Raw genomic sequence first — 497,734 nt, forward strand, 5'->3', positions numbered from 1 at the left:
CTAGCTGCCTGGGAGACAATATTCTGCTATCAGCCTTCAGATGAAGATGTAGAACTCTCACCTATCCTGTACCACGCCTGCCTGGATGCTGCCCTGTTCCCACTTTGATGATGATGAACTGGTCCTCTGAACCTGTAAGCCAGCCCCCATTAAAAGCCATCCTTATAAGAGTTGCCTTTGTCATGGTGTCTCTTCACTGCAGTAAATCCTTAACTAAGACACCCCCACACACACACTTTTTGTTTTGGGGTTTTGGTCTTTGGGTTTTTGTATTTGTTTTTTTGGAGGGGGGTTCAAGATGTTTTCTCTGTGTAACAGCTCTGGCTGTCCTGAAACTCACCTTGTAGACCAGGGTGAGTCTACAAGATTCACCTGCCTCTGCTGTGGGAGTGCTGGGATTAAAGGCGAGTGCCCAGCACCAAACCCCATCCATTTTAATGTCATATATTCTGACACAATTGTCATGAATTTGTAGGAAGCGATAGCTTGAAATTTAAAAAGGTATTCAGTGCAATTTCCAACAGCCAGTAATCAAGCCCAGAAAGATGACTTCTTAGTTTCCCTTCCTGGTGCTGTGATAAAATACTCCGCCTAATGAAAGAGGCTACGGTAGAAAGGACCAATTGTTAGGCACTGATTTATTGATCTGTTTAGTGATTTACTTACATTGCTGCCTGGAACAGAATGACCTGGAGAGACAGTTGAAACAAGGGAGCATTGTCCATACCAACCTGCTGACTGGCACTTCTGTAAAATCTTGCTTGTTTGCCCTGTACATCCTTGTGGTTTCAAAGCTGTGGTTCACACCCTTCCTAATGTTGTGACCCTTTAATGTAGTTCCTAAAATCAGGGTTGCTGTTTCAGAGTCTAAAACGAGAATACAAACTGGACCCAGGACTGAGGCGTTTCACAAGATGTCCTGGCTTCAGTCTACCAGTGACATCTCCTCTCTTCCACTCTCATTGGTGTCAGGGTGCTTATTCCACAAAGATTCCTGCACCATGAAAGTAACTTAAGAGAGAAAAGGTTTATGCTAGCTTACAGGTCAAGGAAGGTACAGTCTATCACCGTGGGAAAGTAAACGCAATAGGAGCCTAAAGTTGCTAGACTTACTACACCCACAGTCAGAGGCAGGAAGTGATGAGTGCATGCTGTCGTCCAGCTCCACTTTCATCTAGGGAATGGTGCCACCCACAGTGGGCGGATCTTCCCACTTTAATGTAATCAAGGTAATTCTCAGCTGGTATGCTCAGAGGTCTGTCTCCCAGGTGATTTCAGATTCTGTCAAGTTGATAATGAACACCATCAATCACAGAAAATAACAGGAAAAAAAAACCCATGGTGTATAAATACCATATTTTTTAAATTTACATTTATTTATTTTGTTCATGTGAAGGTCAGAATACAATGTATGGTAATCACTTCTCTCCTACTGTGTGCGTTCTGGTTGTTAGCCCTTGGCAGCAAGCATGCTTACCTGTTGAGCCATCTCACTGACCCTAATACTACCTACCTCTTAAAACAAATTAAAACCGTAGATAAACAAAGAGCACAGTGGGAACTGCTTTCTCTCTGTGTGTCTCCCTTGACCTTGATTTGATTTCTGGAATCCATATAACGGGGGAAGGGGAAAGCTGATTCCACTGAGGGGTCCTCTGACCATAACCTATCTATGACATGCATGTGCATGCTCTTACACACACAGCTAAAAATAACACTTTTGAAGGGGATAACAAAGCTATTATCTGATGGCTATTTTTTTAAAAATTGCTTAGCTGAAAACTACATAAATGTGTCCACTTTTGTATTCTCTATCTTTAAAACCAAAACCAAACCAAACCAGAAAGTCCAGAATTTTTTCATAATTTGTTCTTCCTACGATGAACTGTTTCTAGTTTGTTCCACTAGAGCAGCGGTTCTCAATCTGTGGGTCTTGACGCCTTTCACAGGGGTGGCCCAAGACCATCCAAAAACACAGGTTTAACTTTACAATTCACAGCAGTAGCAAAATTACAGTTATAAAATAGCAATAAAACTAATTTTATAGTTGGAGTGTTGTGCCAGGAAGATTTTATGAACCCCAAAAGACCACGAAAGAGCCGACTTCAATGTAAAGCAGCCCTGAACTCTCATTGAGACAAGGTTTTATAGGAAAATGGGAGCAAGCTGGGGGTGGGGGGGCAGGTTTCCATCCTGGTAAGCATCTAACTGAATGCCTATATTAAGCCAACAGGTGGGTGCTCTGAAGCAAGAAGGTATACAGTCAGGAAGGGTCTGAAAGTACGTCTGAAACAATCAGACTAAGCTTTGATTAACTGTTGCTAAGAAGAAGCTAGGGAGGAACTCTGGCCAAGGGCAAGCCATGGGGTCCTTCCTGGTACTTGGGTTTAGCTGCAGGTCAAGTTCTCAGGCTTTCTGTTTTTCTTTTAAGATGAGGGTGGTTCCAAGATGGAGTAGGTTTGCCCTCTGGCGGGGAAGGGGGGGGGGGCGTGTCACAACTTGAGGAACTGTGTTAAAGGGTCACAGCAGCGTTAGAAAGGCTGAGAACCACTGCATTAGAGAGATTCTCTCCCAGCCCTCTTTGCCTGTGATACATCATCTATGATTATTAAAAGGAAAGAGAAGGGAGGTGTTGCTTTCTTTTTCAGGTAAGAAAACAGAAAGTACAAAAAAGAAAAGAAAAGAAAAGAAAAGAAAAGACAAGACAAGACAAGACAGGGTGGTAGTACAAGCTTTTAATCTGAAAACTTAGGAGGCAGAGACAGCCAGATCCACGAGATCAAGGCCAGCCTGGTCTACAGAGCAAGTTCCAGGACAGCTAAGGCTACACAGAGAAACCCTGTCTAGAAAAACAAAGCATAACAAACAAAAAGACCAAAGAACCCAGAAAGTCACCAAAACTTGATTTCCCAATTCCTGTATTTTCATTACTTAAAAAAAAAAAAGTTCACTATCTTAGAGATTTTATTACAGTATCTTAAATTCTGTGCATCTCCTAACTATAATGCTAAGAACCGCAGAAACTTGGAAGGAGGGAAGGAAAGGGCTTGGAGCTGTTGGGAATGCTAAAACAGAAGGGATAGGACCTGCCATGTGGTTGGGAGATTGGACAGGACCTTCATAGATGGTGGATGTCTTGGACTTTTCTACGGAAAAGTCAAAGAGGACAGCTACACTGCATGTGTAGGAGGATGGACGGATGTTCTGTCAGGAGCAACTTAAGACTTTCAAGGGAAGAGAATGGATTGGCTCACCAGGGCCTGGTGATAGAGTATCCTGAAGCAGAGGATGAGGGATTTAATCCTGTAGACATGCCTCCTTTAGAAGGGTTCTAAAGAGACTCAGGTGTGTGTGTGTGTGTGTGTGTGTGTGTGTGTGTCTGTGTCTGTGTGTGTGTCTGTGTGTGTGTGTGTCTGTGTGTCTGTGTGTGTAAAAACTGCCAATTACTGTATTATTTATCACCCCCACATTTTTATCTAAAACAACATGCTGTCTGTCGCTGTCCCTAAGTTCAGAATCACAGCAGGGTATTTGTATGTATGAAGGGTTTGCTTTTCTCCTGAATTTTTCTGGTCACACTTTGCTTTCCCCACAGCCTGTTGCTTGCACGCTTTGCTCCTCATAGACACCTGTAGCAGTAGACTACTTCAAGACATCAGGGAGTCAGCAAGGAGATGCTGAGCAGAGTTCAGGCTGACTAATTGTCACTGGTAGCTTGCCTGGATTTAGAATCACCTAGGAGACTCACCTGTGGGTACATCTTGGGGAACTTTCCAGAGAGGCTGAACTGAGGAGAGAAGATGAACCCTGAATGTGGATGGCAGCATCCCTGGCCTAGGGTCCTAGACTGAATGTCACGAGAGGATGTCACTGAATACCATCTCCATCTCCCTCTGCCTCCTGTGACCAATGGGACCAGCTGCCTTAGGCTCCTGCTGCTGTGCCTTACCTGGGACTCCATGATAAACTACACCCTCAAATCATGAACCACAGTAAATCCTTCCCTCCTTAAGTGGCTTTTGTTGGGTATTTTGTGAGACCAATAACGAGCAGAGTGAGAGGAGGGATTTTCACTGGTTCTCCAAGAACTAGCCAAGAGTCCTTTATTCCAAAAAACTGCAGAAGGCCTGGCAGGCACTCACCTCACATTTATTCCCTTTTAGATGTCATGCAGTGATGACAGAGGAGATGGGAGGAGGAAAAAAATGAAAGGGGGCTCGACAGTTAACACTTCCTTCATATTTATTGTCACTCACTAGAAGAAAACAATAGTAAAGGGTTTACCAAACGAGGTTAGCTTCTGCTTCTAGAAGCACAACGCTACAATTTTCAGGCAAGGCAGTCAAACTCTGAGAAGAAGAACGTGTTGTCTGTGAACATGGGTGTTCTGCATCCTTCCCTTTTCTCTTGGGCCTGTGTCTTCTCACAGCCCAAACCATCCTCAGCCTGGCTGGAGCCACGGCCCCAGGTCCGTCGCCTGCACTGTTCGTGAAATGGCCTCCAGCTCTGAGCTTGCTGTTCTAGGTGACTCTGCTCATCTTACTCCAGCTCCTTTGGCAGTTGCACCTGCGTTTTAAGCATTTGAAGAAGAAGAAGAAGAAGAAGAAAAAAATGAATCCTGGAAATGTAAGAGCTGTAAAGCAAAAAATCATAAATCATACATGTCTTGGTGGATGCAGAAGACGTTAGAAATATTGGCTGCATTGCTCTCCAAAATCACCACAGAGGCAAAAGAACCAAAGCCACTGTTACTGGGCATTTACCAATCCAAGGCTTGTGGGGAAATGGACCACAGAAACAAGGGAAGCTCAAAGCCTGGTGCCAAGAGTTTACGCGCTGCTTGGTGGGTGCTAAGTATCGCTTTCCTCCACTGTAAAATGACAGTAAGAGCTTCCAGTCCATAGTGTTAAAAGATCAAGTTATATAAGGGGAGTGAGCGATAAACAGGGACAATTACTTTAAAAAACAAAACCAAAAGGAAAAAAACTAATTCTTTCACTGTGTTTGTCCTACACCAGCCTTTTGAGGAGGAGGAGGAGGAGGAGGAAGAGGAAGAGGAAGATAGGGGAAGAGGAAGAGGAGGAGGAGGAGCTCTGTGCAGACATGACTTCCCTGAGGTCACAAGGCTAGAACTGCTGGATAGACGCTCAGCTGTTAAAAACAGCTCTTGCAGACGACCAGAATTTGCTTCCCAGCACCCACATTAGGCGCTCACAACTCCCTGAAACTCCAGCTCCAGAGGATCTGATGCCCTCTTGTGGCCTCTCCAAGCACCTACACTCACATGCACATAGCCACACACAAGCATCTACATATAATGAAAAATTATATATGTTCTAGGGGCTGAGGGGGAGATAGCTTCGTAAGTAAAGTGCTTGAGTGGCAAATGAATTAGATGTCTCCAGACAACATTAAAAAGCCAGGCGTGATGGCACCTGCTCACGGTTTTAGCATTCGAGAGATCGACACACTGACTCAGGAGGCTCCTTGGCCAGCCTCTGCTTATCAAGCTTATCAGGCCAGTGAGAGGACCTGTTTCACAAACCAAGGTAAATAGCTCCCAAGGAATGATGCTTGAGTTTGACCCCTGACATGAAAACACACACACACACACACACACACACACACACAGCCTATCCTTCTCAAAGCACATTTCTAATATTTCAGTAACATTTAAAAACAGAATATATTTTTCAAAAAGAAAGTAAACTGTATCTAGGTAAACTTCACAAGGACAAAATAACTACAAATGAGTCACATCTGCCCAACTCTAAGATCGACATTCAGCTTCTGTTGCATAGCAACAGCCTCAAGTTCAAGTCCAGCCAGTCCTTAAAGAGGTTTAAGTGGTGCTCTGCCTTAGGAGGTGACTCGAGCATCCATCGTGTGTGCATTTTCAGAAGATGCTGACAGTGCTAAGACGCTTGAAGTTTGTTAACAGCTGAGCATGTTTTTCCTCGTCCCTGCCCATGTGCACCTGTCAGTGTGACGAGCCCTTGTGGGTTCTGCTTGCAGTCAGTTCTTTGTCCATGTCCTCTGGAGAGGAATGTTTCACAGTGCCCTGCCCTCCTGAGGGGACATTCAATATCCTCTTCAGGCCAAGGAAAGTCCCCATGTACCTCTGATCCTCTGCACTTCTGGTGTCAGACTTCAAGAGGAAGGGGGTGGCTGTGTCTGGGTAGGGTTTACCCATGAAAAACACCAATAATTAAGAGCAATGGGATTTTAAAAACTACATGGAATGCTTTAAGTAATTTGTAAACCTGCAAGCAAGAGCTAAAATAGTATGATCTTTGTATGTGTTTAAACATGTATGTGGAGGTTAAATAAATAACATTTTAAAAAGCAAAGTGGGGCTATAGAGATGGATCAGCAGTTAAGAGCATATGTTTTTTGAGGAGAAGACCCAGATTCGGTTCCCAGCACCCATATGGTAGCTCACAGTTATGAGCAACTCCAGTTCCAGGGGTTCTGATGCCCTCTTAGGACCTCTGCAGGTAACAGGTACATGTGTGGTGCACATACAAACAAAACATGCATGCACATAAAATAAAAATAAAGAAATCTAAAAAAAAATTTTTTAAAGCAAAATGTAGCTTTGGCCCATTATAGGAACCAGACCCATAATACCATGTTCCAAATAAGCTGGGAGCTCAGAGCAAGGGATAAAGGGACAAGACACTGAATCTTCATTACCTGCCTGGAAAAGAATGATAAAGGAGAGATCTTGCACCAACTTATTTTCTAAAGTTTAACCCTTTAATTTATCCACAGCAGTAAACATTCTGTGAAAAGCCTGAGCCTTTTAAATAAAGTTGCAAGGAGAGAGGAAGACATGTTTAGTCATTAGAGCGACCATTTCTCAGCAGAGCAAGCAGAAACCAAGGAAAAGATGACTGGCTTTGATGTTGCAAAAACTCAAACTTGAGCTGGGTGTAGTGGCACATACCTGTACCCTCAGGACTTCAGAGGTGGAGAGAGGAGAAACAGGAGTTCAAGACTAGCCTTGCTACTTAAAACAGTAACAACAGCAACAACAAATTTTAATTAAAGGTTAAAATATCAAGATCACAAACAGGAGAAAATCAATTCCTGTTATTAGTAGGGGTTCCTTTCTGCTTAACTCATTAGGTTAGTATTTTTAAAGTGTATTTGGGATGTATGAGCACATGCAGCCTTATATAGAGTGCACACACAGAGAGAGAGAGAGAGAGAGAGAGAGAGAGAGAGAGAGAGGAAGATATGGCAGGATTGTAAAATGTACTTTAGTGGTGGTTATTTAAGTTGTTATCTTGAATCGGGCGTGGTGGTGCACGCCTTTAATCCCAGCACTTGGGAGGCAGAGGCAGGCAGATTTCTGAGTTTGAGGCCAGCCTGGTCTACAAAGTGAGTTCTAGGACAGCCAGGTCTATACAGAGAAACCCTGTCTCAAAAAAACGATTAAAAAAAAAAAGATGTTATCTTGAATCTGACTGTGGACCAACACCTCAGTGAGTATCCAGAATAGAGAGAAAAAGACACCCATTAAGGAACTTGAGAGATATAAACGGTCCAAAAGGACCTTAACCCTGAAGCAGATTGTGATAGATGGTATAAAAGAAGTTCCAGATGAAGGTGGTTCCAGATAAAGATATAGGATGGACACTATTGCTGGCTTGATTTTGTGTCTAGGAAGTAGTAGACTTGGAAGTAAACTTGGGACTTGTATCAATTCTAATGGATAGAAGAAGAGATCATTTGAGGCTATAGTGTCCCAAGAATGCCATAAAGTTGTTTTCATCAAACTATAGTGCCTCAAATAAGCACCATCAATATCACTAGAAATTGGGCAGAGGGGGAATTCCCCATCTAAGACCATCTGAACCGAAATTCTAGGAAAGAGCCCAGAAATATATATGAGATTCTGGTAATAGATTTTAGAAAAATTGTATGTAAAAAAACAAAAACAAAACAAAACCTTCCGTATTGATGTTAGGGGAAGGCGTCAGCACTTGTCTATTCTTCTGGTTCTATTTATTTTTCAAGTAGGTAAAAAGTTACTGGAGATAAGTCCAGGACTTTTAAAGAAGAATGTGTGAGAAGGTGGGCTCACCAAAGGCCACCGAGATGGGGAACAACATGGCACAGCCTACACAGAGGAGCCTGGCCTGAGAACAGGCTGAGGAAGACACTTGTAGTACCCTGAAGTATCCGAAGGTAACTGGCCTTGATTAAGTTCTATTATCTTAAAGTTGCTGGTGTGCTACGGTGGCTCTGGTGAGCTGGGGTTGCACGTGATGCTCTCAAACTCAAGTCTTTCTGGAGGGAAAGCTTGGTGATTGATGCTATTCCAATTCTGACTTGGCTGGGAGCAGTCTACCCATGCAGGTCAGCCCAGCATGGAGTAGAGTGCATGCTATCTATAGTACCCTTGATGGCTCGAGCGCCACATGTATGGACTCTTATCTCAGTGAAAAGTACAAAGGTTTCTCTGTTATGGTAGATGGTAAGTGAGTCATAAACATTTCTAAGGTAGATTAAAGAAAATGGAGCTAGAGAGATGGCTCAGTAGTTAAGAGCACTGACTGCTCTTCCAGAGGTCCTGAGTTCAAGTCCCAGCAACCACATGGTGGCTCACAACCATCTGTAATGGGATCTGATGCCCTCTTCTGGTGTGTCTGAAGACAGCAACAGTGTACTCATATACATAAATAAGTAAATCTTAAAAAAAAAAAAAAAAAGAGCCGGGTAGTAGTGGCACATGCCTTTAATCCCAGCACTTGGGAGGCAGAGGCAGGTGGATTTCTGAGTTTGATGCCAGCCTGGGCTACAGAGTGAGTTCCAGGACAGCCAGGGCTACACAGAGAAACCCTGTTTCAAAAAACCAAAAAACCAAAAAAAAAAAAAAAAAAAAAAAAGAAAGAAAGAAAGAAAAAAAAAAAAGAAAATGTGCATTTGTGGGGGAGGGGGAAAACTTGCTATGTGTTGGTGTCAGAGTTATTGACAGCTATTAACTCAACTCATAGGGTTTTATCTAAGGAATGCACTTTCTTGGAGAAGACATTAAAAAACAAGAGCAATTCTTAAAGAATTCTTCAGGAAACAATAAATGTGAATGAAGCAAGATGATTGGAGGTCAGTCAGCATAAGAAAAACTGGAGGGGCCACAGCCCACAGAGAGGCCACAATGCAGAAGGAACTGGCGGAGAACATTTGCCTAGCATGTGCAAAGCTCTGAGATCAATTCCCAGTACAACACAACACACACAATGCACACACACCCCACTTATGACATGTACATGCAAGTTTTACATGGCTGGGTTTATTCTTTCAGTGGTGCCAAATATTTGCATGTTTTCTGGGATATTTAGAACTTATAAAATAATACCTTGTCCAATTAAAGTAGGCCTGAAGTCTGGTTTGTAGCTACCTGTTTTCAGCATGTGACCTGGAGAGGGTATCTCTCTCAAACTGAATTGAATTGGCTGTTTCTTGTAGTATGTAGCATTTGAGCAAAGTGTACAGATTTTCCTTTTATTTATTTATTTATTTATTTATTTATTTATTTTTTGCTGTTCATTCCCATCTGGGATCCCAGACCAGGAGCATGTGGTACTGAGAGAATAAGCATTAAAGTAAACAAAAATTAAAAATTCAAACTGATTATGGGGATATTCTTAATAATACATAAAAATAATATTTCTAAGTCTAAGAGAGAAATACGTGTGCTTTAGAGATTTCCCAGGTCCAATGATTGGCAGGTGTGTTTTGAACAGTTGAGATTCTAATTTTATGGGTTGCCGTTGTTAAGCTTCGGTTGCTGTGAAAAATATCATGACCCAAAGCTGCTTGGGGAAGACAGAGTTTGTTTCACTTTACAACTTATGACTGCATCACTGAGAGAAGCCAGGGCAGGAGCTAGGGTGGAAGCCTTGGAGGAGTGCTAGGTCACTGACTTGCTCCCCACAGCTTCTTCAGTACAACCCAGAACCACCTGCTGAGGGATGGCACCACCCACAGTGGGCTCGGTCCTCCCACACCATCTAATCATCAATCAAGAAAATGGCACGAAGGCTTGCCCACAGGCCAGTCTCGTCGGGGCATTTTCTCAATCATTTTTGGTTCCCTCTTCTCAAATGACTCTAGTTTGCATCAAGTTGACAAAAAAACAAAAATCCAGGCAGGACAGGGCTTGCACGCGCACACACACACACACACACACACACACACAGTGTGTTTAACTCATTGTTGCACTTACAGTTCAAATCCACAATGCCTCCCCTTTCTCCTCTATAAAGAGAACCTGGTTAGGTCTCATTTGACTGACCAAAGACATCCCTTTGTGCTGGCTGTCATGACAGCGCCATTTCTAGTGTTGGTGGCAGTTCATTGATTCTGAGATGTAACTTCATGATGCTTCAGTTCCTCTGGTGTGAGGAAGCACCTTACAGCTGAAGGTGTTTACAGCAGCTGGCCACAGGTAAGCACACACTACCATCAGCATTACCGCCAGGGAGCCAGCTGCCATGGGCAGCTGCATTGCATTTTAAATAATGACAGCAAATGGGAGGCAGGCGATGGGCAAAGGTAAGAAGTCTGTGCTGGTTTTGAGCATCTGTCAATCTAGTATTATTTCAAAAGACAAGCTAAAACAAATTTGAAACACTTTGAAAAGATTGCTTTATGGTCTGGCTTTAAAGCAAGACATTTCTCCTATGGGACGAAGACATGGAGAGGTGGGAGCAACTGGACGTCAGTGAAGCTTGTCCAGCAGTTGAGTGATGTGTTTTCACGTTGTCCTCACAGAGCACTTTATAGGGCTGAACAGAAGTCATGGGGCATAGCCGAGAGAGATGCATGCAAAAGACAGACACTGCAGCCTACGCCAGGCAACCGAAGGCAAGAGGAGCTGTTGGCAACCAGAAGTGGAAAGCCATTTCAAAGCTCATGTCAATAAGCAAGGCTCCCATTCTAAAAGGATTTTCCCTTTTAGCTTATTGTTGTTGCTGTTATTGCTATTTAATAATAGTAGTAACAGTAGCAGCAGCAGCAGCAGTAGTAGTATTTTAAAGAATGGCACCAGAGGGCTGGCTCAGAGAGAAAAGTGCTGACTATGCAAGTATGAGGCCCCTGAGTTCAGATCCCCAGGGCCCACATAAAATGCTGGCTATGGTAGAGAATTGCCTGTAGCCTCAGAGGTCACTCCTTCCAGAGTCAGGAGATTTGCTCAGATGGTCACTTGAGCTCCTCCCCCTTTAACATGGATTTTTAAAACTCTTGTAGCTTTCAGTATATTACTTTCTGACTATATAGCACCAAGCCAGCTTGACCATTGTCCACCCATGACTACAAAGTGACAGTTTTTATAGACAGCACTCTCACCTACCCCAGCAGAGGTCTGGTTTCTGTCCTGTCCAAAGGCAGGCAGAGGACCTCTGCCTGGCCTCACGTGACTTCTAGCATTCTACAGTGACACCTGCCTTAGGACCGATCAAGCTCTCAAAATAACAGATGAAAAACATCTCTGATGCAGGTAACGGGACAATGACAATACATTTATAGGAGATGAGAATTCAAGACATTCCTACACACATATGTGAATAACAGCAACTACCTTAAGATTATAGCTCAGTAAAGCTGGAAAAAAAATCACAGACTTACATGGGTATTTGTTTTCCATATCCTGAAAACATGGGAATCTTTATGATGAAATAATATATTGACTGTGTCCTCAACACAATCTTAGCTCAATTGTATATATTTATATATTTGTATAATTATATATTTTATACATTTAATAGAATATATCATATTATGCAATGCATATCATATTAGATAGCATAATATATATTTAATGCAGTCAGGTATCAATCAACATGGCCTATGGACACCGATCCTTGAGCCTTTATAACTATCACTGTGATAATGACCGCACAAAATCATTTCTGCAACCTAAGCTCAGGTAATAAAGCCAGCTCCCTAGTCAGCTTTATCACAGACTGTTATAGAGACACTATGAATATTAAAACTGAAATAACAGTCAGATATTTTAAACTCCATTGGCTCAGGAAGATAGTAACCTGAGGCTTGCCATTTGACTGGCTGCCTAAAAAGCAAACAGACATGCATTTGCAGTTGGCTGAGCTTCATCTGATGATGAAGAGCGGAGTCCCTGGAGCCTTTATTCCAGATACTTACAAGGGTGCTCAATTTTTTTTTCTTATTTGCTCCTTCAAGGAGGCTCTGAGGGTCTCTAATTCTCAGCTCTATGCGCCCAGAACGGTCTGGTTTTACATATGCACTCCAAGGATTCAAAATAGCATGCTAAGTAAAAGTTTGACACCTCAAAAACGAGTTTTAACATTAGTGCCTACCACTTCCTAGTGGCGTCTGCTAGACATGCTATTAACTTCCCAAAGCATCCGTGTCTCCTTCACAAAATGGGAAGAATAACCGTGCCAACCTTCTGGAATTCCGATGATCATAAGAGTCGGCGTATACATGTACAACCTCAATAGACCTTAGCTGCAAGTATTGCTGTCCCAGGGTGTATATGGGTCTGTCCTTAAGAGTAACTAGAGATTTAACTGTATTGGTCTTTCACCTCTGCGTACCAACAATCAAGACCTCCCGGTGTTAAACTAATGGGGCTGGCACAGAGGATATAGCTCATTTGGTAGTGCCCTTGCCTAGCGCGCACAAAGCCCTGACATCAATCCCCACATAAACCAGGTATGGTGGGATACACCACCCTCAATACCTAGTAGATTCGAGGTCAGCCTGAAACACATGGGGGCCTGTCTCAAAACTAAAATATAACATAGACAAGAGAGAGTGGGAAGGGGCACAGGGAAGCGTTCGTCTTTTCTCCCTCCTGTTACTTACAGGTTTAAGGTAGGCGACATTGCTGTGTCGGATGTCATTCAAGAGCTGGTCTCTGGGAGTGATTTCCACCAGCGGGGGCGGCCTATTTCTCGGCACTGGCTTGAGCGTTTTGATTACATCTTTGAGGTTGGTTTTCTCCTGTGCCTCTCTGGCTTCCGGCATTCGAGATTTGCGCTGAATTCTCTTCAGCTTCACCACCCTGAAGGAGTCAGGGTCCGTCTTGCACTGTGGAGGCTGGGGCGGATTTTTGATCATTTCCTTTCTTGAACCAAAGGGGACTTCCTGAGCATCGAGGGGCCGCCCAGATGCAGGCTGGAAGAACTCCTGCATTCTGGGGTCGGGCATGGGTCCTCCCAACCTCTCCCACATCCCAGGGGGCAGCCCCAACCCATTCTCCAACATAGCTATCAGCTTTCTCTGCTCTTTAAGTTGCTGCTGCTGCTGTTCCTCCTGTCGTTTCTGCCTCCGTTTATCCTGGTTCCTGGTAAGCAGATTCGTTACCACCATTCTGGGACCCGGAAGCTCGAAATGGTAGCCCATCTTCAACAGAGTGGTGTTGGCCTTCAGAAGCCTGGATATTTCCATCTCGGCGTGGTGACCTAGCATATGTCTCTGGTTGTGAAACCGAAGTTCAGTTAGCGTTTCATTGAACTGGAGGCACCTCATGATGGCCACGATGCCCTTCCCAGTGATGAAGTTGGACTCAATATTGAGGGTGGTGACGCTCCTGTTTTCCCGCAGCATGTTGGCCAGGGCAAACGCTACGCTCTCATCAGCACCGACGTTGGCTAAACTGAAGGTTTTGATGTGTTTGTTTTTCTTCATGGCATTGACGAAGTCCAGCAACATTTCTTTAGGGATATTTTCAATGTTGTTCAGGTTGAGTTCCTTCATGTCGGGGTCGTTCTGTCTCACTCGTCTCAAGCTCCCGTCCAGGTCTGTCTGGTTCCCTGAGGGCCTCGCACTTACCTTCAGAAAACTGGTATCTAGAGCTAACTTCTTAGGGTCTAATTTGGCTATTTTCTTCTCACCTTTTTCTTTGGTCTCTGATGTGTCTTTTTGCTCGTGCGCTGTTTTAGTAGCCAGTTGCTGGTAGGTGCCCGGATTGTTGTGGATTTGTTCTTTTGCGTCATTTTTTTCTCTGTTGGCTTGTTCACCATCTTCATCCTCTTCCCCTTCATCATCCTCTTCATCTTCTTCCTCCTCCTCTTCATCTTCGTCATCTTCCTCCTCCTCCTCTTCATCTTCATCATCATCTTCTGCTTCTTGTACATTGTTGCTCCCATTTGATTCTCTTTTTTTTGCAAGGATTTCACTATTGAGCTTTTCTTTTAAAAACTGGGGCATGTTTTTAATGCCCTTGTCTCCTACTTCACGCTGGTTTTGAGTGTTTTTCTAAAAGAAAGGTTTACACCAATTAGAATCCATAGCAGCAAGGAAATACAAAATATAACAATGTCTACTGGGGTTTAAAGTATTTTTTAGGGGGCTGGAGAGATGGCTCAGCAGTTAAGAAATGTTTGCTGCCTTTTCAGAGGACCTGATTTTGTTTCCCCACACCCTCTTCTAGCTGCTTACAGCTTCTCTTAACTCCAGCTCCAGGGACCTGACACCCTCTTCCGGCCTCCTTAGGTACTGTACTCAAATAAACTAAGGCTAATCTCACAAAGGAATGCACATGCATGCGTGCATGCACACACAATTAAACATAAAAAAGTCTTTCAAAGGCTGGCGAGATGGCTCAGTGGTTAAGAGCGCCAACTGCTCTTCTGAAGGTCCCGAGTTCAAATCCCAGCAACCACATGGTGGCTCACAACCATCCGTAACGAAATCTGATGCCCTCTTCTGGAGTATCTGAGAACAGCTACAGTGTACTTACATATAATAAATAAATAAATCTAAAAAAAAATAGTCTTTCAAAATATTTTTAGGGCTGGGGAAATGGTTCTGTGGGTAAAGTACTGGCTGTACCAGCCTAAGAATCTGAGGACCCCAGTTCAAACTTTCAGCACCCACATAAAGTAAGATGAAAGACAGGAGATGGAGACAGAAGAATCTCTGAAGGCTCCGGGCCAGCTAAGCCTGCCAGCCAGTGGTGATTAAGAGACTAAGAGACCCTGACTCAAACAGGTGAATGCTGTGACTGACACCTAAGGTGGTCTTCCCTCTCCCTCTCCCTCTCCTTCTCCCTCCCTCTCTGACACACATGCACACACACACACACACACACACACATACACACACACACACACATTCATACACAGAAACACACATACATAAAAAAACCACACATACACAAAAGATTTTGTAAAAACTTAAAGCCAGGCATGGTGGCACCTGCCTTTAACTTCACCTTTCCGGAGGCAGAGGCAGGCAAGTCTCTGGGTTCTGGGCCAGCATATGGTCTAAATAATGTGTCTCTACTACCCAGAGCTACATAGAGAGACCCTGTCTCAAAACCAAACCAAACCAAACAAAAACTTTAATGAAAACCATTTTAAGTGAACTAACTCAATCTAATAAACCGTATGTGTAATGTTATTCCATATATGTACACGTACAAATTTATATATGTACAGGAAAACACTTCTATAATTATTATCAAAGCCTTGTTTTTGTTTTTCTGAGTCAGGAAGGTAACCCCTGGAGGAACTGAACGTCTGCCGCGTGCCTGCTACCTGCATTGTGCAGCCTTTGGTTTTACATTTGCCTTGTGTTGCTGCTACAGAGGATCCCACGGTGAGCAAAACCAACCAAGTTAGGAGGAACTTTTGCAGACACACGCTTGGGGTTGTGCCCGTACATACATATATATGTGTATGCACATTTCTATCCTACACCCCGCCTGCCCATATGAGACATTTTACCCTGTTTCTAGACACCCTAATAGCTGCTATACATGATGCAAACAGGGACTGTTTTATTTTAAAAAAGAAAAAAGTGTCTGTATATATCCAGTCCACATGGCAAATAAATAAATAAACAAATAAACCTTTTTTAGTGTTTTCAGTTCACAATTCGTTGAATTCAAGGATGGAGTCCCTGAGGATACACAAGACCAAGTACATTCAAATAAAAGTTAGTTAATTTTGTTTTCAGATGCTATTTTATTTATTTATTTACTTATTTATTTATTTATTTTTCCAAGAGCTGAGGACCGAACCCAGGGCCTTGTGCTTGCTAGGCAAGCAGCGCTCTACCACTGAGCTAAATCCCCAACCCACAGATTCGATATTTTAAAAGATGATTGTTAAAACATATTTGGAACTGATACAGATTTTTAGATCCCTGTAGCAAAGCCTTTGTTCCATGTGTATTTGAAAGGGAGTGTTTCTACTCCACAGAGCTCTGTTAGAAAATAGCTTCCTGCCGAGCTCTGGTGGGACACGCCTTTCATTCCAGCCCTGGGAGGCAGAGGCAGGTGGATCTCTGTGAATTTGAGGCCAGACTTGTCTACAGAGTGAGTTCCAAGACAGCCAGGGCTACAGAGAGAAACCCTTATCTCAAAAAGAAAATATTCCTTCTACCCTTCCTAAAGTATCCACTGCTCTCGGAGACACGCATGATGTTGCATTTCCTGAGGCTCTGAGACTGTGACATGGTGCAGGGGAAGGAGACTACTCTGATAACCTGGAGTGTGTTTTTAAAACCTTGGTTTGAATCCTAGCTCTGGGGAAACCACCTTCATTACTCACTAGTCTCTGAAGCAAAGCGCATTGAGGAAAGAGCCAGCCTTGAAATGGAACAGGATTAGGGTGAGATTTACAACTCTGCAGTGTCTGGGAAGGGAAAAGGCAGGCTTCAGATCAGAGTCCACTAGCTTCTCCTGAATCCTTCTCCACTTTGTGTGCGTCTGTGCATCTTGCGGCTGTAATTCCCAAAGCTGGTGGAGAAGTCTGACATGCAGTGTTCTGAGCAAGAACTCAACGCTGGTGATACATGACAGTTGACAACATTGTCCTTAAACTACCTCCTAAAACACCCCATGTCTCATCTGCTCCAGCAGGGGGAGCCAATTATCAAGCTGTTTAATGCACACGAGGAAACAAAAGCATTGGTTTTTGTCTGTAGTCCTCCTAAAACTGGTCTTTGTATGGAATTGTCTTCGAACTCACAGAAGTGCAATTGTAAGAGGTCTGCAAAGGACACGATAAGCTCTGGTCTGATCAAGCCTGAAATTTATTTCCTGGACTTCAGTTTCTGCTTAATGCTCACTACTGTCTTCTATCACACCAATGTGACAACATGCACCTGTGTCTAGCAGGTGGCCCCAAAGAAACCATACATAAGAAATCTGTCTTCTTTCTTCTCAATCATTTTTAAGTGCAACATTAAAATTTGTCCTTTAGAACCATCAAGACGGCTTATCAGGTAAAGGTACCTGCCACCTCGCTTGACCTACACACACACTCACACACTTACACACACACACACACACACACACACACACCTAATAATAAAAAAATGTAATTAAATTTTAACTGTGCTTTATACAAAACTCATGCCAGCTCTAGTTTTTAGATAAGTATCTCAAGAGAGGACTCTCTTGAAGATTCCTTCTTAGACATCAATTTTCAGGTGTCATCACTGATGCCCAATGCACATACAGTGTGCCCACGTTTTCAGTCTTGGGTTTGGCTTAGTGTATGGCCAGATTTCTTCAGAAGTGGGGAATCTTTGACATTATATGTAAAATATCGTATGTGCATAAGTAGTCTGGAGAAATGTGGAGTAGAATTTGGACAAGCTTCTCAAAAGGAGAAGCCAAAAAAAAAAAAAAAAAGACAGAAGAGCTGTTTCTGTGTTAAACCATTACATGTCATTCATGGCTACAGACCACCAACTCCACACAGAGACCCTGGTGCCAATGTTGAAAGAGAAACACTGACAAGAGGTTATCACCTTCTCCCCACTACCTTGCAATTATACTATTTTTTCAGAAAGTTACAGCCTGGGCTAGAACTTAATATTATAATTTAATTTAGGTGTGCCAAAATCCAAAACAGAATCACACATTTCATTCAGTCTTGAGAAATCACAATTGCAAAACACTACCCTGCCAGCCCAGTCCCGGCAGCCATTTGTGTCCCACACAGATCCCTGGTTACCTCAGACTGCACAAAACTGACAGGAACTCGTTCATCTTCCAGCATGCGTCTAGACGCCTTTTGCAAATACATGTAATCAACGAGAGACTTATGGTTGAAGTTTCCTGTGGGTGCCTTGTCTGTTTGATCCTTTTGGATCATCCCCACAGGAAGGTGGGGGTCAGGGGCCATGACTTCCATCTCTGACTGCAGTTCCTTCAGCTCTTCAGGGGATAAGTTGGCTAGGAGTTCGTCTTCATCGAGCTCCTCACTAAGGGTGTCTTCTTGCTCCGAATTCCTGCTGTGCCCCGACATAGTTTACTTTTTTTCTATCTGTTTCTAGATCACCAGAAAAGAAGAAATAATCCAATATGATATATTTTAAAGAAGGAATCAGTATGCAAACACCTCAGTGTCTTCTAATTAACAAATATCTTAGGCCAACCCACCCTTGAGAGATTTTCTCACTCAATGGTGTTGGTTGAGCTGCTGGGAGTGACTATAGCTCAGCTCATGTGGGATCTATATTAAGCAAGGTTTTCTGGGCAGAGTCAAGTTGTGGAACTACTACATGAGTCCCTTTTTGGCAACTTGAGTCATCTGGACAAATCCATCTGACATTTCAGTACAGCTGCTGGGCTAGACAGCGAGTAGCCGGGCTATGGAATCTCTGCAGGAATAAACGCATTCTTTTCTAAAGCCCTCCCACCCCAGGGAGCCCACACCCCATGCTCTAGATCTCCCGGGGAGCCTGCTGCTGCTTATCTAAACAACTCACAAAACATCAGAATGAAAATCCAGCCAGCAAATGCAGTTTCTCCTGGAATAGAAGCGTCGTCCCCTGAAGGTGGCCGGTGAGCTGGGCTTTGCCTGATCTTTCCAGCAGGCTCTGGAAGCCGTGCCTCTGAAGGGAACAGCTCAGGTCTTGCTATGGTATTCACCCCTGTGTAAGTGAACCGGTGCAAGCTGCTCTTATCTGCACCTAGATCCTGTGACCTGACAGATGGGGATAACAAGGCCCTGAATTTCCATGTAAGGGAGAGGGGCCATGTAAGGGGTTTAAAACCATTTATGTCTTTAGTAAGTGTTTATCAAACCTAGCTAAATTAAGATGGCTCTGAAGAGAATGTTTGTAATCATACTGTTGAAATACTGGGAGAAAAGGGACATGAAAAGAGTTTCTTTGTAAACTGTGGGGGAGGGACACTAATTTTTTTCAAATTGCTAACATACATTTATGTTGATCCAACAACCCTACCTTTTGAGGTATATACCTCAGATACACTCCCACCAAGGTGAAAGCACAATTGTATACATTAGCTGGCTACACAAAACTCTAAAACAGTGTGCATGACAGGATAGTCTTGAGACAGTAAGTTAAACAAATGTACATAAATAAAAATAAGAGCCAGGCCAGGTTCTGGATGCCTTTAGTCTCTTTGTACTTGTACTCAGGAGGCAGAGGCAGGCAGATCTCTGTGAGTTCAAGCTCAGCCTGGTTTACATAGCAAGTTCCAGGACAAAAAGGGCTACATAGAGAGACCCTGTCTCCAACACAACCCAAATAGATAAATATAAAAATATCAGTGAGATAGATTATTGAATAATAAATAAGAAACCAAACATTTCACGTGATTTTAGGGAGGGGTATAGGTGTCTAGAGGGCTGGGCTGGAGAAAGGCTTCACCATTATATATTTATATATTTCATATATATTATATTTTTATATTTTTTTCCAGAGACAAGAGTCCTTCTGTGTAGTCCTGGCTGTCCTGGAACTCACTCTGTAGACCAGGCTGGACTTGAACCCAGAGATCTGCCTGCTTCTGCCTCCCAAGTGCTGGAATTAAAGGCGTGTGTCACCATAGGCTAACTATTGTCAAATTCTGAGTTTTGCAACTCTTTACTCAGAAATTTAGATATTTTTGTACAAACAGGAACATAAGATACAGAACAAGAGAGAGTGTGAATTTTTCACCTTATTTCCCTGTTGAGAGCAATTGCAATGAATGCTTTGGCTTGTCTCAGTCATTTCTTTAGAAATAGGAACTCTGGATCAACATGCCATCTTTATAGCCTTTGGCAATTTGACCTTGGAAGTCAACTCTGCCCTTGGCTTCGCCCCTAGCCCTGTGCTCTTTGGTTTATTGTTTGTTTTTGACATAGTTTTGTTAGGTAGCTTTGGAACACACGTCGTGGCATGGCTGGTCTTGATCTTGTAGCTATCCTCATGCCTCTGACAGCCATGTGTCATGACTACAGGCAAGCACCACCCATATCCAGTCTGCTCTCTGTTTTCTCCTTGATCAAATCAGATTACTTTTGAGGTAATTACATATTCTAGAAAAACATAACTTTTAAGATCTCTCTGTAAAGAGCTATAATTTATAAAGTGCATAGTTCATATAACCAATCCTTAATTGTTACATATCTAAACTGTTTTCATTTCTCAGAAGTACAAACAGGCTTCAATGAACATCTTACTAGCTACATGGTTGTATGCACCCAAGTTTATTTGCTTAGGTTAAGTTGGATAAATTCTAAGAAGTCAAATTACAGGGTCAAAGAATATGAAAAATTAAATGTATTTCATGTGAAGACCTAAGTGGTTCTCTTAGTGTTATTCCATGGTTAATTATATACATATACACATATATACATATATATATACATACATACATATACACATATGCAGGTATGTTGTAGTTGTTTGAATATGCTTGGCCTGTGGGAATGGCACTATGGCACTATTTGGCATGGCCTTGTTGGAGGAAGTGTGTCACTGTGTAGGTGGGCTTTGAGGTTGCCTAGTGTTCAAACTCTACCCAGTGCAGAAGACAGCCTCCTTCTGGCTGCCTTCAGATCAAGATGTAGAACTCTTGGCTCCTCCAACATCAAGTGTGCCTGCACACTGCTATGCTTCCCACTATGGTGACGAACCTCTGAAACTCTAAGCCAGTCCTAATTAAATTTTGTCCTTTATAAGAGTTGCCTTGGTCATCGTGTCTCTTCACAGCAATAAAGCCCTAAGACATATATGTGTACACACACACACACATCTTTCTATGCTCCAGAATTCTTCATCCAGAGTCAACAAATCAATAGATAAAAACCTTTAGAAAAAAGTGCATCTTCAGGCAGTGGTGGCGCATGACTTTAATCCCAGCACTTGGGAGGCAGAGGCAGTCGGATTTCTGAGTTCGAGGCCAGCCTGGTGTACAGAGTGAGTTCCAGGATAGCCAGTGAGAAACCCTATCTCAAAAAAAAAAAAAAAAAAAAAAAAAAAGGATAACAAGTGCATCTGAACATGTATGTGCGTTTCCCCCTAGTCATCCCCTCAAACAACACAGTGTGTCATATTTCAGCATCAGCCACAGAAACAGTTAAGGAAAAACAAGAACAAAGTATAAAATATAAAACAACAACAAGGCCACACCTAATAGTGGCACTTCCATGGGCAAGCATTTTCAAACCACCACAACATACCTGCATATGTATATATGTATGTATTCATATATACACATATATATGTAAGAGGCATAGTAACATATATGTATATAACTTACCATGGGATAACATTAAGAGGACCACTTATGCATTTACATGAAATGAATTTAGTTTTTCATATTTTTTGACCCTGCATTTAAAAAAAGAAATGCTTCCGTAAAAGAAAACATTATATTAACAGCCACAAACAAGAGGCTTTAAAAATCTTGGCAATTTTACAAAAAGTAGCCAAGCGTCTTTTAGATGCAATTGCCTATGAAGAACACAAAAGCTTAGCAGTGAAATGTAGATATGGAACCCTCCCGAGAAAGACAATTTGAATTCTTTCAGATTATCACTTGGTCCTGAGGTATGCCACTTGTTTTCCCGTGCCTCTGATGACCAAGCTGATTGAAGATCATTGCTACAAGGAGTCCTGATTCCTCTGACAGCATCTCTCATGAGTGGGAAGTGACTAAATCTCTCTCAGTTGCTTCCCAGAGCACCTTACCCTCCTGCCAGCAGACAGGGCTTCACAGGGCTGATTAGTTGGACACTGAGATGAGTTAGCTGTGTTTGCTCTTCATAGTGCATTACAGTGGTCACCTCAGCAGTTTGCCACCTCAGCATCCAACATGACCACAAGAGCAAGCAGCTACCTGTAGGTATATCACCTGCATGGCCCAATGGGTCACAGATCAACTGTCTCTGGATTGGAGTCTAGTGGAAGAAAGGAAATCGACTCCCTGCTAGAAGCTGCTGAATCAGAATTCTCAAAATGAGGTCTTGGAATCTGTGCTTTTGGGGGGACGGGGAACATCCTCTGGTGATTCTGATGTGTAAATCTAGAACAGCCCAATGCCTCAAAGACTCTGCTCATTCTTCTCCCATTGCTTTTCAATGCAACCAGAAATGATTGACACTGCCCTGGGCCTGGGAATCCCAGGGCAAGGGCCAAGCACTCATCTGACAGGCCAGGCTTACATAGCTCAAGGCACAATGTTTGGTGAGGGCCTGCTTTGTGCCATGCACTACGTTAGGTAGCTAGGAATGTGGTAGAAATCAAGGCAGAGAAAGCCATTGCATTCTAGTGCGGGAGATGACAGCAACCATTTCTGGTTGCAGGAAATGCTAAGGAAGATGGATTCTATATGCTAGAGAACAACACTGGAGACTGATTCCACCTGGGAAGGGGAATCAGATAAGCACAGACCTAGGAAATGCATGGGAATGGCACATGCAAAGTCAGGCAGGACGGATCTTGGAATGTGAGGTGACCTAAGCCTCACATGACTGGACACTGTTGGGCATGGAGGGTTTGGGGCAGGGAGGAAGGCAGGGTTAGGAGGGTGTGTCTTTACATCCAGGGCTCTGTTGTTCATTCTAAGCATCATTGGGAACCAGCAGAGGGTTTTACATGGAACATACTACGGTTTATGCTTTCAGAAGGCCACTTTGGCTACTGCTTAGGAAGCACATTGGAACAACGAGTGGAGACACTTGCCTTTAGATTGTCCAAAAAGCAAACAAACAAACAAAAACCAAACCAACCAACCAACCAAACAAACAAAAAACAGCCAGGCAGCGGTGGCACACGCCTTTAATCCTAGCACTTGGGAAGCAGAGGCAGGTGGGTTTCTGAGTTCAAGGCCAGCCTAGTCTACAGAGTGAGTTCCAGGACAGCCAGGGCTACACAGAGAAACCCTGTCTCAAAAAACCAAAACCAAACCAAACAAACAAACAAAAAAACAAAACCCAGATTGTCCTTAATAACGAAGGAATGTAGCATTTTGGAGGTGTTGGAGGTCTTGGGCCTTTCACTGTGTCAGCCACAAATTAAGCTTTAAAACCCCATAGTGTTCCCAACCTAGAGCTCTGACCTTTAGTGACTGCAGCATTTTGTTGTATGTCCTGTACTGCCACCCCCATTCCCACATCCCCACTCTACTACCCCTGCCACAGAAGAGGAGCACATCTAAGTTTAATGGAAGAAGGAGAGATTGAGGGAGGGGTGGGGGAGAGGAGTAGGAGGGGGCAGGGAGGGAAAGAAACTGGAATAGGGAGTAAGGGAGGAGAAACCACACCAAGGAAAACCACTTGCTGTCAATTCTCTACATCTGAGATGATCTAACAGTTTTTAAATAAATTAGGGAAAAATGTTAGATACGTGGTGGCTTATCTCTGTAAGAGATTAATATTCATAATACACATTTGTATGAAAGATAATAATTTATCCACGCACATTTACTCAAAATGGATTTAGTAACTCTGGGAAGCTGCACAAGAAATGGACACTTGGCTATGGAAGCTGAAGGAAACGTGTCACTAGAGGAACAGACATCAGACACACGGACGGCCTTCTACAAGACGAACATCTGTACTTGGAAATATGATGATTCTTTTGTGACATGAGGGTATAGGATTCCTGGCTTTTGATCAACCTGAAGCTCTCACATGTACATTCATGTGTGTGTGCATGTGTGTGTATATGCATGTGTGCATGCATGCGTAGTCCTAGGCTCCTGCAGGATCTGGACAACAATGCTTTCCTCCTGTGCAATTCCCATCAATCCCTGTGGCATATTGTGCCAAAGTTTAGAATTCTCCTCCTCCTCCTCCTCTTCCTCCTCCTCCTTTTCCTCCTCCTTCTTCCTCCTTCTTCCTTCTTTCCTCTTCCTCTCCCTCTCCTTCTCCTCCTCCCTCTTTCCTCCTCCTTCTTCTCCTCCTTCACCTCCTCCTCCCTCTTTCCTTCTCCCTCTCCTTCTTCTCTTTCTTCTTCCCCTCCCCCTCCTCCCTTTCCCCTCCCCCTCCTCCTCCTCCCCTCCTCTTCCTCTTCCTCCTTCATCTTTCACTGAGGTCATCTCCTTCCCAGTGTCCTCCCTGATCTTGAAAATCAGGCTTGCATATCTCTCCAGTCCTTGTCTAGAACTGGGCACCTGCCCCACAGAACTGTCACTGCCAATCATTGGTCAATCCTGCCCCTCTGGGTATTTTTAGCCTGTAGCCCTGCTGCCTACATAACCACAGAATGGCAATTGAATGGAGCTCAATACAAAAGGTAGAATTACTTAAAATATTATGAATCGTTCTGTGATTTCTTTTCCTAACTCAACTATGCAGATCTTAAATATAAACTGTATGTCACAACAGAATCTTAATGTCAAACATACACACACACACACACCATACTTACTTTGTAGAACACTAGAGAAAAACCTAAATGACATAATCGACAGTAACTTAATGAACATTAGCTGTTAGTTGTGCCCAATATCTAACAAATACTGCTCATATTGCTGAGAGTGCAAACCCTCAGAATGGGCTTTGAATTGTACATGGCAACGATTTCTCTAAGAACCAATACCCAACTGAAAATAGGATGTCTTCTTCACGTTATTCTCTCTAAAACACATACATGATACTTATCCAAACATATGTGAGTCCCCCTAACATATGAGAAACGCAGATGGCCAGAGAAGGCGACACATCCTTCTCGATCTATTTCCTTTTTTAAGCTTTTCATCTTCCACTGATCCTGGTTGTGAAGATAGTAGATAAGCTATCTCTTGCTTCAGCTACATCCCCTGGTTAAAAATGGACACAACCTCTAGAGTAGCTTCCAAGTGGTACTAAATAAATCAGTTGTGACCTGTTTGTGGTATGCTGCTCTCTTGTGCAATTCTGTTTGGATCTCCAAGGCCCTGCAGACTGCCTACAAGTTGCCTGAAGATTTCGTGAGCATCATACAAATGCCTGGCTCTGCTCAAATTTCCCTGACCCATAGTTCAAGCCCTCAGAATGGGCTCTGAATTGTAAACGGCAAAGGTTTCTCTAAGGCCCAATGCCTACCCTGTCTTGCCTTTCCCAGGTCAAACTCAGCTACAAGATGGATAGTCATCCCTTTACCTTGATTGTTGTATATGCCAGATCAATTTTTTTAAAAATTGAATTGCAGCTGGAGGGATGACTCAACAATTCAGAGCACTTGTTTTTTCAGAGGACCTGGGCTTGGTTCCCAGCACCTACATGGTAGCTTACAAGCATCTATAACTCCAGTTTCAGAGAACCCAATGACCTATTCCAACCTTCTCATGTCTATGCACATTGTGCATTATTAATACAGGCAGGCAAAACACTCATTCACGTAAAATAAAAATACATATAAAATTAACTTTTAAAAATTAAATTGTTCCTATAATTGTTTTATTCCAAAGGAGAATGACACAGCTATCACAATCCTATTAAGGCAATTCTATACATTGAGAACTGCAGCTTAGCACTGCCATTCTGATCACTGCCTCAGCTGCCACAGCTGCCACAGCTGCCACAGCTGCCACAGCTGCCACAGCTGCCACAGCTGCCACAGCTGCCACAGCTGCCACAGCTGCCACAGCTGCCACAGCTGCCACAGCTGCCACAGCTGCCACAGCTACTGTTTCTACCAATACCATTGTTACCATTATTGTAAAAATCCTGCTGCTGGAACTGCTATTGATCTTGCTGATTCTCTGCTAAACTTTATCGAGTACCTACCACTCCTAAGCACGTAACAAGCACTTTTTAGACATGTCAAGTTTTCCTAGACGACCTTGAAAGAATCAGAAAGAACCATTTCATTTGTCAGAACTGACACACATATTAGGGATAAAAACAAAACAAAACAGCTCATTCTTTATCTGGGATTGCCGTCTAGCCTGTAATCCTTCTGCCGCAGCCTTCGGAGTGCTGGTTATAGGTATGTGTCTGGAGTCATAGCTCCTAGTCTTCTATTGCCTCCTATAATTTGTACAAATCACACAGCGTCGAAGGTAATTATTTGGTTATTGTGTGTGCCCATGTGTGCAGAGGGCAGAAGTCAACCTCTGGTGTCATGCCTCACATGCCATCTATATTGGGTGTTTTGTTTTGTTTTGTTTTGTTTTGTTTTGTTTTGTTTTGTTTTGAGGCAGGTTTTCTTATTGGCCTAAAGCTTACCTTGTAAGCTAGGCTGGCTGTCCAGTGAGCCACAGCCACCCTCCTTGGTAAGTACATCATCATGCCTGTTTGTTTGTTTGTTTGTTTTGTGTTTTGTGTTTTTTGTTTGTTTTATGTGTTTTGTTGTTTTATTATTTTGTGTTGTTTTTCAGGGTGGGGTAGGAGGGTTTCTAGGGATTGCATTCTGGTCCTCATGCCTATATAGTACACTAGCACCTAACTGAGCCATCTCTGCAGCCCTGGTTTGTTATTTCATATAAATCATTACACATCTGTTGAGGATGTCAGGACACGGGCTACAAATTACACACACACACACACACACACACACACACACACACACGTATATGTATATGTATATATATATATATATATATATAATTTGGGAGGCATAGACAGTCATATCTTTCTGAGTTCAAGGCTAGCCTGGTCTGCAGAGAAAGTTCCAGGAAGCCAGGGCTACACATAGAAACCCTGTCTCAAAAAAGAAAAAATCTTGGATCACATTGGTCAGGAAACGGACATACATGAAGGCAAAACACCCATACACATAATTTGAGAGAGAGAGAGAGAGAGAGAGAGAGAGAGAGAAAGAGAGAGAGAGAGAGAGAGTTGAGCACTGTTGGTGAAACTGTATGGTGCTTGCGAAGATGGTATCATTTAAGATGAAGGATGCTGGACCAGTCTTGCCTCTAGTGTTTATCCAAAAGAACTGAAAGCAGGGTTGCAAAGATGTGCACCCATGTTCATAGATCTTGATTCATAAGAGCCAAGCAGGAAGTCTGTCAGCGGATCAATGGGTGAGCAATACATGCTATCTTCATGTGAACACATAAGAACATGATTCTACCTCTACAAGGAAGGAGTCCAGCCACAGACAACAGCACGCGTAGGCCTTGAAGGTAGCCTGTCATATCAGACCAAAGACTCCATCTCTGTCAGGCTGAAGCTGTCAGTCCATAGAAGCAGAAATCTGTTGTGGTTGGCAGGACTGAGGGACATGTGGAGTCTTTTAACCAGTACAGAGGGCAGTTCTGTAGGTCAGAAAGTTCTACCAAGCTGCACTTTTAAATGTCTGTGATGGCAAATTTTTTGTTATACATTTTTTGGTTAAAAATATTAAAGTCAGCAGAGCAGATCTGTGTGAGTTCAAGACCAGCCTGGTCTCTATAGTGAATTCCATGACAGCCAAGGCTACTTAGACCCTGTCTTTAAAAAAAAAAAAAAAAAAAAGGACATACCTCTGTGAGTTTGAGGCCAGCCTGGTCTACAGAAGGAATTCCAGGATAACCAGGCTTACACAGTGAAACAAAATCAAAACCAAACAAACACACAAAACCCAAAACTAATCAGGAGGAAGGAAGCAGGTTGGCAAGCACAGCTCTGCTACTTACTAAGGGCAGCTGGCTAACACTGTCTACCTGTGCGTACCATGGGAGGTGTGCTCTGGATCATTTCACAAAATAAAAGCTCGTTAAAATGCAGAAGTTAGGAAAATAACTTGATAGGAAAAAGCATTTTTTTTTTAAGTTAAAACAACTCATACTATTAAGTCCACAACAAAGTGAAGTAGAATAAGGCAGAAAAGACTAATTATTAGATAGTGGTTTATTGAATTTATTTAGTGATTTGCTCAAAGCACTGCCTGTAGTGTCTATTTGCCAAGCCTGACGTCACTTGCTACCTGGTACAGAGTGACCTGGAGGAAGAACCAAAGCACTGGGTCATTGCCCTTAACAGCCTGCTGACGACCGTGTACCCTTCTGTAAAACTGCAATTGTTTGCCCGCTCCACCTTGTGGTTTTAGAGTATAAAATGAGAATATAAATCAGACCCAGCATAGAAGCCTTTCAGGAGCTTCCCTGTCTTGGGTACAGTGGCATCTCCTCTCTCCCACTCTCACTGGTGTCAGAGGGATTGTTCCAGAAAGACTCCAGGAGAAAGAACAAGGGATGCAGCTTTGTAGGTAGAGAGTTTGCTTAGCAGGCCAAAGTCTTAGGGGTCAAACCCTAGCACCACTGAAACTGGGCTACCATCTCAGCACTTGGAAAAGGGAAACAAGAGGATCCCCAAGTTCAAGGCTGCCTTTGTCTACATCTGGAGTTTGAGGCCAGCCTGGGTACCATGAGACCCTGTTTTTTTGTTTGTTTGTTTTTTTAAAGTCCACTAATGGAGACATGAATAAAGATATTCTACTCTAGGCACTCAAAGACTTCTCAGTAATGCAAACAAACATCCAATGTTCACAGTGACACCTCCATATTTCAGAACATCAAGTTGAATGGAAAAAGCCAGGCAGGAAGAACACATGAAGAGTTTGTTTTTATGAAGGTCAAGTGTAAGGTCGCCAGGGGAGATTGAACCAAGAATAGTTGCTTTCAGAGAGTGAGATTGACTGAAAGTGGGTGTCAGGAGTGTTGTGGGGTGACTGCTGTATTGGGGTGTTGGATACAGAAGTAAATGCATTTGCCAAAACTGGTCTGTGAGTGTACTTAAGATTCAGACATTTTGTGCAGTGTAAATTATATATCAATATGTCAATGAAATTTTAAATAAAATATGAAGGTTAAAAAAAGCAGGCTAAGTGTATACCCACACAGGGTATGGGCACTTCAGTTAATTGAAATGCAAGGAGAATTTAGATCGCACAGGTCGTTACTCAAGAAGCAACAGAGACATCGGAGAGAAGTCTAGAGCAACCAGAAACCTTAGCAGTGTAGCCAGGAACTGCATGCAGTGTGTTAGGAACTTCCTATCAAACTTTACTGAGGTACAACAGCCCTCCCCCTTTGTCCTATCCCAAAGATGTGTTTGAAAAATATGGTCACTAGAAGCAAGCCTGTTTGCTCTCTGTCCTTAAAATAACCTCTTTTCAAGTATAACCATGCATATTTATTATTATTTTTTTTTTTAAAAAAAGCAGAAAATACAATCTGTAGACAGGAAGAGCCCTGAAATGACAAGTTACCAGATGACCTCGCTCAGTATGTGCTGGGGTTTCTCGGGTTCCCTTTTGATTTATTTATTTATTTATTTATTTATTTATTTATTTATTGGGGGCTGGAGAGATGGCTTAGAGGTTAAGAGCACTGTCTGCTCTTCCAGAGGTACTGAGTTCAATTCCTAGCAACCACATGGTGGCTCATAACCATTTATAATGAGATCTGGTGCCCTCTTCTGGCCTGAGGTGTACATTTAAAAATAAAAGATTTATTTATTTTATGACTGTGAATATTCTATTTGCATGTACACTTGTTTGTCAGAAGAGGGCATCAGATCCCATTATAGATGATTGTGAACCACCATGTGATTGCTAGGAATTGAACTCAGGACCTTGGGAAGAACAGCAGTGTCCTTAACAGCTGAGCCATCTCTCCAGCCCTTGAGCTCCCTTCTAAAGGCTGTTTGAGTTTTTTCCTTTAAAATAATTTCCCGTCCTTCCCCATCACGGGATTTATTCTCACTGTGCAGCAACTGTGGCTATTTTTGTTGGAGATGATCCAACTGTGATGATACAATTAATCACGGTGTATCTGCAAGTCTGAAGCCTCTCTCTCTCTTCACCTCTCCTTCCTTTTTCTTTTCTCTTCTCTTTTCTCTTCTTTCTGAGGTAGAGTCTGAGGATGTGGCTCTGGCAATGGCTGCACACTATACAGGTGTCAGATTTGTAGAGCTCCACCTGCCCCGGCCTCTGAGCACTTGATTCCAGGCCTGTACAACTAAATATGTCAGACTCTCTTTTTCAAAACTGAATCAGTTGTTACCAAAAGGGAAAAAATATCTTTCATAACTGACCATTTTGTAATGATTGAGCATGACTTTTATAGTTTTGAGGGAAAATACTTGCAAGGGAATGAGTTTTTTTTTTAAATAAATTTATAAGGATAATTCCATAGATGTGTATGTGAAGCATAAAGTTCGGTCGCAGGATGGCACATCTTAAGTGTATGCCAAGTGTATAAACACAAGTGAGTTTGTCCCCTTCTGCCCCTTCAGTTCTGTTTTGTGATTCTGCTATCTTCTTCCATACTGTCGCCTTGGTCAGATGCTGAGGGTGGGGTGGGGGTGGAGTTGTGTGCACTGTTTTGTTTGTTTGTTTGTTTGTTGTGTGTATGTGCACTCGGTTTTACATACAAGGTTAACTAAGAGTTTGCTGTGACTCCTAATTGCTTCTTTCTTATAGTCTAACTTCAATTATTGTAAGTAAGGGCTGTGAAGGCTATTGGAGAGAATATCCAAGTAGTTTTCTGAATGGTAGTTTTTTCTGGTTTTTGTTTTTAAACAATGCCCCCTTTCACTGAGTAAAATGGAGAGGTGAAATTCAAATACGTAAATGGTAACTTACTAAAAAGTACCTGATCGTTATATTCTTTATGTGAAAAGATTTGCCAGTATTTCAAGAGCCAATAAGCTTTATACAGACGAGGACCAGTTCTGTTTATTCTATGTTATCAAAGTTCAGTACATCCAAAACTGGCTAAGTGGCCAGCAAGAAGTGTAAGATGTATATGGTAAAATCATTGAATGACTAGGCGGAGTTATTAGAAACACCGAGAACGTCACAGCTTGTGTGTCTGTCTGCTCCTGCACTGAGCTGTGGAATTGGCTGTCTTGTTAGTTTCTACAGAGGAGTGTGTACTCAGAGGGCATTCACCTCCCACTCGGTCAGGGCATGGATATCATCACCTTGCAATTGTACGCAGCCACCAGCGTGTCAGCTTACACAGCAAGGGCATCGGAGGTTGTGTGACTCCTTTGGAACAACCTGAACCAAAAATAACAAATCAAAGTCCAAAATAGCCAACCATACTGTAGCTGGTTCTTGCCCTGCGAAAGTCACAAGTAATTTGCCTTGTGTGAGCTTACCAATCTACATAGAATTGTAGACTGGGGTGAGAAAATGCTGCAGCCAAGCAGAAGTCAAGTGAGTCCATTTTGCTCCTGGTTCTGAAAACATAGCCAATAAGCAGGATTAACTCAGCTTTTAGGCAGGAAAGTGTCAACTGTCTTCAGAATTTTCTATTTGAATACACACACACACACACACACACACACACACACACACACAGACAGACAGAGTTTGGACATTTTACACATCCAGAAATGCAAAACAACCATTAAACACCTAGGTAGCTTAGGACTAGAAATACATGCATGCTTACACCATCACCACTTGTTATTTTAAGTCACTGTCTGACCCCGTGACAAATAGGATTCCTTACGTACTCCACATTCTCCAGGGTTCTATTTTTAAATGAATGGAGGTAATATGCGCTAAGTGCTTCCAAAGAAATTTTACCCTGTTGGTTTTATTTCTAATATTTTATTTATTAAATCACTTGGTGATTGATTTAACCATTGATTACTGCAGTAGGTTGCCAGCATCTCTGGTCTTTGCTTGCTAACATCATTTGACAACAACAACAAAAAACATACTTATAGGGATGATGGAGGGTTCTAAGACTGAAAAAATATATACAACTTTGTCTAAATGTAGCTGACTGAAATGTAATCTGAAGGTTCCAGAGAGTCCAGCCAGCAGCCTGGAGGGGATTGGTGAGGAGCCCTGTGTGTAGTTGATGCTTTGGAGGTGATAAGCAAATTATTTCATTATTGTATTTACTAAACAGATCTTGAGGTTTTTCCATATGTTGTGGCATTTATAATTCTAGTGACCATGGTCTTCTGATGCCTTTCAAACTATGTGTTCCTAAGATGAAGACAGATGGCATCCCAAAGCTTCATGAAAAAAAAATAAAAATAAGAAAATCACATTTGATTTCTTATTTTTATTTGGTGTAGTGTAGATCTAGCCCTTAAATTTATCCTGATAGGGTTTTTTTTTTTTTAATTTCATTTCTTGGCATCAGAATAAACGTTAAAGCTTACATTTCTTTCTTTCTTTTTTTTTCCCCCCTTACATTTCTTTCTAAGAGCTTGGATACAGGCTTTTCAATCTGTTCACTTATTAGTGCTTTAAATAAAAAAATACAAATTTTAATAGCATTAAAGTAGTTCTTGCACATTAGGGAAGATAAATAACTAGCAAAACTACTCCGTTGCTACCAAGGTACCCGAAGAGCCTGCCAAGGCCATGCCAGGGCATGACCCAGCAGAAAGTGACCACTACTAGTGGGGCTTATGTTACAGATCTGGGATGAGACACATCACTCTCCTTTGTCATGTGGATGGCAGACATCTCTAATCGATCCTGGATCTCTAACTTGAGGCACATCCTCCACAGAGCCTCAAACCAACCAGTCACTCTCAAACAAGCTGCTTTCTGAGCTAAAACCCGTGTTTAGCCACAAATAAAATAACTAATTTAAGGAGGTGTTCTCTTTCGCGTTACTCTCCTGGCTTTGGTATTTACACTTTTCCTCTATCAAGATCAAAAAAAAAAAAAAAAAAAAAAAAAAAAAGCAAAGTAAGATGTGAGCTTATTCTGCAGAATCTGTACCCTTTGAGGCCTCTCTGAAGGCAAAGGAAAGAGAGAGCAGGAGATGGAGGAGGAAGGAACAGGCTAAGTCAAGCCCTAAGCAGAGCTTGCTGACTCTCCCTCTCCCTCTAACAAACATTAGCAGACTTCTCCAATGCTGATCATGGAGCACCTGATCATGTCACTCAGCCTCATCCCAAAATGCCTCTGAGGAAGCTAGATTCTTAGAAACCCTGTGTGCAGAGCTGTTGAGATGGCCCAGATGGTTCATGCAGTCGGTGATTTTGACATGGGTTTGATCCCCTGGACCCAAATGGTGGATGGAAAGAACTGACTCCGGCTGTTATCTCTTGACCTTTATGTTTGTGTCAGTATGTGAGCATACATACTGATAATATAGATTTTTTTTTAGACCAAAAATTAAAGATTGTGAATGAGCAACAAATTAGAACCCCAACCGTGCCCTGGACTGAGGTGAGGTCTAAGGGAGAAACATGAGGTGGGGCCTAGAGCACAGGGAGGCTCCCACCTCTCTCCAGACCTGAGGTGCCTGAGTAGGGAGGGTGTCAGTGGAACCCAGAGATAGAGCTGTTGCTTCAGGACAGGTCAGTGGGGTTGGCTTGTGGTAAATCCTGCTGTGTGGCTCAGTTAGGCTGGAAGGGGTGAGTTGTGAGATATCTTCCCCAAATTCTTGGCCTATGTGACCGAAGAAACTTCAGACACCAAAGAGCCCAGGTTAGGAGTTCGTTAACACGGTGCCTACCCCATGAATGAAAAGGCCCAAGGTCAGACTGTCACCATGATGGCCACATTGTCTCTAACTTGACTAGCAATAACTTCCCATTAGAAGAGCGGCTCTCTACTTTAAAGGAGGTGCCCCTTCAGAAGAATGGAGGAGTGTTATTGGTGTTCAGAAGTTGAGGCCAGAGTTGGGGCTATATATTCTGCAATGTAGGTGATCACCTCCTTCCTAGCAAAGAAAAAGCTTCTAGAGAAAATGCTATGAAGGATCAAGAATTTCCCAAGTAGGCACACCAGATACAGTCAGTCTGTCTCTGTCTGTATGTCTGTCTCTGTCTGTCTCTGTCTCTCTCTCTGTGTGTGTATGTGCGCGTGCGCATGCGTGCACGTGTGTATGGACTCTCCTTACCATGCAACTTAGAGTAGAACTCATCACATGATATTCCTTCTTAGATGTATGCAGTGAACTTTTTCCTCAGCCAGGAGTGGAAGTGGAAGTGAAGATGGCAGCAGAACATAGCCAAGCCCCACAGAGACCTGGGGCCACACAGATAGAGGACTTTAGTATTTGTACTCATGAAAGCCTTGCTTATTGCAGACCTATTGTGGAGCTGCGGATTGAAGATGAATAGCACTGTGCACCAAAGAATTTAACCACATTTACCTATCTGATAAAAACACATAGAAACAATGAGTTTAAAGTTACATTTCCTACATAAAGTCATAAAGATTTTCTATCTGAGTTATTTTGTATCAGCCACATTATCCCTGACCCACCTCTGTTATATCAGGTCTCTTGTTTATAAGACTGAGATGTATACAACTTCAGCTTTGTTTGTTTGTTTGTTTGTTTGTTTGTTTGTTTGTTTGAGACAGGGCTTCTCTGTGTAGCCTTGGCTATCCTGGAACTCACTCTGTAGACCAGGACAGCCTTGAACTTAGAGATCCCCCTGCCTCTGCCTTCTGAATGCTGGGATTAAAGGTGTGTGCCACTGCCCCCTACCCCCCCCCCCGCTTTTGTCTTATTTTTAATTTGAGACCAGCCGGTGCCAGAGAATGTTCATGCTTGAAATTAATATACACATATAATCGCTTTCACGGATCATGTAGAAACAAGAAGTAAGAGTTGCCCTGTCAATGAATACATTACTAATGAATGACTAAAGGGAGAGAGCTTGCTAGAAGCCATAGCTCTAGTGGTTAAAAATATATTGTTGATCAGAATCTGGGGCCTCCAAGTTTGAAGCTATTTTCTTTCTCTTCCAGAGTCTGATTACCTCGCTCGTCTCCTCCATGGTAACCTGTGATACTACCCCAACAGAGACACTGGGATGTGCATATCCCTTGAGATTCCTGGTAAACGTCCAGCCCAAACTTTATTCCTCTGTTTGAGACTATGCCAGGCAGACCATAAATGTCACAGCTCCTGGGGATTCCATTGGGTCTCCTTGGTAAGGCTGACAATCTCCATGTATCTAGCTTATGCATCTAAACCTACAAATTACCATGTGGTTATCAAGTTGCTTGTCTTAACTGGAACCAGAAATTTAAGTTTATTAGTGACATGAATTCCACGAAGCTCTTCCAAATGGGACCTTAGCCAAAGGATATTAGTTACTGAAGGGGGCTCATTAGTGGCTGGGCTCATTTCTAAAGTGGCCCAGTGGCATTGTTCCCAAAGAAAAAGGGCCAGTAAGCCCAGATCACTGTTCTGTTGCGGACTGTGTATTTACATATTCACTGTCTACCTTTCACAGGAACAAATCTTTGTCCTCGTTCCCAGCTGAAAGGTGACCTCCGGCGTGAAACTGGATGAGTATCTGCTTGTTTATCTGCAAAAGGGGAGTCATGAGGTCCCTACACCATCACACGCTGTGAGGATGAAATGGAGTTGGCACAAGGCACCTAACTGCAGGCTTACCTATGCTGTTCTTACCATCATCGTATCCAGTAGTAAGATGACTCCCAAGTCACCCTCCCACTCAGGAGAGCTTGCCACCTGCCAATCGCAGGCATCGCCGCGTTTTTCAGCTTTTTTGCAATCAATCTCAGGGACAGCTCCAGTGGACTTTGGCATACACGTGGATCTTCTTCTATTTCCCAACTTTAACTTACTGTCTCATTTCAAGAACTCTCTCCCTTCAGTTCCCCCTCCATAAATGAAGGAAAGGTAAGCAAACAATTTGGACAGACTCCCCCTCCACTTAAGACAGTCATTCTTTCCTTGGTATTTGAAGAAAATTATAATTATTTTAATGTGATACACTTGATAGCAGACAATAAATGAGCCATTAGAGGAAGGACAGCCTGTAACTATTGGCTTGGAGAGTAAATCCTGTAATTGCCAAGTAGCCTACAATGTTAATACAACAAAATTCTCTCTGCTGACTGCTCTTGGACAGATACCACCAGTATTCTCTGATACTTGGTGAAAGGAAGAAGCTAACAAAACCAATATCTTTTTATTTATTTATTTTTCAGGATAAAAGATTGAACCTCAGAAAAACACAATGCCAGAAGACACAATGTTTGGACCTTTTAACTCTGTTTTTACATTTTTATGTTGAGACAGTTTTTTAAAAAAAATTTAATGTATCATCATCGTCGTGTGTGTGTGTGTGTGTGTGTGTGTGTGTGTGTGTGTGTGAGTGATGTGTTGTGGGGGGTCCGTGCATACTTTAGCATGTGTGTGGAGGTCAGAGAACAGTTTTCAGGGTATCAGTTCTCATTCCATGTGGGACCCTGGGATCAAACTCAGGATGTCAGGTTTGCATGGGCCCAGCCACAGGCTTTAATAATTTACCCAGAAGTGCCTTGAACTCACTGTGTAGCCAGGCAGGCTGAGAACTTGGGATCTTTGTGCTTCAGCCTCTTTAGTAGCTAAGATCACCAGCTTGTATATCTGCTCAAATACAACATCCTTTCTCTGAGAAGATGCAGGACTACTGAGTTTGCACGAAAATATACACAGAAGTTACTTCCTCCAGAAACTCGACTTTGACTCCAATCTTACCTACAGCTTTGGTGGCTGCCCACACCCAATAGCCTGTGGTATTAAATGCTCTTCTTATTTCAATGACAATAGTGACTTATGGAAGGGCTTATTTTGACACACAATTCAGGGACACAATCCATCTGGTAGAGAAAGTGTCTTAATTTTCTATTGTTGTAAAGAGGCACCCATGACCAAGGCAACTTATAAAAGAAATTACTTAATGAGGAGCTTGCTTACAGTATCAGAGTAAATCCATAACCATCCCAGGAGGGACCATAGCATTAGGCAGGTAGGCATGACACCGAAACAGTAGCTGAGCTCACTTCTTATTAGACAGAGAGAGAGCTGATTGGGAATGGTGTGACACACCTCCTTTAACAAGGCCACACCTCTTAGTGTTTCCTGATGACTCCAACCATTGTAGACCAAGCATTCAAATCCATCAAGTGTATGTGGGCCATTTTCATCTAAACCACCACAGGAGGCACAGAGTGAGAGTTGAGTCAGCTGGCTTTGCCTTCACAGTCAGACACAGAGAGAGATGAACGCTGATGGTCGTTTCCCTCTTCTCCTTATTCTGTCTTAGCTCATAGAATGGTGCCATTCATATTTAGGCTGAATCTTCCCACCTCAGTTAATCTCATCAAGAAACCCCTCATAGACAATCCTAGAAGCTTGTCTCTAGGTAACTCTAGGTCCTGCCAAGTTGACAGAATTAGGTCCAGGGCACATTGTCAACATGGCCTAGTCCTTATACTGGACTGCAAACTCCTGTGGGGTGGACCCTGAGTAGGAGACTACTGCATTACACTATCTAGCACATTATAGGTATTTGGTAATCATTTACTTGTATTTTGTGTGTACAAGTGTTGTTTCGGGCACCTATGTGCACCACGAGAAGCTCATGTGTGCTTGAGGAGTTCAGAAGAGAGTAGGTGCTGGGAATGGAAGGCGGGCCCTCTGAAAGTGCAACAACTGCTCTGCCATCCCCAAGCTCCCTGGTAGCTTACCTATTACCTCATAGAGCCTGTAGTGCTTCCTCCTGTTTGTCGGAGATGCTGGTTTGGTGATGTGCTCCTTTAATCCCACCATTCAGAAAGAAGACTCACACACATCTCTGAGAATCTGAGGCCAGCACAAAGCATTAGAGTGTTCCAGGCAAGTCAGGGCTACACACTGATACCCTGTGACTCAAAAAGAAGAAGAAGGAGAAGAAGAAGGAAGAAGGAAGAAGGAAGAGGGAAGAGGGAAGAGGGAAGAGGGAAGAGGGAAGAGGGAAGAGGGAAGAAGGAAGAAGGAAGAAGGAAGAAGGAAGAAGGAGGAGGAGGAGGAAGAGGAGAAGAGGGAGAAGAAGAAGAAGAAGAAGAAGAAGAAGAAGAAGAAGAAGAAGAAGAAGAAGAAGAAGAAGAAGAAGAAGATATTTGAGAACCTATAGCATCATAACATGCTCTCATTTGGCGGGGGAGAGCAGGAGGAAAAGATAATAAAAACAAGACAAAAGGAACAAAACAAAAAGCCAGGCCTTTATGTTGTGCTGGAGCCTCTGTTACAAAGAGTTTTGTTGAGCGTCTGTGATCTTGGAAATCTGAAATCTGAGTGGGCACACAGCACCAAGCCACACAGCTGCTTCTTCTCCAGGACACAACATCCAGATGTGACACTTTAGGATCATGAGTCAAGGGATTTTGAATGAGAATTTGTCTCACAAACCCAGAGTGTAGGCTAAGCCACCACCCCTGCTGCTGTTTTAAAAACAGATGTTGTTAGATTATAGTTTTTTTTTTTAAACAAAACCAAACTAGAACAATACTTTATTGTTTCAGCATTTGGGAGACCAGAAGTCTGAAGTGCAGGGTTTGGTGGGATTGGCATTTTCCAGAAGCGCAGAGGAAATCCCTGCTTTGTGCCAGTCTCCTGGTTTCTGGTCACCTCCCATGATCCTTGGCACACAAGGCTCTGCGATCTGCATCCTTTCTCACATGGCTGCCGTTCTTCTTCATGTTTGCCTCTGTTGACTTACAGTTTTTACCTCATTTCAGAACCTCAAAAAGTCGACCTCTAGAGTTGGATGATGTTTCTTCTTGAAATGTATGTCCAAGAAGAAAAGTTGTCTTAAATTTATTTCAACTCTAATTTTAATAACTGTTCTTAAGTGCTTTAACCTCCCTTCTAGCCCATCACCCACCAGAAGTAGTGGAAAAGAAAGGTTATTAGGATAGGGGGTAAGTGAATCTGTTTAGAAATTGTTCTTTGGAGCAAATCTAATCTTCACTGACAGGAAATCAGCAGTTCAGTTCACAGGTCAGCAGCAGCAGCTCCATCCACTCGCAAACACGTCACGAATATACCAGCAGTCCAGTGCGGTAGTGCCGGGATAGCAAACATGAATCAGCAGCGGTGGCACAATCTCGCAGAAACAGCCAGGCCTCTGCTGACCCTGCACAAGTCAGCAGGAGCGACCAAGACCAGCAGAGATGCCAGGGGAAGTTCTCTGCTGTGCCTCTCTCAGTGAAGCGAAGATCAGCAAAGATGCGGGACCAGCGAAGCCTTGCAAAGCATTGCACGCAAGCCCCCATCACTGTTGTGTCCTGTTTATACTCCCTCCAAACATCACGTGTCCTGGTTTGGGTCTTGTCTCACCACACGAGTCTGTCATAGCAAAATTCCATGTGAGTCTGTAACAGCTGACATCACTCAGCCCGAGTCTGAAGAAGTGACAAGAAGTCGCCAGAGCACCACCAGGAGGTTTTTTTTTTTTTTTTTTTTTTTTGGTGCTCTTCTTTTTATGACATCATGACAAGCAGAGCTCAACAGTGCAATGTAAGATGAACCAATGCATGCGCGTCAGAAAAGTCCCTCATCACGAATCCTCTCATGTGTCTGCTTCAGCAAAACATCCTCTCACCTGTGTCTGCTTCAGTGAAACGTTCCTTCACATGTCTGCCCCATCAAAACACCATCGGACACAACTGATTTTCCAAAGAAACCAGAAGTTTCCACATGCTCATTACACTGAGATCCTTAGGGTGGGTCCTAGACTCACACAATTGGTCTTTATAAAAAGGGGAAGTTTGGCCACAGAGATTGGCAGAATAAATGCCTGGAGAACATTGGAGGCACAGGCTGGGGTGGGGCTTGCACAAAACCAGGGCCAAAAAGACCTCTATTGAAGATTCCAGGCACTAGAGAAAGAAGTGTAGAACTGACTTTCCTTCACAGCCTTCGGGAAGCATCAGCCAGAAGGGAGCCTGCATCTTAGATGTTCAAGTTGCCAGGCAATAGATTAGTGTTGCTCATATCACTCCATTCACCTCTGCTTACAGAACTTCTAACAGATATGTGTCTCAATGAAGTTCTCATGCCTCCTAGGAGTACACGTGCATGTTAGCATGCCCTGCTTCCTTCCTTCCTTCCTTCCTTCCTTCCTTCCTTCCTTCCCTTCCTTCCTTTCTTCTTTCCTTTTCTTCCTTTTCTTCCTTTCTTATTTCCCTCCCTCCCTCCCTCACTCCATCTTTCTCTCTCTCTCTCTTTCTTTCTTTCTTTCTTTCTTTCTTTCTTTCTTTCTTTCTTTCTTTCTTTCTTTCTTTCTTTCCTCCTTATGGGTTCTGGAGATCCAACTCAGGTCTTCTTGCTTGCAGGGCAAGTATACTTGACGTTCCTGAGTAATGATGTGGCTTCAGAGTTCAAGTGAAACATGAATTGAAATAAAACATGATTTGAGGGTTGGGAGGCTGGAGAGATGGTTTAGCAGTTAAGAGCATTGGCTGCTTTTTTAGAGGACCAGGGTTCAATTGCCAGCACACACATGACAATTCACAAGTGTCTGTAATTCTAGTTCCAGGGGATCTGACACTCTCAAACAGACACACACGCAGGCAAAGCACCAGTGTTCATAAAAATAAGAATAAATACCCTCGGTTATCATTCCCCAGGTGCTACCCTTTTTCTTTCTTTCTTTCTTTCTTTCTTTCTTTCTTTCTTTCTTTCTTTCTTTCTTCCTTCCTTCCTTCCTTCCTTCCTTCCTTCCCTCCTTCTTCTTCTTCTTCTTCTTCTTCTTCTTCTTCTTCTCTTCTTCTTCTTCTTCTTCTTCTTCTTCTTCCTTTTTTTTTTTTTGAGACAAGGTCTCTAACTAGCCTGAAACTCACCAAATGGGCTAGGCTGGCCAAATAGGCAAACCCTAGCCATTCAGGTGTCTCTGCCTCCCCAGTGCTGAGATTAAAACCATGTACCTAAACCTAGGTGCTAGGACTCTAACTCATGTCTTCTTGTGCTTGCTTGACAAATACTACACTCATGGAACTTCCTAAATCCCCACTTTAAGACAAGGCCTTGCACTGAAGTATTTAGTCTTTTGAATAGCAGGATTACAGGCATGTATCACTATATCTAGTAGGGTCCCTGAAACCTAAAAGCACACAGCCTAATGGAGGAAGAGACTGGTGAGGGATGGGACTCTGTTTCTCTCTCTCTCTCTTGTTTTTCTCTCTCTCTCTGTTTCTCTCTCCCTCCACCCCCCCCCTCTCTCTCTCTCTCACACACACACACACACACACACACACACACACACCACAGCAATCCTGAGGTTGACAGCTGTATAAAGCTGTATAAAGCTACAGCTAGTGCTGCTCAGGGAAGGGTTTATTTATTTGGGAGGGCCCTGAGAAACTTGCCCAGGTCGAAAGGATCTGAATTAGGAATTGAAGTGGTCTAATGTCTAATACTCCTCTATAATTAAAAAAACGAATGCCCCCCAAACCCTCCAAAGGTCACTAACGTGGAGGCGAATCTAGAGACATCTCTGTCTGCATCAGCGCGCAGCCACATTATTAGAAGAAATAACTGCTCACCACATACTCAATTTACTAAGCTCCAAGGAGCTGGAACTGGCTGATATTTCAGAGCCAGGTTGGCAACGTGATTACAGGTACTTTTAAAGCCCCCAGTCCACACATTCTCAATAATTTACATTGCACTGTAAATGGAAGTTGATCCTTGGAGGTGGGGTTGTTGTTGTGCCAAGGAAGTAATTTATGTTGCCCTGAGCTGGAGCTCTCAGTATAAGAAACAGCATTTGCAGGATGGGCAGGTACCACACTCTGTGCAGAGCATTTCCTGTGCCGAAGCAGCTATGGTAGTGAAGGCAGTAGAAACTCAACCCCTGCCTTGAAGCCTAAGACACTGAGCCACTTTCTGACGCCTCTTTCTATCTCGTTACTCTGTTAAAAGCCATCTACACTTGCTGATCTGTTGAAGAGCACAGAAATGAGAGTCTTAACTGTTGTGTTTTATAAAACATAATATAATGCGGCAGGGGCGAGAGGGACAGTCTCGTTGGGCCCGGAGGTGTTCCCCAGAGGAATCACCACCATGTGACGGGCCAAGTGCGAACGGGAAGGGGACCTGGGAAAGGAGGGGGACAAAGAAGGACAAAGAGGGAGGAGAGAGGAAGAGGATGGCCATGAACTTGTGGGGAAGAGAGAGATGGAGAGAGGGAAAAGGGGGAGAGAGAAGAGGGGCGAGAAAGGGAGGGGGAAGAGGGGGAAGGGAAGGGGGAAGGGGAGGGGGAGGGGAGAGTTTGGCTATTAGTACCAAGCAAGCAGCTGCGCAAGCTGTTGCTAGGTAGCTGTTGGGTGGAGCCTAGAGGAATTGCCAAAACTAACCAGGGAGATCCAGACCGTTTTGAAATTGCAGCTCTATTTACTAAACCATCAGGTTGCCTGGGTGACAGGGCGATAAAATAGAGGACACACTGGGGACATGGATGCACTCCATGTAGGTTCACCCTTTGCTTGTTTCAAATTCAAACCTAACTGGGTCTTTGTCTCTGTTTGTTAAACACATCACCAGTAAACTCTACCACATGGCCAGTAAAATGACAGCCTACGGTAGAAAGCTCTGAGCCCAAATCTCTGCCAACAAGTAATAGTATGAGGGTGGGGGGATGTAGCTCAGTGGTGGAATGCCTGCCCAATATGTGTAAAGCCCTGGGTTCTGTCCCCAGCACCAGTGAATCAAGCCCGGTGGCACACACCTCTAATCCCAGCACTCAGGAGGTAGAGGCAGGAAGATTACAAGTTTAGGGTCGTTCTCTGCTACACAAGTTGGAAGCCAGCTTTGGCCATGTAAGACTCTATGTCTCCTCCTCTTCCTCCCCTCCCCTCCTCTCCCCATTCCCCCCTCTTCTATCTCCTCCCCTTCCCTCCCCCTCCACTTCCTTCCTGTCTCTGTCTCTATGTCTTTCTTTCTCTGTCTCCCTGTCTGTTTCTGTCTCTCTGTGTCTCTGTCTCCTTCTCTCTCCCTTCACACACATGACTGCGCAGAGTTAGATCCATGCCCAGCTGGCATGTGTCTCTGTGCTGCAGCCCCAGCCCCAGCATGCACGAGGCCCTGTGATCACCCCAACGCTGTGGTCCTTCTTCATATGCCCTTTAAAAGGTGACTTGCACCAGGATGCTCCTGTGTGGGGGTGATTTCCTCTGTACTTGATTATGTGACCTTTGGTGTGTCTGAGCATTTATCCTGGGCTCTCATTCTTGTATCTAAAGCAAACAAAGATGTCACTGGGCCCTCTTGTTATATGTTGGCACAGTACCAGACAGGGACAAACCATTTGTTGTTTGAAGCAAAGGAAAAACCAGTCACATCAAGCCTGTCTTTACTTAAAAAATTTAAAAAAAACCAAAAAGCAGAATTTGTGTGTATGTATAAATTAATTTTGATTTTCTAAAAGACTGTGTTTAAAAAATCTTGCCAGTTTGGCTTGTTTGACTTTTTTTTCCCCCTGAGAAAGTACTTTACTTTTTATAAACCTCTACTGTGGTCTTCAGTGACTATTAAAAATGTAAGTCTTACATTATTGATGTTTAAATTTAATGCTGTTAAATGTTACTAACTCTCTTCCTTGCAGAGTCCCATTAGAAACAATAACAAGACGTGGCTTACTTTGTCCCAAGAACTGAGGCACACGTTATTAAGAGTTAGATGTTATTGAATCCCTACATTTCTCCATGCTTCTAACCCCCCAAACAACTCCCCCAAGAGCACAGCGAGTAATCAGAAGTGTTGGGGGTTAGAAATTAGAAACTGGGCTTTCGTTAGGTTTGTTTCCTTCTCCCTGTAACCTACAGCACCTTGTTCATACAATATTGAGAATCCCGAATCCAGGGCAGCTAGGAGTGCCTGCCTGCAGTAAACCGGGACGGCCCCTAGGTGTCCTTCTTAACCAATATTGTACGCTCTGAAAGTCCAGACCCAGCCCAACGATTAGAAGAAACCTGGTCCTAGTTAGTCTAGAAGGTTCTGTCCAGATGAAGGGCTTATGCACTGAGCCGGGGCACCTCTCCGTGCCCGGGAAAGGCAGGAAGGACATTATCTGCGTGTGACACCTCACTGCACAGACTTCTCACTCGGAACTGTCCCAGCTGCCCTTGCACAGAGGAGGGTTTGCCTAATGTTAGGTCTCAAAGAAACCCAGGGCAATTGGCTACCTGAGGTGCCTATTAACATATCAAAGCTGACTCTGGCTACCTCTCAGTAGCCTGTGGCTTCTCCCTGAACTTCTCGCCCCTCCCCCTCTCCTTCCCCTAAACCTCTGTAGCCCGCGGATTGGGCTTTCCTTCCCCCAGCCTCTGATCGCTATATAACTCAGCCATTTTAGTTACATGCCCTCTTAGTATCTTGGTTCCTCTCTTGGATCGCTTGCCACTCCTTTCCTCTCTCGCCTCCCATCCCCGACCGTGGCCCAGTTCAGTCTGGACCCTTCCAGATGCCTTTGGCTGTCCTCTCCCTCACACCTACAACAAAACCTTCTCTCCTCAGCCAAACCCTAGGAGTGGTCTTGGCCTCATTTTCCAGTCGCCTAGGAATCTCAGGTCTACAGGACACACTTCCCATACTGAATGGTTTTGTTCTCAGCTCTGTCTAAAATTTTCCCAGGATGCCTGAGAGATAAATTCTTAAAAAAAAAAAAAAAAATTGGCACTTAGAACTCTTTTCCAAATTTAACTGCCTGCCCTCTTGTTTTTTTTTTCCCCCCTCTCTCTAAATCTTTTGCTTGTTTGCTTTCTTATGTGTGCAGAAAAGGCAGTGACTTGTCTTGGAGCCAACAGCATGACCTGACGCAGCATGAGTTAGGGAGGTGCCAGGGTGTCTGATTTAAGGTGGTACTCACTCTTGAATACTCACAGGTATAATTTGCCCTGACCTTGCCGGACAGCTGAGGGGGGAGGAGGAGGTGGAAAACACCCATTCAGGTCTCTAGTGTAGCCTACCTGTCCGTGCACTCTGAACGGAAGGAACTCACACTTCACAAAGGCTGTCTCTGGAACCCCGCCTTAAGTGCCTCTAACTACACACCGGGCACAAGACTAACATCCAAGAGCTTTGGGCTGGGATTAACTGTGGTGGCCTTGCTGTGAGGATTAAATGAGGGGGGAAAATTCTAGGAGCTGGGGGCAGGAATCAACCCTCAGCTGGGATGTTTATTTCAGTACTGTTATTTGAGTGGCTAAATGAATGCACCTCGGGTCTGGGGCTAGGGAGATGACTCAATCGGTAAAGCAACTGCCCCCTGACAGTGAGGAGCTCAGGTTGGATCTTGAAAAGGCAGAGAAGGCCAAGTGACAGAGCTGCACGTCTGTATTCCAGTAGTCGGCTACACATTTGTAATCTAGTGGTCCTACAGTGAGCTGTGAGGCAGAGACAGGAGATTTCCCAGAAGTCCATGGGCCTGCTAACCCAGCATAAAATAGTGCTGGACAAGCAAGAGACTCACTTTCAAATAAGTACTGTGGCAGATGTACTATGACGTGTGCATGCTATCACTCATACACAGGAACACGAACACATACAGAGAGACACAGACAGACAGACAGACAGACAGACACACACACATACACACACGGGTGGGGTAGGGGTGTAAAAAAAAAAAAAACAGCTTTCTAGATCAGGAGCAGCACCTACTAGTTTCCCACACAGGTTACTTTATTCTCGTCAGGTACATGCTGTGCTGCACTGTTTGTGCCCATTACACTGGGCAACTTGTACGGTACCCTGGTGAGTCCTGTAAGAACCCGAGGCCTAGAAGACTAATGCTAGTTCTAGAAACCAGCAAACACTGAGCCTGGGACAGACTCCAAGCCAGATAGTCTGTCTCCAAGACAGCCTGACTTCAAAGCCCACACCTCTAACCACTACTTTATGAAGACAGTGGTGTCTGTCCAGACACCACCATCAACTCCCTGAAAGGCTTCTCCAGTAATTGAAGGGTGCCGGGGATGCCTCTCCCAGCCTGGAGCTCCTGGGATTCCTGATGAGACCTTTTCCATTTCCCGGCTTTTGATCTTTTTAGGATGCCTGTATTTTCTGGGGAAAGGGCAAGCTAGATAATAAGTTCCCCAACAAGTGTGTGTGTGTGTGTGTGTGTGTGTGTGTGTGTGTGTGTGCTGTGTATATTGGGAAGGAGAGACATGGGATGACGTGAGGCTCATTCCCAGCAAGAGAAGCATTTAGGGGTACATCTTGCAAATGCTGCAGCGCATTTTCCTCCATGTTATTTGCAAAGATTATTCTAGCCCACTGGCTGTCCCCTAACCCTTCATGGAGACTCTAAGTCGAACCCTGATGGAGAAACCCAAATCGCCCCTCTTGTGAACTCCCTGCAAGCCTGAAAGTATGTGGACTGGACTTTTCTTCCTGATTGCTGGTTGTGACAGTCACCCTGCTGAGCTGACTCCCAGCCTTTCCTTCTACTTCTTTCCCAGGCTTTTGTTCTTCCTCCTTTTCTGTTTTCGTTTTTCATTTGGTTTCCATTCAAAGCCCTTGCTCTGTCACTGACTGCTTCCTCAGCAGCATCCTGGTCCTCACAGAGCACGTGACGGCAACATCAAGGGCAAAGTTGGGAATTCTAGCTTTAACAGTTACTGTGTGGTCATGGGACCAAAGGTTTGGCAACCTTTCTGAGCCATTCTTCATGGCCTTGTCAGGGCATACAACTTTCCGATAGAGTCACAGGAGAGGGCTAAGTGAATTGACACACAGGACAGTTTGAATGCCGTTGTGAGGGCTTTCTTTTCTGTTGCTCAGACTTCTTTAATACTAGCCTCAGTATTTGGGGAATGACCTCATCCAGCATCAACTCCTCAAAGGGACCTGGGATGTCCCACCAATCTCAGGTAGGATTCGTGCCTTTATTCTCTCTCATCACCCTTGGTCTTTTTTTGCGGGAAATATTAAAAAAAAATTAAAATAAAAGGACCTGTAGACCTGCGCTACTGCTGGCAACTGGTGGGCCACATGGCTCCAGCTGGGTGATCTCAACTTGGTGGTCTGTCTGGAAGGGGCTGGAGCTCCTGCGTTCCCTCTCTACCACTCCAGCCCCACGCAACGACTGTCCAACTCTCGGTCAGCCGCCACACCACTCATCAACCCGGTAAATCAAAACTCTTGAAGCTTATAACCCATCAGATTTATGTATCAATAAATTCTCAATTTATAAGATGCCAATATAATCATTTGAGAACCAATTGATAATGATAAAAGCTTTATCCCAATTATTCTAATGTTATGGTATCATAACTACCCGTGACTGGTTAAAACCACGCTGGTTCATGTCCGCCTCCATCTTGGCCTTCTCTCTCCAGAGATGCTCTCTGTCTCTGCATCTCTTCTCGATGCCTCCCTTTTCCCTGTCCAATCACAGGCATCCTCTGTACTAATGTAACTGAACAGGGAAAATCCTGTGACAGGTCTTCATAGAATTAATACCAAGCCATTCAAAGAGTTGTGCTTCTCCTTCATGGCGCTGAAGGCTTTGGCTAACCAGCCCACTCTTTCCAATTGCCTGGGTCTGTGACTTATGGATATGCAGTTGGCACACTGAGTTTTAGCTAGTGGTTGGGGTGTCTATGTTTTTCCTGAATCACATGTTTCTTGCCTGACTCTCATCAACAATTATTTACTTCTTTTTCTTTTCTTGTTAAGTTTAGGAACACAATGCCCAGGTGTAACCCTGCTTTTAGGTGCTAGGGTTTCTCGAAGGATCCCAGTGGCCATTTGGGGGGCGGGGGGTGGATAGTTTGCTGTGTTTACTCATTGTTCCTGGGCCTCCAAATGTCAGTCAAACTCTCCATTTACTGGGTGAATCCAGTCAAACTCTCCACACACTTCCCTGACACTCCACTGAGGCCTGCACAGCCGTAGCTGCCACTCACAGACCTCTTAACCTTGGGTCCTCTGTGTATGACCAGCATTGAAGAAAATGACCTGAAAATCCAAAGTTGGGTCAACTCCTACTGTTCCAGCCCCAGGTCACTGTTCTTGTCAAGGATGCTGGTACTTGAAAGCAAAAGGAATGGAGAAATGTTGTGTGTGTGTGTGTGTGTGTGTGTGTGTGTGTGTGTGTGTGTTTGCATGCTAAGAGCAATGTCTGATAAGAATCACAAAAGCAGGACTCCCATTTTCTCCTGCCAGGAAGATAGACTCATATTGACTCCATGAAGAAGGAAGGGGGGGTGATTTAAAGACGTTTTGTGGTGGGCTAAGATTCTACTTGGAGTCTAATCGCAGATCAGACTCATCCTTTGTGAATGTCCAGATGTGCCGAGCTGACTTTCAAGGTGGCTCTTCAGCAACCGTATAAAGAGCAGGCCATATTTCATATCACTCTTCTGCCCCTGAGTCATCAAAACTGGGGAAGGATCAATACATAGTTTCAGTGCTACTAATCAATATTTATTTCATTCTGTTTATGGGTGCTTGTAACAAGTATGTATGCACTGGAGCCAAGAGATTTTATTAACCAGAACAGTTTGAAAAAATGAATTTGATCCATGGGTGAACTCATTCAGCCATTAATAATTAAGTCTAGTGAGAAGCCCGCCGAGATTTGGTAACACCCTAGTTACAGGTTATCTTAACCTGTGCTTGCACACAGGCTGACTTTGATTTTTGTCATTGGAAAATGCAAATTAGTCATATTCATTATGAGCTGGGCTTAGAATATAGCATACAGTTTTCACCAATCCACTGAAGATCTCCTTCCACCCCAAGTATGTTTTTTCTTTCTTTTTTTTCTTCTCTTTTTCTTTCTCTCTTTCTTCCTATCTTTCTTTCCTTCTCTTCCTTCCTTTCTCTTTCTTTTCTTTCTTTCCTTCCTTCCTTCCTTCCTTTCTGCCTTTCTCTTTCTTTCTTTCTTTCTTTCTTTCTTTCTTTCTTTCTTTCTTTCTTTTTCTTTCTTTCTTTCCTTCCTTCCTTCCTTCCTTCCTTCTTTCTTTCTTCCTTCCTTCCTTTCTTTCTTTTTCTTTCTTTCAGGGTCTCACTGGTCTTCAATTTGGAATTCTCTTGCTATATGCCCTAGGGGCTGAAATTATAGATATAGGCTACTATATTGGACACCTAAAGAAAATTTCATATGGGATTTTTAATAATTTTGTGTGTGAAGCAAAGAGTTGTGGTCTGGAGTGTTTCATTTGTGGCTTTGGGTTGGTGTTCAAAAAGCTGGTTCTGGAGAGGTGGGGAGACTGGAGGGATGGGTCAGTGGTTAAGAACACTTGCTGCTCTTGCATGTGACCTGGTTTTAGGTCCCAGCAACCACATCGGGTAGTCACAACAGCTTATAACTCCAATGCCAGGAATTTGATGCCCTATTCTGGCCTCCAAAGACCTGTATGTAAGTAGTATAGATATACATATATATGTGTATGTATATAAAAATAATTATATATAGACACTCAGGTGCACACACACATATCCATAAAGCAATGAAATAAGTCTTTTTAAAACAGTTTTCGGTTTTAGTCCATTCTGGATTTTTGTGTTGTAAACACTTTCAGTAGCTTAGGACATAGAATTTGGCCAGTGAGGATGTATTTCTTAACTTTCTCCAGTACTTAGGTACCTTATTGTAACATAGAGATACTCAGTGCACCTAACCAGCCTGTGGGGAGGAAATGAGGAGCTGAGCAAACCAGCCTGGCTTCTGTCCAACTAGCAGTGAGAAAGCCCAAGCAGCCTCTTTCTACACCAGGGTAGCACCTGACTGGGGTTGAAAGGAAGGCAGAGCAGAAGACAAGACCTGGGCAAGCAGAGGAGGGATAATAAGGTTAAAACAGAGGAGACAGGGAGCTGCCAACTATATTTATGTAGCCCAAGTTGACCTCAAACTCACTGTGTAGTTGAAGGTGCCCTTGAGTTCCTTCCTGTTTCTCTTGCCTCTACTTCCCAGGGCTGGGATTACAGGTACATCCCACCACCACACTCAGTTGAAGCGCATTGCTGGGGATGGAATCTAAGACTGTTTATGCTAGGCAAGTACTCGACCAACTGAGGCCTGCTCTGGCGCTCTGAGTGTTTGAAAGGGGAGGTAAATGTCTTGTTACCTACAGGGTTAGTCTGTACCACGAAGTGTTTTCTCTCTCCAGTAATGCACAGCTTCAATGCACTTTAAGATTATAAAGGATGACTTACCTTATTAAGAAGCATGGATGAAGCGGGCAGTGGTGGTGCACACCTTTAACCCCAGCATTGGGGAGGCAGAGGCAGCCAGATCTGAGTTTTAGGCCAGCCTGCTCTTGGTGCGGGGTGAGGGGGAGAAGCAGAGATGAGACAGAGATAGATCCAGATCTTCCAGGGCTACACAGAAAAACCCTAACTTAAAAAAAAAAATGGACGCATGAAGCATCTCCTTTGATGTTTAACTCCAGGTCAATGCTACTGGGCATAATAGTCTGAAAACTCCTGTGCAGGAAGTCGACAAGGTGTATAGAAATGGAGTCAGTACTCAGACACTGACTCAACTGAGGTGGTGTTTGTTTTTGAGACAAGTCTCATTATTTTCCCCAGGCTGGTCTCCTGGCAAAGCCTCTGCAGTTGTAAAGACTGCAGGCATGCACCACCATGCCAGGGGTGGAATAGCTTTACATCTGCCAATGCTAACAATTAATACTAGTATATGTTTCCAGATCTCTATTAATCAGCTAGTAATTTGTGTTTTGGGATTAATTTTCTCATAATAATTCAGTTTATTTCACCTTACAAGTCTATAGCTTCACAATATATTGGAAAATTTAAAAACATGTATTTTACCATTGACAGTTTGAGGAGCACCATAGCACAGTATAATAGAAACTTAATAAAGTCATGATCCCAATTCTGAAAACTCAATATTAGGGAACTTTAGGAGGCAGAGCCTAGCCGGAGGAAGCAAGTGATTGGAGGAAGGTTTTGAGGATCTATAGCCTCTCCCTACTTCTTCTTCTCTCATTGCTTCCTATGTGAATGAAAATGTAACTGGCCAGATTCCTGCTTCTGCGGTCATGCCGTGCCTTCCTACCACTGTCAACTCCAGATCTGGAATTGCAGGTTAAAATGAATCTTCCCATAAGTCACTTTTGTCTGTGATATTTCATCACAGCAATGGAAAGAAATTAATACACTCTCAAATGTGGAGACATCTCTAGCCCCATAACTTGGAAAGTTTTCTATGCCTAAATTATAAAAAAAAATCTAGCATTGTATTACAAGTATCTCTCCCTCTCCCCTTTATAATAAATATATATGCATATATATCATGTTATATGATATAATTATTCAAATAAATATAGCATATATTATATATGATATTATTTCATAATTATATAATGTAGCATTATATATCATATACAATATATAGTAAATATGTATACAAATATATATTCTATATAATATATTGTATATTGTTATATATTATACATACTGTTATATAACATAATTTATTATATATACATCTATACACACACATATATATATGTATATATACATATATGTTCTGACATATCTTGGGGTTCACTCCCTTTCAGTGCATATTTATCTGTTTCACAAATCTACATATTTTGGGCTGGAGAAATGACTCCATGGTTAAGAGTAGTGGTTACTCTTTTTTTTTTTTTTTTTTGAGTTTTTCAAGACAGGGTTTCTCTGTGTAGCTCTGGCTGTCCTGGAACTCACTTTGTAGACCAGGCTGGCCTCGAACTCAGAAATCTGCCTGCCTCTGCCTCCTGAGTGCTGGGATTAAAGGCGTGTGCCACCATGCCGGCTGGTTACTCTTCTAGAAGACCTGGGTTTGGTTTCTCAGCATTCACATGGCAGCTCGCAAGCATCTGTAACTCCAGTCCCGGGGAATCCAGCACCCTTTCTGGCTTGTATATATGCACATGATACACAGATGTACAAACAGTCCCATACACAGAAAATAATAAACAAATATATAAGGTGCTTCTACTCCTGAGATTTCTTCTATGTGGAAGTTAAGTCATACTTTTTCTTTCAAGATTACACTTGTGATTCTGAGCCCATCAGTTCTGAGCAGGAAAGGGGACTTTCATGTAGGATACATGCACAAAAACACTCATTTGTGTTTCCATACATTTCATTTGCAACCCAGCTCTCTCCAATAAACAGGGTAAGACAGAACTGAAATGTCCTCTACTGAAAGCGTTTGTTTTAAAAACAAAGATGAATTACTCATGTCAGTCAGTTAAGATGGTCACACCTAAATCTTAAAAATTCCCATCAGTCTCAGTGAAGTGATTAACTACCACATTTGATCAATTCCAGGGCACCCTGTCGTACGTAAAGCACAGCAGAGGGCTGGGGTATACTGCAGTGGTAGAGAATCTGGCTAGCGTGTGTGCAAGGACCTAGGTTCAGGCCCAACACTGAAACAACAGAACAAAACAACATTTTATGTATTAATAAGAAAGAAAGAAAACAAGCAAACAAACACCAACCAAATTCAAAACCCAAACCACGGCCAATTCCAATAGGACATGAAAAAACCCTATTTTCTGATTTAAGTATGAAAAGAATGTGTATCTTTGAATCAACAAAACCTTGCTATATTAACTATATTTGTATCTTGCCCAATATCCGTCTTGGGATGGAACATCTCGCACTGCCCTTTGTGTACCCCAAACATGAACACAAGCATCCAAACACGTGTCAGTAGCACACCATAAGTTTATTGACCTACATAAAAAAATAATAGGTCTCAAAAAGTCAAAACGGTGAAAGAATATGCAAAAGGCGATTTCCAATTCCAGGAGGCTATACAAATATGCAAAAAGGAATAAGTTATTTTTTTTTAACTTGTGTCTTTTTTTTTCCAAAAAAATTTCCCCGAACTTCATTTCTAGTGATACAAATGACAAAGGAGCAGTTATCAAATCATTTTTATGTATATATTACATGCTTTGGAATACAGGTAGAAAAAATGTTCCAGAAAAGTTGTTGAGAAATGTCTCTATTCACAATATGAACAAGAAACTCGTATAAAAGGGAGGGGAAGGGAGCACCTTTTGTGGGACTTGGAAGCCAAATAAAGAGACAAAGATCAAGGCTGTTCTAGAAGCAAGCAAAATCCTATGAACCACAAACCTACGCAAATGAGCTCCTCCAGTGGGGGTATGAGGTAGTTTAATCCTCATAATTCAATCTCCTGCAGCTCGGAGTAAATTCTTTCCTGTCAATCTCGGCTTGTCACTTTGTGACTCGGATTTGCTTCTGGAGTTCAGGTCGTAGGCTTCATTTTCTACGGTTCACCACTTTAAGGCACACAATTCATCTACGGTGATGTGGGTTGGCTTTGTCCTCTGGGGTCCTTTCTGTTAGCATCTCCAGACACTTTTTCTGGATAAACTTGCCACCTCGAGCCCACCGTTCAGGTGACAGGCAAGGTCACCAGTCTGAACAGTCAGTGTTGGGAAGCACAACAGGAATTGGTGGCATGTACCTTAAGAACATTCTCCAAGCAGAGCTGGCCAGTGACTTCATTTCCTCTAGTCAGTGACTGTTAAGTTATAGTTACAGGATGCTATAGCAATCAGAAGACTAGAATCCATATTAGGGCTCTTATGAAGAACATTGCTTTGCAATAGCCTAAAACATCTACACTCATTCAGAACTTCATGAAAATCTAACTTCTCTTCAAGTAAGTTTCCAATACTGTCTAAACTGTCCTCATCTCTTTGTAGAAACGGTGAGTTTTCTGTCAGCTCACAAGTTCAAACTCTGTGGAGATAAGCCACGATTCAGGAGCTTCTGGGCTCTCTCTCTCAGCATCTCAACTGTGCTCTGAAATCTCCCATCCTCCTCTCCAACGGGACAAACTCCCTGACCACCTTCCCAGCTTCGAGGTTTGCCTTCGACAACTGTTATTCCCTTCCAAAAAGCTCGCTGTGGATCCGGGCTTCGTGCGGGTCCTCTTGACAAGAGTCACACAACGAACGGGATCTGACTTAGTGATAGGTTAGTGCCTGGAGTTTGGAAGGCAAGTCCTCCCCCAGGGTTTTGTGGGGTTTACTGTGTGATTCTTTGCTTTCAAACCACATTTAAGTCTTGTCTTCAGCCTTTGATGCCTTCTAGAAGATGAACGGACTCTGCAAGGCACACTAGTGTGAGCACGCGCAGTGCTTGGTCAGGAGGTCCAGCTGCATTCAGACTAATGTTCCAGGCTTGGAGTCTTCGTGCCAAAAAAGCCTCTGTTCACTACCCTCCAGGTTGTCTTCCAGCTGGCTTCCGTCTGTACCGTCCAGTGGAGTGGTCTCTGCATACTGTCTGTTAAAGGGAACCGGGAAAGTTACTACCAGCATCTAGTTCACTCCCTCAGTACAAACAGTCCAACAGGTTAGAGGAAAGCACTGTTAAGAAAAACATTTCCAGAACCTAAGATAGGAGGAAAAAAAAAAAAAAAAAAAAGAGTGCATACTCGGTTCACAGCACAGTGAAGCATTGTTTGCCAGGCACATAAAAGATCGTTGGACTCTCAGGAGAATTCTACCTTTGTTTAACTTTCATTTACTATTGATTAGGGCCCAGAAGGTATTAAGTTACATGTTAACTTAAAGGCGTTTGTCTGGGAGAATTACAAACGTATCCTTTTGTAGAAGAAAGTGTTGGGGTTAGAGTTTATTGCTCCATTGGACACTGCCTGGTTGGGCATAGAATGGAACAATCTTAACCCAATGCTTTCTTATTGGTTTGAATTCCCTTTAAAGGAGCATAGCTAGTTTCCTTATCAATAATAAAAATTAAAAAGTGGACCTTTGACACATTCTTGCTTCTTAATTTTTTAAGTAATCTTATTTTAACTCTTAAAAAAAGGGCATATTTGGGGCAACTCTTCTAATTAAAAGAATAAATTATGTGCTTCTCTCAGGAGTAAGATAAACACTTAAAAGTTAGCAGGGATAGTTTGGGATATCATATCCTGAGGGTTTATGGGCCAAATATAAATTGTCAGTGACCCAGGAAATGACATCATATAAGCATTTTGGTCTGAACACTGCTGGGGTGGGGAAGGGGAAGAAACACACATATTTGGATGGTATATTCAAACAAGCACAGTCTATCATACAAACAGTTCAGTGATGCAAACCACTTCTTTAACAGTAGGTTAAGAAGAGGTTAGTTAGTTAGTAGGCTTCTGTTTTCAATTCCAAAGGCTTTTAGTAAAGCCAAGTAAAAAGTCGTTGGAAGGAGCGCTTTGGGAAGAAATACTATGTAAATTTAGGATTTTTAGTGTTTTCAGGAAATGTCAAAGCCAAGTCAGATTTCACAACCTCACACAGCAGCCAGGGCAGGTGAAAGTCCTGCTGTAGAGAAAGAAGCGATGGGCAGAGTACTTACTACGGCTGGCTACACTGAGCAAGGCCGAGCTTAATACTGATCTCACTTCTGGAGACACAGCCATCCTCTGCGACAGAGGGCCTCGGTTGTGAGTGTGCCTAGTGATGGGGGACGTTAGATAGGAACAGGAAAGGGAGAGGAAGACAGGAAGTGAAAGAAAACAAGTTCGTCTGGAAACTGTAGCAGTTGAGCAGAGATTCGTCTGCTTCTGGGAGTTCACTGATACCAACTTTACCAAACCATACTGGGGAAAAATTGCCAATAAAAACTCCTAGCTTTCTGTAAATAACCGAGCTTATTTAAAAAAAAAAAAAAAACAACAAGAACAACCCATTCATATGTTGCTGAGCATTTTAAGACAATTGTGTGGACAATCTAGAGTTACTCTTGTACGTTATGAAATTTATTTTGTCTCTCCCCGTTATCAGCATAACGAATATGTTAATTGTAAAAGATGGTGTTCATTACAAGATTTTCACAAGATGTATTCTGTCTCTGATTTAGAAATCATGCCTTTTGCTATGGTTATTGAGACAGGGTTTCACTGATTTTAATCTTATTATGTAGCTTAGGTTGACCACAAATTTGCAGCAATCCTCCTGCCTTAGCTTCTCAAGAGCATGAACCACCACAGCAGCTTTAAAAACATGTTTACATTTAAAAATGCATCATGTAGTCTTAAGGCAAATTTATGAAACTTTATGAATGGTTATTGTTGTGTTTGGTTTATTAAATTGAATTAAATTAAAAAATCAGATTGTATCATAGTTTTGTTTTTTTTTAAATCCTACATAGGGCAGGTTGAAATATGTGCTTCTATTATTTCTGTGCCATAAATGTTGTCATTCATCTGAAAAGCAGGAACTTACAAAACACACTTTTAGCTAGGCGGTGGGCTTGCTTTTAATCCCAGCACTCAGGAGACAGAGACAGGTGGATCTCTGAATTCAAGACCAGCCTGGTCTACAAATTAAGTTTCAGGGCAGCCAGGGCTACACAGAGAAACCACGTCTTGAAAAAAAAATCCAAACCACCCAAAAAAGTTTAACTACATAGGAATGTATTTATATGATATCAAAATTTTGAGAATGAGATGTATAATTTTATACATAATATAAGATGCAAAACTGTATTTACTATATCATTATGATCATGTTAGAATGGACAGAGAGAAATGGAGAAATGTGTCAAATGTTAGTATTCCTGTCTCTGGTTGGTGAGATTACAGCTCCATTGTTATCTTTCTAGTTCTTTATTATTTCCCTTATGTTCTCCACAATGAGGGCCTGTGAGTGTGAACACCCACCCACACCACAATGGAGCTTTAAATAGCTTCCAATTTCCTGCACACTATGTCCCCTTTGACACAGCTCCTCTATTCAGTCATCTTGGTCTTACTGAAATACATAAGCAGACTTGGTAAAAAAAAAAAAAGTTTTCTTCTCAGAATGTTTAGCAGTTCCTGGATTCAATGAACGCAGTGTTAAAAGATATCGGAACCACTTGTGCACTGACTCTGCAGAACGGAGGGAAACATTGTCCAATTACGGAAAATATCTGCAAATATATTAGCTGTGTTGAAAGGGTTCAGATCAGACTTGGGGCCATGAATTTTGGATCCTGCTGCAAACTCATTTTTAAGCATTATTTATACAAGTCCCAGCCCGCTGACGCCCTGTGAAGTACAGTTTCACCAAAAGTCTATTTTGAGCACACCCTTTGTTGGGTTGAGACAATTGGCTTAATATTTCAAGCCAAGAAAAACGCCATGGAATGTGGGGAAGAAAAACAAGGACGGGAGGAGTGAATACTTCCAATTAGCTCGGAACACCAGCTGCCTCCGTGGGGTGCTGCCGACCTGCCCAGTTCAATAGCACAGACACTGTACAGACTGCAGTCTCTACAGCAAGAGCAAGTTTTTAAAAACCCAGAAAATGCGTGTCTTCACAGCACTCTGGGTGAGGGCGGCAGAGATAAGAGGAAGGAGTGAAGCTAACTTCTCCTCCTCCGAAGAGTTCCTTTTAACAGGCCCGAGATGATACGACGACCATTTGCTCCATCCACCTGCCTAGCATCTATGCCAGGGGAGTCACGTGCTCATCGGAAGAAGTCACGTTTCTTTAAAGTCGCACTGTCAAGCACTGTGCCCGTGTGTTCCCTTCGCTGTTTACAAGGAGCTACATCAGAAGACAAACAGGACAGCTGGCTGTGTCCACCGTGTCTTAGTGATCACAAAACACAGCAAGTGGCGAAATCCAACTCAACAACTGTTAGCTGGACTTTGATACAAAGAGCTTGACTGGAGGACAGAGATTGGTTTTGTGTGTGTGTGTGTGTGTGTGTGTGTGTAGGTTTTCTCTTTCCCAGAAAAGACTTAAATGGACATTATCCACAATACAGTTTTAAGCACACCCTTAAAATAGACCAGAAGGAGCAGCCCGGCTTTGAGACTATGACTTTAAAGTGTACAGCTGTAAGAGATAGAGCTGAATTTGGGTGAGCTACATGGAGCTCAGGAAACTTTAGAAGTCAAAAGTATTTTTGGCTTTGCTAGCCATGTCTTATTTGTCACAGCCATTTATCTTTGTCCTCAGAGTGTGAACACACACACACAGCTTACAGGTAGAGTAATGAGCATAGCCACTTTCCAGTGTAACACTATTTACTGAATATGGTGGTAGTTGGGTTGGGCCTGTAGGCTCTTGTTTACCAAATCCCACTTTATGCCTCTTCACCACCAGGCTGCAGTGTAGGAGCCACACGTCCTTCAAAGAGGACCAGGCTCCGAGAACCTGGCCAACACTTTCTCACCTGCTCGGAGAGGACAAGGGATTGTAGATGCTGCCATAGTAGCTGGTGTAGGGAGAATGCACTGGATTTTCATATTCAGATAGCCCAATGGTTAACTGGGTCCTCCAGTTCCCAGAAGCATTTGTGGAAGACACTAGAAATGAGAACAGAAAGAGAGAGAACGTTAGTTGAACTATTCCAAGCTAAATCTGTTCAGGTTGCTTCACACTCCGGTATGTGCAGAGCAGAGAGATGGAAGCCTGGGTTTAGTTTTGTGTTTGCCACTGCTGAGGGGGTGGGTCCAGGCCTTGCCTCTGTTCTACCTCTGAGAACGAGAAACCCCTATCTGAGCCAGAATTGATAATCAGTTCAATTTTCTGGGTTAATAGCCGGCTGAGTGACTTGGGCAAATAGCTCCTCCTTTTGAAGCTTCAGTTTTCTTATTGTGGAGAGGGTAAGTACATTTTCTGTGGTGACAGCACCAGGACTGAAGGTTATGATGAACATAGTTAGCCTAGTGCAGAATAAAGGCTCGCAACATGGTAAGTATTACTATTAACAGGAGTTAGTCCAAAGGGAAGACAGAATTATTTTCAAGAACACCCGTTTTGAAGTAGCCCAGAAGGAAAAGGGAGTGGATTCTCAAAGGGAGAGAACCTTGCCACCTGGGCTTCAGATCCGACCAGATGGTACTTGAGAATCCGTCGAGAGGAATGTGGAGGAAAAGCCTTCAGCCAGGTCACTTGTCAAGACTTGACTGCTGAAGGCAACACTGGCCACTGGTAAGGCAGGGCGTTTTCTATTGTTGACTGAAAAGTGGAGGGTGAAGCTAGCAGGAGGTGGAAGAGGCTAGCTTTGCAGAAGGGTGGATCCAGGAGATGACAAGGGTACAATTTGGAAGCAGAGCCTGATTGAAGGAATGTTACTGGGTGTCACTGGTTATCACTGGGTTTCTGCTCTTCTCTTTGTGGAACCAGTCCTGCCCCATGCCTGGGCTGCACAGGTGACTCGGCAGCTCTGTGTGTGTCTAAGCCTCACAGACAGCCCTGCTCACTGTTCTTCCTGTTCCTCACGTTCTGTCCACTGACCTCTTTCCACACCCACAAGCCACTTGCATTTGCCACTGACAAACTTCACAATGCGTCTTTGGCCACAATGCCACTTGATTTACACTAACAGATGTAGGATGCTCACGGAGGGTTTCCAAGACTGAGCACCGAGGGAAGGGCTCTGAAGCCTGCGGGGGTCATACTGTTAGCCCTGGGATGGAAGCCCTACTTTGTCACCTGCCAGCCTACGGGACTGGCAGTCATTCAAACTCTATCTAAACCAGAGAGAGTCACCTTAACTGTAAAATAAGAATCATAACACACAGCTCTCGCCCTACAGCCCTGCTGCTCCCATTAAAAGGGCACCCTGACACAGAGCTGCCAAGAAAAGGTGGCTATGATCACTCCTGAAACTGAGTCATGACGAAGCCTTCAGGTGGTGCAGAGTCTGACTAACCAGAAACAGGAAATGTAGCTCTCCGTGTGAATGATCGGAGCCTGTAGAAATACATCTCCAAAGCTATAAAGTAGGGGCAGGAACATTCCAGAAGGGATTTCCGGGAGCCTTGATTTCATCCACTTAATTCTTTCTAAAAGATGCTCTTAGCCAGGTGTGGTAGGGCAGGCATGGGAGAGGACTCATGAGTTTGAGGTCAACCCTGGATGCACTGTAAGATCCTATTTAAAAAACGTCAAGGGGGTGGGGGATGGGGTAAGGAGGAATGCTCTTGGTGGTGCAGTCAGCAGAACTGATACCAGGTCTGAACCAGGAAGCAGTAACTCCGTTTTCACCCTTGCCCTAGATACAAAACCAACAGCCAAGACACTCAAGGGTTTTGACTCACACCTGGTTTCCTGTGGGTGTTTCCCCAGCCCTGCGTGCGCACCAAAAGCCATCCACAAGAATTTCCAGACCCCTGTTTGCTCTCATTCTTGGGGAACTCTCTCCAGATGTGACCCGTGAAAGCCTTCCATGCTTCACCCTGAGCTTTGAGGAAGTTCAGGAGGTCCTCTGAGCAGGATAGGTGTCCTCTACATCAGAGCCATAAACCACAAGAAACAGTGATAGACACCTCTTCCTGTGTTAGATGTGGTCATAGGTGGGATAATCCCGGAAGTCCAGGTCGCAGAAATAGTAATAAAATAGAACCCAAGCAGTACTCTCCATGGCAATGTCTCTTGTCAACAATCTTATGAATCACAAAGGAACAGCTCACTCTGACTGTTCCACAGGCTTGGAAATTCCCACCTAGGACCCAGGTTTTTGTGTAGTTTAAGCATTCATGCATTTCTTCAACTCATACATTCCTTTAGTTGCTGATGACACCCTTCAAAGGACCTTGAGGTCCTTCAATACTGACCTAGCACTATGCTGGGCAGACCAGTCCTCAGCTCCTATTTCTCCAAATTACTCAGAACAGGTTAGGGTGTGCAGCAGGTACTCTGCAAATGGGAGCAGAGGGAGTAGCCAGCTCCCCATTTCAGGGTTAGAAAGAGAATGCTTTTGATGATCAAAATTAGCTACCAAAATTCCTGGAGTTTTCAGTAATGACGGTGGGCATGGAATCAGGTTTTCAAGAACCCCAGGCAAACATTGAGCTATGACCCCAGCCTCCCAAATTCCTTACATTAGCAATTCAGTTGAGAACAGTATAGACTGAGATAAGATAAGCAAAGTATGTAGAAAAATACTTGACAAATACCAGTTCTATCGGAATGACTGTAGGCGTTACGCAGGCAGGTGCAGGAATATTCGATCTTTAGATTTATGACATCTTGGCCAGTGGGAAGGGATGTGTGATCCTTACTTAATGCCTTCTGCTGACTTTATGTGTCTCTTTATTCTTTCAAAACATCAAACTCCAGTGATGAGAATACTTTTAAGAGATGTGGCTATCAATATGAGGTGAAGATAGCACAAAGCTGGAGCAAGCACCAAGCCAGGACAACACACAGACTGGGCCCTCATCCTGTGTTTGCCCGGCTCAGATCTACAAATGGCTTCATCAGGCTCTAATGCTCTCTGAAAGCTGTTCAAGTTGGCAGTTCTTATTACGGGTCCACTTAATGACCACCACTCTGAATGACCTCGGGGACCAATTTATGACCCTGGACAGGAGTGGTTTGGGATGGGTTGGGATACATGGTGGCCCCTGGAGTGATGTGCTTCCCCCAGCAGTCTTACCTGAAGAGTAGGAAGATGCTCGACTGCTTGGAGAACAGGGGACCTGCAGCCCTGCAAATCCCAGGCACCTCTGCGATCCCCTGTCTGAGTCAAAGCTCGTCTGTGGGCTGTGCCCCTGATCCTTTTGTCCAGAAGCCCTCTGGTACCAGCCACGCAGGTGCTCAGCAACTAAGGCCTTGTGGATGTTTTTGGTGATGTGCTCAGATTTCACGGCCGCCTTCCTTGGCAGCCGGAGAGTTGCGTATGGGTTATGTGGCACGCGGTCTACTTCATCTTCATGGAAAGACCTGCTGTAGTCCCTCTGGCGGTCATATCCATAGTGAGCTGAGGATCGGTAAGAAGGATTGACACTGTACTGTCCCTCAGTGTCATTCTCGTAGACGTAGCCACCACTGTAATACAGGTCACACTCTGCATACGGTGGATATCCAGCGATATAGTAACCGGAAGGAGGTGGGTCCTGACCTTTGGAGTAGACACCGTTCCTCAAAGGATCCTTTTGTGCTAGGTTGGGCATGCTTCCTGAATTGGAAGTAGAAACACTGTGTTTCTTGGACCTTCTTCTCCCCCTGGCACGGGTGTCTAGGGTCTGGGTGGTGTAGTAAGGGCTGGCAGCAGGCGTCACACAGTAATACTCGGAGCTTGACTGGCTGGTATACGAAGACCCGTCGTCAAGGATCTCCGTGCTGCTGCTTCTTTGGGATTTGGAGAGGGTGAAAAATGGCTTGTCACTGTCCATCTCGGAGAGCAGGTGGGACTGGGACTCCAGGCTTCCGCTCCGCTGGCGGCAGTGTTGAGATGAGGAGTCAGGTCTGAAAGGAGAGAAGGGAAGATGAATACAGCACAAGAAGGGTCCGAGGGAGAGAAAAGGACACTAGGCTGAGGGCTGGGGGCATGGCTCCATCATGGGGTGTGCAAGGGGCGAGCATGGAAACTTGAGTTCAATACAGAAGAACTCACGTTAAAAAGCCAGGCAGGGTGCCTGTAATGGACCCTAGGGAGGTGGTGACAGGCAGATCACTGAAGCTTGCTAGCCAGCCAGTTTAGGCAAATTGGTGAACTCCAGGTTCAACGGGAGACCTTATCTTAACAAATAAGGCAGAGAGTTGCTTGAGGAAGGCACCCCATGTTGACCTCTGGTCTCCACATACACATACAAGTCAAGTATACAAACACCCCCACACACATGCGCACATATAGGAGCATAGCAAGACAGAGAAAAGAACGTGTTGAATAGATTCATAACCTCTAAATTCAATAGGGCTTTGCAGGTTTCATAATAGAGTCCACCTGTTCACACCATGCACTGGTTCACTCATAAGCTCATCACCACAGAACTAGGGAAGAACCGGGTCCTGTTATTATGCAAGCCAAATCCTTTCTTGAGGCTAGAGAAGATATCTAGGATGATGTGTAGACTGCATTAAAGCTGGAAGCTGCTCTCCAACAGGTCTTTGGAGGCTTCTCTCTTCACATAGCATTCAGTCACGTAAGAATAGAAGAGAAGGAGGCAAGGTGGAGTGGAGCCTGGGCCTAAGGCAGGAATACCTGTGTTGAGCCACACATAGCTGTCAGCTGTAAGAGTTAGGGCAGACTATTTAACGTCTCTGTCTTGCTTCTGTGTTCGTAAGACGAGATAAAAGTGGTCCCTAATATGTACTTCATAACAGACTTGTTGTTGGCACTAACTCAAATAGCTTGGAAAAAGAATTTACAGGGTTGTGAATACAGCTTAGTCAGTGCTTGCTTGGCATGTGTGAAGCCCTGAGTTTAGATCTGGGCACCACATAGCTCAGGTGTAGTGGTGTGTATCTTTAGTCCAGCACTGGGATGGTGGAGGCAGGAAGATGAGAAATTCAAGGTCACTCTTGGCTACATAGTGAGTACAAGGTCAACTTGAACTGAACTATATGAAATGGTGTTGCTAAAGAAATGCCTTTTAAAAATAAAAGAAGGGGCTGGAGAGATGGCTTAGTGGTTAAGAGCACTGAGTGCTCTTCCAGAGGTCCTGAGTTCAATTCTCAGCACCCATATGATGGCTCACGACCATCTGTAATGGGATCTGATTCCCTCTTCTGGTGTGTGTGAGATAGAACACTCATATACAATAAATAAATATTTTTTAAAAAAGAAGAAAAAGAGAAAAGAAAATTAAGACATTTAGGGCAGAACTCTGCAAAATTACCACTGCAAGGATTCTCATTCTTGCCCGTGACAAGGAGTGGTACTACCTAGGTGGGGAAATTAAACTACTAAGAATCCAATATATACCTGGAGGAATTGAGTAACATGGTCTTTGTCGACTAATTAGAAATGGTAAGTTAGCAGAAAATGGGTTAGAATGAGTCAGGGCGACCACTGTAGAAAGTCACTTTAAAAGCTATAGAAAGGCAGCAAAGGCAGGGCAGACAGTCAAGCTAAAACTGATGGCGATAAAGCTGAGGAGATGAAATGCTTACTCCAGGTGGCTGCTGCTGTAGGCATTCCGAGTCAGGACGGGCGTAGTGGGCATGCTCCGTCCTCCCTGTGGCCGCCTCTCCAGAGTCTTGTAAGGGCTGCTGTGTGTGGACAGCATTTCTCTGTGATTACAAAAGAGTTGAAGAAATGGTGAGTCTCACCGTACTCCTGACAGACATGCATTGATATGATGCTTCCTGGAAAGAGTGCTTGGGAGAGGATGGGAAGAGCATCTCTAGAGGTGAGCATCCTGAGTGGTCCTTCATGGCTATTAGTGGAAGCGCTTGTGGCCTGACTCTCTGGGGTCATGTACACAGCCAATAAGAGGATGCTCAATAGGACTGACAGAGAGCAAGTCGGGTGAAGCTCAGCAAACCCTATCAAGTCTGGTAGTAAATATTTTGGGCCTTGACATATACACAATATGGAATAGAGTGGATGTGGCTATATTTCAATAAAACTTATATTATTGAATATAATATAATATATTATTACTTTTGTCTCGTTCCCTCCAATCTCTTGAAAACATTTTAAAGTAGTCAGCTCATGGTGGCAGAGTAGTTATGGCCCATGGGCTGTTATTGGCTGGTACATGACTAAAGTATATTGTCTTTAAATTGTGTTTCTCTACTTCACAGAATGCTAAGAACATAACCGTCTAAGGGGAAGACATAACTCTGGTGCCAAAGTACACGATTAGCACACACAGATCCTGGCATCAGCTCCCCAGTGCCCAGAAGGAAACTTCCTGCACAATTGTCTACTTCCTGTGAACATAAGCAAAGAACATTATGGCTCAGAAGTACAAAGTAAAGATTTGTGTACCCATAATGTGAGACTACACTCACAACATGATTTTTTTCTAACTGTATATACTTACAAGTATCTATATTTTTAAAAAAGAGGTCTTAACGTTGTATTTTAAAAATTTACTTAAAAATCAAAGTTGCATATATTATTTTCATATTGATAAATATCTATTTATACTGTCTTTCATTTTATTGTTAATCTATTAATTTAATTTTTTTTTTTTAGTTTTAGTTTTGAGGACAGTATCTCTCTTGGTAGCCTGGGCTGACATTCAGGCTATCCTTAGCCTTATAGTAATACTGCTTTAGCCTTCTGGTGTTATGCTAACAGGCACACATCACTGTTCAGGGCTCTACAATGTCATTTAAATGGATTCATAGCCATTCTACCATGTGGCTTTATGATAATTTATTTAAACAGTCCATAAGTTGACAGTTTCTTTAGAGTCAAAGTTATAAAAATTAAACTCTGGAATCCTAGGCCTGCTAGAATTTGACTTGAAAGTCTTCCAAAGGTGAGCAGGTTAGACACTTGCCTGGTACCCTATGGGCTTGCTACAAAGTGATGGAAAATTGGGGGTGGGGCAAGTGGGACGAAGTTAGGACATCGAGGACATCCCCTGGAAGGGGACGTTGGGATCAGCTACTTCCTGTCTCTCTGATTCTCAGTTACCCCGAGGTGACTGCATCTATCAGATGCTCCCCACTACTATGCTGCCCTAAACATAGCCACGATGCTCCCCTAAACACAAACCCAGAAGGAAGTGGTGATTTCCTTGAAGCCTCTAGCTTTTTTATGAGTTGCATGTTTCAGGCACTTTGCTTATTGTAAGAGCTGGCTAAAATCATTCCCCAATCTCCAGCATTTAAGTCCTTGTAACTGGATATAAGTCACACAGACTTTAATACCAAGGATAGAGTTCAGGACCTTTTCAAAAGAACACTCCTACTCAGCGGGACAGTGGTGGCACACGCCTTTAATTCAAGCACCAATCCCAGCACTCACGGAGGCAAAAGCAGGTGAATCCGTGAGTTCGAGGCCAGCCTGGTCTATAGAGAGAGTCTCAGGACAGCCAGGGCTACACAGAGAAACCCTCTCTTGAAAAACCAACCAACCATATAAACAAACAAAAACCAAAAGCTAAAAAAAAAACCCAAACCAACCAACCAACCAACCAACCAACCAACCAATCAACCAACCAACCAAACAAAAAGCCCCACTGTCAATAATATTATCTCTGGGTTAGTTTCCCTGCCTCAATTTCTTAAAAAAACATCATCTGGAAAGGTAAGTAACAAACAAGAAGCATTTTAGAGAAGGCACTTCTTAGCTTCAAAGCATCAACAATGACATGATAGTCACCCACCTGGAATGCCTGGTGTCCATGAACTGTTCGTTGATGGAGGATTTTCTGAAGTGGATTCGCTCAATTCCGAGAGACTTGGGGGGTAGAATTCTTGGAGAATGAGGTACTGAACTTGGTCGCTGCCCAGCAAGAGTGAAGGAGTCATTGGCTAAAATGAGTCAAGGAGCAATGAATAAAGATGAGCAAACGGGCAAAGGACTAGCTTGGCAATCTTTCACAGAGGGCTTGGTAGGTTAGATGAACAAGTTCTTCTCAAGACAGCATTGGTAGAAATGTGTAGTAGGATCCTGTGCACACTTTGTAAAACTAAGTTTTATAAATGACATGTTAGAAAGAAACGCTGAAGTCTGAGCCAATTTTTCTCAACTTACAGTGAACGCTCTGAGAAAGAAACTCACTCAGGTGCAATGGGTGACAGCGTCACTTCCAAAACTTTTATTAAAGAAAGTCTGCAAGGTGTCTAGCGTGGTGTGGACACCTTTAAGCCTGGTACTTTTGAGGGAGAGGCAGGTGGATTTCTGTGAGTTTGAGGCTTGCTTAGTCTGCGTAGTGAGTTCCAGACTAGCTAGCGTTACATCGGGAGAGCCTGTGTATACAGAAAGGAAGTGGGGTGGAGAGGAAATCCCAACTTGCAAAAAGCCAAGCAGACATGCCAGATGGGTTTTGTTCCCCTTTGAAGACCTGAGGCCTCTGAGGCCACAGGCTCATCCTATGGGGGGTGGGGGGGTGGGGCTTTATTGGTTAAGGTGTGGCATATTCACCACCAACACGTGCATTTTCAAAAAATAAATGGCGTGTGTGTTGGTCTGCAGCTCAAAGCAGGACCCTGAAGTAGTGAGATTTTACTTATGATCAAACTCAAAGAAAAAGCAGTCTAGGGGAGGGGTGCAGGGGGTGGGGCCAGTACAGGGAAGTGGCTTCCCGAAATACTTCAAATCATATCAGACAGATAGTCAATCAGGTGGTTACGTATAAAGAATTACAAGGAAGTTTTCAGTCCCTTGATAGGAAGCACATCCCGTCCCAGGACACACTGAACCAATATTCGCCACTGTCACACACATAGTGCTTATTATGGCCTATAGGAAATGGTAAAAATGACATGAAATCTAATTTCATAAGATGAGCTTTTCTTCCTAAGGAAGATAAAATCAATCCCCACTTCTCTAGAAGGCAGTGCTATGCAAAGGGTACACTATAGTTTCCTGGTTTGATGCTGGACTCCAGATATGGAATCTATCACCACTGGAAATTGCTAGGTGAAAGACCGCGTAGCTTACACAGTTCTGAGTCTTTATTTAAAATACAAAGTTTAAAAAGAAACACAAAGTTTAAAAACAGAACTTTAACACCCTTACAGACAGACTTATTCATGCTATGGGTTTCTGATTAGGTGGACCTGTTTTTAATACTAGCCTGCATATACGATAATTAGACCTCCCTCCCCTATCATTTGTATAAATAAAGTTAGTTTATTCTCCTTTTCTTCAAAGAGAAATAAGTAGGCTTCCCTTTGATGTTGTTGTTGTTGTTGCTCTTTGTTAGACAGAGTCTTATGTTTAGAACTCATTATGTAGCAAAGGAAGGCCTTGAACTTCTGCCTGTCTTGGTTCTGTTTTCCAAATACTGGGACCATAGGTATGCATCATAAGACCTGGATGATTGGTGTTGGGGATCAAACTCAGGGCACCATGCACATTAAGCATTCTAACAGCTAAGCTACATCTTGTGCCCAAGTTTACATAAATTAAAAAAATTATCTTAGGAGCAGGAAAGAGAGAGAGAGAGAGAGAGAGAGAGAGAGAGAGAGAGAGAGAGAAGGCTCAGTTGTTAAGAGTGCTTACTTTACTGAATTTTACAAGGACCTGAATTCAGTTCCTAGTACCCAGGTCAGAAAGGGTAACAAAATGGCCTGTAACTCCAGCTCTGGGGGATCCAGGTTCCTTGGGTACTCACATATATATGGTCTACACACACACACACACACACACACACACACACACACAAATAAAAATCTTAAAAAATGATCTTCACTCTTTAGAGTATCTAATGTTTTTAAGTGATAAAAGGAGCCACTTACGGTCGTCATAGGTGGTGGTGTCGGACAAAGAACTGCTTTCCGATGGAATGATGTCTTCTGTGAATATAAATAGCTGCCTTTAGGATAATTGTGCATTTATACAATTAGAATGAGTTCAGCGAAGCAATTTTCAACTGAGTGCATTTTATTTTCATTTAGATAAATGTAAGCAATTACAGCGCATTAAGAATAATTAGCTGTTGTCGGAATCACTTACATTCTACTGGAGATAAAAACCATCTGACCTATTGTGCAGATGTTACAATGGATTACTCACTCCTCAGTATCCAGAGGGGAGACTGGTTCTTGGTCTCCCCGAGGATAACAAATCTGAGGGTGTTCCATAGTTCTCTTGCACACTGTGGGTACTGTCTCTATTACTTATAATTCTTAATATCCGTTCTATTGTAATGCTTATCAAATAATATGTTTAGTGCAAAGACAATATTCCCACAAATATTTTGAGTTGAGGCTGGCTGTTATCTGCAGATGTGGAATCTGAGGCTGGAAGGGCTAGCTAGCTATGTTTCTTTTTTCCTTCTCTCTTACTTTCTCAATCTCCTCTCCTCCCCACCCCCTTTCTGGAGACAAGGTTTTATACAGAAGCCCAGGCTGCTCCTGAATTGTCTACATAACTAATGATAACCTTGACACTTCCAAGTCCCAAGTGCTAGGATTGCAGGCATGCACTACCATGTCTGGTTTTATGTGGTGTTAGGGACTGAACCCATGACTTCATGTATTCTGGGCAATACTGATCGAGTGAAATTTTCAGCTCTTAACTGTATCACTTTCAATAGGATTAAAAGTCACAGAGTTTGGGTCTTAAGCTAGTTTGCAATGTTTTCTATACCTTGAGACTGAATTCCATATTTGTTCTAAGGAGCTCTTCTGTACAATGCAGAAACAGTGTCTGCTTACAGATCAAAAACAGCCATCTTACCCTCAATGCTGTCAACCCCCAAATGCCCACAAATATCACCAAATATTTCTTAGGGTGTGGGCCTGAAGGGCAAAACTGTCCCTACTTTAAAAGCTCTGAATCAGAAGATCTGAGTTTAAATCTTGTTTTTGTCATTTATTGTCCACGGGAGCTTGGGCAAGTTGCTTCATCTCACTAAGAATCTTTGGCTCAGCTCTGCAGTGGGGAAAACAACAGTGCCCATTGCACAGTGCTGAGATGAGCTATTTGATTAACTAATGGCATGCAGATTTTAGCCAGCTCCAGGCACACAACAAATGCTAGATAAATACCAACTATACTTCTTCATTTTATTACCCGTACTTGGCTGTCTGACTGGGAGTGACAGCCATAGTGCTTTGAACATTTCTGATGCCCATTTGGTAGAATAGAGTCGGCTCAGATGTGTTGATATGATTTTGCAAACCATCCCACATTCAGCATGGAGTGTTTTGGTGGAAGGTTCTAGCCAAATACAACACCTCAGTGTAAGTTTTAAAACCACTGTGAAGGGACCGTCATCATTCAAAGTCAAATGCTAATCTTTATTCGAGCCGGGTGGACTCTCTCTTAATTAGAGCACAGTGGAACTTGAAGGCGAGATGCCAGGATAGTCAGCTGCTGGGTTCACTTACACAAACATCTATCCAAAAGATGCTCAACCAATGGTACCATCTGCTGTCCAAATGCCAGCCACCAAAAAGGAGAACACTTGGGGCTAGCACAGCTTGAGGGTGAATTGGCTGTGACAAATGGCCATGAACATAACGCACACTGTTAATCACCCATGTCTGGAGGCAAAGAACGCAACCATCATCAAACCAACTGGATTGTACCTTTAGAGTCTCCAGCTCCAGTGGACTAACATTTGTGTGTTAATGTCTGTATATTCGCTTCCAGAAAGTCATGTCTCAGCTTGATGAATCATAGGCTCTAAGCCTGGCCTGCTCTAAACTCAGCTTATCTAATAGAAAATGTATGATTATTTCGTGTTCCTGTGAAGATGTAAGATAGCAGTTATGATGATAACCCATCAGCCAGTGGAGGAATGGCCTCAATTTTTCAGGCGTTAACACACAAAGGGGAGGAAAGGCTTGGGTTTAAAGAAATAATCAATAATTGTCTCTAAAAACCACATTAGTGTTTGCATAAGGTCAATTGGACTTTAAATTGACATAAAAAGACTTCGCCATTTGTTTTATTATTTTTTTTCCTGAATATGAACTTCATAGATACAAGATGTTGAGAATCTTGGAAATAGAAGAGAATTGGTGTGCTTGCAACTCTGTGGCGATTAGTATTTTGAAATAGTTCCCTATCAGTCATCCTGTGCGCAGGTTTATACAAAGTCAGAATTACCTTGTGGTTATAATCTTATCTCTCATCTTTCCGCATTCCATGTTATCATTTACCATTTGCCTACTCTTCCCCTCCCCTCCCCCCATTCGCCTGCTCTTAAATACTCTCTTGCAATGGGATAATCATAGGACCCCCTTCTCTATCAGCACACGTGCAAGAACGGTCTCCAAGAAAATGCAGGGTATGCTGCATTCAAACATCTTGCAGAAAGGCTTCTATCTAAAGCTCAGTGTTCTGACGTGCCGGCATCGTGAAAAGTATATGGGGCAGTGACTCCAGGCCAGTTACAGGGAGTCTGTTATATCGTGAGCCAACATTCCTGTGAGCCTTTACCCTGAAAGTTCATATCCTGTCCTATGGAACTGCAACGGTGAGCCTGCTGCCGTTGACACACGCCTTTGACACTGAAAATTCAACTGTGTCTACCCGGTTGCTTTGGATGCTGTTCTGCTCTTTCACCAGAGTGAACAAGCTGAGGACTGGAACATCCCAGCAGGAGACCTGAGCAGGGGCCTGCCCACAGCTCACCATTACCCACCTGGTGGGACAACGGCAGCCTTCTGGCTGGGCTTCTTGCCACATCGGATTCGGTATTCGTTGATGGAATTTTCAATCTCCTGCAGTCTTTTCACAGCGTCTGTGTAATCTTGCTTTCGCTTTTTCTTCACGGTTTTACAAAGGTCGGGCTCACTGGCGAGCTTCTTTGCAGCCTCAACCAGCTTCTGCTGTATCAGGAAATTGCTCTCCAGTTCTTGTAAAGCCGGATCCTGCATTTAGACAATGACACAGCTTTATTTTTATGTGTGACACACATAGTCACTCTCTCGCATTATGTCTGGATAGTAAGGAAAGATTCTTGCATGTTCCTGAGTAATCCACCCTTTGGGCACGAAACTGTCCACATTTGAATAATGCAAGCATCCTCAGACCCTCTCTAGGAAGACAAGACCTATCTCATCCACCTTCACATCACCTCACAGTCCAACCTCTTCTTTTTTAAGGAGGAAAATGACTTTGCATCCATTCTCTTGGCTGGCATAAGGCCAGTTTTCAGAAAGAGACTCTAACCTGTGACTCACACGTGAAGAATGTTACATTCATAGGTGGCCCTTTAGAGACACGTCGTTTGGGTCTGACTACCCTTTCTGGTTGTTCCTGGTAGCATGACTGAATATACTACTCATAAATAATCTTTTAATCCTTTAGCTTTCTGAATTTGCAAAAGGAATAAAGTACTTTATGAAAGCGTGCTAAAGATAAGCCGACACACCATGCGAGGGGCTTAGGCCAGACCTGAGTGCATAGGCAGGTACTCAGCAAATATCAAAACTTGCCTCTATTACAAATGGCAGCTGAGATAGTGAAATTCCTGTAACAACCACGGGGTGGGTCATAATGGCATAATTGCTAGTGAGAGCATACACTCTGTTGACCATCAAATCCTTTAACTTAATTATACTGAATGTTGTATATGCTATCTCACTTAACCCTTACTGCACCCTTCAGAGGGGATGGGCACCATGATGACCACTTTATAGATGAACGGACACTCCAGGGTGATGAAACAATTTGCTGAAGGCTACTTGGTTTTAAGCAGAAGGATCTGAAGCTAAATTCCAATCTTAATTTCTGTAATACTATTGATAACTTCTTCCCAGGGCTCGTAGAATGCTCTCCATGACATGGCGAACAAAATAATAAGGATCTCAATTTTGCTCCGAGCGTGCATGAAAGAGTGTGCCATGTGGTCTATTTCTGTGGCTCAGAGAAAAATCTACAGCATGATTCTGAACCGAGGGAATAGATGGAGGGTAGGGAACAGACAGCTCCTCCATCCTGTGCACACCACGGCCCAGCGCCACCATCATACCTCCTCAGTAGGCAGTAAGTTGTCATCTAACTTGAACGTGGTCCCCACTCGCCTCCTGACCTGAGGGGGCTTCTCGCCTATGTTCAGTGGATACTCCTTTGGCATTCTGCCCGTGAGCTCCTGTAAAACAGGACAGGGTCAAGAGCACGTAAGCGACACAGTTACCCAACACAAAGCCAGCAAGGCCAGGGGCCACTCACGGCCTCCCGCAGGCAGATCTTCTTCAGCTCCTCCACTTTCTGCAGGAGCTTTTCTTGCAACAGCTTCTCCTTCTTCTTGAGTTCCAGAATCTTCTCCCGCTTTTGCTCCTCCATGCCTTCCGAGTCCTGAGAACCTGGAGTGGGGGCAGGGCGGGGAGGTTCACACCGGGCCTGTTTCCTTCCTTGCTGAGTAAGGGACAAAGGGCTGGGGAGGCGAGCTGGGCCCCAATGCTGCTTTTATTTCTTTTCTCCTTGTTTCTGAACATAATGAAAGGAAACCAGGAGACCGTTCACATGCTCCTGGCCATCGGGAAAAGCCTGGTAAGAAAATGTCTCCTGCACTTCGTGGCTGAGTCATTTTGGAAGCCCCAATAAAATGCTATGGGATTCAGGCATACACAAGGAGAAATTGCATTTTTTTCCTCTTTTCTTTTCTTTTCTTTCCTTTTTTTTTTTTTCCTTTTGGAATGAAGGGAAGATGGTCCCTGAGAAGGCCCCACTCCGTTTTTTTTTTTTTTTTTTTTTTTTTTTTAAGAAAGTAAGCAAGCAAGGCAATGGAATGTTCTATGCAAAGGAACCCCCCACTCCCCTTACTTCACCTACAAGCAGAATTAGAGGGGAATTAGAAAAGACAAGCCATTTAGTGACGTTCCACAGACTTAGCGATAAGAGACTCCAGACCTCCCACAAAGGAAAGGGCTGGGTGCAACGATTACAGTCTAGGAACTAGGTACTTGCCACTGTGCACAGATAGACTTTTATGTTCTGTGGAGAATTCGTGGCATCAACCCGGCAGGGAGTCAACATCTTTTAAGACAGCCTTGGGTACTCGGTATCTCTGTATGTCATGGTATTTATACAGCTTGACTACTTTCAATTTAGCTTCATATTCTTTAAAAATCGTTAAAGGATGGCTGGCGGTGGTGCATCCCAGGGCAGTAAGTTTGAGGCCTGCAGGGGTTATACAGTGAGCCCCTATCGCAAAATAAATAAATAAATACATACATCAGATTAAAATGAATTCAAAGCTTTTGCATACTGTTGCATTTTAATAAAACATCTTTGGTTTGGTTTTTATTGTTTTGTTTTGGGCCTCAACAAGTTGCATTTGGAAACGATCTGTAGCAAACACACAAAGATTGCTTATACTTTCTTTCTTTCTTTTTTGCTTGTTTGTTTGTTTGTTTGAGACAGGGTTTCTCTGTATAGCCCTGGCTGTCCTGGAACTCACTCTGTAGACCAGGCTGGCCTCGAACTCAGAAATCCGCCTGCCTCTGCCTCCCGAGTGCTGGGATCAAAGGCATGCGCCACCACACCCGGCTTTATACTTTCTTGAACAGGGAAATACCTGAGGATATCAGGCTGCCATTGCTTGCCATGATGAACTGACTCTTTGCTTCCAGAGTCACCAGTTTGGAGCCCCTCTGTGTTCCAGTCTCTGTTAAGTCCATGGCGATGTCGTCTAAGCTTCTGGCTGAAGGAATTTTTGCCTATGAGGTGAATAACATTGAAGTGTAATTAACATAATCACATTTTAAAGCAATACAACGATTAGGTTACTGTGCAATCAAAGATGTCAACATGGGGCAGTTTAGATCTGTAAAGTGGGACTTTGAAAAGAACAGAAAACTTTAGTTTTGTAAGTGGAAGTTTTCAGCAAAGCATGCAGGATCCAGTCACTAACTTTAAAATGTCACCAGCAATGTCACCGCTGGAGGAACATATGCATACCAAATGTCACAACCTTTAAATTTTATATATATATATATATATATATACATATATATATATATATCCCATCTCTTAAAAAAATATATGAAAAAAAAACAAGACAGTTGGCAGCAAAGTTTAAAACATTTTTTTTCTTACATGTTTTCTGAGAAAATTCATTTCCGAACAGAGAGAAAAAGGACTAGAGCCCCTCCAGAAACTCACTTTGCTCTGCTTCCGGTCCAGGTAGAACTGATGCTGGCTAATGGCCATTACCCAGATGGACTTGATGAGAGAAGAGTTTGCATACCAGGTTTGTACAAACAGGCCACTCTGTCCAAAGGTTCTTCTAGACACTGAAATCCTAAAACACGAAGAAAGTCATGAGTTATTCACCCCTGGGCCAGCAGCACATGGTGTGTACCTAGCCGACAGAGCTGTCCCACACTGTGCCTTCCTTCCCTCTGTCCTTCTGGGCCATAGACTTTGCCTGACAAGGCCTAGGTTCTGATGTTGCCCTAAAACCAATCAGCCCCCATCGATCTCTGCATAAATCCCGACACACTCAAAGCTGAATGAGGAGTTAGTCAACTGGGAAGCTATGGGACAGCATCTAGTCGGAAATGGGGCTCCCAAAAGTAGGGAGAGATAAGAGGCGCAGAAACAGTCTCTACCCAAGGCGAGGAGGGAGCACAGGGGGACAGGGGGGCCACCTCAGGAAGCACTGAGGGAGTCTCAGCCTGCAGGAGGTGAACTTGATGACACTGACTGAGAATGTGCAAGGCTCACGTCAGTCCAGACTGCTGCATGTCCACCAGGTAAAAATAGGAAAGGCAGGCGAGGGAGGAGAGCCAGAGCAACGAAAGGCAGGAGCACGAGCAAGAAAGACAACCACAGAACCACAGGGAGAAGAGAGCTGAGCCGACTGGGGAAGGCAGAAGAGGGCAGAAGGGCATGGGATGTGTGTGTGTGTGTGTGTGTGTGTGTGTGTGTTGGGGGAGGGGCTGGTGCACCAATGCTCTCAGTAGGAACTGGCTAATCTCCTTGGGTCATCTATTTGTCACAGCGGTTTCCTCCTGTTCCTCTGACCTCCAAATCCTACCTAGTGTCTAAAGAATAACTACTGAAGGATGCTTGTTGATTGTTCAGATACCTGCATCCTGTCTATTCTATTCATGCGAACAACTTTGACTACTGTGGCGTTTTCTTTCTTTCTTTCAGGACTCACAAACACTCAAAATAAAAATAGGCAAAGCACCAGAATAGATAACTTCTTTTTTTTTCTTTTTTAGACAGGGTTTCTCTGTATAGCCCAGGCTGTCCTGGAACTCACTTTGTAGACCAGGCTGGCCTCAAACTCAGAAATCCGCCTGCATCTGCCTCCCAAGTGCTGAGATTAAAGGCGTGCACCATGCCCGGCGATAACTCTCTTAAGATATTAAACAGCCAGTTAACCCCTGCCAAGAAGCTCTGGCTATAACCATAGCCTGAGCTATAACCAGTCCTGAAGGGAATGGCAGCTCAAACAACTGTGGCTATTTCCTATCACCAAGATGGCTTTAAAACACACACCACATTGTCTCTAGCTGCATATGTATCAAAAGATGGCCTAGTCGGCCATCACTGGAAAGAGAGGCCCATTGGACTTGCAAACTTTATATGCCCTAGTACAGGGGAACGCCAGGGCCAAAAAGGGGGAGTGGGTGGGTAGGGGAGTGGGGGGGTGGGTATGGGGGACTTTTGGGATAGCATTGGAAATGTAAATGAGGAAAATACCTAATAAAAAACACACACACACAGATCCTGGTACACTGATTGGCTGCAGTGATTGGTCCCTCATCCACGAATATATAAGCAGCACAAATTGGACTCAGTAGGTTAAAAAAAGCATTAAGAGTTGCATAGAGGCCTGGTGTAGTTATAGAGAGAAGTGGTGGAGATTGTGTGCAAACCACATTGTGTGTGTGTGTATGAAGTCCCTAAAATTAATAAATATTATATTTAAAAATAATACACCCACATACACATACTAAGAGTAACCAATGCTAGAGAGACTATGCAGAAACTGGAACCTCACCTATTACACTGGTAGAAATGTAAAACGGCCCAGTGCTTTGAAAATGCCTGACAGTTACCCTATAGGTTAAACACAGTTAATCTTTGACCACAATGACTTCACTAGGAGGTAAATCTCCAAGGGAAATACAAGCAAATACGAACAGCTATGCATACACAGTCGCCGCATCACAGCTCATACAAAACTCTGATCTTTACCTTCGGGGATCGTGCACCTCCACAGCAAATTTCTTCTCACGGAAATACAAATTTTCCAGCTGCTTCCATTGAAATAGCTAAAAGAAATTAAGAAAACCATGTAGCTTTCATTACTCTTAGTTTTACTAAGTCCACAAGTCCTAAGGAAATGATTGCAAGTTCCCCCACAGCTACACCAGCAAGGTCAAGCGCAAACAGGTGATTTATAAACTTTGTACAAATCAACTATAACCCGAAACCATTTTGTTCTCTCATGTTTACCTAGTAAACTTCACCTCACCAGTAAATCTTCCTTGAACAATAAAACCGCGCATCCGCAGAACACGCATCAGTTTTTCCCCTGACTCAACCTTAGGACAGGAAACCTGCATGGTTACTGTAAGCACAGACCTTCTGCTTAAAAGACCTAGCTAGACTTCACATTTAAATGGAAAAGCCACCAGAGGGGATGTCTCAATAAAGATCAAAGATAACATTTCAAAGGCACGCAAAGTGAAAGTAAAAGAACATCCCAGGCAAGTCTAAGAAGCTCACCTAGCCCAGTGCCCCACAATGACACAAACAGAATGCCAGGAATCCAGCAAGGGCTGGGGTGGGGGCGACGGCTGACTCTTTCAGCTTTCTCAAGTGAAGAGCTGCCAGGTGTGGCCAGAGCTCCCAACCTCTGCCTGCCTTGTCCAGCTGCCTTTACGATGGGGGACTCAAAGTGACTTGTCATTTGGATGGAGAAACAAACTTTGCTGGAAATGTGTCTTCAAAAGCCAAATAATATGATAAACTGTGCATACTGACAGGGCTGAGAGTGCCTGGCTGATTTCTGCAGCCCTTTCATTAAGTTTTGGATTGATGCAGGCTCTTCGAGGTCTTATCTTGGACCGGGTGGTCCTCTCCTACAACCTCAGACATTGCTAAGATCTGCCTCCACATTAAAGCGACCCCCAGAGCCTTTCTTAGAACACACTTTGTTGTCTAAGAAGCGTTGCTCTGCAGCACACAATCAGAAAACACATTTCCCAAAGAACAGAAGCTTTCCACAAACGTGGGCGCACATTAAGATGGGCTGAGCTGTACAGTTTGTAAGAGCCGCTGTAGAGCCAGTGTCCAGACTGAACCTTAGACCCCAAACAGCACGACTGACTAGCGTGCAGCAGGGACAGACACCCAGCTGTCTGTCTGCAACTGCCCCGGCTCTCCAGTTTCAAGGAATTAGTAAACACAAAGAGCTACATACCCACACCTACGGTTTCTGTGGCGCTGACGTTGTCATTTCCTTCAATCCAAAAGTTCCCCCAAATGGGGCAGAAACGTGAGAGGAAGCCCAGGGATCCTGCCTGCCTCCCTACCCACGACGGTAGCTCCGGTACCTTCTGAATCGAGTTTCATAAGACACTTAGGTGTAACTCGGTTTCACAAACCAAGCCTCCCACGGTTGACACACCACTGACATCAGCCACTCTGCCGAGGGACACCTCCCCAGCACACTCTTTCCACGTCAGGGAGAGGGGAGCCAGGTTCTCTCCGGTAGATTTTCTCAGAAAAAGAGTTCTAAAATGGGGCAGCCTGGATTCCCACGGTACTTCCTGAGAGGTGAGCCGACTTTGAATCCAGGCACGAATTGCACCCAAGGCTGTTTGAGGAAAACCTTTTTACTCAGGTCTACTCACTGGCACACGAACAGGTTCAACAGGAAGAGTCAGAAGGCAGCCGGGCTGTGTTTTCCTTTGCGTCCATTCCCACACACATAAAAACAGGGCTCCACTTGAAACCTGATCTCTGCGCGCCGCCACCTCCCCCTCTTATCACTTGCGAATGGGAAATGCTAGGCTGACTCCATTCAGCCTGCCCGGAGCGCAGAGCAAGCTGGCGCCCCAGCAAAGGAGAAACCCTACTTAAAACTGAAGGGCTTCTAGTTATTTACAGAGAATCGGAAATAATTACATGGCAACTGGATTTGCAGAAGACGTTATGGGAGACAGGCAGGGCTTTTTTTGTGTCAGAAGAGCTCCCTTCCCCCCTCCCCCCAGTCCCCCTCCTCCATCTTAAAAGTTTATGCAAAGGGTGCTTTTAGATCCTGGACAGAACAGTATGAAGGTGGCCTGGGACTGCTAACAACATGGACTCTGGGTAGAATGTAGAGGGAGTAAGTGGGCCATGAAACTTCAGCTTGAGAAAAGCTGGGATGAAATTAAACTGACAGAATTAGTCCCTGTCCATGTTTGTTTGTTTGTTTGTTTTTGTTGTTGTTGTTTTTGCCTGATTCTCGTGCTTTCTGGAAGTCAGTCCTCAACATTTATTCTCAAATTCAAATGAAAATATAATTCAAAAATAAAAATAATACTTATTTCTCAAAATTATGAGAAAATTGACATAAAATGAATGACTGTCTGTCAGTTCAGAGCCCAGACCTCTGTCTGTCATCTGGAGAATCCTTTAGAAATTCCATGTGCCTATCAGTGCGATCCTATTAACGTTTACAGTGGCTACAAATACTTTTTATTGTAACTGCACTTGATCTAGCTGGTGGTTAGATGTAAGATAGTGTTGTTTGATAGGTCAGTTTTTTTTTTTTTTCCATGAAGTGTGTACCATCATTCTTCCAGTACACTTTTCAAGTGTTTCTGAGTGCTTGTTTTTAGGGGTGAGGGGGAGGAGGCTGAGGGTCTGGAAGGGCCAATGGAGGCGGGTGGATGTTGTTTAAAGGTGCACTAGTGTTCAAATCCTAACAGACTACCGACTATGGATTTCAACCAGGATACAGGCTCTTCTCTGGTCCCAGTGCCTAACAGCAAAGAATAAACCAGAACTGGTCAAAATCATGTGGAGATTTAATGAAAAGGGGAAAGGGAAATTGGCTAGGGAGATATCCAAGGCAACCTGCCTGGTTTGAAACTCTTTCTTAGAGAAGTAGTCTCGGAAACAGATAAGAAGGACTCTTCATCTCTGAGAAATGTCGAAGGTGCCAATGGGATTCCGAATGTGAGGAGAAGATTCGGGCTTAAAAGGAGGCAAAATGGAAGCAGCTTTACACTACAGATTTACCACATCTTGGATGTAGTAACTTGTCAGGCATTGTATGTGTCGTTTGAGTTAAAACAGCAAAGCATTTGTGTGCATGCGTGTATACAAACCTACTTGCAATCTTCCTACCACAAACAGAAAAAACAAAATTGCCCAACTTAAAATGCTAATCCTGAAGACTTTAAAGAAAGAGGAAGACAACGGACGGGATTCGTTTTCAATAGCGTTCAGAATATGGAAAGGACATGTTTTTCTAAAGCTGGCTGGAGTGAGTGTTCATTGTCAACGTGCTCTTAGTGGAAGCCATGCAGTGGAGAATCTGCTGTTTCCCTGATGCTGCTAGCTGTAAAAGGGAAAGAGCGGAAGTGTGAAAGGAAGACTGTCGACAAAGCCTCCCCAATGTCTCTCTATTCTGGACTCGTTTGCAATGATTACTTGTCTCTTTGGAATCAACAGAAGCAAGCAGATACAGGCGAGCGGGCGGTGTCTTGGGTTACTCTGATATCACAAAAGTAAAGGAATGGATAAAACATGGAAGGAGGGGGAGTCACGGAAGATATCTTCCAGAAATCACAACAGGAAGACATATCTCAAAGTCACTCATCCTCTGTCTTCAAACGAGGAAGAGTCCAGGATTTAAACGCCGAGGTAGGGGACCATGGTAGGTAGCGTCAAATACTGTTAGAAAATAAACTCGTGTGTAAAAATATCGTATGCACATGAAGTCTTCTTCCTGTTCAGACACAAAGGCATCTGAAGACTTTAGGGAAAAAAATATTTGCTACATTATGACACATCATTCAAAGAAAGGAGTGTCTTAAATATTTAAGGCATTTTGTAGATATCAACCATTATTCTAGCCGAGGTCACCTCTGCCATATCTCCACCTGAACTTGGGGCTGGCAAGGTGAATCAGCATTGCCTGTTCTTCCAGAGGACCTGAGGAGTTCATTGCCGGCACCCAGAGGGCAGCTCACAGCTGTAACACTAGTTCCAGGTTGTTTGACCTCTTTTGACCTCCATAGGCACCAGGCACACATGTGGAACACAGACACGCATGCAAGCAAAAACTCACACACAAACATAAATAAATAAAACCTTAAAGCAAAACAAAACAGTCTGATAGTTTGAAGGGGTGGGAGCCCTGAGGGACTTTTAGAAAATAGGTCTGATGTATACCACACCAGGCTGGCCTTGAACGTAGAGATTTACCTGCCTCTACCACCAAGTGCTGGGATTAAACACATGCACTACTGAGCCTGTCTCAACTTTATATATATATATTGAGACAGGGTTTCTCTGTGTAGCCCTGGCTGCCCTGGAACTCACTTTGTAGACCAGGCTGGCCTCGAACTCAGAAATCCGCTGGCCTCGAACTCAGAAATCCGCCTGCCTCTGCCCCCCCCCCCCCCCGAGTGCTGGGATTATAGGCGTGCGCCACCACGCCCAGCTTCAACAGTATTTTTTAATACCTCCTATGGGCAATGTCCTGTGATTGTTGCTGAGCTGTGAGCAGGTCCCATCCCTCATGGCATGCACACACAGGACTGCCCTGAGGGTCTGGGCTTACAATCGAATCCACTACTCAAGAGCTGTGCTTAGCTTTCCTAAGCCTCAGTTTCCTCTTTTGTTAAACGGCCCAATGATGCCTGCCTCCAAAGGTTCTCCAAATACAAGTTTATGTTTGTAGGGTACTTGGCCCAGAGCCTGGCTCAACATATCCATCAGTGAGTGGTTGAGCTAATGTGTTGTGAAGGAAGGGCTTGCTGAACACTTAGCTAATTGTTACTAAATGGGCAGCAGCCACTTAAGAGCAGAAACAAAGCTAGCCGTAGCTATCTGCCTCCACATCTTCTTTCCACGGAGGAAACAGCTCAGTTATTCTGTTGACATAGCTGTGTCATCCACCAGGCCTCCAGTTCTCAATTTCTATGACCACACTGGACTAGGAGCATGGATCTCTTGGGTGGTTTCCTGGTGCATCCTGGGCAGGGAGTGTGGGTCTCATGGGTGGTTTCCTGACATAGCCTATAGGGAGGAAATCGGTTCCTCTGTTCCATACCTGGCAGTCACAGAGGAATAGAAAAACAGAAGGGTGGGGCATCAGCCTGTCCCACAGATAGACTGGGCAACAAGCTCCCTTCTGTCTGGAGTAGCCAGGAAAAAAAATGATGTGCCCTGACAAGCAGAGGAATGTTGGAGAACCTGCTGCATAGGGCAAGGGGTTTGCTGGAGGATCATAAGACCCCCTCCCCCCTCATAGGGAGCACTTTGGACAGAAAGGACCCAGTTCTCTTTTACATCATGACAAACTGCAACTACATATCACCCAGGTCTGAGAGTAAGGTGGGATAGGAAAAGATAGCACAAGGAGTTGGGACTTTTCATTGGCTCCTGTATTATAGGTTAATCATTTAACTACAAATTCAAATGGAAATGACTAAATTCAGGATAATCACAACTAAGGTACATCAAACAATGAGTCACTCGGGGAGGGTGATTCCCCCATATCCCATGATGTGAAGCAAAGCAAACCAGGCAGCACTAACCTATTCTGAGGGTTATATCTGATGAATAAAGATATTGCTAATGCCTTCTGGGGTACCAAAAACCATGTGCACTGACCCTTCCCCACAACCAGACATGGAAGCACCGTCTTAAGCTAAATCCCGTCCAGGAGAAAACAAAGGCTCACAGAAGGGAAGGGCCACTGACAAGACACCCAGGCAGCAGGGATGGATCTGGGATTCACCTGCAACCATAGTCAGGATCCAAAATGCCAGCATAGCATCATAGCACATCACTTCTTCTTCTTCTTCTTCTTCTTCTTTTTTTGGTCAGGGGGGAATCTATAGTGACATTTGTTGTATTTTTAACAGGAAGAGGAGGAGGAGAAGGAAGAGGAGTAAGAGGAGGAGGAGGAGAAAAGGAAGGGAAAGAGTAATATTCATGTATACTTCAGATTAAAAAGAACAGAGAAGGCAATTATGGCAGCCATTTTGTGGAATAGGACCAAGTCCCTTGAAATGGGGCTTGATTTCACAGCCAAGGCTAGTCTTAGACCCATGTTGATCCTCCTGCCTCAGCTTCCCAAGCACTGGGATTACATATGTGCCCTGTGACCTGCATATCCCTCAACAATTACTAGTGGTTTGCAGCTCAGGGCAACTGAACTATTCCCCACCTCACCCCACTTCCAGGCTATCTGGTGGTGGGAGGGGACTTGGCTGGTGATCACATGGGAAGAGAGGATGCTGCCAGGACAAAGTGCAGACACTGTGCCCTGTACTTCTATGCTCAGGAGAGTTCCATACTTCAAAAAAGCTAGTGATCCAGCTGGGGCTGAGAAACGCTGAGTTAGGGGGCAATATTTTGTGTTCTTTCTGGGTTTTGAGAGGTAGGATATGTAAATGAAGATGCTTTTGCTCCATAATAGTAAGTATCAGAATTCCGATTCTTTCACATAGATAATACTTTTTAGAATCAACATGGTTGCTCAGGTACTTTTCTAGATACAAACGTTACCTGTTACCTGCTAGAGAGACTTAACTATCCCAGACTAAAGCGGTCCTGTGTACTCAACAGTATCAGTTGTGGTAAAAATACTTTTATAAGAGATCCCAACAGAACATTCTCAGAGTCTGAAAACTATTCTTCTTCAGGTGTGATGTCATAGCCATATGTATGTAAAAATGTCACACCTCACATGTAATCAGTTAAATATGTTGGCTATTTTGCAAATAGGTTTAGATGGGTTAGGATAGGTTCTGGGTATTTAAAAAATGTGTCATGTAAAAACTGGATATCTAAAATGACATCATCTCACCAAAGTTTCTTCTGTGGCCATGTCTCCACCCAGGGCTGAGGGGTTGGCCTCTTTCCTGTTACAACTTGCATGGGGGCACATGGGCATGCATGTCAGACAACCAGGCCTGGCATGGTGCTGTTCCCAGGTGTCGCCGCAGATGACCAGGTACTCTCTGACTCTGTTTATGGTTTATGTCTCTGTGTTTGTGACTGTCTCTCTCTCCCTGTCCCCACACCCAGCCCCCAGAACTCACTGTTTCTCAGTCTGACTTCAAATTTGCGCTAAATGTAAAGATGGCTTTGAATTTCTGATTTTCATACCTCTATTTCCTGAACACTGGGACCAAAGGTACACTCTACCGTGCTTGGTTTATATGGTGTTGGGAATCAAACTTTAGACCTCATACGTGTTAGATAAGCACCCTGCCAGCTTTAGGCAAACACCTGAGCTACAAACTCCAACTCTACATGTCATTTTTCTTTGTGTGTGTGACAATGCTACCATTGGTTAAGTCCTAGGTATAGCAAGTAAGAGGGTGGCCATGGGTATGAGATGGTGCCCTCTGTGCAGAGCTATTTCCTCTTCTGCAGAGAGCACCTGCCATTCCTATGTAAGAAATCCTCTCATTCTTGAAGATGTGGTCAGTGGTCTCCTTTGAACATTCACCCTACCTCCTTCCTGTGAGCGAAGAACAAACCACTCTGTTCTTTGTGAGCGTCTCATCATTCAGGTCTTAGCTTAAATGTCACTTCCCTGAACACACCAAATGTCCCTCCCCACCCATGCCCGATCTTCCATCTCAACAGAATTGTACCAGAGGCAATTCAGAGTTTACAGTGATATGATTTCCTTGTTTTCACCAACCATCTCTCTAGAATATTTTCAGAGAAACAGATAAGTTAGCAGCCACAATTACTTCCTCCACAGTATATTTTTTTTTGCATTTCTTTTTGGTAACAAAACAACTTGAGTTAGAGCTTTGGCCACAGCCTGCCAGCATGAAGACAGTGCTTCCCAGCCTTCCTTGCAATGAGACGGGGACTTCCTGAAGGATAAAGGGCTTGCTCTACAATGCCTTTCACCTTCTTTAACTACACTCAACTGAATCTTGGAAAGTCCTCATCACAGAATTTCAACCCCTAACTGGAATTAAGCACAGAGGTGGTGAGAGATGTCCTACTGTGCAGGGAAGTATGGAGTGCAGGGGCACACATTTCACTCTGAACAATTTCCTTTAGCCCACTGGATGCCTACAACCCCGAGAGGTGAAAGCGGAGGGAGAATCCTCCAAGCTTGACAGATGAGAAAATGAGGGGGCAGAGAGGCTAAGTGGCAGTTCCAAGTCCCAGCTGGTCAGTGGGAACACGAAACTGGTTCTCATTTCAAGCCCATGGGATAGGATTGGCGGTCTCCTCCCACTGGCTCTGCAGGTTTAAACAGATTGATTATTGGTGTGGCTGAAGCTTCATTACCCACTTTCCAAACAGGATGGACTGGTCCTCTGGCCACATTTTGTAATCCAGAGTTTCTCTTCCACCCCAGACAGTGTGTTATACTGATGCAGACAGCACTCTTCCTGGTCTCCTAGCATAAACCCTACTCTGGGATAGAGGGACCTTCTCTGTGGTCCAAGGTGACAAGCTGGCATCAGAAAGAGCAAGGTGAAGTGGAAACAGTCATGATGTCTGAGATTAGACAGATAATCAAGCTGCTACCTTTTGGTACAGGACGGAGTGCTGCTATAGCAGTCGAACAGAAGGACTCTGTGTGTATTGCTTAACACATCCGCCTCCAGGCACGAGGAAATTCCAACAGTTTTAAAAAAAATCACTTAACTGAAGGCCAAGAGTGAAGATATTCACTGCAAGGATCTCTTATCATGCTATGAAGTAATAAGATGCTAATCTTGAAAGGCATTTCATCAGGATGGTCTAGGAGATACCTAGAGTAGCAGTGCCCTATTGGTCCCCCTACAGGCCCTGCTTTCCAGATGAAGTCCTTGCTGTAGAGCCAGAGTTAGGTCATGACATACACACTAAAGCCTTACTTGCCCTCGGATGGATGGTCTAGTTTCTTGTGAAAGACATTTTTTCCCCTCTCTCTCTCTCTCAAAATGCTGAACAAGGGACCAGAGAGATGGCTCAGGGGAAGAGCACTGGCTGCTCTTCAAGGTCATGAGTTCAATTCCAAGCAACCACATGGTGGCTCCCAACCACGTGTAACTGGATCTGATAAATAAATAAATAAATAAATAAATAAATAAATAAATAAATAAATAAATCTTTTTAAAAAGTACTATACAAGCCATAAAAACCTAAGAAGAGGGGCTGGCTCAGTTGGTAGGATACTTGCCTTGTGTGCATAAAGCCTTGGGGTTGAGCCTCAGCCTCATATAAACAGGGCCCAGTCATGCACACTTGTAACCCCAGTTGAAGGCTGAAGAATCAAAAATTCAAGATTTCTTGCCTATATAGCAAGTTCAAGACCGGTCTGGGGGTATGTGAGAACCTGTCATAAAGTCATTAATGATTTTTCTTCTCATAAATAGCAAGCACATCTTCATGTATTATGGGTAACACACAGGGAAAAAAGGGTTTACCAGTAGGGAATAGGGACTGAAAACAGGAACTTCTAGTATCCCAGGATTGCTTTCAATACCCTTCCCTGTCGGTATAAAAATATTTCACATGCTCTCTTTAATTGTTTACCTCCCTCCCTCCCGAGGAATGATTTTTCTTTATCTGGTGATAGCTGTTTATCAGGCACGGGGCCAGAATATAATCTCATTCAGTTCTCACACCCTCCCCTTCAGCTAGTGGGATTACAGTTGTGCAAGATGAGGAAGACACCTTTAAAGAGATGAAAACTGTACCGAGGAACGCAAGGCAAATAAGCACTAGGGATATAGCTCAGTGGGAGAGTGCTTGCTAAGCCTGCTGGAGTCTCTGTGGTTGGAGACTCCGCATGGCAAAAATACTCACAGATATCTGTACAAACACACACAACTCCTTTTTTTTTTCGAATTTTCGAGACAGGGTTTCTCTGTATAGCCCTGGCTGTCCTGGAACTCACTCTGTAGACCAGGCTGGCCTCGAACTCAGAAATCTGCCTGCCTCTCACACACAACTCCATACACAGAACCAAGATCACAGAGACAATAGACATCAGGGCCAGGATGGAGGATGGCCCCTCAACTCTTGGGCTGCGTCATGGTGCTTCACTGATGGAAAACCACTTGGACCCCTGCCCAACCCCAAGAGTGACAAAAACTTAAAGCTAGAATAAATGAAGAATGCTTGCTAGTGCCCTGGTAGTAAGTCAAACATGGCCCCAACATCTAGAGGCAATAATTAACAGACATTATCTAAAAGGGCTAGCAGGCCTTTACCAACAGGCCTTAAACAACCCCTTTTAAAACCAGCCTTTTGGCACAAGTCTCTGATTCTTGGTCCGTCTCTCTCCTGGTTTGCTTTTCCATCAACAAGGTAGGCACACGGCCATTAATTTGTCAGCATGACCTCGATTCTTTCCTGGGCATTGGAGAACTTGCTGCCTGCCCAGATGCTGAAGCATGAGCCTTCTTTTGTGTGGGTGCTCACAACCCTTTAAACTATGCATCCTTTTAGCGTGTGCAAGCTGGCCGGGAAAGGGCCTTGCAGAACACACTCCTGTCCCCGGCTCAAATCAACAGGTTACAGAAAGCAAGATCCACCATCAGATTTCAACAAACGAAAGCAGGGTGCAAACCACAGCCTAGAGTGGACCCCTGGAATGACGGAGGAGAGGAGGGCAAGCAAGAGACACCACAAGGAGAGAGCTAACATCCTGTCAGAAGTGAGAAGCCAGTGTTGAAAACGGAAGAGGAAAGCTGCAGCCTGATAACAGGACGTGGCTGCTGGGCCTAGTCTAGACTCTGGACGGAAGAAGCCAGCCTGATTGTGATCGGCCTGAGGCAGTGGATACAGAGCTGTGAATGTGAGGGAAGGCTTTTGCGAATCAGGAGCACTATCGAGGAAATGAAGTTCAGCATTGCTGTGAGAATCTGACGCACCATTACGTGGGGGGAAAAAAATCTGATGGCTTGTTTTTGTTTCTTATGCACTGCAAACCCACATTTATTAAGGAGAGGGGAGAAAGAACTCTGAGAGTGGAAAGAAGGCTGAGATTCATTCTCTCTCTCTCTCTTTCTCTTTCCCTCTCTCTCTCCCCTCTCTCTCTCTTTCTCTTTCTCTCTCTCTCTTTAAAGAAACACTTCCAATGTTGTGAGAATTTTGGGACTTCTCAGGCCGTACTAGGTGATTATAGGTTGACTTGTGAGTTGGCCTAAGGTCTATTTTGCACACAAGTTGAGTAAAACCTAACAAGACTCTTGCGTGTTCTTTACTAAAAAGGTAAAAATTCAGGACAGACTAGTGGGCAGAAACATAGTACTATGGGTGAGCTATGCCTTAAGAAACCATGACTGGCAGTGGCTTGGCTAGGACTCTTTATTATTCCCAGTACCCCAAGCCCACTGCCCCACCCACAGTGGAAGCTGTAATGGCCTTCAAAAGACAATTGGTAGCTAGGTGTGTTGACTCGCACCCGTAATCTCGGAATTGGGTGGAGGGTGGCCGGGAGGATCGTGAGAGAGAATCTGTTACAAAGATTATGTGTTTCCATATAATGGAACTTGCGGAAGCTTAAAAGGTGGCAAGAGGGTTGGGGAAGCAGCGCTTGCCTGGCTTTTGCAAGGCCCCGGATCTGATCGGCAGCATTCCTTACTCCAGTGTTGTTCACAGGGCTGACAAGAGCCTGCCAGCCAGCTGATGACAAACACAGGAGGATGTGGTGGTTGGAGGCTGCCTTGTGGCTTTTGTTAACGCTTCTCTAACAAAGCAGCCCCAAAGCCCGACTAGTCTCACCCAGCAGAGCGGGATGAGCAGGGGAAGGGAGGCCATGCTCTGCCCAACGCAGCCTTTCCTATTATCCGTGTTAATGACACAACCGTGGAGTGGGGACAAGAAAGGTCCTTGGCTTCCATAACGTAAGGACGATTGTGAGCATTGCTCGATGGTAGAAGGAGTCTCAGAAGACACAGAGCAAGGTTAGTTTCCAGGGTTGCTTTAGGAAGAACGCAGCAGAAGACAGGTGGATGTGTAAGAGTTATTTTCAACCGTGATGCTGGGTTGTGATAAGGCAGGTGAGTTAACCATAGTTTGTTATTAAGAGGCCACTGTTTCACTCTGACAGCCTGCAGGGATGGCAGCAGAGCGGAGAAAGGAAGAGTGGGAGCCTCACCCAGAACAGCGTGAGTCGGTTTTATCTCACTGTACATGGCGAGACCAACGGCCACTGGACGGTGAGCAATACAGATTCATCAAATCGTAATAGGTGGCACCGTGCATCGGCTGCACTTATACTTGAGATGAGAATAGAAGTTTCATAAATAAGGTTTTCCCCCTTACTTTTAATTTTTTTTGAGATAGTGTCTCATATAGCTCAAGCTGGCCTTTAACTCAGAACATAATAATTGAGTATGACCTTAGCTTCTGATTCTCTTATCTCTGTCTCTCACATACCAGGATTACAATGATATAATGATAAATAGTAACTTATTTAGATTTGGAAAACCCAAATTTGATAGATTCTGGCCCTTTAACCCATTAATTTTTCTTTTCTTTTCAGAAAGCAGCTATATTTGCTATAAACAACAGTGAAAATGAAGATAAGCAAAATTAGCTGTGGTTATAGAGAGATTGCTTATAACCATTTCATTGGGAAATAATCACCACAAAAACTTTGGATTTAAACCAAAGTGTAGGGGCTGTAAACCATATTGCAGTTAGCATCACAGCTGAACCTCAGTGCAGTTCAGGTTACTGCCTGGGTACAGACAGGCAGATACGGCCAGGTGTGGTGGTGTATACAGTCCTAGCACTTGGGAGGTGGAGGCAGAGGGATCAGTTCACGCCACACAAGAGCCCGTTCTCAATGAACAAAGGAGAAGATGGCCCTTGTATAAATGAGTCATTTTGAAAGGTTACACTGAGCGTGAGTTGCCTCTGTACCACAGCTTCACCTAGCAAGGTTCACTACCCGAGAGTGTTCAAGGTGCCGCTGAAAGCGATGCCGTCAGTTCTAGAACATTCAAGGCCCCCAAGTGTCTGCAGAGGCTCACACTTACTTTGCGAGGCTTCACCTTGTCTTGTAAGTCATACTGGCCGATTCCTTTGTAGCTGATACCAAGCCACCATGGAAGTCCCTGCTTATCCTAAAAAGAGAAAATACACGAGACCTGAGAGCTGTTAAGTCTTCTAGATGAGAAGCGCTGTTTATTAACTTTTCTTTAAAAAGTACCAGCAAGCCAATATAAATCTGTGTTGGTAAGCAGACCTATGCTGAGAAACTTAACTTGTTAAAATATTTTCTTAGGGTCTTTTTAAATAATAAGCACACATGCAAAGCTAATAATATGGGTATTATCATCCAAAAGACTAAAGCATTGCTGTTTTGATTAAATCACTGGAGAGAATATTTAAAAAATTGAATTCAACGAAGAATTAATTCAGTTCAAAGTTAGTTATGACTTTTAAAAAAGACCTTTGTTCTCTCAGCTAAATCACCCGCTATAAAGGCTGGGAAATTTCCAAGGGATTACCAGGAGAAAAACAGAGGTTCTGAGCTCCATGCTCAGAGCACAATTGACAATGAACAGAGGAGAAGTAAGAATAGCTTTTGGGGAAATGTACAACTCCACACCAGGGTGAATAATCAGTCTGAGGTACGTGCGAAGAGCAGATATATATGGATTCTATTATAAATATAGTATGTCTTTCTAAGTTTGTATATTAGGCTTTTATTTCCAATAAAAAGAATGTATTGACAGAGGGAAACATTTAGGGCTAGGCCATGTGTGCATATGCAAAGCAGAATCAGTGAGAATTAAGATTAAATTTGGATACATTTTTAGCACAGTCATCCTCAATACGAAAGTATGCATTATCTGATTTCCCTACATCTGCAATGGTAAAGATTTCAACATTGTCATGACATCAAAAGTCACTGAAGAGCTTATCAGTTATGAAATTATGCTTCTCTCAAACAAAACTCCCTTTATCTATGCTGCATCCTTTACATCAAAATATTTCTTAGCCAGCTTCTTCCTGTTTAGCAGCACAAGAAGACAAAGCACACTGATGAGCGTGAGATAATGCAACATTTGCAACATCTTCAGCATTTCTCATGGATGCATGCATAAACATTGAAGGCTGATGTGAGTGTCACGTGGAGAAGTGAGCAAATGAAGACCCAGGAGCGTTCATGAGGCAAATAACGGGAAAAAAAATCCCTAAGGGTGGATAATGAGGAGGGCCTAGAATGGCAGGTGGACTCAGTGGTATAGTATGGACTTAGCATGCCATGGGTCCTAGGTTCAATACCCAGCATGCAAGTGGAGCAGGGAGGAAGGGAGAGGAGACAGGGGGGAGAGAGAGAGAGAGAGAATGAATGAATATGAGAATGAATGACTATCTCTGGGAAAGCAACTGAATGGTATGCTTTATAATTTGCCACAAACAGTAATAGACTTAAAACATTTAAGAAAACAATTCTATTTCAAATGCTGAAATTTTGGGGGTGGAAGGATTGTTCAGAGAACTGGCTGATCTTCAACAGGACCAGAGTTCAGTTTCTAGCACCCACATGGTGACTTTCAACCATCTGATACTTGAATTTCTGGGAATCTGATGCCCTCTTCTAGCCTCTGTGAGCACTGCATGCATGTAGTGCACAGACATACATGCAGGCAAACTCACACATAAATAAGATAAATACACATTTTAAAACATAATCTAAAACATTGCAAATTCTAGACACAGCTGACACACACATTTAGATGCTGTTCAGTGACTTGCACTGCTTGGCGGGCATCATGGGAAACTCTCAAATATGAGAAGTGCTTACCTTCACTGCATAGTAATGGACTCCATACGTTGGTAGGGCTTCTACTATTTTCATATACCTAAAGAAATGGATACATTGTAAGCCCATCAAAACATTAAGAGGGTTCTTTGGGAAAAACTGATTTCAGGAAACACAATTTGCTTTTGCTTCCCTCCTTTAAACACGACTAAGCTCCTAGACTCAACGAAACAGAATAGTAAACCCCTGTAGAGAGTAATGTGGTTTGTACCTTATGCAACAGTCAGGGGCTTTCTAACAAAACACATACAGTGAATTTTTATACAAATTACAATTAGATTGCATTAACACTGCAAACTTTATTTATTCTCTCTCTCTCTCTCTCTCTCTCTCTCTCTCTCTCTCTCTCTTTCTCTCTCTCTCTCTCTTTCTCTCTCTCTCTCGCTCAGACAGGGTTTCTTCTTTATATAGCGCTGGCTTTCCTGAACATCCGCTCTGTAGACCACGCTAACCTTGGAGTCAGAGTGCTGTGATAAAAGGTATGTGCCAGTATACATAGCCTATTTATTTATGCATGTTATGTGTATGGTATTTTGTATGCATGTACATATACACACCAGAAGAGGTCATCAGAATCTACAGGGCAATAATGAAAGGCTGTGAGGTTCTATGTGGGTGCTGGGAATTGAACTCAGGACCTCTGAAAGAGCAGCCAGCTCTCCTAACTATTGAGCAATCCCCCCAGTCCCACATTTCAAATATTTTTTAAGGCAAACTCTTAAGATACAAACTGTAAGGATCAGCTTTTGAGCTAGGTATGGTGGCACATGTCACCGTTTCTATTTTTGTTCAAGAAGACACTGTGTACCTTTAAAGAGTGGGCTGAACTGAGTAAGAATTCTCCATCAACTAGGAAATGAAATCTCCATTTAGCATGAGGGACTTTCCTCCCTCAAGATAAAATAATGTTTTTATGTATTATTTGAAACTTTAATACAATATATTTTGATCATGCTCATTCCAATTAGAAAGGATTTTTTTTTTTCGAGACAGGGTTTTTCTGTGTAGCTCTGGCTATCCTGGAACTCACTTTGTAGACCAGGCTGGCCTTGAACTCAGAAATCCGCCTGCCTCTGCCTCCCGAGTGCTGGGATTAAAGGCGTGCGCCACCACACCCGGCTAGAAAGGATTTTTTAATGGCATCTTGAAGACTAATTTCTTTGGACAATGTAATCGCTAACTTGGTAGGGTTAGTAATTGCCCTACATAGAAAGGGCATAAGGGGCTAGGTAAACGTGCCCACATCAAGCAGTGATACAAGTGCACAAGCTTGAACCCCACAGGCAAACATTAACCAGCTTAAACAGTTAGTGTTTGTAACCATGCAACAAGGACCAGGAAGGGTCAACAGGCTTCTTTCAAGAAAGGACCCTGCCTAACGTGCACACCAGCCATCAGGGAGATTATCTTTCCATCCTTGCTCCATCCCTGGCACTCTCCTCCACCTCACAGTTCTGGAGCACGGACGGTGGATGGCAATGTCAAGAGTTCAACCTTAGAACTGCTGGCTTCTACCTTCTGCCCTGAGCATCACAGTGTGTCACGGAAATGAGATTGGTTAAGAGGACTGTGTCTTCACCAGGGGGCAGGCAACCTGGGTCCTTGTCTCACTTCTCACATGACGTATGCTGTTCAGACTCTTTCTCATAAAGTTACAGCCCTTGGGAGTTACTCTCTGACTACTAGAACAGTCCCCAACTATGATAGATTGTTATCTTCATAACTTTCAATAACTTAGAAGTTACTGTATCTTAATAAATCAATGGTACCTCTATACAGTCAAAGACTATTGCAGACAATGGGTGTAGTGGCACTTAGAGTAGAGTCCCAGCGTCTGGGAGGCAGGTAGAGCCTGGGATTCAAAGCTATCCTTAGCTACTTAGTGAGTTCAGGGTTGTACATGAGACTATCTATCTATCTATCTATCTATCTATCTATCTATCTATCTATCTACCTACCTACCTACCTACCAACCATCAATCTATCATCTATATATCTGAATTGGATAGTTTTATGTCAGTTTCACATAAGCAAAAGTAACTGAGAGAAGGGGGAACTTCAATTAAGAAAATATATCCATAAGATCAGGTTGTAAGCAATCCTGTAGGACCTTTTCTTAATGATTGGATGTGGGAGGGTCCAGCCCATTGTGGGTGGTACTAATCCTGGGCTGGTAATCCTGGGTTCTATAGAAAGCAGGCTGTGCAGGCCATGGAGAACAAGCTACTAAGCAACACGCCTCCATGGCCTCTGCATCAGCTCCTGCCTTCAGGTTCCTGCCCTGCTTGAGTTCCTGTCCTGACTTCCTTTGGTGATGGACACTGATGTGGAAATACAAGCCGAATAAACCTTTTCTCCCTAAGTTCCTTTGGTCATTGTGTTTTGTACAGCAGTAGAAACCCTAACTAAGATTATCTACCTATTTATCCATCCATCTATCCATCCATCTCTCTCAACTATGGTCTGTTCTTGGTAGTAAGAAGAAACAGAACTCCATCGGCAAGTGTATTGTGAGTTCCATCCAAAGTAGAGACACAAATTGACTTTCCCTCTTCTTTTTGAAAATGTTGGAAGGTTTGGCATCATCATTCCTGAACTCAAAGCTAAGTCACCTTATCCATGCCCAGAATCATCCTCACCATTTCCTAGGTGGCCAACACTTCCTTCTCTGCTACCTGCCCCACACTGGAGAGTATCTGAACTGGTAACGCCCACCTATGGAATCACAGTGATGTTTTCTTTAAAACTATATTTAGACAAGAAGAAAAAAAAAGATACTTACTGGACCACAGCTTGACCCCGAGTGAGACCTTTGATTTTCAAATAATGCTCAATCACTCTGTCCTCACTGCAAAACAGGGAAATAAGCACGGTGACATGTGTCTTTCTGACATTCAGATTCCATTTCTATGTTCTTGGGCAGCCACTGGAAACCTGAGAGGAGCATCCTCACTTGGGAGGCATTCCTCTACTGTTTCTGTAGGACCCCACTCATTAGTTAGCATGTGACTACTCCCACTATGACCTCTAACTCTCATATAAGTATATGATTCGTATTCATATTTTAAAGTGTTGTTTACTAGGAAAGGAAACATGTTGAAGTTCTCAAATGGAAAACTAATATTCTAGATCCATCAGACTAGATGCAAAGTACAAATATTAAATACTAGTTGGAGATCACTGTTGAGGTAATTTTGAGCCAAAGAGCCATTCTCCTGCTCTTGATTTAAAAAGAGATATAGCTCAGTTGGCAGAGTGCTTTCCTAGCATGCATCATGCCCTGGGTTTGATCCCTGGTACCACATAAGCAAGGCATAGTGGCCCTCGCCTGTAATCCGAACACTTGGAAGACAAAGACAGAGAAGCCAGAAGTTCAAGGTCACCCTGAGTTACAGAAAGAGTGCTAGGCGGCCTGGGATGAGACTTTTTTTTTGCTTTTTCTTAGGTATTTGAGTCTGAATCCCATCTGAAACATTTTTATTATCAGTTTGGACATTGCTCTGTAGACAAAATCCTCTGATCTTATGCTGGAAGAGGAGAGACTTGGAAATTTCAGCCTTTCTTCAGACCCTACTTTACCCTACACTTCAGCTAGCTCTTTAGTCACACTCTGGGTGTGGCTGTGAGACCACTCTGAGATCAATCACCTCCCACCCCACCCCAGCCCACCCCACCCCAGCCCACCCCACCCCACTTCACTTTTTTTTAAAGAAACTTTCATTTAACAATGATTTGTTCAGAAGTTTCCAGAGTCTGAATGCAGTATAGGCTCTGTATCCAATTTCACTGTATATTTGGAAAATGTGTCCCAGCTTTCATATTTAAAGTTATCAGAACGGAATGTTTTATCATCTTTATTTCATATTTTTTATGTGTGTGCAGAAAAAGACCATTTTCAAGCTTTGGAGACTGAAACCACGGAGAGTATGCTTACAAGGGGTTCAAGTAATTTAAAAGAAAAAAAGAAATTCTCTTTCATCTGCTAGTACTCAGTGCTCGGCGGAGGCTCTGACCACGGCACGGGGCTTACCAGTAAGCGAGGGATGGATGTTCCTGAAGGGTTTTGGTTGGAAAGACTGGCAGTGTCTTCAAGTCTTTCCTGGCATTCTCATCGCTGGAAAGAAACCCAGTGTATTAATATCAGGCTGTCACCTGAAGAGACATCCAATCAGGCTTTGCGATGAAGAAACCTGAATGGTTATTGTAGGACTTTAGTCCCTGTTACTAGATACCGCCCTCCCATGAGACAACCGCATCATATACTTTGAAGTCTTTCTTCAATACTTTCTGTGAGCCTCGATTTCCTTATGTAACATGAGTGGGACTCAAGACATTTTTCATACTTTACTTTTACACAGCATATTCACATTCTATTATACAAGTTTCCACACTCTGGTAGCGTCATCCCAATCACCCCCAGGAGTCCCTCACACTCAGTGTGTTGGAGCACCAGTCTCCACTCACAGACTGCCTACAAGTTCTTCAATATAGACATCCCACGACAAAATGGTTTACATAGACACTGCTGTCGTTCCTGCCCCATCATCCCCTGAAATACAATAAACCCACACAACCGGCTTTGGAAAGTTAGTCTCTGCAAAAATCTCTGGAATATACGAGGAAGGGAGAATATGTTTCTGATTAACCCAAGGGAACCATCACATCAACCACAGTGAACTAAAGCGTACTTGTATACCAGTTGGGCATTCCGTAATTATAAAACTAGTTATTGTAAAATACTATAAATTTTTACAATTTATGAAATTATAAAAACGTTATATAAAATGGACAAATTCTAGTGGTCACGAGAGGTGTGGTCTTTGTGGAGAACATGTAATATGAGCTAGTAAGATCTGGCCATGTGCTATATGAGAGAAACGTTTCTCTAGCTGCCCCGAGTATTCAAGGGAGGAGGAAACATGATTCTAGGAGGTCTCTTAGCTCCTAGGAGGTGGACTTGAAAAGGTGGATAACAATCCCAAGAACGCTGGTGTTCTCCACACAGGCATGCTTACCCTCCCTCTCCCAATGGCCACATCTTCCTCTCTTCCTATTAGCTACACTTTGTTGAAAGCACTAGGCACTTAGCAGTGCATTTAGGGTCATTATTGTCCTGGTGGTAGACTGGGTGCCAGTCTTCTCATGCAGAAGGCATCATGATGCCCCATGTTTTTCTGGCAAAGCTGTGAGATTCAGAGATGCTGGCTCTGTTGCTAACTGCTCCTGGCTACTGTATAGAGGAGAAACACATTTGAAGTCAGTCTGCTTGGCTCCTATGGTCAGGTTCTTAAACACTGTGTTCTAACCCTGACTCCCAGCTCTCCTCCCAAGGTGCTGGCCTTAGAATGCTGAGCATTCTCAACTCTGCAAAGGCACAGCCCCTTATACCCTCTGATGGCTGACTTGGTTTGTCAGCGTGAGGGGATTTAGAAACACCAGAGAACACACACATCTGGGTTTGCATATCAAGCCATTTCCTGGAAGGTTTAAATGAGGAGCAAAAGCCCACTCTGAATGTGGGTGGTGCCATCCCATGGGCTGAGGTCATGGGCTGATAACGAGAGAAACCAGCTAACCACCATCATCCACCTGTCTTTGCTCGCTGACTATGGACACAATGTATTTAGCTGCCACATAATCCTTCTCCACCATGATGGGCTACACCCTCAAACTGTGAGCCAAAATGGACCATTCTTTCCTTAAGTTACTTCTTGCCTGGTTTTTGATCACAGCAATGAAGTAAGTAACTAATATGCACCCTTCCCCGAGATGCAAAAGAAACACTGGCAACAAGGCAACTTATAGACAGAGAGGTTTACTTTGGGTTCCAGAGACGCAAGAGTCCATCACCGTGATGGCGGAGAAGCATGGTAGCAAGCTCCAGATGTGGCAGCTGGAGCAGAAGCAGAGTGCTCACATCTGGATTGAATGTAGGAAGCAAGGAGTGAACTGAAGATGGCAAGAGTCTTTTGAAACCTCAGTGCTCTCCCACAGTGGCATACTTCCTCTAGCAAGGCCACATCTTCTAAGCCTCTTCAAACAGCCATCAACTGGAAACCCAGTACTCAAATGCCTGGACTACGGGACACACATATCTCATTAAAAAAACTACCACACTTCCCATAATACTGAAGCACACAAACCTCCTTATAGAGGATCATACACTGGGTCACACCATTCATCTAGAACTAATAGACCAAGGGAGCATCCATATGATGCCAGGGATCCAAAAGAGAAAGAAAAGAAGACAACAACAAACTAGGGACCAAAGTATGGTCTCCACCTGTGTGACCCACACCTATCCTCCATCCGTGTGGCCCACATCTACCATTCTGTATTAGATATTGCTCACTATTGTTACCTAGTTGAAAAGCTTCTCCTTGGGCCTGCAGAGATGGATCAGTGGTTAAGAATGCTGGTTGCTCTTCCAGAGAACCTGGGTTAAGTTCTCAGCACCCACACAGCAGCTCACAATTGTCTGTAACTCCAGTTCCAGGGGATCAGACACCTTCACCCAGACAGACATGAAGATGAAACACTAGTGCATATCAAATTAAAAATAATTATATGGCAGGCTGGAGAGACGGCTCAGTGGTTAAAAGCACTGACTGCTCTTCCAGAGGTCCTGAGTTCAATTCCCAGCAACCACATGGCAAATTGAAAGCAAAAGAAAGAAAGAAAGGCTTCTCCTTTGTTTTCTGGTTTTATCTATTCTAGAGATTTCTACGGAGATGAACTTTCCAAAGATAGTTGGGTGGGCCAACTGCATTTGGAGGATGATAGGGGAAACTACAGAAGAACGACAGCAATATCTATGTAAATCATTTTATCGCCAGATATTTATGCTGATGATTGTGAGGTGGGCTCCATGTTCACCCAATATATTTTCCTAAGAGGAGCATTGGGGGCCTACTTAAAGGTGAAAGACTCAGCTCACTTAATCACTACAGGAAGTGGAAAGTCTCTTGGCTCCTGTTCCTACATAAGAACAACGTTCCCTACTCACTTGGAATCTGAGCAGCAGCACTTAATCAAACTGACAATCTTGGAAAACTGGTTTGCACTTCCAGAAAAATCAAAATAGACTACAGTCCACTTTATTCATATTAAAGGTCAGCTGTCAACTCTTAGGATTATTATTTATTTTCTTAATAATTTCATGCTCTGTTCTTCAACTCTCCCATCCCCACCACACTCCCTTCTGTTGATTTTTGAGACCAGGGTCTTGCTATGTAGCCTAGGCTGGCCTCAAATTCATGATCCTTCAGTTTCTGGCTCTCTAATACTGTAGTACCAGGCAGGAGCCACCACAAAGGGCTGGGACAGAGCTTTAGGCAGTTGCTCAACACCAACAACCCATATATACTGCTGTATTTCAGATGCAGGTGAACCACAAAGCCTGTTTCAAGAACCCATGTTCCCAGGTCAACACCTAGAATCTCTTTGTTTTACAGTTAATTTTGTGGCAACGAGACTTCAATAGACTGGTAGTTGTTATTTCTCATCAATTTACCCATTCATTTGCAATAAGTGTAACATTCATGCCTAATGTGAAGAGCTCCCATACGATGTACTTATTGACTTTTAAGTTATAAAAATGAATAGTGTTGGAGAGATGGCTCAGTAGTTGAAGAACACTTGTTCTTATAGCAGACTTGGGTTCAATTTGCAGCACCCGCATGGAGGCTCACAACCATCTGCAATTCTAGTTCCATGGAATCTCTAGCTCCAGAGACTGTTTTCTGAATTCTGAAGGCAGTAGTCACCACACACATGTGATACACACACACACACACACACACTCATATACATAAAATGAATGAGAAATAACTTCAAACAAGTTATAAAAATGCAGTCAAGACAAAGGAGAAAAGAGTGGGGGTAAAGAAAGGGAGGCATTGTATCCATCATTCTATCCAATAAACTCTCAGATGAGAGTATGTACTAATGGATACTTGTAGCTCTGACACTTAACAGCTTTGGTCCTATGTCCCACTCAGAGGCAAGCATCTTAAACGCTGAGCTCATCATACACATCACTGCTGCCAACTCGAGCACATTCTGTGTCTGGCACCTAAACAGAGAAAGAGCTATGTGTTTCAAATGATAAGTACTGACTGCTGGAATCTTCGCACATGAATTTTGGTCTTGGAGATGTCATTCTGCCAAGATCTCTCAAGAATGATTTCTGTTCTAGACAGCCAGAACCTCTCCCCATCATAAAGTGTGATGTTTATGCTATCTTCCTTTGTTGTAAAATGTGGTATTGCCTAGAAATGCTGGCTGAATAAATCAATAAATTTCTAAAGGTTAGTCATGAGCTATCATGCTAAGCAATGAATATTCACTCTTTAAGAGCCTTTTTCTGGGGTTGGAGAGATGGCTCAGCAGTTAAGAGCACTGACTGCTCTTCCAGAGGTCCTGAATTCAATTCCCAGCAACCACATGGTGGCTCATAACCATCTGTTATGCAATCTGATGTGGCATGCAGGTGTATATAGAGCACTCATATACATAAAATAACTAGTTTTTTTTGATAGGGCTTTCTTCTGCACTAATCAATCACTGGGGGTGGGGGTGTCAACTAATACAGACACATTAATAGGAAAGCAGAGTGGGGATTATTTCAAGGAGTTCTGGTTTAAAGAGAAGCCAGCAGAGTTGGAGAGATGGTTCATCCATGAAGAATATACATTGCTCTTACAGAGGAAGTGAGTTGGGTCCCAGCCTCCATCTTGAGTGATTCACAACCACCTATAACTCCAGCTCCAGGGGATCCAACACACTCCTCTGAACTTACACACCAGCACTCACAAGTGCACAGCCCACACAAACACACAGATGAGCACATACATAAAAATATCATATATTTTAAAGGAGAGGAGCCAACAATGAGATGATCATATGCACGGGCTTTGCACCTGTGGATTCAACCAGCTATGGGTTGAAACTATGGAATCCTGAGTCTGTGCCAAACACAGGCTGACTTCTCCTGGTCATTATGGTATAAACAATACAGTAGCTGTGACCTACATAACATTTTCATTGTGGTAAGCATAATTCATGGACAGGTGATTCAAAGTAAACAGGAATGTGTGTGGGTTACAGGCAAATACTAGACTCCTTTATCCAAGGGACTGGAACGTCTGCAGATTTTAGCAGAAAGGGAGGGGAGATCTTAGGACCAGTTCTTCATGGACACCAATATACTACTGTGCTTCAGTAGCAAAGGAGCGATGGGTCACGGGGTGGAGGATGGGGGCGAGTACAGCAGTGATTTTATTTCTATGTGTTGTAAAGGAGCATAGGTGACTCTGTGCATGTGTTAGGACCTGTAGGACTACACAGAGGTTGTCTGTGGACTTTTATCACCAACGGACCACACATCTGCAAGAGATTGCTATTAGGAGATATCATGGGTGGGAAGTAGATGAGCTAGAGAGGAAGTCTACATTCTCTGCTCAATTTTCCTTTAAGTTTAAACTCTAGAAAAAGAAAAGTCCACAAAGAGCAAAAAGAAGAAAGAGAACTTCTTTAGGTTGGTGGCTTGCCTGCCTGCCTGCCTTCCTTCCTTCCTTCCTCCCTCCCTCCCTCCCTCCCTCCTCTCTTTTCTTTTTTCTCTTCTCTTCTCTTCTCTTCTCTTCTCTTCTCTTCTCTTCTCTTCTCTTCTCTTCTCTTTTCTCTTTCTCTCTTCTTTTTCTCTCTTTTCTTTCTCTCTCTCCCTTTCTTTCTTTCTTTCTTTCTTTCTTTCTTTCTTTCTTTCTTTCTTTCTTTCTTTCTTTCTTCTTCCCTCTCTCCCTCTCTCTCCCCCTCTTCCCCCCCCCTGCCTCTTCTTTCCACCAGGCTGGACTTGAACTCAAAGATCCACCTGCCTCTGTGTCCCAAGTGTTGGTATTAAAGGTATATGCACCACACCCAGCTATTTTTCAGTTTGGGGGGATTTTGCTCCTCAGAAGACAAATGCACTGAAGCTTCTTGATAGTCACAATTAAGGAAGGAACTTGCTTAAAGTTATTGATATGTTTTGGATAGAGGGCAGAATATTGTTCTATAGGGCACAGTACAGCATAGAACTCTCTCACTCCACTGTTTATAGAGCTAAGGTTAAGAAACCGTGAATTAGAGCATCCCAAAACATCTGAGGCTGTCAGGTACAAAGCAGTATTGTGTGCATGCCTTGGTGTTCATTAGAATACAACTCCTCTCCCAGCAGTGTGGGCTTGTGGTGCTTGCCTTCAATCTGAGCACTTGGAACCTAATAGCAGGAGGATCTGGAGTTTGGTACAGAGTGAGTTCAAGGCCAGCCTGGGCTACAAAAGATGCTGCCTCAAAACAAAATGAAATGAAACAACAACAAAAGAAATTTTAAAAAAGAAATTTTAAAAATGAAGCAAACAGGAGGAGGAGAAAGGAGAGGAGGGGGGAGGAAGGAGAGGAGGAGGAAGGGGAGGAGGAGGAAAGGGAGACAGAGGAGGAGGGGATACCATCACAGATTTCAAGTATGGTGACACATTCCTGTAATCCTGCCATTAGGAAGGCTGAAACTGAGGAGGTCCCAAGTTTGAGGCCAGCCTAAGTTACATAGCATTTCCAGGTCAGGCCAGCCTAGGCTATACAACTAGACCTGGTCTTCAAAAACAGCAAATCGTAGGTAAGAAAAGAATTCTGAGAATTCTGTCCCACTACTTTTTTGAAGACTCTCTTTAACACACAATGGCTTTATTTTCTCATGTCCTTCCAATTATAAACATTGGAGAGCTTCGATAGAACTGCATAATGTGAGTGACACACAGAGACAGGTACTAGAAATTCAAGTGGGTGTTGGGGGTGGTGTAACCCCAGCACTTGAAGGCTGAAGCAGGAGGATCACGAGCTTGGGGGAAGTCTAGGGTACACAGTGGGACTCTTCGAAAAAACTAACCCTGAAACGGCAAGATAAACAGCATGGGACACTGAGGCATGACGGGAAATAAAAAGGACCCTCAAGCAAAAGATAACAAGAGTGAGTATAGCACAGGTCTCCTTGACTTACCCATTCTAAATTAAAACTATCAAAACAAAACTTACTTGCTACACCTAGCGTACCAAACAACACATCTTGGTTGAGCAGCCTTAAACATGCTTAAAACATGCCGGGCTGGGGAAATGCTCAACTGGTAAAATGTTCTCTGTGCAAACGGGAGAACCCACGTTTGATCCCCAGAACCCACATGATAAAGATGGGCACAGTTGGTACACAGTCTCAGTGTTGGGAAGGTGGAGACAAGCAGATCGCTGGTGCTCACCTGCCAGCCAACTTTGCCTATATTGTGAGCTCCCGGGCAGTGACTGTCTCAAAACAAGGTGGATAGTTCTGGTGGAATGGTATTGAGGGTGACCTCTGGCCTATATGTGCACATATGCACACATATACATATATACCAAACACATTAACTTACACTTGACAGAACTACCTGAGACCACTAAAGTCGTGATATTTATTAAATAGTATTTTTGGCAATGCCAATCACGTGGCTGAGTGGAAACTACTGCTTGCCCTTTGCTGACATTTCTTTCCATAAAGTCAGACCTGGACATACATGAAGAGGTGAGGATTTTAATCTTTAATCTTGCCATCCCTGAGGTGTGGGACAGCCATCATATGGCCCAATTCAAGGCATCCCCACACTACAATAAAGAATGAAGAAGCGCCCACTCTCTCCCATAGGCGGAAGCTGAAATCCTCTCCCTTCCCAATTAATCTAGATGGCCCATGTTTAACTGCATGCTAGTGGCAAGGGTGCCTGGGATGTGTGCTTTTCATTATGTGGAGCCCCAGTGTGAAGTTCTAATAGTGTGAAAGGGAGATTGGATGCTTGGGAAAGATGATCGATGATGGTGATCGATAATATTTCCCCAATCCCAGAGAGCTAATTTTTGATAGACAGGACTGCTGCATGACAATCGTGTGTAAAGACAAACAAGCAGCTGAGCAAACAAAAAGCCCAATTCTGCAGAGTTTTATGCAAAATATCAGAATTTCACTCAAGGACTGCCCTTCATATCAAACATGATAGCAGGCTACTACTGTTCATCTGCAGTCTCACTGGAAGTTTGTGTGTGTGTGTGTGTGTGTGTGTGTGTGTGTGTGTGTGTGTGCATTCTTCTCACCTTAACTTGGCTTCCAGTTTAACATAATTAATTATCAGTGTAAATTGTAAGTAGTGGAGGGTGAAGGAGACATGTAAGTAATTTATATAAGCATGGAATCAGGGAACACACAGATGCCCAGGAGAGAACACAGACTTGCTTCTCTGTATCTAAAAGGCCTCCTTTTGTCAGTTTCACATCTGATGTGCTGTGTAGCACATACACTCTTCATAACCCCATGATTCTAGTTTCCTACAGAAACCTTACTTAATGCCGGAACACATCCAGAAAGTCATCACTGATGCCAAGGAACACCCAGCTTTGACATCTAACAACAACAATAACAATAACAACAATGGCTCACAGAAAACTCAAAGGAGGAATGAGGCAGACAGCCAGGCAGATAACTGAGGTCAAACTTGCAACAAACTGCAGCAAACGAGGCATCCAAATGGGCAACAGATAGGAGAAAAATACTCAACAACTTTAGAATTCTGGGAAAAGCAGACTCATCTTCAGTGAGATCCTGGTAAACAGCAGACAATCAGACTTTTGAAACCGTGATTCCATCTAAATTATCCCTAGATCAAAGTCAATGGAACCTCCGATCCAGGTTTTCATGAGGGTCAATTATTAGTAAGATCCTTTGGAAATCTGCATACCTAGAAACATACAAACTTGGGTGAGGTTTACACCAGCATTGCTTACAGTAACACACACACACACACACACACACACACATGAAAATACATACATACATACATACATACATACATACACATATGCAATAATATGCGTGGAAAGTATAATGTAGTACAATGCTTGCCTAGCACTGTGAACCCTGGGTTTGATTGTCAACATTGCATAAAGTGGGGGTGACAGCACATAGCTGTGGTCCTAGCATGCCAGTGGTAGAGGCAAGGAGTGTCAGAAGTTCAAAGTCACCCCCAGTTACATAATGAGTCCTCAGAGACCCCAGGAACATAAGATCCAGTCTCAAAAAACAAAACAAACAGCCCCCCCCCCCGCATCTCCAAAAACTAGGCTCAATAAAATTGCAGTTTATTCATGTAATGGAATAGCACATAGCAAAGAAAATAGACTAGAGCTACATATAACATGGATGAATCTGACTAACATGGAGCAAATAAACATCGTGGCCTGGTACTGTGGGGAATTCTTGTAATCCCTACACTCCAGAGGTTGTCACAGGAGGATTCTAAGTTCAAGGGCAGTCTGGACTACATATTGAGACCCTGTCTTAAAAACAAAACAACAAAACAAAAATACCAACCAACCAACCAACCAACCAACCAAGCAACAAACCATTCCATATACAGAAGATTCAAAGTAAGCAAAATGAAGCCAGACAGCATGCAGATGCCTCTGAGAACAGATATGGCATTGTATTGGCATGGGATGGGAGAGGAGGAGGGGTTTGGGGAGGGTGTGTGACACAATAGCGATGACAGGGGAGAGTCCTGGAGGCTGTGGTTCTGTGGATGCACAGTCTCTACTTCGTGCTGTACATGGCCTGTGCATTTTTACACACTCCTCAGTAAAATAATTCACAACAGGTCCTACCAAACGTGGCCAGCAAGTGCAGGAAGGGCTGCGAAAGGATGAGCTACCACTTACAATGGGAGTGCCTTGATGCTAAAGCAAGAGGGTGGAGCCACAGCCCAGAAGGGAATCCAGCAAAGGAACATTATTCCAGAGGGTTAATTCCAATCGTGTTCAGAATTTAGGACCAAACAGGATTTCACGTCTGAGTGCACCACAGTGGGCTGAGTGACTGTTTGTTCACCCTCCCAGAGACTGTCCCTGGGGGCCTAGAACCCAGTGAAGCCACACAGTTTGCTTGCAGGGACAGCTAGGGCTGGCTTCAGAGAAGAGGGCCCCTCTATATGGCTGTCCAGGCAGCACTGTTTATAGGAACCTGGATCAACCTCTGAGTGCCGAGAGCGCCTGAGAGCAGCTGGGAGGTGAGGAGACCTCCTGGGGACGTCTCTGCCTTTCACTAGCAATAAATCCACTCACCCTGGCTAGACATTCCTGACCCTGGTGGTGATGGGTATGTGATTACAAAGGAGTACCTGACCGGAACTGTCATGAGGGACTGCTTTCTCAAGCTCCCAGTCAGACAGAAAGCCCAGAGAGCTACACTCCTTGCTTCTCAGGGACTACACCAACAGGCTTTTCTCTGTCATTGCAGGGGAGTCAAGAGAATGGACTTGCAGGTCAGCAAGATGGCTCAGCGGGCAAAGGGGCTTGCTACCATACCTGATGAACTGAGCTACATGCCCAGACCCATATGGTAAACAACTCCCAGAAGCTGTTCTCTGACCTCCACATGTGTACTGTGACATGTTTGTACCTATGTACACACACACACACACACACACACACACACTAAAATAAATAAAATTGGATTTAAAAGAATTTTAAAGGACACACATTTTATCTGATTGCCCAATCTGAGCCCTCCCATTGGGCATTCCAGCATTCCCCTTCCATATTCCTGAAGGAAGCTGCTCTGACCTCCCACCAAAGACATCATTCAAGTAACAATTTCTCTGTGCACCCCCAGCTCATATCCCCCTGGGCCGTATGTTTTATTCCATTGACCTCAGAAAGCCCTGTTGGAATGTGACATACTCAATGTTTTTTGAGGAAGCCGCACGGTTGGCAAAACTAAAGCCACCCTCTGCGTGTGCCGAGGCACATGTGTGGGAAAGCCACCCCCAGCAACTGGGAGCACCTGCTTATGGCAGACTGCAAGCTTGCTCACAGTCTCGATCAGCCACCTGCCATTGGCCGGACTTGGCATGGAAGGGAGTGTCTACAATTAACAGCACGGCACTTGTTAGCACAAAACAATCACTGCTGTTTGTGCTCCGTGTGGGGGAAAGCCTGGGTTTCTAGGGCAGTTGAGAGAAAACAAAGCAGGGCCGGGCAAGTCGCTCATTTGGTAGAGCGCTTGCCTAACATGCACCAAGTCCATCATTCAGTCCTTAGCATTGTACAAGTCAGGCGTGGAGGCCCACAAAAGCCTGAGGGGCAGAATGATGGAGCGGATGAAGCCAGCACAGGACACATGAGACACTCGCCCCTCAAATAAAAAAAGAAGACACAAACGGAACCAAAGCCAAGCCCAGGCCCCGCCCACATTTTACTTGGTCTATCAGTGCCTTAGCATTTACGGCCCAGAACCAAGGTGCATAAAAAGGTACAAGTTTAAATTCAAGGACCAAGGAGAAATGTTGGCAGAAGCTTCGTGTTCCTTACAAAATTAACCTGAGGGGCTGGCGAGACGGCTCAGTGGTTTAGAAGGATTTCTGCTCTTCTAGAGGACCAGAGGTGAGTTCCCAGCACCTGTGTCGGGCGGCTTACAACCACCTGTAATCCCACCTCTAGGGGAATCTGGTGCCCACTCCTGGATCCTGAGGACACACACCTGCGCTCATATATGAACATACAGAAGGGCAAATACACATAACACACAAATACAAACAAATCCTTTTAAAAAGCTAACTTGGAAATGGATCTCTTTTAACATTAGCATCTAAGCATGTATATGTGAATTAAAAACAAAACAACAACAACAACAACAAAAAACCCAATAGTTAATTTTCCTGGTTGAGCTTGCCATGAGAACCCATGCGTAGAAACCCAGAGCTTAGGAGCCTGAGACAGGAGGCCTGTTTCCTGCAAGTGTACAAATACTTATCAGACATGAACTGAAGGGTTTGCAGGCAGGCCTCCAAGAATGAAGCAAAGTCCTACAGCTGGGGATTCTATTTAACCCCATGTTCCATACAATCAAAGATGCACTGTTGGAGAATGGACCTAGTTCCTAATACCTGCTAGTCCTTGGCATAGTCTGGCAGAGGATTTGCTGAGGGGGCCCCTTCTCTGTCTTAGCTAAAACCCCATACAACTCGTCCAGGTTCCCGCCTCTCATGAAGAACGGGAGACGCTTAATAATCCCTAACAGTTAGAAAAGTGTACTTTCATGTCTGGCAGATAGTTGTAATGGGGGTTAACCAAGCTACTATCTGAGCTTGACCCAGGGTTTAGGACTAGCACCTTATCTAAATTATGTGCTTATTGACAGAACCTTGGTTACTGCTTAGAAACACAGTTTCCTTGACTGCTAAGGCAGGTGTGGATAACGCCAAGGGGTTAAACACTAAAGGGTAGGCTCCTATTTCCTATTGGGCAGACAGAATGCTGCCCCTCACATATATCCCTGTGACATGGGTGGGGCTGTGACTCAGAAGTAGTGTGCTTGAGGCCTTGGGCTTGACTCCCAACCCTGCAAGGTAAGGAAATAAATAAATTCCCATTCTTTCAGTAATCTGTGGAATTTGGCCTTCAGTAGTAAACTTTGCTTCTTATCCTCTTCCCTTGGACTTGACCCCACACCCTTCCTTTTCTCTCCTCTTCTCTTTCTTAGATAAGGTCTTGTATATCCCAGGCTGGTGTTTATTTGCTAGGAAGACCTTGAACCACTGGTGTCCTCCTACACCTAACATGACAGGCATGGGCCACCATAGCCAGTTTCTGCAGTTTAGGAGTCAAGCTGAGGATTTCCCAGACTCTAGGCCAGCGCTCTACCAACTGAGCCACATCCCCAGACCTGCTCAGCTAAATCTGTTTACTAGTTCCTAGGGGAAATGATAGTAAAAATGGCAAAAAACGCACCACATGCCCTCCCTTACACAAGACGAACTCACCAAGTTTTCAGTTTGGCGTGGTATGGAAGTGTAATTGTGTAATTTCCATGCTCAGTATTGATCTTGCCCCTGGCTAGGTTTGACTGAATCTTTCAAATGATGCACTGGCACTACAAGGCCTACTCAGTTATGAAGCCATCATAGTAAGCAAACAGTACTGGGTTGTTAGTCTATGATGCTCAGAAAGTCAGGCGTACTAAATACACTCAGGCTCTGAAGACAGAGATGTGGCTCAGTTGGTAGAAAGACTGTCTGGCATGCATGTCCTGGGTTCTACTGCATGAGCCAGGTCTGCTGGTATACACCTGTGATCTCAACACTTTGGAGACAGGGACAGGCTGATCAGAAGTTCAAAGCCTTTCTCGGCTACATAAGGAATCAGAGCCAGGGACAGGCTAATTGGGCTGACCTACATAAAAACGTGTTTCCCATTCAAAACCCACTGAGTGACAAAGGCAGCAGTCTGACCTATCAAGTGGGTGAGGAACGGGTGCAATTGAATCAACACAACACAAAACAGGTTCTGTGGGCAGTGACAGGAAACATCTATCCAAAGCAAGAGAATTGACCAGGAGGACTGACCCAGCCTTCTGGGTGCCCAGCCCAGAAGAGCAGTTTCAGGAGAGTCTGGGTGACCTTCTAGTGACACATCATGATGCCATCACTCAATACTCTAAAGTAGTCTTTGAGGACAAAGGTCCACAGTCACAGGGTGGCAAACCCCTGGTCTGCATTCATGGCATAAACATTATCATCCCCATTTCACAGATGGGAAAACTGAAACTTAAGAGGTGAAGTGACTTAATCTCACATTAAGGACAGTGCAGTTATAGTTCCAGGGATATGCTTTAGCAACGTGGGATCGCCTCGCCCAGGTTCCTCAAGGAGGGGACAGAAAAACAGGAAGGGACAGAATTGACAAGGGGAAGATCTTTTTAGCAAAGGGCTTCAGATTTCCTTATTCTGATGGCCCAGATGAATTTCTTCAGAATGTGTGTTTCATGGGTGGTGAGTGCCTGTTTTTTGTTTGTTTGTTTGTTTGTTTTGTTTGTTTGTTTTTTGTTTGTTTGTTTTTTTGTTTTTTGAGACAGGGTTTCTCTGTATAGCCCTGGCTGTCCTGGGACTCACTTTGTAGACCAGGCTGGCCTCCAACTCAGAAATCCGCCTGCCTCTGCCTCCCGAGTGCTGGGATTAAAGGCATGCGCCACCACGCCCGGCTGAGTGCCTGCTTTTAAGTCTATATTAAGTCTGGATTAATTTAAACTGGATTAACTGCATAAAGGATTTAAACATAGATAAGAAGACTCCACGTGTTACCCTTCTGTCATTTGGTATTTCTCCAAGTAAATCAAACCAAACTACAGACTGCATGTCTTTTTGTAGCCAAATACACCAAGTCTAGTCAACTTTTGGCATTTTGGGTGGGGAGGGTCTCACGTAGCCCAGGTTGGCCTAAAAACTTGCTGTGTAGCTGAGGCTGGCCCTGAATTCTGGATCCTCCTGTGGCCATCTCCAAAGTGCTAGGATTACATGCATATATAATTATGTCCAGTTCCAAATTCAGGTTTTTGAAAACTGTTTTATATATGTGACAAAGCCAACCACAGTGATTTTCAGTGTAACCTTAAACCAGATAGTGTAAACTCTGCCAAGCAGCCTGACTTTCAGGTTTCCCTGATGCCCAACTCTTATCCTGACAACACACGACATAAAAATACTTATGATAACATTCCTGGCCATTGACCTATATCTGTTACCACTATGGGATAGGATGAAGACTGTAAGAAGCAAGTTTATCTGAAGTTAATCCTGAACAACAACAAAGTTCTATGTAGCCAAGAATGACCTTGAGTTTAGCATCTTCTTGCCTCTACTTCCCAGGTACTGGGATTACTGTCTTATGCCACCATACACAGTTTCCATGGTGCTAGGGAGTGAACCCAGAGCTTCAGGAATGCTAGGCCTTCACTTTACCTGACTGAGTTTATCCCTAGCTTAAAAATATAGGACCCTTCCCTTCCCGTCATCCTCACCAGGGACATAATACTATGCTATGGACCTAGATTCTAATGCTATCTTGTTTTTTTTTTTGTTTTTTGTTTTTTTTGAGACAGAGTTTATCTCCATAGTTCTGGCTGTCCTGAAACTCACTACACTATGTAGAACAGGCTGACTTTGAACTCACAGTGATCTGCCTGCCTCTGCTTCCCCAGTGCTGGGATGAAAGGCCTGTGCCACCACTGCCTGCACCATTTCTGATTAATTACTGTAACCAGTTTAGAAAAACTGCTTATAGATGAGAGTCAATTCTGTTAGCAGCTAAAACAACCTACTACCTTCATCTTCTGCCTATATAGGCCAAATTTTAAAAATACACAGTTCCAACCAGCCAGGTAAGCGAGCAGAACTCACTGGTCCCAGCTCCTGACTTGACAGACGGAAAAGAGGCCCAGGCATGTTTGAAGAATTATCAAGGCCCCACACTAACTAATAACAGGACCAATAGACCAGAGAGTTGCATCTTGGAGACATGGAGTTGAGCCACCAGGTAAGAAGAAGAGCATAGAGTTCCAAAGAGGGAAGACAAGGCAGGGAGGGGCTAAGAACAGCCCAGTGTCTGGACAAACGGGGACCCTCCTAGCCTCCTAAGTTAATGGAATCTGAACCATTCTTACCAGTTCTCCTGTCACCCCAGTTAATCATGTCTGGGTCATACATTAAACCAAGTCAGGTGGTAGCTATTAGCAGAGAACAAAGCCAAAAAGAATTAAGTAGCCATTGTGTGCATCTCTGCTGAGCTAGGTTCCCCTTTCATCTCCACAAAAGAGCCTTCTTCATGGGGCTCCAGGTGTGAGCATTCATTCTTCGGCTGCCTCTGGTCTCCAAGCTTCCTGGGATCTCTCAGCTCTGCTTCCAGAGAACGGTTCAAAGGGAAAATCTAATCACTGGCGTCTCAGGATTCCAACCCCAGGCACTTGCTCCCCTTGTTTGTGTTAATTTATTTTACTTTGTCTTCATATCAACCCAAGGCGGGTGTTATTTCTAATTTGCTGGTAAGTAAACTGTGGTTTGAGGCATACTTCTGTCTCCCCCACCCCCTGTTGTACCAGAGCAGACACAAAAGCAGCTAAGGGGTACCTTAAAAAGTGACCAAAAGACCAGCGCTCTACCTATTATTTGTACCAATAAAATTTCAGGTTCAGAATTAGACTTAAGACTAGATTTAGGGATGAGGCTCAGGTGGTAGAGTGCTTGCCTAGTGTCTTAGTTAGGGTTTCTACTGCTGTGGAGAGACAGCATGACCACAGCTGTAATTGCGGCTGGCTTACAGTTTTGAGGTTCAGTCCATTATCATCATGGTAGGAAGCATGATTGCATGCAGACATAGTGCTGGAGTTCTACATGGGCAGGCAACAGGAAGAGAGAGAGAGACACTAGGCCTGGCTTGAACTTCTCAAACCTCAAAGCCTACCCCCAGGGACACACTTCTTCCAACACCTCTTAATAGTGGCATTCCCTGTGGGCCTATGGGGCCATGTTCATTCAAACCGCCACACCTAGCACACAACATTCCCTGATTTCCATCCCCAGTACTGCATAAGCCAGGCCTGGCCATACAAGCCTGTAATCGAAGGACTCTTGAGGTGGAGGGAGAAAGATCTAAAGGTCCAACTCTTCACACTTAGCTACACTGAAAGTTCCAGGCCAGCTTGGGAGCCACAAATCTGTCTCAAAAACAAAACCTCTGAGCTCTACAGCTAAAGAGTACTGGCTGTTCTTCCAGAGGATCTGAGCTCAATCCCTACCACCCACATGGAGGCTTGCAATTGTAACTCCGATTCCAGGGGACTGTGGGCACTAGGCACATACACCTGCTTTCTGGCCTCTGTTGGTGCCAGTCCAGGCACACTTATGGTACACAGACATAACATTCATACATATAAAATAACAATTTTAATTAGAAAATACAAACCAAAACAAGGTCTCTAATTGGATTTGGTTCCAAGCTCCCTGTTCCTGGTTGTGTGGTCTCAGATAAATTAGCCTTTATAAGCCCAAGTTTCCTAATTAAAAACAAAAAAAAAAAAATTTTTTTTTTTGAGACAAAAATCTCACTTTTCAGCCCTGGCTAGCCTGGAATTCACTGTGCAGATCAGGCTGGCCTTGAATACAGACGAATCCTCCTGCCTCTGCCTCTGCCTCTTGAGTACTGGGATTAAGGCATGTGTCACTATGCCCCAGCTTCCAAGTTCATTTTAAAAGGAGGGATGGTGCTGACATGCTCGTACTGTTTTTGAGAATATCGTGACAGATGTTAGAAGGCACCGCTCGCGCTCAGTAAATGTTTGCCTTGCTTGCCTGTCACAGTGCCCAAGCGAGACTCTACCCAGGGGAACTGTTACCAGTGTGTTTATTCTTTTCTTATGTCGGTGTATTTATTTTGTCTTGGAGGAGTGTGGGCACACCTGCTACAGCCGGGGTGTGGAGGTCAGAGGACAGCTTGCAGGCGTCTGCTCTCTTCTTCCACTCCTTGGGTTCTAGGGATTGAACTCCAGTTGTTGTCAGTCCTGGTGAGGAGTGCCTTTACCACTGCGTTACTGTGTAACAGTTACTGTGTTGCTGAATTCTTACTATCATCCAGGAGAACACTCAGTAAATAATCAAGTTAGTGCTGTCAGAAGAGGTGTTTAGGCCAGTCACACTAAAATATTCTTTCTTAGTTAACTGAAATTCCAAATGAACTTTGTCTTCTCTGGGTTTCTGTTTGCTAAATCTGGTAACCCCAAGGGCCTGTAATAAACTGCAGGAGGAAGGAAATGGAAGGTGTGGGAAGCAAGAGTCCATGGCAGGGATGGGTGTGTGACCTGCACATGCAACATGACAGTCACATAGGTTATTGGTGTCACCAAACACCTTGCCAGTGTCAGGACTCTGTCTCTCTCCGCCCTCTTGGAAAGACTTGTCCTGACCCAGGACATATGCTAGTGTTCTAGAAAGCTCTGTCAGTCAGCTGGAGCTCTTTTGTCATTTCCTTTCCTCCTGTGGAAAAACTTTAAGGTTGTAGGCTGGACTGGGACCAACTGTCAACTTTTTTTTTTTTAAAGTCTAAAGAATGAACATGTAATGAGAGTTTTGTTTTTTTTTTTTAAACCATTATCCAGTCTGCAGATGACTCCTGTCATGTCTGCTTTGAACTATCAACTCCTAATAACTGGCAGAAACAAACCAAAACAAAACAAAACACCTACAAGAATTATTTAGGCTGAAAAGAAGGTTAACATAAAGACCTATAAATATTTTAAATAAAAATATTTTAGCTCTCATCATATAGATAGGAGCAGAAGGAACCAGAGTTGTCTTGGAGAGCTATTGATTTAAATAGCTACAGAATTTCAATTTTTAAAGTAAGGCAGTTTCAGAGATTGGCTGCTAATGGGAAATGTGGCGAACAGGGCTGACCTGTACTCTTAAAATCCAGAACTCGAAAACTGGAAACCAGGAGAACAAGAATCTGCATGCATGCTGTTTTCTCCAAAAGCACAGAGAGTCAGAATCTGCAAACTTCCTACTAGGGAAGTCAAGATTATATAGAGTCAACTTGAGGCCTGGAAGCTTTGTCGGTTCTTCCTACCTTAGGTAACTCTGCGCACTGACGGGTGGGTTAGCTGCGTCGGCCATGTTGGTACAGCCAACTGCAACGGGTTATGTTACAGCTCCTGTCATCACTCCATGTTTCCAGAACCACACCAAAAGATGTGCAAACACTCATCGGCAGGAATGCAAGATGCCTTGCTCACCATGTCAGCCTTAGCTCCAGGGTGGCGGGCCTCTGAGGACTCCAAGTAGTTCATGCCTACCACTCTCTATTGGTACAGAAGACTGACCGGTCCATGTCTGAAACAGCCAGCCATTGTCAACACCACACGGAGCTTCACTCCAGTCTCACAGAGTCGTCAGGAGTGGCCCAGCCTGGTCCACTCTTCTGGAGAAAATTTCACTGGGTCAAGAGGACAGGATTGATCTCCTTGGGGGTGCAGGTGGGGTTTCTGTTCTCTTAGTTGTAGCCCATCCTTCAGATGTTTAATATAAGGTAATTTAAGGTACAGACTATACAAGCTGCAAAGCCTCTGTTGTTCCGCAAGACTGTGGTTAGTGATATAAAGCCCACAGAACAGTGGTCGGGCTGTCACTCAGACATCAAACACTGCTGATGTGGCCCTTCTAGAACTCAGTGTATGTAAGTAGACTGAAACTTGGAGAAAATATAAGAAACTTGGTTTGATTTTTTTTGTTGTTGTTTGAACCAGGGTCTGATGCAGCTCACGCTGTCCTCAAATTCACCACACAGCCCAGGGTGACGGCATCTAACTTCTGATGCTCCCACTTCTACCACCCAGGAATGTACCAACAGGGCTTTATTCAGCTCTAATTAGTACTGGGGACATCGTGCACGTTGCCAAATGGACAACATCTCCAGATCCTTTGTTTAACTTTAACCAAACATCACGAAGAACGCACACGAAGAAACACACTTCTGTCTGCGTGTGGGTATGTTGAATTCCTTTCCATATACCATAAAGTCTTATTAAACAAACGAAAAAAAAAAAAAAAACCCTTTTTGGAGACTTTGTTTTTTACACGTAAGAGTGTTTTGCCTGCACAGATGTCTGTATGATGCATGAGTGTAATGCCCACAGAAGCCGGTGAGGGTGCTGGATACCCTGGGACCTGAGTTACTGGCTGTTGTAAGCCAGCACGTGAGTGCTGAGACTAGCACCCAGGTCCTCTTGAAGAGCAGCAAGTGCTCATAGCCACTGAGCATCTCTCTGGCCACCATAAACTTAGTAATTCACTAAATCTGTCCTGAAATAAGACAGACGTGTTCAAGTCTGACAATTTCCATCTTTGCTAATAAGTGTGTATTACAAGTTTGTGTTTTCTCTGAGATTCAAGGAAGCCCCTAACACACTTGATTCATCCAGGGCTCCAAAGCGCAGTGTTCTTACCGGTAAAGTGGGACAGCAATAATGCCATTGTCCTAGGCCTGCCAGGAGGGTGGAGGAAATAATAAAGCAGCCACGCCAGGCTGCTATTACCTATTCAATGTTACTTGAGACAGACTGGGTTTCAGACAGGGCAGCTACCATATCCATCAATTTGTTTGAAACCAAGTGGTTAAATTCCAAAGCTCTCAGGCATCGCTAATACCTCTTGGCTCATGCAAGTCCTCAGTTCAGCGCCTGACCTCTGGGAGCTGTCTGCTTGCTGTTGCTTTCTCACACTGGTGTAATGAGCCTGGGGTCACTGCTGTTTACCTATGAAACCTAGTTTCCTGGTGCACATAGACACCCTAACCTGGCATCTAGATTCTGCTCTTGCCCCACAACTCTACTTGCTGCTCTCTCTTTGTTCTCCTCAGATCCCCCACAAGAGTTTGCCCCAAACAAGCTCTGCTCAAACTCTTCTTCCAAAATGCCTTTAAGAATAGCAAGCCCCACCCTTCTCGGTTCCCTTCCTGCCAGGGATCCTTCAAAGTACTTAAAGTTAACATTATTGTGACCAGTAGGAAGCCCTGCTCTCAGAAGGCTCATTAGGAGTGGAGAGGGGACTTCTTTTTGCTTTAAATAGCTGACAGCCTGAATTTCCAAGTCAGCCCTTACACCGCAAAGATAACAAAGTGCTTTGGTAACACAACACAGGCAAACAGAGAATTCCGGAAAGCTGACCCGGCTTTATCACTGACCTGCCAGGCCAGCCACAAGCAGGCAAAAGGGGGTTTCGTTTGGTTTTGTTTCTAAGATCCTGAAAGCTGAGGTTACCAAGTAACTAAGTGTTGGGATGCTTCTGTTCGGAAGTGGAAGGACTTAGATTTTCACTTCACTTCTGGGTCAGAATAAGGGTCTGGTTTAACACCTAGCTTCAAATGGAAGGAAATCTTACCAATTTATGGTGGTGCTATAAAAATGTCCCTATTTCCCATGGGAAAGGAACTTCTCTGGATGTCTGAGAGCAATTAACTGAGGGGTGGGGGTGGGGGGGCTCAAGCCTGATTGCCACCAAGTTTCATTACATCATGTGAACTGTGATTTGTCCCCTCCCCACAAATAAATATAAAAAAAATTTTTTAAAAGAAATAAAATCTATCTTAAACACACACACACAAACATGCACACACACACTGGAATAATGTCAGGCTCAGATACACACAGATGTTCACCGCGACATTATTTGCAATCGCTAAAACATGGGCAACAACTCGCATTTGTAACAGGAGAATGGTACACATGTCTATCCATTTAGGCATATATATCGGCAATGCCTGTAATTCCACTAGTGAAAAAGGGGAGGCAGGAGGGTCAGGGGGTCAAGGTCATCTATGACTCTACAGTAAGTTTCAGGCCAGCTTAGGCTACATGAGACACTGTCTAAAAACAACTGCAACCAACAAGCATTCTGATGGTATATCAAAGTGATAATTCCAGAACAACTCCGGTCATCTCACAAATATTAATTCAATCCTTGTACCAACCTATGGCATGCTTACAATTATTACAAGTTGTCTTTCATGTTCCAGGAAACTAAGGTTTGGGGAGGTAAGTTTTTTTTTTTTTCAGATTATGCAGGCAGTACATGGAAGTCTTAGGGTTTGAATGAGCCTGTTGGCCTTGTAGAGGCCAACTGTAGGTCTTTGCTCTAACCATGATGACATGGACTGATCATCATTTTATTTTGCCTGATTTTCCTACATTGGTTCTATTTAAAAAAAAAATGTTTGGCAGAAGAATATACACTGCCCGTCAGGGAGGAGATTAGACAGGGGTGGGTGATGTTGAATTCTTTTCTATTGTCACCTTCAGTGACAGATACTCATGCCTTTTGTTCTTTTTATCAATACTTAATGCCTTTGTAAAGTACACTTTGTAATTTACAGCTCTTCCACTCCACTAACTTCCTCAAGAAAGACCCCAACTCACAGAGGAGGCATGGAAAGAATAAACAGCTCCTTTGGGGTAACCCTGAGAGTTTGTGCGAGGCTCAGTGTATATAAGACTCAGTTTATCATGTTCTCTTCCACTACCTGGTTTGAGATGGACAATTTCAAGAGAGTATGTGACACATCTTCAGCCTTGGGCTCCTCAAGGAAAGTCCTAGAATCTGGTTGAACATAAGGAAGGGCTGGGTAAGACAGAGCTAAGTCAACAATAGCAAACTACCATCTAAAGCCGAAATGTGTACATCCCTCAAGGAAGATCACTCACAGCCTCCATCTGTGTCAGGCCCTGGGCTCTCCCTAAGGAAAGCTGGTGACACCAACCTTTTCTCTTTTGTCTGCCACTGTGTTGTTACTACAGCTTTCATGGACCCACCTTTGTCTCAAAACTCTTCTCAGAAGGAGGCAGGAGACCAGACAAAATTTTGGTGTGGATTAAGAGGAAATTAACCGCTGTCACAGCTGAGGTGGAGTCAGAGCTGACGGCTGCTGACCTTGACCCAGTGACCTTCACATATTTAATTCACAACAGTCCTGTAGGCTAGGCTGCCTTTCACTGATGTGAACACTGAGGCTTACAGTGTCTGATGCCTGCATCCCTCACAGGGTCAGGAGCGGGGAAGGGAGAGTAAACGTTCCACACTACAGAGGCCGAGGCCATCATAAACTGACTTTATGACTGCCCATATAACCACAGACTTTATGGATACACAAAATCATATACATACATGTGCACATATATGTATGAAAGTAGGAGAGGTTGAGAAGATGAGTGGGTTAGAAGTTGGGGGATAACGGTGAGATGAGGGGGTAACAACAAAGCATGACTTACTGCTGTGAAATGGGCGTATGGACTCAATCCTTATGTATAACTAATACACAACAACACACATATACACATATACACACAAACACATACACACAAACATAGGCTCACATAAACACACACACCATATACTCTCAATGAGAGTGAGTGGTGAGTAACTGAATAATGGGGTGTCAAGTGGAAACCCCTGCTCTATCACTCTGAATGTGCATGGTGAGGAGAGTAGATTATTCTTCAAGGACTGGAAGCTGTCAAGCTCTGAAGGCATTATTTTATCAGCCCGTTACTGAGCACAAAGCCTCACTTGGGAAGGCGATCTGTAAATAATCTCTGGGTGAAGCCATCAGAAGTGGAATGTTAGCGTGGCAAAGGCTAGTCTTTCAATGGGTCACAGGCCTGGGCACTGCTTTCCACCAGAGCTCCCCCACCCCCACCCCAGTTTTGACAGTTCCCACTTCTCTACCTACAACCACTGCACAGAAGAGAGAGCACGGGAAGGGGTGAAAACCCACACACTCTCTGCTGATGTGGCCAGCGAGACACTTAACCCTAGTGTCAGCGCAGCAGCAATGCGGCTGCTGGGTCAAGTGTATGAAGGGTGAGGTCCCTTCAGGGCAGCTGCAAAGAAAGGCCCTATTAATCCCTTAACTAAGCAGCTGATGGATTTAATCTGTTTCTGCATATGTTAGAACCCCTTACACACACCATCATTATATGCTTACCAAAAAAAAAGCACCGCACCAGTTAGCAAAGCTTTTCACAGTTTTCTTCGTCTCGGTAACCAACGTGATACTACAATACTGGAAACTTTGGAGGGCTTCTAACTATGGTTTCCTGTCACTCTGCCCTGAAACACTGTGAGAAAGTTTCGTTCTGAGAGTCATTCACAAAAAGAGCAGGTTTCTCCGGGAAGGAAGAGGGAGATCTGAGCAGCCAGTCTCAAATAGGCTTTCTTTTGCTTTTGTGTCCATTATTATTTAAAATAACTCATTCCACAACTGGAGAGCCCCATTCTACACAGTAACATCAGAAAAGAAATCGTTACCTGGTATAATCTCCCTTGCTTTCCTGAAATAAAAATAAAGACATGATCAATATGTATTTATGCTAAGCTCAGTGAATGATTTATTCTTGCTTATTTTCCCCTTCACAGAGACCAGAGCTTTCTGTTAAGAAAGGTGGTTAAGGAGTACCGCCCACAGGCCACTATTGGTAAGAAAATACACGTATATATGAGATGTGTCTTACCCTTAACACAAGAGACTAATATACAAATATATTTTATATATTATATATTCTTCATATATATATATGCAGAAGTACCGATAATCGCTGTGGCATATCTAAGTTCACAGGATAAATACATTTGCACTAAAGTGCCACACTTTTTAGACTCTGACCCAGGTAAATCAACACACACACTATTTACTTTTTAAACAAGTTCAGGAAATGACTTTGCTTTTCAGCTGCCAGTGCCTTTAAGAATTAAAGGTCTCTTTACACAACCTCAAGAAAACGTGTACAAAAAAAGTTGCTAAATTTAAATGAAAATTACAGCTGTTCTAACAACTGCTGCCTCCGGAGTTCAAGTGACTGGGAGTCCTTTTCCAGGAATACGGTCAGAACTCCGTTCCCTTAGTACAGTCTAAACTTCATTATGTCTTAGAAAAATACTATCACATGCTGGTTCATGCAAATAATTTTTAAAAAGAGAAATCAGCAGGCCATATCTTTCACTGATAAGCCATTTACTGGTTTGAAAAATCCATCAGGTTCTGGCTCGACGGAAAAGTTTTACAGTTGCAGACAGTTAGCAAGAAACCAAGGAACAAAAGGGAGCTGGTTAGAGGCAGCGAGTGAACCCTTACCTGCAAAACCAGGGCTGCCAACTTGAAGATGGTCTCACTGTCTACTTCAATTTGCCCCTGTGGGTGGAAGAGGAGAATATCACTGAGTGCAGTCGACCCTGGGCTGGAGCGAGTGGCTGTGGAGCTGAAGAATCTGTCACAGCTTGGCACCTCCACTTTACGGTCAAATGCAGACCATACCACTGCAAGGGAGGGGGGTGAGCAGGGAGACCTCAGGGAGGGATAGGAAGGACCGGAAGAGCCTCTCTCTCCTCTCTCTCTCTCTCTCTCTCTCTCTCTCTCTCTGTTCACTGGGTAGGGACATTTTGCTTAGAAAAGATAAGTAACTTTGAGGCAAAAAAATTCTGACAATTTTTAAATGAATATACTTGACTAATTTTCTTTCACCTCTTGCAAATTAATGTTTAAGGTCTGCAGATTTTTCTATATTTGTTTGTTGTGGGTTTCCCTGAGATAATCTCCCCTCTCTGAGTCACAGCACGGTTACTTCAGCATACACATGGGCAGACGTTATTAAGACATAATTTCACTTCATTGTCAGGAGCATGCGATGGAGTGACTAGTCATGCCATCCTAGCTAAACTGAGAAGTCTTAAACGTCAGTAGCAGGGAAAGCGAGGTCTAGCGTTCTGTAGCTCTGAAGGTTTGATGAACTCACAGTCATCATTTCCCCATCCTTTTACTTCTCCATGTTTCAGGATCCCAGGGAAAATTGGAGTCCTAGGGTTTGATTGACAAGACTGATTTTTTTGTTGTTGTTTGGTTGTTTGTTTGGTCCTGAGACATGCTTAAGTGTGGGTTAAACACTCCTGTGCACCTTCACTCCTTTACATGTGTGACATATGTAAATGGCAGTGCAGCACCGTGTAATATTGCAACCGTAAGCAGGTGTAGAGGAACTCTGAATTTAAGGTCAGGGCACATGACCTTGCAAGGTTCAACACGGGCAGAAACAATGCCCCCGAAGCCCATCCTGCTAAGTGCAAGCCTCACTGCTTGGAAGCACACAGTGTTTAAAGGCCTGGGCATTGCCTGGTACTTTCTCTTCCTCCCTTTTATCTGTTGAACTGGAGCGCTAGCATTTGTTAGTTTATTCCAAATCCATCACGGGGAGTCATTAAATAGTTTCAAGCCAGTGCACAATAGGATGTTTACACAGGGCGTTATACTTGTGAGGGTTTCTGGAAAGATTGAAGTTTTTTCTCCCAGCATGAACTTGGTTAGAGTTCTCCGACAGAATGCAAAGGACAAGGGGGAACCAGAGCTGGTGAGACAGATCAGGAGGTAAGCAAGCCCGGGATCTGAGCTCCAGCCCTGGGACTCAAGAGTTGAGGGAGAGAAGCAGCTCTGTGAAGCTGTCCTGACGTGAGCTCTCCCGTAAGCTCTCCCGTGAGCTCTCCTGTAAGCTCTCCCGCTTCCATCCCCATTAAAACACCAAAAACAAAAACAAAGAAGAGAACGGAAATCCCCAGGGTATTACACTAACAGTGATAATTATATTATCAGTTCCCTTATATTAGGAAAAAAAACCAACTTAATTCACCCATCAAGACCCAGTGGGTCCTCCCTTCTGAAACCCAAGGCAGAAAGAGCTGCTTCAAAGGTTTTGTTCAAGAGCTCACGGATCCCAAGCCCTGGAATTCAAAGCTCCCCCACAATCTCTAGGAACTGATTATAAAATCAAAGAGAAGCCAGGCTGAGCTCAGGAATCAATGGCCCTCTGTCTTCCCAGCAAGACACTGGCTTTCTAATCTGACGGATGACAGTGGGTAATCCACCAGGTGAGGTGGGTGTTGATTGGATTACATTCTCGGAAGGTCAAATTCCTTAAATTCGAACACAGAGAAACTCATGGAGAATGAGGAGAGGAGCGAGCAGAACAACAAATAAAATAAAATAAAATAAAATAAAATAAATCCCTGAGTTGCAAAACAGGCCACACCTCAAAGTTAAAGTCAAATTTGTCTTCACATCTTAGGGATGAGAAAAGTGTATTTTCTAGAGTATTCTACAAATCGAAGACGAATAAAATAAGTTGAAAATTCCTACCAACACCCTGGATTCCCACAGACTTCGTCTGCCTCATCAGAGCCTTAGATGAGTCATCTAAAAAGTATTCTAGACACCACCTTTTCAATTTAGCAAATGGAAGTTCAGCAGACAGATTAAAAAAAGATACCTAAAGCAGATATCCCCTAGGAAGCTGCCACATACTTCTCCATCTCAGAAGGGTCATTAAATATTAAAAATGCTAAAAGGAGGACCCGAAGCATGGGGAGTACCAGGCTCAGACAGCATCACGTGGAGGCATCAAACACCAGCTTGCCTTTCCTAGCTAATGTGGTCCAAACCCAGTTTTGGCAGGGGTGAGAAAGGGTGGGGAAGAGGGAGGGAGAGAACTGTCTCAAATCTTGTTCCAGATAGGGAAGAAAACAGGGTTTGGCCAAAGCCCCATTTTCTTTTATAGTCCTCATTCTCCACATCCCCTTACATATAACATCCTGTTGATATCAGAGGCGAGCCATTCTGGGCCCCAGTACCGATCACTGTAACCTGACACATTCATGGAGTTCTCTAAACAATGCATCCATCAAGAATAACCCACCTGCCCGTTTCTCAGCACTTTCATTGGGCAAAAGTCAATGAAGACTTCTAAGAGTCCTTAAAAGTTCATGCCTGAAGTAGCAAACGCTGTTTTAAAACTGTAGACTGCCCAGGGCAGATTTCTTTTACCTCCGCCATGGCAACAGAGTAACCGGATACAGGGCAAGCTAACACTTGAGACTCAGAGACAGCTCCTCACAGAGAAAGGTGAGGACATCCTTCAGTGGGTTTCCATGGCTGCCAGCAACAAACAAAGAGCCAGAATCAGGAGCCGGAGGATGGGGCTGGGCACACAAAGGTAAGCTGAGACAGTCCTGGCGCTTCACTCTCAAGGCTCCAAGAGATGCATTGGCAGTTCAGCTACCAGGTCACCTTCCACCTTGTACCTGCGCATCTCACTGTGCTAATGAGGTGAATTCTAGGTTCCCCAATTAAGGGGATGAATAAAAGAAAAGTCCTAGGACCAGAAAGGGAATACAGTGAAATAGGACCCAATGGGTTCAGTCAACACTGAAGATCAGAGGGATGGCCTGTAGCTTCCAGTCTCCTCACATGTGGCTCTGGCCTTCCTGGCCTGTGTTCTTCCCGCTCCATCTGCACAGCTAACCTAAAACTTCATTATCCAATCACTCTCCCAGCAATCTTCCGAAGGCATGCTTTGGGTAAAAAGTGGGTTCAGGCAAGGCAGTGCAAAATGACCCCAAATGTCTCCATCAATGATGAAGCTATAGGTTATCAACAAACACACATTCTATAGCAGGGCAGGAAATCAGGTCTGAGGCCTCACTCTGCTCAGCTCAGACGGATGTTATATTTCATGGAAACTTATTCTACACCAGAGCAATGGATATTAACAATCTGTTGTCAACTGGCAAACTGTTGGCACAAGTCAGTGTGCTTCCCAATCTATTGTTAGTTATCTATTTTAAGAATACATTTAGGGGCTGGTGAGATGGCTCAGTGGGTAAGAGTACCCGACTGCTCTTCCAAAGGTCCAGTGTTCAAGTCCCAGCAACCACATGGTGGCTCACAACCATCCGTAACAAGATCTGACGCCCTCTTCTGGTGTGTCTGAAGACAGCTACAGTGTACTTACATATAATAAATAAATAAATCTTAAAAAAAAAAAAGAAAAGAAGAAGAAGAAGAAGGTAGATATCTGCACGGCAGTCAGAGTGCTTTTTAAGGCTTACTGTAAATAATAAAAATTGTTGTGTATCTATTAAAAAAAGAATACATTTTTTTTCCATTTTTTATTAGGTATTTAGCTCATTTACATTTCCAATGCTATACCAAAAGTCCCCCATGCCCCCCCCACTCCCCTACCCACCCACTCCCCCTTTTTGGCCCTGGCATTCCCCTGTACTGGGGCATATAACGTTTGCAAGTCCAATGGATCTCTCTTTCTTTTTGATACATATGCAGCTAGAGACAAGAGCTCCGGGGTACTGCTTAGTTCATAATGTTGTTCCGAGAATACATTTATATTAGAAAGAAAAGAAATTGCAAAACACCAACAAAAAATGTGCAAATGGCTGAGGCTGCAGCTCAGCGGTAGAGCATTTGCTTAGCATGTGTGAGGCCTAGGTTCAGACCTTAGCACCACTAGATAAATAAGTAAATAAACACCAAAATGAAAGAGAAAACTATTGTTTTAAATTATTACAATATTAATGGATTCAGGCAATGATATATTGTGTTGTTATTGATCTTGTATTTATGGTTCTGGGCATGGGACTTGAGCCTTTTGGACACTAGGTAAATGCTCTACCACTGAGCTACATGCCCAGAGCCCTACACAATAATCTTCAATAAATAAAAGGAAAGCTCAATTGGAAATGGATGAGATAAGCACAGGGATGATGTGAATATTATCTTCTCATGTATGGTAAATCTTGTTCATAGGAGAGCCAGATAGCTCCAATTTCAACTTAGAGACAAAGATGTCAACATCAGAACAGAAAAATACCATGTGCCTTCTGATGCTGTGCACATAGGACACACACACACACACACACACACACACACACACACACACGCTGTGCTGTGACAGTAAGTGTATCTTACAATTGCAACTCGAAGGTCGGGAGTATTTCCCAGCTGAATCTTTTGCTGATTTCTTTGAGGTCACATATTCTCACCATGACCTATTGCAAGCAACCAATATAACTTCACAGAACCTGGGGTTAAAAAGACACATGGGAATTGGCTCTTAGGAGCTAGTACAAGCTGTCTTCAGCACACCATGGAGTACAACTTCTGTCAGAAATAACTCACACCTTTAATCCCAGCACTCAGGAGGCAGAGGCAGGTGGATCTCTACAAGTTTGAGGCCAGCTTTAACCTACATAGTGAGTTTCCAGACAGCCAGAACTATATAAGGTAAACAAGCAAACAAACAAACAAACAAAATCACTAGATTTAATAGTGAGGAACTGTTCATGCAACACAAACAAGCTGAGGGCCATCCTAGAAAACATCTTGCTCACACTCATGCCACTGTACCAAATGTCTGAGAGATGGAGACCACAGGGTCACAACAATAAACTGAAGTGTGTTATCCTGGATTAAGGAGGAAGGCGAAGGAAGTGGAATGACGAGCTGTATATTCAGCAACAGTATGAGTCCAATGTTAGATGTTCTAAGTTGGATTACAGTAATACAGCTATGTCAGGTTTGCCCCCGACCTTGAGAAACACACAGTGGCATTCTTAAGACTAAACTGCTATGATTTATAGCTTACTCTTGAGTGGCTCAACTAAAACCTATACCCTGGGGACAGAGAAAGTATAAATGTGGATGTTGTACACTGTTAGGAGCTGATATGGTTTGGTAAACATGTACTGTTGTGCTCTGTGCTGTTCTTCCAACTCAATTTGAAGTATCTCATAGTAAAGTTTTAAAGATTGTTTAAAAAGAAGAAGAAGACCCCAGCCCTGGTCTGGTAGATATCCTTCTGTCTTGTCTGATGAGTAATTCTCCTTTGGAAATTACTTCTCACTCTTTGATTGTACTGCAAATATAGCCATCATTGTTTTGGGATAAGTGGTGCAAACTGGTCCAGATACCTTACAGGGCTTTACCAAATCAGAACGGAGGGAAGAAAGGTTTCTCTCTCTGGAGACAAAACTGGGAAGGTATGGCCCAGATGGGATGAATGGCCATACACTGAGTCCTCTTGACACTGGTTCTCAGTTACTACCACTGCTGAGTGAGGCTGCACTTCCCAGTCTAGATGGAACTCAGACATTGCTAATGATGATGGAGATACTGGATAGGATGTTGTCAGTTTGATTTGCCCCTAAGACAGCATGTGAACAGATGTGACACAGACACAAGCAAACACATATACACTGCTTTCTAGAGATCTCCCAATTTTTCCTGAAGACATGTGAACACAGAGGAATCTGCTAACTCAGAGATGAGAATGCTGTTATTCACAAAGCCAGGCTGGTAGGATGGCTAAGCTCTATCTCGTTGCAGGGCCCTTCTCCCGAAGAAATGTGCTACTTCCATTTTTCTAGAGATCACTATGCATACCACAAGTCAGGCCATTGACTACCACATCTTCCTACATCCTCTGAGTCCATGAGCCAACACTTTCTTCCCTGTGATACATTTATTGTTCATTCAGACTTCTAGACTACAGTGGTGTAAACTGTGGGCTGTGACCTCACATGAGATTGTGTAACTGAAAATGGGATGATGAAAAACTTGGCAACAGTGGAAGGATTCTGAATACACAATGACCAAAACATAATTCAAACGTAAATGTGTAATGAATCTGAGCTGTTTGTCTCCATGTTTGCCTGAACTAAATCATAGGATCACGGGATCACAGGACTTGACTGTAGCCTTGGGTCTACACAACACAAACCACATGATACCAATGAGCACTGTTTGAAACATCTCAGCCTAGACCAGAGACTACTTACTGGATATTGTAACATCCAATATTCAATATTATAATATCCAATATGTCAGATTTTCTGCTCTTATATGAATATAATAGCTTAATTATAGAAAAAAAGACTTTTAATATTTTCCTATCATCATTTTTGAGAGTGTAATGATAAAATATGTATATCTAAGAACTGCAGGGGGTAAAAAATGTTTTATTTTAAAAGGTGATGTTTGATCATGGATGAGGGGTGGGATGAGCCAGAGGATGGGAAGTGCTGTGAAGTTCGGTGTTCTCAATGGGACACTGTTGCAGGAGTTTTTCTGGAAAAAGTACTCTGATACCAGTAAGAGTGAAAGAGAGATCTCTTCTCTTCAGTGGTGGACTGAATGAAGCTAGGACAGCTCCTGAAAGGTTCCAAGGATGGGTTCAATTTGTATTCTTATTTTATACTCTAAAGCCACAAGCTGGCAGGAAAGCAGGTAAGACTTTATAGAAGGGTACATGGTAGTCAGAGGGTTGTTAAGGGCAATGGCCCATTGTTTTGATTATTCCTCCAGGTCTTTCTGTTTCAGCTAGCAAGTGAAGTCATGCTTGGCGAAAAGGCAGTATAAGCAATGCTTCAATTAAGTCACGGAATAAGTCAACAAATCAGTGTCTAATAATTGGTCTTTTCTACCTTACTCTACTTCAACATGACCGTGGCACACAGGAACTCATGAGCAGCTGTGGTTACTTGTACAACACCTGCAGAGATCAAGTCAACAAGGTGAGTCAACATTCCAGCAGGAGTTGTTACAAAAGCAAAAAGCAAAAACCAAAAACCAAAAACCAAAACAAACACAAGAACAAAAGAGGAAAGGATGTTGTGGTGGTTTGAATGAGAATCACACACACACACACACACACACACACACACACACAGAGAGAGAGAGAGAGAGAGAGAGAGAGAGAGAGAGAGAGAGAGAGAGTCCGTAGGGTAATCTTTTATTGTTTGGGTCCCAGTTGGTGGAACTGTTTAGGAAGGATTAAGGATTAGGAGGTGTGGCCTTCTTGAAAGAGGGGTATCGCTAGGGGTGGGCTTTGAGGTTTCAAAAGCGGGTACCAGGACCAGAAGCAGCTCTCTCTGCTTCCTACTTGTGAATGATAAGTGTGCTCTCTGCTACTGCTCCTATGCCATGCCTGCCTGCCTGCTGCCATGCATGCTGCCATGACGATCATGGACTTACCTTCAGAAACTGTAACAAGCCTTCAATAACATGCTTTCTTTTATAAGTTGCGTTGGCCATGGGTTTTCTTTAATCCAATGGGACAGTGACTAAGACAGATATAAATGTGACAAAGCAGTTTGTTGTGGGGAGCATCCAGAGAAAGTGAGAGGACAGGGAACTGTGGGTAGATAGGCTCGAGACAGCAGTGTATACATGTAAGAAATTGTCAAAGAATAACTAAAAGATATTTTAAGATTGACTTCTTAAAACTAAGCAAGATGATCCCTTAGCCTGTAGTCCGGCATTGGAAGCAGAAGGAAGAGGCTCAGGAGTTTAAATCTATCCTAGGCTGCATGCAAGCTTGAGACTAGTCTTCTAGCCTGGGCTAGAGACCTCATCTAGAAACAGGAAAAAAAAATAAAAGGAATGGAAAGGAAAGTAAGGAAATGAATGGAAAGGAAAGTAAGGAAAGGGATGGAAAGGAAAGAAAATGAAAAAAAAAGGAAGGAAAGAAAAGAAAGGAAAGGAAAGGAAAGAAAAGGAAAGGAAAGGAACAGAAAGGAAAGAAAATGAAAGGAAGAAAGGAAGGAAAGAAAAGAAAGCAAAGGGAAGGGAAAGGAAAGGATATGAAAGCGAAGGAAAGTGTGAGTAAAGGCATCTGCCACCAAGCATGACAACTCAAATTTCTCTGTGGGACCCATGGTAGGAGGACAGAGCCAGCTCCCACAAGCCATGCTTTGCATACCACTCTCATTGCATATATACAACACACATAATACAAAACACACAATTAAAAATACTATAAAGTTTGCTGCTTCAGTTGCTCATCTGAGTTGATTTTTTTTTTTTAAATCATCTAATGAATTTGGGCTTGGGAATAGGTCAAAAATTCTACCATTTTCTAAACCGACCCTAAACATACTTCTGTCATTTTGTTTTTGCTTGGCAAGTTTTGTACAGATCCCCATTCTCAGAGCTGATGATCATAACATCAAAATATCAGTCAGCAGTGTCAAATACTCAGCCAAGATGTAATATTTTTATGTAAAATGAGCAAGTATATCCATCTCAATACTATGCAAATTTGCTTTCAACTTTAATCAATGGTAAAATTACTTGTAAACTGCTTTAAAATAAATTTAAGTTAATGTGTGATGTGTGAATTTATTTTATATACCACTAGTCAAGCATAAAGTTCTTGGGCAAAAAGGCTTCATGGATTAAAAAAAAAATTAAGAGCTCTGCTGTAGATTGCAGGCTCAGAGCAAATGGCTTCTCTAAGGACTGTCCCATCTAAGACGCTAAGTAGCATCAATGGTCTACTTACTTGGTGCAGACAACATCCTCTTTCCCTAGTTGTGACAAATAAATTTTTGTCTCAAGACACTGCCAAATGTTCCCCTAGGGGACAAGACTGCCCCTAGTTAAGGATTGCTGCCCCAGATATCCAATGTTTTATTCTTCAGCTAATCCAGAGTCAACAGAGACCTACATAATTGAGCCCTAAGGGTCATCCTAGATAAAACAGCTTGGGGAAAAATCCATGGTTCAGCATTACTCCACTGGCTTCAGTCGAAAGAACAATGCAGCAATACTCAGAGGTCATTATTTTAATAACCCCGGGTGGTTACTGAGGACACTGTAGATTACATCATATAATAGCCCTTTATGAGGACCCATGGGAGGAGTTTCCAAGGCTTAGTACCCAGGTTGACTATGGTTCTTCCTGCTTCACTGAAATCTTAATAACTATGGTGAGCTACATACACAGTAGCCAAAATGCTGTCATGCTTTGGCTCTTGAGAAAAATTAAGTTTATAGCTGTGTACTGACTGCTTTACGTTCGTCAAACTGCATTTAGTTTTATACTAATTGTCTTCTTCACAGCATCTACTTATTTCTACTTATTTTTGTAAAAATAACTCCAAGTTTATCACTTAACTATGTATGACTTTTAACATTTGAGACAGATACAGCAAAATGAACAGAGCACAGGCACACACTTTTGCGCATGTTTGTTTGAGGTTTTGTTTGGTGGAAACAAGGTCTTAGTTTTGTGATTTCCCCCTGCTTCAGTCTCTCAGGTTCTGGGATTGTAGGCATGTGCCGTCATGCCCAGACAGCTAGGTGCATTGCCACTTAGACGTCTGTCTACCAGCCACCTTTGACTTCCACACATCCATGCAGGCACCAATGCACCATGGCGCATGCCTCCCACACACCCTCCATTCCAGACTATCCCCTGCTGACATAGACAAATGAATAATTAGTGTAGGTAAAAAATTTTAAAGTTCCCAAACTCTTCACCCTTTCACCTCCCCTTTTTTTGGACAGTTTCTCTGTGTAGCCCTGGATAGCCTGGAATTCACTTTGGAGACCAGGCTGGCTTCAAACTCAGAGATCTTCCTGCCTCTGCCTCTTGAGTGCTGGGATTAAAGGCTTCCTCCACAAGGCCTGGCTCCCAAACTCTGTTAATGATGTGTTCTACACCAACACTTAGGATGTTACTCTGGTTGCTTGCTTTATTGTTCTGAGACAGGGTCTCCTATAGGTCAGGCTGGCTTCCAACTTCCTATACAGTGAGCTTAAAGTCCTGATCCTCCTGCCTCTACCTCCTAAGAACTGGGATTATAGTTGGTCACCACCATGCCCAGACTTATATGTCTGTTACCTCTAAATTCACAGGTAATTGCATCTGTAGCTATATTATCTGCTTTGTTCTGCACCACTTTGTCAAATTCTGTTATTCCATAAAATCAATTCAATACTCCTTATATATCTGGTAGGATAAATAAATTATTTTTTCATATTAATCTTTGACCTTATCCTCCTTTTATTTTTTTCAATTTGAAAATAATCTTGTCATGTTAAAAAAAAAAGTACCTTATTTGTCCTCCTGTTGAAAGCACAGCACATTTCTCCTGAAACGGCGATTGTAATTAGAGTCTGTGCTGTGAAGGTCATTCAAATGGTATGTTAGAATCAAGACTCTGTATTTGATATTTTCCTTTATTAATGGGCTCTTTTTCATCCTTTTACTTGTCTGGTGACCATCACTGCATAGGATTCTTCATGAAAGTTAATGATATCAATAACCCTCTGTCAATTTACGTCCATTTCTGGGCAGGTGGCACTATTGTCTCTAATAATGCTTTGTGCAATTCAGAGTATCTGAGTTCACTGTATGCTGAATATAACCACACTCTTCTCCCTCTGCTGTTAGACTATAAGTTGGGCTTGGACCAACTTTGGGGCAAGGTCTACCAAAACTTACCATACCTTATGAGCCTTATTGTTTAGGTATATAATATATAACCATCCTAGGTACACATGCCATAGATATATGTATGTGTGCCCGTTACAAAACAGTCATTAGCATCTTTATGGGAATGCTACTGATAACAGCCAGAGTACAAACTCCGAGACACCCATCGGTGGAGAAACAAACTGTGGCATAATCATACTGTGGCAACCCCTTCCCTGACAGGGTTTCTTTGTGTAGCCCTGGGTAGCCTCAAGCTCTCAGAGATCCACTTGCCCTTGCCTCCCAAGTGCGTTCATCACCACTGCCTGACCATACTGGGGACTCTTATGCAGCCGTGACAATGCATAAGCTGTGAACAGAAACTATATACAAGAATCTGACGATCTCGGCAACAGTACTCAAGGAGCCAGACACTCAGAAAACACGCAGGCGACTCTTGCCCTGCAGAGGACATGGTCAGCTAAAACCAGTCTCTTTGGTTAACAGTGACTGAATTGGGAGGGGATTCATAACTAGGAAGGAACACACTGGAGGCTTCTCAGGAACAGTGGTATTCTGCTCTGACACTGGCACTGGCTGCACTGTTGTGTCCCACACTCCTGAAACCTCACCGAGCTATGCACTTAGGTTCTATGTACTTTGCTTTCTGTACTGATGCTTCAATGTAAAGTCATGAAACAGACAGAACTCCCAGTCTCATCACAGCCTCTCTCTATCTTCTCTAACAGCAACTCCATCCTCTGTCCTAACCTGTACACTGTATGTGGTGACCATTCTCACCTTCTAATACAGTCTACACCTTATGTGCCTTCTGTATTGCCTGTTACATAGAATCGTCGAGGATGTGAGTTTTTAGCTATTTTGGCCCCAGCATGGTCTTCAGGACCCAGGATACCTCCTGCTATGTAGCAGGTGTTCAGTTATATTTGTAGGCTACACACAGAACTCGGAGGTGAGGATCTGGAGCAGGCTTTTAATAAGAGGTGCTCCTTGTATCTGTGTGGTCACTGTACACGGGGTTTGCATAATCTTTTAACTCGGGGTAAACAAACAAACACTTCATCTTTTTGAACTGTGAGGATGTTAACCAGGCTACACCTATGAAAACCGTAGGTGGATATGGGAGCTGTGGTTCTAGCCACACAGACTGGAGACTATACACAGAGAACTGTCGGATTCTAAAAGGACTCTTCTGGACTCACTGCTTCATGTGTGGCAAGAATTCAAGAACACCTGGCCCTCCCACCTCCCGGACTTTGGTGGAGGCTGGAAAGAAATTTTACAGAAAGATAAGCTAAGTAAAATGTATCACAAGAAAAAATGTGCGGAGTTTTTATGGGCGTGTGCCCTAATTGCAAATACCCGAGCAGTGCAACCAGAGACCAGAGTATCTGCAGACAGCGTCTCAGAAACTTGATCATAATGAAGATAAAGATGGAGAGGAAGAGGAGGAGGGAGATGGAGGGAGAGGGAGGAGGATAGAGGAAGATAGAGGAAGGGAGGGAAGGAGAGAGGAGGGAGGGAGAAGGAAAAGGGAGGGAAGGAGAGAAGAGGGAGGGAGAGGGAGGAGGAGAGAGGCAGATAGAGGAAGGGAGGGAAGGAGAGAGGAGGGAGGGAGAAGGAAAAGGGAGGGAAGGAGAGAAGAGGGAGGGAGAGGGAGGAGGAGAGAGGCAGATAGAGGAAGGGAGGGAAGGAGAGAGGAGGGAGAGGGAGGAGAAGGAGAATGGAAGAGAGTGGGAAAGGAAGAGAGGAAGGAAGGAGGAGAGGGAGGGAGGCAGGGAGAGAGAGAGAGAGAACGAACCCATCTGTCAGCTCTAGGAGAATAATGCAGATGAACTTGGAGAGACAGACAGGAGAAAGGAGGGCACTATGCCTTCCTTGGGTTCAGCCCTGGCTGGTGTAAAGTTTACTTTCTGTCGAAGGCAGATTAGAGAACTTGAAAGTTTGTCCTTGGAATGAGATTCCAATTCACTTAAAAAGAAATGAGATCCTGCTCCCCATGAAAAGGAAAACTGGTTGATACCAAAGTCATAGCAACAAAAACTCCAAGGAGAGCCTGGGCTTGTCCCGTTGTGCCAGAGAGTAAGGAAGTGTGCAAAGGGTTCAGACTGGAAGGGTGGCACAGGGCTGGCATCCCAGCTCTTGGGAGACTAGAGACAGGCTGAGTCAGGAGTTATTGTTCTGCCTGCTTTATATAGGTAGACCCTTTCTCAAGAAAGCAAAGACAAACAAAGGGCAAGCAAGTCTTAGCTAAGAGATATTTACATCACTAAAAGCTGCACACCATCAGCTAGGTAGGTCCTAGAAGCCAAGACATATCCGTGGTAAGAATTTTGAAATGTATTAAATAATAAATGTACTCTGGTGTGTGTTTTCATACGTGTGGTGTGTGTGTGTGTGTGTGTGTGTGTGCGCGCACTTGTGCTTGTGCTTGCGCTTTGTTTGCCTGCGTGAGCCTGTGGAGCCCAGAGGTCAGCCTCACATATTCTTCCTCGGGAGTGCTGCCACCATGCTTCTTTTTTTTTTTTTTTTAAGATTTATTTATTTATTATATGTAAGTACACTGTAGCTGTCTTCAGACACTCCAGAAGAGGGCGTCAGATCATGTTACAGATGGTTGTGAGCCACCATGTGGTTGCTGGGATTTGAACTTCGGACCTTCGGAAGAGCAGTCGGGTGCTCTTACCCACTGAGCCATTTCACCAGCCCGCCACCATGCTTCTTAAGGCAGTGCCTTTCACTGGGAGCCAAGGCTAGCCAGTTACTAGGTTGACTCAGGACAGTGCCCCGAGGATGTTCCCGTTTCCCCAGCATTGAGATTACACACACAGACCAGGCTAGGATATATATATTCTAAACATGTGTTCTAGGAATCTAGGAATAAAACTAAGACTGAGACATCTCCCTGGACCCCGTTCTGTTTTTCTTTTACTATTATTATTATTATTTTTTCAATTAGAACATAATCACTTTCTCCCTCCCTCAACTTTTTTTTAAGCTAAACTTCTTTTTCATGTTTATTTTTAATTCTCTGTCTGTCTGTCGTATGTATGTATGTATGTTTGTGTGTGGCTGTATGCACATGACTTCAACTACAAAGAAGGCTGGAGGCATAAGATCCTATGGAGCTGGAATTGCAGGCAGTCGTGAGCTGCCTGGTGTGGACCCTGTGTTCTCTGCAAGAACCAATTACAAGGCGATGGGTATGCACTCTTAATCTCCCAGCCATTCCTCCAGCTCAAAGCTAAGCTTCTGATGACAGTGTCCTACCAGACTCTGTGTTCCCTTTACTTTTACTCTCACTCTTGAGCACTGCCTCACACCACCTCCCAGCCTCAGGGTGGAGGCCCCATTGAATCCCCAGGAAGAGGAAGCTATCACCCGGTCAAATGTCAGACTGGCTCTACCATCCCACCTTCTTTATAGGCTCTTGGGCTGACACATTTTCAAAGCAAGGGAGGGAATGTTTACGAGTCTGCCTTGGAAATTGGAGGCACGGTGAGGTGCAGCCAAATAGGTATATGTGCAAGAAAGACCGGGAGGCTAAGTAGGTCAGGTGCTGTTAATAAGCATGCAGATTCTAAGACACCCACATCTGACACCCAAGCGGAGACAAACCGGGAAGAGATGAATAACCATTATGAAACAGTGAGAACCAGGTGCTCAGCTTCTGTCCTCACCCTTACACATGTAAGATTACATACACAGCATGCTTTAATTACAGCCTCCTAATTGCTTAAACGCAGCCTGGCACCAATTTACGACGACAATTTGAATTTGTAGTAGGAGAGCATTCTGATAGAAAAACCAGTCATTTAAATAAAAAAGTGCAAGGTGCTTACAAGGTAATCAGAGATGATTAGAGGGAGAAAGGGATGAATCAGGGGAAAGTTATGGTTCTGAGGTTAAAATTAAGCCTTTGAGTGAAAAGTGTTCCCTGCTAAATTTCCTGCCCAATTTGGATGTTTTACAAAAGTAAATATACAAAGATAGCTTTTACTTTCAGATGCACCTCCATCAACACACACACCTCCACCACCACCACCCATCCACCTACCCATCCATCCATTCATCCATCCATCCATCCATCCATCCATCCACCTATCCATCCATCCATCCATCCATCCATCCATCCATCCATCTACACACCCACCCACCTACCCATCCATCCATCTATCCACCCATCTATCCATCCATCCATCCATTCATCTATCCATTCACCTACCCATCCATCCATCTATCCATCCATCCATCTATCCATCCATCCACCCACCCATTCATGCATGCATCCATCTATCTATCCATCCATCCATCCATCCATCCATCCATCCATTTACCCATCCACCCACCCATCCATCCACCCACCCATTCATGCATGCATGCATGCATGCATGCATCCATCCATCCATCCATCCATTTATCCATCCACCTACCCATCCATTCACCCATCTACCTCCCCACCAACCCTTCCCTCTGAGCAGCACATACAACATTCTATGAGCTGGAGTCCTGGATTAATTTAGAAGGAGAAAGGGGGACAAGCTCCTGTCACTATGCTTTTCCTCCTATGATTGATTCCCTTCCTCCCTTTAATCCTAGTCAGCCAAAACCAGTTCCTTTGGTTAACAGTGATTGAGTTGGGAGGAGATTCATAACTGGGAAGGAACACACTGGGGGCTTCTCAGGGAACCAGTGGTGTTCTGCTCTGTCACTGGCACTGGCTGCGCTATTGTGTCCCATACTTGTGAAACCTCCCGAGCTATGCACTTAGGTTCTTTGTATTTTGTTCTCTGTACTGATGCTTCAATGTAAAGTCATGAAACAGAGCTCCCAGTCTCATCATAGCCTCTCTCCAACTTCCCCAACAGTGACTCCATCCTCTGTCCTAACCTGTACACTGTATGTGGTGACCATTCTCACCTTCTAATACAGTCTACACCTTATGTGCCTTCTGTATTGCCTGTTACATAGAATCATCAAAGACATGAATTTTTAGCTATTTTGGTGTGGACAGACAGAGTCTCAAAAAAACCAAAACCTAAACCCCCAAAAGCAAACCAACAGACAAATCATGACACAGAGAGGTTAAGTGAATGGATACACAGGGGACAAAGAAAGAGAACCTAGAACTCTCTTTGTAGATCAGGCTGGCCTCGAGCTCACAGAGATCTCCCCATCCCTGACTCCCATATGCTGGGATTGAAGGCATGTGCCACTATACCTGGCTGTAATGACATTGTTATAGCTCATTTCTGACATGATGGTATCCGCATAATATAAGTATGGCGTATAAATGTTTTAGAATAGCTCATATTAAATCACACTATTATGACATACAGGTCTTTCAACTGGATTTTGAGAAGTTCTTTCCAATGTATTCAGCAAATATTTGAGTTCCTAACTTGGGTCAGCAATATATCAGTGAACAAATAATTTAATATTGGAGAGAGAGAGAAAAGGCTGGCTAATTTGCCACAGGGTATTCTGTCTTCTGCTTTATGGCCACATCCTTTTGCATTGCTGGGCTTCAGACCTTTATCTTCTAAAAGGGGGGAAATTACATTTCCTTTCACCAGCTCAGGGAGGTGGCAAAGACAAATGACAGTTCAGGGGAAAAGGCCCTGAGGACTATGGTCCAAATAGCAGGTGTCACACAAGCTCCTATTATGAGAACTCTGATTCCCACACTCAAGACTGTGGAAGGGTGCATGCGTCTGAGCACAGTGTTTCAAATGCTCACAGTTTCAATGTCAGACACACAGAGAGGGAAAACCCACAAAACCCACATGAAACAAGGGAAGGTGAAGTATTTATTACAGACCTTCCAACAGTCCTTTAAAATGCAACTTTAGATTTCTTTGTTCCTGGTGGACTGGCTACTCTTCAAACCAGCTCTGATGTTTGGTTTAGGACTTCTTTCTTGGTAAACACTGTGTTTACATGGCTAGGTATTAGATGAACACACCCAGCTGTCCTGCCTTGCCAAATTCAGTTTCTGCTACTGAGCCTTCAGGTTATTTCTTAATCTTAAAATGGGTTGAGAATGAGGCACACGCATAGCAATTTACACTTGTAAACATTCTCAAGTGTCAAAGGCTAAGCTCAGCAGGGTCTCTGTAACCATTCAGTGTTGGCTATTCAGCTCTGTAGAGTAATCCCATGGCAGGAATCACAAGTGTGCTGCTTGCTGACAGCCATGGACTGGGTAGAGAGGAGCACGCTTCCTGTTCTGTTAAGCAAAGTGGAAACCCACCCCTCCATTGGTCTGGGGCTTTGTTTGTTTCTGACAGGATGCCACACAACCTAAGCTGGCCTTGAAATTACTATGTAGCATGGGGGGTGATATTGAAGCCATGATCCTTTGGCCTTTCCCTCCCAAGTGTTGATGTTAGGGGAGTATGCCCCCATGCCTGTTCTTTCTTCCTCCCTTCCTTCCCTTTTTTAATTTCAGTGTGTGTGTGTGTGTGTGTGTGTGTGTGTGTGTGTGTGTGTGTGTGTATGAGAGAGTGAGAGAGAGAGAGAGAGAGAGAGAGAGAATATAAATGAACACAGGTCATGGTGTATGTGCATCATGTATGTGAGTTGGTCCTTGCCTTCATCCTTCTTTTGAAACAGGGTCTCTTGTTCCCATCTTCCTACATAAGGCTTCATCTTTGCTTCCCATGCACTTAGGAGTGATGGGATTACAGTCATGGGTTATTGCATCTAGCTTGTCATGGGTTCAAGGGTTCTGAACTCAGGCCCCCATGTTTGTGTAGTGAGGACTTTGCCCACTGCACCAGTGCCTAAGCTCTAAGGCCCTTTTCTTAAAGCACCATCAGCTAGGATATCGAATGTCCATGAACACCTACTTAAGTAAGGCCTCCTTGCTATGAACAAACCTATACTAAATTATTCAAATATTTTCCTTCCTGTTATTCCCCAACCCCAGAGATAGGGCTAACCATGCAGCCCACGCTGACCTGGACATCCTTCTACCTTAAGCTCTGAATTGCTGGAGTTACAGGCATGTGTCACCGTGCCTTCCAAGTATGTTTCTAGGTTAGAACAGTTCCCTCTCAAACACAAGTAGGCTTTGGCGATTCACGATCAAGTCATTGACTTCTTTCTTTTCTTTTGAGACAGAGTCTCTCTATGTAACTTTAGCTGGCCTACAAATCAATATGTGGAGCAGGTTGGCCTTGAACTCAGAGATACATCTGCCTCAGAATAATGAGTACTGTCATTAAAAGGGTGTACTAACATACCCAAAGCCATTGGCTTTCAGTGAATGTTGGGAGCCGCGCCCACATTCGCCGTTACAAGATGGCGCTGACAGCTGTGTTCTAAGTGGTAAACAAATAATCTGCGCATGTGCCAAGGGTATCTTATGACTACTTGTGCTCTGCCTTCCCCGTGACGTCAACTCGGCCGATGGGCTGCAGCCAATCAGGGAGTGACACGTCCGAGGCGAAGGAGAATTCTCCTTAAAAAGGGACGGGGTTTCGTTTTCTCTCTCTCTTGCTTTTCTCTCTCTCTTGCTTCTCGCTCTCTCTTGCTTCTTGCACTCTGCTCCTGAAGATGTAAGAATAAAGCTTTGCCGCAGAAGATTCTGGTCTGTGGTGTTCTTCCTGGCCGGTCGTGAGAACGCGTCTAATAACAATTGGTGCCGAAAGACCGGGAAGAAAAACCCGGGAGGGAGTTAACCATCACCGGCGCAGGAGGGATACTTCATTTCAGAACCAGAACTGCGGATCACGTTTATAAAGGTTCCCGTAACACAGACTGTTGAGAAGGATTCAACTGCCGAATTCAGAACTCATCAGCTGGGGAACGACGGTGATAAAGGTTCCCGTAAAGCAGACTGTTAAGAAGGATTCAACTGTATGAATTCAGAACTTTTCAGCTGGGGAACGAGAGTACCAGTGAGTACAGCTTTACGAGGTAAGCCTGGCCTTGAACTTTCTAACGAAATTCAAGACAGTCTATCAGAAGTAAAGTGGAATATGTTTGGCCTTGAATTTTTTCTGGTGTTAGGAGCCCTTTTGTTCCTTTTCACATGTTATCAAGTGATTAAGATAGGGCTGAAAATTCTAGAGGAAATTCAGGACAAGCTATCAGAAGTAAAGCGGGGAGAGAGAGTAGGAACAAAGAGGAAATATGGTACACAAAATAAGTATACAGGCCTTTCCAAGGGTCTTGAACCCGAGGAAAAGTTTAGGTCAGGTAAGAATACCTGGAGAGAGATTAGAAGAAAAAGAGGAAAAAGGGAAAAGAAGAAAGATCAATTAGCGGAGGTCTCTAGGAAAAGGAGCCTGTGCTCATCGCTGGATGGGCTCGGGGAGCCAGCTCTTAGTAGCTCTGAAGCAGGTGAAGAATTCTCCTCTGAGGAAACAGACTGGGAGGAAGAAGCAGCCCATTACCAGCCAGCTAATTGGTCAAGAAAAAAGCCAAAAGCGGCTGGCGAAGGCCAGTTTGCTGATTGGCCTCAGGGCAGTCGGCTTCAAGGTCCGCCCTATGCGGAGTCCCCGCCCTGCGTAGTGCGTCAGCAATGCGCAGAGAGGCAGTGCGCAGAGAGGCAGTGCGCAGACTCATTCATTCCCAGAGAGGAACAAAGGAAAATACAACAGGCATTTCCGGTCTTTGAAGGAGCCGAGGGTGGGCGTGTCCACGCTCCGGTAGAATACTTACAAATTAAAGAAATTGCTGAGTCGGTTCGTAAATACGGAACCAATGCTAATTTTACCTTGGTGCAGTTAGACAGGCTCGCTGGCATGGCACTAACTCCTGCTGACTGGCAAACGGTTGTAAAAGCCGCTCTCCCTAGTATGGGCAAATACATGGAATGGAGAGCGCTTTGGCACGAAGCTGCACAAGCGCAGGCCCGAGCAAACGCAGCTGCTTTGACTCCAGAGCAGAGAGATTGGACTTTTGACTTGTTAACGGGTCAGGGAGCTTATTCTGCTGATCAGACAAACTACCATTGGGGAGCTTATGCCCAGATTTCTTCCACGGCTATTAGGGCCTGGAAGGCGCTCTCTCGAGCAGGTGAAACCACTGGTCAGTTAACAAAGATAATCCAGGGACCTCAGGAATCCTTCTCAGATTTTGTGGCCAGAATGACAGAGGCAGCAGAGCGTATTTTTGGAGAGTCAGAGCAAGCTGCGCCTCTGATAGAACAGCTAATCTATGAGCAAGCCACAAAGGAGTGCCGAGCGGCCATAGCCCCAAGAAAGAACAAAGGCTTACAAGACTGGCTCAGGGTCTGTCGAGAGCTTGGGGGACCTCTCAGCAATGCAGGTTTAGCGGCTGCCATCCTTCAATCCCAAAACCGCTCCATGAGCAGAAATGATCAGAGGACATGTTTTAACTGCGGAAAGCCTGGGCATTTTAAGAAAGATTGCAGAGCTCCAGATAAACAGGGAGGGACTCTCACTCTTTGCTCTAAGTGTGGCAAGGGTTATCATAGAGCTGACCAGTGTCGCTCTGTGAGGGATATAAAGGGCAGAGTCCTTCCCCCACCTGATAGTCAATCAACTGATGTGCCAAAAAACGGGTCATCGGGCCCTCGGTCCCAGGGCCCTCAAAGATATGGGAACCGGTTTGTCAGGACCCAGGAAGCAGTCAGAGAGGCGACCCAGGAAGACCCACAAGGGTGGACCTGCGTGCCGCCTCCGACTTCCTACTAATGCCTCAAATGAGTATTCAGCCGGTGCCGGTGGAGCCTATACCATCCTTGCCCCCGGGAACCATGGGCCTTATTCTCGGCCGGGGTTCACTCACCTTGCAGGGCTTAGTAGTCCACCCTGGAGTTATGGATTGTCAACATTCCCCTGAAATACAGGTCCTGTGCTCAAGCCCTAAAGGCGTTTTTTCTATTAGTAAAGGAGATAGGATAGCTCAGCTGCTGCTCCTCCCTGATAATACCAGGGAGAAATTTGCAGGACCTGAGATAAAGAAAATGGGCTCCTCAGGAAATGATTCTGCCTATTTGGTTGTATCTTTAAATGATAGACCTAAGCTCCGCCTTAAGATTAATGGAAAAGAGTTTGAAGGCATCCTTGATACCGGAGCAGATAAAAGTATAATTTCTACACATTGGTGGCCCAAAGCATGGCCCACCACAGAGTCATCTCATTCATTACAGGGCCTAGGATATCAATCATGTCCCACTATAAGCTCCGTTGCCTTGACGTGGGAATCCTCTGAAGGACAGCAAGGGAAATTCATACCTTATGTGCTCCCACTCCCGGTTAACCTCTGGGGAAGGGATATTATGCAGCATTTGGGCCTTATTTTGTCCAATGAAAACGCCCCATCAGGAGGGTATTCAGCTAAAGCAAAAAATATCATGGCAAAGATGGGTTATAAAGAAGGAAAAGGGTTAGGACATCAAGAACAGGGAAGGATAGAGCCCATCTCACCTAATGGAAACCAAGACAGACAGGGTCTGGGTTTTCCTTAGCGGCCATTGGGGCAGCACGACCCATACCATGGAAAACAGGGGACCCAGTGTGGGTTCCTCAATGGCACCTATCCTCTGAAAAACTAGAAGCTGTGATTCAACTGGTAGAGGAACAATTAAAATTAGGCCATATTGAGCCATCTACCTCACCTTGGAATACTCCAATTTTTGTAATTAAGAAAAAGTCAGGAAAGTGGAGACTGCTCCATGACCTCAGAGCCATTAATGAGCAAATGAACTTATTTGGCCCAGTACAGAGGGGTCTCCCTGTACTTTCCGCCTTACCACGTGGCTGGAATTTAATTATTATAGATATTAAAGATTGTTTCTTTTCTATACCTTTGTGTCCAAGAGATAGGCCCAGATTTGCCTTTACCATCCCCTCTATTAATCACATGGAACCTGATAAGAGGTATCAATGGAAGGTCTTACCACAGGGAATGTCCAATAGTCCTACTATGTGTCAACTTTATGTGCAAGAAGCTCTTTTGCCAGTGAGGGAACAATTCCCCTCTTTAATTTTGCTCCTTTACATGGATGACATCCTCCTGTGCCATAAAGACCTTACCATGCTACAAAAGGCATATCCTTTTCTACTTAAAACTTTAAGTCAGTGGGGTTTACAGATAGCCACAGAAAAGGTCCAAATTTCTGATACAGGACAATTCTTGGGCTCTGTGGTGTCCCCAGATAAGATTGTGCCCCAAAAGGTAGAGATAAGAAGAGATCACCTCCATACCTTAAATGATTTTCAAAAGCTGTTGGGAGATATTAATTGGCTCAGACCTTTTTTAAAGATTCCTTCCGCTGAGTTAAGGCCTTTGTTTAGTATTTTAGAAGGAGATCCTCATATCTCCTCCCCTAGGACTCTTACTCTAGCTGCTAACCAGGCCTTACAAAAGGTGGAAAAAGCCTTACAGAATGCACAATTACAACGTATTGAGGATTCGCAGCCTTTCAGTTTGTGTGTCTTTAAGACAGCACAATTGCCAACTGCAGTTTTGTGGCAGAATGGGCCATTGTTGTGGATCCATCCAAACGTATCCCCAGCTAAAATAATAGATTGGTATCCTGATGCAATTGCACAGCTTGCCCTTAAAGGCCTAAAAGCAGCAATCACCCACTTTGGGCAAAGTCCATATCTTTTAATTGTACCTTATACCGCTGCACAGGTTCAAACCTTGGCAGCCACATCTAATGATTGGGCAGTTTTAGTTACCTCCTTTTCAGGAAAAATAGATAACCATTATCCAAAACATCCAATCTTACAGTTTGCCCAAAATCAATCTGTTGTGTTTCCACAAATAACAGTAAGAAACCCACTTAAAAATGGGATTGTGGTATATACTGATGGATCAAAAACTGGCATAGGTGCCTATGTGGCTAATGGTAAAGTGGTATCCAAACAATATAATGAAAATTCACCTCAAGTGGTAGAATGTTTAGTGGTCTTAGAAGTTTTAAAAACCTTTTTAGAACCCCTTAATATTGTGTCAGATTCCTATTATGTGGTTAATGCAGTAAATCTTTTAGAAGTGGCTGGAGTGATTAAGCCTTCCAGTAGAGTTGCCAATATTTTTCAGCAGATACAATTAGTTTTGTTATCTAGAAGATCTCCTGTTTATATTACTCATGTTAGAGCCCATTCAGGCCTACCTGGCCCCATGGCTCTGGGAAATGATTTGGCAGATAAGGCCACTAAAGTGGTGGCTGCTGCCCTATCATCCCCGGTAGAGGCTGCAAGAAATTTTCATAACAATTTTCATGTGACGGCTGAAACATTACGCAGTCGTTTCTCCTTGACAAGAAAAGAAGCCCGTGACATTGTTACTCAATGTCAAAGCTGCTGTGAGTTCTTGCCAGTTCCTCATGTGGGAATTAACCCACGCGGTATTCGACCTCTACAGGTCTGGCAAATGGATGTTACACATGTTTCTTCCTTTGGAAAACTTCAATATCTCCATGTGTCCATTGACACATGTTCTGGCATCATGTTTGCCTCTCCGTTAACCGGAGAAAAAGCCTCACATGTGATTCAACATTGTCTTGAGGCATGGAGTGCTTGGGGGAAACCCAGACTCCTTAAGACTGATAATGGACCAGCTTATACGTCTCAAAAATTCCAACAGTTCTGCCGTCAGATGGACGTAACCCACCTGACTGGACTTCCATACAACCCTCAAGGACAGGGTATTGTTGAGCGTGCGCATCGCACCCTCAAAACCTATCTTATAAAACAGAAGAGGGGAACTTTTGAGGAGACTGTACCCCGAGCACCAAGAGTGTCGGTGTCTTTGGCACTCTTTACACTCAATTTTTTAAATATTGATGCTCATGGCCATACTGCGGCTGAACGTCATTGTTCAGAGCCAGATAGGCCCAATGAGATGGTTAAATGGAAAAATGTCCTTGATAATAAATGGTATGGCCCGGATCCTATTTTGATAAGATCCAGGGGAGCTATCTGTGTTTTCCCACAGAATGAAGACAACCCATTTTGGTTACCAGAAAGACTCACCCGAAAAATCCAGACTGACCAAGGGAATACTAATGTCCCTCGTCTTGGAGAGAGAGAGCAGCGTTGGGGGATAATGTCGACATTTCCACTCCCAATGACGGTGATGTATAATGCTCAAGTATTCTCCTGCTTTTTTACCACTAACTAGGAACTGGGTTTGGCCTTAATTCAGACAGCCTTGGCTCTGTCTGGACAGGTCCAGATGACTGACACCATTAACACTTTGTCAGCCTCAGTGACTACAGTCATAGATGAACAGGCCTCAGCTAATGTCAAGATACAGAGAGGTCTCATGCTGGTTAATCAACTCATAGATCTTGTCCAGATACAACTAGATGTATTATGACAAATAACTCAGCAGGGATGTGAACAAAAGTTTCCGGGATTGTGTGTTATTTCCATTCAGTATGTTAAATTTACTAGGACAGCTAATTTGTCAAAAAGTCTTTTTCAGTATATGTTACAGAATTGGATGGCTGAATTTGAACAGATCCTTCGGGAATTGAGACTTCAGGTCAACTCCACGCGCTTGGACCTGTCCCTGACCAAAGGATCACCCAATTGGATCTCCTCAGCATTTTCTTTCTTTAAAAAATGGGTGGGATTAATATTATTTGGAGATACACTTTGCTGTGGATTAGTGTTGCTTCTTTGATTGGTCTGTAAGCTTAAGGCCCAAACTAGGAGAGACAAGGTGGTTATTGCCCAGGCGCTTGCAGGACTAGAACATGGAGCTCCCCCTGATATATGATATCTATGCTTAGGCAATAGGTCGCTGGCCACTCAGCTCTTATATCCCATGAGGCTAGACTCATTGCACGGGATAGAGTGAGTGTGCTTCAGCAGCCCGAGAGAGTTGCAAGGCTAAGCACTGCAATGGAAAGGCTCTGCGGCATATATGAGCCTATTCTAGGGAGACATGTCATCTTTCATGAAGGTTCAGTGTCCTAGTTCCCTTCCCCCAGGCAAAACGACACGGGAGCAGGTCAGGGTTGCTCTGGGTAAAAGCCTGTAAGCCTAAGAGCTAATCCTGTACATGGCTCCTTTACCTACACACTGGGGATTTGACCTCTATCTCCACTCTCATTAATATGGGTGGCCTATTTGCTCTTATTAAAAGGATAGGGGGAGATGTTGGGAGCCGCGCCCACATTCGCCGTTACAAGATGGCGCTGACAGCTGTGTTCTAAGTGGTAAACAAATAATCTGCGCATGTGCCAAGGGTATCTTATGACTACTTGTGCTCTGCCTTCCCCGTGACGTCAACTCGGCCGATGGGCTGCAGCCAATCAGGGAGTGACACGTCCGAGGCGAAGGAGAATTCTCCTTAAAAAGGGACGGGGTTTCGTTTTCTCTCTCTCTTGCTTTTCTCTCTCTCTTGCTTCTCGCTCTCTCTTGCTTCTTGCACTCTGCTCCTGAAGATGTAAGAATAAAGCTTTGCCGCAGAAGATTCTGGTCTGTGGTGTTCTTCCTGGCCGGTCGTGAGAACGCGTCTAATAACAAGTGAACTCATTTTTCTATTTTCCTTTCCATCCCTGAGTAGTTGTGGTCATGTGGTAACTTTGGGTCTTATGACAAGAAAAAAAGGAAGCCAATTCCAGCCGGGGCAGCTGAGCTGAATGGCCAGAGTGGAGAAAATTTTAGAGGATTTGGTTAAGATGAGGTTCCATACCTAATGGACTCTCTTTGAGACTGTGCTCAACCTCTGTGCACCCTGGAGCAATCGGAAGCTGACTGCTTATTCCACAGATATACATAACCGACTCGAAGAGCTGAAGGAGCCCTGTGACTGGTTTTACACTTCTCCCAAATGTTTTCAAAAGGGGCTCTTCTGTGAGTGCAGTCTCAAGAGGCAGCTAGACCAGGAATCCCAGCCCCCACAGCAATAGAATGCACTGCTAAGGTTTTATTCCCCTGGCTTCGCTGAATTGGATTTCAAGGCTCCCAGTGCAGTATCAACTCCAGAAAATTGAATTTAGGCACAATAGACCACTGTTTGGTAGTGAAAATGAAGCAGGATTGAAAGCTGAAAATGACTAATTTAATGGTTGCAACTCAAAATTGCTTTTCAGTTTGGCCTGATCCTTTCACAGGCCCGTTCTGCAAAGTTTGATCCACTTATTTTCTAGTATAAGTTACATGTGTTTTGTTCATTTGATAGATATATAATTACTGAAGGCCTGCTATGGATGTTTGCCTATACACCAGCAGTGAGGAAATAAAGATGAGACTGGATCTCAAAAGTGGATGTAAAGGGGGCTGAGGGTAGCTCAGTAGTGGATCATTTGCTTAGCATGCACCTGAGATGAAGCCCTAGTAACAATAACAAATTATGATGATGATGAGAAGGAGGAGGAAGAGGATAACTGGAGAAATGGATAACAGTGGTAAAACAGCTGTCACCAGAGAAGGGGCAGCAAGGAACAGAGTAAGTTTGGCTAAGGGATGCAGACTCTACCAAACCACCATGCACCTCTTCAACAACTAACATGTTTAACAAGAGGGCCAAAGCTATGCCAGGTGACTTGGCATATCAGATCTTTTGCTTTTCTAGATCATTCAAACAGAAATCTCAGCTTTCACTGAGTTTATCTAGAAAGAAGAGTGAGTAAATGTTTTTGGGTGGAGATCAGTCAGTAAAATCATTGTATTCTTTCGATACATATTAAAACATTTAATGACTATCCTGATTCTTTATATTGATCTTTATTCTTTATATATTTAAATCTATCTTTCTGATTTAAACCTAATTCTAGGCACTAGGGAGGTGACTCAGTGGGTAAAGTGCTTACTGTGCTAACATGAGAGCCTGAGTTAGATCCCTGGCACACAGAAGAAGGAAGAGGAGGAGGAGGAGGAGGGGGAGGAGGAGGAGGAGGAGGAGGAGGAGGAAGGAACAAGAGGAGGAGGAAGAAACAAGAGGAAGGGGAAGAAGAAGAGAAGGAGGAGGAAGGAACAGGAAGAGGAGGAGGAAGGAGAGGAGGGAGAGGAAGAAGAGGAGGAAGGAACAGGAGGATGAAGAAAATAAGAGGAAGAAGAAGAAGAAAAAGATGAGGAAGAGGAAGAAAATACACTGGGCATGGCTTCACACTACTGTGATTTTAGCACTTGGGAGGCTGTGGCAGGAAGATCAGAAGTTGAACACCAGCCTGGGCTACACAGTTAGACCCTCCCTCAAAATACAAGTAAACAAAGTGAAGTTTTTGGGGTTGTTTGTTTGTTTTTGTTGTTTTTCCAATCTTGGTTTCTCTGTGCATCCTTGGTTTCCCCGGAACTTTACTCTGTAGCTGAAGCTGGCCCGGAGCTCAGAGATTGCCTGTCTCTGGCTCTTGAGTGCTGAGATCAAAGGTGTGCACCACCAAGCTCGGTTTTCTTTTTGCTTTTCAATAAAGCCTGTTGTTGCACAGACTCACTCAGTCAGCCTTGGAAAGATGGATTTCTCATCTTAATGCAAGTGGCCAAAGAAGCCTGGCTTGTAAGAGAGCTTAGAGGCCTCCAGAGTCAGTCACGCGCTTCAATGCGCTTCAATGCAAATGGCATGGAGATTTCTGAGGACATTGTGCAACACACTGTTACCCTTAGTGTGGTGAAAGTGAGATTTAGAATTCTTGTCTCAAGTTGGCTCCTGAAAGTGCAAGCCACATGAAGTCTGGGTCAAGAAGTGGGGTAAGAGGAAAGACAAAAATAAACATGATTGCTTGGTCTTGCAAGAACTCATTTATTTAATTGGGTTGCTAACATCTGGCTCACCTGCATTTCCACATCTATTTAAAGTGCAGAGAAACGAGTAGGTATTAGGAAAGTAATGGGTGCGCCGTGGTATCCAGGAGACCTACCCGGCTGTCCTCTCTGATGGCAACCTGTCTTCTCGTACTGAGCCCATGGGCAGGAGGGATTGATTGGCATGGCACCTTGCTCAGAGTCTCTTGACTGACTTCAAAGATACTTCGTTAAAAAAAAAGGTGGGGGTAGGACCCACAGTAAGGAAAAGGGACTTTGAATAAGAACAAAGAATAAGAGCACTTATGTATGGAAGTGCCGTAATGAAGCCAGTACTTTGCATGTCAATTAGAATAATTAAGAAAGACATTTGAAAACAGTAATAACAATTAGTTAGGACACATCTAGGTTTTAGCCATGGCATTCCCATGGAAGTGGTATTACACTGAGTGTCTTTAAGTTTTATACTATGTCTATCATGTATGCTGTATGGGTGGGAGCATGCACGCATGTCGGAGGACATCTAATAGGAGCCTCTTCTTTCCCCATGTGGGTTCAGGGGCAGGCAGAGCTGAGGTCTCAGTTTGACAGCAGGCACAGGCACCCTTATCCCCCCGCCATCTCCTCAGATTGTAAAAACTCTTCATTAGTATGTATGTATATGCCCATGTGTCCCTGGATAGGGCTTGGTGTTTTCTTTCTTTCTTTTTTCTTTTAGCTGTTTATTTGAAGGGCAATATTTGTGCGTTAATTACAAAATCCCAATTCTACATTGCAGAACTAAGAAAATCTCTCAAACTAATTTTTTAAAAATATTATTCAAGGAAAGAATAAAGGACTACCTGAGGTCACAGAAATGTCCAGTTTCTACAAGATCCCTGGAACTTTAAGGAAATACTTGTGAACAAAACTCCCTGAAGTCAGAACTTTTAGACTTCAGACAGTATAGCAGCCACGATAACGAGAAGGCGATGCTCATCAGAGGCCCTAGTACTTCATAGAGCACACTAATTGTTCTAATGGAAAAAATCCTGAAAGAGAAATAGCAAGCTTTCTGGAGTCACTCTCCCCTGGTCTGATCATTCCATTAATGAGCTATTTAATGTTTATCAACTTATTTCATCTATTCATATCTCCACTTCCTTCTTTGTTAAACTAGCAATAAATGTGTCTTCATTAAGTGTGCTGAACCAGTGCCTGCTATTTGATAAGCTCTCTCGGAGGACAGAGCTGTCTGCTAATCAGCTTTCCATCACCACAATAGAATTCAAGGAAGAGAAAAGAGACCAGGAAGTAGCTCAATGGATAAGATGTTGGATGAACAAAAATGCAAGCTTAAAGATCCAAGTTCAAACCCTGGCCTTCACATGAAAAAAAAGCAGCTGATTGTGACGTCATGCACCTGCTGGCATTGAGGGGGCGGAGATTCTCAGGGCTCATTTGTCAGCCAGTCTAACCTACTTGGTGAACTCCAGGCCAGGGAGAGACTGGGCTTGTAGCAGGAAATCTAGTAGAATCATTCTATCTAGGGTAGATATTACAATGGAGTAGTTGTCTTCTAAAAGTGCTTTGACCTTGAAGAAACCATAATAGGAAGCAATGGTTGTTTTCTGTTATCTATAGAGTTGTCTTTCTGAAGGAGCTTTACAACCTTTGCATGACTTGGGTCACAAGACAATCCTGGCACACTTGGAATGTCTTCCATTATTAAGCACTGCAGAACAGTGCGCAGCAAGGGCTGAGGTTGCAGGGTGTGGTGGTTTCCTTCAGGAAACATATAGAATAGATTGGGGGCTTTGGTATAAAGAACTTGATATATCCTCTGCCACCCCCCAAAACAACTTTTGTGTACCAATCAATAAAGATACGTTTGTGCAACTGTTTGTCCAACATTCATTCAAAGGCTGGATCTCCCTGTTGTCAGCAAAGCCGTTTTTCATCCTGTAATGTGACCCTCTTTCTTCCATTGGACCCATGATGACTCAGAACACTGACACTGTCTCAAAAATTTAAGGAAGGTGGATAACACCCAAGTTTGACTTCTGGACTCTGTGCACACACACATACACATAAATACAGATGGATGAATAGAGATAGATAGATAGATGGATAGATAGGGAGGGAGGGAGATAGAAAGGGAGTGAGGGAGATAGATAGATAGATGTATAGATGGATAGATGAATAGGTAGGTAGGTAGTTAGATAGATAGATAGGGAGTGAGGGAGATATATAGATAGATAGATGTATAGATGGATGGATTAGTAGATAGATGATGGATGTATAGATGGATGGATAGATAGATAGATAGATAGATAGATGAATGGATAGATGGATAGATGGATGGATGGATAGATAGATAGATTAATGGATAGATGTATGGATGGATGGATGGATGGATAGATAGATGAATGGATAGATGGATGGATGGATAGATAGATAGATAGGTAGACAGATAGATGGATGGATAGATGCATAGATGTATAGATAGATGTATAGATGGATGGATGGATGGATAGATAGATAGATAGATAGATAGATAGATAGATAGATAGGGAGTGAGGGAGATAGATGGATAGATGGATAGATAGACTATAGATAGATAGATAGATAGATAGATAGACAGACAGATAGATGGATGAATGGATGGATGAATGGATAGATGGATGGATGGATACAGATAAAAAAGGTTTATTTTGGCTCATGATTTTGGAGGTTTCAGGCCACACGTGGCTGAACCACTGACATGGCTGTACAGTGTGGAAAATTGTGTGACAGACTACAAAACCACTCACTTCTTAGCCAGGAAGCACAAGAAGAGATGAGGGTTCTGGGGACTTTATCCCCATCATCAACATGCCTCCAATTATCTCAGAGCCTCCCACTGGATGCCACTGCTTTTCAGCCTCAGCGTCCTGTGGACGAAGCTTTACAGCCTGGGTATTCAGGAGGCAGTCAACAACATGAACTCTAGCAAATTGCTGCTCTGCTGCCCTCCTCCTGATTTTCTTATGGGAAGTCACTGTTGTACCTGTACCTGATCAGTTCCAGAGAACAATTCATGGACTGGCTTGCTCTTATTTTCTGTCTGTTTTTGGTTCTTCCCCCCAGGAGATCATCGGTTTACAAAGAGAGAGGTTACTAAGCTCAATGGATACTTATGATAATTTTACACACACAAAAAGAGAGAAGACAGCACAATGCTGTCATAATTTGCCAAGCCTCAGTTCAGGCCATTGATTATTAAAAAGGCTTGAAATAAATTCTGGCTGATCACCATACTTTAGATGTGGTCAAGAAAGCCTGCAGGAGGGCGCCCAGTCCCTTTTCCTTTGGTTTCTCCATGTGGATCTCAGCTGGCACACAGGCGACTCCCACAGCTTGTCTGTGTTGGTTTCAGCATTTCTACACCAGTACCAGCTGGCACAGGCAGCTGCTTTTCAAAGGTGAGGTGTGGTGATGTACTCTCACCAGGGAAGCTGAACAGGTTCAAGGGCTCCCACGTCAGTGATGACTCAGAGTAAGGACAGCTTCTCAGTGCCTTGGACTTTCTCTGTTCAGCACGAGGGCTAATGTACTTCTGAAAGGTCTTTTCAGAAAGGGTACTTTGCCCCCTAACCTGTTCGTGGAGGGCATCATGTACAGAGGTGTTTTATGGGCAAAGAAAGAGAAAACCCAAATTAAGGATGCCACAGAACTGTCCTGAGGTGAGTGATTCTCCATTGAGAAGCAGGGTATGGGCTAGTGATGCGTTTCATCAGTTAAAGGCACTTGCCATGCAAACCTTATGACTTGGGCTCAATCCCTGGAACCACAGTGGAAAGAGAGGACAGCTCATAGAGGTGTTCCTGATTTCCACACTTACACTGTTGGCAATACTCGCTACACACACACACACACACACACACACACGCACGCACATGCACACACACACACAAACACACACACACACACACACACACAAACACACACTAATATTAAACGAAGAAAGAGAAGCAGATATGAAACCTCTAGCTATGTGACACTGTGAACATTATGTAACTTCTGTGCCTCAGTATCCCCCTGTGTAATGTAAGAATAACAAGAGATCTTAGCTAATGGGGGCAGCATGAGAACTAAAATAACAAAATCAACAACAGAAAACCTAAGTGTATACAAAAAGTGTGGATTGAATTACAGCCGTTTCCCCACTTAGAGACTGCTATGGCCTGCTCTACTCTGAGCAGTGGGGACAATATCCCGAATCCTAATTTATTAAGGGCAATTTTGTCTTCCAAGAACAGTGACTGAAACAAAGATAAACGAGAGATGCTTTTAAGGGGCCGGGTCTGCTGCTGGCCTAACTCCAAGGAGTTACCACTGTAGCCACTCACTAGTTATTAAGGTAACTATCTGGTCTGTGTTCTTGCTTTTAGTCATCCAAAGGCTCTGAGAGCCCAACATCCTGAGCACTGAAGGGGCTCTTCTCTCATTCCTTTCCTTCCCATTAGGAAGGAAATGAACCTTATACATTCTTATTTGTTGTCTTTTAAGTCAACATCTCAGTTTATCCCAAACTGACTTGAACTCTCTCTGTAACTCTGGCTCAGCCCTGCTCAAACCCGTGTTTACCCTTCTACTTAGTACCTTGACTTCCCAAGTGCTTAGATTAAAGGTCTGGGCTACTATATCCATTCTAAGGATTTTGTGCCTTTTAAAAGGACTTATTCATTTTATGTATAGGAGTACCCTGTGGCTGTCTTCAGACACACCACAAAGGACATGGATCCTAGTACAGATGGTTGTGAGCCACCATGTGGTTACTAGGAGGACCTCTGCAAGATCAGTCAGTGCTCTTAATCACTGAGCCATCTCTCCAGCCTGATTTTGTGCATTCTTAACATGAAATCTCAACACAACCCCATCAAGTCAAAATGAGGAACAGAATTGAAAAAGGTTATTCCTAAACTCCTGTGTCTGCTCTGGAATTCACATTTTCTTAAAGGCAATTTTAACACATTATTCATTCTGCAGGTTGAACACAACCAAAATCCCAGGGGCTTTTCTAGTTATGTGTGCAAACAGTCCACTGAAAGTCTTATTTATGGGGACTGAATTTTCACTCCTTCCACATTCTGAGTCCATGGATGGAGAGGGGCAAGGGTCCACGAGTCTACTCATTAATAATGAGCATTTGGGGAGCCAGGGAGATGCTTCCGTAGCTGAAAGAACTTGCTGTGAAAACACGATGAACATAGAACACGTGGGTAAACCAGACATGATGATGAGTGTCTGTAATTGCAATGCTCCTATGGTGAGAAGTGAGACAGACAGTAGAATTCCCTAGACTTATTCATTTTATGTATAGGAGTACCCTGTGGCTGTCTTCAGACACACCACAAAGGACATGGATCCTAGTACAGATGGTTGTGAGCCACCATGTGGTTACTAGGAGGACCTCTGCAAGATCAGAAACCCCAGGGCCAACAGACCAGGCACCAACACTCCAGTCTCAAAACACATGAGACCTCACCTCCAACAGGATGGAGGATAAAGATTGATATTCAAGTGTGTCTTCACACATGAACGCATACACATACACATCATAAAAACACACATAAAAAAATTCTTCTTTTTAGTGTGGGGGTTGGGTAGGGTCTCACTACATAGCTCTGTGTGGACCAATTTGGCCTTGAAACTCACAGAGCTCTGCCAGCCTCTGCCTCCCTAGTGCAGGAATTGAAGTCATGCATTGCCGCTCCCTGCTCCCACCCCCTGTTTAAGTAATAATGAGTATTTGGCATAAACATGACAGAGGTATTCACAGGTCGTGTGATGAGAACTGACACCCTAACCTCACCCACGCTGTCCTGAGAGAGCTCTCTGTGGAAGAGGTTAGGCACCATTTTAAACCACAGAGCTAGCCCAGGCCCAAAGTAGCCCTCACACTGAAACCTCGCCTCAGAAAAGAGGTTACGATCAAAGGTTACGGTCAAAACATACTAAGGTTTGCAATGTGTTTTCTCACACTGCAAACTGCACCTGCAGATGAGAGCTAGCAAACAGAAACATCCCATCATGGGCAGTGTTTAATATAGCCATACAGGAAGTGGGGATGTGTCAAAAAGACTGCTAGGGTAGATTTTCTTTCTTTTTCTTCTTCTTTTCCAAAGGAAACCGGTTTCATTTTTCTTGATGTTTAATTGGAATTTAAAATGTCAGAAGAAACATTAAGAAACCCACTGAGCATCTCTAGAGATAAACAGCCATACACCAATACAGCCCACCACAGGCTTCAAGAGGATCCTGCTGGTTGAACACGCTTTTACATGTTCTCGGGTCCAGCCATGGCTGAGTTTGGTTTGCGCACGGGCACTTCAAAACTGAAGCCTAAAGAACCTGCTTTCCAATGCTGGAGAGATGCCCAGTGGTTAAGAGCTCTGACTGCTCTTCTAGAGGATGTGGGTTCAATTCCCAGCACCCACATGGAAGCTTACAACTGTCTGTAACTCCAGGATCCAACACCCTCACGCAGACATGCATACAGGCAAAACATCAATGCACATAAAATTAAAAAAAAAAAAACCTTAAAAACGTAGAAAGAACTTGCTTTCTGCTGGCTGTGCTGGCACACGCTTGTAATCCTACCATGCAGGAGGCTGAGGCAGGATTATAAATTGGAGGCCAGCCTGGGCTACATAATCAGACCTTGTCTTAAATAAACAAACACTAGCTCTAATTTCCTTTTGTTTTGTGATAGGGTATCTGGAATCACAAATTAATCTCAAACTGATTGCATAGCTGAGCAGGACCTTGAGCTTCCAATTCTCCTGCCTCTACCTCTCTAGTGTACAGTTACATTCCTGTGCTCCCAAGCCTGGTTTGTGCAGTGCAGTGCAGTGTCTCGGGCCCAGTGTACACCAGCTCAGCACTCAATCAACAGATCTACTTATCCTAAGCCCATGCTAGCTTTCTATAAGGAGACAACTGATCTTTATTTAACGCCTAAAATATTAGAGGAAATCTATGGGCATTTGATTTTAAAAATTAGACTGGCAGTGAAATTCTTCTTTCTACAAAAACTATTATTAATCTTTTTAAAGAATAATTTTAGTGCTGAGAGTGGTAGTGTACACCTTTAATCCCAGCAGAGGCAAATAGATCTCTGTGAATTAAAGGCCAGCCTGGTTTACATAACAAATTCCAGGCCAGCCAGGGCTATATAGTGAGATTCTATGTCAAAAGGAAGCAAAATCATATATCTGTATCTATACACACACACACACACACACACATGAGTATATATATATACACATGTACTCATATTCATTCTTTGGCAATTGTACATATGTATGTAATCTATCTAGATAATATCCATCTTCAACTATTCCCTTTCACTTCTCTGGACGTTCCTCAACACCTCTCAACACCTCTCTTTTCCATACTTAGGTCCTTTCCCCCTCTTTTTTTCTAAAACCCACCAAGTTCAGTTAGTGCTGTCTACTGGGTGTTGACTGGTCCCCTGGCCTCATCTTAACTTATGTGACCATAGCTTTAGGGAGTTTATGAGTGCAATGGCCATACCATGTCCAGAAGACAGCATATCACAGCGCCCCTCCCCATCCTTCAGCTCCTACAGTCTTTCTGCCATGTATCCTGAGTCTTCCTGTAGTTTATACCAGCATCCCATTTAGTGTTGAGCATCAATAGTCAGCTATAGGACTTGGTAATTAACAGTTGCCTACTACACAAAGACACATCTCCAAACAAGATGAGAGCAGAATTAATCTCTCTCATTCATCCTTTGATGACATCTATAATTATAGTTGACCAGAGTTAGGTAAATGTTATCAACAATCCCTAGAAAGTATAAATTATGGCAAGTGTAAATGCCTAGATACTGTCCTGTATTTTTTTCTCTAGAAAACACTACATTATTGTTTATATCTTTCCTAAGATATCTCATGAAGCCCAGGCCAGTCTTGAATTCACTGTAGATCAGAGGCTGGTCTTGAACTCTTGAACCTCCTGCTTCCATGTCTCAGGTACTATGGTTACAGACACATACCATCGCACCCGGCCATTTTTGTTATCTCTTGACTTCTTAGGAATTAAGAAATGTTGCTCATCAGCTCCTCGTATTTACTTCCTGAATAGTCACCAGCAGTTCACTGAATGAATGCCTGAGTGGTGTTAAATTGTGCATACGCACGTTTGCTTTGCGGTAAACAACAATGAAAAATCTTTATCTCTTTTCCAGACTCTCCTAGATATGCAAAGTCAGAAATGAGGTATTTCTTTCAACAAAGTTAAAGGTCACCAGCAGCATATTCACAATTCATACGGGCAATGATATTTACAGAGCCATTGGTGCTACCCAGCATTCTAAATGGTTGGTATATTACTGAGCTAAAGCTGGTGACTATGAACCTATTTTCATATCAGCATGCAGAGCTCCAGCTACTATATTCAATCTTATAGTCATATTTCTGATAATGAAATATGTAAACAGTGTGGCTTTGTATTTGCAAATCAGAGCTCTCTATTCTGGCTCATTCTGTCCTCTGTGGAAGGAAAAAAAAAAAAACAAGGCAAGGGAAGCTCTCTGGCAAAGATGAAGAAGCTGGGGAATTGCTGTAAGAGTAAGTTAACACATCGTGAGTGAGGAATGTGCCCTGCACACTGTGAAGGGAAGCCCACTGGCTCTTAGATGTAGCAGTGAGCAATGAGATCTAGCTGTCAACCCCACTGACTCATGTTTGCCAATCAATAAACCCACCTACAAATCCACAGCTGAAGCTATGTGCTCACAGAACTTATTTACTGCTGTGGCCATGGTTCAGGTGATATTCCTTATGTCAATTGTCCTTAAATAACAAAACACTTTAAGGAATTACTTATGACTGGATGGCAGACAGACGCTCCATCCTGTGAACAAACACGCTATTGTGTAAGTTGTCTTTTGACTGTTGCATACTCATTACATAGAAAATACCCATCCTAAATTCCTATCAATTGTTTTTAAAAAATAATTATGTGGACAACAGTCTCATACACATTCATACGTAATAGTCCATATTATGTTTTATAAAAACTGTAAATTTTAGCTGGGCATGGTGACTCATGCCTGTGATCCTAGTATTTGGGGGACGGAGGCAGGTAAGCTGCTCTGTATTTGAGAAGAGTCTGGGATATATGGTAAGATCCCATTTCTCTTTCTTTCTTTCTTTCTGTCTGTCTGTCTGTCTGTCTTTTTTATTTTGGGTTTTTTTTTTTTTTTTTTTTTTTGAGACAGGGTTTCTTTGTATAGTCCTGGCTGTCCTGGAACTCACTTTGTAGACCAGGCTGGCCTCGAACTCAGAAATCCGCCTGCCTCTGCCTCCCAAGTGCTGGGATTAAAGGCGTGCGCCACCACCTCCCGGCAAGATCCCATTTCTAAATAACAGTATTCTAACTTCTCTGAGAAGGCATAAGAAACGTCCCATTGAGAGAGGAGGACCTGCAACTGACAGGCTACAGAGGGACAGACCGAAAAGAGTTCTGCTCCACAACACTCTTCAAGCAGAGTTTAGTGTATAAAGCAGAAGAGAAATACTATCAGTTTAAAACGGCAGGCTTTACATTCTTGTTTTTATTTTTCTTGGCTTTAATAAGTAGCAGCACAAACAAGACAGAGAAAGCCATTCTGTTGGAGCGTGATCAGCTAGGCAGTGATGTCACCCAGGGTGACTGTGTTTCTCCACACAGGAGGGGACAACAAGTGTGGCTGCAGGCTACGTTTCCTGCTTCGTAAATGCTGCATTTGGGTATAAGTGTTGACTCAGCAGCCAACAATTAGGGAATTCTGAACCCCAAAAGAGAGGGTGATAGTAAAGTTTTGGTGGTGGTGACATTTGAGTGTTTTCATAGAAGTAGCCAAAGATTCTGCTTTGACAATGTCAGCTACCAGATGAGACGGAGCAATAGAGATAGAATGTGTTCTCTTCTGTGAAAACGTCCATCCTCGCCCCCCAAAACAAATCTCAACAGTTTTCAAAACACTTGAGAATTTGGCAACATAAACAGTGAGCCTGGAACAAACCAAGTCTCATAGTGTCCCTACTTACTGCTGAGGCTTCCAGACTCTGAGCATGACGGAGCACAGCAGACACCTTGAGCTGAGTTGGAGTTGGAAGATTGAAGAACTGAACTGAAAAGACTCTGTAGAACAGAGCCCCGAGGGAAGCAAGATGGGGCTTGGGGGTACTGGGCAGACTAGCAACCACCCTGCATGAAGGATTACCTGAAGGTGGAAGCTCATGAAAGGCTGGAAGTGAACAGTGCTTGGTCCTCATTCAGGATGGGAAATGGTACATGATGCCTTAAGGCAGACTAGGAAACCTTTGAATTCCGGGTACCCAGAAGCAGACCCAGGAGTCTTGCCCAGGTGATGGGAAACAGTTAGTTGACAGTAGAGTGAGCTCTGTTCTGGGCTTGCCTACCAAATCATAAAAACAAGTCTGGAAAAAAGCAAACTGCATCCTAATAACTAGACTGCACCCAGAAACAAATACGAAGAATATTTATGTGTGGATAAAAGCAAGTAGCGTTCAAAAAGATAAAATTAGTAATATCTAGGGGGTTGGTGAGATGACTCAGAGGTAAGAGCACTGGCTGCTCTTCCAGAGGATCTGGGTTCCATTCCCAGCACCCAAATCAGGCACATCAAATTTTAAAACTTTTAAGAAGATACAACAAGCAATTGCTTAACAGGCAATCACATGTCATCAGGCTGGCAAAACATGGCTAGAAGGAAAAATGACGTCAACCCAAGACCACCCAGAACTGAGGCATAAATTAGTCTATGTGGCCAAGGATAGGAAAATACCTATCACTATTACATTTTGTATGGTCTGAAGTTAAGTAGTCACATATACCTGTACAACATCTCTTTTTAAAAAATCCTTCTTATAATAAATGCTCAAACACCCCCCGAGGATACAACAACAGAAACGACATGAGGTAATATGCATACACACACATACACACACATGTATGCACGCACACACATATGCACGTACACACACATGCACTTGTACACATGAACACATGCCAACCCTCATACATGCGTACAAACATAGACTGCCCCCCCACCACATATGCACACAGACATGCACACATGGGAAAAATATACAACAACAAACATGCAACCAAAATAAACCAAAACAGAATACCTCAACCCTAAATGAAAACAAAGAAACAACTTAAGCCTTAGAGTCACTTCTAATGGCCTGGTACCAGCTCCTGAGACTATGGCCACAAACCCAGGTGGGGTAACATGACTGAATGTGGAGTTTGTGAGAGAAAAAAAATCTGGCAACAGTAAAAGGTTTCTGAATATGCCACAACCAAAGCCTGATTCACAGTCAGCTGTGTGAGGAACCAGATGTTTCAGGCGGTGCTTGCCTGTGTTGCCTCTCTCCACATCACTGCAGGCTCAGTTCTGAACACACAGCATGCATACTTTGCCCTGTGCACAGCTTACATAAGAACATGCCAGCTAGCAATGCCTGAAACCAGACAACCCACAGTTACCTACGCTGAGTGTTAGGTACTGGAGTGTTTTGAATGTGCGTGCAAGCTTTTCTCCACTTGCAGAAGTATAATGATTTCATTATGAAGAACAAAGAATGGTGCTACCTCCCTACCACGATGTCTCAGCATGGAAGTACCAAATTAGTGTCTCTTTGGATTGCAGTGTATCAGAACACTTGATTTTAAACATGGCTGTTTGGGTAGGTGGCTTGAGTTTCATGGAGTTTCACTTGGGATTAGGACCAAATTTCCAACAATTTCTCAAATGTCCTTGAAACACAACACTTCTGCTACATCTGCATTTCACAGTTGTATGAAAAAGTGTTCTTAGCACTGACAATTATAACACCAAAATGTTAGTTAACTATGAAAAATTTTGAAGATTTCCTACATCCTATAATAACCAACCTTCAGCCAAGATTGAATTCTATATATAAAAATAAACACATCCATTTCAGTAGTATGAACATTTACTTTTAGCTTTAAAAAAATGGTAAGATGTGTGCATATATCAAAAAATTGTTTTAAAATGAATCTCTATATGATTTGTTACCAATAATTTTGATACCTATTTTATATACCTAGATGTCTGGAGTCACATAAAAAAAGAGGTCACAAGGAGATTACTGATCACCCAGCTCAGCCAAATTGTTGAGTCCCAGGTCCTAGTGAGAATCTGTCTCAGAATACAAGATGGACAGACAGTTCCTGAGGAAAGACATCCAAGGTTGTCTGATCTGTACCGGCACATGCACACACATGCACTGGCACACATATGACCCACATACGTGTAAGCATACACAAATACCTCGCAAATACCACACCCCCCACATACACACCCCTTTCTAAATCTAATATAAAGAATAAACCTAGAAACCCAAAACACTTAAGTCACAAGAAACACGAAGAAAGCTGTATCACGGTATTGATACACATAATCAAACTGTCTCAAGTGGAAACTTGGAAAAACAGCTGGAGAAAAAGACACTTCACACACTGAGCCACAAAGACTTGGTGTGGCGGCAGATACCCCATCAGCAACAACATAAGAAAAATCATAATGAATCATTATTTTTGTAGAAATGAAAAAACTGCCAATGTATGCTTTTATATCCTATGGACTAACATTCAAAAACTGAAGACAAAGGCCAGCCAGTGCTTTCAGAAAGAAGCTTGGAAGGATAAGTCACCAGCAGACTCACATGGTATGGGGAATGTTACCCAGTGTCTTTCAGGTGGAAGAAAAGTTAAGTCAGGCAGAAAAGAGTGAATGAAGACAAAACAGAAATGGGGGCCCCAGTGATAACCATGCTTTTATAGTGTTTAAATATCTTTGAAGGTGATCAAAACTTCACACAGAAGTAGTGATGTCCCCAGTATCTGCAGCAGAGCCAAAAGTGAGGCATGATGGGAACTGTCTACACGGAGAAACGGAAGGAGCTCACAGGATGTGTGCAATGCTGGGGCTTCCCTGAGACAGATGTGGTTCGCTGAAGATGTATACCGTCAACTCAAAAGCAATCATGAAGACAGCAAACCAAAGAGAGTTCATCCAACCAGGGCGGTAAAGTGAGGTCATAAAACACTCAGTGAAAGGCCGGCGAGATGCTAAATCCCTTGCCGCGCAAGCACTAATCCTCAGAGCTCATGGGAAGCCAGGCACAGTCTGTGTGTAATTCCAGTGCTCACGGGGGATAGGAGACAGTGCTAGGAGACTAAAGAGCCAGGCAGTCTGGCAGACACAGTATGTGAGCACGGTCTCGGACAGGTGGTAGGTGAGGATCATCTCCCAAGGTTGTCCTTGAACTTCCACACATGTGCATTGGCAGGGATGTATAGTTACTCACATATGTACATATACATACATCACACACACACACACACACACACACACACAAATTCAACAGAAATAAAAAAACATAGGAAGGTGCCACACCTGCACCAGGGCTGTCAGTAGTCATAGCATATATAACTAGCATAAATACTCCAGTGAAGAGACAGAGTATGAAGGCCAGCGCTGACTCGAGCCTGAGGGTCTTGAGTTTTCTGTTACTCATGTAAAAGAGAGAACGGACTCCACCCCTGAAAGCTTCCTTCTGATCTCCCTATGTGTGCCTTAGAGTGTGCAGCCCTGCACCGTGACACACACAATACAAATAAATAAAGATTAAAAAAAAAATAGCCTGGGCTGCATAACAACAGTCTTTCCCCAAACCCAGCCAGCTCCCTCCCCAAGGCCCACACTAAGGCCATACAGAAGCAAATGAAACCAAACCAAACTAGGCAGGCATTTCAACTTAGCTGCTGTATCACTTCAATCCCGACCCTCTCTCTCTCTCTCTTTTTTTTCTGAAATGTTTAACTGATGTTTGTAAAAGTAACTCGTCCTTGAGGGACAGAAACAAAACAGAGGAAAACAACCTCAGCTGGCCCACGACTAAAGAGAACCGACCTGCTGCTGAAAGTGGTCAGTCGAGCTCAGCTGCCAGCTCTGTTTCCTTGGAGCTAAGGTGGGAGTGGCCTTAGGGACTGGCAGGCTGGACGGGAACTGGGATTGCTTTTTTTTTTTTTAAGTATGGTGAATGCTAAAACGAGGAGGCTTCCTGCACTCTGAAGGGATCCATCTTTCTGTCTTTCTTGCTCATACCGTGGGGAGCCTCCCTTGGCTACCTTTGAAGCAGTGACTTAGTGGAGGTGTAATTATCCCGCTTCACCATCCGGCATCTGAAGAAGGGCCCAGGAGGGGAGGGCTGAGGAGAGTGCCTGGGGAGGGGAGAGGGGTTGGGATGGGGTGGGTTGAGGAGAGGGCCTGTTGAGGAGTGGGTTGGGGGGAGGGGTTGCGGAGGGGTAGGTTGGGGAGCTGATATTGAGGAGAGAGACTGTATTCTTTCCCAAGTTAGGATGTAAAAGGGCAGGCAAGACCATGTCACAGTCTCCGGGGAGACATCCCACGAACACACAAACAAGTGTCTTACCTTGTGTACACAGGCCTTTGCGTTCAGGAAAAACAGCTCCACGGTGTTCTTATCCTTTAGGAAGGATATGCTCTCGATGTAGAACCTGAAAGACAGTGTACGGAGTTCAATCCTTCAGACTTGACTTCCAGCTCTTGGCATGATTTCATTTCCTCAAAGACAGCGTTAAGGAGCCACATGGTCCTGCTTTGGTTTTTATGTCGCACACCACCTCAGTGCTCCCACACACCTACCTGCAGATGAAGTCGCCTACAGAGCATTAACTGTGTGTAGGCCGTGAGTTAAAGTGAGATTCAGCATGGGGTCCACCTGCAAACACTGTGTGTGTGTGTGTGTGTGTGCTCTCCCCCACACACAACTCATTCCGTGAACACACAAGCCCGGTGAAGAGCCCAGAGCAAGCAGGCCATGTCATCTGAATGTCAAGGCATCCTGCTGGTCCAGCAGTGACCAGCGTTGGGGTTGGTGGGGGACTCCAGGCCTTACCCCATCTCACACAGAGTTACAGTTAGGCCGGCTCTTTCCCTTTCTTTGCGGAGCTAGGGTTTCCCTTGGCTGGAAGCCAAGCTCCCCTTAGCTGTTAGTTTTGCTCTTTTCTCATGCAAATCAGGGCACAACAGGCCTCATTCCCCTTGCCCTTTTTAAGATTTTCCTTGTACAGTGTGTGAGCCAACACAGATTCTAAGTTCCCTTTTAGCTGGGGGTGGGGGGATGGGGGTGGGGGGGGAGGGTGGTTCTGACAGCTTTGAGATGGGAAGGGAGGAAGGCATCGAACCTTCCTCAACAACACACAGTGCTAAAAGCTGTCTAGGGAGGACTGGGGCTCTGCGCTGAGCACAGGTAAACCTGAGCCCTGGCATTTTTTTGAGTTCTAGAATCTTCTTGTTAAATTATACAGGAGGGACATAATGTCCTAGGGCAACTCACACAGCTGGGGTCCTCAAAAGGAACTTGCTCTCAAACCAGTGAGAATGGAAACACAAGAGGACTGTGGTAGGGGAATGATCTCCTCAGGCCATAGGGAAGTCACATGGGGAAGTCACATGGGGAAGTCACATGGGGCTTGGGCATTTTGTTACTTTTTTCCTTTCTTGTTAATGAAATATGTGAGCCACTAATGCAGCTGAAAAGGCTGTAAAAGAAGTTGTCACCGAAATGTTAAGATGGTTTGGAAAATGGCACCTCTGTGTGTTGCCTTGTCAGGCCGAGGCTCCAGGAGGAGAATAAATCTGGGATATTTGTACTTAAAAGGGTTTAGCTCACTGCTAAGTGAGATTAATGGAGGCTGGGAGACTTGGTTTTTGAAAAGTGTGAGGGCAGGAAAGGAAATGAGGAGTTATGGGAAAACAGGCTTTTGAATAAGAAAAATCTAGACTGTCATCTCTGTTTATTAACATGAACAGAGGTGTGTAGTCTTGTGTCTTTATCAAGGTAAGTGTCATGGCTGAACTTATAACTTTGGAGAGTTGAAGTTAGATATTAAGTGTGAACTATTTTCTTTTTAATCTTATGATTGCTAAGAAAATCTCTCCCCTGTCCTTCTGATTCATGGATGGCACTGGTTTTCAACCTTCCTAATGCTGTGGCCCTTTAATACAGCTCCTCATGTTCTGGTGACCCCCAGCCACAAAGTTACTTCCATTGCCACCTCATAACTGTAATTTTGCTGCTGTTATGAATCATAATAGAAATATCAGATATGAAGAGGGTCTTAGGCGACCCCTGTAAAAGAGTCATTTGATCCCAGAGGGTTGCAATCCACAGGTTAAGAATAGCTGCTGTATAGCAGGAATAAAGTGACATGTGCCATCTGATCTACATAGATCCTTTTGTATCAGGGGGAGCTACTGATACTTTACTCGGAGGGCTCTCCTGTGATCACAAGACATTACACAACAAATGGGGTGGCCAGTACAATGCCTAGGTATGGTAAGTGTTAGCATTCTGTCTAAAGTCCACCCCTACTGTTACCTGGCAATAACCAGGTATGCTCCTCCCCACAGTCTTTGACTCTATAAAGATAACCCAAGGAGGTTTCCAGTAAGAGACTGGAGGGGCAGCATCAGGATCCTGGCTGTTGATCTGCCTCCCGCCATATGCTGGGCTATGCTCAGAATTCTCATGTATTCTCCCGTTTAACCGTCACAGGCTCAGGTCTGTTATCATCCTTTCATGGGAATAGCCACGGAAAGTCAGAGCTCTGCTTGAAGAATAGGCTACATCTGACTTGGCCTCTTTCGACTCTATTGAGAATACTGTTAACTTCTTTCTGGCTGCCTCTCCAGCTGCTGCTGGGTGAGCAGTTGTACAGGAAGCTAAGCCCTCAGGAACCGCAGCTATCTCATTTATGTTAATAAACTTATTGAGAAACAAGACTGGTGTCATCATTAGTGTACTAACATGTATGAACATATGTTTTCTCTCTGCCTTCAAAACAGCAAAGCCAGCACTTCTGGGCAGCAGCGAGCAGGTGATAGATCTTGAGCTAAAGTGTACAGTTGGAGCTGCCTAGAAGGGAGAAGCTCCCCCAGAGAAGAGATCTCCTAGCCCAGAATCCCCTGCCATACCAAAGACTCCCAAACCTACCTTCCATTCCAAGAGTCTCTATTTCTATCCCTCCTTTACCTTTTAAAATCACACTCTGTATTCAATAGAATATCTCCTGTCCAAAAGATTCATTTTGTACATTGTTGAGAGTACAGCGATGAAAACAGAACATTCATTGTCAACCATCAGCCAGCCAGACATGAATTTATTTATGACTAGAAATTATACCTTTACCAGACACTGAATACCTGATTGGCAACAAACATTGAGAAAGATAACGGGGAAGTTAGGGGCAGTAATGACGGTATTGATAAGGACAGTATTGATAACCATTTACCTAGAGTGCTCTAGGAGCTGGCCACTGGGTAGGAATTCCCCATATTGTTTTTATCTCCACTTTTTAGGTTGAAGAGAACTAGAGAACGTACTTGCCAAACAGAAACATTCAGATCTGTAGAATTGGCTACTGAGTGACAACCTACTTGGCTCAAAAGGATCAACTATATCACACCATTCTCATCCAAAGACACTGAAGATGAACAGGTTTCCCTTCAGAGACCACCCGTCATAAAGGAGAAGCAGCATACACAGCCATAACACAACACGCTGATTACTCTCATTCAGGCATTCTGTCACTCTGGACTACTGCAGTGACTACCTCTCACAGAATAGAACTGTACAAAAACCATAAGCGCAATGGACTTTCACTCTGATGAGGTCATAACAATTCTTTCACCCTATTTAAAATCCAATTCTCATTCAGATTTTCTCTCTCTCGCCAGCACTTTCTTCTTAAATTCTGTATCTGAATCAATAACACTGAATTGATCTGCAAGGAAAATCACATGTGCGAAGCCAGAAGGCTGCTGGTTGGATATGAATTGGTGAGGTTGAGCAGGGGACTATCCTTGGAGGATGGGAGAATATACTCTGATGTGTAGGTGTGTGGCCCATGCTAGACCAGGCCAGTGTTTTCACTGTGGTATTTAACACGGGTAGAGTGATAAAGATGTCTGGATCTTAGTTTGTCTGCCAGTATCAATCTAGTGCATGGCTCTGTCCTCAAGTTCCTGCTCTCCAGACCCTCTCTGAAGCCAGGTTTCCTCCGAGGGCTTTGTTCATTTTCCTGCAATGATGTTTCTATGTTAGCTGCAATTGGAACTTGTTTGTTGGCAACCAAGGGACCAGATTACGTGCTAGATGCAATATGTGTTCTTCTACAGATAGCAGAATTTCCTCCCTCTCTCTCTCTCTCTCTCTCTCTCTCTCTCTCTCTCTCTCTCTCTCTCTCTCTCTCTCTCCCACACACACACACACACTCATCAGTAAAACCAGATACAGTAGGAAGCAAATTCTGACTATTCTTTGTAGAGGGATGAAGAACAAAGATGCAATGTTCTTCTTCTCTCTTGTTCACAGAGTCTAATAGACTTCCTAGTGTATGTCCCAAACAAATATAATTCTTTCCTATAGTAACAACCTCAATGAAATACACCACGAGCACATTATCATGGGAGCCTACAAGAGAGATGCCATTAACTCAGCTGATAAATAAAAGGGAGAATGCTGCCAAAATGAAATCCATCGGCTAAGCGCCACAGGAGAGGGGACAATTGAGCTGACTCTTAAAGAATGTATGAGGTCAGCAGGTGACAGTGGCTGGAAGGTCACATCAGGCAGAAGACATATCAGCCTGAGCAGTTCTCTTGCCAGGCTTTGAGAGATGAAGGACCTGCATTGCTGGTGGCCTAGCAGCAAATCGATCTGTAGCTCTTCCAGCTGTGAATAGATCCCTCCATACCGATCGCAGGGCTCATCCCTCATGCGCAGGCCCCTGACTGTATCCTACTTCCAGAGAACAGGTCCCTATCCTGTTTCTCACCAGCCTCTGCCAATGCTCCCTGGATAGGGCTTCTGCCTGGGCATCCGATTACAGCTCTCTGAATCCACCATCCTGCCAAGGGAATCTCTGTGACAACTTCGGGTGTGTGTGTGTGTGTGTGGGGTATGAAAAGCACAGGTGATCTTCAGGGATAATGACCCTCTAGACTCACTCATGAACACCTATTGCTTCAGCTTCTTTTAAAACAGATAGTGTTCATTCTCTGTAGGTTTACTGTGAGGAATCTCACCGTGAGTCCTTTAATCTGATGGCCAGGCTACATGTTCGGCTTCAGGACCAACCCAGGCACTTTGAATAGGTATCTATCTCTCTGGAGACAAGCCACAGACATGAGGAAGGATAATTTCTTCGGAAGAAGAATTGCTTGGGGGAGCTCTTGTCCTCAATTTTTCATGTTCTTTCGACACATTCTCACCTTCCTCGTGGCTTGCTCGTATTCTAGATTCTGGAACTCTAGAACATGACATCTAAATGCCATGACAAAGACAGACTACAGTTGGAGGAAGATGGCCTGCTGATCAGATAGCAAGATGGTATATGGAAGAGAACAGGGTGTGGAAAGGTGGCTCAGTTGGTAAAGAGCTTGTCCTCTTAGTTCAAGCTCTGGGATCTATGTAAAATGTTGGGTATGGTGGCACTCACTTCACACAGGTGGATCCCTGGCGCTTGCTGGCCAGACAGCCTAGCCTATTCATTGAGCTCCAAGCCACTGATACCCTGTCTTAAAAACCAAGATGGACATCACCCGAGGAGTGACATCTGAGGTTGACTTTTGACCTCCATATGAATATATGTAAGAACATACGCATACACACACACACACACACACACACACACACACACACACACACACATCACTTGTGTTCCTTGGGTGGGTTCTCCTTTGAACAGTTACTAATGTTTGGGCAACCACCATTTATGTGTCATAGTATTTATCCATAGACGTCAAAGCAATGCTGTGGGGCTTGGTGACACTTGTCTGTATCTCAAAGCCTGCAGAGGGCCTGGTCATCAGTCTGGGTCCCAGTGTCTCTCTTCCCTTGGGACAAACATGGTGGGCAGCACACACTTTATGGCATAGAATGTATGGCACTAGTAATTATTAATATATTGCTATTGTAGCCAGGCAGCCCTGAGATTCCTATGTAGCCTAGGTAAGCTTCCACCTTCACCTCTTAAGGCTCCATGTGAAACAGACCGGGAAAATATGTCTACACAAATGGCGCCTGGTCAGCTGTGACTTACGTTCTCCTCAAGTGAGTGTGTTTACTTTCTTAACTAAGGTCTTAGCGGAGTTTGTGTGACAATCTTCTCAAGAGGTGACATGGGCCAGAATCACACAATCATTTTGTAGTTAGAACAATACTCAGCTGATACCTGGCAAGAGCTGGGCCCAGAGCAACACAGCCCACTGTAGTTTCTCTAGGCTGCTGTGGATGATGGTAAGAACTTACTTCTGGCTGCGGAGATGGCACACTCAGCCAAGTGCTTCCTGTCTTCTTGCCCCCACTAGCTAGCACATACAGGTGCATCCACCTACCCACAGGCACCTACACCTATGAATATATACATACATCAGAGAGAGAGAGAGAGAGAGAGAGAGAGAGAGAGAGAGAGAGCCATAGATAGATAGGTAGGTTGGTTGGTAGATGGATAGATAGATGGATAGATGGATAGATAGAGAGCTCACAGTAACCACATGCCTCAGAAGCCTTTCGTCAGATGTTGAGCCACATTCTGAACAGGGAGATCAATTCCTATTTATTACTTGTAATGACCCTACAGTGCAGACTTGATCTCCTTCACCATGCAAGCTAAAGGCTGAGTTGTAATTTGTTTAAAAGCATCTCTCTGTCTCCAAGCACCTCTCTCTCTCTCCTCTCTCTCTCTCCTGCCCCACAGTAATAGTAATAGTATGGAAGGAGGTCCCCCGTGCTCCCTTTCACTGCTGTGAGGGGAGCAGTCTTGGAGAACTCCCAAGAGAAGCATTCTTTGCTTCTCCTATGCACTCAGGGCCAGAATTGCACTTCCTCCTCCCTGCATTTCCAGACCGGCTAGTGGAGCCAGACAGGACACCCTGTAGCTGCCCTCAAAGGAGACTGAGGTTTCCAAATGCTCTAGAACGGCCGGTGACCTTGTATGAAGAGTGCAAGGTCCTGGCTGTGACCTGCTTGGGACAGGGGCGAGCATTCTTAAGGATGGTTTATTAAGTGCTTGTCTCTTCAAAGAAGGATCCTACCAACCTCCTGAGGGCAAACAGAGGCTAAGGCTTTGCAAGGAACTGGGATAGCAGGGGAGGCATGCCTGGTGGGGAGAGGGCAGCTGGGTGTGGTGACTAATGAAGATAAATGCTCAGGTCCTCCACCCTGAGCAGATGGGGCTAGGTCAGACCCAAGCCAGACGTCTCAAATCTTCCACAGTGAAAGGCTGTATATCACCCAATGGGCTGTTTTACCCACTCGGCACATGGAGACAGACTCTGGGATTTAAAACGTACAAGTACCTAACATGCATCGGCAGCCTCCATCACTGTTAGCATGCGATGCTCCAACAGACCCCAACACTAGACTAGCAGTACCTGTTCTGCACCACAAATTTTGTGGCTGAGAAGTGAAAAGGTTGGGTGGGACTGAGAATGGTGGGAAAGCCTGCTGTCCATGGTGGGAGGGCTGAGGGATGTGGATGCTGAGGTGATGATCAAGGGCTTGGGCGGGGGTGGGGGGTGGGGGTGGGGGTGGGGGTGGGGCGATGCTGGCCGGAGGAGCAGGAGGCCAGGCATGCCTCTCAGTGTTTTACAGTCCATAGACAAGTCGGCCCCAAATATTAGCTCTTTGAGAAAACCTGTGTCAAAGAGCATACCACAGGTTTAACTTGAAAAGTTTATTATCTCTGTTATTCTTGGTAGAGGAGATTGTAGGGGGGATGTAGGGGGTGGAGCGTTCAGGCTACCACAGCATGCATGTGGTGGTCAGAGGACAATTTTGTGGACTTGGTTCTCTCCTTCGCTTTCACATGGGTTCTGGGGCTTAAACTCAGGTCACCAGGAGTTCAGGGCAAGTGCCTTTGCTCACTGCCCCTCACTTTCCTTTTACTGTACCCTAAGCCTTCTTTCATTGGCTTGAGATACACACTCTTGCACACACTCTTGCACACACACACACACACACACACACACACACACACACACACACTGGGGAGACAGAGAGACACACATTCATTCATGGCCTGTTTTTTAAAAGCTGGATATAGGAGGTAGAAACAGCCTGCTATCTGATGGAGAAGCAGAAACTTGAATCTGGTCTGGGCATGCGTTCAGGGGATTCTGTGTCTTTTGGGAACTTGAGGTAGAATGGTGGAATCTCAGGAGTGGAAACTGAGACGCAGTCCGGGAAGTTCAGAATCGGTCCGGCCAGTGACAGGGTCGCAATTGGCATTAAAACATTCCCAGCTACTCCCAGGCTCTGGGATGCTCTGCATCCCGAAGGGACTGGCATGAGGGTGGGGGCTTTGAAGACTCAAACCCCTGCTCACCCTCTGCGAGTCCCGGAGGGGTCCATTACTCCTTTGGCTAACCACACTCCTCTTTAAAAGGGTGGCCTCCCCTCGCCTGTGGCTGCCACTTTCCTTCTCTAACAGGTCATGGCCTCGGGAGAGCTTCTTTTTATTACTCTTTGCACTTGTATGAAAAAAACAAGATTTATTCAAATAATTTACTCTTGCCCATTGCAGGGGGGAACATCAAGCGGTGTGAGTAATTCGTCACTACAGGCATTCTACTTGGAGGCTTAATCTGCTAATATCTGAAACTCCTTTTCTTTTTCAACTGATTTATTGATTTTTCTTTTCTGTGCATTGGTGTTTTGCCTGCATGTGAGTCGTGTGGGGGTGTTGGATCCCCTGAAACTGGAGTTACAGACAGTTGTGAGCTGCCCATATTTGATCCCCTGAAACTGGAGTTACAGACAGTTGTGAGCTGCCCATATTTGAGGCCAAGAAATGACCCTGAGTCCTCTGGAAGAGCAGCCAGAGTTTGAAACTGTAGAGCTATCTCCCCGGCCCTTGGAACTCTTTTTTTCAATGTGTTTAAATACTTCACAAAAGGATTTTCATGTTAAATATTCTATTTTGTGATCTTTTCTTTTTCACTTAGAATTTGCTTAAAGTATCTTTCTATAACAATAAATCTCTCCTCACTGCAGTCTACAAATAAATAAATAAATAATAGAAATAAAGTGTGTGTGTGTGTGTTTTTAATCTAGCAGAGTAATGAAGCCCACTGCTGTAGTTGTGATGTTCCCTAGAGCAGAACTTCTTCCTTTTACCTTTTATGTTTGAGACAAGGTCTCACTATGCAGCCTAGGCTGCCCTTGAACTCTTGAAGATCTTCTTTCTCTGACCTCTTGAGTGTTGGGATTAGAGATTGTGTGTGCTGCCATTGCTAGTCCTTGCACCTCTCACTCCAGAGGCCTAACCTGCCCACAGTATGCGGTAAGCCTTCAAAGGTTTCTTGTTTTCAATAGCAAACAAAATGCTAGCAGTTTCCCCTCACATTTCCTAACAGAATTCTCTTCCAAGCTGAGGAGTACTCAGTCCCGAGTGTCTCCAGCAATGTTTGGAGTGCCAGAGAAAGGATGCGAACAGTCAGGGACAGAGCGAACATGAAGGAAGGAAGGGAAAAGAAAAAGACCCGCAGGAAAGGAATGATGATCCTAAGAGTCATTGGGGATAAGGCTGGTGACAGGCACTGAGGGCCCAGTGGGTGGATCAGGGTGGTACCAGCCTGCACCACCCCCGCTGCTGCCCTCCCCTGAGGGATTGGGAACCTTTCCAGGGAGGTCAGGCAAGTCTCTGCACTCCTGATTCAGGCAGGCTTGTAATAGCTCACTCAGTATCAGCCTTTCAAATGTTCACATCTGGGCTCCATTACCAAAGAGGCGTACGTTTGCCAAAGATAATTTACAGCGGTAAGATAACAACCCCAGTCAGGGAGGAGAAGTCCCCAGGAACCTGGGGGAGGTTTGTGCCCGCATGGAGATGCTTCACGTTCATAAATTATAGTATGCCCATTCACAAACGGGTCATGTGCATATTGGTTCAAATTTTGTTTGGAAATTTCAAAGCTTTATTTAGTTGTGTGTGTGTGTGTGTGTGTGTGTGTGTGTGTGTACGTGCACACACATGTCAGAGGCTAATTATTGGGAGTCCATGCTGTCCTTTAAGCAAGTAGATCCTTGGGTTTGAACTCAGGATTGGCAGAAGGTATCTTTACCCTCAGAAGTCCTTACACACATAATTTAACATGTATCTTGGAAGTTTTGTAAATTGTGTGTGTGTGTGTGTGTAACACCGACATCATAAAGAAAACACTGTGCGCTTCTCCTTCAATTCTTTCCATCCCTCCTCTGTGAGGAAATATCCTGTGTCAGAGATGCCACTTGTTCCAGGTAGATTCATCTTCTTTCTCATTGGTGGGACTGCCCTGCCCACCCCAGGAGTAAAGGTGACACAGGGCAAGCATTTAGCCCATTGCCCACTACAGGGCTTGTTACGTTATGGGAAAGAGGGATCTTCTCCACAGAAAAAAACTCTATGGTCACTTTCTAGCATTTGGTAAAGTTTTGTAAAGGCATTGCATACACTTGTAGCCTCACAAGACCTTGCTGAAGGTCTCTTCCATCATCTCCTAGTGACTGGAGTGTGTAGGATGCAGTATATTTCCCTCCACGCTCTCTCTTTTTTCCAGGATTCCTGCAACTACTTCCTACCTTGGTTCCTTTCAGTGCCCTCTCTGCACCTACCCCATCCCAACTTAACACAACAGCCCCAGTGAGTTCATTATAGAAATTGCCTAATAATTCCTCTCTTATACCCAACAAACCTCAGTACTGTGCCCCTGAACTCCAAGCTACTTCCTCTCCTTCCCTCCCTCCCTCCCTCCCTCCTTCTCTCCTTTGGGTTCTCTCCAGAAACACAGCTCCCTACCAGCCATGCTCCTACTGCCCAGCCTGCTTACTAACTAGTCTCCTGGCCTGGGATGAACCTTCCCAGAGATCTGATACCTCCTCGCCTTGTCTCCATGTCTTCACCGATAACAGCTTCTGAGATAAGATATCTTGGACCATTCTGATTAAAACAGCAGACCAACACATCCTGGTTTCCCCCAGAGAGCATTTTCTTTTTTCCAGAATCTCTTACATAGGACAACCTACCCATTCACTGTTTAAATGTCAGTGCCCTCCCAATGGCTGTGGGACCAGGACTCTATCATCATCATTTATCATTGCAGCCCCAGCTCCGGCACAGAACCAGACTCAGGGTATGGACTCAGTAACTACCAGATGAATGGGCACAACGGTAGACTAAGGGGTGGCTGTCCACTTTCAGACAAAGATGGCACAGACGTCTCCTTATCCATGGTTGTCTCTCCTGAGCAGAAACAGGGCAGAGGCCAGTAAATAATGAATAAAAAGGAGAGGAGAAATGTTTATTTGAGGCTCAGTGTAGCTCCTTCTAGACGGTTTCCTGGCCCTTCATATTTATAAAATGTACCATCTTAAATTGTGAGCTTCTCTCAAGGGTCCATTAGCATCCTTCATATGAGTTGATTCTCTGTTTGTTCAGATACAACCTGCTTATCACACAGGCGTTCAGGAGATAAGGCAGACAAGGACATCCCCGAGTTATGACTTAACGGAGTTATGATTCATATGGGGAGGATTGAGAGGGGGGTCCACAACAGACCCCTCTCCCACTGTATACCAGTAGAACCTGGGCCAGGACCGAGGAAGAGGTAGAAGCTTTGATTCTAAAAGGGAGAGCTAGTGCATAGTTTGAAAAATTTTCCAATATGATTACATTGGGCTCTACTTCTCCCTCCGAGAAAATGAAACACAGCTCACACCCTCAACTCCTCCTCAAAGCTTGCTTGCTCTATCTCTGGTGTCAGCATTTGGGTGTGTCCAATTGTGGCCTTAAGAATGACAGTGATACACATCCTGGCAATGCGTGGCCGCTGGTGGGGATTATTTCTCACTATGTGCCAGCTCACCACCTGGATGGCCATTGTGGTGGCTTGAAAATGTTCAGCCGTGTCTCCTGAATGCTGGGATTAAAGGCGTGTACTACCATCCCTGGGCTTAAGTTTTGTTTTGTTTTTTTCCCACATAAAACTTGCTCTGTCCTAGGCTGACCTTGAACTCAAAGATCTGCTTGGCTTTGTCTCCTGGAAAGGTGTGTACCATCATGCCTGATCCAAAGCTTTTCATGGCCACTATCCCTCAAGATCATTATCCGATAGTAGTTAATTCCAGATTAAAACTCCAAATGAAAACAATAACCACATCATAACTCCTAACATGACATAATATTCCTTGTTCAACTGCAAACATAAACAATAAGCTTAGCTGTGTGGATCTTGCCATGAGATCACTACTTCCTTAATTTGTTTATCTCCTTGAACACAGGATTCCTCTCCATTTCGCTTCCTGGTGTCCCTTGATTACTTGAACCAAGCATTTTGTAGTTTTCCTTTCTAAGCTTGCTACACTTGATCAAAATGTTCTTCATGAGAGTAAGCCAGAGGACAAAGTCTATGCTGAGCTTTTTCGAAACTTCTGTTGTCAATGTAATTAATATGATTCTCTTCAGCTTAGACTTAGCCTCAGGCAGACTCTTCAGACAAGGGCAAAAAGCAGCCACATTCTTCACCAAAATACCACAAAACAGTCTTTAGGCTACATATTAACATTCTTTTCCTCTGAAACCTCTTGAGCCTAGCTCTAGTTCAAATCACTCTACGCACCAATGTCTTCCATAGTCCTACTAGGATGGCCCATTGAGGCCCACTTAAAGCATTCCAGTGCTTTTCAAATCCAAAGTCCCCCAAATCCACATTTTTCCAAACAAAAGTATGGTCAGGCTTATCACAGCAATAGCCCCTGGTACCAACTTCTGGTTTAGTTAGGGTTTCCATTGCTGTGAAGAGACACCATGACCAAGGCAATTCTTATACAGGACAACATTTAATTGTGGCTGGCTTACATTTTCAAACATGCAGTCCATTATTATCATGGCAGGAAGCATGGCAAAATCCAGGCAGACATGGTGCTGGAGGAGCCTAGAGTTCTACATTTTCACTGAAAAAAAGCTAGGAGCAGACTGTCTCCCAGTTATCTAGGAGGAGAGTCTCAAAGCCGATGACCACAGTGATACACTTTCTCCAACATGGCTACACCTACTCCAACAAGGCTACACCTCCTAATAGTGCCACTCCCTGAGCCAAGTGTATTCAAATCACCACAGCCCTGTATGAAGGGCTTCTATGCTCTAATATGCCCTAGCACATTATACTGATGACCATGAATGAAAGACCCCTGTGTTCTGTATCCCAGTATGTTATTGATATTCCTGTGCTCTGTATTTCTAGCACATTACTAGATGTCCATGCGTTATGGCCCCCAGTGTTCTCCCAGCCTATCACCTGCTGTTCACTCATGAGGGACCCCTGGCAATTTAGATGCCTTTATAGTATTCAAAGATCAAAACAACCAAATACTATCTTTGGTTGCATTTATGTGTGTGTGTGTCTGTGTGTAATATTCCTGACCCCTGCACCCAGAGTTGCTCACTACCAAGTACTCTCACTAAGCAATCTATGCTGGCTGGCCCGCAAGCCTCAGGGATCCACCAGATTAACGTCACTGGGTCTGGAATTACAAGTAAGCCTAATATTAAAGTTTTCCTTCTTTCTTTCTTTCTTTCTTTCTTTCTTTTTTTTTTTTAGTTAAAAAAAATCTAAAAATTCTAGTTTGAGTTCCCTGGTTACATTTTCTAGTCAAAACAAGCAACCTGACAGGTTCTTTCTTCAGATGGAAATGTCACCAACAATTCTGTGTTCTCTAATTGTGGTGTGAGAACCTCCGACAAACAACTGTGACAAACAACTGTGACAAAAGCCATTCACTAGCTGTCCCTGGACTGTGAGCCTCCATTCTGTGACCTCAGTGAAGCCCATTCAGGATGCAGAGAGTTCTACCTTGTGGGCTTCAGCACGATCATTTCTTTAACAGGAGTAACAACTGCCTGCTTTGAAGAATAAAGGCTATGATGATGTCACTGTCTTGTTTGGAGGATGAGTTAAGTGAATCATTAAAGCCTTGATAAGGGTTTCAATTATGCTAGCAGAGAAGAGAAAGTTAACACCAAGCAGCTACAGGACATTTGAGATAACTGCTAAGTAGGGGCCAAAGTCCCAGGAACAAGCCACCGCCAAGTGCTGTGGAATTCCAGGAACCTGCTGCAAAAGATAGCAAGGCCTTGTGAGGGGCTGTCAGGAAGGGGAGGCAGGGTTTGCTCTCTGGAATTTTCAGGCACACGCTAGACCTCAGCAGCTGTCTGCAGAACAGGCACACAAATGTGGTCACTAAATAAATGGTATTTGTTAAGATTCTCCAAAGACACATTCCTTTGGCTGTACTGTGACACAGCAAAAACGTGGTGAGTGTCCACAAAGATTAGTGTGGAAGGATGTTGACTGTGTCCAGAGTTTAGCATAGCCAGGGGCAGCCCATGTGTTTGCAGGAGGCTGGCCAGCTGAAGTATGCACAAGCAAAGAAACAGATATTCTCCCCATCCTTCGTAAGATACAAACAGTAAGTCAGTAAAAAACCCACCCAGTTATCCCACAAGGTGGGAAAGGAGAGGTGAAGGAACTTCCTGTGGAAAGGAACTTCTCATTCATTCTGTGTTTTCAGAGTTGGAAATACTCACAGGGTTAACTTCATTCCTTATAGGTACCTCATTCACACCAACTTTCCCTTCAGTTTCTGACTAGCCCTAGCCTAGACCTAGCCCTAGCCCTAGCCTAGCCCTAGCCCTAGCCTAGCCCTATCCCTATCCCTAGCCTAGCCCTAGCCCTAGCCTAGCCCTAGCCCTAGCCTAGCCCTATCCCTATCCCTATCCTAGCCCTAGCCTAGCCCTAGCCCTAGCCTAGCCCTATCCCTATCCCTAGCCTAGCCCTAGCCCTAGCCCTAGCCTAGCCCTAGCCCTAGCCCTAGCCCTAGCCCTAGCCCTAGCCTAGCCTAGCCCTAGCCCTAGCCTAGCCCTAGCCCTAGCCTTAACCCTAACCCTAACCCTAACCCTAACCCTAACCCTAGAGTTAGGGTAAGGGCATTGTTCTCCTTGCTTCTGGTGGGGCCCTCCTTCACTCACTTCTGGGCACATGTGCCTTACACCACACCCTTTCAGTACTACAGGTTTTCCTTAGGATCCTTGGACACCTTTCAGCTATGATTTAGACCTATATAAGTCACTTTGGGTACCCTCCTTCTTGAGCGTTAATAATAATGGAAACATTTGGATATTTGTAAACATTCACCATGACTTTCTTTGTCTGAACATTATAGGAAGGAGGAGGGAAAGAAGGGGGAGGGGAAGGAGGAGGAGGAGTAAGGAAAAGAAGGAAGAAAGAGGGAAAAGAGGAGGCGAAGGGAGGGAGTAGAGGGGTTGGGGTGGGGTTTCCAACATCATAGTATAAAATGAGATGTATTGTCATTAAAATTCCCCATGATCTTAGACTATGCTTCATGTTGAATTAGTTTTAAATGGTTTTACACTTATTTCTTCTGGGTGCGCATGTTTACGTGTATGGGTGCATGCCTGTGGAGGAGAGAGGACAACTGTTGGAGTTTGTTTTCTTGTTTCACTGCTATACAGTGTGTGCGTGTGTGTGTGTGTGTCTGTATGTGTGTGTGTGTGTGTGTGTGTGTGTGTGTGTGTGTGTGTGTAAACCCTGCACCCAGAGTCCCTCACTACTAAGGGCTCTCACTAAGCAGTCTATGCTGGCTGGCCAGCAAGCCTCAGGGATCCACCTGTTTTGACTTCACTGGGGCTGGGATTACAAGTGAGCCAGGGATCAAGTTCAGGCAGCCGGGCTTGGTTGCAAGAGCCTTTCCCGGTGAAGGCATCTGAATCAGCTTTATGAAAATAACTTTGGTTTATAAACAATCTACCAGCAATACAAAGTTGTGGTAAAACTGTCTATCGGGTTTAAAGTGGGGGCAGGCTATAAGAACGGGAACCGTGGTCTCCATTGGCAGTGTTTTGTATCTTAAGCTATGGAGAGGGCAAGAGGGTTGATTAGTCTTTAAATATTCTACTTCTCTTAGGTTGGTAATAATTAATGTTTATATACCTGCCTGGTGGGCCAGCTCTGAGAAAATCCCTGATTTAGTTAAAGGCATGGGTCTTAGGACTTTGCTGAGGGGCTTTCCCAAACAGAGCTCACAGGACATGGCACGGGTCAGTAGAGTTCTCCTTGTCCATCTCCGCAGGAGACGATTTGGATCTTTGAGCGGTTGGGATAATTCTTTCCTTGTGCAGTTGTTTTGCATTGTATCTTCGATTTCAATTAAGACATGGAATTACATGAAACTTAGTTGTTTCAACATCCCCAGCACGCATTATTCCCAGCATTAAGTAGAATGGTAAGTGTTTGCCAGATTTCAGATTTGAAGAATCCTAATAGCTTATTGAATTAGGAAAAAACAAAACACAACAAAAGACCCCAGGCTTAACATTAAAATAAATCTCTCAGGTTCCTCAGCCTTCCATTTACTCTAAGAGTCTTTGAGGAATAAAGCTGGATGCTTCTCTCCTTTATCTTCAAAGAAAACAACTCTACATAATCTTTATGGTAACCTAAACCAAGACAGTAGGCAATCTCTTTCTCATGGTAATGTTCTCATAGGGTCTTTTCTCTTCTTACTCACTATCTCTGATTTCTAGACACCTTGAGAAATAAAAATAAGCAAGAAAGGCGGCGAAGGCTGGATGCACTCACGCGTACCTGACAGCGAAGTGCAGAAGAGTTGGGCCGGGCTTCTTAGGTAAATCATGTTCCAGAACTCTGTGGTCCAGCTGCAACCAGTTCTCTTGACCCCTGCGAGAACAAAGCAAAGGACGAGGATGACACAGAAAGTTCAGCAACACACGGTGCTGGCACAGCTGCCTGGAAACACTCACACTCTCACACCAGGCACGGAAGACAACGGGCCGTGAGGCCACTTCAGCAATGTCTGTCACGCCTACTGTACCCGTCTACTTGTGAGCTAGAATTTCCAACCGGAGAAGCTTGTCAAGAGGAACTTGCACATTACAAAAAAAAAAATGACCCATATATAAAAATCACTCACTTTGATAGTCAAAACTCTTGAAATAATCCAAATACTTAGAGGGTATTGTTAAAATAATTACCTAAATCTGCACAGAGAAAGGCAATGCGGTCCTAAAAAAAGCTTGCAAAGTTGCTTGGAACAATTTTCGAGATACAAATCTTAAATTAAAGAGAAAAAAAAAAAAGAGCAAGATTCCCTGGGCCTAGTGATGCACACCTTTAATCCCAGCATGGGGAGCGGGTAGGCAGAAGCAAGTGGATCTCTGGGAGTTTGAGGCTAGCATTATCTATACGAGTCTGGGCCAGCTACTACTCAGTGAGACCTCATCTCAAATAAAATTAATTAACAAATAAACACTTAAAATTTTAATAAAAAAACAACAGTAAGTACAATATATTACCTATACCGCCTTTTGTTTATGGAAACAAAGGCTTGCTATACCAGGTTTACTCTACCATGTCCAGCTTGCCCAGTTTTTAACCAATGGAAATCCATATATATTGCATGCACATATTTATAAAAGCTGAGAGAATAGATAAGAGATGGAAAATGCTTCGGGAGGTTAAGACACTGAGCAACACTAAATTAATCTTTACACACACATATAAAAGGTTAAATGTGACACGTTTTAGTCAAGAAGGAGGAAGATTCTAGTTTAATAAAACGAAGGGGACTCAAATACAGCAGTAGAGTTTCCAGTGTATGCATAGCCAGCGCTCTTCTGCAGCTCTTTCTGTGGACACATGACTTAGAGATGTTTAAATATTTACTCCCAAGCCTCATCAGTTCACAGGTATAAACAGTTCTCTCAAGACCTTGACCTTTCGGGCTTGACGCTTCGTGGATTGTTTACATGACTTCCAACGCTGTTCAACTGGCCTATCCATCTTAGAGCCTCCTTGAATGTGCTTATACTAATTCCAGTTTCAGAACACATTTCTGGTGGTGGGAAGGGGATGTCAAATTCCAGCAAAATCCGTTATAAGCTGGAAAACATTTTCCAGCCTATTTTGGTCCTTGAATAAATAATTAAAGGACAAACCCAGGAAATTCCAAGCTGTCATTCAGTGTAAGTAGATAGAAAAGGGGGCTGGAGAGAGGGCTCGGCAGAAGCAAACACTGGCTGCTCTTGCACAGGACCTGCGGTTCGGTTCTTAGCACCTACACGGTGGCGCATAACCAATCATCTGGGGGTTCCAATGCCTCCTTCTGTTCTCCATGGGCACTCCATACACATGGCGCATATACACACATGCAGGCAAATATGTTTACACATAATAGTTTTAAAAAGTTAGCAACAAGGCAAATGGGAAAGCTGGGCTCAAATAGTAACAGTATAAATAAGAACAGCTGGGGCTGGAGAGATGGCTCAGTGGTTAAGAGCACTGACTGCTCTTCCAGAGATCCTGAGTTCAATTCCCAGCAACCACATGGCGGCTCACAAGTATCTGTAATGGGATCTGATGCCCTCTTCTGGTGGGTCTGAAGAGAGATACAGTGTACTCACATACACAAATAAATCATTTTAAAAAGATGATAAGAGCTACTCTTTATTAAGCAAGCACTTTTGTCAACTCTTAGGTCTTAGGCAGCCCATGTGTCTAGAAATGAGCTCAGGCTAGACTATAAAAAGGATTTCTTCTGGTGGTCAGGTCAGATCAGATAAAAGCCAGTATGACCTGGACATTTGTAAAACAAGTCCTTTCCCACCCTTACAAAGGAGTCGTTATCCTGGCTTCTGGCAGAAAGAAATGGCTCTCCATTGATGTACTCTTAGTCGCCCATCAAAGCCCAGGCTGTCCTCCAAGTCCCTCAGTCCACACTCACAAGTCCCTGCTATACATTTAAAGGTCTAGGCTAGCCTCCTTGCCCTTCTGTCTTCACAGCTACTTGTCTTCATAGCCCACTTGATTGTCTGCTGCCCCTGATCTATGTCACTCACTAGCTTCTCTCATAGACAACCCTGGCCATGTCCAGTCTACTTCTTTTTCTCTCTGCTTTGGACTTCTCCTGATACCTCTGGACATTTCCTCGTTCTTATTCACAGTAATACCCTTACTCCTTACCATACTGTGGAACAGCCATTCCAGTGGTTTCTTTACTGCCTCCCATCATATACATCAACCAAGTTGGAAGTCTTTATTTATTAATGTTACCTTTTATAGTAAATATGCAAGAAAAACGTCAGGGCTGGGAATTTGAACCCAGAGCTCTCAATGTGGGGTAAGTGATACCAGAGGACTTCCTACCTTATAGAGTATGGCGCTCAGTTTCTGTGTATTTGTTTCTATAGTTACAAGATATGGCTGCTGGGAACTGGGAACTGTCCCAAGATTTTCTTGGTGGAACTTTGGGAAAGTTTTCTTTGAATCAGTGGAAAAAAAGAAAAAAAAAAACTCAAACAAAAAGCTAAAGTTAAAGGATTATTACATTATATTTTGTCATGTTTAATGTGAGACTTACGGACACTTCAGCTTCAAAGCTGTTAAAAGATATATGTTTAAATACACGGCACATCAATTTTAACCCTTCAAGGTTCCATATAGCAGATAAGACTAACTTTGAATTCTTCCCCCTTCTCCTTTTCCTCTTCCTCCCCCCTTCTCTCCCTATTTCCTTTCCCCTTCCTCATTCTATCCTTTTCTTTGGGAGAGATATTGAAAGAGGATCTCATCGTGCAGCCAGGATGGCCTTGCACATCAATCCTGCCTCTAGAGGGTGTGAGACACCATCATGGGTGGGTATGTCCTTTATTCTTTCTTTACACAGATGTGGCATGATTTAAGATGTGTAACATGTTTCTATGAGCCTGCATAGAACCCTGTGTAGGAATGAACGAGGCGAGTTCATTCCACACACACAGCACATTGAAATTGGATTGGACACGGAAGTAGAGGCAAGCCGTAATTAAACATGGAGGAAAAGTTTAATGTAGAATTCCAGCCAGAGACTGCCCCATCTGGGCACCAAACCCAGACACTATTATGGATGCCAACAAGTGCTTGCTGACAGAAGGCTGATATAGCTGTCTCCTGAGAGGCTTTGCCAGTGCCTGACAAATAAAGAGGTGGATGCTCTCAGCCAACCATTGGACTGAGCACAAGGTCCCCAATGGAGGAGCTAGAGAAAGGACCAAAGGAGCTGAAGGAGCTTGCAGCCCCATAGGAGGAACAACAATATGAACCAACCAGTACCCCCAGAGCTCCCAACTAAACCAACAACCAAAGAGTACTCATGGAGGGACCCATGGCTACAGCTGCATATGTAGCAGAGGATGGCCTTGTTGGATATCAATGGAAGGAGAGGCCCTTGGTCCTGAGAAGGCTCGATGCCCCTACAGGGAATCAGGAGTGGGTGGGTTAGTGACGGGGACGGGGGGTGGGGGGGATGGGAAAGGGGATTTCCGGAGGGAAAACCAGGAAAGGGAATAACATTTGAAATATAAGTAAAGGAAATATCTTTTTTAAAAGCTATAAAAAATTCCGGACAGATATAGAACAAGGTGTGGGTTCTGGTTACCTCTTTGGACAGTCACAGTGGGGAGATCTGTCCTTAACCACAATAAATACTCCAAGAAGATATTTATGTCTATGTAATAGACATATACCTTTAAAGTGTGAAAGTGTGTATTAGAGATTGAACTTTTTTCTTCTGTTGGGAGTTGAATGTTTGTGTATGCTGGGCAAGAGCTCTAACATGAGCTCTACAGCTGGCTTAGATTCTGCTGTTTATCACTGAGACTGGCCTCCCTCTGCTATGAAGTTTCTGGCCTTGGATTCGACATGCAGTTCAAGTCAGCCTCAATCTCATGACCCTCCTGCCTCAGCTTCTGAAGGGCTGAGGTTGTAGGCATGTACCACCAATACATATATTAGATTTTTTTCTTCATTTTGTTTTTTAAAGTCTATTTACAGTCCTTTCATTTGAATGAAGGCTCTGAGGAATAAAAGAAAATGACCTATCTATGCCTAAATACAAAGATGCGTTGAGGCTCATTTAATGTTTTTATCTTGCTGTTTTTAAGTGTTTTAATCAATAAGTATGAACTCTAGTTAACAACAACAACAACAACAAAACAAACTAATTAAACCAACCAACCAACCAAATGATCAAAAGACAAACACTTGTAACCACAAGCCATGTTTTCTCTTTGGTTTGGATTCTATACGGTGGAAGCTCCATTGTCTACCAGAAGGGACAGCGATCCAAAGCCATTGTGTTGCAAAGCTTATATGTTGTTTCTTCATTAACAAAAGTCCCTCAGCAAAGGTTTTCCAAAATGGATGAAGGGAGGTGACAGGAAGGGCCCCTTGTGGGGAAGGAGGGCTGAGGCTGCCCTCTAGAGGCGGAAGGCCGCCCTGCACACAGAGCTGGGACGCCTATAGCAAGCCTTAGGAATTCTGCCCCTCTCTGTCAGGCAACTGCTTGACTTGGTTGGCTTGGCTGCCTTCCTTATGTAACTGTGGTCCTTCTCCAGCTTCTCTTCTGGTTCTCTGAGCTGGGACAAAGACAGTCATTGACACTGTCCCTTGCAGCCCTGCCTTCCTCTGTTCAGTTTACCACCGTCTCAAGGCTGATGTGGCACCGAGGAGGGCATGAGGACCCTGAAAGGGAGGGATCCGACGTGTTGGCTTCACGGGGCTTCACGGGGGTGGACAGAAAGCTTACGGGGTAGGGACCTTCCAAAAATATTCATCAGACAAAGAACTAGGCTTGTGACCAAGACTTTCCGAGGAGACACCCTTAGACATAAATACGTTTCCAGGCCTGTTCCCCGGAAAGGTGGAAATGGCTAAGACCTTCCATCTTACAGAAAAGACCTCCTCACACTGCTGAAAATAAACACAACCAGAGCCAGGAGACACCTTCGACAGCTGGTTGTAATCCTGACATTTCGTGTTGCCTGCTACCTGTAGGAGAGTCAGGGCAAACTGTTAAGGTTTGACTCCTGGGGTCCAAGAAGAGTATGTCGGAAAGGAGCCCACAAGTCCCAGGGTAGACAAGGAAGCTGGTGGCCAAGTCCTCAAAGAAAATCATTCATACTGTGTTTTGGTATGTGTGTGACATATGTGTTTGTGGCATATCTGCACACATGCATGCAGAGATCAGAAGAGAGCAGTGGGCATCTTGCTTTGTTTATAACTCTCGGTCTTACTTACTCCCTTGTGGCAGGGTTTGTTATTGAATCTGGAGTTAGGCTGTCAATCAGCAAATCCCAGCAATTCTTTTTTCCTTCTCCTTCCCAGGGCCGCAGACACACGGATCCAGGCTTTTTTTTTTTTTTTTTTTTAAAACGTGGATTCTAGGGATTAGAACTCAGGTCCTCATGACTGTGTTAGTAAGCTCTATTACCCAAAGAGCCCTCACTCAGCCCCTCTTTTCCTGATAGAGTTCCCTGTATGCGTGAGGCTGGCCTAGAGTTTCCGGTACACCTGTTTTCACTCTCCAGGGGCTAGGATTACAGGGACGTGGCAGCACCCTCAGATCTTTTCCCTTTCTTCGTGAAGCAAGTTTCAATGTCTGGACAAAGCACTGTGTTTAGGGCTTCTGCCTCTCCACATGATCTGGCCCCCTCTTTCCAGTGCTGACGCTGTAGTTCTAAATCCTGTCCTCCCTCCTCGGACCTCCTTCAGTGGCGGCATTGCCATCCCTGTGCCTCGAGGGGTTCACCTGTGATCTTGTCCACTCCCAGGCTGGTGCCTTCCCACTTAGCAAGAGCACAGGGTACGTTTGTTTCAAGTGATGCTTGCCTAGACTGTCACCTCCTCTCCCCTCTGTGGACGCTGTGTGTCTCGCCCAGTTCTAGAGATAATTCTGTGAGATCACACCAGTGCTGGGCAAAGCCTCTCTTACATGTGTGCCTGTGCTCTGGACTCTGCATCCTTACTTAATATGCCTGAAGCACAGAACGTAGCACCGGATCATGGGTCTCCTGTAAGGGGTTGGACTGCAGCTGCTATGTATTCAAACGCTAAATACTGTCCCCCAAGATCTATGTCCCCCATGGAGGAGATTCTCATATACACCAAATGATGCTCCTAAACCTTGCCCCCTGCCCTAAGTTATCCCTGATTGGCTAAATACAATGCCTACATCCTGGGCTGGGCAGAAAAGAGAGGATGAAGTGAGGTTCCCAGGCTTGTGGTCTCAGGAGGGACCACGACCAGGAGAGTGAGGAGAAGAAGGAAGAGGTCACCACGGGGTAGCATGGACTGTGAGATCATGCCCACAAGGGCCAGCCTGATAGAGCAGGAGTGGCCTAAAGGAAACAGGGCAAGTAGTAACTTGGCGTTATTGACAGGGAAACAGACAAAATAGCGTAGAGGGTTGATATCTGCCCAGCTCTAGTGCTCCAAAGCTTATTATAAACCTAGAGGTCTCTGTGATTTTTATTTGGGAACTAAATGATCTAAAGTGGGGTAGGAGCCCCTAGTAGATATTCAAAAGCAACAAGGGGATGTAGCAAGCCCCTAGAATAATAATAGCCACAATAGTCTCTCAAATGGCATTTGCTGTGTGAGGACTATTGTTATGCACAGGATATAGGTATGAAACCGGAGTGGTAGAGATGTCCAATGTGGTTGTCAGATCACACAGCTTCAGGACTCTGTGATATCTTCCCCATCTCGCTCTTAGCCAAATCTTGGACCTCTTTCCTTCCTGCTTTCTGCACATCAGCCACAGTGGCTTTCCCTACATCCCTTAAAACAGAAACTAAGTCAAGCATGGTGGCACATACATATAACCCCAGGACTGAGGGTAGTGTAGGAGGGTCAGGAGTTCAAAGTCTGCCTGGAGTATTTGAGGTCCTGTCCCAAACCAACCATCATCATATTAAAACAAAACACAAAAGTCAAACTGGGCTCCATCTTTGAATAATTTGGCTTTTGTTTTTAGAGCCAGTTCTTGGTGTTCGATGCAAGCTGTCTTCCAGACATCATCCTGGCCCACTCTGTCTAAAATTGGCCCCACCAGCTTTCCTTAATGTGTCATCTCACACGATCCCAGTGCATTCAGAGTTTCTGGTATTTTCTTATCATCTCTTTGCTTGTTAAAGTAGATCACGGCATTGCAATAGCAACTCTTCCAGGCAGAGATCTTAACTACATTGCTCACAGCTGAATCCCAGGGATCTAGCATACCATCTGGTAGCTGTAGACGCCCAGGAGACATTCATTACAGAAATGCATTATTCTAGTCTTCAGACTTTTAGCGCCATCTCAATATGGTCTCCTGAATGACAGTGCTCATGGCAATTTCAGTTCATAGCATATCATCCAGCTACTATGTGTTCATGTCCATGCGTCTTACATGCTTTCATTCACACATGCATTCTGCCCACGTGTGTAAGGCAGTCGAACCACTGACTCATGTGAACTTCTTGAGGCCTTCTGGCTAAGTACTGGTGGAAAAATATCAGACACACACATTTCCCATTTCATCCAGCAGAGGGCAGACCATCAAGTACTTCACCAGCTATTGAGTGAACATATATTTGGGCAACTCTGAGTAAGAGGACAATGCCACTGCATTTCCCCCCTGCTTTGGGTAAATCATCTTCAATAAACATTCTGAGTCAGGCTCTATGTTTTTCTGGGGCTTGTACATCTCTACACAAGCATCCTGTACATCTGGGGTTAGCAGCTAGAGTTGACGGTTTTGTTTAGACTTCCTAGAGGCTCTGAGCTAGGAAGCATTACAGGATAGAAGGTGTTAAAAACAAATTAATTCCTTCTTGAGGTTATTTTCCACCTGGTTTCACGGGACAACTGAAAAAAAAAAACCGCTTAAACAGAGAAAGTTATGCAAAGAACGTTGTGGTTGGCCAGCATATTTTGTGTCTGGAACACATGTTCTTGGACTTTAGTATTTAAGGGACTTTGCAAAAACATCTTCAGAAAAGGGAAGGATTCCTCTCATAATATATCAGAACAAATTAGGTGATATAAAACAGACAGGGATACACACACATACACACACTCCAATGTGTTAACATGAGGAATGAAGATATATGGGAAAAGAAAAACAAAACCAAACAAAATACCTCTGAGGAAACGTGAATGAGCCTTAGATTGTGGAAAAATTAATTCAATATTCAAATATATATATGCATATACATATATATATATACACATACACATACATATACACATATACATATAATACATACACACACATATATACATATGTATGTATATATATATGAAGGTAAGTCACAAACTGAGTTTTAAACTGCATAACAATGAACACCAAAACATTAAATTAGCTTCATGGTACTCATGAAGAATGAGTTAAGTGTTTCCATTACTGACATATGGAGCGAATTGGAGAACATTACCACTCATTCAAAAAGACACGTAACATAGTCTACAAACTCATTAACACGCATTTCTAAACACAATTTGAGGTTTGTTTGTTTGTTTGACTATCCAGCTTCCCAGCCCTGGCTGCCTGGAGCTCATTATGTAGACCAGTATGGCCTAGAACTTGCATCTACCATCCTGCCTCTACTGCCTGAGTGCTGAGATGACCAGCATTTGCCACCAAGCCTGACAATATTTGCAAGACTTAAATGCTCTGCGCTCCTTTGCTTCTTCCTTTATGACATTTGTAGGGAAAAATTTTCCACATGGAGAAACTCATAAGTAGACAGGATATAAATTCTTTCTCCTTGTTGCCAACCACAAGAATCAGCAAGTGCATAGTCCAGGCAGAAGGCAAAGATGTGAAGAAACCAAACACTCACGTGTCGTCTATAAACGTTATTCCAAAGTACTCCTTCTCTTTCAGGTTGAAATGCGACGCCACGAGGTCCAGCAGCTCTCTTGATAAAAGCTTGGGCTGTCAAAACACAAATCTGATCAGCACCGGTTTGCCTGCCTGTCTCTCCCATCGATAGCACCTTCTTCTGCCCTAAGCAGTCAAAAGCAGCCTTTGTTTGCTTCTGTGATTTTTAATTACCCTTTTTTGAGCCGTCACTAAGTTTGGAGCATCCACCTAGAGAAGGAACTATCTATGAGCTTTGGGGGTACTATGGGCCTTGGGGAGGGGGAGGAAGTGTGGTTTGGAATCTGCCAGAATGTCCAGCTGATGACTGATGCTGGCCTTGCAGGGACTGGGGAAAACGAACACCACTGGACGGCAGCCTGAGTGGCTCCCTTCTCAACTCTGAGCCTCACAGCTCATAATGATGGTCTCAAGTATGGACGTATGCAGTTGGTGGAGACAAAATGGGGGGAGAAAGACAAGACAGGGAAGCCAGGAAGAAAGGGAGGAAAAAGACAGTAAGAGACGAGGGGCAGGGCCAGAAAGAAAGCAGGGGTAGGAGAGGAAGCAGGAAGAAATCTGGATTCAAAGTTGGTGAAACTACTGTGCGATTCCTCTGCCTCACTTCAAAGACATTCATTGTCCATTATGTGTGAGTGTGGCTTTTCTCTGCATATATGTTTGGACCGTGTGTGCTGGTGTGGTGCATGTGGGGGTCAGAACCAGAGTTACGGATGGCTGTGAACCATCATGTGGGTGCGGAGAATGGAACCTTCTACAAGAGCAACAAGCACTCTGGTCCATGGAGCCATCTCTCTGGATCCCATCCTATTAATTTTAATTGCAGCTTAGGTGCAGTGTGTAAGGGACGAGTCTTAAAGAGAAACTAAAGCAAGGTGTGGTCCTAAAGAAGGGTCTAGGCCAGTCACAGGTGTAGCCTGTCCACAGGACTTTAACAATTTATTTAATTTTTTGGTTATTCTCTCATACAATATATCTTCACCTCAGCCTCCCCTCTCCCCACTTCCCTCCCCACAGTTCCCAGATCTACTTCCCGTCTCCCCCAGATCCACTGCTCCTCAGTTTCCCTTCAGAGAAAAGCAGTGGTGTAATGGAGCAAGGCATAACAAGATTTAGTAAGACTAGGCCTAAGTCCTCATCTCGAGGCTGGCTGAGGCAACCCAGTAGGAGGACCAGGGTCCCAAGAGCAGGCAAGCGAGTCACAGACACCCTCTCTCCCATTGTCCCACAAACACTTCAAGCTAAACAACCACAGCGTATATGCACAGGGCCTAGCTCAGACCCATGTGGGCTCCATGATTGCCACTTCAGTCTCTATGAGCCCCCCACCCCTTAGTTGATTCTGTGGGCTGTGTTCCCCTGGTGTCCTAGGCCACTCTGGTTGGGTTCCTACAACTCTTCCTCCCTTTTCTCACAGTGCCCTCTGAGCTCTGCCTAGTGTTTGGCTGTGGGTCTCTGCATCTGCTCCCCTTAGCTGTCAGAGCAATCCTCTCTGATGATGACCAGGCTAGGCACCGATCTAGGAGTATGACAGAACATCTCAACCATTTCTTTAAAAAGACTTTTGGCCCACTGTGTTGGGCAAATAGAAAGAAAATTTACCAACAAGTAGATAAAACCCAAGTAGTGTCACATGTTTTGCAAAGAGCTTCCACTCACATGTATCAAGTACCTTGACTTAATCAGGATTTTGTCAGGAAGATTAAGCTACAATAATTGTCCTTAGAGCCACCTTTTTCTCCCTCAGCCCTCTGAAGCACTGAGTTCCAGGCACGGTTAGGAGAGCAGTCTGGACACAGGCCACCATGCTCCAAAAGAGGACAGGGAAGGGCAACCCGAGGGTATCCAGTACTTACCTGAACCAGCAGCTCCAGTCTTCTGTCATCCAGCAGGTGAACCTGGCAGTGCCTGCCTTCTGTCATCTGTGGGGACAAAGACAATCAAGAGATGGATCAGACCTGGTCTGCAGGAATCCTCAGACTCACTCTATCTGTCTAGGCGGCGTGCTCCAGTGACTTCACCAGTGGGATTCCCAGAAGCAGACTTAGTATAGGCGTGCAAGAATTAGCTATAAACTGCAGTCTGCAGACTACATGAGGCCGAGGGAGGACAGCTATCACACTTAAGACAACAGGAGGGTTGTTTTGTTTTGCTTTGCTTTGCTTGTTTTTTTTTTTTTTTTTAATAACTCGACTGTATGGCTTTTGAATGTGAACTCTGGAGATGAAATATGCTGTGGGTTGAAAGTAAGAGTAGGATAAAAAGCAAAGACTACTTAATGCACCCAGGAAACAATAGCAGCAGTAAGCCCAATGCCCATATAGTAGGCCAAGCTCACACAGGGCACAGATCATGTGGAGAGAAGCAGGTTTCCCAGAAACAAGCCTATGTTTCCTTGAGTCACGTTGACATTTCACAAACGCAAACACCTTCCATCATGGCTGCACTCTGGTAAATTCGATACTTTTATTACAAGAAGAGTAACACGAGACTGAAGTTCAAATCCAAAGGCCTCAACTTTTGAACTCTTTGCCCCCTTTTAATAGATCACCGTTTATAGTTAGCAGTTAAGGTGTACAGCTGACAGTTTGACATATCAATTTTCAATATGTAATTTTTTTTTAACATTGAAAATCGCAGCTCTGGGAAATGCTGGTTGTAAAGCAACGGCCCTTCTCTTGATAAACTCACCCTCCAAACCATCCCGTCTGTAGTTGTCGCCACCCTGTCCATTTGAGGGGCACCCTGAAGACCACCTTTACACTCACTTCTGGTATGTACATTTATAGGTATTTTCTTCTTTTTCAGACACGGCCTTGCTGTACGGTCTAGTCTGGCCCCAAACTTAACAGCTCCTGGCCTACACTTGCAGGGGGATTACAGATGCAGGCCACTGTTCCCAGAGTGTCTTTCCTTTCCCCCTCTCTTGGTGCAGCATTGAGACTGAACTCAGAGTCTCGTACATGTTAGGCAAATGCTTTAACAATGAACAACATCCCTGGCTCCTAGCTTACACTTGTATGCTAAATATCTTTCTTTGATAGACATTTACCCAAATGAAACCAGCACTGTTCTTTATGTGAAGACACCCATCCATGTTACGCCTAAGTGTGTAGGTGCGCACACACTCACATAAACCTTCAGTTCAAGTGTGATCAAGCCACAGTCACTGTGGGACTGTGATAGGCAGCCTATTTTGGTTGAATGGGGCTTGCTCCGGTGACCCAATAGAGAAATCTACAAGGGATGGAAAGGCGAGCCACATTCTCAGATTCAGGCATCTGTCCATAATTCTGTGACTATCAGTCACGCAGTGTCCCAAGCTTCTGGCATTCTGGCTAGACTCCACCCCCACAGTTACCTGGCAACAGCAAGATATCTCAGCCCACTATAAGAGGGGCTGCTTGGTCCCTCCTCACTCTCTTTAAGTCCTTACCTTTCTTACTCTCTAGTTCTCCTTCTCTCTCTTTCCCTTCCCCCCTATTTTCCCCTCCCCCCCCCATAGCCAGCCTCTCTCTTTCTACCTTATCTCCTTTCTCTCTACCTTTCTACAATAAAGCTCTAAAACTATAGACTTTCTCTGATCATCAAGGCCCTCTGTGCTTGAATGATGGGATGGGCTTTTTTCCTAATGAGCCATGTCTAACCTCCTGTCAGAAGGCCATCCTGTGCTCCAGCCACAGACCTGACCAGGGACTCTCACCCACATGGGAACCATCCAGCTCCCCCTCTCCTCCTGCCCTCTCCTTCCTTCATCCCAGGGGCTGAGTGCTGCCCCAGGGTCCCTATTCTGTTCTCAGTTCCTCTGCCCTATCCAGTGTGGGATGCAGGAGGCTGGGAACCTGGTACCTAGGCCTGCCCCTTGTCCACCACCCACCTTGTGGGGTAAGTGGCTTAACACAGCCAGACACCCACCCGGGGCTGTGTGAAAACCATTCGGCAGTCCTCCCACGTCTGCCCACCAAGAGCACTGGAACTCTGGCAGGATGCGGGTTCTCTCCCATTCCCCTCTTTCCCCCACACCCATGGCTCCACAACTCACAGCTTTGCCTCCTGTGCCTTTCACTCCAGTTATTTTTGGAAAAATTCCCTCTAGGGCTTTATTTTTTATACATAATCTGTGTCATGGGATCACGTATTGCTATACAATGGTATGAGTCGCCTTCTGAGAGCTACCCAGACTTGTCTCCAGTCCTAAGATGAGCAACATCTCAGTTGCAGTGTCTATTTTTTTTGGCCATGAATGTTGAGATTGTTGGGTTACATTTGAAAAGCTTGGACAACATTCTTGTCCTTTCAGGCACTGTACTCAGACATTTGTAAAGCGAATTCGAAAAATGAATTGAGTTGGAGGTGGTGGCGTGCTCCTGTAATCCCAGTGCTTGGGAAGTGGAGGCAAGAGGATCGGAGAGTCAAGATCAGTCCTGGCTACAGAGTGAATTCAAGGCCAATCTCCTGGGCTACCAGAGCACTTACTTCAAAAACTCAAAGCGAATCAATCAATAAATATTAAGAAAGTTGTGTTTGTTAGCACATGCTTGTGGTTCACCTGAGATAAAGCAGACCATTAGAGGGCAGGAGTTTGAGACCGGCCTGAGCAACATAGAGAGACCCTATCTCAAAAACATGATAGACACCATTACTGGACACCAGCTGTATACATACATGCATTATCCTAGGTGGCTTATAGACATTATCTCTGAGCTGTAATGGTACATTCTGCAATTCCTATTGTTGTCCATATTCAATAGTTGAAGCAAGAGAGTTCAAGGTAGGAATAAGTAACCGGTTTTCAATGCAAAAAGAAAATCTCCATTTTCAGTTTTGATTGAACTCTGGTTTTTTTTTGTTGTTGTTGTTTTGTTTTGTTTTGTTTTTCATCTGTGAACAAGCTTAGCAGGTCAGATCATGGGGTTATAGACACATGGCCCACAGAAACCACAGAACTGGTGATAAGAGGTGAGTGGACAAACTTTGCATAGTTCATAGCCACAGAACACATTCTTAACTAAGTAATGTAAAGGTCAAATATACCCCCAGGGTGGCTCAGTCAATAGGGATGTTAGTGCAGGATGATCAGTTGTGCGGCCTCCTGGGCCTGAGTCCACATCAGCTTGGCTTGGGATTGAGTGCAGTGCACAATGCCATTCAAGCATTCATGCTGTCAATCATGTGCTCACACCTGCTCAAGCAGCAGCCTTCTGAGGAGAGTGCATATTAAGTATAAAGTCTCATTAGAGTTTTTCTGAAAGGCCTGGTGCTGCGGCTCAGAGGTGAGAGGGTTTGCCTAGCATGCATACCATGGGGGGCTTGCTCACGGTGCCCCCACACACTGGGTATGGTGGTACATGCTTGTGACCTCAGCACCAGGACAAGAACATCAGGGGAACCAGAAGTTTGAGGTCCTCCTGGACTCCACAGGAATTTGATACCAGCCTGGGATACATTAGAATCTGCCTCAACCATCTCTCCTGCAAATGTCTTCAAACAGCAACACCAGAACAATGTCTTCATTTAATGGGCTAGTAAACTGACGCTCAAACTTTAGGATAATTTATTCAAAACTACTCAGGAAAGTAAAAGACCAAGTCGAATGTGAGTAAGGTGATTGGGCATCGCTACTCTGACTACATGTGCAAGGCCCCCAGTCACAGACATAGTGGTGAATGCTTGTAATATCAACAGTACTCAGGAGGCTGAAGCAGGATTGCCAGGAGTTCAAGGCCAGCCTGGGCTACCTTGCGTTTATATAGTGAATTTGAGATCTTGTATAAAAATAAAAACCAAAAACTAAATCACATTAAACTGAATATGCAAATTAACACAAAAAAAATAGAATCCCAATAACACATTAAAAACAGAGGTGACCAAAAAAACCACTCTCTTTCTTTTTTTGGTTTTTCAAGACAGAGTTTCTTTGTATAGCCCTGGCTGTCCTGGAACTCACTTTGTAGACCAGGCTGGTCTCGAACTCAGAAATCCGCCTGTCTCTGCCTCCCGAGTGCTGGGATTAAAGGCGTGTGCCACCACACCTGGCTCATCTCTCATTTTCTAGTTCTTCATAGTGTAGGGGGTTGTAAAGAAATGTGTTGGTTTAAACTGTTGTGCTTTTGTACCCATAAGAACTAACTATATATGTGCCCTATAGAAAGTTGAAAACACACACACACACACACACACACACACACACACACACGTGTGCGTGCAGTGTAAGTTCACTAAGGAAAATACCATAATATTTTAAGCTACTTGGTTGCCTTATAATCCAAATACATTTATTTCTCTCTTTTAAATATGTATCCATTGGCATATACCTTTGATTCCACCACTGAGGAGGCAGGCAGATCTCTGTGAGTTTGAGGCCAGCCTGGTCTACATATCGAGTTCTAGGACAGTCAGGACTATGTAGACACTGTGTATGTCTCAAACAAACAAAAAAACAAGGCAAAAGGATCTGTTTGCTATGTGCCAATTTGTTTTGACGTCTCCTCCAACCAATTGACATTCTTTCTCAACACACAATTTCTATATCCAGCTCTCTTTTTTTGTTTTATTTTAACAAGACAGGGCTTCCTGTAGCTCAGGCTGGCTCTTCTAGTTCCTATGTAGCATGTAGCTGATCTTTCTGTCTCCACCTCCCAAGATATAGATTACTCTAGACTATTAAACAGTGACTGCCATTTTGTTGTGACAAACTGTGCAATGGCATATAATTTGAACTATAAATGGTCACCTGTTCCAAACCGGGACAATCAGAACTTCAGTTCAGAAAATCTAGAATTGGATCAGAAACTTTGGCTGCCGTGGGGTGATTGCTGTCTGCAGAGAAAATCCTGCATGAACAAAGCATAGGACAGGTGGCTGAAGGAGACCCAAGAAATCAGGTGGGTCAAGGGGAAACTTCAGAATCTCTGTCCATCTCTAATGTCTTTCTAGTTTTCATGCTTCTGCTGGTCTGTGTGAACTTATGTCTTCGAATTCCACAAAACTCCTGAGCGTCTCAGAATGAGGCACCTCTGTTCTCTGTTAACCTGACTTGCATTGAATTCAATTCTTCAGATAAGACACACAGGGTATGTGGGAGATGGGTAGGGTAGTGCATCTTGGAAGAACCTGCCCACTTCTGCCTCCCATCTTACCATCCCTAAAATTACAGGAGCAGACTTCTGTGCCAAGCTCTTTCCAGAGGTTCTGAGGAGTCTCAACTCAGGCCCTCATACTTGCCAGGCATTTCTTTTATCAAGTAAGCCTGCTCTCCAGTCTATACACCATGGGTTTCTGTAATTAACCAAAACAAGTTATTTATCAAGGCTAGACTCCAAAATGATGGCCCACACCATCTGCTCACCATCTCGGATGTGTCATGGAGGGCAAATAGCCCTCAGAGAGACTGACAGGCAGAGAGGAGAGTATCAGACACTTCTTGGATGGTGCGGTAAGAGATGATGAGGGTCAGCAGAGGAGGGCAGGGGGAGAGCGCACAGTAGTATTTGCCCATGCTTCGAGCATCCTGTTCAATATTCCCCGAATCCCTTCCCCTGCGGGGCGGTGCTTCTGAGGGGATGTTCTAGGGATGATTTGATTGTCAGTAGGAACAGAGGGGGCCTGCCCTTGTCACTTGGAGGCTGAAAAGTGAGAGGTGTACTGTGTTCGTCAAAACAACACTTATGAATAGACTATAGCTGACAACAGAAACTAAGAGAGGCCATCAAATACACATTTCAAGGGAGAGCTTCTCTGACAAGGAGAAGAATTGGGGACATGGGGTTTGATTTCCTCCATGGCAGAATGTGACAGCATAGGGCAGAATAGATCCATTGTTGGATATGGGTCGTGGTTTCTGGTTCACCCAAGTGGATGAACTGTGGGGAGTCCTGTCAGAAGAGTGAGCAAACCTTGAGCCAGTAAAGTTTCGTGGTACCAGAATGGGTACCAAAGTACGAAAGAAGGTTCTGCTGAGCACAAGGAAATTGCTCTCAGGGATTCACCTGGGGCATGAATTCAGATAGATTAGTCAATGTCTGTTACTGATGCATACTTCTGGATAAGTCTGTGAGGGTGTTCCTAGGAACCATGCAGTCACAAGGACTCTGCCCAGACAAATGGAATAATCCTTTGGTGAATTCATCTGATGGTATTACTGAGAGGTGCTAAAAAGGCAGGAGTCAGTCTGCTTGGAGGAAGGAGGTTGCTAGTTGAGTATCCTTGGACTCTGTCTTATCTCCCCCACTTCCTGTTTGTGCCCTTTGCTCTGCCCCCACCCTTCCCCCTCCCCAGTGGCAACGTGGTGAATAAGTTCTCCAGCCCAGCCTTCCACTACCATGATGCTCTCTTGTCCAAAGGCATGGGCCACGGGGACCAGAGCAGGCTGGCTCCTCCTACAGCAATGAACCTTCTGGTAATTCCTCATAGATATGTCCACAGAGCAACCTGATAAAGAGAGTTCCTCAACTCTTCCTCACAGATGTTTCTAGGTTGTGTCAAGTTGGCAGTTAAGGATAGGACATGCCCTGTTTCTTTGAAAACCAGTTAATAGGTAAACTTTTCTATAATCCATACACACTCATGGTAGAGAAGCTGAACTGCAGGGTAAATTAACAAGCCAGTTAAAAGGCACATGACAGAGAAATTGTGCAGAGCTGACAGAATCAGGAAGAGAAAGGAAATAAATAAAGAAGAGAAGGGGACATGGGTCCCTGCATGCCTTCAGTCTGCAGAGCCAGGGCTCTTTAATAGCAGTTCTAACAGCATGGCTCCCAGGCACCCTCTATTATCCAGGTGTCACCACACAGTCAACCCTGTGATGTCCCTGAGGCAAGTACTCTCCAAACTCCAACATTGTGAGAGAAACTGAAGGCAAACCCCTTTGACCACAAGATTCACAAACAATGAAACAAGAACTCAGCTGAGAACCCCCGGCTCTTAGTCACATAGCAATGCACACAGTCGTGAATCCAGCACACACTGACACACATGGGGAAGCCTTTCTGTGAAGGCCATTCTGGACAGATCACATCAACAGGCAGAAATGGAAAACCAGTACTACGAAGCAGGCATGGAAACTCATTTTCAGATAAGTCCATGGGAAGCACTTAGAACTATGGACTTTATAAATAGACGAGGAAGAGCATCCGTTAATGTTTGAGAGGGCGGGGGGGAGGGGGAACAGTCAGATTCACCCAAAGCCACACAAGTCACTAAACCTAGACCTGGGAATGAGACTGAACTCTGGCTTCTGAGTCAGAGCATAATTGAAGTATTTAAAGTTACTCAGCTTAAAAAAGCCATCTAATTGAGATGAATGTTATCTCAACAGATCAGTTAATATATACATATTTATAATAATAACAAATTTATTCTATATGGTATATGATATATAAGTATAAAGGATATGTTATATACATAATACAATTATATAAAGCATGACTCAAAAATACTTGATTTTCTAATTTCTACCAGGGCCGTGTTTGAGCAACACATATGTGGAATTCCTTAATTAGATTTCTAAATCTAGAATCACTTTTGAGCCCCACAGAGACCATGGGAATAGTTTCAGAATTTACCTCTAGCGGTCAATGGTCAATGATTACTAATAGTAGCAACTTCTCAAATAAAATCCCACAATGTATGCATTCAAACTCGATCTCTTTGGAGATCCCTGTGCAGCACCCGCCCAGATGATTTGCCTTCTCCCACCTCTTCCTCACCCAACCCCAGGTATCTGGAGGTTAGAATGGTGCATGCTGGGTTAGAACTCCCACCTCAGGCTGCGTTTGCTTCCCAGCTGATAAGAGCAGGTCCTCAGCTTGCAAGTGCTGGTAACGGGTGGAAAAGCTTTGTGTAGTGGGTCAGTGGTCATGTGGGGGAAGGCCTACAGGGAAGTGAGAATCTGCTACAGCCTTGACTTCTACTGCCAGCACCCAGATGTGGCAGTGCACGGTGCCCGTCTGGCTTGCGAGGGAACACTCACCATCTGGCTCCAGCCCCAGCCTTTCTACCTGACCTAAGAGATTTGAGGAGATCTGGGTGGTAAGGAACCGAAAGGCAATCCCATACAGTGCAGAAGGGATCTATGTGGGGTCAGATTAAAAGTAACAGGAAACAACTATGGCAAAAGAGCAAACTCCCGGCTGTTTTGGTTTTGTTTTAGCTGATGTTTGGAATACAGAAACACTTGAAAAGGAAGTAGCAAGCTTCTTATTTCCCCTCCTTCTTCTGGTTCCCTACTGGCTTTTCCTGAGACTCAGCAGAAGAGACCTTGCTTCATAAAGGTGGTTTCTCGAGGTTTGAGGTGGTATGACCCAGGCAAGGTCAAAACTGCTATCTGGATGAGGGTAGAGTCAGCTCTCTGGCCAGGTCCAGGGCTCCCACGGTTCTATCTCTGAGAGGACATGGCGAGGGAGTGATACCTTCTAAATGTGGACTGGACCTCTCTGCTTTCCGATGTCCAATCTCTTCCCAAACAAAACACCCAGAAACTAACTTCGCTCCCATTGAGAAAGACAGATCTATGATGGTTAATATTGTCAACAGGTTTCATTTCACAATCTTCTAAGTATGCCTGTGAGGGGGCCTAGATGAGTTAACTGAGGTTGGGAGACCCGTCTTAAATGTTGCTGGCACCATCTCATGGGTTGAGGTCCTGGACTGAATAAGAAAGCCAGCTGAAGATGCTGGCAAGAATGTGGAGAAAGAGGAATACTCCCCCATTGTTGGTGGGATTGCAAGCTTGTACAACAACTCTGGAAATCAGTCTGGCGGTTCCTCAGAAAATTGGACATAGTACTACCGGAGGATCCAGCAATACCTCTCCTGGGCATATATCCAGAAGATGTTCCAACCGGTAAGAAGGACACATGCTCCACTATGTTCATAGCAGCCTTATTTATAATAGCCAGAAGCTGGAAAGAACCCAGATGCCCCTCAACAGAGGAATGGATACAGAAAATGTGGTACATTTACACAATGGAGTACTACTCAGCTATTAAGAAGAATGAATTCACGAAATTCCTAGGCAAATGGTTGGACCTGGAGGGCATCATCCTGAGTGAGGTAACTCAATCACAAAAGAACTCACATGATATGTACTCACTGATAAGTGGATATTAGCCCAGAAACTTAGAATACCCAAGATATAAGATACAATTTGCGAAACACAGGAAACTGAAGAAGAACGAAGACCAAAGTGTGGACACTTTGCCCCTTCTTAGAATTGGGAACAAAACACCCATGGAAGGAGTTACAGAGACAAAGTTTGGAGCTGAGACGAAAGGATGGACCATCTAGAGACTGCCATATCCGGGGATCCATCTCATAATCAGCCTCCAAACGCTGACACCATTGCATACACTAGCAAGATTTTGCTGAAAGGACCCTGATATAGCTGTCTCTTGTGCGACTATGCCGGGGCCTAGCAAACACAGAAGTGGATACTCACAGTCAGCTATTCGATAGATCACAGGGCCCCCAATGGAGGAGCTAGAGAAAGTACCCAAGGAACTAAAGGGATCTGCAACCCTATAGGTGGAACAACAATATGAACTAACCAGTACCCCCCGGAGCTCGTGTCTCTAGCTGCATATGTATCAGAAGATGATCTAGTTGGCCATCAGTGGAAAGAGAGGCCCATTGGACACACAAACTTTATCTGCCTCAGTACAGGGGAACGCCAGGGCCAAGAAGTGGGAGTGGGTGGGGGGGGGAACTTTTGGGATAGCACTGGACATGTAAATGAAGAAAATGCCTAATAAAAAATTTGCAGCCCCCCCAAAAGAAAGACAGTTGAGCCCCAGCTTTCCTCCTCCTACCCCCCACCCCCATCTCTGACTATGGATACAATGTAACCAGCAGCATCAAGCTCTGTCTGCCATGACTTTTGGCTACAGCAGATTGAGCTGTGAGACAGAATCAACACTTCCTTCTATCAGTTGCATTTGTCAGTTATCTTGCCCACAGTGATAAGAAGAGATGCTAACCCAGGGCCCACCCCTTCTACTTTTCTTTGTGTCTCAGATCTCACCTCCAAGTCAGTGCATTCACACCAATCTCCTTTTCTTCCTTCACATCAAACCTTGGTTCTATCTTGGGGCATCACATATGCTGTTCTCTCTGGATGGAACGCCCTGCCCCCCATTCAGTTCATTCTCAGGTCCCTTCATGACTTTCAGATCTGAGATCAGGGGTCTGTTGCCTTCTTAGGATGCCTTCCCTGCTTCATCTAATGTGGAGCCTCCTCCACTCCATTGTGCTGTTCTGTGTGCCTAAGACCTACAGTTCTCATTTAGCTATATCTGTCAGCCTGCCTTCTACCACTAGATCTTAAGTTTCACAGCATGGGAGACCTTGACTCTGCTGTCCCTTATTGCTCCCCTAGGGCTTCGATCTAAAAAGAGGGTCTCCGAAAATCTTCTGACTGAGGGCTGGGAGTAACATGCTTCTAAGAAACTCATGCAAGTCTGAAGACTTGAATAAGGACCCCCAGATCCCATGTAGAGCTGGATGCAATAGAACATACATCTGTGATCCCAGGGTATCTATGGAGAGATGATTGATGGAAACTGAAGAGTCCCTGGGAACTTGCTGGCCAGCTAGCCTGGCATATGAAGTAGCGAGCGAAATGAGATCCTGCTTCAGAACCAAGTAGAAGGCGAGGACAGATAACCAGGGTTGTCCTTTGGCCTCCACTGAGTGTCATGGCACCTGCTCAGGTCTTCCTAGTGAATGAGTTGAACCTAGATGCTAACACACATCCATAAACATTTACTTATACCAGTCGTTCTCAACCTCCCTAATGCTGTGACCCCTTAATACGGTGAGTGCCTCATGTTGTGGTGAGCCTCTCAACCATAAAATTATTTTCATTGGTATTTCGCAACTGTAATTTCACTACTGTTATGAATTGTAATATAAATATCTGTGTTCTCTGGTGGTCTTAGGTGACCCTTGTGAAAAGAGATGACCCTCGTTCGACCACCCCCAGGTTGAGAACTGCTGATTTATACTGATAGAGCGTGATCTAAAGAGAGGCTGTTCCAAGCAACTCCCAAGCCATGGCCCAGAAAACCTGACACACCAGGAAACAAAATTTCCAACCAGAGAGCAAGGTGAGCCATTAAACTCCACATCAGATGAGAGACTCTGGAGCGAGAAGGGGCTGGGGATGGGGATCTAGGCCAGTATTACTTTGAGACCTATTGAATGGATGGAGTTTTATATTTCACCCAGATGATGTCAATTCCAGCAGAACAGGGCCCTTTTATATCATCTCTGGGTGGTGACTGAGCGTGAGCTATTGACACTCTCATCCCGTGAATGGCCTGCACTGACACAGATGTCTCCAGAAAAGTCAGCTGTGATTTCTCCTTTAGTTCTCTCAAGACAGAGCCTGTCTTCCCAGCATGCAACTGCACTGTCTATGAAGCCCCGACTTAGCAGCACACAACTGGTGCACTCTTGTTGCCTGCTGCTAACCAGCCCCCTAAGTAGCAAGCGCAGCTACTCTGATTAGGCAGAGGCAAAGCAGAGTCCTGGAGGGGCTGCTCACACTGCTACAATGTGGGGTGGGATTCACAGGACCCTGGCAGAACCCTTGGGAGTGGATATGGTGAAAGAGACAGAGGTGAAGGAAGAAAAGCAGATTGCAACAAAGTTTTAAAAGGAGAAAAATGGATAGATGAGGGAGGAATGAAAAAAATGTGTGAGAATTCAGTTTGCTAAAGATGAATTTGAATGATGAGTGTGGCGGTGTATGTGTGTAATCCCAACAACTCAGGAGTCTGAGGCAGAAGTTCAAGGACAGCCTTGGCTAAATGAGACCGCTTGTCAGAGCAAACAAGAAAGGAAGAGAGGAAACTGAACCAGTGAATCGCTGCCGTAAGGAAATGTAACAAGAAGGAATGGCTAGGCTGGGTATCTCCTGAAGTCACTGCCTGAATTTACTCCTGGGTTTTACATCTCAATCCAGAAGGAATTCATCCATTCTGAGTGAGCAGCTTCCTGGCTCTATCCTGCTTCTACCCGAAGGTTGCAGGATGATCAGTTGTGCGGCCTCCTGGGCCTGAGTCCACATCAGCTTGGCTTGGGATTGAGTGCAGTGCACAATGCCATTCAAGCATTCATGCTGTCAATCATGTGCTCACACCTGCTCAAGCAGCAACATTCTGAGGAGAGTGGCACTATCAGTACAGTCAGTCAGTCAGTCAGTCAGTCAGTCAGTCAGTCAGTCAGATGGTTCCACAAGGGCAACTGCGAATGGAGCTTGTCCTAGGGTTCTGAGCCTCAGCACCATGGTCATTGCAGCAGCAAAATCTTTGGTGTCCTCTGTGATGTAGGACCACTGACCAGTAGTAAGTGGATACTTCCCACTACTGTGACACTAGATCCATCTCCAAACGTTGCTAAATGTCCGCTCCTGGACAGAATTATTCCTTTGGAGAAGAACTGCTTTAGAGACTAGGAGAGAAAGTCTGAGCAGTCAAACCAGTAAGAAGTTTTCAGTTCAGGCAAAGGGCTTAAGGCTCAGCAGGTCAAAGGGATGGTAACCAGGTCTGATGCCTGAGTTTGGTTCCGGAAACCCGCAAGATGGAAAGAGAGAAGATCTAAGTTGTCCTCTGACTTCCACAGATGTGTCCGGGAAACTGACATAACTACCTACCTACTGACTTACCTACCTACCTACCTACCTACCTAAACAGACAGACAGACAGACAGACAGACAGACAGACAGATAAAAGCAAAAAAAGAAAAAAGAAAAAAAAAAGGCAGGGGTGGGGCACTTGCAATCCAGCTGGCCAGAGAACCCAGCTCAGAGCGCAGCTAGAGCTCAATTTCCCTCTGCCCAGGAGGCCTGAGAAAGGAGGCTATGGATTGAGAGAATGTTTCCTTGTTCTTTGTTGTGGACAAGTGGCCACCAGCCGGGACTGAAAAGCTAACCTCTTTTCTGGGCATTAGCACGCAATTGCAAGCTCCTTTCTGCCTGGGGGAGGTTTGAAAAGGAAAGCCCACAAGGGAGGCTGATGGTTTAATTTCTAGATCTTGGATTCTGTGCACAGCTGGTTTGTTGTTGTTATATTGTGGTTTTAGCACCCATACCTTGGGGGAAGACAGTCCCTGGGGGTGGCATTTTCACAAGAGGTAATCCCTTCAAGATGGTAGCCTGATATTATAAGGCTGGCTGAAAATAAAAGAATAAAGTCATTGATCCTAGAGTGAGGGCATCCAGGAGATACCAGCCTGGTGCTGAGGAGCTGCAGATGGGATTTGCAGCCAGGAAGCTTGAGAGATAGCTCAGTGCATAAAGAGACCCAGGCATCTGTAATTCCCTCATCCTAACAGTGAAAGAGTGGAGGAGAGCCCTTAGGCTGCCTACCCTACGTACCTGGCTCAGAAGCTGGTTGGCCGAAAGAACAAGGAAGAAGCAGCTTCAGCCGCTCTCAAAAGTTGTCCTCTGACCAGCATACACACACCCCTACACACACACACAATCACACCACACACACACACACACACACACACACACACACACACACACACTTATTGCTGTTGTTTGAGCCAGGGCCCTATTCTGCTTAGGCTGGCCTGGTGTCAGTTCATTATGCAGCTCAGACTTTATTTTTCTGAGTGTTGGGACTCCTGAGTGCTGGGATTTCAGGTGTGTGCCACTGTGCCTGGTTTCTTGTACTTCTTTGCTGTACTTGTTGACATTGGGAATTAAAAAGGCAGGGTGCTGCTCATGCTAAGCCCAAACTCCACCCCTAGACTTCCAGCCTTTCCTGTTTAGCTTTGTCCCCCTTGTATTCAAACCAAGCCAATCTCAAAGGAACAAAGGGTAACCATACAAAGTGGAGGACACCACCGGCCTTTACCCCATTGCAGGGAGTTCTCTGGTCAGTAGACGTGATTCAGTAACTATACTGCTAACCTTAAATGCTTAGATTGCTTAAATAGCTTGTTCTCCCCTTCTACCCAACTCTCAAAATTTCTTTTGGAATATTAAGATGTCAAACAGGCTTATTCAAGTCGAAAATCAACCCATTAGTCAAACCCTGGAGAGGGCAGCAATCCAATATCTGGGTTTAATGCCTTTCTTATTTCCTTGTCATAATCAATAAACTAACTCAGAACCACTCACTGTTCAGGGATGAGGGCAAAGCTCAGCAGTGGCGTGTTTGCTGAGAAAGTGCGAGGCACCGCACTTCATCACCAGGACTACAAACACACCAAGTAAAGCAGCCCCGTGCCTGAAGTCAGCGAAGGCTGTTGTCCAGCTCTTGGTTTTTGTATGATTGTGACCATTCAGAGTTGAGCTTCTTAACTCTCAGACACACACAGAAAAGAAACTAACATATGCAGATAGATTATTTTTATCAAGTGTGTTTATTTACCTACTTGATAGGTATTTAATGTTTCTATTTATTATTTGAGAATATCATGCAACATAATTTGAACAATACTCTTTCCCTTCTCCCCACTCCTCCCACCAGATCCTCCCTTAAAATAATGTTTTTAAAGTGGAGTATTTGTTGTATATGGTACTGGCTTTCATAAGGTCGTTTTCATGCAAGCATATGATGCGCTTTGAGTGCATGCCCCTTCCCCATTTCCTTCCCTATCCACCCCCTCACTAGTTCACTTGGGTCCCTAGACTGTTTCGGTCTCACTTTCGGGCCACATAGACACACACAATTTTACACCATGATTCTTTGTATGTGAGAGTGTGGGTACATGTGCCCATGGGTGTTCGCAGAGGGAGGACAAGGGCTAAGCATAGTTCTTCAGGTGCTGTCCACCTTGGTTTTTTGAGACAGTCTCTCACTGTCCTGGAGTATCCAGGTTAGGCTAGGCTGCTGGGCCAGCAAGTCCAAAGGTTCCACCCATCTCTGTCTCCCTAGCCCTGGGATCACAAGTAAGGGTTGGCATACATGTTTTGTCCTGCTTGCTGTTGTTTTGTTTGAGACAGGGTCTCTCTGTGGAGTCCTTGCACTCACTATGTAGACCAGATTGTCCTTGAACTCACAGAGAACTACTAGTTTCTGTCTCTGTAGTACAGAGTGCTGGGATTAAAGGTGTGCATCATTATGCTCAGCCCATGCATGGCTTTTATATATATATATATATATATATATATATATATATATATATATATATATATATAAAGTGTTGTGGGGATCAAAGTCAGGCTCAAGTACGCTCCCCAGGCCTACCTACATCATGTACGTTTATCATGTACTGTGTTCTCACAAGCACCCCATGAAATAAACAGTTTCAACTTTCTCTTTTATGGTTGAAACTGGACCCTCAAGAGTTTGAGAATAACTCATTGAGTTCCCAACAGGTAATGAGAGGCTGAGTCAACTCAACCAGGGGCTCACCAGATGACAGGAAAGGGCCAAGGCTGGGGTTGTAACTGCACAGATGGAAGTGTGGTGGGAACCACATCTTCTCCCTGGAAATGGTCTGAAGGTGCTTCTGCAACCAGTCCCTCCCGAGGGCCCAGAGAACACTGTCGAGTTCATGGCCACAGAGTCCCTCGGGTTATTTCTGCAGTTACTTCCTCTTTCTTGAAGACCAGTGGTTAGGCAGTATTTTTAGACATTGTGGTACAGTATCAATGAGTCCAAAAAGGAAAAAAGAAAGAGAAGAAAAAGACGAGGAAGGCACAAATGCTGGAAACAGGAAAAGTCACCAACGTATAACCAGGGTGTAACCAAGATGCGCTGTGGCAGGTCTGCAGCACAGGTTAGCCGCCCTCCACAGTGGAGTTGGAGAAAGTGGAAATTCTGGCGTTGGGCTTATGTGAGAAGCAGACAGCCTGTGGTCTGGAAACTTATAATAGTTCTGCCAACGGTTTTCTCCTTTCCTGAGAAAAACAGCCAATAGGGAGAGGCGGGGGCAGAGCGGCTTTCAAGAATTTTAAAAAGTAACGACATGGGCTGTCCGGGGAAGGGCTTTTCCAGATGAATGGCTGTGCTTGTGATGAACAGACACGCAGGCCACCGCTTAGTGCCCGAATAACAAGCCCAGCAAGCCTGACTCTGAGCCTCTGCAGGGCAAACGGATTCTGTATGTCACAAGGAAACACAGATAAACCTTAGAGGTCCCCAAACCCTCTCAGCCCCTATTCTGAGCACCCGGCTCTGCATCCATTCCTCAACTCCATTCAAACCTCTGATTGGTGTCTATCAGTCTCTCTGCTCTTTGCAATCCATGTTCAAACACAGTCTAAAGAAGTCCTCAGGGGACTCACAATTAGTAAAAACGGACTGTGTTAGAACCAGAGTCCTGGCCTGTCTCAAATTAGTTGGTAGAAAATATACCAGGGACAAAGGATTTAGAAAAGTTTACCAAATTGTGAAAAGTTCAGTTCATTTGGGCTTTTGGAAAAAATAACCTTTCCCACCCCTTGCCTCATTTCTTTCCTGCTTGCGTGTTTGTACTGGAGATGGAACCCAGGGCCTTTCACTCACTAGGCTAGTGCACTCCCAGTCCACTACTGCCCCAGTCCACAGAAACTTGAATCTCAAGACCCAGGCCTCATATCGTCACAGAAGAAACACCCCTCTCAGCCTAGAAGCTACCAGCACGCAGTCATGAACATGTCTTGTCTTGTTGCTATGTAGGCTCTGATTTTAGCCGGGTTTGTGGAGTCCCTCTGAAGTTTTATCATGGAATTAAATGTTAGCGAAATGAAACAAAATAAAAGCTGGGCGACCACAGGTTAGGAGAAGACGAGACTAGTCTTCCCCTCTACAAACAAACAAACTAAATAAAATTATCAAGCAGCAGGGGAAGGACGGGAGCAGGAGCCCTTTTCGAGAGGCTGTGTGATGGGACCAATGACAGCAGTGCCTGAGAACGCAGTGACTGCCTCATGCAGGCCAAATAGTAACATTTAAAGCACACGTCTAACGTACTTTAAGAACATACATAAGAGCAACGAAATGCACAGGTTGCTTTAGGATGTGCCGTGTGATAGCAATTAAATCCCAGAAACTAAGATGTACACAGCCACCTCCAAGCCACAGCTTACTAAAATTCAACTTTTGAAGGATTTAAAAAAAACAAACAAACAACTTTCAAACGGTGATAGTCACACTTGCTGTCAGGGTGGCTTTGTGCTGGGCACAGAGCTTGGTAAACACAGGCCATCGCAACAGCGCAGATGTGTCTTAGCTGCATCTGTGGGTAGGCTCGCTGCTAAGCTTCTGACTCGGGAAAGCCCACTTCCACGTCAAATGGTCTGTCATTTATACAATTTCTATAGGGAAAGACTGTCTCTCATTCACTGGCTTTTTGTTTTGAGTCCTTTAAATGGTACCCAGCTCACTGTAGGTACCAGAAAACATGCAAGATAAACGGATGAATGAATGAATGAGTGAATGAATGAATGAACCCTATTTCTATCTCCGGCTCCTGGTCTGAGATTTTACCCTGTTCCACAGTACAAGTCACTCATTGCTTCCTTTGCCTGTTCCTTTGAATTTTTTTTTTTTTGTGGACCTGGGACTGCAGTTGGGTTGGTAGAATTCTTTCCTAACAGGCACAAAAGCCTGACTTTGGCACTCCCAGCAATGCATAAACCAGACGTAGCCCCACATGCTTACCACCCCAGGTGGGTAGGAGACTGGAAATTTAAGGCCATCCTTGGCTACACAGGGAGTTTGAAGCCAGTCTTGGCTACAAGAGACCTTGTCTCAAACACAAACAACCCCCAAAACAAAACAAACAAAAAAACCAACCAGATACAAAAACTTCTTGAATTGACTCATGAGATTCCTTAGCTATGGAACTGCCAGGTGCCAAACAGCTGTGCTGCCAGTGTCCCTCGGGATCTTCCCCTGGTAACCAAGGCAGCTGCGACCCGATGGCCTGGTGCAGGACAGTCAGGATTTCTCTCTGGGCCGCAAAACAGAGCACGTGTCATTCTCATGAGACCTGCCATTCTGTGTTCTGTGGAGTTGGCAAGTTTCTCCCCACTTCTCCTGCTCTCTCCTATTCTCACTTCCCTCCCCGGGTCTTGGGAGAGGAAATCTCACCCAGCACATAGGGCTGTATCCAGGGAACAAAATATTTTCCCTTGTGGCCAACGTGGCCCCATTCTGACACTTGTTCCCCTGGTGTGGCTTTCTAAAGTGGGAGGAGGTTGGGAGCCTCAGGGTGTGGCCACGGGGCATGGATGGCCCCTATCAGGCAATGTATCATGCAAGCTTTCTGCAGTCACCCAATCCTGTAATTCAGAGTTCTGAGCACACTCTGGCCAGGTGAAAGCATATGCTGGGGTCTGCTTTAGCTATTTAGCCATTTAGGACAGGGCAAGCAGGGGGAGGAGCAGTTCCTTAAGGAGCCATACAGGTCTGGGATGTCCGATCCTGGACTATGGCAAGCTGGTCGACAATGTTAGGCAAGTCATACCACACTATAAGAAACTGCTGTAAAATGGATAGACCTTGGTTTAATGCGTTGATTCTCAATCTGTGGGTTGTGTCCCCTTTGGGCATCAAAATGACTCTTTCACAGGGGTCACATAGCAGATACTTTCATTATGATCCTCAATGGTACCAACATTGCAGTTATGAAGTAACAATGAAAATAATTTCACAGTCGTGGCTAACCCAACATGAGGAACTGCGTCGTAGCATTAGGAAGGTTGAGAACCACTGGCTTAAGGCATTGCAGGCATTCCTTAAGCAGCAGCTGAAGTAGCTGGGGTGGGGTATTCCTGTAATCCCAACAAAACAGCTGTAAATTTGAAGCCAGTCTATTCTAAACTGTGACTTCCAGGGCAGCTAGAGCTACACAGTGAGTGAAACCTTGTTTCAAAATCTCAACAAAAAGCGAGGGTAAAGAGCACAGGCTTGGGGTTAAGCCTGGCTTCACTCTGTATTACTCATGTAGTCCTAGCACTCTTCTCCTCCCATCATGTACTAAGCCAGTTTTTCACCAGCTATGGACTTCTTTAGAATAGATGCTTCCAAAGTCCATGGGCTGGGTGAGAGGTAGGCTATTCTCTTGGGCCCTCGAGCCCCAGGACAAAAGGAGCAAGTAGCTCCTGATGTAACCTTCTAAAGATACTACTCCTTGTCCCTCCCCACCTCTTCCTTCTCTTTCTAGAGACAGGGTCTCGATATGTAGCCCTGGTTGGCCTTGGCCTTGCTATATAGACTGGGCTGACCTCAATTTCACAGAGATTTGCCTGCCTCTGTCTCCTGAGTGTTGCTATCAAACTCATGGGACACTGTTCCTGATTCCTGTTCCCCTTTTAAGACAGAGTCTCACGTAGCCCAGGCTGGCCTTGACATCTCTATAGCATTTAGTTTCTCCTGTCGCTCTCCCATATGTTACAGACATGTGCCACCAGACCTGGTGTTTTGTTTGTTTTGGTTTAGTTTTCATTTTGAGACAGGATCCCAAAGTGTAACCTGAGTCAAAATACCATGGCTATGATTTTATCTTTCAGAGTCACACTTCTGATTTACAAGTGAGCTCGCCTTGATATGACTTCTCTTTATGATTCCACAGCTAGACTGTGTCAGGACTCCTGGCTCTGGGATGGATGAGGTGGGGGTGGAGTGCTCTTTCTATAGATCTGGCAGTCTTACTATACAGTTCTCTAAAACAGTAAAGTCAAAGGTAACAAACATAAGCCAGCTCTGGCATGCAACTGTTCTTTCCACGTATTGAAACTATTTTTTTCTTTATCATAAAAACTTGGAAATAAATAGAAATACCACACACTAAAATTAACCATATCCAAAGACTATACAACTTAAATGAACTTAGCTCCAGTTATAGTTAGCCTTCAAAACAGAAGCTGTGAAGCCTTGTATTGAACCTGACACTTTCAGGATTGAATAGGTTTCATGTATTTGCTCACCACTAAGATTGAAACAATCCGTGGCAGAGATAGACGAGAAAAACGTGTGTGTGTGTGTGTGTGTGTACAAACTCGTGTGCAATACCCAAACTCACTCTGTCCTGCTAATTGAGTGGAAATGAAATTAAAAGTGTAAAACTATTCCAGAGTTGGTGTGGTTGAACACATGTGTAGTGCTGGCACTCAGCCAAGGCAGGAGGAGCACACATTGGGAGCCAGCCTGGGCTATGTAGTGAGACCCGCTTAGGTCTTGCCTGGCGTGCTTCCAGCAATCAGCAGTGGCCTGTCAGGGTGGATCTGGCTGGCCTGGAGGTTTATCTTTTTTATGACCCTGAAGTCAATGAAAATAAATGCACCAAACAGTTTTACGAAGCCCCCTGGGACAGGCAGGAGGAGCCCTGGTAAGCAAATTGGAGCAGGGAAAAATTCTATCACAGGAAGGGATTTGTTCGTGTTTTTTAAACTTTCATTATTATTATCATCATTAATCATTTGTGTGTGTGTGTGTGTGTGTGTGTGTGTGTGTGTGCAAGCACGCACATGTGAGCGTGCACTCAGGCATGTGTCTGCACACAAGCACACATCTATAGCAGATGTATGGAAGTCAGAGGACAACTTTCTGGAGTCAGTTTCTCCTATCCTGAGCATGGAACACAGGTTGATTGGCAAGGCAGCAAATGGTTCCACCCACAAAGCCACCACACCAGCCTTGAAGTGCCTTGTTTAAATAAACAGATGCTCTCATCATATGGATTGGAACAAGAGTGTCACAGAAGCCAGGACTGGGAACCAGTGAGCCATGCTGTCCCTGAAGCCCATGAATGTTCTGGCGGGGAATCAGATATCTGTAGAGCTCTCTGTTTTGTTCAACTGCAGCCTCTTTCCTTTTGTGTGCTAGACAATCTGAGTTCTGGTACAGAAATTCCTGCTGCACACGTAATAGGAAGTGACTTATTAAAATTGCATCTGGGACAGTAAGGACGCTTTTCTTCTTTAGTTGACTATGATGCTACTGTTTCATTTCTTCTCCTGATCATGAGCATATCTGATTCCCACGAAACCGGGAACATGGTATGTTCTGCCTGTTTTCTGCACTGCTACCCCCACCCATTTCTAGTGAGTGGACCTATTTTGTGCCAGGCCCTTCTCTTGGGTCTAACACAATGATCACATACTTGGTTGGGCAGATGAATATCAGACAACTAAATCTCATGTCACAGATGAAGGGACCAGAAATTACCTATGTTTGACTTACGAGTCATGAGATATACCATTTTAAGTACTCGCCCCACTTTCCAGGATGGGATAAGCACAAGACCAAAAAGGAGCCTTTTGTATCCAAGTCCAAAATTTTTCCTGAAATCAAGGAAATATTCTAGAATGTGGTAGTTCACACTCTAAGGGTGAAGGGGTAGAGTCAGGTATAACAAACTCATGGTCAGGTTCCAGGGGAAGACAAGAGAACAGGATGGTTCTACATTTCTTCAGCTGCTGGCTGTGCAGCCTTGGGAATCTGATTAGGGTTTGGAGCCCCAGTCTCTGACTTTGTAAAAGGAGAGGATGTTGTCACCATAGCCCTTGGCATAGACCGCCTCATCCCAGGCTACTGGGGTCTCACACTCACTCCCCTTATTACTGCTTTTGACAGTCATGGGAGAAAACAAAGTGGCAAGAAGCACTTTCAATGATTTGGAAAAACGTTGAGAAAGTCTTGGCTCCATAGATGGCCATCAGATGCCCGTTGTCATCTACAAGCCCAGTAACTGTGATGTCATTCTTCTCCCATGCATCATCATTCAGGCAGGCAGGCCTTGGGCTCAAATCTCAGCCCCACTTCTCTATGGGCTGTGTGACAAACACACGTTCATGTCCTCACACACAGCAGCAGGTTCTCATTTTCTAGAACTTTCTAATAGTCTGAGGACTCAGCAGTGATGCATGCACTGATAAGTCACAGCGCTCTTGCCTTGATTCCTAGTGAAGGAGGCAAGCAAACCAGCCCACAGGATGACTTCAGATCAGCAAGTACCACACAAACAGGAGGCAGGGAGTTGTGAGAGAGTTGTTGCTGTAGGCAGGGCAGTCAAGACAGGGCTGTTTGAGGAGGCTGACATTTAACCTGTGATGGTAGTGGTGAGGAATCAGCCTTGGTAAATCTGAGACAAGAACATTCCAGAAAGAGAAAAACAAGATGCACAGAGGCCTTGAGACAAAAACTTGCTTAGTTCAAGACACTACTGCACAAGGCTTCTACCTCCCTCCCTCCCTCCCTCCCTCCCTCCCTCCCTCCCTCCCTCCCTCCCTCCTTCCTTCCTTCCTTCCTTTCTTCCTTCCTTCTCTCATTATAGCCATCAGAAAAATCTGCTTCCCAGGGCTGGAGTGATGGCTCAGTGGTTAAGAGCACTGGATGCCTTTCAGGGGTCCTGAGTTCAATTCCCAGCATCCATACCGTGTCTTACAACTATCTATAATGGGATCTAATGTCCTCTTATGGTGTGTCTGAAGATAGCTACAGTATATTCATATACATAAAATAATTAAATAAATCTTTTTAAAAAAATTTGCTTCCCTGCCCCCTAAATAGTTCATTCCTGTGAAATTTTAATATCACAGACACAGTCTATATCTCTAAGGCAGAACTAAGCTCTGTACGATTTCAATCTTTTCTCTATCCCCACAAGAAGCAATTTTTATATTCTTAGGCACTCAAGTCACCTACAGAGATTGCCTGGCTTAAGAAAGCAATGGCGGAAAGTGTGACTAGAGTAAGGCCAATGAAGAGTGGAGTAGATACAAGAGTCATGAGAGGTTCAGGTTCATCAGTTGTACTCAAAGGCTGTCTCCTAGACCAACCATACAGTTAGAAACTCAGAATTGGTGCGGGGATGCATTTCAGTAGGTAAGCATGCAAGGACACCCTTGGCTACCCACTTAGATAAAGCTTAGCCTGGGAAAAATGAGACCCTGCCTCGAAACAAACGTAGATACTCATGATGCAGCTGTGACCTCTTTCCACAAGGCTTCCTGCATGCTCTAACTCCGATCCGTGTTCAGGACTGAAGCCACTGAGCTAGAACGTTCACTTAGGCCACAGAGATTGTGGTGCCTATGACAAGTGCAAGGCAAAGCTGCTGGAAGCTCCGGGGCATGGAGGAGGCAATCTGGGGATATTTGTATTTATATAAGATGAGTCCAGCTACTGGAAGATGAGACTGGAGGTGGGCAACAATGGGAGAGAGGGAAGCAATCTACAAAGTTTTGCAACTGATCCTCATCTGCATAACGGGAGAACAGCGTGCAAGCTGCTAAGAACCACTGGATTGTACTGGGTGATGTGTAATGCCTGTGAATCCTGTCTTAGTAATGCTGTTCTTTAAAAACAAACTTCAAAGGTAAAAAGAAGGAGGAGGAAGAGGCTGTGCTAGTAACTCTGCAAGGCTGTTGAACAAATTGCAGTGAATGTTAGTAAGGCACTCAGCACACTCATGCTAAGCTCAATTTAAATGTTCACAGATACCAAAGTGCATAGTAAGCGCCTGATAAATGCTAAAACCATTTTGATCTGGCCTCCAGTTCTTCCTTCCAAACTTTTGCTTGTTAAAGTTGAACACACATTCATCCCACATCCCACACCCCACACCTCTCTGACAGAGTCCCCTTAGTTGAGTCAGCATGACCTAATCCAGTGAGCCAGCAAGCTAGTTCAGTATCTTTGCGGTCTGGTAGCTCTGTGACATGCTTACAAGGCAGCCTCAGGTCAGAGGACGGTACCCTGTGTTCTATTCAATTTCCTTTCATTTCCACGCCCCACCCCACCCTCCAGCTGTGGGATTTAACTGGCAGGGCCCAGAGAGTGAAACTTAATGTTAAATCTAAGTTTTTAGGTCAGTTTGATGACTCTGGAGTGGCGTTATGCTTGTAAAGTATGAAGTGTTTTCTCTGGGGAGGCATGGCGATGTAGGGGTAAGCACCAGGCTAGCAGGTGTCTAAGACTAATGTACCAGTCTGGCCCTGGCATCGATGAGGCTTGGCTGCCCATCTCAGTAGGCCAAGTAAGTAAACTAGGTAATTGTAGAAAACTGACAGAGGAGATTCTCCCAGTGTGGCCACATGGGAAAAGGAGCAAAGAGAGCCAGTGACCCCTATACCAGATTTTAGGGTCCTTAATACAAGGTTTAGGCTTAAACAGAGGAGAAGACAGTAGTTCTCAACCTGTAACCTCTTTGGGGGCATCTAATGACTTTTCACAGGGGTCACATATCAGATATCTTGCATAACAGATATTTATGTTACAATTCTTTGTTTGTTTGTTTGTTTGTTTGTTTTTTCGAGACAGGGTTTCTCTGTGTAGCCCTGGCTGTCTGGGAACTCACTTTGTAGACCAGACTGACCTCGAACTCAGAAATCCACCTGCCTCTGCCTCCCGAGTGCTGGGATTAAAGGCGTGTGCCATCACGCATTGCTTATGTTACAATTTTTAACAGTATCAAAATTACAGTTATTAAGTAGCAATGAACACTTTCTAGTTAGTGGTCACCACAGCATGAGGAACCATATTAAATGGTCCCAGCATTAACCCTGGGTTAAAAGATATGCAGAACCAGGTAGTCCAGGCCAAGGACTACCCATTACCACTGCCCTGGCTCCATCTCTCCCGCAAGGGGGTCTGACGAATTATCAAAACAACATGAAACCTCTTTTTGGGAGACAAGCTCCCTGTCTGGCTGGCACCAGACTTCCAGACTTTTCTATCTCCCAGGATAAGATTTCTGGGGAAATTCCAATTGTTTGGGCTCCATTGTCTCAGTCGCCTGATAGGCAAAAGGAGACATACACAATGCTACTTAGAATATCTTCATTCCTGTCTGATCATTCGCACAGATTCTCACAGAAGCTGATGAGACCTCGGAGCAAATCATTTAATTCCTGTAAGTCTGTTTTTATTTTTTATCTTACAGACATAAAAGATGACAGAGGCAAAGAAGGTGTGCACAGTTTTGAGCACAGTTCCCAGACTTTACTGTCCACCAAGATCATTACTAAGGGCTGAAATGGCCACGGGAACATGAAGCTTCATGAACCATTAAGAAAACACCATTCTGTAGACCACCAAAATACAAATACAGTTGGTTTGGGATGGACATTGCTGGCACATGACAGAACATTAAGTAAAAACACTTGCAGGCTGCATGCTCCCAATATATGCATTACGTCCATCTCAAATCCCTCAGTCAGACCTGAGGAACACCTCTCTACGTCTTCATGCACGTCTGGGAAAGTCTTCTTGAGAAAAGGGCAAGGTTAGCTTTGGAGCTGATCTCGGTCACATCCATCCCTTACACAATCTCATCCCTTTCCCCGGTTTGTACCCACTTTCCTTCATTCTCTGTCTGCACTGTACCCACACAGATCTCCTTTGGGGTTTTTCCCACCCTATCTTCTTTCTACCTCAGGAAAGCAGGCTGGAGACAGGTTCTAGCTTTTTTGTCTTTAAGCATGTAGATTAAAAATTATTTTCTAGGAAATGGTTCAGTTGGTAAAGATCTTGCAGGCAGGAAGGCCCTGAGTTTAAATGCCCTGTACTCACATAAAAGTCTAGCACACTGACAGTGCACCTATAATGCCCGTGTTGGGGAGGGGGGAGGAAGAGAATTTGGGGGTATTACTGGCCAGCCAATCCAACCAAATTGGTGATCTCCAGAATCTCTCAGAGAATCTGTGTCAAAGGGTAAGGGGTCTGGGGAGAGGCCCAGTGGGTAAAGCACTCACTGTGCAAGTGTGAAGATCCGAGCTTGTACCCTGAAGCACCCAGGTAAATTTTGGATGGGCATGGTAGCCTACTTGTAACTCTAGTGCACATGAGGTAGAGGCAGGGGAGACCCACGGCTTGTTGGCTAGCTAGACTGGCTGGGTTCAACTGAGAGACCCTGCTTCAGTAGACAAGGAAGTGATTAAGGAAGATACCTGTCTCTCTCTCTGGTCACCACAAGCATTTGCACACACATCCATGTGCACCTTTACATCCGTGTGCACCAACAAACATATACACATGAATACATAACACACACAACAAAGAGGGAGGGGGAGAGAGAGAGAGAGAGAGAGGCACAGACACAGACACAGACACAGACACAGACACAGACACAGACACAGACACAGACACAGACACAGACACAGACACAGAAGGTGAAGAAAGTGTTCTGGCCAGCCCGAATGCCATGAGGGCAAGCAACACTGGCGGTGTCATCCTCTGTCCACTTCTGCAGAGGGAGAGATGTTGGGGCTCAGCCACTTAAGAGTCGGAGGGCAGCTGAAACCTACTTAGCATGCTGGACAAGGAAGAGATCATGGCCCTTTGTGACACCTGGTGCAGCCTGTGGACTGCTAAGATGCTATTTATGCAATATTAGTGTACAGCCAAAATGTAGAACTTCTGAGGTGCAAAAAAAGTCCACTGAGAAGTCACATGGAAGTATTTGGCAACACAAGCAGTGGTTGTAACTCCAACTACTGAAAAGCACAATCTTACTCAGTTATGCAAAAGGTTACTGGGAAGAACAGTCATCAAAACTGAAGGAGGCACAGAGCCAGTTACAGAGACGGAGCACATCCAGTTCTTTGAGCAGCAGGCAAAGGAAGATGAGGAAGCTGGAAAGGTTGATTTTTGTCGCTTAGAAAAATCCTGTTACTGGTTCTTTGACCTTCTTAGTTCTTAGAATCCTTTTCTGGGACCAACTCAAGATGACTGAGGCCACAGCACTTCTGGTATGATGTCCAGCTTAGGTTTTATTATAACGTCTCAGAACAAAACATGAAAGACTACCATGGAGCAGAAGTTGCGAGCCTTCACTTACTATCATTAGTGAAAGAGGAATTTCTTTTTTTTAAATTTTTTTTATTAGATATTTTCTTCATTTACATTTCAAATGCTATCCCAAAAGTCCCCTATACCCTCCCACTGCCCTGTTCCCCTACCCACTCACTCCCACTTCTTGGCCCTGGCATGCCCCTGTACTGAGGCACATAAAGTTTGCAAGACCAAGGGGCCCCTCTTCCCAATGATGTCCGACTAGGCCAGCTTCTGCTACATATGCAGCTAGAGACATGAGCTCTGGGGGTACTGATTAGTTCATATTGTTGTTCCACCTATAGGGTTGCAGAGCAAGTCACTTGATATGCACGCACTGATAAGTGGATATTAGCCCAGAAACCTAGAATACCCAAGATACAATTTGCAAAACACAAGAAAATCAAGAAAAAGGAAGACCAACAGGTGGATACTTCATTCCTCCCTAGAATAGGAAACAAAATACCCATGGAAGGAGTTACAGAGACAAAGTTTGGAGCTGAGACGAAAGAATGGACCATCCAGAGACTGCCCTATCCGGAGGTCCATCCCATGATCAGTCACCAAATGCAGACACTATTGCATATGCCAGCAAGATTTTGCTGAAAGGACCTTGATATAGCTGTCTCTTGTGAAGCTATGCCAGTACCTGGCAAATACAGAAGTGGATGCTCACAGTCATCTATAGGATGGAACACAGGGCCCCCTGTGGAGGAGCTAGAGAAAGCACCCAAGAAAGAGGAATTTCTTTTCCTCAGTCCTAATCTTGATTCTCAAGGACTAAAATGTGTGTCTTCTCCTTATGGATTAGTTATGATTGGAGTTTCAGGGACTGTCTACCGAGGAAATTCTTGTTTGGGAATATTTGAACAAATTTTTGGACTTATCCATAGCCATTTTGTGGGAAATACTTGCAAAATCAAATTTCTCCTGAGAATCGTTGGAGGAAGTTCCCTTGCTCCTGGATCATCACTGAAGCCATGTGTAATATTTGAACAGAGTGACCTGGAGGCCTTTTATAAAGTAATCACTTTGTGTAATAGCCCCGAAGTAAGACCTAATGTAAGGCAGATAATAGATAGTGGCACTGGAGACCAGGTTTTACATAGTGGAGATGAGGCATTGTTGAACAAAAGGGAATGAATTTGCCTAACCCTCTCAAGCATTGAGCACTGTACCTCGGCCTGAAGATGCTGCAGAAACACAAGGCTGACCATCCATCCCTAAGCCACTGCAGATGTAAGAACTGACATATTTTAGCTGAAATACCTTTTTGGGACTACAAACTAATGTGAATATTTGCCTATTTCTATCCTAGTTACAGCAAATGTCCTGAGAACTTGTTGCGGTCCACCAAATAAATCCAACTTTAGATGTTGTAGGTACGTGTGTGCCTTAGAAACTTTAGGTAGTATTTTCATTTGATTTAGTGACTAGCCTACTGATCTCTGTAGTTCCAAGTGGCAGAGATTAATATTACTCATGTTCATGGCTTATTATATCTCTTGCAAATACATCTTACTAAAGTGTTGTCAAAAGAAAACAGCATTTTAAAGATGTTTACTATAGAAAGTCTTGGTTATATAAGATACAAGTGGTGGACTTGTTCAAAAAGTCCAATAATTTAAGCTGGGAAGAAAAACTTAGCTTCCCATTTGAAACTTTTTTTTCAAGTCACTTTTTCTAGTCCAAGCAAATATCTCAAAATCTGCTACTTTTCTGATTTATTTGGGGCAATAAATGCTGTTCTCAACATACACACACACACACACACACACACACACACAAACACACACACACAGTGAAGAAAAAGTCATTTGACATCAAACTCTGGCCTCTATGAGTATATCTGAACACACACACACACACACACACACACACACACACACACAGACACACACAAACACACTCTCACATACACTGACAGACAGACAGACAGACAGACAGACAGACACACACACACACACACACACACACACACACCATAAAACCGTTTTCTTATAGTTACGATTGTGGAATGCTTATGGGCAAATACTGACCAGCTTGGCCATTCTGCTAATGCTCCTGGATTTCCTAATGTTTCGATTGATCCTTTAACGCAGTTCCTCTTGTGGTGACTCCCCACCACAAACTTATTTTTGTTGTTACTCCATAACTGTAACTCTGCTACTGTATGAATCATAATGTATATATCTATGTTTTCTGGCAATCTGAGGTGACCCCTGTGAAAGGGCCATTGGACCCTGAAAAGGATCAAGATCCATAGGTTGAGAACCACCCGTGCTAATGTCACCACTGTGGACAGCTGACCTCACATCTTTGTTTCCTGGTTTCCTGATCTGCTTGCTAAAGATTTAAACACACAGTTGCTCTCCACTTAGGGCTACCTGCCTCCAGGGACAAGATAAGTCTGCTTAAGCACTGAGCCCCAAGCTAGCAACTTGCTTTTTGCAAAAGGAGCCAATCCATAAACACCTGTGGAAGGAGGGCATGCACTTGCCTATGAACTGGGAAAGCAACATAGTCCTTTTGTCAAGTAAAGCATTTGAAGAGCTGGGATGGTAGCCTATGCTTTTAATTATAGCACTTGAGGAGAAGTTAGAGGCTGGTCTGAGCTACCCAGTGAATTCAAGTCTAGTCTGAGATATGCAGTTGGACCCAACTCAGACGGCAGAAAATAACTAAGTAAATGTATCATGGGATGTTAAGTTATTTCTCTTAAAAAGAAAGTGGGGGCTGAAGAGATGACTCAGTAGTTAAGAGCACTGTCCTCTCTTGCAGAGGACCCAGGTTCAATTCCCAGCACCCACCAGGTGGCTCATACCCATCTGTAATCCCAGTTCCAGAGGATCCAATGTCTTCTGACCTCTGTGGGCACTACAGACATGTGATAAACACATGTAGGCAACCCCCCCGCCCCCCCGCGCGCACACACACACATACACACACACACACACACTAAATAAATATATAAATAAATTAAACGTATTTTAAAAAGAGGAAGAAATGAATATGACAAAGCAAGAAATGTTTCATGTCTGACCTTAGTATTTGTCTAATGATGCAGAGTGCTTACATTTCAAGGGGCATCTGGCATGGGCATAGTTACTTGAGCAACCTTCTATTACCCCAACTCCAATACAGAGATGATCATAAAAATCTCTGCAGATGTACAGATAAGTCCTCCAAAGCTGACAGCTGTTTTCATGGTGAGCAGAGCAATTGCTCTCTGGTCCCACTAGGGTGATCTGCCTCTCAGTGCAACACAAGGCCCTGTACCAAGCGGGTACGGCTACCTCTGGACCTGCGTGACACCGAAGGCATGATTCTTCCTCTCAGAGGAGCAATATAAATAGCTGCAGAAGGGAGGTAGCAGTCCCTGCTCTCAGATGCAAAACACCTTCTCCAGAGTCCTGGTCAATGACAACACACCACATTTGGGGCGCATTCAAATAAAGGTAGTAACATCATTTCTGGGGCACCGGGTTGCTAGGGATGTGCCCGCGTGGAAAGAACTAACAGATGGGGGTTTTAAAGATAATGAGGTTTCAGGCCCATTCCTCCCTTATGAAGGAGGCTTCATGCAGTGTTAGGTTAGCTTGACAGCTTGGTCTTCTGCCTTCTCCCGTGAGGATGCAGTAAGAAGGTCCTCACCAGTGCCAGAGAGAAAGAACAGCAGGTTTACTGAAAGGAGCTGCAGGAAGTTACCCTCCAGAGGAGAGAGAGAGAGAGAAAGAGAGAGAGAGAGAGAGAGAGAGAGAGAGGAGAGAAGAGAAGAGAAGAGAAGAGAAGAGAAGAGAAGAGAAGAGAAGAGAAGAGAAGAGAAGAGAAGAGAAGAGAAGGGAGAGGGGAGAGGGGAGAGGGGAGAGGGGAGAAGAGGGGAGAGAGAAGAAAGAGAGAAGAAAGAGAGAAGAGAGAAGAGAGAAGAAAGAGAGAAGAAAGAGAGAAGAAAGAGAGAAGAAAGAGAAGAAAGAGAGAAGAAAGAGAGAAGAGAGAAGAGAGAACTGTGGACAGCCACAATCAGGCCTTGTAGTGGGAGAATATAAGAGGAGATAACTGCTGTGATGCATGATGGGAGTCCTGAAGGGAACGGGACAGACTCTTCCGTACTGTAGAACTTTCTGACTCTTACTCATTTACATGGGATAGGGTACTCTACACCATGCAACCTAGCCTGGCCTGGTCTATGTCCCAAGGGTCAGGGAGGCAGGCAGATACTGAGTAGAGCCACAAACTTATCGTGCAGCCTCATGGAGGAGGAATGCAAGTCTACAGCACAGCTTTGCTTTCTGTCAGTGCTTTGGGAGTTGCAGGGCCTGATGTCTGGGAGAGGGAGAAAGGGAGCTAGGAAGCCTTCATGCTCACAGCAAGGTCAAATGCAGACACCCTGCATTTGGGCTTCCCATGCCCCAGCACAGTGAGAAACAGTTCCTGTTTGTTGCACTTTAAAAATAAATCACCCACTCTTAGGTGTTCTGTTAGACAAGACAAGCAGACTCACAGGCATCACATAGGGTGGCCATGTACCTTACCTTTCTCAGGAAGATTCAGTCTAAGACAGCAGACCCCGGGCTGAGACCCCGCACAGTATTTTAAAGTATTAAGATGAGTTTGCAAGGTCCCATTTCCCACAATAGAAGCAAAATGTATTGAAAAGACTCTTTCCAGAAGAACATTCTACAATTCTCATCCCATTTGTTTTGGGTTCAGATCTTTTACATGGCCGAAAAATACATCCTTAAAATGCAAATACCTCTCCACTTACCCTCAAGCCAATACCAAGTCTGCAAAAGACATTCGATAACTATTTTCCCTGGCTCTCTTTGTGGATCTCTGCCCAGTGCATCCAGACAAATGTCCACAGCGTCGAGTGATCTAATGTGTTCAAAGGACAGAAGACCGAAAGATGCTCTGACAAGGGCAAGATACCAGCAGATGTACACGTGGATCCAAAGGGACCACTGATTCTTATTTGTGTAAACACGAACACTGCATTCCCTGAAAAACTACCCATTAGCTGTACACTGGTCCTTCTGGTGATGTATAGAATACTTTCACTACATCACAGCTTTTACTTGCTGTATTTGGATACTGTATAAGCAACAGTATTCACTACCTATCTATAGGGCCCATTGTTAATGACAGACAGGAGGCAGCTCTACCCCTCAGCATTATAAATGTGTTTTAATCATTCCATCAGAAGCTCAAAGGGACTGCTCAGTGTGAGAGTAGGAAGGCAGGGTTTACACACACACACACACACACACACACACACACACACACACACACTGCTGTTAACTGCACAGACTCAACTCTTCCTTTCTCTTTGTTTCGGGGGGCATAATTTCCAAATGTATCAGAGAGTCACAGTTTGCCCGAACAGACCTGATTTGATTTCTCTCTAAATATGCATGACTCTTATGACTCTAATCCAGTGGTTAGTGCAGAAGTCGATTTAATCCTTTGACCTCAAAATCATATCAATTAAATTCTACTGATCACAGCTGTCTCAAGTCACTGGCTTTGATACTCACCGAGTGAGTAGTCAATGAACTATCAGTAAATCTCGGGTGACAGAGAGTGGCAGAAATGGCTGGCTGTCCTTGCCAACTGCTGGAGGCTTTCAAGACTCTGTGGCCACACTTAACTCATCTTTATTAACTTCAGCCTGACATAGTACTAGTGTAGAAAGAACCTAGGAAATACGTAAGAGAGGAGTAGTTTTATATTTCTTATTTAATCTTACTTTTATGTGTGTGTGTGTTTTGTCTGCATGCATGCCTGTGTATCACTTGTGTGCCTGGCACTCATTGAGAGTGTCGGATCCTTAGGAACTGGAACCAGAGGTGATTGTCAACTGCCATGTGGGTATCAGAAATCGAGTTGAGGTCTTCTGAAAGAGCAGCAAGTGCCCTGAACTGCTGAGCTATCTCTAGCCAAGTGTCCTATGCTCTTATTTCTCATTTTGTTTTGGGCAACAACGCCACCTCACTATCTCACCCGCTCTAACTGTGAACTTCTGGGCTCGAGGCTCTTCCTCCTGCTTCTGCCTCCCATGTAGCTAGGGTTACGCGTACATATCACCACACTATGCTGACTTTTATAGAAGTCTGATCTAAGGAACAATGAATAGTTGGAATAGTTATCGTCATAACCCACACGTTCCCATTTCTTCATAGATAGAACCCCAACTTCTGCTTCCAACTAACAGCTGCAGTGATTCTCCATCCCCAACTTTGCTGGGCTCTGCTGGTTCCACGCATGCTGCCACAGGCTCTAAGGAACCTGGGTCATCCTAGTCTCCTAATTTTCTTTCTAGGTAAAAAGCAAAAACACTAGTGGAAAGGAAGAAAGAAGGGAGAGATGGAGGGAGAAAGGGGATGGAAGCAAACATAGAGACATACATTGCTTTCATTTATGGGGGTGCCAGGGAAGTAAATCAAACATTTTTGAAGCAAGACGGAGAATTTCTGAGCTGCGAGCTGCGAGCTGTGCCAGCTCAAGTTTTTTTATCCCTTTCTTTTGTTGTTTACCCAGTGCTACCCCTCACTGTGGCTGGAGCCTGTTTCTTAGGGACTTTTCTGAATGAGCATACAGATTTCTGCAAGCAGTTGCTCTTAAAAAGACCTTTTTTGGGTTGCATGCCTTCCTTTAATCCCAGCACTAGGAAGGCAGAGTCAGGTAGATCTATGTGAGTGTGAGGCCAGCCTGATCTACAAAGTGAGTTCCAGGATAGACAAGGCTACACAGAGAAGCCCTGTCTCAAACAAAACAAAACAAACAAACATGAAGGAAAAAGTGCTCTCCTGTCACAACGGAGCACCTGCACACAGGAACTCACAGCAACTGTGACAGCATGCACCAGGGTCCCACAAGCTCTAGCCAGACAAGAACCCCAGCATAGAGGACAGAAGGTGGACATGGCATCCCACTGCTGGCTGACAAGCGATTGGCATTTGGTAGGTGCTGGGAGAGGGAGAGTCAGACTTCCTCAGCCTCAGTCACATGATGTGGAGATGAGACAGAGTGATTTATCGGCTTTGCTCCAGCTCAAGTGCTTCATGGCTTAAGAATACAGTTCTCCTAAACCAGCAGGGTTGGTTTCCCCACTTCCCCATATTCTCTGGTCATCTAGCAGACTCTCTGTGGGAGGGCAAAGCCCCTTCCTGCCTATCTTGCATTTCACTGTAACACCTTCCCCAGCCTCCAGATGGGGGACCCAGTAAATAGCAGGCTGGAAAACAGAATGCCCTCTGGCACAGAGTCTGGAAGGTCAAAGCATAGCCCTGTATAAGAGTTAGTTTCTGGCCGGGCAATGGACGTGCATGCCTTTAATCCCAGCATTTGGGAGGCAGAGGCAAGTGGATTTTTGAGTTTGGGGCCAGCCTGGTCTATAGAGTGAGTTCCAGGACAGCCAGGGCTATAAAGAGAAACCCTGTCTCGGGGAAAAAAAAAAAAACAAAACACCAAAAAACCAAAACCCAAACAAACAAACAAACAAAAAGAGTTCGTTTCTGACCTCTTAAAGGGGCTGAGAGCAGAGTGGCTTTACTTTGCAAGGAGAACCTCTTGTGTGAATCAAGTCACAGGAGCCCCTGGGTCAATCCAGACCACAAGGCTGCATTTCAGAAAATAACACATGCTTTCAGACATCAGACACCTTTAGGTAGGACCGATTTAGAGACAGATGGCTCCTTTCTAAGGCCAAACCATTGTGTTCTATTATGGTGGGAGGTCCCATCACAGTCCCCACTGTGACATGTTTGTTTCTTTAAGGTTTCTCTCCTCTTACCCAACCCCACCTACTTCCTCCACAGACTTCCTCCTATCCCCCCTCTCCACACCCTCCCCCAGCTTTGCACTCCACTGCATTAGATAATTTCCTTTCTTTTCTGAAGTCTACCCAGATTTCCCTCCCTCCCCCCATTGCCAACAACTGACTAAGGAAGAGAGGCTGAGCACACGGTATTGGCCTTTAATGAGTTTACCATAACCACGTTATAAGGGGGAAAGAACCAAAAGCTTCCCTTTAATAAGGATGTAAGACTTCCTCTGACAAATCTGAAGAGTACATTAATTAATTGATAGCTATCCACAAAAATGGCATCTCCGAGGTCTCTTCTGTGAGCTGATGAATTCTGGTCACACAGAAGCTTCACCAAGAAATAGAGTAAAGGTAACGGACAGGATTCAGTCGCCTGCTTCCCCGAGGCAGAGCAGGGCACACACATCAAAGGGTCCTTTCAGAAAGGACACTAATGAGTTCTAGCACACTTGGACCTTTGCTGCCCAGCTCCAGACAAAAGTAGAGGGAGCCTCTTCTTGCTGATGAGGAGATTAACAATTACAAATCAAAAGCATTTCTGCGCTGCGAGCAGGGACCCTTTCCACGGCTCTTTCCAGGATGAGTGAAGGAAGGAGCCCGAATCGTTCAAATTACAAAATAATTGAGAGAAAAGAAAGAATAGAAAAAACAGTAGGTGTCTGAGGCTGACGGTGACCTGGAATGACACACTCCAGTAATCACTGAAGTGCTGAAGAAAATCAGAAAACCAGCCCTTTCAGTCTCTTAAAGAAGCCAAGACGTTTCTTACACGTATCAAGATAACCTTCCAAAAGACGGGCGTGAAGAGCTGTCTCTGTTAGGATATTGTTCCAGACCTTACCCTACAGGAGTTAGCAAGTAGCAATTCCTTGAAAACGTGGTGAGATAAACATGCCTTGTTAGTTCTGTTTCTTAACAGTTGGTTTCTGAGATGCTCGGCTTACAGGAACCTCCCCCCATATAACATTAAAACCCGTCCAACATTTTGCTCAAGATGCTCCAGGACACTGCCTGCCTGCCATCTCATGGTCAGAGACATTCCTCTTACCTCCAATCCATGATTGAGACTCATTTAAAGGGACTGGCGAGGAGGCACAGGACTCAGGACACATGTATTCAGCACTGTGGGGTGTGCGTGCCTGCGTCCTCTAACTCCAAACCGGTAGAAGTGAGGACCCAAAGCCCCCGACACCTTCCGCTGCCATATAATCACAAGGAAGTGACCTTACTGTTTGTTGCTTTGATTAGAAACAAAAGCCTTGCAACATGAGTCAGGAAAGCAACAGAGGAAAAGCCAGCTAAAAAGCCTGCTGTTTCTTTTGGCCCCCTGAAGCTTCTCTTCATTATACACTATAAACACATGATGACATACTGTGTGTGCCCTGAATTCTCAACTTCAAAAACAATGTCCAAGAGGAGTTGAGAATTACTCAAGAGATGGGCTATACTGGGTACCAATCAAACTCTAGTCTGGCTCCCCAGCCTATGCTTATTCTGGGCTAGCCTGGGGATTTAATATGTGGAATAGAGTATTTAATGGACTTTGCTTCTCAGAGTCATCACATGCCAATGGCTTTTCCACTCAGAAGTAAACTCAGAGGTCCACAGTGAAAACATCAACATCACTTCAGCATCAGGGACGCCAGGCACAGAGAATCTTGGCAGGCTAACTCTGGACTCAGAGAGGGCTCATTACATCATTTGCATTTTGCAGAATAATTTACCAATGGAATTATTCATGGGGTAGGGGATATTCAAATTATGTTATACTTTATGGTAAAATGAGAGAAACACACAGGAATGTAATTAATTGACTTGGTTTTTTTAGGGCAGTTGAGAAAGAGCTCATAACATGGTACTGTGGTTCTTCCGTCTGAAGAGTAAGAGCCTTCTGGCAGTGTGGGTGAAAAGCTAAGTTCTAGAGTTAGACACACCTTAGTGTCTGTGAGTGGTTTGTCTTTGAGAGAGCTACTTGATCTTGTGGGAACCTATTTGCTCTTTTGTAGACTGGAGACAAAAATCCCTCTGTCTCAAGGGTGTTGGAGGAGGAAAGGTAGGTAGCACAGATCGGGCACTGGGAATCTGATGGGCAGAAAGTATCAGATGCCCCAATACTGAAGGGTGAGCAGCCTCCGCACCTCCCCCACATTTACCCGTCAAGCACTGGAAATGTTTTTTAACATCAAGTCTTTCCAAAAATTTACTAACTCTTACAGCAGACTGGGGAAGACTCAGCCAGAAGCCAACTTTGTTTTCTGTGCATTGGTGTTTTGCCTGCATGTATGCCTATGTGATGGTGACAGATCTTGGAGTTACAGACAGGTGTGAGCTGCCATGTGGGTGCTAGATTTTGAACCATGAACCTCTGGAAGAGCAGTCAGTGCCCTTAATCGCTGAGCCCCCTGCAGAAGCCAACTTAACCAACAGCAAGTTTGAATGCAGACAGAGGTCACACCAATAGAAAACGTGACAAAAAGTTTACTCTGGACTCAGCAATTATTGGTGCATGTGCATTCTGACAACTGAAAGAGCTGGAAGCTAGAATAGATTGCTTAAGCAATCTAAGGAGCTGTGCAGTCAGTGGTGTTGCTGAGGAGCCCACATACATATGCTTATAGAATAAATGAGAATGTATACAGAATGCTCTGTAACGATGTCCCTGGGGACATTCAGAAAGTCGTGAGTCTCAAACAACCTGGGCCCAAGTGAAGATGGCATGATTGGGGGGCTGTGAAGATAACTCAAAGAGGGACTTAAAAATAATCAGTGCCAATGCACACATGCAGAATGGGTATGAAGGCAAAATCTTGGGATGTGGCAGAGCTTGGCTTGCCGTGCACAAAGGCCTGGATTTACTCTCCAGCCCCACATCGGCACAAAGAGCAGTAGCTATTACCAGTTCTCACACTATTAATTAGGCTCTGAAAGCTCATAAGTATTAGATTAATATCTCATCTCCTACTTTAGTGTTCCAGGAGCACTTTATAATTGTTTAGAGTGACAAAGTGACTGGGATGGCAGCCTAGAGCCACCAGGACACACCCTAGAAGTTAGCTGGGCTGGAGGCAGACAGGCTTCACTGATAAGCACTGGATGACTGGATGTGTCTGTAACCAAAGTCATTCCCTGAACTTTCCTGTTACTGAGTTCTTAGTTTCCATTTCAACCTGTGGGTGAAAAGGTTCTCTGTAGCCCGCCACTTGTGAGAGAAAAGACAGTGTGACTCTGACGTCCTTAGCCATGTGGCTCTGGATCCTGGGTGTTATCAATGCAAGGTAGGATGGACTCTAGGTGTAATGATGGGGGAAGCCCAGGTAGAGGGTAGGCTTGGAGTGAAGTAGTTCACCCCTGCAGTGTTGGGCATCAGACAGGAATGGGGTGGCAGTTTGAAAATACTCCTAGACTAGTAGTATTCAGAGATCAGGAGTGGGTGGTCTCTATCTGACTTGATTGTTCTTTCCAATGCTTCCTGACAGGCACCCAGCTCTGGGGCTGACTTAGCCTGTCCTGTTTAAGAACCCTGTCTTAGTTAATTTTCTGTTGCTATACTACAGAGAGGTAAATTTATCAAGCAAAGATGTATCTCATGGTTCTAGAGTGTGAGAAGTCTTAGGGCACGGTCGTGGCATCCGTTAAAAACCTTCTTGCTACATCATAATGTGGGTATCACATGCACAGAGACAGAACAAGCTTGCTCACTTGAGTATCGTCTTCCTTTTTGTAGAAACCCAGTTAATATCATCATGGGTACTCCACCCTTATGACCTCATGTAATCCCAACTACTCCTCAAAAAACCCCTCTTCCAAATACCATTAGCACAGAGTTTTGGGAAGTAAGACTGAGAGGTCAGTGTCTAACCCACAGCGGAATCCCCGAGGAAGCCAACTGACATCTTGAGTGGTTCTAAACGAAGATGAGCATCTGTGAGTCGAGACTATGGGACTCACACCGTGGTGCAGTTGCAGACTCACATACTGTGAACTTAATTCACAGGCTGTGAACCCAGGCAGGCGCCCCGGGGACTTTCACTGTTCCTGGAAGCAAGATTAGGAAAGGTACGCAGAGTTTAGGGGGAAATATGTGTAGATAGGTCCAGGTTATTTTAAAATTTTAATTATTTTTGATTTTATATGTGCGAGTGTTCTTGCATCATGTATGAGCACCATATGGCCTTCAAAGGCCAGAAACGAATGTCAGACTCCCTGGATTTGAAGTTAGAGACAGATGTGAGTTGCCACGTGGATGCTGGAAACCCATCCAGAGTCCTTGCAAGAGCATCAAGTACTCTTAACTGCAGAGCCACCTGTCTAGTCCTCAGGGTCCCTTTTTCTTTTAAAGGAATATAGGGCCTCTTTGCATCATCACTAAGCCATCTTTTTCATTCTTCACCAAACACTTCACATGCCAGGCAAATGCCAGACACCCTGTAAACACCAACACAGGCCATGTGTCACCATCTTTCAAAACCAACAGCTTGGAGAAGCACCAAGCCATCTGCCATAACTAAGTGATGAGCTGCACTCCTAAATGGCAGCAAGCTTTGCAGTAAAGAGAGGAGTACTTCCCTTCAGATTTCAGTCCCAAGAATGTGTTTGGTTCAGTTCAAATGTGCTCAGGCAGCAAACACACACACACACACACACACACACACACACACACACACACACACACACAGGGGTGCTGTAGGGAAATCAGAAATCAGCTTGGAAAACATCATGGTCCAAGCCTCAACTGATTGGACTTTGTGGCCCTGGAGGAGAGAAGCAGCCACCGGATCTGAAACCTGACTGTCTGGGACAAGCATCTCTTCCATACATACTGTCTTCTGTTCTTCATTGATGGCAATCGACAACCACGTGGAGTGCTCATTTCTTAAGTTTTCGTTCATGACAAGGACTATGACATTGGTTCTTCACAAGGTGCCAGGCACCAGAGCTGGTATTATGGGTGTTCAGATTAGCATTGTGGTTGCACAGGATCCCAGACTCATTAGGACCTCATGCTTGATGTGTTTCTTCTTTACCACGGCTCTTTTCCCCCCTTTGAGATAGTTTCTCTGTGTAGCTCTGGCTATCCTGGACTTCACTCTGTAGACCAGGCTGAACTTGAACTTAGAGATCTGACTGTCTCTGCTTCCTAAGTGCTGGAATCAAAGGCATGCTCCACTACCACCCAGCCATTATACTTCTTCTTCTTCTTCTTCTTTTTTTTCCATTACACTTCTTAATACTATTGTTATTATTTTGTGTTGATTGGGCTCAAACTAAGGGCTGTGTGTTGGCTGGGCAAATGTTCTACTTGTCAAGTACATCTCCAGCCCTTGTATTTTTGAGACAGAGTCTCAAACGTCTTGTCTTGAACACGTGACCCTCCCTCCCTCTGCCTCCCAAATATGGGAGTTACAGGTCCTGCCATGCTTGACTCTTGTTGAATAAGGAGTTGTGTGTTTTCCTTTTGCATAGGGACTCTCTGCCTGGCATTGTGCTGAGCAGGAGAGGCAAGGACTATGACCACAAGTCATGATAAAAATGAGGGCCAAGGACCCTGCCCAAGGCAGCTGCTTGCAGGGACGTGGGCTGAGCATAAAGCGTGTCTACTATGCTCAGGGCTACGCAGTATGGCACCTGGGAAGCTCTCAGCAGCTACTGAATGAAAAAGAACTTCTGTTTAAAAAGGAAAATCACCAACTACAGAAAATGAATTCATAAGTTCCTAAAACTGGGGCTGATAACACTGAAAGTTTATTTAAGGTCTCCCTGCGATCACATGCTACAACCGTTGGACTGGACAGTACGCCGTGTCCAGGAAAAACAGCTCCGATGGAAAAATCTGTTACTCATGTTCTCCTCCAGGCAGAAAAAGAGGGAACTTTCTTGCACAGGGCGGGTTCTTGCTTTCTTAACCACAAATGGAAAAGCCGAGGTGAAAAGCTTGGGGGAGAGCGGCAGGCATCCGGGCTTCTCAGGACTGTCTTACAGCAAGAGGCCAAAGGCACGTGCGGCACTGGACACAAACTGTAAAATCTAATAACTTCCTCATGTTTGGAAAAATAAAGACAAAGAGGCCTTTGAACACCGTGTTTGAAGTCCACTTCACACACAGGGACAGAGACCCAGAGCACTCAGTGCTAGGAGCCTCCCAGCTGGGGGTAAGAAAACGGACTCTGCACCCAGGGTCCGGATTCCCAAGCAGGGACTTTCACAGAGGTTGCACAGACAATGCGAAGAAAGTGGCATGACCTTCCACGCAGCCTTCAATCTCACTTCCTTCCTGGCTTTCTGCAGAATCTGATTTTTTTTGTTCTGTTTCGGTTTCCCCTTTCTCTGCCCATTTGCAGTGCTTTGAAAAAAAAAAACTATCCCCTCCTCTTTCTCCTACCCCTCCTCCTCTCCCCTCTCCTCCTCCTCTTCCTCCTCTACTTCTGACACAGGGGTCTTCTCTATATAGCCAGGCTAGCCTTAAGTTAGAGTTACTCCTATCTAAAATGATTTTTTTTTAACGAAGGAAGACTTTATTTAGGGTACACACAGTGGCTGAACTGGCATCACTCACTGTATCCGTTTCTGCACACACCTTTTAATCTGGCCACTCTTGAGACATCTAAATCAGTAGTTCTCAAATCTGTGGCTCTCGACCCCCGCAGGGTCATATAGCAGATATCCTGCCTATCAGATGCTTACAGTACGCTTCATAGGGCAAAATTACAGTTATGAAGTAGCAATGAAATAATTCTATGGCGGGGGCGGGGGTCACCACAACATGAGAAACTGTGTTAAAGGGTCACAGCATTAGAAAGGTTAAGAGCCACTCTCTTTATTATTCCCTCCTTTCTGTCCTCTGGGTCATTGTAAACCAAATCTACAACTCTGGGTAATTTTGTCTGTAAAGATTTCAATATAAAAGATCATGACATTGTTTTTAAATATAAACCCAGATAACTAAAAGAAAAAAAATCTCACTATCTTCACATATCTGTTAAGAGTTCAGATTTCCAATTGATTGATAATGTTCCTTATTTGCTTATTTTTGGGTCAAGGTCTCACTATGTAGTACAACTTGGCCTCAAACTCATGACTACCCTGCCCCAGCCTCTGGAGTACTAGGATTATAAATGTATTTGACTGCATCTGTTTCCAATTCTTTCCCTCTCCTTCTCGCCTTACATCTCCGTCTCCCTCTTCTTCTCTGTCTGAGTCAGGGTCTCTCTATCTCTCTATATAAGCCCTAGCTATTCTGGAACTATCTATGTAGAAACACTGGCTTTGACCTCACAGAGATCTGTCTGTCTTTGCCTACAGAATGTGCTGGGATTAAGGGTGTATACTACCATGGGTGGCCTCACTCCTCCCCAAACCCACTTTGTTGGACATAATATCCAAAAACAGAAACCATAGTTTGACACAGGCCCACATTTCTCTTAGATTTTAGGTAATCTATAGGTACCCCCATTGTTATTTATTTACTGAAGATGTGGAGCTGTTTAGCCCATCAATTCTCAGACCACCCAGCTTGCTGACTGTGTTTCTAAGGCATCTACTGTGGTTCCTGAAGGCCTTGGCTTCTGGCTGGATCCTTTAATCAGGATTGTCTCTTAGATCCTATAGCCTGTGTGTTCTTGCATTGGAAGGATGTTTGTTCTATTATGGTACAAAACCAATATTCATGACCAAGGTCATTTATTCAATCAAGGACATCAACATGACAATTTTCTAATCCTGCTAGCCCTATTTAGTAGAGTACCTCAGTATGAACAGCTCTGCCCTTAATTGCAAATGGGTGATGCTCTGTTCAATGTTGCTGAATGACTGGTCAGCTAGGAGCATCCCTACATATTAAATCCATGGTATAAACAGCTACGAAGATAGAGAACACATCTAGAAAATTACCTCTGACAATTTTACAGACATGCTTCAGATTTAGACCAACAGAGATTGTTTCCCTTTATTCTAGAATTTGATATAATTTGATTTAGAGATGGGTTCTTTTTAGTATGGCTTCACATCCTGAACAAAGTGTGTGTGCGTGCATGCACTCAGACATACATACGTATGTTTACTTTTCTTCAATAAATATGCAAGAGCTGAGCAAACAGATAATAGGACAACCATGCCTTAAATTTTTTATGAAAACTCCAAATAGTCCCCTCTGACAACTGTCTTATCTATTATCTCACTCTCTTGCCAGATAATAAAGGACAGTCTAGCTGTCCCTTAGTCTCACCAGAACTTGGTGTTCTATGTCTCCTCCTCTTTCCCTTCCCTTCTTCCTTCTCTCTTCTCTGTCCTTTTGACAGTTTCCTGAGACTAGCCTTACTCTGTAGCTTAGGATGGCTCTTGGAACTAACTATGTAGCCTAGGCTGCTCTCAAACTTGTGATCCTCCTGCTTCAACTTTCCCCTCAGTGTTGAGATTACATGCCTGCCTGTCCACTCTTAGGTAGGCTCACTCTTACTATTCCTCTCCTTTCCTTTCCTCTCCTCTCCTCTCCTCTCCTCTCCTCTCCTCTCCTCTCCTCTCCTCTCCTCTCCTCTCCTCTCCTCTCCTCTCCTCTCCTCTCCTCTCCTCTCCTCTCTCTCCTCCTCTTCCTCCCTCCCTCCCTCCCTCCCTCCCTCCCTCCCTCCCTCCCTCTTTTCCTCCCTCCCTCCCTCCCTCCCTCTTTTCCTCCCTCCCTCTTTTCCTCCCTCCCTCCCTCCCTCCCTCCCTCCCTCCTCCTTCCCTCCCTCCCTCCCTCTTCCATGTGTGCAAATGTGATGTGATGTGTGTGTGTATGTGTGTTTGTGTGTGTGTGTAGAGTTTAAAGGATAGTCTTCTGGAGACAATTCCCTCCTTTTACCACTTGTCCTCTAGGGATTGAACCCTCATGGCCAAGTCTGGGCAGCAAGCACCTTTACCAACAGAGCCATCTCATCATCTAGGTTCTCAGAAAAATAGTCATATAAGATAGTGCAGCAGCACAGACTACACTACTGGGTGACTATTTTCAAGAATATAAGTTGAAATGGTAACTGAAGATTAGGAAGAATAAATACTTACATACACTTTCATATACACCAGACCCTGTCCCCATCTCCATGTAATATAAATTTTGTAGTCTGAAGTTAGAACTATTACTAAAAATGAGAAATTGAGACAAAAACATTTTGTTTGTTTGTTTGTTTGTTTGTTTTTTGAGATAGGATTTCTGTGTAACCCTGGCTATCCTGTGAATCACTCTATAGACCAGGCTGGCCTCAGACTCAGGGATCTGCTTGTCTCTGCTTCCTGAGTACTGGAATTAAAGACGTGCCTTCCCATACCTGCAATATTTTCAATTTAGATAAAGTCACCGAGCTGGGAAATGGGCTGTAGGATCTGAGCCTCCACAGGTCTCCATGTGCAGTTCCCGGGGGAAATGCTCTTCTACCTGTCAAACTATCACTAGAATCCTCTCCTTCCTCTAACACTTAACCAAGAAGTGCCCATGGGCATCACATGTGAAGTGGCCTGGACTCTGTCATGTAAAGGACCTTGATGTTGCTAGCTTTCCTCTTACTTCAACCCATCTTCCTTTGAGCTTAAACATTTTTCTTTTATTGATGTATCCCCTGCTTTTGATCTCTTTCCTCAGGGGGTTCCTATTTTGAGCCTCTTTTATTCTTGCTGTTGTTGCAAGGCTCTTTTCCAAGTCCCAATCTTGAGTGGATATTATACCAAAAATGTTTTCTGCAGTAACGACAATGAAAGCAAATGGAAAGTGTCTGCAACAGTTTATATTGTATATTTGACTCCGTGGAGACAAGCCTCTAGTATACCTGTGAGGGATTATCTCCAGTACATTAACCTCGGTGGGAAGATTCACCCTAAATATGGGCCCTAGACGCTAGAAAAAGGAGAGCATGAGCTGAACATCCTCACTCTGCAATGTGCCCAGCCCCCTCAACTCTTGCCACCATCACTTCCCGCAACAATGGACTGTGCTCCCTCAAACCGTAAGCCCTTCCTCCATTAAGTTTCTCCTTGCCAGGGATTTGGCTGCTGTAAGTACAATCATAACTAATACAGTTCTCTTACTACTATAAACCTATTGACTTCAGTATTAAGGTCTAAGACAGTTTCAAGGTTGGTGAGTTTGCCATTAGCAATGTACTGAAGGCCCCAAGTTTCTTGTGTTTTTCTATTTAGCATGTTTTCTGCAAGTTATCATTCATGATTGCCACGTGGGTGCCACTCTTCCAGACATGAGACCTCCACCCTACCGTACAGTTTGTGAGGAATAGACAGCTTGCCCTTGCCCACCTTCAGTCATATGCTCACTCCAATCCCATCACTAGCAGAGGAGTAAAGGTATTAGGATCGACTTCAGCTACAGCATCACAAGCTCTAGGTCTTCTGAGGATTCAGTTCTGTCACAATACCCACAGTGCATTATACATCATGAACAGCCTCACCCATGTGCTCAGTGCCATAGAGATGCTACCATCTTTTGTGAATTCTAAGACTGGAAACAGGTCCAAGAATCAGGTCTTTGAGAAAGTCATGGCCATTGGAAAACCTTTCTCATAAGTGCAGTAAAATGAAAACAGATAAGAAAGACTCAGTTTTGGGTTACCAGACTGGTGTAAATCAAAAGATGCTGGCTAGGATTCTGGTTCACTCAGTGTCAGCATAAACTGGCACAATCTCTTTGGGAAATTCAAACCCCTCGAGTAATGCGGCTTCGTGCCACTCATCTTACAGAAATCTGACCACAAGCATCGCAGGTCTATGAACGTTTATGATAGCACTGCCTTGATAAAAACAACATAAATATCCATCAGTAGCTAACTGATGAAACGGCGGTGCACTGATTACACAACAGTGTGAGAAACAATAAGATACCACTGTATGAAAGATATACTAGAAAGCCTGTAAGCAGACTTCATGGTAATAACATAAGATGGTCTCACTGCTTTAAAATTTGTGTTGTAATATTCTGATATGTGGGTCATGGTTTGTTAGAAAATATCATTGAACTTTGATCCTCTAAGTCATGTGTGCCTTTAACAATTAAACTGGTGAATCTATGTTACTTTAACGACAATTCTCTGGTTCTCAAAAGAGCATAAATATCCCCTTCTGCTCTACAGCAATGGCATCAGTAATAGCTAGTGGCTATTATTAAGTGGACACCCGATGCATTACAACACACTGCCTCTGTGCAAGTGGAAGTCAGGTCACATCAGAGCTGTGTTCTAGAAACGGGCTACACATAGCTCTAGAAGCAAGGTTTCTTTTTCTTTTTTCCTATTTTGTTGAGACAGAGTCTCTGACAATGCCCAGGCTGGCTTTTAACTCATAGTCTTTGCATCTGTATCTTCTGAATTCTGGAATTAGAGGTATGTGTCACCACACCTGGCTTAGGTACCTGCAATTCCTCCCCTCATTCACTTATACTTCTTCGGGTATAAAATATTACTGATTTGGCATCTGCATTTCTACTCACATACCTTAATACACATAGCAGTTTGAAATTCTTATAGCTATATAAACATACATACTTATACACATCCATATGTATGTTCAAAACATGCACCCACTTACACACACACACACACCATATATTGGTTTATACTGTGTCTTTACCTAAAAATACAGCAGAGATAATTTTCTAGGCCTAGTGAGCTTATGTTAGAAAATGTCTTAGTTTCATTTCTGTCATTGTGATAAAACACCCTATATCAAACAACTCAGGATTTATTACAATTTACAAGTATAGAATAGACTGCATCTCTCAGCGTGGAAAACAAGATGGCAGGAACTTGAAACAGTGAGTCATACTACATTCAGAGTCAAGAGAAGAGAACGATAACTTCATGCATGCTTATTTATGCTCAACTTACTTTCTCCACTCGTCCACAGTTCAGGGTTCCCTGCCTAGAGAATGATGCCACCCAAAGTGAGCAGGTCTTGATTAATATCATCAAGATAATCCCATCCATAGGCATGTCCATTTACCAAACTGATCTAGACAATCCCTTATTGACACAAACGATTCTACATTGTGTCAAGCTAACCATCATACAAGAGGACTGTCACTTAACTTACTGGTTTGCTAATAATGGGACAATAACAACCTGCACCCAAATAAATATCTGGTCAAGAGCGATATACCTTACATTTTGGTTGCATACAAGTAAATGGTCCTACAAAAAGATAGTAAGAATTTATCAAACTAAGTATATATTTTTTCTTCTCAGAAATATCTCCATTAGTTGCCATCTTAGGTAATTTCACCTACATGAGAGAAGAGAGACTCTCATTTCCAGAATGCTTTTCCTGCTCTATTTTGTTTATTTTGTAAGGTAGAACTTTGGGACATCACTCTAAGTAGTCATTTGTCTCCTCCCATTTAAATTCAACAACGTTTGTCTGTGTATGCTGGGGGTCAAACCCAGGGGCTTGTGTGTGCTAGATGAGTAACTGTAACATTGAGACACATCCAACCCGTGTTCTGTTTGAAGTCGTATGCCATTATGGGTACACTGGCCTGGAATTCACCAGGTAGTCCAGGCTGACATCAAATTCCTGACCCTCCCATCCAAGTCTCCCAACTGCTGGGAGGACAGGTTTGCACCTGCACACCTTACTTGGCAACAGTATTTTGAGATCTTGCAGCCGCATACTGGAAGAGCACACTAGTCTCCAAGGGGTTGGTTAGCCGTGAACTCTGGGTAACAAACGGAGTAAGGAAAGAGGCACAGGGCTGAAAGCATGCTGTCTATCAGCCTTGGCTCCCACAAGATGTGTGACTATTGCTTAAAGGAAACAGATGATGCTCATATTAAGAAAGGTCTATCAGAACAGACTGGTGTCATATAGTTCTTGCACTTAAGGAAGCCACCCGTCACTGAGGAAGGCACTGTGCTGTGTGGCCCCATGCTGATTCCTCTCTTTTTCCTTGCAGGTCCCTCAGGTCTGTGACTGCCTATCTTGATCTCACACAGGGGTGGGCTAAAGGTCAACCCAACCGCCATGCTGTGTGTTTAGTCGCTGGCTCTCTGCCTGGGCACCTGAAATTCAGTCATCATTATGTTCCAGGTTCACAGACAAGTAGATCAGCCAAGCTGGTAGGGGGTTCAGCACCCCACAAGTCCTCTGCTCTTCTTCTTCTTCTTATATCTTCTTATTTCCCCCACCCTACATATGCTTTAAACAGTGGACGTGGATGTCCCTCACCAAATTGTCACTTTGCCGAACTTCTGTGAATTTGATTAGGCGTTTCCTGAAGAATATCCCTGCAATGGACTCTAACCACTTTGGTGGTAGATTATTTCAGTTGGGCTATAAGTTTAGAAGTGATGTTGACCAAGGATAAGGAGGCAACCTTTATGCACAGTGATGGCCTCGGCACATGGGTTTACACATGTACCTGTCTGTATATGATGGTTGATCCTGACTGTCAGCTCGACTGCATAGAGAAGAACCTAGGAGACTGGTGAGGTATATGCCAGTGTGTGTGTGTGTGTGTGTGTGTGTGTGTGTGTGTGTAAGGGCATTTCCAGAGAGGCTTTGCTCAAGGGGGAAGACCAATGATAAATGTAGGAGGCAGTATCCAGAGGCTGGGGGCCCAGAGTAAAATCCACAGGGAAAAGGAGACAAAGTAAGACAATACACAATGAAATATGATTTATTTAAAATATACATTATCCAGGTTATAGTGTGGCAAACCTTTGCTGTTATTTATATGATCTTGAAAAAAAAAATCACACTGGAAGGACCAACTAAGAGACAAAGGCCACTGTCCAGACTCCAGAAATAGCCTCTCAAAATATTGGCTTCTGAAGTTTATTAAAGAAAGGTGCCTTCATATATATATATATATTTCCAAAAAGAATTTAACAGCCAACTCTTATGAGCTTGGCTGGACCTATTTTTGACATCGTTGCCTTGAAAGTTTAATATATACAAACCCTACAGGAGAAAGTGCCCATGAATATCACAGGAGGTCAAGGCTAAGAATCCAGAGAGCACTGGAATTAGCTTATTTATTAAAAATAAAGTATTCCTCTCTTTAGTAAATATTTGCAAAACACCTAACACTTTATTTTTTCCTGAGATTATGATTCTGTGATTATTTGAGGTTGATGATTTAACAGTAACTTCTGGGGTTGGAGTCTCTTTATACTCTCTGTGTTTGCAGAATTAGAAAACACCTGCACACAGCCAAGAGGAAGGCAAAGCACGTTTTAAGTTAAACACTAAGAAAGACCGGGAATGAAAGGGTTGGGAGTGGGAGAGAGACTGAGACACAGAGAGACACACAGGGACAGAGAAATAGGGAAAGAGGGAGACACACTTTTGCTTTTTACTCCTAAGAAACCCAAGAAAATCAAACAAAAACAGGTCCTACTACCTTAAACTTTAGTGGATAAGAATGGGGAGAAGAGGGGCTGATGGATAAGCAATGCCTGGCAAATGGTAAAAGGCATCAAGAAAGAAAGTGAATGGAGCTGTCAACATCTGCCAGGAAAAGCAGGATACCTTCCAGAGCCCAACCACAGGCCCTGGCAGGAAATGGCAATCACTTGGCATGCAGTGAGGGCTGCAGGGGTGCCAGCCTCTCACCTTGGGGTGGGCACAGAGGCTTCTGGTCATGGGTAAGTTTCAAAACGGCCCCTGGGTGTGTCTGCTTTCCTGTCCACTCTGTCCCTAACACATACCTCTCATGAGATGATCCTCAGACGAGCCACACAAGTGTACTCTGTAGCACTTTGCGCTGACTCATTGTTTTCAATAAGGAAAGAGTTTACACACACATGCAAATATCAATCCAGAAGGCATTTTTCCAGAATGAGCCTTCCATAGTTTTCCAAAATACAAGCAACGCCCCCTCCACCAGACAGAGCTGCAGGAACTCTGCTGGAGCTGTTCATCACAAACACCTCCTACCTGCTCCACCCCAGAGCCACCAATGTGTTCAGCAAGCACACCCACAGGCTTATCAGACAATTACTTCCTGGAGCTCACACCAGGAGTGAGCACTGTTCCAGAGGACAGCAAGGTTGTAGTCCCTCCCTCCCTCCCACTAGTGTCCAGCCTGGAAGGTACAAATGAGCACATCTGTAGACTCATAAAGACAGAGATGCTAACAGTCATGGAGAAAAATATTGTGGGTATGAGAATGTCAATAGCAACGGGTTGTATTCTGGGTAGAGGACATCTAAAGATAACCCTGCAGGAAATGAAGGCAGAAGAGCATTGTGCACTGCTGTAGGGGGGTGAGATGGGGGGATTGAGGTTGTAGGAAGAGAACACTACACAGAGTGAAGGCTTGGACGTTGTACTGGGGATGGCAAGACAGTATCACTGAGAGGCAGATGGGACAGCATTAGGGATAAGACTCAGAGGTGGGTGTGTTGGCTGGGCCTTGGGTGGAGTTGGGAAGACCACCATGGAGGTACTCATCATAGGAGTCCTTGTGGGATAATAAAGGTAAAACTATTTCTTAGTGTCCCAACGTGGCTGGGATGACGGCTGGGCAGGACAGTGGCTTGTTCTGAACTACTCTGAAATGGCCTCTCTGGTGGCAAGGTTGGGAACAGGCTATAGGGAGAGACTGCCAGGAGAGACCCATCAGGAAGGTGCTGCACAGGTCCAGCTGAGACAGGAAGGGGTGAGAAGGGAAGCTGGCACAGAGCAGTGGGGTTGAAGGTGGAGAAAATTGATGTTCACTGTGAAGGCGGAGCCAGGTAGGTATGTGGTGGGACTGTGGAAGAGAAAGTTCCGCTGGGAGGATGTGGCTGCCATCTTCTACAGGGGAGCGGGTGTAGGGGAAGAGACCAGGCGCTACAATGTGGGTAGCAAGTTTAAGATAAAAAGTCAGTGAAAGAGTGCAAGCAGCTCAAAATACACCCAAATTTTATCAGAAAAGGCAAACCAACTAGAAAGCAAGCTCTGTGAGGGCAGGCACTTTTCCTCACTGTGTGTCCACAGTTTAGACTCCAGTTGAGGTGTAGTGGGTTCTTGGTAAATATTTGCTGAATTAAGGAAAATGTAATTTCTACACTGTGTGTGTATGTGTGCATGCATATCTGAATACACATGTGGAAGGCAGAAAACATGGCCAGCTGTTATTCCCAGATACTGCCCATGTTGTTGTGCTAAGACAGGGTCTCTCATTGGCCTGGACTTGCTAAGTAGGCTAGGCTGGCTGGCCAATGAGCATCAGTGATATGCTTGTGTCTACCTCCCCAGTTCTGGGATTATACTCTATGCCTGCCTTGCTGCTGCTGTTGCTATTTTGTTTCAATGTAGGTTCTGGAGCCCCAACTCAGGTGCTGGAGCCTCCGCTTGTGCCTTCAAGGTGAACACTTCACTGACTAAGCCACCTCATCAACCCCCATAGTCTACACTTTCAATGGCTTCCCATCACACTGGGTGAACATTCTAAAACAGCCGGGGATCCTGCTGTCTCCTTCCTATGCTATGTGGGTTCCAAGGACCAAACTCAGGTCACCAGGTTTATACAGCTTGTGCTCAAGCATGAGCCATCTCTCTAGCTTTCCTTTTTAAGTAAAGGGCCTGCTCTCACTTAGATAATGAATATTGCATTGCATTTTAATGAGACAAAATAATTTTTGTAAAAAAAAAAATATTTGCTGGTCACTACCTAAGGGCAGTGTGGTATAGTTTACCCAGAGAGATGACCAGCAACAGCGGCCAGACTGGTTACAAGTGGGAATCTAGGGTCTATCGTCCTCTGGAGTTGGGTTCAGGCCTGGGAAAAATGGAGTTTAATGACTCCGTTTAGAGATGAAGTACAACAATGAGTTGTAGGCATATTACCTTCCCTGAACGAAACAGGGTAGCATCAGCATCAGGACTCAAGCAATCTAACATAAAGCTGAGCCATCAAATGATGTGGTCCTGATGTTCCCAGACAGCTGTCAATTACCCCCTTTCCCGTGCTTATAAAGACTGTTAAGTCTTCACTTGGGGTAAGGGGAGAAAGAGGGGCAAGGCTTCTGTATATTTTAGAAGCTCTAAAAGTTATACTATGCATAAATATTGAGAGTCATGAATATCTGAAGACAATTATTCAACATGCATCCAGCTATAATCCATCCATCCATCATCTATTTATTGTCCAGCCAACCAGTGCCATAGAACTTACAACCACCCATCCATCTGTCGATCCTCCATCTACTACCTACGTATCCAACCATAAAAAGAGTAACAATGTTTTTAACTAGCTGTGCCTTAAAATTTTACAATAATCTCAGAAAACCAGCTCTTCCGGGGGTGGGGTGGGGTGGGGGAGAGAGACTATCATTGCCCACATTTACAGCAGAGAAAGGCTGGGCTTCAGACACCTTAGCATGGCTAGCAAACACTGTGTGTGCACGTACACATGTGTAAAGGCCAGAGGACAACCTTACTTGGGTACTGTCCACCTTGACTTTTGAGTGAGGGTTTCTCATTGGTGTACAGCTCACCACTAGCTAGGATGGCTAGCAGTGAGCCCCAGGGGTTCACCTCTTCCTGCTTGCCCAGTGCTGAGGTTACAAGCACATACCATGATACAAAGCTCCTTTCCTTTCCTTTCCTTTCCTTTCCTTTCCTTTCCTTTCCTTTCCTTTCCTTTCCTTTCCTTTCCTTTCCTTTCCTTTCCTCTCCTCTCCTCTCCTCTCCTCTCCTCTCCTCTCCTCTCCTCTCCTCTCCTCTCCTCTCCTCTCCTCTCCTCTCCTCTCCTCTCCTCTCCTCTCCTCCCTTCCCTTCCCTTCCCTTCCCTTCCCTTCCCTTCCCTTCCCTTCCCTTCCCTTCCCTTCCCTTCCCTTCCCTTCCCTTCCCTTCCCTTCCCTTCCCTTCCCTTCCCTTCCCTTCCCTTTCCTTTCCTTTCCCTCTCTTTTTTTCTTTCTTTCTTCCTTTCTTTATTTCTGTTTTTACAAAAATACAGATTCTGGAATTTTACCCAGTTCCTTGAGCTTTCAAGGAAGCACCTTACTGACTGATCCATTCCCAAGCTCAGAATTTGAACTCTTGAAGCCCAAGTCTCTACATAATCACTTTTAAAGCTTTCCTTCCAGTTCATGCTGAATGGATGAATAAGAAGACACTGATGGATCTGATTCGACCAATCAGATTATGATAGCTTATTTACATTTCAGTAGCTGAAGAAGTGAGTTGGTAACCTGAGGCTTCATGATGAGTTGTTTGGAAAATTATCATCTATTGGCTAATACAGTCATAAAACCAATGAAATGATTTTTGACACCATCACGCTGGGCCAAAGATAGGCACCTCATGTAGTAAGGCAGGAGGGTCCAGTGATACGTGTGTTCTACACAGACCACAGAGAAGCTCCTTTCGTAAGTCATGATGAAACACACACTGTCGCTGGACTTTGGCTACTTTGTGGGTTCTTCTTTCTTCTACCCTTTTCTGCCCTTTTTCTTCCACCCTTTCAACTCCCTAAGTCTATATAAAGCAGAAAAAAGGATAGATGGAAAAGGAAAGAGATCCCGGAATAAAGTCGGGGTTGGAAAGGGAGTCACGTTATCATTATCTCCTTCTGATTAGGGGTATCAAGTTCCTTGGGGGCAAGTTTGAGATTCACCATCAGGAAATCTTATTTTTTTTTCTTCTTGTTTCTTCTTTGCACATGACTACCTAACAAACCACGACCAACAACCAACAATCTACACCACTAGCATGTATATACCCTCTGATGAGTCCCCAGAACTCCAAATTCACATGCTCTCAGAATCTATCTACAGAAGACAAAATCACACCCCTGCTAGCACACGAGGCAAATCATAGCTACTGTGGACGATCTGAAGCAGCCCATATTCCACACCTAGGATTAAAATGAGAACACATTCTTATTCTGTGTGATTTTTTAAAACAAAGAAAACAAAATTCCAAATTTGTCACTGCAACTAATTTTTACTGAAATTCTTTAGAATACTGAAAATCTGGGAAGGTCTCAATGTCCCTTAACAAGAGATGGGCATATTCTTCAGTGGAGTCTGGGGCTAATGGAACTTAGAGATGTATTCCAAAAGTAGGCTGAGAGAAAAATACAGGAGATTAATGATGCTCATAAACACGTTTGACAAAGATATGACAAAGTATCAATAGTATGTGTCACTTATAAATAAAAGCAAATGGGACAAAATTATGTTGCCTGTCAATGTCTGGGTAAGACTCTTTCTATGGAGATAATTTCTCATTTCGTAGCCCAATATCCTTCAACTCATTGTGATCCCCCTTTCTTTGACTCCTGGGTGCAGGGATTACACACACAAGCTTTCTCTTCACTGGGAGTTGAACCCAGGACCTTGCAAATGCTGAGAGGCATTCTACTAGTGCTGCTACACCCTAGGTGGGACTATTTCTAGGGAAAGGGGGAGGTACAAATTAGGCTTCATCTAACTCTGTAACTGTATTACACCACAAAAAATGTTTGAGACCAATGATCTCCCTTAAAACAGAGTTGCAAATATCCATCTATATGCTTTTGTATTCTCCTCTCCCTTTCACAGGAAGTCATAATATAGCCCAGGCTACTTTAAAACAAAAACAGAAAAGAAAAAAAAAGACAATTCATGATTCTCCTGCCTCAGTCTCCCACGAGCTCAGATTCCAGGTGTGTGGAACCACTTGGCTCTCTAAGATTGTTTTTCTTGCCTCCTGAATGCTAACATTGTTTGTGTGAGGTGGCTTAGCATAGTGTGGGCCTCGCTCACACACAACTCAATACCTAGTAGTATAGTCAAATTCAGATGGTAAGGCTCAGTGAAAGCCCGAGACAAAGGGAGAACAGCCCTTAAGCAAAAACTCTACCTAAAGACAAGATTCACCTGACTAAAAACAGTTGGGATATTAGGAGAAAACGAGCCCAGAGAACTCGCCATATCTACCTGCCTCTTTCACAGTAGGGTCTATTTCAAGATGAAGACATGAACAAGCACACACGCAATGCCTGGGAAATAGCGAGGGAATGGTCACTGTTTTTCTTTCCACAAAGGCTTACATTTTGCCTTCTTTCCATTCTGTAATTCATATGGTCTTGCTTATATAATTTAGAACAACAGATCCTATTCCTTATTTGAGAAACGCAAGCTCTTTCCCAACAGTCAGTCAGGACACCAAAATATAATGTTCAGAATAACCTAAGCAGGACATGAGCAGGGACTTTTTTTTTTTATCCCGCAAGATGGAAAAAGAAAAACAAACACTCGTTTGAAATGGCAGGAGAGTCCGTTCTTAACCTCCTGTTTGCCTAGCTCCATGGAGAAAGTCCACAAATGGATTTTAAAGACCGTGAGACTAAACTTGTTGACCTGAAATACTATGACTTTTTGAGAAATGTATTTATGTTATGTAAGGGGGTCTCCAAAGCTAAAGGTCATTCTGCTTTCCTGTGCTTTTCAGGGTGAGCATAAATGAGTGTCTTAGTTCCCCGCTGCTAGGTGGAAGTTACTAGTAGTAGTAGTAGTAGTAGTAGTAGGAGGAGGAGGAGGAGTAGGAGTAACTATTACTTGATTCCATGACTGTATAGTCTCTTCAGCAGAGGGTAGGTATCTGTCAAGTGGCCACTCTGAAGGTTGTGAAATGTTCTAAAAACATTTTAAAAATGATTTTTGTTTATTCTTATCTTATGTTCGATGGTGTTTTGTCTGCATGTTTTATGTGTGTGTGTGTGTGTGTGTGTGTGTGTGTGTGTGTGTGAGAGAGAGAGAGAGAGAGAGAGAGAGAGGAGAGTGAGAGAGAGTGAGAGAGAGAGAGTGTGAGGGTGTCAGATCTCCAGGAACTGGAGTTATAGACAGTTGTGAGCTGTCATGAGGGTGCTGGGAATTGAACTTGGGTTCAGAAGAGCAGCCCGTGTTCTTAACTGCTGAGCCATTTCTCCAGCCCTGGTTGTGTAATTTTTAATAGCTGAATTCAGCATCCTCCTGACCATGTGGACTTCACCCTTTACTTCCTTCCTGCTGACCCTGATTTAGGTCCGGCCACCGTCCAGCACCTGCTGGGAGGTATTTGTAGATGATGGTATGATGTATTGCCAGGCCAATCCTCCACAGCTGCCGAGAGCATTGTGACCTGACAGCTTCAGCCCCCGCCCTTCCTTTAAAGAGCGCTGCCTCTTTCAAGGTCTGCCTAGCATTTCAAGGGCCACCATGGGGCTCAAGAGAAAAGCCAGTGTTTCTGGTCCAGCTAGGGAGAACTCTAGGCTTCAGAGTGACCCGTGAGGTCACTTGTGGCTTTAGTAACCGTGAACTGTAACTAAACTTCTCTCTTTGCTTAGCTCTGCTCACTTCCTAGTTTCTTACACTGGGAACGATCCTCACAGGTCTGCTAATAACCTTCCTGCTTATTAACCCCAGTTCACTCTGATTGCTAAGCAACACACTCTGCACTAGCGTTTACGCTGCGGCCTGGCTCCCGTGTGTGGTGAGTTGGGTCTGTTACCGGCCTCGTTCTCACCAGTGATCTGTGAGAAGCTCCTTGGAGGCCAAGTACTAAATGACCAACCTCCCTGCCCCCTCCCAAAAGCACTTCACCCTCCATCCAGGTAACCGGCATGACTGTGAGAATCTGTGAACCGTGTTTGCCGCCATGTGACTGGCTAGCTATCATGGGAAGTCTGAATCTTCTGTATGTCCCTAGGGCAGCTTGTTGTCACCACTGCTTGTGTGCAGTGCCCACAGAGCTCAGAATGGGACATCGGATCCCCTGGAACTGGGGTTCTAGAGAGTTATGAGCCATCACGTGGGTGCTGGGACTTAAGCTCTATTCTGAGTGATGCCCCAATATTGCAGGCAATACCTTCTTGGATCCCTTCCCTTCTGGCCTCCACTATTACGCTCTCCACTGCCGGCAATAGTTCTAAGCCAATCTCTCCCTCTCCTAAAAGTCTGGAGGAACATGTCAAAAGTACAAGATCATTTGAGGGCAGGCGTTATTCTCTATTGAAGTTGCTCTGTCACTCTTTCAGCTCACCAAGCTCCGAAGAAAAAACTCTTTTGTTTGTTTGTTTGTTTGTTTGTTTGTTTTGTTTTTACAATCGCCTGTGCCTGGAATGCCCTGCTTTCTGCCTTTACCCGCAGAACTGAACTTGTCCTTCAAAGGAACTACCTCCTCCAGGAAGCCCTCCTGTTGTCTGCCTGTCGTGATTACCCTTGTGTGTTCTCTGAGCATTGCCTGAAAGCCAGGCCTTTCTCTAGAGGATTGTTTTCTTAACAGTCTCCCCTACTTAACACTACATTTACGGAGGGCAGGGAAATGCCTGCTGCTAACTGTTGGTGCGGCAACTGGTAACTTAGTGAGCAATTGTTAATTATTTCAGCTGTGAATGAACAGGCAAATCAAATTAACGAATCACCAGAAATATCAGCCATTATGTGTAGAACAAAGAACTGAGTAGAAGTTCAGCCCTTGCCTTGAACATTTCTTAATTAAAATCTTAGGGTTCCCCCTCCACTGGCAGGAGTTCTGCAGTTGGGGTGCGTGGTGCCCGTGTGTTGGGGAGATGATCAGAGAGGATTGGGTGTCTTCTTCTATTGCCTTTCCTTATCTCCTTGTGTCAGGGTCTCTCACTGAACCAAAGTTTGTCATTTTGGTCAGGTTTGCTGGCTGACCAATGAGCTGTGACTTCCAAGGCTGAGTTTACAATTATGCACTGCTATGCTAAGTTTTTTGCGTGAGTGCTGAACGTTCAAACCTGGCTCTTCATGTGTGTGTAGCCAGGGCTCTCCCCAGTCAGCATCTCCCCAGCCCTTAGGTTTCAAACTGTGTTGTTCTGTGATAGAATTGTGGACGTTTCTTCCTTTAACATTGCTAAAACAAAAAACAAAAAACCAAACCAAACCAAACAAAACAAACAAAAAAACACTGCTTTTTAAAATTCCAAATTTAAAATGGCAGATGTTTTATGTAAAGGGGAAGATGGTATTTTTTTTTTTTCAGATTTACACCAATCATTCAACTCTAAGTAACTGAGCCATGGATAGCCATCCTCCCAGGAGGAACAAAGTAGCCATAGATGCATGCATGGTCCTGTGACAATAAATCTTTATTTATAAAAGCAGGAGGCAGACAAGTTTCCAGAATGTAAAACAAAGGGTCAAGAGTAAGCAAAGTGCATGTGCCTTGAAATAACAGAGAGCAAGTGTTTGGTGCAGAATTGTCTTGGGGGGGGGGGAGTGGCTGTTTTCAATTAAGTTATTGATACACATGGCTCAACCAGTCTAGCTCAGCATAGTGAAAGGTGAACTCAGAAACCCGACAACCAAATGCTCATGACTTCCTAGATTTATGTATGAGCCTAAGAGAGAATATCAGACTTCTGGAAGAGAATGCTTCAAATATCCTACATCCAGCCCATTCACAATACCAAAGAGATTCTTGCCTTCTTTTTTAATGAACATTTACCCACTGAAGATGGGGAATTAATTTCCACACAGCTTGTCTCAGGTATAAAACCAATAGCAATTCTGTCAGTGACCTTTCTTTCTTTTTCTTTCTTTCTTCCTTCCTTCCTTCCTTCCTTCCTTCCTTCCTTCCTTCCTTCCTTCCTTCCTTCCTCTCTCTCTCTCTCTCTCTCTCTCTCTCTCTCTCTCTCTTTCTTTCTTTCTTTCTTTCTTTCTTTTTTTAAGACATGGTTTCTCTGTGTAGCCCTGGCTGTCCTGGAACTCACTCTGTAGACCAGGCTGGCCTTGAACTCAGAAATCCCCCTGCCTCTGCTTCCCAAGTGCTGGGATTAAAGGTGTGCACCACCACTGCCTGGCTGTCAATGACCTTTTATCACAGACATGTTGAGTTCAATGTTAAGAGCTTTATATAACCAAGAGCTGGCTTTTATTAAGCATTTTCTTATGCCTGTGAAGAGTCAAGTGCTTTATGAATCTATATCATAAGTTCCCCATTTGATCTCTACTGTAGTTATAACGTGAGTGCTTCCTTGTTACCCAGGAGGAAGCGAGGTCCAGAGAGGGGAAGTCATTTGTACAAGGTCAAGTCGAACCTGAACACTCTCCAAGTCCTTGAACGCCGTGCCCCATCTTCTGTGCCAGTTGCCTGTCCCAGAGGAGCTGACCCAGCCTCTTCTAGTCACGCAAATACCCCAGATTCTGTTCCCATTGATGATTCTGTTCAAGGTCTGGAGGAAATTCTACCTTGGGGACTGTGGTGAGGAGAAAAAAATCTGACCCCAAGTAACAAACTGAGGGCTTTGTTAGAGAGTGCCCCACTTCACAAAAAGGAAAAGGAGCTAAACCTTTGTCAACAGTACTCCCTCATCACCTTCAAACTCACATGACTTAGATAATTAATTACTACACTGTATCTTATCCAGGAGAGGTATAAGAAGGACAGGCAAGTGGCTAAAGAATGAGCTTTGAGAATTTTGCCTAAATTAAATTAAAGGTGAGTTCTCTTCGTCTGGTACCTAACCAAACTCAAGCCTTCCTTTATACAGTGGGTGGGTCTTTGTCAAACAGTCTCTGTCCTCTCTCCTCCTGCTTTATATTTAGTTCCGTTACTACAAAAACTCCCTATAGTAAGTAAATACCTTCATTGTTCATAGTTTGTTGGCAAATTAAATCACTTGCTGTTCCAACATCTAGAAGTGGAGGAAGTGTTCAATTCCAAAGAAATTGTGCCTTCTCAGCTTTGCCAGCCAGGCAATAAAGTCCTGGCCAGATACTTTATGAATAGGTGAAGGATCGTCTTTCAAGTGTAGTATATGAATAAACAAAACACCCTAGGGGCCTGCCAGATATTTCAGGTAATGGATATCTCCTGCCCCACCCTGATCTCTCCAGAGTGATTCAGCAGTGGGTTTCTTCATAAACAAGACTATTGAGACTAGAAGCAAGAAAAATGATGCCTTTAAAAAAATCAACAAGATGATAAGAAAATATGGGTTCAGTATCACCTGTGACTCTGGTGTGCACCCAGCTTATACAGCAGCAAACTGAGCCAAATGGAAGCTCGTCCTTCTGCATGGTTTAGATTTCTAATTCTAGGATAGCAACACTGGCATTCTCACCATGAGCTCCACACTCAATTCAAACAACTGTAGCAACAACAAGAAGAAAAACTCTGAAAGTTATTTGTGTCTTTAACTTGGAACTGACCTTGAAGAATAACTTTTTATTGAGAGAATGCTAGATTTGAGATTCTCATGACGTAGGAGACTTGGCTGGCTGCGTTTTAAAGTTTGTGTGTGTGTGAGTGTGTGTGTGTGTGTGTGTGTGTGTGTGCGCGTGTGCCTGAGGACTTTGGGTGTCCTGCTCTATTCCTTATTGCCTTGAAACAGAATCTCTCATTGAACCTGAAAATAGGATTGCAGCCAGCAAGCCCCAGCAATCTTCCTGTCCCAACTACCCAAAGGTACACATGGCCACGCCCAGTTTCTTCCATAGGTTCTGAGTATTTGAACTCAGCTTCCTCATGCTTGTAGAACAATTTCTTTCACTAGTGGAACCATTACCTCAGTCCATGGATGCATTATAATCAAATGTGGCCCCTTCCTCATGATTGCTTCCTTTGTCTGACAGAGTTTGAGTAGGGCCCTGATCTAATCAATGGAGTAAACCATGGATGGATCCTCATCACCAAATGGAATCTGATCAAAGTTGGGGCCTTGCTAAGAGGAACCGGGTGACCAGGAGCCTGCCTTTGAAGGGTACATCTTTTCCATGGCCCATCTTCTGTATCTCTGCATCCCGGCTACTGTGATGTGAACATTCGCCCCTGCAGCCATGGTCCTCCACCATGTTTTTGCCTTGCTATAGGCCCAAGGGAATAGAACCAGCTACCTGTCCTGGTGTCAGGGCAGTGGGCACTCATGCCAACATGTGGTCAGCGGGCCCCACCCCATTCTCCGTTTTCAGAAACAGGTTTGCACTCCAATCCACAATCTGGTGTTTCTTGACCCTTATGTGCATCATTATCAAAATAGTCTTTTATTTTAATGCATGTTTTTGTTAAACAATCAATTGATTCCCCATTACAAAATAAACCATTTGTTTATTTGTGTTTGCATGTGGGTGGCTATGTGCCAGGTGTACAGGGGGAGGTCTGAGGACACCTTGTAGGAGTCTGTTCTCTCTGAGTACCATGTAGGTTCTGGGGCATGAAATCAGGTCGTCAGACTTGGGGGCAAGCTCCTCTACCTGCTGAGACAGCTTTAATGCCATACACTGTATATTTGCTAATGTATTACATATTGTATATTATGTATTACTATCATTGTTATTATTATTATTGGCCCACTGAGGATTGAACTCAATGCCCCACATGTGCTAGGCAAGTGTTCTTCTAATAAGCTGCACCCCAGCCAGAGGAGGGATCATTCTTTTCCTACTTCTCCCTGAAATCATTTTTGCTCCCTTTGGGCTATATCATGCCACTGAGAATGCATGAGAAGTAATCCTGTTCCCTGTGCCAATTAGTTCATGGCATCGGGGTGGTACCTGGCATTAGGGTGATCCATGGCCATTGGGGTGGTGTGTGGTATCGGGTGGGCAGAGCCTACATGAGTGGCCCCGAGGACACACAGGCAAATTTGATAGGGAAATATATGAAATTCACTTTCTTTCTGGCTAAGTTAATATGAAGGCCTAATGAACTACTACAGTTGTCAGACGCCAGGAGGAAAGAAATCAGAAAAGCATTATCCCAGTAAGTGAGCATAACCCGGGCTGGGAAATGAGCACCAGGTCCCCTTCTAACTGCCTCTCATGTTTACTCTACATGGAGAGTTGTAAGCTGTGTGGTTGTCACCTCTTCTTACTCTGTTGCTAGTTTTGAGTTGGACCTCTTACCATTAAAGAAAAAAAAATCCTAGATGATAGAACAGATACTATTTACTGGATGCGTCCTAAGCTCTCGGCAGTGTGCTAAATGTTCTACGTGTCACTTAACTCTTACTAATCTCTTTAATTAGTGCTGTTCTAGTCTTCACCTGACAGAGGATGGAGGGAAGCATAGGAAGGCTAATTGCTCTACGGTCAGACACAAGAAGAGCCTGGATTCATCCCTCCTGTATCTCAGGGGCGGAGGGTAGAAAGCATTCTCTCTACTGCTTCACGGTCAATATAATCTGCGCTGCCATTTTACTGCAAAGCACTTGAAAAAAAACCATTTTTTAATGATCTTTCTAAGATAGCAATGAAGCTCAGAGGTAGAGTCTTCACCCTAGAATCACCAAGGCCCTAGGTTTCGTGCATGCAACTGCCCAAACAAACAAACAAACAAACATCTTCACAAACGATCAAGCAATCTAGGTCTGTGGCTCACCCTGGGATACTATAGTTCTCCTAGGGTGGAAATTGTCTTTTTTGTTTTGTTTTGTTTTGCTTTGCTTTTTAAATCTTAGTTCTCCATAGGACAGGAGCCTTTAATGTAAATGTCATATTTTTTCTCTGCTTATGACAATACTTATAAAGCCATCATTATTTGCCTGCTCTTATTGACCGGGAGGATGAGAGGAGCTCAGTTAACACCCGTCTTACAGGGGAGAACAAAATATTTGAGCAGCTTACCCTTTCAAACTGCTGTTGTGTTTAAGATGAATGATTGATGATTCGTGCTATATATTTGTAATTTCAGTGCTTGGGAGGCAAGGACAGGGAGATCCATGGTGCTTGCTGACCAACCAGCCTCATCTAACTAGCAAGCCCCAGGCTAATGATAGCCCCTGTCTCAAAACTAAGGTGGACAGTATTGCTGAGGAGTGACCCTACTGGCCACACGTATGTGTGCACATGTACCACATGCCTGCATATGTGTGTGCACCCACACGATCATGAGCACGTACACACAAAACATTTTCAAAATTAAAAAGAGTAACTACTGGCCGATCAGCTAGAGAAGCCAAAGACTCTCCGGTTTTTGGAATCGTCATCTCCGAATTGCTCAGTAACAGCATTAGCAGTAAGCCATAAATCCACAGAATCCGTGGGGAGTCTGGGCATGGAGCCTGTCTGATTGGCTACAGTATTTGTGCTTTCCTTTTGAAAGTTCCTCAATATTTAAAAAGAAAAGGCGGCCCTACGTGATGGGGCTGGGGTGGGTGTGTTTACTCCCAACCAAAGTGAGCAGAGACTTCCCAAGAGAGAAAAGGACTGAAAGATAGACACACGTCTGGCTCCAAAAAGCCAGGAGTGCAGTTTCTGGTGGCCAGATGGGCTATGGGCACAGCTCCCTAATGCTCTCAAGCCCCATCGGGCCTCCAGGGCTCTCAGTCAGTGAGCCTTGCTAAGTCTATTTCAAACATATTACAGATATGTTAGGCAAACCAGGAACACTGAAACCACAGGTTAAAATGTGTGTGTGTGTGTGTGTGTGTGTGTGTGTGTGTGTGTATAAACAAGAATAGCAAGGGAACATTCATTCCTGAGAACTCTTGTAGTCTGTCCTTAGTTGGCTTTTATTCTATCTGGTTGATGGAAGACTATGACTTTTCAAAAATCAAAGCTAGAGTCGCATATGGGACACTCTATGACAGATATAGTTCAGCCCTATTAGGAATAGGGTCAGGTTATGTGTAAGGAATTCAGAGAACTGTAACAAACTATCCCCAGGAAAGAAGCCCAGGTATGAATCTTCATAATTCAACAATGCAGTTTTTATTCTTTTATCTTAAAGGTATCCATCTCCCAGTCAGAGTACTTTTATATCCATTTACTACTGTTCACAAAAATCCAGGCAAGTTGCAATCCCAGAGAGGATGAATGGTCTCCTCATTGGGCAAAGTTGCTGCAGATTTTGCCTGCAAGATGGGGCCAGCCAGCAAAGCAATAAAGAGGCTGTGTTGTGCGACAGATTAAATCCAAGTGTAAGCATTCCAGCGCTCAGCCAAGCCACCCTTCCCTTCCCTAGCCTGTCAGCCTCCCACAAAGTGCTCCCAATCCGCCGCTGTCCTTCCGTCCCAAAGCCAGGCAACACAGAATCAGCTTTTCCTGGCTGTGCCCTGGAAGCAGGGGCTGCCTGGTGGAAAAGTGCAATAAAATCAAGAAGGAAGAAGACAAATTCACTAAGACATGCTCTGACAGCAAGCAATGACGGGAAATCATAGCTTCCGAAATGGCCACCTCCAATGAAATGAAATGAAATAAAACAGAAATAATCCTCTCAACCTCAAAGTCGCTTTCCACAAACGACGTGTTGCAAAGGCTATAAGCCCCTTTACTAGTGCCAGCAGGAACCTCCATCACGTTATAATATATGTTTGCTTGGGGTGGGGTGGGGGAGCGGATAACTCCCAAGTGCCCCCATGCCCAACTGAAAAAAAAAAATTATCAAGCCACAGTTAGCTAGAGCTGCTGAGGGCTTGACCCAAGCGCTAAGCTCCCCGCGAGGAGTTGAAAACAAAGATATGGGAAGCCTGAGGTTATGAAATCATACAGGTGGACCGGTCCTCAGTTGAGCGCCGGGCATCCCCGCAATGGCCCCAGGGCGCCAGCTCCTGGGCTCACCTGGTACACATCCCGCAGCCCGCACCACGTCCGCAGCACCTGGTGGCAAGCCCGCAGCCTCTCGGTGTACCATCTCCGCAGCGTGGACACGGTCAAGTTCCACACGAAGCGGCTGCCGCTGAACAGCAGGTCCTCCACTCCGCACATGAACACCGAAGCCATGCCGCTGCTTTCCCTCGGAGCCTGGATTCCGCGATCCTGGGCTCGCCACGCTCTGCTGTAGCTGACAGCCCCGGGGGTGGGGGGTGGGGGGTCAGATCTGCCACTGAACTCGCCTTTCACTGTGTGTCCCGGCCAGGTTGGGGCGGCATGCCCGGGGATTGGGTGCCCGCCAGCCAACGGCTGCGACTGGCACGGAGGCTGTGTCACCCCGCCCGCCCCCACCCAGCGCCAGCTTCCTAAGCTCCGCCAGGCCAGCCCTGGGTGCTCCCTGGGCGCGGGAAGCCCTGGCCAGTGAGGACTCCCCGCTGAGCTGCTCCTGGGCACAGGGCCGCAGGCAAAGCCCAGCAACTCTTTGCAAGCCTAGTAGGGAGCTGCATTTCAGCGCGCTTGCACACACACACACACACACACACACACACACACACACACACACAGAGAGAGAGAGAGAGAGAGAGAGAGAGACACACACAGACACACAATCACACACCTAGACCTAGCCCCGGGACACCTGTATTTTACTCTTTAAGGTCGCTCTGCCTTGCATCTTGCTCTGTCCACACCTCAGTGATAAACACCTCTGGGGAAGCTATAGAAGCAGAAGACCGGGAAGAAAAAAAAAATCCTGCAGCATCTCCCTTTAGATCTCACTCCCGAGAGAATTGTGCGTGTTTTCTTGGCTCTGCTGAAACCAGATGAAGAGCCTCAAAGCAACAGTGTGTACGCGCCTCCAGCCTCTCTTTGCTCCTAACTTGAAGGTCTCCAAGAAAATGCCAGCCTGCCTTGGCCACCAGCAAAGCAGGTTCCCTGATACCCTCGTGAGGCCAGTTTCAGGGCAGCTGTGGGCTCAGAAGAAAAACAAGGCTTCTTTGATCCTCTGGCAAACAGCATTCAGTTAAGACTCCCTAGGAACCAGAAGCTTCGAGAGAGGATCCCTGGTCAGTTTGTACAAAATTCTACCTCAGGATATACCGGGCCACAGATGGCATCACACATCCGACGGGGGAGCTCACTGCTCAAAAATAAATACGAAATAAGTACATGAATAGAAAAATAAAAACTCGTCCTCAGCTCCAGAAGCCCTGGGACAATTCGTGCTTTTTAAGGTCTCCACAGGGAATGATAAGTCTCTAAGGAGTTTGAAAAGGGAATCTAAGAAGTCCCACACACCCGAGTCTGTATTTTTCCTTGAGAATGTTTGCACATTGCAGTCCCCAGAATCCCATCCCATTTCCAGAGCAAGCTCACTGCAGCTGGGAAGCAATCCTAATTACACTCACTGGATCACGTGTACACAGACGTCTCTACACGAGAGGGAGGGGCCCAGCATCAAGGGGCGGAGTCAAGAGAAGGCAATGGGATGATTATGATCAAATGACATTATCCATGTGTGAAAGTGTCCTGAAGCCCATTATTATATAATTAATACATGATGATGAGGAGGAGGCGGAGGAGGAGGAAGAGATAAACAACCTACTGCCCCAGATTTCAGGATGGAGGTATTTCTCTCTGAATCTACCTTGTTGGACAATGGTGAGCATTTCATTGGTCGACTCACACCTGTGCTATTGTCTTTGCTATTAAGTGGCTGAGAGGTGAGATGCCAAAGCTTTTCTTCCGAACTAGCTCCAGAGGCCTCGGGACAGATTATCTGCCAGTCAGTCAGTTTCATTTCAGGTTTCAAATGTGCCCTTAGCGTCTTAATTCCGGCCAAACACCAGGAGCATCCAAAACGACAGGAAAATCTGTTCTCAGAGCACCTGTGGGTTCCAAGGTGGCTATAACTGGAAAACTTTTTTTTTTTTTAATGAAATTTCTTTCACCACCAGGAAAAAAAATTGCTTAAGGGAGTCTGTGGGATTCATAGAGGTCACAACCGCTCTGAGATCTATGCTCCTTCTTGGCCGGGAATCTGTCTGCTATTCATATTAACATATTGGTTGTAGTTTACCAGGGTAACAGTCATGGTGTTTACACACACAGTCTGACATAGGAGGTTTTACTGAATTGGAATAAAATGAACCAAGCATAATTTGGAAAAAAAGTCACCTGATGGGAAATTGTGGAACGTCAAAAAAAAAAAAAAAGCCTTTTAAACCATGGTATTCTTTTTTTTTTTTTTTTTTTTTAAATGATGCAGTGGCCTGAGTTCTCGGAAATGTCATGCAGCCTAGGGAATACCAGAATGATATCCCCAACAGGTCAATTCCCACTGTCTCGTGACACCATCCTCCGAGAAAAGACGCTCTCAAGACACCTGGGCAGGTACCGATCAGCTCTCACGTCAGCCATCGATTGCAGCCTGGGACATTTTGACTCATGGTTTCAAAGCTAGTGCTTACAATACGTTTCTTTCCTTTTTTCCCTCTATATGCTCATGTGAGCCCACGCCTGCTCATGTGGAGGCTAGAGGTCAATGCTGTATACGTCCCTCAATCACTTGTCCACATTAATAGTGTTTGTCCAGACAGGGGCTCATGTAGTCAGGGTGGCCTCAGAATTGCTATGTAGTCAGGTTATGACTATGATTCTGAACTCCCGATCCTCCTGCCTCTCTCTCCTAAGCGTTGAGGTTATACGAATGTGCTACCCCACCTCACGCGGGGTACATGGTTCTAGAGACTAAACCCAGGATCTGTGGATACTAGGCAGGCAGGTGTGCTACTGGCTGAGCTACATTCCCAGCCCCTCCACCTTATTCCTCCAGACCGGGTCTCTCACTGACCGAGAAGCTCACTTTTTGGCTAGATTGGCTGGCGAGTGAGCCCCCAGGATCTGCCGGACTCCACCTCCCAGTTGTGGGTTCCAGGCACATATGGTCACTTGGCAGTGGCCTGGGGGCTGAGGATCTGAACTTAGGCCCTCAGGTTTGAATAGCAAGTACTTGACCCACTGGGCCACCACCCTCACCCCTACCCTCTCTCCAGGCCTGGACAACTTCCCTGCGAGTGAGACACGGTATTACAGCGTTAGCCAGATAGGCCAAGCAACAGCACATGGGAGCTTGCTCAGGTTGCAAGGTTTTAGGCCCTTGCGGGCCAGCAGTCATGGGGACTGAGGTTAGTGGTCTTGCTTTTCACCTAGCCTTGAGTCGAATCTAGCTGACGTTTATCTTGCTTGTCACCCTGTGGGAGAGAAGAAGGGTGGATGGGAGGTAACCATGGTTTCAAGTTCCTGAGCACCTTGAAAAGACTCCTTAAGCAGGCAAAGTATGAATGCCCTCAGGTACAACATGGGAACATTATCAGAATCCACTACTCGGGGTCGGGGAGAGACAGTAAACATAACATTTCAGGAAGTGTGTAGAATGGCGGCTGGCAAGAGGCAAGCACCAAGGACATCCGGCCACCATCACTACAGAAAGCAGGAATTCCCTGAACGTTTTGGACTTAGGGAAAACAGTGTAAGTAAAATATACATTAAACTTTTTGTTTCCTGCAGATGTGTACTTTGCTTGTCTGTAAGTCTATCCACCACATGCATGCAGTGCTCATGGAGGCCAGTAGAGGGTGTTCTACTCTCTGAAATTGTAGTCGCAGACCATTGTGACCTTTCTTGTAGGTGCTGGGACTGGAAGCCAGGTCCTCTTGAAGAGTTCCCAGTGCTCTTAACGACTGAGTCATCCTTCAGTGCCCAGATACGCATTATTAAAGCTGGGTATGGGTGTCTGTGTTGGTAATCCCAGTGCTAGGGAGACAGACATAGGTAGAACCCTAGGATGTGCTAGGCAGCCAGCCTAACTTAATCCAGGAACTCCAGGCCAGTAACAGACACTGCCTCAACAAAATAAGACAAACAAGGTAGAAGTCCATGACTTCAACATGCACACACATGTGCACATGTGCCTGTACCCATGCATTACCCACACAAACATGCACATACAAATATGCTTTTCTGAAGATAATTTTTAAATGGCTCTTTAGGTCATTTTCCTTTGCTGAGGGGAAGGGTCAGAGGTGACTTGTTTGGAAGAGCAGTTCTAATGCTTTGCTCCAGCTTCCCCAGAATGCTTCTAGAAGCTCAGTTTTCCCCGTCAGAGACAGCGTTTCCTATGGACTTAGGAAGATAGAGTGCACTCAAAGCTGGACGTAAGATAGAAGCTTCATTGTTCCCACCAGACACAGGTATAGATGCCTCCTCTTCCATTCCAGGAACTGATGGGGGTGCAGCTGCACAGAGGTGCATAGCCAAAAAGAAAAGAGCAACCTTGGTGACCAGTCACAGGCAAAGGCCAGGTCCCAGACGCACACCTTAAAGCTGATCTGAGATTTTCCATGGAAAGAAAGCTAAAACACACTCATTTGAGAACTATCTTGTTTCCCCCTTTTAATTTGTGAGGTGGATATTCCTCTGCCCAGCATCAGAGATCCCTGCAACACACTGTAATTTCCTGTAGCTCTCTCCAGAGGCTTAGGGAGATGCTTGGCTGACAGCATTACTCACACACCTGGGAGTGCTGCTGGGGACATCAAAGAACAGTTGTCATCATCCCTGAGGCTCCCGTAGGCTTCTTAAACAACTGGCAGGAAGGACAGCAGCTGTGAGCACCAGGAAGATGGCACAAACTGATAACTCATAGAAAGGAAGAGGCAGCCCGCCCTAACATGGCTCCCAGTGACTCTCTCTGCTTGTTAAAGAAAGAGTCCATCTGAGCTGGGCGTGATGACATCATCTTAGCACTGGAGAGGCTGAGGCTGATGGAGTTCAAGTTCAAGAGTAGCCTGGGCTATATGATGGGTTCCAGTCCTGCCCGATGTTACATGGAGGGAGCCCGTCTCAAAGGAGCAAGATGAAAATGGAATGAAGCAAGAGCGCTTCGGACATCTGTAGCCATTGTTCAGCTGCATTCCTCGCGTGTGAAGCCGAGTTCTCAAAACCCACAAACACCGGGCACCAGACTGTTAAAGCAGATGCAAGCAAGGTCCAGCTCAATGGCCACTAAATGGGAACAGTTTTGCACCCCACCTTTAAATTTGTGCAACGTTTGTGTGTGTTTCTGGTTGTCACAACCAAGGGGTGCTCCCGACACCTAGTCAACAGAGGCTTGGGGTGATGCTCAGTATGCTGTAGAGCACATGACAATACCCCCAACATCAGAGATCTGGGGTTGGAGGATCCCAGGTCTAGTTAACCTTCGTACCCCACTATTTCCCTCCTTCAGGAACTTCCTCCCCAAAGGGCCAGAAGAAATGAAGCAATCACCCATGCCAGCCTTCATACCCCACAAAGTATAAGGAACTCAAAGCCTCCAAAGAAAGACCTGGAATTCTGTTGGCCGCTGTTTCGGTTTCTCCCCTTTCAATATCTATCATAAAAGGAGGTTTGACTTTCCTCACAGGCTATTGATATTTTCCTGCTTTGCCTTTAGCTTGCCTTATGGAAGCTAAGCTTTCCTTTGGCATTTTATTTTGTTTCTTGATCTCACTGTATAGCTAGCCTAGCCTGGAACTCGCTGTGGGTTGTGGTTTGAATAAGAATGGTCCCGATCGGCTCATATATTTGAATGCATGGTAGGACTGTGAGGTATGGCTTTGTTGGAGAAAGTCTTGGTCTCTCTCTCTCTCTTTCTCTCCCTTGCTCCCACTTGCAGATAAGAGGTAGACTCTCAGCTATCATTCCACTGCCATGCCATGCCTGCCTGATGCCATTCCCCGCCATGAGGTCATAGACTTAACCTGTGAAACTATAAGCAGGCTCCCCGTTAAATGCTTCCTTTTATAAGTTGCCTTGGTCACAGTGTCTGCTCACAGAGCTAAAGTAACTAAGATACTCTGTAACCCGGTCTGTCTTTGCACCCATGACCCTTTTGCCTCAGGCCATGTACTGTTGTGAAGTTGTCTTATTGCAGACAAGGCAGGGCAAGGCCACTTGCAGGTTGCGTTTCCTCTGCTCTGTAAGGAGCCATACAGCATCACCCAGAAGCGGGGCAGACTGGCATAGTTCCCCCTGTGGGGGTCCCCATGGCTGCTGGAAGGCATCTAGTGACTTTGATCATTTATTTTGATTGTCAACTAAACAGGACTTAGAGTAACCATGAAAAGGAGCCTCTGAGAGACTTGCTATACTGGGTTAAGTGACGAGAGAAGATCCATCCTCTACATAGGTGGCCCCATTCCATGAGGGTCCCAGACTGAACTAAAAGTGGAGAGTGGGCCCTGATGTTCATCTTTTATGTGACTGAAGACTGATGACCAACTGTCAGTATTCATGTCACTGCTTCCTGAGTGCAGACAAGGCAACCAACTGCTTCACACTCCTGTTGCCAGGCTCTTGTCAGGGACTCTAACAGCAATTGGGAAAGTAACTGATATAGTGACTTCCGGCTGTGCTCAGTACATCCTATAGTGTCCCGTCATCAACAAGACAAGAGCAACACCCAAAAGCCTTCACACACTTCTACATGCTACTACTGGGCAAGCTGACAGCTAGTCCTCCCCTGAAACCACCCATGGGCCTTGGGAAAGAGTCTTATCCATCCATAGATCCTGGCTGGCACAGAGCAGGCAGTCTCTAACTGTTGACTGAACTGAACAATGAATGGCTATTCTTAGCAGTGGATGTAGAACTGAGTCCATCCAGTCTCCAAATCCACACCCATCTTTGCCAAAGCTCCTCATCTGTATCATGTATCAGGCAGGGACCCAAGAAAAGCACTTACTGACAAGTTCTGTCAGTAGACCATCTCTGTCTAAGAGGACCTTCTAGAAAAATGGGGATGTCAGATGTTTGAATGAGGTTTCATAAAGGAGCAGGCAATGCTAAGGTGGGGGGTGGGGGTGGGGTCACAAGAGGCATGTCATGCAGGGTAGAGTCAGGAATGCCTTCTAAAGGAAAGAGCATTTAAGCTGAGATCTGACTGCTGGGGAGGGGAGAGCTAGTCAAGGAGGGGGTGATAGTCTTAGAAGTCTGAGGTTCAGACAGCTGTGATAACTAAGGTCCTGAGGTCAGAAGCCTTCTATATTTGCAAACTTTAGGGAGTAAGTCAGCAAGGGTCCAGGAGATGCTAGGGGTGACAGACCAGGGAACCCAAGTAGGGGCTGCATCTGCAAAGTTACAGGGTACAAACAAAGAGCTTGCAGCAGGTTTCAGGGACTACTCCAGACTAAGCAGAGTTCCTCTCCTTCTACCACACTACTAATTTACATAATGGAGGAAAGGGAGCTGGGTCTGCTGGGACAGGCCTTTCATCTAGTAACTGGGGGTGTTGGGATATGAGGATTCTAAATTCTAGGTCTGCTTGGGCCACAGAGTGAGATGAAGACTAGCCTTGGAAACACTAGAACCAGTTCTCAAAAATAAGTAGTAAAAAGAAGGTAGTGGAAAGAGGATGGCGGAGTACTTACAAAGCACATACAAGGCTCTAGGTTCAATCCTCAATACCGTGTGTGTGGACACACACACACACACACACACACACACACACACACACACACACGCACGCACGCACGCACGCACGCACGCACGCACGCACCCGTGCACGTAAATAAAGAACAGATGAAGAAGTTGGTAGGTAGGTAGAAGTTGTCTTCTACAACTCATCCTTTGCAGCAGCTGCTTCTCCTGCAGAGGTCTGCAGGCTCCCCTGATTACTTCCTCTTACCCCAAAGGCCAGCAGGGTCAAGTTCTTTTGGGGTCTCACTGAAGCCAGAGGCAAGGTATTTTGCCCTTTCCAGTTCTAAGTCTCCTTTCCTTGTGGAATATCTCGTTTTTTCAACCCTGTCTTCAAGTAGCAGGAGAGGAAGTAAGCAGGCAGTAGAGCAGGACTTCAGGTGCGGGAACCTGCTGCTATTTCTACAGCCAAGGATGCAGGATAGGCTAATTGACCTCTTTGCTTATGAATGCATTCCAAAAGGTTGAAAATATGATAAACTAAATAATGCTCCATGTGAGGGCAGTGATTCAGCTTCTAATTTGGCAAGATCATTCTACCTCTAGAAGAACAGAAAGAGGAAAGAAGGGAAGGGAGTGGGAGATGAGGGAAGGGAAGGGGGAGGAAGGGGAGGGAAGGGGAGGGAAGGGGAGGAAAGGGGAGGGAGGGGGAGGGGGAGAAGGGGGAGGAAGGAGGAGAAAAGGGAGGGAAGAGGAGGGAGGGAAGGGAGGGGGAGAAGGGGAGGGAAGGAAGGGGGAGGGAAGAAAGGGGAAAAGAGGGAGGGAAGGGAAGAAAGGGGAGGGAAGGGGGAAGGATGGGAAAGAAAGGGAGGGAAGGGGAGGGGAGGGGAGGGAAAGGAGAAAAGGAAGAAGAAATGTTAGAAGAGGAATGGGAGGGGAAAGGAGGAAGAGAAGAGGGGAAGGAAAAGTACTCATTCATCTAAAAACTTCATCCCTCACTGGATCAAGCTGTATTCTCCCTACTCAAAGGCAAGAGGAAAGACTGCACCTTTTTGTATTGCAGTGCAGTGCTAGGCTCCTGGGTTTCCCCTTTTTGCTCATTAACCAACTGAGCTGATACGGGAAAATTTCCCAGGTCCAGTTTTAGACCTCATTGATGTAGCTGTGAAACTGTTTGAGGGAGGATGCTGGCTCTAAGGAAGCTGGTGTGGACCAGACAGCAAGGTCTGACCTGATTTCTAGAGTCTTGTGATTGAGTGCCCCCCAATGACCTGTCACCTTGCCACCTCATTTCCATCCACATAGCCAATGACAAAAATAAAGTGCAATAAACTCTATAGCATCTTTTTCTCCCAAATAAATACAGGTGGCTCCACCTACACCATCAGTTGATTTTCACAGGATTTTCTAAGATCAGATGGAAAAGGTCATTTTGGTCCCACTTCTTAGGTGAGAATCTGATATACAGAGAAGTCAGAACACCTGCCCAAGACCAGTGGGAAGATATTTATAGGGTCACTCTTATATGGTGTAGCTTCTAAATCTTCAGTCCTGCTCTGGGAGACAAAAGTTCCTTTTGTATTTATCGGTTATAATTTACTTTGGCCTCATACTGAAATTTTAAGGTTTTAGTTTGGGCTACCATGACAAAAGTTTCATACTGGGTGAAAGCAGAATTAACTGTTGTTCATCTTGGTGAAGCCTGGGAAGTGTGGAATTAAGGGGCTAGCCCATTTGGCTTTGGAAGAGGAGCACAATTGTTATAGAAAGTTTTAATCCCAATCCCGGTTTCTACTCCACCTTTGACCATTTAGTTTCTGGATAAAAGACACATAAACTTTATGTTTACAATAAGTCTTAAGCAGCAAAAGAGCTGGGCAGATATCTACCTTCAAGGGGAAGGGGTGGGATAGGAGTCTAGAGAACATGTCCCTGAGAGCTGGCCAATTGGAGTTAAGAGCAGCCCAGATGAAACACAGTAAGTGATAACTTGAGGTTCTCTATAGGAAAGTAGGTTCTAACAACATAAAGGGTAGATGTAAGGTTTATTATAAATATAAAGAGTATGTGCATATCTTTTATCCTGGAACTAAATGGTCAAAGGCAGGGTAGACGTCCCAGATTGGGATTAAATACATTCTACAACAGGCATTTCCTGGTTTATGGATGGCTCTCCTGTCACGGTCTTCTCAGATATCAGAGCGGGTAACTTCTGGATCTTCCCAAACCCTTATATAGGCACCATCTCCATGAGGGTTCATACTCAGGAAGTTTTCCCAAGTTTCTCCTACACCCCATAGGCCACACCCCCCCACACCATTGTGCGAGGATCTACACCTCAAATATCAATGTTGGGAAAACATAAACAGTCAGTCTACAGCAGGTTTGGATGGCTCCAGAATGCACTTTAATGTTCTGGGGGGATGGAGTGTGACAAAAGCCACAGCCTTTGGCCTTACCAGGATTACATAAGACAACAATGATGGCAATAAAAGATGACCTAAGACAACAAGGAATGAAACTGTATATGGAGGACAAGTCACCTGAGACACAGGGGCCGTCACTGTTATACAGCAAATAGTAGAAGGGAAATGAATACATTCATGCAAATTCTTGATCATCAAAAGACCCACTAGCCTACCCTCCTGGGTGCAGATAGGAAAATAAGAGAAATCAGCCAATGGTACAGGCTAGCGAAGTTCTTAAAACCAAAATAAAACAAGCTTGGTAGATAGTGACCTTCAAACAAATGTGAGTGATCTCGAAAACAGAGCATTTCCCCATTTTTACTAAAGATACAGAAAATTTGGTATGATTTACTGCTAGGAATTTCAAATATTTGGGCCTCGGCAGTACAAGCAAAAGAAAAGCCAAAGCGAGTATCAAAAAGAGAAAGAAAGAAAAAAGTATTTCTTGTATCTTGCTGTTCTAATACCAAGTTCACACACTGCACTTCACTACGGAGTGAATGCACCAAGAAGCAGAAGCCAGCATGCCACAGGCCTCCATGTTGGGGATTGTCTGTTTGTACAGTTCAGAAACCGTGTGCCGAGAGCTGTGGGCAGTGTGGAGAACACAGAGGAAGAGAGGCATGATCTGGTTTGAGTCAACAAAGAAAGGAAGACTAGACTTCACTTTTGAAGACACAGGCACCAAAGACATTGAAGGTAGACTTCCGCACCTAGGAATGGGCTGTTATTTAGGTTACGGGTCATTTTGGGTCAAGACTCGTCAGTTTGTGTATATGGGCAGATAATGTTTGGCTGCCTCGTCTTCGTCTCTCCCTTTTTCCGAGACTCCGACTCTGTGGGCTGTCTGCTCGGTTGGACTATGGTTGATTTAGAACACTATTCCCAGAATAAGACACAAAGTGGAGCCTTCTAAAAATATGCCCCTTCAGCTGGGAGTGTAGCTAGACTTGTAGAGCATTTACCTACAGTACATGGAACCCAAAATTCCATTCCTGACACTGTATAAACTGGGGATGGTGGTATTCATTTGTGCTTTTAATCTCAGAACTTGGGGGTGGGGGAAGGTCAGAAGTTCTGAGTCATCCTTGCATACATGGTGATTTTAAGACCATGGTCTACATGAGACCCTGTCGCAAAAAAATAAAATAAAATATGAAATCAAATAAAAATATTTTCCTCTTTGAAGAGATGGGACACAGAAAATCTTAGCAGCATATGGAAAGAGATATAATATCATTAGTTACCAGGGACAAGCAAGTCAAAACCGTAATAATATATTGCTTCAACCCACAGGAATAAATAAAGTGAGAAATATGAATAGTAACTAATTGTGGTGGCTAACGTTTATGTCAACTTGACACAAGCTAGCATCATTTGAGAGGAAGGAACCTCTATTGAGAAACCGTCTCCATAATGGAGATCAGGCTGCTGGCAAGCCTGTAGGGCATTTTCTTAACTAGTGATATGGGAGGGTCCAGCCCTTTGTGGGCATTGCCATCCCTTGGCAGACAGTCCTGAGTTCTATAAAAAAGGTAGAAGCCATGAGGAGCAAGTCAGTAAGCAGGGTTCCTCCGTGGTCTCTCCATCAACTCCTGCCTCCAGGTTCTTCCCTGTTTAAGTTCTTGCCTCTGATGATGAATTGTGACACAGAAGTATAAGAAAATAAAGCCCTCCCTCTCCAAGTTTCCTTCGGTCATAGTGTTTCATCACAGCAATAAAAACCCTAACAAAGACACATGTACTAGCAAAGACATGGAGAAACTGCAATCCTTCCGTACTGCTGGTGGGAATAGAGTGTTTTGTGGCCACTGTGGAAGAATGCATTTTTTTAAAGATGCAATTTCTTCTCCATATGACCCAGGACCTTCACAGAAAGTAAAGCAAGTATTTTTTAAAAAAAACAAAACTTATATTCGAGAGTTCATAGCAACAGTCTTTAGATCAACCAAAGGGTGGGAAAAAAAATCACATGTATTATACGGTGAACAGACTCTAAAAATACAAGGCTGAAGATGAAGCTCAGTGGTAGAGCCCTTGCCTTGGTATTCACAGGGCCGTTGGTTCAACCCCTAGCACCACACACAAGAATATGGTAAACTCCCAAGCAACTGAATACTCTCAGCAATGAAAAGGAAGAAGGCATATACCAAAGAGAATTGAAAACATATGCTCAACAAAAACTTGGAACACCAATGCTTACAGTGATATTATTTAGAGTAGTCCCAAAGTGGAAAACTCAAATGTCTATCATGTGACAAGCAGATACACAGAATATGCTCTATCTGCGTTATCAGCCATAAGTAGGAGGCAGGTACTGACAGATGTAACTATTTTCTAATACGGATCAAGTCATATTAGGCAAAAGAAACTAGACAAAACTATACATATCTTAGAAATGGAGGGTAGGTTAGTGGTCATGAAGTTGTCAGAATATAAGTGGGGTGGCCGAGAAATGTCTTGACATTGGGTTATATCCGCAGAACTAAAGCTACACAGGAAGCTGCTGAATCATATACTGTTAACGTGTGAAACGCACAAAATCATCAGCACCACCATTATACCTGTGACTAAATGAAGACGTGGAAGTATTTTCCAAGAATTGAGAAAACGGGAAGCTGGTATCAGACTAGAACCAGCCACCACTTGAAAACAAGAAAAATAACTGGGACAAAGTGATGAAGATGCAGTGATGTAGACACAGCTAAGCATGAGGTGGTTGGACAGTGGGAGCTAAGGAAGAAGGTGTTGGACCAGATTCTAGGTCTAAACCGTGGTAATCTTAACTTGACCTGCTTCTGAGTGGTCCTGAAAGGAGCGGTAACGATGATCTGAGGTATATTTATCCCTCCTAAGTGGCTTAGGTCTCCAAAGCGCCTTTCCAGAGTGCACTAGGACGTGCAGATGCTCCTTCTGTTTCTAGGAGAGGTTCCGCCAGGGGCAGGGGAGCATGCTGCAGCTCCATGTGCCTCATGAGTTTGCTCTGTTTCTAAAATAGGACTCCTAAGCCTGCATCCTGATTAGCTGCAGAAATATAGAGAGCACTAACAGTTAGCTACTTACTGGCAGTTTTCACTGAAGTTTTGGATCCCATTTTCCAAGCACACTATTTTATGGTTTTAGAGTGGAAGAATAATTAAAATGAAGACTTTAAATATGCACAGCGTACTCCTGCACACGAACACGGTATGTACGTGAGAAGGTGTAACCACACAAACATCAGGTTACAGTTAGCTGAGGAAGCGCTTTAAAAAATTCAGTCATTAAAGAATGGTCATGTGGTGAGGACAGCATCCAGATTAATTTAATTTCTTTTTATAGCAGTGAAATTGTATGGAGACAGGGCCATTTCAACTATTCCATCAAGTGAATTACACTCAAAGGTAATGGGCCAGGTAGAAGTCCCAAGGCAACTTCATCAACACTTGAAATTCATCTCGTCCATCTTAAAGATCCCTTTGACCTTTTAAATGCTTCTTTGAATGCATTCTTGAATGACTTTGAGTTTCTTTCTTAAAGATCACACCAGTAGGGGCTGGAGAGACGGCTCAGTGGTTAAGCGCACTGACTGCTCTTCTGGAGGTCCTGAGTTCAATGCCCAGCAAACACACGATGGCTGGAAACCATCTGTAAAGGGATCCGATGCCCTCTTCTGGTGTATCTGAAGACAACTACAGTATACTCATATAAATAAAATAAATAAATTCTTAAAAAGAAAAAAACCCAACCCTCACACCAGCACTGTTGTTCTAGGAAAATGTGTCCTGTCGATGTCTCATTCGGCAGATTTTCTCGTGATGCCTCTCATAACCTTCTGCAAAGTCTATGGATGTGGTTGGGGGAGACAAGATTTCAGACAGCAGGAGATCCAATCACTATAGTCTGTGCAGACTTGAGAAACCTTCAGATTTAGTTAGAAAGAACATGCCTTTCACAATAAATTATTCAATATGGCTGCCTGTGCAGAGGCAATCCTTCTGGGATTTCATAAGGCTTCCTTTTATATCATACTACAAAACACACTACAGTGAATATTTTCCCACTCCTTGTGTCTGTCACCTGATGTGGCCATTGGTGATTAACCAACATCTGTTCTTCTACCCCAACCAGGAGGGTGGGCTAATTACAACAATCTCATCCTTCTGACCATAAGATAGGTTTAAGAAAGCACATTTAGCCGGGTGTGGTGGCGCACGCCTTTAATCCCAGCACTTGGGAGGCAGAGGCAGGTGAATTTCTGAGTTCGAGGCCAGCCTGGTCTACAGAGTGAGTTCCAGGACAGCCAGGGCTACACAGAGAAACCCTGTCTCTAAAAACAAACAAACAAACAAACAAAAGCACATTTATTTCAGTATGAGCCCCTTAAAACCCAGGGGAAAATGTATGAGGCACAGTTCTGGAAGCTTTGAGGAGACACCATACTGCCGCTGTGAGGCTGGAGCTGATACAGACAGGATGACTTAAAATGGCAATCACCAAGAACTTTAAGAACTGCATATGAGTTGCGTTAGGTTAGGATATCCTGAGATAGTGCCTCCTTATGAACAGTGAGATGAGGGGCTAGAGAGATGGTTCAATGTTAAGAGTACTTGCTGCTCTTCCAGAGGACCTGGGTTCAGTTCTCAGCAGTCACGTGGTAGTTAAAACCATCTCTAGTTCCAGCTCCAGGGGATCCAAGCCATCTTCTGGACTATTTGGGTACCAGGCATGCAAGCTATTCACATACACAACAATAAAGCAAACACAAAATTTAAAAATAAAATAAATAAACTTGGGGATGATACATCTACTTATTAACTGAACCAACTGATGTGTGAATTTTCTGTCACTTTTGGAAAACTTCAAGGATACATTTTACACTTGACTTGAAATCTTTGTGAAAGGTGAGTTTATCATTGTATTCCAGAGCCTGTGGCAAACTGCCACACAGGGTAGATGGATAATTCACAGATGTGGGAGTAAACACAGCCAGGTTCCAAAGTAAGCCATGACTTGCATTTTCTATCAACTCCAGGCTTCATGGATCCCTGATATCTAACTAGGCAACCAGATTATAGGGACTACCATTGATTTCCAGATACTGTATATGACAAGCAGGAGTCAAGCGGGAAGAAACTAATGAGAGTCAAGCATATAAATAAAATACAATAAATAAATAATAAAAATAAAATAAATTGAAGAGTGATGAAAAAAGACCCAAGTGGGTGGGGAAAGAGCTCAGCTGGTCAGGTGAGGGCCCGAGTTCAGTCTCCAGCACCCATAGGGGTGTGGCAACATATGACACAGAGGCTTTCTATCCCAGGGCCTTTAGAGGGGATAAGGGGAATTCCTGGGGCCCACTAGCCTACTTGGTCAGCTCCAGGCCAGTGAGAGAGCTTGTCTTGAAAAATAAAGGAATTACAGGAAGAAAGGAGGAGGGGAGGGAAGGGAAGGGAAAAAGAGGGGGAAAGAAAGTGAAGGAAAGGAAAGGTGGGTGGTCCTGAGGATAGATACCTGATAGTGTCCTCTGGCCTCTGCATGCATGCACATGCATGTGCACATGTACCCATGCCACATGCACCTGCCCACATGTAAGGGGGCAGAGGGAGACGTGCCCCAGAGTGGTTATGTAGTGTCATGTAAGTCCAGCACTGAGGTCCTGGATCGCAATGACCATGCAAACTCAGAATGCAGGGAGGAGAGGAACATGGTCCTCAGCGGTGGAATACCCAGTGAGCACAGTTGTAGGAAGACTTTTGGTTTCTTGAAAACCCAATTATGTGAATCCCAGGTGTGGGGTTCGAGGCTGCTTCCCAGCAGGAGCTTCTGCATCGTCTCCTGCAGGGGTGTGGCTCTGCCAGCTGCAGAGGCGTTATAGCGCAGCCGAATAGAGCACATTGCTAGCGAAGTGCAGGGGTTCAAGGAGAGGGAACCGTTAATAAGCAAAGAGGAAACCCTTGTCCATCAGGCCAGTAGAGGAGCACACTCCCTTCCTGCCTCTGCCTCTCTCTCTGTCAAGCAGTGCTGGCTGAGAGGAGAAGCAAGCAGGTCAGGGCTGAGAGTGCAAAATCCTTCAATGTCTGTCCAAGGAAGTCTGCTTAACCCCCTACCCTACCCCAACATGCATGCATGCGCACGCGCGCACGCACACACACCTCACAGGCTCAAATGCACTGCCTGAGAATCAGAGTCAAGCACCGTCTTTCTCTCATCCAGGCATGTACCTTGGTGTCTCTCCCTGCCTTTTTCATTTTAACCAGTGAGAGGCAAGTCTTTTACTCAGAATATTTCTCTTTCTTTCTTTCTTTCTTTCTTTCTTTCTTTCTTTCTTTCTTTCTTTCTAAAATACTTTTATTTTATAAACTTTATTAAATAAAAATTCAAATAAGTAAAAACACGACACACCAAAATTAACCAGATTCAAAGTCTATACAACACAGTGGACTTACATTAGAACTACATTTAGAATTGACATTTAGAGAAGAAGCTGTGAAGTTTCACATTCAATTTTATACCTTTGGTATTGAGACTAGATTATTCATGTATCCACCACCCAAACCAAAGAATCAAAAAAAATCAATTTCTTTAATATTAAGGACAAAAAGCTTGGACCCTACTATTGGAAATATTAGAAATAGAAGGATCATGAATATCTTCATCTAGTATATATTGATTTGCTTTTATGAAGTTGCCAATAGTTAATCACCATAGCTTATGAATTAGGTATATCATCTTGTCAACATCATCATCATTATCATTTTCATCGACATCATCATCACCCCTGTTTTCCCAAAACTTTGTAAACCCAAAACTTAGTGAGAAATTAAGAGAGTGATGTTTTAGACCAGTGGTTCTCAACCTCCCTCATGCTGCTTTAATACAATTCCTCATGTGGTGACCCCAGACCATAAAATTATTTTGGTCGCTACTTCACAACTCTAGTTTTGCTAGTCATAAATCATACTGTAAATATCTGACACGCAGGATATCTTTTATGGGACGCCCACAGATTGAGTCAGATAGCTCAAACCCAAAATTCCACAGAGCCAGAAAGAAGGCACAAGAAAAGCCTTGTGACAGTCAGGGGTGCCTACCAAAAAGGACTGAAGCTGGGATCACCCTCTCGCCTGCTGGGTCCCTTGCTTATCACTAAGTCTACAGGGAAGCTGCACTCCATCAAGTTTGCAGGTGGGGCTGAGAGGAAGTCGAACTTGGCTTAGCAACCCACAGGAGGACCGTGGGTGCCCGTGTGCAGAAGCTGAAGTATCTCTGACAGAGCTCTTAGCTGCAAGTGAAGGAAACACAGCACTATCTAATTTAATAGAGAAAAATGTATCGACCGATAAGACCAGGCAAGGGATCAGGAGGGCAAAGGAAGCCTGTGGATGCCAAGAACCTACTTCTCTTTTGACTTGTTCCTGTTTTTGACTTGTTTTTGGTGTGTGTGTGTATATGTGTGTGTGTGTGTGTGTGTGTGTGTGTGTGTGTGTGTGTAATTTTGTTTTGTTTGGTCTTGCTGTGTGTAGTTTTGGTTTGCTTGGTTTTTTTTGTTTGTTTTTTTTTTTTTTTGATTTTGTTTTTTGTTTTTTGTTTTGCATCCGCATTCAGCCCCTTGAATGCGGTCTTTGCCGATTGTACTCACTCTGCTACAAGGTAAGCAGGATGAACAGTGTCACAAACTCATGCCCCCATTGGCTCAAACTCAGAGGGGAACCAGAGCAAGCTCCTTTCTGGCAGCTAGTAATTAAATCATGGGAGATGTGCTGACTGACAATCGTAATCATCTGATCCAGGTGAGGAAGGGGGACGTGTGTAGATGCAAGAACTGTTAGAGAGTACGGGAGTGTGGGGTGCTATGATTGACAGCCTCTTGAAGTACAACTTGATCAGTAGTAGTCTGGAGGGAATACTTGGCCCAGTCAAGCTTTCTTGTTCTCAGAAGGCACAGGGGTGCTGAGTGGCAGGAACAGCCAGCATCTTTCTTAGGGCCATTTCTTTGGAAACATAGGGATACCCCAGTGAAGGCAGTAAGCACCCCCAAACCTTGGCCTCCTTGCTCTGGGATACATCACAGCTTCTTGCTCATTCCTGTTTCTCTGTTCTTCCTTCCTTTGTACTGACAATGAAGCACCTCATGGTGATCTGCTCTCTGGCCTGGGTAAAAGGCTTGCTAGTGCCTTGGCATTCCACTGAAATATAATTTTATTTTAACCTTGTCCCTTTATGAACTGGACTTGCTCATATGCAGTATATTACTAGGAACAGTTTTTAAATTGATGTGACTTCAAATAATATGTTTGCATTTTCACTAACTTAGTTGTGTGGTACCTTGGGTATTATTAAGTCCTTCACTCTAATCCAAAGCAACAGCATTGACTCTCTCTCTCCTCCCTCTTCTTCCGCCTTCCCTTTTCCTCTTTATTGTCCCGAGATATATCAATAATATCACTTTCTTAATCTCATTGGGATCCCATGAACCCCAAAGCTTAAAACAGTATTTAGAAGGTCTCTGTTCCCTGGGAGAGCTTTTTTTTTTTTACCCTGTTTTCCATAAATTTAACACAAAAAGGCTTAAGGAGCCAAGAGCCAAAGGTGCCAAGAGTCAAAGCGTTTGCCAAGGTTGGCTTACGGCTTTTAAATGGCCAACGGCACACGCACAGTCTCTCTGGCTCGGCTTCTGCAGCTCCAGGTTCGATGAACAGTGGTTCTTGGAAAGCCCCACACTGGATTGCAGCCCACACACACGGTTTACAACTTGGTTGTCAGGATGCCAAACTGCACAGGGCTCCAACCTCCCCAGAGTTGCCGGCTGGGCTGGCTCCTCCCAGTTCTCCATCAAACTGCTAATGCTAGGAAGCGGGAGAGACTCTCCCAGTCCTGTAAATGGCTTCGCCTTATCTCCTTGGTAAAACACTTACTTGTGGAGAAAAAAAAAAAAAAAAAGAAACCAGAAACTGTGAAGCAAAGCCGCCTCCTCACTCACGACTTCCCTATCACCTCCCGCTCAAAGGAAGCTTGTTCAGCTGCTTATTGGCAGCAAATGCAGTCTGGGGCAGGTCCCCACAACAGCCGATGCGTGCCTGTGCAAACTAGCTCCTACCCATCGCCAAGAACTGCAGGTTCCAGAGCAAGTACCTGCACTTGTACATGAACATGTTGTTTGAGGGTATCTCTGAACTGTCTATGACGTGAATATGGTTTGTGGCAGATGAAGGTAACATAGATGACCAGACCCTACACAAAGCACACATAGGCATTTACCCTGTATTGGTGATTCTCAACCTTCCTAGTGCTGTGGCCCTTTAATGTAGTTCCTCCTGTTGTGGTGACCCTGAACCATAAAATTATTTGGTTGCTACTTCATAGCTTTAATTTTGCTACCATTATGAATTGTAATGCAAATATCTGATATTCAGGATACCTGGTATGTGACCCTTAGAGGTTGAGAACTACGCCCCTTATAAATCAGCAACAGGGGCCTGCTTACAAAAGGCTGTAAGAGTTAGCAGGAGAGAAAGAACATAAACACAGTCAGGGGCTCTACCAATGTAGCCATTTAGTAAAGCCAGTATTAGCTGAGTTTCTAGAACATTCTCAGTGGGGCTTAGTTTCTACGTGTTTCTCATGTTATGGGCACTTCATGGTAATGAGCCTACTTTTTAAAGGGAGGAATTTTTGTACAACATAGTCCCTAATTATATGACTCATAGTCTATATGGTATTGTACTAAAGAAGCAGAGAGAAAATTAGTTTCATCACCTTGACTTCACAAGGAATGCCATCTCAGGTAGGATGACACCCATTACATTTAATAGTCGTCTTACATGACTTTTCGGATCTGATAGCATCTCCTGGACGAGGGAGGGGGGATATTTTCCCACTCCTGTGCTGCAGCCAGTCAGAAGAAGGGCTGGGGCATGTGGCAGGCCAGCAGCATCTACCCTGGGTACAAGTGGAGGCTGGACAGTCACCTACCTCTTTTCCTTGCAAGTGGACATAACTGAGATGAAGTTCTTTCCTTTCCAAACATCAGGATTTTACTCCTGGCCATGGTAGGGCATGGGGAAGGTAGAGGTTGTAGTTGTATGACTGCAGAGTTACTGACCTAGATTAGGGGTCTACCTTTCTTCAAAGGCTCAGAATATTTTGGATCTTCCATAATTTAAAAAAAAAATGGTCTCAGTTGTAACCAGTCTACTACTGTGTCGGAAAAGCAGGTAGAGAAAATACTTACATACATGAACATGGCTACATGCCAATAACATTCATTTATCATTTAAAGGCTGTGGCTGACCCTGGACATGATTGTGAGAAACAGAGAGAGGAGATAAAACATGGAAGCAAGAAGAAGGTGAAATGAGGAGGACATTTTGGTATGGAAAGGGGCTTGGAGGCATCGCTGGCACATTCCTTTTGAAGTAACAGAACCATTCAGGATTGGAACTTAGAGTGTTCCTTTTGGCTAATGGTCTGCTGGACACTGCCGGGTGCAAAGGAGACACTGTACTCACCTGGAGTGGCTCAAGAGCCAAGGGCTCCAGAAGGCGCTGTCTTGTTCATGTGAGTGAAACTTCCCCCTATTGAGCAAGCCAAGGCCCTTGTTGAAAAGCAAACAGCCTCCATGATCAAATTCCATACAATCAACAGCACTTGGGACTGCATTCAATACAATCAACAGCACTTGGGGACTTGAACAGTTAAGAAAGGGCAGGGCTGTGATGGAATGAAATGTGTGTTTTGATTTTTTTTTTAAATGATGTAAAACAGGGAAATGAAATTCTCAAAGAAGCAGGGTTTATGGCACTACACAGGCGGGCCTGAGTAGGTGGATAAACAGGGGCAGCTGTTCTGAGAGGGAGGCCAGGGGCTGTGTGGGGTTCTGGCAGTAAGACCGAGCCACGCGTGAAGAGGACTTCAAGAAGGAAAGGCAGAAGATGGGAAGGCTGACTTCTTACCCCTGGAGCAGTGCTGTGAGTGTGTGACTGAAGAGAGACGCTGGTGAGAAGCTTAGGTGCCACCCACAAGCTCTAGCAAACCTAGGCCAAAATCCCACTTTGGTCTTCATATGCCTCATCACCTGAGGGAATTACTTCACCCCCATCAAGGCTCTGCCTTGCTATCTATGAAATACAGAGGGAAATTCCTCCTCCCTAAGACTGTTCATGAAGAGCATGTGCAGACTCGGAGGGACAGCCCCGGGGGAAATGACAGGCTGTCAGTAAAGGGCCCGGGGATCACCAGTCCACTACTTTAGCTGCTTCTGCAGGGACTGGGCTTTGGCTTATCGCTTCTTATTGGGGCAGAAGCCACAAAAGGAAGATGGAAGCAGGTTACTCGCAAATTCTGGCTTGATCTTTACCCTGGAGGCAGAGGTCTGAACTTCTTTTCTCACGTTGGGAAGGCAATCTGCTGGGCTATCGAGAAATTTCCAACAAGAATCCACCAAAATGGAAGCCAACTCAAGCAGAGAGGCGAGGACACAAGCCCCACGTGTCTGCGTGTACCATGGAAAGTTGCGATGAGGAGGGAGCAGGGAGTTTATGCTGTGTCACCAGCCTTTGAGAAGATGACATGAGGACAATAATGAGGTCCCCTTCTAGATAGCCGAAGGTCTCATCAGGTGGTTTAGTTGCCAGAAGCTTCCATCATCCTTCCTGATGTTCCCTTCTTAGTCTCCCCTCTCCTCAACTCCTCACTCTGGAAGGAATCTTGAATAGCACAAACCAGTTAGCACATCAGTGGCCCCGGACATAAGGCAATCCATCAGAGAGAATGTAAGGCCTATCACTTAGAATTCTGGGAGACCGGTCGATTTACTCTCTCTTCCCTGTTTAGGAACAAGTTACTACCGTGTTCGTGCTGTTATACAGGAGGACGATCTGGTCACAGCGATCACCTGCAGGAAATGCAAAGCAAAGGCAATCGGGGGACCGTTGTCAGCCTCTTGATCAAACTTTGTCTGAAGTAAGCAACTCAGTTTCGTGAGCCAATAACTATCTCTTACTGCTGAAGTCAGTGTAAACCATAGTTGCCTTCACTTTCAAAATCCCCAGAAGCTCCAGACAGTGCCCCCTCCCCCCAAACTCCACCCTTTCCTCAAAACGATCACATTTCCTGAAAACAAATGCTATTTCCCAGGACACAGAATAGACCTTGGCTTGCTGTCCTCAGGTTCTGTAGCAGAAGGGTAAAGGCCCATTTTTTGGTAGCTCTCCACCTTCTTCTCTGAGTACAATGTTTGTTCGTGACCACGTCCCTCCATCACGACAGCGCTTCGATGACAACTTACTGTCTACCGGGTTGAACTGAGGTGGAGTTCTTACAGCTTTGAAAACCAGGCAACCTCCATGTCATCCTGATGTCAAAGAGCGCATGTGTGGGTGAGCAGCCGAGGGCATCAAGGCGAGGCAGTCTAGGAGAATGTGAGCGTGTATGAGTGTGTGTAGCAGTGTGCAAGTCAGTGGGAATGCGTGTAGCACAGGAGGAGTCTGAGAGTTCCAGAGCATGTCCAGTGTACTCACCCTGTGAGGCAGTAGCCTCTGAGAAAATGCTGCCCCTAGGAGCAGACCACCAAACACATGCCCAAGAGAAAGGAAGCAGGTAGGGCCTAGAAATGACCATGGAGAAGCAACGCAGCATGCTATTTCTACCCACAAGACGTGCTGTCTTCTTTTTGCAGTGCTGAGAATAAAACTCAGGACATCACCCATGTCAGGTAAATATCCTACCACTGAGGTACACCTCAGAGGCACCCTCTTTTAATGAGCAATGCTTGAAAGGTCATTGAAGGGAGCAGGGTGGAGAGGAACTGTTTTTTTGTTTTTGTTTTTGTTTTTGCTGCTGCTACTGTGTGCTCACTTTTAAGTTGTAATGGAAAGCACTGATGTTTGGAATCCTGTAATCAGCCTTCTAGAAAGGGAGCCAGGGTTCCCAGGAATCGCCTAGGTTGGATTCACAAATCTTGCAGACTGACCCACCCTTCCACCCTCCCACCCTCCCAGTGACAGCTGAAGATACCCTGACAGATTGACAAGGGAACACTGTCATTGTCTCTCAGCAATGCTGCATATCATTCATCTCTCAGTGGTGCTACATGGTGGCGACAGCTCAGGGCTCTCAGAAGTTCAATTTAAATCCAAAGCCACCACACAAGCTGTCCACATTTCCTGGCTTTTTGTTTGTTTTTTTTTTTTATTTGTTTTTTTTTTTGTTTGTTTTTTTTTTTTTTCCTGGCAGCTTCTAATTCTTAAGCTATTTGTGCTACCATCACGCTTCTGTGACTGACTGTACTGTGGATTCTCTGTTGGCTGCTTTTGCTTGGAGAAAGTTTAACTCACGACCGGTTTAACTTTTCACTGCCCCGAGACTCTTACAAAGAGGACTCAACTCATGAAAGGCACACAGGCCCTCAGCCTGGAGCGAGGTGCGTCTGAGTAATTAAACGTGTCTAAGCAACACCATTCATACCTGGGGCAGACAGGAAGAGACAGCATGGCTTCCTAAACTGATTTCTCATTCCACAGGATGTGAGTCACCCCAGGCCTGATCCCTCAGCAAAGTGAATCTCTTTGTCAGGAGCCTGGGGAATCAGAAATCTTCTGTCCTGTGACTTCTTAAAAACTATATGATGCACGAGAAAATCTCTACTTCCAAAATGGAGCCTGCAAACTTTCCTGCGGTGACTTTGAACTGTCCAGGAGTAAAAGGGCGAGAAGCTGACACCATGCTTGATATAAACCAAATCAGAACAAACTCTTGACTCAAGATTTAAAATTTTTCAGTTTTTAAACCAAAGCTTCATCAATAAGTGATGGAGTGTTCATACAAATGCCAGACATATATCAGAAATATTACACACTTGATGATCTAGTTAGACAGGCAGCACTTTCCTCTAGATGAAGGTGACAGTGACAGTGAATGTTTACTGGGGTTGACCGTGTCCCAAGTGTTATGCTAATCACTTTCTATCCATTAAATCTCTGATGTGCTTATCACCCCAGAGAGGTGCTTGCTGTCATCCTCACTGTCAGACTGATAGACAATGGGAAGGGAGAGAGAAAAAGAGACATAGAGAGGGAGAGAAAAAGGAAGAGGAGGAGGGAGAGGAGGAGGAGGAGGAAGAGGAAGAGGAAGAAGAGGAGGAGGAAGAAGAGGAGGAGGAAAAGAAGGAGGAAGAGGAAGAGGAGGAGGAAGAGGAGGAAAACAGTATGACTCAGACAAGGTTTCCCTGGATCCCAGCTGTCTGCCTCATAACCCATGCTAACTTGCTGACTCTAGAAACATATATTTAAACAACCCTTTCAAATCAGAACTAAGGAAAGATGAGCTAGATATCCCTGACATCACAAGAAAGGGACACCTGGAATTTGGAGAAGTTGTCACTGACATTTCACCACAGGACACAGTGTCTACTTTCAGGGTCCCTGTTCTCTTGATAGCCCCAAAGTTAGTGAGAAGAAGCAGAAGCAGAGAGAGAGACAAGATAAGGGTGGTGGAATGTGGCCTGCCTGGGGTGGACAGTCCCTTGTTTAAAGGCCACCCCTCCTTCTAATGGTCAAAGAGAATCTATCTGGCCAAGTTTCTCTTGAAACACAAAGGACCAGAGTGAGATGAATAAGGTCTTCATGGATTCAGACCTTTTTATGTGTTGACTTTCTCTCGTCATTTAGAAATTAGTCACGTCAATCATTTAAGGTATATCGTAGGAAAGAGCTTAACTTGGTTAAATGCTGGAAGGGGTGGATCCAGTGACAGAGCTGAGAGAGTGCCAGTGACAAGATCCATGGCCTTCCCAGATGCCCAGTTTCAATGGGAAGGTTCACAGGTTATCAAGATCAAGGGTAGGCCAGTGTTAATGTGATGTTCTCTTTGGTCCTACTGATACGCCTATCTCTGCAGTAATTTCCATGGCGACTACTATCCTCCTGACACCTTGCACAGTGATTAACATATAGGATGTACAGTAGTCACTTATTGAAGGGTGGATAAAAGGCACACAACTATATTAATATATAAGCTCATCACTAACACTAAGTGTAATTATTATTTACTGAGTACTACAGGCTGTGCTTACACATAGGACAATTTCAGCTCCTCTCTTTGTGACTCTATAATGTAAGCATTGTCTTGATCATCTCCAGTTACAGTTAGGGCACACAAAGGTACAGGGATGTTAAGAGACTGATTCAAGGTAACTTAGGTCGGATTTGACTCCAGGCAATTTGATGTTCCAGTCAGCTCTCCCAGCATCACACCAAATCTCCTGCCTGAAAGCAATTAAGCATGCAAACTTCCTGCCTACTTCTCAAATCCTTTCCCACCATCCGTCCCTTTCCAGAACGACACTGGTAGAGTCAATCATATGTCACTGAAACCCTGCTTTATAACCAGGCCTCCCCAGATGTCTTCAGATTTTAAGACCAAATACATATGCAAAGGTACTTGAAATAGCCAGGGTTCCTATCGTCCCATTTTCTCCTCGTTGCTGGGCGGTTGGGCTTGATTGCCTCACTTATCTCAAGACAATGTGGTGGATTCACCAAGCATCCAAATGCCGGGTAGCTTTCCCTGAAGCTGCAGGATGAAGACATTAAAACCGTGCCTCATAGGCTGTGAGCTGCATATGAAAGCGACATTATCTTCATCAACAACAAATGTGCGAACCTCTCAGAAAAAGAAGTGGAGGGAATTTTCCTAGTTGCCCAACAAGTTCTGGTTCCACAAATGCTGCTAAACTCCTATGGGGAATTGGAACCTTCTGGAATTTCTCCATTCTGGGCTATGTTGGGTTGGGACATTTTTATTACCGTTTTTGTTGTTGTTATTGTTTTGCTTTGTTTTGTTTTGTTTTCAGGAGGGTGGTGTTGGCTCCGGGAGAGATATACACATGGAATGGTTTTAACTGCGTTTCCCAAGATGCGTGTCTCCACATCCAGAGCAACACTAATAAATAGCAGTTACATTTCATCGCTTTCAGAGAGGGGAGGGGGCTACCGGTGAGATGCCTTGCTTTAGAACAAGTGCAAAATACACAGTACCCGTAACAGCATGTTAAGTGGGAACAGCACATGCCTCTAATAACTGAGGATGTCCTGAAAAACAAGACTGCCCATGGGAACCATATTTGGGAGGCAGGGTATAAAATGAGTCTACACTAAAGCCAGGCTGTCTTCCCCACGTTCACACATCGAATCCATGTGGCTAAGAATCATCAGTCTTAGAAAGCAGCCAGTTCTTCCCATCGGCGGGGGAAAACGATGCTTCCTTGTAACTGAAAGGTATTTCTTCAGTGAAAGCCCAGTGGGAAACTCAGAAGTAATAGTGCGAGAGGTCCAAAACCTTGGGAATAAAAATTTTCAGGTCTCCTGGGAAGCCAGCTGGGCCCCTCAGAGAGCGTCCCTGACAATGGGCCTTCAGTCGGTGACGCCCTTGACTTAGGGAGGATAAGTCTGGAACTAAGTCAGCTCCTGAGACATCTAGCTGGAGGAGATAACAAGGCCAGAACTGAGTTGGTCCCTGAAACTCTCCAAGGTCTCACCAAATGTAATGAAACTAACTTAGCAACCAATCAAGATTGTACTAATGCCACTGCTTTGCCCCTACCAATCATGTTAGAGGTTACCTAATCCTTCCAGAAAATTCCCCTTAGCTCTGTGTAATAAGGGCACCTGTGAGCCCCTCAAGTCATCGCCATTTTGATAAATGGTTGGCCCGCTGCATGCTGATAACTTCTGCAGAATAAACACTTTGTCTTTGCATACTATTTGAGTCTGGGGTCTTCCTTCGACAATTATTGGACCCTAATATGTATATTTGGCAGGGTTGAATAACTAGGGCCTGCTCATTGCTACAGGTAGACAATTCTGAAAGCTGGAGCTGTCAGTGGGACCTTTAAAGGGGTGGTGCTAGCTGGGCAGTGGTGGCTCACACCTTTAATCCCAGCACTTGGGAGGCAGAGGCAGGTGGATTTATGATTTCAGGGCCAGCCTGGTCTACAGAGTGAGTTCCAGGACAGCCAAGGTTATACAGAGAAACCCTGTCTTGAAAAACCAAAATAATAAATAAATAAATAAATAAATAAAATAAAGGGGCGGTGCTTTAATGCCATTATAGGTGCTGTTGAGGGAGAGTCCATATCCAGAAACCGGCTTTAGTAGCCTTCTGGAGGCAACTGAATATTCCTTCAGGAACACTCCCAGGAGCTCTGACATAGCTTCTATTTATAATGAGCTATACAACAAAGAAGTCTTCTTAGGCACTGACCTAAGGCACTGACTAAGGGATAAAAGGGATTTTCAAAGGATTGGAAAGGTGGTCCAGTGGGCAATGTGCTTGCTGCTCAAGCATGAAGACTCAAGCTTGGATTCCCAGGGTCCACATAACAGCTGAATATGGCTATCTATATCTGTAACTGCAGTGAAGAAGGATAAAGACAAACAGATGCTGGGGACTCATCACCCTAGTCAGTCTGGCAAAAACACAGAGAGACCAGATTAGAGAGAGACTCTGTTAGCAAAACAGAACAAACCAATAGCAATGACATATCATCCAGGTGCTCCTGGTTTTCCATGTCAATGGCCGGGCTCTGTCTACCTGTTTGGTCCCCATGGTCCCACCCCCTGGTATCTTTCTCCTGGTCCTCCAATGCAGTGAGCAGCAAGCCATGGCTTTCCTGTGTGCTTTTTCCTCTGTGGAAGCCACCTGGCCTCTCCCCTCCTAGTTGGGTATGATCTAGCCATCAGCTCTCAGATAAAAAGCCACATCTGGGAGAAAATTGTTCATGATTCAGTGATTCAGCCTCAGGCAAGTTCTTGTGTTAGATAACTTCCTAGAGTGGCTTTGCTTTTTTTGTCCCCAGACTTAACTCAGCCTGCAGGTTCATAAGTATTCATAAGTCTCTTTGATTTTTGTCTTTTCCCTGGATCCGTGGAGATTTTTGAGAGCAGGAAATATTGTCTATTTACTCTGAATCGTGTCTCCACCTCCCAGGACACACTGATGGGTATCAATGCTTGTTTGTAGAATGAAAAAAAAAATATATCCCAAAGCATCTGTTAGACACAGTCAGAGCTAAGCTAAAGCAGTAATATGAGCCAGGGGTGGGGTGACCTCTACCTGCAATCTCTGTGCTCAGGAGAATGAGACAAAAAGACCAAAAGTTCAAGACTAAACTGTTATAGAGTTAGAGACTGTGTTAAAACAAGCCAGCAAGCAAGTAAAGGGCTGGATCAGTACATGGGCAGGAGCTGAAGGTCCATGCTAGAGCATATGTGTAGTGAGGAACAAGTGGGTCGATGCCCAGCACCAAAGGTGGATATGTTCAGGGCGGATGACAAAGGTAGTATGAGATAACGCTCATCTTGTTTCCCCTGAAAGATGCGCTTCTTACACATGAGGAAGACTAAGCCCCTTTGCTGAAGAGAGGGCTCTCTCTTTCCGGCTAACATGAAACCATGTTGGGCCCCACGCTGCTATCCACTGGCAGCATTAGTACTGATCTCTGAGCAGGCCACTTCTAAATCAGCTCCCACGAGGCTGCAGAGCGTACACTCCAGAGACTTGGTTCGGGGGAAGTACTGTACTGTAAGCCAGATGACTGATATTTGGCCAATCACATTGTCCTTGAGCTCAAGCACGTTGGAGATTACGAGCTGGATTCCAAAGCTCTAATGCTTTTCTTAGGGGCAGCAAACCACTGTAGAACAGGAAGCTTGAAATGGCAGAAGGGCAGCTTGCATGCTTCTGAGACTCAAAAGCTCCAAATCACTGTCACTGAGCTGAAATCACAGTCCAGGGGGGTTGGAGGTTCTGGTCCTTCTACCTCCATGCCTCTGGTGGCTGTTGATATTCCTTTGCTCCTGACCATGTCACTCCACTCCCTGTCTCTGTCTTCATATCACCTTGTCTATCTATCTGCATACATGTCTATAGTCTCTCTGTCTCTCAAAGAAATATGTATGGTGATATGTTGGGTCTATCCAGATAATTTGGGGTAACCCCCTCATTTTGAGAACCATAATTTAATCACCCCTGTCAAGTCTATAATATGGGGCAACATTTACAGATTGCAGAAATTAAGACTCCATACCTCTGGGCCATTACGCAACCGAGTACACTAGTCTTTTCAAATCCAAAATGTATTCACACACCATAGCTCTCATGCTGTTTATATAGGACAACTTTACTAGCCAGTACAAATCCCTACTGAAGTGGGCTTAGACTATGAGGTTACAGGTAAGAGGTAACGGCAGAATGCCAACATGGACCCCAGGTGTGCACGCCCTGGGTAACCTATGCCTTTGTGTGCAGCTGGGGCTTTCGATGCTTCTAGCTCCAAGAGGATGACAAGGATGGGCTGCTGTGTGACCCTGATCAGCTTATGTTATATGCCAAAGGCACTCCTGGCATCACCCCAGGAAATGCTCCCTCAAGCATCATTACAAAAGGGAGAGAAAGGTGGCCTGCTGTTTTTGAAGAAGTACACAGCTCTCCTGTGCAGCCAGCCTGTGTGTGTGAGAGCTACAGGTGGCTGAGGACTTCAGTCCTACAGCTGTAGAGAGCCACAGTCTCATAGCAGCCAATGCGCATGAAGGAGGAGTCTGGGCCTTGGGCGAGATCATAGCCTGGGCCTGCACCTGAATTTCAGTCTGATGAAACCCTGAGCAGAGGGCCCAATTAAATTATGTGAGCATCCTGACCCAAGGCCACCCACGTGTGCCGAGTAAGCCATGCCATCAATGGTAATTGGTTACACAGCGATAGAAAATTGATGAACTTGTTTTGCAAGGGGTTTACTGTTCAGATCTCAGCTAGAAAATAGATAAGGGCAGACTACCCAAGCGAAGAGTCGAGTACAACATACTCTCAGGCAGCAAGGTATCCTGGGAAGAAAATGTCCTCTGTGTAAGGGAGATGGCTCAGAGCCAGAAAATAAGATTAATGTTAACTGCAAAATACACTGGGGGACAGGTTTGAGGGACATTAAGAAATGGAACAGGGAGATGTTTAGCCAAGTCTTTCAACTGCGGGGATGAGAGCCCAATTCAAACAGGCTGGGCCACCATGAACGGATCAGAGATTGAATGTGGAGAATTCAGCCATTTCTGTGTCAGCCTGATTTTCTCCCGGTCTCTCTCTCACTCCCATCCTCCCTGCTCACCTCACCGTGAGGCAGTCCTTTCCAGTATCAGTCAAGGGCTCGGCCTGATACTTGACTTACTGAACAAGCTTCAAGGTAAGCGATTCTTCCTAGTCATCCCAGCAGGAGTCCCCTGCTGTCTTCACTAGCTCTGACCCTGTCACAGCTGCCTCACTGGCCTGACTTTGACCCCATGAGGGAGGGGCCAGCCTCATCTGAAACCAAGCCGGAATTCAGTTAGCAAAGGTGGCAGACACCTGTTGCCCTACCAAAAAGACGTTGGCTCCATGTTCATGCTCAGGTAAAAGAGGGCCGAGTCTGCTCAAGTCAGCAAACCCAGAAGTGCTAGGCAGGCTTCTCTGCATGGCATCTGGCTTCACGCTCACTACCACACCCACTTCTCCAACAGCCGCTGCAGCAGGCACATGGGCATGGGAGGATACTCCGGCTCACGGTTCCCCCAGGCCACTGACCTAGCAACTGGCAAAGCAGAACTCAAATCAAGGAATGTGAGTTTCCAAAATAAGGAGTTCAATGCTCTCCTTCTAAACGAACTTTAACCAGACTAGCACATGGAGATGGGGTAGCACCCGATAACATGTAACACCCCTCTATGAAGGCCCACTTTAAACCTTCCCACGGGGATTTAACAAGTGGTCTACTTTCATTTCGGTACAGCAATTCATTGGCTGAATTGAAATAGAAGACAGCCCACAGGGCTCAGGGAAAAAGAAAGTGGATATCAGTAAGCCCAGGGATGGGGGTGGGGGTGGGGGTGGGGGTGGGGGTGGGGGTGGGGGTGGGGGGGAGGGGACAGATATGTGGAGGAGGACAGCCTGTGGAGGACCATTGAAGCCCCAGCATCGACAGCCACAATGCCAGAGACAGACAATGACAGAGGAAGTCTGTGAAGGAAACAGGTTCAGGACTGTCCCCCTCCCAGGCCCTCCCTCCCATTGTGCCTCTCACTGAGTCAGCCTGGAGAGGAAGAAAACAGAGACTGTCATTCTCCCACACACACCTCTAACTTATCCCCAACAGGGAAGGAGAGGAGGCTGAGACAAGTAAGACACAAGCAGGCACCCATCCCCCACCTCCACACACCCAGATGCTCTGTGGTGCCCTGCCACCCCCATTCCCCACAGCAGAGAATTCAGTCAGGCTTCCACGGAGAAGGCATACTTTCAAGGACTGGTGTCAGCCTAAGATGTGTCACTTAGTTACAGAATGGCAGGCTGTTGGTATAGTACTGTTGGTAGAGTGCTTGCCTGGCATGCAGGAAGCCCTGGGTTCAGTGCCTAGCATAGCATAAACTGGACACATGAATGACCACAGCACTCAGGAGAAGGAGGCAGGTAGATCAGAAGTTCAAAGCTATCCTCAACCACATAAAGATCTGAGGTTAGCTAGGACTGCATGAGACCTTGTTTCAAAAAAAAAAAAAAAAAAAACCCAGATGACTTAATGTCTCTGGACTTTAGTATAGGGTTGAGATACAGGGTGATGATGACGATGATGAAGCAGGATATATATATATATATATATATATATATATATATATATATATATATACACAGACACATATATATACATACATATATATACACACACACATATATACACATATATATGTGTGTGTGTATAATATACATATATACTTACACACACACACAATAGCTAGGCACAGGAGTAGCCAGAAAACACAGCTTACCCTCTCAGAACACGCTCTCTCTACATGTTCGAATTTTCCACAAGAATCCAAAGTTCTGACCTTTACAACAATAGCTCCTTATCTTTCAATGATGGCGACAAGCTCAGCCTTCAGGCAGTTTGTAATCTTGAATCTACACGGGTAGCCAGGTGTCACGTGTGGATACTTCTATTTAATTAAATATGAGCAAACATTAATGGCTCAGTCCCACCCGCACGTCTCAGGAACTCAGTGGTCACCCATACCATGGGCTGGCATACTAGGGAAAGCAGGGCAGGACAAGGCATAGTCACGGCAAGCTCTCCCGATGGCCCTGGTCTAAATGGGCTCCAGGGTAATGGTCAAAGTCAAGACAAAACGAAACAGACTTAACCTTTAGGAACACAGCTGCAGGAAATTGATCATTAACCCGAAGCGCTCACACACTAGATGATGAATTTAGTCAACTTTGTGGGAGCAAAAGTTCCGTCTACTCATCTCACCTCACAAAGGCAGCAGCTGACAGCACAAAAATCACACAGGCCCGACTTCGCTTCAGCAAAATTTTATCAGGAACCAAACTGTGAATGTTATATGGTCCTCATAGGTCAAAGGAATAGCTGCCTCCACTTAAAAATGAACGAGCCTGTCTCATCCTACCATAATCCTCAAACAGGCAGCTGTATGCTGGGCCCACAGGTAGGCCTGTGGCCTGCTGACCACTACGTTGTCCTGGAAACATTCTGATGACCACAGTGGGCTGCAGATGGGGGAGTGGTGGAGTCTGGGCACACCAATTTAATACCCTGGCTAATTCCCCGTGTGAGTCCTACACTTAGCCAACACTGATCAGCATTGGAGGGAAGGACTTTCGTCAGCACAGGCAGTCCTCGGCATTCACAGACTCCAAATTTAGAAATCTGTCCACTCTCTCAAATGCATTTGTAACTCTAAAATCAACACTTGAGGCTGTTGTCTGATCGTTCTGTGGCTTAAGACAAGAAAACGTGGGTCTTCCAACACACATGTTTCTTGCTGAGGTGTGACAGGGAACTCACTGTTTCTAGCTTCAGCTTTTATGATGTTGTGTCTGTCTCATGGCCTGCGGCCTAAGGACCCCATAGGATAGATAGCTATGCAGCTAACACATTTGTGGACCTCAGCATCATGTCTGGATGTCAAAGCCTGGGCGTTACCTCTAGTCCGAGTGTGATTTATACACTCTGGTTGGTGATTTTGCTGGTGTTTAAAAGGAATCCCCAGAGTGGAGATCTGCAGAGTTGGCTGTGTGTGAGTATTTGTGTCCCTCACCCCTTAAAACACCCGTATTGAAACCCAATCACTAGTTAGGTCCCAAAGACAGACCCCTCCTCATGAATGTAATGTGTTATAAAAGCAACTACCAGTAGAGGGCAGCACTAGATGACACCATTCGTACCTATAAGACCTTGCCAGACACACAATCACCTGGTGCCTTGACCTTGACCTTTCTGCCTCCAAACTGTGGGACATAAATTTCTGTTCATTATGAGTCTTCTGGGTTATGGTTTTGTTTTAGAACAGTGTCTAAGTAGAAGGCCATGATGTCCTAGAGAGAAAAAAAGGAGGCAGGCCACAGTAAGAGACAGGGAGATGGGTGTGTTGATAAAGGTGACTCGGGGCTATGAAGGAAAAATTTGTGTGAAAATCCAAGCCCAACCAACCAAACCAAACAAAACAAAAACTATCTCAAATAATGAGACTTTAATGACATTTTAAAAAGATTCACTAGACAAACTGTTCCCTCCCCCCTCTGTCTTGTAAATTGCATTTTAGGTTTATTGAGACAGGCTAAAACTAGGTTAAATGTTGGATTATTTCATGATGTTATGTTTCTGTAATTCCATGGTTCCGATTTCCCACATAGAAGGGCTGTTGACTAGAATATAGCATAGAGAACTATTAAAACAAAACTTCACTTAGAGTTAATTTACTTGTGAATTCACAAACTGTTATCCAAAGAGGGACGCACCTTGGCCTAACAGTAGCAGGACCCCAATGGAGACTGATCGGACGAGCATTTTTCCCCCTTGCTCCAAATGGTTAAGACAGATGGGAGAGCATCTGAGTGGCACTAAGCCCCAGTGAAATGTAAATATCCACGGCACAGACCACCCAGGGTTTGCCTGGAGACCTTTGTTTAGCTACAGAGTATGATTTTCAGTTGCAAACACTGCATAATGTACTGGTGCTATCTTCTGGAAATTCGTCCTGTGGGGTGGTCCAGCAGGGGAAGTTATCTGGAAACGGAAAAGGATGTTGGGAGATGATGCAGCTGAGAGCCAAGGCCCGGCCAGAGCCAAAAAAAAAAAAAAAAAAGTCAAGTTCATTTAGCAAAATGCTAACTAGGAAGTCGGTGTGTCTTTGGGACACACACTCGAACACTCATCCCTTTCTTAACCGTCCCCTTCTTTTCCTAATTAGCTCCTCCTGGCCAGGTGCCATCTTTCATTGATTACAGAAAGCAATCTCCACTTTGTCGCTCTTTATCACAGCCTTGGCTCCCTCCCAAGTATTTTTTAAAGATGACAGCACTTGACAACATTTACTATGTGCCCGACCTTCTTTATTTTTCATTATCCTAAGCACTTTAACGTGAATCCATTTAATCCTCACTCATTTGGGGTAAACACAGTCACTGCCCTGTGCGGTTTTCTAGTAAAGGATGGCACAGAGATATCTGTGAACTTGCTCCAGGTCACACAGCAAACAGGCTTTGGAGCCGGAACTGGAACACAGAGTCTTCCCCCTTAACCTCCGTTGCCACACGAAGCCTCTGTAAGTGCCTTAACATAGGAGGGACTGCAACAGCGGCTGCTTCCATTGGTAGCAACATTCCACCCACTATCTTCTCATTCTCCTTCCTTCCTTCCTTCCTTCCTTCCTTCCTTCCTTCCTTCCTTCCTTCCTTTTCTTTCTTTCCTTCTTATATTAATGCTTAATTTACATTTACCCTTTCAAATGGACAGATTGTAAGGTTTTGACATGTGTAGGCATTCGCACGCCCATCACCATAGTTAAAACTGAATAGCACCTCAGAGATGTCCCCATGTCGCTTGGGGTCCACCTTGTCCCCACCCTAGCTCAGAGACCATGAGATTTTAGCCACACACCCACAACTCTCAAAGGACCCTTGAAGAGTATCCAAGAACAGAATATAGATAGGTTAGAGAGAATTACATCTTTCATTGTCACAATCTCCAACTTAAGTCCAGCAACCCCTTTAGTTACTAATGGGGGTATCAAACGCTAGTTTCCCTGGCCGCACCACCCCCAGGAAGCCCAGATCTGTTTATAACACACATCAGGTACTTAAGTGCAAAACCTTGCTTATCCTCCTGGCAGCTCAGCAATACAGTAGCCACAAGATCCGACCGCAGGACTCACATTTTATCTTAATAAAGTAAGCACCATTGGAGACCCTTTTTATGGCACTAAATATCAATCACATGGAAATATTCATTGTAGAAATCAGCCAGAGTGTTTATATCACAGGCATGTTTAACATTTAATAACTTTACTTCAATATAATTTAAATAGGTTTTTTTTGTTTTGTTTTTTGCCTTTTGTTTTTTTGTTTTTGTTTTGTTTTTTGTTTTTTGTTTTTTTCAGAGGAGGGATGCTTCAGCTTTGCCACTTTGCTGAAAGGGATTTGCTTTCCCTGGGAGAACTGATGGATCGGGAAAGAAAGTCGTTGGTAACTTATTCCATTGTGACAGGTAATAAAGAAAATGTGCAACCACGGGAAAAAAAGCCTTTCCCAGCTGAAGGTAGTGTTTTTGCTGAGTGTGAGATACAGACTAGATAAGGTTCCTTTGCTGCGGACACTGGCGGAGGAACTACAGATCCTTATCTTGAAATTGTTGCAAGCTGAGCTGTGCTCTAAGGCTGGGAATCGCTACTGGGAGCATCAAGCGTTGCTCAACCGCGCCACCTGCCGTTTACGTGAGAATCTGCACGGACTGCAAAGACGCCTGCAGGCTTTAGCAACTGCCAATGGGGCCAGGGGAAAGAGGCAGGGGATCAAGGAGGGAGTGTGACTCAGTCACAACACCAACTAAGCACAGCAGGCAGAAGCCAAGCATTCATGCTGCCCAACTATTTGGGATTGCAGGTTGAATGTCTCCAAAAACATCGAACGCAAAATCCTTCAAAACATGAGATCGTTTGAGCATCAGCTGTGGAAAATTCCACGCCACAAAACTGTCTCACATACAGAGTTATTTAAAATACTGTATAAAATCACCCCAGGCTTGTGTATACTGCATGTAACGAACTGCATGGGAAACATCAAGGGAACCTATGTTTAGATTTGGATCTTTGTGCAAAGAGTTCATTAGATACATGCAGCTTTCCCAAAACTAAAGAAATAAATCTAAAATCCAAACTGCACTGTCCTCAAGCCGTTCAGATAAGGAACACTCAGCCTGTACTTAACTACCTGGCTTGGATAATGAAGATACGTTTTCTTGCCCTTCAGTTTGTCAACTCCAGATTAATTTTTTTCTTTCTTAGTTATGCTAGGGATGGGAACGGGTGATTTTCATAAGATATACAAAAAAGAAACTATATGTAAGGAGAAACTCCTTGATTTCACTGCTAATAAAAAACGAACACTGAACAAATGAGGTACTCCCCCACCCCCGTCATAAATCAAATGATCCCAGGAAGACACAAGAACCGATATATCTGTCAATTACCTTGAGTCCCCATGTGAATGTTCCTAGTTGGAGTTGAAGTGGCTTCCTTCAACTGGAAAAGGCACATCTAAGATTTGCTGAGGAACCCTGAGTTAATTTCCGAAGCTGCTGTCTTGAGGTAAAGCTGAAAGAATGTGTGTATAATCCTGAACCACAAATTGTGCTGACTTTATCTCTCAGTGAGGGGCTTGGAAAGCAACGGCTTTTTTATCCTTCCCTTTGGACCTCCTAACTCCCATCTTTGATGTGGAAGATGGCCTTAGGCATTCCGGGAGAGGGAGGTGTGTTATTGCTCCTTAAGACACCCACTACTTCTCAGCCTTCACAGAGCTCTCTCACCGGCAAGTTTCATCGCTCATTGTAATATTTGCATCATGCTTTCTTCCCAATATCCAATGTGCCGTGTCCCCTCCTCCTGACACTAGAAATCCCCCTCGCCCCACAAGCACTTCTGACAAGCTCCTTGACAAAGACCAATCTCTTCAGCTGTCGTAAGGATGTGGATGGGGTGGAATTTCACAGGGAATCTTCTAGAGAATGAACAGCGAGGTGGAACGTGGCCGCTCATTATTTCCTCATCGTCCTAAGTGACGGGTGACCATGTCCTGAAGCCAGTTCTGGAAGCATGCTCTGCCCCCAGCTCAGCGCACTGGCCATGGGGGGAAAGTTCACTCCTTAATGCTCCATTTGTAAATTAAATTCTGGTCCTGGGGCCGAGCTGTCAGATCTCACAGCTGAATTCTTGGGACTCGAGTGTACATGGCTGCCTTTGTCTTCATCTTTCACTGTAGCACCTACGGGTACTATAAATGTCTGGTAATTATACTATCAAATTCCCAGCCCCACACAATCTTTGCAGTGGCAGCAGTGGCCACACAAATGAGCCATAGGAGATGGGTGTTAAGAGTAAGTCACCAGAGACTCTAATTCCAATTAAGGCAAGAAGCGGGGCCCCACTTCACCTCAGAAGCCATGTCTAGTAACTGTGCCATCGTGCCTCTGATTCTGAAATACTAAGGATGTGCTCAGCATTCAATAGAAACAGGGCTGTCAGATGCTAGAGAGGCTAAAAGTCCACCATCGCAGCTGCTTCTCATACCTGACATAGATTTTGCTGGAAGCACACCACACACACACACACACACACACACACACACACACACACACACACACGGTTTTTTCAGCACTTCATTCACAGAATCTGCTAGTACCATGGACTTGATAATTAAAATGAGATATGTGTCATATGACAGTATCAGGAATCCAGAAGGTAAGCCACAGGGTGACCCAGGTTTGGACCTGTGACCAGGGATGCAGCAGCAGCCCTGTTTCAATTATGTGTGGTACCTGAGTCGGGCATCATGGGGAAGCTGTAGTAAAAATAGCTGGGGCTATCGAGACATACATTTTACTGCGGGTCAGAAAAAAACAAAACACCAGTTTCTTGAGACATGTCCTTGAATTCCAGGGCCTCCCACCTCAGGCTCCCCAGGGGTGGGTTTACTTGTCAGTGCCACCATATATGACCCATGTTCTCTCTCTCTCTCTCTCTCTCTCTCTGCTCATGCATGTGTGGTCCCCGTAGAAGGTTAGAGAAATTAAATCAAATCACCAGAGAAGGTTCAAAACATGGAAGAAACTTACATGATAACCTTCAAGGCGAAATTTCCCAGTCATGTTAACTAATAGCCTTTTGATTAGTAATGTCTGCCTGAATCAGGAAGGGATCCTGAGACCATTTTGAGTTCTGTGACCAAGGGATGCTGTGGGAGATTGATGATGTCTGTCCTGGCATGGAAAGGGAGGGTGGCTGCCTCACTTTAGGCATATCAGTTCTAGTCAGGCCTGGGACTCTGACCATGGTTCTCAGAAGTTTCCTCAGAGTGGCCAACCAGGCCTGACAGGCAAGCAGAAGCTCAAACCAGAGAAGGTAGTGCAGTTCTAGCCGTGTCTGAGGAATTTCTCCTCAGTGGCCACCTGTGAGGTCCACGAGGTGCTCCTGGAGCCTGCAATGACAGAAAGGCCTTGTCCCTAGGAGAAATATGGCTGAGAACCCCTCAGGGTTCAGATTCAAGGCCGGGGTTGGGGGTGGGTCTGAAAGTGAGGCGGTTTCGAGGGCTCCTAAACCTCTTTTTATGCATTCCTTGAACGTTAGTAATGTATACTTGAAAACACCAGCCAGCCTCAGGTGTGTAGAGGGCACTTGGTGAATGTTTGGTCAGGATAGGAAAGGACCAGGGTAGCGCTGGGTGCGGCACGACTGACCCCTAGTGGTGGACCTAGAGAATTCCTATTTAAAAGTCTTCAAAAAGCCTGTTAGAAAGTGTGGCTAACCCGACTCAGGATTTCATGAAAGAAGGGTCTAGGGATAAAATAACTAAGAAAAAGTTTACATTATGTAATATGTATACATTCTATCCTCTTTTTTTGGCAATTCACCCACGTTTTCTAAATGTCTGAAAGTTCTTGCAATTAAAGTAATTTAAATTCCCTTTAACACTCCAGTTTGCTTGAACATAGCTACGATTGCTCTTTCTTAAGCTCTCTTCCCACTATGTAACATACAGATCCTTGGAGGAAGGAAAGCCTGTGCATTCCTGCTTTCCCTTCAGTACGGAGACTTCAGGGAGATGTAGCTTTCCTCTACCAAGCTCCCTGCCAAAGCCGCTGCAAACCTGTGGTTTTTGGTAAGCAGCCTTCCGTTGTTTGCCATCATGACTGTAGTTAAGGAGAACGCTAAATTTTAAAACTATGTTAATTAGTAATCAAATTAAATGAAATGTTAAAGACTCTTCTTCCAGCTTGAAACAAAGTGCTTGTCGGCCTCAGGTTAGAAGCTGTGCTGCTGAAAGCCGAATTCCTTCCGGGCCTTCCTTCTAGTTCTCCAGATAAAGCCTAGAAGTAGGAACACCTGAATGAAGGGTTCACGTAGCCTACGATGCTTCCTGCTTCCTGCTTCCTGCTTCCGAGTCAGGGTTAGTGAAGCACAGTGGCCAGGTGGTTGGCAGCTACAGAGCCACTTCCCTCCTGAAGACCAGCTCTGCCTTTCTCCCAGTGACTCCTGATATGGAGCTACCCACAGTCCTTAATATCGATTCTGTGAGAAGAGTTTGGATATCAAACCCAGTGGGCATTTAGACTTCCCTGCGATATCCCATCCACAGCTGGTCAGAGAGCTGAGAATTAAGTGGTTGTTCAGGGTTCAAGCCCCGAATAGTCTGTTTCTATTAATCTTACCCTACCCCAAGGCTACCCCTTCCCCAAGGCAAAGGGGAAGAATGGTGGAAAAGGGGACAGAAAGACTATGAGTCAGGGTTACAAGCCAGTCAAAATTCCAGGCATGAAGTGAGGACAGGCTCCTGATACCCAGTCCTAGACGAGGAGCTTCCTGCAGGTGCTGGCTGCCGGGGAAGGAAGAGTCCATTTCCTTCAGGGGCGTAGCCTCTGGAAGGTTGACTGTCTCTTAGTGAGGCAGTTCTCAATCTGTGGCTCATGACTGCTTTGAGGGGTCGCCAAAGACCATCAGAAAACAGAGATATTTACATTACAATTCATAAGACTAGCAGCATTGTAGTTATGAAGTTGCCACCAAAATTTTATGTTTGAAGGTCACCGTGCCATGAAGCACTGTATTAAAGCATTCGGAAGGCTCAGAACCAGGGCACTGGTGGATGGCCCCACGCCTGTGCACATATGGACGGCAGTAGTTGGACTCAGCGAGTTATTTAAAAAGAACAAGAGGACATTAGTGTTGAAAGGGGCAGTGTTGGGGAGATCAGATTTAAAAAAAGAGAAAGAAGGGAAAGGGTCTGATATGATCAAGCTACATTGTACACACCTATGAAATTGTCAAAGAACAAACAAAATCACTAAATCTCAATCATTAACTTTGTTCGCCTGTTCATTAGGCCTAAGCTAGTTACATGTTTAACTGTGAATTAGATAGATGGATAGATAGATAGATAGATAGATAAATTGGGGCAACTGTGAAATGAATGAATGAATGAATGAATGAATGAATAAATAAATAAATAAATAAATAAATAAATAAATTGGGGCTAGAGAGATGCCCATGCCACACACTACCACTTGCCCTTCCGGGAGACCTGGGTTTGACTTCCAGCACCCACATGGTAGTTCACAACTATCCCAGGGAACTCCAGTCCCAAGGACTCTCAAGTTCTCTTCTGGCCTCTGTGGGCACCAGGTATGCACTAGGTGCGCAGACATGCATACAGGCAAAACTCCCTATATATACACAAAGATTTTTTTTTTAAAGAAAAGAAATTCACAAGTAGAATGCTTGTACAAAATTTGAGCAACACATAGGCAACTCATCTAAAGCACAGAACAGGTGCTACTTTTAAATCTTTTTCCTTTTTCTTTTCTTTTTAGTTTATTTATTTATTTTTCTTTAGGAAGAGAACCCCTATAGAATGGAAGTATCCTGTCACCTTTGGGCCATTTCACTTTTATTTCAACGTGGAAGAATAAGTGTGTTCTTTCATCTTCATCAGCGGCAATGCAGATGGTTGGAAGGTCGTGGTAACGTGCTTTCTACTCCCTCCCCGTGGACACCTCAGAGTGGGCTCACGGCTCATGCGAGGTTTTGGTAGTCACAGAACTGGGTGCTTACCTTTGCCGAATGGCTTCTCTCTCGCCCTCAGTCTGTTCTCACAGGAAGGATGCTTGGTCCGGCCTGTGCCAATGTCATCTTTTGCTTCCCCACATTATTTCTCCTGGGTTTCTTCTCTAAGCCTGGAACACAGAGAAAAGAGGCTCGGTCACTTCGGCAGCGGTTAGAAGGACCGTCAGCCTCAAGTCACTGACAATTCCAGTTTATTTCTAATTTTCCCCTGGCTGGCTACAGATTAATCACAGGTTTCGAGATTCAGACAATTAGATATTTAGAGCAAGAGCTCTCTCAAAACACCAATGACAGTGGACTGTTCTCCTTAACAACCGAAGAGGCAAACGCTGACTTGACCTTTCAGGAATCATCATATGACCCCTGGACATCTGGCGTCAGGCTGGGCTCTGTAGGGGGAGATTCTGAAGTGCAGCAAGTTACCTACAATACCATCAGGGCTGTTGGGGTAGGAGCGAGAACGTGGGATGATAGCATCTTAGACTCGAATCTCAGGATTATAGAAAGCATCGTGGCAGCTTTGAGTCTGGGCTTTGAATAGATATTGACTGTATGGTAAGGATGAAGCTGGCTGTGGGTGCTGATGAACTAACCGTTAGCGTGGGCATTGTGCCTTGAGAGCATTTGGACGTATCTATCATACTCCCTATAAAAGACACGGCTTTTCCCTGGAGGCTCTGCTTCATTCAGTAAGCACGCCTCCCCCTTGCCAATTGTTTGGCCAAACTGCTTCACACAGCAGAGGGTAAACTCTGGACTAGGAGGGCAGACATAGCAGATGTGCCTTTCATTGTTTCATTGTGTGGATGAATGAGGCTCCTGTCACACCCTCCCCTTGGCAGCTTCCCACCCACTTGCTCCTCTATAGCCCGTCACCCCCCCCCCCATGCAGGCCTGAAAGTCCAGTTGGTGCAGAAGGCAGAAGGAACTCAACTCGAATCCCTACAAGCACCTTTGCCCTGCGCTGCTCATAGACGCCACAGAATAAGTCAGTCTTCCCATGCAGAAACCATGCCAGTCAGTTTCTCATGCAATGACAAAGATACGAAATCGTTCTCTCATTTATGGTTTTAGAGGTGTACCCCCTGGCTGGCTTCCTCCATTACTATGAAGTAGAATAAAATATCATGGTGGTAAGAACATGTGGAACAGGGGGCTGCTGTCACAGGGAGGACAGAGGGAGTGAAGGGGAGAGGGGGCAGGGACAAGGCTGTTAAGGACCCACCCTCATGACTTTCCAGCTTGGCCCCGACTTCAAATATCTGTCCCACCTTCCAGTAAGAACAACACATTTTTGCATCATTCACTAATGTACTGATCCATTGATAAGCCAGAGTCCATCATTGGGGCGCTTTAACACCTGAGCCATCTGGGAGACACTTCATACCCAAACCATGACAGAAACTCGATATTTTAGGAAATCAGTTACAAATAAAATATAGTGCAGATTGGAAGTTCCGTGCAATATTTTCCAGAAACCTTTTAGAAGAAAATCCCAAGTGGTTTCAGGAAACAAGTTCATTTACTTTAATCTCCCAAAAGCTGATAGAAGCTCCTTTTATGTAAGCTGTTTTTAAATAAACATCAAAGTGCCAAAAGCTGGCCATGGTGGTTCCAACTTGCAATCCCAGTACTCAGAAAGATGAGGCAGGGGGATTGCCAGGAGCTCACGGACAGCCTAGGCTATGTTGCAAGTTCTAGGCTAGTCTGACTCTATATGAAACCTTGTCTCAGCAAAGAAGCAAAGCCAATAGGATTTGATTTAAACTGTGAGAACTGGTGTTTGGGGAGGGTGGTCATGGGAGGAGGATTTGTGCAATACAAAAATGAGAATGAGGACTTGGTCCATTCTCTTGGCCCTCGTGATTTTGGGGTAAACCATTGGTTTCAGAAAAATGTATGCTAGAGATGTATTCTAGACTAAAGCTCCACTTTGCAGATAAAATAAATGAGGGCCATCAAGAGAAGGATCGTGCAAAAGGTTACATAGTCATCTTCAAAAGATGTACACACCTCCTATTTCATTACATCTTGTGCCACACCTTTTCATGTATCTACCAGGCAACAAAAGCCCCTTGAACAGCCAAGCCTTGTAGTGCTGACATAAGCCATATTGCATACACCAAACATAGGGAATTAGTTAAACCTCTTAGGTAGGCAAACATAACACAGCTTATATAAACTCAGAACACAGGAGCAGAAAGGGAGAAATAAACAGACACTTCCTGATTACCTAGAATAGCTACTATTGATTGAAGACCAACCATAAGCCATCCAATATAGTATGCCTGTCCCCGTCGGTGACACTAATGCTTCCAGCAACTCTGAAAATAACACATACATCAGTGTACCGTGAAAACGAGAAAACTGAGCCAGGAAAACAAGATAGCCTGCCCGAGGTTGCACACAGCTAATAAGTTCTCAGATCCTATGACTCCCTTCCTGTATACACACACACCCATACACACACACACACACACACACACACACACACACACACCAACTTCCTGTCTGTGACAAGCCACTCAGCTCCACTAAGCCACAGAAATAGGCATCTGCTTAGAAACCCCAGAGCCCAGGAATAGAAGCAGCTCATTTATACTGAGCAAAATAGGAGAGAGAAGAAATGGACTTAGAGCATCGCTGTGGTTTCAACAGGCTCCTGCTTTGAACACTTGGTCCCCACTTGTAGGAAACTGTAAATTTTGGGAGCTGGGATCTGGCTGGAGGGAATACTCACTGATGTTTTAACTTTGACAGCTATTCCCGGCCCTCAGTACCCTCCGTTCTCTGCCTCTTGGCCATCATGAGCGAGAACCTCTCCTGTTACAGAATTCTGTCCGAGTGGACAGAGCCAAGTAACCATGGGGCGAACCCTCTCGAACCAGGGATCAGCACTAAGTCTGTCCTGATTCAAGTTGTTCTTTCAGGTATGTTGGCCACAGTGACATGAAAATAACCAATACAAACACTATAGGAATCTATTTTTACAATGATTCTATCACTGGGGGCATGCCAACAATCAGGAAACACACCGTCTATGTCAATGTAATTAATACACAACTTAATCCTTAAAAGTCAACAGAAGATATTTGTGATAATAGGTAAGATAAGATAAGACAAGCTCTCAGTACAATGGATGGCTTTGGGTCAACAACAGTTTTAATTTTCTAGGGTTGCCATTAAAAAGTGAGGCAGGACTGAGGACTTAAATGAACAAAATCTATCTTCTCTTGGCTCTGAAGACTGGAAGTTGGTGATTGAGGCAATGGCAGGGTGAGTTGCATGTCATCTCCTTGCTTGGCTTGCAGACTTTCTTCATGTGATCTTTCCTGTGTGCGTGCAGTCCTGGTGTCTCTCATTCTGTGTTTACCCTTCCTCCTTTTATAAGGACATTATTCAGATTGTATTAGGTCTTGCTTTAACAGACTCATTGTATTGTGAAGTTGACACAGGCGAGGGTCACCTGGTTAGGAGCATTAATTGAGACAATGTCTCTATGTATTGGGCAACAGGCAAGTCTGCTGAGTATTATTTTGATTGATAATTGATGTGGGAGTTTTCCACCCATTGTGGGTGGTGACATCCCTGGGCAGGGGGTCCTGGATGGCAAAGAAAGTAGCCTGAGCAAGCCAAAAGGAGCAAGCCAGTAAGCAGCATTCCTTCATGGCGTTCTTCCTCGAGCTCCTTCCATGACTTCTCTCAGGGGGTAGAGTGGGACTTGAAAGTTGTAAGATGACATAAATCCTTCACTCGTCCAGGTTGTTTTTGGTGATGGTGTTTTATAGAACACTTAAACTAAGATGCCCACAGAAGCCATACAGAAGAGGGCATCAGATCCCCTGGGACTAGAGTTATAAGTGGCTGTGAGCTATCGTGTGGGTTCTGAGGATTAATCTTGGATCCATTGGAAGAACAGCCAGTGCTCTTAACTGCTAAGCCATCTCTCCAGCTCTAAAATAAAATTACATTTTATGGTTTGTGTGTGTGTGTGTGTGTGCGCGCGTGCACATGTGCAGTGTGTTGTGTGTCCTCTGGGGTTTAGAAGCAAGCACCTCTTCTTACTGAAGTATCTTGTTGGAGCCATAGGTAACATTTTTAATCATTAACAATAGTTTTTATATAAGTATAAAGTGAAACTGTATACAAAACCAAACAAAACCTGCCACCACCACCAACAACAACAAAAACACTGAAAAAAAAAATCCCTTGAGTAGAGTCGGGTGGCAGAGCCCATCACACCGCACTGGCCTCAGCACAGCCAGCTTTGACTTCAAAGTTGCAAGCGATAAATAAGATCTTCTTTGAGCACTAGATGAGACAGTTGGCTTCATGTGTTAACACTCAGCACATAAAGATGCTCTGTTAACAAACAGAGCACTTTACACATAAAGTATACGGAAAAGCTTCTGAGAGGGCCCAAAGCACAGGAAGCAAAGGTTGCCATCTCTTGAATTTGCCTCTTGAATTTGCAGACACTAAACACATAAGATAAGAAGCCACTAAAGTTGGCTTCATTCCTTAGCTTCTATCACCAGGGAGTCTCCTACCCCAGTACCCACCCCAACAAAACCATGTTATATGCACCACATCTGGGCAAATGCTGAACCTAGCCAGGGTGTTAAGATGCTAGCAACTAGTCAAAAAACAAACAAACAAACAAACAAAATCAAAAAAGCATAATGTTTAGCACTGATTATAAAGGAAACTGCAAATTCTAGTTAAGAGCCACCCCATACCCATTTGAGTGGCTTTGAAAACCAGAAACAGCAAGAATGGACGACAGTGTGTAGACAAATCACACAAGACATGGCTGAGGTGCTGCTCTGTTAGAGTTTGCAGTCACTCAAAAGATGAGTCATAGACTTCCCTCTTGGCTCCCCAACTACCTCACGGCATCGCCTCAAACTCAGGAGGGCTATGAGCAAATGTTTGTATGCTGATGTTCATAGCTGCGCTTTTTCACAGTGGCTAAGGCTAGCAACAACCCTGAACTCCCTTGACAGATGGGGAAGCAAAGTGTACCTCACCATCCAATGGAAGGTTATTTAGCTGTGAACAGGATGAAGTTTGGACACAAGGTAAAATGGGGAAACATCTCAAAAAGCAGTCCAGTAAACGACAGGAGCCAACACACAAAGACAAAGATTGCATGGTTCTACCTATGCGGTGTCCTGGGAAAAGTCCGAGACTAAGGCAGAAAAATAGAAGACACCTGGAAGTGAGGACCTGAGAAATGAGAATGATTTCTAAATGGGGAAAGAGTTCCAGTTTGAGCTAGTGAGAAAGTTCTGAGCATGACAGCAGTTTGACAATGGGGCGCACGTCCTTACTCTAGAAACTGTATATTTTGAAATGGGACTTTGCCCTTTATGTCTCTTACCCCTGGAAGGAAAACTGATCAGAAAAAAAAAATCACAGGATTAAAGTGTCAGGAGGAGGACCGGTTCCTTAGCTGTCAGTGAAATGCGTGACTTTGTTAAAAAGCCAAACAGTTGACAAATGCCTGGCTTGCTTAGATGACAACTTCAAAGCCTGGCGATCAGGGAGAGTGGTTCAGGGATGGCTTCACTCCAGGAAGGGCTTAGTGTGAGGAAGACGTTAGGACTCCACGGCTAGCTTCTGTTCTTCCGGGTTCAAAGCCACAGAGGCAGGCATCACTTGAGGTCCTTACTTCCAGAGCAGTCCCTCCCATTGACTCAGCCCATCTACTTGGTGTCCCTGCAGGAGTCCACAGGGGTGAGATCTAGCAACACAGTCAAGGTAAAACTCTACCCACGAGCCTCGCTCAAAACAATCAAGTGTTCCTCTTCACACCGACTTCACATCCTGTCTTTACTTTTAGAAACAGTCCGAGCCACACAGAATTGATTTCTCCAGTCCAGTTTCTTCTTGGCTATCACAGGCGACCACTACTATGAGCTAAATAAATATCTATTTATGTGTGCATGTGTTTGCTGTGGTTTTGAGGGCTCTGAACTTTTCTTTAAAAACATGCTCCATACTATATTGTACATTTTACTCCACATCTTATATTTTTGAGATATTTTCATTTTGCTCCACAGTGCACTGGATCCCTCACTGTTGTGCAGTGTGCTCTGTTCATGTGTATTTTTCTGCTCCCAATAATGGACACCATGGTGCCCACTGTATTAGTGTCCTTTCAGTCCCTGTGACAGAATACCAGGCAGAAGCAGCTTAAAGGATGGAGGACTCATGCTGGCTCGTGATTTCAGGGGTTCTCAGTCCATCAGGGCGGAGCAGATGTGATAGTGCAGTGCTACTCAGTGGCAGGAGTGTGAAGCAGAGGCAGGCAGCAGAGAGCTTGGGGACATGCACACGAGGGCCTGCTCCTAGTTCCCACTTCCACCACTCAGACCTCATTTTCCAAAGGCTCTACAACACTCAAGACAGCACCCTGAGCTGGAGACAGGACACTTAGAACTTGAACCTATGGGATACATTTCAGAAATTAATCCTTAACATATGTCATAGTTAGCTTTCATCGCCACGTTGGCATCCCTGGCAAGACAAAACCCTCAGCTGAGGAAATGCCATCATCAGGTTGGCCTGTTGGCATGTCTATAGCACATTTTCTTAGTTTCTGACTGACTGAGGAGGGCAGTTCCAGGAAGCAAGCCAGGAAGCAGCATCCTTCCGTGATCCCTGCTTTAATTTTTTGCCTCCAAGTTCCTTCCCTTACTTCCCTAGATGACAGGCTATCACTATGGTGGTTTGAAGGAAAATGGCCTCGTAGGTTCATATGTTTGATACTTGGTTCCCAGTTGGTGGAACGTTTTGGGAAGGACCAGGAGGAGTGGCTTTGCTGGAAGAGGTGTGTCACTGGGAGAAGGCCTCTGAGGTTTTCAAGAGAGGTTTCCACCCTACTCCCATACCGAGTATGCTTTCCCTGCTTTCTGCCTTCAGATCAAGATGTGAACTCAGAGCCATTCCTACTACCACTCCTGTGCTCTGCCATCATGGATTCTAACCCGTGCAATGGTAAGCCCAATTAAATGTTTTCTTTTATAGTCGTCTTGGTCACGGTGTTTTGTCACAGCAATAGGAAGATAACTAATGCAATTATCTATAAACTAAGTTGCTCTGGGCCATTGTTTATCACAGCAATAGGAAGCAAACTAGGCCACCATGCAACTTGGATCGTTCTCTGTGGAACTGTGGAGGTTGTATAGGGTTCAGACTGAGCGTGAAGCTGCAAAGGATCTATTGGGTGGACATGGGTAGGAATTCCTTCTGGAAAACCTTATTTGGGGCTACCCAGAGCCTCTGAGTATTTGGAAATTTGGGTTAATGTTTTTGTGTCTTGGGATGGTTATGGTACACAGGGATGCTAAATTGTATCATGAATAACCAGCCTTGTTCCACACAAAGCATGAAGAGGCTCCTCTTCAAACAGTGTCCAATTTGAAGTAGGATCTTTGTGTTACAGAGGGTGTGCATCTGTGAGTCTAATTAGGGGCTGACAGCTTGCTCTCCAGTGCCAAGTGCCACAGCTGAAGTGCCTGTTTGCCGTGACTCCCTGCCAAATGCCACCGTCAGCCTTCAGATTTCTGCTGCTCCGTTGGGTATAAAATGCTGTCTCACAGTGCTCCAGGCCTGTGGGATTTGATTGTAGTAGTGATGTAGGAAACTTGTCCATCTTTCTGCGGTTCATGTCCCTCCATAGGAAGGCATCCGTTCTCCACTGAGTAATTTGAAATTTCCCCTTTGATGGTGGAGCTCTGCTAGAGATTTGGGTTGCCAGTGTTCTCCACCAGTGTGGCATTGTTTCTGCTTTATGCTATCATCTCACACGGAAGCACACTGGCTTTTTTTTTTTTTTTTTTTTTACATTCCTAATTTATAAAATTTACTTTGAAATCATAAGGATAATCTCCATTTTCTCACTTTAGGGTTTTACATTTTTTCCTACATTTTATGTAGCTTTTTGATCTTCCTCATAGATTGGTTTTGGCATAAAGTGTGAATGAGGAATCTTACCATGTTTTTCTTGAGTTGAATCAGTTGTAGTAACACCATTTCCTTTTGATATTCTCTGTTTCCCCCCCTTTTGAATTCCAATATATCCTATGTGCATTGTGTGTGTGTGTGTGTGTGTGTGTGTGTGTGTGTGTGTAGGGGGGAGGTAACTTTGTGTGTGTCTATCTCCCTGTCTGTGAGTACAGGCACATATACAACACATACAAGTACATGTCAGAGGATGACCTGGCTTAGCCCCGCCTAGTTCTTGCGTTTTATCTCACATTACCTGTTGTTCATTAAGCTTCAACCATACCAGCTTTCTTTAGTCTAAACATCCCTAGCTAATTTCACCTTGGGACTCCAGACCTTGTGGCTTCCTCTTCCAGAATTAAGTTCTGTACTTCTTGTGTATGGCTGGCTCTTCTTGCTGCGTGACCCTCAGCTCAGATGTCTGCTTCCAGAGAAATTGTTTCCAGCCACTAGACGAGAGCCTTCCGACCACCCATAATGGCACACCTCCTCTATTTTCCTCAGTACAATTATCTTCTTAAACCTTCAAATTATTTTTTGTAAACATATGCTAGTGTATGCACAGTTGCTTGAGCACAGAGGTCAGAGGTCAGCTCAGGCTGTCTTGCCTTAGGATACTGTGCTTTATAAAAATCTTGGTTTGTTTGTTTGTTTTGTTGTTTCTTTTTGGAAATGCAACCTTTCACTTTTACCTGGAACGTTCTAGTGTGTCTGGTCAAGTAAGACAAAGGGATCTTGTCTCCCCGCCTGCTTTTGGATGTGGGTCCTCAGACTTGCACGGCAAGCACTTCACTGACCAAGCATCTCCCCAGACCATTGCTATTTGCCCACGGGAAGACCAAGCTCTCCAGATGGAGGACCATACTGTCTTATTCTTTCCACTGTCTCCAGCACTTATAACAGCAGCGCATAGTAGGTGATCAGTCAGTATCTGGTTCTTAGACAATCGAGCAAGTAAGTGACCCTTCTTCACCCTGACTCTTCCTTCTGTTATGTGGCACAGGTGCATTCCCAAATAGAAAATGCTGTGCAGACAGCTGTAGTCTCTCAACTTGACAGTGGTGGACACACCACAAAAAACATTCATGCTCTGCATACTCAGGGTCTCAGGGGTTAACATAGTGAAAGTCACACACTCTGCTCTAACCCAAATCTATTCCTAAGAGATGGCTGTCAATAGTTTCTTTGATGGAAACTTTTAAAAAAATCATTTAAAAAGAGTTGTTAATGAATATACCAAGCATAGAATTCCCCGTGGCATGTTGATATGTTCTTAGTTGATCTTTACTTATCCTTATCACTCTTTCTCATGTCCTGTTTCCTTCCCACTAGCACATTCTGTTCCTGGAATTGCCTGCCCCCTCTCTCCTCTCCCTCTCTTCCTCTTCTCCCTCTCTCCCTCCTTCCCTCCCTCCTTCCCTTTTCTCTTCACTTTATTTCTTTCACAATTATTTATTTTAATTTTTATGTGTATGCATGCACTATGTACGTGCGGTGCCCATGGAGGCCAGAAGAGAGCACCAGAAGTCTTGGGTGGCCAGGAGTCATCCTGTGGGTGGTAGCCACCGAACCTAGGGGCTCTGTAAGTGCTCTTAACCACTGACCCATTTTCTCTGCCCCGCCCCTACCACTTTCCTGCCATATGTTCTATTAGCCTCTCCATTCCCCTCCCTTAAAGCCCCCCCTCCCCCGCCTCATATGGTCCTAGTCCCCTTGTCTAGTTTCCTGATCTCTACCTGCACTCACTACCGCTCAAGTATGCATACATAAATATTAAAACCTAGAATCTGTGTATGAGAGAAAACATGTCTCCTGGGTTATCTTGGTCAAAATAGTTTTTAGTTCCCTCCATTCTTCATTGTTGACTGTGTTTTTTCCCTTTACAAACATCTGTACATCCATCTCACATCTGTCTCTCTGTCCATTAGATGAGATGGACGATCCCATATAAGAAGCCTAACTCGTACGGAAGAGCATTTATCTCCCCACAGATCTGTGCCTCGACCCTGGCCCTCTTCACCTGGTCTTTCGCCTTTTCTCATCTAGGACAAAGGTAACAGGAAATACAGCGTTGCAGCTGCAATTGCTGAGCCGTTAGGGCATCGCTGGATCTGAGGAGGGGACAGAAGAACCTCAATTTGTGTTAAGTTGGTCGGAAGGCCAAGAGGCCTGGGGCTTGTGGTTGGTGTCTAGGGGGATGAAGCCCTTGGCCTGTGAACTCTGAGTAGCAGCAGAGTCAGTGTTGGGGTAGAGCTGAGTCATATGGTATGAGAGACAACCTCCCGGCCCGACAGCTGGGGCAAACATATGCATTGGATATTAGAACTGTGATTAAGTTTTGCTAAAAAAATAATAATTCTCTTTCCAAAATATCATTCTAAAAGTCCAGCCACCCTCTTCAATTTTATGCAAACTGTAACATTTCATCTTTTTTTTGTTTTTGGAATTGCGTTATGGCTAATTTTTCTTCTAGACTTTCTACCTTTTCCAAGGTGAGCTTTCTCTCTCTCTCTCTCTCTCTCTCTCCTTTTTCAATGAGAAAGAAAAAAAACCCAAATATGTTTAAAAGGTAACATTCCCCCTGGGTTCTAGTAGGAGAAAAATCTTCAAAGGCATTTCCGCTACCTATCTCATTGCTGTAAGAACACACCCCTCAGGAGCAGCTTCAGAAAGGTAGGATTTATGTAGTCCAGAAGGCATCAAGGCAGGAGCATGACCACTGGTCACTCTGCATCTGTATTCAGGAAGCAGAGAGCAACCAATATTGGTACTCAGCCAACTTCCTTCTTTATTTCCTTTGGGACTCCAGGCTACAGAATGGAACTCGCCACAGTTAGGGTGAGTCTCCTCACGTCAACCCAATCTAGACACTGCCCCCCTCTCCCAGCCGCCACAGCGATGCCTAGAGAGTTGTCTGCTAGATGATTCTAGAGGCAATCAAGTTGACAATCAAGATTAATGCCCTACATTTCATTATATGAGCTAGACATGGAAGAGAGGAAACAAGGGCACGGACTGCCCAACAGTCCCAGTCCAAACGAGGACTATTTGACATTCCTGGATATGTGCAGGTACCACAGCATCCTGCTTATTACCCCAACTTCTTCTGATGCTCAGTTCCATTCCCAACCTCTCCTCTCCCACTTTATCCCACCCTCCTATCTACAGCTAGTGTTGGTTCAACTAAGTGATTTACACTGTCCTTCTCCCAATTTTCACTGGAACATTGTCGAGGACTCTGGGTCTCACAGATTAATTTCCAACTGGTTTCTTGCCTAGCTCCTTGTCACTGGGGGAATGTTTTCAAGACATGGCTCTTTCTGGCTAGCATCTGTCCTGGATTAATAAGCACTTTTATTCTCCATTGCTCTTAGGAGTTTGGGTTTAACAAGATTCCTATAAGCAGAGATGATGCTTCTATTTTGTTTGAGCGCATGTGTGTGTGTGTGTCTGGGTTTGAGCTCACAGTATACCTAAGGATGACCTCGAAATTTTAATCCCTTTGCTTCCATTTCCCAAAGGCGGAATGAAAGACATGTACTGCCACAGCCAGTTTACGTGCTGAATCAAACCAAGGGCTTCCTGCATGTTAGGCAAGAGCTCTGCCAACTGAGCTCTATCCCCAGCCCCTTTCTGCTTCTGTTCTTGGCTTAGTTTTACTCTTCTACACAAACAACAAGATCTCTACACACACTTTACCGTTTTAATGGGGAAAATTGGATCTATGACTCCAAACAAGATGGTAAACAGCCCAAGGATCAGATTTCAGCTAAAATCACCTATCACGTGGAGAAATTAAGCAGTTCTTAAATATTTAATAGCACCCTGTAATTTTTTTAGACTCCTGGGCTCCAAAATTATTGACAGGGTAATTTCTAAGCCATAATTAACAAAAACAGGCAGTCTTCCAAAAAGGCTCGCACAGCTAAAGTAACCTCCTAAGAGATTCACCACATAGCCAGCAGGATGCTCACACACAGCATACCCAATAAATAAGAGCAGGCAGAAGTTTGGAGCTGCCCTGAGCTGGTGTAGCTGTAAATGGCTCTAGGAAGATAGAGCCATTATTGAAAGACTAGGACATTGTATTGGTCAGGGGTCTCTAGAGTCACAGAACTTATGGAATGCCTTTGTATATTAAAGGACATTGTTAGAATGATGTATAGTCTTCAGTATAACTAACCCAACAATGGGCAGCTGTGAATGGGAATTCTGAGAGTTTAGTAGTTACTTAGTCCCACAAGGGTAGGTGTTTCTTCTGTATAAGCTGGAATCCTTAAAAGTCGGTTTCAACAGATGTGCTGGCAGGGAAATGCAAGCTAGAGAATAAGGAGGAAGAGGAAGAAGAAGAAAAGGAGAAGAGGAAGAGGAAGAAGAGGAGGAAGAGGAAGAAGAAGAGGAAGAGGAGAGGAGGAGGAAGTCATTCTTTTTCCATTGTCCTCATGTAGGCTTCCAGCAGAAGGTATTGCCCAGATTAAAGGTGTTTACCACCATACCTAGATTTAAGCTGTTTTTGGAACTCATTCTGTCCTAGGCTGGCCTTGAACTCAGAGATCTGCTTGCTTCTGTCTCCTGGGTTTAAAGGTCTGTACCACCTTGCCTGGGCCTAAGCTTTTCATGGCCACTATGCTTCAAGATCCAGATCAAAAGCCTGTGTCTGCCAGCTTCAAGATCTGGATCACAGGTGTGTCCTCCATTCCAGGAAAAGTCAAGCTGACAACTGGGAATCGTCATCCCAGACATTTCCAGGACCTGCTAAAGGTTTGGAGAATCATGGGAGGGGAATGAACATGTCTTTACAAGTAGAGTTCTTCTTCTTGCATGTTTATAAACATTGCTCTTCTGACCTTCAGAGTAGCCTAGTTACTACTCTTAGGGAGTAGTACAAAGGGTGTATACATCCTACCCAGCATTCCAGATCATCTCCTGGAAAAGTCTCCCACCAACTGCTTGGTTCCCTATAATCTACCTGGACTTTTTCTTCTTCTTGCCATTCATTCAGCCCTAGGAACACTCCCTCTATGATACATTCTTATACTGGTTCACGGCTCTTAATCTATGATGTCATCACCATAGTACAAACACGAGTGTCTTTCCCCATACTGTGCGTTATCCTGTGTGTGTACACACACATCTCTGTGCATGCATGCAGAGGCCAGAGGTCATTGCCAAATGTTGTCCTTAATTGCTCTCCTCCTTAGTTTTTAAAGACAGGATCTCTCGGTGAACCTGGAACTGACCGATTAATCTAGACTGGCTATCCAGGAAGCCATAGGCATCCCCGTCTCTGCCTCCCTAGTTCTGGAATTACAGGCACACACTGCCATGCCTTCCCTTTTACATGAGTGTTAGGAATCCTGACTCAGGCTACTACTCTTGTGTGGCAAGCCCTTCAGAACTACAACCATCCCTCTAGCCCCTAGCTTTCTTACTTTACTCATGACAACTCTTTCTTCACAGGATGGCTGTACTGATAGACCTATTCACTTCTATCCTGCTTAAAACCCTTCAGTGCCTTCTTGTTTGACTAGATCTTGAATTTTAGCTCCATCTTGGTTGCCATCTGCATCTTAGCCTCATTTCATACAGACCTTCCCTTTGCTCTGGTCACCCTCCAGCACTGACCTCCTTGACTGCCACGCCCCTTCTTACCACAGTGCCCTCTTCTTGGACAACTGTTTCTCTGGTTCTTTGCTTAGTGGACTCACCCCACTGTTCCAACTCAATTCAATAGAGGGAAGATGGTGCTTGTCCCATTCTCAGGGGCACCCCTTTCCCAGGAGAAGACAGGCAGTAGATACTGAGTGGCCACTTCTCAAATGAGTGCATGTGTTGTTTTAGGTTAAATCTGGAGCCAACATAACTGTGTTTCTTCTTCCATTCAGAATCAGTTTCCTGTCTAGGAGACAAGTTGCTCATTTTCAAGAGAGTCACAGCTCACTCAATGATGGTCCTAGCACCGGTTAGATTCTCTAATATGGAACCCATTCCTCAAAAAAAGCCTAAGAGTCAAATTAATTGAAACGTTGGTGACGAGCTAAGATGGTTTTCTCGATGCTGCTTGATGTGAGGGGACAATTGTGTAGGCTGTTACTGCTGAAAGGGAAGGGCATGGAGCCTGAGTGAGCTGAGCAGTATATGGCAGGGGCAGATGGGAGTTTATCTTTTCAAAGTGCTGAGGGAACTTGTTCAGATCCTCTGTGCTCTTGTCAAGCATTCAGTATGAGGGGAATTCATTCCTAAAGAAGGGGATCCGTTCTTTGGATTATTAGCCTCAAGTCAAAATAATTTCCCTCTAGCTCTCTGGGTAAAACACCACCAGTAAAAGCAATTTTTCTGTGTAATATCATCACTCTCTTTTTGGACAACCATCACTCCTGTGACACTGCCAATATCATGCCTGTTATTACTTATTTATTTATTATACTTGGGATTGAACCCTAGGAATTATGTATCCTAGGTAAGTGTTCTACCACTGAGGTGTCCCTAGCCCTGAATTTGTGCTATATTTGTGGCTGCAGGACCCAAGGTCATCTTATGCATAGTTCTTTGACCTTTTAATACAGTCCCTCATGTTGTGGTGACCACAACCATAAAAGTTATTTTCATGGATACTTCAAAACTGTAATTTTTCTACTGTTATGAGTTGTAATGTAAATATCTATGTTTCCCAATGGTCTTAGGTGACCCCTGTGAATGGGTTGTTCTACCCCTGAAGGATAGACCCCTCACAGGTTAAGAAACGCTGCTGTAATGAATAAGTTCCAGAATCTTGATTGAGAGTCAGGATCTTAGAAAGCCAGCTTCCAGGGATGCTAATGAATCAATAAGGAAGACATTGGCAAGAGCATGAAAAGAGATCAAATTTGTGAGCCGCTGAAATGGCTCAGTGGGTAATGGCATCTGTTACCAAGACTGATGACCTGAGTCTCACTGGGATCTACCTACATGGTGGAGAGAAAGAACTGATTCCTCCTGCAAGTTGTCCTCTGACCTCCACAGGCACATGGTGTCAACACTCCCACCCCATTAAAGCAAACAAGGCTAAAGAAAAAGGAGACCTCAAATCTGAACCAGAGAGATGGTTGAGCGCTTGCTACACAAGCCTGTTGACCTGACTGATTCACGAAACCATCTTTTGACCTCCACATGCATGTTGTTGGTGGCTCCCTCATATATATGTAATAACAAATAATTTTTAAAATCAACTTTAGGATAATATATAATAAAATAGACCCAAGTGAAAGGTCCAATGGATATTGACAAATATATGCATCATAATCCTGTACCCAAGTAGGGCAACTGGGCAGTACCACCAGACAGAGGAACTGGAAAGGTTGAGTGAGCTCAGACAGAGGGATCTCAGAGAGTTGAGATTGGCAGGAGTTGAGCCACTCCCTATCCATTGTTGCATGTGCTCTAGAACACATACCCATGACACCCCATTGAGCGGATCATGGGCAGCCAGTCATGTAAGGAAATACCTGGAGTCCTTCCCCATGCAAATAGAGCATAACTAACATTTCAAACGGAGCCAATAGGAAACACTTACCCCTAAATCCCACCCCATTTCTTGATGTTTAAATAGTCTCCACATGGAATAAATAGAGTGCACAGTTATTTGACCAGGATCATCCGAGACTGGGTGTTTTTATTGAGCTGTAACACTTGGGGAAGAGTTCTCTCATCCCAAGCATTCATTGCTGACTTGGACACACCTGGCTGGCCAGGCTCATGAGTCCTCCAATGTCAACACCAGCACATCTTCTGCTGCGGTTACTGCCATGGTAGCTGATGAGAGACCCAGGACCTCAGTTACCTGCCCTTCACAGGCTGCCCAAATTCTTCTGACTTCTCTTCTAAGAGCTGTAATAGTCCCAGGAACCTACTCATCCTGGCTGTGCTTGGCTTTCCAGGTAGACACCAGACAACATATCCACTGCTGTAATGGAGACACATAACATCTCTATTCCCTGCAATTTTCCTTCATAGCCCCTGTAGTTATGCCTCCTCTTCCATTCCTCCTGTTTCCTCCTGCAATTGGTGATGGGCTTTCTTTCACTGTATGCTAATGGATTGGTGATGGGCTTTCTCTCACTGTATGCTAATGGATTGGGTCTAGAACCACACAGATGGAGTCATACAGTCTGATTTCCTTTGTGGGTCGGGCTTCTTTTGTTCAGCATAATTTGATTGATTAGTTGGTTAATTTTTGAGACAAAGCCTCATTCAGTAGCCCAGGCTTGCCTGGCACTCTTGGAGAGCCTCCTTCCCTAGCTTCCAAAGTGCTGGGTTTACAGGGGTGCACTCCAATGCCATCATTGTTTCTTAGTTTTTAAAGGGCATAATATTTGTTCTCTTGTGGGCACAGTACCATCCTCTGAGACACATATACAACCTGTGGTAAGGGCATCTGTGTAACTACCATTTCCATGAACTACACTAGTATTGTTTCTATGTTGGAAACATGAAGATGTACAACCCAGCATAATCACCATTGCGCAGCTTTTACATGCTGTTGAGTATTATAAACAATCCTCAAATGGTTTAAAGTAAACATGAAGATGAATAAATATTTTGCCCCTTGATATGAGAAATGCAACACCTACAGATTTGATATCCATAGGGGTCCTAGAACCACGCCCTCAGGAAAACCAAAGCGTGTGATGCATGCACTCATACAGTGGCCGAAGAAACTATGGAGGGCTTCATTAGCAGGAAGGTCTAAGGCTGAGTTAGGAAAAGAAGGAAAAGTCTCTGCTTTCTTCACTTCCAATTACTCTCTCTGTCTTCCCTATGCTTCATTTTATAGACCAGGGGTTCAATTATTCACAGCATCTTTTTATATCCAGCCTCATAAAATTGTAAGGTGAATCATTACAGAATTAATATTCAACAGGCTTTATATAACTGCTTAATGCAATGCATAACTCAGACTTTTATCACACTGAGGCCTCTCAAGATCTATAAATGCAACCAAGTTCCTAAGACAGTATTTTACTTCTAATACCCCTTCTAGCACCTCCACCCAACAAGATCACTAAATTTAGAACTAACATGACTGGGAAAGTTAGCTCACCAGAGGGGAGGCTCGTGTGAAATTAGCCAAAACTGTGTTCTAAGACTTTGTTTGGAGAAGCTTGGAGACCTAATAATAAGAAGAGAATTCACACAGAAACCGGTGCAGATGTTCAAATCACAAACCTAGTGAATTTTTTTATTCTTAAATTATAATAAACCGCGAACCTCTAGGAGAAAGAAAAGACAACAGAGTTCATCTATAAAGAAGCCTAGACCCTCAATCATATGAATGTGAGCAATGTTCCACCCAGAAGGAGGTGGAGAGCCAGTCATTCATTCTAATGGTCCTGTTTCACAGAAAGAGAAACCAAGCCTCAGCAAGATGAAATCCAGACAACCAATTCCGAAGGTTTAGGCCTGCCTCCAACTCTGACTCTCAGCCACGAGAGACCTACTCTTCTTGGCTTTCTTTTTTGGTTTTACCAATTATGGGTACAGTGTAGAAACTTTTGAAAATTTAGATGAATACCAGCAAAATACTATTGACCGACTTCCAGCTCTAATTTTGAGATAAGCACTTGCAGGCTTCCCAGGGGACTGGAGGAGGAAACTGGGGAAGCTGAGGTGTGATTTCTGGGGTCACGTGTTTATCAACACCACCTACTCTTTAAAGCTTAATAATTTGGAAATCTCAGGAATTACTTAACCCTCTCTACCCTCGGTTCCCTCATCAGTACATTGGGGCAGGCCAGGCCATTCTTTTGTCACTGCACTGCTGTGAGAAGGAACTTGCTGAGGGCTTATTAACTGTGACACATAGTGACCTCCCAGCATGCAGCATTGGGTGGGTGGCCACAGTAGGTGTATTGTTCTGGACATTTCTCAATGTGTACATGTTCTTTCTTTGTTTGTTTTTGTTAGATGATGGGTACACAATTAAGAACACCGTTTCACAGATGTGGTAAACCAGACTTAATGACAATACATGCTACTTATATGTCTAGATGAAGAAATTGTGAAACTATGCATTCAAAATCCCTTAAAAGAAAGAACAAGGATTACATAACCTTGTATAATATAAAATGGTAATTAAGTATATAAAAACCTTCCCCACAAACCAACTTTCAGTGGATACACAACAAACAGTGAGCTAGAATTTCTTGGGAGTGATAAAAGCAAAACCAAAAACAGCTCATCACCATCATAGGGTAGTTTGAATGAGAATACCCCTATAGCCATTCAAATTCATGCATTTGAAAGATTGGTTCCCAGTTGGTAGAACTGTTTGGGAAGGATTAGGAGGCGTGGCCTTGTTTAAAGGGTTGCATCACTGGGGTTCCCAGGTTGCTCTCTCTCAACCTGCTGCTTGTGGATTGGATGGTGTGAATTCTCAGCTATTGCTCTTGCACCATGTCTGCCTACTACCATTCTCCCCATCATGATGGTCATGAACTCACCCTCTGAAACTGTAAGCCCAATAAACTCTTTCTTCTTTAAGTTGCCTTGGGCATGGTGTCTTAGCACAGCAACAGAGAAGTAACTAAGAAAACCCTTTCTTTGCAGTTTTCCTCCTGGCCTTTGTCCTCCTGGCACAATCCACTGATCACTGGCATGTCCTTATTCTGGAAAATAATGTCCCAAATCATGCTCACATTGGCAGACCTGTATGAAACCAAGCATCCCTGCTGCCTGGGTACCATAGCAGGCAGGGCTCGGAAGGTAACACTTTTCTTTTGAGCAGGGAGTAAAACAATGTAGCACTTTACAGCTACATTGTACATTGATCCTGCTCCACCCACTCTTTCATTAAACAAACAAGCAAACAAACCAACCCGAAAATGCTAGGTGCTTGGGCTATGGCTCAGTTGGTAAAGTTCTCGCTGCCCTGGCCTGAAGACCACAGTTCAGATCCCTACCACTCAGGTGCTAAGCAGAGCACATCTGGAACCTCAGTACTGGGGACCTGGGGAATGGAGGGACTCTGGGGCTTGCTGGCCAGCTAATCTTTGGACATAATCTAAAATTCTGAGATGTTGGCTGCCCAGGTCGCTGTTGAGATTTAAACTTCTGTGGGCTAGTGTAGAGAAGGACTGTCCTAGTAGACAAAAAGGCCATAGAACTAGTCTCAGTCTCTCTCTCTCTCTCTCTCTCTCTCTCTCTCTCTCTCTCTCTCTCTCATTTATTTACTTACTTTGTTGTTGTTGTTGTTGTTATTTTGCAGTGTTGGGGAACGTTTCTTATCTTATAGAGATGTGCTCTACCACTAAGTTAACCCCCAGCTGAAGTTTAATTCCCGTGAATGTGTGTGGTATATGCCTGTGTGAGTAGTGTGTGTGTATGTGTGTGAGTGTGTGTGTGTAGTGTGTATGTGTGTGTGTATGTGTGTGTGAGTATGTGTGTATGTGTGTGTGAGTGTGTGTGTGTATGTGTGTGAGTGTGTGTGTGTATGTGTGTGTGAGTGTGTGTGTATGTGTGTGTGTATATGTGTGTGAGTGTGTGTGTCTCTGTGTGAGTGTGTGTGTGTGTGTGAGTGTGTGTGTATGTGTGTGTAAGTGGGAAGGTCAGAGGTTTATGTTGGATGTATTGCATTTTATTTTATTTTGTTTTATTTTATTTTTTGTGACAGACTCTATCGTTGAATCTACAGCTCTCCAATTTGGAAAATCAGCCTATACCCCAACTACATTGTAACCCTGACCCCCTCAACCAACCACAGAACTCGTTTCTTCCAGGGCCTCTGCCATCTCAATGCTAACCTTTGATATCACTGTGGCCAGGGTGGTGATATCCAGAGGAAGCAAGGGAGGAAGTTTTGGAGAATAAAAACTATACTAGCCTACTCTCTTCTTTTCCTACCCCAAAGAAACAAATGCCCAACGATTGCTATCTCTGATCCTGAGACTCCAGAAAGAACTACAGCATTGACAACTATCAGGCATTGAGGGTAGACAGCTGCAGAAAGTGACATGGGAAGGTTCATAGAAATGAACCTTGGCTCGGTGGGAAAGTAAACTGTAATTGGTGGGATAGAAGTGATGTTCCCTGTTGCTATGATACCATACTCTGACAAAAGCAACCTAAGGGAGAAAGGCCTTATTCCAGATTACAATTTAAACAGACACATGCCATCATGGCAGAGAATGTTGGGAGGGAGCAGCAGGAGGCCAGCTGTTCCCTCTGCATCTGCCCTGTGGAAGCTGAGGGTGAAAAGAGAGTGGGAGGAGACGATAAAGTCCCAAGACTCGTCCTGTAACCTAGTTCTTTGTCCTGTAACCTACTTCTTTTATCAAAGCTTTACCACGTAAGGGTTTCATAGCCTTCCCCAATAGATGGCCATCAGGGAGCTTGTTCATTTGCCTATGTGAACAGTTCACATGCAAACCGCACGATGAACAATGTCTGTGCTGGAAAATGTCAATGTTCGTTCAAGTGATTCACAAGCCGGGTTCTGTCCTCCTTGATCTACTGAAGTTCATGGCAATGAGGAATCATGCCTTATCCTAGACTCGAGAGACAGTACGTGGCAAAGCTGGAGTTACTAACAATTCTTTACGGGTTGTAGTTTAGCGTTCCTCTCTGCATGCCTGGCTGCCTCTTCTTCTTTGGTGGGCTGGATGGTTTCCTGTCTTGTAAGCATTAGGTGGTCCTGGCATGTTTCAACCTATTTAGATCCCTTCTGTAATGAATAAATTATGGCAAGATAATTAAAAAAAAAAACCCTCGGCTTTGTAGCAAAGCTCTGCCAACAGCCAGCACACAGCTGTTTTAAGAATATGTGTTCTTCCTCCTTTGACAAAAGACAGGTTGCCTGCTTGGTCGGGGTGGTTTGAGGAACGACAGCATGCTAAACTGGAGACAAACAAGGTAGCAGAGGGTTCCTCCCTAGAGTCATGCAAAGTGGATCTCTTTGTAAAGCAGAGCACCAAATAAATAAAATACAAAATGAATGTTCATACGATCCCGGTTGTTGAGGAATGGCTTTCAAGTACTGTTGTAATTTGTTCTAATCCTCTGCAGGAAAATAGAATTCAGCATGGATTTTTATAATGATGGTGGCGGCCTGATCATTTACTTCTTCACACGCTGAACAGCCATTGCTAAGCACTTGCAGAATGCCAAGCCTGTTATGAGGCCTGGGGATGACAAAGAGACCAGAAGGGAAATAATATCGGTTCTCACAGAAGGTCTATTGGGAAAGATGCACTATTAAGCATTGTTATAAGCGTGCACACACCAATAAGGAGGATGGTATTTAGAGAGCAAGTGGTGGGAGTGAAGGATCCACAACTGGCTTAGCACATCAGTCCCCGTGACTGGACACCAAGCAAGACTGTTGCAATTCTATCTCCTGCCACTTGCCTGGTGGGTGACCTTGAACAAGTCCCTTAAACTTCCTATCTCAATTTCTCAATCTGTGAAGTAGAGCTAACGATGCCTGCTCTGTTGTCAAGCTGTGGGGTAAAGTCCTAGCTAGTTCTCAGGCAAGTCTGGCACAAAGTAGGGATCAGCATGCAAGTGTTGACTGAAAGGATCATTATCAAACACATACTGCACCTCTAAGACAGAAGGGGTCGCTTGGACAGACAGAGATGGAATGCGAGTGACGAAGTACTAGTCCTGCGTTGTGTCCAGAGAATTTAAAGAAGCAAGATGCCAAAGCCATGGGGGAGGCGCAGCCCTTGTCCTGCATCTGAGAGCAGCAGCGAAGCTGTCTAAGACTCTGAGAACACGTGAGCTACATGTACACATGGCTGTATGAGTGTGTGCCTCTGTAGTAGGCACACCAAAGAAAACAGGAATGTGTAGGGTAAGTTTCTTAATGAGTCTAGCCTGGGCTGGAGTCATAGCTCAGTCAGTAAAGTGCTTGTGCAAGCCATAAGGACCTGGGTTGGACTCCAAGAACCCATGTTTAAAGGTCTGCAATGCATTTGCAATTTTAGCACTGGGGGAGTAAAGACGGACAGATTTCTGGGGCTTACCAGACAGTCAACCTGGCCTACTTGGTGACCAAGCCCAGAGAGAGACCCTGTATCGATAGAAAAAATGAACAGCATTAGGGGGAGTGACATTCAGTGTCACTCCCTGTCCTACACACACACTCACAAGCACACACAAATGTGCAACCCATTCCCATAAGCATAAGCATAAAATTCTGACAACCCAATAGAGTCAAAATATTACTATCTTAACCTCTGAGCAATATGTCTTTACTAAGGTGTTATTTTGATTCCATTTTGTGTAGGAGCCATTGAAATCAGGATGTCCTTACACCTGCACCATCTCCTAATTTGGTCTGACCACAGTTCACAGGCTTAGTAGCTGTATGTCATCACAGACTCCCATACTGGACCACACGGTTCCAGAAATCTGTAGTTGGGGAGAGTTTGCTGAAGCTGCACGCAGCTGAGGTGTCTCAGGGAGGAGGTGGGCTTGGCCAGTGGCACAGGCACTCAGAGGTCCAAGTCTTTTGAAAAGCCATCCAGCAGACTCTTGGATTGCAACATCCTGCAGATGCCTGCATCACAGCTCTCAGGCCTCAGAAATCCTTTCAACTTTCTCTCATGGCTGCGGGGGCCATGCACTCAAGCCACGTGACCCAGTGTGTCTCATGCTGAATGGTGACACTGGGCTGGACCCATGCCTGCCTTTTCTCCTCAGTCTCCCCACCCCTACCCCGGACTTCCAGGGACTAATAGAAGAGCCAGTTATCAAACCAAGGTAGGCTTGGTTTAAAGGAGAGGATATAGATCAGCTATGGAGTCAAATGCTGCATGGTCCTCACAGCTCTTTGGTCTGCCGACAACAATCACTGATGAATTTCTGACTGGTCTTCAGCATCCTCATGAGAAGGAGCCACCCTCTGATCTGCCCAGTTATTAGCAAGTGAGAGGAGAATGTCAGTGTGTCTAAGGATTTTAATTTCCTTCAGGTGTTCAGTGGCTTTCATGCAATGCCCATGAATTGTTTTGTTTTGTTTTGTTTTGTTTTGTTTTGTTTTGCTTTGTTTTACAGAGACAGGGTTTCTCTGTGTAACCCTGGCTGTTCTAGAACTCACTCTGTAGACCAGGCTGGCCTTGAACTCAGAAATCCACCTGCCTCTGCCTCCCAGGTGCTGGGATTCAAGGCATTAATTCTTAAAGGTTTCTAAATCACTACGCTTGTGGTGGTGCTGATCAACGCAGCTGGCGGGGCTGCTCATTTGAGGTGTCTGCTCTAGGGTCACATGGTCCGGGGCAGAGGCTTTACCATCATCTGGCTCTTGGTAGCTTCTCAGATACATGCTGTTGTGAGGCTTAAGCTGGAGCCATTTCAAATCATTTTACTGTGAGGCTTAACTCAGCTTATGCACACGGACAGTTTAGCATAGTCCCTGGCACACGATGAAGGCAGCTAATAGCTGGTGTCGGCTAGCTCTGAGGAACTCGTGAGATTTATTTCTAACTATTATTTAGGGACCAAGTCACAGGAAGCCCCTGGAGACAAAACATCAGAAACCACATTCCTGCTCCCACAAATGAGTCCCTACCTTGCCATTTCTGTCTCGGGACTCAGTCCAACGACATTTCATTTTACCCTGTCCTTTGTCAAAGTCAGTGTATTTGCACAAAGGAAGTAAGAAGGGGAGAAATGAGCAGGCTAGGTGAAAATATAAGTTAGCTTAGGATTTCTAGAAAGCAGTCGAATTGCAAACGACTGAGGTAATATGTATGTTTTTTAACTTGGCTACTCTACTGCAAAGAATTCATACTAAGAAGAAAATGATAGTTTTTTTTCCCCTGTGAATAAAGATTTAGCCTAAGAACATTTATGACAGCGCAGTCTGCTACAGAAACAATTAGGGAAATTAAATGCCGATAAACAGAGGTTTGGTCACAAAAGCGATGCTAGACTGGAATGCTGATTTTTCTCCATTACTGCCCCCATTGCTTTAAAAGCACACATTATGTTAATTGCAAGCTCCTGCAGTAAAGTCCCCAAGAGCAGGGTCCTTATTTGTCACATTTACTATTATCTGCACCACAGTATGTGAGTTGGCACATCCCAGACAACAATAAATATTTAAATATCCAAGGTGGAGCTTGAAGAACATAATTCTGATTTGTGGAGGAGAAAAGCACATGCATTTCTGGAAGTATGGTTATTAGTGTTCATACTGAGAGCATGGGTCAGAAAACTGCAGGCCCTGGGCTGGCTAAATAAAGCCTTTGGAAAACAACCATATTGATTTTCTTACATCGTGTCTGTGGTAACTGTACACTACCATAGCAGAGCTGAGTGGGTATAAGACTGTGTGGCCCAACAAACTTGAAAATACTCCCTCTCTAACCCTTGAGAGAAAAAGTCTGCTGACTGAAGCTCTAGAAGATGGAATTTCTTCCTTTCTGAGTAATCGCATTTACACAAGCTTGCAGCATATGCATATGTACATGTACATATGGGTATGTGTGTTTCTCCAATGAACGTGTCGTACTTTTATAACCACAGAGGCTTAGTTTTACAAAACCATATTTAAAGAGTAAAGGAAGCAAAGGAGCTACATTCTCATATTTACCACGACAGAAACTGTCATAGTACAAATGGTAACAATGGGGTGGATAATGCGACTCTGGTTTACCAGTGTCTAAACAGAGTGAGGAAGGAAGATGCAGAGTGTCAGGGCTGAGTCCTGTGAGGGATCTGTGACTGGCTTTTCTTTTCTTTTACTTTATAGATCTTGGTTTGTACTTCCTGAGTTCCTAAGCATGCCTTGCTTTCATACTAACACAACAAAGAATATAGATAAGATTGAAAAGAGAGGCAGAGGAATGGAAATGCCAGTCTACATGGGTAGCAGTGTTTCTGGCAACGTTCCACCAGACAACAGATGCAAGAACTCGAAGCGGTTTCTTTGGTTTGGGACCAAGGCCAGGGTGGCAGCATTAAAGTCTGGGGTCACGGTGTCCACTTATTCCATGGCCCCTAATGATGTGATGGATGTCTTTTTTTTCTTTATATACTAAAACATGTTTGAAATAAACCTCCCCAAAACACAGCTTAATTCCTTCCAAAGCACAGCTTACCGTTTCTAGGAAAAGCCTTGGGAATGTTTTCTGCATTAGCAAGCAACATGTGTTAGTGCCTTCCTGTTGTAACTCCAGTCTACAGTGTTTCCCCAAAGCCCTTGTGATAAAGGTTTGCTCCCCAGAGTGACATTATTAGGGGATGAGTTTAGAACTCTCATGAGGTGGGGCTGCGGCTAGGAACTTGTGGACTCTGGCCCTTTCTTCTTCTTCCTGTCTTTTTGCTTCCTGGTCATATCTCATACATCCTTAACATGATATCCTGCCATTGCCCCAGAGCAACAGAGCTAATAACTGTGACTTACAACTGCTAAACTATGAGCCAGAATAAACTCTTTCCATCTCTAGATTCACCTTTACTTGGTATTCGTTACAGTAATGGCTGGGTGACTTGTTCATATTTCCTCGACTTTAGTTATAGCTTCCTCCAATATCTCTTAGCTTCTTTGCCTCCAGGATGGGTTAGGGCAAGCAGCATCTTCTGGAAATCCCTTAAGTGTGGAAAAGCAGGGCTGGAGAGATGGATCAGTGATGAAGCCCTCTGACTGCTCTTCCAAAGACCCTGTTTGATTCCCAGCATCCATATGGAGACTCAAAAACCATCTGTGACTCCAATTCCAGGGGACCCAATGCTATCTTATGGCCTTTAGAGGTACTGCATAAACATGGTAGACAGATATAGACAAAACACATTCACAAGTTAAAAGAGTAGAGAAGCGGTGGTTAAAAGGCCTAGCCTGTAGGCCATGGAGTCCTGGCACAGAGGATGCCCAGCACTGCCGAAAGACATCTTTGTCTCCCCCCTGCCTCACTTTCCTCACCTCTTTGCCATGTTGCTAGGCAATGCCCTCCCAAATAAAGGATGCAAACCAAGACAGTTCAAAGCACAGCACAGAAGTCCAGAAAGCTGGCACAGATGTCTTTCAAATAGAGCCCATTGGCCCACTGGACACACTATTCATTTTACAACTGTTTATTGGATGTTTTCCCTAGGCCACACACATGCTGAGTATGTAAGAGCAAACTAGAAAGTCAGAGGCACTAACACTCTACCAATAACTGCGCAGGCTACTGTGAAAGCACAGGACGGTAGGAAAATGAGGGGAAGGTTAATCTCACCTGAGATTCAGTTTCTCTGTCTTTTATTATTTTTTAAGAAAGCATTTACCCTGTGCCTTCACTTAGGAATTAGTTAAACCACTATGTTCCTTCCATATACAAGGGCAGAACAAAGAAGGGGGCATTTGCTGGGCTGATTAATGATATAAAAGAGGTCTGAAAACTTCACAAAGCATATAACCAGCAAATATTCTCCCCTTTCATCTCACATGTCTTAAATATCCCTAGAGCCGAACAAATCCATTGCTACCTGCAGGGTTTTAATTACTGAGAGGCCCAAAGTTGCCATTAACATTTAAACATGACCTAGAGAAACATTGTTGTAAACGGAGGCCCTGCTTGATGGCTTCTACTCTTGCTGCCTAGAGATCAGTGGGGCACTGAAAGTCATATGTCAACTTCTTTCAAAATGCAAAGCTTCAGGTTCACAAAAATGCTGTTAAAATGGGTTTGAAGAGCACCTGCCTGCCAATTGGGTCTGAAGTGGCTTCAGAAGACTCCCATGATGCTAGGCGTAGTCCACGGTTGTACTTACCTTGAAATCTGAGGACCTGAGTTCAATCTCCAGAACCCATGTGAAAAGCTGGTCTCTGGGAGACATGCCTGCAGCAATGGCCAGACGGAAGGCCCAGAAAGGGAGGTCTCTGGGGAGTTGCTGGCTAGGTATGGTCTACTTGGCAAAGTTCCAGGCTAATGAGAGACTCTGCCTCAAACAAAGACATGAAAGACACCCATGGAAGGGCATTCACAAAGCTTTAGGGCACACAAACATCCCTCAATACTTTGAATCAATGTAACTGAGCTTAACTTCTTCCTCAGCACCCACACTTCTGCACAGTGTATCCGTGCCAAGAAAACATGCTACAACGCCATCTTTGGCACTTCTGTGCTCATGATCGATGGCCCTTTTTTCTTGCAGCAATCTTGTGTGAGTTGTGCTTCACATTTTTATTATTCTCGCTGCATACTAATTCTTCAAACATTTAAGTAAATTATGGCTCCCTGATTCTACTTCAGGATTGTTTAACTGATTTAATGAGCTCAGTCCGAATACTGCGTTTCACCTTGGTATTGGCGTAGAGCAGCATTTGAGCTAGCTGGTAGTAGCTCAAACACTCATGAAGGAAAAATGATGAGGACAGGTGATGCAGGACCCAGTGCAGTTAGTTTCATGCCAGATATTATTCATAAGAAAACATGGCTATACATATACATGTTTTAATTAATTCACTCATTCATAATTCAGTACTATGTTTATGAGGTGCTTGCACGAGCCAGCCACTGTGAAAGAGAGGAAGGCAGCTTAAATACAACTTCTGAGAGCAGCACCTCCCTGGTGGGCCATGGAACACAAAGGACTCAGGCGATCTGCACTGTTATCCTTTAGTATCTCTAGGACTGGTTCTTAGAGCCTGTGATGCTACACAAAATAGCACCGTATTAACATGAAGTCTGCACACACCCATCTGTACACTTCTCACTAATTCATTCAGACACACTTTTACTGGGCTGGCTAAGCTGGTCTTAAACTCCTTGGCTTAAGTGATTCTCTCCTGCCTCCGCGTCTCCCTAGTAGCTGGGACTGTAAGCACAGACCACTGACCCTAACTTCATCTCCCACATGCTTCAATCCTTCTAGATTACGAGTTACTCCACATAATGTCAGTGCTAGAGGCACACAGTTTGTTGCGTTACTCGAGGAATGGAGACTAGAACAAAAGTCCGTAGACCCAGAGCACAAAGGTGACTTTTTATTTGTCCCGTATCGGGTTGGATTCCAGAATTCAGAACTTGTGCACACAGAGTATATTTAAACTCTGGTTTCCTTACTTCTCACCCCTGGGATGCAGGGCATGCCAATTAACTAATTCATTCCCCCTGGTGCACGACGGAGATTAAAAATAGCCCTGACCTCCACAGGCCTGTTGTGGATGTAAAATGTGTCAGCACAAGCAAACCATGCAAACGATCCTCTGGGACACGGTGGGCCCTTGGTAATTGCTGCCTGTGTATGTCACTATTATATTGTACTTACCTATAATAACTCACAGCAGTCCCAACCATCTATCTCCCATCAACCTGTCTATTTAGTTACCCAATAGACATTACTACTTACTGTGGTTTCCTTCATCAAATTATAGGGTGCATAAAGACATGCTTGATGCCTGGCTTTGTACTTGGCTTACAGTGACGTACCAGTAAACATTTGCTGAATGATAAGTGAGCCCATGATCCTCTATCAAGACGCACAGCTCCTTTACCTCCTCTAGGCTTTCTCTGGAGAGGCTTCCACCATACATGTCCGTCAAACCCCATTTGTTGGAAGATTCCACACCGCTTTATGTCCAGATGGTGCCCTGACAAAGAGAAGACTTGCTGGCACGCCTGAGGTTTACAGTGCCAGATGACAAGCCAACTTGCTGTCTTATTCGTCATAAAATTCCACTGGCCAGAAAACTGGCTGCTGTCAGTGAGCTTCATGTTGGTCAAGCGGAGAGCAGAAGCCCGGGACATCACTGCAGAAATAGGAGACATACTAGGAGATGGAGAGGCAGCTGGTGGAGCATTTCTCGTGGCTGCTTTGGCTTTGTAAGCCTGGGAGAAGCACCCTCCCCTCTGTGCCTCTCTGCTCATTGCCCATGTAAACAGAGCACACAATTGTCTTCTGGCATGGTCAACCCTGATCTCGCATACCAGAATCTTCTGGTAAGCTTTTAGAAACTGAGCCTTCCAGGCTTGTATGTTTGCAAACATTTTCAGTGACCTTTTGTAACTTTGAAGGGTATGTGATCTGTCACAATCTCTTATCCTCTATTCTGTGACTATGCTGCCAATGCAGCGACAGTCATGCAAAGTAGAGTGGGTCAGATCTAGCCAGACTGCTGATGGACCACGACTGGGGTCTGCTTCCACTCAATGTGGTTCTGATGGTTACTTTAATATTCCTCCAAATGAATCACTGGGGGCTAGGATCTTTTGCTTTCTGAAACTTTTAATCCAAAAACTCAGTTCTTTTCTCTAAAAAGAAAAAAATTAAAGTAGTATTTTCATCGTGTTTGTCTTTGAAGGACTTCTGTGTTTAGTATCTGTCCCCTGTTCTTTGTGAGTGAAAACTTCATCACTTGGTCACAAAGTTTAATTTTCATATTATCTCTCTTAAGAAAGAAAAGGGCACAATACAGATGAGCCTCTGATCTAAGAGAAGGGAAAACAGGATATAGGGAGATTGTTTGGTACGGAAACATGCTTGATGTGCTAGGATGGGGTCCAGCCCCAAGAACGTGCATGAAGAAGCTAGGCATGACGGCACATGCTTAGAATCCCAGTGTGGAAGGGGAGGAGGAGAAGGGGGAGGAGAAAAAGGAAGAAGATGGGGGGAGGAGGAAGAAGATGAGGGGGAAGAGGAGGAGAAGAAGGAGGAGGAGAAAGAGGAAGAAGAGGGGAGGAGGAGGAAGAGGAGGAGGAAGAAGAGGAGGAGGAGGAAGCAGGCAGATCCTTGGGGTTTCACAGCCAGCCAGCCTAGCTTACCTGGTAAATGTAAGGCCATGAGAGGCCCCATTTTATAAAATAAGGTAGATCATGCCTAGGAAATGATACTCAAGGTTGACTTCTGGCCTACATATTTACACACACACACACACACACACACACACACACACACACACGAAAGGAGAGTGCAAAAAACGTAAAATTCTAGCTAAAACAGTTTGATGTGATATATATGGTAGATATATAATATAGGTATAGGTATAGGTATAGGTAATAGGTATAGGTATAGGTAATAGGTAATAGGTATAGGTATAGGTATAGGTATAGGTATAGGTATAGGTATAGGTATAGGTATAGGTATAGGTATAGGTATAGGTATAGATAGTGTTCAGGCTATGACTTCCATTGTAGAGAGGGCTCCATACTTCTGAAAACCAAAATTATTGCTTATAGTACATTCTAATTTTCTAGAACATCCACAGTTTTTAACCTGTCATCTATTTGCACTCTCAAAAGTTTCTCATTTAGAAGATAGGGAGATGGCTCAGTGGGGAAAGTGCTTGTCATGTAAGCATGAAGACCTGACTCTGGTACCACAGAACCCATATAAGCCAGAGAGTGGTGGCATGTGTTCACAATCCCAGCCTTCCAAGGGAAAGATGGGAGACAAAGACAGGGAGTCTCCAGAAGCTAGCAGGCCAGCCACCCTGGAAAACACAGCAGCAAACAACCAAAGGACCAGACTTCAAACAAGGAGTGACACTTGAAGTTGTCTTTCACCTCCTGCATGCAAGACAGCTCACACATACCCATATGCATGCACATTCTCTCTCTCTCTCTCTCTCTCTCTCTCTCTCTCTCTCTCTCCCTCCCTCCCTCTCTCTCTCTCTCACACACACACACACAAGCACACACACACACAAGCACACATAGCCCAAACACACAAAAAGGTACTATTATATGTCTCATTTGGATAATAAATACCACAGCCATGCTTCTTCCTTCACACAGCTAATGGAATAGTCAGGTTGATTGCTCTACTTGATTTAAACTTACTCGAGACTATGAGCTCCTCTTAGGGTTTCCCTCTATTGCCTCACTTAACACTGACAGTAATGGGGCGGCAGTCACGTAATGCCCTTAGGTTGGGTTTTCCCTGAGACGAAGAGTTAAGGATAAGCATGTTTGGGGACATGTTCCTACAAAGCCTAGGTAGGGGGTTGAAGAGCTGAGACAAGAAGGGAAGGAAGCTTCAACATGGCGCATTCCTGTCTCGGTTATCACTGGGAGTGAGCAGGTCTCAACCTCACCGGAAGCCCTCCTGACACAGTGTGACTGCCCTTGGTATTTCCCACAGGACTCTGTGGCTGCAATCATATCACTGCTTCAGTCTTTCAGCACTTAAGCTCCTGGGCCTGTTTGCCCTCACTCAAGAGTGTCTGGACTGTTCGATCTTCAAAGGAGACTTGTTCCTATGGCCAGACAGAAGGTGCAGGAAGTTGAGCAGTGTGTGTGAGAACTGTCTAGAGACAGCCTCCTCTAGGGAAGGCCCCGGGGGCTCTTTCAATCAACTCTAGGCAGACTGAGGTTTAGAGAGGTTAGGTCACCGTCTCAGAGCTGCTTACCTAGTGAGTGGTGGAGACCAGACTGTTACCTCGTCATCCTGGCTTTGTCGGGTTTCACCTTAGCCACAGCTCAGCCCCGCCAGACCCCATGCCTGCCTCAGGTGTGCTCCACCCTGGATCCGAGCACAGGCTTTCTGTCATGGCCAGAGGAACTCTGGTGATGTCTTGCAAAATTCCGACAGCTGCAGAGCCAGGTCACCGTGGCCTCAGCCTTAGCCTCCATCAGAGTCCTCCGGGCCTCTGAAGACATGACAGGTAAGGACTGATCCAACCCCTGACCCCAGCACTCTCCAGAGCACCGTGATTTCGCAAAGCCACTTCCTAAGCTGTCTGTGGGAGACCATGCCATCAGCCTGTCCCTAAGCAAGCTGACTTCCTTACACATCACATGCATGCCTGTCTATCTTCTTACCCTCCTGATCATTCTGTCATCCCCTGTCACTCCTGCTTCCCTGGGATTCAACGTCACAGTAAACCGATAGCATTGACATTTTCATGTGTAACGACATAATTCACATATAGTAATGACATTTTGGTAAGTGTTGACATCTAGGTAACCACACCTGTATCCTGATCTAGAATAAGACCATCAGTCCACAAGGGGCCTCTCCCTACCTTCATTCATTCTTCTCAACCAGGACAATAAAAAAAAATCTTTGCACCATTCTATTTTACCTACTTTAGAATGTATAAGTGAAATCATAGTCTACCATACAAGCTTTGGTCAAGGGCTGTTGATCAAAGTACCTAGACCAGGCCTTGCCATTCTTGAATAGATTTTTTGAAGAATTTCTCATACTTCTGGTCCACTGATGGACACAGAAGAGGAAGGAGCCAAAGGGAGGACAAATACTAGCCTTTAAAGTTCATTGTCAAAAATGCTTTCTTTGCGTGACATGTGAGATGTGACATAAGTGTGTTTTCAACTTGTGTTTCTTCCTGTAAGAAGTCTGGGGGTTAAGACATCCTTTGGTTCACAACTAAGAGGTTCTGTTCATGTTGAGTGGCAGCCTGAAATGACAAACCCTGAAAGGGGACAGGGCTGGGATTTGAACTTGACAGTATCTAACCTCATTCTTGGCTCTTCCACAAAACGTTCTGCTTACACTTATCAGAACAAAAATCCTCTTACTGATTTAGCATCCATGATTCTGAGGAAGCCCCAAGAGCAAACATTGTCTCATGCATCATGAGTTGGAAGGGTAAGAAAATGTAAAATGTAAAAAAGGGAGGGAGGGCTCTCTTCACAAGGAAACAACTGACCTGCCTTATGAGAACAGCTTTGGAAGGCTTCCCACTAGTGCTCCACACTGGAGAAAAAACCTGGGGGGACTGTAGGAAACCCCAATCACTCTGCAGAGGAGGCTGGCTGCTGGAATGCTACACTGGAAGTAAGTGAGAGAGCATGGCAAACAGGCAATGTGCCTCACCTTGGTTCATTTGGAAATGGAAAGAATTGTTTTACTCACTTGAGAATATTTATGGGGCAATGGCTGCAACGGGCTGAGTTACTGAAGAAAAGCTTAGTAGAGTTCACTACACCTTTGCCTCACAGTAATTTTTTTGAGCCATGGTCTCAGTATGTAGCCCAGGCCTACCTTAAACTCGTGTTCTTTCTACCTCAGCTTCCCAAGTGCAGTGATTACAAGCAGATAGCACCACGATTGGTAGCACTCATTGTAATTTTAAAGATATGCTTATCATCTTCTCTGATCACCAGTAGCCATTTTGAACTATAGGGAAAGAGCAGGCTGGCCGAGAAAGAGTTCTCTGGCTACAGAACACCAGTATTTACTGAACACTCCGAGTATATCTTGACAACCCACTGGCTTGACCCATGAATGCAGGGACTACCACAATATTGTTGGTGCTACTTCGTAAAGAATGTCTAGGGGAGGGGCTGGAAAGCAAGCCTCACCTGGATCTGATCACTAAACTGGTGAGAGGAGGGAGAAGGGCTTTCTTTTATATAAAATATGAAGCAAGGAGGCTGTGGAGATGTTTGCCTTGCATGCATATGGAACTGAGTCCTTGTCCCAGAGCCCATGTGTAAGAGAAAAACAAAAACAAAATATCCCATGTGTACTGGTAATCCCAGCACTGGTGAGGCAGGGCCAGGCTGATTCTGGCTTTTTCTGGTTGGAAGCCTAACATACTTGATGAGATCCAGGCCAGTGAAAGACCATGGCTTAAAATCCAAGGTGGATGGCACCTGGGGATGACACCTGAGGGTGTCCCCTGGCCCTCACATGTACACTTGCACCCACACGAGCATATGTACTCCTGCATGCACACATACAAGACCCATGAGACTGGGACAAGCAGTTAACCAAGTCCGCCAATATTTAAAATATGGAGGTGCCTCATAGAATTGAATGCAGAAGAAGGAGAGATAAAACTAAATTTAGAACATCACTATTTGGCAACCCTTAATGAGATAATGGACCCGTCTCGGTCTGCTGAGACCACAGACTGACCACCCTGTGCAATGGGTCTCCAGAAAGAATAATACAGCATTCATGCAAATCAGTGTCAAATATGAAAGGCTGAATGCGAATCTGAGCAAACCCCTGGGTCTCTTTACCAAAACCTAACAAATAGCAAAATCGCGGGCATTATACCATGAGGATGGTATTAGCTAAATCTAGACAGTGAGAACTCTTTAGGCCAAACAGCCCTATTTAGATATTGAAGAAATATCTAAACTGTAAGAAAAAACAAACAAACGGATCAGGAATTTCTAGAGCTAGAACGAGATTTTTTAGACACATCTATAATGCTAATAGGTTAGTGAACCTCAACTCAAAATATATTCAGTAAAAATATGAATCTGTTGGTACATTATACATATTTATTATGCTTCCTACATATTATTTGAATAAATAATGTATGCATATACTACTAGAGACATTAAAATTTAACATTAACTGGGTTTTCCTTCCATCTTTATACACGGGAGACTGTCTTTGTGACAAGAGTCTGTCTTTCAGAGATGTTAGCTGAAATCCTCGTGATTCAAGTGACATGATCTGATGACAGAAATGTGATTCCAGATGAGAGGAAGAGCAAGGGTTAGACACGGCACGGTTGGTTTTGCAAGTTAACTGAAGCTAGACTAAGCACGGGGATGTTTGCTTTGCCTTTTTAAAAAGTGTGTTCAAACTTCCATAACAAAGCTTAAGTGGAAAGCAGAGAACTCTTGGAAAACAGTAAGACCTTAAGGAGTATGCATGCCATCAAACATTCTTGGGTTCCCTGAGCAGCATGGAAGTCAGGGACCTGGGCCTTGATCCTGTGTCTCTGTCTAACTATCTGCACTTTCCAGTACATCACTGAGTCTGTTGGAGCGTAGACTCCGGAGCCAGTGAGAACTGGAATTGTAGGCTGGCCCTGCAGATATGACGGGCCATGCTGGTTCCCTGAGTTCAACTCTCCCCAACTCTGGACAGCTCAGGTGACCTTACAAGTGACTTACTGATAGCCAGTACCTGAATGGTATGCTTTGGACCCAAATCCCTTTGATACCAAATATATCCGTGTTTGTCACTACTGAGTCACGTGGTCTTCAATGGCGGGGCTCACTATGTGGTCTCAAGGTCTAGCTCCCTATGTTTCAGTTCTAGTTCTGACTGGAAAGTCAGGTGATTCATCAAGTGTCAGTTTTTGGTTTTCTTTCCTTCTGTCCTATAAAATACATTCATGAAAGAATATGCCCAGCAATTTAAAGAAGAACAAACAAGATGACCTCAACCAAGGCTGTCTGTGCATCTTTCTGTCCCAGTCCACACGTCCTACTTACAGGGGCCAGGCACCATCCTGGCCAGGGCTGATGTAGGTATGTGGGAAGATGGAATCACAGCCCATGACTTTCTGTTGCAATTTCTTCAAAGAAGTGGGTGGGGTTGTTGGCTCCTCTTTGCTACTGAAGAATCAAGTCAGCCTGGAGCTGGTAGGCACCTGCACACCGAGTTAAGCAATGTGAAGATAGCCAGTTATCCAGACCCAAATCTACCCCTATAAGTTCCAGTAATACCACAAATTCTCTATGGGCCTAAGCCATTCTGAGCACAGGGCAGGGTTTCTGATAAAGAGCCACAGCTTTGTGCACTGTCAACACTTATTTGGATAGGACTAATGTTCTCCACTTAGTATTTCTTTATTTCTATTTTATATGTAGGTGTACTTTTTCCTTCAGGTATGTCTGTGTAGTGTGTGTGTGTGTGTGTGTGTGTGTGTGTGTGTGTGTGTTGTCCTCAAAGACCAGAGAAGGAGAAGGGCAACAGATCCTCTGGAACTGAAGTTACAGATGGTTACAGTTTCAGAGCTGCTGTGTGGTTGCTGGGAACCAAATCTAGGTGCTGCCCAGAAGCAGCAAGGGCTCATAACCATTGAGCAACCTCTCCAGTCTTCCCCCCCACCCCCGACACATTTTTTTCTTCTGTCTATTTGAATCATTTTTCTATTGAAAGTTGTTCCAAATTATGGACAACTTCAAATACATGAAAAAAAAAAAAAAAGGAGAAACACGTAATGACAGCTACATACTGCCTCCTATGTCCTGCCATTCTGAAGCAAATCCATAATATATGCCCTTTTCCTTCACAAAATTTTCAGATCCTTCTGTAATGTTTTCTTGTGTAGAAGACACTGTGGTAGCTTGTCTGTTATTCATGTCCTTAACTGCTGTATCTGGTGATGCTGATGTCTCAGTCCTTCTTCCTTGCAGCCCAAGATATATGGATCCCATCAAAAGCCCAGAGGCCATCGTATCCGCTCAATTTAATTTAATTCCCCAATGCCAATACCATGGCCTAGAATACTGCTTAACGTTGGCCGTTGCAACACAACAGGCATTATGGGTGAAGGGAGAAACTTCTGGGTGATTTTCTGCTCAGTAAGAGGCAACCACAAAAAAACCTGGGTCTCCCTGGACATGATGCTCAGAACATGACTGTATTTGCTATAGGGATCTCGGTGAAGTTAATACCCAGGATGGCACAAGACAGGGGAAAGCAGAACCCTTAATGAATGAAGCAGCCAGAAGGCCTGCCCCACCCCACAGAGTGCTGTTAGCAACAAGAATGTGCTTGCTCATCAGCCGGTTTGAAAACAGCCCAGGGATCTGTTACCTCTGCTGGATGTATTTACCTTTATTGCTACAGAGTCTAAGAGTTGTTTGGGCTGAGTTTTAAAAACTAAGCAATCATAGGGCTGGTGAGATGGTTTATCAGGTTAAGGCTTTTGATGGATAAGTCCTGGATGGATCTGTGGAACTCATGTAAAGGTGGAAGGAGAGGACTGACTCCCCAAAGTTGTCCTCTGGCCTTCCATACACTCGCAGTGGCATGTGTGTCACATGTATACAAATACACATGTATTCAAATGTGCACATAATAATAATAATAATAATTAATAATAATAAATGGGGAAGGGGAACCACAAGGAATCATATTTGGATGCTGTAATAAATAAGGTGCCACAGGTTAGAGAAGTCAGAAATGGGGATATGGGTTGCATGCACAGACCTGAATAGGCTAAAGGCGCTTTACAGCCATCATACACAGTTTTCTCTCCACCCTTCCCACTCAGCCTCCATCTGCACACAACAGACAGCTGTTCACTCCCACCAGACTGCACACATTCCCACACTAGAAAGCATACTTGCAGCCATGGTCACTCAGCCCCTTCAAGGTTAAAATCCAGACACACATCTCACCTCGCTGGCCAGAAGTTGGTATCGTGGACATAGACCACTGAAGGGGCAGCGGGGAAATACAACAGTATTAGATAACAGATAGCCATATGCCAGTTCTGCTACTTGGAGGAAGGAGGGAAAGTCGTCATGGACAATGGGGTCAGCTGGGAAAGAAACGTGGAGGGGTAACTTAATGTGGTTCAGCTCGGAAGATAAATGAAACTTTAAATAACTGCTCTTTTTTTAAAAAATTTTTTTTTCTTTATTTACATTTTAAATGTTTCCCCTTTCCTAGTTTCCCCTCCAAAAACACCCTATCCCCCGCCCTCACTGCTCACCAACCCACCCACTCCCTCTTCCTGGCCCTGGCAGTCCCCTATACTGGGGCATAGAACCTTCACAGGACCAAAGGCCTCTCTTCCCATTGATGACCGACTAGGCCATCCTCTGCTACATATGCAGCTAGAGCCATGAATCCCACCATGTGTTTTCTTTGAGTGGTGGTTTAGTCCCAGGGAGCGCTGGGGATACTGGTTAGTTCATATTGTTGTTACACCTATGGGGCTGCAAACCCCTTCAGCTCCTTGGGTCCTTTCTCTAGCTTCTTCATTGGGGACCCTGTGCTCCATCCAATGGATGGCTGTGAGCATCCACTTCTGTATTTGTCAGGCACTGGCAGAGTCTCTCAGGATACAGCTCTATCAGGCTCCTATCAGAGAATCCCCCTAATGATTCAGCAAAATCAGCTGACATAGAATTGGGTGCCTAATGGCATTGGGTAACTTCTTTCTGGGCAGGTTCTAGAAAGATCTCAATAGTTGATATTACCTTGTTAGTTTAGTTTATACTCTAGTAAGTGTTAAATCAACAACAGATCCTTTCCAAATTCCTTTCACTTCAAATGTTTTCTTGTCATGGCCCATGGATGGTTTAATTATACCCTGTCGGCTAATCACCAGGATGCCATAGGGAGGAGCTAAGTCAGAACATTCCTATTAATCAGAGTAACGTATGGAAAAATAAGGATAGGAAAAAAGAACTGACAAAATTGGCTGGCACACTATTCTACAGGCCAACTGACCTGGCTGTGGACGAAGGATTTATGTTATTGAGATTTAAGCAAGACTTCAGTGTGCTGGCAGCAGGCTCTGAATGATGCATGAGGAGCCACCAATGCAAATCTCATTTTCCATGGTTCCCTCAGGGTCAAGTACCACGTTTCAATTACAACTTCTCCAAATTGTCGCACTGTGGTGCATGCTTCAAATTAATAGCAGTATAGCCCAGTTCTCCATGGGACATAGTCAGAAAAATCTAGTTCATAGATTTGTTGAAAGATGCCCTCAAGATACCCAGCTGCAAAACACATTAAAGACTCCAAGATGATGGGAATATTTCTGATCAGTATTCCCCACAGAGGCTACTTTCGGAGAAAACAAGTTTATTATTTATAGTAGCAAATGCGATTTCTCAGCTCAGCCAAGTCAGCTTCTTGCACTTTCATCAAGACGGCACCATCATGCAGACCATTATGGAAATCATATTTATATTCACAGGCAAGTCTGGGTTGGTCAAGATACACACTTCTTCCTACAGGCTACTTCGTGTCTGAGCCTACAAGGAGATGCCAGAATGAGTCCTCTCATTGTGAGTAATCCTAGTTACTGGACAAAAAGTTTTTACATATAAAGACTCCCACTTGCAAGTCCTACTTCAAGTGACCAGTCTAGACCTCAAGAGGAGGTCTCTAAAGGACGTGGAGGGTATCAAATGGCCACAGCATGCAGACTGGAAGTAGTAAGCTCTGTTGACTTACAAAGGTTGATGGCTGCACTGTTGAATGTGTGAGTGAGACTTTCTTTTTGCTGATAATTTGTAATTTGCCTCTGCCCCTCCTGTAATTATTCTCTTAAAAGAGCAAGAGCAATTCGGGATCTAACTTCCAAATTGAAATTGGGGTTATATTCTCAGCTTCTGTGCCCCATGATTCTAAGTAGAAGACAAAGGTCATTCCCATGAAAGGTTGGAAGCTGGTGGAAAACCTTTAACCCTTCTCTCTGAGAATAAATTGCTCAGTCCCAACAAAAGAGCAGTGGTTGGGATAGACCTCTTCTTTCTTGGCTCTGGCTCCTCTTGTCCTTAACACAACAGAAATGCAAATTCCTCACCTATTCTTGGACTTTTCGCAGGAGGGAAGAAAATTGGAAGCTAAGAACCCATCCTGTCCGTGCTAGTCTCAAATGTGGGCTTCAAACTCCATTTTCAGAGTTGGGATATAATAAAGACCATTTGATGTTAAGTTAAAGCTGTATTAGTTTAACTTCTCACAGCAAACCTCTTCCTTGAAATCATGACAAAGGGCATGACAGCAGACAGCTTTAGTTGGAGCATTCAGCAAGTAGAGGCAGGTGGATCTACATGAGTTCGAGGTCAGCCTGAACTACATAGAAAACTCCAGGTCACCCAGGGATGCTTTACGAGACTCTGTTTCAAAAAACAAACAAATGAAAAACTGGCTAAACAAAAATACACACACATACACATGTGTACCCGCAAAAGTGCCTCAATAAAACCATGACAAAGTCACAGTGAACTGAATAAAGGAAACTGAACGTCTGTTTTGGGGGAGACCCCAAACCTTACACCCCAGAAACCACCTCATATCCTCTTGTTTGTTTCTCAGAGACAAGCCTGTAATGCCAAAGCTTGTTTGTTTTAGACTTCAGTTTGCCTTCTCAGGTGGTGGGAAGGGTATGGAGGGTCTGATAAACGCAGCAGAATGACGATGTTTTTAAAACATTCTAAACCGGCTGGAGGTATGACTCAGCGGCAAAACACTTGCCTCGAATTTTCGAGGCCCTATCTCCAATCCCCAGCACTGCAAATGTGAGGATGGATGGAAAAACAAATACTCCCTAAAAGCATCAAGGCTGAGAGCTTCCCTGTGGTCCTAAGAATATCACAGAACCAGGAAGGCTGGGAATTATGGGCCACAGCCCTGGAGACATCTGGAGAGTGTCTGCTCTGAACTTAATGATCAAAATACTCCCACCGGTACACAATCTGGTTAGATGAATAATGGGTAGGGAGTGTGGTGGAGGAGAGAGAGAGAGAGAGAGAGAGAGAGAGAGAGAGAACAGAAGGAAGAAAGGAGGGAGGGGAAACACTGAAGAAGGAAACACCAAGGCTTTCTGATGAGAGACACAGTTTTAAAAAAGTTTTTCTTGAAAAGGTAAGCTTCAGGCAAACATTTCACACAGCGAAGACTTTTTCTATTCCTGGAAGCTTCCTTGTTCCAGAATGGTTCCATGGTTCCGTCAGGTACATAAGAATCAAAGCTTTTATTTGTGTGTTTGTTTGTCTTCTCTCTCTCTCTCTCTCTCTCTCTCTCTCTCTCTCTCTCTCTCTCTCTCACACACACACACACACACACACACACACACACACACACACACCTTGTGGCCATGAACTTGAGATCTTCCTTCATCAACTCCCCAAGTACTGGGATTCATTGTGTGCATGCATTATCTCATCCAGCTGAGAAAATTTACATCAACATCTCCTGACATATATGAAGAAGAAGAGGCATATCCGCTGCCCAGGAACTATCAACGTGTGGAGCCACTGCCTGAGATGACCTCAGGTAGAGTCCACAAAGACTGAACAACAGTGTGTTGCAGGGTAAAACAACCCCGCTTCCATTCTCTTAATTCTTAAGAATAGCTTTCAGAGGGTCTCCTTTTGGTATTGCTATAAACACACCCACCTACCATCTGTTCTACCTCTAGTATACAGAGAGAACGCAGTTTCTCAGGCAAGCAGCAGAGTACACACACCACTGTGCTTCACTGCAGTGAGCAGCCCAGGGTGTTCAGTTTTAAGCTGGATGTGTCAGAGGCCTTTGATAGGAGACTTGCAAAGGAACCTTTTGACATACTTGTTTTACTTCATAAAAGACAATAAATTTCAAGAAAGTTAACAAGAATGGTAGCACCAGTAAATAGAAAGGATAAAGGTTAGGGTTCCATGTCACTAGGCAAGGTAGCTTAGGAAGTCCCTGTGTCAAATTATGAGACCCCATGATCCCAACCCATGCCAGTATGAAAGTGTCAGGCACAACTTCTGGGTGGGAAACTCCTTACAAATTCTGAGACCTTTGCTAGACTTGGGGTTGGGGGGGTACTGTTTGAATGTTAAGAATCAAAGCCCTGCACATGCCTTATGCATGCTAAGCAAATGCTCTACCACTGAGGAGTGAAGCAAGTTCCAGCCTCTATTGTTTTCCCTTTGAGATTGGGGACTCAGTAAGTAACCCAAGCTTGCCAGGAACTTCTGATCCTCCTGCCATACCCCCCAACCTCTAGGATTACATGTGTATGCTACCACACCTGGCTCACACATATTAGAATAATTCATAAGGTAACTAAACACTTGGACCTCTAGTCTAGGAAGACTATGTGGTAGAATGGAAACTGTCTTATTTGACTGTGGGAAACTTATTGATTGTATGTAGAATTGCCTTCCCTCCAATGCATGAAAAACTGATGGAAAATATGGACCATGATGGGAAAGGGTCACCTAAGGGACATTTCCCCATATTTCATGCTGGGAAACTTCATGAGGAGAAAGCACACGAAACCTGGAAACTGCTGGTAGGACAGGAATGATGGATCACTTTGCCAACTGCTAAAAATAAGAAGCAAGAAATGTTAACTAACCGTGGACCCACGTAGTTATTTTTAAAGCAGACAGAAATAGTATGGAAGACTTACTTTCTTTCCATTGTATGACCTTATCAGTGGCCCCAGAAGATTTTTATTTGAGAGAAAATTTATTTATTTTTAAAATAAAGGCCAGTATGAAAATGCCACAATATGACCCATTATTTTGTACACCTAATATAAACTAATTAAAAATAAAAGCCAATTCTATCCAACACATAACTAAAGGGACAGGAACACCACTCAGTGAGGTTTCTGTTCAGTTAGTTTACTGTTTGGATCTGTTAGAAGTAATATTATTGTTAACCTCCTTTTCTGTTTATGCAGACCATACAGTCATGGCAGCCATATTTATTACCTATGCCTCCTATGCCTCATTTCCTTGGCTTAGTTTTGTTTGTTTGTTTTTGTAAATTTGAATATCTTTCCTTCTTCCTCATGAAACGGATCTTGACAAATTATTACATTGAAACCCTTTGAGTAATAGGAAACTAAAAATCAACTAGATGCACTCATGTGGCTCCTTGTGAACACAGGATCTCCAGGGTGATGGAGTGGGAGAACTTCTATTGCAATGGTCATTGAAAACACAGACAAGTGGAGAGCAGTGATGAGCTAGCAGTTCAAGACAACAAAGGGGTACCCTTGGAACTCTACAGTATTATCTACAGTCAGATTCCCACAAGGCCAGTTGGGGAATGCTCATGAAGGAGATGGCCTGAGGAAGAGTCCACAAAAGAGCGGTGTATAGTGAGAGCACCTGTTAGCAAGCGGGACTACTGCTCCACTGATCAGTCACGTGTAGTTGCCATGTGGAGATCCATATCCTGCCTCAACTTCTGCTGCTTAGCTGTAAATTTATGTTTTTTTTCCTTTGTTTGGTTATTAATATCAAGCATCAGCCTTCTAATTGATGGCAACTAGTTTTTAAAAAAAATTTTAAGGCTCAGTGAGATGGCATGGTGGGTAAAAGCACTTGCTGCCAAGTCCGGTGATCTGAGTTCAATTCCTGGGACCCCTGTGGTAGAAGGGGAGAACCAAGTTCCTCACATCTGTCCTCTCACCTGCACTCATAGGCAGCAGTGTGTGTGTACACTACACACCTACAATGGTATCCACAAAATAAAGTAGTGCAACAAAAATGGAATAATCTAAAATACTATGTGGACAAAAGAAAGCATTTCTGTAGGCCAGATTTGCCTATTTATCAGTTTTTCATCTTTGCCTCGTGACCAAATCATTAAGGCTCAGGACTTGAATGTAGTCCAGACTTTGTCCTGGACTAAACACTAATAAATGAATTATGCAGAATCTTAATGCATAAATGAAGGAGAGTTGCATAAGGAGAAGGGAGAGGGAGGGGTGGCATGTGGGCACTAAATGAAGCAAGAAGTCTCAAGAAATATTCAGGAAATACTGGGACGCTTGGTTCATTAGAAAACTCATATTGACCCAGACATGGTATTGCACATATGTAATGACAGCACCTGGCACAAAATTAGTCACAATTAGGAGTTTAAGGCAGGTCTAAGCTGAGGGAGATCCTGTCTCAAAAGAGCAAAACCCAAAAGGACCCTTCTTTTTTTCTTCCAGGGGAGAGCACGCACGAAGTTCCCCACTACCACAAATTATGCAGCCGAGTTTCCCACATTTGGAGAAATTGCAGGAGGCAGCACATCCGGAGTGCAATGGATAAGTCTCGCTCTGGGAAAACCACCTTTGTGATCATGGTACCTCCGCAGCCAAGTAAGTATAAAAAGAACCTTCTTATTCTGAAGTTAGATAGAAGGCTTGATACGAAAATGGGCAACATGATCTGAAATATATGTGTTTCATCCATAGGCTGAGCATTTGGAGACTTAAAAATTGATGTGAAGCCAGAAGCCAGGTGAGGTTATTAGATGCCCTGGCACTAGAATTACAAACAGTTATAAGGTGCCATGTGGTGCTTGGATCCAAACCCCAGTCCTTGGCAAGAGTAGCAAATGCCATTTCTCCAGCCCTCCCCGCCCCCCCCCCCCCCGCGTATGTTTTAATTGTGTCTTAGTTTTTTCCTGTTTCTGTGAGAAAATATGCCAAGAATGTAAAGGAGACGTGTTCACTGGGCTCACAGCTCTGGTCCCTCATTGTGGAGAAACCAAGGCAGAAAAAAGTGTGGAGTACCTAGTCACACTATGTCCACAGTCAAGAGCTCAGAGTAACTGATTAGTTAATCCATGCATCCTGTGGTGGTTTGAGTCAGAATGTCCCGCATAGACTGACATGCTCAAATACTTGGTCCCTAGGGAATGGAAACTAATAGTAGGTGTGGCCTTGCTGGTAGAAGTGTGTCACTGTCGGGTCAGGCTTTGAGGTCTCAGAAGCTTAAGCCAGTTTACTGCTTACTCTCTGTGGATCAAGATGTAGAACTCTCAGCTCCCTCCTCAGCACCATGTCTGCCTACATGCTGACATGCTTCCCACCATGACGGCAATAATGGACTAGACCTCTGAACTATAAGCCAGCCCCAATTAAATATTTTCCTTTATAAGAATTGTCATGGTCATGGTGTCTCTTTACAGCAATAAAACTCTAACTAAGACACATACAAATGCTTAGCTCACTTTTCCTACTCATTCAAATTCAGGATTCCTTGCTAGAAGGAATGCCACTCACAGTGGGCAGGCAAATCTTCCCGCTTCAACAAATGTCATCAAGATAAACCTCCACAGAGAGATTCTCACAGGCCATTTAGGTAATTCCTCATTGAGATCCTCTTCCCATGTGACTTAGATCATGTCTAGTTGACAGGCAGCATTAATCATCACAAATTGTAGAGAGAGAGAGAGAGAGAGAGAGAGAGAGAGAGAGAGAGAGAGAGAGAGAGAGAGAATAGCCTGAGAGTAGATATTGCCTTGCCAAGGAGACTTAAGATGAAGCTCGATAATTGTCTAAAACTTGTCAGCACCCAGAGTTGGGCATCATAAAGACTTTATACCATGTCAGAAAGATGGCGATTAAAAATACATTTACCTGAAAAATCAAGAAGCATGCTAACTTTTGTGGTCAATCATTTTTGTCCAAAATGGGAAAGAATGTTCCACATGGAAAGAAGAATCCTTTCAACAAAACCTGCTGCAGTGATTGGACAGATCCATGCAAACTCTGAGCTGGGCCCTCCCCTGTGATTGAACAGATCCATGCAAACTCTGAGCTGGACCCTCCCCCATCTCACACCATGAAATGCAGCAATAAGAACACATGGGGCACCACAGGCCTAACTACAAGAACAAAACACATACAATGCTAGAAGAAAACATTTTGACAAATTTTGTGACTTTGGGTTAGGCACCAATTTCTTAATTAGTATATCAAAAACTCAACCATTAGAAGAGAAAATGTTAATAAGACTCCATGCAAATGTCAAAATTGTGATGCTTCAGAGGATACCATGAAGAACATAAAAAAGAATAACTTAACCGGGAGGAGTATTTACAAAAAAAGGCTTAAAGCAGCTCTTTGGCCTTAATGATAAAAACTGCCAAAGATGTGAATTAATATTTTTTCAAATAAGACATAAAAACCCTATGAAAAGAGTTTCAGTATCTTTAGGGAAACATAAGCCCAAATCACAATGAGGTGATTTTGGGGGTGGGGGTGGGGGTGGGGAGGGTCTCACTAATGCAGCCCTGGTTGGTCTAGAGCTATGTAGATCAAGTTATCCTTGAACTCACAGAGATCCATCTGCCTCTGCCTCTTGAGTGCTGGCATTAAAGATGTATGTCACTACAGCAGGCCAAGATGACCATTTTAGTTCACGGGAATGGAAATACTAAAAAGGCCAACCATATCAAGTGTTGACAAGGACGTGGCTAGAACTAGAACCTTCACACATAGCTGGTGTGAATGCAAGATGGTAGAAGGACTCTGGAAGCCACTTTGGTGGGGTTTTCAAATGTTAACTGTAGAGCCGAAATTTCCACTAATGAAGGAAGAAAGTGGATGTCTACAGGAATCCCAGAACAAGAACCACAGAAGAGAAAGAAAAATATGAAAGCATCTTGAATGGCCATCAACCAACAAGTGGATAAAAAAGAGAAATATCCATATATCATAATTATCAGAATACAGGATCCCTGGGAGCTGCTGAAAGAGTCTAGATCCATCCAGAAGTTTGTCCCTGTGATTTGAATTCCCCCATGTGGTAAAACCCGGCAGTTCAAATTCACACTTCATTTTTAAAAAATGATTTTGTTTTTGAGAAAAATTTTATTTCGCATCTCTAAATGGGTAGACATTTGCTTCTGGATACGGTACAGCCTAATATTGTCAATAGATCAAACCTCTCAGCTATTGATCGTTTGGTAAGACATAAAGCAACTCCTTTTCAACGTTCCTATGAAAACATGGCTTCATGCTCTGCTCCAGCGGTCTGTTGAGATCACAGAAAAGGTGGTGGCTATTACTGGACTTTCAGACTGTACTCTGTAAATAGCAACAGTTTCTGTATGGCGTCTGCAAGCACTACCTGGCACTAGTTGATGGTTCAGAACATTACATACAAATGAGAAGACCTGCTTTAACCACACAATTGAGGATACTTCACTGGAGACAGAAATACAGGCCTCTGGCATCAAACGTGCTGACCCATCAACCATTTACATTGACATTATCTGGAAATCATGTGCAATCCTCTGTCTGAACATGACTGCTGATTTTGCAATACCTACTTGAGGCTTGCTCTCCTGGCTATTCTGATTCATGGGCTTGTTTAAAAATTACAGCTTCCTCGAGTGTTTAACATGCTCCGCTTAACCAGTTTGGGCTTCACAGAACCTCATGGCACGCATGCCCAAACCTTCAAGCCCTAATACAGTGAATGTAAAGCCAAATGCAAGACTATGAGAGGAGTTTGTAGCAACGTGTAGGACTTAGTGTGTGTGGCTGGTCCACGAGGTTGGTGACTACTCTCATTTTTGTTTATTTTGTTTTTGAGACAGGTCTCACTGGGTGGCACAGATGGCCTAGAGCTCCAGATTCTCCTGTCTTACCCTCCTGAGTGCTGGGATGACAAGTCTGTGTCACAGTATCTGGCTCTAATGATATTGCAATATTTGGGTTTGGTCCAAATACATGAGGACAAGGCTTTCAACAAAGTATATCTGAGAAGCAGACTATTCATCTCATATTTTAAGATGGGTTTATTGGAACGTCTGTCACCATAGAAATATACTGAAAGCCATTGAATTGTGTCTTAAGTGGGGAAGATTTGAAATGCAACAATATTCTTGTGGTTTAAGTAAGAAATGTCCCAGAGAGGAGAATGAATGTGTTTGTACTCTTGGTCCCAGATTATAGCAGTGCTTGTGAAGGTTCTAGAAACTTTCCGTGGATGCTTGCTGGGGGAATGAGTCACTGAATTTATAGACTCACCTACCTTGCCTTCTGTACTGTGAGGCAGTTGATGTGACCAGATGCATCCCAATTCGGCAGCCACACCTTCACTGCCTTGTTGGTTTATATCCCCTCAAACTGTGAGCAAGACAAGACCTTCCCTACCTAAGTTGCTTCTCATCAGTTATTTTGATCACAACCACAAGGAAAAATAACTACACACATGATATTTAAGTTTAATATCAACATAAACCTTGAAGAACCCATGCACCACGTGTGGCCTGAAGTTCATAGCACTGGTTATAGCCACACCTCTGCAGTACATCCTATAGGACACCTGCATTTAGTTCTCCCTTTGTCAGAAACACCTTGATTCCTTGTGCCACGATGCAGCTTCTGTCTGACAGAGCAGGCTACGCTCCTGTCTCACACAGTCTCTCAAGGATTTGCCTTGGCATTCTTGCCCTTTGGGAAGCCTCCCTCCCGGGCATCACGGCCTCCTCTTTCCCATTGAACAACTCCCAAGAGAGGATCTGGGATTCCCTCACTCACAGAACCCCGAGTCACTACCTACAGCCATTGTATCTGTGTGTGGTGTAGCCTCGGTATTACTCTCAAATTCACATCTGTATAATGTGTCTGTTTTCTTGCTTAAAGACAGGCCTACTGTCTGTCTTCCTCACCACAGCCAAATTTCTCTGAGAAGGAAGCTCTGTCATAGGTAGCCCACAGCACCAGGCCTGGGAAGAGAAGTTGTTAGCTAACTTTCTTTTAGGTTGAAAGAAGAACAAAACCGTGATTGCTTCTGCCCTTGGGATTGTGTGTGTGTTTGGCGGGGGTGGGGGAGTTGGGAGGTTGGGGCTGAGGACATGGCTTCATGGTAAAGCAATTTGTCTAGCATGTGTAACACCCTGGGTTCTATACCCAGCAACACACACAGACAACATAATACTTCTTCTTTAAAAATCTACTCCCATTTGCAGCCCTCCTCCACACCAATGTCAAGAGCAAGTAAGAATTTTTCTCAAGAACTCTGACATTGGCATTGAAAAGCTCTCAAGAACTCGATTTCAGAAAAAAACATTTCTCTTCTTCATGGACGGTCCAACCCAGCTCAATGAAAACTGTTTCATGAAAGCTATCATCTCAAGGAGAAAAACAAGTGACAAAGGCTAGCTGGCGCTTCTAATAAGTGAGAATCAAAGCCGAGCCTGTCTCAGAGGAGCTAAGACAATGGGTGTCTAGGAGCCTCACAGGGCCGGTCTATTTCTCAATGAGGCAGCTCCAGTCAGCCCCTCCCCCCCTGACAAAATGTGGAGCCCTGGACAAAGAGGAGAGCAGCAGAGCTCACTGTGTGTGGAGCTTTCCCTAAGATTTATAGCAGGCTGTGACAGCAGCTGCAAAGCACTGGGTCCCTTCAATATTAAATTAGTGTGAGAGGGAAGATGGCAGAGGAGGAGGAAGAGGAGGAAGAAGAGGAGGAGGAAGAGGAGGAGGAGGAGGAGGGGAAAGAAAGGAAGGGAAATTATACATGTTCTAAAAATAAAAAAGCAAGAGTATTTCCTCACCTAATACTTTTTCCTGCATACAAAAGCTAACGAGAAAGACAGTGCCTAAGGTACAAGAAGCCCCGGGTTCGATCTCCAGCACTGAGTAAAGTCTAGTGATGCACATCTATGACCCTAGCACTTTGGAGATGGAAGACCCTCTGCCACCCAGAGTGTCTGAGGCCAGTCTGGACCCTGTGAGACCCTGTCCCAATAGAGAGAGCTAAGGAAAGAATCTAAAGCTGCTGTCTGTCTGTCTGTCTGTCTGTCTGATTCCCATTTCAGTCCTTTGACACCTAGTTGGAATGAAAGAAAAGTTTGTATTAAGCTACATATTCGTTTGTGAATTTCTTCTCTATAAGAGCAAAGATAGAGGCATAATAGAGACAGAGACAGGAGAGAGGGGAGAGAGAGACCCAAAGGAGCACCGTTATGTCTATAAAGCCATTTGATTAGTGTCCAGTTTCTCTTAAATCTAAGACATTGATAGCATCGATAAACAGCAGGCAATAAAAAAATAAAATAACCATCAAAATGCTATGATGGTTTACCTGTTAGGCCATGAGAGACATCAGATCCAGAGCCCTGGATGACACGAAAGTCTTCAGCCAACTTCCCAGGAGGAATGAAGATGAAGGTCAGGGCCAGCAGGGAAAGTGACTACTGTAACTGTTTCTGCAGTATGCACAGCAATGACCAGCATTGCATCCCAGAGGCCACTAAATATTTAGGAGCAGGAATGTCCTCGTGTTCAAACAGGAGGACATGTGGGATTACAGAAGGCCTCTTGCACCTAAGCCACCACTTCCCCCCCCCCTCCGCTCCACCCCCACATGTCCCCAAAAGTTCTGCCAAGAGCAAGTGTGATATCAGCTGATCATAGGCTCCCTTCTTATCCCTGTGATTACATTCTACCCTGGCAGGAGGTGAACCTGGCAATCAAGGCTCCCTTTCATCTCTGTCTTCTGCATCTGGCATGTTTGAGGACTCAGAACACGTGCTGAGACCGCATGCAGAAGTGAGAGACTGCAAGGCTTGCATGGACTCCCAGTTTTGGCACTTTGCTCATGCGAGCCTGGCAGGTGAGCTGGGGCCAGCAGTCCGGATCCCACTTTGAAGGAATATGAGCATCTAACTAATCTTGGCAGCAGTAGCTGCTCAGTAATCGTCAGTCCCTTGTATTTAAGGTTTCCGAAATGTCCCAGTAGGAAAGGAGCTTGCACAGCTTCTGAGCGAGTATGGGTGACCAGATGTCCACAGGGCTAGACTCAAATTAGGCTTGCATCTCTGGGCCAGATCCTGTTTTACAAGCATCTAAGTACCCTGCCACTTAGGCTTTACCTAAGTTCACCTCTAGCCTCTTGGCACAAAGAAATAATCAGGAAGTTGTCACCATATGCTTTGGACTTCCCCAAGCAGAGCATGTCTGCATATTACAGACCAGTCCCCAGGGTAGATTTTATCTATAGAAAGAGCGAAACATAAATTCTGCCTCACATTTGTAGTGACACATGGTTATTTGTAGTGACATAGCTACTTATCAAAAAACTGGCCTCAAATGAGGACCCAGAGCTATGATTAGATGTCACTCCAGGTGACATCACTTCTGTCTCAGGAAAGGTGAGTAGACAGATCTCTTTCCTTTACTCTGCCTTTCTGTCACTTTGCTTCTGGCCTTTGAGATGACAGCTTTGAGGTGGGGCTGCTGGGATGCAGGGGACAGAAAACCCCCCTTCACATGAACACTTGTGCGCGCGTGCGCGCACACACACACACACACACACACACACACACACACACACACATACACACACACACAGAGACACAGTTTATGTATGGCCAGTCCAGAGCAGTCCCATGTGACTAAACCTGCCTGTAGTAGCTACGTTTTATGGGTTAAAAAGGAATTTCAAACCGAGTTCAGAGAAGGAAGCCAACTTAGATTTGGAAGCAGTGTTTAAAAGGTGGCTCCAAATTCTGGCGCTCTCACATCTTCACTGGAGGCCTTGAGGGAGTTTCTTTCACTGCCCAGTCTGTCAGTGTCCATGGTGGGCGGTGGGATTAACAGAGGTGCCCAACATACAGATGGCTGTGGGCATACAAAGCTGCTATATAGAAAGAACCTGAGTCAGATTGGTGGCTTCTATGGTGGCTGTATCCTATTGCTCTACCAAAGGGGCAGCAGATAGGGCAAAACACACCTGTGCCTACATTATTGACCCAACTGGGAATTGCTCTCAAGGAAAAATTTCAAGGCTGCTTACCAAAATAATGAAAGATTAATTTCCATCATGTCACAGTAGAATTTTACCTAGTCAAAAGAAAAGTTTCCTGTTTCATTGAGTACACTGTAGCTCTGTCCTGAGGCTCAGAGATCACAGCAGAGGAGGGAGCAGAAAGAGTTTAAGAGCCAGAGGCATCTGATGACTATGAGAAGAGAGTGTGTTCCAGATACAACAGGGCTAGTACACACATGACTGCACGTGACTGTGACTACAAGGGCAGGATCAGTGCAAGCTCAGGTCAAATCCCAGCACAGAGAGGGGAGGTGGGTACAAAGCTCACTCCTGGACATAGAGCTAATGGCAATCGTTAGCTGCTGGGAGGAAAGACAGTTTTCTCTAAGCGTGCATGCAGTCCCCGGTAAGTGGACCACACTCAAGTGGAAGACTACACCACCAAGAATATTTGGATAGCACAAACTGGTAATGATATATTCTTAAAGGACACAGGCTACCCAAGTAAGGCAGGGAACTGGGGGTTATCATAGATGAGTTGGGAGGGTGAGGGGCGAATATGATCAAATAGCATTGTACAAAACTCTCAAAGAACTAGTAGAAAAATTTAAGGGATCAGATGGTTACAGTTTTACTCAGAGCTTCAATCTACCTTTGAACTTTTACGTCTTCAGGGATAGTGGGACAACCACTTCACACGTGGATTTAAGCATTTGTGAAATAAACCTGACAGCCAAGCCAGAAGAAGTCCCTGCATGGAGAGTGGAGGTAGGCATGAAGTCCCGCCTCCAGCAGAGGAGCTATTGGTGATTGACAGTTGCTGGGAAAGAGAGAGAGAGAGAGAGAGAGAGAGAGAGAGAGAGAGAGAGCCAATTTTAAGAGCATAGCCACTGGCAAGTGGACCATGTTCCAGAGGAAGGCGGTGAATTGGAGAACATTTGAATGGCAGAGATAGGCCCACATGGGTTTAAGGAGTGTGGCCTAAGGTTGGGTGGATAGGGAAGTGGGGTGGATTTGAGAGGAGTTGGGGAGTATGAATATATCCAAAACACATCATTATATCCTCAAGGAACTATATAAATATTCCGAAGACACATAAAAAGTGACTCATACTTTTTGTTTATAGCCAGTACACAAAGTAGAAGAACTATGTTCAAGACAGCTTGTTCAGGAGTGACTCTTGAAGCCTGACAGCTAAACATTATTTGGCAGAAATTAAATGCAGTCCAAGAGGATAAGGAAGCAAGACCATGGCTTCTGACCCTGGCTGAACAGAGCAGCTTGCTTCAAGTGTTCAAGTAGGAGAAAGGATATTTATGTGAGAAGTTGGCTTCCCAGGACTCCATACTTTCTGTTTCAGTGTAGTAAGTGGAGGAACACAGTCATTCATGAAGATCTGTATTCCCTTCAAGACTCGGGGCTTTAAAAAAAAAAAGGACCATATATTATAGACTCCTTTTTCTCACTGTTCTAAGTAATCTTTGGTTGTTTCCCAGAACTTGGGTCTGGTCTATGACTCCCCAGATTTCTTCTCTCTCCTGGATTAAAATAGTCATGAGCAGACTGTAAACATGGGCTGTTCCTGGCTTTGCAGAGCCATTATCATATCCGTATACCTCTGTTTTGGCTTTGTGTTTTGCTTAGTACTGGGGTGGGTACCCAGGGCCTTGTGCATTTAAGGTAGGGACCCTTCTACTAAGCCCTAGCCCTTACTCATACTTTCAAGTAAGGGCTGATAGAGGACACACCAGGGTAACTAAGACAAACGTATAAAGGCCCCTCCAACTGCAGCTCTGTGTGTAGGAGTGAAAAGTTAGGAAGACTCTAAATGCCCATCAGGACGTGATACAGCATGACTTTTAATATCTATTTGCAAAAATAAGAACACAATATGAGTGTTCTACAGAACTGAAAGACACACATATACTTACACATACACATATGCATAGACTACCACACACACATACATTATCTGAGAACTTAAAATCCATACTCACTTCCTGAGAGAGAATCTCAGTGGCAGAGGCTAAAGGGAGGTAAATTTTCTACTAAGTAAACAGATAGCTCATTGTATATGTATGTACCTCACTCATCTTCTAAAAAATTAAGCCAAAATCATGGCTAGTATGTAATTCATTTTGTCTGTGGATATTAAAAAATAGACCTTTAACATGCTAAACAATCTCTCTCTCTTTCTCTTTCTCTCTCTCTCTCTCTCTCTCTCTCTCTCTCTCTCTCTCTCTCACACACACACACACACACGCACGCACGCACGCGCACACACACACACACACACACGCACGCACGCACACGCACATGCATACACAGCACTTATGCTTTTCTGTTCTCAGTGTCTTTACAAGGCTGATGTCTATACTGGAGTCTCCCAGAGGATGGACAACAAGGGATCCATTGTCAGTAAATGTAACCAAAGTTTCTCAAGTGTCCCAATCAGTGACCTTTCTTCTGCTGCGGGATGTTTGCTTTGATGCTACCTTGCAAAGCAAGGGGACGACCTGCAGCATTTGTCTTATAGGGTGTGGTCACTACAGCGCACACTCTTCCCAGCTCAGACACCAGTGTACAGCAGCAAAATCACCTTCTTTTACTCTTAGAAAAGAGTGCATTTTAAGTATCTTGATTAGAAGTGTATTTACTCATCTGTCACTCAACTGTGTCTCAACTTTCTCATCGTTAAAATGGGCCTGATAGCATCTATGATGAGGTTCAAGAGTTAAAACTAGATGTCCTAGGGCCAGGGGACAGCTGTTGGGAAAGTACTTGTTTTGTAAGTATCGGGACCTGAGTTTGAGCCCTGGGACCCACATTAAAAAAAAAAAAAAAAAAAAAAAAGACAGATGTGGGAGTTCATACTTGTAATTCTTATGCTGGGGCAGTACAAACAAGCAGGTCTCTGGGACTCAGCTGGCCTAGTTGGTAATTTTCCAAGCTAGTGGGGGACCCTATCTACACAGGTGCATACACACACACCCCTCTCCCCCTCACAAAACCCAAACGAACAAGACACTGGATTCAGTCTATCACATGTGTCTTGAAGGTCAAGCCCAAGATGCTGATGTTCCCAAGATGAAGCAAAGATCAGTACTGAGGGCACCCGGAGCCAGGTGGAGCAATTGTGGGTTGCATGTCAGTCAGACCTGTTTGTCTGAGGCCAGAAAGGCCTGTAGAGGAAGAGTAGAGGTCAGGGGCAAGGAGACACAGAGGCCATCCTGGTCGCCATGGCCCCGGGAATGTTTTTCAGGCTTGGGAAAGATTCGAGCCAGCTGTCAAGGAGGCGGCTCTTATCTATGGCTCATTGGTTGCTGCAGAGACCACGCTATTTGTAAACACTGCAGGACTCCCAGGGACTGCTCCTTGGATTTGGTGTTCATCCACCAGCTGCCTTCCCCGCAGGATCCTCTCATGTAATAAAGAAAAAGTGTGAGGAGACTGTACCCAGGAGGCTCCCACAAGAGCATCACAGCTATGTCAGATTAAAAAACCCGCAGCATGTGGAAAAGAACTTTACCCTCATCTACAAATTTCCTGAGGTGCGAAAAAGCCAGTTCAACCATAACATATCTGCAGATACATTGATTGGGAGCCTAATGATACTTAGTGTGTCCTCTGTGGGTCAGAATCGCGCTGTCATAAGAAGCGATTTTTGTGGGTACTAACCCAGCTTGGGGAGGCTGATAGTGGAAACATGCCTTAAATAAAACAAAAAAGGTGACACAGGGCATGTTGACACAGGACACTGATCCCAACACTCAGGAGTTAGAGGCCGATGAATCTCTTTTGAGTTCCAGGTTAGCTTGCTCTACATAGTCCTGTTTACAGGCCAGACAGAGCTAGTGAGACTGTCAGAGAGAGAGAGAGAGAGAGAGAGAGAGAGAGAGAGACAGAGACAGAGACAGAGACAGAGACAGAGACAGAGACAGAGTCAGAGATGATCAGAGAGACAGACAGACAAAAAGAGAGACAGAGAGACAGACAGAGAGACGAAGATAGAAGTCTCTTGACTTCTTAGAATCCTCTGAACATTTTCACTAACCCTAACTACAAGTCTTTACTGAAAATAGAGGTCTGCACACATGCTTATCCTATTTCTTTCTGTTAGACATGTTACTGTCCACCACAGCTTATGGCATCCCAAACTCCTGAGAGGTGGTGATTCAGAAGTTTTCTATCGCAAACATCTCCAGGCATGGGGAGGGACACAACATTTTGTAATTCACTGGCTGTGCAGCAGTGACTCTTCAGATGACAATGGTGATAAAGATTAGATGAAGCACACTTTGTATTCAGGAGCTGAGCAACTGGGCTCATGATCTTTGGCCTACTATTTCAAAGCCCGGGATTGCATCTGAAGGAACTAAAGTCGACGCGTGCGAAGATTAACTCGTTAAAGGTGCTTTATCTTGGGAGCTACGCAAACATCCATCATTACTTAAGGAATAAGCAGCATGAGGTCAGAGGCGGGGATGCAGCTGAGTTGGTGGAGAGTTTCCCTAGCCTTCATGAAGCCCTAGGTTCAGTCCTCAGCACTGTAAATGGGAATTAGTAGTCAAGTCCCAGAGCCCTGGGGAGGTAGAAGCCGGAGGATTAGAAGTTCAAGGGAATATTCAGCTATAGAGAGAGTTTGAGGCCAGCCTGGGCTAGAGATCTTGGCAATAGATAGATAGATAGATAGATAGATAGATAGATAGATAGATAGATAGATAGATAGATAGATAGAGTGGCTGATCTATAATATGGGATGCTCAGCAATAAATTCTGAGTGCCCAGAATGGGTGAACCCCTTATTTTTTGTAATAGTAAATGAAGTAGGACAGATACAGAGGCCCACACACTGTAGGATCCAACTAACCTGACAAACCCAGAAAGGAGAGACCCAGAGTGCAGACTGAAGACTGACTGGATCTGGCATGGGTGGGGATAGGACCAACTATGATGGTTACAGGTTTCTTTTGTAACAAAAGAAAAACGTTCTAGCATCAGGTGATGACTGTTAACATTGCTTAGAACACACTAAAGATTGTTGAACTATACACTTTATATGGGTCAATCTTATGATCTATAAATTTTATCTCAAGAAACCTGCTATAAAAATCATTCATCTCATTGTTGGCTTAAATGGGGGAAAAGCCTTAAACAGCCAAAATAGAGTTGGGCAAGGTGCTGTGAGCCTCATCTCATTTTGCAGATGAGGGCAGTAAATTTGGAATAGGGCACTTACTTTACCCCAGGACACAAAAGGGGACAGCTGCTCACAGCAACTTTTGTCTCCTTAGCTGGTGGTCTGAAAAGTGGGAAGTGGTCACCCTGTGAGAGCTAGGCATTGTGGGAGTAGAGAACCCTCCAACTCCCATTTCTGTAATGGATTTCAGACTTTTAAAACTTCTGTTGGAGGTGTTTCATACTCTCTCTCCCCCCCTCTCTCCCCCCCCTTCTCTCATTTTCTGCTAGCTTCTTGTAAGGCACTATTCTAAGGGCTCTACATACAAACATTTAATTCTCACAACAACCCTCTGAAAAGGCTAAGAAAGAGTCTTTGGTCTTACAAATTATCCCAATACTTTCACTAGAAATAGTACACTAGAGCAGTAATGCACACACATCTATATTATGCTGGAACAGTAATGCACACACAGCTATGGTATACTGGAACAGTAATGCACACACAGCTATGGTATACTGGAGCAGTAATGCACACACAGCTATGGTATACTGGAACAGTAATGCACACACAGCTATGGTATACTGGAACAGTAATGCACACACAGCTATGGTATACTGGAGCAGTAATGCACACACAGCTATGGTATACTGGAACAGTAATGCACACACAGCTATGGTATACTGGAGAAGTAATGCACACACAGCTATGGTATACTGGAGCAGTAATGCACACACAGCTATGGTATACTGGAACAGCAATACCCACACAGCACACACAGCTTACAAGTCCAGTTGCCTGTTATTTAAGGAAAAGGATACAGATGATCTTACTGTGCAAACCTCAGAGACTATTTACATAACCAAAGAGGCCAATATGATCACTAGACACTGTCATCTTATGTGACAGACCACGTTACATTTATGGCCGATTACTGACTGGAACATTAAGCAACACATGACAATAAGTATGCAAATTTGGGGCTGTCTGCCTTCTTTTTAAACCAATAGGACACAGAATCAAAACTGTAACTATGTCGTGAGTATATACAACATTACTTCCAGAATAATATTAAAGCAAACAAAATTGATCTTTGTGGGGACTAATTCATATGCATGAGTGTGTGTGTGTGTGTGTGTGTGTGTGTGTGTGTGTGTGTGTGCTTTTAGAAACAACGCCAGTCCTAAGACTAGAGACAGTGACCTCCCCCACCCCCCACCCTGTGCTGGAGATTCTTCCTGCTGCTCCTGCCTCACCCTCATTCTAGTGGGAGGTGACTATCCCTTCCCCTTCCGTGCCATCTCCCACTACTGGGCCGACATCCCTGGGCCAGGAGAAGGGATGAGTGTCCCTTCCATGATCTCTCCCACTGCTGGGCCACGTCCCTGGCAGCAACTCTTTCCTGTGTGATTCAGCGTGACGGTGATGCCTAATCTGTAGTTCCAGCTGTGACCTGGTACTGACAAGCTCTGTCTCCTCTGCCCTCCGGATGCTGAAAAGCTTGCCCTCCTGGCTGCCCTTGGATGGTTCTTCCTATTCCACATTAGTTCCCCGAGCCCCACCCATACCTCTTTGATTTGATTATTTGAACTATACACGATAAGTCTGTTCTATGCTGAGATCTGACTGACTCTTTGCTTGACTTCCAAACAAGAAAGTAGCATTTCTGGGGAGTGAGGATGGCCCACGCAGCATGGAGAAAACACTTTAGAGATCCTCCTGGCATCTCCAGCCAGGGGACCGCACTACTAAGAACAGCTGACATTATAAGATCTGTTTTCCTAAGACATGATATGACTTCTGCCAGATACACATATGTAATCTCAACCACATGCCTGACCTTAGTCTCTTGTCTGAAGCCAGCACTGGAGCAGCCTGCAGGACAGCTACACACCACTGTGCTCTCTATCCAAGTCAGAGTGGTGACCCAGCTTCCAGCCCTGGCTTTTGGAGCTTGGCTTGCTCTACTGGTGGAAGGCAGGGAGCCAAGGGGTCTAGGCTGTCATCTTGTGGACTCTGGGGACCTTCTATAATCCTTGACCTCAGAGCAGACCCAATCTCTTACCATGTGCTCTTGGAGCATAGACACAGAATCTCAGTGAAGTCATAAAGCCAGATCCAGGAAGTGGGCTGCAGACTAAAGTTATCAGTGGGCTGCAAGGCTGGATGGCTATTCCTGTTAGGACTAACAGGATTCCCTGTTTTCCTTAAATTAAGGGACTTGGGTGCTGGAAAATCAGCTCAGTGGTTAAGAGCATCTGCTGCTCTTGCAGAGGACCCGAGTTCAGTTCCCAGCACTCACATGGGGTGGCTCACAAACACCTGCAACTCCAGAGTCAGAGCATCTGATGCTCTCTTCTGACCTTCAAGGGCTACAGAGGGTATAGGAATGTCCCCCTACCTAAGACAGTCCAATGATTTGAGACATAAGAATACTAAGTACAGCTAAAGTTATACAATTTTTCTTACTTGTGCTACAAGGCTCATTCCTTGAAACACGCCCTATGACCTGACATGTCTCATGCTTTTTCAACAGCTCTGAAGAAGGCATAGGGACAGTTACACACTCTATAACACTTTGATGTCACAGCTAGACTGACTATAAGGGTGGGTGATTAAAATGTGTCCTTGAGTGTTATATATTGTACATTGTAGCTGGTAAGAACTCTGGCCATGGATTATGCACTAACAATATTACATTCTGATCTTCATTTGCTGGTGGGCAGGGAATTCTGTTCAAGGGTTAGGGATAGGATATTTTCTCAAGTTTTATTTGTTTTTCTGCCTTCGTTTTTCTTATTCTTGGGTATACACATTTTGCTTTTTCTTGTTGTTGAATTTGGACAGACCTAGGATTAGGTAAAGAGTTCTAAAGTCCAGGATTTCATACTTGATAGAATAAAATTCTATCTGAACGGAATCGATCAAGTTCCTAAAATTCTATCAAGCGTTTCTCCCTGCCCATCCAGTTCTTTACCAAAGTCAGCCAAGTATACCCACCGAAGGTTTCTCAAATTAGCTCATTTCTGTCTTTATTTTCACTCCCCTTATTATTCAGGAGATTTCTGCTCCTCTGCAAACATAACCAATTCTCATGTTCACCTGGCCCAAAGTAATCCTTTCAAAACAACATGTGACTATACACAGCCTCCCTGACACTCTCAAATGTTCTATATCTTTGTTAAATAGTGTTAGGGTTCTTTGTGACTTTCCTTAGGTCTACTTGTAATTGTATATTCATAGGTAATTGTAATTGATATGGTAATTCTGCCACCTCTTCTATCTTAGACTACAAGAGAATGTCACAGTCCTATCTGGATCACACCATTTTATCCACTTACCTTAGCAGAGAGTCTGACATAGTCTTGTTAAGCCAATGACTTACTATAGCAGTGGTTCTCAGTCTTCCTAATGCTGTGGCCCTTTAATACAGTTCCTCATGCTGTAGTGACTCCCCAACCATAACATTAGTTTCATTGTTACATCATAACTGTAATTTTAGTACTATCATGCATTCTAATGTAAATATCTACATTTTCTGATAGTCTTAGGCAACCCCTGTGAAAGGGCTGCTCGATCCCCAAAGGGGTCATAACCCATAGGTTGACAACTGATGCTTTATAGCTTTAGCTCCTAGAACTGTGCACTTGATCAAAGAGAAGATGAATCTTTGGTGAAGAAAAAAAAATTGCCTATCCTCTTTTCCTTTCTTTTTCCTCTTTCTCCTTTTCTCTCCTCCTGTCTCCTCCTCATCTTTCCCATACTCCTTCTCCTCTTGAACTTCTCTCATAGTGTTTGGACTTTCCACCTTCACCATAAAACTGTGCCACAGAAGATCTACGCCAGAGTCTGTTTCCTGGATTATTGGTAAAAATAGGTCTCCAATCTGAAATTTGGTATTAAAGAAATAAGTGAAGACTAAACTGTTTATTTGTAATAACATACTTTTATCTTGCATACTAGATAGTTTAAAAAAAAACCAACACTATTGCTATGAAATGCAATAAAACTGGGACATTTACAGCCCTTAGGACAGATATCTAAACCCAGTGTCTACTTTTGCACTCTTATAGTCTGATCTTTCACACACACACACCACACATACACACACACACACACACACACACACACACACACACACACCTCATACACATACCTACACCCAGTCAGACACATACACATGCACACACCGAGAACCCAGTGTGTTAGAAGGCTTCATCGTTTAGAGCTGTCTGAAGGAAATCTCCCTTTCTGATAGCCCCTATCATCCTTCTCAAGGCTCAACAACAAGTTCAAACAGGGAAGCCTTGGCTGGGTAGTCAAATTCTTGTCGCTGAAGAACACTTGGTAACACCAACTAGATTTTAGTGTCTTCAGTTCTGACTTAAGATCTGAAACCACAGGCGTCTTTCTGTTTCCACTCAGCTCATTATACAAGAACGGAGCGAGGTTGACCGGCATCTTGTGGAACATTCTCGGCAAACATTCTCTCCAGCTACTGCTTCCCAGAATGGTACAGATGCAATATTAGAAGTAACACCTGGGGAGCTACCCCAGCATGCCATCTGCCAGGAAGTCTTGTTCAATATCAGTTAGGTGACCTTGGACCCCACCCAAGGGAGTTGATTCTGGAAGTAACAGGAGGAGTTCAGCAGGGCACTTTCTTCTATAATGAGAAACATTTCAGTTGTGTTCAGGAGCATCTACTATCTGCCCTCAGCTGTGTCTCCTCGGCACCTTTGAGAACTCCACTGGATGAGCTTGGATAAATGGCCCAGCTCTAAATCCATCAACCCAGCTAGATGGTGCAGTGCCTTTCAGATCATACCAAGACTAGAAAAGGGTTCTCTGGAAATCCATGCACTGAGAATATCAACTCTTTTTCTTTAAAATTGTTGGAGAATCTCAAAATCATCGAATACTTTCAATAGGGCCTGTATTTTAAAGCATTCACAGTAACTTGCATAAATGGTGAAACAGATTTGAGCTTCTGGCAGTGTTACAGCATTTACTAAAGCCACCATCTGTAACGGTCTTTTTTTTTTTTCTATTCCAATTTTACAAATCCAATTTGTCTTTGTTTTAACTAATAGCTAATAAGATAATGTGGCAATTGAACATTTACTGACTAAGCCAGAGGAAATACTACGAGTAAGATTTTATTTGAATACCTAGTCTGGTTATTGAGGTTGAGCCCACAATATTTTCTAACTAGAATGCAAACCAAGGCTTCAGAGTCCGTCTCCATGCCATAGATTCTCCGCATACTGATTTGGGTGTGCCTTTAATTAGAGAAATCTGGGCTGTGAGTTACTGGTAAATTTTAAGAAATGAAACAACAGTCCTCAGTTTAAGTGTATATTCAATTCTCTTCAGACCGTCATTAATTTATTTAGCGTGTGTAGTATGTGTGTGTGTGTGTGTGCGACACGCATGCATGCAAGTCAGAGGACAACTGCTAGGAGTCAGTTTTCTTTTCCCACCATGTGGATCCTTCATGGGCCCGTGGGCACGCCTGTGAGAGACTGTCTTAATTAATTTAATTGATGTGGGAAGACCCAGGCTTCTGTGAGCAGCACCATTCTCAAGGCAGGGGGTCCTGAACTACAAAAGAGGGGATAAACCAAGCTGAGCATAAGCAAGCAAGTGTGATGCATACATTCATTCCTCTCTGCTTTGACCTTGGCTATCACGTGACCATCTGCTTGCTTCTGCTTCTGGGGCTCCCTGAACAGTGGATGGACTGCCACCTGGAACTATGAGTTGGAATAAACCTTCCTCCCCCCCCCCCCCAAATTGCTTTTTGTGAGAAGCAGAAATGAGAACAGGACCCTGGGGCATGAGGAACTGGCAGAGGAGAAGAAGGGAGAGGCATGTTTCTGTGGCAGAGTCATCTAGGCTCCTCTACTTTGCCTCTCAGTTTCCTCATGTTTAATATGGAGGTCCAGTCCTCATATGGATGGTGTCTCTGTCACAGACTGAAGTAGGAGGAGCTCTTCTCTAGATGCTACCCATAGGAGAACTGATGAGACCACTCACTCCTTGTAGCTATGGCTGCCAATAACAGCTGAGCGCTTTACAGGCATCAAGCCCGATTTATTTCACACGCATCTTCTCATTTAATCCTTACAAGCATCCAAGAGGTCAGGGTTACTGATAATGCTCATCTTGTAAATGAAGAACTTGTCAGGTAAAGGAGCAGAGTTGGGAAGCAAAGCCACCTAGGAAATTACCAGCCCCACTTTAGCCTATGTAACCTTTTTACGTGGAGACAAGGCTTCATCTCCAACATTCATGTTTGACAGCCTTGCAATTGAGTTGCCAACATTTTTTTTCTGTTAATCTCATAATATTTTAAATGTAAGTTGACAATTTTGGATTACATTCACAGCATCCTAGGGTTGTGTTGTGCACACATCCATAGGCTGTGTTGACTCTCAGGGAAAGCTCTAACAGACTGGAGTGAGGCTGACTACAGAGACAGCAGAACAGAGAGGCACAGAGCACTCACAGCCTGGAGGAGAGCCATGCTCCTGCCTGGACATGTTGTGTTACTGTAGTGAGTAGATTTCTCTCACTCCCTCAAGGTTAGATGAATGGTCTTTCTGTTACTCTAGCGATCGCAGAGACATGTGACAAAGTTAACCCACATACGTCTCCTACTCTGGAAATGAAACCTTCTAGGACTAGTCTCAAGACCAAACACAAGACTTGGATGTTTTTCTCCATGGAGCTGAGGAAGATAATCTCAGCCCCTGCTTTGCCAACTCCGACTTGACCAACAGCAGTACCAGTCTGGGCCTGACCTGGGCTCCAGCATGGACATTCTTTGGCCTACAAGTTCAGGCCAGGTCTATACCTTGGTATCCATTCTGTAACTGTAGGATCATAAAGTCATCTCGTGCTGCCCTGATGCATTCTTAGCAGTTTCGCTATTGATGACTCTCTCCCACATCCCGCTTCAGCATGCCTGTGAACTCAGCCTTCAGCTCCAAAGGCTCTGGTTCTACTGTCAGTCGCTTACCACAGGCAGACACGTGGACCCTCCCTGGATGGCCTATTTTTAACCCTCACTGGATACCCCTGACCCTAGCACCTTACCTAGATTGCTAACCATATCTATAAAGCTTGTTATTTTCTGTCTTTCCAGGCTTCCTTGCTCATTTGTCTCATGTCCAAGCATCTCCCCAGCTTAGCAACCATGTCTATTTCTAGAACGTCGCCCCACCCGATGGAAACCACCTCCCTGTGGCTAACCACTGTGGTGGACCATAATCACCAATTTCATCCAAGACACACTCATCTTAATTACTGTTGTATGTAGAGCTGATGGCACAGAGATGAATAACATATGTCAATGGATGACAACAGATGACAGAGCATCGTCCTTGCTTGGTACATCCAACATTTTTTTTTAAATGAGGACTAGGTAAGTGCTCGACCTGAAGCAGCGCTGGTGATTCCAACCACAAGAAAGGCAAACAGAGCCCTTGCCTTCATGAAGCTTACAGAGAGAGACATGAGGGAGGGGTGTGTGTGAACGAATAAACAAACAAAGAGGCAAACTTGAAATGCAGGGAAAGAGACTTGAGTAGTGGGAATCAAAGGCGTCTACTTCAAGTATTCAGACTTCTGAGATCTTAAAATGATTTCCTACCTTGGCCCTGTCTTTGATACCAATAAACAGTAGTGTTTAGCTGGCAACAGTCTTGGACTACATGTAACAATGAGTGTGTTTTGTCTGATCAGAAAAACAAATTTAAAAGAGTAATAATTAGAGTAGAGAATGATTCCCTAGTTTGCTTCAGCACTTTTCACTTACAGGTGATTCCTCTTGGCCTTGACCATGTATTTATGATATTCGCCTTGTGGTTCTTACCAGCAATTGAAGTCTGTAACCGTAGACTTAGCCTTTCAAATACCTACAGCAACAGGACAGGATCTCTGTCTTCTACACTGCCCTTGCAATTTGATGACTTTGTAAGCTGAGTTGCTTAAAAGTTCCTCTTATCCAAGTGTTAAAATGGAAATTAAGCTGAAAGCCATGTGTGGGTGAGCTCAGTTTGTGCTCTTCCGTGCATACTGAAGAAGGTTCATGGTTGATTTCCAAGACGGAATTTAAGTTTGCAGGGCTCCTGCCTCAATGACCACTTCAGCTCATCATTCAAGAATCCTAATGGAGCCCTTGAACCTGAAGATACGGAAGTGCTTGCTCAGAAAGCCCCCCTCCCCTTGAAACAGACATAAAACATAAAATGGATGCTGTAGTTAGAAGCCCAAGAGTACTCAAATGTAGCTCCGACCATTTGCCAGCCAGTGGGTAAAGAGCTACTTAAAAGCAGCTAAGGGTCACTAGACAGCCCGAAGTAATGCTGTCAGGGGAAACTGTGGGCTTTGTGATCTGACTGAACAGAGCACCCAGCATAATTACAGTGAAGCCCTCACACCCTGAAATTACAAATCAGGTAAATTATGGAGGAGTGAATCCATAACAAAATGGTTTCTTCCAGGGTCACAGAAGGGTAGGCCCTGTGTTGATGCAGAAAGAAAAAACATATGCATGGCAAATACCTGACACCCTATTCCAGAAGTGTCTGCAAGTAGCCTATCGTGCTTCATAAAAGAGAATATGAGGGCTCAAAATAAAGTGATTCCTTCCTTTCAGATCAGAGCCCTGCCAAAGTGTTTAGCAAAAAGCTACCCTTTGAAAGATTTCCGTTTTCTCTGGGCTATTCTTGCAGAAGAATTTTGCTTACTCCATTATGGGATTAAATTGCATTTCCATAAAACACTCAGCACAGTGATGATAGTAATGCTAAAAACTACCCCTGTAATTAGACCAAAATCCTTAAATTGTTAGCCAGAAGCCAAAGTCATAACCTCAGAATGATAGTGCCATGGGTTAATAAAAATTTGAAATGAAGTCAGCTTAGAGATCTACACATAGACGCCAGCAAGATGGCTCAGCTGGGAGAATTAACCAACATCAAACCTGATGACTTGGGTTTGATTCCCAGGTCCAGCAGGGCAGAAGGATAGAACCAATTCTTCCAAGTTGTCCTCTCAATGCACATCACGATGTGCACTTACACACATGCACGAACATGCACACACATACACACACACACAAATACCTGTAAATAAGATGTAATAAAAATTTTAGGAAGGCCACGTATAAACTAGTAAGTAATCTGTCATGTTGATAAAGCACAGATGCTTTGATGTTTTTTTTCTGGTATTTTCTGCTATCATTTTTTATTAGCAGAGAGGACAATAAATCTATCCTCATCTGGGTAAAAATAACCACAGATGAAGCACTAGGCTCTGCTGAGGCTAGGAACCAAAGATAAAGTCAGATTTTACGTTCATCTGCTGGATTCCCATGCCGCTCTCTGGAAACATTGCCAGCACCCCAAACATGCCTGCAATAATTGATAGAAATCCACATGTCTAGGACCAAATAGCTCAGCAAAGGTGTTGATGACCACATCAGATGGAGTTGTATTTGATCTTCAGGAATCTACCCTCAGAAGACAGTTGAGGGCAGAGAAAGGGGAAACAGCAATAGAGCTTTGCGTGTGTCTTTGTTGGAGAGCAGGCATGTATGCATGCGGGCAGCCTTGGCTGCCATTCTTCAAATGCTGACCACTCTGTTTTTTGAGGCAGGGCTTCTCACTGGCCTGGAAACCCAGTGATTCACCTGTGTCTGCATCCTTAGTGATAGGATTAGTGCTGTACACTACCACAGTCAATTATTTTATGTGGGTCTGGGATAGAATCAAGGATCCCATGTTTTCTGGAAAAGCGCTTTGCCCTCTATGTCTCTTCCCTAGCTCTGTGTGGCAGCCTTGATGGACCAGGCCAGAAACCTCATATAACCCTTCTAGCACATTCCATTGCTTAGAACACAGCCTCTTGACTCCAACCCTCCAAGCTTCAGCAAGAGGTGTGGTCCAACATCATCCAGCTGTGTAGGACCTAGGAAGTCAATCCGGGTCCGTGTGATCCGAACCGTTGCCTTCAGCTCCAGATGTTCCCATCCTCTGGGTCTGGGGTCAGTCTTTCACCTCAGGCTTGTGTTCCTAAGATGTAGCTTCCCGAAGCTTGCTGCTGTTGAGTGGCACAAGCTTTGAGGAACACAAGGATCCCGCTTCCCTTCTCAACATCCCCCTCTAGGCACCTCCGGTGGCAAACCCTGTGAGAAGCCAGTCAGAGGGAGATTCGGCAGCCTGGCTTGCAGACTTCTAGTCTGGGTCATAGCTCAGAGAAAGAATGATGGGCCTGGGATGAACTGCCAGCTAAGTGACCAGTACAGAATTAAGATTATCCACTCCTCAGTGAGGGCCAAGAGGCTGCAGACCTCAGCCTGTACCGTAGGTAGTTTTTTGGCTAAGGTCTTTCTAAGGATCTCTCCTCTGACAGAGCAAGCCTTGGGAATCTAGATGCATGTTGAGGAAGGCAAAGTACAAGAAGTGTGAGTGTGTTGGAAAAACATTCTGCCCACTCAAAGAGACCATAGGAAAGCAAGAGAATATCAAAGAATGGTTAAATGCCAAAATGGGCGGCTCTGTGCACATCTGACCCCAGGCCCTGATGACAGATGGTGTGATCATGGTAATTTGACTGCGGAGCCACATTCCAGGCTGTTATAAGAAGGCTGTAGAAACTAAGCCAGCCCCTTACAAAGGGATGAAAGAAGTAGCCGAGTCTTCCTGAGCCCTGGGCTTCAGACCTCTAGAGCTATTAGAGAGATCATTGGGAAATGATGCTAAAACTCATTCACCTACATGTAGTCAAAAGGATGCGGAGAGGCAAAGGAGAGAGAGGAGTCAGGCATTGTGAAGGCCTTCACAATGGCTCTGTGGATATGCATGTCACTAGCCTGATGACTTGAGTTTAATCCTAGTAACTCGCAGAGTGGAAAGACAGAACCAACTCCAGAAAGCTGTCCTCTGGCATGCACTGTCATACACACACCCAATAAATAACAAACAAAAAACTGAATGCAAAAATTACATTTAGGAATGTGTTCTGCTGGTAAGACGGCTCAGAGGGTCAAGGTGCCTGCTGCCAAGCCAGCCTACCTGAATTTGATCTCATACAATGGAAGGAACTCCAGAAGGTTGTCCTCTGACCTTCTACATGTACGCTATAGTACACACACACACACACACACACACACACACACACACACACACACTTAAACATTAACATCCTGGTCTGATCCTATGACTCTGACTTCAAAATCCACATATTTTCACAAGTCAGCATCCTGCCTGGGTTCTAGGTAGCAGGAGAAACCTGGAAAGGCAAAAAAATATGACTAAGTCCCACCTAAGTCAGTTCCCAGAAAGAATGCTCTCTTAAGGTCTCACCTTGCTGGCCAGAAATTGGTCATAGACAAATTTACATAGTATAGGAATAGTATAGGAGGATGGGAAATGTTCTTTAAGAAAAGCACACACACACGACAGTTAAATTATATATATGTATATATCTCCACCTCACAAGCTAGCCCAAGTGTCCTTCCCAGGCTTGGCTCTGTTGGGAATCAAGAAGTAACAGGCCTGGGCGACTGTCTACTGACTCACTAGGCATCGCCTTTCCTCCACCTAATGGTGCTGTGTCCATTAGCCCAGGCAGAGAAATGCTGCTCTAAGCGTGGGAGAGCAGCTCAAAGAGCACAGGGAATCTCTCCATCTGCCCACCTGCCACGGAGACCCAACCTTCCTCAGATCTAGCAATGCTAATGCTGAATGTCAGAGCAGCAAATTCTAATTTAATGCTGCTGCTTACTACGGTAGCTAATACTGCTGAGTTGGTCAGCAACAACTCGGCATGAGGAATAATTAATGGTGATCGAAACATCACCAACTATATCTTCCACTGACCATGGACCAGATGTCAAGCCCTGCATCGGGTGTTTTACATCAGCAGCCAGCTTACAAGGTCTGTGTGGGACTAATTAAATGTGGCCATGTATTTTCCTATATAGGCCGTGGGTAAGAGATGGTGCTAGGATTAGAGTCAAGTCTTCTGGGCCAGTGGAATGGCTCAGCAAGGAAAGACATTTGCTGCCCAATGGTGCAAGTTGGATAGCCCGAGTTAGTGGAAACCAACTCTACAAAGGTGTCTTTTGATGTCAACGTGGGTACCCTAGCACATTACATTTGCAACACACAGCATCTAATTCATCTAAAGTTAAGTCTTAAATGATCATAACTGCAATGATCACTTATCTTTATGCAAGATTTTAAAAAGTTTTAATTATGTGTAGGCCTGGGTGTCTGAGTGTGGATTTTTGCACGTGAGATCAGGTACTCACAGAGGCCAGACTGAAGCTGGAGGTATAGGCAGTTCTAATGTATGTGCTGAGAACTAATAATAGTCCTCTGCAAGACCAGTGCATGCTCCGAGCTTCCGAGCATCTCTCTAACCCTACAATGAGTATTTAATGAGTCCAAAGTAACTGAGCTCAGTCACGGGCTCAGACTCCATGCCCATGAAAATATAGGTTCTTGGCATTGGCAAGATGCAAGAAAGAATGCTTTATATTCAGTGATCTGCTTCAGCTCGCTGTGGAGGCTGGCGTAATGGGAGTTAGAGGCTCCATGGTCCATCTCAGCTCCTCATAAAGGCAAGGACTAGGGCTCCCTCCACCTAGATTACCGTCTGTATCCGTTTGCCTGAAGATAGCTCAGGGCTTCTTGCCCCTTGTGTTCTTTCTTGCTCAGTGGAAACTGGGAGCCTGGGTGGGGTTCAAGGAGCAGGTAGGGGGTGTTTCAAAGGGAATAACTCAGAGACTGCATGTCTCACGTTCCTTGCATTAAATGGAGCTTCATGATATAGCAAAAGGAATACAGAGGGAGCATAGGAAACTTGGTCTCTGTTGGAGCCATGTGCCAAGATAAAAGGTAAAGGGTGAGGCTACTCTTCAAGGAGTGGGAACGGGTATTAGTGGGCAAAACATTTCGTGGTACATGTTGACACTAAGTCCCACAAGGAGGAGCAATCTGGCATTCTTGTTTAAGAAGATGTGAGTACATCTGTACTAAGATCACACAGGATGGGGTAGGGGTGGGGTAGCCTGAGACTTGCCTGATACAGCACTCTCTCATCCACAACTAAATGGAAGAACAGGGGTAGGAAGAAAAACAGAAGCAAAAGTTTATCCAGGTGTAATGATCCATGCCTAGAATCCCAGCATTTATGGGTGGAAGCAATAGGATGAGTAGGAACCCAAGGCCATCCTGGGCTACACTGTGAGTCTGAGGCTAGCCTGGGCTACACGAGACTATCTCACACACAGAAAAGGGAGGCAAAGAAAACTTCTTGCTGACCATGCCACACATGCACTTTGAGATATCGAGGAGAGCTTGAGTCTGTGCCAAACACTCATCTTAGTTCTTTGCTCTAGACTCAAATCCTATAATGATAAGTGTGTCCTGGTGGTTTATCAGATGGGTAAATCCATATGAAAAGCATCCTGGGTAACAATTCACAGAAGGGGCTTGCCAGGCACTTACCTGGAAGCAAAACCTGAGTCCAGCAAGAGTTCACAAAGGCCCAACTATTCTCTCAAAACTCCTTCAAATATCTGCAAAATCGCAGTAGAGTTTCTGTGGATGGTGGCCCTCAGCCTGCTACTGTCACATGGTCTCTGATTCTTAGATCCACCACAGTAGGACCTGTTGGTGATGCTCCCATACTCCCTGTTTCTCTGTTTTCTAGTGTTTCCCTGACGGACTTTCTCTTGCTGCCAGCGTTGTACTTAGTCAAAGTCAGGACACAGGTTCAAGCCCAAGAGTGTAAGCTCCATGCGCCAGAAGTCACCTTCAGTGGCAGACTCACAGCTCAGTAGGATAGGCTGCCACGCGTGCTCTCTGCTCCTGCTCAGCTTTCTGGGTGGAATGTACTTCTAGGTATCCCACAGTACAAGTGGGATGGGCTGGGAGCTACTTTCAGTCCTTGTCTCTTCCTAATGTCACTAGTGGTGCTTCCTGTTTACCAAATAAATGACGTCACTCTCAGGATCTGCTTCTGATCCCAAATAAGGCATCACAGCTTAAAAAAAAAAAAAGCTATGATCCATCCTCAAGAGGGGGAAGGCAGGCAGACAGACAGACAGACAGACAGACAGACGCATGCATGAACGCACACATGCACACGTGTACCAATACACTTGCTGTGGAGTTAGATTAATCTAGATTTCACTACCAGATGAGGGGAAGTGAAAACACCATGAGATTTCTGATGCCTGAATTTCCCAAGCCACAAAACAGAGCCATTGATACCCACCCCGCAGGGCTGCAGAGTGCTAAGTGAAGCGATTGATCTGTAGAGTCTTTAGCATTGTTTCTAAGCACAGGTGTTGAACAGGGTTGCCCTCTTTCCCCTGTCGTCTCCATTTTACGAATAGGGAAACTGAGGCTCGAGAAGCCTTGCCATTTCTGTGTGGTTACGAAGGTGTTTCTGGGAGATGGCTTGGACTCCCACAGTCTACTCCCTAGCTTCCTTGTTGGCCTCACATGTTCTCCTCAGGGTTTACATGTCCTACGTTGATGCCCAGAGTCAGGCTGAACCCCATCCCCATGACTCCTTCCCACCGTGTTCTGTACCCCACACATCTGGTTTCCGGTTCTCAGAGAGTCCCAGAGTTAGGTGCCATTCACACCTGTGCTATTTCCAACTTCTGCCCCGCTGAGAGCATGGAGTGCACTTTCTCTCCCTCAACTAGGACACACAGATCTAACTTGGTGGCAAAGAGTTTCACACATTTCCAATGAAAACACAATGTCACCAAAAATAGATGAACCTTCGGCAGAGAGATGAGAGGTGGCCTAGGGCAGAACACACGGACGTTGTGTATTTTACCCAGGAACACAGAAAATGTCTCCTCTGCTTGAGGAGGGGCTGAGGTCTTCTTAGGGAGGGGCTGTTTTAGTTAGAGTTTCACTGATGTGAAGAAACTCCGTGACCAAGGCAACTCTTATAAAGAACAACATTTAACTGGAGCTGGTTTACAGATTCTGAGGTTCAGTCCACTATCATCAATATAAAGATAGAGATAGAGGTGGAGAGGAAGAGGGAGAGGGAGAGGGAGAGGGAGAGGGAGAGGGAGAGGGAGAGGGAGAGGGAGAGGGAGAGGGAGAGGGAGAGGGAGAGGGAGAGGGAGAGGGAGAGGGAGAGGGAGAGGGAGAGGGAGAGGGAGAGGGAGATAGAGATAGATATGGGGCTGGAGGAGCTGGGAGTTCTATATCTTTATCCAAAGGGAGACAGGAGAAAACTGACTCCCATATGACTAGGAGGAGGGTCCTAAAGTCCACTGCCACAGTGACACACTTCCTCCAACATGGCTACACCTATTCCAACAAGGCCACACCTCCCAATAGTGCCACTCCCTCTGTCAAGCATATTCAAACCACCACAGGGATTGTCTTAATTTGGGTTTCAATTGCTGTGATAAAACATTGTGACAAAAAGCAGCTTGGGGAGAAGAGGGTTCATTTTGCCTTACAGCAATGGTTCTCAACCTGTGGCTTGTGACCCCTTTGGGGGTGGAATGACCCTTTCACAGAGGTCACATATCTTATATCCTGCATATCAGATATTTATAATATAATTCGTAACACAGCAAAGTTGCTGTTAAGAAGTAGCAATGAGAATAATTTTTATGACTGGGATCACCACGGCATGAGGGACTGTATTAAAGGTCACAGAACTAGGAAAGCTGAGAATAACTGGTTAATAGCTTATGAGTCTATTACTGAAGCTAAATCAGCGCAGGAGCCTGAAGCCAGGAACTGGAATACAAGCCATAGAGGAACGCTTCTTACTGGTTTTCTCATCCTGCTTTCTTCTACAGTTCGAGACCACCCTGCCCAGGGGTGGCACCATCCTTTGTGGGATAAGCCCACCAATCAAGACACTATGCCACAGAGTTGCAAACGGGCTAATCTTACGGTGACATTTTCTCAATTGTGGTTTCCTCTTCTCAGATAGCTCTAGCTTGTGTCAAGTTGACATAAAACTAGCCCTCACAGGGATGCAAACCTACCAAGTGCCTGCTGCTTATGAGTAATTAGGGGCAGTGAAAGATAAGAAGGATTCCCTGTCTTCCAATTCACTCCTCAAGGCACAGTCTTGTGTTAACCCAAGTCTAACCAGCAGCAAGGCACAGACCCGGATGAAAAGAAAACCCCAAACTCACATCTGGCTATTAGAAGTTTAGAAAGGTGGCTGAGGAAGCGGCTCAGGAAGAAAAGAGCCTGCTATGCAAAGGTGAAGCCCCCAGTTGGGATCCCCAGGACCCAAGCAAATAAATGAAACAACTCATGAGAATCATATCTAAGCACTCGATTCTAGTGTTGTTGGATATATAGAGTCCATTTGTCTTGACTCATGTCATAGAACTGTCTCTTTTCTTAAATTCCCATGGGCTAGCCTCTGCTAACATTAACTCTGTCTTCTACAGCTTTCTTTCGTGTCTCAGCTGCTAAGAAATAAAGACGGTGTTATCCTGGATTAGGCCTCGGCAAAGAGGGCATGTGATTGTTTGCTATTCTATCCAAACCACATAAACTCTATATTAGCAATTAAAAACATTTGCTTTCTTTTTTACTTATATATCTGTTTGTTTGTTTGTTTGTTTGTTTGTTTGTTTGTCTGATGTGTATGGATGTTTTGCCTGCAGATATGCTTGTGCCGTGTCTGGGGAGGTGAGAAGAGTGTAACGGACTCCCTGGAGCTGGTTGCAAGAACAGTACGCTCTTAACTCTTGAGTTCTCGCCTCAATACTGTTTACCTAGAGTTTGCTTTCTTATCATTTTTGTGTTTACAGGAGAAGCCCTTTTCCCTCCACCTTTGCTTGCCAGCTTGGCTACCTGTTTGGCATGAAAGGCATAGCCTTTTTTACTCTTGTTTGTTATTTGATTAGGTTTCAAATAAACAAGAGGCCAGGTTGGCCTCAAACTCTTAACAATCCTTTTGTCCAAGTCTTAAAAATTCAGGGTAACAAGCTCAAAGCACCACACCCAACTTCTTTTTCAGTCTTTGGCGTGGTTTTCTCATTAAGCTCAACCATCTTTTACTTTTCATTTCAAGGGAACACCTGAGGAGGCCACTGTTGGGTTGTTAATTGTCCTGGTCATTGCATCTCGACAAGTGGGATGCCCAGTGAAGGCCCAGAGTACAGGGCACCTTTCTTGGCACCCGGGAGGTAGACATTTGCCTGTCAAGTTTGCAATCTCTTATCCACATGCTTTGTGGCACCATGAGATAATTAAAATAGTGATGCCAAAGCTTGCTGCTCACAGGTCACCTAAACAGGATAACACCCTGAGCAATGGGAAGTACCCAAATGTGCCACAGTTACTCAGTGAGCATTCCTTCCTGGAATACGTCCTGTGCTGGTTGCCCAAGCCTTCAACTTCTTGAAAATAACATCATCAGTGCACAATAAAGCAAAGTGCTATAAAACCTGGCTCACCTATTTGTGTCAATCTGTCAAACAGTGTTGTTGTGTCAAACAACAAATTAGGTGACCATACACAGCGTGTCCAATGGTGAGGCCATAGATTTTAACAGAACTGAAAATTTTCTTTTGTTTGGAGTCATCAATGGCATAAGGGAACAGAGCTCCTTGGTGGCACAGCTTGTGACACAGCATCCCTGACCCAACGCTATGACAGCCTGCCATGATGTAGTGCTGTGATATACCACCATGATGTAATTCTGTGGTGTACTACAATGATGTAATGCTATGATGTACCACCATGATGCAATGCCCTCACCACCCAGAGGGTTGTGATGCCGTGACATAATGAGATATGATGACACTGCATTCTCATGTATGTGGAGACTCTGGGATAACCAACCACTCTGGTGCTAAGTAGTCCCTATATCTGTAGGATCAAGATTTGATCAAGACGGCACCTGTTCCTGCCTCAGGTGTTTGCTATATTGTATGTTTACTGTTAGTTTTTATTATCACTTGTCTTTTTTCCCCTCTTTTGACTGGTTGTTTAGTACAGGGTCTCATGTAGCCCAGGCTGACTTCCAACTCACTCGGTAGTGGAGAATGACTCTTACCACTTTGGATCCTCCTGCCTCCACCCCAAGGGCTGTGATTACAGGTAAGCACTACCTTTTATTTTCATTTTCAGTGCACTTCTTACAGGACAATTCCAAGAGACCCAAGTCTCCCTGGGGCACTGGGGCAGGAAGTTCGGCACTATGAAGCCAGATTAAGTACTGTTTAATAGTTGTTCATGGTAAAAGTAGGCCTTTACTATAAGTGTCCAGAACCCCGCTTAATTTTATTTTTTTATTTAATGAGTTAAGACAATGAAGGTCTTGGGGAATGGGATTCTCTGACAGTTCTAGGCAGACTGTCTTGAACCAAGCAGCGTAGCTGTCTTGAATACTGCATGGATATCTTGAGGAAGCTACATTTTATCTACAGCTCCTGGCTGCCAAACCACAACTCTTGACTCCAGAAGACTCCCAGGTTGAATGTCTCCAACAGCTTGCACTGGTCTTTTTTTAATCATTACAAGCCTCAGTGGAATCTATAGGACATTTTTCACCCATGCCAATGGGGAAGTATTTCCCTGATGGCTCTGGAGAAGACCTATGATTTGTTTAATGACAATCCTTCATTTGCATGACGGACAGTCCCATGATCTGTGGGAACATCTTTTTCACAGTTCTCTGCTGACTACAGAAGCAGGCTGTTCATTTCCCTTCTGTGTGGAGTCAGCCAGGGCTCAACCTCCGGGGCTGCCCTCACTCACACAATTAGAACCAATAAAAGGCTTTTCTGAATGGTCTTTTCTTTGCCTACTTTTGATTTCTATTGTAAGCAGAGAAGGCTGAGGGGGCGAGACACTGAGAAGAAGCAGCAGCAACAGCAAGTCCAACAATATCAGAGGCAGTACTAGCAAGAGGGGACAGAAATGCCAGGGCAGAGACAGCAGAGGGGACAAAGGTTGGCAGACATACAGAAAAGGCTGTGAAGAACCAAAGTCACTTGTGGCATTCCGGGGACTGGTTCAACCCTAAAGACTGAATGCCAAGAACTGTGGCACTAGCTACTGTTAAGAGGCATCAGTGTGGCACCTAAGGCCTGGGAGCGTCAGTTGCACTTGGAGCTGTGACACTAGCTGCCACTGCTGCTAAAAGCTGAGGACCTCACAGGCTGCCAATTGCCAAGCCACTAGGAATCAGTGACAGAGCCATGAGTTCACCTAAGCTTCTGCCCTCTACAACCTGGAGCCACAAGCCAACACCGACATTGGGCCTCCATACCACACACACACAAACTCACACACATACACTCACATATACACAGACTCTCACACACACATACTCACACTCACACACATACACACACAGAGACTCACACACACACTCACACACACATACACACACACACTCACACACAAATATCACAAACACACACTCACATACACTCAAACATACAGTCACACACACACACACACACTCACACACACATACACGCATATGCTCTGGCTCTTGTATACATGTGCATGCAACACACACATACAAAATAAGAATAAGCAGAGAAGTAAAGTTTACTCTGAGAAGTGGGGAGACGGGCAGTTGCTAACGTGCTTGATGTTCAAGCACAGGAATCAGAGATTCACCTCCAGAACCTATATAAGAAGCCAAGTGGATTACCAATGCCAGGGGAAGGCAGAGCTAGGAGGACCCCTGAGCCTCACTGCCTGGGCAATCTAGCCTACTTGGCAAGCCCCAGGTCAGTGAGAGCCCCTGTTCTCTAAAACAAGAAAAACAGACAAAGGTGAACAACGCTTGAAGTTGTGCTCTGGCCTCCACAGCACACAAAAGCGTGTACACGTGCACGCACACGCCTGCACAGAGGCTCACTCTGAAACAGTCCCATTCGCTTCATGGTTCCTGAATCTACTGATTGCATTAAGAGCAGCACTAAGCGACCTGTATCGTCGAGGTGCGTGGAAGTACACTCTGAGATGCATACTACCTAATGACTCATTTCTCAGATCTCTTCTCCACCACTCAGTGAAGTGTGAGCATAAAATCTATCAACTCCCAAAGCCCCTAAGTGAGGTAAGACCTGTCCTGCCTCCATGCTTGAAGACAGGAAACTGAGATACAACGTGTTTAAAGCATCTGCTCCAATTAGAGCAGTTAGAAGTGGAGAGAGGGACAAACCTAGGCTGTCATCTTCCAAGTCAGTTATACAACAACATACCCACACAGACTTTAATGCCCAGATCGGTCTTTTTATCTGTTGAAGAGGGGTTGGAAAAATATAGCTCCTGGGTCAACTTCTTCCCATTGTTTGATTTCTATAAATAAAGGTTCACCAGAATAAAATGGCTATAAACATGTGTGTGTGTGTGTGTGTGTGTGTCTGTGTTCGCACACTTGCTCACGTGGGGGGGGGGGGGAAGCCAGTGCATGTAGAGGTCATCGGGATCTTTCTCAATTGCTCTCCACTTTATATTTTAATTATTTTAAGACTTATTATATAATTTTAAAACTCTGTATGTAAATGTGGATTTGTGTAGGCGAGTCTTGGTGCCCTCAGAGGCAAGAGGCATTAAACGCCATAGAGCTGGTGTTATAGGTGGTTGTGAATCTTATGATGTGGGTGTTAGGAATTGAACTCAGGTCCTCTGCAGGAGAAATAAGTCCTCTTAATCACTGATCATTTTATCTAGCCTTCCATCTAACTTTTTGGAGACAAGGTCTCCACTGTCTTGGATCTTACCAAGTATGTGCTATCTAGCCATCGGGCCTCTCTAGCATTGTGGTTACAGGCAGACCTACAATGCCAGAGTTTTTTTTTTTTTTTTTTTTCATGGTGTATTGACTAGTTTTATGTCAAATTGACACAAGTCAGCGTCACTTGGGAAGAACAAACCTCAATTGAGGAAAAGCCCTCCTCCCCAGCCAGTTGGCCTATGAGCAAGAATTAGTGATTGGTGTAGAAGGAGCCAGTCTGATTCGGTTAGTACCACCCTTGGGTAGCTGGTCCTGGTAGTGTATAAGAAAGCAAACTGAGCAAACCATGAGGAGCAAGCCAGCAAGCAGCATCCTTCCATGGCCTCTGTATCAGCTCCTACCGTCAGGTTTCTGCTTTAACTTTCCTCAGTGACTGAGGATGCTGTAGAAGTGAAATAAACTCTTCACTCCCCAAGTTGATTTTGGTCAATGGTATTTTATCGCAGCAATAGAAATCCTAACCAATGAAACTCCGATCCTCAGGCTTACGAGGCCGGCACTTGCTAACTGAGCCCTCTCTCCTGCATCCGCACCCCTTATTTGATTTACTGTCTCTCTAGCTCTACAAAGACAGAGCTGAGAAGTAAGTGCAGCCTTGGCCACATGACCTGAGAAGCCCAATATATTTCAGATCTGACCCCCTTGCAAAAAATGGTTTGCCTACTTTTGCATTATAGATTCACTAAGCACTCTTCTGATTGCAGGTTTCTCAAATATGCTACTTAATCATAATGTAGGAAATTCTAAAAATCCTTCCAAAGCCCTGGGCTCCAGGCCTGAACTCACATGTTAGACTTTCAGAAAGTGCAACTGTGCAGAAGAGCCCTAGGAACCCAGGGATCAGCAGAACTCCACCTGTGCAAAAAAAAAAAAAAAAAAAAAAAAAAAAGATGTCCAGAACGCAGACATCAAGGATGCAGCGCTTTAATCTCAGGCCCTCACCGGCACTGAGTGCGGTCAAGGCAAGGGGACCCAGAGGCCAGAGAAGGGCAACTCAGCTCATGCTCACACTTGGCAAGAGGTGCCCTGCAGTGCGGGACTCAGCCTCAGGTTCAAATCCCCGCTCTATCTGCTCCACCTCATCTTCTCTCTGGTGGACGAGGAGTAGGCGTGTTCATTTCCCAGTGTGATGGACCCCTTGACCAAGATCCTAAGCATGAAGCCAGCTGCCAGCCATTTTCTAACTAGTGTGTGGAGTGTTGTTCCTGGGTAGCCTCTTTGTTTGTGGATTTGTTTACATATTTATTGACAGAGTCTCATGAATGGTCAGCCTCAAACTCACTTTTTCTGGGATGGGGTGGGTTGGGGTGGGGTGGGGGGATGCAACAGGCACACCTAATGACCCCAGATAGGGAGCCCATACAGAGCAAAGCACAGATACCACCAAAGTCCACCTCAGTAAAACAATGAGTTTTATTGGGTTTACTTACAGGAAGAGAGGTGAGGGATTACTTACAGGAGCAGAAATGACTCTGACAGCTATGTCACCAAAGCCCACCCAAGCATGGATGACAGTTCACAAAGCTAGGAACCTGGAACACACTGTATGACATGCAGGCAGCTCAAATGGTTGGAGAGAGAGACCTCAACAGGTTCCTCAGTTGGTCTCAACCTCTTTCGGGTGGCTCATCTGGGTGCAGGGTCTTCCTTGCAGCTCTGATTGGCTGAGTCTTCTCTGCAGAGGGGGAGCTCTCTGAGGGACTCTCAGCTTTAATTGCTGACTCTAGCAGGGAGGGGTCTAGAGAACCTGGTCAGTTTCAGGAACTTCTCAAGCTATTTTTGACTTGTTGTATCTTCCAGTTCAAGAAATTTCCCTGCAGGATGGAGTATTTCAATCTCAGAGGAAACAATTACACAGCACTTGGAAAGGCAAGGTTGCAAAGAAGATAGGGACAGTTGGTTGCCTGCAAGAAGCAGAAAACAGCCTAGCTGTGTGGAAGAGGTTTAGATCAGAGTCGCTTGGAAAAGACCCTCTCCAAACTGCTGAGCTGCCAGCAGAGTGTGTGTAGTGGTAGCAGAGTCCCAGCTTTCTGAGCTGTCACCGTGATGGGACGGGACTTAGAGATGCAGCTGTCTTTGAGTCATTTCTGCTCTTTTAAGTAACCCCCCCATACTTCTGTAAGTAACCTCATTAAAACTCATTGATTTCCCAAGTTGGACTTTGGTGACATCCACTGAAGGAACTCTATTTACATCCTGGCAAACATGGCTCTGGCAAGCCTTGACCTTCTCCCCCTTTCCCTCTCCCTTGCTAAAAACTCATTGCATTCCTAAAGCTAGCCTCCAAGGTCTATTTCCTTATTTGGCCACTTCCTCCCTTGAGGCCGACTACCAAGGTCCAGCTATCAAAGAATTGGAAGTCCAGCAAATAGAAAGCCCCCTTTTGGCTTTCCTAATTAACCTCTCCAATCAAAATTAAACTCCTCATCCTACCACAGGATTTTCCCTTTTATCTTTATAATCTGCCACTGGCCTATGGGTCATGTCTGTCTCCTCTCTATCCAAAGACAGTCTTTTGTCAGTACCTCTCCCCCAGACAAATATCCTTCCCCCTCTCCTTTGTTCCCTTCCTCATCTCCCATGTCTTCTGACTCCTGTCTTTGTCTCTTATTCACTGTCCTTTGTCCCTCTGGGGCAAATAAATCTCTTTGTGCTGAGAACTTGGTCTTGGGGTGTTTTGTGCCAGTACTAGTCCCTTCATGTTTTGATTTGCTGTGAGATTCCTATCAGTGTGAGAAGATGTGTGTGTGTGTGTGTGTGTGTGTGTGTGTGTTGTATCTCCCCAGGAAAAGTTTTGTTTGATCTTTCTATTTCTGTCTTCCTGATGGTGAGATTACAGGCATGCACTACCACTCAGTTTTATAAGGTGCTGGAAAATCCAACCCAGAGTTTCATGCATGCTGAGCCAGCATTTTACAGACTGGCCTACATCACTGGCTTCTTATTTATCCTTGAGGCAGGATCCACAGATATAGTAGTGGCTGGGTTGGAACTCACATTAACCCTCCTGTCTCTGCCTCCCAAATGGATGGTAGGTATGGACACTGCCATACATGGCTCAACGTCAGTGGTTATTTGGGGCACTTAGACCATACCATTCAGCTGTCAATGAACAGGATGATGGTAAGGAACCAGAGGTGATGTTTATCATAATAAAGCCATGTGCAGGAAAAATGGAGCCACTTTAATATTCCCCAACTGTTAGAAAACAGTCCAACCAACTAGCAAAAAATAATGTGATTACAAAGAAGTTCTCAATCCCCTAGAAAAGAATGTCCTAGGTGAAATACATTGCCGATTCTTGGACATCAGTAATGGAAATGAAATTGCATACAGAGCAGAAAAAAATACTGTGCAGTCTGAAAGAAGTCGAACTTGCACTTCTCTCGGATAGTATGGCAAAGGCATCCATCAGGCCCATGCCTGCCTGACAGACTGTCAGTTTTAATGTCCTTTATCATGACTATATTTGCAGCTTTTCTCTGAGATCTCCACAGAGTATTTTTCCTGAATGAGTTGCCAAGGAAGACTAACCTTGAGAATACAGGGAGATGAACTCATGACTAGAACTGTCTATGGCAGCTGAATCATTCCCAAGAAATTGTTTTATTCTTCATCCATTTAAGTCATACACAGTCTCCAGTAAACTGGATGCCCAACCCTTTCAGGTGCTGGAGGGATAGCAAGACTGGAGCCACAGAGGTAAATTAAAAACTCTCTCTCTCTCTCCCCAAAATACAAATTGAATTAATTTTACACGATTGGAGCAAATAACTGTGCTATGCTCTCACTTTAAGTCTTACTGCCTTGCTGGGACAAGGTTCTGTGTTCCCAGTCTGGGACACATGGTTTTCATTAGTTTATCAGGACCCTGGTTTTTACTTTGCACTCGTAAATGGAGCCAACTTGCTCATGTGTGATGGCCCCAGATGCCCTTATCTCTTCTGCTGTATCCAGAAGCCACATTCTCCTGATTTGGAATTTATCTAAGTACGGAAAGGCTATTAGATATAACCAGTTACACCAAATGCCATTTTTTTTTTTTACTGACCAGCAAGTAACTTTACTGAAACAGGCTACGAAGAAACTTCCTTTTAAAAAGAACATTTATCTGGGAACTTTAGAAAATGTTAAAGTTATACGAGTTTATTGCCATAAAGCATGGTGTCTCAAAAACTCCCAGGCTGCAGGTGTCAGCACGCATTTGACGGACTCAGAAATCTAGTTAGGGTGCCCTGTTACACTACTGGCAAGGTGGGGTGTGAACTCTGCCTTAATGTTTCTCCCAGCACTGTTTTCACATCCTTGTGTTGCTGAGACTAGAACCCAGGGCTTTGAGAATGCTATGCAAATGCTCTACTATTGAACGGGATCCTCTGCTCAGATTCTCCCACCCCTGCCAATTCTAGATCACAACTCACCTCTTTTCTCCCCAGCTCCTCCTTCTTCTGGGGGGGGGGGGGGACTCTGCCCCTGGCATTAAACATGGGTAAACTAGCAGGATCAGCGCTAGCTGTTTAAGCTCTGTGCCTCTGGGTGCCTGGCATTCTAGTCACATAAGGCCCCTTCTGCTCTCTTGCAAGGACTGAATTGATGGGATGGGCTCAGTCAGGTGCAACCAAGAAAGGCTGAAAACCATCCCTACCCCCATCCATTGTTTGGTCCCCCACAGACACTGTTGGCTGTTGGAGGCAGCAGCTGGAAGATGGATGCTGGTATTTCCAGAAAGACCTTTTGAATCTGGAGAGTTGTGATGGGGCCCCATGCTGCGGCAGAGGCATAATTATTTCCAATAACTGTCTAGGCTGCTGGTGAGTTTCAAAGCCAGGGGCCTTCTCATTGCAGCCAAATATTTAGGGGTGCTCTAGGAGGGTTTTGTATTTACTGCTATGTCAGACTGCAAGGCTGAAATCTCTACTCTGATAAAGGGTTATTCAGCAAAACAGAAAGGAGTATTTTTTTCTCATTTCTTGCAAGTGTTGTATTGGTGGTCATTTACATACCCTCCTGACAAATCACACAGAAAACTCTTTTATAGATAACAACAGAGAAAAAAAGCATATATAATTTGGTAGATCTGTGTCAACTTCTGTGAATGTCGAGGCAATAATGAAGGGAGTCTCCTAGAGCCAAGGGGCAGTGTTTATGTACCCCTAAGCCTTTCACTCACTAGCCATGCAGTTGCGAAAAATTCCTGGAGCTTTCCGGGCCTGTTGCCCACCTCTATAAAGTGTGGGTAACTTTGGGGTTCGTGGGGATGAATGAGACATTGAGTTGGAAGCACTTGGCAAGCTCAGGGTGCTTGTAGAGGTGGCATTGATGCTGCTAATGACACCAGGTAGGAGGCTCACTCTGTAGGGAGGAATGTGACTCTAAGTCAGTGTTACAGACAGACCATTGTTGCCCCGTCCCCTCAAACTGGGATCCAACCCTGGACTTCAAACATGCTAGGCAAGCCTTCTATCACAGAGCAATACCCATCCTCAACTTGGTAGAGATTCCATACACCGGCAAGATCAGGCAGGATTTTATCATTTGAACATATTTAGATACAACAGGAACTCTGTTCACCTCCCTCTTACAGAGGAGGAAACTGAGGTGTGGAGGCTAAGCTTGTTCAAAACACAGATTTAATAAGCAACAGAGTTAGATTTGTGAGTTGGTTGTAGTAGGCCAGACAGTCATGTGACACAAGAACCATTGTCATGTGACAATGACCCCGAGTCTTTAGACCACACTAGTGCAGCATATACCCTTGTTACTAAAAAAATACTGGCTGATTTAAATCCAGTCATAATCTCAGAATGAGCTTTCTTGGCTATATATGGGGTGGAGAGCAGAGATCCTGTGGTTTGAATGTAGTTTTAGTGCATCTCATAAAGGTTCGTGTGTTGGACACTTTGCTCCCACTCTGGTAGTTTCAGGATGTGATAACCAGTAAGAAAAGACATGAGGGCTAAAGGAAATTAGGTCCCTGAAGTCAAGGTGCTTAGAAGGCCTCAGGGAGTGAGTTCTTGCAAAAATGAGTTGCTATAAAAAGATGGATTTTTACCTTTATGGCTTCTTATCTGGCCTTGCAATCCCCCCTTAAAACAAACAAACAAACAAAACCCATCACAATCATTTGCTGTCTGCACCAACACCCTCATCTAAGCTAAGCATAAACCCACATAATACTCTACCTCTAGAACTCTGAGACGAGTCCGCTTTTCTTCATACAATACCCAGCCTCAGCTATTTTGCTACAGTAACAGTAAGCAGATGCAAACGAGGGTAAGAGCTACAAGGCATAAACACTTCCCACCCGTGGCTGAACATGAGCTGATCCCATCGAGTTCTCGTACTGAGCCTCTGCAGTTAGACCACCAGGCTTCGGGAGTTTGATCCTTCAGTTCTGATGAGCACATCTTGTCTAAAACTTATCTTTTAGCTGTTTCACACTTGAAAAAGATTGGGAACTATAATATATACAGCCTACTATTGATCTCAAAATGACTACCCATATAGCATCACTCTTCTGCCTTAAGCACTTTCCCTCTGTTGCTCGATCAATTACTCTGACAAAAAAGCAACCAAAGAGAGAAAGAATTTGCTTTCTGGCTCACGGTTCAGTACAGTCCATCACAGGGAGGAAACCAGTTACGTCACACCCACAACAAAGAGACAGAGAACAGTGGCACACTCTCTCCTTTTCACTCAGCCTGGAACCCTTTCAATGACATGGTGTGACCCTCATCCAGGATGGTTCTTCTCACCTCAACTCACCTAACTCAGCAAATCCCTCACAGAAAGGGCGCTGGCCAACCCAATCCCTTACCTAGAATTCCTCCCCAGGTGACTCCAGATCCTGCCAAGTTGACAACCGCAAACAATGTTACAATCTCCCTTTCCTTCCAATGTCATCTACCATAGGGTTACACACACATACCATAAACACTAGGGCCGGGAAGTTCTTTGGGATAGGGTATCCAGTATACTGTAAACTTTTCTGAGACCTGCCCACTAGAATCCACTGGCATTGTTCCAAAATGGTGACAACCAGCAAATTTCTCGGATATTGACAAATGTCCCTGAGGGCTGGGGGTGGTGGTGGTGGAATTATCCCTGGTACAGAGCTACAGCAGCATTTTGATGGTGATACCTTGTGTGTCCTTTCCACTTTGTTCTATGACCACACACCCTTTAGGATAATCATTTAGCTCTTCCTGGTCGAATGAACACTTTATCAAATAACTTAAACTATTACACAAACCCTAATCGTAGCCCTCCTAAATGGAATCCTAGGCAGGGTGAACATATAATTTACCGTCCATACTGGAGACACAGATATTAGTCAGGGCTCACCCTGGGCAAGTCAACATGATCAACCGACATCCAAGGACCCTCTGCTGTGAGTAAGCAGTGTCCTTGCAGCCAGGCACAATTAGGGTCCTCTTCCAACTGCCTAATTGGATATGAAGTGACAGGAGGCAATTAAAAGCAGCGCATTCCCCCAAGGGCTATGTAACACAGACCCAAATACATAGCTCAAGGCCGAAGAGCTACACAACAGAGGACTGAATTGCCCCTGTGCTCTAAGTGGGTACACTCTCCAAATAATCTCCACCAAGACCAACTTACATAACTTATATCACATTAGAACAAGGCATTGGTTTAAAATAAATGCCTTCCAGACTTGCCTGTACATGCAGAAAGGATCATGGTCACTCCCGAGAAGAGGTTTTTGGGCGTGGTGTGGATATTTCATCCATGTATCTGCACGTTTCCTTCTCAGGTCTCATCACTTGCTTTACATTTTGATCTTATAAGTCCCAATATCGACTATATTCAGAAGTAACTGGGGTTCTCCTAACACACGTGAGAAACTATATTGATAACCTATTTAAGGGAGTACAGCTTAGCTCAACTTGCATTATGCAGAACATCAAAGAAAACAAAAATCAGTCGTCTTCATGAGGCCCCTGCACTCTGCTGAAACACCCACTCCTGACCTCAGCATAAATTCTCCTCCCCAGCAACCGTGTTCTTATGACAGGTCATGTGGTCTGAGTGCTTCTCTCCTCCAGAAGTCATTTATTACAGGAGCTTCCTTCAGAGAAGTCAACAGGACTGCCATTTTCTCTGGAAACTTTACAAAGAGAGCTTGCGGTTTGGTAGGCTAAAAGTTTAATGACCTCCTTCTGTTGAGCCTATAGCTAGGGGTTTATAATGAAAGAGATCACATTATAAGGTGAGAAGACAGAGATAGTTCTCGCTCTGGAACTGACCCAGGTACTACAAACACTATGGAAATTCCTTCTAAGCTGGTACCCTGTGACCAAAGTTCTTCACTTCTCCACAAGGCCACACTGGGAACCAGGCTTCTAGTCCATGAAACTTTGGAGGACATACTCAAACCATATCCATCTAAGCCAGCAATAGCTCTACTATACATACTATACAGTCTTCTTACAATACAAAAGAGTATACAGGACAGAAAATCGGGGCTTTTAAAAAGCGAGAAGAAACCAGACCTCGAAGTTGTTCATTTCTAAGCAAAATACCCCCTACCTGTTATTGACATAAACCCCCACACAGGAAAAGATGTAGTGCTTTTGTGATGTCTATAAAGTATCCCAAGTCCATTTAAAAACTCTATTTCCCACTTATAAAACAGTACTAATAGATACACATTCTATGTGCATTTCAAACTTCTGACAGTAATTCACAATGAAATGACATGTTATGCCACAACCTAAGTGTGGCATCACCCCCACCCCCTAAATCTGGCTCAGAGTTCCATGAAGCCACAGAACTCTTGCCAACTTATCATGGTGCCAGTCTCTTGTCAGATAGTCTTCTAATATTGGTTATGATCATAAAATAGAGTTTATCACCTTCATTCATTAGGAAGTGTGTGTGTGTGTGTGTGTGTGTGTGTGTGTATGTGTGTGTGTGTACATGATATTATAATTACAGGAAGGAAGTTTACAAAAGAAAGTAAGTTTGGCCTCTGAGCTACTAAGATGGCCTTTATCAAGCATCTAGAAACAGAAAAATGCCACCCCAGGATATCTTTGTGATAGCCCAGGAACCACATTAGCTAGAAGGGGCTAGGGGTGGGGATGGGGTAGGGGAAAGTCCTAAAGATTTAGAAATAAATTCACCCCCCCTCCCAAGATCATCTAAAACAAAATAAAAATGGTAAGAGAAAGGAAGGGAGAGCAAAGGGAAGGGGGAAGGGCAGATGAAGAAAGAGGTCATTTGTAGTACAAGCTCCAAGCCTTCACTTCCAGTGCAAAGATAATTGCAATTCTTGAAAATTATTGCAGACTAGATATGACAGTCATGTATTTTTAACTGCCTTTCATGCCCCCCCTGTTTGTGTTGTCGGCTCGCCAAAACTTCCTTTCTCCTCCCTCAAAGACACTGCAAAGCCATAATTAAGTCTGTGCCATCAAATGGACAAGCAGGAGCCCTGAGTTCTGCTAGAAATAGAGGCTACAAATGGTAAACACTCGAGGGAGACCTGGGAAGGTCTTCCCACACTCTGGGCTGCCTGTGAAGTTAGCTCCTCCCACACTTTTCTAGACTCAAGCCTCAAGGGTAATTCTGTACCTGCTCTAGGAGGCCCCTTAACTTTTCTGTAGCTAACCTGTGTGTTGGGAAACAGAGTGACATTTAGGACAAGCACTTGCATGCACTAGAGAATGATCTTCTGCAAACTTTGTGGACAACGACAAAAATCAAACCTCATTGTCATTGTGCTTTAGGTGGATTTCCTTATTTTCTGCCATTGCCTTCTTAAAATACTTTCTACCTGCATTCCCAAGTATATGCAAATGAAGTGGTTAATATGTGTGCAACGTCCTGAAGAAACGACAGGTCTTCTCTGTCCCCCAAAATCCTGAGCTTTTCTTAACCTCTTCTAGGAACTATACATTCACTCCAGGATGAGTGTGTATATGTGTGCCTTTGTTTACAGAAAACCTGCTGGCTCTACTGTAACACTGGATTTGGGAACAACAACGACAAAGCACCCAACTCTTGATTCTACATCAACTCCTACATATCAACTTAAATTTATGAGAGGAAAAAAAAGGCAAGGTGGCTACTGTTGTTGATTTGTTTATTTCTTTCTCTTTATAATCATTAACAGCACATGACTGGTGTGCCTTCTAATGACCCTGCTCTGCCAGAAGTCTAACATGAGACTAGTTGCTAGTAAACTCATTAATGGCACAGTCCTTAACCCTCCCTCTAGGGTCTGCCTTACTATCTCTGGACTATTCATGACGCCTGCAAACTGCGTATCCTGCTTCCCGACATAGATCCCGCTTAGTTCTTTCAGCACACGTATGACAGATCAAAGAGCAGCTTGAGAAGGTTAAGTAAGGCGAAGAGGCTTTTCTTCCCCTCCAGACACTGGATTTGGAAGCTCCACAGATCCACCCCCTTGGGGACATGAATCAGCATGTCAGGGATTGCCCTGTAATCTTGAACACATCCTCTTGAGTTGGCTGGTATGTTTCTGGGGCAAGCTCAGGCTAACCCTGAAGAATCATGCAGGTCTTCCCTTGAGAGACTGAGGCTGTCAGCACCGCGGCGGCGTCTTCCTTCCCCCCCAAGAGGCAACCTTGCAGACGCGGCACTCTGGGTACCAGCAAACACATCAAGTCAACCCGCAAAGTTCAGAGGAGTTGGCTCTGGTATGTTTACAAGTCCTAGCAGATCTCAGGAATGTTCAGGATAATTATTACCGCACCCAGAAGCGCCCAACCCAACCCTCTCACATCTGGAAGGAAGGAAGCGGCTACACAAAGGAGAGCGAGAGAGACCTCCTCCTGCCACTGAATTCTTAGACCAGAGGAAGACTGGAGCCCAGCTCTTCCCTCTTTGTAAAGGGACCTAGCACTAGTCAGCAGCATCTTTAAAAGTGCAGGAAGCCCTTTGCAAAGGAAGACGTTGGCCACTAGTCCAAACAAAACAGCATTTCTCAAATTAGGGTTAAATGTGCCTTCTCCGATGAAAATAAAAAGTGAAATGCTCCAGAAAATGGACAGAGAGCAGTTCACACGCACACAGCCTCTCCAATACAGGCGCGCTTAGGATGTGACACGCCTATTTACAAAGGGTGGCCAAGCCAAACCCTGGACGTCCTCAGCTAAGGCCAGGGACCCCTCCCTCAGCTTTTCACCACCTTCGGATGGCTTCCCCGGACAGAAGTGTCTGGGATTCAACGATTCATCTCCCTACCTCCCACCAAAGCAAAAAGCGCGTGGTCCAACGCGGCGTGTTCTCAAACCCCACCAGCGTCAAAGCATCAGACCCGCCAAACTTCCTGTCACTACACTGCCAGAGCCACCAAAGAGCGGCGCCAAGTGCCTAGGAACTCCAGTCCAGGCTGAACCAGCCCGGGAGCTTTGGGGCGGGGCTTCCCGGTGGCAGGAGATTGGGGACCAGCTCTGCGGGTCCCCAACCTGCGCGCGCCGGGGGGTGGGGGGTGGCGGCGCACTCTGCGCTCCTAATGTGGAACCTCGGCCTCCTTCCTCCAGCGACAGCGCGCTCTGATAATCCTGGGACAGTCGCCTACCTACCTGCTCAGCCGCCTCCTTCCTCGGGCGAGCTGGGCTGTTGTCGCCTTGCTACTTTATTGTCTGCGTTGCGCAGCGCGCGGGACCCGGGAAATCCTCTCCGCGCCAGTCCCGCAACTCCAGGGCGCGCGGCGCCTTCCTCTGCAGCAGCTGTCTTCCTCTCGGTCCTCCTCCTCTCCGCCCAGGCTTGGGCTCAGCGTCAGAGCCGCGCAGCTCAACTCCACGGCGGCTAGCCGGGCAGCCAGAGCTCTCAGCATCCCCTGGCCCGGTATCCTTACCAGGATACCCACGCTCCGCGGAGGAGCCTCGAGCCGCCTTCCCCACCTTTCTCAGTGTCCCCACCTCCCTCAGTCCAGCCTCTAGCCGCTGTCAGCACCGGCTCTCCACCGATCTCTCTGCACTGCCCCCGCCCGTCGCCTCTCCGGGGGCCAGGGCGGCCCTGCCAATGAGGCTCGGCGGATGCGCTGTTCCGGCCCAGTCATTGTATCGGGAGGAGGAGGGGGAGCGAAGCAGGGAGGGGGCGCTCGGCCCCGCGGTTGCAGCTCGCCTGGCCTTCTGCGCGCGCACAGGCGACGGGTAATGAATTTAAGAGAATCTTGGGGTGCATCTAGGAGGCGGCCGGAAAGCTAGCTTCTTTGCATCACCCTAACTTTGAAGCACCATAGGACTCTCTATTGTACTTCCTGGATTTAGGCATCCCGAGACCTTAGGATAAGGGAGACCTCATAACCTGGAGAAATGACTGGATCTTAGACTCTTGCAATCAGATGGCTCTGAATGAAAGAAGAAAGAGGAAGCGGTGTCTGATACTGTCCCACAGTAGACAGTTATGATATGGCATTTAATTCTCTATCTGACTCGGAGGTGCTGTGTTGCGATTTCTTTGAAGGCTCAAAAAAATTCTCTCCAAACAGCTAATAGTGACAGGGCAGAGGTCGCAGTCTAATCTGATGCTGACCTTAACACAGTGATTGGGAGAAGGAAAGGGGGAAGCAGTTCATGAAAGACCCCAACTAAGATTTATCCAAGCCGGGCGTGGTGGCGCACGCCTTTAATCCCAGCACTCGGGAGGCAGAGGAAGGCAGATTTCTGAGTTCGAGGCCAACCTGGTCTACAAAGTGAGTTCCAGGACAGCCAGGGCTATACAGAAAAACCTTGTCTTGAAAAACCAGAGAGACAGAGAGAGAGAGAGAGACAGAGAGAGAGAGAGAGAGAGAGAGAGAGATTTATCCAAATGAGTTGATAGGGGAAAAGGCTGTGCAAATCCTAAAGCTCTTTTAACCCCCCCCCCCAACCAAACACACACACATTTCTCTGGGTACTTGCAGTTAATTCATTTTTCAAAGTAAATCCATTACAAAACTAATTATCTTCAACTACACAATTATATAGCTCTGTGTTTTGTTGAACAGTTAGTTGACTTATCACTTGTGAGTCTTTAATCTCTCGGCAATACTGGATTTTTACTTTCCTCCCTTTCTTGTCTTCTTCTGTCCCCGCTCCTTTGCCTGTTTTCCTCTTCTTAACAGAACGCAGTCCTACACACTTTGAGGCAGGGAGAGGACCTTGGTTTCCAGGCCCTGATATCAGTGCTGTTGATGGGAAGGGAAGGGAGAAGGCAAGATTTGAAGTGACAGACACTTGAGGTGGCTTGGTGTGTGACAGGTATTGTGCGTGCCTGGTGTAAGTTTTAATTACATTTTCTTCTGGTGCTGAACGGACTGTTTGCTTTCCATTAAATAGAAAATACTGAATGAGCAGCTAACGTTTGTTGAGTGGTAATTACTTGCCCTCGCAGACCTGAGCTGTGTAAGCTGATCGCTTGACACCATCTCACTTCCCTCCCACCTCCCACCCTGCACCCCCCCTGCACCCCCCCACCACCGCCCACCCCTAGGGCTGGGAAGATAAGGAAGCTCCCTGCAGCCAGGTCTGCATCCGTAGTGTGAGCCCATTCAGTGTCAGTTGAGTTTATGGAACTCTGTTTTAACCAGGAAGCACATGAGCCCGAGAGATCAGCTGACCAGCTTGGGAACAGGACCCTGGGAAGAGGTGGTACCCACCTGTAAAATTGCAAACCTCGATACAAAACGCCTGTTCAATGCAATCACCCAGGTAAAAATATCTCCCCATAAGCGAAAGTTTTTGAGACTTTTGTTTCCTTCTAGGTGGGGATACTTTGTAAACCAGGAGACCTTTTGGAAGGTGGGACTTGGCTGGTGAAAGTACTAGCGGTGAGCCTTTGAAGACAAGAGTCTGGATAAGTTCCCCAGTTTTCTGCCTCCTGGTCCGTGGCGATATGACGTTGCAATGAATGCTGCTATGGCTTTCTCCATGCTTTTCCCACCATGCCAGACCAGACTCTCTGAAACTGTGAGTCAAGTTCAAGTTCATCTTTGCTCCCTCAAGTTGTTTCTATAGGTGTTTGGTCAAGAGTGAAGAAAGATAATGAATATGCATGCACAGGTCTTGTTTCAAAAAAGAGACTCTTTTTTTTTTTTTTTTTTTTTTTTTTTGGGCCAATCAATTCTCTAGGAGATGCTGTCATAAAGAGGGGGAAGAATGGAAGAGGAGCAAAGCCATTGATAGGAGGATGGTATTTGTTTTTAAAACACAAATATATATATGTAAACCTGTGTCTAAATATGATTGTAAGATAAGCCCAATGAGACAACATCTAGACAGTGAAAATATTATTTATTTGAGTTTCAAAAAAAAAATGATCAACACCTCTTGTAGTCTTTGTCAAACCAGTAAATAGGTAACTCCATGCTGGGCAGTGTGAAAAAAACAAAACACTGCAATGAATCGAATAAAATATGTGTTCTGCAGGAAGCTGTAATTTAATAGATATGAGGCAAATATCTATGGTCAAAATGACAGCCATGAACATCAGGAACCAAAAATACAGAATTTCCAGGTTTTTAAAAAAAAAAATTAAGGCCCCGCTCACAGCTCTATTACACAAAAAGGAATAGTTTTGATGGAAGGTTATGTTAAAAATTTCTGTCTGTTTCCAGCCCTATTTTACCATTTGGGAGGTTTTTGTTTGTTTGTTTGTTTTTTGTCTTTTTTTTTTAGCATAAAGGAGTGTTTTGGTATTTTGGTATGTATGTCATGAAATCGAGCTACTGCGTTAACAAAGATATGTACTATAAATATCCAAATTAGAACACTTTAAAAGTATTCATTTATTTTGATTAATGGTAGATACATGCTTGTTGAATTTTAAAAAAAGAAATTATGTGTATTGGTATTTTCTTTGCACATATACCTACTTACCACTTTTGTGCCTGGTGCTCCCAGAGGCCAGAAGAGGGCATTGGCTGCCCTGGAACTGGAGTTACAGACAGTTGTGAGCTATCCTGTGGGTACTGGGAATGAACACAGATCCTCTGGGAAAGGAGACAGTGCTTTTAACTGCTGAGCTATCTCTCCAGCCTCTCATTTAGAGATTTTTTTTTTTTTGACAATACAGCAAAGTAAGCATGGTGGGAATGGAAAAGTACCATGAGATCGCTACTCTGAATAAGAATCTTTAACCTTTATACTTCATACTTCAAAGATATATATGCAAGGCACATACATAAATCAAGTATTTTATTAATGTGCCACGCATTATTTACCCATACCAATTAGGCTTCTTTGATTTTTTTTGTTTGCTTTATGCAAAATTTGAAAGACAAGGTTAAAAGAAGGTCACATCATCCCTGCAGCAAGATTTTAATTTTAGCAGGTTTGTACTTTCCAAAGATTTCCTGCTGATCACTGAAATTTGGGATAAAAGCACACATGTTCCATAGCTAGAGGCTTGCAAGTGAGCAAGCGTTCATTTATGTGTAATTAGAATAGCCACACTTGGGTTCCCTGCATGTAAGGCAGGTCATTTAATTACCAACCCTAGGAAGAATTCAGTCCTACAGTTTCCATTCTAGACGTGAAGACAGAGGAGGACACAGAACCAGGGAGGAGATGGGATGTGCCCGAAGTGAGTTAGCTGTTAAATCAATTTTGGTTGGCTTCTAGGTCTGAGTGACTCAGCATGGTGACCCCATCTGGGTACTATGCCTGTGGACCTCACTATTTGAGGCACTTCTGTTATTAGCTTAGGCAACTCTCCACTGGTTTGGGGGGGAGTTCTTTAAAAATCAAATATTGAGGGGGCTGGAGAGATGGCGCAATGATTAAGAGCACTGACTGCTCTTCAGGAGGTCCTGAGTTCAATTCCCAGCAACCACATGGTGGCTCACAACCATCTGTAATGGGATCTGATGCCCTCTTCTGGTGTGTCTGAAGACAACTACAGTGTACTTACATATAATAAATAAATAAATCTTTAAAAAAATAAACAAATATTGAGTCAGGCTTTGTAGTATACAACTGTAATCTTATCCCTCAAGAAATATCCATTCTAGATCACCCTGAGCTAGGGAGAAAGTTCCAGGACAGCCTGAGGTATAATATGAAATCCTGTCTCAAAACTAAAATAGAACCTAGTGATATTGGACATATTAGAAACTGTTCTTGGAGTTACTCTGGTTCAAGGGCAGTTGCTGTGTTTTATTTCTATAATATTCTTTTATTAGCAGTAACTGCTGATGAGGATCATGGCCATCCAAAGCTATACTACAGACCATGTTGTCCCTTCTTAAAGAATGCCATGATGTCATACATTTCCACTTAAGTGCTACACAAACTCCCCATCCCAAAGACACCAAATGTGTCTTTTGCTCCTTGCTGCTTCTATGGGAGATGTTTACTCTCATAATGGCTTCATCTTTCTGTTAACCCCAGGGCCTTTTCACATACAGCAAGATGAATCCAAATCCTCTCTTTCCAATAAGGCCTCTGAGGCTATTGCATTTTATGCTCAAATATAGCATTAAAATATTATTTCTAATTTTTGAGTATGAGATGTGATATGAATAAGCAAAATTAGTGTCTTAAGTGCATGAACTATGGTGCCCTGAAATTAAAACAGAATTTGAAAGCTTAAATAGTGCTGTTTAAAGCAGGGTAGATGTTACACTAAATGATAGGAAATTGCTTTTCAGGGTCAATACTGGCAATTTCATAATGTTCAATCGAATGCAAAGCTATTGCAGCAGCTTAGCTGTGAAAATGCCATGTGGCTGCTCCTCTCTCTTGCTTCCAAATTATGCAAGCAAAATAACTGAATGCAAACTTCACAGAAATGCATATATAACTGCCTTTTAAGGGCCTATCACTATGCCCTTCACATGTGAAAATGCTTTTTAATAATGTTCCTTTGGCACTTAAACTGGTTGAAACGCCTTGGAGAGCAGCCAAAGCAGAAATCCAGCACGTTATGGGCTAGACTGAGAGTGGAGCAGAGATCGGCTGAAATGCTACATCAGAGAACACAGGCAGCAGCATCTCTCCCTCCAAAGGGCGAGGGCACTCCACAGGACATGAATAACTATTCCTTTACTGTTCTGCCACCATGTTATCTGATCCCAAAGCTACGGAACTACAGAGGAGGAGCAACTCTGAGATGGTCTTGACAGGACCCATGTCAAGGGAGGCTAGCATTAGTTCTGACCTGCGTGGTAGGATTTTGTGTGGTTGCTTTGCTTTATTTTTCACTAATGGTCACTATTTGGAGATTTTAACCTAAGCGTGTTGATTGGTAGGTGTGCTGGAGTCTATTTGGAGAGAAGATTCCAGACCCAGGCTACTATTTGACACCATTCTATTAGTTCTAAAAGGGGATGTTTTAAAAGTGTTACTTTTAATTGACAAGTGATCACTGTACATATTTAGGGTTACAAAATTATGTTTTCATAATGAACATGATATATGATGATCAAGTCGTAGAAATGAGCATATCCAAATAGTTCTATTTTCTGTAATGAGAACATTTAAAAATCTTCCTTTACAGCCATGTTGACATACATAGCACAGGGTTGTTAACCATACCCAACCACCTGAACGTTTATTTAATTGAAATTTAGTGGCTTAAGCATCATTAAATTCCCTAGCACTAGGACATACAATTTTTACTACAACCATTTATTTACTTTGGTAGCGGGTTTATTCATTGCCACATTGCATGTGTGGAGGTCAGAGGACAACTTGTGGGAGTCATTTCTCTCCTTTCACTATATGGGTCCCAGCAACTGAACACAGGTGGTCAGGCTTGGCTACCAGCTCCTTTGCCTGTGAGCCTGTGTATCAGAGGTTTTCCACGGAGATCTCTGGCCTGGCCTGTACCAGAGTTCCAGCGAAGGGAAGTGAGTGCGGGCAGGGAGGGGAACTTGTTTCCACAGCTTCAGCTGCTGCAGTTGGCGCCACCTCTGTCTCTGCCATGCCTTCCCAGTTCGGTTACTTGGTTACTCTGTGCCCCCCTGCACTGATTGGGGTCTGGCTCACGAGGCTGTCTAGCCAGTGAGGGGTGCAGCAGAGCTTCAGGCAGCGTTTCAGGAGAGCAGAACTCTTCCCAAGTGTTACAACAGCTCTTATGACAGAAGCTCTCGGATTTCTGAGTAGTTTTCGCACACATTTAATCCTTCTGGACAGGACTCTAATATACAGTTTTGGGGTGAGTCAGGGATTGACAACAGTTACTTCTCGTTGGCATGGCCTGTGAGCTTTGGGGAAACCTTATTTGCCTGGGGGAATGGCTTGGTGCAGCTCCTATCACATACCACTCTGCAGAGGGTGGCAGGTTGTGAGAGGTTGTAGCTGGGACTGGAGCCAGGGGTCCAGGAGGCATGGCCAAACTCCTACCATCCCATGAAGGCAGAAGTCACCGCCCACCAGGTCTCTGGGGTTGAAGGCCTGTGCTCCACTGGGGACCAAGCTGTCTGTGCACTAAGTTTACCGAGTCAACACAAGCTTTTCTATTTGCAGCTTCTCATTTAGTACTGACCATGAAATTTTGGCCTCTACAGATTCTTTGCAAATGCCCAACCACTGATATGCTCTAGCCCTCAATGTGTCTATGTAGATTCCACATAGGAGCAAGAACGTAGGGTATTTTTCCTCCAGATTGCAGCTTACTTTATTGATTGTGTCTTCCAGGACAGTCCTTGCTATTGTAGATGACTGAAGCCTGAAAGGGGTATCTAATAAAGAATTGCAGGTGTGTAGGGAAGAATCTAATTTCATTCTAGAATTTTGCACTAGTTTTCTACAAATACCACGATCTCCTTTTATGCTTCTGGGGGTATTTCATCAAAAAACGTTTTACAGCTTCCTTTAAAAAGGAAGCAAAACATTGTAACAACGGCTTGTCTGTCATGGTTTCATATGCATATTTCATATTCGACTGAATTATTCCACGGCGTGTAAGCATGCAAGTGTTTAAGGTGACAAATTTAAACAACATGCATAATAATGCAAAAAGGGGGCATGCCCTTTAAAAGTTTCATCAGCTCAATAGAGTTCTCCTGCAACTTCTGACCTGGCTAGGAGGGGCCTTCCAATCTGTGGTTGGCTTTGCTGCATCTTCCTTTGGTCCTGTTTTACTTGGGATGCCTTGCTGGCTAATGGCAACACCCTTTCTCTGATAAAACCTGACAGACTTGGGAGAACTTTGTGCCCAAGGGTGACTAATTCAGATGTTTAGAACTAAGCAAAGAACATCACCAGGAGCCCGGGTGTTGTGACTGAACTTAATATATGTGTTCCCCCAGAGATTTGTGTGTTTGAACACTTACTTGGTCCCCAGGAGATGATGGTCCTCTGCTGGAAACTTGCGGCACCTTTAGGAGGTGGAGAACCAATATAGGAAGTGTGTCATCAGTCACCAGGAAGCCTGGAGAGATATTGTAGCCTAGACCCATTTCCTGTTCACTCTGCTTCCTGTCTGTGGATGCTATGTGAGCAACAGCCTCCTGTTCCTGTCACCATGCCTTCATTGCCACTGTGGACTGTGTCTCCTCTAACTGTGAGTTGGAGTTAACCCTTTGTTGTCAGGTTGTTATCTTGTCACAATAACAAGAAAAACATCTAAACCAAGAGGGTCAGGATGACAAAGCAGAGACCACTGCTAAGTGGAAAATATGTACCATGTCCACAGGGTCCCTGTTACCCCAATCCAATTAAAACAGTGGAGTCTGTATTTAGGATTCTATTTCTTAAAAATGTCTCATTATTAAATGCTAGCAATTAATCTAAAGCCATTTAAAAATTAATTAGTCAAACAAAAGCTATCTGTAGTCCTGATAGGACTCAGGAGCTCCAGTTGGACTGCTGGCCCATCCCAAACTCTCTGTTTGCAAATGGGGAAAGTGATGCTCAGAACATGAAGGTAATTTGCCTAAGAATACAAAATAATATCACAGGATATTAAAGCATGGCTTCTTGGCTTTTAGCCTAGGAGCTCCTAGTACAAACATCTGCTTCTACTTTTTTGCTAAGATTTAAGTCATATTCCCAATTACATGATTTCAAATATTGTTCACTGTTTAAAAAAATATTCATGGGCTTTGAAGCATACAACTTACTCTGATGGTGTTTCCGTCACATGCTCACATGTTGCAAATCATTTCTAATGTTTATAAGGCTACTGAGGCTCCACTTCCAGTCATATCTTTTCAAGAATTTTCTGTGCCTCTACTCTCCCCATGTCTTCTCCCTTAAGGAATCTGGCCAGTTTTAGGGAAAAGTAAAATATGTAAGAGGGAGCATGCTGACTACTCTATCACGAACCAGAAGTAGGTGGGCAGCATCGACAGAGGCGCATACTGTGAGACAGCGAGGTAAATGCTCAGCCATGTACTGAGCCCTGCGGCTCCCTTGCTTGTGCAGCCAAAGCAAACAAAACACACTGCTAACTTGTCAGGACCCAGGACCCCCTGGAGGAAGTGGAGATCATCTTTCCAGGAGTTTTAGAAACCGGGGAACCTCCATGGTACATCTGAGATTACTTCCTTTTCTTCTCCTGCAGAAAAAGTTTTTGTTTTGCTTTTCTATAGCAAGCACACACACACAACCACCACTCAGGACAGACTGCTACTCTTTGTTACAGAAAGCTGAAGTTTTCTTGGTGTCTTATTCCCAATATTATTCTTTCCAACTTTCCAAAAGTAACCAGAAGCATGAATGTGTCCAAATCTAATAGTGTGTGTCACATGTATCTGTAAATAGCTCTTGGTATAATGATCTATACTTTGAAAATACATGCTTCTGTTGTTCCATACCTTAGCCTGTGTGTTTCACTTACTAACATCCTTATAAAGATTTATCCAAGGTGATAGATATGAATCTAGTTTAATTTTTAAACAATTGATAATATTCTACATTATATTTGTTCATTTTAGCTGCTCACTTTCAAGGATTGAACTATTTTATCTCAAAACATTTAAAGAAGGAGCTAATTTTACTGAAAACATTAACAATAAGTTTTAAACTGATAATTTTCTTATTATCCAGGACCAAGGTAGATAATATTTTCTATTTTCTTCTCAGTCCAATATTCTTGATCTTTCTGGAATTGCATGGAGTCTACTAGAAAACTTAGGTAAGAAACATGGTTTCAAGTGGTATTTTTCACAAGGGAAGATTAAAAGGTCTTGCTTTGAGATTCCTCAAAAGAATAAAGCTTGAAAAAAATTTAAAAAGTGGTGTATATACACAGTAGAGTTTTATTCAGTCATAAAAAAACAAAATCATGTCATGTGTAGGAAGTGGGTAATTTTGTGAATTAAATCAGTCTCAGAAAGTAAAACTTTTTTCCCATTTATGGACCTTAGATTTTATATAGATAAATAAAATTTTATGTATTTGAGGCATCAAAGCAGAATCAAACCAAGGGAAATGAAGGAGACTAAGGAGGAGCGAGGCAGGCTGGGGCATAGGAGAATAGGTTCCAAGCATATTATATAGTTGTATGGAAATGTCCTTATGAAACCCAATACCATCCTGTATAGGGAATCTATACCAACTAAAGCTTTTCCTGTGCTATGGTAAGGAGTCATTGGCTTTCTACAACGTGTTTTGAAGGGATTGGCAACTTGTACTGTGGCTTTAGATTAGAGTAAATCCAACCATTACATAATGAAGAATGCATTAAATATCTGTGACTGTGCCAAGTTGCCAGAGAAAGCGATAAGGAGAAATGGAGAAAAACATAAAGTGCCCCCTTCCACTGTCTTGAAAACCTGTGAAGCTTTTAACATTTCTGAGATTCAGTTTCTTTCTTAGTGTACACTTCTTAATAGTTCACCTTTCCGGCTTAAAATTCTAGTACTGGTGACATCTGAATCCCCTGAATTATCAGCATAGGTGTGAGGAGCTAGCATTTGGAAATTGCTTTCATTTGAATAAAAATAAATACAGACAGGGTTCATTGCTAAATATTGTATATCATGGAAAGCAACCCTTTTTATTAGAAAGCACAGCCCCTGGATATATTTCCACATTACTTCTTTTTAAATGATCTTGTCAATTGCCTACCTCATTATAAAACAATCTGGTAGATGCTGTTAACAGAAATTGCAGGCTGTTTATCTCATGGGCAAATTTGATCTTCAAGAAAAAGGGTGTAGATTTATAGCCCATGACATCTTAAGAGTCTTTCCTTTTATCCATAAGATATAGCCAATGAATGGTTTCTAGAGCACTCTATCTTCATGGTCTTGGATGAAGTGTCCTGGAAACCATGATGATGCTCATTCTACTAACAATGTGTCTCTGATTTCTGCTGTGTTGGAAGCCATGTGAGCACAGGCCTCCTTGGATCTAAATAAATTCCAGAAATGGGTGTCACTCTAGTAACTGCTGAGCTATTAAATAAATCTGCATTTTCATTCTTAATGCTATGGTCAGGATTCCACATGGAATGCAATGAAGATTTAGGTCTGAGAATTATTAAATTCTTTCCCAAGGTAACTTATGTGCACAGTATCATGGCTTTTCCTACAGGGCATTCAATTCTTCCAGGCTCTTGGCATGGACTATCTCCTTCTCTTCATTCCAGGACCAACAAAACAATCAGAGAAAAAATTTCCATGCTTGCCCTAGGGAAACAAAACCCTACATTCTCAACCTTGTTTGTTTATCTGGTTTTAATTGTGTTTCCTTGGTAAAAGGGCATCTTCGACACATGTGGGGGTTTTTGTTTGTTTTGTTTTGTTTTGTTGTTGTAGTTGGTTGGTTTGGTTCGGTTTGGTTCATTTAATTATTGCTGTAGCCTCAGCACCTAGTAGGGATTTATTAGGAGCTCCTTCACATAATGAATGAATGTCTTTTTCCCCCCTTATTTAACTCATGAATCATTGGGGCTTTGGCACAGATCCTAGCCCTGGGGAAATCTTTCTTAGGATTTCTCAGGTTCCATCCAGTCATCTGATCATGCACTCAAGTGATGCTATGGCCTCTGTCCTTTTGGCACCCTCCCGGGTCTCATTTTCCTTGAATTTTTGCATTTTATAAACAGACATTTGGGGGGTTACTCTTTTTTCTTAGATATTTTCTTTATTTACATTTCAAATGTTATCCCCTTTCCTAGTTTCCCCTCTGAAAATCCCCTATCCCCTCACCCCTCCCCCTGCTCTGCAGCCCACCCACCCCCATTTCTGGTCCTGGCATTCCCCTATATTAGGGCATAGAGCCTTCACAGGACCAAGGGCTGATGACCGATTAGGCCATCCTCTGCTACAAATACAGCTAGAGCCACCAGTTCTGCCATGTGTCTTCTTTGATTGGTGGTATAGTTTCAAGGAGCTCTGAGGGTACTGGTTAGTTCGTATTGATGTTCCTCCTATGGGGCTTCAGTCCCCTTCAGCTCCCTGGGTATTTCTCTGGCTCATTCATTGGGGACCTTGTGCTCTGTCCAATAGTTGACTGTGAGCATCCACTTCTGTATTTGCCAGGCACTGGTAGAGCCTCGCAGAAGACAGCTATATCAGGCTCCTGTCAGTAGGCTCTTGTTGGCATCTGCCTAGTGTCTGGGTTTGGTGGTTGTTTATGGGGTGGATCCCCAGGTGGGGCAGTCTCTGGATGGTCATTCCTTCAGGCTCTGCTCTGAACTTTGTCTCTGTAACTCCTTCAATGGGTATTTTGTTCTGGGGGATTACTCTTGAGGAGAAGGGGTTCATGGAATCCTGCTACCCCTTGTAGAGCTCAGCGATTCCTAGGCATGTGCAATGGTGCAGAGGAGAGCCACTCAACAAAAAGATTTACCCATCAAAAAATAACAATGATGCTGCAATGGTCCAGGAGCCCTGCTCCAAAGGGATCAGAATTTCCCATCCATCCATGCAATTCTTTGCTTCATATTTGTTTCCCATCTCACAACTACAAAATAATGTAATGACATGGACCTGACATTTGAAGGTCAAGAACAATTACAACCACCAGGCAGCACACTTAGCTGTTGGCCTTGCCTGGAATTGAGCTGATGAATACTATAGAGCCCTTCTCAGTAGGAACAAAGCAGAATGGACATTTAATCATTTAACCATGCATAATGGAATTCAAGAAGCTCATTGCCAAATGAGCCAAGGGGCCAAGTAATACAGATCATGCAAATATTCAGATGCACAATGGTCCATCTCAGGAGCACAGGGAGAAGATCACAGTGGCCTTTAGTCGGTAAGGGATGCCACACATATGCATTTGGTGTCAATAGCATGGTAATAGTGTGTGTGTGTGTGTGTGTGTGTGTGTGTGTGTGTGTGCTCGAGTGTGCACATACACCATCATTTGAGAGAACATTATTTAACAAGAAAGCAGATGTCCACATACAACAGGGGCGAGGAAAGGCAGAGAGAATGGTTACACAAAAGTCAAAAGAAACCCTTGTTAAGCCTTGGCAACTATGTGACAATTATGACATGGGACAAACTTGCCCTCTTGTTAGTTTCTGGTGGCAAAGAGAATGACCTAATTTACTCATTATACTGCGTAATGGATCAAAATTATGTACAACAAGAACACGTGCCCTTCAGGCTGTCTTCTGAAGTTCCTAATAAGAAGCCAGGATTTCTGCTAACTCGTACAGGGCTATGTTTATTGAAGTAAAGCATTTTACATGGAGAGCTATAGGCATGGGACATCATAGACTGCTTTATAGGTATCTCATGTCACTTACACTTGTCACCTGAGTATTGTAATAGTGCTCTGAACCTTAGTTTTAGAAAGATTTTATTTCAGCCTTTGAAGTTACTCACAAAATGTTCATCACTGACTTCCTCTAGGAATTCCGAAGATTACCCTTTCCATCTTTCTTCCCCAGTACAAATAACTCCAAGCGATAAACTATTAGGACACAGATGGTAAAGCCCATTTATTCTGTTCTTTTTTACTTTAATGTCTTGAAGTTTCCATAGACTAAACCCAGATATTCCTGACCTCGAGTCAGTCAGGACATGCTGATCTCCACATGTTAGGAGAAATCTAATTAGCTCAGCAGTTAGATTACTTTCCTAGTTCCCAGTAATTTTTTAATCTTTCAGGATAATTCCTGGCACACATTTTTAAATGTTCTTCTTACCTACATAAGCCTCCTGGTTAAGCATTTTCACAAGAATGGTGATGCTGTAAAACCACACAATGTGGTCTTGAAATAGACTTCAATGGTTCACTTAGGAACCAATTTCTAGAGGGTTCCATTGATAATTTCAGGATTCAGTTAACATGCTCGACCCTTTGTAATTATACTCACAGGACAGAGATAAGAGTCTTCAGTCTCTGACATTTGTCCTTTAGACTCCAAGCCACAGTTCTTCGACATGCCCTCTGGTTCATCATCAGCTCTTATGCAGGAACAGTTGTTTCCCTGTGAAACATCTGACAGTGTCTGGAGATATTTTGGATTACACAACTGTCCAAGTAGGCATGCCCTGCTGAAATCTTGGCAGTGGGAGACAGAGAGCTTTCTAACCATTCTCCAATGTTTGCATTAGATCTCCTATAACTCAGCCAAAAATGCCCAAATTGACACTATTGAGGAATACTGACTCATGTTGTGTGTGTGCACGTGTGTGTGCACACGTGCACACATATGTGTATGTACATGCTTGTGAAAGCATTAGGGCTACCTCAGTTGCCATTTATCAGGAGTTCTGTCCATATCCATCTTATTTTTGAGGCAGGGACTCTCATTATCCTAGAGCTCACACCTATTAGGCTAAACTGACTGGTCCAGGATCCCAAAGCATCCACCTATCTCTGCCTTCTCAGTGTTGGGTTTCTGCTTGAGTATCAACAAGTCTGGCTTCTTTACATAGATCCTGGGGATTAAATTTAGGTCTTCATGCTTGTAATAGCAAGAGCAAGCACTTTACTAACTCAGCCATTTACCCCAGACCCAGGACTATCATTTTTACCGCCAACCTCAACTGAATCAAATGTGTACCTGTCTGACAGTTTTTAGGCAGAGTATTTTAAAAACCAGATTAGACTTTACCTTCTAATCTTTCAGGGAGGTTAAAATATTAATGGGGGGATCAATTGTTTCTTCAATTAAGCCTCCAAGCATTCAGAGTCCATCATTGAGCTCTCAGAATAAGTCCTTTATTTAGGTCCTAGGGAAGTCTATGCAATTATAGCTCTCCAAAGTTCCAACGGAAGCCTCATTAAAGAAATTCTGAGCTGGAACCTTCTCTGCGATTTCTGAGAGGAAGCCTATTGATTTCCTATAGACGTTTATTATTTTGTAATGGTCTATATTTATGTTGTGGTTTTATTCTAAAAGTGACAAAATGTAAGTAAGTGGTGTCAGATGGCTTCACTGGGCTACTCTCAGAGCTCTGCTGTCCCTAGAGGCCTGCCCCAATGTGTCTGTAACAAGGCAGCTTGCTGGGCAGGCAGTCAGAGGTGATAATAACATTATGGCCTCAGTCACAAATGCTTACCTGATAATTTTCTTAAATTGAATTCTTCCAGACAGAAAGCCAGATCCAAGAATAAGACCCTCTCAGGAGAAGCTGTTGAGAGACAAGGGCAGTGAGACAGGAAAGGGGATGGAATTAGATGTGGTGGAAGCTCCTTCAGGTCTAGTCCGGCCTTAATTCTGTAGGTAGCGTCAGATGGAAGGTATACCTCATGATTCTTTCTGGGGGCAACAGCCTGTCATGAGCTTCCTGAGTAATATGGAAACTTCCTGGTGCTTCTGGATTTCCATCTAGGAAAGAAGCAGTAGCTTGTAAATGTGTTCTGTCTTTTGAAGAGGCTTCCATGCAGGAAGGTTGGCAGAAGAGCAACAGATGCTGGTGGTGACAAGAACCTGGGGACCTGTAACTCCTGCCACTTCATAGTCTGGAAGTGTGCCAACACAACTGAAGTCTCTAAAGCGCTTATTCAAGTATCCATTCACTCAGCAAATAATGGTTGACTTTACACCATGTACCATGACCTGTGCTGTGAACTAGAGGGGAATAGGTGCACAATACATGTGTTTAGCAAAAAAAGCCCTTGTACATGGTGCTGGAGTGAAGTCCCTTCCCGTAGGGACACCTCATCAGCCTTTAAGAATGTTCCTTAAGACCCAGATGTAGCTGTCTCTTGTGAGACTATGCCAGGGCTTAGCAAACACAGAAGTGGAAGCTTACAGTCAGCTATTGGATGGATCACAGGGCCCCCAAGGAGCTAAAGGGATCTGCAATCCTATAGGTGGAACAACAATATGAACTAACCAGTACCCCCCGGAGCTCGTGTCTCTAGCTGCATTTGTATCAGAAGATGGCCTAGTCGGCCATCATTGGGAAGAGAGGCCCCTTGGTTTTGCAAACTTTATATGCCTCAGTACAGGGGAGCGCCAGGGCCAAGAAGTGGGAGTGGGTGGGTGGGGGAGTGAGTGGGGGAGGGTGTGGGGAACTTTTGGGATAGCATTGGAAATGTAAATGAAATAAATACCTAATAAAAAATGTCATATATGGAAAAAAAAAAGAATGTTCCTCAAGTGGTAACACTGAGTTTGGGAGGGGCAAGCTAAATAAGAGTTAGCCTGATGCAGAGTCTACATCCAAGTAGAGCCATGAAGATTCCCCTACACATAAAGACCAATATGAATGATAAGCTGAAAGAAATGGGAGCAGAAACCAGTGGAAGAACTGGAGGCTAGTAACTTGCATTTAAGTTGAGAGCCAGGATTCATGGGTTCCCCCCCTTCTAATATTACCAGTTCACTTCCTGGGACATTTTCAAATTTATTCCACAATCTTTACCTCCAAAGATCAGCAGATATTCCCTGTGGGTTGGAGGATAAAATCGGCCAAGTACCGTGGATTTCGCCATCACTATGGAATATTGCCAGAGATGACATGTCTTAGGTAGAAATGAGACAAACACATAAACTATCATTCTCCACTTACCAGCATGTGTGTATGGTCACCCAGCACAGAGGTGGGGTCCTAAAGGGTCCCTTGGTAGGGCCAGCCTTTGAACCTTAGTTTTAAGGACTCAGGAGATTTTGAGCTGGTTGGGTACTCTAGGACAAAAAGGAGTTGAGCACATCAACCTTGGATCAAGTTGTCTAGGAATGCTTCATTATTTTATAAGTTTGAACTGTCCCCCAAGTGTCTGTCAGCCAAACATCACAAGAATGAAGGGAAATTGAGCATAAGATGTTCTTTCAAATGACAAATAATGCAGTCATATTGGTTCCTTGCTTTGGATCAAGATCTGGATATGCAGAACACTTCTATTTTTCTCTTTATTATGGAAGGAATAACAAGTTTATAACAATGAAATTACACAATCATGTTGCATACATGGTAACATGCAGATGTAACCAAAGCACAAATGGATGTAACATAAACAGAGGAAAGCAAAGCTTCAGGGATTTGGAGGAAATGCAGTAGAGCGGAGATCAGCCTTTAACCTACTAGGAGTTCATCTTTTCAGCTACAGCTATGGGACTATGTGGGAACAAAGGTCGAGGATTGCCAAAAGTTTTGACTTTTCAGAAGCCAGAAACTCCAACTTTTAGAAGATAACCTCAGACTCAAAAAGTGGCAGCCAAATCAAAAATCAATGTTAACCCTATATGGACCAAAAAAAAAATCATGTCTGTGAGCTGGGTTTGCAAAGCCCCTGTTTTTGCACAGAGGTAGGTTCATATCTGTCTCACTGTCTTCCCTTCTCTCCCTAAGCCTTGCCTTCCCTTTCTTGGGGCTGATGGACTGAAGCGCTGGCATTTATTTGATCCAGTATGTCTCATAATGGGGATGATGATGGAGGAATTTCCCAAACACATTAAATGATGGAGGTGCCATTCATGTTAGCTAGGGCTTGTAGAGTTGTCAAAGTTGAGCTTGGAACCAGCATAGTTAAGTAGGCTGGTTCTTTACAAAGCTGGGGTATTTGTCATTTGGAGTTACTGGGAACGATACAAAACAGTCAAATTAAACAAGGTGGCTCAATGGTTAAGAGCACATGTTGCTTTTGCTAAAGACCTAGGTTCTATCTCCAGTACCTACATTGTGGTTCACAACCATTCATAACTCCAGTTCCAAGGGCTCTGAGACCTTTTTCTGATCTCGTGGGCATCAACCACACACATGCATGCAGACAAAACACTCAAATACATTAAACAAACAAACAAATAAATAAATGCCCAATAAATACAAGATAAATATCTTGGGCAAACATTACTGGCAATAGAGCTTGACTTGTCAACCTTCTGTACCATGTAGTCTACTCTCTGAAGGAACTTTGAGCATCTCAACTGTATGTTCAGAGGTCCATCCTTCTCTAGAGTCAACATTCAAAGAAACAATGTACTGGAGGCCCAACTCAGTTGACACAGTACTTGCTCAGCAAGCAGGAAGGCCTGAATTTTATTCCCAGAACCATGTAAACTATATATGGTGGTATGTTCTCATAATCCTAGCATGCAAGTCTAATGCCAGGGTAATCAGTGGTCAAGATCTTCATAGGCTATATTTAAGTTTAAACTAGCCTGGAATATAATACAATAAGAACACTTACTGTCTTAGTTAGGGTTTCTATTACTGTGATGAAATATCATGACCAAAAAGCAAACTAGGAAGGAGAGGATTTACTTGTGTTTATTTATTCACAGTACCATATTTCGGTCCATCACTGAAGTGAGTTGGGACAGGAACTCAGCCAGGGCAGAAACCTGGAAGCAGGAACTGATGCAGAGACCATGGAGGGGAGCTGACTATTGACTTGCTTCTCATGGTTTGCTCAGTCTGCTTTCTTATAGAACCCAGGACCCCAGCACCATTCACAGTGGGTTGGGTCCTCCTTCATCAATCACTAATTAAGAAAATGCCTTACAGCCAGAGCTTATGAAGGCAATTTCACAATTAAGGTTATCTTCTTTCAGATAAATCTAGCTTGTATCAAGTTGACATGAATGTAGCCAGCATGCTTATATCTTGGCCGTAACTAACAGCTGTCTAATTGGACTTTATACCTGATCAACTCTAGAGGAAACATACCTAGTACTAGACATCTAGCCAACTACCCATGAAATCATGAGTCTTAGAAAAGAACCTACCACCACCACTAATTCCTAACTGCATTCTAAATACTTATTTTTATACCCACAGATAGTGTAGCCCCCACCCCCCATCAAAGAAATGTCTTCCTGCAACAGATAGAGACTACTGCAAAAGAATCAAACTGGTCATGATGAAGGACAAAACTGACCGTGAGGTACCTAACCTCAATGGCTCAGGGAGCATCTTGGAAGGAGTATGATAGGAAAGAGGAAAAGAGCCAGAGGACCCGGAAATCTGCTGTGAGATAATGTCTCTTAGAAATGAGAGGGAAGCTTCAGCCATGATACCACAGCAACATGGCTGACTAAAATAGGACCTGAATAAGAACAACACAAATAGACATGCTGAGATGGAAGATGGAATCCTAATAGGGTCCCACCACATCCCTCACAAGATAACACTTATTGACAATTATTAAAATAATTGTAGTCATAAACAGCTTCCACTGACCCCTTAAAAAAAAAAACAACCAAAGCAACCAAACAACCAAACAAAAAACTACAGACAACTAAGGATACTTAGAGTTGGAGAAATACTCTTCCAAGGGCAGATCCCCCTCTAATTGGTTATCCAATATGGTCAACCCTGAAATCATGTACACATAAGCAACACTAAGTTCTTAGTTTAATTTACTTATGCATACACATTGTCTTAGTTAGGGTTTCCATTGATGTGTACAGGTACCATGACCAAGGCAACTCTATAAAAGACAACATCTAATTTGGGCTGGGCTATAGATTCAGAGGTTCACTCAGTCCATTACCATCAAGACAGGAAACATGGCAGCATCTAGGCAGGTATGGTACTGGGAGAGCTAAGAGTTCTCCATCTTGTTCTGAAGGCAAAGAAGAGCAGACTGGCTCATCAGGCAGCAAGGAGGAGGGTCTCAAAGTCCACCCCCACAGTGACGCACTTCCTTCAACAAGGCCACACCTACTCTCTATGGGACAAGCATATTCAAACCACCACACACATATATAAAAATATATAAATTATATCATATGTATATATTAAATAAAAAGAGGGCATGAATATGAGAGGCAGCAAGGAATGGAAGGCATTAGAGGTGTTGGAGGGAAAAAAGGAAATAATATGTTATATTTTAATTTCAGAATGGAAAAAGAAATAAAGAAATATGATATAGTGAAATCACATCTCATGGGTGCTGACCACTCAAACTCAAATATGTAAGCTTGCAAAATAGCAACAAGCCCTCCCAAGATGGCTTGCTGGCTCAGTGGCGAAGTGCTTGCACATGGTCCTGGATTCCATCTCCAGGACAGCAAGGGGGAAAGCCCTTTAATTTATTTATTGCATGTTTCCCCCTCCAACCTAGACTTCAGTCTCCATGCTGGACTCAGGAAGCCATAGACAGATTGCACAAGGCAACAGAGCTAATCTTTGCTTCTTAATCTTCCGGAAGACTGAGGATCTACAGGTGGTTAATAGGTCTTCAAGAGAAATACTGGATGAGAATATGTCTTTCTCTTATTTCCTGGCTTTCAAAGATGATCCCTCACAAGATGACACGTAATGATAATTATTGAAGTAGTTATAGTCATAAATAGCTGCCATTGACTGTGTGCCATACCCTAAGCTAGCCACATTACAATTAAAATTTGCGTGCATCCACACAGTCTTCCTGGCAATACTTCAGTGCCTGACACAGTGAGTGTTTTCATTTGACACATAGGGAAACAAATGCTCATAGAGAGCAAACCAATCTTACCTTGTTAGCAACAGGGTAAGACCCAAACTCTGTCCATCTGGCCTAACAGCGTCTATTTTTTGAAGATAATATTCATGTTTATTACTTTAGAGGCAGTGATACATACTTCCTGTTTTCTTAATAACAAAAATCAGTCTAACAAGACCTTCTAAGATCAGTGTTCCAAAACATTAATAAAGTGTGAAAATTAGCCTGGTTACATTGGGTTTTATATGGATGAGACCTAAATACTTAGTTGAAACATCTAATGACAACTGGAACTGGCTTGTGGGGGCTCTGTGGCCAATACAGGTTCTCAAACCTTAGACCAGTTATAGTGTTAGAGTCAGCTCCTCTAGTAAAGAGCTTTCATTGACAAATTAAGTTTCCAGCTAGTCAGATCTACTCACCCTTAATTGGCTCCCTGAGCTTGTTAATAATTGTGAAGTCTGCAACTTTTAATATCTAATTGTTCTGATGTCATCTGTGAACTGCCTCTTGGGGCAGGATTTCCTAATATCCTCAACAGCTCAACTATAGCCTTTGTTGCTGAGAAGGCTCCCAAGCATGAGGCAATCATGAAAGGACCACAAGGCTACAGAGCCATGGCTCTGCTTTCTCTCTGGAGTCTGGCTTAGGGGTTAACCAAATGGGGGAAGCCTGGTAGAAGGTGCCAGGGAAGCTGCCTCTGATGCCTTGGCATAGGTCTGCAAGCAATAGAGCTTACATTACCACAGGCTAGCAAGACAAAGGCTGAATTTACAGAGAAGTAAGAGGTTTTCATGGTCTAAAAATCAGCCTACTCATGTTTACTTCCTTTCTGAAATTCCTGTGTTAAAATACTATCCCCCAACCCAAGTGATGGTATTGGGGGTGAGTCCTTGGGAGGTGGTCCATCCCTTGGTAAAAAGGAACTCGAGGGCTGGGGAGAAAGGGCACAGTGAGTAAAAGTGCTTACCTTGCAAGCCTGACAACCTGAGTTCAGATCAAAAGAAGCCATGTAAAATCTGAGTACAGAAGAGCAAGCATGCCAGAATATCCTAGAACATCCCCACAGGGAGATGGGAGGCAGAGACAGGACATTCTCCAAAAACCCATGGGTCAGATAGCCTGGCTAACGACATGATTAGCCTGGCTAATGTCTCAGACACATGGAAAGAAGGAATAGCAATGCCCAAAAGTTGTTCTCTGGGTTTCACATGCCTGCTCTGGACATTCGCTCATCGTGGCACTTGTGCACCCACATGCAGGAACATGCACACATGCACATATTATACACATGGGTATACATACACACACACACACACAGAGAGAGAGAGAGAGAGAGAGAGAGAGAGAGAGAGAGAGAGAGAGAGAGAGAGAAAGAGAGAACATGAAGTTTGGAGAGCCCAGGCAAGAAAGTGATGGGAGTGTAGATCTGGGTGGAATTATATGATCAAAATAAATTGAATTTTATATTGCATAAAATTTTCAGAAGATAATAAAATTATTTTATTTTTAAAAAGATATCCTTAGCAGCTCTCATTAGACAAGGACTTGGACTTCCCAGCCTTCACAACTGTAAGCCTGTAAGGCACTCAATCTGGTTATTTTGTTCTAGCATCCTGATCAGACAGGACAATGGCCCAAGATGAGCAAAGATAAGCAATTCTTCACTCTGACCTGTTGTGATTATTTTTCCCATACGTTTTACAGACACTCTGGGTCTGCAAGGAGGAGCAGCAGGTGCTGCTAACATGCTCTGGGAAGGTGGTTTCCTGGGAAGTGGCATCTCCGGGGAGACTGGCAGGCTTGTGCTATAAAACTCCTTTCATAAGGATCTGTGAGCGGGAACAATAAGGCATAGAAGATAGCCATGTTTGGGACTCCAGTGTCAACCAGTCTCCATAAAATGATCCTACTGAGTAATCAGGAGTCGTATTAGCACACATTACATTGCCTGATTCCTGACTATCTACTCTCTCCCAGGCAACATACAAAGAGATTTATCTGCACCGTCCCAAAGGAAGGCAAACATATTAGAATTCAGGGTTCAGAGCCGAACATGACTGATGATCTCTTCACCTTTGGGAGCTAGCATAGCACCTTCAGCACTATGGAAAGCACTCACAGAAAAAGCTGGCCATCGTGGAGCTCACCTAGCAATGGCCCAGCAGAGACAGGCAGTGCCCTGGAGCTCACTGGACAGCCAGCTTAGACTGATGGCTGAAAACCAAACTAAAGTGGAGAACAACAGCCAAGGCTGACCTCTGGTCTTCACACCCATGTGCACAAGTAACCCACAGAGAGGCATATGTACACAAACACACCCATAACACCAAAAAGAGTGTGAGTTTTCCATCAGCCTCAGCCTGTCTTCTTTATTGCTTTATATTAAAACCTTTACTGAAAGGTGTCATGGACAATCCACCCTGTCCCACCTGACATACTTTCTGCTTCCTTTGGTCCCATGGTTTTCTGACATTCTTGTGTTTTCTCTTTCCTTCTTACTCCTCTGTACAATAATTTGAAAAGGTGTTTTATGAATCCTTTACTTTCTTCTTATTCTTTCCTTTCTAGACCTTTCCAGTAGGCCAACTTACTCTGCTATCTTCAATACAATGAAATACGTTTTCTTTTCCTTCTTACAATGGCTGTGTTATATTTGATGTATGAATCCTTTTCATTCATTATGTATTTTCTGAGGGTCTGAGATTCAGGTGATTTTTAACCCCTCCAACTTCCAATTCTCTTCTAGGTACATGGCAAGCACTTAGTAATGTGACCTCACAGTTCCGACTTTTAATTAGTCCTGTGAGGGTTTATTCCCACTTGACCTTTGACGGGTTAAACTGAGCCCACGGTTCTGTATAAGGCTCATTCCTCTTGAATTCTTGCCTTACTGGTATCTTTATTTTGGCTTGTGGCACTTAATACATAAGAAAATGTGGTCTGCATGCAAGCAAACAAACTCCAAGCTCTTGGTCAGGATGAAGAAAGAAACATTTGAGAGGTGCTGTCGTCTGGACATTCCTGTCTCTGAGCAGCAATGTGGTTGGTGGTACAAGAAGCCAAGAAACAAACGCAGAGCAGAGATGGCACAAGACAAGATGGAGGAAGCACGCCCATCCCTAGAGCCAAAGCCTGTGTCCTCCCTCAGAATGCTTTCTATGCACTTTTACACACCACTGTGGCATTGCACTCTTCTCAATAAACTGGCTCCCCCACAACAACCCAGATGTAGGAAAAACACTTTCTGAGAAAACACAAGGCTCTATTTTAATACCTTCAGCCTTAACTCTGCACATTATGCCAGTGCTTTAAGTATTGTATTTGTGTTTAAAGCTTACTGTTGTTGCTTGATGCAGTCTTATTAGGCTAGCTCAGGTTGGCATGGAACTCATTGCTATGCAGCTCAACCAGGCTTTGAACTTTCAATCCTCCCCCTTTCAGCCTCCTGAGTGCTAAGGTCACAACTCTGCACCACCGCATACAGCTTGTTAATGCAATGTAAAGATTTAATTGTTAAATTTTGTGTATGGGGGTTGCTATTTACATATGATGCTCTTAAAAAGAGTCCTAGCATGGCAAAATGGAGTTTGGAGCTCTTGGGAGATAGGTCCACTAAATCAATTTGCTTTCCCTAGAACATAAGGTGGAAACTCTGGTGTTTTCTACTGTGCTATACATCCTGTTTCCTTTGTGGTGTTCTGAGTTCTGAGTTTAGGAAACAATAATGTTCTTCACTGCTACAACAAAACAACAAAATACTCTCTCTCTCTCTCTCTCTCTCTCTTTCTCTCTCTCTCTCTCTCTCTCTCTCTCTCTCTCTCTCTCTCTCTCTAGCCAGATTTTTAGGACTAGAAGAGGAAAAGTCAGTTCTACTTTCAAGCACTGTCATGGTTTGGATATAAAATGCTCCCCAAAGACCCATGTGTTAGAGATTGGATCATGAGGGAGATTGGATCGATGACTTAATCCACTGATAAGACATTGCCGAATTGGGTAATTAGAACTCAACTATAGGAAGTGAGTCACTGGGGACACCTTCATGGGGAGTGAAGGAGGCCCCAGATACATATATTCAACATTCCCTACCCCGGGGGGGGGGGAGAGAGAGAGAGAGAGAGAGAGAGAGAGAGAGAGAGAGAGAGAGAGAGAGAGAGAGAGAGAGAGCGCTCTTACTGGTATGGAACTGTCTTACTGGCGGGAAATTCAAACCCTGTGGGCAAGGGAGCTGACAGAGGCAAGAAAATCCCTTTAGCTTTGGAAAGCAAGAGCCCTAAGTATGAGCAAGCTGGAAAACAGGAGGCAGAGGCCTGCAAAGATTACCAAGGTAATTGAGAACAGCTGGTGAATCTTTAACAGTTTGATAGCTCTCCCTGGTTGACCCCATCTTTCATCCTCTTTGTGTACAATCTGTCAGCTGGTCCTCAATACATTTGTCTGCCCTGGGGCTTCATGAATAGAAGGCGCCATGGAGAAGGCTCCTGGGGAGGAACCAAGCCCAAAGATTTCAGAGTATGTCTCATAAACAACTTGGTCATCCAAAACTCCTGCCTCAGGTCAGAAGCTTACCTTCAGATATAACAAGGAGAGGGACTAATTCCTGACTTGGTCATCAGAGACCTGTAACTCCAGCCTTTCCAACCTGTAAGACAGGGCACCTGTTGCTTCTGCTCTTCCTGTTGGTAACCTGCAGACTTGCCCTGCACAGGACGGTTCCGTTTGACAACCCCAAGGCCCTCCCAGAGCTTTCAAGCTGCAACCTCTGTTTTCTGAGGTTTTGATCTACAGAAGACTGGACTCATGGGGCACCCTGAGGCCAGCTGAGTGCTTTGGGGGATATACCACATAGTATCTCCTGGCTGGTATTCTGGCTGAAGCCTGCCAAGAGCATGGGGCTGTAGCAACTGCAACCTCTTAGCTAGGCACACCTGAGCCTTTTGACAATGCCTAGGTGGGAGCACTCTTAGTTGGCATTCTACTGTCCTCAAGGTTCTCCAAGCTACTACTTTGCAATTCAAATTGTCATTTTCTGTGACAAATAAAGTTACTCTTATTTTCCTGTCAATGTTTACCCACTCCATTCTTGGATGGAAGATAGGAAAGTTGGAGACAGGAGATCATATCTATCTACTGAAGAAAATACCTTGTCATGAATCTCTCTCTCCTTCCCTCCATCTATCCCTTCTTCCTCCTCTCCCTTCCTACCTTCACTCTTATCTTCTTCCTTCTTTCTTGTCCCTCCTTTCTTCTTTGCCCCTTCTATCTCTCTTCCTCCTTTCCCTCCCCATCTTCTCGGTTAGGGTGAGTGAACCATTTTCCCACAGGCCTGAGAGAGACCTCTGAAAAAAAGCTAAGGCAAACTTTTCCACTTTTATGTTGATGATCTAAGATATTTTCTCACAGTAACAGAAAGCTTACTAATACGAGCAGTTAATCCAGCCATGCTCTCCAGTGATAGATGAATTCTCTTCAGTGTGGTTCTTTCTAAGGCTAAGTAAAATGGTAAGAGAACAGATGTTCTCGGATCAGGTTCTGTGACTTTTCCTAAAGAGATGGGAACAAATGAATATTTAACTAAGATAGAACACTGATGACAGACCACAAGAACAGTTCTAGCCCAGTCTAGTGAAACAGTGAGTTTGCTGAGATTTACTACAGGTTAAGTGGGGTCACTTACAGGTGACTCAAAAGCAGTTATATAACCAACAGGCCTGATCCAGTACAGGTGACAATTCAAACGCTGCATCCCTGGACCTCCCCTGCATGACCTAGAGGCAACTCATGGTCATAGAAGCTCTTCTCCCCAGAAATAGTTCTTGCTTATACCTTAGGGAGAGGCATTGAACATCTTGTAGCTCCTCGGGAGTTACATATGCTTCCTGGGCCAAGTATGTTTTGTTTTCTTGTTTTAGTCTTACGAGGTTTTTCTTTGCCCTCCTAGAAGGAAATGGCCACTACACCGCAGGACCTGAGTGAACCCTGTAATTAAAACAGCCAGAGAGAAGTAGCCTTGATACCTACTGCTGCAGTATGAATGTAAATGTTTGCCATAGTATGGTATTTAAACACTTTGTTCCCCAAATTGATGGGACTGCTTGGGAGGTTTAAGAGGTGTGGCCCTGTTGAATGATGCCCTGGAGGTGGGCTTTGAGACTTTAAAGACTCCAGACATTTGGATGTCACTTTCTCTGCTTGCTGTTTGCAGTTTAAGATGTCAGCCTGCTTCTCCAGCCACCATGCCTATCACCAAGCCTGATGCTCTCCCACCAGGTGGTAATGAACTCCTATCCCTCTGGAACCATAAACCCAAATAGCTTCTTTCTGGAAGTTATCATAGCAATAGGAAAGTAACTAATGTGCCTTCTGTTGTTCCAGAGGCTCTGCTGTCTAACTTTAATCACTGCCCTTCAGTTTTGTGAGCAACTCAATAAATTCATTTTTACTTACACACAGTAAAATTCTCCTGCTCTAGCCCAAACAACCCCTGACCAAGTTAATAGGCATATTTTGGAGCACATGACAATTCTGTGATTTTGGATCCCCTTAGGATGGGTTACATTACATACTCAAAGATCCTCAGCTTACTACACCAGTGTGGCTGAATGTAATTGCAATTGACAGAAACTTGAAATCCAAGTAGCTTTAGGGAGAAGGGCATTCTCCTTGGCTGTTGTCACTGGAACAGGACTTGCTGTTGGCATGACCTAATGATGCCCTCAGCAAAGAACCTGGTTTTAGTTTGTTTGTTTATTTGTCTTTATTTTTCAAGTCAGGGTTTCTCTGTATAGCCCACACTGTCCTGGAAATAGGTTTGTAGACCAGACTGGCCTTGAACTCACAGAGATAGGCCTGCTTTTGCTTCCCAAGTGCTGGAATTAAAAGTGTGAACCACTGCTGGCCAGTTGTTTGATTGTTTAGTTTTTTTCCTCTCATCTCTGTTTCTCCCCTATCTCTAGGACCTTCATTCTGATGCGGCTACTGTGGGTCAAGCACAGCCACCCATGACTCCTTTGGTGCTTCCTACTGGTTAGGATGTTGATGGAAATAGATAACCTCTGTGCTATGAGTGCCAGGGAAAGGCCCAAGCCCATCTCTTGTTGGCTTGAGCTGGATCCCAAGTATTCCAATCTGGTTTCTATTGATGTGATAGAATACTGATCAAAAGCAACTTGAGGAGGAAGGGGTTTGTTTGGGTTATACTACCATATCACAACCCATCATTTAGAGAAGTTGAGCAAGAACTCAAGGTAGGAACCAGGAAGCAGGAACAGAAGCAGAAGCCAGGAAGGGATGCTGCTTACTGGCTTTCTTCTCCTGGCCTTTCTTACATAGCTCAGCTCTACCAGACTATGGAGGGCACTACCCACAGTGGGCAGGGCCTTCCCACAACAATCACTAATTAAGAAAATGCACAATAGATAGGACCACAGGCCTTCCTGGTAGAGGCAATTCTTCTCTTCCAAGGTATGTTTAGGTTTGTGTCAAGTTGACAAAGACTAACTATGGCACAAGTCCATCCCTGAATCTTTGTGGTTCAGGAGACAAAGGTCTTTTGGGGGGTGGAAACTGAACACCACTGCCTGGTCTGACAAAAGTAGCAATTCCTCTTGAATTATGAGTCTAGGAAAACATTCTCTCGAGGGGATGGCTCAGTTATTTTTTTATTTGATTTTTGTACAAATAAAAAATGTCTGTTAAAAAATTCATCCACCTGTTAATTTCTGAATCTTGTGTGATGAGCATCACTATTTTTCATCCTACTTCACCATTGTACTGTGTGTGTACACATATATGTGCCTTCATGTGTGTATGAATGCATATACATTGTGTATGCTAGCTATGGAGACCACAGGTCAACACTGGGTGTATTTTCTCTAGTACCATCTACTTTGTTTGATGAGACAGGGTGTCTCAGAGACTTGAAACTTGCCACATAGGCTGGGCTCACTGGCCAGTGAGCTCCAGGGATCTGCTACCTCCTCAGCCATGGAATTATAAGCATGCACCACATGTCTGGCTTTCATTATTACATAGTTAATTTTTGTTGTCTCTCTGACTTTTTTCACTGCTGGTAGTACTTATATGTAGCCTTCTTGCTTATGGCACCTAGTTCTTTGTTTTAAGGTAACATTACCACAAAATTTATGCTTTACATAAATCATGTTGCTTTGTCTGATGTGCTTGTTACATTTACAGGGATAAATAATTTTAGCATCAATCCCATTATGATTCAAGTCATTGAGTTGCTCACTAATCTGGATTGCTTGAGTGCTTTTTGTGGCATTATTCTTTGAAATTTTCTTACAAAAAACAATGAATAAATCCCATGGTTCTGGCAAATACTTACTTATGCTTGTGAGTGTGTGTGTGTGTGTGTGTGTGTGTGTGTGTGTGTGTGTGTGTAGAGTCGCTTACAGGATATGGTTCAAGTTTCCAACCATGGCTGTTTCCTGATGGACAGGCCAAGGATTTAGTAGTTGTTCAGTCCACCAGACTGGACGTCACAGCAGTTCTAATCTAGTGCTGGAGTCACAGGATAGTCCTAGAGAGCTGCTGGTCTCCAGTCTAACTGGGAATCCCAAAGAAGTAGGTTCTTATACAAGCAAAGAAATGCCTCAGCAACAGGATAGATGAACTTGCTATCAAGGTCAGGGTGGTCCTTTCATGTGGGCTACCACCAGAAGGTGTAGTCCAGATTTAGGGTGGGACTTCGGTCCTCAGATGATCCAACCAAGAACATCCCTCAAAGACCTGCCTAGCTGCTTGGGTTTTGTTGATTCCAGATGCATTCAAGTTGACAACCAAGGTTAGCCATCACAGCAAGCAATATTGACAATTCTTTCCTTCTTGATTCTTTGATAAATTGCTGGTTCTTCTAGCTCTCTCCCCATTAATTTCCTGCTTCCTTTGTTATTCGCTCATCTCCTTTAAAAAATTTAAATAGTATGACCCTCCAAGATTCTGATCACATCCCTTTGCTCTTCCTACATGTCCCACGCACTCATGAGATCTTCTGCGGTAGGCAAGCACAGGGCATGTCTTCTGGACTTAGGTTATGCATAACAACACACTGGGTGGCCTTGATCCTTTGCCTATATGTACTATGTACTCTCTCAACAGTGTGTCTAGTCACCTTGGCCTCTCTATCTGCATCATTCTATAGTCACAGCCCTCCATAAACACTGGGATAAGTTTCTTCTCTTCAGGCAACAATCAAACTTAATGTCTGTTGAAACATATACCCAGTGTTTCTATCCATGTATAACAAATGGTGAAGCCAGTCTCTCCAAAACTGGTTTTGGGTACATATGTAACAAGGCAAAACCTTACGTGCCTTAAGTGAACATTTGGGGAGAATTCCCTAGTTTTCCATCTTGTCCTTATGCATGTATATGATTAAAATCAGATGCAACATGGGAAGAAAATTTATTATGTGACAATGTACCAATCAAAATACAGACTATTGTCTATGCTATACCTCCTACAGCTAAAGCCCTCCTTCTCTTCACTGCCATAAAAGGAATCTCTGAGTAATGCTGTGGCCCTTGAGTATTTTTGCGTGTGGTACACCACTCTTCTCTGGGGCATGTTGATCCATCCAATTGCTTTGCTAAAAATATTGTTTCTTTGCCACTTTTGAAAATTGGTATAAACCTTGGTTTCAATTCCTTGAATAAGAGGCTAAAAACCATCTGAGCAGTGATGGTGCACACTTTTAATTCCAGCACTAGGGAGGCAGGACAGGTGGATCTATAAGGGTTCAAGGCCAACTTGGGTTACACAGAATCTCCATCTTGGAAGAAAAGAGGCCAAGATCCACGAGACTCCCAGACCCTCACTTGCATATTTCCTGACGTCAATTAAAGCTGGCCCGTCTTCAGAGTATCCCAGATTTCCAGTCACAACAGCTGGTTGACTTCTGTATGCACATTTCTATGCATTCCCAAGATACCACCCAAATCTGAACTCAGAACCTTTCCCAGAAATCCTCCCCAGCTCCTTATCATCACCTCAATGCATTGCTTATGTTTCACCTGAGCAGGTTTTCCAGCCACCCATAGCCACAGCCACATCTCCTGGGTTCATTCCAAGCACATCTAGTTAGTTCTAGGTGAGCAAAGGTCTGTCTTAAAGGGATAAATAGTAAATAGTTTAGGCTCTGTTGGCCAAGCAGGAAAACATATAGACACTCAGAAGGTACTTGTGTAAATGTATAAACAAGCTATTTAAACCAATGTGACATTTTTTGTTGGCTGCCCAAGATACATGTGCATCTACATGACCCGTTCCCTCCCTCTCTATTGTCATTTCGTGTCTTTCTCTGCCTCCCGTTCATTGCCCATCACACTCTCATCCCGTTTTCTCCCATCACATCCTATGCTGTTTCCTGCCTTTCAGCCTTGCTCTTTTTCTTTCTCTGCCTGGCATAGTTTCCCCCTTTTCCAAGTCTGTTGCGGCCGCCAGCAGCTCGCAACGTGAACGGTTCGACTGAGAAGGCCGCTCGAGCTGTAAGAGAGGAATCTAGACGGGGCGGAAGAAAGAATGTAGTCAAGACAGTTACTCTGATCAAGGCTCAAATTTTATTGTTGCGACACTAGTTATGAAGGAAGGGGGAGGGGACCCGATTCCCGCCGAATAATCTCTGGTCCAGTAGAAAGGTGCACGGGTGTGGCTCCGCAGGTTCCAGCAGTGGGCGTGGCAGAACGAATGAGCAGGAAGCTCCACCCCTGAGCAAGCAGGTTTCAGGCTGGGGGAGGGGAGACTACATCTCCTCCCTATTATTAACAAAATAAAAAAAAAAGAAAAAGCTGGCCTGAGGGGGGAAAAATTATCTATGCTCAATAGTTCTGCCTGGAATCTAGGGTTAAAGAAAAAACTTGCTTCACTGGGATTCTTTAACTTTTCTTATGGTAAACTGTATCTGGCTTAAGACTGTCCTTTCTAGTAAACAACTAACTGAAAGGCCTGGAGCTGCAGACTCTGACTTTATAATGCTAATTAGTACTTGGTAGGTAACTTTCTAGTTGAATTTTAAGTAGGGCGTTGGAACTCTGGCTAAGTTTGACTGAACGATGTGAAAATAACACTAAGTTGAATTCCTCCGCATTTTTGGAAGATAGGTGGGAAACAGGGAGAAGGAGTGACCGGCTCTTGTAGTACAAGGCCAATTGGCTTTTTTATTTGGGTGGGAGGCAGTGAAGGGCTTGCCCTTTCAATAGTACGTCTCCAATCTCTCTCCCCCCTATTAATTAAGTTAAATAAGGCAACGCTTAACTGAGGTGATCAAATGATTTTCTCATCCGTAGATGAGTGGGCTTTTAACCTTGGCTTGGGTGGACATGGACCCGATTCTTTTCGTGGGTAAAACCCACACATGTGGCTCTTGGTACCTTTTGGGGAGGCGAGGTAGAGCCGGAGAATATTTTTTATTTTTAACCAAAATTTGGTACCAACCTCTTTTAAACTGGGTTTATCTCACAGGAAACTCAGAAATGGTCAAGCCGGACCTTCTCTTGCAGTAAGTATCTCTGCACCAAGCGGTGCCCATACTGAATTTGTACAATCACAAACCAGTATGCACAGTTTTGAGTGCTGTGCAGCTCTTAAAGGAGAATTATCAACCTCAGAATTAGTAAAGCCTAAGCAAGAATTATGTCGTTAGTAACACCACGATTTGTGGCTAAAATAGGAGCTGGAAGTCGTTTCTCCTCATCCCTGTTTTTTCCACAGCCTATTGAGCTAAGGACACCTTGCAGTAACAGCAAGGGTGAAAAGCCAGAGGTCAGCTAAGGGGCTAAGCCTGTCTATCAAAATAAAAACCAATCTTTATTAATATGGAAATATCTACTCTTCTAGCCCTCTAGGTAAACCTAAATTTTTAACTCAGACTGAAAACCACGTGCTGGAAATGTCCTGAGACTGGGGGTAACAGCTGCCACCTGTGTGCTCTAGGGGGGCAGGGATGCACATCCACTGGTCCGCCTCGGGAATGTTGATTTACCTGCTTGAAAGACAAAATCTTGAAAGACAGTGAGAAAGTAGGAAAGCAGAACTTTTTTCGGGGAAGTCTAGGTACTTTATTTAAATGCAAATTGTAAAGCTGAGGCTAGTCTCCTGCCTCCTGTCGGGAGCTGGTTCAGAGAGTAGCTGGAGACACAAACAGCTTTGAGAGCTGTTGCTCTCAGCTGAATTTTAAGCACAAAAGGAATTTTAGTCTTTAGAACGATACTTACCAGAAGAGTCAGAATCTGTGTTCATCTGACGAATTAATCTCTCTGGCAGCCACCGCGCTCCATCTTCATCTCATGAAAAAACACAAACTGAGCCCCTACCCCAAATTAGAACTGGATCTGGACCCTTCTATTCATTAGTCAGGGGGTCCTTCTATTTTACCAATGCATAAGAATTAGAAGTAACTGGATGCCAGTGGCGATCCGCTGCAGACTGGCCCTTGATATCGGTGTGCAAGAAATTTAGGACAAATAAAGTGAAGGCAAGGTGGGCCTTTGGTGACCTTGGGGGATATAGCTGACCCTCTTTTGTCTTAAAAAGCCAATTTTTTAAGGTGCGATGAGCACGTTCAACTATTCCTTGTCCCATGGGGTTGTAAGGAATTCCAGTTTTATGTTTAATACCGAATTTTTTACAGAATGAAATAAAGTTTTTACTGGAATAAGATGGCCCATTGTCTGTCTTAATAAGTTTAGGCAATCTCATGGCATTAAATGCTTGTAGGCAATGATCAATTACGTTTTTTGAAGCTTCTCCTGTATGCAGAGAAGCAAAAAGAAATCTTGAACAAGTATCAATGCAGACATGTATATATTTTAGTTTTCCAAATTCTGCATAATGGGTTATATCCATTTGTCAAATATGATTAGGCATAAGGCCTCTAGGATTAACTCCTAGATGCGGCACTGGAGATAAAGTAATACATTTAGGACATTGTTTTACGATCATTCTCGCTTGCTCTTTTGTGATCTTATGTCAGAGTCTTAGGGTATGGCTAGAAAGATGAAACCTTTCGTGATCACGTTGGGCCAAAGCAACCCGATCTGAAACTAAGGCTTCTCCTATTAGAGCTCTGTCAATGCGATCATTACCCTCTGCCAGAGGTCCAGGAAGACCAGAGTGAGACCGTATGTGGCCAATATAAAACGGATTTTTTCGGGCGAGAATGATGTTTTGTAATTCTGAAAATAAAGATCCTGACGGCGTATTGAAGTTAAACGTACCACAGGTTTTCAATAAGGGCACTGACTGAGCAACATATAAACTGTCAGTAAAAATATTAAAAGCCTCATGCACAGACTGAAAAACCTTCAGTACTGCTGTTAATTCGGCGAGCTGAGCCGAGAGACCAGGAGTCTCTACGATAACCTGTTGATTACTAATAAGATATCCAGCTCGCCCTTTAGAGGAGCCATCAGTAAAAATCAATAGAGCATTATTTAAAGGCTGTAAGGAAGTCATCTTAGGAAATATCATATCATGCACATTTAAGAATTTTATCAACCTATCTTGGGGGTAGTGGCTATCTAGAGTTCCTTTAAACCCTAATTGCGCAAGCAACCAATTTGTACTATGCTGTTTCAGCCAAGTGTCCTGACTCACGCTGTAAGGCTGGACAATGATATCTGGCTCCTTTCTAAAATAAGTCAATGCCTGCCTTTTTCCAGTGATAATCATCTGAGCCACTGCTTCGTGATATGGCAAGATATTACGTTTGGGAGAAATCCTCGAATGTATCCACATTATAGGAAATTTTTGCCATAGCAATCCCGTAGGCACATGAGTCGTATTAAAAATTAACAGGTGCAGCGGCAGGGAGTAATCTATGTAAGTGACAAACTGTTCTTCAATAGCCTTTTCTACTAGCTGTAAGGCCAGTAATCCTTCTGAGGTTAGGGATCTAGGGGAAGTGGAGGATGTGCTCTGAATTAACTTGCTAGGTAATTTAGAATATAGGAATCTCTAACATTGGACTGAATATTAGACCAGTCTAAGATTGAGTTAGAAGAGCTGGTCACACTGAAGAAAAGAGAAAAATCATTATGACTCTATTAAATGACTAATTTTACTAAGTCTGAATATACAGTCTCTGATGTACTATTGTCATAAAGTTAAAAGGCTAGAAGCTAGTCTAAACTGGAAAAATGACAAGTAAGGATGGATCTAAAACATGAATTTAATTTAGTTTTTTAGTCAATTTAATCAGGACATGAGTCAACTTACCTACCAGCTCGTCACACGAATTTACTAATATGCTTCTGCAGCGTTCTGTGGAGAAAACCTGTTTTTCCCTTTTTTAATAAGGTAGCTGTTTTAGGATCAATCTATAAGCCAATAAGTAGATCCCTTTAAGATACTATAAAGCCTTTATTAAACTCTTTGACATTAAAATATTAAATTTTGAAAATAAAGGTAAGACTTAGATAGTGTGCATGGGAATGCACTAAATAGTATGCACGGGGATACAATTTCTCTCTTTTTGTCTTTTAAGAAGTTAAAGTTTTAAAATTTTACAATACCTACTTTTGAATTAATAACTAGTTGACAAAATATTTTAAATACATGGCTGTAAAGGGGCAGTGACTAATTGCACTTTTAATCAATTTTCTTAAGGAGCAGTTGTAACTAGAAGGCTTGTAAAGTTATTAAGAGTTACATGTGCATAATTTATTTATTAACTAGAAATATGCATAAGCAATTGTAAATTTGAGAATTAATAGTATCTGAGGGATGAACAATTTAAGCAATTGCGAGCTCAGAAATATGGCATTGACTATTAATATACAAATTAAGGTTTGATTGTTTAGCATTTTAAAACACCATCTACAGCACACAACTAGATCATCTGTGCTGGAACAGGGGAAACTGTGTCTTAAGACTCCGCCCCACAGAAGCTAGTTGGGCCCACATGGGCCAACGATTGGCTGGGAGGATGAGAAAAATGACTTTACAATAATGTTTTTTTTTTGGCCAAAGAATTGTTTTGGGCACAACCAATTTTTAATTACCAATTAATAACAATTATAAAAGCTTTATTTTTTGTAGAAACTTTTGTAGTAAACTAAAACCCTAAGTAATAAAAGGATATTGTCTCTGAATCTTTTGGGTGAGAGCAAGGATTTAAGGTAAACTTCAAGAAGCATTAGTTAATAAAATACTTTTTACTTAGGAAACAATATACACTGAAAGATTAAAACTCTTGGCTTCTTGTATAGAAGCAGAAACAATAAAATTTTTTCTTACATAATGTAAAGTTACATTAGCCATACTTAGAGGCAAAATTTTCTAGTGATTACAGTTCACTAGAATCAAAACTCTTTGAATTTAAGTCTTATTTTAAACATCTGAATAGATCTGCAACACTGTTAAAAAGAATTTCTCTTGAACACAGGGAAAAATTTTTTTCAGGCACTGTTTGCAAAACAAAAGAAAGGCCACAAGCCGCTCTGGGGCTGCCCAGAGCCCTGTATTGACTCAAACGTGAAACACTTTTTAATCTGAGCATCTTGGCCCTCCTGTAATAAGGACCGATTTTAGAGAAACAATATAACTGTCTACGCCTCTAAATTATGATACTCTTTCTTAAGATGACTTACAGTTAAAACGTTCTTCACAACTTTAGTGTTGTGAAAAAATTGCCTGTACTACAGTTTCCTGCCAGGCAGCAACTATAACCAAACTGTTTGTCTAATCTATTCACAAAGACAAACATAACTAGATAACTCTGTCACAGTTTTGTATGAAGTGAGCTGTATGAGCGCTCTCATAAGATGATTACTCTTGTAATTATCTTAATTACAGTATACAGGTGAATTAAAGATCTTAAATTTGAAATCAAACTGCAAGCTGCAGTCAATGGAACAATAGCAGTTTTAACCATAATTTTTAAGTTTTTGTGCAAGGTTAGGATAATACCTGTAACCTTGGGAAAGCAAAACCCAAGTTTAAAACAATTTATTATCTTTAAAATCAATATTAGAAGCATTACTATCATATTACGAAGTTTGGATGTCAATTAATACCTATGAATACCTATTAAAGCAAGCTTTAATGCTTTAATAAAGAGACATTGCTTTAAATCTTATTTTAAATTTTACTATTTAGGATACGAACAACATTAATTATTACCTAAACTAGAAATATCTTTAGAGACCCAGCCTCTTGGGCTGCCTTATGCCATGTGTCGGAAGGACTCTAAACTTGAGTTATCAAATTTAACACTAACCATCTGTAGCAATGTAACAATTATTAATCTTAACCAACAACTTATGAGCTGATTGTGAAAACACTTAGAGCACATTACCAATAAAAAAGAACTAAATGAAGCAGTTACATTTAGACCAATCAGAGAATAATAATTTTTGTAGCTACAATCATAAAATAAAAAACACTTTACCATTGTCAAACACATTAATCATGAACCATTTATTAGCTTTTTTACTCTGAAACTTAGAGGCTGTGCACTCGCCCTTATTTCCTAAAACGAACAGTTTTTCCAGCAGGGGCCCTCTTGCCACGTGTCTGATTCCTGGCTGAAACATGTGGCAGCTCTCGGCTTTGCAGATAAAGTTTTTTATACCATCTTTATTATCCAACACAAAACATAGAACATTCATTCATACAGACTGGACACGAACATACATGAATCGAACACGAGAACAGATTGGTGCACCGGACATTAGACAAGACACAAAAGGTAACAGAGTACTCCTGCTATAAGGCCCAGAGAGATATTTCTCTCTGCTTTTTGGGACATTTTCCTCCCTTATGATGCATTTTTTATTAACTGGGGCAATCTGCCTATTTCTTTTAATAAACCCTTTCTTTTCTCACACCTCATGTAGCTTCGGAGAGCTACGGCCTACCGCCTGATCCATGACTTTAAACCCTTTCTTCTTCCACCTAAGCAGCTTCCTAAAAAGCTGCGGCTAACCTGCCTGTTTCCGTTTCTAGTTCCGATTAACACGCTGCTGACCCAAGCAGAACCAGCGTTGGGTTAGCACTGATTCAAGCTTAATTCGTATCCTACCGCATCCTCAGCAACACTTTACAAAACTGAAATTTTAAGCTAGCGCTAGCATGTGTACCTGTCCGTTGCTTCGATGTCCGATACGAAGATCCTTTCCTGTGGAGCTCCAATGCAGCGTTCCTCTTAGCATCTCTCTGCCATTCTTCAGGTCCCTGTTCGGGCGCCAAAATGTTGCGGCCGCCAGCAGCTCGCAACGTGAACGGTTCGACTGAGAAGGCCGCTCGAGCTGTAAGAGAGGAATCTAGACGGGGCGGAAGAAAGAATGTAGCCAAGACAGTTACTCTGATCAAGGCTCAAATTTTATTGTTGCGACACTAGTTATGAAGGAAGGGGGAGGGGACCCGATTCCCGCCGAATAATCTCTGGTCCAGTAGAAAGGTGCACGGGTGTGGCTCCGCAGGTTCCAGCAGTGGGCGTGGCAGAACAAATGAGCAGGAAGCTCCACCCCTGAGCAAGCAGGTTTCAGGCTGGGGGAGGAGGAGAGACTACACAAGTCCACATCCATTTGCTACTCAACTTAAGGGCTCCTCATCTTTGAAGAGTCCACATATTTTCGTGTATTTCATGGTATTGAACAGGCTCCCCTCTGAGCTCCCACAATTCTTGTATCTGCTCCCTTCATCTTCAGCCTCATGGGGTACCATAACTCTTTGGTTTTGGTCTGTGGCTGTGTAACATGTGAATTCCTTGAGGAACAAACCTAGATCAGACTTTTTCTAAACGCTCAATAAGTAGCACAAGGCTTGACCCGAAGCTCACATCTAAGAAGTGCTGGTTGGTATGTAATTACCACACTACTCATTTCCCTTCGTATAGGAAGAGTATCATGCCATAAATGAATGTTCTGAAATACCAGTATTCCCTCCTACTCATGTACAGGGTCAATGTCCTACTTCTGACTGAGAGAGATCTTTTCTATTTTAATAGTCTAAAACTTTAGATAGATAGATAGATAGATAGATAGATAGATAGATAGATAGCCATTCCTTCAGGCAGTCTAATAATACCAAGACTGAGGATTCGCTAGCTGTTGGACTGCTGTTGAATGATGGGGTATGTCTCCATCCCAGCTGGCTTCTTCTCAAACCCCTTCCATTTGTCACAGAATCTGTAGATGCCAGACACAGAAATCCATCCCCCATATCTAGGGGAAAGCGTTCAACAAATAAGCCTGTAATGGTGAGATAGAGGACACACTTCCTAGCAAACAGATAACACAGGTAAAAGAAAATTTAACTTATGTAACAAAGTAAGTACAGGGAAACCAAGAAAACAGTTCGTCCACGATGTCAACCATTAAAGGCAGCCACTGATTTAAAAATATGGTAATGATTTTTCTATAATTTTCCTCATTGCTATGGTTCTGTTCATGCCATGTAATTTCTCATTTCCCCCCTACTACTTAACATTTGTCTACAGCATTCTTTCAGGCCCTTGAAAGTTTTTGCAAATGTTATTTGAAACAATTATTTAATGATCATTGAATGCCTTTACATTATGACGGTCATTATCACTACTCCTTTGGTGGAAGCATGGCATCCAAAATAAAACAAGGTAACTTAAAAGCCTTGAGTTTCTAACCCTCTGGTTCTGATTAATGCATTAGTCAAATTTATTTCTCTTCGTATTGACATAAGCAAGAAACTAAATGTACAGTTAGATATAGGGCTGGAATAAATGAGCAGGCAATTTCATTTATCCTTTGTTTTCCAGAGAGGAAAATAGACACAGAGAACTGCTGATCTGTCCTGGAGGTCACAGCCATGAATCCACTACAGTCAACACAGAGCTCTTTCCAAGAAGTGCCATCCGAGGCCATGCTGACTCAGGGACAGACAGCAAACTGCTGCTGAGCTGGGCATCTTCCTTTTCCAGTGTCTCAGCATCAGTCGTGTCTGAGACTGTGGGGCCAGTCCAATGGCATTACCTATGTGCCCTCCTTTCTGCTTCTGCAGGGAAACCAGCAAGTAATCCTCATGTCTCCCTACAATCTCCCTAAATATTGTACTCTATGAATAAACATGTGGACAAAAATATTCACCGTTTAACCTGTCTGATTTAATAGTGATACCCCTATTGAATCCAGCTCATTTGTGCATGGATTTCAACATAGTTTACCCTTGAATGAAATGTTTATGTCTTTGTTTAGATAAGGCCCCTTGAAGCCTAGGCTAGCCTCCTACTTATTATGTATCTAGTCTAGCCTTGAACTCTTGCCTTCAGTTCCAAAGTGCTGAGATGACAGACAGGCATGGGCCAGCATCCCGGTTTTTTTGTTTTTGTTTGTTTGTTTGGATTGTTTTTTGCTGCTGGGGCTCAGTCCCAGGGCCTCATGCATGCTAGGCGAACACTGTATGTAGAGCTATCTACCTTTGGAATCCTGTTTGATAGTCTTTAGAAATCACCACCACCACTACCTCATCATCATCATCATCATGAGAGGGAGAGAGAGAGAGAGAGAGAGAGAGAGAGAGAGAGAGAGAGAGAGAAATAAAGACCAAGGTAAAGAGGAAAGTCCACTTGGGCTAGAATACCTGTGAGCCAAAAGGGAGAGGTTTTTGTGTCTGTCCTCTATTTAAGAACAAAGGTGTAAGGAGAACTAGACAACAGCACCCCCCCCATACTAACAGGCAGAATACTCATGTTTATTTGTCATGGCCACCAAGATTCCTGGGAGGTAATGGGACCATATGCTGCCCTTTGAGGGGTGTAACCATGCTGGATCATTATGCTTACTGGGAGCAGTAGATGGCTGTACAGCATATTAAGTTCTAATCTTGACTTTGAAATGAAAATTGATGTCAGTTTTGCCCACCCCATCAAGCTGTTTCCAAATGCTAAACTGCACTGACTTTGAGAAACCTCTCCCACCTCATCTGTCAATGTCCCTTCATTGTCCAAGAGCTGACATAACATCAAATAAACCCCTTCCTGGCACACCTGCAGCTCCCCAGGACAGAACTTTCTCACTCGTTGAGCACCTATGAACTCAGAGATGCTTGAAATAATTACCAGAGGTGACAATGTTGGGTCTATGTTTCTGGGTAAAATGTCCCAGAGAAAGAGAGAAACCCAGCTCACCTTTACTATCACCCAAGGAAGACAGACCAGGAACTATTTGTCCTGGTAACAAGAACTCAGGCATCTCAAACTGAGAAACCTTACTCTCCACAGCTTCATGTCCCTCTAAGGGATCTGAGAGCAGAAGAATGAGGGACACATATAAGAACCAAGTCAGGATAAAGTCATGCCAATGGTCCTAGTTTAGTGAGTAATTACTGTATACCATTCGCTGGTTACATTCTTTACACTCACTGTCTCACTTGGAGCCTCCTAAAAACGTGAAGGGTAAGCCTATTAGCGTCATGTTCATCCTAGAGGACCAAAGGACACAGGCTAAGACATGTACTAACGTAGTAAGTGACCCATATCACTTACTATTGTCTATACTACATACACTTTTTGTTATCTAGCCATTCACTAAAGCAAGCACATTTACTATATGTCTACTACAAGCACTGTCCAGGGATGATGAGTGAAAGGCAATTTTGGCTTTCAAGGAGCTTTACAAGTATTTTATTCCTTGGGATAAATTAAAAAGAGAACTGGTTATTCAAGATATAGAGGCTAGAGATATAACTCAGAAGACTGCACACTTGGTGCCCAGAGTTAATTTGCAGCAGTGGAAAAAGAAGGTACAGTGGTTGTATCAGTCTTAGCTATATGGGACATCTGAGGCCAGCCTGGACTACATAAGGCTTAGTTCCCAGTACCCACATGGTGGCTCACCTATGAACTCAGAGATGCTTGAAATAATTACCAGAGATGACAATGTTAGGTCTATGTTTCTGGGTAAAATGTCCTAGAGAAAAAGAGACCCAGCTTACCTTTATCATCACCCAAGGAAGACAGACCAGGAATTATTTGTCCTGGTAACAAGAACTCAGGCATTTCAACCCTCTATCACTCCACTTACAGCATCTACTGCCCTCCTGTTCTCCATAGGCACTGCACACATGTGGTATACATACATGTATGGCTAAAACACTCATACACACAAAATAAAATAAAGTAACTCTAAGAAGAGAAAAGAGCAGATACACATGGAATAAAATCTTAGATGAGCATGAAGTTCTGAGAGGTTACTAAAAAGAAGGGATGTCTAGATATTGGATGTCTAGGGTCAGGGAAGGTCTCTGTAAAGGTAGCATTTGAGTACAGCCTTTGAAGAAACAGAACTTAGCTATGGGAAGATCTTAGATCAGCGATTTTCAGGCAAGGGGGCCACACAGATGTAGGTCAGTGGACCATGAGAGGAAGCCTGGTAAGGATGAGCTAGGGCTTGACCCAGAGACCCAGTAGGGCCAGTAGCTTCACCTGCTCCTGACTCCAGGCCTCTGTCTCGTGGTGGCCACAGTCCCCAATAGAGAATGGTGGCTACCATGCCCACAAGTCCCTTCTTATGTAGATGAAGCATCTCAGGCCAAGCCAATAGGAAACACCTGCTGTCAGACCCAACCCATCCCAAAACTGTATATAAGATCCTATCCAGAAGAACTACTCCATTGTCTGAGAGCATCTGCCACACAAGAGCTGTTACTGTGCCTGGGAAGAAAACGGCTCTGCTCAGGGTAGCCAGGGCAGAGTCTAAGAGCAACAGACGCTGCTGGAGCAGCAGCACCAGGGCAGCCCTAGCATCACTTCCCTGATGTGGATAGCCCTAGTGCTGTTTGTATTTTGATGCTAATTCAACTTCGCCAAAAGGAGCTGCTGGGATGAGTGGTGAATCATGTACTCAGGACTTCATGTGACCCTTCTAATGAATAAAGAAACCAATCACTGGGCGAATAGGCGGGACTTCCAGGTCAGAGAGAGGAAAAGAAGAAGCAGGAGAGAGGATGGGGTTTTTAGACAGGGACAGCAGGAGGACAAGATGTAGCTACGAGTAGCCCCCAGTTTAGATGGCGAATCTATGAGGATTCGCCACTGGAGGATTTAGAGTTATTATGGTTTACAAGAATTCTAGTTGTTGTGCCCAGCAGTTGATTTACCATTGTTTCTGAACTAAGTTTGCGTGGTGTTCTCCATCATACGGCGGTTCAGCTGGGTTCCAGGGAGAAAGGTACGGCGGCAAAGAGTGGGTTTGCAAGACATGCAAACCAAAAGGCCTTCCCAATTTTGAAGTGTGGGGTTGGTGAGGTAGCAACCCGCCAGTGGGAACTTATGGAGCCGGGTGGAGAGATTTCGGAACTCTGAGTCCGAGAGTCTCTATGAGATGAGAACAGGCCGGTCATGCCCACCAGTGCCTGGCCGGTCAGCACACCGGAGCCTGCCTGTGTAGCTTGAAGTGCATATTTTTTAATATTACTTCCCCTTCTTGCTCATGTTTTTCCCCTTCTCTTGAACCCTCCCGCCTAGCTAAGCCAGAGATCTCCCGCCCTAGCTAAGCCAGAGATCGCCGTGCATAGCCTCAGGTACACAGACCCACACACGAATTCTAAAACAAGAATCAACTAGAACATCGGAAAAAAAAGAGAAAGAAATTATTAATAAGTATTAATGAAGGTAATTTTGTGCAATGTTTCTAATAAATGTGTACAATGAAACAAAGCTGCATTTCTGGACATTTTCATTTGCAGCTCCATATCAGTGCTCGAAATAACCTTAGGTTTTGAAGCTCTTTGGATGAAGTATGCACAAACTGTACCCTTTATCTCCTCCATTGAGCTGCTAGTCCAGAAAACTGTTCCTACACCATGAGCCGGTTAGCTTTTTGTCATCTTGGCCCAAGCTGGGGTCATCTGGGAAGAGGGAACCTCAAGTGAGTAATTACTCTGGCGGCTGTGAGCTGGCCTGTGGTACATTTTCTTTATTAAGAATTGATGTAACAGAAGTGGATGCTCACAGTCAGCTATTGGATGGATCACAGGGCTCCCAATGGAGGAGCTAGAGAAAGTACCCAAGGAGCTAAAGGGACCTGCAACCCTATAGATGGAATAACATTATGAACTAACTAGTACCCCGGAGCTCTTGACTCTAGCTACATATGTATCAAAAGATGGCCTAGTCGGCCATCACTGGAAAGAGAGGCCCATTGGACACACAAACTTTATATGCCCCAGTACAGGGGAACGCCAGGGCCAAAAAAATGGGAATGAGTGGGTAGGGAAGTGGGGGGGGGGGTATGGGGGGCTTTGGGGATAGCATTGGAAATGTAATTGACGAAAATAGGTAATAAAAAAAAAAAAGAATTGATGTAGAAGGGCCCAGTACAGTGTGGGTGGTGCCACTCTGGGAGAGTGATCCTGGATGGTATAAGAAAGCAAACTGAGCCAATATTGAGGAGCATGACAGGAAGCAATGTTCCACTCTGGGCTCTGCTTGACTTCTTGCCTTAAGTTCTTACCCTGCCTTCCTTTCCTGATGAACTACAACTGGAAGCTGAAATAATGTTGTTTTTTTTTTTTTTAATCCCCGAAGTTGCTTTTGGTTACAGTATTTATGACAGCAATAGAAAGCAACCTAAGACACTTAGCTACAATCACTGTGGTTTCGAATCTGAGGAATCTTTCTGAAAGAGAGCACTACAGCCTAGGGACAGCTTTCCAGGGTTCATGTGTCACATGGAAGTACTACTTCCTTCCTCACCCCTGAGCCACCTGGTGATCCAGGTCTTCCCCAGCACAAGTAGCAGCAGGAAGCCAATTATGGGAGACTTGTCTGAGGTCCAGTGGAGGTGGCTTGCTCCATGACATTCATCTGGCCCTTGTTTGACAAATGTGAAAATCAGGTGTCCTCTCCAGCCCCCACCCAGTCTAAAGGATTTGCCAAATGTCACTGATTGTGGTGTTGTCACTTGAAGCTGGACTCCCAAGAGTTTTCCTCATTGTGTTGCATCCACTATCTCAGAATAATAAACCATACTTCTTTGTACTTCTACAAAGAACTCTGCACTGTGCAGGGCCTTTGCCACCAGCTGTGTGTAGGCACTGGGCCCTTAAAATGTGTTAGAGAGATGTAGGGACTGAGTTTTTAAATTCAACTTAAAAATTTTAAAGATAGTCACATGTGACTAGTGGCTACTGCCTTGTTACACTCAATTGTACAGTAGAGCAAGTCACACATTTTATGTGCGTATGTATGCACACGTGTAGATATATGAGTGCCATGGAACACTTGTCAAGGTCAGGTGACCTCAGTTCTCACCTTCTCAAAGACAGGGTTTCTTCTTTGTTTTTCTGTTTTGGCTTTTTTTTTTCTACAAAGTACAGTAGACTAGCTGGCCCTCCTGCTTCTGGTGATTCACCTGTCTCTACCTCCCTCCTCATTATAGGAGCATTAAGAATGCAGATGTGTGCTATCATGCACGGCTTTTAACTTGGTCTTGGGGGAGTTGAACTCAGTTCCTAAAGTGTATGCAACTAGCACCTTACCCACTGAGCTACCTCCCCAACCTAGGTTCTCATCGTATGGTTCAATTCCTTTCTGCCACCCTTAGGATGTGAGCAACTTGCCCAGCTTTGATTAGTTTGGATTGTCCCAAATTAAAAGCCAGAGGGCATCTTCTTGGCCTCCATTATATCTAAATGCAGGAATGTGAGATGCAAGCACCTGCTGGGCTCCATCCTAATGAAATTTGTGACATAGCCTTTAGTTTTCCAAAGCCAGAAGTCCTAGAGGGTGAGTCAAAGCCTCCAGACCAGACTGAAATGTGGGTGATGCAATATACAAAGCCTGACCCCAGGGATAGTAGCCACCATGGATCCACTGGAGAAGACCCATTAAATAATTGATCATTGTTTCTAACTGGAGTTAAACCTTCACTTGAGCTGCTAAGAAATATAGCATGGCACTTAATATCCTTTGATAGACTATGTTTTTGAAGTAGGTAGAGATACTTCTGATGTTCACAACCAAGGAGTCTGGCAATAGCAAAATACCCACCCTGAGTTTTATGTGAAAAGGGGAAAATTATATATCAGTCAGATAGGCTAGGTTTAGCTGCACTAACAAACAGTTCATAATCTCAATGCTTTATACTCTCACAGTTCATTTTCCACCTGTGCCCCATATGCTGGCTACGTTTTTCAGTGCCCATCTTTACTCCAAGATCCAAACTCTTAGAGCAGCCCTACCTATCACATAGATGGTGTCACAGAAGACAGCAAAGAGAATTGCAGTGACCTGTAGTCTGTCTCTTCAGTGTCTTCTGGGACTTATGGTAGAAGTAGGTCATTTGTTCACTGTTAACTTCAACTGAGCTGGGATGGTATATAGACTACTTTGTACAACATCACATCCTACATACGACTCTACATCCTTTAAAGCAGCTGTTATTACTTCTGTACTTGTTTTCTACCAGCCAATCGGCAGAGGCCCTTACATCCTCTCAGCTGAGACTCACATTCTCCCAGTTTTGCCTGAGAAAGCATTTGACAAAATCCAACACCCATTCATGATAAAAGTCTTGGAAAGATCAGGAATTCAAGGCCCATACATAAACATGATAAAAGCAATCTACAGCAAACCAATAGCCAACATCAAAGTAAATGGTGAGAAGCTGGAAGCAATTCAACTAAAATCAGGGACTAGACAAGGCTGTCCACTCTCGCCCTACCTATTCAACATTGTACATGAAGTCCTAGCCAGAGCAATTAGACAACAAAAGGAGATCAAGGGGATACAAATTGGAAAGGAAGAAGTCAAAATATCACTTTTTGCAGATGATATGATAGTATATATAAGTGACCCTAAAAATTCCACCAGAGAACTCCTAAGCCTGATAAACAGCTTCAATGAAGTAGCTGGATATAAAATTAACTCAAACAAGTCAATGGCCTTTCTCTACACAAAGAATAAACAGGCTGAGAAAGAAATTAGGGAAACAACACCCTTCTCAATAGTCACAAATAATATAAAATACCTTGGCGTGACTCTAACTAAGGAAGTGAAAGATCTGTATGATAAGAACTTCAAGTCTCTAAAGAAAGAAATTAAAGAAGATCTCAGAAGATGGAAAGATCTCCCATGCTCATGGATTGGCAGGATCAACATTGTAAAAATGGCTATCTTGCCAAAAGCAATCTACAGATTCAATGCAATCCCCATCAAAATTCCAACTCAATTCTTCAACGAATTAGCAAGGGCAATCGGCAGATGCATCTGGAATAACAAAAAACCGAGGATAGCAAAAACTCTTCTCAAGGATAAAAGAACCTCTGGTGGAATCACCATGCCGGACCTAAAACTGTACTACAGAGCAATTGTGATCAAAACTGCATGGTACTGGTATAGTGACAGACAAGTAGACCAATGGAACAGAATTGAAGACCCAGAGATGAACCCACACACCTATGGTCACTTGATCTTTGACAAGGGAGCTAAAACCATCCAGTGGAAAAAAGACAGCATTTTCAACAAATGGTGCTGGCACAACTGGCGGTTATCATGTAGAAGAATGCGAATTGATCCATTTCTATCTCCTTGTACTAAGGTCAAATCTAAGTGGATTAAGGAACTCCACATAAAACCAGAGACACTGAAACTTATAGAGGAGAAAGTAGGGAAAAGCCTCGAAGATATGGGTACAGGGGAAAAATTCCTGAATAGAACAGCAATGGCTTGTGCTGTAAGATCAAGAATCGATAAATGGGACCTCATAAAATTGCAAAGCTTCTGCAAAGCAAAAGACACCGTCAATAAGACAAAAAGACCACCAACAGATTGGGAAAGGATCTTTACCTATCCCAAATCGGATAGAGGACTAATATCCAATATATATAAAGAACTCAAGAAGGTGGACTCCAGAAAATCAAATAACCCCATTAAAAAATGGGGCTCAGAGCTGAACAAAGAATTCTCACCTGAGGAATACCAAATGGCAGAGAAGCACCTGAAAAAATATTCAACATCCTTAATCACCAGGGAAATGCAAATCAAAACAACACTGAGATTCCACTTCACTCCAGTCAGAATGGCTAAGATCAAAAACTCAGGTGACAGCAGATGCTGGCGAGGATGTGGAGAAAGGGGAACACTCCTCTATTGTTGGTGGGATTGCAAGCTTGTACAACCACTCTGGAAATCAGTCTGGCGGTTCCTCAGAAAATTGGACATAGTACTACCGGAGGATCCCGCAATACCTCTCCTGGGCATATATCCAGAAGATGTCCCAACCGGTAAGAAGAACACATGCTCCACTATGTTCATAGCAGCCTTGTTTATAATAGCCAGAAACTGGAAAGAACCCAGATGCCCCTCAACAGAGGAATGGATACAGAAAATGTGGTACATTTACACAATGGAATACTACTCAGCTATTAAAAAAATGAATTTATGAAATTCCTAGGCAAATGGATGGACCTGGAGGGTATGTTCCTGAGTGAAGTAACCCAATCACAAAGGAACTCGCACAATATGTACTCACTGATAAGTGGATAATAGCCCAGAAACTTAGGATACCCAAGATATAAGATACAACTTGCCAAACGCATGAAATTCAAGAAGAACGAAGACCAAAGTGTGGACACTTTACCCTTTCTTAGAAATGGGAACAAAACACCCATAGAAGGAGTTACAGAGACAAAATTTGGAGCTGTGACGAAAGGATGGACCATCTAGTGATTGCCATATGCAGGGATCCATCCCATAATCAGCTTCCAAATGCTGACACCATTGCATACACTAGCAAGATTTTGCTGAAAGGACCCAGATATAGCTCTCTCTTGTGAGACTATGCTGGGGCCTAGCAAACACAGAAGTGGATGATCACAGTCAGCTATTGGATGGGTCACACGGCCCCTTATGGAGGAGCTAGAGAAATTACCCAAGTAGCTAAAGGGAACTGCAACCCTATAGGTGGAACAACAATATGAACTAAACAGTACCCGGGAGCTCTTGTCTTTAGCTGCATATGTATCAAAAGATTGCCTAGTCGGCCATCACTGCAAAGAGAGGCCCATTGGACTTGCAAACTTTATATGCCCCAGTACAGGGGAACGCCAGGGCCAAAAAGGGGGAGTGGGTGGGTAGGGGATTGGGGGGGTGGGTATGGGGAACCTTTGGGATAGCATTGAAAATGTAAACGAGGAAAATACCTAATTAAAACAAAACAAAACAAAACAAAACAAAACAAAACAAAACAAAAAAGAAAACTTAGTAAGGCTGAGTGTGTTGTACTGGTGCCACTGTTAGTCCACGGTAGAGACAGAATTTAGGAATATTTTCCTTTTATTTATGCATGCTTATGATATGAGGGGAAATCTTCCTGGGAAAGGTCAGAAAAATAACTCAGATGTTAGCAAAAGTCCCAAACAATACAAAACCAACCCAGCCAAATCCACTTAAATCTACAGTTAAACATCCTAAAGACCAAATACCTCCATCTTCAGTTTTCCAAAATTGTGAAATTCAAGTCACATTTCTTTACAACTCTTTTAGGGCTCTTGCTTGGCTGCCACAATATGCTTATTAATAGCAAAATTCCTCAGCTAATTAAAACATCAATTCATCCATATATTTGTGCTTTATTCATTTTTTTTTTACTAAAAGTTTTCTCTCTTCTCCACTCAAATCAATTGATTTCTCAGGGCAAACACCAAAAGATTTGGACATAGTACCCCTCCACATACTCATAGACTTAACGACTCCATGCATAGTTCAGATGAAGTTTTTCTGAACTAGAGTTTATGCTAATGGGTCTCCCTCTGCTTGCTGCCATATTTCTTCTTCATTTTGAATCTTACCACGGTGTCTTTTGAGTGATTCTTTTCTTTATCCCTGCAGTCTCTTCTGTACTGCAGAGTTTAAAGTGTAATTGTGATGTATTCCTTCCATTCCCCTCCGCTCTCTCAAGAGCTCACATCACACGCAGAGAAAGGACGTAGGGCTTGAAGGGCTTGAAAATGAACTCCGGTCTATTTCCTCTCCTGCCATCGCTTCGACAGAAGTCATTTTTCTCTTGCATATGTTTTATTATCCGGAGGCTGCATTTATCTCTACCTGGAGGTGGTCTTCAGAATGAAGGGAGCGCTTTTTGCTCCAACTCTTCTGTTCCAATAAAATGGGAGCAGGGAAAAGAAGTTCCCAAAGTAGTAGATCAGCAATGTCTTCCAGCAAACTCCTTCCAGAGGACCACTAGAGCAATGGCATTCCAAATAGGAGTGTCACATGGCAAGGACACTTTCGTATGGGTTGTGGCCTCTCAGCTGCCTGTTTGAGTGTGGAGTTAAATGCATTGAAGACTAGTGCTCAGTGCACTCCACAATAAATCTTCACTTATCTAGACCATCTTCAAAGCAAACAATGGGCTAAATGCAGCACACAGGCAAATACACCAAGCAGCAGAACTAGGGATCTTACTAGTCAAACCAGACCAATAGGTCCTCCAGGAGGCAACTTGATTTCCAACTTTGTGCCTGGATCTTGCAAGGGCAAGGGGCCGTCAAGTATTATGTGCTGCCTAAGCATTCATTCAGAGGTCCCCATGGAGCCTGGCCTCACTGAACCTGATTAAACAGAAACTCTGGGGTTCAAAGAGGGAGAGATATGTGGGGGAGGGGCTGTAAACTCAGCTTCTGAAAGGCCCTCAGGGTGTGTCCCCTCCCCGGAGACCACCCAGCTGAGGCTTTCTGTCAGGTTTCCAGAGCGAATAACTCACACAACTAATTAAGAATAGTCACGAATAATTAACATCTGTGCTACCAGACAGCTCTGCCTGGGGACCATTAAGAAGCACAGCCAAAAGTGAATGGTATACAATGAGCCCTGGGTGCAGGGAGGAGGAAAGAGTCCTGCTTTTGTCTCCCTGGCAGACTGGATTGTGAGATGCATTTCAAAAGCACTGGGGAAGGTCTGGGTCAAGGGGTGGGCAGTCTTGTCCTGGTCACCCTGGAAGTGGAGGGCAGCTCCATTTGTGGCTTTATGATGCTTGTGCCATCTGCTGTGTCTCTCCTGCTGTCTCCTTCATGCTTTTCCCCTTTTGATCTCTAACCAAGGAAACAAGCTGCAGGCTAGACACATGCACACGCACATGCACGCACACACACACCCACTCACATACACATACCATAAACACACTCTCTCCCATACACTTACACCACACTCATACACAAACACATAGACACACAACACTCACACACACCAAATTCACTCTCATACACTCACACATACCACATTTACATTCACCTACACTCAATTACACACACACCACACTCACACACATGCACACACATTCATGCATGCACACATGCACTGGTGCACACACACTTGTAGAGGGCATGGCTTATAAGCATAGATGAGACAAGTTCTATTTTGGGGAGAACTGTATGGAAAGCACGAGACTGGAAAAGTCCTTTTATAATCTACACACACCAAGAGTGTTGAAATTCAATAGGACTGCAGCAAAATAGGATTCATTCTGACAGTTCCTTGTAATGAGTAGTCTATATTTAACAGCCAGTTAGGGTGATTTTCCCTCCCTCAAACAGCAGCACCATCACTACCACCACCACCACCACCACCACCATAACCACCATCACCACCACCAAAAACAACACTGGCTCTATGCAGCCCTAGCTGACCCATAACCAAGTAACACACAGAAATCGACCTGCCTCTGCCTCACCAATGTTGAAGTTAAAGGCATATCCCACCATGCTTTGCTCAATGATCTCCAATTTAACTCAATTTAATTTTGGAGGCATTCCTATTTTATCTCTTTTTTTTGTTTCAAAGTTAGTTCTCTTCTGTTTGCATGGACCGTAGGTATATTAACTCACATTTCATATTTTATAATATGTAAGAAGAAAATAAAAATGTACCATATAAAAGTACAAAGAATGATGTAATGTATAAAATTTAGCATTGATGTGGAAAGAATAAACAAGAAGAAGGTAGCAGGTTGTAATGGTGAAGCCAGAAAGAGCATCATTTTCTTTCCATCTTTCCCATTTTGTACCATGCCCATCAGTTACTTAAGCAAACAAAAACCAGTTTAAAATTATCATAATAATAGCCCAGAAGCATATGATACAGTTGGTCAACCATTCTTCCTTTCAGGCCCCATCACCATTGCTAGTTGGGATGTTATCTGAATCAGTATTCCCTGGCCTGACTGTATGGGAGAGTTATAGAATACACACACACAAACACATGTACACATGTACAAACACATGTACACATGTGCACCCACACACTCAGTGAATAAGTATTTGTGGATGCTTTGCTCATTATTCAGGTTGACCTTATGGACTTTTTTTCTAGCTACAGAGAGATGGATGTTAGATTTAATCTATGATGAATTAGTACTGCTGATTTTAATTTTTCCTCCTCATAGTGATTCATACTAAGTGTGTATTGAGTTATGTTTTCCTCTCTGGGGGCGGTAGCTTTGAATCAAGGGGTTACTTAACAACCTAGGACTCTATTTGGCTTCGGTCACACACATCCCTCTCCTAACTGTATCTAGCAACTTAGGAGCTTACCTGTCACCCACCCCACTCTAAACAATGAACTAAATCTCTCTTTCCCCTTGACAACTGTCAGAAATGAAAAGTGTGTATTGAAGCATATTCCCAGTTATATCTACATAGAAGAGCAGGAGGAACGACCTAGCCTGAACAGTTTTGGGTGCATGTGCAATAAGGCACACAGCGTCTTTTAGGTAAACTTTTAGGGAAGGGTATATTTGAGATGACATGGTACATATGATTAAAACCAGATGCTTCATAGGAAGAGACACATACAGTAAATAAAAGGTTGCATAACTCAAGTCGGTTCAATCAAAATAGGGAATCATCCATGCTACAGTCTTTAGCAAACAAACACCTTTCTTTCAGGTGCCATAAAAGAAGTCCTGAGCAATGACAAAGAACCCTTGAGCACTCTTACTGATATGGCCTGTCACTCTTGAAAGTATATAAGAATATTTCTGATCTCTGATTTTTAAATAAAGCACGTTTGTTGTTTTGTAATCTTTATGCATTTATTTTCTTGAATCAGACACCAAGAACCTAGAAATACCCTGTCTGGACATCTATCTCTATTGATACTTTCTCACTTTGTTCTGTATAGACTTATGTATATCATATACGTTTTTATGTGGGCATGCATGTTGTGTGTTTATGTGTATGTTTCTTCTAAACCAGTTATATAAAGCATGGTTCAAGGATTTCCCTTCATTTTCAGTAGCTAGCTTATTTGAGGTTATTTTAGTAGTAAACAATCCAGATATGTTTCAAATTAATGCAAGCCAAAGGAAGATAGTTTTTTTAAAAAAAATATACTGAGCTGCGTTTTAGTTAAAGTTAGCTATTTAAACAAACATCTAACTCCCGATGGCCTGATGAGCCAAAGGTTTGCCTCTGAGTCCTTTCATGGACAAATCTGGTTTTCATGCAGTGGCCTTCCATAATGTGAGCTGTGGGGGTTTTTTTGTATTTTTTTTTTTTTTTTAGCAGATGGCTACCCTGGGCCTTGAATCCTCTACTGGGTGATGTTTCATTAGGCAGCCAACAAACCAAGAATGAGAGTCTGCAATAGCCCTTGGGAGAGTAACAAGCATTTCTGGTAGTGACTACTTCTGTGCACATTCCGTTAGACAGCACTCAGTCACATGCATCTTTTATTCACCTGATGAAATTGTCATCTCTGAGGCTTATTTCTGAATGAGTTCGCTCTTTCTAGTTCATTCTGAACTCTAGCTGGCTGGTTCACCTCTCAGCTATTCTGGCTCAAAGTCCCCTCCAAGCTGACTGATTCACTCTGGCTTCTCTCAGCATCTCACCAAATCGCTCTGCTTGGCCTCAAACTAACTCTGGCAATGTGTTCTAATCTTCTGGATCCATCTTATTCTCTGGCTTCAGGGACCTCCACTGACCTGCACTGCACTGCATGAATTCTGTGACTCATTCTATAAATCTTTCTCCGATTTGTCAGTTTGTCTGCCTCTCAATTAGATGTCACTTTCAAACATGGCTGCTTCCCTCCAACAACTAACTTTACCTTCATTGTTTGGGATTAAAGGTGTGTACTAAGGGTGTGTCTGTGTTCCATCCAGAACACCCATGTTGGTAGATTAAAATTCCTCTACAAATGGGGCATTACTTACCTGCAGAGGAAGCTGGGAATGATAAGAGAGTTATACCTAAGAAGAAGAAGAAAAGCATGGGAATGTGGAAGTATTACTAGTGGCCTCTGTCATAGCAGGAAATACAGAAATGCAGGCTGGGTTAAATAAAGATGTGGGTAACAATTAAACATCATAGTATTTGAGCAAGGATCTCTCTCTCCCTCCCTCCCTCCCTCCCTCCCTCCCTCCCTCCCTCCCTCCCTCCCTCCCTCCCTCCCTCCCTCCCTCCCTCTCTCTCTCTCTCTCTCTCTCTCTCTCTCTCTCTCTCTTCTCCCCACTACTTTCTTGCACATGGGCACATGCTGGATCACACTATCCATCTTGGATTCTTCCTGAATAACTAAATCATTTTTTCCTTCTTACTCTCCCAGTAGACATAAGATAGACTTTGTTATTTTGTTGTCAGGTGAAACAGAGTACCTGATCTCAATTAACTATCTAATTCTAGTTATAAATGTACCAAGGTGTCAGCTTTCAGAGTCTCTGATAACAGTCCTGACTTAGCTAACATGATTCCTTTAAAGGGTAACACTTAGGCTGAAATCTCATGGAAGACAGCATAGCAAACAACAAAAAGACAGAGAACTCTATGTAGAATAAACAGCTTGTTTACACTGGTTGCCACGGGGAAGGAAATAGTAGTCACCAGAAAAAATGTCAGAGATGCATAGCAAGAAGAAACTTAGTAGACCTTGATAAGAATTTTCTAGTCTTTCCTTGTGATGGCAGAGAACATCTCTATTCTTTACATATTTATTCCTTAGAATAAGGATCAACTTTGAGTTTTGTTTTTTGCACAGAAATGAGCTAGGGTAACACAGTTGCAAAGGAAAGCAGTTCTTGCTACATTTAACTATACACACAGGAGTGGAAAAGCCTAGCCAAGCCTAAGCTATGTGTTAATACTCAACAACCACACAGCCCTCTCTTTTTCTGTTTAGTTCATTTGTACTGTCAGAGGAGCAAAATGAAGCCATCCAGAGAGATTTTTATAAGGCATGATTACATTGAAATTGATAAATACTGTAATTACTAGGCAGAGATTAGGCTGAGACATGCCCATTTAGTCTACAGAAAGGTTATGTTAATGGTGTGTTCGCTATGGCCGATCACTTGTTGACACATGGTCAGTGCTCATTCTCTCTGTCCTCTTGTTGTCATCCCCACAATGTATTTCTCTGATATGGATGGGAAGTCAGCAGGCAGAAACACATTGCTAACGATGTATTGGCACAGCATTTTCTTCATTGTAAAACTTAGCCTGGATAGCAACAGGTCCCCTTAACAAGTACAAAGCTCAGTGTTTTAAAAGCTGATCTACTAAATGAAGCTAAATTTCTCAACCCTAAATACAATGATTCAAAATCAAGTGAAAAATCAAGAGGACTGAATATGTACTCACTGTATGTTCCTCTGGCAAGTGGGAATTGGGGAAAAGACACCTAGCCATTAGTCTGTTTATAGGCTGAGGACTGAAGTGAGAACAAACATGCTGCAAGCTAACAAATGCTATGAATACTATGCAAGCCACACTGCCTAGTCCTGCAAGATACACTGCATAGTCCTACAAGACATACTGCATAGTCCTGTTTTGGGCCATCTAACAGTCAGCCTTTCATATGCAGCCTCGGACCTAAAGCTTATAATACATATGATGTTAAACAACATATTTCATTTTCTCTGGACCTCAGTTTCCCCTTCTTTTGGTGAATGTCTTATTTGTGTCATATTTTCTAAGTTTGTTTTAAAGAGCAATTGTGGAACTCCAAAGTGTTTAGCACAGTGTCTAACTCTTAATAAAACTCTCCCAGGATGTCATACCTCTTTCTGCTGAGATTTTTCCTATGGGTAGGTTCAGGGAATGACAGAATCATTGTCTTCGGTTTTGGACCTACGGGGCTTTGACTGGTGATCAAGCAGATGGCCCTGATTAAATAAAATGGGTCATACCTAAAACCAAAAGTCATGAATCTGGAAAGGAGGTAGGTAGAAGGAGAGTAGATACCAATAAGGCTGGGTTGGGAGGGCTGTTAAAACACACACACACACACACAGCTAGTTTTATGCCAACTTGATAAAAAAAATTAGAGGCATGAGCCTCAATTGAGAAGGTATCTCCATAAGATCTGGCTGTAGGCAGGTCTCTAGAGCATTTTCTTAATTGATGATTAATGACGGAAGGCCCACCCAGCCCATTGTGCCCATTGTTTGTGGTACCATCCCTGAGCTGGTGGTCCTGGCTTCTATAGGAACAAGCCATGGGAGCAAGCCAATAGACAGCACTCCTCCATGGCTTATGCATTGGCTCCTGCCTTCAGATTTCTGCCCTGCTTGAGTTCCTGTCCTGGCTCCCTTTGATGATGAACTGTGATGTAGAAGCATGGGCCATATGGACCCTTTCCTCTAGGAGTCTCTTTGGTCATGGTGTTTCATCACAGCAATAGTAACCCTAACTGTAACACACACACACACACACACACACACACACACACAGAAACATAAACATACACACACATCATGAAATTGTTCAAGAACTAACTTAATAAAAAATAAAGTTATAATGTATAACAGAATTTCCTAACAAAGCAAAGATTCCAGGTATTCACACAATGACATACAGTCTTGAAATAGTAATAAACATATGGAAGTATATCAAAAAAAGAAATAAATGTCATAGTTCCTTCCTTTGAATAATTTATCCACTTCCTGGGGCACATAACTTAGTGGAGGTAAGTGCCACAGCAGGAAGTATGTGACTAAGTGACAAATTGATGATATAGTCTATATTTCTTGAACTTTAGATCTTATTTAAAGAAAGGTGTTCCCTCAGACTCCAAGAATCAACTTGACTTATTTGTATTATAATGCTGATTAAATAGGAACACACATAAAAGCACACCTAAGCTCTTTATTACTTCTAAGTATCTCCGAAACAAAAGCAAATAAAGAAATGAAGTATAAGCTACAAAAATATTAATAAACGCAAATACATGGAACTCATTTTATTCAGTAACACTGCTGGCTGAAACCAAAGGGACCTTTAGAAGATTTGGTATGGGGAAGTGGGGAGGGATCCTCGTTAGACAAGGCTTTCTGATAGAGGAAGCGCTGAGTTCTATGTATTTAAGTTCATTGAGTTTGAAGGAGGCCATGTGACAAGAAACTTGAAGTATGTGTAACAGGAGTAACTTGGCTTTCTGGGAACCAAAGTAGATGGCTCACTAGAGCCTTGCCATACATACAGGAAATTTATGAAAGAGTATTACAAAGCTACGAGAAGCTCCTTTCAAACTAGGGTGTATCTGTGCTTACTGGAGGACAGATAAGCAGGACTCGGTTAAAAGAGAGAAGAGCCTGGCACAGGAGGGAGAGAGAAAGCTGACTGACTTCCATCCACTGGTGCCTTCCCTCCTCCTGCAGGTGGCTCGCCCCTCCTTACTTCACAGTGAGGCAGATGCTGAACTTCCTTTAGCCAATCACATAGCTTCTTCTGAAGTTTTGTTGTTGTTTTTTGCATGTTTGTTTGTTTGTTTTAAAACTTGAGCAGAGATCCATTGTTAGAGGAAGCTGGCCTTGTAACTTTATGATATCATCCTCAAGAAAAGAAAATCCCAGCATGCACTGCCAAGGCAAAAACAGAACTTGTTTTGAATTTTACTCTTGGTAAAAATCAACTTTTCCTGAACCAGCCACAAATACACTGAATTAATGAAATAGAATTTTAAGGGGTATATTACGTAAGTGAAGGTTCTACATGCCCTTGGAAAGGAGTTGGATCTCAAGTGAGTCTTGGAAGGAGACTCCGAAGAAGGACAGTCACAGAACTGAGCCCTATTTGGAGGAAATGTGATGGTGAAGCTGACCAACCAAGAGGGAACTTGATGAGTTTAAAAGCTTGCAATGTCTGAGTGGAGTGTGGGAAACCAGAGACTTTCATCGTGGGTGTGAACTAGGCATCATAAGAGAAATAAACTCCAGTGACAAGTGAGGTGGCTGTAGTTAAGAAAAATGTGTTCAATATTTGAAATTTGCAAAGTATAGACCTTAAGTTTTCCTATTACAAAAAGTAATTACATAAAGTATCAAATATGCTAATTAGCTTGACCATGCCAATCATTCCCTAATATATACAGATATCAAAACCTTGTGTCAGGATTGGGAAGATGGGTTTTATCACTGTGAAGAAACATCATGATCAAGGCAACTGTTATAAGGACAACATGTAATTGGAGCTGGGTTACAGGTTCAGAGGTTCAGTCCATTATCATCAAGGCAGAAGCATGGCAGCATCCGGGCAGGCATGGTGCAGGAGGAGCTGAGAGTTCTACCTCTTCATCTGAAGGCCACTAGGAGTAGACTGGTTTCCAGGCAGCTAGGAGGAGGGTCTTAAAGCACACACCCACGCCCACAATGGCACACTTCCTCTACCAAGGCCACACCTCCTAATAGTGCCACTCCCTGGACCAAGCATATTCAAACCACCACTGGTGTCTCCAAAAATAAGATGGAGAAAAATTGTGGAAGGTCTATTCAAATTGACCTCTGGCCTCTAGGAAGGATGTAAAAGGTCAATACATTCTCTTTAAAAATTGACTATAAACTGGACAAAGTTGGCAAAAGCAACTTTTGGAGGAGTACAAATTAACTAGAGGAAAACAAGAAAGCAAGAAGCTTGAGTTAATTGTAAAGTGCCAGTCTGTGGGAGAAGGAGCAGGAGCCTGACACTCTCCTGCCCGTGGCTTCTCCACCTGAGTTGGTAAGAGTGGACTGAGGAAATGAGCAGCTCTGAGCACAAACGAGAATGCTGACTTGCTTCACAGTAGAGAATGGAAATCTGTGCCAATGGCAAATGTTTAAACCCACAAATAACCCACGCATGTGCTATCGTGGTTCCCGATGGATTAGAAGCAGATGGAAAGACTAGGGAGGGTTTAATTGGGAAGTGAGTCCAGTTCTGAAATGTTTTCTAAACACTCTGCAGATAAATCCAGGGCTCTGGCTATGTGGCCAGAAGCTTATGTGTACTTATGATGCAGAATCAAGAGAGCTGGGTACAAGGCAAACATATTGGGGTGGTTTTCAACTGAGCAAACATTGACTTCTTTTCTTATGCACAAATCTACCAGCAGAGAATATAAGCCCTATTGACCATGACTGTTTCAGCACAAGCAGGGATCAGTTACTGGTGACTACAAAGTATAAAACAACAGGTGCTAAATTAAAGAAAAACTGAGCAAGTTGTTAGAGGGGGAACACTAGTGTCTGACCATCTGTTTATGCAGCTTGCATACTGATAAATTTCAAGAGCAACAAAGAAACAAAAATAAAAAACCCATGTGGAAAAACAGAACCCAGAGTTGATAAAAAGCAGTACCTTAAATGGCCCATTTTAAACAAGAACTATCCAAAAATTCCATGAGCAAGATCAGAAGAGTCATTATTTTCGAAAAAACAGGTAGTTGACAAAACCCATCTCTGTCTGGATGTTGAGATTAACAGCGATGATTTCAAGAAACCTCAATAAATAGATTCCGAATGTCTAAAAGCAAGCACTTAAAAGTAAGGAAGATTATTAAAGAATTGATGTCTATTAAAAAGAAGCAAATAAAAATGCCAAGGTTGATAAAGACATTTGAACAAGGATGAGCTTTAGAGCTGAACAGAGATGGCACAAGAGACAGTGAGCTTGATGGTAGAACAATAGCGCAAGTCCAATACAAAGGGGACTACATTACTGAAGGGGAAACTAGAATGAGGACCGCCATAAGACTCAGCCGGTCTACTTCTGTGTGAACACACAAAAGACATGAAAACATCATGTCAGAGACTTGTGCACCCCACATTCACTGCAGCATTAACACAAGAGCCAAGACATGGAAGGAATCTTCCACCAAGTGAATGAATGAAGGAAATGTGTTATGGAGGAACCATGAAATGCTATTCGAAGTTAAAAGAAAAAAAGAAAAAGACACCTTTTCTTCTATGACAACACGGGAGAACATAGAAGATACTCTGCTAAGTAAAATAAACTGGATGATTGAAGACAAACATTTCAGGCACTCCATTCTATGTGGTATCTAAATAAGCCAGCCTAGTAAAAGCAGAGTGGGATAATGGTTAGCAAGAGGATGAAGCCAGTGTGGGAGGGAGGGGGCTGTCTTTGTTAGTGTTTTACTGCTGGGAACAGACACCATGACCAAGGCAAGTCTTATAAAGGACAGCATTTAACTGAGGCTGGCTTACAGGTTCAGAGGTTCAATTCATAATCATCAAGGCGGGAGCATGGCAGGCATGGTGCAGGCAGAGCTGGGAGTTCTGCATCTTCATCTGAAGGCTGCTAACAGAACACTAACTTTCGGGCAGCTAGGATGAGGGTCTCAAAGCCCTCTACGGCAGTGACACACCTACTCCAACAGGTCCACACCTTCTAATAGTACCACTCTCTGGGCCGAGCCATCACGGGGGCTCCAATACGGGTTGGCTAAAACAAACTTTCAGTTAAGAAGAATAATACCAACTTCAGGAAATGTCTCACACTGCACAATAGCTGAATTCATAGCAAAGTGTTATACACTTATAAATTATGAGACTAGATCAGAGAATGGGATTCAGTAATATAACAAAGTAATCACACAACACAGTCAAGTGGGATTTACCACAGACAGGAATGCAAGGCTGGTTTAACCTCAGAGTGCAATGCTGCAATGGTTTTGAGGCTCAGATTAGCTTGAAGTTCTATATCGATCAATACTCTTGGTGGCAAGTAAGAAGAACCAGATATAGTTTTCTTGGCTAAAGGAAACTCACTAAAGATGTGAGCAGATAACTAAATTAACTAGACAGAAGTAGGCATAGGAAATTAACTCAGAAAGCTGGGGGACTACGTGGCACAATCAAAATCGGGTCATTGGATTGATTGGATTAGCCTGCTGCTGTGCCATCAGTTAAAATTGATCTAGCTTGGAAGCTTCCTACATTTCCCTGTTGCTCTCATCAGGACCAATATTAGTTAGCTATCACACTGTTGAATACCACGTTAAATGTCAAAGAAGAGTGGATAAACTGGAGTTAGTTTATGTTTGGGTTACCAGGGCAGGAAGGTAGCAGGGCTCAGATCTTGATGATAAAAATACTGAAGTAAGCTGGGTAGTGGTGGAGCACTCCTTTAATCCCAGCACTTGGGAGGCAGAGACAGGTGGATTTCTGAGTTCAAGACCAGCCTGGTCTACAAAGTGAGTTCCAGGACAGCCATGGCTATAGAGAGAAACCCTGTCTCGAAAAAAAAAATACTGAAGTAGCAGAAATCATACTTAATGGATTGTACAATTAAAACATAAGAAGCATCTTATCCCAGTTGCTTGCTGAACAGGCCACTGGAAATATTAGGAAAACAATGAGCATTCTTAAACCAGAAAGTCTACTGCTCTTCATGTTTTTTTCTTTCATTTTCCCCCTTCTAGGAAAGTTTGAACATGTCTCTGACACGAAGTATTTCACCTACTTCTTTCTAAAGTCACTGGGACAAATTGAGTAAACTGTATTAAAAGGAGGTCTGGTTTTTCTTAAGGACCAATTTTGCATCCCGATGCTTTACTCATGAATAAAGCTTTGTGTTTACCCCCCTTCTACTTCTTTATACTTAGTTTTCCCTCACTGTCCCCAGTCTTCTCTCCACTCCAGGCCATTTAGAATACACATATTTATTTGAACAAATCCTAAAGTCTTGCAGGATGTCATAATACAATTATGAGATGTTCTCCACGAGTTTGTATAGTCAACATTTTGTACTCAGGTAGTAAGCATGTTTTGAGAGGTTCTGAGAACATAGAAGGTAGGCCAAGCTGGAAGAAGTGGTCACTATATCTTGGGTATTATTTTGTTCTGGGCTCCTTCCTAACTTGTAGGCTTAGATTTTTTCAAAACCTACTTTAATTAGGTTAAACACCTTAACCTCCCTTCTACCCCACATCCAGAGGTAGCAGAAGCAGATGGTTAACAGAACAAGGAGCATGTGGATGTGTTTAGAAGTGGTTCTTTGAGGATGATTCCAGTCTTCATTACCAGGATATCAGCAGTCAAACACAAATCAACAGTGGCAATCCAGTCCAATCAGCAAGCCCTAAACTTGAATTAGTAGCAGCAGCTTGATCCAGAAGAAACCACAATGCTCTGCCAGTTAAGAACTAGTCCACAGAAGCAGCAGGAAGCAGCGGGAATACCATGGGGCACATTTCTCCCTACAAAAACACAACACGAGAAGATCAGTGAAGACCAGTGAAAAGGTTGCAAGGCGAACCAGTGCAAGAGCATCCTCTCACTCTCTGCAGGGTTATATTTGTATTCTTCCTAAACATCATGCCCCTCCTCAAGCATTGGCTTCAGCAAGACATTATATCCCCTCTCACATCTGTCCCTTCTCAGCAAAGCATCCTCTCATAAGACAGCTTCTAGAAAAAACATCACATGACATAACTGAGTCTTCAAAGAAACTAGAAATTTCCACTTCACTGACTCTTTCTCTACTTCCTTTTAACCATGAGGTGGAGATATTCCTCTGCTACAAGCTTCTGTCACATAATGATCTACCCAATTGCACAGGTGAGCCAAAATAAAATATTCCATCACAATGATGGGATAATTCTGATTTTTAAAAAAATAATCACCTTGAAGAGTGGTGATCCCTTTTCTAGCTATACACACAGGTTTCTTAGTTAGGGTTTTATGGCTGTGAAGAGGCACCATGACCACTTTAATTCTTATAAAGGAAAACATTTAGTTGGATCTAGCTAACAGTTTCAGAAATTTAGTTCGTTATTATCATGGTGGAAAACGTGGTGGTATGCAGGCAGCCATGGTGTTAGAGAAGGAGCTGAGAGTTCTACAACTTGATCGACAGGCAGAAGAAGGAGACTGTGTTTACACACTGGGAATAGCTTGAGCATAGGAAACCTCAAAGCCCATATCATCAGTGACATACTTCCTCCAACAAGGCCATACCTACCCCAAAAAGCCCACATCTCCTAATAGTACCACTCCCTTTAACCAGGCATTTAAACACATGACTCTATGGAGGGAGGCAGTTCTATTCAAACCAGCACATAGGATTTCATAGGATATCTACTCCATTGTCTTTTCCAGGTTACTTCTGTTCAAAATGCTCTGATCTTTCTTTAGCAGTTTGTATGAATGACTGAATATTACCTCCTACTTCGAACCCACTGAATTCTCTTACTGCTCTCACTTCTGGAAATGGAGGAATATCCCAACTTCACTGCCCAGGCTTGTGCTGCTAGGTTTGTGAACCTGACTGGGGATAATAGGAGGCAATAGGAGAGGAAGAAGGAGACGGGGAGGGGAAGTCAAGAGAAGGGAGGGGAGGGGAGGGGAGGGGAGAGGAGGGGAGGGAAGGGGAGGGGAGGGGAGGGGAGGGGAGGGGAGGGGAGGGGAGGGGAGGGAAGGGGAGGGAAGGGGAGGGGAGGGGAGGGGAGGGGAGGGAAGGGGAGGGGAGGGGAGGGGAGGGAAGGGAATCGAAGGAGGAAGGAGGAAGGAGGAAGGAGGAAGGAGGAAGGAGGAAGGAGGAAGGAGGAAGGAGGAAGGAGGAAGGAGGAAGGAGGAAGGAGGAAGGAGGAAGGAGGAAGGAGGAAGGAGGAAGGAGGAAGGAGGAAGGGATCAGTTAAGCAAGTGTAGTTGGAATCAAGAGAACCATTGCTGTGTTGCTGCTGCACTAGCAGCCTGTCTTGGTAGTGGGTCTCTGTAGGGGAGCAGTCTCAGGCTGCCATCATCCAGGATGAGGAACTGCGCTCCATACTTTCTGCACATGCTGTTAACAACCTTACTCTGACCAGAAAAAGCTTTACCATTCACATGGGCCTAAGACATTGGTACCTGTGACATACATAGCTGTACTCACCTTAACAATGCACATTCACCCAAGACATCATCCACTCTCTGCACATTCGTCATTAGGGATTTGGTTTTCAACACTAGCTAGTCGTCTTTTCTGTTAATTACATGTAAAAACTTCAATCTTTCCATTCCTATTTTGATTTTACTATTATTCCTCTTGTCTATTAATCTCACTTTCATTGAATCCAATCTCAATTTATTTCCCTTTGATTTGCTAATGGTAGCCTTTAGTTACACAGGACTCACATCTTCCTAAAGTCAATTAACAGGCCAAAGAGTTTTCTGTATTTTCTTTGTTTCTTTGTGATGAATTCTTTTCAGAGTCTAGTTCTTTTGAACTTTCAGTGGAATTGTTTCTCCAGTTTCTGCAGTCATTCTTGTATTGTTTTTAATCTTGTAGAAGGATGGCCATCTATATGGCCTCTTGTTTGGCAATCATCAGGGTGTCGTGACTGGCAGTGATTCCATGGTTTGGCCACTTTGTTTCCTATGCTACTAATCCATATGTTGATGTCTCACTCGTGGAATATGCTGTATCTTCTGATCCACAAAGCAACCTTGACAAAGTACAGAGATACACACTTGGAAGTAACCTCATGTGCGCATCTCTGCCCTCTGCCCTCCATGTCTTACAAGGATTTATTCATCTGGTGCAATTCTTTTGATCTCATGTGATCCCATTACCACTATCTAGTATTGAATGAAACACATGAAAAACTATAGTTCTGGCTAGTCCATGGGTGTGTCCTGTGTCTTTTCTTATCATGCATGTAAGTTTGCTGTCCATTTGATTTCCAGGAGCCTTGGTCCCTGATAGAGCTTGCTGAGATAGGACAGGAATGAGGATGGACATAATTAGAATGCTTTGTGTGAAAGATTCAATCAGAAACACTTAGAGCAAGGAGACATGTGTGATTTGCTAGAAGGTCTATTGGGATTGCAGAGAAAATGATAGCTCGAGACTATTCTACTTCATGTTAAACAGCTATCACCTAAGTGCATATTTATGTAGCATATTGGCTGTACATTGACCACAAGCACATGTTAGATTTTTGCTTAAATTTCTTATATATTTTCATAAGAACTTGGGAGAATAACTTGTGGGGCAGATAATTAGATGTTATTCTACATCAGAGCCACAGGGGAAGAGTCTCTCTCAGCTCTTCCCCAAATGATGATGAATGTCAAGTCCGTAAAACCTGGGAGACGGAGAGCGCATTGTTTAAAGGTAGAAAAATGGTCTCTAATTAGTAGGGACTCAGCCTCACCACACATATTGCCTTCCCTTTGTTAGAGAAGAAACTAAAATGCAGTCTGAAGTGAGTTCAGTGGCGCCTCGAAATGAAAGCAGCAACACTAGGTTTAAGTTTTATATACTGCCGCTCCCCTATAGATTTGAAAAGATAATGACATTGCAGGAAAATATTGGCACCACAGAGATGGAGAGACTATTTTGCAATAGAGACTCATTTCTCTATTCCAAATGCTTATCTGCCACATCTCAAATTCACTAAAAGAGCCTTTGTCTCACATTTTAACAAGTTTATTAGTATACATTGTAAGAAAACTGGTCAACATTTCTTTCATACAATAAACTCAGGCATATTCATAATTACTGAGTGTCCACTGCCCTAGAATGTTTGAACCTTTCATTATTTTAACAGAAATAATATTGTATAATATATATTTCAAAACTAGGGAAATAAATGGGGTCTGTGACAAAATAAAAACAACAAATAAAACCCAGGTTTTATTCTTGGATTGTGTGACAATGACTGAGTTATTCATGCTTTCAACATGTGAACATTATAAAGGTCCCCCTTTTTATTTAACAGGCTGTCTCAAGAAAGTGTGTTGCCATTGTTAAAATAACAGCATTTACCCTTGTCAGAAAAAATAAAGAGGCACCAGGCTGCCATTTTTCAAATTATGCCACATCGATTTAGAGTAGACTGCCAAGAAACTGTCTTTATAAACCTGCTATGTAAATATGTTAAGTCCTTAATTCAATAATTTTCTCTAAGCTCCTCCCACTCTTGCTTTGTCTTCACTGCTCCAGCTCTTTACAGATTAGGGAACTCATTATTCATGGGTGGAATGGAACTCAATGATTCATGAAAAGGTAATTTATGAAGGCAAATCACTCTTATCTTCAATGTGCATAAATAATAATAATTTATTGTCATGATACAATGACCTGTTTTCTATTTATAGCTCTGGTCTTAAGAAAAACTGAGTGCAACATAATTTCCATGTAAAAGGATCAACTTATGAGCTACCTGTCTGTCAGAAGCAGACCTCATTTGGAAGCAAAGAGAATGCCAATAAATTTCATCCTTTTTCTTTTGGAAAACAATATAAACTCAAAGTTGTGACATTCACTTTTGCTCTTTAACAGAGAAGAAAGGACGTTTTCAAGAGTGTTTACTGAATTTTTTTGTTTCAACACAGGGTTCTACATAGATATTATATCTTAATGTGACTGTATAATATTCCTAAAATCTTATTTAATTTTTTCCAAGTCCTAGGTCTAAAATATATGCTATTCTATATGGAAACTCTCATGCCAGGAAGGCAATCAATGACATGACTTCCAGCTAAACTTGTATAAAGCAGTTTACTTCTGGTGTACTTAGATACAGTAGCATTAATTTTGTCTAGCCATAGTTTGCCAACTTAGAAAGATGAGTTTAAATGATGCTATACATGTGCACATGCACACACCGGCATGGATTCTCAGCAGACAGAGTAATGTGTATGTACATGTGCAATCGACTATGGAACCACTATATAGACATTCTAAGACATCCAGAAGTTTCTTTCATGCTTCTATCCAAGATGTAACCTCAGCCCCAAGTTGTAACGTACACTTCCCAAGTATAACACACTCTAATAGCTTCTGAAAACTGTTTGTCTTGCCTGCTGAACTCATATATTGAATGTGACCAGTTGCATTATATTCCCACTATTGTGGATCGAATGGTGTTACTACCGCTAAAACTTCCGGTCCACGGTCCTCAGAGCATACATACCCTTTGCTTAAGAAAGAATTTGTCTTCTCTGTTTCATGAAAGAAAGCTTCTCTCTCCAGTTTCTGGACTACATACTTTCTTCCCATGTCTGTTTCCGAATCACTCCCCTCTCTGTGGGGAAAACAGACTTATTCAAAGGCAATTGGAGCCCGTCTGCAGAAGTCAGGGTAAAGTCTATCCCATCGCATTCATATGACAACAGATATCGGATACTGGTCCTCCCAAAGGAAAGGAGTATGCTTTTAATGGTTAAAGGAATAGAGATGCTGGGAGAAACCAAACAGCCACAGTTGTATGTCTAGACAGCTAGGTAATCACTGTGTAGCAGCACACATACCCCGCTTTCTCCAATTTCAGAGTTCTTTTATAGTTCTCACCCATGGAATCCCTCCTCAGGTGAGCAGCAGGAAGAGATCTCTCATTTAATGGTAGGGGCAAGAGTTGTGAAGGCGACATTTGACTAAATCACACCAGTCAGCAAGCCCTACTCCCAGAGATGTCAGTCTTAATAACCATCTTTCTCTGCTCCAAGGCATCCTGCAGCCTCTTTCTTGGTGCTGAGAGGACTACAGAGAACTCTAAAGGGAAAAGTGCAATCCGCACACGAGGCAGACACATAGCTGGGGGTTTGGGGTGGGGGTGGGCAGGGTGTGGGGGATGTGCCTTCAAATGCTTTGTATGCCAAGCTGAGATTCTGACACTCAGACTCTGAAGAACGCTGGGGTTCGACACCCACGAATGAGCTGGGGCTCCGGGGAAGATACCAGGGTGCCGCAATCAAAGGAAACGGATTTTCCATTCAGTTATTATGTCCCCATAAACATTCCTGACTGAGCTGTTCTTTGATAAAGTAGCATTCATCGTGGTGCCAAGCTTTGAAGCCTTAAAAGGAACATGCCAGTGAGTGGCACCATTTTAACCCATCACGAGTACAGGAGTTACAGAACATCAGAGAGATCGGCCTTGCTGTGACATACCTGTTATTATACATCCACGAGTAGAAAGAGGTGTGTGCGGCCTCTAGCTGCATTTTCCTTCTCAAGTGTATTTTAGGAATTATATGGTAGCAGCCCCAACCTTTCCCCGCTTGCCAACAGTTTTATTTATAGTCTAGCACATTCTGTTTCTCTTAAAGGATGAGAGCCTGAAGAAAAATTTATTAGAGCCAACTGAAGAGTTGGCTGGGTTGGAATGCTCCCTCCTTCCCGCAAATGGCTCCAAGCCTTACCGACTCCAGCAGACAGCCATAAGCAGCTAGTATACTGAGACATCTAGGAGACTTCTTTTTTTTTTTTAAGATTGAAAATAAATATTTTATTAGTGTAACAGGATCTTATAGTCCTAGTATATATGATTAGGCTCATGCCTAAGTCAAAGTTGATAATGTTCATAGGCAGAAGATACACTCACTCCATACCACAAGACTTGAGTTTGACTGGAATAATTTATAGTCATAATCCATTTTTAGGGATTTACAATTTGTATAAAAGGTATACAAAGTGAACAAGTATTGTATTTGGTGGGTCTCTCCAGGACACAGGTTATATTATCTATGTGATGAACTTAGTCCTATTCATATATATATATATGTATATATATATATATATATATATACTTTTTATTAGGTATTTTCCTCATTTACATTTCCAATGCTATCCCAAAAGTCCCCCATACCCTCCCACCCACTCCCCTACCCACCAACTCCCACTTTTTGGCCCTGGCGTTCCCCTGTACTGGGGCATATAAAGTTTACAAGTCCAATGGGCCTATCTTTCCAGTGATGGGAGCATATTGCCTGAGCATCGGCAGCAGACATCTTGTTTCCGGGACCCCGCCGAGGGCATCTAGGAGACTTCTGAAGAACTATCCAGACCTCTATTGTTTGAGTTGACAGGCGTAGAGAAACTTTTCTGAGTGAGGCTTTTTGAAGTATCACATCTTCATTATAGAAAATAGAAAGTGGTCTATAATTTCAATGGTAATTCCCCTTAAGTTTGCAAATGGAGATAAGCACCATTCCTATTGCAGATGGTTCTGTCCTGATCCCCTAACTGCACTGTAAATGTTTGCTTCTTCCAACTTTAAAAATGCCTAAGAAAACCAGTGAAAGTAAAGTTGGGCATGGTGGTGCACACCTATAATCCCAGCACTTGGGAGTCCCAGGCATGCAGGAGAACTGCAATTTCCAGGCCACCTTAAACTACACAGTCAGATCCTGTCCAAAAAAAAAAAATAGTAAGGTCTATAGAAGTAGAAAATATAAGTCCCAAAATGACTAGTGATCCAATAATCTTCTGAGAATTGCCAGTTTCGGGGGAGGGGGAATTAAAGATTTGTCCCATTTCCTATAACATATCATCACCCACCCATAGAATACGTCTAGAACATCTAGACTGGCTAAAATGAAAAAGACCACCATTACAAAGTGTCAGTGAAGTCATGAAACATCACTTCTACAGCTTTCCTCGTTCTGATGTTGGAATGACCAGACACTGGGAAACAGCACGGGAGCTGACTGTACACCACAATGGATGCTAACACACAGATTAGCAATTTCATTAGGTTTCCTCAGTACAAACAACACACACCTATACTGAACAAACATCTGTCTAAAATATTCTTTTAAAAAGGATTTAGGTAGTTTTTGTGCATGGATGAGTGCCTGCATGTATGTGTGTATATATATATATACACACCGTGGTGTGTGTGTGTGTGTATGTGTGTGTGTGTGTGTGTGTGTGTATGTGTGTGTGTGTATGTATGTATGTGTGTGTGTGTGTGTGTGTATGTATGTATGTATGTATGTGTGTGTGTGTATGTGTGTGTGCATTAGATGAAGGTAATGGATCGGCTGAAGCTGAAGTAGAAGCTTGTGAGCCAACGTGTGCATGCTGGGCATCAAACCTAGTCCTCTGGAAGGTCAACTAGTGCTCTCACCCTTTGAGCTCACTCTAGCCCCTAAAACTGTTCTCAACAACTTTATCTATAGTGGCCGAGAACAGAAAGCAGCCGAAACACACAAAAATCCACAGGATAGGACACGTGACTATCCAAAGCATTGTACTAGAGATGGAAGCCAGCAAGGAAAGGCAATGTGATACACAATTCCAGCAAAGAAAATTCTAGACCTTCTCGAATATTTGCAGCAATATACTTAGTCCTCAGCCGCGTGTCAAAAGTCCTGGTCCTGGGGAACTCGTGTCCTCACTGAGGAGGAATATTAGTTCCCGAAAGACATTAACCTGGTGAGCTGAATGGATTTACTATGTTTTAGTTTTGAATTCTTTGTTCCCTAGTAATACTGAGCCTTTTAAAAAATTTTTTTTCATTTTTAAGAGGTGTTTTTATTTTGTTTTCAGTAAAATTTATCTTGGTAATTATCATTGAACTATTTTATATTTCTCTCACTGCCATGTTCTTTCAGGGCTTAAGTGTGATGATGTTTTTGTGGGAAGTGTTTTATTTATTTATTTATTTATTTTCCAATTTGTTTCCTTATTTGCCTTAGGATTAACGAGCTGAGTCTCTCTGGTGTATTAGTCAAATTTGTTGCTTTTTTTTTTTTTTTTTTTCTGATGACACTTATTCTCTCCACAGGCTATGCTTCAGCAATCTTTGCTTAACTTTTCTTTCTTAATTTAAGTTTTAGATTTAAAAAGCACACATTAATCTGAATTTTCTTCTTTATTCTTTCTGAATGTTGACAAGCCTTCAAGACCTTTGCATTAAACATTCTTCCTTGTTTATTCTGTGGTTCCCCACAAGTCAGAATCTTATGTATTATGTAGTTGGGTCTGTCACAGACTTAGCTATTGACTACAGTGAATCATCTCTCTGTTACATAAGCAGCCCATGGGCCAAAAGCTATTGTTGCTATCTTTCTTAATATTTGATATGGCTTGTTTGAGTCACTCATTTCGTTTTGAGATAACCTTTAGCTTTTATGGTTGACTTGATCCGCCAAACCCTGGAGCTGATGAGCAGGTAGTGTGTGATAAGAAGAGAGAGAAAAAAAAAATCTAAGGCAATGAACAGCTTTTGGACTTTTATGCAGAAATACTCAGGGGCTGCTAAAGAAGCAAACTGCTAACTTAGCTAACATTTAGGGGTTGATATAGGCAGGAACTATTAAATCTCTTGTACTCACAATTATAATTCTCCCTAAAGTAGGTACTACTCTGCTTACTTATTTGTGAATAAGAAATTTGAGCTTTTGGGAGGTGGTGCCTAGCTGGTAGAATTGGTTCTCTGGGACAGATTTTGGAAGGTTATACCCACCTAGGCCCTTTCTGCTCTGCCCAGTAAGAACATCCACTATGCTAGCATGAACTATGTTGTGCTGTCCTGCCTACTCAGCCAAGATAGACTGAAACCATCAGCAGACATAAATCCTTTGGATGAGAAATGGCCTTTGAAGAGCAGCTAACCATCAAGGTGGGTATGAAAGGATGGCCAGAGAGTCACCAGACAGAAGAGTGTACACATGAGGTAGGGACATTCTCACCAGGAAGACAGGAAAGTTTATGAAGATGCATCATCTCTGGAGGTACAGCTGCAGATGTGGCTCAGAGGTTTAGAGTGCACATTGTTCTTAGAGAAGACCCAAGTTTGGTTCCTAAGGTTCAAATAGAGAGGCTCACAAACACCTATTGCTCCACTTCTGGGGGTTTCAACACTTTCTTTTATCCTTGGGCATCTGCATTCATGTGTACATACCCATACAAACACATGACTAAAATAGATCTTATAAAAAAAGAAAACTTGTGAGCATAAAAGAGAGGGATTGAAGGAACATGGTGATGTTGGCTTTGGTGGGAAAGAGGAGTGTCACAGTTAAAATTAAAGCATGATATTAATTCAACACACGCATACCGATTCATGTTTGCAAATGTCAAGGCCTGGAATCTGAAGAGACACTTGTAGGTAGCAATATAAGCCCCAGCTGGCTTAGACATTCTCTGTTTTAGTGGAGTTCAAGCATCCCCAGCTGCTTAGCCCCTGTGTATCACAGAGAGTTGCTTTTGTAGCTCTAGTCACAGTCCTGAGCTAAATTGGGCAACCTTGTACACATTTCCACATAGACTCACTTACGTGCCGTGCCTGTATACTTGTCAGATTGGTCTTCAATGACCTGCCACTGTCATTGACATTGTTCTGCCCAGGTCCTTTTGGCTCTGGCAAAATATCAATGGCTGAGTGTCCTTCCTGTTGTCTTCCTTTGCCATAAAAGGCCATGCTGCTGCTGTTGCTGCTGCTGCTGCTGCTTCTTCTTTCTTCTTCTTCTCCTTCTCCTTCTCCTTCTCCTTCTCCTTCTCCTTCTCCTTCTCCTTCTCCTTCTCCTTCTCCTTCTCCTTCTCCTTCTCCTTCTCCTTCTTCTTCTTCTTCTTCTTCTTCTTCCTCTTCGTCTTCCTCCTCCTCCTCCCCTTCCTCTCCTTCCCCTTCTCCTTCCTTCCTTCTCTCTCTCTCTCTCTCTCTCTCTCTCTCTCTCTCTCTCTCTCTCTCTCATACACACACACATACACACACACACACACACACACACACACACACACATACACGCATGCACATGGCAGGTCAGAAACACTGGAGGAATCCCACCACTCCTTATCTTACCCCCGTCACCTGTTTAGTGGGATAATTCCAAGTTACATTTTCAATACATTGTCCCACAGTCCTAGGCAGAATTTAGCTCTAGAGACTCATGGTCTGACTCCCAGTGACCTGCTGACTGGCCTCTTCCTTGTGATTGTCACCATACTTCATTTCTTCCTGGCTTGTCCTCATGCCTTGTCTCAAGGTCTGCTTTAAGAGAAATACCAAGACAGACTGATACTCACATTTCAACTGAAGTCATGTTGTTAGTATTTCAATAAGAGTCTAGTCAGGAAAAGAGAACCCACCAAAGGTATTTCAAAGGTAAGGAATTATTAGGAATTAGTTAACAAGAAAGAAAGGAAGTTTTTCTGGGCCCATAGACATGGTGAAAAACTAATCTCTCCTTTCCAGTTCACTTAAGCGTTGGTTTGACTTTTTAAAAAGATTTATCTGATTTTTTATGCATATGTGTATGAGTTTATATCTGCACATTTGAGTGAGTGTCTAAAAGTACCAGAAAATGGCTTTTGATCCCTTTGAACTGGAATTAAAGGCCCTTCAGAGTCACCTGCTGTGGGTGCTTTGAACCAACCCCAATTCTCTGAAAGAGCAGGAAACATTCTTGACAGCAGGGTCATCTGATTTTTATTTCTGTGATTACTCAACTAATATCCATCTTTCTTACTAGATTACAAATTCAAGAGAGATTTGGCGGTGAGGCTGTCTCTTTTGGGCCCTCTCTTGTAGTCCTGCTGTGTAGTATAATACATAGCACAGTACAGAAGCACACGAAATATCTGATGGCAGAAATGACAGCCTGAAAGTGTGCGAGAGCCTGCCTGCATGAGCTCATGAATGCTGGTGACAGGCTTTCTTCCCATGTCTGTGTTTTGTGGTGGAGTGGAAACTTCTAGTTTCTTTGGAAGGTTAGTTTTGTAAACTAATGTTTTACCACTGCACACAGGTGAAAGGATGCAAACACGTGAAAGACTCTTTTCCTGAAGCAGACACAGGTGAAAAAATGTTTTGATATAGGAAACACCTGAAAGGACCTGTGATGAAGGAGTGTACATATGATGGCACAGACAGTGGGAACTGAGCACTGAGCATTGGTTTGGTTTGCTCCACCTCGCTATTCTATGATAATGACACACATATATTGATTCGCCTTACATAGTATTGTTGAGCTCAACTTGTGATAATGCTCACATTGAGAAAAGTTCATCCCAGAACTGCTCATGAGTGTCCTGAGACAGCTCACTGCTTCTGTGGCCGTATCTCAGGCTGGTTAGCAAGTCTGATGGTTTCTTCAGGATTGAACTGTAGCTGCTGGTTCATGCCTGGTGTCTGCCTGCCTGGAGGACTGGTCCTACAGCTGCTGAGTTATATTTGGTATTTGCTACAGGATTGAACCTCTGCCAAAGAAGATCGAGCTCACCCCCAAAGAACTTCTGCTGAACAGGTCCACTTTCCTCACATCCTAATAAGTTTTCTCTTCCACTAACTCTGCTGGGTGGTAGTCTAGAGGAAAGGTTGAACCCTTATTTAGTGTAGGTTGAAAAGAAATTCTGCCCACAATGTCAGGTTTGTAGTTAGAAATTAACCACCATGGGAGTACTTACACCACAGAAATCAGCAGACAACACATAGTTTTTGTTGTGATTTGCAGGACTTGCTGTCAAACTTTCACTTGTAGTCATCACTGAAGTCCATCACGCCAACACCCCACTCTTGCTACCAATTTCTTTCTTAGCGTTGCCAGTGTTGTGATAAAGTCCATGACCAAAAATAACTTGGAAAGAAAAGGGATTATGTAGATTAAACTTCGTCAACACAGCTCATCATCAAAGGAAGTCAAGGAAAGGGATACAAGCAGGAATCTAGAGACCACTGATTATTGGCTTGTTCCTTGTGGCTTGCTCAGTTTCTTTTTATACAACCAAGAAGGTCCTGCCCAGGGGTGGCACAACCCTTAGTTTGTTGGGCCCTCCCACATCAATCACTAACTAAGAAAATGCCCCCAAAGGCCATTCTTGTGGAATTGGATTCTCAACTGAGGTGTCTTCTTCTCAAATGACTGTAGCTTGTATCAGGGTGATGGTCGGGGGCTGGGGGTGGGAGAACCACCACATCAGCATACCCTTAACTAATAGCACTTGACACAGGGATGATATGCATTTATTTCCATATCTATGTCAGTCGTGAGTGCTCTCACTAATAGTCTTTGTAGCAACTGTATTTGTATAAGGAAGATGTTTTTCTTGGAGTTTCTTCCAGGCGTGGTTGACTCATATAACTTCAGGGACATGTTATAACAACCTTCTGTATTCCACGATTTAGCAAGCAGAACAAAGTAGAATTGGCAGCTTACTTATCCCTTCCAGCCTCCAAAAACCTATACAGTGTCTTGTAGACTGCACAACAAAAGGCTTCACACAAAGACCTCCAATGCAGCCTCTTGCATACAGCAGCCCTGATGCACATTATGATCACCACTCTCCTTCCTAATGCTGTGACCTTTTAATACAGTTCCCCATGCTGTGATGACCCTCAACCATAAAATTATCCTGTTGCTACTTCATAACTGTAATTTTGCTGCTATTATGAATCATAATGCAAACATCTGTGTTTTCCAATAGTCTAAGGTAACCTCTGTGAAAGAGTTGTTTGCCCCCCAAAAGGGGTCGTGACCCACAGTTTGAGAATCACTGCTCCAGAGTCCATATGCTGATGAGTGCTTGTTCCTGTGCATAGGATGGTGCAAATTTCTGTGAGATTTTCTGGTTCAGCTTTCTTCCCTTCTCTAGCCACCTATCTACACTGAAGAAACAACTGTATCTTCACCTGCAAGAAAATATAAATGGAATTCAAGGAAGAGGAAGATCTGCAAGATTCTAACTATTCCCTAAGATATCTTTGAACTGGCTGCTTCAATTAGCTTACTAAAGACTTCAGTAGCATGTGAGCAAATTATTTAATATATATCAATGTTAAAGCATGTGTTTCATAGTTGCTACCTATCAAAGTCTTTCAGCTTTATTGTTTCATGCCTCTAAAGAAATGAGGGAGATTACTGTAAGCTTCTCAAGGCAGCAGCAACAACCTATCCTAGCAATTATTGTAGTCTTTACGAACATGTATTTTTGGGTGCAAATAATGATTAGCAAAAGGCAATGAGTGATGATTTCACTGACAGGTCCGTGATCCAGAAAATCCTTTAGCGGTGTGAAGAGTCCTGTGTCACGATACCTACCGAGAGGAAGTGGAGAAACTGGTCACATTCACCCGTTGACATCCTGTGAAGTCACATTGTGCAGGAAACCTTCAGTCACGAATGGGTTTTAGGATGTGTACTTAGCTAACCTGAAAGTTGACTTTGCCAAGAGAAAATTCTAACTTAAGGAGCTAGGGACAATATAGAGCCAAGGGACAATAGCCACCAGCATGGCCAGACTGAGGGATCTGGAGGCCAGAGATAAATTTGGTTATTAGAGGTGTGTGCTGAAGAGCTATAGCTACAGAAGGGAGGAGGGGTGTGTGCCAATCACAACCTACATTGCTTTTAAAAATGTATTTTATTAATTATTTAAGAATGTCTTACAGGAACAAAATATACTTTATTTAAATTTCATTAAAGTTTAAATTTAAAATTCACTTCCATTTTTTCCCATAACTCCTCCTAGACCCTCCTCCAGTTTATCCTTCTCAATATCATGTCCTTTCTATTAAAAATGTATTTTATATTTAATTTTAATTTTTTAGACTGCTTTTCCTTCAAGATATACCTGAGAAATGTCTTTTGTAGGCATAAAAGAAGTACAACAAAAGAGGCTAAGTGCTTTATAAGTCACATACAAGAAACTACATTAAAGAAAAGAGTAAGCAGCACCAATTTGAACCACCAAACTTAAACTAAAAAACCACTTATTTGCTTGGAGCCTATGTTACTAGGCACTGTGCCTGGTCTTAGAAAACAAAAATTTATAAAATTTTCTCCATGTCTCCTGATTCCTCATAGTCTAAGACTGAAGAGTTTTACTGCTTTTTGTAATGGTCTAACCCTAGTCTTAGAGAAGTTTTAAAGGTCACATTGTGGATTGTTAGTGCTAAACCATGAAGCTGACCTGATACAAAATATCAAAATAAATTAATATAGTTTTTCATAAAATGGAATCCTAACCACAAAGCAACATTTTAATGCCCACAGTAATTGCTCTCAGACTATACATTTTGGCATGGGCTCAGAGCGGAAATGTTTATACACATATGATTATCTTCACAGGTCCGAATTCTCCTCGGCTGTCCTCTCTAATGAGAAGACAACGTATGTCTGCATGTCTGGTCTGAGACCCATTATGCTCTCTAGCTGCAATGGAGCTGAGTGGCTTAGCATCCACTCTGAAGCTGTGACAGCTCTCATGCTTCTGTTTTGACATGTCTCACGCCTGCACATGGCAAACAGAAGGCGTACCCATGGTAGTCTTCACGCCATTTGTGCACTACAAATGCACTGTAAGTGATTCTACACTGTAAGTAATACTCTAGACCCTCGCTCATTGGTTTGGCCTGCATTTGAGAATTGAGTTCTGACTGGCTGGCTTCATCACGGAGCAACAAAATGCTTATTCTTCAGTTGGTCCTGATGACAATGTCCATTTGTTGATGGGCATCCAGGTTGTTTCCAATTTCTGGGTATGATGAATAGAGTAGCAATGGATAAAGTTGAGCATCCTTTGGGCACACATTCAAGAGTGGTTTAAGTGGATTTTTTTAAAAAGATATATTTATTTGTTTTATGTATATGAGTGTACTATCTGGATATAGGGCCTGTATGCCAGAAGAGGGCATCAGATCACATTATAGATGGTGTGAGTCACTGTGTGATTGCTGGGAATTGAACTCAGGACCTCTTGAAGAGCAGCCAGTGCTCTTAACCACTAAGCCATCTCTCAAGCCCCTGTAAATGGATCTTGAGGTAAGTGAATTCCTGCAGTTCTTAACCTCCCTGGTTCTGGTTGTTATGTGTCCTGCCTCTGTGCAGGTCTCCCCAGCAATCCTCTTCAAATACTTAATAAATCTAACACAGTGTTTCCAGAATAGTATCAATGGAACTGGCTGTGTTTGTGTTTGTACCATGGTTATTGTTGTTGTTGTTTTTAAATACAATTTTTATTAGATATTTTTTTCATTTACATTTCAAATGTTATCCCCAAAGTTCCCTATACCCTCTCCCCGCCCTGATCTCCAACCCACCCACTCCTGCTTCCTGGCCCTGGCGTTCCCCTGTACTGAGGCATATGATCTTCACAAGAACAAGGGCCTCTCCTTCCATCGATGGCCGACTAGGCCATCCTCTGCTACATATGCAACTAGAGACATAGTTCTGTGGGGGTACTGGTTAGTTCACATTGTTGATCCTCCTATAGGGTTGCCGATCCCTTTAGCTCCTTGGTTACTTTCTCTAGCTCCTTCTTTAGGGGCCCTGTGATGACTGTGAGCATCCACTTCTGTATTTGCCAGGCACTGGCAGAGCCTCACCAGAGAGAGCTATATCAGGGTCCTGTCAGCAAAATCTTGCTGGCATATGCATTAGTGTCTGGGTTTGGTGGTTGTATATGGAATGGATCCCCAGGTGGGGCAGTCTCTGGATGGTCCTTTCTTCTGTCTCAGCTCCGAACTTTGTCTCTGTAACTCCTTCCATGGGTATTTTGTTCCCCATTCTAAGAAGGAACGAAGTATCCACATTTTGGTTTTTCTCCTTCTTGAGTTTCATGTGTTTTGTAAATTGTATCTTGGGTAGTCTAAGTTTCTGGGCTACTATTCATGTATCAGTGAGTGCATATCATGTGTGTTCCTTTGTGATTGGGTTACCTCACTCAGGATGCTATCCTCCAGATGCATCCATTTGCCTAAGAATTTCATAAATTCATTGTTTTTAATTGCTGAGTAGAACTCCATTATGTAAATATATCACATTGTCTGTATAAGTTTCACAAAGCAAGTTTACAAATAAGCTGTAAGAAAGAGAGTCTGCTGAACCCCTCAGTTGTATTTTCTGCTAAAAATTTCCCAGAAGTTTTGTGTATGTCTAGAGTTTTATAGGCAAACAAATGTGGAGTCAAATATTAGTTCTCCATTCACTAGTTGAGCTTTTACACAGGATCCTTAAAAAAAATGTTTGTAAGATAAGGTTTCACATAGCCTAGGCTGGCCTTGATTTTTCTATGTAGCCAGGGATGACCTAGACTTTCCAGTCCTTTTGAATCTGCTGTGGAGTACAGACTTCCAGGTGTGTAATATGAAGTCCTTTGGCTCTAACTCAGGACTTTGCACAGGCTAGGAAGGGATTCTCCTGAGTCATATGCGCAGCTCCACAGATTTCCACATCTTCAGCTTCCTAGTTCCTCACGAACTAAATGGTGATAGTGATGCTCACCCACAGTGTTGGTGGTAAGGTTCAATTATATATAAGATCATATACACTTGGCACCACACTGGTGCTTGATAGATGTTTTTCTCCTTCCTCTCGAAGCTATATCAGGTTGTAGAACTTGCACATTAAGAGACATATCTGTTAGCTTTCAACTTTTTATAGTTTCTTTGACACATTAAATAACTTAAGCCTGGCTGTTTCCAGTAAGAGCACGGGGCAAGCCACTGAAGTGGAACACTTGAGTGTTTTACTGTCTTTTAAAACATGCCACCTGTGATGGGGACCTTTCTTATTTCTTGCTATTCTTAGCTCTTTTATGCAGACAAACACTCAAGCAGAATGCATCTCTCTTACACTTGCTGCTAGTAAGGTGACTGCTTTCCAATAACCAAGGCCAAGAAAATCATGACCCTGCTCCAGGCATTAAATCTTCCCAACCACACTTTGCCCCTTAGAAAATTCACTTCTTAGAAATGGGAACAAAACACCCATGGAATGAGTTACAGAGACAAAGTTTGGAGCTGAGACAAAAGGATGGACCATCTAGAGACTGCCATACCCAGGGATCCATCCCATAATCAGCTTCCAAACGCTGACACCATTGCATACACTAGCAAGATTTTGCTGAAAGGACCCAGATAGAGCTGTCTCTTATGAGGCTAGGCTGGGGCCTAGCAAACACAGAAGTGGATGCTCACAGTCAGCTATTGGATGGATCACAGGGCTCCCAATGGAGGAGCTAGAGAAAGTATCCAAGGAGCTAAAGGGAACTGCAACCATATAGGTGGAACAACATTTTAAACTAACCAGTACCCCGGAGCTCTTGTCTCTAGCTGCATATGTATCAAAAGATGGCCTAGTTGGCCATCACTGGAAAGAGAGGCCCATTGGAGTCGCAAAGTTTATATGCCCCAGTACAGGGGAATGCCAGGGCCAAAAAGTGGGAGTGGGTGGGTAGTGGAGTTGGGGGGAGGGTATGGGGGACTTTTGGGATAGCATTAGAAATGTAAATGAGGAAAATACCTAATAAAAAATATATTTAAAAAATCTTCCCAACCCTGACTCCAGCTGCTGCTTCTGAGTGGCTTCTCAGCAGAGCAGCCATGGTTTTAGCACCCATACAGGAAATGAATCTCATCAATGTTCCTCCAATAGATCTTTGTTGCAATAATCAAAGGACTCAGGAGATATGTTGAATGTCCGAGTATGACAATGACTTTAGATCATGTTTTCAAAGAGTGTTTAGGAGATCGTAGGACACCAGGGTACCTGGAAAGGAGCCAGTGACAACCTACCTGAACTGGATGGTCAGACGCTGTTGTTGAAGGCACTACACAGCTTGTTTGCACAATACAGAGAAATAATGCTAGAGATGATTCATAAGATTCCTCCCCAATGATTAGACTTCAGTGTGTGTGTCTGTGTGTGTTAGAGTGTGTGTGTGTGTGCATCTTGATCAGGGCCATGGATATGAATATAATCTAGGATTAGAGCTATAGCATTTAGTTGTATATAGTCAACGATTACATGGTAAGCACAAGGCATCAAAAAGTTGGTTATATTACTTTCTTAAAGGCAAATTAACTTTAAATGTCCTGAGCTCAAGACATATCGTTACCTTGGCTACAAGGCCTGACAAAAATTCAGTCTCTTCCAAGGCAAGAGATATTTTCAGAAAAAGATATGAGCCATTGAGAGTAAGCTATAGAAAATTTGAAGTGTACAGAGGCTGTACATAAATTCTAGGTAAACCTACATGGTTTTGTAAGAGGCATCCGCACTTGTGGACTTTGGTCCCTGTAAATAATGAAGTATGGTTGGATATCACCGACCCCTTAGGAAGTCCCCCGAGATATCATTAATTCTATTTTATAGACAAGAAACCTGAAGTGCACTAGGAGAAGCAAGTTTTATATTGGCATGAGTTGGGACTCCAGCACAGGCAAGCTGAATGCAGGATGCTTTCAACCAGGCACTTCTCTGCCTGACCTCTGGTCTCCATGATACACTGGTGGTTGATGAGTTTCACTGATGAGTGGGTGGTTTAAAAACAGAGAGTGTGAGAAGATTGCTTCGTGACAATTAGATTTGTTTTGTATGTCTTTGTATTTAGGTTCGTGCACTTCAATTGCCAATGCAAAATGTATATCTCTCACTGTGAATCGCAGCAAAAACCAAGAAGACATCATGACAGGTAATAGCTAACCCTATTATTACCTCTGAATGGAATTATTTAGCAAAACTATTGCTTCCACCAAGATTGCTATTATTATTGTTTTTGTTTTTTGATATATGTCTTACTATGTAGTCCTTGACTGGCCTGGAACTCACTATGTAGACCAGACTGGCCTCAGACTCATAGAGATCTGCTTGCCTCTGCCTCCCAAGTACTTGACATTATTTTTATGTTATTCTCCTAACTTCTCCTGATTGGTGCTCTAGCACCAAGGGAATGGTGCCCTGACCTCACTGGGATCAGAATGGTAGAGTCCTTTTTTCTTCTGTCAGAGCTGAGATGGTTCTGATGTTCCTGTCTACGTTGGTTACTTTTTACTGTCAATTTGATCTAGCCTAAAGTCATCTGGGAAGAGGGAACCTCAACTGAAGAATTGCTCATATTCAATTGGTGGGAGGTCACATCTCTAAGAGACCTTCTTTGTTGATGACTGATGTGGGCAGGGCCCAGCCCACTGTGGGCAGCACCATTCCTAGACAGGCAGGTCTGGGCTATAAAAGGAAGCTGGCTGAGCATTCATTCACTAAAAATCTGACTAGTTATCAGCATTACTCCATGGTGTCTGCTTCAAGACCCTGCCCCGAGTTCCTGTTCTGACTTCCCTTAATGAACTGTGACCTGTAAGTGCAACATGAAACAATCCTTCTTTTTTAAGTTGCTTTAGGTCATGATGTTTGTCAGAGCACCAGAGACCAAACAAGATTAATCACCAGAGCCTCCTTCTTCTCTTCTCTGAGACAGGAAATCCTGTGGAGAGATGAACACAGATGAACATTCTGTTGGACAGAATGCCTTTTCTCTAGCAAGCCCAGTCAAATCTATAACCACAAGGCAGGCTAGATAGCTCTGTTTCCCAACGACTTGGATTTTAAAAATGAATCAAGGCTTTCATCCTGCGGTTTTCTCTCCAGACGCCTTTGGTGGCTTGACCATGTCAATCAGTCAGTCAACATCATAACTGAAACTTGTATGTATTGTCCATACTCTGAGAAGTCATTGAAATCGATGCTGTGATTGATAGGTCATTGAAAGATCATTGGGCACACGATTCTGCTCATTTCCTCTCTACTAAATAGTGCTAACCAAGCCAAAAAGACAAGAAAAGATGTGAAAGGTAAAGAGTTAAAACAGAAATAAGTCTGCCAAGTTCTGGCATCTGCAGTTCCCTGGCCCCAACAGGCTGCTGCTGTGTTTCCTGTCTATCGACAAGGAATTCTTTCCTGCCCCGGCCCATTTGATGACTATATTTCGAAGCTCCGTTTAAGCAAGTACAACGCATATATGATAGAAAATGTGGAATACCATCAGAGAGATGTCTGCATACGGCATCGTCCTGTGGGAAAGTAATCACAGAGCTAAATGAAAGGAAATTGAATCTTGCTTACAAGAGAAGGTGTTTTGACATTTCTGTTGACAGTGTCATAATGAAACACTGGTGTATGGGTGATGATCCAGGCTGTACCGGGCATCACAGGCACTGCAGCTTTTATTGCCTAAGAGGATTATGTTCCACGCTCCCTTCTGTGTAGTAATGAGATTGTCTTCCATCCTGACACACTTCTTTGGGGTTGACACCTTTCATAAGACATTGAGAGGGCTCTAACCTTATTCAGGTCTCTCCATAGGCAGCCACTCAGAAATACAGTCGTTGCTTCTGGGCCAGTGGGCGAGGGTGTCATTTGATGCTCCCATTGTTCTGCTTTCTAATGTGTGGGATTGCGTCTTACACAAGGGTTAAGACAACTTGTATGGAGTCCAATACCCCTTGAGATTGTCTTAAGTTAGGCAAACAGCACAATGCTTTTTCACCCATCATTAAAGCCAAGTCAGGGTTGCTTCCAGCCCTGAAGCAGATGGCTGGTTCTGTGGCTGGTACCAGCTGAAGCAGTTGGCTTATACCGATAGGCCATATTGTTTGAGAACTACATCTTTCCACACATCATAATTGCACCTCGGGACGAGATTCTGACTCTTTGCGGGAGATGAGAGAACTGAAACCTACCAAAGGACAGATTGCTATCTGCCACCCCAGGCCTGTTTGTAGAACACACACCCATTTTGAAAAAATGCTCTGTTTTCAAACCCCCGCCCCTTCCCTAATACAGCTCAGGCAGGAGGAGCTGCAGGCATGGACAGCTCTTGGCATCTTACACAAAGGGAATGAGAAGGCTCTAAATGGATGAGGCAAGTCAGGTGTGACCGCAACACTTTCACCTCAGTATAGAACCGTAGCACTGTAGCATCCAGTATCCAGAGGGGTGTCCCCTGGCTGTGCTGTTAGCTGTTATATTTCCCTGTCATTGTGCTGTCTGCCCAGAACTGTCATCAGCCCTTCATATGGGGGGAGGATTGTGCTTCATTACTCATGCAAGGAATAGCTTTCTCAATTTTTATTCAGCTCAGGGAACTCCAGGAGCACCCCTATAAATCAGCCTTGTGAATGCTGAAAATGAAATTCCAACTTGCAGAGTCTGATTTCCATAGTATAAATCCCCAGGCACCTGACTTTACCCATAGGGATTCCCTTGAGGTGAACTTGATGAACATCACTCACCCCTCCTCCAGTTGGCTCCAGTAGCCAAAAGCTCCCTTTGCCTTGCCTTGCCTTGCCTTGCCTTGCTGTCAGTAGGGCACAGGATCTTGTGATCTGCCGTGCTTGTTATTCAATAGCTATAAGGTATGCAAGGTAAATTCTAGAAATCAGGCCCAAGTTCACAGCAGGTCTACACAGAGAGTGAGGTATTCCTGTTAAAATGTTCCCCAGCATGTTTGGAATGGTGAAACTAAGAATTAAGCAAGTCATCACAGAAATAACTACATAGTTCTGAATGGAGCAGGAAGCTGACTTAGGTCTCAATGCCACTTTGCCCCACCGTCCCTGTGTTTTTCCCTCTGTTCCACGTTCAGTCAGTCATTCTGTATGAATGTATCACATGACTAGCTTTATAGTTTTGAGTTCTTTGTTTTGTTTAAAAAAATGAATGGTTAGATAAAATATCACCTTTTCTCTCTATTTTCACTATGAAAATAGCAGTTACCATTAAGAGCAAAGCACTATAGAAGAAATTTTATATGCATTAAGTAGATTAGAATAAAAAGTGTTATAATAGCTGTCTTCATTAGAGTTTCCATTGCTGTGGTGAAATACCCTAACCAAAATCCATTTGGGGAAGAAGGGTTTATATCATCTTACAGCATGTAGTCCGTTATGAAAAGGAGTCAAGACAGGATCAAGGGAGGGCTGAAGGCAGTAATTAAAACAGAAGCCATGCTTGGGAACTCTATGGAAGAATAGGAGGAAGGATTGCAGGCCCCAAAAGGAATAGGAACCCCACAGGAAGACCAACACAGATAACTAACCTGAACCCTTGGGGCGCTCAGAGACGGACCCACCAACCAAAGATCATACACAGGCTGGATCTAGGCCTTCCTAGCATATATAGAAGATGTGCTGCTTGGTCTTCACATACGTCTCTAACAACTGGAGCAGGGTCTATCCCAAAAGCTGTTGCCTGTATGTGGGATATGTTCTTCTAGCTGGGCTGCCTTGTCTGGCCTCAGTGGGAGAGGAGGTGCCCAGCCTCACAGAGGTTTGATGTTATTAAGGTGGGAGGATTCTGGTGGGGCCAATTGCTCAGAGAAGAAGGGGAGGAGGTGGGGGAAGGATTGTGGAAGCGGGTAGCTGGGAGGGGGTGGTGCAGTGAGGGGGATGTAAAGTGAATAAGTTAAAAGAGAAAAAAGAAGCCATGAATGAACAATGCTTTATTTATTCATTCTCCCAAGCTTGCTTAGTTTGCTTCCCGATATACATCCTAGGACCACTTACACAGGGGGTGGCACTGCCCATGGTAGGGTAGGCACTCCTACATCAGTCAACAGTTAACAATATGCACCACAGGCTTACCCATGGGTCAGTCTTGTGGGGATATTTTCTCCATTGAGGTTGATGACATTAACTTGTTTCAAGTTGACATCAAACCACCCCCCCCCAATAACTCATAGTCCTGACCTATGGCACTTACCATGTGCCAGTTTAGAGGCTACACACAGTTCCTTCCCATGGAGTCCTTTCACAGACTTCTCCCTGGAGTCTTCCCTTCCTGTCTGCTAAAGCAGATTCTTAAATGATTAAAAAGTAATCATGGGAGTGGTATCCATTCCATCCTCTTTGCTCTAATTTATTGCTTAGATGCAAAGTACCAATTCTACCAAATGCTAGAGGAGGTGATTACCCAAATACAAGATTAGTACGTAGTTGTCCGTTAGGGTCACTGCCATGGGAACTTTGCATACAGGCATGCATAAAGTGATAAAGTATACCTCTGCTTGTTGATTTCTAGACCTCAGTGCCAGAGAGTCTGAGATACCGAGTCTTCAGAGAGGCTCAAGAACCAGCATTTTTCATAAGCCCTCACAGCTGATTGTGGTCTGAGTGAAAGACGAAGGTTCTCCTTTTGTCCTGATGGCACCTGCAGTAACTTATCTGTTTCTTTATCTTCACTATTAGGGACATTTCAGAGCTACTGGCTGTCATTGCTAGAATTCATACCATTGAATCTCTCTGCCTTTGTCTTTACTTCCAGACGTTGACCATTGATTAACTGCAACCTACTTGCTCTCACAAAGACCCCTCCAGTCCTCTTCTAGTCTGGCGGAGGTCTGAACCTGTGGCTTCCCAGGGGCTCGCATTCTATCTCTCTCCACTTCCTCCCAGTCTTCCAGTGCCATTTTGCCTGAGCCTGCATTCCAGATATTTGGCAATCATTTCTGCTTGGGGAAGTGGTGATAGATGACTTTATTTTCTAGAACTGAATGCTAAAACTGTAGACTATTTGCCTAGACTTGAAGGGCTCTCAGGGTACAGGGCTTGCCAGTGCTAAAACTCAGCCAATTTGGATAAACTGAGATAACTGGTCATCTCCGTTTATTCCTATTTCAGAGAAACATAAGGAACATACAAACAAAGCCAAGTTGGTTTGGGACTGTGAACATTCTGAACTGGAGATGTTTTTTGTTTGTTTGTTTGTTTGTTTGTTTGTTTGTTTGTTTTCAGAGTTAAAACCAGGATGGTCCATAATCACTATGGCAGGCTGAGAACCTGAGCCTTCCAAAGTATCTCCCTAGCTCCTGGAGCTTGAATCTTCCTTATTCGGAAGAGGGATTTAGAAGATGTAATTCATTTAAGGATCTAAAGATGACATCCTAGACAATCCATCTTGACTCTCACTACCAGGGAGGCAGAGAAACGTTACAGTCACAGAAGAGATGTCCAAGGTAACGCTGCTACAACCACAGAACAAAGCATGCCAAGGAGCAAGGCGAGGATACAGAGCAGATTCTCCTCCAGAGACAGGAGTTTCTCTGCCTTCTCCTCTTCCTCTTCTTCATCTTCTTCCTCCTCTTCTTCCGTTTTCTCTTTCTCCTCTTCTCTCTTCTTCCAGCTCTCACCTTTTGCTGCTTTCCTTTTGTAATTTACCTTATTTAACCCCTCTTTAATGCACCATAAAATGTACTTTTGAAATTCTGTTCATACCGCTCACAGTATCTCATTTTTCTATGAAGTTTCTGTCTTTGTAACCAGCACAGGGAAGAACTGAGACACTGTCAGAAAAAAAAATCATAGGTCATTCTCTGTCCATTTCCTGTCGCGATCCTTCCTTCCGGCCTGGGGAGGGTGGTTCTCACATACACACTGCTCCGTTCTACTTTCCCAACCTGCAAGAGTTGGAAAGTTATAGAAATGTCTCCACTTTCACTGATTTCTCTTCATTTTATAGTTACCTTGTTTCTCCGTCTTTTTCAAAACCGAAGCACCATTCTTCCTTGCTGCTGTTATCGTTTTATAATAGGAAAAAATGTCTTAAAGTCCACAGCTCAGAAAATATGCTAGCATTTCTGTACAATGCTTGTCTACCAGAGTTTTATCTGGGCTTTATTGTGTGTGAGTGTGCACGCATGCGAGTGCTTGTGAAGCAGACATGTACATGCAGATGCCAGAGGAGTCCAGAAGAGGTCATCAGGTCCCCCTGGAACCGGAGCCTCAAGTGGGTATGAGCAGCCCAACATGGGTGCTGGATTCTAAATTCCATTCCCTGTAAGAGCAGCAAGCTGTGTTATCCACTTACATGTCTCTCCGTCCCATCCATTGTTTTATTTATGTAGCCACTCATCCCTCAGGACTTAATACTCTCCTTCCCAAGGTTCACTCGTTAGCTGGTCCCTCAGTAAAGCACTGTGGGTACCAAATGATTTCTGGTTGTAGACATCTTAAGTAGACTTAATCTCACCAGGAAGATGTTTAACAGAGTACAGAACTCTGAGGGCTGTTACATCCTCTGCTCTTTGAAGTCCATTACCTCCCGTATTGACTTCTGACATCTGCTATTGACAAGAAGTCGACTTCATCATCGTCTTCATTAAAATTCTTTCCTGGAAAATCTGTTTTTCTTCACAGCTACTTCTCAGAGGATTCCTGCCCCCCCCCTTCTTCCTCCCTTCCTTCCTTCCTTCCTCCCTCCCTCCCTTCCTTGCTCCCTTGCTCCCTCTCTCCCTCCCTCCCTCCCTCCCTCCCTCCCTCCCTCCCTCCCTCCCTCCCTCCTTCCCTCCATCCCTTCCTCCCTTCCTTGCTGTTCTTGAGCATTTCTGGCATGCTGGCACTGGCTGGTGCTTTAGATTTATTCTTCTCTCTCTGCATTTGTCCTCATTGTCCATTTCTACTCAGAGGACCAGTCGTGGCTGCGATATCACTGCAGCCTCATCCCTGCATTCTCTTCTGAACATTTATCACCTTTACATTGGACTTTGTCAGTCAACTCTCTGGGTATCAATTTCTCAGACAGCGGTATTTATTTCCTGCTTCCTCGTTCCTATCTACACCTCTGTGAAGTCGTTAATGTATCTTTTGGTGTGTGCATGACCTCATTGATCAGAGTCCCTGAGGCTGTTCATTGCAGTAAGTATTTACTTATTCTTAAGCTATTTTCTTTGAAACTAGTAAGCATAATTATTTTAAAGTTGTTTATAGGTTTGTTCTTAAACAAACTTTATTACTTAAAAAAAAAACTTTCAGATAAAAGCATCATGCATCAAAATTAACCAGACCCAAAGTCTGAAATATATATTCTAATTGAACTGAAGTCTATACTCTATAACGAAGACTCATTCATTAAATACACCATGCATCATGGATTCTTCCAGCATTTGATTGTGTTAGCGACTGCCAAGCAACTTTCTTCTTTTCTTCTACATTTGGTTGACTGAAAGAGTCTTTAGCTTCTCTGTCTTCATGCATATGTTTTTTTTACTCTGTATCTGTCTCTCTCTCACAAACACCACACACACACACATACACACACACACACACACACACATTTGTGAGTGACCACACAGAACAATGGTTCTCAACCTTCCTAATGCTATACCCCTTTAATACAGTTCCTCATGTTATGGTGACCCCCAACTATAAAATTACTTTTGTTGCTGCTTCATAACTGTAATTTTACTATCATTATGAATCATAATGTAAATATCTGGTATGGATGATATCTGATATGCAATTCCTGTGAAAGGGTCCTTTGATCCAAAGGGATCGTGGCCCACAGGTTGAGAACCACTGCCAAAGAACATCCCTACTTCTGTCCTAGATCATGTTTCTCTTGTTATCTCATGCATCATGTTCTCAAAAACAGAAAATGTGTATACCACACTAACAGTTCAAACTTGCCCCAGGTCTTGGCTGTGAGCCTGCACTTCTTCCTTCTCTCTCCTGAATACTTGTCTTTGTCTAAACTCAAGATTCATACCCCCTTGCCTGTGAATCCTTCCAGACCTGCAAGTTCATCTGGACTTCCATACACACTATTCTATTATGTACCATATTATCCTGAGAATAATTATCCACATGACTGTCTTTCCTATATGATGGTTAATTTTCTCATGTTCTAGACAGACTTAATCATAGTACATCTTACATAATACCTAGTTAGCTTATGTTGCTAAACCAAAGAATGCTTGCATGAATTAAAAAGTGATAGAAGCAGTACTATGGAATATAGTGCAGTGGGTAGAGTGTTTGTGTGGTATGTATGAAGTACTGGATTTGATTTCCTGGCACCATATAAATCAGGTGTAGTGATGTATGCCTGCAAGCCCATTCAATGTACAAAGGGTTCAAACCCGACCTGGGCTAGAGACCCTATCTCAGGAAAAAAGTGATAGAAATACAAAAGAATCTCAGTGTTTGCTGAATGTGCATTATGAACAAGACATTCAGAAATTACTATATGATCGATTCTTACAAAACTTTCCTACTTTAAGTTTTAAGATTTATTTTATGTGCCTGAGTATTTGTGTGTGTGTATGTGTGTGTGTGTGTGTGTGTACATATAGTATGTATACTATATGTGTGCCTGGTGCCCACAGAGGTCAAAAGAGGGAGTTAGATCCTCATGGAATTGGAATTACAAATGGTTATGAGCAGCCATGTGGTATAACCATGTGTTGAACTCAGATCATCTGGAAGAGCAGCCAGTGCTCTTCACCCTTAAGCTTCCTTATCACCTTCTCCTACAGGCTTGCTACTATGTGGTGCTCCCCTACAGGCTACTATGTGGTGCTCCCCTACAGGCTACTATGTGGTGCTCCCCTAAGTCAGATTTCAACACACACGTCTTTATTTTTGCAGCATTTTACAAAATAAACTGGTATTAAGTCTTCTGTTGTTACTAAGAGTTTTGCATATGAGAGGCCAGGGTATGGGCTTTAACTATACATTACTAATGGAGTAAAGTCCACTAGTGGAATAAAGTTCTTTGGTTTTGTAAAAACAGTTTGGCAGCTTTGTAGTGGACAGGAGCTCATATGCTTCAGAGACTTTCAAGCAGGCTGAACTCCAAGACTTCCCCAGATTTCATCTCCATAGTAAAGAGAATGTGCTACTATGTAGACAGATTTGCCAAATCTAATAGAAGCTGGAGGATTTGTAAGCGTCACTGGCAAAGTTTTCTAAAACTAGATTTTCCCAAGATTCATGCCTGTGAATAAATTTGTAGCCAAATCTGAAAACATCATGTGCAAACTTTTATATCCAATGAATTCCAAGTATGTAATATCTCCAGACAACTCTTTGTTCTATATACTGAGGCCATGATAATTTTTCTATGATTAAGAAAAACACTATATATTAACAATAGAGTAAAAGATGAGGGCTTCTGTTGTGTAACAGTTTCCTCTGAAGTAGAAACATTCCATTCTACAGGAAACTACTTAAGCAGGAAGGTTAACTACTCAAAATAGCTTCAGGAAATCCCTGAAACTGACCAGATTCACTAGGCCCCTCTCTGCCCTAGTAAGCATTAAAAAGCTGAGAGTATATCTCAGACCCAATGAGGCTAAGTTACAAAGACTCTGAAATCTGACCACCTTCCTGCAAGAAGCAGAAACTAACCAAGCTGCCCGGAAGAGGTTTTGATTAACTGCGTCACTTGGAAGGGATATTCGCCAACTGGTTGAGTTTCCTGCAGGGTGTGCAGTGTGCTCAGGTTCTCCAAATTTTGTGACCTGACACCCATGCTGGGGTAAGCTTTGGAGATTCAAGTGTCTTTGAATCATTGCTGCTCTCAGGAACTCTTTCTTCTCTATATTGATGTAAGTAACCTTTTACCCACACACCTAAAAGTAATTCCAATAAAACTCATGAGTTTACCAAATTGGCCTCTGATGGTATCCACACCTCAGTTTATTGTATGCTGCCTCTCTGGGGTAAGGAAACAGGTGCTGTGTCTCCACAGGAAAAGCTTTGTCACAGACCAGCTTCTTTATTGGTTTATAGCCTCTGCTTTTCAGTTTGGGATTTGGCATTTAACAAAAGAAGTTTACTCTGCTGGAAAATTTGAGGACAAAAGCATAGAGAAACTACAATTAACCCTGTAAACATAGAATGCAGAGCGCGTTTATAAAGAAAAAGGACTTGGCTGGATTCTTCAAGAGGTCAGTGTTGGAGTTAGCAAGATGGCTGATCAGGTAAAGGCACTTGCTGCCAATCCTGGCAACCTGAGTTCCATTTCCATGACCCATGTGATGAAAAGAAAGAGCTGTCTCTCTTTGTTCTCTCAGCTTCACATGCAGGCCATGGTGCACACACACACACACGCACACATGCACACACACACTCACACACATGCAATCACACACATACACACATACACACTCACACACATACACACACGCGCACACACACACAAGCACACACACACACACTCACACACATACACACTCACACACATACACACTCACATACATACACACACACACGCACGCACACACACGCACGCACACATACACACATACACACTCACACACATACACACGCACACACGCACAGGTGCACACACACATGCACACACACTCACGCACACACACACACACACTACAATAATAAATGAATAGATTTTTTTTTAAAGTCAGTAGGATAAAAAATTAGTGGTAGAAAGTAACAATAACAACAACAACAATAACAACAAAAGACATAATGACCAAATACAAAGTATATGTCTAGGTGTGTAGTTGAAAATCATAGTCATTAACAGCATGTAGGAAGGAATTCAGATGATAATATTAATATAAAATTTAATAGTCATGATATGATCCTAGTAAATCTCTGGTAAGCTGAATAACAGTATTGTAGCTGTGTGGGAGGAGATCCTTATTCTTAGGAGATAAAAGATAAGGATTTTGTGGCTGAAGTAAGTGCGGCCGTAAAGGAAGGGAGGGGGTAAAGGAAGGAAGGAAAGGACAGTAGTGTTAGAAGTTGGAATGTACGTGATGAGCACATGGGTGTTTATTATGTTACTTTATGTCAACTTTTGTGATCACTTAAAAATTAACGAGAAATGTGAAGAAAATTACATAGGATTTGGGGATCCATCCTGCTTCCCAGATCTGCCCCATATCAGCTTATGAAGTTATTGCAATTCTCTGAACCTTGATCTTCTCATCTAAAAGGATATAGAATCACAGGAATTTTTATCTCAAAGAATTGTTATTAAAAGTACACCAGGCAATACCCAAAGCATCCATGTGTTCTATATAGACAGGCATATATTGCTGTCAGTGTGACTATTGTTGGTTTCAAAGGCATGAAGAAGTCATGGAGAGCAGCTGAGGCTTGACATGGCAGGGCAGCCACAGTCTTTCCTGCAGAGGGCTCAGGAAAGGCCACTGGTGAAGGTTCAGGCCTCAGTTCTAATGGAAATGCCAAGGTCAAAGTGGTCGTGGGGTAAAGCTGAGACACAGAGCAGCCCTAAGCAGCTGAGCCTGGGTGTGTGCAAAAGGGAGCCGAACAAGCCATGGGGAGCAAGCCAGTGAGCAGCAAGCCAGTGAGCAGTTTTCCTCCAGGGTCTGTACATCAGTTCCTGCCTCCCTGTTGCTGGTTAAGCTTCTGTCTTCCTTTGATGATAGACCATAACCTGCAGGCCAAATAAACTCTCCCCCAAATATCTCTTGGCCGTGGTGTTTATCACAAATGGGCAGGAAACTAAGACATAGATACACTTATAAACCAGATTCTAATGGAGGAAGTCTGCGCATCTGCAGCAGGTTTTTTGACACACAGAACTCTGCTGACGTTCATAGGCTATGTGCAGGAGGGTTAGGAATATTAGAGAGCCAGACATTGGCTTTAGTCTTGTTAAGGTCACAGGGGATGATAACATGATAACAGTGGTATCCTGGTTGGTTTTCTAAGTATTTTAGTTTCTTTGCTTTCTTGTCAACATCACACAGGCTAGAGTTATCTGAAAAGTGGAACCTCAATTGAGAAAAATGGCTCCATCAAATTGCCTGTAGGCAAGCCTATGAGGGATTTTCTTCATTGATGATTGGTGTGAGAGGGCCCAGCCCACTGTAAAAGGTACCACCTTTGGACAAATGGTCCTGTAATGTATAGGAAGGCAAATTGAGCAAACCAGTAAGTAGTATTCCTCCATGGCCTCTGCTTCAGTTCTGGTCTCCAGGTTCCTGCCTTTAGTTCCTGCCTTGACTTCCCTCGGTGATGCAGAATGACCTAAGAGCTGTAAGCTGAAAGCAACCCTTTCTTCCCCAAATTGCTTTTGGTCATGGTATTTTATCATAGCAATAGAGACCTGGGACAGGTGGCTTCTACCACTTGAAACCTGATGTATGTCAAGAGTTAGCTAAGTTCTCTTCCTTCTGTTACTTAGGAAGAGTATACCTGGCCCTAATATTTCATCTCTGATAAAAGTGAGCTGTTAAGAACTGACAAGGTGCTCCTCCCTTATGTGAGATGCATATGAGATAAGCAGATGTGCTTGAAACTGTGAAGAGCTCTACTGATGCAAAGTGCTGAGCATCACCATCACCGGGAAGGAGCAGGGAGAAGGGTGTTTGCATCCTTTCTCTGTAAACACTTCCCGTGGCAACCTGTGAACACACAGACGCACTGGAACCCAGAGTGAGTGAAAAACATGGCTTTCTGGTGAGATGGCATGAAACAGGCTGCCCGTTGCTCCCCAATATCCTCCGATTTGAGTTTCTGTGTTCTTCTTTTCATTAGGAGGGCACCCTTTGCAGCTTTCTAGAAGCCTGATGCATTATGGATTCTGGTGGAGAATCTTGGGAGAATCACATAAACCACTAAGGACTTGGCCAGAATGAAAATATGTAAACACCCAGAATGTTATACTTGTACTGGTAATAAAATATTAGTGCCATTCTTTAACCTCAGAATTTGTGAGTGTCTTATGTATCACATCACTAAATCAATCACTTAGGAAAACCCACAATTTGAAGATTTGTTTTCCTGATTCTCAGCATTTGTATCATTTTAAATGACCTTGATATTCTGCAGCCATGTCAAAGCACCAAAGTAGGCTGTGACTGAAATGCACTCCCAAATTTAAATGAAAAGAGGTAGGGCATGTCACATAGAAAGTATTCTTTGCCCACATCCTTAGTAGTTACACTTGGGTGTTGTGTGTGCCCCAAGGTGGGGAATCTGAAAATTAAGTAAAAAACTTAAGGAATTTCTAAGATTTAAGGTATTATTAAGATCATAAGCCATGGTGCTGGTTGTCTGTTTATTACATGCCAAAAAGTGTTTATATTTCTTGAGGATCCATATTTTAAAAATACACTTTAATATACCTCACTAGAAAGTTATAGGAACAGCATGAAAAACAGGCAGCATCAAAAGTGTGCTGTTGTGTGGGGAAGTCTCTGAGAAAGGTGCAGTCAATGAATGGAACCTGCTGTCCCACCAAAATGTCACTGTCAGAAAGAAAACATAGGTGTGGGGGCTCATGCCTGCGATTTTACCTCTTGAAAGGCTGAGGAAGGAGGGTTGTCTCTAGTTCAAGACCAGACTGGATGACATAGGGTTTTTGTTGTTTTGTTTTGTTTTGTTTTGTTTTGTTTTGTTTGTAGATCCTGCAGATAGATAGATAGATAGATAGATAGATAGATAGATACATACATACATACATACATACATACATACATACATACATAGATACATAGATACATAGATAGATACATAGATAGATACATAGATAGATACATAGATAGATACATAGATACATAGATAAATTCATAGATGGATACATAGATAGATACATAGATAGACACATAGATAGATACATAGATAGAGTTTGGTTTAAAAATCCAAATGCTGACATCGTCTAGAAAAGTTTCATACACCAGCCTAGCTGGCTCTCCAGTTTCAGGTTTTCTCCCATCTTGCTGGGAGAGCAGAGCCAAGATCACAGACCTGCTCTACCAGGTCCAGCTGTACACGGGTTCCAGGGATCTAACCTCAGGTAGGTCCTCATGCTACAGTCCCCAGCCAAGAAGGATAAGCCTCCTCCATCCTTCTCAGAGAGGCCACTTGCTTTTGTGGCCAGTTGTTTCCAGAGCGCCCGATCTGCTGTTTTGCCTGAGTCACAGAACAAAGACCTACCTCACCTACCTGTGTTCCCCTGGAGTTCATGGATCTGGAGGCTCCCTTCTCACCCCCCCCCCACCCCTTTCCTTAGAAAATCCCCATTGTGTGGGCTGCAACCACTATCTGAAGACCCTGTTTTGTTAGGAGCCCTGTGGAGCGTGACTTTCTATCAGGATGCTACAGTCTGAGAACAGCTACCTGGTTTGTTCCATAGGTAAACGTCACAGAGAAAAATCCATAAAACACTGCAGAGCAACAACCTCAGAAATGCATACATCATTTCAGAGCAACAACCAGAAAAGGATTCCTTTTGTTTTAAATGTCATCAACTGTCAGGAGACATTCCTTTCCCTATTGCAACAGGATCCCTCAATTGTGTTACCTGAGATCCCGGGTTGAGTGTCTGCAGGTGCTGAACAAGTATTTCAGAGTCTGGATATTAAATGGGAGAACGAAGGACAAAAGGGGATGGGGAGGGCCAATGAATGCTGGGGGAGGAAGAGAGGCTGTGGGGTCTGCCCTTGTTTACTTAGGAAAATTATATTCACACAATACACCCTTTCAACCCTCCCTTATTCACCAGAAACCGGGAAAGAACTGGAAAGCCACTCTTCTCACACTGGAGCAATCAATTATGTAGACATTAAGAACCTGATTATGAATCAAGCTGTAACACATGGATATTCTTTCATTTAGCAATTCCGCATGCACGAGTTTCCCCTATCAGGTATGCAGATGAAACATCAAAGGGGCTCACCCAATTCTGTACCATGGCAAAGGAAGACAGCATGAGGTTCATCAATGGAGGATAGATTAGGTCATTATGGTCAGTTGACCTGGGCAGATATAAAAGATCATGGTATGTTCATTTGACTTTTTACTAGCTAATTATTAATTAAGATGAATACCAATGTACTAATAACTGTTATGAGAAAAAAATGTAATGTAGAACAAGAGGCTGCCAGGAAACTCCAGTGTGTCAGACTAATGAGAGGAAAGCCAGTCAGTAAGAAGTCTGTCACTGCCCTTCGGTGAGTGATAGAGACAGAGGTGTGATCTCCATTTCCTTTCTTTTGTTGCACCATAGAAGTGGTGATTAAAAAAGATTACGTGGCATTTTGGTAATCAAATATTTGGTTTTAGTCAGAAAAAAAGTTCTTTCTGTAAAATTCACACTGCCCTTAACCACTTGCTAAGATAAAGAGGGCTTCTTTTGCCTAGAAAGAGAGTTCTTCATTGTGAAGACGAGAAATGTGTAAAACTTGACTGTTAACATCAGAAGATTTTAGGGCTTACAAAGCACATCTGTGGCATCGGCTGACCTTTGTGATTAGCATACATGACCATGAAGGTCATAGGTATCACCTTAAGTGTGCCGTGAGATGTTAATTCTATTCTAAATTTTATCCAATTCATAGTGGTGTTTCTTTCACAGTGTCCCTGATTCTCACCAGGAAACTGTAGCATCCCTATTTTATAATAAGGAAACATCCATTTTCTCATCTGTTATGAGAAATGAGTTAGTTACATCAAGAGCTCTTCTGAGAGAAGAATAAGCTAACATACATAAAATGCTTGAAATACAGGCCAGTATACACCAAGTTCTCACTTGAGTTCTCACAGAATAATCTGCTACTGATGCAGTCAACAGGACTAAGTGGCTTAGTTTCCCAAAGCTCCAGTGAGTCTTGTTTTCCTAATCATACTGTTGAAATTCTCTTTGAAATGACAGAGCTGCTGGTGAGATGGCTCAGTGGGTAAGAGCACCTGACTGCTCTTCCGAAGGTCCGAAGTTCAAATCCCAGCAACCACATGGTGGCTCACAACCACCCGTAATGAGATCTGATGCCCTCTTCTGGTGCGTCTGGAGACAGCTACAGTGTACTTACATATAATAAATAAATAAATAAATAAATCTTTAGAAATGACAGAGCTGTGGCAACTTCTCTTGGAAGCAGGAAGCTCTGTGAAGTGCCATTTTAGCAATCAAATAACTCAATACATTTTGTTTGATAGTTCAGAGACTGTTGGGCATGTGACTGTCCTCAGATAGTCACAGTGTCCAAAATAGACTAATGCGATAGTTTTGGGATTTACACCAAATAAGAGGGTATGGGGTTGTGGATGGATTAGTGTTGTAACCGTGGGAATGGTTCCCTTATCTCAGGAGTGGAGTTGTTATCAAGTGTATGGGCCTCACTTGCTTTTCTTTCCAGAGTAAAGGCCATACAGATGCCAATATCGGGTTCATAGATTATTGTGTAAATGTCTATGTTTTCCAGCTGTCTTTGGTGATCCCATGAAAGTTTGTTCGTTCAATGTCCCCAATGTTCATGACCCATTGTCCTAGAGTGACAGGCCTTTTCCTGACATATTCTACCCCACCCCCCACCGGCCCGCTGTTTGCAAAGCAGATGCTAAATATCAAGAGATGACAGCACCTCTTGTTGTCTTTCCAACTCAATTCTCCATCACTGCTAAGCCTAAGTTACATGAGAACACGTTCTTGAAGTCACGCCCTAGGAGTGGCATTCCCATAGACAGGCCTGGTGTTCTGTGCAGTCTGGAGAATTATCTACAATACGTGTGCTTTCAGTTTTGAATGAGTGAGTTTATTAAAGTACTAGTATGTAGAGAGATAGAACCCACAACTAGATAACAAAATTGTGAAAATGAGAGTATACACTATCCAGCAAAGAAGCCTGGAGTAGCCTGGTTGACAGAGCAAACAGTACCATCATCAAGTTGGGGGGTTATAAGTGCCCAACAGAATCTACCTGGGAAGCTGCTGTTCCTATGAGCTTTCTCTCTACTGACAAGCTTGCTATGGCTGAACTTTTCCACTGTGGATAATTTTATATCATGAGATAAGCCCTGTTGAACATGGCTTGCCTTCTGTCTGTTCTCCATGACACAATGTCTTCACTCTTGGACTATTTTGACATCTACATCCTTCCATGTCAGAATCTGCAGGTCAGCCCATCATTGGATAATAGATCTTAGAGTTATTTGAGACAAATAATCTCAGGTCTAAAATTGGAACTACAGTGCTTCCCAAGTCAGCTTCCCAGTAAGCCAGAGCAGCATGTGGCAAATTGCCAATATGATGACCAACATACTTGGTGGTAAAGACTTCACTGATCAGTGAAGATGTCCCAGCCCCCTCCAGCAGTGGGTAGAGTCTAGCTACTTGTCCCTTCAGAATTGGCCTCTGAGAGTGACCTCTCTGTGACCCAGGCACAGTTATTGGAAACATTCTTGTGGGCCTGGTTAACACCAGATTAACACCTGGTTAACCCCAGGCCCTGTCATTAACTATGTCTGGTTTTCCAGGCACCCTCCATGGCATCTTGCCTTCCATGAAAGTCCTCAGTCAAGTCCTCAGACACCAACATCATCCTCTGGCATCTCCAGGAATGTAACAAATGTTGTTCAAACATAACACGGCTCTAGTCTATTTATCCGAAATATTTGCCTGGAAATAAAGACCTACTGTCACTGAAATAACAAGCTACAGTACAGGATGTCACACCCAGTACTTATTACTGTCCGTGTGGTGAGACAGATAATGGATTAATAGTAACTTGAGGCTCTAGGACTTGCCTCACTTCTGGTAAATCTTGTTATTTTCCAGCTTAAGACAATGTATTAAGATCCAACAAATTAGCCAGGTAATGGTGATGTATGCCTTTGATCCCAGCACTTGGGAGGCAGAAACAGGAGGATCTCTGAGTACTTGAGACCAGCCTGGTCTATAGAGTGAGTTTAAGGACTGCCTGGACCACACAGAGAAACCCTGTCTTGAAAAAAAAATTCAACAAATTAGGTTGCAGTGCTTTTTAAATTCACCTTTTAAGATATACTTACTTGTAAATTACTATGTGTAAAAACTAATGTTTATAGTGATGGCCACATATATTCATTTAATCTATGTAAACTAAAATATATAGTAAAAAACATAGTTAATATAGTAAAAATTGGTACAAATTTGCATTTGGGTACCCTTTTAGAAACCTTACAGTGTACAAATTGTATTTTTAAAAGATGAGGTGGGAATAATGGTAGATGTATACCTTATTCCCAGCAGAAGCTCCACTGCTTTGGGACGCAAAAACAGGCAGATCATTGTGAGCTTACATTTAAAGCCAGACAGTTCTATGTTGAAAGTTCCAGGCCAATCAGTTACACACAGTGAGACTCTGTCTCAAAAAATGCATGAATAGACTGAAATAGACTGAATATATACTGTTCTTGGGAATACATTTGAAGTTTTCTAGAAGTAACTTTCATTTCACACATGTTCTTTTGAGACAGGGTCTCACCCTATAGCAAGGTAGCCTAAACCTTCACAATGTAGCCCAGGCTGACCTTGGACTCAAGACAACTGGAGCAATCCCTGTTTCAGCCTTCCACAGGTAAGATAACAGGTGCTAGCCACCATTCCAAGCTATCTTGAAGTCATTTTAGGTAACTTTTCCCTTCTCTTGTCTAGTCTGTCATCATCCTACTACCTTAAGTATAACTCTATTGTTATTATAATAAATTAGTTTCCATACTTTCCAGATAGATGAAGAAACACTATCAGCTAGTGTTAAATGCTATTGGTCACAAATTCAAGGGAGCAGCTACTTTTCTTGCTTAGATTTGTGGGGATTACGTCATCTTCTGTTAATATTGTGTGTCCATCCCCATAGGGGACCAGGCAGTGCTTTACTCTATAAATACCCTTCCTTTTCCACTGGGCTTTCTAAGTTGTCTGAAAACTCATTTAACTGAGTGTGTTCAGAGTCTGTCTGATTTTTCTCTCTAGATTCTTCCCCTTGCTCCAGACAGAGGTAAACCTTGCTCCAGCCAGCCTTCTGGATCTTTGTGTTTTTCACTACACATTCTACTGGTCCTGAATTATACATACCATTTTTAAAGATCATTTTAGCAATTGCTGTTGTTTGAGATACAGAGCCTTTTAGAGTCCATCTTGCGTTGAACTCACTACATAGCTAAAGGTGGCTTTGATTTCTGATAGTCCTGTCCCCACATCTTTAGAGCTAGAATTACAGATATCTGCCACTCTGCCTAGTTTATGCAGTGCTAATGATTTAGTCTAGGGCTTGAGCATGCTAGACAAGTATCCTATTAACTGAGCTACATTCCCACACCTCATAAATGTTATTGTGGAAAAACTTACATGGGGACTCAATATGTACATCTTTCTTGTCATTATTCTCCAATAATATAGTAAAGGAACTATTTCTATACATTTCCATTGCATAGGGTAGGATAGATAACCTAGGAATAAGTTAAAGTATGTGGGAGGATGTTTGTAGGTTAGATGCAGCCATGAAGATACATCGTCATACAATGGACTTGAGCATCTGTAGATTTTAATATCCCGGAAGGATCCAAACCTGGCCTTTGTCCCTGTTGTCCTTGTTTTCAGGAATTCTTATACAAAATTTTAAGTATTTATTCTGTACCAACATACAGTCCCTGTACATACAGTCCTTGTATATATTTGCTGGACTTGAAAAAGATAACTTCTTTCAAGTTTCTCGTGTACTTTGACCATATTGAAATACCCAGTCCTCTTATCCTTCCTTTTCCTCTCCTGCTAATCCCCTTCCTCCTCACCTCCTTCTTCTTTCATGACATCTCTATGTGATTTGATGTGTCTATATAGGATCTAAGATCTGCAAGAAAGAGAACAGTGATCTTTTTCTGAGTCTGGCTTATTCTAATTAACGTGAGGATCTCAAGCTGTATCTATTTTTCTTGTAAGCAATACAGTTTCATTCTTCTTTATGGCTGAATCAAATTCCATTGTCATATACACCACATATCCATTATCTATTCATCTGTTGACAGACAACTAGGCTGATTCCTCAAATAGGCTACCAATAAACACAGGCAAGAGTGCCCCCAATAAAAATAGATACTGTATACACACATCGTGAACATAATGCTCAAATGTCACTTCCTCTGTCACACCACCCCTGACTCCCTGAGCCAGATTTAGCAATGTTTTTTCTTCCATATCTTTAGTATACTTTACTGTGTCTAAAAGCAGTTATCAGCCACCAAGAAAATGAAGCAAGATCTTTAAACATCCAAATACAAAACCAGCCTAAGTCAAGGCAATTGCTTCCTGTAGTTTTGGAGTCCCAAGACCTCAAATAGCGCTTGAACACAGTACATGAGTGAATGGCAGACAGAGACTCGGTCTTAGAAATAAATTTAAGTTTCTCTTGAATAAATGGGACTCCAATGAATTTTGCATCAAAAAGGCATGGAACTCCTATAGCACCTATGTATGCATGCTTGAGCGAACATTGCTGTGAGTAGCACCCGTCAGTTTTGCCATCAGTTTTGTGATATCAGTTTCAAATCTCTAGTATAATCCAGTCTCCTCAAAAAGCTAAAACTTATCATTTTTCTGTGACATGGTTAAAGCAAAAACAAACGAAGCAAAAACAAAGAGCGGAGCTGCAAAGGACTTCTGGGCTTACATAGCTTGCAGAGCCCAGCAAGGCAAGAGTTTACCCTGTTCACTCCCATGTCCCCTGTGGAATTATCAAACGACCAGGGAGTGTGGGTGGTAACAAATGAGGAGATTCTTCTCTCTTCCTGTTGAGTCATACCTCCAACCAGAGGAAGTGACCTTAATTTGTGGATAGCTTGTTGTTTGAAATTGGAAGCTACATCACAGCCCTGCTCCTTGTGGCTTTTCCTTCCCAGCTTCATAAATTTCCCTTACATTTGCAGCCAGAGCGAGTTACTTACTGTTTCCCAATCTGGTGTTTGCACAGTACCACAGGCAAAAGTTAATATGTGCTCTGGTTTCCCCAGGGACTCCAGGGCAACAGTTAGGATAGAATTAATCTATCAATGTGGTCTCTAAAAAGCACCTCCAGGCTGGATTCTAGAACAAAAGGCAGAGGGGAACAGGGAAGATCTGTTGGTACCACCATTATCTAAATGGATGCAAATGAAGCCAAATTGAAAATGTCTGGCCTTTAGCGGAGGGATAAGAATCAACAGAGCATCCATTTGCATGTTTTATTGTAATGGTGAATCCAGACACAATGACTGAGCTGGGATACAGGCACCTCAGGAAAGCCATTGAGCCTCACGTTTACTTTCGCTGTCTTGATGGAAGGAGAGAATGGCTAGGCTTTCTGAACATTCATGAGCTTTCAAGCTGGGAGAGCTTGTTGACTGTGTAGGAGAACTTGGCAACGGTGCCAGTGAGCTAGTGAATCCCGCTAGGCATTTTTCCTGTCAGTTTGGGTCAAATGGTGGCTTTTAGGGCTGTGTAACTAACTTTTATTGAACACTAATTCAGGTACAGCACTGAGTTCTTTATATACATTTTATCACTCAAGTCTCCTGGCCCTTGGGTAGAGTCCATCCCCATTTCAACTTTACAAGGAGAAGACAAGTAAATGGGTGAGTCCAGATATAAAAACGCATTTGGCTAATCCCAGAGCCAGAGCTGTGGGCATGTGAAGTCATTACTTTTTCTACTATCAAATCATCTGTTGATTAACTCTTTTCATTCAGTAAAATTTATGGAACAAACCTATCACAAGTTGTTAAGTACCTAGATAGAAGGTAATACAAATATTATCCCAGCTTCCAAGTTCTTGTCTGTAATAAAATGCACTGGAAATAATAAAAAATAATTTTGGTTGTTTTATGAAAGCAGCAGAGGAGGTATTTTCTTGTCATCGTGCTCCTTTTCAGTAACATCCATGTTTCTCCTCCTCTTCCTCCTCCTCCTCCTCCTCATCATCATCATCATCGGGACTCTATTGAATCTTTACTGTGTGGCTGCTACTATACTTATGTCAGAGGTGGTATTAAGGACTGCTGGATCCTGAAGCCTCACATTTTAATAACACATATGTACATGTTCATGTATGTGCATATTTATGTGGGTGCGCAGCATGTGAAAATCAGCAGAACAAAGGATAACCTTGAATGTCCCTCCTCAAGTACTATTCACTTGTTTTGTTTTGTTTTATTTTGTCTTGTTTTGTTTTGTTCGGGGATCTGTAACTGGCCTGGAGCTTGCCAAGCAGGCTGGGCTGGTTGCTCAGTGAGCCCCACAGATCTGGCTATCTCTGAGTGACCAGACCTGGGATTACCAGGCAGTGCCACTGCACCTGGCTTTTGGCACATAGGTTCTGAGGCTTATACTCAAGTCTTTGTGGTTGAAATTGCAAGCACTTTACCAGATGAGCTATCTCCTCTGTTCTTAAAGCCTTATATTTTAGTCAAAGTATCTTCTGAGAATGCTAAAGGCTAAGAAAACAGTGCCTATTTAAAGATTTAAAAAATTATTGTTTGAGAGTGTCATATATATATATATATATATATATATATATATATATATATATATGTCTTGATCAAATCTGCACTGTCTTCCCTCCCCCAACTCCTCCTACACACATCCTACTTTTCTTTCCCAACTTCATATATTCTTTCTTTAAACCCACTGGATATACTTCATGCTACCAGTATGCACATGGGTGCCCCCTGGAGCATAGCACCTTATTAGAAACACATCCCTGAAAAAAGCTGACACTCATTCTACTTCAAAAGCTTTTAATTGCCAATACTCCCTAGCCAGGGGTGGGACTTCATGAGCCCCTCCCTTATTCATGATGGCAATTTGACTGACTTGATCTTGTACAGGTCTGTGTACACAGCTAAAACCGTTGCTGTGACTTCACATGTATAGCAGCCTTGTTATGTCTGAACAACCCTGTTTCACGGCAGTACTCTACAACCTCTGGCTTAACAGTCTTTCTGCCTCCTCTTCTGCAACAATTCCTGAGCTGCTGTCCCATTTAGAGCTGAGCATGCCACAGTCTCTGATTGCAAATTGACTAATTGTGCGTTTCTGTACTATTTATCATCTAATTCAAAAACACGCTTCTCTGATTCTGCAGTTAAAGATAAGCAGGTCAGAGGTAACTCAATATCATTTCCCAGCAGGACTGGGGAGATGGTTTAGCAGTTGAGAACATTTGTGTGGTTTTCGATAGCTGCTAGACAGCTCACAACTGCCTGTAACTCCAGTTCTAAGAGATTCAACACCCTCTCCTGGCCTATTTGGGCACTTGCACATATGCGGTTCACATAAACTTACACAGGTACCAACATATATAAGTAAAAACAAAACAAAATGAAAGAGAAAAAGAAAGAAACAAACAAACAAAACTTGTCCCAGTTATACCATTCCTGGACAAACCCCAAAGGACTGCATCTCCTACTATAGAGATGCCTGCTCATTCGTGTTCACTGATGCTCTATTCATAACATTCAGAAAATGGAAACAGCTCAGATGTGCACCGATGAGTGGATAATGAAAATGTTGTATGCTTACACAGTGGACTATTATTCGGCTATTAAGGAAAATAAACTTATGAAATTTGCAGGTAAATGGATAGAACTGGGTATAATCATTCAAGTGAGGTAACCTAGCCCCAGAAAGACAAATGCCACATGTCTACTTTCATATGTGGGTCCAAGCTTTGAATCTTTAGTTAGCATGCTTAAATTGGAGCACTTGTCAAAGTCTGGAAACTAGAAAGGGGCCATGAGAAGTGGGAGTATCTTAAGATGGGGACAGTAGAACACAGATTATAGTTTGAAGGAGAAAGGAAATAATGGGGCACAGAGGATATGTGCAGAGGAGGATGGGAGGGAAGGCTGAAAGAGGTAGTTAGTGTAGGGAGGGAGACCAACACTAAAGACCTTTGAAAAGCCATATGGAAGCATAGTATTTTAAAAGCTTCCTAAAGCACACACACACTCACATATACTACATACACACCACATGTGTTTGTGTATATGTGTGTATGTGTGTATGTGCATATGTGTATATGTATATATACATACCATATACATACATGATGTGTGTATGTATATATACATATAAACAGCATATATGTGTTGTATGTATGTGTATATATATATATATAGAGAGAGGTGTGGGTTACCTCTACCTCTTGTTCACTGTTGGTCAGTAAGGTTCCGTAGATGCCCAAATATTACATACTATTGTCACTGCTCTTGCTTTCCTTCTAGAACATGACAATAAGACCTGGTTGCTGAAGACATCACACTCTGAGTCTTAGGACATGGAGATATCAAGCTGGTACTATGTGGCTTCATTCCTACTGACCAGCTTTCATAGTGCTGGAAAGTTCTGCATATACTACTAAGAGGGCAAGGTTATCAACGATCTTACACAGCAGTAAACCCAGTGAGCTATGATAAGGACTGCTCTTATAAGGTATGTTCATGGGTATAATAGTGGTACAAATATTTTGGGAGTAACTGTAATGGCTTGTATATGTTTGGCCCAGTGAGTGTCACTATTATGAGGTGTAGCCTTGTTGGAATAGGTGTGGCCTTGTTGGAGTAGGTGTGTCACTGTGGGTGTGGGCTTTAATACCCTAGTCCTAGCTGCCTGGAAGCCAGTATTCTGCTAGCAGCCTTCAGATGAAGATGTAGAACTCTCAGCTCATCCTGTACCATGCCTGCCCAGACTCTGCCATGCTCCCACATTGATGACAATGGACTAAACCTCTGAACCTATAAGCCAGCACCAATTAAATGTTGTCCTTTATTAGACTTGTATTGGTCATGGTATCTGCTCACAGCAGTAAAACTCTAAGGCAGTAACCATTTCTGGATTTGCTTTAAAAAGTCATTGTAAAGCAACTGGGTTACAGCAGTTTAAGAGTAACAAATGCTTCGATACACTAAGGGCTTTGTTTTTTTAAATACTTGGAACTGACAACCCCTGCTCTTGTTCTCCCTCCTGAAGGCCAGTCTTATTGTGTACAAGGGGAAAATGAAGCTCAGAAAAAAATAAGTGACTCATCTTAGTATTCAGGCCTGGGTTCATTGGTTCTAAAGACCAAGGTTTTGCTTATCCAGAATTTTCTCAGTAGAAATGTTCCAAATGACTCCAAGCTGCTACTTAACTTCAATGTCAATAAGGCCTTCCTTGTCCTAAGACTCATGAGGTATTATTTTCTTCTTAATTTCTTCTGTTTTTAAGATGCTTGGTAAGATGACTATGGTGGTGGTAGCAGTGGTAGAGATGGTGGTGGAGGAGATGCTCTGTGTGTGTGTGTGTGTGTGTGTGTGTGTGCGCGCGCGCGCGCGTGCGTGTGCGTGTGCGTGTGTGTGTGTGTGTATGTGTGTATGTGTGTATGTGTGTGTGTGTGTGTGTGTGTGTGTGTGTGTGTGTAGATGGAGCCAAGAGGAAAAAGAAAGAAAGATTCTTAGAGACAAATGTTGTGGATGGCCCTGATGCTGTTTGAATATTGATGTTAATTCTGCTCTCCCAGGAGGAGTTGTCTGAAGTGAGGAATGAGTCATGTACTTAGGTGACTTATTGTGAACCTTCCTTTAATGAATAAAGAAACCAATCACTGGGAGAGTAGGCGGGACTTCTGGGTTGGAGAGAGGAAGAGAAGAGGGGCAGGAGAGGGAGACTTGTTTTGGATGGGATGGGAAGACAAGATGTAGCTACTAGTGAACCCCAGTTTAGATGGCGAATCCGCTTGTCACTGGAGGATTTAGATTTAATGTGGTATACAAGATTTGGATTCTAGTTGTTGCACCCAGCGGTTGATTCAGAACTAAATTTGTGTGGTGTTTTCCTTCACGCGGGGGCTCAACTGGGTTCCAGAGAGAAAGGTATGGTGGCAAAGCATGGGTTTGCAAGAAGTGTACCCCAAAAGGCTGTGGGAATTTTGAAGAATAGGGTTGGTGTGGTAGTGACCCACCAATGGGAACTTAGCAAGCTGGGTGGAGAGATTTCAGAGCTCTGAGTAGAATCTCCATTAGATGAGAACAGTCTGCCATGCCCACCAGTGCCTGACAGGCAAGCCCACTGAGGCCTGCTGGTGTAGTGTGGATTGTTTGTGGTTGTTTTGTTTTGTTTTGTTTTGTTTTTATATTTCCTGCAACAGACAAAAGAATTGCCAAGGACCTGGTGGAGCCTATTTAGCCTACTTAATAGACTGTGAGGTTCTAGCTTTCATGTGCTGATAACAACTTGCCTCTGGAGGGGTAAGCAGCCAGGGAGAGACACTTGGAAGGAGAAGGAGAGCTTCCATGTTTAGTGTACCCTTTAACCTTATGTATCCCAAACCAAAAGCTTGCTACCCGAGTGTCTTAGTTAAGGTTTTACTGCTGTGAACAGACACCATGACCAAGGCAAGTCTTATAAAAAACAACATTTAATTAGGGCTGGCTTACAGGTTCAGAGGTTCAGTCCATTACCATCAAGGTGAGAGCATGGTAGTATCCAGGCAGGCATGGCGCAGGAGGATCTGAGTGTTCTATGTCTTCATCCAAAGGCTGCTAGTGGAAGACTGACTCCCAGGCAACTAGGGTGAGGATCTTATACCCACACCCACAGTGGCACACCCATTCCAACCAGGTCACACCTATTCTAACAAGGCCAGACCTTTAGATGGTGCCACTCCCTGGTCCAAGGATATACAAACCATCACACCGAGGTCATTCCTGGAGTGTGGCTGGGCATTGGATTTAAATTCAGCTCCCAGGGTTAGGATGGAGCATTGAAAGGTGGTCTATGAGAGGAACAAAATAATTTATGAAACATCTATCAACAATGGGGAGGTTTCCCTAATTATCTCTGCCGTGGCTGGAAGGTAATATTCCCTCCAGAATTCATGTTGATGTTGAATTCTGACTGTGGGTGGTCTTAAGGGGTGGGGCTTTTGGGTACGTGGACTAATGTCCTTATGAATGATGCTCCAAAGAAAGTTTATCTCTTTGACCCTTTTGCTTTCCAGCACATGAGGACATGCTTTGTGGCACCAACTAGTAAGCAGAGAGCAGTTCTCACCAGCCAAGGCCAGTGCATTGAACTTGGACTCCCTAGCTTCCTGAGGTACAAGCAATTTCAGTCTTTATATTTCACCTGATTATGATATTCTGTGCTACTAGGATTGACTAAGACAATCTCATTTGACCCCTTAACATATCCTGAAAATGCAACATTTTTATATCTTTCTAAACACAAACATCTTCGCAGTGTATAGCTATGTCAGATAGAGCTGGGATTCAAGCTCAAGATTAGATTCTAAAAGCAATTTACTCGTCTCTTTGGTGGCCAAAGATGAGTCTTATTGTGTTCTAGTTAAACAAACTTGTCAAATGACATTCTTTAAAATAGATTTAAGTGTGATCCCTTGCTATCTAGTATTTTAAACTTTACTTATATTTTTTGCCTTTTTTTGGGGGGGGGATATAACCTAGCAATTACAGTAGTATATGCTTGATATTGGATATTGATATTCAAAGTCTTTTTCTTCTTTGGGTCACATAGTCTCTTTTATTATCAAAGCATGGGTCCTGTTCGCTGTGTGGTGGAGCTGCTCATTGGAAAGCATGTTACTATGAAGGCCAGTCATCCTCAGAAAGATCTGTTGAAGGATCCATAGAATAGAGAATGTAAGGCTATTGATCCAGTAATCTTACTTCTAGAATCTAATTATAAGGAAAGTAAAAGAAAATAGATATTAAAAAATATATATTATCTTCATGTATTATATGAGCTTAAGGCCACCTTATTTAAGTTTTACACTGTTATAAAACACAATATAGCCATTATTACACAGCCTATATATTGTCATAATGTATACTAAGTATATATTTATACATGAAGTATATAATGGCTTTCATATATTATACATAATGATGTTGATAAAATTTATTACTTGCAAGATTGAGTATTTTAAAGGATACTGGTTGGGATTAAATTGTTAAATTGAAGTCTGCTGATGCTACAAATTGAATGTTACAGAGTAATGAAAAATACTCTGGGGATGTATGTATTAATGAGGAAAGTGTAATAGTAGTTACATTTAGTCCATTCATACCCTGACATGTGTATTATGTATACAAATATGAGACAGAAGGCTAGTATGGTAGTACACACATCTAATCTCAACACTAGGGATGCTAAGGCAGGAAGATCAAGAGTTTGAGCCAGCCTGTGCTACATAACAAGATCCAGTGTCCAACAAATAAACAAGGAATAGAAGAGTTTAGATACCTATTTGTTTAAATGCTATCATGAGTTCTCTCTGGATAGCAGGCTTACTAAAATGTGTTTACTAAACTTTTTGAGTTTTATGAATATTTCAACAAGTCCATATTATTTTTTGTTATGACAATTGTTCTCAAATGTTAGAGCTACAGGTATCTTCAAAGAATCAAATTCAAATCTTCATGCCATAGGAAAAGTTGCTAATTGAAGATTATAGACAGTTCATCCCAAAGTAAGACTCTGGCTTCACTCTTGAGAACCATGTCATTTGGTTAGATTTCTGATAGGAGGCTTTTTATTCACTGACATAAGTAGGCTTCCACTTAGTCTGCCTCTGTCTCCAAATTTGGATTTGACATCTCTGAATCACACACTGGCCCTGTGTAGACCGCAGGAGCATATAAGTTTAAACTGAAATGCAAAGAGGTTTTTTATGTTGGTTTGGGCAGTAGTGCTATAGGACATGAATGCAGTGTACTACTATGGATCAGAGTAGTCTGAGGGGGCTGTGATGGAAAGCAAAGTGAAAGATGTATGGGAAAGGGAGAAAGAGAGAGAGAGAGAGAGAGAGAGAGAGAGAGAGAGAGAGAGAGAGAGAGAGAGAGAAGAGGAGAGGAGAGAGGAGAGAGAGAAGAGAGAGAAAGGGAGAGAGAGAGGAGAGAGAGGGGGAGAGAGAGGAGAGAGGAGAGAGAAGGGAGAGGGGAGAGAGAGAGAGAGAGAGAGAGAGAGAGAGAGAGAGAGAGAAAGGGAGAGAGAGGGGGAGAGAGAGAGAAGAGAGAGGAGAGAGAAGGGAGAGAGGGGAGAGAGAGAGAGAGAGAGAGAGAGAGAGAGAGAGAGAGAGAGAGAGAAAGGGAGAGAAAGGGAGAGAGAGGGGGAGAGAGAGAGGAGAGAGAGGAGAGAGAAGGGAGAGAGGGGGGAGAGAGAGAGAGAGAGAGAAAGGGAGAGAAAGGGAGAGGAGAGAGGAGAGAGAGAAGAGAGAGAAAGGGAGAGAGAGAGGAGAGAGAGGGGGAGAGAGAGGAGAGAGGAGAGAGAAGGGAGAGGGGAGAGAGAGAGAGAGAGAGAGAGAGAGAGAGAGAGAGAAAGGGAGAGAGAGGGGGAGAGAGAGAGAAGAGAGAGGAGAGAGAAGGGAGAGAGGGGAGAGAGAGAGAGAGAGAGAGAGAGAGAGAGAGAGAAAGGGAGAGAAAGGGAGAGAGAGGGGGAGAGAGAGAGGAGAGAGAGGAGAGAGAAGGGAGAGAGGGGGGAGAGAGAGAGAGAGAGAGAAAGGGAGAGAAAGGGAGAGAGAGGGGGAGAGAGAGGAGAGAGAGGAGAGAGAAGGGAGAGAGAGAGAGAGAGAGAGAGAGAGAAAGGGAGAGAAAGGGAGAGAGGGGGGAGAGAGAGACGAGAGAGAGGAGAGAGAAGGGAGAGAGGAGAGAGAGAGAGAGAGAGGAGAGAGAAGGGAGAGAGAGAGAGAGAGAGAGAGAGAGAGAGAGAGAGAGAGAGAGAGAGGAGAGAGAGAGCGCAGTGGAGGAGAAGACAAGCTATGCTAAGCGAATATAAAAGACCTGAGAGGCAAGCACACTCATCCACGTTAACATCAGGTCTAGTTTTTGCAACTAGGTAGGCTGGGAGGTTAGAGACCACTTTCATTTGACACCATTTACCAGGATACACAGTGTTCAGTTCATACTACTGTGCAAAAAAGCTCTGCCTTCCTCTAGAAACATGAAAAACTTATGAGGAGAGTGGGGCTACAGGCAGTATGAGCAGCCTACTTATGGTGCTTGAAACCAAACCTGAGTCCTCTGCAACCCCAAAGAAATGCTTATGTGAAAAAAAAAGTGTTAGCCGTTCATATATTCCTGGGCCTATCAAGTTGATTTCTGATTAAATCAATCAGATATCCTCAAAATGATTCCTTAGAAGTACAAAGCTTATTGTTCCTGTCCTGATGAAACTGTCCTCCCTATGTCTGTTGGTATCAGTCTTCTATTTCATTTTGCTGCTCCAATAACTATTTGTGTTATGACATCAGACTTTGTGTCACTGTGATGAAACATCTAACACAAGATCTTCATTGGCGGCCTGACGCTGCAGCCTGTACATCCTGCTCCATGTCATGCCTATCTTGTGCTGTGTGGTTCAGCCTGCACAATTTGAGTCTGCACAATTTGAAATGTCCTCCACAGGGTCATGTGTTTGTAATCATACTGACTTTATGATGTTGGAAGGGATGGTAGGAGGTTGTAAGGCCTGGTTGACAGAGGTAGAGGAGAGCTGCAGGCTAACGTGTAAGGGTCAGAGCCCTGTCATGCTTCTAGGCAGCTCTCAGCTTCCTAAACAGCCAATGTGAGAAGCACCAGCTGCATGGGTGGAGCTCCACCGGTTGCCTCTACTTTCCTCCATGATGGACCTTAGCCCCAAAACCTGGAGCTAAAACAGGGCTACAGATAGAGATATCTTTAAGTTCTTTCCACCAGGTATTGGTCACAACCATAAGTAAACAAGCAAACAAACAAAAACACCTGACCCTGGATTGGGCGCCACTTCTGTTATGCTATTCATGGGGCCATCCCTGTGTTAGGCTCTCTTATCAACCTTTTCTAAGCTCTCAGCTTGGTGATATCAACACCATTGCTTTTTTTCTTTTATGTCTGAGACACTGCAGCCAGAGTGACCTTCTCCCACTCAACTAGAAGACATGGAAGCTCTAGCTTGCTATATGAAGCAAAGAGAAACTTCTTGGTAAATGGGCGCAGCATAAAAGACACAGGGAAATGAGTTGCAAACCTTAAGCTCCAGGCTTTAGGACTGTGCTGATTCTGATTGGCTTTAGATTAGTTGCTGAAGATACAGGGTAGAATTGTTCAGTGGGCACAGGGGGCACAGTGTCCATTCCCTAGTATCTATTTATGATTCTGTTCAGTACAATTTCTTAGATATTAGATTTCAAAATGACATAACCCAGCCTAGGTGTGTTTGTCTTAGTATTTCAATAGTCTGTATGTCTGTATGTTCTTTGTGTGTTTGGTCAAATCCAGATAATGAAAATAATTGTTATGTACTTTTGAGCCATATTCTCCTATGATAGTCTGCTTCTAGTTGAACAAGATTTCGGTGCATTTTCTGGTTTGGGTCTACAATAAGGTGAACGCTAATGGACATCCACACAGACTTGGCTGAAATAGGACTCAGGAGAAGTGATCCAGAGAAGAGGAATCTACCAATCAGCCCTATCAGGTGACCTGGCTTCCGTATCCCACACTGTGGGGCTATTCTTCCACATTCACCTTCTCAGGCAGGATATACCTTCCAGTGTCTGCTGAAGCCAAGAACGGTTGTGCCTCCTCATCATTCAACTTGAAGTCAAAGACTTGTAGGTTTTCTTTTTTTTCCCATTTTTTGTTAGGTATTTAGCTCATTTACATTTCCAATGCTATACAAAAAGTCCCCAACACCCCCCCCCCCACTCCCCGACTTGTAGGTTTTCATGTATGCATCCCAATGTCACAGACTCATGGGATCACTCTGGATATTAAACTGAGTCAGAGCCCAATCTGAGGTTTTCTTGTACTTTGCAGTAATCTATGTAACCTTGAGATCCTGTAATAGCAAAGACTCTTCTGGGTTGGCTCAAGGACTATTCAGAGAGTTCAGGAAGGCTGTAGACCATGATGCTGATATCCTGAGAGCAACAGTCTTGGATCAGTTTGTCCTGGGTAGAGTATGGGTGGCACTTGACTTGACTAGCCACTGCTTTATATTTCAGTCCTGGCTTCCTCAACCACCTCTCAATCCAGAAGTGTTTGCAGACACTCAGGGTTGCCTCTACCTCTTCATTCATCAAGGCTTTCATGACCTCCTAGGCATCCAAGAATGTTGTTTGAATGGTGAAAGCATTGCCTTTATTGTCTTTGGGGACTAACACTTTCCCTGCTAATGTCCCTGTGGCCAGTGAATAAGCCAAAAGTCCAGATAGTCCAGTCTGGGATTCATGAGGCTTCCAAAAGGCTTCCTTCATTAACTTTCTCTCAAAGCATGTGGAGCATAGCTTGCAGACACTGAAGAGGTCCTCTTGCTTCATAGCTTTCTCCTGGATCTTCTCTTGAATGGCTTCTCCCATCTCTTTCTCATTCCGATACACATGGGCATAGTCAATGTGGTGCTATCCAGCATCAATGGTCACCTTCTCAGCTTCTTCAATTTTGCCTAGGGAAAAAGTCCAGGTGTCCAGGCCTATATGATCATTGTAGCTCTGGTACTGAGCTCCACAGAGGTGGCCATGTTTGCTGTAGAAACAGCTCTAAGTAAGCAGACAGATGCCTGTGTGACAGCCAAATCTTTAAAATAATCTCAACAACAAGGCAAGGGAGATGGCACAGTCATTAACACTCATCAAACAATCATGAGGACATGAGCTTGATCTCCAGTATACTTTCTCAAAAGCAAGCACAATAGCATGTTTTTTGGGTTCCCAGCACTGGGAAGGTGGAGGCACATAGATTCCTAGAGTTCTCAGGACAGTCAGCTTAAACTAATTGGTGAGCCTCAGGCTCCAGTGGGATACCCTGTCTCAAAAAGCAATGTGTCATGGCCTGAAGAATGACAACTCTCAAAATTAGTTGGTCTCTGGCTTCTACATGTATATAAGTACACACACACACACACACACACACACACACAGTAACAATGAAAATTAATCTTGTGCTCGCTTCGGCAGCACATATACTAAAATTGGAACGATACAGAGAAGATTAGCATGGCCCCTGCGCAAGGATGACATGCAAATTCGTGAAGCGTTCCATATTTTTAATGGAGGAACTAGAGAAAGCACCCAAGGAACTAAAGGGAACTGCAACCCTATAGGTGGAACAACAATATGAACTAAGCAGAGCTCTTGTCTCTAGCTGCATATGTATCAAAAGATGGCCTAGTCGGCCATCACTGCAAAGAGAGGCCCATTGGACTTGCAAACTTTATATGCCCCAGTACAGGGGAATGCCAGGGCCAAAAAGGGGGAGTGGGTGGGTAGGGGAGTGGGAGGGGGGTATGGGGACTTTTGTTATAGCATTGGAAATGTAAATGAGCTAAATAACTAATAAAAAATGGAAAAAAAAAGAAAATTAATCTTGATTGGGAAACATGCAGGGTACACTTAATAGACAGCTCTGACCTGTGGATGAGTCACACAAGACAGATTGCATTATGTAAGACCAACTGCATGGCAGATTGTAATTGTATTGACTTCATGAAGTGGGAAAAGATTAGCCACACAGTGAGAAAAAAAATGCAGTCCCCAGGGAAGGGATATTAAAAGTCATATCTCAAAGTGGCAACAAGATAAAGGGAATAGTGGGGCTTCTGTGGTGGCAGATGGCCTCTTAATTGGGTTTTTGGTATCATACATTACTCTTCTATGTATCTTTCAAGTCTTTGTGTACAATGATATAATACAGTGTCAAAATCTCTCTCTCCCTCTCCCTCTCCCTCTCTCTCTCTCTCTCTCTCTCTCTCTCTCTCTCTCCCTCTCCCGTGTGTGTGTGTGTGTGTGTGTGTGTGTGTGTGTGTATGTGTGCATGTTAGATGCTGTCCACCTTTTTATTTTATTTATGTATATGAGTGTGTGTGTGTGACTTTTTTGCATGTTTATAGTCATGGACATGTGTGTAGGTTCATGTGCCAATGTGTGCGCATGCATGTGGAGGATCAAAGTTGTTGCTTAATGTCTTCCTCAATCACTGTCTACTTTATTATCGAGGCAGGGTCTCTTACTAAACATGAAGACTGGAGATTCAGCTAGTCTCTCACTAGTTAGCTTGGCCCAGGGATTCCATGTCTCTGCCTCTGGAATGCTGGGATTACAGGCAGCCTCCATGTCTATCTTGCTTTTATATGGCTCTGGAGATCCAAATTCTAGTCCATATGCTTTTCTGCAAGCATTTCAACAATGAGACATCTCTCTAGCCCCACCTCATTCTTTGAATATTGGATCTCTCACTGGCCTGGAACTTGGCAAGCAGTCTAGGCTGGCTGGCCAGTGTGCCCCCAGATCTGCCTCTCTCCACTTACCCAGCACTGGATTTACCACTTGCCCTTTGTACACAGGTTCTGGGGATTAAACTCAGGTTCTCATTCTTGTGATTCCCAACAATGGCAAGACTGGAGGTGGAGACAGGACGATACATGGGCTGACCAGCTAGCCCAGCACTCACATCATAACTCATAATCATATACAGTTCCAGGAGACCCAATGCCTCCCCTGACTCCTGGGGTCTCATACACTCAGGCACATGTACATACACATA

General features: G+C 43.8%; 2 protein-coding genes, 6 long non-coding RNA genes, 3 other non-coding genes and 1 pseudogene across 27 annotated transcripts; 8 read left to right on the plus strand and 4 right to left on the minus strand.

The window, feature by feature from the left end:
• Positions 1-4,224: 4,224 nt before the first annotated feature.
• On the minus strand, positions 4,225-18,912 carry Lmod3 (leiomodin 3 (fetal)). 3 transcript variants are annotated; one of them, XM_006506270.4, is made up of 4 exons: positions 18,730-18,912; positions 17,973-18,290; positions 12,865-14,259; positions 4,225-4,566 (listed from the first exon to the last, which is right to left on the minus strand). In XM_006506270.4, exons 2-4 carry the CDS (start codon positions 18,264-18,266, stop codon positions 4,540-4,542), a joined length of 1,716 nt encoding a protein of 571 aa, XP_006506333.1. In that variant the 5' UTR covers positions 18,267-18,290; positions 18,730-18,912; the 3' UTR covers positions 4,225-4,539. The 3 variants fall into 3 exon arrangements, with proteins under 3 accessions (XP_006506333.1, XP_006506334.1, NP_001074626.1); XM_006506271.4 differs by lacking the exon at positions 18,730-18,912 and adding an exon at positions 18,401-18,444; NM_001081157.2 differs by lacking the exon at positions 18,730-18,912 and having other exon boundaries at positions 4,227-4,566; positions 17,973-18,452.
• Gm32191 lies at positions 18,599-36,147 on the plus strand. Its single transcript, XR_869294.2, has 4 exons — positions 18,599-18,805; positions 34,858-35,042; positions 35,349-35,761; positions 36,073-36,147. It is a non-coding gene; the product is annotated as a predicted gene, 32191 (long non-coding RNA).
• A 16,414-nt stretch (positions 36,148-52,561) lies between these two features.
• Frmd4b (FERM domain containing 4B) lies at positions 52,562-383,352 on the minus strand. Of its 8 annotated transcripts, none has more exons than NM_145148.2 (24): positions 382,885-383,352; positions 294,425-294,546; positions 189,154-189,219; positions 187,257-187,351; positions 178,183-178,275; positions 161,888-161,972; positions 119,700-119,756; positions 118,877-118,899; positions 95,176-95,259; positions 93,928-93,993; positions 91,128-91,185; positions 89,350-89,436; positions 76,358-76,434; positions 74,309-74,447; positions 73,722-73,863; positions 72,374-72,507; positions 72,174-72,293; positions 70,842-71,070; positions 67,984-68,040; positions 65,904-66,051; positions 63,730-63,849; positions 61,271-62,082; positions 58,058-58,190; positions 52,562-54,175 (listed from the first exon to the last, which is right to left on the minus strand). In NM_145148.2, the coding sequence occupies exons 3-24, from the start codon at positions 189,217-189,219 to the stop codon at positions 54,055-54,057; spliced, it is 2,946 nt and encodes a 981-aa protein (NP_660130.2). In that variant the 5' UTR covers positions 294,425-294,546; positions 382,885-383,352; the 3' UTR covers positions 52,562-54,054. The 8 variants fall into 8 exon arrangements, with proteins under 8 accessions (NP_660130.2, XP_030111210.1, NP_001333566.1 ...); XM_030255350.1 differs by lacking the exon at positions 382,885-383,352 and adding an exon at positions 343,651-343,863; NM_001346637.1 differs by lacking the exons at positions 294,425-294,546; positions 382,885-383,352 and adding an exon at positions 253,288-253,515.
• Positions 215,443-217,306, plus strand: Gm19653 (annotated as a pseudogene).
• Gm46970 lies at positions 261,710-306,772 on the plus strand. Of its 3 annotated transcripts, none has more exons than XR_003956336.1 (5): positions 261,710-283,455; positions 297,197-297,366; positions 297,611-297,712; positions 301,364-304,502; positions 306,746-306,772. It is a non-coding gene; the product is annotated as a predicted gene, 46970 (long non-coding RNA). The 3 variants fall into 3 exon arrangements; XR_003956337.1 differs by lacking the exon at positions 306,746-306,772 and having other exon boundaries at positions 261,710-275,602; positions 275,902-283,455; positions 301,364-305,695; XR_003956335.1 differs by lacking the exon at positions 306,746-306,772 and having other exon boundaries at positions 301,364-305,695.
• On the minus strand, positions 313,133-313,262 carry Gm25852. The gene has a single exon (XR_003956574.1). It is a non-coding gene; the product is annotated as a small nucleolar RNA SNORA63 (small nucleolar RNA).
• Gm46969 lies at positions 325,727-342,362 on the plus strand. Of its 3 annotated transcripts, XR_003956341.1 has the most exons (4): positions 334,909-335,101; positions 337,773-337,925; positions 338,022-338,067; positions 341,159-342,362. It is a non-coding gene; the product is annotated as a predicted gene, 46969 (long non-coding RNA). The 3 variants fall into 3 exon arrangements; XR_003956342.1 differs by lacking the exon at positions 341,159-342,362 and adding an exon at positions 325,727-326,018 and having other exon boundaries at positions 334,996-335,101; positions 337,773-338,237; XR_003956340.1 differs by lacking the exon at positions 341,159-342,362 and having other exon boundaries at positions 338,022-338,237.
• On the minus strand, positions 337,770-337,933 carry Gm23510. The gene has a single exon (XR_003956626.1). It is a non-coding gene; the product is annotated as a U1 spliceosomal RNA (small nuclear RNA).
• LOC115486428 lies at positions 344,990-358,229 on the plus strand. Of its 2 annotated transcripts, none has more exons than XR_001785333.2 (2): positions 344,990-346,104; positions 357,666-358,229. It is a non-coding gene; the product is annotated as an uncharacterized LOC115486428 (long non-coding RNA). The 2 variants fall into 2 exon arrangements; XR_869297.3 differs by lacking the exon at positions 357,666-358,229 and adding an exon at positions 347,665-348,809.
• On the plus strand, positions 382,181-422,097 carry Gm32247. Of its 3 annotated transcripts, XR_003956338.1 has the most exons (6): positions 383,369-383,457; positions 384,411-384,546; positions 385,050-385,254; positions 390,575-390,793; positions 392,317-392,368; positions 421,775-422,097. It is a non-coding gene; the product is annotated as a predicted gene, 32247 (long non-coding RNA). The 3 variants fall into 3 exon arrangements; XR_001785334.1 differs by having other exon boundaries at positions 385,050-390,793; XR_003956339.1 differs by lacking the exons at positions 390,575-390,793; positions 392,317-392,368 and having other exon boundaries at positions 382,181-383,457.
• Positions 422,098-459,617: 37,520 nt separating this feature from the next.
• Gm32481 lies at positions 459,618-476,095 on the plus strand. The gene is made up of 4 exons (XR_377899.2): positions 459,618-459,698; positions 463,270-463,350; positions 475,611-475,861; positions 475,964-476,095. It is a non-coding gene; the product is annotated as a predicted gene, 32481 (long non-coding RNA).
• Positions 476,096-496,133: 20,038 nt separating this feature from the next.
• Gm24565 lies at positions 496,134-496,240 on the plus strand. Its single transcript, XR_003956655.1, has one exon. It is a non-coding gene; the product is annotated as a U6 spliceosomal RNA (small nuclear RNA).
• The last annotated feature ends 1,494 nt before the right edge of the window (positions 496,241-497,734 follow it).

Source organism: Mus musculus, chromosome 6 (assembly GCF_000001635.26).
Source record: "Mus musculus strain C57BL/6J chromosome 6, GRCm38.p6 C57BL/6J".
Classification (NCBI taxonomy): domain Eukaryota; kingdom Metazoa; phylum Chordata; class Mammalia; order Rodentia; family Muridae; genus Mus; species Mus musculus.

Bases quoted from the DNA above. Each gene is read 5' to 3' on its own strand.
- Lmod3 (XM_006506270.4), bottom strand. From the start codon at position 18,266: ATGTCGGGGCACAGCAGGAATTCGGAGCAAGAAGACACCCTTAGTGAG. The intron at 14,260-17,972 runs GTAACCAGGGAT...CCTTTCTTTTAG, and splicing joins TCAGTTTTGTGCAGTCTGAG to AAAAACACTCAAAACCAGCG. The intron at 4,567-12,864 runs GTAAGTAACAGG...CTTAAAACGCAG, and splicing joins ATGTCGCCTACCTTAAACCT to GTGCAACTGCCAAAGGAGCT.
- Frmd4b (NM_001346637.1), bottom strand. From the start codon at position 253,449: ATGGCTTCGGTGTTCATGTGCGGAGTGGAGGACCTGCTGTTCAGCGGC. The intron at 95,260-118,876 runs GTAACGATTTCT...GTTTCTTTCCAG, and splicing joins AGCAAGGGAGATTATACCAG to CGATGAGAATGCCAGGAAAG. The intron at 91,186-93,927 runs GTAAGTATCTTT...CCATTTCTTTAG, and splicing joins CGGGGTCAAGCTGTGGTCCA to GTATATGAAAATAGTAGAAG.